This window comes from Zootermopsis nevadensis, unplaced genomic scaffold (assembly GCF_977971745.1).
Source record: "Zootermopsis nevadensis isolate Lab colony 2312 unplaced genomic scaffold, Znev_1.0 Znev_ptg000020l, whole genome shotgun sequence".
Taxonomy (NCBI): domain Eukaryota; kingdom Metazoa; phylum Arthropoda; class Insecta; order Blattodea; family Termopsidae; genus Zootermopsis; species Zootermopsis nevadensis.
Genome location: NW_028259152.1, coordinates 15,462,641 through 15,887,408, shown reverse-complemented (window position 1 = coordinate 15,887,408; position 424,768 = coordinate 15,462,641). Strand labels below are relative to the sequence as shown.

Genomic DNA, 424,768 nt, shown 5'->3' with positions numbered 1-424,768 from the left:
ATATTGACATATCAGCTACAAGAAATCCACCAAGAATAGGTAGAGCAACATGAAGAGACATTGTAGAGGTAAATCGTTACCTTGAAGAAGCATTTCTTCCAAGGAACGAAGATCCTTTGCAATGGTGGAAAGCGCATCAGTTCAGTTATCCACACCTCAGCATGGATGTCCGTGAAATATTTTGTGCATTAGGCAGCTCGGTGACTTCTGTAAGAGTTTTTTCAAAAGCAGGGATGCTGATTACTGAGCGTCGGAATAGATTGAGCAATAACAAAGCAAATACGTTTGTGTTATTGAATTGTAACCTGGGGAATGTTAGTTAATTCTGTTATTTTCTTGCACGCACAGTCATTAACACACACACACACACACACATATATATATGTATATAGTCCCGCGCGGCCTGAGGCATCATGCTTCGGACCGGCAATATGGAATGCGCGCTGGTTCGAGTCTCGGGGGGAGAAGACATTTTCTCATGAGCTTTCGACCAGTGTATGGGACCGGTGCCAACCCAGCATCGTGAGGAAATTGGGGAACTACAATGAGTAGCGTAATCCGGCCAAGAAAACTAGCAATGGCTGGGGGTTCGTCGTGCTGACCACACGTCATTCTATATCTGGTTGGACGATCGTTCACCTCTGCTTAGGCATGTGAACGTGAGGCCAGCAGCCAGCTAATCGGCTTTGCCTCTCTGGAGCTGTTACGCCACAGATTTAATTTTATATATGTATATATACGGGGGGGGGATAATTAAAATATTGGTTACTGGTCCCTTAAAATGTATTTTCCTTGTGTTCAGTTTCCAAAATGGCTGATTACTTGCAACATACAATATTGTATAGGATATGTTATATTTTGAAAAGAATAGTAGTTTCTTCTCCTCCTTATAAAAATTTGTGATTCCTCGTTGTCGTCAATAAATTACGTCATCAACAATAACACCTTATATTTGTTTATACACGGCATTGTTGTGGAACAACAATACCGAGTATACAAATAACGCTTAGTACCAAGCCAGTCGCATTATCACTGCTCTACAAGCAGCACATCGTCTCCGAACAGCGACATAAGACTATTTAAGAAATGAAGAAAAGTGAAACAAGACGTTACCATCACCAAAAAGGTAATCTGATACTAATAATAATATTCATCCAAGTCATACTGCTCATTCAAGGGTTAAAACACTTGAATAAGGCACTAAACTAACCCCCCGAAGGGGGTTAGTTTAGTGTCTTATTACAGATTTTAGAACGCAAAGGGGGAGTTAGTCAATTGTTTTAACCCACATTCGGGGGGGTTAGTTTAGTTTCTTACTCAAGGGTTAAAACACTTGAATAAGACACTAAACTAACCCCCCGAATGGGGTTAGTTTAGTGTCTTATTACAGATTTTAGAACGCAAAGGGGGAGTTAGTCAAGTGTTTTAACCCCCATTCGGGGGGGGGGTTAGTTTAGTTTCTTACTCAAGGGTTAAAACACTTGAATAAGACACTAAACTAACCCCCGAATCTGTAATAAGACACTAAACTAACCCCCGAAGGGGGTTAGTTTAGTGTCTTAATACAGATTTTAGAACGCAAAGGGGGAGTTAGTCAAGTTTTTTTAACCAACATTCGGGGGGGGGGTTAGTTTAGTTTCTTACTCAAGGGTTAAAACACTTGAATAAGACACTAGACTAACTCCCCGAAGGGGGTTAGTTTAGTGTCTTATTACAGATTTTAGAACGCAAAGGGGGAGTTAGTCAAGTGTTTTAACCCCCATTCGGGGGGTTAGTTTAGTTTCTCACTCAAGTGTTAAAACACTTGAATAAGACACTAAACTAACCCCCGAATCTGTAATAAGACACTAAACTAACCCCCGAAGGGGGTTAGTTTAGTGTCTTATTACAGATTTTAGAACGCAAAGGGGGAGTTAGTCAAGTTTTTTTAACCAACATTCGGGGGGGGGGGTTAGTTTAGATTCTTACTCAAGGGTTAAAACACTTGAATAAGACACTAGACTAACTCCCCGAAGGGGGTTAGTCTAGTGTCTAGTTAAAACACTTGAATAAGACACTAAACTAACCCCCGAATCTGTAATAAGACACTAAACTAACCCCCGAAGGGGGTTAGTTTAGTGTCTTATTACAGATTTTAGAACGCAAAGGGGGAGTTAGTCAAGTTTTTTTAACCAACATTCGGGGGGGGGGTTAGTTTAGATTCTTACTCAAGGGTTAAAACACTTGAATAAGACACTAGACTAACTCCCCGAAGGGGGTTAGTTTAGTGTCTTATTACAGATTTTAGAACGCAAAGGGGGAGTTAGTCAAGTTTTTTTAACCAACATTCGGGGGGGGGGGTTAGTTTAGATTCTTACTCAAGGGTTAAAACACTTGAATAAGACACTAGACTAACTCCCCGAAGGGGGTTAGTCTAGTGTCTAGTTAAAACACTTGAATAAGACACTAAACTAACCCCCGAATCTGTAATAAGACACTAAACTAACCCCCGAAGGGGGTTAGTTTAGTGTCTTATTACAGATTTTAGAACGCAAAGGGGGAGTTAGTCAAGTTTTTTTAACCAACATTCGGGGGGGGGGGGTTAGTTTAGATTCTTACTCAAGGGTTAAAACACTTGAATAAGACACTAGACTAACTCCCCGAAGGGGGTTAGTTTAGTGTCTTATTACAGATTTTAGAACGCAAAGGGGGAGTTAGTCAAGTTTTTTTAACCAACATTCGGGGGGGGGGGGTTAGTTTAGATTCTTACTCAAGGGTTAAAACACTTGAATAAGACACTAGACTAACTCCCCGAAGGGGGTTAGTTTAGTGTCTTATTACAGATTTTAGAACGCAAAAGGGGAGTTAGTCAAGTGTTTTAACCCCCATTCGGGGGGGGGGGGTTAGTTTAGTTTCTTACTCAAGGGTTAAAACACTTGTATAAGACACTAAACTAACCCCCCGAAGGGGGTTAGTTTAGTGTCTCATTACAGAGTTTAGAACGCAAAGGGGGAGTTAGTCAAGTGTTTTAAACCCCATTCGGGGGGTTAGTTTACTTTCTCACTCAAGTGTTAAAACACTTGAATAAGACACTAAACTAACCCACGAATCTGTAATAAGACACTAAACTAACCCCCGAAGGGGGTTAGTTTAGTGTCTTATTACAGATTTAGAACGCAATGGGGGAGTTAGTCAAGTTTTTTTAAACCCCATTCGGGGGGGGTTAGTTTAGTTTCTTACTCAAGGGTTAAAACACTTGAATAAGACACTAAACTAACCCCCCGAAGGGGGTTAGTTTAGTGTCTTATTACAGATTTTAGAACGCAAAGGGGGAGTTAGTCAAGTGTTTTTACCCCCATTCGGGGAGGGGGTTAGTTTAGTTTCTTACTCAAGGGTTAAAACACTTGAATAAGACACTAGACTAACCCCCCGAAGGGGGTTAGTTTAGTGTCTTATTACAGATTTTAGAACGCAAAGGGGGAGTTAGTCAAGTGTTTTAACCCACATTCGGGGGGTTAGTTTAGTTTCTTACTCAAGGGTTAAAACACTTGAATAAGACACTGAAATAACCCCCCGAAGGGGGTTAGTTTAGTGTCTTATTACATATTTTAAAACGCAAAGGGGGAGTTAGTCAAGTGTTTTAACCCCCATTCGGGGGGGTTAGTTTACTTTCTTACTCAAGGGTTAAAACACTTGAATAAGACACTAAACTAACCCCCCGAAGGGGGTTAGTTTAGTGTATTATTACAGATTTTAGAACGCAAAGGGGGAGTTAGTCAAGTTTTTTTAACCAACATTCGGGGGGGGGGTTAGTTTAGTTTCTTACTCAAGGGTTAAAACACTTGAATAAGACACTAGACTAACCCACCGAAGGGGGTTAGTTTAGTGTCTTATTACAGATTTTAGAACGCAAAGGGGGAGTTAGTCAAGTGTTTTAAGCCCCATTCGGGGGGGGGGTTAGTTTAGTTTCTTACTCAAGGGTTAAAACACTTGAATAAGACACTAAACTAACCCCCCGAAGGGGGCTAGTTTAGTATCCTATTACAGATTTTAGAACGCAAATGGGGAGAAAGTCAAGTGTCTTAACCGCCATTCGGGGTGGTTAGTTTAGTTCCTTACTCAAGGGTTAAAACACTTGAATAAGACACTAAACTAACCCCCGAATCTGTAATAAGACACTAAACTAACCCCCGAAGGGGGTTAGTTTAGTGTCTTATTACAGATTTTAGAACGCAAAGGGGGAGTTAGTCAAGTTTTTTTAACCAACATTCGGGGGGGGGTTAGTTTAGTTTCTTACTAAAGGGTTAAAACACTTGAATAAGACACTAGACTAACCCCCCGAATGGGGTTAGTTTAGTGTCTTATTACAGATTTTAGAACGCAATGGGGAGTTAGTCTAGTGTTTTAAGCCCCATTCGGGGGGGGGTTAGTTTAGTTTCTTACTCAAGGGTTAAAACACTTGAATAAGGCACTAAACTAACCCCCCGAAGGGGGTTAGTTTAGTGTCTTATTACAGATTTTAGAACGCAAAGGGGGAGATAGTCAAGTGTTTTAACCCAAATTCGGGGGGGGGTTAGTTTAGTTTCTTACAAAAAGGGTTAAAACACTTGAATAAGACACTAAACTAACCCCCCGAAGGAGGCTAGTTTAGTGTCCTATTATAGATTTTAGAACGCAAATGGGGAGATAGTCAAGTGTCTTAACCGCCATTCGGGGTGGTTAGTTTAGTTCCTTACTCAAGGGTTAAAACACTTGAATAAGACACTAAACTAACCCCCGAATCTGTAATAAGACACTAAACTAACCCCCGAAGGGGGTTAGTTTAGTGTCTTATTACAGATTTTAGAACGCAAAGGGGGAGTTAGTCAAGATTTTTTAACCAACATTCGGGGGGGGGGTTTAGTTTAGTTTCTTACTAAAGGGTTAAAACACTTGAATAAGACACTAGACTAACCCCCCGAAGGGGGTTAGTTTAGTGTCTTATTACAGATTTTAGAACGCAATGGGGAGTTAGTCAAGTGTTTTAAGCCCCATTCGGGGGGGTTAGTTTAGTTCCTTACTCAAGGGTTAAAACACTTGAATAAGACACTAAACTAACCCCCCGAAGGGGGTTCTTTTAGTGTCTTATTACAGATTTTAGAACGCAAAGGGGGAGTTATTCAAGTGTTTTAACCCCCATTCGGGGGGTTAGTTTAGTTTCTCACTCAAGGGTTAAAACACTTGAATAAGACACTAAACTAACCCCCGAATCTGTAATAAGACATTAAACTAACCCCCGAAGGGGGTTAGTTTAGTGTCTTATTACAGATTTTAGAAGGCAAAGGGGGAGTTAGTCAAGTTTTTCTAACCCCCATTCGGGGAGGGGGTTAGTTTAGTTTCTTACTCAAGGGTTAAAACACTTGAATAAGACACTAAACTAACCCCCGAATCTGTAATAAGACACTAAACTAACCCCCGAAGGGGGTTAGTTTAGTGTCTTATTACAGATTTCAGAACGCAAAGGGGGAGTTAGTCAAGTGATTTAATCCCCATTCGGGGGGGGGTTAGTTTAGTTTCTTTCTCAAGGGTTAAAACACTTGAATAAGGCACTAAACTAACCCCCCGAAGGGGGTTAGTTTAGTGTCTTATTACAGATTTTAGAACGCAAAGTTGGAGATAGTCAAGTGTTTTAACCCCCATTCTGGGGGGGTTAGTTTAGTTTCTTACTCAAGGGTTAAAACACTTGAATAAGACACTAAACTAACCCCCCGAAGGGGGCTAGTTTAGTGTACTATTACAGATTTTAGAACGCAAATGGGGAGATAGTCAAGTGTCTTAACCGCCATTCGGGGTGGTTAGTTTAGTTCCTTACTCAAGGGTTAAAACACTTGAATAAGACACTAGACTAACTCCCCGAAGGGGGTTAGTCTAGTATCTAGTTAAAACACTTGAATAAGACACTAAACTAACCCCCGAATCTGTAATAAGACACTAAACTAACCCCCTTCGGGGGTTAGTTTAGTGTCTTATTACAGATTTTAGAACGCAAAGGGGGAGTTAGTCAAGTGTTTTAACCCCCATTCGGGGGGTTAGTTTAGTTTCTCACTCAAGTGTTAAAACACTTGAATAAGACACTAAAGTAACCCCCGAAGGGGGTTAGTTTAGTGTCTTATTACAGATTTTAGAACGCAAAGGGGGAGTTAGTCAAGTTTTTTTAACCAACATTCGGGGGGGGGGGGGGGTTAGTTTAGTTTCTTACTCAAGGGTTAAAACACTTGAATAAGACACTAGACTAACTCCCCGAAGGGGGTTAGTCTAGTGTCTAGTTAAAACACTTGAATAAGACACTAAACTAACCCCCGAATCTGTAATAAGACACTAAACTAACCCCCGAAGGGGGTTAGTTTAGTGTCTTATTACAGATTTTAGAACGCAAAGGGGGAGTTAGTCAAGTTTTTTTAACCAACATTCGGGGGGAGGGGGTTAGTTTAGTTTCTTACTCAAGGGTTAAAACACTTGAATAAGACACTAAACTAACCCCCGAATCTGTAATAAGACACTAAACTAACCCCCGAAGGGGGTTAGTTTAGTGTCTTATTACAGATTTTAGAACGCAAAGGGGGAGTTAGTCAAGTTTTTTTAACCAACATTCGGGGGGTGGGTTAGTTTAGTTTCTTACTCAAGGGTTAAAACACTTGAATAAGACACTAAACTAACCCCCGAATCTGTAATAAGACACTAAACTAACCCCCGAAGGGGGTTAGTTTAGTGTCTTATTACAGATTTTAGAACGCAAAGGGGGAGTTAGTCAAGTTTTTTTAACCAACATTCGGGGGGGGGGGTTAGTTTAGATTCTTACTCAAGGGTTAAAACACTTGAATAAGACACTAGACTAACTCCCCGAAGGGGGTTAGTTTAGTGTCTTATTACAGATTTTAGAACGCAAAAGGGGAGTTAGTCAAGTGTTTTAACCCCCATTCGGGGGGGGGGTTAGTTTAGTTTCTTACTCAAGGGTTAAAACACTTGTATAAGACACTAAACTAACCCCCCGAAGGGGGTTAGTTTAGTGTCTCATTACAGATTTTAGAACGCAAAGGGGGAGTTAGTCAAGTGTTTTAAACCCCATTCGGGGGGTTAGTTTACTTTCTCACTCAAGTGTTAAAACACTTGAATAAGACACTAAACTAACCCACGAATCTGTAATAAGACACTAAACTAACCCCCGAAGGGGGTTAGTTTAGTGTCTTATTACAGATTTAGAACGCAATGGGGGAGTTAGTCAAGTTTTTTTAAACCCCATTCGGGGGGGGGGTTAGTTTAGTTTCTTACTCAAGGGTTAAAACACTTGAATAAGACACTAAACTAACCCCCCGAAGGGGGTTAGTTTAGTGTCTTATTACAGATTTTAGAACGCAAAGGGGGAGTTAGTCAAGTGTTTTAACCCCCATTCGGGGAGGGGGTTAGTTTAGTTTCTTACTCAAGGGTTAAAACACTTGAATAAGACACTAGACTAACCCCCCGAAGGGGGTTAGTTTAGTGTCTTATTACAGATTTTAGAACGCAAAGGGGGAGTTAGTCAAGTGTTTTAACCCCCATTCGGGGGGGGGGGTTAGTTTAGTTTCTTACTCAAGGGTTAAAACACTTGAATAAGACACTAAACTAATCCCCCGAAGGGGGTTATTTTAGTGTCTTACTCAAGATTTCAAAACGCAACCTACCACCCAGAAGGGGGAGTTGGTCAATTGTTTTAACCCTCAATTCAGGGGGGGATTAGTTTAGTTTCTTACACAAGATTGGTTGCGTTTTACAAACCTGACCAACCCCCACCCCCTAGGAGCTCCGTAAGGAGCGCTCTGCTCTAGTACTATAAAAATTTCTGATTAGTCGTCGTCGTCGTCAAAAAATGACGTCATCAACAATAACACCTTATACTTGTTTATACACGGCATTGTTGTGGAACAACAATACCGAGTAAACAAATATAACGCTTCACAACAAAGAAAAAAAAAATATCAAGCCAGTCGCACTATCACTGCTCCAGAAGGAGCACTTCGCATTCTAGAATATTGACTGACAGTTGGCCTAAAACATCAGAAAAGTGAAAGAAGACTTTATCAAGTATTTGAAGTACAAACTCCAACAACTTCAACAAGGTAAACTGATACCCATTCGATATATTACGATTACGAAAACTATTATGAAAACTAACTTTATGATCGATTTTAAGACGAAGATTTGCTAGGGTGCGGCTGGACGTAAAAAGTGGACTGAACAAAAACTGTTGACTTCTGAACAGCGGCGTAAAGAACTACAACATCAGACATATTAAAGAAATAAAGAAAAGTGAAAAAAGACTTACATTGATAAACGAGACCATATTAACGACACACGTAGAAAAACAGACGAAGATTTGCAAGGGTGGGATTGGACGTAGAAAGTTGTCTGACCGAAAACATTTTGCCTCTGAACAGCGACGTAAAAACTCAAACATCAGACATATTTAACAAATTTAACAAATAAAGAAAAGCGAAGGAAGACTTACATTGATAAACGTAGAAAAACGTATTCAATAAGAACAGAAGAGCAGAAGAAAACAAAAGAAGACTTGCAAGGGTGGGATTGGGCGTAGAAAGTTGACTGACCAAGAACAGTTGACCACTGAATAACGACGTAAAGGATTAAAACATCAGAAGGGGGTTAGTTTAGTGTCTTATTACAGATTATAGAACGCATAGGGGAGTTAGTCAAGTGTTTTAACCCCCATTCGGGGGGGGGTTATTTTAGTTTCTTACTCAAGGGTTAAAACACTTGAATAAGACACTAAACTAACCCCCTTCGGGGGGTTAGTTTAGTATCTTATTACAGATTTTAGAACGCAAAGGGGGAGTTAGTCAAGTGTTTTAACCCCCATTCGGGGGGGGGGTTATTTTAGTTTCTTACTCAAGGGTTAAAACACTTGAATAAGACACTAAACTAACACCCCGAAGGGGGTTAGTTTAGTGTCTTATTACAGATTTCAGAACGCAAAGGGGGAGTTAATCAAGTGATTTAATCCCCATTCGGGGGGGGGGTTAGTTTAGTTTCTTACTCAAGGGTTAAAACACTTGAATAAGGCACTAAACTAACCCCCCGAAGGGGGTTAGTTTAGTGTCTTATTACAGATTTTAGAACGCAAAGGGGGAGATAGTCAAGTGTTTTAACCCCCATTCGGGTGGGGTTAGTTTAGTTTCTTACTCAAGGGTTAAAACACTTGAATAAGACACTAAACTAACCCCCCGAAGGGGGCTAGTTTAGTGTCCTATTACAGATTTTAGAACGCAAATGGAGAGATAGTCAAGTGTCTTAACCGCCATTCGGGGTGGTTAGTTTAGTTCCTTACTCAAGGGTTAAAACACTTGAATAAGACACTAAACTAACCCCCGAATCTGTAATAAGACACTAAACTAACCCCCGAAGGGGGTTAGTTTAGTGTCTTATTACAGATTTTAGAACCCAAAGGGGGAGTTAGTCAAGTTTTTTTAACCAACATTCGGGGGGGGGGTTAGTTTAGTTTCTTACTAAAGGGTTAAAACACTTGAATAAGACACTAGACTAACCCCCCGAAGGGGGTTAGTTTAGTATCTTATTACAGATTTTAGAACGCAATGGGGAGTTAGTCAAGTGTTTTAAGCCCCATTCGGGGGGGTTAGTTTAGTTTCTTACTCAAGGGTTAAAACACTTGAATAAGACACTAAACTAACCCCCCGAAGGGGGTTAGTTTAGTGTCTTATTACAGATTTTAGAACGCAAAGGGGGAGTTAGTCAAGTGTTTTAACCCCCATTCGGGGGGTTAGTTTAGTTTCTCACTCAAGGGTTAAAACACTTGAATAAGACACTAAACTAACCCCCGAATCTGTAATAAGACACTAAACTAACCCCCGAAGGGGGTTAGTTTAGTGTCTTATTACAGATTTTAGAACGCAAAGGGGGAGTTACTCAAGTTTTTTTAACCCCCATTCGGGGGGGGGGTTAGTTTAGTTTCTTACTCAAGGGTTAAAACACTTGAATAAGACACTAAACTAACCCCCTTCGGGGGGTTAGTTTAGTGTCTTATTACAGATTTTAGAACGCAAAGGGGGAGTTAGTCAAGTGTTTTAACCCCATTCGGGGGGAGGTTATTTTAGTTTCTTACTCAAGGGTTAAAACACTTGAATAAGACACTAAACTAACACCCCGAAGGTGGTTAGTTTAGTGTCTTATTACAGATTTCAGAACGCAAAGGGGGAGTTAGTCAAGTGATTTAATCCCCATTCGGGGGGGGTTAGTTTAGTTTCTTACTCAAGGGTTAAAACACTTGAATAAGACACTAAACTAACCCCCCGAAGGGGGTTAGTTTAGTGTCTTATTACAGATTTTAGAACGGAAAGGGGGAGATAGTCAAGTGTTTTAACCCCCATTCGGGGGGGGGGGGTTAGTTTAGTTTCTTACTCAAGGGTTAAAACACTTGAATAAGACACTAAACTAACCCCCGAATCTGTAATAAGACCCTAAACTAACCCCCGAAGGGGATTAGTTTAGTGTCTTATTACAGATTTTAGAACGCAAAGGGGGAGTTAGTCAAGTGTTTTAACCCCCATTCGGAGGGGGGGTTAGTTTAGTTTCTTACTCAAGGGTTAAAACACTTGAATAAGACACTAAACTAACTCCCTTCGGGGGGTTAATTTAGTGTCTTATTACAGATTTTAGAACGCAAAGGGGGAGTTAGTCAAGTGTTTTAACCCCCCATTCGGGGGGGTTAGTTTAGTTTCTTACTCAAGGGTTAAAACACTTGAATAAGACACTAAACTATCCCCCCGAAGGGGGTTAGTTTAGTGTCTTATTACAGATTTTAGAACGCAAATGGGGAGTTAGTCAAGTGTTTTAACCCCCATTCGGGAGGGGGGTTAGTTTAGTTTCTTACTCAAGGGTTAAAACACTTGAATAAGACACTAAACTAACCCCCCAAAGGGGGTTAGTTAAGTGTCTTATTACAGATTTTAGAACGCAAAGGGGGAGTTAGTCAAGTGTTTTAACAACCATTCGGAGCGGTTAGTTTAGTTTCTTACTGAAGGGTTAAAACACTTGAATAAGACACTAAACTAACCCCCGAATCTGTAATAAGACACTAAACTAACCCCCTTCGGGGGTTAGTTTAGTGTCTTATTACAGATTTTAGAACGCAAAGGGGGAGTTAGTCAAGTGCTTTTAACCCCCATTCATGGGGGAGTTAATTTAGTTTCTTACTCAAAGGTTAGAACACTTGAAGAAGACACTAAACTAGCAACCCGAAGGGGGTTAGTTTAGTGTCTTATTACAGATTTTAGAACGCAAAGGGGGAGTTAGTCAAGTGTTTTAACCCCCATTCGGGGGGGGGGTTATTTAAGTTTCTTACTCAAGGGTTAAATCACTTGAATAAGACACTAAACTAACACCCCGAAGGGGGTTAGTTTAGTGTCTTATTACAGATTTTAGAACGCAAAGGGGGAGTTAGTCAAGTGTTTTAACCCCCATTCGGGGGAGGTTAGTTTAGTTTCTTACTCAAGGGTTAAAACACTTGAATAAGACACTAAACTAACCCCCCGAAGGGGGTTAGTTTAGTGTCTTATTACAGATATTAGAACGCAAAGGGGGAGTTAGTCAAGTGTTTTAACCCCCATTCGGGGGGGGGGGGTAGTTTAGTTTCTTACTCAAGGGTTAAAAAACTTGAATAAGACACTAAACTAACCCCCGAATCTGTAAAAAGACACTAAACTAACCCCCGAAGGGGGTTAGTTTAGTGTCTTATTACAGATTTTAGAACGCAAAGGGAGAGTTAGTCAAGTTTTTTAACCTCCATTCGGGGGGGGGGTTAGTTTAGTTTCTTACTCAAGGGTTAAAACACTTGAATAAGACACTAAACTAACCCCCCGAAGGGGGTTAGTTTAGTGTCTTATAACAGATTTTAGAACGCAAAGGGGGAGTTAGTCAAGTGTTTTAACCCCCATTCGGGGGGGGTTAGTTTAGTTTCTTACTCAAGGGTTAAAACACTTGAATAAGACACTAAACTAATCCCCCGAAGGGGGTTATTTTAGTGTCTTACACAAGATTTCAAAACGCAACCAACCACCCAGAAGGGGGAGTTGGTCAATTGTTTTAACCCTCAATTCAGGGGGGGATTAGTTTAGTTTCTTACACAAGATTGGTTGCGTTTTACAAACTTGACCAACCCCCCCCCCTAGGAGCTCCGAAATTAGCGCTCTTCTCTAGTACTATAAAAATTTCTGATTAGTCGTCGTCGTCGTCAAAAAATGACGTCATCAAAAATAACACCTTATATTTGTTTATACACGGCATTGTTGTGGAACAACAATACCGAGTAAACAAATATAACGTTTCACAACAAAGAAAAAAAAATATCAAGCCAGTCGCACTATCACTGCTCCAGAAGGAGCACTTCGCATTCTTGAATATTGACTGACAGTTGGCCTAAAACATCAGAAAAGTGAAAGAAGACGTTATCAAGTATTTGAAGTACAAACTCCAACAACTTCAACAAGGTAAACTGATACCCATTCGATATATTACGATTACGAAAACTATTATGAAAACTAACTTTATGATCGATTTTAAGACGAAGATTTGCTAGGGTGGGGCTGGACGTAAAAAGTGGACTGAACAAAAACTGTGGACTTCTGAACAGCGACGTAAAGAACTACAACATCAGACATATTTAAGAAATAAAGAAAATTGAAAAAGACTTACATTGATAAACGATACCATATTAACGACACACGTAGAAAAACAGACGAAGATTTGCAAGGGTGGGATTGGACGTAGAAAGTTGTCTGACGGAAAACAGTTTGCCTCTGAACAGCGACGTAAAAACTCAAACATCAGACATATTTAACAAATTTAACAAATAAAGAAAAGCGAAGGAAGACTTACATTGATAAACGTAGAAAAACGTATTCAATAAGAACTGAAGAGCAGAAGAAAACAAAAGAAGATTTGCAAGGGTGGAATTGGGCGTAGAAAGTTGACTGACCAAGAACAGTTTACCTCTGAATAACGACGTAAAGAATTAAAACATCAGAAGGGGGTTAGTTTAGTGTCTTATTACAGATTTTAGAGCGCAAAGGGGGAGTTAGTCAAGTGTTTTAACCCCCATTCGGAGGGGTTAGTTTAGTTTCTCACTCAAGGGTTTAAACACTTGAATAAGACACTAAACTAACCCCCGAATCTGTAATAAGACACTAAACTAACCCCCGAAGGGGGTTAGTTTATTGTCTTATTACAGATTTTAGAACGCAAAGGGGGAGTTAGTCAAGTGTTTTAACCCCCATTCGGAGGGGTTAGTTTCGTTTCTTACTCAAAGGTTAAAACAATTGAATAAGACACTAAACTAGCAACCCGAAGGGGGTTAGTTTAGTGTCTTATTACAGATTTTAGAACGCAAAGGGGGAGTTAGTCAAGTGTTTTAACCCCCATTCGGGGGGGGGTTAGTTTAGTTTCTTACTCAAGGGTTAAAACACTTGAATAAGACACTAAACTAACCCCCCAAAATGGGGTTAGTTTAGTGTCTTATTACAGATTTTAGAACGCAAAGGGGGAGATAGTCAAGTGATTTCATCCCCATTCGGGGGGGGTTAGTTTAGTTTCTTACTCAAGGGTTAAAACACTTGAATAAGACACTAAACTAACCCCCCGAAGGGGGTTAGTTTAGTGTCTTATTACAGATTTTAGAACGCAAAGGGGGAGTTAGTCAAGTGTTTTAACCCCCATATGGGGGGGGGTTAGTTTTGTTTCTTACTCAAGGGTTAAAACACTTGAATAAGACACTAAACTAACAACCGAATCTGTAATAAGACACTAAACTAACCCCCAAAGGGGGTTAGTTTAGTGTCTTATTACAGATTTTAGAACGCAAAGGGGGAGTTAGTCAAGTGTTTTAACCCCCATTCGGGGGGGTTAGTTTAGTTTCTAACTCAAGGGTTAAAACACTTGAATAAGACACTAAACATACCCCCTTCGGGGGGTTAGTTTAGTGTCTTATTACAGATTTTAGAACGCAAAGGGGGAGATAGTCAAGTTTTTTAACCCCCATTCGGGAGGGGTTATTTTAGTTTCTTACTCAAGGGTTAAAACACTTGAATAAGACACTAAACTAACACCCCGAAGGGGGTTAGTTTAGTGTCTTATTACAGATTTTAGAACGCAAAGGGAGAGTTAGTCAAGTGTTTTGACCCCTATTCGGGGGGGTTAGTTTAGTTTCTTACTCAAGGGTTAAAACACTTGAATAAGACACTAAACTAACCCCCCGAAGGGGTTTAGTTAAGTGTCTTATTACAGATTAGAGAACGCAAAGGGGGAGTTAGTCAAGTGTTTTAACCCCCATTCGGAGCGGTTAGTTTAGTTTCTTACTCAAGGGTTAAAACACTTGAATAAGACACTAAACTAAACCCCGAATCTGTAATAAGACACTAAACTAACCCCCTTCGGGGGTTAGTTTAGTGTCTTATTACAGATTTTAGAACGCAAACTGGGAGTTAGTCAAGTGTTTTTAACCCCCATTCATGGGGAGTTAGTTTAGTTTCTTACTCAAGGGTTAAAACACTTGAATAAGACACTAAACTAACCCCCCGAAGGGGGTTAGTTTAGTGTCTTATTACAGATTTTAGAACGCAAAGGGGGAGATAGTCAAGTGTTTTAATCCCCATTCGGGGGGGTTAGTTTAGTTTCTTACTCAAGGGTTAAAACACTTGAATAAGACACTAAACTAACCCCCCAATCTGTAATAGGACACTAAGCTAACCCCCGAAGGGGGTTAGTTTAGTGTCTTATTACAGATTTTAGAACGCAAAGGGGGAGTTAGTCAAGTGTTTTAACCCCCATTCGGGGGGGGGTTAGTTTAGTTTATTACTCAAGGGTTAAAACACTTGAATAAGACACTAAATTTACCACCTTCGGGGGGTTAGTTTAGTGTCTTATTACAGATTTTAGAACGCAAAGGGGGAGATAGTCAAGTGTTTTAACCCCCATTCGGGGGGGGTTATTTTAGTTTCTTACTCAAGGGTTAAAACACTTGAATAAGACACTAAACTAACCCCCCGAAGGGGGTTAGTTTAGTGTCTTATTACAGATTTTAGAACGCAAAGGGGGAGATAGTCAAGTGTTTTAATCCCCATTCGGGGGGGTTATTTTAGTTTCTTACTCAAGGGTTAAAACACTTGAATAAGACACTAAACTAACACCCCGAAGGGTGTTAGTTTAGTGTCATTACAGATTTTGAACGCAAAGGAAAGTTAGTCAAGTTTTTTAACCCCCATTCGGGGGGGGGGGGTTATTTTAGTTTCTTACTCAAGGGTTAAAACACTTGAATAAGACACTAATCTAACTCCCCGAAGGGGGTTAGTTAAGTGTCTTATTACAGATTTTAGAACGCAAAGGGGGAGTTAGTCAAGTGTTTTAACCCCCATTCGGAGCGGTTAGTTTATTTTCTTACTCAAGGGTTAAAACACTTGAATAAGACACTAATCTATCCCCCCGAAGGGGGTTAGTTAAGTGTCTTATTACAGATTTTAGAACGCAAAGGGGGAGTTAGTCAAGTGTTTTAACCCCCATTCGGAGCGGTTAGTTTATTTTCTTACTCAAGGGTTAAAACACTTGAATAAGACACTAAACTAACCCCCGAACGCAAAGGGGGAGTTAGTCAAGTGTTTTAACCCCCATTCTGGGGGGGTTAGTTTAGTTTCTTACTCAAGGGTTAAAACACTTGAATAAGACACTAAACTAACCCCCGAAGGGGGTTAGTTTAGTGTCTTATTACAGATTTTAGAACGCAAAGGAGGAGTTAGTCAAGTGTTTTAACCCCCATTCGGGGGGGGGGGTTAGTTTTGTTTCTTACTCAAGGGTTAAAACACTTGAATAAGACACTAATCTAACCCCCCGAAGGGGGTTAGTTAAGTGTCTTATTACAGATTTTAGAACGCAAAGGGGGAGTTAGTCAAGTGTTTTAACCCCCATTCGGGGGGGGGTTAGTTTAGTTTCTTACTCAAGGGTTAAAACACTTGAATAAGGCACTAAACTAACCCCCCCAAAAGGGAGTTAGTTTAGTGTCTTATTAAAGATTTTAGAACGCAAAGGGGGTGATATTCAAGTGATTTCATCCCCATTCGGGGGGGGGTTAGTTTAGTTTCTTACTCAAGGGTTAAAACACTTGAATAAGACACTAAACTAACCCCCCGAAGGGGGTTAGTTTAGTGTCTTATTACAGATTTTAGAACGCAAAGGGGGAGTTAGTCAAGTGTTTTAACCCCCATTCGGGGGGGGGGGTTAGTTTTGTTTCTTACTCAAGGGTTAAAACACTTGAATAAGACACTAAACTAACAACCGAATCTGTAATAAGACACTAAACTAACCCCCGAAGGGGGTTAGTTTAGTGTCTTATTACAGAATTTAGAACGCAAAGGGGGAGTTAGTCAAGTGTTTTAACCCCCATTCGGGGGGGTTAGTTTAGTTTCTAACTCAAGGGTTAAAACACTTGAATAAGACACTAAACATACCCCCTTCGGGGGGTTAGTTTAGTGTCTTATTACAGATTTTAGAACGCAAAGGGGGAGATAGTCAAGTTTTTTAACCCCCATTCGGGAGGGGTTATTTTAGTTTCTTACTCAAGGGTTAAAACACTTGAATAAGACACTAAACTAACACCCCGAAGGGGGTTAGTTTAGTGTCTTATTACAGATTTTAGAACGCAAAGGGGGAGTTAGTCAAGTGTTTTAACCCCCATTCGGAGCGGTTAGTTTAGTTTCTTACTCAAGGGTTAAAACACTTGAATAAGACACTAAACTAAACCCCGAATCTGTAATAAGACACTAAACTAACCCCCGAAGGGGGTTAGTTTAGTGTCTTATTACAGATTTTAGAACGCAAACTGGGAGTTAGTCAAGTGTTTTTAACCCCCATTCATGGGGGAGTTAGTTTAGTTTCTTACTCAAGGGTTAAAACACTTGAATAAGACACTAAACTAACCCCCCGAAGGGGGTTAGTTTAGTGTCTTATTACAGATTTTAGAACGCAAAGGGGGAGATAGTCAAGTGTTTTAATCCCCATTCGGGAGGGTTAGTTTAGTTTCTTACACAAGGGTTAAAACACTTGAATAAGACACTAAACTAACCCCCGAATCTGTAATAGGACACTAAGCTAACCCCCGAAGGGGGTTAGTTTAGTGTCTTATTACAGATTTTAGAACGCAAAGGGGGAGTTAGTCAAGTGTTTTAACCCCCATTCGGGGGGGGGGGTTAGTTTAGTTTCTTACTCAAGGGTTAAAACACTTGAATAAGACACTAAATTTACCCCTTTCGGGGGGTTAGTTTAGTGTCTTATTACAGATTTTAGAACGCAAAGGGGGAGATAGTCAAGTGTTTTAACCCCCATTCGGGGGGGGGTTATTTTAGTTTCTTACTCAAGGGTTAAAACACTTGAATAAGACACTAAACTAACATCCCGAAGGGGGTTAGTTTAGTGTCTTATTACAGATTTTGAACGCAAAGGGAAGTTAGTCAAGAGTTTTAACCCCCATTCGGGGGGGGTTATTTTAGTTTCTTACTCAAGGGTTAAAACACTTGAATAAGACACTAATCTAACCCCCCGAAGGGGGTTAGTTAAGTGTCTTATTACAGATTTTAGAACGCAAAGGGGGAGTTAGTCAAGTGTTTTAACCCCCATTCGGAGCGGTTAGTTTATTTTCTTACTCAAGGGTTAAAACACTTGAATAAGACACTAATCTAACCATCCGAAGGGGGTTAGTTAAGTGTCTTATTACAGATTTTAGAACGCAAAGGGGAGTTAGTCAAGTGTTTTAACCCCCATTCGGAGCGGTTAGTTTATTTTCTTACTCAAGGGTTAAAACACTTGAATAAGACACTAATCTAACCCCCCGAAGGGGGTTAGTTAAGTGTCTTATTACAGATTTTAGAACGCAAAGGGGGAGTTAGTCAAGTGTTTTAACCCCCATTCGGAGCGGTTAGTTTATTTTCTTACTCAAGGGTTAAAACACTTGAATAAGACACTAATCTAACCACCCGAAGGGGGTTAGTTAAGTGTCTTATTACAGATTTTAGAACGCAAAGGGGAGTTAGTCAAGTGTTTTAACCCCCATTCGGAGCGGTTAGTTTATTTTCTTACTCAAGGGTTAAAACACTTGAATAAGACACTAATCTAACCACCCGAAGGGGGTTAGTTAAGTGTCTTATTACAGATTTTAGAACGCAAAGGGGAGTTAGTCAAGTGTTTTAACCCCCATTCGGAGCGGTTAGTTTATTTTCTTACTCAAGGGTTAAAACACTTGAATAAGACACTAAACTAAACCCCGAATCTGTAATAAGACACTAAACTAACCCCCTTCGGGGGTTAGTTTAGTGTCTTATTACAGATTTTAGAACGCAAACTGGGAGTTAGTCAAGTGTTTTTAACCCCCATTCATGGGGGAGTTAGTTTAGTTTCTTACTCAAGGGTTGAAACACTTGAATAAGACACTAAACTAACCCCCCGAAGGGGGTTAGTTTAGTGTCTTATTACAGATTTTAGAACGCAAAGGGGGAGATAGTCAAGTGTTTTAATCCCCATTCGGGGGAGTTAGTTTAGTTTCTTACTCAAGGGTTAAAACACTTGAATAAGACACTAAACTAACCCCCGAATCTGTAATAGGACACTAAGCTAACCCCCGAAGGGGGTTAGTTTAGTGTCTTATTACAGATTTTAGAACGCAAAGGTGGAGTTAGTCAAGTGTTTTAACCCCCATTCGGGGGGGGGGGGTTAGTTTAGTTTCTTACTCAAGGGTTAAAACACTTGAATAAGACACTAAACTAACACCCCGAAGGGGGTTAGTTTAGTGACTTATTACAGATTTTGAACGCAAAGGGAAGTTAGTCAAGTGTTTTAACCCCCATTCGGGGGGGTTAGTTTAGTTTCTTACTCAAAGGTTAAAACACTTGAATAAGACACTAAACTAGCAACCCGAAGGGGGTTAGTTTAGTGTCTTATTACAGATTTTAGAACGCAAAGGGGGAGTTAGTCAAGTGTTTTAACCCCCATTCGGGGGGGGTGTTAGTTTAGTTTCTTACTCAAGGGTTAAAACACTTGAATAAGACACTAAACTAACCCCCCAAAAGGGGGTTAGTTTAGTGTCTTATTACAGATTTTAGAACGCAAAGGGGGAGATAGTCAAGTGATTTCATCCCCATTCGGGGGGGGGTTAGTTTAGTTTCTTACTCAAGGGTTAAAACACTTGAATAAGACACTAAACTAACCCCCCGAAGGGGGTTAGTTTAGTGTCTTATTACAGATTTTAGAACGCAAAGGGGGAGTTAGTCAAGTGTTTTAACCCCCATATGGGGGGGGGGTTAGTTTTGTTTCTTACTCAAGGGTTAAAACACTTGAATAAGACACTAAACTAACAACCGAATCTGTAATAAGACACTAAACTAACCCCCAAAGGGGGTTAGTTTAGTGTCTTATTACAGATTTTAGAACGCAAAGGGGGAGTTAGTCAAGTGTTTTAACCCCCATTCGGGGGGGTTAGTTTAGTTTCTAACTCAAGGGTTAAAACACTTGAATAAGACACTAAACATACCCCCTTCGGGGGGTTAGTTTAGTGTCTTATTACAGATTTTAGAACGCAAAGGGGGAGATAGTCAAGTTTTTTAACCCCCATTCGGGAGGGGTTATTTTAGTTTCTTACTCAAGGGTTAAAACACTTGAATAAGACACTAAACTAACACCCCGAAGGGGGTTAGTTTAGTGTCTTATTACAGATTTTAGAACGCAAAGGGGGAGTTAGTCAAGTGTTTTGACCCCTATTCGGGGGGGTTAGTTTAGTTTCTTACTCAAGGGTTAAAACACTTGAATAAGACACTAAACTAAACCCCGAATCTGTAATAAGACACTAAACTAACCCCCTTCGGGGGTTAGTTTAGTGTCTTATTACAGATTTTAGAACGCAAACTGGGAGTTAGTCAAGTGTTTTTAACCCCCATTCATGGGGAGTTAGTTTAGTTTCTTACTCAAGGGTTAAAACACTTGAATAAGACACTAAACTAACCCCCCGAAGGGGGTTAGTTTAGTGTCTTATTACAGATTTTAGAACGCAAAGGGGGAGATAGTCAAGTGTTTTAATCCCCATTCGGGGGGGTTAGTTTAGTTTCTTACTCAAGGGTTAAAACACTTGAATAAGACACTAAACTAACCCCCGAATCTGTAATAGGACACTAAGCTAACCCCCGAAGGGGGTTAGTTTAGTGTCTTATTACAGATTTTAGAACGCAAAGGGGGAGTTAGTCAAGTGTTTTAACCCCCATTCGGGGGGGGGTTAGTTTAGTTTCTTACTCAAGGGTTAAAACACTTGAATAAGACACTAAATTTACCCCCTTCGGGGGGTTAGTTTAGTGTCTTATTACAGATTTTAGAACGCAAAGGGGGAGATAGTCAAGTTTTTTAACCCCCATTCGGGAGGGGTTATTTTAGTTTCTTACTCAAGGGTTAAAACACTTGAATAAGACACTAAACTAACACCCCGAAGGGGGTTAGTTTAGTGTCTTATTACAGATTTTAGAACGCAAAGGGGGAGTTAGTCAAGTGTTTTGACCCCTATTCGGGGGGGTTAGTTTAGTTTCTTACTCAAGGGTTAAAACACTTGAATAAGACACTAAACTAACCCCCCGAAGGGGTTTAGTTAAGTGTCTTATTACAGATTAGAGAACGCAAAGGGGGAGTTAGTCAAGTGTTTTAACCCCCATTCGGAGCGGTTAGTTTAGTTTCTTACTCAAGGGTTAAAACACTTGAATAAGACACTAAACTAAACCCCGAATCTGTAATAAGACACTAAACTAACCCCCTTCGGGGGTTAGTTTAGTGTCTTATTACAGATTTTAGAACGCAAACTGGGAGTTAGTCAAGTGTTTTTAACCCCCATTCATGGGGAGTTAGTTTAGTTTCTTACTCAAGGGTTAAAACACTTGAATAAGACACTAAACTAACCCCCCGAAGGGGGTTAGTTTAGTGTCTTATTACAGATTTTAGAACGCAAAGGGGGAGATAGTCAAGTGTTTTAATCCCCATTCGGGGGGGTTAGTTTAGTTTCTTACTCAAGGGTTAAAACACTTGAATAAGACACTAAACTAACCCCCGAATCTGTAATAGGACACTAAGCTAACCCCCGAAGGGGGTTAGTTTAGTGTCTTATTACAGATTTTAGAACGCAAAGGGGGAGTTAGTCAAGTGTTTTAACCCCCATTCGGGGGGGGGTTAGTTTAGTTTCTTACTCAAGGGTTAAAACACTTGAATAAGACACTAAATTTACCCCCTTCGGGGGGTTAGTTTAGTGTCTTATTACAGATTTTAGAACGCAAAGGGGGAGATAGTCAAGTGTTTTAACCCCCATTCGGGGGGGGGGGTTATTTTAGTTTCTTACTCAAGGGTTAAAACACTTGAATAAGACACTAAACTAACACCCCGAAGGGGGTTAGTTTAGTGTCTTACTCAAGATTTCAAGACGCAACCAACCACCCAGAAGGGGGAGTTGGTCAATTGTTTTAACTCTCAATTCCGGGGGGGATTAGTTTAGTTTCTTACACAAGATTGGTTGCTTTTTACAAACTTGACCAACCCCCCCCCCTAGGAGCTCCGAAAGGAGCGCTCTGCTCTAGTCTACTATAAAAATTTGTGATTCCTCGTCGTCAAAAAATGACGTCATCAACAATGCCAACTTATATTTGTTTATACTCGGTATTGTTGTGGAACACAACAATGCCGAGTAAACAAATAATGCTTCACAACAAAAACTATCAAGCCAGTCGCATGATCTCTGCTCCAGAAGCAGCACGTGACATTCTTGAATATTGACTTACAGTTGGCCTAAAACATCAGGAAAGTGAAAGAAGACGTTATCAACTATTTGAAGTACCAACTCTAACAACTCCAACAAGGTAAACTGATACTCATTCGATATATTACGATTAAGAAAGTATTATGAAAACTGATTTTATGAACGATTTTAAGACGAAGATTTTCAAGGGTGGGGCTGGACGTAAAAAGTTGACTGAACAAGAACAGTTGGCCTCTGAACAGCGACGTAAAGAACCCCCAAGGGGAGTTGGTCAAGTGTTTTAACCCTCCATTCAGGTTGTTTAGTTTAGTTACACAAAATTATAAAACGCAACCAACCCCCTCGAAGGAGTTGGTTGCATTTTAAAAACTTTACCCCCCCCAGAAGAGGGGTTGGTCAAATGTTTCAACCCTCCATTCGGGGGGGTTAGTTTATTTCCTTACTCAAGATTTTAAAACGCAACCAAACCCCCGAAGGGGTTGGTTGCGTTTTACAAACTTGACCATCCCCCCCGAGGAGCTCCTATAGGAGCGCTCTGCTCTAGTAAATAAAGTTAGGCGTAAACCTAACCTAACTGTAAACTTTCATTTTAGATACAAGTATTAAATACAACATTCTTGTAATTAAGTAATTTTATTTTTTAATAACCATTATTTCAAATACAACTTACACATTCTGAATTTTCGACATGTTAATTTCTGTAATTTTATTTATAACATCAGCTGTAATGTAATCACACATAAAGAGAGCAGCAACAGACAACCAATCATATTCGCAGTTGCATCACTGTGTACCACCATAGTCAATGTTACCAATGCAGCGATGAGCTTAATCACAGCCGTCATTTGCTAAATGCATGCTCGCATCTCGATCAGTGTTTCACAGCGTAAGTTAACCGAGATTGAGAGTGGCAAATACAGAAACACCTGTGATCACAGAAGAGCAGAATTCCAACAGTTGGCTTGGAGAGGTGAGAATAGACGCTGTGAGGCAAGCGGAACTGAAAGGTATTGTATTTCCTGTGATTTCTCTGCCACGTTGTTTTAAGTGTGAAATTCTCGTATTTTAACATTCCCAACAAGGTGAAAAATAAATAATCGTTTATTTTTTATAACCTAACATCAGTGCTTAACCCACCTCCTTTATTCAATATAACTTAACTGTTACAGAAAACATCAAGATGGCCGAGCCATATACCAGCGAAGTAGCTACAGTAGAGGATGTGGATGTTTATTGAAATTACTTATTCGGTAAGTAAAATATACAAATCAAAGCACTGGTTGTAGTCCGAGCAAGGTCGCTCCAACAACGGTGATGGTCGTCATTTCGTTCGACCTATAAGTTGCTTTACGAGGCACCTAAACTTTGCAATGTATGTATAATACAAGCAGCTCCGGCGAAAAGTATGGAGAACAGAGTTAGCTTTGTGCAGCATATCTGCAAGGAGGAAGTGCTCGATTTCCGACATTTTTTGCACGGCCCATAGGTCACCTAATATTAACAGGATGGGCAGAGCATGTAGCTGGGATGGGAGGCAAGAAATGCGTACCTCTTGATAACGGGCCACTTGGAAGACCGAGGAGACGGAACATTTGAGGCTGTTGTAACTGGTTCAGGATAATAGGATGAGGTTTTCACTACAGCAAGTCGGGAGATTGCTGTCTTGTGGGTTGTAGCCAGCCTCGTGGTGTGGTACATTACAGTGAAAATCATCTTTCTTTTCTGTGTCTGGGATAATTTTCTTCTCAGTTGGTATTAATGACAACGTAGTGAGTCTGTCCTGTTTCTGCGTGCTTTATGGGTAGTTATGGACCCTCTTCAAAGTAGATAATGGCCGCTAGACAGAAGCAGCTGATGTTGGAATGGTTAATAATGGGCAGATCATTTTGTGACTTCTGGTGAAGCTGTACTCAGATGAAGTTGTCAGATATTTTGAGCAAGTCTGGAATATTACTTCTTAGAAACTTCTGACAAAAAATTACGGATAGTTCGGTTTTTGGAAGAAATTAATCAAAATACCGTCTGTATGATTTCATTAATGATTCGTAAGTAATAGCTGAAGATTTTACCAAATTATTGCTTTAGGTGAAGAAAAATATTACGATTAGTGAGGTTAGCCTGAACGAGCTGGCTAATGACACCTGTGGTGGACTAGCAGTATCTGGCAAATGATGTATTTACAGAAATATGCCCTGTCAAAATACTGAATGTATTGTAACAGCGTATCAATTGTTGCAGATGGCGAGGCAGTATCTACAAGCTGGTGTGGCCCGACCTTGTCATGTTTCTGCTCGTTTACTACACCCTTAGTTTCATCTACAGGTTCTCCCTGGATCCAGACCAAAAGAAGTGAGTTTTAAGACTTGGTGCTTCTTGGTGGACGTATTTCTTTTGGTGATGAATGCTAGGGATGGTGCCATGTAAGGTTTGATGTTCGGAATTGCAGAAACTTAGTCTCATCTCTGTCAAGAGCAAAGGAGAACAAGTCTCAAACAAGTTTTTAAATATGTGAAACGAAATTTGGTTTTACTCGTGTTAGATAATGTATTTGAGTCATCGGTTCGCAACGCGGGTGTCGTAAAAACCTTCCAAGGATGCCACAGGAATTTAAACATCTCAATTTTTCCACTTTCATTGCTGTTAAAATGTGTTTTTAATTTTCTCGTCTCCCTCCATAATATTTATTTTACTGTTGTGCTGCGTTTCTAGGTAAGTTCATAGGCGTCTAGTAACAGATACTAATACACTAATGTGATATACACCCTACATTTGTCTTTGAAACAAGTCATAAAACTTTTTTTATATTGTATCAAACCAATGAGTATATTTCACGAACTGTACTTGTGTTCCAGGATGAGCGTGGGCGCGTGATGCTTCGGACAATAATGAGGTATATCTGACTCTGTCTCACCATGTTATTCACCATGAACTCTTGAGGAGTAAAGAAATTATTTCCAACAATGGACCACTTTTTTGAAGCTGGTCTTCTTAACAAAAATTAAAAGCCCATGAAGAATTCTGTGGACTATGCTTATCCAAAGCTCTCTAAACACTGGCTGCCCATTACATGGGCTGCCAACATAACGACTAGAGCCAGACTCGATCAAAAGATTCACAATGATGTTGCAGCGAAGACTATCATCGACGAACTGAACAAGTTTCGTGGACAGTGCGGCCTTTTGCTAAGCTATGACTCCATCAGTGTGCCCCTGGTGTATACTCAGGTAAATTGCACGACTGTTCTCTTTATGTTTTGCATGTAATGTCATTGCTTCCAATGAACAATCACAAAATTTGTACATCCATTATTCAATGACTTAATAAATAGTTCATTGTTTGTTTACCAGGTGGTGACACTGGCTGTGTACACATATTTTATAACATGCATCATGGGACGACAGTGGGTAGAAGGAATAGATGAAAATCTGCAGAAACAAAGGAACTCCATTGATTTGTACTTCCCTATCTTTACAACATTACAGGCAAGAAGTATTCTGAATAAAAATGTCCTCCATATTCGAGTGCAGATAACTCCGTGGATCTGAAAGGTTTAGTTTATGAAAGTATCACGCCTTGAAGTCGCGTGGCTCTTACCTTGGAGTTAATGAATAGCCAAATATCAGTAAACTAGTTTTTGGCTGTTTTTATGACCTGTAAAAGTGGGAAGTTCATCAGTTTTCATGCACGGTTATTAGTGCCATCTGCGATGATCTTTGTGAATGATTCTTTTTAATAATGTACTGCAATTCTCAATAAATGGAAGGAGAATACAATATTTACCAAAATAAATAGCAGTAATAAGTAATATAAAGTGGAATTTAACTTAGAAACTCATATTTATTATGAAAAAGCATTTTACCAGGACAGCTTCAATAAGCTGTGGCAAATATTACAGAAAAGAGGACACCCACTGTACTTGACAGAAGTTGTAAAATTTGTATCTCCAGAAACTGTTGTAGTAGATTTAAATTGATTGTCATATCAGACTTCAATCTTTGCCGTAGACATTCACTTACGTATGTACGAGGCGAGTCCACAAAGTAAGTTTCCCACTCGTCCCACAGCTAGCAAACCTTATATTGCGCGAAGCGACTGTGCGTACGTGATAGAGCAATGACGTAGCATGGCGCATGCACTAACGGTACTGCCCGCGTTCTCACAGTAGCATCGTTGCAGCTATTGAAGATGGAGGTTCTTATTCCAGCTCCCGCCGACTGTGAAGTGTGGTCAGTGATAAAGTTTTTGAATGCACAGAGCATAGCGCCGATCGAAATTCATCATCAGCTGTGCCGGGTCTATGGGCCTAACGTCATGAGCAAGCAGATGGTGCGTCGCTGGTGCAGACAATTTTCAGCAGGTCGACAAAGTGTGCATGATGAGAAGCACAGTGGGAGGCCATCCATCATTACAGACAACCTTGTGGAGCTTGTGCGGGAACGCATTATGGATAATCGTCGCTTCACAATTATGGAACTCAGCAGTCATTTCCCGCAGATTTCCCGCTCCTTGTTGCACGAAATTGTCACGGAGCACCTGTTGTTCAGGAAATTGTGCGCCAGGTGGGTGCCGAAGCAACTGTCACCAGAACACAAAACAAAGTGCATGGAGTCAGCATTGACATTTCTGCAGCGGTACCATGATGACGGCGACGAGTTTCTGGATCGGATCATCACAGGTGATGAAACGTGGATTGCACACATTACCCCAGAAACCAAGCAGCAATCAATGCATTGGCGTCACAGTGGATCTCCCTGTAAGACGAAATTCAAGCAGACGTCGGCGCGGAAAGTGATGTGCACGGTGTTCTGGGATAGACGGGGCGTTCTCCACATCGACTTCCTGACCAGAGGTGAGACGGTGAATGCTGAGCGTTACTGCGAAACACTGCAGAAATTGTGACGGGCCATTCAGAACAAGCGGCGCCGGTATTGTCTTCTTGCACGATAACGCTAGGCCGCACACGGCTCGACGGACAGCAAGTCTCCTGCAGGAGTTCAGCTGGGAGGTGTTTAATCATTCACCCTACAGCCCGGACCTCGCTCCCAGTGATTTCCATCTTTTCCTACACCTCAAGAAATTCCTGTCCGGTCAGCATCAGCGTTTTGAGAATGACAGAGAGGCGGAGATGGTTGTCACACAGTGGTTCCAATCCCAGGCGGCAGACTTCTATGACACAGGTATTCAAAAGTTGGTCCCACGGTATGACCAATGTCTCAATTCCGGTGGCGAATATGTTGAAAAATAGCTGGACACTTGCTGTATCTGTTGCAATAAATATTTCCATGAAATTGTGTTTTGTTACTGTAAACGGCCCCAGGGAAACTTACTTTGTGGACGAGCCTCGTACTTACTTACTTCATGGGGCCGAGTCCTTCCTGTGTTCATAGCCACGTTAAATTTGGGGTCTTCGTTAATGAAAGTGTAGTTCAGCATGCTGCTACATCGCACTAAGTGCCTTTTGGATGTGCAGTTCGTATTCCTTACCTGGATGCACTGGTCTAATAAAGTTAAATGCATAAGAGCTCTGTGGTGTTTAATTGAACTTGCGCAGATGGTCGTGTGTTTGAATCCTGGTAGTCGTTGCTGTTTCGTGCAACAGCCATGTTTCTGTTTCACGTTTTATCAAGAATTACTCTGACAAAAGTAATTAGTGGTTTGAGCAGTATCTTTAACAATTTAAAATGTATTATTTTGTTAAGTTTCTGTAAATTAAAATTATTTATGGTTTCTGTTGTTGTTATAATGAAATGTTGACATGTGAAATAATATGTCAAAGTCTATTTTTCACTTTGTTCAGTTCTTCTTCTACATGGGATGGCTGAAAGTGGCAGAGAGTTTAATTAATCCATTTGGAGAAGATGATGATGATTTTGAAGTAAACTGGCTGGTAGACAGGAACCTACAGGTAAGTGAGAATGCAGATGGGAGAGAGAGATGGCCAGCAGACCAGATTTTGTATGTCTGTCCGAGACCTGGAAAGTAATCATTCATCTGTTCTGTTTTAATTACTATTTCATTCTTTACCCCAGAACATGATGTTCTCTAATTTATAATTATCTTAGACAGGGTGAGTCAGAAGTATGTTTACAAACTTCGTGTTCATGTTCCAGGATCAAAAATAAAAAAAAATGTTCCTATGAGAAAGGGGTCTCAAATGTTTCATTTTCGAAATAATGGCCAAAAATAAGTTTCCACGATGCACTTCTTCTACAAGCAATTCATGGCTCAGCTCTTTCTGCAATAACGAAAGCAGATCGTTGACGGCAGTAACGTAACAGAACAATGCCGAGTAAACAGATGACGTTTCCTTGGTAAAACAATGCACACAAGGTGACTGTTGTCGGTCCATATTTACACATTCTTGCTTAGGATCTTACACGTTTTCCTATGTAACAACAATGCCGAGTAAACACGACTTTGAATAGGTAACCATTGTTGTCAATTTGTTGATACAGATCTTACACATTTTAGTTACACATTTACCTTTAACTTTTTTGCCAAATGACCCTTCTGTATAGACGTATTTACGTCAATATATGTTTAACAAGTTCAGATTATCTTGTCTTGCAGTATGATGATGCACAGAGTGGAATACAGTTCTCAGCTGGCCCATAAAGAAGGAGTATAAGTCGTGTGAACACACGAGAACGCATGACGTCTGCTGGTTCGGCTACTAGTATGAATACAGGAAGCCAGGCCAGCTCACTGCACCGTTCGGGTTCAGTAAAGTCTGTTATCTGGCGCCTCTTCTCCAGGGAAGGGCCTACTGGAACAACCGCTGCAACTCAAACACCTGTCACTGTAGATGGAGGTGGGTGGTCCTAAATGCCCTAAAATAATGTATTGCGTCCTTAAAGATGGTGTTTCAATTTGGGCAAAAAGTAATAATTATCCTTTTCCCCATTAAATAATAATGTACAAATTTAAACAGAAGTAAGTGAAATGAGAGAGTGACCAATCGAAATGAATAAGAAGATGGGCAAATTAACATTCGTAGTACTCACTTTAAATAGTCACTGTACCTCTCACTGAATGGATTTAAAATTGGACATTTAAATAAAAAAACTGCACATATTTCTAAACTGCTGACTGTATAATTAAAAATAAAAAGCACACTTCTGAAGACAGAACAGAGTTTCGCCCATAAAAATACTTTATTTTCTCTAAAGTTAAAATATTTAATACTTTTTTATTGTTCCTGAAACATCACTGCATTTTCTTACTAGAATGTGAAGCATATATATGTGTTCAGATTTTCATGGCACTCCTTATAAAACCGACACACACGTAATTTAACCTGAAAATTTGCAGTTTGTGTAATTTCTGCAGCAATGGGACACATGCAAGAAATCAGCGTCTCTCATTTGTTGGGCCAGTGCCGATTATGATTGCACTCTGGTTACTCTAATTTTGTGGGTGGTTGGACCATTGCATTTCCTCGTGCCTCTCTGAAGTCCACTAAATTTGTGGATTTCCCTGCAGCTTCTTGTAAGTTGTACAAGTCTTCAATTTGACTACTCACTACATTAGCCTCTTCTCAGTCTTCCTGCATTTCTATTTCATTATCTTATATGCTTTTTATCTAATATGCATTTGAGTCAGTGTCAGCTGCTAAGTTTATTTATACTTTTGTTGCAGTTTATGCTTTGGAATATATCTTAGTATAATAAGGAATAACAACATCTGGTGCAATGTCGCGTAAAATACTTTACGTCAAATGTCCTATTCATTATTAATTTTGTGAATCGAGTTTGAGCCATTTAATTAAATGAATTGATTTCCCTGATGCCACTGATGATGACCTCTTGAGGTTGAATCGTGTATGGTAATAGTGTCTTTCTTATAGTGTTAGTATAGTGTAGTTGTTTGTTTGCCTATTTATATTGTAATACACTACTTGGTATGTAAAGTTTTAAGAGTAAAGGATATGATTTTTCATCAGGACATGTCTTTTTATTTAGATGCCCAGAATTAAATCCATTCAACAAGGGATAAAGGAGCTATTTAAACTGAACATTACAAAGGTTAGGCTCATCAGTATCTAATGGCTAAAGAGAGGGAAGTAAACCAAACTGTTATGGTAGGAATAAGTTAAATTTTCAGCATTGGACTTTAATTCTTAATGAAAAGCTTAGCAGTAATCATACCAACTCATTTATAGGACTATTTTTACAGAAAACAATACTATTTTTTTCAGTCTTTTCCATTTTAATTGTGTATTATTGCACACATAACTCGATATGCTTTAAGATACTGAGCAGCATTCAAGTGCATCATCACATTGAGAATAGTGAATGAGAACGCTGGTCTAGTAGTCACATTACGTATACGTGTTGTCAAGGAACCAGCAGTCTTCCATTTTATTGTTTCAGCTGTGGCCAGCCCCTGGTTTGTTCTGACTGATTGTGTGATGCATGACTAACGAGAATAAATATATGTTATTTCTAGGCAATGAATGAAACCTAGTTGTAACACTTGGGTAAACGATTTTGTCCCGTGATGCTGATCTCCGTGTTAATGTTAATTATTAATTGTTACGTTATGTAGAACAGTCGTGCTAAAACAGGTTTGTATTAATAAGAGTGTGGAAATTTGTTCGAGATCGGTGTTTTAGTCTGTAGTATTATGAATTTTTGTATTCATGCTACAAGCCTTGTGACTTGATGTGCAGTATTCCATGAAACATTGTATTTTTCAGGAGGTCAGCCATCAAGTATCCCAACAAGCAACAGCTCAGCCAGTCTTCATTCGAAACTTGTGCCTGGTGGGAGCATGAGATTAGCCGATCAGGTCATAGAAGAAGTAGATGAGCAATCTACTGTTCAGTCCATAAAGCCACCAGATCAGCGGCCCAATGTCAGAACAATCTTCCCCGTACCTACCGGACCCCCACCTGCCTCTGCACCTGTAGCAGTGCCGAAAAGTTCTTTTCATACAGTACATCTGAACTTTCCGCCTCTATCTTCATGAGCACCTGCATCTGCTGCAATTCCATTGCCAACATCTCCAGGCCATTCAAGCATGACCTATACAGAAATACTTTCAGTGTAAAGTGCATGTACAAATTTTGTGAACATTCATTGAAAAATGCAAGCTATGACATCACATCCAAAATATAAAGAGAACAGTCGTGCAATTTACCTGAGTATACTCCAGGGGCACACTGATGGAGTCATAGCTTAGCAAAAGGCCACACTGTCTACGAAACTTGTTGAGTTCATCAATGATCGTTTTCACTGCAACGTCATTGTGAAATTTTGATCGAGTCTGGCTCTCGTCGTTATGTTGGCAGCCCATGTGATGGGCAGCCAGTGTTTGGAGAGGTTTGGATAAGCATAGTGCACAAAATACTTCATGGGCGTTTCATTTTTGTTAAGAAGACCAACTTCAACTAAGTGGTCCATTGTTGGAAATGTTTTTTTTACTCTTGAACTGTTAATGGTGAATACTCTCCCTTGAGACACTGCCTTTACGTGGCGGAGAGATTGCATGCCCTGTTTGAAGCGGAGACCTATGCTGGCGGTAGCTTAGCTACTGGTAGGTCCAACCTTGCCAGACAGGTCAATGCTTAGGGGCCAGACGAAAGGTGTCTCAAACCACTCCATCGGTTCTAGTTGGGCATGTGGCCAATAACCCACCCCATAAAAATCAATTGTTGAGAAACCTCGTGAGATGTCTCAGAATGGATTGGAATATCTAAGACGTCACAAGCAAAGGAACATGGATATTGAATTTGGTACTTGGAACGTAAGGACACTACATAAAGTAGGTGCCCTGAAGACCTTAACCTGTTCACGCGGAAAGTTTAAATACCCCGCATTTACCACGGTTGTGTTGTGATGGCGGTAGTTTTATTTAAATGTACATTTAAATTTTGCTGTAAAATACTTTTTTTTCATAACTTTTGAACTATATGAGATATAATTATGAATTTTTCACTGAAATCCTCTTAAAAGATGGTTTTGTAATCTTACCTTATAAGATGAGCACTCTGTGTCTGACCAATGGGAGCAAGTGGATCAGAAGTTGAGTTTTGTGTGGTAGTCCTTGAAACAGCCATACATACACAACCCTGCCTCACACTCACTACACCAATAAGTTGAATCCCATCAACATAAATAGAGCCAAAACCACGTAAATTTCGTCTACTGTGACATCTTGCCACTTCCTAATCCTAGAGCGAAATTTGAGAGGATGGGCACTTTTAGAAATTTCCTGCTGAGCATATCTGTTGGTTTAATCTACAATGAGATGTACAAGAGCTATATCGAAAATGTTTTCAAATGAACTTACGACATCTAGTCCAGCAGTGTCGAACCGAGGACCATATACATTACAAAATGCTTCTATTGAAGCAGTAAATGATTCTATATTTTCCCACACATAGTTGCCGGAAACAATACCTGAATTTGCCTCTACAATTTGTTCCTGGCTTTCACCGCCACCATTGTCACTCTCATTATCACTAATCGCGGCAGTTCCCGGTGTCACCAACTGCGTATAGTCAAAGTCTACACTCTCAGTGTCCGAGCTACTATAATTGTCACTTTCATCGTCTAGAAGTGCCCTTTGTTCAGTGTCAGACAACACAACTGGTTGAAGGATTCTCCATTGCAACACTGAGGCCAGGCGTTTATTTTTAGACTCCCAGGTAGTCGCTGAAGGGATATTCAACAGAGTTGCCGCATCTTCACACACAGAAAACTTTCCACGACAGAGTAGTACAAACCTCATCGCGCTGGCGTTATTCGTTACAAAGTTATGAGCTGTAGAAATTAGGCTTACAGCCGGACGTAATATTACTCCAGACCACAACCAGGAAAATTTAAATGCCGGACATACTATTACTCCACTCGCCGGTCAGGAGTTAATACAGCTTAAGGTTACAGCTGTACAGGAGACAAGATGGATAGGAAAGGAAACATGGGTTCTAAAAAACACACTGATCTGAGCAATGGAAAGAGATGGAAGGCATGAAGCTGGAGTGGCATTTATAGTAGAAAAAGCGATGAAAAGAAACATTATTAACTTTGACCCAGTCAGTGTGAGGCTGTGTGTACTGCGCCTTAAAACTAAATTTTTCAACCTGTCTATTATCAATGCTTATGCTCCTACAGAGGATAAAGAGGAACTGATTAAAGATAGCTTTTATCAACAGCTAGAAAAGGTCTATGATGAACACCCTTTCTAATGGCATTAAGATGGTATTGGGGGATTTCAGTGCCAAGATAGGTAGGGGGGAAGTATACCAGGGCACAATCGGACAGCACAGCTTACATCATGACACTAATGATAATGGTCAAAGACTGATGGATTTTGCAGTAAGCAAAATATGGTAGTCAGTCCTACATGTTTCCCTCACAAAAATATACTTGGACATCCTCAGATGGGACAACGCATAATCTGATAGACCATACGTTGATTGACAGGAGGAATGCTTCTAGTATTATGGACGTGAGGACACACGGAGGAGCTGACTGTGGATCGGACCATCATTTGGTCAAGATAGTATCTAGATGTAGAATAAGGATCCAGAAATGTAAATACCAGCAACAAGAACCCATTATAGATGTAGGAAAATTGAAGAGATCTGATAAATTAGAAGCTTATCAGGTAACAGTTAAAGAAAAGCTGGAAGAAAGAGGTAGGGAGGATGATGACATTGAGAGGAACTGGCAACAGCTTAAACAAGGAATTACAGAAGCTGCAAAACCAAAGAGAAATGAATGGTATGACGAGGAATGTGAGATTGCCATCTGAGCCAACTACATCAGTCTCTGAAGTTGTGACGGGAATACTTCGAAAAGGGTGCACATGCATGTGGGGAGGTTAGGCCGGTTTAGGAGGGGGGCTGATTTGGGGAGACCTCGCCATCACACGGACGAGCACTCAGGCTGTTGTGACGGATCCGGTCAGTAACGTTCTCTCCGGCTGGGCACCCACTTTGAGGTGACCTCGGTTTGTATTTGTTTTCACGTTGTGGTTGCCAGTCGGGATAGGTATTGATTTTGTTGTGTTGGTGGATGGGGCAACCAACTTGTTTTGGGGTTTTTCCTGGTCCCTCCGGGTGGTTAAGGCCAGGTAGACGAATTGGAGTGTTGCTGAGAGCGAGCCGAGTCATTTTTTTTTTTCCCTCTAATATGTTTTGTTTGTGAGTTTCTTGGTTTGTAGTAGGGTAATCAGTGACCCCGTGTAACGTGTATGTATTATAATTTGTCTTAAGAAAGTATATGGTTTTGTTTCTAATTGTACATTGCCAGAAGGGAGTTACATTGCAGTGTTGCAAGGGTTGCCCCTAGTGTATTCTTCCCTTTGGGAACACCAGAAGTGGGATCCCTTCTGTATTGATCTCCTGGAGAAGGTGAGTTTGTGGGAGGGAACTTTAAGTGTTGACCAGGGTCTCCTTTGCTATCAACCAAGAGGAGTTAAGCGAAGGCATTGTTATATCTGTCCTCCACTACGAACGATGTTGGGTCACGTATTTCCATGAGTCTCCCTTTTCGGGGCACCTTGGTGCCCTTAAGACTTTAAAGATCACTTATAATTTCTATTGGCCCAAGATGAGGAATGAGGTGTGTAGATATGTCAAGACTTCTGACCTGTGTCAGCGAGCGAAGGCCACTCAGAATACTCGAATTGGGTTCCATTCTGCAATCCCATTGTCTCATCCGTTAGAGAGTCTTCACTGATTTCATGGGTCCGATGGTTAGGACCAAACGAGGAAATCAAGCCATTTTGGTCGTGTTGGATGGATTTTCTAAGTTTGTTGCTTTGTACCCGGTCCGAAACAGTAACGCAAAAACAGAGACATTTTGGAATGTCGGTACTTTCCGGCTTATGGTATCCCCGCCTCAGTGGTATCGGTCAATGCTAGTTTTCCGATGTAGAGTTTTTTGTGATTTGTGTTTTAAGTGGGAGATTAAGCAAATAAACACGACCCCTTATTATTCTCAGGGATCGCTGGCTGAGAGAGTCAAGATGAAGATCTCTCTTTGAGTTTAGCATTAAATACTGCTGTCCATGAGAGTACCCACTTTACCCTGGCTAAATTATTTTTGGGATGGGATATTAAATTACCTTTAGAAGTGAATTGGAATTTGAGCCTTGAACTGCATGAGGAAGGTCTTCCCAGTGAGTTGTTATGGACTCAAGCTTATGAGAATTTGAAAGCAGCGAATCATAGGGTTGCATGAAGGTTCAATGAATCTTGCATTCCAAATTTGTTCAAACTAGGGGATACAGTGTATCAATTGAATTTGATGAGTTCCAGAGTCCGCGAAACTTTGGCCAAATTGATGCTCAACTGGTCAAAGCCAGTGGTGATTGCAAAATTTTTTAATGCAAATGTCGTATTGTTAGTGACTTTTTATCTTGTATAGTTAAAGACAGGAACATGTTTGTCTTTCTTTGATATTAGTCATAAAGTTGTTACTAATAAAAGTTGGTATAGTTTGTTGAACAGTGAACTGTTGTTCTGTGATAGAAAATATAAGTATTATGAATTTTATTATGTGATTTTCACTTGTTACAAGGTATCTTTCCAATAATAACCTACACAAACTAAATGGGTATGTAATAGGCATTTAAGGTTTTCACAGCAGTGAGTTCAAAGGTGACTGTCCTCTGAGTTGTGCCTCTGAAATGGCGAACTTTCTACCAGACTAAACAGTGCTACAACCCAGAAGACAGACATCTTATAGTTCTGTGTATGCAGATATTCTGGGTAGTAGCACAGTGTTTTTGTGGGTACCTAGATTTTATAGCAACATATTGCCCCCTTCTGAAGTGAGGTTAGCCAAAAATCCAAATGCATGAACTGGATCATCAGGGAAGTGACTGAGTTCAAGCTCCATCTCAACAACTTGAACAAAGAGAATGGCTTATCCCTTAGCAAGTTATGGAAACTTCATATTCATGCCTTGAAGGAATAAAAGCAAGAACTCACAGGACACTTCATTTCATCTATCTGCTGGTGATCCATGTAGTGGCATTCTTTGATAGTTGACCTGATACTGCTCTAAATAACTGCATTTCTTTCATACCACTGTTTTCAATATTAACCATATGGCATCCTTCCCCTTACTCCATTTTCAACCAACTTTTCTCCCCCATAAAATAATATGCCATTTGAGGGTCTCTTTTCCTTTGTAAACTTTCCAACATACAGAAATGCACAGTCCATCACCATGGGCCTCACAACAGTACACAGTCATTGCTTAGTGTTTCCTGTGCTCCATCTCCAGGCGAGGCAATGAGGATGTGTTGGGCTTTATTGTCCTCATTGTATTCCCTTTCTATTTACAGCCAAGTCTTCGCTGCATGAACAAGGTCACAAATAAGTTGTTCCTTAGTTTGCGAGTAGGTCAATTTAGTCCTTAAATCTTCTATATTAGAAAATAATTTATCTCCCAAAAAAAAGACTTTTGTTCACTGTTCTGTGACTTATGCCATAACTTTTAGCCATCCTGTCACCTGTATCAGTTTGGTTTGTGGGTGATGTAATTTTAACTACATGGGGTTTCAGAATATTCCATAGTTCATACAAAAATTCCACTCTACTTGCAGATGGGTGTGATGTGCCACCCTCTCTTGTCTTTCCAGCACAATTCTGTGATACTGATAGACCTTCTACTAACATCCCATTTCCTTCTTTTCAGGGCCCTGGGGCCAAAATGTCAGGCATTCCATATGTTCTGCCAAACATTGTCACAGTAAGCAATTTTCTTGTTTTAAAAAATAGGGTAGTATATGTAAAGTATCTTAATTATCCATGTACAGTTTGTGACCAACATCCTCCACTTCTTCCAAGCTATGTAAATGCACCATTTAAAAGTGTCAGATCAGCAGTTCTATCTCTACACTACTTTGCTATGTAAGCCCTCATGTTGCATATGTACCTCAAAGAAGAGCAGAGATTATAGATTATATGTCAAATATCCTGTGCTTCTGTGTATTGAGAATTTAGATACAGGCACTTCCTAGCTTCCACAGACAATCCTAATTCTGCTCCTTGTATGTGGTGGGAGTGGCAGCTGAATTATCAGCATAATTCTAAATAAGAAAAACTAGGTTTTTAATAATTAATTTAGACAATAACTATGTTTGGTATTGTTCACTATGCACCACTACCTCTTAATTGAAATCCTCTTTTTGTGCCCTGTTTAGAAAATCAACATTGGAAAACTTCCATCTCTTCTCCTATGGTACCCTGTGGTGGCATTCTGCTAGTTGTTTGTAGGGTGTAATACTCATGGTAGTACATATTTGATTCCTCCATTAATTATGTGAATAAGAACTCTATGAAAATGAGTTTGGAGTGTTCTATGGGAAAAGAATCACCCTTTGTTATCAGGTGCTGCATTATTTTGCCAACATACCACTGGATCCTGTAAATTCTTGTTCCTGTCTAATACTGCTTCTGTTCACCATATACCATCATCTGCAAGCTACTCAAATCAGCTTTCTTTTGAATAAAAAAGATATATTCCAAGCAGCTGGCTTCACATTTACATTGCATCTATCATAAATCCTGGTCTAGATACATTCCTTACCACATTTTATTCCCTGAAATGGGGATGTGTCAAGGGCCCTGCTATTTATTTATTTCTTGAAAATAAATGTTGATATGTGAATGAGCAAACTAATGAAAATTTAGAGCAGGCACCTCACCATGATAGTATACCACACCAATGCTAAAGGTACAATGATATGAACTACAAAATAAAAAAAGGGCAGAGATTAGAATTCAAGAAAATGACATGAAGTTTTACAACTTTTGTTTCAGGTAAACAAAATTGTACATGAAAATTATGAACTATATTACTTTACTGCAATGCATCCCTAAATGGACCTTGTGTTTGTGTGTATCTTTGAAACTGCACTGTAAAATAATGTTATATTCAGATATAAATACAGTAAGAAACGCAAGGGAAGGTCCTGGGAACTGTTGAGAAGTATATCATGGTGGACTGACTGGACTCTGCAATATGTGAAATAGGAAGAATAATAAGGGCATAAGTAATACTAATTATAGACCAAAAATGACATAGGGCAAAGGCACCCACTGACCAGGCTCATAAGGAATATACTCCCAAATACTTCAGAACGTGTATTTGACGGTACTCGAAACATCCTGGAATCATTCATCACAAAGGTGTTCTTTTGATTTTCGTCGATTCGCCTTTCTGGAATGTCTGTATATCGTGCTGCTGCAAATGAGGGGGTTCTCTTTCAGTTGAAAGGCAGATAGACAGCACGTACCACAGATAATACCAGCGCAATACAATAACGGTGTTATAAAAATTTGTTTCCTGGCATAATAATGTAGATTACATATTACAGACCAACAGTTTATTTATCTTATTTTGAGCATCTGACTCTAACCATTCCCAAACGTGAGCCCCGAAAAATTAAAAATTAACTGGAACACTAAAGCCATACATTTCCAGACTTAGAAATGTTATATATTCTAGACTGTAGCTCTATAAAGATCCAGTAATGTTACAATTCGTAGTTTAGATATCCTTGGTGTATGTAATTGGAAATCTGTGACAGCTGTGTATTCGGCACACTGTTATTGGTGTTCTTATCGGTTTTTGAATCACGTGCAGCGATTGCAGATTGCTAGTACATTATTAACCTAACTGCAAAACATTGTATACGAAAATGATAATATAAAATCAAAGTCATGATTGTACATAATGTATTTTCAATTTAATGTTTTTGGGTACAATAATACTTCACAGCTGTTTTCGTATAATTGACATGACAACGCCCGACTTGCACGGCTAAGAGTATATTGCCAGATGTGAAGCAGACGTTAAGGATATTAATTGTGTCGTCGAAGTTTGTTGCATTAGTTTCTAACAACTGGGGAAGAATAGATGCAATGGCAGCTCAGGTAAGACTAGAACTATTGCCTAAAATCGGAGAAATATCTCCCCGCAACAGTACAAAAAGTTTGAATCATGATATAAAGGTTAAGGCAGTACTAAATAATATCTCGTATCTCAATAGATTTTCCCTCGAATCGACCAAAAGTTCTCAGCTTTTATAAATACGTGGAAGTAATATTGATGATCTCTTGTGCAATTGTATTTGTTGGAATGTTGTAGGTAAATGTAAATCACTGCCAACTTTGTAATTTGTAACTGTATTAGAAACAAGTATTGTGTTTGGGCTGTGACATGTTCTACTTCTTGGCTTAGGCTTGTGAAGGGTATGTTGTATTCTGTGGAGTAATATCCAATTGCCTGTATTACCTAAATTTGGTTTTTAGGTTCATGAGTTCAAAGTGGCAATGACCTGCAGTGGTTGTTCTTCAGCAGTAGAAAAAGTTCTTGGGAAACTAAAAGGTAGGATATGTAGGAAATACAATATTAGATTAATCCCAGTAGTATGTTTATCCCCAGAGTCCAGATTAACTGGAGTAGCCTGTGTTCCAGTCTTGTATTATGTTGAAGGGCATTTCATTGTATTCGATTAAGGTTTCAGTTTCTAAAGGTTTCTCAGAAGCTCCACAGTGTTATAATTTTTTGCAATTCTTTGTACTCAAAATTGACATTGCAAAATAGAGTAAAAGTTTAAACTTTACCTCGGGATATGTTTTTCAGTCAGATATTTTCAGTAATGCATGTTTACGGCCAAATTAAATTATATAACAGTAGTGACAGACAGCTGAAAGTTCCAGTGGGATCTCTATATTCTTGCCTTTTTGCAATAAAGTGTTATCTAGCTCGGATATGGACTTTTTACACATGGCATGAACTGGGATAGCTCATTCTTGTGACTAGCTATAGGCTGGGTGACTGGGGTTTGATCCCTGATGGGGGCAGAGGATTTTTCCTTTGGCCTCTGCGTCCAAACCGGCTCTGGGGTCCATCCAGCATCCTATCCAATGGGTTGCCAGGGTCCTTTTCTGGTGGTAAATTGCTGTCGTGGCATGATGTTGACCACTCACCCCTATCTAGTGCTAAGGTCAATAATGAGTAGGAGCTATACCCCCTCTCCCCCCAAATGACCTACATGGTATCTAGCAGGACTGCTTTACTTTCTTTACTTTTCATGAGATTTGAGTTTCTCATGGTGGCGAGTGTGAAGATGGTTATCTTCTGAGTTGTTGGACTGTGTAGTCTGGTAAAAGTTTCAGAGATGCCTGCTGCCTCCATCATCAGGGCCCTTGGATGTTCATTGTGTTAAGTGATCTCATTTGATGCTTGAAACATTTACACCCAATAGAAAGACTGTATAATTTTTAAACAAGCAACACACTTTATGGGCCCATCCCTATTTGTCTTTTGCAGTTTTCCTACAGGGGTAGGCAACTTGTATGAGTGGGTCATTGTTGCTCATTGGGAACCCTTCATTACAGTTGTTGTAGCTCATTGTTGAAAAACAGTGGAAATAGATAGTTGTAACATTGTGCATGTTGTGACATGATGAACGAACACCTTTGAAATGTCAGTGTATTACAAAGAGTACACCTGTCCAGTCTTGTGATAATCATCTCTGAACAGCCTGAGGAAAATATAAAAAAAACTCAGGATGGTAGGTCTCAGAAGAATTTAAAAAATGCCCTTGAATGAAACTAGTTATGCTGTTGCATAGTTATTAATGAAGGAAGTATCAACAACATAAATTACATCAAACTGGAACATAATTTTGTAGTGTATTTTAAAAACTCATATGAAATTAATTTTTAAGAAAGTCAGCAACTTTTGTTTATTTAAGATGAAAATAAAACATTCTCTATGTACAATTTAATATGAACTTTTGGGAGTGTTAAAATGGTATGCTTCTGAGTTTTTTTTTAAGGAAGCGACATATCTAATGTTTATTTGTAGGTTTAGCCCCAAGTTTTCATATTCTGTGTAGAATATTTAGAAGAGAAGAGCAAATCACACTTTAAATTAAATGATAGAATTTATTTTTCTGAAATTGTGAAAGATATCTGTAACTTGTCAGTGGTCTGACATTACTTTTAAAACTGCACCCTGTTCCTAAAGGTGTGTGACAAATGTCTAATATTATTATGGATGTGTTTTATTTTAACTGTGCCAGTTATCTCAATTAAAAGATATGCATTATTCTTCAGATGGAAAGAAGTGGTAGCCCTTTGGATAATGCTGATGTGTGTCACTAGTGATAAGGCTTGAATGTTAGTCTGTGCAATGAATGTTATTTAAATAAAATTCTCCATATCTATAACTGTAGTTTTGTTGCAATACAAGGTCTTATCTCAGTTTTTTCAAAGGAGTAGAGAGGTAGTTACCATGAACTGAGAGATTAATTTTTTTCTGTGATTGGCCATGACTGTCCTAGGAAACTTGCTGACTAACTCTCTGTGTGATAATGAAATCCAAAGGTTCAATGCTTCTGATATCAAAAACTGATACTGGGTACAATTCTGAGTACGAAGATGTCTGTCTTCTGGGTTGTAGAACTGTGTAGTCTGGTAGAAGTTTACCAATGTTTCAGAGATCCTTGCTGCCTCCATCATCAGAGCAATGAATAAACCATGTTTGTTGAATCAGTTTCATATAGGAACCAGTCAAGGCAAAGCCTAGGCAGGACCTGTGGAGAGTAGAGTCAGGATCGGGCAAGGACCTGGGAGCCAATAGGAGAGAGGGGCATGCCTCAGCCTGGCCAGCAGGAGGGGGGAATGTCAGGAAAGAGGGAGAGGTCCATGATAGTAGCCCGTATAAGGGCCTCTCGGGATCTTGCGGGTGGATCACTGGACGTAAAGGTGGTGGGTGATGTGGCCAGGGCTGGGTGGTGACCTGAAAAGTACAGTGTAGTGGCTTATTGGCCAAGTTTGATACAGCATTGCCAGCCGTCACCTGTCACTAAGCCATTTCTCAGTCCTTTTCAGGACACCACTTGGCCTTGGCCACATCCACCAACCTTCCATACGTCTGGTGATCTATCACTCTCCAACAGGCGTCATGACAACAATTTTCTATCCTGAATTAAAAAAAATTGAATATTAGGGTGATAAACTTGGGTTAGTTTCTTGCTCTCAGACACAAAGATTTGTTATTTGCAAACATTTTATTTTATGTTTAGAAAGGACACTCATAATTATTATTTTTTATGAATATTAAAATAATATGTTATTCACATGATTGCAATGTCTACATTTTGGAGTAATGTACTACCCCCATGTTAATTCATGAAGATGGAGACAGTATGTTTTTCGGAATTTTTGATATCTCACAACAACATTCTACGATTGTTACATTTTTTGTATTTTCAAGGCCAAGGTGTGGAAAAGGTTGACATCTCACTTGAAGATCAAACCGTGCTTGTTACTTCAACATTACCAGCAGATCAGCTACTGGAAACCATCAAGAAGACTGGAAAAACAACTTCCTATGTTGGAGCAAAACAATAACCAAATGGATCGCTTTACAAAGCAACATTCCTGATTTTAAAATTTAATATTTTATTGGCAATATATGTTTTCAATCTTCAGTTTGTGACATTAGATTGGCATTAAATTTGTACTGTATAATATTTAACAATTTAACAATGTAGGACTGGCAGCTTTTAATCTGAAATTTATTAGTCATGTATTTTGATTTATAGATTGATAAGCATATATATTTATGAGAAATTTATAATTAACTATTATAAGATTTTTCCTTATAACTATAATTTATAGTTGGAAAATATTTTGTTTATACTGACTTAAACAAAGTATGTGTATATATAAGACACATATTAATTATGTCACATTTCGGCAATGAAAACGTAGAAAACTCTCGTTACTGTCTTACTTTTTCTTTAGGCAGCTTCTCTAAGCGGTTGGTAACTTGGGGTTTGGTGTGTTAAAGATGATCATACTGCAGTACTAGATCATGCGTGACTTGTTTATCTGCAGATGAATCATATGAATAGGGTTGGAAAATGTTGACTGTTTCTTTGTAATGTTATAGAACTAGCTTCCAAATGTTTCTAAGTTTTACTGCAGTGTGAGGCAAGTTAATATAGTTTTTTAATTAGCAGAACAATATTGTGAACAAATCAAAATATATGTTGTTACGTAAGTCTTCTTTTGCCTGTACAATTCAGATAGCTAATTACGTATGTCTTTGTTTTGGAAAAATTCAGAGGTTGTACAAAAGCATGAGAATTAATTTCTATGGGTATAAATGTGTATATTGATCATGGAATATTCCTCCATTGTAAGTCATAATTTTTCACTAGTTTCTGTTGTATTTGTTCAGCACTGAATGTAAAGGACACCACATACTTTTGGAGAAATAGCATTTTCATGTAAACTGTACAGAAATGTATTACACTTGTCTCATTTATTGGAAATGTTGTTAACTCTCTCACAGTCCTATTTAGATAATTGCCATTAGACATTATCATTTTGTTTGACAAAAACATGGTTGTGGGATGTGAAGCTGTTGATCTCTGTGGTGGTCACCGATGTTTTGGAGGAGCTTATCACCTAGTACATCTTCAGGATGGAAGATGGAAAGTGGAAGTAGTATATTTATATGTAAACATTGGTAGCTACCTGCAAGACTATGCGTTGTCACAACTCGGAAGACCAATTTTTATTTTTGCTGTCACTTGTTAACACTAACAGGAGCTGTGATGTAATTAAACACAAGTCTCCTGAAGCCGTATGGGCATATCTTAGTCTGCACAGCATAAAGTAAAGGGCCATGGGTGGTAATTCCAGTGGTAGGTGAATAAAGTCACAGCTCACCAATGTTGCAGGACTCGTAGTTAGGTTTCCAATTGTCACTGATTAACCAAAGAGTAACTAATCTGTATTCTTTCCTGAGATTGGGTCATAGCAACCAGCATAGACAAGAATGTTTCTGTGTCTGAATTCTCTCTCATACCCTCTAGTGGCAGGCATTTTTTTATTTTTCGAAAATTTTCAAATTTTTCAAAATGTCTTTCAAAATTCTCCCCACCTGATGCCTAGCAGAACCGGTCGCTGACGGACTGTTTCTGATATACTGTGACTGGGACGAACGCGATCTGTGCCTCACACGATCTCTGACGTGCGATCTCTGAAAAGCCCAGTTGCGGCAGACAACGTAAGGCACAGACCGAGACGGGGAGAGACACGGTCGTTCACACACCGAGTCCTGCAGAGACTGGTTGCTGCAGACACCGAGGCAGACAGCAACCGGGTGAGATAGAGGCCGAGTCCGGCAGAGACAGGATGTGGCATTCACCGAGACTGCATGCATCTCTTGAGACCTTTGAAAAAAATTTGAAAATTTTCAAAATTTTCGAAAAACCAAAAAATGCTGGAAATTGTCTGAAAAGCGCACAAAATCAAATTTTTGAAAAAATTTGAAAGTGGAATTTTTCAAAACATTTTGCTTTTGTGCGCTTTTTGGACAATTTCCAGTGTTTTTTTATTTTTCAAAAATTTTGAAATTTTATTCAAAACTCCCACCAAGAGATGCATGCCAGCCTCGGCGAATGCCTCACCCTGTCTCTGCCGGACTCGGCCTCGATCCTTTCCGATTGCTGACTGCCTCGGTTTCTGCACAACCGGCCTATGCAGGGCTCGATGTGTGGCCGACCGTGTCCCTGCCCGTCCGGTATCTGCCTTACGTATTGCATCCCGCACCACGGCTTATAGAAGACGGCGATCGGTTCTGCATGGCATCAGGTGGGGTGAAATTTGAAAGAAATTTTGAAATTTTTTCAAAATTTTCGAAAAATCAAAAAACGCTTGAAATTGTCCAAAAAGCGCACAAAAACAAAATTTTTTGAAAAATTCCTCTTTCAAATTTCTTTCAAAATTATTGGGTTTTGTGCGCTTTTCAGACAATTTCCAGCGTTTTTTGATTTTTCGAAAATTTTGAAAAATTTCAATATTTTTCCTAAACTTTCCGCAAGAGATGCCTGCGAAACTCGGTGAATGCCTCATCCTGTCTCTGCAAGACTCGTCCTCCATCTTACCAGTTTGTCGAATCCCTCGGTGTCTGCAAAAACCGACCTCTGCAGGACTCGTTCTCCGGTGGTGAGCGTCAGCCTTACGTGTTGCACATGGCCTTCTCAGAGACGTCACGTCACAGCTGGCATACAGAGACCGGACCGTGCAGAGCAAGTCAGGCACAGACCGAATTCGTTAGACAACACAGTTCATCAGAAACAGTCCGTGAGAGACAGGTTCTGCAAGGCATCAGGTCGTGAAGTTTTGAAAAATTCCACCTTCAAAATTTTTTCCGAAATTTTCAAAGAATTTTGGTTTTGTGCGCTTTTCAGACAATTTCCAGCGTTTTTTGATTTTTCGAAAGTTTTGAAAAATGTCAATATTTTCCTAAACTTTCCGCAAGAGATGCCTGCTAAACTCGGGGAATGCCTCATCCTGTCTCTGCAAGACTCGTCCTCCATCTTACCAGTTTCCCGAATCCTTCGGTATCTGCAACAACCCACCTCTGCAGCACTCGGTCTCCGGTGGTGAGCGTCAGCCTTACGTGGTGCACACGGCCTTCCCAGAGACGTCACTTCATAGTTGTCATACAGAGACCGGACCGTGAAGAGCAAGTCAGGCACAGACCGAATTCGTTAGACAGCACAGTTCATCAGAAACAGTCCGAGAGAGACTGGTTCTGCAAGGCATCAGTTCGTGAAGTTTTGAAAAATTCCACCATGAAAATGGTTTCCGAAATTTTCAAAATATTTTGGTTTTGTGAGCTTTTCAGACAATTTCCAGCGTTTTTTAATTTTTCGAAAATTTTCAATATTTTTCCTAATTTTTCGGCAAGAAATGCCTGGAGAAACTCGTTGAATGCCTCTTCCTCTCTCTGCAAGACTCGTCCTCCACTTCATCAGGTTGCCAAATCCCTCGGTGTCTGCAACAACCGACCCCTGCAGGACTCGGTCTCCGGTGGTGAGCGTCAGCCTTACGTGTTGCACATGTCTTCTAAGAGACGGCACGTCATAGCTGTCATACAGAGACCGGATCGTGCAGAGCACGTCAGGCACACACCGAATTCGTCAGATACACAGCACATCAGAAACAGTCCGAGAGAGACAGGTTCTGCAAGGCATCAGGTCGTGAAATTTTGAAAAATTCCACCTTGAAATTTTTTTCCGATATTTTAAAAAAAATGATTTTGTGCGCTTTTCAGACAATTTCCAGCGTTTTTTGATTTTTCGAAAGTTTTGAAAAATTTCAATATTTTTCCTAAACTTTCCGCAAGAGATGCCTGCGAAACTCGGTGAATGCCTCATCCTGTCTCTGCAAGACTCGTCCTCCATCTTACCAATTTGCCGAATCCTCGGTGTCTGCAACAACCGACCTCTGCAGGACTCGGTCTCCAGTGGTGAGCGTCTGCCTTACGTGTTGCACATGTTCTTCTCAGAGAGGTCACGTCATAGCTGTCATACAGAGACCGGACCGTGCAGAGCATGTCAGGCACAGACCGAATACGTTAGACAACACAGTTCATCAGAAACAGTCCGTGAGAGACAGGTTCTGCAAGCATCAGATCGTGAAGTTTTGAAAAATTCCACCATGAAAATTTTTTCCGAAATTTTCAAATTTTTTTGGTTGTGTGTGCTTTTCAGACAATTTCCAGCGTTTTTTGATTTTTCGAAAATTTTGAAAATTTTTAATAATTTTCCTAATCTTTCCGCAACAGATGCATGCGAAACCCGGTGAAAGCCACATCCTGTCTCTGCAAGACTCGTCCTCCATCACATCAGGTTGCCGATCCCTCGGTTTCTGCAACAACCGACCTCTGCAGGACTCATTCTCCGGTGGTGTGCGTCTGCCTTACGTGTTGCACATGGCCTTCTCAGAGACGTCACGTCATAGCTGTCATACAGAGACCGGACCGTGCAGAGGAAGTCAGGCACAGACCAAATTCATTAGACAACACAGTTCATCAGAAACAGTCCGTGAGAGACAGGTTCTGCAAGGCATTAGGTTGTGAAATTTTGAAATATTCCACCTTGAAAATTTTTTCCCGAAATTATTCAAAAAAATTTGGTTTTGTGCGCTTTTCAGATAATTTCCAGCGTTTTTTTGTTTTCTCGAAAATTTTCAAAATTTCAATATTTATCCTAAAGTTTCCGCAGAGATGCCTGCGAAACTCGGTGAATGCCTCGTCCTGTCTCTGCAAGACTCGTCCTCCATCACATCAGCTTGCCAAATCCCTCGGTGTCTGCTACAACCGACCTCTGCAGGACTCGGTCTCCGGTGGTGAGCATCTGCCTTACGTGTAGCACATGTTCTTCTCAGAGAGGTCACGTCATAGCTGTCATACAGAGACCGGACCGTGCAGAGCAAGTCAGGCACAGACCGAATTCGTCAGACAACACCGTACATCAGAAACAGTCCGAGAGAGACAGGTTCTGCAAGGCATCATGTCGTGAAATTTTGAAAAATTCCACCTTGAAAATTTTTTTCCGAAATTTTCCAAAAAATTTGGTTTTGTGCGCTTTTCAGACAATTTCCAGCGTTTTTTGATTTTTCGAAAGTTTTGAAAAATTTCAATATTTTTCCTAAACATTCCGCAAGAGATGCCTGCTAAACTCGGGGAATGCCTCATCCTGTCTCTGCAAGACTCGTCCTCCATCTTACCAGTTTGCCGAATCCTTCGGTATCTTCAACAAACCACCTCTGCAGCACTCGGTCTCCGGTGGTGAGCGTCAGCCTTACGTGTTGCACATGTCTTCTAAGAGACGGCACGTCATAGCTGTCATACAGAGACCGGATCGTGCAGAGCACGTCAAGCACAAACCGAATTCGTCAGATACACAGCACATCAGAAACAGTCCGAGAGAGACAGGTTCTGCAAGGCATCAGGTCGTGAAATTTTGAAAAATTCTACCTTGAAAATGTTTTCCGAAATTTTAATTTTTTTTTTTGGTTTTGTGCGCTTTTCACACAATTTCCATCGTTTTTTTATTTTTCGAAAGTTTTGAAAAATTTCAATATTTTTCCTAAACTTTCCGCAAGAGATGCCTGCGAAACTCGGTGAATGCCTCATCCTGTCTCTGCAAGACTCGTCCTACATCTTACCAGTTTGTCGAATCCTTCGGTGTCTGCAACAACCCCCCTCTGCAGGACTCGTTCTCCGGTGGTGAGCGTCAGCCTTACGTGGTGCACACGGCCTTCCCAGAGACGTCACTTCATAGCTGTCGTACAGAGACCGGACCGTGAAGAGCAAGTCAGGCACAGACCGAATTCGTTAGACAGCACAGTTCATCAGAAACAGTCCGAGAGAGACAGGTTCTGCCAAGCATCAGGTCGTGAAATTTTCAAAAATTCCACCTTGAAATTTTTTTCCGAAATTTTATAATTTTTTTGGTTTCGTGCGCTTTTCAGACAATTTCTATCGTTTTTTAATTTTTCGAAAATTTTCAAATTTTCAATATTTTTTCTAATATTTCGGCAAGAAATGCCTGCGAAACTCGTTGAATGCCTCTTCCTCTGTCTGCAAGACTCGTCCTCCATCTCATCAGGTTGCCAAATCCCTCGGTGTCTGCAACAACCGACCCCTGCAGGACTCGGTCTCCGGTGGTGAGCGTCAGCCTTACGTGTTGCACATGTTTTCTAAGAGACGTCACGTCATAGCTGCCATACAGAGACCGGACCGTGCAGAGCACGTCAGGCGCAGACCAAATTCGTTAGACAACACAGTTCATCAGAAACAGACCGAGAGAGACGGGTTCTGCAAGGCATCAGTTCGTGAAGTTTTGAAAAATTCCACCATGAAAATGGTTTCCGAAATTTTCAAAATATTTTGGTTTTGTGAGCTTTTCAGACAATTTCCAGCGTTTTTTAATTTTTCGAAAATTTTCAATATTTTTCCTAATTTTTCGGCAAGAAATGCCTGGAGAAACTCGTTGAATGCCTCTTCCTCTCTCTGCAAGACTCGTCCTCCACTTCATCAGGTTGCCAAATCCCTCGGTGTCTGCAACAACCGACCCCTGCAGGACTCGGTCTCCGGTGGTGAGCGTCAGCCTTACGTGTTGCACATGTCTTCTAAGAGACGGCACGTCATAGCTGTCATACAGAGACCGGATCGTGCAGAGCACGTCAAGCACACACCGAATTCGTTAGATACACAGCACATCAGAAACAGTCCGAGAGAGACAGGTTCTGCAAGGCATCAGGTCGTGAAATTTTGAAAAATTCCACCTTGAAATTTTTTTCCGATATTTTAAAAAAAAATGATTTTGTGCGCTTTTCAGACAATTTCCAGCGTTTTTTGATTTTTCGAAAGTTTTGAAAAAATTCAATATTTTTCCTAAACATTCCGCAAGAGATGCCTGCTAAACTCGGGGAATGCCTCATCCTGTCTCTGCAAGACTCGTCCTCCATCTTACCAGTTTGCCGAATCCTTCGGTATCTTCAACAAACCACCTCTGCAGCACTCGGTCTCCGGTGGTGAGCGTCAGCCTTACGTGTTGCACACGGCCTTCCCAGAGACGTCATTTCATAGCTGTCATACAGAAACCGGACCGTGAAGAGCAAGTCAGGCACAGACCAAATTCGTTAGACAACACAGTTCGTCAGAAACAGTCCGAGAGAGACTGGTTCTGCAAGGCATCAGTTCGTGAAGTTTTGAAAAATTCCACCATGAAAATGTTTCCGAAATTTTCAAAATTTTTTGGTTTTGTGCGCTTTTTGGACAATTTCCAGCATATTTCGATTTTTTTTGTAATTTTCGAAATTTTTCACATGGGCCCATTCTGCCACTTTCACAAATAGTCCCACGCTGGACGTCGTCTTTGAAGTGCATCGTCTCCGACGCACTCGGTTACAGCGAGACCCGGCCTATGTAAGAGTGTCTCCAACGGGCCGTCTATACACAGACCCCTTACAGCATAACCCGGATGTGGCACAGACCGAGCCCGTTGGCAGACGTGTGGCGCAGAAAACGTGACACAGAGACGGAGTCTTACATTGACTGAGACAGGCAGAGACAGTGTCTTGCACAGACCGCTTGAGTCATAATTTGAGAAGACAGCGTGTCTGTCTGAATCCGCATTTGCTACAGACCGGTTCTGGTGTGTATCAGGTGGGTACAATTTTGAAAAGAATTTTCAAATTTTTCAAAATTATCGAAAAATCAAAAAATGCAGGAAATTGTCTGATTCGCGCACAAAACGAAAAATTTTCGAAAAAATTGATAAAAATTTTGAAGTCAAAATTTTTAAAAATTTTGAGTTTTGTGCGCTTTTTGGACAATTTCCAGCATATTTCGATTTTTTTGAAATTTTCAAAATTTCGAAATTTTTCACGTGCCCATCCTGCCACTTTCACAAACAGTCCCACGCTGGACGTCGTCTTTGAAGAGCATCGTCTCCGACGCACTCGGTTACAGCGAGACCCGGCCTATGTAAGAGCCTGTCTCCTTCGGGCCGTCTATACACAGACCCCTTACAGCAAAATCCGGATGTGGCACAGACCGAGCCCGTTGGCGGTCGTATGGCGCAGAGAACGTTACACAGAGACGGAGCCTTACATTGACTGAGACAGGCAGAGACCGTGTCTTGCACAGACCGCTTGAGTCATAGTATGAGAAGACAGCGTGTCAGTCAGAACTCGCATTTGCTGCAGACCGGTTCTGGTGTGTACAGGTGGGCACAATTTTGACAAAAAATTTCAAATTTTTCAAAATTATCGAAAAATCAAAAAATGCAGGAAATTGTCTGATTCGCGCACAAAACCGAAAATTTTCGAAAAAATTGATAAAAATTTTGAACTCAAAATTTTTCAAACATTTTGTGTTTTGTGCGATTTTTGGACAATTTCCAGCATATTTCGATTTTTTTGAAATTTTCAAAATTTCGAAATTCTTCACATGTGCCCTTCCTGCCACTTTCACAAACAGTCGCACGCTGGACGTCGTCTTTGAAGAGCATCGTCTCCGACGCACTCGGTTGCAGCGAGACCCGGGCTATGTAAGAGCCTCTCTCAATCGGGCCGTCTATACACAGACCCCTTACAGCAAAATCCGGATGTGGCACAGACCGAGCCCGTTGGCGGTCGTATGGCGCAGAGAACGTGACACAGAGACGGAGTCTTACATTGACTGAGACAGGCAGAGACCGTGTCTTGCACAGACCGCTTGAGTCATAGTCTGAGAAGACAGTGTCTGTCAGAATCCGCATTTGCTGCAGACCGGTTCTGTTGTGTACAGGTGGGTAGAATTTTGACAAAAATTTTCAAATTTTTCAAAATTATCGAAAAATCAAAAAATGCAGGAAATTGTCTGATTCGCGCACAAAACCGAAAATTTTCCAAAAAATATATAAAAATTTTGAAGTCAAAATTTTTCAAAAATTTTGAGTTTTGTGCGCTTTTTGGACAATTTCCAGCATATTTCGATTTTTTTGAAATTTTTCACGTGCCCATCCTGCCACTTTCACAAACAGTCCCACGCTGGACGTCGTCTTTGAAGAGCATCGTCTCCGACGCACTCGGTTACAGCGAGACCCGGCCTATGAAAGAGCCTGTCTCCAACGGGCAGTCTATACACAGACCCCTTACAGGAAAACCGGGATGTGGCACAACGCGGAGCCCGTTGGCGGCCGTATTGCGCAGAGAACCTGACACAGAGACGGAGTCTTACAGTGACTGAGACAGGCAGAGACCGTGTCTTGCACAGACCGCTTGAGTCATAGTATGAGAAGACAGCGTGTCAGTCAGAATCCGCATTTGCTGCAGACCGGTTCTGGTGTGTACAGGTGGACACAATTTTGAAAAAAAATTTCAAATTTTTCAAAATTATAGAAAAATCAGAAAATGCAGGAAATTGTCTGATTCGCGCACAAAACCGAAAATTTTCCCAAAAATTGATAAAAATTTTGAAGTCAAAATTCTTGAAAAATTTTGAGTTTTGTGCGCTTTTTGGACAATTTCCAGCATATTTTGATTTTTTTTGAAATTTCCAAAATTTCGAAATTTTTCACGTGCCCATCCTGCCACTTTCACAAACAGTCCCACGGTGGACGTCGTCTTTGAAGAGCATCGTCACCGACGCACTAGGTTACAGCGAGACCCGGCCTATGTAAGAGCCTGTCTCCATCGGGCCGTCTATAAACAGACCCCTTACAGCAAAATCCGGATGTGGCAAAGACCGAGCCCGTTGGCGGTCGTATGGCGCAGAGAACGTTACACGGAGACGGAGTCTTACATTGACTGAGACAGGCAGAGACCGTGTCTTGCACAGACCGCTTGAGTCATAGTCTGAGAAGACAGTGTCTGTCAGAATCCGCATTTGCTGCAGACCGGTTCTGTTGTGTACAGGTGGGTAGAATTTTGACAAAAATTTTCAAATTTTTCAAAATTATCGAAAAATCAAAAAATGCAGGAAATTGTCTGATTCGCGAACAAAACCGAAAATTTTCCAAAAAATAGATAAAAATTTTGAAGTCAAAATTTTTCAAAAATTTTGAGTTTTGTGCGCTTTTTAGGACAATTTCCAGCATATTTCGATTTTTTTGAAATTTTCAAAATTTCGAAATTTTTCACGTGCCCATCCTGCCACTTTCACAAACAGTCCCACGCAGGACGTCGTCTTTGAATGCATCGTCTCCGACGCACTCGGTTACAGCGAGACCTGGAATATGTAAGAGCCTGTCTCCATCGGGCCGTCTATACACAGACCCCTTACAGCAAAATCCGAATGTGGCACAGGCCGAGCTCGTTGGCGGTCGTATGGCGCAGAGAACGTGACACAGACGGAGTCTTACATTGACTGAGACAGGCAGAGACCGTGTCTTGCACAGACCGCTTGAGTCATAGTCTGAGAAGACAGCGTGTCTGTCAGAATCCGCATTTGCTGCAGACCGGTTCTGGTGTGTACAGGTGGGTACAATTTTGAAAAAAAAATTTAAATTTTTCAAAATTATCGAAAACTCAAAAAATGCAGGAAATTGTCTTATTCGCGCACAAAACCGAAAATTTTCCAAAAAATTGATAAAAATTTTGAAGTCAAAATTTTTCGAAATTTTTGAGTTTTGTGCGCTTTTTGGACAATTTCCAGCATATTTCGATTTTTTTGAAATTTTCAAAATTTCGAAATTTTTCACGTGCCCATCCTGCCACTTTCACAAACAGTCGCACGCTGGACGTCGTCTTTGAAGAGCATCGTCTCCGACGCACTCGGTTACAGCGAGACCCGGCCTATGTAAGAGCCTGTCTCCTTCGGGCCGTCTATACACAGACCCCTTACAGCAAAATCCGGATGTGGCACAGACCGAGCCCGTTGGCGGTCGTATGGCGCAGAGAACGTTACACAGAGACGGAGCCTTACATTGACTGAGACAGGCAGAGACCGTGTCTTGCACAGACCGCTTGAGTCATAGTATGAGAAGACAGCGTGTCAGTCAGAACTCGCATTTGCTGCAGACCGGTTCTGGTGTGTACAGGTGGGCACAATTTTGACAAAAAATTTCAAATTTTTCAAAATTATCGAAAAATCAAAAAATGCAGGAAATTGTCTGATTCGCGCACAAAACCGAAAATTTCCCAAAAAATTGATAAAAATTTTGAACTCAAAATTTTTCAAACATTTTGTGTTTTGTGCGATTTTTGGACAATTTCCAGCATATTTCGATTTTTTTGAAATTTTCAAAATTTCGAAATTCTTCACATGTGCCCTTCCTGCCACTTTCACAAACAGTCGCACGCTGGACGTCGTCTTTGAAGAGCATCGTCTCCGACGCACTCGGTAACAGCGAGACCCGGCCTATGAAAGAGCCTGTCTCCAACGGGCAGTCTATACACAGACCCCTTACAGCAAAACCCGGATGTGGCACAACCCGGAGCCCGTTGGCGGCCGTATTGCGCAGAGAACGTGACACAGAGACGGAGTCTTACAGTGACTGAGACAGGCAGAAACCGTGTCTTGCACAGACCGCTTGAGTCATAGTCTGAGAAGACAGCGTGTCTGTCAGAATCCGCATTTGCTGCAGACCGGTTCTGGTGTGTACAGGTGGACACAATTTTGAAAAAAAATTTCAAATTTTTCAAAATTATCGAAAAATCAGAAAATGCAGGAAATTGTCTGATTCGCGCACAAAACCGAAAATTTTCCCAAAAATTGATAAAAATTTTGAAGTCAAAATTTTTGAAAAATTTTGAGTTTTGTGCGCTTTTTGGACAATTTCCAGCATATTTTGATTTTTTTTGAAATTTCCAAAATTTCGAAATTTTTCACGTGCCCATCCTGCCACTTTCACAAACAGTCCCACGGTGGACGTCGTCTTTGAAGAGCATCGTCACCGACGCACTAGGTTACAGCGAGACCCGGCCTATGTAAGAGCCTGTCTCCATCGGGCCGTCTATAAACAGACCCCTTACAGCAAAATCCGGATGTGGCAAAGACCGAGCCCGTTGGCGGTCGTATGGCGCAGAGAACGTTACACGGAGACGGAGTCTTACATTGACTGAGACAGGCAGAGACCGTGTCTTGCACAGACCGCTTGAGTCATAGTCTGAGAACACAGCGTGTCTGTAAGAATCCGCATTTGCTGCAGACTGGTTCTGGTGTGTACAGGTGGGTACAATTTTGACAAAAATTTTCAAATTTTTCAAAATTATCGAAAAATTAAAAAATGTAGGAAATTGTCTGATTCGCGCACAAAACCGAAAATTTTCGAAAAAATTGATAAAAATTTTGAACTCAAAATTCTTCAAACATTTTGTGTTTTGTGCGATTTTTGGACAATTTCCAGCATATTTCGATTTTTTTGAAATTTTCAAAATTTCGAAATTCTTCACATGTGCCCATCCTGCCACTTTCACAAACAGTCGCACGCTGGACGTCGTCTTTGAAGAGCATCGTCTCCGACGCTTTCGGTTACAGCGAGACCCGGCCTATGTAAGAGCCTGTCTCCATCGGGCCGTCTATACACAGACCCCTTACAGCAAAATCCGGATGTGGCACAGACCGAGCCCGTTGGTGGTCGTATGGCGCAGAGAACGTGACACAGACGGAGTCTTACATTGACTGAGACAGGCAGAGACCGTGTCTTGCACAGACCGCTTGAGTCATAGTCTGAGAAGACAGTGTCTGTCAGAATCCGCATTTGCTGCAGACCGGTTCTATTGTGTACAGGTGGGTAGAATTTTGACAAAAATTTTCAAATTTTTCAAAATTATCGAAAAATCAAAAAATGCAGGAAATTGTCTGATTCGCGAACAAAACCGAAAATTTTACAAAAAATAGATAAAAATTTTGAAGTCAAAATTTTTCAAACATTTTGAGTTTTGTGCGCCTTTTGGACAATTTCCAGCATATTTCGATTTTTTTGAAATTTTCAAAATTTCGAAATTTTTCACGTGCCCATCCTGCCACTTTCACAAACAGTCCCACGCAGGACGTCGTCTTTGAAGAGCATCGTCTCCGACGCACTCGGTTACAGCGAGACCTGGAATATGTAACAGCCTGTCTCCATCGGGCCGTCTATACACAGACCCCTTACAGCAAAATCCGAATGTGGCACAGGCCGAGCTCGTTGGCGGTCGTATGGCGCAGAGAACGTGACACAGACGGAGTCTTACATTGACTGAGACAGGCAGAGACCGTGTCTTGCACAGACCGCTTGAGTCATAGTCTGAGAAGACAGCGTGTCTGTCAGAATCCGCATTTGCTGCAGACCGGTTCTGGTGTGTACAGGTGGGTACAATTTTGACAAAAAAATTTAAATTTTTCAAAATTATAGAAAACTCAAAAAATGCAGGAAATTGTCTGATTCGCGCACAAAACCGAAAATTTTCCAAAAAATTGATAAAAATTTTGAAGTCAAAATTTTTCGAAATTTTTGAGTTTTGTGCGCTTTTTGGACAATTTCCAGCATATTTCGATTTTTTTGAAATTTTCAAAATTTCGAAATTTTTCACGTTCCCATCCTGCCACTTTCACAAACAGTCGCACGCTGGACGTCGTCTTTGAAGAGCATCGTCTCCGACGCACTCGGTTACAGCGAGATCCGGCCTATGTAAGAGCCTGTCTCCTTCGGGCCGTCTATACACAGACCCCTTACAGCAAAATCCGGATGTGGCACAGACCGAGCCCGTTGGCGGTCGTATGGCGCAGAGAACGTTACACAGAGACGGAGCCTTACATTGACTGAGACAGGCAGAGACCGTGTCTTGCACAGACCGCTTGAGTCATAGTATGAGAAGACAGCGTGTCAGTCAGAACTCGCATTTGCTGCAGACCGGTTCTGGTGTGTACAGGTGGGCACAATTTTGACAAAAAATTTCAAATTTTTCAAAATTATCGAAAAATCAAAAAATGCAGGAAATTGTCTGATTCGCGCACAAAACCGAAAATTTTCCAAAAAATATATAAAAATTTTGAAGTCAAAATATTTCAAAAATTTTGAGTTTTGTGCGCTTTTTGGACAATTTCCAGCATATTTCGATTTTTTTTGAAATTTTCAAAATTTCGAAATTTTTCACGTGCCCATCCTGCCACTTTCACAAACAGTCCCACGCTGGACGTCGTCTTTGAAGAGCATCGTCTCCGACGCACTCGGTTACAGCGAGACCTGGAATATGTAAGAGCCTGTCTCCATCGGGCCGTCTATACACAGACCCCTTACAGCAAAATCCGGATGTGGCACAGACCGAGCCCGTTGGCAGTCGTATGGCGCAGAGAATGTGACACAGAGACGGAGTCTTACATTGACTGAGATAGGCAGAGACCGTGTCTTGCACAGACCGCTTGAGTCATAGTCTGAGAAAACAGCGTGTCTGTCAGAATCCGCATTTGCTGCAGACCGGTTCTGGTGTGTACAGGTGGGTACAATTTTGAAAAAAAAATTCAAATTTTTCAAAATTATCGAAAAATCAAAAAATGCAGGAAATTGTCTGATTCGCGCACAAAACCGAAAATTTCCCAAAAAAGTGATAAAAATTCTAAAGAAAAAATTTTTCAAAAATTTTGAGTTTTGTGCGCTTTTTGGACAATTTCCAGCATATTTCGATTTTTTTGAAATTTTCAAAATTTCGAAATTTTTCACGTGCCCATCCAGCCACTTTCACAAACAGTCCCACGCTGGACGTCGTCTTTGAAGAGCATCGTCTCCGACGCACTCGGTAACAATGAGACCCGGCCTATGAAAGAGCCTGTCTCCAACGGGCAGTCTATACACAGACCCCTTACAGCAAAACCCGGATGTGGCACAACCCGGAGCCCGTTGGCGGCCGTATTGCGCAGAGAACGTGACACAGAGACGGAGTCTTACAGTGACTGAGACAGGCAGAGACCGTGTCTTGCACAGACCGCTTGAGTCAGAGTCTGAGAAGACAGCGTGTCTGTCAGAATCCGCATTTGCTGCAGACCGGTTCTGGTGTGTACAGGTGGGTAGAATTTTGACAAAAATTTTCAAATTTTTCAAAATTATCGAAAAATCAAAAAATGCAGGAAATTGTGTGATTCGCGCACAAAAACGAAAATTTTCCAAAAAATTGATAAAAATTTTGAACTCAAAATTTTTCAAAAATTTTCAGTTTTGTGCGCTTTTTGGACAATTTCCAGCATATTTAGATTTTTTTGAAATTTTCAAAATTTCGAAATTTTTCACGTGCCCATCCTGCCACTATCACAAACAGTCCCACGCTGGACGTCGTCTTTGAAGAGCATCATCTCCGACGCACTCGGTTACAGCGAGACCCGGCCACTGTAAGAGCCTGTCTCCATCGGGCAGTCTATACACAGACCCCTTACAGCAAAATTCGGATGTGGCACAGACCGAGCCCGTTGGCGGTCGTATGGCGCAGAGAACGTTACACAGAGACGGAGCCTTACATTGACTGAGACAGGCAGAGACCGTGTCTTGCACAGACCGCTTGAGTCATAGTATGAGAAGACAGCGTGTCAGTCAGAATTCGCATTTGCTGCAGACCGGTTCTGGTGTGTACAGGTGGACACAATTTTGAAAAAAAATTTCAAATTTTTCAAAAATATCGAAAAATCAAAAAATGCAGGAAATTGTCTGATTCGCGCACAAAACCGCAAATTCCCCAAAAAAGTTATAAAAATTTTGAAGTCAAAAATTTTCAAAAATTTTGAGTTTTGTGCGCTTTTTGGACAATTTCCAGCATATTTCGATTTTTTTGAAATTTTCAAAATTTCGAAAGTTTTCACGTGCCCATCCTGCCACTTTCACAAACAGTCCCACGCTGGACGTTGTCTTTGAAGAGAATCGTCTCCGACGCACTCGGTTACAGCGAGACCCGGCCTCTGTAAGAGCCTGTCTCCATCGGGCCGTCTATACACAGACCCCTTACAGCAAAATCCGGATGTGGCACAGACCGAGCCCGATGGCGGTCGTATGGCGCAGAGAACGTGACACAGAGACGGAGTCTTACATTGACTGAGACAGGCAGAGACCGTGTCTTGCACAGACCGCTTGAGTCATAGTCTGAGAAGACAGTGTCTGTCAGAATCCGCATTTGCTGCAGACCGGTTCTGTTGTGTACAGGTGGGTAGAATTTTGACAAAAATTTTCAAATTTTTCAAAATTATCGAAAAATCAAACAATGCAGGAAATTGTCTGATTCGCGCACAAAACCGAAAATTTTCCAAAAAATATATAAAAATTTTGAAGTCAAAATATTTCAAAAATTTTGAGTTTTGTGCGCTTTTTGGACAATTTCCAGCATATTTCGATTTTTTTTGAAATTTTCAAAATTTCGAAATTTTTCACGTGCCCATCCTGCCACTTTCACAAACAGTCCCACGCTGGACTTCGTCTTTGAAGAGCATCGTCTCCGACGCACTCGGTTACAGCGAGACCTGGAATATGTAAGAGCCTGTCTCCATCGGGCCGTCTATACACAGACCCCTTACAGCAAAATCCGGATGTGGCACAGACCGAGCCCGTTGGCAGTCGTATGGCGCAGAGAATGTGACACAGAGACGGAGTCTTACATTGACTGAGACAGGCAGAGACCGTGTCTTGCACAGACCGCTTGAGTCATAGTCTGAGAAAACAGCGTGTCTGTCAGAATCCGCATTTGCTGCAGACCGGTTCTGGTGTGTACAGGTGGGTACAATTTTGAAAAAAAATTCAAATTTTTCAAAATTATCGAAAAATCAAAAAATGCAGGAAATTGTCTGATTCGCGCACAAAACCGAAAATTTCCCAAAAAAGTGATAAAAATTCTAAAGAAAAAATTTTTCAAAAATTTTGAGTTTTGTGCGCTTTTTGGACAATTTCCAGCATATTTCGATTTTTTTGAAATTTTCAAAATTTCGAAATTTTTCACGTGCCCATCCAGCCACTTTCACAAACAGTCCCACGCTGGACGTCGTCTTTGAAGAGCATCGTCTCCGACGCACTCGGTAACAATGAGACCCGGCCTATGAAAGAGCCTGTCTCCAACGGGCAGTCTATACACAGACCCCTTACAGCAAAACCCGGATGTGGCACAACCCGGAGCCCGTTGGCGGCCGTATTGCGCAGAGAACGTGACACAGAGACGGAGTCTTACAGTGACTGAGACAGGCAGAGACCGTGTCTTGCACAGACCGCTTGAGTCAGAGTCTGAGAAGACAGCGTGTCTGTCAGAATCCGCATTTGCTGCAGACCGGTTCTGGTGTGTACAGGTGGGTAGAATTTTGACAAAAATTTTCAAATTTTTCAAAATTATCGAAAAATCAAAAAATGCAGGAAATTGTGTGATTCGCGCACAAAAACGAAAATTTTCCAAAAAATTGATAAAAATTTTGAACTCAAAATTTTTCAAAAATTTTTAGTTTTGTGCGCTTTTTGGACAATTTCCAGCATATTTAGATTTTTTTGAAATTTTCAAAATTTCGAAATTTTTCACGTGCCCATCCTGCCACTATCACAAACAGTCCCACGCTGGACGTCGTCTTTGAAGAGCATCATCTCCGACGCACTCGGTTACAGCGAGACCCGGCCTCTGTAAGAGCCTGTCTCCATCGGGCAGTCTATACACAGACCCCTTACAGCAAAATTCGGATGTGGCACAGACCGAGCCCGTTGGCGGTCGTATGGCGCAGAGAACGTTACACAGAGACGGAGCCTTACATTGACTGAGACAGGCAGAGACCGTGTCTTGCACAGACCGCTTGAGTCATAGTATGAGAAGACAGCGTGTCAGTCAGAATTCGCATTTGCTGCAGACCGGTTCTGGTGTGTACAGGTGGACACAATTTTGAAAAAAAATTTCAAATTTTTCAAAATTATCGAAAAATCAAAAAATGCAGGAAATTGTCTGATTCGCGCACAAAACCGAAAATTCCCCAAAAAAGTTATAAAAATTTTGAAGTCAAAAATTTTCAAAAATTTTGAGTTTTGTGCGCTTTTTGGACAATTTCCAGCATATTTCGATTTTTTTGAAATTTTCAAAATTTCGAAAGTTTTCACGTGCCCATCCTGCCACTTTCACAAACAGTCCCACGCTGGACGTTGTCTTTGAAGAGCATCGTCTCCGACGCACTCGGTTACAGCGAGACCCGGCCTCTGTAAGAGCCTGTCTCCATCGGGCCGTCTATACACAGACCCCTTACAGCAAAATCCGGATGTGGCACAGACCGAGCCCGATGGCGGTCGTATGGCGCAGAGAACGTGACACAGAGACGGAGTCTTACATTGACTGAGACAGGCAGAGACCGTGTCTTGCACAGACCGCTTGAGTCATAGTCTGAGAAGACAGTGTCTGTCAGAATCCGCATTTGCTGCAGACCGGTTCTGTTGTGTACAGGTGGGTAGAATTTTGACAAAAATTTTCAAATTTTTCAAAATTATCGAAAAATCAAAAAATGCAGGAAATTGTCTGATTCGCGCACAAAACCGAAAATTTTCGAAAAAATTGATAAAAATTTTGAAGTCAAATTTTTTCAAAAATTTTGAGTTTTGTGCGCTTTTTGGACAATTTCCAGCATATTTCGATTTTTTTTGAAATTTTCAAAATTTCGAAATTTTTCACGTGCCCATCCTGCCACTTTCACAAACAGTCCGAGGCTGGACGTCGTCTTTGAAGAGCATCGTCTCCGACGCACTCGGTTACAGCGAGACCCGGGCTATGTAAGAGCCTGTCTCCATCGGGCCGTCTATACACAGACCCCTTACAGCAAAATCCGGATGTGGCACAGACCGAGCCCGTTGGCAGTCGTATGGCGCAGAGAACGTGACACAGAGACGGAGTCTTACATTGACTGAGACAGGCAGAGACCGTGTCTTGCACAGACCGCTTGAGTCATAGTCTGAGAATACAGCGTGTCTGTCAGAATCCGCATTTGCTGCAGACCGGTTCTGGTGTGTACAGGTGGGTACAATTTTGAAAAAAAAATTCAAATTTTTCGAAAAATCAAAAAATGCAGGAAATTGTCTGATTCGCGCACAAAACCGAAAATTTCCCAAAAAATTGATAAAAATTCTAAAGCCAAAATTTTTCAAAAATTTTGAGTTTTGTGCGCTTTTTGGACAATTTCCAGCATGTTTCGATTTTTTTGAAATTTTCAAAATTTCGAATTTTTTCACGTGCCCATCCAGCCACTTTCACAAACAGTCCCACGCTGGACGTCGTCTTTGAAGAGCATCGTCTCCGACGCACTCGGTAACAGCGAGACCCGGCCTATGAAAGAGCCTGTCTCCAACGGGCAGTCTATACACAGACCCCTTACAGCAAAACCCGGATGTGGCACAACCCGGAGCCCGTTGGCGGCCGTATTGCGCAGAGAACGTGACACAGAGACGGAGTCTTACAGTGACTGAGACAGGCAGAAACCGTGTCTTGCACAGACCGCTTGAGTCATAGTCTGAGAAGACAGCGTGTCTGTCAGAATCCGCATTTGCTGCAGACCGGTTCTGGTGTGTACAGGTGGATAGAATTTTGACAAAAATTTTCAAATTTTTCAAAATTATCGAAAAATCAAAAAATGCAGGAAATTGTGTGATTCGCGCACAAAAACGAAAATTTTCCAAAAAATTGATAAAAATTTTGAATTCGAAATTTTTCAAAAATTTTTAGTTTTGTGCGCTTTTTGGACAATTTCCAGCATATTTAGATTTTTTTGAAATTTTCAGAATTTCGAAATTTTTCACGTGCCCATCCTGCCACTTTCACAAACAGTCCCACGCTGGACGTCGTCTTTGAAGAGCATCGTCTCCGACGCACTCGGTTACAGCGAGACCCGGAATATGTAAGAGCCTGTCTCCATCGGGCCGTCTATACACAGACCCCTTACAGCAAAATCCGGATGTGGCACAGACCGAGCCCGTTGGCGGTCGTATGGCGCAGAGAACGTTACACAGAGACGGAGTCTTACATTGACTGAGACAGGCAGAGACCGTGTCTTGCACAGACCGCTTGAGTCATAGTATGAGAAGACAGCGTGTCAGTCAGAATCCGCATTTGCTGCAGACCGGTTCTGGTGTGTACAGGTGGACACAATTTTGAAAAAAAAATTCAAATTTTTCAAAATTATCGAAAAATCAAAAAATGTAGGAAATTGTCTGATTCGCGCACAAAACTGAAAATTTCCCAAAAAATTGATAAAAATTTTGAAGTCAAAATTTTTCAAAAATTTTGAGTTTTGTGCGCTTTTTGGACAATTTCCAACATATTTCGATTTTTTTGAAATTTTTCACGTGCCCATCCTGCCACTTTCACAAACAGTCCCACGCTGGACGTCGTCTTTGAAGAGCATCGTCTCCGACGCACTCGGTTACAGCGAGACCCGGCCTATGAAAGAGCCTGTCTCCAACGGGCAGTCTATACACAGACCCCTTACAGGAAAACCGGGATGTGGCACAACGCGGAGCCCGTTGGCGGCCGTATTGCGCAGAGAACCTGACACAGAGACGGAGTCTTACAGTGACTGAGACAGGCAGAGACCGTGTCTTGCACAGACCGCTTGAGTCATAGTATGAGAAGACAGCGTGTCAGTCAGAATCCGCATTTGCTGCAGACCGGTTCTGGTGTGTACAGGTGGACACAATTTTGAAAAAAAAATTCAAATTTTTCAAAATTATCGAAAAATCAAAAAATGCAGGAAATTGTCTGATTCGCGCACAAAACCGAAAATTTTCCCAAAAATTGATAAAAACTTTGAAGTCAAAATTTTTGAAAAATTTTGAGTTTTGTGCGCTTTTTGGACAATTTCCAGCATATTTTGATTTTTTTTGAAATTTCCAAAATTTCGAAATTTTTCACGTGCCCATCCTGCCACTTTCACAAACAGTCCCACGGTGGACGTCGTCTTTGAAGAGCATCGTCACCGACGCACTAGGTTACAGCGAGACCCGGCCTATGTAAGAGCCTGTCTCCATCGGGCCGTCTATAAACAGACCCCTTACAGCAAAATCCGGATGTGGCACAGACCGAGCCCGTTGGCGGTCGTATGGCGCAGAGAACGTGACACAGAGACGGAGTCTTACATTGACTGAGACAGGCAGAGACCGTGTCTTGCACAAACCGCTTGAGTCGTAGACTGAGAAGACAGCGTGTCAGTCAGAATCCGCATTTGCTGCAGACCGGTTCTGGTGTGTACAGGTGGGTACAATTTTGACAAAATTTTTAAAAATTTTCAAAATTATCGAAAACTCAAAAAATGCAAAATATTGTCTGATTCGCACACAAAAACGAAAATTTTCCAAAAAATTGATAAAAATTTTGAAGTCAAAATTTTTCAAAAATTTTTAGTTTTGTGCGCTTTTTGGACAATTTCCAGCATATTTCGATTTTTTGATATTTTTAAAATTTCGAAATTTTTCACGTGCCCATCCTGATACTTTCACAAACAGTCCCACGCTGGACGTCGTCTTTGATGAGCATCGTCTCCGACGCACTCGGTTACAGCGAGACCCGGCCTCTGTAAGAGCCTGTCTCCATCGGGCCGTCTATACACAGACCCCTTACAGCAAAATCCGGATGTGGCACAGAGTGAGCCCGTTGGCGGTGGTATGGAACAGAGAACGTTACACAGAGACGGAGTCTTACATTGACTGAGACAGGCAGAGACCGTGTCTTGCACAGACCGCTTGAGTCATAGTCTGAGAAGACAGCGTGTCTGTCAGAATCCGCATTTGCTGCAGACCGGTTCTGGTGTGTACAGGTGGGTACAATTTTTACAAAAATTTTCAAATTTTTCAAAATTAACGAAAAATCAAAAATTGTAGGAAATTGTCTGATTCGCGCACAAAACCGAAAATTTTCGAAAAAATTGATAAAATTTTTGAGTTTTGTGCGCTTTTTGGACAATTTCCAGCATATTTCGATTCTTTGGAAATTTTCAAAATTTCGAAATTTTTCACATGTGCCCATCCTGCCACTTTCACAAACAGTCCCAGAGACGTCACGTCATAGCTGTCATAAAGAGCCCGGACCTTGAAGAGCAAGTCAGGCACAGACCGAATTCGTCAGACAATACAGTACATCAGAAAGAGTCCGAGACAGACAGGTTGTGCAATGCATCGGTTCGTGAATTTTTGAAAAATTCCACCTTGAAACGTTTTCCGAAATTTTCAAATTTTTTTGATTTTGTGCGCTTTTCAGAGAATTTCCAGCATTTTTTTGATTTTTCGAAAATTTTGAAAAATTTCAATAATTTTCCTAATCTTTCCGCAACAGATGCCTGCGAAACTCGTTGAATGCCTCATCCTTTCTCTGCAAGCCTCGTCCTCCATAAAATCAAATTTTTTGAAAAATTCCAATTTCAAATTTTTTTCAAAAATTTCAAATTTTTTTTCTTTTTGTGCCACTCTCAGACAAGTTCCAGCGTTTTTTTATTTTTCGAAAATTTTGAAAATATTGAATTTTTTTTCAAAACTCTTACCAAGAGTTGCATGCCAGCCTCGGCGAATGCCTAAAACTGTCTCTGCAGGAATCGGCCTCGATCCTTTCCGATTGCTGACTGCCTCGGTTTCTTCACAACCGGCCTATTCAAGGCTCGATGTGTGGACTGCCGTGTCCCTCCCGCCCGTCTCCGTATCGGCCTTACGTGTTGCATCCAGCACCACTGCTTATAGAAGACGGTACATAAGAGACCGTGTAAAGCACAGACCGCGTTCGTCAGAGACACAGTACATCAGACAGTCCGACGGCGATAGATTTGTATGGCATCAGGTGGGGTGAAATTTGAAAAAAAATTTCAAATGTTTTCAAAATTTTCGAAATATCAAAAAACGCTGGAAATTGTCGAAATAGCGCTCAAAATCAAAATGTTTTGAAAAATTCCGCTTTAAAAAAATTTCAAAAATTTCCAACTTTTTTCCAAAAATTTTAATTTTTTTGGTTTTGTGGGCTTTTAAGACAATTTCCAGCGATTTTTTATTTTTCGAAAATTTTAAAAATTTTGAAATTTTTTTCAAAATTCTCACCAAGAGTTGCATGCCAGTCTCGGCGAATGCCTCACCCTGTCTCTGCCGGACTCGGCCTCGATCCTTTACGATTGCTGACAGCCTCGGTTTCTGCCGAACCGGAACTGTCCTTAACGGGCTCAGGGTGCCCTCACATGCGCAACTCATAGGACTGCACTGCGCAACAACGTCTGCGCAGGTGCCCCACTAACCTAACCTAACCTAACCTAACCTAACCCAAACCAACCAAAACGGGGTAAACTCGATCAGTGCAAAATGGCTTCCTGGCAAGGAAATTTGGATAAAGCGAATGGATGCTCACATATTATTCAAATTTTTTATGGAAGTCATGCCACACGAAAGTTAATGATATTCATACTCAATTATGCCTTATCGTTTTTTATAAATTCGCACGAAGGAATAAAAGTCGTGAGGTGGAGGATGCGCAAAGTCGGCCACGACCACTTACAAATAACGATATTAAGCGCTCACACAATCACCATATAACACAAATAGTGTTTATATGCATGTAATACATCATAATGCGTCTAATTTTACATAATCTTTCCACAAGAATTGTTTCTTGCGAAATTGAAGCAGTGTAGATGTTGACACAAATACGTAGCAGATTCTTGCGTAACGATGACCCAATTTTACTCACTATCAATAAGTATCATGTAATGAAAGTATAGGAATAAACATACCTGAATGATAGTATGTCATTTATTAATTTAAATCGTCTCACAAAAGAAACTGAATATAAACTTCTGATACATTAATTGCAATAATTAGTGGGAGCGGAATTCGGTGCGCACGTCAAACTTGTGGTAACATATTCCTGTAATATGTCCAATGTCAACAAAATATATCGAAAATATTGCCTCACATTTACTCGAGGACACGACGTACCAAACAGAACAACGCATTCTACCGGAAAAATACGGAACCAACGATAAGACGTGCCATCTGTGATGGCCTCAATTGAAAGAAATCAATACTTGCGAATGACGTCGAGGAACAATCAGAAGTCAGTCAGATTAAATTCTGTCTTGGAGCAGTCGACTGGTCCCGATTGAATAGTCGCCATTAAATTACGGTTGGAACTATTTGATTTCGGTCGGTCTGTATCAACGTAACTTTGTGCTCTAGAAATAGAGTTCTTCGGGACAATTAACAAGATTAATTACCACGGTTCAATCAGATATTAACGGGTGCTACCTACAGTGAATCTCAGTGTAAGGAAGTCTTCTCGGTGACGTGTGAGAATAGAAACAAGTGAAACACCAATCCAACATAACATGCAAGAATACGTGCGGTTCGTCACATTGAGACATACGACTTCAGTGGAAGGACATTTGCATGCCATGTATGCTCAGTAAAGACGTTTGTACGAGTTAGAAACACGTAAATCATATACATATATCACTTAACTGCAGAAGCTGGACCTATGTAATTTGAGAACATTTATTCTTTATAACGATGAATGGGGTCACTGTAGTAATTACATGTAGTGTAATATAAAATTAAATAAATATTTCAATAAATTCTTCTTCGTGTGACAACATATATATTTCCACAATGAAATATTCAATAACATCATATTTAAGTGTTAAGTGATTGGTGTACTTGCAATTACTGAAAATATGTGTCCAATATAATATCCTTGTAAAAAGTTTAAATTAGGTATGAAAGTGAAACGCAGAATATAATATTCTTTTTAAAGTGACGGAATAGAATTTTTGGGTGTTTAATAATTTATAACTGTCCATAACGGGCTCAAGGTACCCTCACATGCGCACGTCATATGACTGACCTGCGCAACAACGTCTGCGCAGGTGCCCCACTTACCTAACCTAACCTAACCTAACCCAAACCAACCAAAATGGGAAACTCGATCAGTGCAAAATGACTTCCTGCGCACGAATTTTGGAAAAAACGAATGGATGCTCAGAAATTATTGACATTTGGTATGGACGTCATGCCACAGGTAAAATTAAATTAATATTTCAATAAATTCTTCTTCGTGTGACAACATATATATTTCCACAATGAAATATTCAATAACATCATATTTAAGTGTTAAGTGATTGGTGTACTTGCAATTCCTGAAAATATGTGTCCAATATAATATCCTTGTAAAAAATTTAAATTAGGTATGAAAGTAAAGCCCAGAATATAATATTCTTTTTAAAGTGACGGAATTGAATTTTTGGGTGTTTAATAATTTATAACTGTCCATAACGGGCTCAAGGTGCCCTCACATGCGCACGTCATATGACTGCACTGCGCAACAACGTCTGCGCAGGTGCCCCACTAACCTACTTAACCTAATCCAAACCACGCAAAACAGGGAAACTCGATCAGTGCAAAATGACTTCCTGCGCACGAATTTTGGAAAAAACGAATGGATGCTCAGAAATTATTGAAATTTTGTATGCACGTCATGCCACAGGTAAGTTAATGATATTCATACTCTATTATGCCTTATCGCTTTTTATAAATTCGCACGAAGGCATCAAAGTCGTGAGGTGGAGGATGCGCAAAGTCGGCCACGACCACTTACCAATAACGATATTACGCGCTCACACAATCCCAATATAAAACAAATAGTGCTTATATGCGTGTAATACATCATAATACGTCTAATTTTACATAATCTTTCCACAAGAATTGTTTCTTGCGAAATTGATGCAGTGTAGATGTTGACGCAAATACGTAGCAGATTCATGCGTAACGATGACCCAATTTAACTCACTATCAATAAGTATCATGTAACGAAAGAATCGGAATAAACATACCTGAATGGTAGTATGTCATTTATTAATTAAAATCGCCTCACAAAAGAAACTGAATATAAACCTCTGATACATTAATTGCAATGCTTGGTGGGCGCGGAATTCGGTGCGCACGTCAAACTTGTGGTAACATATTGCTGTCCTATGTCAAATGTCAACAAAATATATCCAAAATATTGCCTCACATTTACTCGAAGCCACGACGTACCAAACAGAACGACGCAATCTACCGGAAATATACGGAACCAAAGATAAGACGTGCCATCTGTGATGGCATCAATTGAAAGAAATCAATACTTTCGAATGACGTCGAGGACCAATCAGAAGTCAGTCAGTATAGATTCTGTCTTGGAGCAGTCGCCTCGTCCCGATTGAATTGTCGCCATTAAACTACGGTTGGAACTATTTGATTTCGGTCGGTCAGTATCAACGTAACTTTGAGCTCTAGAAATAGAGTTCTTCGGGACAATTAACAAGATTAATTACCACGGTTCAATCAGATATTAACGGATGCTACCTACAGTGAATCTCAGTGTAAGGATGTCTTCTCGGTGACGTGTGAGAATAGAAACAAGTGAAACACCAATCCAACATAACATGCAGGAATATGTGCGGTTCGTCACATTGAGACATACGACTTCAGTGAAAGGACATTTGCATGCCATGTATGCTCAGTAAAGCCGTTTGTAGGACTTAGGAACACGTAAATCATATACATATATCACTTAACTGCAGAAGCTGGACCTATGTAATTTGAGAACATTTATTCTTTATAACGATGAATGGGGTCACTAGTAATTACATGTAGTGTAATATAAAATTAAATAAATATTTCAATAAATCCTTCTTCGTGTGACAACATACATATTTCCACAATGAAATATTCAATAACATCATATTTAAGTTTTAAGTGATTGGTGTACTTGCAATTACTGAAAATATGTGTCCAATATAATATCCTTGTAAAAGTTTAAAATAGGTATGAAAGTGTAGCCCAGAATATAATATTCTTTTTAAAGTGACGGAATTGAATTTTTGGGTGTTTAATAATTTATAACTGTCCATAACGGGCTCAAGGTGCCCTCACATGCGCACGTCATATGACTGCACTGCGCAACAACGTCTGCGCAGGTGCCCCACTAACCTACTTAACCTAATCCAAACCACGCAAAACAGGGAAACTCGATCAGTGCAAAATGACTTCCTGCGCACGAATTTTGGAAAAAACGAATGGATGCTCAGAAATTATTGAAATTTTGTATGCACGTCATGCCACAGGTAAGTTAATGATATTCATACTCTATTATGCCTTATCGCTTTTTATAAATTCGCACGAAGGCATCAAAGTCGTGAGGTGGAGGATGCGCAAAGTCGGCCACGACTACTTACTAATAACGATATTACGCGCTCACACAATCCCAATATAACACAAATAGTACTCATATGCGTGTAATACATCATAATACGTCTAATTTTACATAATCGTTCCACAAGAATTGTTTCTTGCGAAATTGATGCAGTGTAGATGTTGACGCAAATACGTAGCAGATTCATGCGTAACGATGACCCAATTTAACTCACTATCAATAAGTATCAAGTAACGAAAGAATCGGAATAAACATACCTGAATGATAGTATGTCATTTATTAATTTAAATCGCCTCACAAAAGAAACTGAATATAAACCTCTGATACATTAATTGCAATGCTTGGTGGGCGCGGAATTCGGTGCGCACGTCAAACTTGTGGTAACATATTGCTGTCCTATGTCAAATGTCAACAAAATATATCGAAAATATTGACTCACATTATCTCGAAGCCACGACGTACCAAACAGAACGACGCAATCTACCGGAAATATACGGAACCAAATATAAGACGTGCCATCTGTGATGGCATCAATTGAATGAAATCAATACTTTCGAATGACGTCGAGGACCAATCAGAAGTCAGTCCGTATAGATTCTGTCTTGGAGCAGTCGGCTCGTCCCGATTGAATTGTCGCCATTAAACTACGGTTGGAACTATTTGATTTCGGTTGGTCAGTATCAACGTAACTTTGAGCTCTAGAAATAGAGTTCTTCGGGACAATTAACAAGATTAATTACCACGGTTCAATCAGATATTAACGGATGCTACCTTCAGTGAATCTCAGTGTAAGGATATCTTCTCGGTGACGTGTGAGAATAGAAACAAGTGAAACACCAATCCAACATAACATGCAAGAATATGTGCGGTTCGTCACATTGAGACATACGACTTCAGTGAAAGGACATTTGCATGCCATGTATGCTCAGTAAAGACGTTTGTAGGACTTAGGAACACGTAAATCATATACATATATCACTTAACTGCAGAAGCTGGACCTATGTAATTTGAGAACATTTATTCTTTATAACGATGAATGGGGTCACTGTAGTAATTACATGTAGTGTAATATAAAATTAAATAAATATTTCAATAAATCCTTCTTCGTGTGACAACATATATATTTCCACAATGAAATATTCAATAACATCATATTTAAGTTTTAAGTGATTGGTGTACTTGCAATTACTGAAAATATGTGTCCAATATAATATCCTTGTAAAAAGTTTAAAATAGGTATGAAAGTGTAGCCCAGAATATAATATTCTTTTTAAAGTGACGGAATTGAATTTTTGGATGTTTAATAATTTATAACTGTCCATAACGGGCTCAAGGTGCCCTCACATGCGCACGTCATATGACTGCACTGCGCAACAACGTCTGCGCAGGTGCCCCACTAACCTAACCTAACCTAACCTAACCCAAACCAACCAAAACGGGGAAACTCGATCAGTGCAAAATGACTTCCTGCGCACGAATTTTGGAAAAAACGAATGGATGCTCAGAAATTATTGAAATTTTGTATGCACGTAATGCCACAGGTAAGTTAATGATATTCATACTCTATTATGCCTTATCGCTTTTTATAAATTCGCACGAAGATATCAAAGTCGTGAGGTGGAGGATGCGCAAAGTCGGCCACGACCACTTACCAATAAAGATATTACGCGCTCACAAAATCCCAATATAACACAAATAGTGCTTATATGCGTGTAATACATCATAATACGTCTACTTTTACATAATCGTTCCACAAGAATTGTTTCTTGCGAAATTGATGCAGTGTAGATGTTGACGCAAATACGTAGCAGATTCATGCGTAACGATGACCCAATTTAACTCACTATCAATAAGTATCATGTAACGAAAGAATCGGAATAAACATACCTGAATGATAGTATGTCATTTATTAATTTAAATCGCCTCACAAAAGAAACTGAATATAAACCTCTGATACATTAATTGCAATGGTTGGTGGGCGTGGAATTCGGTGCGCACGTCAAACTTGTGGTAAGATATTGCTGTCCTATGTCAAATGTCAACAAAATATATCGAAAATATTGCCTCACATTCACTCGAAGACAGGACGTACCAAACAGAACGACGCAGTCTACCGGAAAAATACGGAACCAAAGATAAGGCGTGCCATCTGTGATGGCCTCAATTGAAAGATATCAATACTTTCGAATGACGTCGAGAACCAATCAGAAGTCATTCAGTACAGTTTATGTCTTGCAGCAGTCAGCTGTTCCCGATAGAATAGTCGCCATTAAACTACGGTTCGAACTATTTGATTTCGGTCGGTCAGTATCAACGTAACTTTGAGCTCTAGAAATACAGTTCTTCGGGACAATTAACAAGATTAATTACCACGGTTCAATCAGATATTAACGGGTGCTACCTACAGTGAATCTCAGTGTAAGGATGTCTTCTCGGTGACGTGTGAGAATAGAAACAAGTGAAACACCAATCCAACATAACATGCAAGAATATGTGCTGTTCGTCACATTGAAACATACGACTTCAGTGAAAGGACATTTGCATGCCATGTATGCTCAGTAAAGACGTTTGTATGAGTTAGAAACACGTAACTCATATACATATATCACTTAACTGCAGAAGCTGGACCTATGTAATTTGAGAAAATTTTTTTATAACGATGAATGGGGTCACTGTAGTAATTACATGTAGTGTAATATAAAATTAAATAAATATTTCAATAAATTCTCCTTCGTGTGACAACATATATATTTCCACAATGAAATATTCAATAACATCATATTTAAGTGTTAAGTGATTGGTGTACTTGCAATTACTGAAAATATGTGTCCAATATAATATCCTTGTAAAAAGTTTAAATTAGGTATGAAAGTGAAATGCAGAATATAATACTCTTTTTAAAGTGACGGAATTGAATTTTTGGTTATTTAATAATTCATAACTGTCCATAACGGGCTCAAGGTGCCCTCACATGCGCACGTCATATGACTGCACTGCGCAACAACGTCTGCGCAGATGCTCCACTAACCTAACCTAACCTAACCCAAAACAACCAAAACGGGGAAACTCGATCAGTGCAAAATGACTTCCTGCGCACGAATTTTGGAAAAAAAGAATGGATGCTCAGAAATTATTGAAATTTTGTATGGACGTCATGCCACAGGTAAGTTAATGATATTCATACTCTATTATGCCTTATCGCTTTTTATAAATTCGCACGAAGGCATCAAAGTCGTGAGGTGGAGGATGCGCAAAGTCGGCCACGACCACTTACCAATAACGATATTACGCGCTCACACAATCCCAATATAACACAAATAGTGCTTATATGCGTGTAATACATCATAATACGTCTAATTTTACATAATCTTTCCACAAGAATTGTTTCTTGCGAAATTGATGCAGTGTATATGTTGACGCAAATACGTAGCAGATTCATGCGTAACGATGACCCAATTTAACTCACTATCAATCAGTATCATGTAACGAAAGAATCGGAATAAACATACCTGAATGATAGTATGTCATTTATTAATTTAAATCGCCTCACAAAAGAAACTGAATATAAACCTCTGATACATTAGTTGCAATGCTTGGTGGGCGCGGAATTCGGTGCGCACGTCAAACTTGTGGTAACATATTGCTGTCCTATGTCAAATGTCAACAAAATATATAGAAAATATTGACTCACATTTACTCGTGGACACAATGTACCAAACAGACCGACGCAGTCTGCCGGAAAAATACGGAACCAAAGATAAGACGTGCCATCTGTGATGGCCTCAATTGAAAGAAATCAATACTTTCGAATGACGTCGAGGACCAATCAGAAGTCAGTCAGTATAGATTCTGTCTTGGAGCAGTCGGCTCGTCCCGATTGAATAGTCGCCATTAAACTACGGTTTGGAACTATTTGATTTCGGTCGGTCAGTTCCAACGTAACTTTGAGCTCTAGAAATAGAGTTCTTCGGGACAATTAACAAGATTAATTACCACGGATCAATCAGATATTAACGGGTGCTACCTACAGTGAATCTCAGTGTAAGGATGTCTTCTCGGTGACGTGTGAGAATAGAAACAAGTGAAACACCAATCCAACATAACATGCAAGAATATGTGCGGTTCGTCACATTGAGACATACGACTTCAGTGAAAGAACATTTGCATGCCATGTATGCTCTGTAAAGACGTTTGTACGAGTTAGAAACACGTAACTCATATACATATACCACTTAACTGCAGAAGCTGGACCTATGTAATTTGAGAACATTTATTCTTTATAACGATGATTGGGGTCACTGTAGTAATTACATGTAGTGTAATATAAAATTAAATAAATATTACAATAAATTCTTCTTCGTGTGACAACATATATATTTCCACAATGAAATATTCAATAACATCCTATTTAAGTGTTAAGTGATTGGTGTACTTGCAATTCCTGAAAATATGTGTCCAATATAATATCCTTGTAAAAAGTTTAAATTAGGTATGAAAGTGAAACGCAGAATATAATATTCTTTTTAAAGTGACGGAATTGAATTTTTGGGTGTTTAATAATTTATAACTGTCCATAACGGGCTCAAGGTGCCCTCACATGCGCACGTCATATGACTGCACTGCGCAACAACGTCTGCGCAGGTGCCCCACTAACCTAACCTAACCTAACCCAAACGAACCAAAACGGGGAAACTCGATCAGTGCAAAATGACTTCCTGCGCACGAATTTTGGAAAAAACGAATGGATGCTCAGAAATTATTGAAATTTTGTATGGATGTCATGCCACAGGTAAGTTAATGATATTCATACTCTATTATGCCTTATCGCTTTTTATAAATTCGCACGAAGGCATCAAAGTCGTGAGGTGCAGGATGCGCAAAGTCGGCCACGACCACTTACCAATAACGATATTACGCGCTCACACAATCCCAATATAACACAAATAGTGCTTATATGCGTGTAATACATCATAATACGTCTAATTTTACATAATCTTTCCACAAGAATTGTTTCTTGCGAAATTGATGCAGTGTAGATGTTGACGCAAATATGTAGAAGATTCATGCGTAACGATGACCCAATTTAACTCACTATCAATAAGTATCATGTAACGAAAGAATCGGAATAAACATACCTGAATGATAGTATGTCATTTATTAATTTAAATCGCCTCACAAAAGAAACTGAATATAAACCTCTGATACATTAGTTGCAATGCTTGGTGGGCGCGGAATTCGGTGCGCACGTCAAACTTGTGGTAACATATTGCTGTCCTATGTCAAATGTCAACAAAATATATAGAAAATATTGACTCACATTTACTCGTGGACACAACGTACCACACAGACCGACGCAGTCTGTCGGAAAAATACGGAACCAAACATAAGACGTGCCATCTGTGATGGCATCAATTGAAAGAAATCAATACTTTCGAATGACGTCGAGGACCAATCAGAAGTCAGTCAGTATAGATTCTATCTTGGAGCAGTCGGCTCGTCCCGATTGAATAGTCGCCATTAAACTACGGTTGGAACTATTTGATTTCGGTCGGTCAGTACCAACGTAACTTTGAGCTCTAGAAATAGAGTTCTTCGGGACAATTAACAAGATTAATTACCACGGTTCAATCAGATATTAACGGGTGCTACCTACAGAGAATCTCAGTGCAAGGATGTCTTCTCGGTGACGTGTGAGAATAGAAACAAGTGAAACACCAATCCAACATAACATGCAAGAATATGTGCGGTTCGTCACATTGAGACATACGACTTCAGTGAAAGAACATTTGCATGCCATGTATGCTCAGTAAAGACGTTTGTACGAGTTAGAAACACGTAAATCATATACATATATCACTTTACTGCAGAAGCTGGACCTATGTAATTTCAGAACATTTATTCTTTATAACGATGAATGGGGTCACTGTAGTAATTACATCTAGTGTAATATAAAATTAAATAAATATTTCAATAAATTCTTCTTCGTGTGACAACATATATATTTCCACAATGAAATATTCAATAACATCATATTTAAGTGTTAAATGGTTGGTGTACTTGCAATTCCTGAAAATATGTGTCCAATATAATATCCTTGTAAAAAGTTTAAATTAGGTATGAAAGTGAAACGCAGAATATAATATTCTTTTTAAAGTGACGGAATTGAATTTTTGGGTGTTTAATAATTTATAACAGTCCATAACGGGCTCAAGGTGCCCTCACATGCGCACGTCATATGACTGCACTGCGCAACAACGTCTGCGCAGGTGCCCCACTAACCTAACCTAACCTAACCTAACCTATCCTAACCCAAATCAACCAAAACGGGGAAACTCGATCAGTGCAAAATGACTTCCTGCGCACGAATTTTGGAAAAAACGAATGGATGCTCAGAAATTATTGAAATTTTGTATGGACGTCATGCCACAGGTAAGTTAATGATATTCATACTCTATTATGCCTTATCGCTTTTTATAAATTCGCACGAAGGCATCAAAGTCGTGAGGTGGAGGATGCGCAAAGTCGTTCACGACCACTTACCAATAACGATATTACGCGCTCACACAATCCCAATATAACACAAATAGTGCTTATATGCGTGTAATACATCATAATACGTCTAATTTTACATAATCTTTCCACAAGAATTGTTTCTTGCGAAATTGATGCAGTGTAGATGTTGACGCAAATACGTAGCAGATTCATGCGTAACGATGACCCAATTTAACTCACTATCAATAAGTATCATGTAACGAAAGAATCGGAATAAACATACCTGAATGATAGTATGTCATTTATTAATTTAAATCGCCTCACAAAAGAAACTGAATATAAACCTCTGATACATTAGTTGCAATGCATGGTGGGCGCGGAATTCGGTGCGCACGTCAAACTTGTGGTAACATATTGCTGTCCTATGTCAAATGTCAACAAAATATATAGAAAATATTGACTCACATTTACTCGTGGACACAACGTACCACACAGACCGACGCAGTCTGCCGGAAAAATACGGAACCAAAGATAAGACGTGCCATCTGTGATGGCATCAATTGAAAGAAATCAATACTTTCGAATGACGTCGAGGACCAATCAGAAGTCAGTCAGTATAGATTCTATCTTGGAGCAGTCGGCTCGTCCCGATTGAATAGTCGCCATTAAACTACGGTTGGAACTATTTGATTTCGGTCGGTCAGTACCAACGTAACTTTGAGCTCTAGAAATAGAGTTCTTCGGGACAATTAACAAGATTAATTACCACGGTTCAATCAGATATTAACGGGTGCTACCTACAGTGAATCTCAGTGCAAGGATGTCTTCTCGGTGACGTGTGAGAATAGAAACAAGTGAAACACCAATCCAACACAACATGCAAGAATATGTGCGGTTCGTCACATTGAGACATACGACTTCAGTGAAAGAACATTTGCATGCCATGTATGCTCAGTAAAGACGTTTGTACGAGTTAGAAACACGTAAATCATATACATATATCACTTTACTGCAGAAGCTGGACCTATGTAATTTGAGAACATTTATTCTTTATAACGATGAATGGGGTCACTGTAGTAATTACATCTAGTGTAATATAAAATTAAATAAATATTTCAATAAATTCTTCTTCGTGTGATAACATATATATTTCCACAATGAAATATTCAATAACATCATATTTAAGTGTTAAATGGTTGGTGTACTTGCAATTCCTGAAAATATGTGTCCAATATAATATCCTTGTAAAAAGTTTAAATTAGGTATGAAAGTGAAACGCAGAATATAATATTTTTTTTAAAGTGACGGAATTGAATTTTTGGGTGTTTAATAATTTATAACAGTCCATAACGGGCTCAAGGTGCCCTCACATGCGCACGTCATATGACTGCACTGCGCAACAACGTCTGCGCAGGTGCCCCACTAACCTAACCTAACCTAACCTAACCCAAACCAACCAAAACGGGGAAACTCGATCAGTGCAAAATGACTTCCTGCGCACGAATTTTGGAAAAAACGAATGGATGCTCAGAAATTATTGAAATTTTGTATGGACGTCATGCCACAGGTAAGTTAATGATATTCATACTCTATTATGCCTTATCGCTTTTTATAAATTCGCACGAAGGCATCAAAGTCGTGAGGTGCAGGATGCGCAAAGTCGGCCACGACCACTTACCAATAACGATATTACGCGCTCACACAATCCCAATATAACACAAATAGTGCTTATATGCGTGTAATACATCATAATACGTCTAATTTTACATAATCTTTCCACAAGAATTGTTTCTTGCGAAATTGATGCAGTGTAGATGTTGACGCAAATATGTAGAAGATTCATGCGTAACGATGACCCAATTTAACTCACTATCAATAAGTATCATGTAACGAAAGAATCGGAATAAACATACCTGAATGATAGTATGTCATTTATTAATTTAAATCGCCTCACAAAAGAAACTGAATATAAACCTCTGATACATTAGTTGCAATGCTTGGTGGGCGCGGAATTCGGTGCGCACGTCAAACTTGTGGTAACATATTGCTGTCCTATGTCAAATGTCAACAAAATATATAGAAAATATTGACTCGCATTTACTCGTGGACACAACGTACCACACAGACCGACGCAGTCTGTCGGAAAAATACGGAACCAAACATAAGACGTGCCATCTGTGATGGCATCAATTGAAAGAAATCAATACTTTCGAATGACGTCGAGGACCAATCAGAAGTCAGTCAGTATAGATTCTATCTTGGAGCAGTCGGCTCGTCCCGATTGAATAGTCGCCATTAAACTACGGTTGGAACTATTTGATTTCGGTCGGTCAGTACCAACGTAACTTTGAGCTCTAGAAATAGAGTTCTTCGGGACAATTAACAAGATTAATTACCACGGTTCAATCAGATATTAACGGGTGCTACCTACAGAGAATCTCAGTGCAAGGATGTCTTCTCGGTGACGTGTGAGAATAGAAACAAGTGAAACACCAATCCAACATAACATGCAAGAATATGTGCGGTTCGTCACATTGAGACATACGACTTCAGTGAAAGAACATTTGCATGCCATGTATGCTCAGTAAAGACGTTTGTACGAGTTAGAAACACGTAAATCATATACATATATCACTTTACTGCAGAAGCTGGACCTATGTAATTTCAGAACATTTATTCTTTATAACGATGAATGGGGTCACTGTAGTAATTACATCTAGTGTAATATAAAATTAAATAAATATTTCAATAAATTCTTCTTCGTGTGACAACATATATATTTCCACAATGAAATATTCAATAACATCATATTTAAGTGTTAAATGGTTGGTGTACTTGCAATTCCTGAAAATATGTGTCCAATATAATATCCTTGTAAAAAGTTTAAATTAGGTATGAAAGTGAAACGCAGAATATAATATTCTTTTTAAAGTGACGGAATTGAATTTTTGGGTGTTTAATAATTTATAACAGTCCATAACGGGCTCAAGGTGCCCTCACATGCGCACGTCATATGACTGCACTGCGCAACAACGTCTGCGCAGGTGCCCCACTAACCTAACCTAACCTAACCTAACCTAACCCAAACCAACCAAAACGGGAAAACTCGATCAGTGCAAAATGACTTCCTGCGCACGAATTTTGGAAAAAACGAATGGATGCTCAGAAATTATTGAAATTTTGTATGGACGTCATGCCACAGGTAAGTTAATGATATTCATACTCTATTATGACTTATCGCTTTTTATAAATTCGCACGAAGGCCTCAAAGTCATGAGGTGGAGGATGCGCAAAGTCGGCCACGACCACTTACCAATAACGATATTACGCGCTCACACAATCCCAATATAACACAAATAGTGCTTATATGCGTGTAATACATCATAATACGTCTAATTTTACATAATCTTTCCACAAGAATTGTTTCTTGCGAAATTGATGCAGTGTAGATGTTGAAGCAAATATGTAGAAGATTCATGCGTAACGATGACCCAATTTAACTCACTATCAATAAGTATCATGTAACGAAAGAATCGGAATAAACATACCTGAATGATAGTATGTCATTTATTAATTTAAATCGCCTCACAAAAGAAACTGAATATAAACCTCTGATACATTAGTTGCAATGCTTGGTGGGCGCGGAATTCGGTGCGCACGTCAAACTTGTGGTAACATATTGCTGTCCTATGTCAAATGTCAACAAAATATATAGAAAATATTGACTCACATTTACTCGTGGACACAACGTACCACACAGACCGACGCAGTCTGTCGGAAAAATACGGAACCAAACATAAGACGTGCCATCTGTGATGGCATCAATTGAAAGAAATCAATACTTTCGAATGACGTCGAGGACCAATCAGAAGTCAGTCAGTATAGATTCTATCTTGGAGCAGTCGGCTCGTCCCGATTGAATAGTCGCCATTAAACTACGGTTGGAACTATTTGATTTCGGTCGGTCAGTACCAACGTAACTTTGAGCTCTAGAAATAGAGTTCTTCGGGACAATTAACAAGATTAATTACCACGGTTCAATCAGATGTTAACGGGTGCTACCTACAGTGAATCTCAGTGCAAGGATGTCTTCTCGGTGACGTGTGAGAATAGAAACAAGTGAAACACCAATCCAACATAACATGCAAGAATATGTGCGGTTCGTCACATTGAGACATACGACTTCAGTGAAAGGACATTTGCATGCCATGTATGCTCAGTAAAGCGTTTGTACGAGTTAGAAACACGTAACTCATATACATATATCACTTAACTGCAGAAGCTGGACCTATGTAATTTGAGAACATTTATTCTTTATAACGATGAATGGGGTCACTGTAGTAATTACATCTAGTGTAATATAAAATTAAATAAATATTTCAATAAATTCTTCTTCGTGTGACAACATATATATTTCCACAATGAAATATTCAATAACATCATATTTAAGTGTTAAATGGTTGGTGTACTTGCAATTCCTGAAAATATGTGTCCAATATAATATCCTTGTAAAAAGTTTAAATTAGGTATGAAAGTGAAACGCAGAATATAATATTCTTTTTAAAGTGACGGAATTGAATTTTTGGGTGTTTAATAATTTATAACTGTCCATAACGGGCTCAAGGTGCCCTCACATGCGCACGTCATATGACTGCACTGCGCAGTAACGTCTGCGCAGTTGCCCCACTAACCTAACCTAACCTAACCTAACCTAACCTAACCCAAACCAACCAAAACGGGGAAACTCGATCAGTGCAAAATGACTTCCTGCACACGAATTTGGAAAAAACGAATGGATGCCCAGAAATTATTGAAATTTTGTATGGACGTCATGCCACAGGTAAGTTAATGATATTCATACTCTATTATGCCTTATCGCTTTTTATAAATTCGCACGAAGGCATCAAAGTCATGAGGTGGAGGATGCGCAAAGTCGGCCACGACCACTTACCAATAACGATATTACGCGCTCACACAATCCCAATATAACACAAATAGTGCTTATATGCGTGTAATACATCATAATACGTCTAATTTTACATAATCTTTCCACAAGAATTGTTTCTTGCGAAATTGATGCAGTGTAGATGTTGACGCAAATATGTAGAAGATTCATGCGTAACGATGACCCAATTTAACTCACTATCAATAAGTATCATGTACCGAAAGAATCGGAATAAACATACCTGAATGATAGTATGTCATTTATTAATTTAAATCGCCTCACAAAAGAAACTGAATATAAACCTCTGATACATTAGTTGCAATGCTTGGTGGGCGCGGAATTCGGTGCGCACGTCAAACGTGTGGTAACATATTGCTGTCCTATGTCAAATGTCAACAAAATATATAGAAAATATTGACTCACATTTACTCGTGGACACAACGTACCACACAGACCGACGCAGTCTGCCGGAAAAATACGGAACCAAATATAAGACGTGCCATCTGTGATGGCATCAATTGAAAGAAATCAATACTTTCGAATGACGTCGAGGACCAATCAGAAGTCAGTCAGTATAGATTCTATCTTGGAGCAGTCGGCTCGTCCCGATTGAATAGTCGCCATTAAACTACGGTTGGAACTATTTGATTTCGGTCGGTCAGTACCAACGTAACTTTGAGCTCTAGAAATAGAGTTCTTCGGGACAATTAACAAGATTAATTACCACGGTTCAATCAGATATTAACGGGTGCTACCTACAGTGAATCTCAGTGCAAGGATGTCTTCTCGGTGACGTGTGAGAATAGAAACAAGTGAAACACCAATCCAACATAACATGCAAGAATATGTGCGGTTCGTCACATTGAGACATACGACTTCAGGGAAAGAACATTTGCATGCCATGTATGCTCAGTAAAGACGTTTGTACGAGTTAGAAACACGTAAATCATATACATATATCACTTTACTGCAGAAGCTGGACCTATGTAATTTGAGAACATTTATTCTTTATAAAGATGAATGGGGTCACTGTAGTAATTACATCTAGTGTAATATAAAATTAAATAAAAATTTCAATAAATTCTTCTTCGTGTGACAACATATATATTTCCACAATGAAATATTCAATAACATCATATTTAAGTGTTAAATGGTTGGTGTACTTGCAATTCCTGAAAATATGTGTCCAATATAATATCCTTGTAAAAAGTTTAAATTAGGTATGAAAGTGAAACGCAGAATATAATATTCTTTTTAAAGTGACGGAATTGAATTTTTGGGTGTTTAATAATTTATAACTGTCCATAACGGGCTCAAGGTGCCCTCACATGCGCACGTCATATGACTGCACTGCGCAGTAACGTCTGCGCAGGTGCCCCACTAACCTAACCTAACCTAACCTAACCTAACCTAACCCAAACCAACCAAAACGGGGAAACTCGATCAGTGCAAAATGACTTCCTGCACACGAATTTGGAAAAAACGAATGGATGCCCAGAAATTATTGAAATTTTGTATGGACGTCATGCCACAGGTAAGTTAATGATATTCATACTCTATTATGCCTTATCGCTTTTTATAAATTCGCACGAAGGCATCATTGTCGTGAGGTGGAGGATGCGCAAAGTCGGCCACGACCACTTACCAATAAAGATATTACGCGCTCACACAATCCCAATATAAAACAAATAGTGCTTATATGCGTGTAATACATCATAATACGTCTAATTTTACATAATTTTTCCACAAGAATTGTTTCTTGCGAAATTGATGCAGTGTAGATGTTGACGCAAATACGTAGCAGATTCATGCGTAACGTTGACCCAATTTAACTCACTATCAATAAGTATCATGTAACGAAAGAATCGGAATAAACATACCTGAAAGATAGTATGTCATTTATTAATTTAAATCGCCTCACAAAAGAAACTGAACATAAAACTCTAATACATTAGTTGCAATGCTTGGTGGGCGCGGAAATCGGTGCGCACGTCAAACTTGTGGTAACATATTGCTGTCCTATGTCAAATGTCAACAAAATATATCGAAAATATTGCCTCACATTCACTCGAAGACAACGTACCAAACAGACCGACGCAGTCTACCGGAAAAATACGGAACCAAAGATAAGACGTGCCATCTGTGATGGCCTCAACTGAAAGAATTCAATACTTTCGAATGACGTCGAGGACCAATCAGAAGTCAGTCAGTATAGATTCTATCTTGAAGCAGTCGGCTCGTCCCGATTGAATAGTCGCCATTAAACTACGGTTGGAACTATTTGATTTCGGTCGGTCAGTACCAACGTAACTTTGAACTCTAGAAATAGAGTTCTTCGGGACAATTAACAAGATCAATTACCACGGTTCAATCAGATATTAACGCGTACTACCTACAGTGAATCTCAGTGTAAGAATGTCTTCTCGGTGACGTGTGAGAATAGAAACAAGTGAAACACCAATCCAACATAACATGCAAGAATATGTGCGGTTCGTCACATTGAGACATATCACTTCAGTGAAAGGACATTTGCATGCCATGTATGCTCAGTAAAGACGTTTGTACGAGTTAGAAACACGTAACTCATATACATATATCACTTAACTGCAGAAGCTGGACCTATGAAAATTGAGAACATTTATTATTTATAACCATGAATGGGGTCACTGTAGTAATTACATGTAGTGTAATATAAAATTAAATAAATATTTCAATAAATTCTTCTTCGTGTGACAACATATATATTTCCACAATGAAATATTCAATAACATCATATTTAAGTGTTAAGTGATTGGTGCACTTGAAATTCCTGAAAATATGTGTCCAATATAATATAATTGTAAAAAGTTTAAATTAGGAATGAAAGTGAAACGCAGAATATAATATTCTTTTTAAAGTGACGGAATTGAATTTTTGGGTGTTTAATAATTTATAACTGTCCATAACGGGCTCAAGGTGCCCTCACATGCGCACGTCATATGACTGCACTGCGCAACAACGTCTGCGCAGGTGCCCCACTAACCTAACCTAACCTAACCCAAACCAACCAAAACGGGGAAACTCGATCAGTCCAAATGACTTCCTGCGCACGAACTTTGGAAAAAACGAATGGATGCTCAGAAATTATTGAAATTTTGTATGGACGTCATGCCACAGGTACGTTAATGATATTCATCCTCTATTATGCCTTATCGCTTTTTATAAATTCGCACGAAGGCATCAAAGTCGAAAGTTGGAGAATGCGCAAAGTCGGCCACGACCACTTACCAATAACGATATTACGCGCTCACACAATCCCAATATAACACAAATAGTGCTTATATGCGTGTAATACATCATAATACGTCTTATTTTACATAATCTTTCCACAAGAATTGTTTCTTGCGAAATTGATGCAGTGTAGATGTTGACGCAAATACGTAGCAGATTCATGCGTAACGATGACCCAATTTAACTCACTATCAATAAGTATCATGTAACGAAAGAATCGGAATAAACATACCTGAATGATAGTATGTCATTTATTAATTTAAATCGCCTCACAAAAGAAACTGAATATAAACCTCTGATACATTAATTGCAATGCTTGGTGGGCGCGGAATTCGGTGCGCACGTCAAACTTGTGGTAACATATTGCTGTCCTATGTCAAATGTCAACAAAATATATAGAAAATATTGACTCACATTTACTCGTGGACACAACGTACCACACAGACCGACGCAGTCTACCGGAAAAATACGGAACCAAAGATAAGACGTGCCATCTGTGATGGCCTCAATTAAAAGAAATCAATAATTTCCAATGACGTCTAGGTCCAATCAGAAGTCAGTCAGTATAGATTCTGTCTTGGAGCAGTCGTCTGGCCCCGATTGAATAGTCGCCATTAAACTACGGTTGGAACTATTTGATTTCGGTCGGTCAGTACCAACGTAACTTTGAGCTCTAGAAATAGAGTTCTTCGGGACAATTAACAAGATTAATTACCACGGTTCAATCAGATATAAACGGATGCTACCTACAGTGAATCTCAGTGTAAGGATGTCTTCTCGGTGACGTGTGAGAATAGAAACAAGTGAAATACCAATCCAACATAACATGCAAGAATATGTGCGGTTCGTCACATTGAGACATACGACTTCAGTGAAAGGACATTTGCAAGCCACGTATGCTCAGTAAAGACGTTTGTACGAGTTAGAAAAACGTAAATCATATACATATATCACTTAACTGCAGAAGCTGGACCTATGTAATTTGAGAACATTTATTCTTTATAACGATCAATGGGGTCACTGTAGTAATTACAGGTAGTGTAATATAAAATTAAATAAATATTTCAATAAATTCTTCTTCGTGTGACAACATATATATTTCCACAATGAAATATTCAATAACATCATATTTAAGTGTTAAGTGATTGGTGTACTTGCTATTCCTGAAAATATGTGTCCAATATAATATCCTTGTAAAAAGTATAAATTAGGTATGACAGTGAAACGCAGAATATAATATTCTTTTTAAAGTGACGAAATTGAATTTTTGGGTGTTTAATAATTTATAACTGTCCATAACGGGCTCAAGGTGCCCTCACATGCGCACGTCATATGACTGCACTGCGAAACAACGTCTGCGCAGGTGCCCCACTAACCTAAGCTAACCTAACCTAACCTAATCCAAACCAACCAAAACGGGGAAACTCGATCAGTGCAAAATGACTTCCTGCGCACGAATTTTGGAAAAAACGAATGGATGCTCAGAAATTATTGAAATTTTGTATGGACGTCATGCCACAGGTAAGTTAATGATATTCATACTCTATTATGCCTTATCGCTTTTTATAAATTCGCACGAAGGCATCAAAGTCGTGAGGTGGAGGATGCGCAAAGTCGGCCACGACCACTTACCAATAACGATATTACGCGCTCACACAATCCCAATATAACACAAATAGTGCTTATATGCGTGTAATACATCATAATACGTCTAATTTTACATAATCTTTCCACAAGAATTGTTTCTTGCGAAATTGATGCAGTGTAGATGTTGACGCAAATACGTAGCAGATTCATGAGTAACGATGGCCCAATTTAACTCACTATCAATAAGTATCATGTAACGAAAGAATCGGAATAAACATACCTGAATGATAGTATGTCATTTATTAATTTAAATCGCCTCACAAAAGAAACTGAATATAAACCTCTGATACATTAGTTGCAATGCTTGGTGGGCGCGGAATTCGGTGCGCACGTCAAACTTGTGGTAACATATTGCTGTCCGATGTCAAATGCCAACAAAATATATCGAAAATATTGCCTCACATTTACTCGAAGACACAACGTACCAAACAGACCGACGCAGTCTACCGGAAAAATACGGAACCAAAGATAAGACGTGCCATCTGTGATGGCCTCAATTGAAAGAAATCAATACTTTCGAATGACGTCGAGGACCAATCAGAAGTCAGCCAGTATAGATTCTATCTCGGAGCAGTCCGCTCGTCCCGATTGAATAGTCGCCATTAAACTACGGTTGGAACTATTTGATTTCGGTCGGTCAGTACCAAGGTAACTTTCAGCTCTAGAAATAGAGTTCTTCGGGACAATTAACAAGATTCATTACCACGGTTCCATCAGATATTAACGGGTGCTACCTACAGTGAATCTCAGTGTAAGGATGTCTTCTCGGTGACGTGTGAGAATAGAAACAAGTGAAACACCAATCCAACATAACATGCAAGAATATGTGCGGTTCGTCACATTGAGACATACGACTTCAGTGAAAGGACATTTGCATGCCATGTATTCTCAGTAAAGACGTTTGTACGAGTTAGAAACACGTAACTCATATACATATTTCACTTAACTGCAGAAGCTGGACCTATGTAATTTGAGAACATTTATTCTTTATAACGATGATTGGGGTCAATGTAGTAATTACATGTAGTGTAATATAAAATTAAATAAATATTTCAATAAATTCTTCTTCGTGTGACAACATATATATTTCCACAAAGAAATATTCAATAACATCATATTTAAGTGTTAAGTGATTGGTGTACTTGCAATTCCTGAAAATATGTGTCCAATATAATATCCTTGTAAAAAGTTTAAATTAGGTATGAAAGTGAAACGCAGAATATAATATTCTTTTTAAAGTGACGGAATTGAATTTTTGGGTTTTTAATAATTTATAACTGTCCATAACGGGCTCAAGGTGCCCTCACATGCGCACGTCATATGACTGCACTGCGCAACAACGTCTGCGCAGGTGCCCCATTAACCTAACCTAACCTAACCTAACCTAACCCAAACCAACCAAAACGGGGAAACTCGATCAGTGCAAAATGACTTCCTGCGCACGAATTCTGGAAAAAACGAATGGATGCTCAGAAATTATTGAAATTCTGTATGGACGTCATGCCACAGGTAAGTTAATGATATTCATCCTCTATTATGCCTTATCGCTTTTTATAAATTCGCACGAAGGCATCAAAGTCGTGAGGTGGAGGATGCGCAAAGTCGGCCACGACCACTTACCAATAACGATATTACGCGCTCACACAATCCCAATATAACACAAATAGTGCTTATATGCGTGTAATACATCATAATACGTCTAATTTTACATAATCTTTCCACAAGAATTGTCTATTGAGAAATTGATGCAGTGTAGATGTTGACGCAAATACGTAGCAGATTCATGCGTAACGATGACCCAATTTAACTCACTATCAATAAGTATCATGTAACGAAAGAATCGGAATAAACATAGCTGAATGATAGTATGTCATTTATTAATTTAAATCGCCTCACAAAAAAACTGAATATAAACCTCTGATACATTAGTTGCAATGCTTGGTGGGCGCGGAATTCGGTGCGCACGTCAAACTTGTGGTAACATATTGCTGTCCTATGTCAAATGTCAACAAAATATATAGAAAATATTGACTCACATTTACTCGTGGACACAACGTACCAAACAGACCGACGCAGTCTGCCGGAAAAATACGGAACCAAACATAAGACGTGCCATCTGTGATGGCCTCAATTGAAAGAAATCAATACTTTCGAATAACGTCGAGGACCAATCAGAAGTCAGTCAGTATAGATTCTATCTTGGAGCAGTCCGCTCGTCCCGATTGAATAGTCGCCATTAAACTACGGTTGGAACTATTTGATTTCGGTCGGTCAGTACCAACGTACCTTTCAGCTTTAGAAATAGAGTTCTTCGGGACAATTAACAAGATTAATTACCACGGTTCAATCAGATATTAACGGGTGCTACCTACAGTGAATCTCAGTGTAAGGATGTCTTCTCGGTGACGTGTGAGAATAGAAACAAGTGAAACACCAATCCAACATAACATGCAAGAATATGTGCGGTTCGTCACATTGAGACATACGACTTCAGTGACAGAACATTTGCATGCCATGTATGCTCAGTAAAGACGTTTGTACGAGTTAGAAACACGTAACTCATATACATATATCACTTAACTGCAGAAGCTGGACCTATGTAATTTGAGAACATCTATTCTTTATAACGATGAATGGGGTCAGTGTAGTAATTACATGTAGTGTAATATAAAATTAAATAAATATTTCAATAAATTCTTCTTCGTGTGACAACATATATATTTCCACAATGAAATATTCAAAAACATCATATTTAAGTGTTAAGTGATTGGTGTACTTGCAATTCCTGAAAATATGTGTCCAATATAATATCCTTGTAAAAAGTTTAAATTAGGTATAAAAGTGAAACGCAGATAATAATATTCTTTTTAAAGTGACGGAATTGAATTTTTGGGTATTTAATAATTTATAACTGTCCACAACGGGCTCAAGGTGCCCTCACATGCGCACGTCATATGACTGACCTGCGGAACAACGTCTGCGCAGGTGCCCCACTAACCTAACCTAACCTAACCTAACCTAACCCAAAAACCAACCAAAACGGGGAAACTCCATCAGTGCAAAATGACTTCCTGCGCACGAATTTTGGAAAAAACGAATGGATGCTCAGAAATTATTGAAATTTTGTATGGACGTCATGCCACAGGTAAGTTAATGATATTCATACTCTATTATGCCTTATCGCTTTTTATAAATTCGCACGAAGGCATCAAAGTCGTGAGGTGGAGGATGCGCAAAGTCGGCCACGACCACTTACCAATAACGATATTACGCGCTCACACAATCCCAATATAACACAAATAGTGCTTATATGCGTGTAATACATCATAATACGTCTAATTTTACATAATCTTTCCACAAGAATTGTTTCTTGCGAAATTGATGCAGTGTAGATGTTGACGCAAATACGTAGCAGATTCATGCGTAACGATGACCCAATTTAACTCACTATCAATAAGTATCATGTAACGAAAGATTCGGAATAAACATACCTGAATGATAGTATGTCATTTATTAATTTAAATCGCCTCACAAAAGAAACTGAATATAAACCTCTGATACATTAGTTGCAATGCTTGGTGGGCGCGGAATTCGGTGCGCACGTCAAACTTGTGGTAACATATTGCTGTCCGATGTCAAATGTCAACAAAATATATCGAAAATATTGCCTCACATTTACTCGAAGACACAACGTACCAAACAGACCGACGCAGTCTACCGGAAAAATACGGAACCAAAGATAAGACGTGCCATCTGTGATGGCCTCAATTGAAAGAAATCAATACTTTCGAATGACGTCGAGGACCAATCAGAATTCAGTCAGTATAGATTCTATCTTGGAGCAGTCGGCTCGTCCCGATTGAATAGTCGCCATTAAACTACGGTTGGAACTATTTGATTTCGGTAGGTCAGTACCAACGTAAATTTGAACTCTAGAAATAGAGTTCTTCGGGACAATTAACAAGATTAATTACCACGGTTCAATCAGATATTAACGGGTGCTACCTACAGTGAATGTCAGTGTAAGGATGTCTTCTCGGTGACGTGTGAGAATAGAAACAAGTGAAACACCAATCCAACATAACATGCAAGAATATGTGCGGTTCGTCACATTGAGACATACGACTTCAGTGAAAGGACATTTGCATGCCATGTATGCTCAGTAAAGACGTTTGTACGAGTTAGAAACACGTAAATCATATACATATATCACTTAACTGCAGAAGCTGGACCTATGTAATTTGAGAACATTTATTCTTCATAACGATGAATGGGGTCACTGTAGTATTTACATGTAGTGTAATATAAAATTAAATAAATATTTCAATAAATTCTTCTTCGTGTGACAACATATATATTTCCACAATGAAATATTCAATAACATCATATTTAAGTGTTAAGTGATTGGTGTACTTGCAGTTCCTGAAAATATGTGTCCAATATAATATCCTTGTAAAAAGTTTAAATTAGGTATGAAAGTGAAACGCAGAATATAATATTCTTTTTAAAGTGACGGAATTGAATTTTTGGGTATTTAATAATTTATAACTGTCCATAACGGGCTCAAGGTGCCCTCACATGCGCACGTCATATGACTGCACTGCGCAACAACGTCTGCGCAGGTGCCCCACTAACCTAAACTAACCTAACCTAACCTAACCTAACCCAAACCAACCAAAACGGGGAAACTCGATCAGTGCAAAATGACTTCCTGCGCACGAATTTTGGAAAAAAAGAATGGATGCTCAGAAATTATTGAAATTTTGTATGGACGTCATGCCACAGGTAAGTTAATGATATTCATACTCTATTATGCCTTATCGCTTTTTATAAATTCTCACGAAGGCATCAAAGTCGTGAGGTGGAGGATGCGCAAAGTCGGCCACGACCACTTACCAATAACGATATTACGCGCTCACACAATCCCAATATAACACAAATAGTGCGTATATGCGTGTAATACATCATAATACGTCTAATTTTACATAATCTTTCCACAAGAATTGTTTCTTGCGAAATTGATGCAGTGTAGATGTTGACGAAAATACGTAGCAGATTCATGCGTAACGATGACCCAATTTAACTCACTATCAATAAGTATCATGTAACGAAAGAATCAGAATAAACATACCTGAATGACAGTATGTCATTTATTAATTTAAATCGCCTCACAAAAGAAACTGAATATAAACCTCTGATACATTAGTTGCAATGCTTGATGGGCGCAGAATTCGGTGCGCACGTCAAACTTGTGGTAACATATTGCTGTTCTATGTCAAATGTCAACAAAATATATAGAAAATATTGACTCACATTTACTCGTGGACACAACGTACCAAACAGACCGACGCAGTCTGCCGGAAAAATACGGAACCAAAGATAAGACGTGCCATCTGTGATGGCCTCAATTGAAAGAAATCAATACTTTCCAATGACGTCTAGGACCAATCAGAAGTCAGTCAGTATAGATTCTGTCTTGGAGCAGTCGTCTGGCCACGATTGAATAGTCGCCATTAAACTACGGTTGGAACTATTTGATTTCGGTCGGTCAGTATCAACGTAACTTTGAGCTCTAGAAATAGAGTTCTTCGGGACAATAAACAAGATTAACTACCACGGTTATTATCAGATATTAACGGATGCTACCTACAGTGAATCTCAGTGTAAGGATGTTTTCTCGGTGGCGTGTGAGAATAGAAACAAGTGAAACATCAATCCAACATAACATGCAAGAATATGTGCGGTTCGTCACATTGAGATATACGACTTCAGTGAAGGGACATTTGCATGCCATGTATGCTCAGTAAAGGCGTTAGTACGAGTTAGAAACACGTAAATCATATACATATATCACTTAACTGCAGAAGCTGGACCTATGTAATTTGAGAACATTTATTCTTTATAACGATGAATGGGATCACTGTAGTAATTACATGTAGTGTAATATAAAATTAAATAAATATTTCAATAAATTCTTCTTCGTGTGACTACATATATATTTCCACAATGAAATATTCAATAACATCATATTTAAGTGTTAAGTGATTGGTGTACTTGCAATTATTGAAAATATGTGTCCATTATAATATCCTTGTAAAAAGTTTAAATTAGGTATGAAAGTGAAAAGCAGAATATAATATTCTTTTTAAAGTGACGGAATTGAATTTTTGGGTATTTAATAATTTAAAACTGTCCATAACGGGCTCAAGGTGCCCTCACATGCGCACGTCATATGACTGCACTGCGCAACAAAGTCTGCGCAGGTGCCCCACTAACCTAACCTAACCTAACCTAACCTAACCCAAACCAACCAAAACTGGGAAACTCGATCAGTGCAAAATGACTTCCTGCGCACGAATTTTGGAAAAAACGAATGGATGCTCAGAGATTATTGAAATTTTGAATGGACGTCATGCCACAGGTAAGTTAATGATATTCATACTCTATTATGCCTTATCGCTTTTTATAAATTCGCACGAATTCATCAAAATCGTGAGGTTGAGGATGCGCAAAGTCGGCCACGACCACTTACCAATAACGATATTACGCGCTCACACAATCCCAATATAACACAAATAGTGCTTATATGCGTGTAATACATCATAATACGTCTAATTTTACATAATCTTTCCACAAGAATTGTTTCTTGCGAAATTGATGCAGGTAGATGTTGACGCAAATACGTAGCAGATTCATGCGTAACGATGACCCAATTTAACTCACTGTCAATCAGTATCATGTAACAAAAGAATCGGAATAAACATACCTGAATGAAAGTATGTCATTTATTAATTTAAATCGCCTCACAAAAGAAACTGAACATAAACCTCTGATACATTAGTTGCAATGCTTGGTGGGCGCGGAATTCGGTGCGCACGTCAAACTTGTGGTAACATATTGCTGTCCTATGTCAAATGTCAACAAAATATAAAGAAAATATTGACTCACATTTACTCGTGGACACAACGTACCAAACAGACCGACGCAGTCTGCCGGAAAAATACGGAACCAAAGATAAGACGTGCCATCTGTGATGGCATCAATTGAAAGAAATCAATACTTTCGAATGACGTCGAGGACCAATCAGAAGTCAGTCAGTATAGATTCTATCTTGGAGCAGTCGGCTCGTCCCGATTGAATAGTCGCCATTAAACTACGTTTGGAACTATTTGATTTCGGTCGGTCAGTACCAACGTAACTTTGAGCTCTAGAAATAGAGTTCTTGGGACAATTAACAAGATTAATTACCACGGTTCAATCAGATATTAACGGATGCTACCTACAGTGAATCTCAGTGTAAGGATGTCTTCTCGGTGACGTGTGAGAATAGAAACAAGTGAAACACCAATCCAACATAACATGCAAGAATATGTGCGGTTCGTCACATTGAGACATACGACTTCAGTGAAAGGACATTTGCATGCCATGTATGCTCAGTAAAGACGTTTGTACGAGTTAGAAGCACGTAAATCATATACATATATCACTTAACTGCAGAAGCTGGACCTATGTAATTTGAGAACATTTATTCTTTATAACGATGAATGGGGTCACTGTAGTAATTACATGTAGTGTAATATAAAATTAAATAAATATTTCAATAAATCCTTCTTCGTGTGACAACATATATATTTCCACAATGAAATATTCAATAACATCATATTTAAGTGTTAAGTGATTGGTGTACTTGCAATTACTGAAAATATGTGTCCAATATAATATCCTTGTAAAAAGTTTAAATTAGGTATGAAAGTGAAACGCAGAATATAATATTCCTTTTAAAGTGACGGAATAGAATTTTTGGGTGTTTAATAATTTATAACTGTCCATAACGGGCTCAAGGTGCCCTCACATGCGCACGTCATATGACTGCACTGCGCAACAACGTCTGCGCAGGTGCCCCACTAACCTAACCTAACCTAACCTAACCTAACCTAACCTAACCCAAACCAACCAAAAAGGGGAAACTCGATCAGTGCAAAATGACTTCCTGCGCACGAATTTTGGAAAAAATGAATGGATGCTCAGAAATTATTGAAATTTTGTATGGACGTCATGCCACAGGTAAGTTAATGATATTCATACTCTATTATGCCTTATCGCTTTTTATAAATTCGCACGAAGGCATCAAAGTCGTGAGGTGGAGGATGCGCAAAGTCGGCCACGACCACTTACCAATAACGATATTACGCGCTCACACAATCCCAATATAACACAAATAGTGCTTATATGCGTGTAATACATCATAATACGTCTAATTTTACATAATCTTTCCACAAGAATTGTTTCTTGCGAAATTGATGCAGTGTAGATGTTGACGCAAATACGTAGCAGATTCATGCGTAACGATGACCCAATTTAAATCACTATCAATAAGTATCATGTAACGAAAGAATCGGAATAAACATACCTGAATGATAGTATGTCATTTATTAATTTAAATCGCCTCACAAAAGAAACTGAATATAAACCTCTGATACATTAATTGCAATGCTTGGTGGGCTCGGAATTCGGTGCGCACGTCAAACTTGTGGTAACATATTGCTGTCCTATGTCAAATGTCAACAAAATATATCGAAAATATTGCCACACATTCACTCGAAGACACGACGTACCAAACAGAACGACGCAGTCTACCGGAAAAATACGGAACCAAAGATAAGACGTGCCATCTGTGATGGCCTCAATTGAAAGAAATCAATACTTTCCAATGACGTCTAGGACCAATCAGAAGTCAGTCAGTATAGATTCTGTCTTGGAGCAGTCGTCTGGCCCCGATTGAATAGTCGCCATTAAACTACGGTTGGAACTATTTGATTTCGGTCGGTCAGTATCAACGTAACTTTGAGATCTAGAAATAGAGTTCTTGGGACAATTAACAAGATTAATTACCACGGTTCAATCAGATATTAACGGATGCTACCTACAGTGAATCTCAGTGTAAGGATGTCTTCTCGGTGACGTGTGAGAATAGAAACAAGTGAAACACCAATCCAACATAACATGCAAGAATACGTGCGGTTCGTCACATTGAGACATACGACTTCAGTGGAAGGACATTTGCATGCCATGTATGCTCAGTAAAATCGTTTGTACGAGTTAGAAACACGTAAATCATATACATATATCACTTAACTGCAGAAGCTGGACCTATGTAATTTGAGAACATTTATTCTTTATAACGATGAATGGGGTCACTGTAGTAATTACATGTAGTGTAATATAAAATTAAATAAATATTTCAATAAATTCTTCTTCGTGTGACAACATATATATTTCCACAATGAAATATTCAATAACATCATATTTAAGTGTTAAGTGATTGGTGTATTTGCAATTACTGAAAATATGTGTCCAATATAATATCCTTGTAAAAAGTTTAAATTAGGTATGAAAGTGAAACGCAGAATATAATATTCTTTTTAAAGTGACGGAATAGAATTTTTGGGTGTTTAATAATTTATAACTGTCCATAACGGGCTCAAGGTACCCTCACATGCGCACGTCATATGACTGCACTGCGCAACAACGTCTGCGCAGGTGCCCCACTAAACTAACCTAACCTAACCTAACCCAAACCAACCAAAACGGGGAAACTCGATCAGTGCAAAATGACTTCCTGCGCACGAATTTTGGAAAAAACGAATGGATGCTCAGAAATTATTGAAATTTTGTATGGACGTCATGCCACAGGTAAGTTAATGATATTCATACTCTATTATGCCTTATCGCTTTTTATAAATTCGCACGAAGGCATCAAAGTCGTGAGGTGGAGGATGCGCAAAGTCGGCCACGACCACTTACCAATAACGATATTACGCGCTCACACAATCCCAATATAACACAAATAGTGCTTATATGCGTGTAATACATCATAATACGTCTCATTTTACATAATCTTTCCACAAGAATTGTTTCTTGCGAAATTGATGCAGTGTAGATGTTGACGCAAATACGTAGCAGATTCATGCGTAACGATGACCCAATTTAACTCACTATCAATAAGTATCATGTACCGAAAGAATCGGAATAAACATACCTGAATGATAGTATGTCATTTATTAACTTAAATCGCCTCACAAAAGAAACTGAATATAAACCTCTGATACATTAGTTGCAATGCTTGGTGGGCGCGGAATTCGGTGCGCACGTCAAACTTGTGGTAACATATTGCTGTCCTATGTCAAATGTCAACAAAATATATCGAAAATATTGCCTCACATTTACTCGAAGACACAACGTACCAAACAGACCGACGCAATCTACCGGAAAAATACGGAACCAAAGATAAGACGTGCCATCTGTGATGGCCTCAATTGAAAGAAATCAATACTTTCGAATGACGTCGAGGACCAATCAGAAGTCAGCCACTATAGATTCTATCTTGGAGCAGTCCGCTCGTCCCGATTGAATAGTCGCCATTAAACTACGGTTGGAACTATTTGATTTCGGTCGGTCAGTACCAACGTAACTTTGAGCTCTAGAAATAGAGTTCTTCGGGACAATTAACAAGATTAATTACCACGGTTCAATCAGATATTAACGGGTGCTACCTACAGTGAATCTCAGTGTAAGGATGTCTTCTTGGGGACGTGTGAGAATAGAAACAAGTGAAACACCAATCCAACATAACATGCAAGAATATGTGCGGTTCGTCACATTGAGACATACGACTTCAGTGAAAGGACATTTGCATGCAATGTATGCTCAGTAAAGACGTTTGTACGAGTTAGAAACACGTAACTCATATACATATATCACTTAACTGCAGAAGCTGGACCTATGTAATTTGAGAACATTTATTCTTTATAACGATGATTGGGGTCACTGTAGTAATTACATGTAGTGTAATATAAAATTAAATAAATATTTCAATAAATTCTTCTTCGTGTGACAACATATATATTTCCACAATGAAATATTCAATAACATCATATTTAAGTGTTAAGTGATTGGTGTACTTGCAATTCCTGAAAATATGTGTCCAATATAATATCCTTGTAAAAAGTTTAAATTAGGTATGAAAGTGAAACGCAGAATATAATATTCTTTTTAAAGTGACGGAATTGAATTTTTGGGTATTTAATAATTTATAACTGTCCATAACGGGCTCAAGGTGCCCTCACATGCGCACGTCATATGACTGCACTGCGAAACAACGTCTGCGCAGGTACCCCACTAACCTAAGCTAAACCTAACCTAACCTATCCTAACCCAAACCAACCAAAACGGGGAAACTCGATCAGTGCAAAATGACTTCCTGCGCACGAATTTTGGAAAAAACGAATGGATGCTCAGAAATTATTGAAATTTTGTATGGACGTCATGCCACAGGTAAGTTAATGATATTCATACTCTATTATGCCTTATCGCTTTTTATAAATTCGCACGAAGGCATCAAAGTCGTGAGGTGGAGGATGCGCAAAGTCGGCCACGACCACTTACCAATAACGATATTACGCGCTCACACAATCCCAATATAACACAAATAGTGCTTATATGCGTGTAATACATCATAATACGTCTAATTTTACATAATCTTTCCACAAGAATTGTTTCTTGCGAAATTGATGCAGTGTAGATGTTGACGCAAATACGTAGCAGATTCATGCGTAACGATGACCCAATTTAAATCACTATCAATAAGTATCATGTAACGAAAGAATCGGAATAAACATACCTGAATGATAGTATGTCATTTATTAATTTAAATCGCCTCACAAAAGAAACTGAATATAAACCTCTGATACATTAATTGCAATGCTTGGTGGGCTCGGAATTCGGTGCGCACGTCAAACGTGTGGTAACATATTGCTGTCCTATGTCAAATGTCAACAAAATATATCGAAAATATTGCCACACATTCACTCGAAGACACGACGTACCAAACAGAACGACGCAGTCTACCGGAAAAATACGGAACCAAAGATAAGACGTGCCATCTGTGATGGCCTCAATTGAAAGAAATCAATACTTTCCAATGACGTCTAGGACCAATCAGAAGTCAGTCAGTATAGATTCTGTCTTGGAGCAGTCGTCTGGCCCCGATTGAATAGTCGCCATTAAACTACGGTTGGAACTATTTGATTTCGGTCGGTCAGTATCAACGTAACTTTGAGATCTAGAAATAGAGTTCTTGGGACAATTAACAAGATTAATTACCACGGTTCAATCAGATATTAACGGATGCTACCTACAGTGAATCTCAGTGTAAGGATGTCTTCTCGGTGACGTGTGAGAATAGAAACAAGTGAAACACCAATCCAACATAACATGCAAGAATACGTGCGGTTCGTCACATTGAGACATACGACTTCAGTGGAAGGACATTTGCATGCCATGTATGCTCAGTAAAGACGTTTGTACGAGTTAGAAACACGTAAATCATATACATATATCACTTAACTGCAGAAGCTGGACCTATGTAATTTGAGAACATTTATTCTTTATAACGATGAATGGGGTCACTGTAGTAATTACATGTAGTGTAATATAAAATTAAATAAATATTTCAATAAATTCTTCTTCGTGTGACAACATATATATTTCCACAATGAAATATTCAATAACATCATATTTAAGTGTTAAGTGATTGGTGTATTTGCAATTACTGAAAATATGTGTCCAATATAATATCCTTGTAAAAAGTTTAAATTAGGTATGAAAGTGAAACGCAGAATATAATATTCTTTTTAAAGTGACGGAATAGAATTTTTGGGTGTTTAATAATTTATAACTGTCCATAACGGGCTCAAGGTACCCTCACATGCGCACGTCATATGACTGCACTGCGCAACAACGTCTGCGCAGGTGCCCCACTAAACTAACCTAACCTAACCTAACCCAAACCAACCAAAACGGGGAAACTCGATCAGTGCAAAATGACTTCCTGCGCACGAATTTTGGAAAAAACGAATGGATGCTCAGAAATTATTGAAATTTTGTATGGACGTCATGCCACAGGTAAGTTAATGATATTCATACTCTATTATGCCTTATCGCTTTTTATAAATTCGCACGAAGGCATCAAAGTCGTGAGGTGGAGGATGCGCAAAGTCGGCCACGACCACTTACCAATAACGATATTACGCGCTCACACAATCCCAATATAACACAAATAGTGCTTATATGCGTGTAATACATCATAATACGTCTCATTTTACATAATCTTTCCACAAGAATTGTTTCTTGCGAAATTGATGCAGTGTAGATGTTGACGCAAATACGTAGCAGATTCATGCGTAACGATGACCCAATTTAACTCACTATCAATAAGTATCATGTACCGAAAGAATCGGAATAAACATACCTGAATGATAGTATGTCATTTATTAACTTAAATCGCCTCACAAAAGAAACTGAATATAAACCTCTGATACATTAGTTGCAATGTTTGGTGGGCGCGGAATTCGGTGCGCACGTCAAACTTGTGGTAACATATTGCTGTCCTATGTCAAATGTCAACAAAATATATCGAAAATATTGCCTCACATTTACTCGAAGACACAACGTACCAAACAGACCGACGCAATCTACCGGAAAAATACGGAACCAAAGATAAGACGTGCCATCTGTGATGGCCTCAATTGAAAGAAATCAATACTTTCCAATGACGTCGAGGACCAATCAGAAGTCAGCCACTATAGATTCTATCTTGGAGCAGTCCGCTCGTCCCGATTGAATAGTCGCCATTAAACTACGGTTGGAACTATTTGATTTCGGTCGGTCAGTACCAACGTAACTTTGAGCTCTAGAAATAGAGTTCTTCGGGACAATTAACAAGATTAATTACCACGGTTCAATCAGATATTAACGGGTGCTACCTACAGTGAATCTCAGTGTAAGGATGTCTTCTTGGGGACGTGTGAGAATAGAAACAAGTGAAACACCAATCCAACATAACATGCAAGAATATGTGCGGTTCGTCACATTGAGACATACGACTTCAGTGAAAGGACATTTGAATGCCATGTATGCTCAGTAAAGACGTTTGTACGAGTTAGAAACACGTAACTCATATACATATATCACTTAACTGCAGAAGCTGGACCTATGTAATTTGAGAACATTTATTCTTTATAACGATGATTGGGGTCACTGTAGTAATTACATGTAGTGTAATATAAAATTAAATAAATATTTCAATAAATTCTTCTTCGTGTGACAACATATATATTTCCACAATGAAATATTCAATAACATCATATTTAAGTGTTAAGTGATTGGTGTACTTGCAATTCCTGAAAATATGTGTCCAATATAATATCCTTGTAAAAAGTTTAAATTAGGTATGAAAGTGAAACGCAGAATATAATATTCTTTTTAAAGTGACGGAATTGAATTTTTGGGTATTTAATAATTTATAACTGTCCATAACGGGCTCAAGGTGCCCACACATGCGCACGTCATATGACTGCACTGCGAAACAACGTCTGCGCAGGTACCCCACTAACCTAAGCTAAACCTAACGTAACCTATCCTAACCCAAACCAACCAAAACGGGGAAACTCGATCAGTGCAAAATGACTTCCTGCGCACGAATTTTGGAAAAAACGAATGGATGCTCAGAAATTATTGAAATTTTGTATGGACGTCATGCCACAGGTAAGTTAATGATATTCATACTCTATTATGCCTTATCGCTTTTTATAAATTCGCACGAAGGCATCAAAGTCGTGAGGTGGAGGATGCGCAAAGTCGGCCACGACCACTTACCAATAACGATATTACGCGCTCACACAATCCCAATATAACACAAATAGTGCTTATATGCGTGTGATACATCATAATACGTCTAATTTTACATAATCTTTCCACAAGAATTGTTTCTTGCGAAATTGATGCAGGTAGATGTTGACGCAAATACGTAGCAGATTCATGCGTAACGATGACCCAATTTAACTCACTATCAATCAGTATCATGTAACAAAAGAATCGGAATAAACATACCTGAATGAAAGTATGTCATTTATTAATTTAAATCGCCTCACAAAAGAAACTGAATATAAACCTCTGATACATTAGTTGCAATGCTTGGTGGGCGCGGAATTCGGTGCGCACGTCAAACTTGTGGTAACATATTGCTGTCCTATGTCAAATGTCAACAAAATATAAAGAAAATATTGACTCACATTTACTCGTGGACACAACGTACCAAACAGACCGACGCAGTCTGCCGGAAAAATACGGAACCAAAGATAAGACGTGCCATCTGTGATGGCCTCAATTGAAAGAAATCAATACTTTCGAATGACGTCGAGGACCAATCAGAAGTCAGTCAGTATAGATTCTATCTTGGAGCAGTCGGCTCGTCCCGATTGAATAGTCGCCATTAAACTACGGTTGGAACTATTTGATTTCGGTCGGTCAGTACCAACGTAACTTTGAGCTCTAGAAATAGAGTTCTTCGGGACAATTAACAAGACTAATTACCACGGATCAATCAGATATTAACGGGTGCTACCTGCAGTGAATCTCAGTGTAAGGATGTCTTCTCGGTGACGTGTGAGAATGGAAACAAGTGAAACACCAATCCAACATAACATGCAAGAATATGTGCGGTTCGTCACATTGAGACATACGACTTCAGTGCAAGGACATTTGCATGCCATGTATGCTGAGTAAAGACGTTTGTACGAGTTAGAAACACGTAACTCATATACATATATCACTTAACTGCAGAAGCTGGACCTATGTAATTTGAGAACATTTATTCTGTATAACGATGAATGGGGTCACTGTAGTAATTACATGTAGTGTAATGTAAAATTAAATAAATATTTCAATAAATTCTTCTTCGTGTGACTACATATATATTTCCACAATGAAATATTCAATAATATCATATTTAAGTGTTAAGTGATTGGTGTACTTGCAATTACTGAAAATATGTGTCCAATATAATATCCTTGTAAAAAGTTTAAATTAGGTATGAAAGTGAAACGCAGAATATAATATTCTTTTTAAAGTGACGGAATTGAATTTTTGGGTATTTAATAATTTAAAACTGTCCATAACGGGCTCAAGGTGCCCTCACATGCGCACGTCATATGACTGCACTGCGCAACAACGTCTGCGCAGGTGCCCCACTAACCTAACCTAACCTAACCTAACCTAACCTAACCCAAACCAACCAAAACGGGGAAACTCGATCAGAGCAAAATGACTTCCTGTGCACGAATTTTGGAAAAAACGAATGGATGCTCAGAAATTATTGAAATTTTGTATGGACGTCATGCCACAGGTAAGTTAATGATATTCATACTCTATTATGCCTTATCGCTTTTTATAAATTCGCACGAAGGCATCAAAGTCGTGAGGTGGAGGATGCGCAAAGTCGGCCACGACTACTTACCAATAACGATATTACGCGCTCACACAATCCCAATATAACACAAATAGTGCTTATATGCGTGTAATACATCATAATACGTCTCATTTTACATAATATTTCCACAAGAATTGTTTCTTGCGAAATTGATGCAGTGTAGATGTTGACGCAAATACGTAGCAGATTCATGCGTAACGATGACCCAATTTAACTCACTATCAATCAGTACCATGTAAGGAAAGAATCGGAATAAACATACCTGAATGATAGTATGTCATTTATTAATTTAAATCGCCTCACAAAAGAAACTTAATATAAACCTCTGATACATTAGTTGTAATGCTTGGTGGGCGCGGAATTCGGTGCGCACGTCAATCTTGTGGTAACATATTGCTGTCCTATGTCAAATGTCAACAAAATATATAGAAAATATTGACTCACATTTACTCGTGGACACAACGTACCAAACAGACCGACGCAGTCTGCAGGAAAAATACGGAAAAAAAGATAAGACGTGCCATCTGTGATGGCCTCAATTGAAAGAAATCAATACTTTCCAATGACGTCTAGGACCAATCAGAAGTCAGTCAGTATAGATTCTGTCTTGGAGCAGTCGTCTAGCCCCGATTGAATAGTCGCCATTAAACTACGGTTGGAACTATTTGATTTCGGTCGGTCAGTATCAACGTAACTTTCAGATCTAGAAATAGAGTTCTTGGGACAATTAACAAGATTAATTACCACGGTTCAATCAGATATTAACGGATGCTACCTACAGTGAATCTCAGTGTAAGGATGTCTTCTCGGTGACGTGTGAGAATAGAAACAAGTGAAACACCAATCCAACATAACATGCAAGAATACGTGCGGTTCGTCACATTGAGACATACGACTTCAGTGGAAGGACATTTGCATGCCATGTATGCTCAGTAAAGACGTTTGTACGAGTTAGAAACACGTAAATCATATACATATATCACTTAACTGCAGAAGCTGGACCTATGTAATTTGAGAACATTTATTCTTTATAACGATGAATGGGGTCACTGTAGTAATTACATGTAGTGTAATATAAAATTAAATAAATATTTCAATAAATTCTTCTTCGTGTGACAACATATATATTTCCACAATGAAATATTCAATAACATCATATTTAAGTGTTAAGTGATTGGTGTACTTGCAATTACTGAAAATATGTGTCCAATATAATATCCTTGTAAAAAGTTTAAATTAGGTATGAAAGTGAAACGCAGAATATAATATTCTTTTTAAAGTGACGGAATAGAATTTTTGGGTGTTTAATAATTTATAACTGTCCATAACGGGCTCAAGGTACCCTCACATGCGCACGTCATATGACTGCACTGCGCAACAACGTCTGCGCAGGTGCCCCACTAAACTAACCTAACCTAACCTAACCCAAACCAACCAAAACGGGGAAACTCGATCAGTGCAAAATGACTTCCTGCGCACGAATTTTGGAAAAAACGAATGGATGCTCAGAAATTATTGAAATTTTGTATGGACGTCATGCCACAGGTAAGTTAATGATATTCATACTCTATTATGCCTTATCGCTTTTTATAAATTCGCACGAAGGCATCAAAGTCGTGAGGTGGAGGATGCGCAAAGTCGGCCACGACCACTTACCAATAACGATATTACGCGCTCACACAATCCCAATATAACACAAATAGTGCTTATATGCGTGTGATACATCATAATACGTCTCATTTTACATAATCTTTCCACAAGAATTGTTTCTTGCGAAATTGATGCAGTGTAGATGTTGACGCAAATACGTAGCAGATTCATGCGTAACGATGACCCAATTTAACTCACTATCAATAAGTATCATGTACCGAAAGAATCGGAATAAACATACCTGAATGATAGTATGTCATTTATTAACTTAAATCGCCTCACAAAAGAAACTGAATATAAACCTCTGATACATTAGTTGCAATGCTTGGTGGGCGCGGAATTCGGTGCGCACGTCAAACTTGTGGTAACATATTGCTGTCCTATGTCAAATGTCAACAAAATATATCGAAAATATTGCCTCACATTTACTCGAAGACACAACGTACCAAACAGACCGACGCAATCTACCGGAAAAATACGGAACCAAAGATAAGACGTGCCATCTGTGATGGCCTCAATTGAAAGAAATCAATACTTTCGAATGACGTCGAGGACCAATCAGAAGTCAGCCACTATAGATTCTATCTTGGAGCAGTCCGCTCGTCCCGATTGAATAGTCGCCATTAAACTACGGTTGGAACTATTTGATTTCGGTCGGTCAGTACCAACGTAACTTTGAGCTCTAGAAATAGAGTTCTTCGGGACAATTAACAAGATTAATTACCACGGTTCAATCAGATATTAACGGGTGCTACCTACAGTGAATCTCAGTGTAAGGATGTCTTCTTGGGGACGTGTGAGAATAGAAACAAGTGAAACACCAATCCAACATAACATGCAAGAATATGTGCGGTTCGTCACATTGAGACATACGACTTCAGTGAAAGGACATTTGCATGCCATGTATGCTCAGTAAAGACGTTTGTACGAGTTAGAAACACGTAACTCATATACATATATCACTTAACTGCAGAAGCTGGACCTATGTAATTTGAGAACATTTATTCTTTATAACGATGATTGGGGTCACTGTAGTAATTACATGTAGTGTAATATAAAATTAAATAAATATTTCAATAAATTCTTCTTCGTGTGACAACATATATATTTCCACAATGAAATATTCAATAACATCATATTTAAGTGTTAAGTGATTGGTGTACTTGAAATTACTGAAAATATGTGTCCAATATAATATCCTTGTAAAAAGTTTAAATTAGGTATGAAAGTGAAACGCAGAATATAATATTCTTTTTAAAGTGACGGAATTGAATTTTTGGGTATTTAATAATTTAAAACTGTCCATAACGGGCTCAAGGTGCCCTCACATGCGCACGTCATATGACTGCACTGCGCAACAAAGTCTGCGCAGGTGCCCCACTAACCTAACCTAACCTAACCGAAACCAACCAAAACGGGGAAACTCGGTCAGTGCAAAATGACTTCCTGCGCACGAATTTTGGAAAAAACGAATGGATGCTCAGAAATTATTGAAATTTTGTATGGACGTCATGCCACAGGTAAGTTAATGATATTCATACTCTATTATGCCTTATCGCTTTTTATAAATTCGCACGATGGCATCAAAGTCGTGAGGTGGAGGATGCGCAAAGTCGGCCACGACCACTTACCAATAACGATATTACGCGCTCACACAATCCCAATATAACACAAATAGTGCTTATATGCGTGTGATACATCATAATACGTCTAATTTTACATAATCTTTCCACAAGAATTGTTTCTTGCGAAATTGATGCAGGTAGATGTTGACGCAAATACGTAGCAGATTCATGCGTAACGATGACCCAATTTAACTCACTATCAATCAGTATCATGTAACAAAAGAATCGGAATAAACATACCAGAATGAAAGTATGTCATTTATTAATTTAAATCGCCTCACAAAAGAAACTGAATATAAACCTCTGATACATTAGTTGCAATGCTTGGTGGGCGCGGAATTCGGTGCGCACGTCAAACTTGTGGTAACATATTGCTGTCCTATGTCAAACGTCAACAAAATATATCGAAAATATTGCCTCACATTCACTCGAAGACACGACGTACCAAACAGAACAACGCAGTCTACCGGAAAAATACGGAACCAAAGATAAGACGTGCCATCTGTGATGGCCTCAATTGAAAGAAATCAATACTTTCCAATGACGTCTAGGACCAATCAGAAGTCAGTCAATATACATTCTGTCTTGGAGCAGTCGTCTGGCCCCGATTGAATAGTCGCCATTAAACTACGGTTGGAACTATTTGATTTCGGTCGGTCAGTATCAACGTAACTTTGAGCTCTAGAAATAGAGTTCTTGGGACAATTAACAAGATTAATTACCACGGTTCAATCAGATATTAACGGATGCTACCTACAGTGAATCTCAGTGTAAGGATGTCTTCTCGGTGACGTGTGAGAATAGAAACAAGTGAAGCACCAATCCAACATAACGTGCAAGAATATGTGCGGTTCGTCACATTGAGACATACGACTTCAGTGAAAGGACATTTGCATGCCATGTATGCTCAGTAAAGACGTTTGTACGAGTTAGAAGCACGTAAATCATATACATATATCACTTAACTGCAGAAGCTGGACCTATGTAATTTGAGAACATTTATTCTTTATAACGATGAATGGGGTCACTGTAGTAATTACATGTAGTGTAATATAAAATTAAATAAATATTTCAATAAATTCTTCTTCGTGTGACAACATATATATTTCCACAATGAAATATTCAATAACATCATATTTAAGTGTTAAGTGATTGGTGTACTTGCAATTACTGAAAATATGTGTCCAATATAATATCCTTGTAAAAAGTTTAAATTAGGTATGAAAGTGAAACGCAGAATATAATATTCCTTTTAAAGTGACGGAATAGAATTTTTGGGTGTTTAATAATTTATAACTGTCCATAACGGGCTCAAGGTGCCCTCACATGCGCACGTCATATGACTGCACTGCGCAACAACGTCTGCGCAGGTGCCCCACTAACCTAACCTAACCTAACCTAACCTAACCCAAACCAACCAAAAAGGGGAAACTCGATCAGTGCAAAATGACTTCCTGCGCACGAATTTTGGAAAAAACGAATGGATGCTCAGAAATTATTGAAATTTTGTATGGACGTCATGCCACAGGTAAGTTAATGATATTCATACTCTATTATGCCTTATCGCTTTTTATAAATTCGCACGAAGGCATCAAAGTCGTGAGGTGGAGGATGCGCAAAGTCGGCCACGACCACTTACCAATAACGATATTACGCGCTCACACAATCCCAATATAACACAAATAGTGCTTATATGCGTGTGATACATCATAATACGTCTCATTTTACATAATCTTTCCACAAGAATTGTTTCTTGCGAAATTGATGCAGTGTAGATGTTGACGCAAATACGTAGCAGATTCATGCGTAACGATGACCCAATTTAACTCACTATCAATAAGTATCATGTACCGAAAGAATCGGAATAAACATACCTGAATGATAGTATGTCATTTATTAACTTAAATCGCCTCACAAAAGAAACTGAATATAAACCTCTGATACATTAGTTGCAATGCTTGGTGGGCGCGGAATTCGGTGCGCACGTCAAACTTGTGGTAACATATTGCTGTCCTATGTCAAATGTCAACAAAATATATCGAAAATATTGCCTCACATTTACTCGAAGACACAACGTACCAAACAGACCGACGCAATCTACCGGAAAAATACGGAACCAAAGATAAGACGTGCCATCTGTGATGGCCTCAATTGAAAGAAATCAATACTTTCGAATGACGTCGAGGACCAATCAGAAGTCAGCCACTATAGATTCTATCTTGGAGCAGTCCGCTCGTCCCGATTGAATAGTCGCCATTAAACTACGGTTGGAACTATTTGATTTCGGTCGGTCAGTACCAACGTAACTTTGAGCTCTAGAAATAGAGTTCTTCGGGACAATTAACAAGATTAATTACCACGGTTCAATCAGATATTAACGGGTGCTACCTACAGTGAATCTCAGTGTAAGGATGTCTTCTTGGGGACGTGTGAGAATAGAAACAAGTGAAACACCAATCCAACATAACATGCAAGAATATGTGCGGTTCGTCACATTGAGACATACGACTTCAGTGAAAGGACATTTGCATGCCATGTATGCTCAGTAAAGACGTTTGTACGAGTTAGAAACACGTAACTCATATACATATATCACTTAACTGCAGAAGCTGGACCTATGTAATTTGAGAACATTTATTCTTTATAACGATGATTGGGGTCACTGTAGTAATTACATGTAGTGTAATATAAAATTAAATAAATATTTCAATAAATTCTTCTTCGTGTGACAACATATATATTTCCACAATGAAATATTCAATAACATCATATTTAAGTGTTAAGTGATTGGTGTACTTGAAATTACTGAAAATATGTGTCCAATATAATATCCTTGTAAAAAGTTTAAATTAGGTATGAAAGTGAAACGCAGAATATAATATTCTTTTTAAAGTGACGGAATTGAATTTTTGGGTATTTAATAATTTAAAACTGTCCATAACGGGCTCAAGGTGCCCTCACATGCGCACGTCATATGACTGCACTGCGCAACAAAGTCTGCGCAGGTGCCCCACTAACCTAACCTAACCTAACCGAAACCAACCAAAACGGGGAAACTCGGTCAGTGCAAAATGACTTCCTGCGCACGAATTTTGGAAAAAACGAATGGATGCTCAGAAATTATTGAAATTTTGTATGGACGTCATGCCACAGGTAAGTTAATGATATTCATACTCTATTATGCCTTATCGCTTTTTATAAATTCGCACGATGGCATCAAAGTCGTGAGGTGGAGGATGCGCAAAGTCGGCCACGACCACTTACCAATAACGATATTACGCGCTCACACAATCCCAATATAACACAAATAGTGCTTATATGCGTGTGATACATCATAATACGTCTAATTTTACATAATCTTTCCACAAGAATTGTTTCTTGCGAAATTGATGCAGGTAGATGTTGACGCAAATACGTAGCAGATTCATGCGTAACGATGACCCAATTTAACTCACTATCAATCAGTATCATGTAACAAAAGAATCGGAATAAACATACCAGAATGAAAGTATGTCATTTATTAATTTAAATCGCCTCACAAAAGAAACTGAATATAAACCTCTGATACATTAGTTGCAATGCTTGGTGGGCGCGGAATTCGGTGCGCACGTCAAACTTGTGGTAACATATTGCTGTCCTATGTCAAACGTCAACAAAATATATCGAAAATATTGCCTCACATTCACTCGAAGACACGACGTACCAAACAGAACAACGCAGTCTACCGGAAAAATACGGAACCAAAGATAAGACGTGCCATCTGTGATGGCCTCAATTGAAAGAAATCAATACTTTCCAATGACGTCTAGGACCAATCAGAAGTCAGTCAATATACATTCTGTCTTGGAGCAGTCGTCTGGCCCCGATTGAATAGTCGCCATTAAACTACGGTTGGAACTATTTGATTTCGGTCGGTCAGTATCAACGTAACTTTGAGCTCTAGAAATAGAGTTCTTGGGACAATTAACAAGATTAATTACCACGGTTCAATCAGATATTAACGGATGCTACCTACAGTGAATCTCAGTGTAAGGATGTCTTCTCGGTGACGTGTGAGAATAGAAACAAGTGAAGCACCAATCCAACATAACGTGCAAGAATATGTGCGGTTCGTCACATTGAGACATACGACTTCAGTGAAAGGACATTTGCATGCCATGTATGCTCAGTAAAGACGTTTGTACGAGTTAGAAGCACGTAAATCATATACATATATCACTTAACTGCAGAAGCTGGACCTATGTAATTTGAGAACATTTATTCTTTATAACGATGAATGGGGTCACTGTAGTAATTACATGTAGTGTAATATAAAATTAAATAAATATTTCAATAAATTCTTCTTCGTGTGACAACATATATATTTCCACAATGAAATATTCAATAACATCATATTTAAGTGTTAAGTGATTAGTGTACTTGCAATTACTGAAAATATGTGTCCAATATAATATCCTTGTAAAAAGTTTAAATTAGGTATGAAAGTGAAACGCAGAATATAATATTCCTTTTAAAGTGACGGAATAGAATTTTTGGGTGTTTAATAATTTATAACTGTCCATAACGGGCTCAAGGTGCCCTCACATGCGCACGTCATATGACTGCACTGCGCAACAACGTCTGCGCAGGTGCCCCACTAACCTAACCTAACCTAACCTAACCTAACCCAAACCAACCAAAAAGGGGAAACTCGATCAGTGCAAAATGACTTCCTGCGCACGAATTTTGGAAAATACGAATGGATGCTCAGAAATTATTGAAATTTTGTATGGACGTCATGCCACAGGTAAGTTAATGATATTCATACTCTATTATGCCTTATCGCTTTTTATAAATTCGCACGAAGGCATCAAAGTCGTGAGGTGGAGGATGCGCAAAGTCGGCCAAGACCACTTACCAATAACGATATTACGCGCTCACACAATCCCAATATAACACAAATAGTGCTTATATGCGTGTAATACATCATAATACGTCTCATTTTACATAATCTTTCCACAAGAATTGTTTCTTGCGAAATTGATGCAGTGTAGATGTTGACGCAAATACGTAGCAGATTCATGCGTAACGATGACCCAATTTAAATCACTATCAATAAGTATCATGTAACGAAAGAATCGGAATAAACATACCTGAATGATAGTATGTCATTTATTAATTTAAATCGCCTCACAAAAGGAACTGAATATAAACCTCTGATACATTAATTGCAATGCTTGGTGGGCTCGGAATTCGGTGCGCACGTCAAACTTGTGGTAACATATTGCTGTCCTATGTCAAATGTCAACAAAATATATCGAAAATATTGCCTCACATTCACTCGAAGACACGACGTACCAAACAGAACGACGCAGTCTACCGGAAAAATACGGAACCAAAGATAAGACGTGCCATCTGTGATGGCCTCAATTGAAAGAAATCAATACTTTCCAATGACGTCTAGGACCAATCAGAAGTCAGTCAATATACATTCTGTCTTGGAGCAGTCGTCTGGCCCCGATTGAATTGTCGCCATTAAACTACGGTTGGAACTATTTGATTTCGGTCGGTCAGTATCAACGTAACTTTGAGCTCTAGAAATAGAGTTCTTCGGGACAATTAACAAGATTAATTACCACGGTTCAATCAGATATTAACGGATGCTACCTACAGTGAATCTCAGTGTAAGGATGTCTTCTCGGTGACGTGTGAGAATAGAAACAAGTGAAACACCAATCCAACATAACATGCAAGAATATGTGCGGTTCGTCACATTGAGACATACGACTTCAGTGAAAGGACATTTGCATGCCATGTATGCTCAGTAAAGACGTTTGTACGAGTTAGAAACACGTAAATCATATACATATATCACTTAACTGCAGAAGCTGGACCTATGTAATTTGAGAACATTTATTCTTTATAACGATGAATGGGGTCACTGTAGTAATTACATGTAGTGTAATATAAAATTAAATAAATATTTCAATAAATTCTTCTTCGTGTGACAACATATATATTTCCACAATGAAATATTCAATAACATCATATTTAAGTGTTAAGTGATTGGTGTATTTGCAATTACTGAAAATATGTGTCCTTGTAAAAAGTTTAAATTAGGTATGAAAGTGAAACGCAGAATATAATATTCTTTTTAAAGTGACGGAATTTAATTTTTGGGTGTTTAATAATTTATAACTGTCCATAACGGGCTCAAGGTGCCCTCACATGCGCACGTCATATGACTGCACTGCGCAACAAAGTCTGCGCAGGTAGACCACTAACCTAACCTAACCTAACCGAAACCAACCAAAACGGGGAAACTCGGTCAGTGCAAAATGACTTCCTGCGCACGAATTTTGGAAAAAACGAATGGATGCTCAGAAATTATTGAAATTTTGTATGGACGTCATGCCACAGGTAAGTTAATGATATTCATACTCTATTATGCCTTATCGCTTTTTATAAATTCGCACGATGGCATCAAAGTCGTGAGGTGGAGGATGCGCAAAGTCGGCCACGACCACTTACCAATAACGATATTACGCGCTCACACAATCCCAATATAACACAAATAGTGCTTATATGCGTGTGATACATCATAATACGTCTAATTTTACATAATCTTTCCACAAGAATTGTTTCTTGCGAAATTGATGCAGGTAGATGTTGACGCAAATACGTAGCAGATTCATGCGTAACGATGACCCAATTTAACTCACTATCAATCAGTATCATGTAACAAAAGAATCGGAATAAACATACCTGAATGAAAGTATGTCATTTATTAATTTAAATCGCCTCACAAAAGAAACTGAATATAAACCTCTGATACATTAGTTGCAATGCTTGGTGGGCGCGGAATTCGGTGCGCACGTCAAACTTGTGGTAACATATTGCTGTCCTATGTCAAATGTCAACAAAATATATCGAAAATATTGCCTCACATTCACTCGAAGACACGACGTACCAAACAGAACAACGCAGTCTACCGGAAAAATACGGAACCAAAGATAAGACGTGCCATCTGTGATGGCCTCAATTGAAAGAAATCAATACTTTCCAATGACGTCTAGGACCAATCAGAAGTCAGTCAATATACATTCTGTCTTGGAGCAGTCGTCTGGCCCCGATTGAATAGTCGCCATTAAACTACGGTTGGAACTATTTGATTTCGGTCGGTCAGTATCAACGTAACTTTGAGCTCTAGAAATAGAGTTCTTGGGACAATTAACAAGATTAATTACCACGGTTCAATCAGATATTAACGGATGCTACCTACAGTGAATCTCAGTGTAAGGATGTCTTCTCGGTGACGTGTGAGAATAGAAACAAGTGAAAAACCAATCCAACATAACGTGCAAGAATATGTGCGGTTCGTCACATTGAGACATACGACTTCAGTGAAAGGACATTTGCATGCCATGTATGCTCAGTAAAGACGTTTGTACGAGTTAGAAGCACGTAAATCATATACATATATCACTTAACTGCAGAAGCTGGACCTATGTAATTTGAGAACATTTATTCTTTATAACGATGAATGGGGTCACTGTAGTAATTACATGTAGTGTAATATAAAATTAAATAAATATTTCAATAAATTCTTCTTCGTGTGACAACATATATATTTCCACAATGAAATATTCAATAACATCATATTTAAGTGATAAGTGATTGGTGTACTTGCAATTACTGAAAATATGTGTCCAATATAATATCCTTGTAAAAAGTTTAAATTAGGTATGAAAGTGAAACGCAGAATATAATATTCCTTTTAAAGTGACGGAATAGAATTCTTGGGTGTTTAATAATTTATAACTGTCCATAACGGGCTCAAGGTGCCCTCACATGCGCACGTCATATGACTGCACTGCGCAACAACGTCTGCGCAGGTGCCCCACTAACCTAACCTAACCTAACCTAACCTAACCTAACCCAAACCAACCAAAAAGGGGAAACTCGATCAGTGCAAAATGACTTCCTGCGCACGAATTTTGGAAAAAACGAATGGATGCTCAGAAATTATTGAAATTTTGTATGGACGTCATGCCACAGGTAAGTTAATGATATTCATACTCTATTATGCCTTATCGCTTTTTATAAATTCGCACGAAGGCATCAAAGTCGTGAGGTGGAGGATGCGCAAAGTCGGCCACGACCACTTACCAATAACGATATTACGCGCTCACACAATCCCAATATAACACAAATAGTGCTTATATGCGTGTAATACATCATAATACGTCTCATTTTACATAATCTTTCCACAAGAATTGTTTCTTGCGAAATTGATGCAGTGTAGATGTTGACGCAAATACGTAGCAGATTCATGCGTAACGATGACCCAATTTAAATCACTATCAATAAGTATCATGTAACGAAAGAATCGGAATAAACATACCTGAATGATAGTATGTCATTTATTAATTTAAATCGCCTCACAAAAGAAACTGAATATAAACCTCTGATACATTAATTGCAATGCTTGGTGGGCTCGGAATTCGGTGCGCACGTCAAACTTGTGGTAACATATTGCTGTCCTATGTCAAATGTCAACAAAATATATCGAAAATATTGCCTCACATTCACTCGAAGACACGACGTACCAAACAGAACGACGCAGTCTACCGGAAAAATACGGAACCAAAGATAAGACGTGCCATCTGTGATGGCCTCAATTGAAAGAAATCAATACTTTCCAATGACGTCTAGGACCAATCAGAAGTCAGTCAATATACATTCTGTCTTGGAGCAGTCGTCTGGCCCCGATTGAATTGTCGCCATTAAACTACGGTTGGAACTATTTGATTTCGGTCGGTCAGTACCAACGTAACTTTGAGCTCTAGAAATAGAGTTCTTCGGGACAATTAACAAGATTAATTACCACGGTTCAATCAGATATTAACGGATGCTACCTACAGTGAATCTCAGTGTAAGGATGTCTTCTCGGTGACGTGTGAGAATAGAAACAAGTGAAACACCAATCCAACATAACATGCAAGAATATGTGCGGTTCGTCACATTGAGACATACGACTTCAGTGAAAGGACATTTGCATGCCATGTATGCTCAGTAAAGACGTTTGTACGAGTTAGAAACACGTAAATCATATACATATATCACTTAACTGCAGAAGCTGGACCTATGTAATTTGAGAACATTTATTCTTTATAACGATGAATGGGGTCACTGTAGTAATTACATGTAGTGTAATATAAAATTAAATAAATATTTCAATAAATTCTTCTTCGTGTGACAACATATATATTTCCACAATGAAATATTCAATAACATCATATTTAAGTGTTAAGTGATTGGTGTATTTGCAATTACTGAAAATATGTGTCCAATATAATATCCTTGTAAAAAGTTTAAATTAGGTATGAAAGTGAAACGCAGAATATAATATTCTTTTTAAAGTGACGGAATTTAATTTTTGGGTGTTTAATAATTTATAACTGTCCATAACGGGCTCAAGGTGCCCTCACATGCGCACGTCATATGACTGCACTGCGCAACAAAGTCTGCGCAGGTGCCCCACTAACCTAACCTAACCTAACCGAAACCAACCAAAACGGGGAAACTCGATCAGTGCAAAATGACTTCCTGCGCACGAATTTTGGAAAAAACGAATGGATGCTCAGAAATTATTGAAATTTTGTATGGACGTCATGCCACAGGTAAGTTAATGATATTCATACTCTATTATGCCTTATCGCTTTTTATAAATTCGCACGAAGGCATCAAAGTCGTGAGGTGGAGGATGCGCAAAGTCGGCCACGACCACTTACCAATAACGATATTACGCGCTCACACAATCCCAATATAACACAAATAGTGCTTATATGCGTGTGATACATCATAATACGTCTAATTTTACATAATCTTTCCACAAGAATTGTTTCTTGCGAAATTGATGCAGGTAGATGTTGACGCAAATACGTAGCAGATTCATGCGTAACGATGACCCAATTTAACTCACTATCAATCAGTATCATGTAACAAAAGAATCGGAATAAACATACCTGAATGAAAGTATGTCATTTATTAATTTAAATCGCCTCACAAAAGAAACTGAATATAAACCTCTGATACATTAGTTGCAATGCTTGGTGGGCGCGGAATTCGGTGCGCACGTCAAACTTGTGGTAACATATTGCTGTCCTATGTCAAATGTCAACAAAATATAAAGAAAATATTGACTCACATTTACTCGTGGACACAACGTACCAAACAGAACGACGCAGTCTGCCGGAAAAATACGGAACCAAAGATAAGACGTGCCATCTGTGATGGCCTCAATTGAAAGAAATCAATACTTTCGAATGACGTCGAGGACCAATCAGAAGTCAGTCAGTATAGATTCTATCTTGGAGCAGTCGGCTCGTCCCGATTGAATAGTCGCCATTAAACTACGGTTGGAACTATTTGATTTCGGTCGGTCAGTACCAACGTAACTTTGAGCTCTAGAAATAGAGTTCTTCGGGACAATTAACAAGATTAATTACCACGGATCAATCAGATATTAACGGGTGCTACCTGCAGTGAATCTCAGTGTAAGGATGTCTTCTCGGTGACGTGTGAGAATGGAAACAAGTGAAACACCAATCCAACATAACATGCAAGAATATGTGCGGTTCGTCACATTGAGACATACGACTTCAGTGAAAGAACATTTGCATGCCATGTATGCTGAGTAAAGACGTTTGTACGAGTTAGAAACACGTAACTCATATACATATATCACTTAACTGCAGAAGCTGGACCTATGTAATTTGAGAACATTTATTCTGTATAACGATGAATGGGGTCACTGTAGTAATTACATGTAGTGTAATGTAAAATTAAATAAATATTTCAATAAATTCTTCTTCGTGTGACTACATATATATTTCCACAATGAAATATTCAATAATATCATATTTAAGTGTTAAGTGATTGGTGTACTTGCAATTACTGAAAATATGTGTCCAATATAATATCCTTGTAAAAAGTTTAAATTAGGTATGAAAGTGAAACGCAGAATATAATATTATTTTTAAAGTGACGGAATAGAATTTTTGGGTGTTTAATAATTTATAACTGTCCATAACGGGCTCAAGGTACCCTCACATGCGCACGTCATATGACTGCACTGCGCAACAACGTCTGCGCAGGTGCCCCACTAAACTAACCTAACCTAACCTAACCCAAACCAACCAAAACGGGGAAACTCGATCAGTGCAAAATGACTTCCTGCGCACGAATTTTGGAAAAAACGAATGGATGCTCAGAAATTATTGAAATTTTGTATGGACGTCATGCCACAGGTAAGTTAATGATATTCATACTCTATTATGCCTTATCGCTTTTTATAAATTCGCACGAAGGCATCAAAGTCGTGAGGTGGAGGATGCGCAAAGTCGGCCACGACCACTTACCAATAACGATATTACGCGCTCACACAATCCCAATATAACACAAATAGTGCTTATATGCGTCTAATACATCATAATACGTCTCATTTTACATAATCTTTCCACAAGAATTGTTTCTTGCGAAATTGATGCAGTGTAGATGTTGACGCAAATACGTAGCAGATTCATGCGTAACGATGACCCAATTTAACTCACTATCAATAAGTATCATGTACCGAAAGAATCGGAATAAACATACCTGAATGATAGTATGTCATTTATTAACTTAAATCGCCTCACAAAAGAAACTGAATATAAACCTCTGATACATTAGTTGCAATGCTTGGTGGGCGCGGAATTCGGTCCGCACGTCAAACTTGTGGTAACATATTGCTGTCCTATGTCAAATGTCAACAAAATATATCGAAAATATTGCCTCACATTTACTCGAAGACACAACGTACCAAACAGACCGACGCAATCTACCGGAAAAATACGGAACCAAAGATAAGACGTGCCATCTGTGATGGCCTCAATTGAAAGAAATCAATACTTTCGAATGACGTCGAGGACCAATCAGAAGTCAGCCACTATAGATTCTATCTTGGAGCAGTCCGCTCGTCCCGATTGAATAGTCGCCATTAAACTACGGTTGGAACTATTTGATTTCGGTCGGTCAGTACCAACGTAACTTTGAGCTCTAGAAATAGAGTTCTTCGGGACAATTAACAAGATTAATTACCACGGTTCAATCAGATATTAACGGGTGCTACCTACAGTGAATCTCAGTGTAAGGATGTCTTCTTGGGGACGTGTGAGAATAGAAAAAAGTGAAACACCAATCCAACATAACATGCAAGAATATGTGCGGTTCGTCACATTGAGACATACGACTTCAGTGAAAGGACATTTGCATGCCATGTATGCTCAGTAAAGACGTTTGTACGAGTTAGAAACACGTAACTCATATACATATATCACTTAACTGCAGAAGCTGGACCTATGTAATTTGAGAACATTTATTCTTTATAACGATGATTGGGGTCACTGTAGTAATTACATGTAGTGTAATATAAAATTAAATAAATATTTCAATAAATTAATCTTCGTGTGACAACATATATATTTCCACAATGAAATATTCAATAACATCATATTTAAGTGTTAAGTGATTGGTGTACTTGCAATTCCTGAAAATATGTGTCCAATATAATATCCTTGTAAAAAGTTTAAATTAGGTATGAAAGTGAAACGCAGAATATAATATTCTTTTTAAAGTGACGGAATTGAATTTTTGGGTATTTAATAATTTATAACTGTCCATAACGGGCTCAAGGTGCCCTCACATGCGCACGTCATATGACTGCACTGCGAAACAACGTCTGCGCAGGTACCCCACTAACCTAAGCTAAACCTAACGTAACCTATCCTAACCCAAACCAACCAAAACGGGGAAACTCGATCAGTGCAAAATGACTTCCTGCGCACGAATTTTGGAAAAAACGAATGGATGCTCAGAAATTATTGAAATTTTGTATGGACGTCATGCCACAGGTAAGTTAATGATATTCATACTCTATTATGCCTTATCGCTTTTTATAAATTCGCACGAAGGCATCAAAGTCGTGAGGTGGAGGATGCGCAAAGTCGGCCACGACCACTTACCAATAACGATATTACGCGCTCACACAATCCCAATATAACACAAATAGTGCTTATATGCGTGTGATACATCATAATACGTCTAATTTTACATAATCTTTCCACAAGAATTGTTTCTTGCGAAATTGATGCAGGTAGATGTTGACGCAAATACGTAGCAGATTCATGCGTAACGATGACCCAATTTAACTCACTATCAATCAGTATCATGTAACAAAAGAATCGGAATAAACATACCTGAATGAAAGTATGTCATTTATTAATTTAAATCGCCTCACAAAAGAAACTGAATATAAACCTCTGATACATTAGTTGCAATGCTTGGTGGGCGCGGAATTCGGTGCGCACGTCAAACTTGTGGTAACATATTGCTGTCCTATGTCAAATGTCAACAAAATATAAAGAAAATATTGACTCACATTTACTCGTGGACACAACGTACCAAACAGACCGACGCAGTCTGCCGGAAAAATACGGAACCAAAGATAAGACGTGCCATCTGTGATGGCCTCAATTGAAAGAAATCAATACTTTCGAATGACGTCGAAGACCAATCAGAAGTCAGTCAGTATAGATTCTATCTTGGAGCAGTCGGCTCGTCCCGATTGAATAGTCGCCATTAAACTACGGTTGGAACTATTTGATTTCGGTCGGTCAGTACCAACGTAACTTTGAGCTCTAGAAATAGAGTTCTTCGGGACAATTAACAAGACTAATTACCACGGATCAATCAGATATTAACGGGTGCTACCTGCAGTGAATCTCAGTGTAAGGATGTCTTCTCGGTGACGTGTGAGAATGGAAACAAGTGAAACACCAATCCAACATAACATGCAAGAATATGTGCGGTTCGTCACATTGAGACATACGACTTCAGTGCAAGGACATTTGCATGCCATGTATGCTGAGTAAAGACGTTTGTACGAGTTAGAAACACGTAACTCATATACATATATCACTTAACTGCAGAAGCTGGACCTATGTAATTTGAGAACATTTATTCTGTATAACGATGAATGGGGTCACTGTAGTAATTACATGTAGTGTAATGTAAAATTAAATAAATATTTCAATAAATTCTTCTTCGTGTGACTACATATATATTTCCACAATGAAATATTCAATAATATCATATTTAAGTGTTAAGTGATTGGTGTACTTGCAATTACTGAAAATATGTGTCCAATATAATATCCTTGTAAAAAGTTTAAATTAGGTATGAAAGTGAAACGCAGAATATAATATTCTTTTTAAAGTGACGGAATTGAATTTTTGGGTATTTAATAATTTAAAACTGTCCATAACGGGCTCAAGGTGCCCTCACATGCGCACGTCATATGACTGCACTGCGCAACAAAGTCTGCGCAGGTGCCCCACTAACCTAACCTAACCTAACCGAAACCAACCAAAACGGGGAAACTCGGTCAGTGCAAAATGACTTCCTGCGCACGAATTTTGGAAAAAACGAATGGATGCTCAGAAATTATTGAAATTTTGTATGGACGTCATGCCACAGGTAAGTTAATGATATTCATACTCTATTATGCCTTATCGCTTTTTATAAATTCGCACGATGGCATCAAAGTCGTGAGGTGGAGGATGCGCAAAGTCGGCCACGACCACTTACCAATAACGATATTACGCGCTCACACAATCCCAATATAACACAAATAGTGCTTATATGCGTGTGATACATCATAATACGTCTAATTTTACATAATCTTTCCACAAGAATTGTTTCTTGCGAAATTGATGCAGGTAGATGTTGACGCAAATACGTAGCAGATTCATGCGTAACGATGACCCAATTTAACTCACTATCAATCAGTATCATGTAACAAAAGAATCGGAATAAACATACCTGAATGAAAGTATGTCATTTATTAATTTAAATCGCCTCACAAAAGAAACTGAATATAAACCTCTGATACATTAGTTGCAATGCTTGGTGGGCGCGGAATTCGGTGCGCACGTCAAACTTGTGGTAACATATTGCTGTCCTATGTCAAATGTCAACAAAATATATCGAAAATATTGCCTCACATTCACTCGAAGACACGACGTACCAAACAGAACAACGCAGTCTACCGGAAAAATACGGAACCAAAGATAAGACGTGCCATCTGTGATGGCATCAATTGAAAGAAATCAATACTTTCGAATGACGTCGAGGACCAATCAGAAGTCAGTCAGTATAGATTCTATCTTGGAGCAGTCGGCTCGTCCCGATTGAATAGTCGCCATTAAACTACGTTTGGAACTATTTGATTTCGGTCGGTCAGTACCAACGTAACTTTGAGCTCTAGAAATAGAGTTCTTGGGACAATTAACAAGATTAATTACCACGGTTCAATCAGATATTAACGGATGCTACCTACAGTGAATCTCAGTGTAAGGATGTCTTCTCGGTGACGTGTGAGAATAGAAACAAGTGAAACACCAATCCAACATAACGTGCAAGAATATGTGCGGTTCGTCACATTGAGACATACGACTTCAGTGAAAGGACATTTGCATGCCATGTATGCTCAGTAAAGACGTTTGTACGAGTTAGAAGCACGTAAATCATATACATATATCACTTAACTGCAGAAGCTGGACCTATGTAATTTGAGAACATTTATTCTTTATAACGATGAATGGGGTCACTGTAGTAATTACATGTAGTGTAATATAAAATTAAATAAATATTTCAATAAATTCTTCTTCGTGTGACAACATATATATTTCCACAATGAAATATTCAATAACATCATATTTAAGTGTTAAGTGATTGGTGTACTTGCAATTCCTGAAAATATGTGTCCAATATAATATCCTTGTAAAAAGTTTAAATTAGGTATGAAAGTGAAACGCAGAATATAATATTCCTTTTAAAGTGACGGAATAGAATTTTTGGGTGTTTAATAATTTATAACTGTCCATAACGGGCTCAAGGTGCCCTCACATGCGCACGTCATATGACTGCACTGCGCAACAACGTCTGCGCAGGTGCCCCACTAACCTAACCTAACCTAACCTAACCTAACCTAACCTAACCTAACCCAAACCAACCAAAAAGGGGAAACTCGATCAGTGCAAAATGACTTCCTGCGCACGAATTTTGGAAAAAACGAATGGATGCTCAGAAATTATTGAAATTTTGTATGGACGTCATGCCACAGGTAAGTTAATGATATTCATACTCTATTATGCCTTATCGCTTTTTATAAATTCGCACGAAGGCATCAAAGTCGTGAGGTGGAGGATGCGCAAAGTCGGCCACGACCACTTACCAATAACGATATTACGCGCTCACACAATCCCAATATAACACAAATAGTGCTTATATGCGTGTGATACATCATAATACGTCTAATTTTACATAATCTTTCCACAAGAATTGTTTCTTGCGAAATTGATGCAGGTAGATGTTGACGCAAATACGTAGCAGATTCATGCGTAACGATGACCCAATTTAACTCACTATCAATCAGTATCATGTAACAAAAGAATCGGAATAAACATACCTGAATGAAAGTATGTCATTTATTAATTTAAATCGCCTCACAAAAGAAACTGAATATAAACCTCTGATACATTAGTTGCAATGCTTGGTGGGCGCGGAATTCGGTGCGCACGTCAAACTTGTGGTAACATATTGCTGTCCTATGTCAAATGTTAACAAAATATAAAGAAAATATTGACTCACATTTACTCGTGGACACAACGTACCAAACAGACCGACGCAGTCTGCCGGAAAAATACGGAACCAAAGATAAGACGTGCCATCTGTGATGGCCTCAATTGAAAGAAATCAATACTTTCGAATGACGTCGAGGACCAATCAGAAGTCAGTCAGTATAGATTCTATCTTGGAGCAGTCGGCTCGTCCCGATTGAATAGTCGCCATTAAACTACGGTTGGAACTATTTGATTTCGGTCGGTCAGTACCAACGTAACTTTGAGCTCTAGAAATAGAGTTCTTCGGGACAATTAACAAGATTAATTACCACGGATCAATCAGATATTAACGGGTGCTACCTGCAGTGAATGTCAGTGTAAGGATGTCTTCTCGGTGACGTGTGAGAATGGAAACAAGTGAAACACCAATCCAACATAACATGCAAGAATATGTGCGGTTCGTCACATTGAGACATACGACTTCAGTGCAAGGACATTTGCATGCCATGTATGCTGAGTAAAGACGTTTGTACGAGTTAGAAACACGTAACTCATATACATATATCACTTAACTGCAGAAGCTGGACCTATGTAATTTGAGAACATTTATTCTGTATAACGATGAATGGGGTCACTGTAGTAATTACATGTAGTGTAATGTAAAATTAAATAAATATTTCAATAAATTCTTCTTCGTGTGACTACATATATATTTCCACAATGAAATATTCAATAATATCATATTTAAGTGTTAAGTGATTGGTGTACTTGCAATTACTGAAAATATGTGTCCAATATAATATCCTTGTAAAAAGTTTAAATTAGGTATGAAAGTGAAACGCAGAATATAATATTCTTTTTAAAGTGACGGAATTGAATTTTTGGGTATTTAATAATTTAAAACTGTCCATAACGGGCTCAAGGTGCCCTCACATGCGCACGTCATATGACTGCACTGCGCAACAACGTCTGCGCAGGTGCCCCACTAACCTAACCTAACCTAACCTAACCTAACCTAACCCAAACCAACCAAAACGGGGAAACTCGATCAGAGAAAAATGACTTCCTGTGCACGAATTTTGGAAAAAACGAATGGATGCTCAGAAATTATTGAAATTTTGTATGGACGTCATGCCACAGGTAAGTTAATGATATTCATACTCTATTATGCCTTATCGCTTTTTATAAATTCGCACGAAGGCATCAAAGTCGTGAGGTGGAGGATGCGCAAAGTCGGCCACGACCACTTACCAATAACGATATTACGCGCTCACACAATCCCTATATAACACAAATAGTGCTTATATGCGTGTAATACATCATAATACGTCTCATTTTACATAATCTTTCCACAAGAATTGTTTCTTGCGAAATTGATGCAGTGTAGATGTTGACGCAAATACGTAGCAGATTCATGCGTAACGATGACCCAATTTAACTCACTATCAATCAGTACCATGTAAGGAAAGAATCGGAATAAACATACCTGAATGATAGTATGTCATTTATTAATTTAAATCGCCTCACAAAAGAAACTTAATATAAACCTCTGATACATTAGTTGTAATGCTTGGTGGGCGCGGAATTCGGTGCGCACGTCAAACTTGTGGTAACATATTGCTGTCCTATGTCAAATGTCAACAAAATATATAGAAAATATTGACTCACATTTACTCGTGGACACAACGTACCAAACAGACCGACGCAGTCTGCAGGAAAAATACGGAAAAAAAGATAAGACGTGCCATCTGTGATGGCCTCAATTGAGAGAAATCAATACTTTCCAATGACGTCTAGGACCAATCAGAAGTCAGTCAGTATAGATTCTGTCTTGGAGCAGTCGTCTGGCCCCGATTGAATAGTCGCCATTAAACTACGGTTGGAACTATTTGATTTCGGTCGGTCAGTATCAACGTAACTTTGAGATCTAGAAATAGAGTTCTTGGGACAATTAACAAGATTAATTACCACGGTTCAATCAGATATTAACGGATGCTACCTACAGTGAATCTCAGTGTAAGGATGTCTTCTCGGTGACGTGTGAGAATAGAAACAAGTGAAACACCAATCCAACATAACGTGCAAGAATATGTGCGGTTCGTCACATTGAGACATACGACTTCAGTGAAAGGACATTTGCATGCCATGTATGCTCAGTAAAGACGTTTGTACGAGTTAGAAGCACGTAAATCATATACATATATCACTTAACTGCAGAAGCTGGACCTATGTAATTTGAGAACATTTATTCTTTATAACGATGAATGGGGTCACTGTAGTAATTACATGTAGTGTAATATAAAATTAAATAAATATTTCAATAAATTCTTCTTCGTGTGACAACATATATATTTCCACAATGAAATATTAAATAACATCATATTTAAGTGTTAAGTGATTGGTGTACTTGCAATTACTGAAAATATGTGTCCAATATAATATCCTTGTAAAAAGTTTAAATTAGGTATGAAAGTGAAACGCAGAATATAATATTCTTTTTAAAGTGACGGAATAGAATTTTTGGGTGTTTAATAATTTATAACTGTCCATAACGGGCTCAAGGTACCCTCACATGCGCACGTCATATGACTGCACTGCGCAACAACGTCTGCGCAGGTGCCCCACTAAACTAACCTAACCTAACCTAACCCAAACCAACCAAAACGGGGAAACTCGATCAGTGCAAAATGACTTCCTGCGCACGAATTTTGGAAAAAACGAATGGATGCTCAGAAATTATTGAAATTTTGTATGGACGTCATGCCACAGGTAAGTTAATGATATTCATACTCTATTATGCCTTATCGCTTTTTATAAATTCGCACGAAGGCATCAAAGTCGTGAGGTGGAGGATGCGCAAAGTCGGCCACGACCACTTACCAATAACGATATTACGCGCTCACACAATCCCAATATAACACAAATAGTGCTTATATGCGTGTAATACATCATAATACGTCTCATTTTACATAATCTTTCCACAAGAATTGTTTCTTGCGAAATTGATGCAGTGTAGATGTTGACGCAAATACGTAGCAGATTCATGCGTAACGATGACCCAATTTAACTCACTATCAATAAGTATCATGTACCGAAAAAATCGGAATAAACATACCTGAATGATAGTATGTCATTTATTAACTTAAATCGCCTCACAAAAGAAACTGAATATAAAACTCTGATACATTAGTTGCAATGCTTGGTGGGCGCGGAATTCGGTGCGCACGTCAAACTTGTGGTAACATATTGCTGTCCTATGTCAAATGTCAACAAAATATATCGAAAATATTGCCTCACATTTACTCGAAGACACAACGTACCAAACAGACCGACGCAATCTACCGGAAAAATACGGAACCAAAGATAAGACGTGCCATCTGTGATGGCCTCAATTGAAAGAAATCAATACTTTCGAATGACGTCGAGGACCAATCAGAAGTCAGCCACTACAGATTCTATCTTGGAGCAGTCCGCTCGTCCCGATTGAATAGTCGCCATTAAACTACGGTTGGAACTATTTGATTTCGGTCGGTCAGTACCAACGTAACTTTGAGCTCTAGAAACAGAGTTCTTCGGGACAATTAACAAGATTAATTACCACGGTTCAATCAGATATTAACGGGTGCTACCTTCAGTGAATCTCAGTGTAAGGATGTCTTCTCGGTGACGTGTGAGAATAGAAACAAGTGAAACACCAATCCAACATAACATGCAAGAATATGTGCGGTTCGTCACATTGAGACATACGACTTCAGTGAAAGAACATTTGCATGCCATGTATACTCAGTAAAGACGTTTGTACGAGTTAGAAACATGTAACTCATATACATATATCACTTAACTGCAGAAGCTGGACCTATGTAATTTGAGAACATTTATTCTTTATAACGATTATTGGGGTCACTGTAGAAATTACATGTAGTGTAATATAAAATAAAATAAATATTTCAATAAATTCTTCTTCGTGTGACAACATATATATTTCCACAATGAAATATTCAATAACATCATATTTAAGTGTTAAGTGATTGGAGTACTTGCAATTACTGAAAATATGTGCCCAATACAATATCCTTGTAAAAAGTTTAAATTAGGTATGAAAGTGAAGCCCAGAATATAATATTATTTTTAAAGTGACGGAATTGAATTTTTGGGTGTTTAATAATTTAAAACTGTCCATAACGGGCTGAAGGTGCCCTCACATGCGCACGTCATATGACTGCACTGCGCAACAACGTCTGCGCAGGTGCCCCACTAACCTAACCTAACCTAACCTATCCTAACCCAAAACAACCAAAACGGGGAAACTCGATCAGTGCAAAATGACTTCCTGCGCACGAATTTTGGAAAAAACGAATGGATGCTCAGAAATTATTGAAATTTTGTATGGACGTCATGCCACAGGTAAGTTAATGCTATTCATACTCTATTATGCCTTATCGCTTTTTATAAATTCGCACGAAGGCATCAAAGTCGTGAGGTGGAGGATGCGCAAAGTCGTTCACGACCACTTACCAATAACGATATTACGCGCTCACACAATCCCAATATAACACAAATAGTGCTTATATGCGTGTAATACATCATAATACGTCTAATTTGACATAATCTTTCCACAAGAATTGTTTCTTGCGAAATTGATGCAGTGTAGATGTTGACGCAAATACGTAGCAGATTCATGCGTAACGATGACCCAATTTAAATCACTATCAATAAGTATCATGTAACGAAAGAATCGGAATAAACATACCTGAATGATAGTATGTCATTTATTAATTTAAATCGCCTCACAAAAGAAACTGAATATAAACCTCTGATACATTAATTGCAATGCTTGGTGGGCTCGGAATTCGGTGCGCACGTCAAACTTGTGGTAACATATTGCTGTCCTATGTCAAATGTCAACAAAATATATCGAAAATATTGCCTCACATTCACTCGAAGACACGACGTACCAAACAGAACGACGCAGTCTACCGGAAAAATACGGAACCAAAGATAAAACGTGCCATCTGTGATGGCCTCAATTGAAAGAAATCAATACTTTCCAATGACGTCTAGGACCAATCAGAAGTCAGTCAATATACATTCTGTCTTGGAGCAGTCGTCTGGCCCGGATTGAATAGTCGCCAATAAACTACGGTTGGAACTATTTGATTTCGGTCGGTCAGTACCAACGTAACTTTGAGCTCTAGAAATAGAGTTCTTCGGGACAATTAACAAGATTAATTACCACGGATCAATCAGATATTAACGGGTGCTACCTACAGTGAATCTCAGTGTAAGGATGTCTTCTCGGTGACGTGTGAGAATAGAAACAAGTGAAACACCAATCCAACATAACATGCAAGAATATGTGCGGTTCGTCACATTGAGACATACGACTTCAGTGAAAGGACATTTGCATGCCATGTATGCTGAGTGAAGACGTTTGTACTAGTTAGAAACACGTAAATCATATACATATATCACTTAACTGCAGAAGCTGGACCTATGTAATTTGAGAACATTTATTCTTTATAACGATGAATGGGGTCACTGTAGTAATTACATGTAGTGTAATATAAAATTAAATAAATATTTCAATAAATTCTTCTTCGTGTGACTACATATATATTTCCACAATGAGATATTCAATAACATCATATTTAAGTGTTAAGTGATTGGTGTACTTGCAATTACTGAAAATATGTGTCCAATATAATATCCTTGTAAAAAGTTTAAATTAGGTATTAAAGTGAAACGCAGAATATAATATTCTTTTTAAAGTGACGGAATTGAATTTTTGGGTATTTAATAATTTAAAACTGTCCATAACGGGCTCAAGGTGCCCTCACATGCGCACGTCATATGACTGCACTGCGCAACAAAGTCTGCGCAGGTGCCCCACTAACCTAACCTAACCTAACCGAAACCAACCAAAACGGGGAAACTCGGTCAGTGCAAAATGACTTCCTGCGCACGAATTTTGGAAAAAACGAATGGATGCTCAGAAATTATTGAAATTTTGTATGGACGTCATGCCACAGGTAAGTTAATGATATTCATACTCTATTATGCCTTATCGCTTTTTATAAATTCGCACGATGGCATCAAAGTCGTGAGGTGGAGGATGCGCAAAGTCGGCCACGACCACTTACCAATAACGATATTACGCGCTCACACAATCCCAATATAACACAAATAGTGCTTATATGCGTGTGATACATCATAATACGTCTAATTTTACATAATCTTTCCACAAGAATTGTTTCTTGCGAAATTGATGCAGGTAGATGTTGACGCAAATACGTAGCAGATTCATGCGTAACGATGACCCAATTTAACTCACTATCAATCAGTATCATGTAACAAAAGAATCGGAATAAACATACCTGAATGAAAGTATGTCATTTATTAATTTAAATCGCCTCACAAAAGAAACTGAATATAAACCTCTGATACATTAGTTGCAATGCTTGGTGGGCGCGGAATTCGGTGCGCACGTCAAACTTGTGGTAACATATTGCTGTCCTATGTCAAATGTCAACAAAATATATCGAAAATATTGCCTCACATTCACTCGAAGACACGACGTACCAAACAGAACAACGCAGTCTACCGGAAAAATACGGAACCAAAGATAAGACGTGCCATCTGTGATGGCCTCAATTGAAAGAAATCAATACTTTCCAATGACGTCTAGGACCAATCAGAAGTCAGTCAATATACATTCTGTCTTGGAGCAGTCGTCTGGCCCCGATTGAATAGTCGCCATTAAACTACGGTTGGAACTATTTGATTTCGGTCGGTCAGTATCAACGTAACTTTGAGCTCTAGAAATAGAGTTCTTGGGACAATTAACAAGATTAATTACCACGGTTCAATCAGATATTAACGGATGCTACCTACAGTGAATCTCAGTGTAAGGATGTCTTCTCGGTGACGTGTGAGAATAGAAACAAGTGAAACACCAATCCAACATAACGTGCAAGAATATGTGCGGTTCGTCACATTGAGACATACGACTTCAGTGAAAGGACATTTGCATGCCATGTATGCTCAGTAAAGACGTTTGTACGAGTTAGAAGCACGTAAATCATATACATATATCACTTAACTGCAGAAGCTGGACCTATGTAATTTGAGAACATTTATTCTTTATAACGATGAATGGGGTCACTGTAGTAATTACATGTAGTGTAATATAAAATTAAATAAATATTTCAATAAATTCTTCTTCGTGTGACAACATATATATTTCCACAATGAAATATTCAATAACATCATATTTAAGTGTTAAGTGATTGGTGTACTTGCAATTCCTGAAAATATGTGTCCAATATAATATCCTTGTAAAAAGTTTAAATTAGGTATGAAAGTGAAACGCAGAATATAATATTCCTTTTAAAGTGACGGAATAGAATTTTTGGGTGTTTAATAATTTATAACTGTCCATAACGGGCTCAAGGTGCCCTCACATGCGCACGTCATATGACTGCACTGCGCAACAACGTCTGCGCAGGTGCCCCACTAACCTAACCTAACCTAACCTAACCTAACCTAACCTAACCTAACCCAAACCAACCAAAAAGGGGAAACTCGATCAGTGCAAAATGACTTCCTGCGCACGAATTTTGGAAAAAACGAATGGATGCTCAGAAATTATTGAAATTTTGTATGGACGTCATGCCACAGGTAAGTTAATGATATTCATACTCTATTATGCCTTATCGCTTTTTATAAATTCGCACGAAGGCATCAAAGTCGTGAGGTGGAGGATGCGCAAAGTCGGCCACGACCACTTACCAATAACGATATTACGCGCTCACACAATCCCAATATAACACAAATAGTGCTTATATGCGTGTGATACATCATAATACGTCTAATTTTACATAATCTTTCCACAAGAATTGTTTCTTGCGAAATTGATGCAGGTAGATGTTGACGCAAATACGTAGCAGATTCATGCGTAACGATGACCCAATTTAACTCACTATCAATCAGTATCATGTAACAAAAGAATCGGAATAAACATACCTGAATGAAAGTATGTCATTTATTAATTTAAATCGCCTCACAAAAGAAACTGAATATAAACCTCTGATACATTAGTTGCAATGCTTGGTGGGCGCGGAATTCGGTGCGCACGTCAAACTTGTGGTAACATATTGCTGTCCTATGTCAAATGTTAACAAAATATAAAGAAAATATTGACTCACATTTACTCGTGGACACAACGTACCAAACAGACCGACGCAGTCTGCCGGAAAAATACGGAACCAAAGATAAGACGTGCCATCTGTGATGGCCTCAATTGAAAGAAATCAATACTTTCGAATGACGTCGAGGACCAATCAGAAGTCAGTCAGTATAGATTCTATCTTGGAGCAGTCGGCTCGTCCCGATTGAATAGTCGCCATTAAACTACGGTTGGAACTATTTGATTTCGGTCGGTCAGTACCAACGTAACTTTGAGCTCTAGAAATAGAGTTCTTCGGGACAATTAACAAGATTAATTACCACGGTTCAATCAGATATTAACGGGTGCTACCTGCAGTGAATGTCAGTGTAAGGATGTCTTCTCGGTGACGTGTGAGAATGGAAACAAGTGAAACACCAATCCAACATAACATGCAAGAATATGTGCGGTTCGTCACATTGAGACATACGACTTCAGTGCAAGGACATTTGCATGCCATGTATGCTGAGTAAAGACGTTTGTACGAGTTAGAAACACGTAACTCATATACATATATCACTTAACTGCAGAAGCTGGACCTATGTAATTTGAGAACATTTATTCTGTATAACGATGAATGGGGTCACTGTAGTAATTACATGTAGTGTAATGTAAAATTAAATAAATATTTCAATAAATTCTTCTTCGTGTGACTACATATATATTTCCACAATGAAATATTCAATAATATCATATTTAAGTGTTAAGTGATTGGTGTACTTGCAATTACTGAAAATATGTGTCCAATATAATATCCTTGTAAAAAGTTTAAATTAGGTATGAAAGTGAAACGCAGAATATAATATTCTTTTTAAAGTGACGGAATTGAATTTTTGGGTATTTAATAATTTAAAACTGTCCATAACGGGCTCAAGGTGCCCTCACATGCGCACGTCATATGACTGCACTGCGCAACAACGTCTGCGCAGGTGCCCCACTAACCTAACCTAACCTAACCTAACCTAACCTAACCCAAACCAACCAAAACGGGGAAACTCGATCAGAGAAAAATGACTTCCTGTGCACGAATTTTGGAAAAAACGAATGGATGCTCAGAAATTATTGAAATTTTGTATGGACGTCATGCCACAGGTAAGTTAATGATATTCATACTCTATTATGCCTTATCGCTTTTTATAAATTCGCACGAAGGCATCAAAGTCGTGAGGTGGAGGATGCGCAAAGTCGGCCACGACCACTTACCAATAACGATATTACGCGCTCACACAATCCCTATATAACACAAATAGTGCTTATATGCGTGTAATACATCATAATACGTCTCATTTTACATAATCTTTCCACAAGAATTGTTTCTTGCGAAATTGATGCAGTGTAGATGTTGACGCAAATACGTAGCAGATTCATGCGTAACGATGACCCAATTTAACTCACTATCAATCAGTACCATGTAAGGAAAGAATCGGAATAAACATACCTGAATGATAGTATGTCATTTATTAATTTAAATCGCCTCACAAAAGAAACTTAATATAAACCTCTGATACATTAGTTGTAATGCTTGGTGGGCGCGGAATTCGGTGCGCACGTCAAACTTGTGGTAACATATTGCTGTCCTATGTCAAATGTCAACAAAATATATAGAAAATATTGACTCACATTTACTCGTGGACACAACGTACCAAACAGACCGACGCAGTCTGCAGGAAAAATACGGAAAAAAAGATAAGACGTGCCATCTGTGATGGCCTCAATTGAGAGAAATCAATACTTTCCAATGACGTCTAGGACCAATCAGAAGTCAGTCAGTATAGATTCTGTCTTGGAGCAGTCGTCTGGCCCCGATTGAATAGTCGCCATTAAACTACGGTTGGAACTATTTGATTTCGGTCGGTCAGTATCAACGTAACTTTGAGATCTAGAAATAGAGTTCTTGGGACAATTAACAAGATTAATTACCACGGTTCAATCAGATATTAACGGATGCTACCTACAGTGAATCTCAGTGTAAGGATGTCTTCTCGGTGACGTGTGAGAATAGAAACAAGTGAAACACCAATCCAACATAACGTGCAAGAATATGTGCGGTTCGTCACATTGAGACATACGACTTCAGTGAAAGGACATTTGCATGCCATGTATGCTCAGTAAAGACGTTTGTACGAGTTAGAAGCACGTAAATCATATACATATATCACTTAACTGCAGAAGCTGGACCTATGTAATTTGAGAACATTTATTCTTTATAACGATGAATGGGGTCACTGTAGTAATTACATGTAGTGTAATATAAAATTAAATAAATATTTCAATAAATTCTTCTTCGTGTGACAACATATATATTTCCACAATGAAATATTAAATAACATCATATTTAAGTGTTAAGTGATTGGTGTACTTGCAATTACTGAAAATATGTGTCCAATATAATATCCTTGTAAAAAGTTTAAATTAGGTATGAAAGTGAAACGCAGAATATAATATTCTTTTTAAAGTGACGGAATAGAATTTTTGGGTGTTTAATAATTTATAACTGTCCATAACGGGCTCAAGGTACCCTCACATGCGCACGTCATATGACTGCACTGCGCAACAACGTCTGCGCAGGTGCCCCACTAAACTAACCTAACCTAACCTAACCCAAACCAACCAAAACGGGGAAACTCGATCAGTGCAAAATGACTTCCTGCGCACGAATTTTGGAAAAAACGAATGGATGCTCAGAAATTATTGAAATTTTGTATGGACGTCATGCCACAGGTAAGTTAATGATATTCATACTCTATTATGCCTTATCGCTTTTTATAAATTCGCACGAAGGCATCAAAGTCGTGAGGTGGAGGATGCGCAAAGTCGGCCACGACCACTTACCAATAACGATATTACGCGCTCACACAATCCCAATATAACACAAATAGTGCTTATATGCGTGTAATACATCATAATACGTCTCATTTTACATAATCTTTCCACAAGAATTGTTTCTTGCGAAATTGATGCAGTGTAGATGTTGACGCAAATACGTAGCAGATTCATGCGTAACGATGACCCAATTTAACTCACTATCAATAAGTATCATGTACCGAAAGAATCGGAATAAACATACCTGAATGATAGTATGTCATTTATTAACTTAAATCGCCTCACAAAAGAAACTGAATATAAAACTCTGATACATTAGTTGCAATGCTTGGTGGGCGCGGAATTCGGTGCGCACGTCAAACTTGTGGTAACATATTGCTGTCCTATGTCAAATGTCAACAAAATATATCGAAAATATTGCCTCACATTTACTCGAAGACACAACGTACCAAACAGACCGACGCAATCTACCGGAAAAATACGGAACCAAAGATAAGACGTGCCATCTGTGATGGCCTCAATTGAAAGAAATCAATACTTTCGAATGACGTCGAGGACCAATCAGAAGTCAGCCACTACAGATTCTATCTTGGAGCAGTCCGCTCGTCCCGATTGAATAGTCGCCATTAAACTACGGTTGGAACTATTTGATTTCGGTCGGTCAGTACCAACGTAACTTTGAGCTCTAGAAACAGAGTTCTTCGGGACAATTAACAAGATTAATTACCACGGTTCAATCAGATATTAACGGGTGCTACCTTCAGTGAATCTCAGTGTAAGGATGTCTTCTCGGTGACGTGTGAGAATAGAAACAAGTGAAACACCAATCCAACATAACATGCAAGAATATGTGCGGTTCGTCACATTGAGACATACGACTTCAGTGAAAGAACATTTGCATGCCATGTATACTCAGTAAAGACGTTTGTACGAGTTAGAAACATGTAACTCATATACATATATCACTTAACTGCAGAAGCTGGACCTATGTAATTTGAGAACATTTATTCTTTATAACGATTATTGGGGTCACTGTAGAAATTACATGTAGTGTAATATAAAATAAAATAAATATTTCAATAAATTCTTCTTCGTGTGACAACATATATATTTCCACAATGAAATATTCAATAACATCATATTTAAGTGTTAAGTGATTGGAGTACTTGCAATTACTGAAAATATGTGCCCAATACAATATCCTTGTAAAAAGTTTAAATTAGGTATGAAAGTGAAGCCCAGAATATAATATTATTTTTAAAGTGACGGAATTGAATTTTTGGGTGTTTAATAATTTAAAACTGTCCATAACGGGCTGAAGGTGCCCTCACATGCGCACGTCATATGACTGCACTGCGCAACAACGTCTGCGCAGGTGCCCCACTAACCTAACCTAACCTAACCTATCCTAACCCAAAACAACCAAAACGGGGAAACTCGATCAGTGCAAAATGACTTCCTGCGCACGAATTTTGGAAAAAACGAATGGATGCTCAGAAATTATTGAAATTTTGTATGGACGTCATGCCACAGGTAAGTTAATGCTATTCATACTCTATTATGCCTTATCGCTTTTTATAAATTCGCACGAAGGCATCAAAGTCGTGAGGTGGAGGATGCGCAAAGTCGTTCACGACCACTTACCAATAACGATATTACGCGCTCACACAATCCCAATATAACACAAATAGTGCTTATATGCGTGTAATACATCATAATACGTCTAATTTGACATAATCTTTCCACAAGAATTGTTTCTTGCGAAATTGATGCAGTGTAGATGTTGACGCAAATACGTAGCAGATTCATGCGTAACGATGACCCAATTTAAATCACTATCAATAAGTATCATGTAACGAAAGAATCGGAATAAACATACCTGAATGATAGTATGTCATTTATTAATTTAAATCGCCTCACAAAAGAAACTGAATATAAACCTCTGATACATTAATTGCAATGCTTGGTGGGCTCGGAATTCGGTGCGCACGTCAAACTTGTGGTAACATATTGCTGTCCTATGTCAAATGTCAACAAAATATATCGAAAATATTGCCTCACATTCACTCGAAGACACGACGTACCAAACAGAACGACGCAGTCTACCGGAAAAATACGGAACCAAAGATAAGACGTGCCATCTGTGATGGCCTCAATTGAAAGAAATCAATACTTTCCAATGACGTCTAGGACCAATCAGAAGTCAGTCAATATACATTCTGTCTTGGAGCAGTCGTCTGGCCCGGATTGAATAGTCGCCATTAAACTACGGTTGGAACTATTTGATTTCGGTCGGTCAGTACCAACGTAACTTTGAGCTCTAGAAATAGAGTTCTTCGGGACAATTAACAAGATTAATTACCACGGATCAATCAGATATTAACGGGTGCTACCTACAGTGAATCTCAGTGTAAGGATGTCTTCTCGGTGACGTGTGAGAATAGAAACAAGTGAAACACCAATCCAACATAACATGCAAGAATATGTGCGGTTCGTCACATTGAGACATACGACTTCAGTGAAAGGACATTTGCATGCCATGTATGCTGAGTGAAGACGTTTGTACTAGTTAGAAACACGTAAATCATATACATATATCACTTAACTGCAGAAGCTGGACCTATGTAATTTGAGAACATTTATTCTTTATAACGATGAATGGGGTCACTGTAGTAATTACATGTAGTGTAATATAAAATTAAATAAATATTTCAATAAATTCTTCTTCGTGTGACTACATATATATTTCCACAATGAGATATTCAATAACATCATATTTAAGTGTTAAGTGATTGGTGTACTTGCAATTACTGAAAATATGTGTCCAATATAATATCCTTGTAAAAAGTTTAAATTAGGTATTAAAGTGAAACGCAGAATATAATATTCTTTTTAAAGTGACGGAATTGAATTTTTGGGTATTTAATAATTTAAAACTGTCCATAACGGGCTCAAGGTGCCCTCACATGCGCACGTCATATGACTGCACTGCGCAACAACGTCTGCGCAGGTGCCCCACTAACCTAACTTAACCTAACCTAACCTAACCCAAACCAACCAAAACGGGGAAACTCGATCAGTGCAAAATGACTTCCTGCGCACGAATTTTGGAAAATACGAATGGATGCTCAGAAATTATTGAAATTTTGTATGGACGTCATTCCACAGGTAAGTTAATGATATTCATACTCTATTATGCCTTATCGCTTTTTATAAATTCGCACGAAGGCATCAAATTCGTGAGGTGGAGGATGCGCAAAGTCGGGCACGACCACTTACCAATAACGATATTACGCGCTCACACAATCCCAATATAACACAAATAGTGCTTATATTCGTGTAATAAATCATAATACGTCCAATTTTACATAATCTTTCCACAAGAATTGTTCCTTGCGAAATTGATGCAGTGTAGATGTTGACGCAAATACGTAGCAGATTCATGCGTAACGATGTCCCAATTTAAGTCACTATCAATAAGTATCATGTAACGAAAGAATCGGAATAAACATACCTGAATGATAGTATGTCATTTATTAATTTAAATCGCCTCACAAAAGAAACTGAATATAAACCTCTGATACATTAATTGCAATGATTGGTGGGCGCGGAATTCGGTGCGCACGTCAAACTTGTGGTAACATATTGCTGTCCTATGTCAAATGTCAACAAAATATATCGAAAATATTGCCTCACATTCACTCGAAGACACGACGTACCAAACAGAACGACGCAGTCTACTGGAAAAATACGGAACCAAAGATAGGACGTGCCATCTGTGATGGCCTCAATTGAAAGAAATCAATACTTTCCAATGACGTAAAGGACCAATCAGAAGTCAGTCAGTATAGATTCTGTCTTGGAGCAGTCGTCTGGCCCCGATTGAATAGTCGCCATTAAACTACGGTTGGAACTATTTGATTTCGGTCGGTCAGTATCAACGTAACTTTGAGCTCTACAAATAGAGTTCTTCGGGACAATTATCAAGATTAATTACCACGGTTCAATCAGATATTAACGGATGCTACCTACAGTGAATCTCAGTGTAAGGATGTCTTCTCGGTGACGTGTGCGAATAGAAACAAGTGAAACACCAATCCAACATAGCATGCAAGAATATGTGCGGTTCGTCACATTGAGACATACGACTTCAGTGAAAGGACATTTGCATGCCATGTATGCTCAGTAAAGACGTTTGTACGAGTTAGAAACACGTAAATCATATACATATATCACTTAACTGCAGAAGCTGGACCTATGTAATTTGAGAACATTTATTCTTTATAACGATGAATGGGGTCACTGTAGTAATTACATGTAGTGTAATATAAAATTAAATAAATATTTCAATAAATTCTTCTTCGTGTGACTACATATATATTTCCACAATGAGATATTCAATAACATCATATTTAAGTGTTAAGTGATTGGTGTACTTGCAATTACTGAAAATATGTGTCCAATATAATATCCTTGTAAAAAGTTTAAATTAGGTATTAAAGTGAAACGCAGAATATAATATTCTTTTTAAAGTGACGGAATTAAATTATTGGGTATTTAATAATTTAAAACTGTCCATAACGGGCTCAAGGTGCCCTCACATGCGCACGTCATATGACTGCACTGCGCAACAACGTCTGCGCAGGTAACCCCACTAACCTATCTTAACCTAACCTAACCTAACCCAAACCAACCAAAACGGGGAAACTCGATCAGTGCAAAATGACTTCCTGCGCACGAATTTTGGAAAAAACGAATGGATGCTCAGAAATTATTGAAATTTTGTATGGACGTCATGCCACAGGTAAGTTAATGATATTCATACTCTATTATGCCTTATCGCTTTTTATAAATACGCACGAAGGCATCAAATTCGTGAGGTGGAGAATGCGCAAAGTCGTCACGACCACTTACCAATAACGATATTACGCGCTCACACAATCCCAATATAACACAAATAGTGCTTATATGCGTGTAATACATCATAATACGTCTAATTTTACATAATCTTTCCACAAGAATTGTTTCTTGCGAAATTGATGCAGTGTAGATGTTGACGCAAATACGTAGCAGATTCATGCGTAACGATGACCCAATTTAACTCACTATCAATAAGTATCATGTAACGAAAGAATCGGAACAAACATACCTGAATGATAGTACGTCATTTATTAATTTAAATCGCCTCACAAAAGAAACTGAATATAAACCTCTGATACATTAATCTCAATGCTTGGTGGGCGCGGAATTCGGTGCGCACGTCAAACTTGTGGTAACATATTGCTGTCCTGTGTCAAATATCAACAAAATATATCGAAAATATTGCCTCACATTCACTCGAAGACACGACGTACCAAACAGAACGACGCAGTCTACCGGAAAAATACGGAACCAAAGATAAGACGTGCCATCTGTGATGGCCTCAATTGAAAGAAATCAATACTTTCCAATGACGTCTAGGACCAATCAGAAGTCAGTCAGTATAGATTCTGTCTTGGAGCAGTCGACTGGCCCCGATTGAATAGTCGCCATTAAACTACGGTTGGAACTATTTGATTTCGGTCGGTCAGTATCAACGTATCTTTGAGCTCTAGAAATAGAGTTCTTCGGGACAATTAACAAGATTAATTACCACGGTTCAATCAGATATTAACGGATGCTACCTACAGTGAATCTCAGTGTAAGGATGTCTTCTCGGTGACGTGTGAGAATAGAAACAAGTAAAACACCAATCCAACATAACATGCAAGAATATGTGCGGTTCGTCACATTGAGACATACGACTTCAGTGAAAGGACATTTGCATGCCATGTATGCTCAGTAAAGACGTTTGTACGAGTTAGAAACACGTAAATCATATACATATATCACTTAACTGCAGAAGCTGGACCTATGTAATTTGAGAACATTTATTCTTTATAACGATGAATGGGGTCACTGTAGTAATTACATGTAGTGTAATATAAAATTAAATAAATATTTCAATAAATTCTTCTTCGTGTGACTACATATATATTTCCACAATGAAATATTCAATAACATCATATTTAAGTGTTAAGCGATTGGCGTACTTGCAATTACTGAAAATATGTGTCCAATATAATATCCTTGTAAAAAGTTTAAATTAGGTATGAAAGTGAAACACAGAATATAATATTCTTTTTAAAGTGACGGAATTGAATTTTTGGGTATTTAATAATTTAAAACTGTCCATAACGGGCTCAAGGTGCCCTCACATGCGCACGTCATATGACTGCACTGCGCAACAACGTCTGCGCAGGTGCCCCACTAACCTAACCTAACCTAACCTAACCTAACCTAACCCAAACCAACCAAAACGGGGAAACTCGATCAGTGCAAAATGACTTCCTGCGCACGAATTTTGGAAAAAACGAATGGATGCTCAGAAATTATTGAAATTTTGTATGGACGTCATGCCACAGGTAAGTTAATGATATTCATACTCTATTATGCCTTATCGCTTTTTATAAATTCGCACGAAGGCATCAAAGTCGTGAGGTGGAGGATGCGCAAAGTCGGCCACGACCACTTACCAATAACGATATTACGCGCTCACACAATCCCAATATAACACAAATAGTGCTTATATGCGTGTAATACATCATAATACGTCTAATTTTACATAATCTTTCCACAAGAATAGTTTCTTGCGAAATTGATGCAGTGTAGATGTTGACGCAAATACGTAGCAGATTCATGCGTAACGATGACCCAATTTAACTCAATATCAATAAGTATCATGTAACCAAAGAATCGGAACAAACATACCTGAATGATAGTATGTCATTTATTAATTTAAATCGCCTCACAAAAGAAACTGAATATAAACCTCTGATACATTAATTGCAATGCTTGGTGGGCGCGGAATTCGGTGCGCACGTCAAACTTGTAGTAACATATTGCTGTCCTATGTAAAATGTCAACAAAATATATCGAAAATATTGCCTCACATTCACTCGAAGACACGACGTACCAAACAGAACGACGCAGTCTGCCGGAAAAATACGGAACCAAAGACAAGACGTGCCATCTGTGATGGCCTCAATTGAAAGAAATCAATACTTTCGAATGACGTCGAGGACCAATCAGAAGTCAGTCAGTATAGATTCTATCTTGAAACAGTCGGCTCGTCCCGATTGAATTGTCGCCATTAAACTACGGTTGGAACTATTTGATTTCGGTCGGTCAGTACCAACGTAACTTTGAGCTCTAGAAATAGAGTTCTTCGGGACAATTAACAAGATTAATTACCACGGATCAATCAGATATTAACGGGTGCTACCTACAGTGAATCTCAGTGTAAGGATGTCTTCTCGGTGACGTGTGAGAATAGAAACAAGTGAAACACCAATCCAACATAACATGCAAGAATATGTGCGGTTCGTCACATTGAGACATACGACTTCAGTGAAAGGACATTTGCATGCCATGTATGCTGAGTAAAGACGTTTGTACTAGTTAGAAACACGTAAATCATATACATATATCACTTAACTGCAGAAGCTGGACCTATGTAATTTGAGAACATTTATTCTTTATAACGATGAATGGGGTCACTGTAGTAATTACATGTAGTGTAATATAAAATTAAATAAATATTTCAATAAATTCTTCTTCGTGTGACTACATATATATTTCCACAATGAGATATTCAATAACATCATATTTAAGTGTTAAGTGATTGGTGTACTTGCAATTACTGAAAATATGTGTCCAATATAATATCCTTGTAAAAAGTTTAAATTAGGTATTAAAGTGAAACGCAGAATATAATATTCTTTTTAAAGTGACGGAATTGAATTTTTGGGTATTTAATAATTTAAAACTGTCCATAACGGGCTCAAGGTGCCCTCACATGCGCACGTCATATGACTGCACTGCGCAACAACGTCTGCGCAGGTGCCCCACTAACCTAACTTAACCTAACCTAACCTAACCCAAACCAACCAAAACGGGGAAACTCGATCAGTGCAAAATGACTTCCTGCGCACGAATTTTGGAAAATACGAATGGATGCTCAGAAATTATTGAAATTTTGTATGGACGTCATTCCACAGGTAAGTTAATGATATTCATACTCTATTATGCCTTATCGCTTTTTATAAATTCGCACGAAGGCATCAAATTCGTGAGGTGGAGGATGCGCAAAGTCGGGCACGACCACTTACCAATAACGATATTACGCGCTCACACAATCCCAATATAACACAAATAGTGCTTATATTCGTGTAATAAATCATAATACGTCCAATTTTACATAATCTTTCCACAAGAATTGTTTCTTGCGAAATTGATGCAGTGTAGATGTTGACGCAAATACGTAGCAGATTCATGCGTAACGATGTCCCAATTTAAGTCACTATCAATAAGTATCATGTAACGAAAGAATCGGAATAAACATACCTGAATGATAGTATGTCATTTATTAATTTAAATCGCCTCACAAAAGAAACTGAATATAAACCTCTGATACATTAATTGCAATGATTGGTGGGCGCGGAATTCGGTGCGCACGTCAAACTTGTGGTAACATATTGCTGTCCTATGTCAAATGTCAACAAAATATATCGAAAATATTGACTCACATTCACTCGAAGACACGACGTACCAAACAGAACGACGCAGTCTACTGGAAAAATACGGAACCAAAGATAGGACGTGCCATCTGTGATGGCCTCAATTGAAAGAAATCAATACTTTCCAATGACGTCTAGGACCAATCAGAAGTCAGTCAGTATAGATTCTGTCTTGGAGCAGTCGTCTGGCCCCGATTGAATAGTCGCCATTAAACTACGGTTGGAACTATTTGATTTCGGTCGGTCAGTATCAACGTAACTTTGAGCTCTACAAATAGAGTTCTTCGGGACAATTATCAAGATTAATTACCACGGTTCAATCAGATATTAACGGATGCTACCTACAGTGAATCTCAGTGTAAGGATGTCTTCTCGGTGACGTGTGCGAATAGAAACAAGTGAAACACCAATCCAACATAGCATGCAAGAATATGTGCGGTTCGTCACATTGAGACATACGACTTCAGTGAAAGGACATTTGCATGCCATGTATGCTCAGTAAAGACGTTTGTACGAGTTAGAAACACGTAAATCATATACATATATCACTTAACTGCAGAAGCTGGACCTATGTAATTTGAGAACATTTATTCTTTATAACGATGAATGGGGTCACTGTAGTAATTACATGTAGTGTAATATAAAATTAAATAAATATTTCAATAAATTCTTCTTCGTGTGACTACATATATATTTCCACAATGAGATATTCAATAACATCATATTTAAGTGTTAAGTGATTGGTGTACTTGCAATTACTGAAAATATGTGTCCAATATAATATCCTTGTAAAAAGTTTAAATTAGGTATTAAAGTGAAACGCAGAATATAATATTCTTTTTAAAGTGACGGAATTGAATTATTGGGTATTTAATAATTTAAAACTGTCCATAACGGGCTCAAGGTGCCCTCACATGCGCACGTCATATGACTGCACTGCGCAACAACGTCTGCGCAGGTAACCCCACTAACCTAACTTAACCTAACCTAACCTAACCCAAACCAACCAAAACGGGGAAACTCGATCAGTGCAAAATGACTTCCTGCGCACGAATTTTGGAAAAAACGAATGGATGCTCAGAAATTATTGAAATTTTGTATGGACGTCATGCCACAGGTAAGTTAATGATATTCATACTCTATTATGCCTTATCGCTTTTTATAAATACGCACGAAGGCATCAAATTCGTGAGGTGGAGAATGCGCAAAGTCGTCACGACCACTTACCAATAACGATATTACGCGCTCACACAATCCCAATATAACACAAATAGTGCTTATATGCGTGTAATACATCATAATACGTCTAATTTTACATAATCTTTCCACAAGAATTGTTTCTTGCGAAATTGATGCAGTGTAGATGTTGACGCAAATACGTAGCAGATTCATGCGTAACGATGACCCAATTTAACTCACTATCAATAAGTATCATGTAACGAAAGAATCGGAACAAACATACCTGAATGATAGTACGTCATTTATTAATTTAAATCGCCTCACAAAAGAAACTGAATATAAACCTCTGATACATTAATCTCAATGCTTGGTGGGCGCGGAATTTGGTGCGCACGTCAAACTTGTGGTAACATATTGCTGTCCTGTGTCAAATGTCAACAAAATATATCGAAAATATTGCCTCACATTCACTCGAAGACACGACGTACCAAACAGAACGACGCAGTCTACCGGAAAAATACGGAACCAAAGATAAGACGTGCCATCTGTGATGGCCTCAATTGAAAGAAATCAATACTTTCCAATGACGTCTAGGACCAATCAGAAGTCAGTCAGTATAGATTCTGTCTTGGAGCAGTCGACTGGCCCCGATTGAATAGTCGCCATTAAACTACGGTTGGAACTATTTGATTTCGGTCGGTCAGTATCAACGTATCTTTGAGCTCTAGAAATAGAGTTCTTCGGGACAATTAACAAGATTAATTACCACGGTTCAATCAGATATTAACGGATGCTACCTACAGTGAATCTCAGTGTAAGGATGTCTTCTCGGTGACGTGTGAGAATAGAAACAAGTGAAACACCAATCCAACATAACATGCAAGAATATGTGCGGTTCGTCACATTGAGACATACGACTTCAGTGAAAGGACATTTGCATGCCATGTATGCTCAGTAAAGACGTTTGTACGAGTTAGAAACACGTAAATCATATACATATATCACTTAACTGCAGAAGCTGGACCTATGTAATTTGAGAACATTTATTCTTTATAACGATGAATGGGGTCACTGTAGTAATTACATGTAGTGTAATATAAAATTAAATAAATATTTCAATAAATTCTTCTTCGTGTGACTACATATATATTTCCACAATGAAATATTCAATAACATCATATTTAAGTGTTAAGCGATTGGCGTACTTGCAATTACTGAAAATATGTGTCCAATATAATATCCTTGTAAAAAGTTTAAATTAGGTATGAAAGTGAAACACAGAATATAATATTCTTTTTAAAGTGACGGAATTGAATTTTTGGGTATTTAATAATTTAAAACTGTCCATAACGGGCTCAAGGTGCCCTCACATGCGCACGTCATATGACTGCACTGCGCAACAACGTCTGCGCAGGTGCCCCACTAACCTAACCTAACCTAACCTAACCTAACCTAACCCAAACCAACCAAAACGGGGAAACTCGATCAGTGCAAAATGACTTCCTGCGCACGAATTTTGGAAAAAACGAATGGATGCTCAGAAATTATTGAAATTTTGTATGGACGTCATGCCACAGGTAAGTTAATGATATTCATACTCTATTATGCCTTATCGCTTTTTATAAATTCGCACGAAGGCATCAAAGTCGTGAGGTGGAGGATGCGCAAAGTCGGCCACGACCACTTACCAATAACGATATTACGCGCTCACACAATCCCAATATAACACAAATAGTGCTTATATGCGTGTAATACATCATAATACGTCTAATTTTACATAATCTTTCCACAAGAATAGTTTCTTGCGAAATTGATGCAGTGTAGATGTTGACGCAAATACGTAGCAGATTCATCCGTAACGATGACCCAATTTAACTCAATATCAATAAGTATCATGTAACCAAAGAATCGGAACAAACATACCTGAATGATAGTATGTCATTTATTAATTTAAATCGCCTCACAAAAGAAACTGAATATAAACCTCTGATACATTAATTGCAATGCTTGGTGGGCGCGGAATTCGGTGCGCACGTCAAACTTGTAGTAACATATTGCTGTCCTATGTCAAATGTCAACAAAATATATCGAAAATATTGCCTCACATTCACTCGAAGACACGACGTACCAAACAGAACGACGCAGTCTGCCGGAAAAATACGGAACCAAAGACAAGACGTGCCATCTGTGATGGCCTCAATTGAAAGAAATCAATACTTTCGAATGACGTCGAGGACCAATCAGAAGTCAGTCAGTATAGATTCTATCTTGAAACAGTCGGCTCGTCCCGATTCAATAGTCGCCATTAAACTACGGTTGGAACTATTTGATTTCGGTCGGTCAGTACCAACGTAACTTTGAGCTCTAGAAATAGAGTTCTTCGGGACAATTAACAAGATTAATTACCACGGTTCAATCAGATATTAACGGGTGCTACCTTCAGTGAATCTCAGTGTAAGGATGTCTTCTCGGTGACGTGTGAGAATAGAAACAAGTGAAACACCAATCCAACATAACATGCAAGAATATGTGCGGTTCGTCACATTGAGACATACGACTACAGTGAAAGGACATTTGCATGCCATGTATACTCAGTAAAGACGTTTGTACGAGTTAGAAACACGTAACTCATATACATATTTCACTTAACTGCAGAAGCTGGGCCTATGTAATTTGAGAACATTTATTCTTTATAACGATGATTGGGGTCACTATAGTAATTACATGTAGTGTAATATAAAATTAAATAAATATTTCAATAAATTCTTCTTCGTGTGACAACATATATATTTCCACAATGAAATATTCAATAACATCATATTTAAGTGTTAAGTGATTGGTGTACTTGCAATTCCTGAAAATATGTGTCCAATATAATATCCTTGTAAAAAGTTTAAATTAGGTATGAAAGTGAAACGCAGAATATAATATTCTTTTTAAAGTGCCGGAATTGAATTTTTGGGTGTTTAATAATTTATAACTGTCCATAACGGGCTCAAGGTGCCCTCACATGCGCACGTCATATGACTGTACTGCGCAACAACGTCTGCGCAGGTGCCCCACTAACCTAACCTAACCTAACCTAACCTAACCCAATCCAACCAAAACGGGGAAACTCGATCAGTGCAAAATGACTTCCTGCGCACGAATTTTGGAAAAAACGAATGGATGCTCAGAAATTATTGAAATTTTGTATGGACGTCATGCCACAGGTAAGTTAATGATATTCATACTCTATTATGCCTTATCGCTTTTCATAAATTCGCACGAAGGCATCAAAGTCGTGAGGTGGAGGATGCGCAAAGTCGGCCACGACCACTTACCAATAATGATATTACGCGCTCACACAATCCCAATATAACACAAATAGTGCTTATATGCGTGTAATACATCATAATACGTCTAATTTTACATAATCTTTCCACAAGAATTGTTTCTTGCGAAATTGATGCAGTGTAGATGTTGACGCAAATACGTAGAAGATCCATGCGTAACGATGACCCAATTTAACTCACTATCAATAAGTATCATGTAACGAAAGAATCGGAATAAACACACCTGAACGATAGTATGTCATTTATTAATTTAAATCGCCTCACAAAAGAAACTGAATATAAACCTCTGATACATTAGTTGCAATGCTTGGTGGGCGCGGAATTCGGTGCGCACGTCAAACTTGTGGTAACATATTGCTGTCCTATGTCAAATGTCAACAAAATATATAGAAAATATTGACTCACATTTACTTGTGGACACAACGTACCAAACAGACCAACGCAGTCTGCCGGAAAAATACGGAACCAAAGATAAGACGTGCCATCTGTGATGGCCTCAATTGAAAGAAATCAATACTTTCGAATGACGTCGAGGACCAATCAGAAGTCAGTCAGTATAGATTCTATCTTGGAGCAGTCGGCTCGTCCCGATTGAATAGTCGCCATTAAACTACGGTTGGAATTATTTGATTTCGGTCGGTCAGTATCAACGTAACTTTGAGCTCTAGAAATAGAGTTCTTCGGGACAATTAACAAGATTAATTACCACGGTTCAATCAGATATTAACGGGTGCTACCTACAGTGAATCTCAGTGTAAGGATGTCTTCTCGGTGACGTGTGAGAATAGAAACAAGTGAAACACCAATCCAACATAACATGCAAGAATATGTGCGGTTCGTCACATTGAGACAAACGACTTCAGTGAAAGAACATTTGCATGCCATGTATGCTCAGTAAAGACGTTTGTACGAGTTAGAAACACGTAACTCATATACATATATCACTTAACTGCAGAAGCTGGACCTATGTAATTTGAGAACATTTATTCTTTATAACGATGAATGGGATCACTGTAGTAATTACATGTAGTGTAATATAAAATTAAATAAATATTTCAATAAATTCTTCTTCGTGTGACAACATATATATTTCCACAATGAAATATTGAATAACATCATATTTAAGTGTTAAGTGATTGGTGTACTTGCAATTCCTGAAAATATGTGTCCAATATAATATCCTTGTAAAAAGTTTAAATTAGGTATTACAGTGAAACGCAGAATATAATATTCTTTTTAAAGTGACGGAATTGATTTTTTGGGTATTTAATAATTTATAACTGTCCATAATGGGCTCAAGGTGCCCTCACATGCGCACGTCATATGACTGCACTGCGCAACAACGTCTGCGCAGGTACCCCACTAACCTAACCTAACCTAACCTAACCTAACCTAACCCAAATCAACCAAAACGGGGAAACTCGATCAGTGCAAAATGACTTCCTGCGCACGAATTTTGGAAAAAACGAATGGATGCTCAGAAATTATTGAAATCTTATATGGACGTCATGCCACAGGTAAGTTAATGATATTCATACCCTATTATGCCTTATCGCTTTTTATAAATTCGCACGAAGGCATCAAAGTCGTGAGGTGGAGGATGCGCAAAGTCGGCCACGACCACTTACCAATAACGATATTACGCGCTCACACAATCCCAATATAACACAAATAGTGCTTATATGCGTGTAATACATCATAATACGTCTAATTTTACATAATCTTTCCACAAGAATTGTTTCTTGCGAAATTGATGCAGTGTAGATGTTGACGCAAATACGTAGAAGATTCATGCGTAACTATGACCCAATTTAACTCACTATCAATAAGTATCATGTAACGAAAGAATCGGAATAAACATACCTGAACGATAGTATGTCATTTATTAATTTAAATCGCCTCACAAAAGAAACTGAATATAAACCTCTGATACATTAGTTGCAATGCTTGGTGGGCGCGGAATTCGGTGCGCACGTCAAACTTGTAGTAACATATTGCTGTCCTATGTCAAATGTCAACAAAATATATCGAAAATATTGCCTCACATTCACTCGAAGACACGACGTACCAAACAGAACGACGCAGTCTGCCGGAAAAATACGGAACCAAAGACAAGACGTGCCATCTGTGATGGCCTCAATTGAAAGAAATCAATACTTTCGAATGACGTCGAGGACCAATCAGAAGTCAGTCAGTATAGATTCTATCTTGAAACAGTCGGCTCGTCCCGATTCAATAGTCGCCATTAAACTACGGTTGGAACTATTTGATTTCGGTCGGTCAGTACCAACGTAACTTTGAGCTCTAGAAATAGAGTTCTTCGGGACAATTAACAAGATTAATTACCACGGTTCAATCAGATATTAACGGGTGCTACCTTCAGTGAATCTCAGTGTAAGGATGTCTTCTCGGTGACGTGTGAGAATAGAAACAAGTGAAACACCAATCCAACATAACATGCAAGAATATGTGCGGTTCGTCACATTGAGACATACGACTACAGTGAAAGGACATTTGCATGCCATGTATACTCAGTAAAGACGTTTGTACGAGTTAGAAACACGTAACTCATATACATATTTCACTTAACTGCAGAAGCTGGGCCTATGTAATTTGAGAACATTTATTCTTTATAACGATGATTGGGGTCACTATAGTAATTACATGTAGTGTAATATAAAATTAAATAAATATTTCAATAAATTCTTCTTCGTGTGACAACATATATATTTCCACAATGAAATATTCAATAACATCATATTTAAGTGTTAAGTGATTGGTGTACTTGCAATTCCTGAAAATATGTGTCCAATATAATATCCTTGTAAAAAGTTTAAATTAGGTATGAAAGTGAAACGCAGAATATAATATTCTTTTTAAAGTGCCGGAATTGAATTTTTGGGTGTTTAATAAATTATAACTGTCCATAACGGGCTCAAGGTGCCCTCACATGCGCACGTCATATGACTGCACTGCGCAACAACGTCTGCGCAGGTGCCCCACTAACCTAACCTAACCTAACCTAACCTAACCCAATCCAACCAAAACGGGGAAACTCAATCAGTGCAAAATGACTTCCTGCGCACGAATTTTGGAAAAAACGAATGGATGCTCAGAAATTATTGAAATTTTGTATGGACGTCATGCCACAGGTAAGTTAATGATATTCATACTCTATTATGCCTTATCGCTTTTTATAAATTCGCACGAAGGCATCAAAGTCGTGAGGTGGAGGATGCGCAAAGTCGGCCACGACCACTTACCAATAACGATATTACGCGCTCACACAATCCCAATATAACACAAATAGTGCTTATATGCGTGTAATACATCATAATACGTCTAATTTTACATAATCTTTCCACAAGAATTGTTTCTTGCGAAATTGATGCAGTGTAGATGTTGACGCAAATACGTAGAAGATTCATGCGTAACGATGACCCAATTTAACTCACTATCAATAAGTATCATGTAACGAAAGAATCGGAATAAACATACCTGAATGATAGTATGTCATTTATTAATTTAAATCGCCTCACAAAAGAAACTGAATATAAACCTCTGATACATTAGTTGCAATGCTTGGTGGGCGCGGAATTCGGTGCGCACGTCAAACTTGTGGTAACATATTGCTGTCCTATGTCAAATGTCAACAAAATATATAGAAAATATTGACTCACATTTACTCGTGGACACAACGTACCAAACAGACCGACGCAGTCTGCCGGAAAAATACGGAACCAAAGATAAGACGTGCCATCTGTGATGGCCTCAATTGAAAGAAATCAATACTTTCGAATGACGTCGAGGACCAATCAGAAGTCAGTCAGTATAGATTCTATCTTGAAACAGTCGGCTCGTCCCGATTCAATAGTCGCCATTAAACTACGGTTGGAACTATTTGATTTCGGTCGGTCAGTACCAACGTAACTTTGAGCTCTAGAAATAGAGTTCTTCGGGACAATTAACAAGATTAATTACCACGGTTCAATCAGATATTAACGGGTGCTACCTTCAGTGAATCTCAGTGTAAGGATGTCTTCTCGGTGACGTGTGAGAATAGAAACAAGTGAAACACCAATCCAACATAACATGCAAGAATATGTGCGGTTCGTCACATTGAGACATACGACTACAGTGAAAGGACATTTGCATGCCATGTATACTCAGTAAAGACGTTTGTACGAGTTAGAAACACGTAACTCATATACATATTTCACTTAACTGCAGAAGCTGGGCCTATGTAATTTGAGAACATTTATTCTTTATAACGATGATTGGGGTCACTATAGTAATTACATGTAGTGTAATATAAAATTAAATAAATATTTCAATAAATTCTTCTTCGTGTGACAACATATATATTTCCACAATGAAATATTCAATAACATCATATTTAAGTGTTAAGTGATTGGTGTACTTGCAATTCCTGAAAATATGTGTCCAATATAATATCCTTGTAAAAAGTTTAAATTAGGTATGAAAGTGAAACGCAGAATATAATATTCTTTTTAAAGTGCCGGAATTGAATTTTTGGGTGTTTAATAAATTATAACTGTCCATAACGGGCTCAAGGTGCCCTCACATGCGCACGTCATATGACTGCACTGCGCAACAACGTCTGCGCAGGTGCCCCACTAACCTAACCTAACCTAACCTAACCTAACCCAATCCAACCAAAACGGGGAAACTCAATCAGTGCAAAATGACTTCCTGCGCACGAATTTTGGAAAAAACGAATGGATGCTCAGAAATTATTGAAATTTTGTATGGACGTCATGCCACAGGTAAGTTAATGATATTCATACTCTATTATGCCTTATCGCTTTTTATAACTTCGCACGAAGGCGTCAAAGTCGTGAGGTGGAGGATGCGCAAAGTCGGCCACGACCACTTACCAATAACGATATTACGCGCTCACACAATCCCAATATAACACAAATAGTGCTTATATGCGTGTAATACATCATAATACGTCTAATTTTACATAATCTTTCCACAAGAATTGTTTCTTGCGAAATTGATGCAGTGTAGATGTTGACGCAAATACGTAGAAGATTCATGCGTAACTATGACCCAATTTAACTCACTATCAATAAGTATCATGTGACGAAAGAATCGGAATAAACATACCTGAACGATAGTATGTCATTTATTAATTTAAATCGCCTCACAAAAGAAACTGAATATAAACCTCTGATACATTAGTTGCAATGCTTGGTGGGCGCGGAATTCGGTGCGCACGTCAAACTTGTGGTAACATATTGCTGTCCTACGTCAAATGTCAACAAAATATATAGAAAATATTGACTCACATTTACTCGTGGACACAACGTACCAAACAGACCGACGCAGTCTGCCGGAAAAATACGGAACCAAAGATAAGACGTGCCATCTGTGATGGCCTCAATTGAAAGAAATCAATACTTTCGAATGACGTCGAGGACGAATCAGAAGTCAGTCAGTATAGATTCTATCTTGGAGCAGTCGGCTCGTCCGGATTGAATAGTCGCCACTAAACTACGGTTGGAACTATTTGATTTCGGCCGGTCAGTACCAACGTAACTTTGAGCTCTATAAAATAGAGTTCTTCGGGACAATTAACAAGATTAATTACCACGGTTCAATCAGATATTAACGGGTGCTACCTACAGTGAATCTCAGTGTAAGAATGTCTTCTCGGTGACGTGTGAGAATAGAAACAAGTGAAACACCAATCCAACATAACATGCAAGAATATGTGCGGTTCGTCACATTGAGACATACGACTTCAGTGAAAGAACATTTGCATGCCATGTATGCTCAGTAAAGACGTTTGTACGAGTTAGAAACACGTAACTCATATACATATATCACTTAACTGCAGAAGTTGGACCTATGTAATTTGAGATCATTTATTCTTTATAACGATGATTGGGGTCACTGTAGTAATTACATGTAGTGTAATATAAAATTAAATAAATATTTCAATAAATTCTTCTTCGTGTGACAACATATATATTTCCACAATGAAATATTCAATAACATCATATTTAAGTGTTAAGTGATTGGAGTACTTGCAATTCCTGAAAATATGTGTCCAATATAATATCCTTGTAAAAAGTTTAAATTAGGTATGAAAGTGAAACGCAGAATATAATATTCTTTTTAAAGTGACGGAATTGGATTTTTGGGTGTTTAATAATTTATAACTGTCCATAACGGGCTCAAGGTGCCCTCATAACGCGCACGTCATATGACTGCACTGCGCAACAACGTCTGCGCAGGTGCCCCACTAACCTAACCTAAACTAACCTAATCTAACCTAACACAAACTAACCAAAACGGGGAAACTCGATCAGCGCAAAATGACTTCATGCGCCTGAATTTTGGAAAAAACGAATGGATGCTCAGAAATTATTGAAATTTTGTATGGACGTCATGCCACAGGTAAGTTAATGATATTCATACTCTATTATGCCTTATCGCTTTTTATAAATTCGCACGAAGGCATCAAAGTCGTGAGGTGGAGGATGCGCAATGTCGGCCACGACCACTTACCAATAACGATATTACGCGCTCACACAATCCCAATATAACACAAATAGTGCTTATATGCGTGTAATACATCATAATACGTCTAATTTTACATAATCTTTCCACAAAAATTGTTTCTTGCGAAATTGATGCAGTGTAGATGATGACGCAAATACGTAGAAGATTCATGCGTAAAGATGTCCCAATTTAACTCACTATCAATAAGTATCATGTAACGAAAGAATCGGAATAAACATACCTGAATGATAGTATGTCATTTATTAATTTAAATCGCCTCACAAAAGAAACTGAATATAAACCTCTGATACATTAGTTGCAATGCTTGGAGGGCGCGGAATTCGGTGCGCACGTCAAACTTGTGGTAACATATTGCTGTCCTATGACAAATGTCAACAAAATATATAGAAAATATTGACTCACATTTACTCGTGGACACAACGTACCAAACAGACCGACGCAGTCTGCCGGAAAAATACGGAACCAAAGATAAGACGTGCCATCTGTGATGGCCTCAATTGAAAGAAATCAATACTTTCGAATGACGTCGAGGACCAATCAGAAGTCAGTCAGTATAGATTCTATCTTGGAGCAGTCGGCTCGTCCCGATTGAATAGTCGCCATTAAACTACGGTTGGAACTATTTGATTTCGGTCGGTCAGTACCTACGTAACTTTGAGCTCTAGAAATAGAGTTCTTCGGGACAATTAAAAAGATTAATTACCACGGTTCAATCAGATATTAACGGGTGTTACCTACAGTGAATCTCAGTGTAAGGATGTCTTCTCGGTGACGTGTGAGAATAGAAACAAGTGAAACACCAATCCAACATAACATGCAAGAATATGTGCGGTTCGTCACATTGAGACATACGACTTCAGTGAAAGAACATTTGCATGCCATGTATGCTCAGTAAAGACGTTTGTACGAGTTAGAAACACGTAACTCATATACATATATCACTTAACTGCAGAAGCTGGACCTATGTAATTTGAGAACATTTATTCTTTATAACGATGAATGGGGTCACTGTAGTAATTACATGTAGTGTAATATAAAATTAAATAAATATTTCAATAAATTCTTCTTCGTGTGACAACATATATATTTCCACAATGAAATATTCAATAACATCATATTTAAGTGTTAAGTGATTGGTGTACTTGCAAATACTGAAAATATGTGTCCAATATAATATCCTTGTAAAAAGTTTAAATTAAGTATGAAAGTGAAACGCAGAATATAATATTCTTTTTAAAGTGACGGAATTGATTTTTTGGGTATTTAATAATTTATAACTGTCCATAACGGGCTCAAGGTGCCCTCACATGCGCACGACATATGACTGCACTGCGCAACAACGTGTGCGCAGGTGCCCCACTAACCTAACCTAACCTAACATAACCTAACCTATCCTAACCCAAACCAAACAAAACGGGGAAACTCGATCAGTGCAAAATGACTTCCTGCGCACGAATTTTGGAAGAAACGAATGGATGCTCAGAAATTATTGAAATTTTGTATGGACGTCATGCCACAGGTAAGTTAATGATATTCATACTCTATTATGACTTATCGCTTTTTATAAATTCGCACGAAGGCATCAAAGTCGTGAGGTGGAGGATGGGCACAGTCGGCCACGACCACTTACCAATAACGATATTACGCGCTCACACAATCCCAATATAACACAAATAGTGCTTATATGCGTGTAATACATCATAATACGTCTAATTTTACATAATCTTTCCACAAGAATTGTTTCTTGCGAAATTGATGCAGTGTAGATGTTGACGCAAATACGTAGCAGATTCATGCGTAACGATGACCCAATTTAACTCACTATCAATAAGTATAATGTAACAATAGAATCGGAATAAACATACCTGAATGATAGTATGTCATTTATTAATTTAAATCGCCTCACAAAAGAAACTGAATATAAACCTCTGATACTTTACTTGCAATGCTTGGTGGGCGCGGAATTCGGTTCGAACGTCAAACTTGTGGTAACATATTGCTGTCCTATGTCAAATGTCAACAAAATATATCGAAAATATTGACTCACATTTACTCGTGGACACAACGTACCAAACAGACCGACGCAGTCTGCCGGAAAAATACGGAACCAAAGATAAGACGTGCCATCTGTGATGGCCTCAATTGAAAGAAATCAATACTTTCCAATGACGTCGAGGACTAATCAGAAGTCAGTCAGTATAGATTCTGTCTTGGAGCAGTCGTCTGGCCCCGATTGAATAGTCGCCATTAAACTACGGTTGGAACTATTTGATTTCGGTCGGTCAGTACTAACGTAACTTTGAGCTCTAGAAATAGAGTTCTTCGGGACAATTAACAAGATTAATTACCACGGTTCAATCAGATATTAACGGATGCTACCCACAGTGAATCTCAGTGTAAGGATGTCTTCTCGGTGACGTGTGAGAATAGAAACAAGTGAAACACCAATCCAACATAACATGCAAGAATATGTGCGGTTCGTCACATTGAGACAAACGACTTCAGTGAAAGAACATTTGCATGCCATGTATGCTCAGTAAAGACGTTTGTACGAGTTAGAAACACGTAACTCATATACATATATCACTTAACTGCAGAAGCTGGACCTATGTAATTTGAGAACATTTATTCTTTATAACGATGAATGGGATCACTGTAGTAATTACATGTAGTGTAATATAAAATTAAATAAATATTTCAATAAATTCTTCTTCGTGTGACAACATATATATTTCCACAATGAAATATTGAATAACATCATATTTAAGTGTTAAGTGATTGGTGTACTTGCAATTCCTGAAAATATGTGTCCAATATAATATCCTTGTAAAAAGTTTAAATTAGGTATTACAGTGAAACGCAGAATATAATATTCTTTTTAAAGTGACGGAATTGATTTTTTGGGTATTTAATAATTTATAACTGTCCATAATGGGCTCAAGGTGCCCTCACATGCGCACGTCATATGACTGCACTGCGCAACAACGTCTGCGCAGGTACCCCACTAACCTAACCTAACCTAACCTAACCTAACCTAACCCAAATCAACCAAAACGGGGAAACTCGATCAGTGCAAAATGACTTCCTGCGCACGAATTTTGGAAAAAACGAATGGATGCTCAGAAATTATTGAAATCTTATATGGACGTCATGCCACAGGTAAGTTAATGATATTCATACCCTATTATGCCTTATCGCTTTTTATAAATTCGCACGAAGGCATCAAAGTCGTGAGGTGGAGGATGCGCAAAGTCGGCCACGACCACTTACCAATAACGATATTACGCGCTCACACAATCCCAATATAACACAAATAGTGCTTATATGCGTGTAATACATCATAATACGTCTAATTTTACATAATCTTTCCACAAGAATTGTTTCTTGCGAAATTGATGCAGTGTAGATGTTGACGCAAATACGTAGAAGATTCATGCGTAACTATGACCCAATTTAACTCACTATCAATAAGTATCATGTAACGAAAGAATCGGAATAAACATACCTGAACGATAGTATGTCATTTATTAATTTAAATCGCCTCACAAAAGAAACTGAATATAAACCTCTGATACATTAGTTGCAATGCTTGGTGGGCGCGGAATTCGGTGCGCACGTCAAACTTGTAGTAACATATTGCTGTCCTATGTCAAATGTCAACAAAATATATCGAAAATATTGCCTCACATTCACTCGAAGACACGACGTACCAAACAGAACGACGCAGTCTGCCGGAAAAATACGGAACCAAAGACAAGACGTGCCATCTGTGATGGCCTCAATTGAAAGAAATCAATACTTTCGAATGACGTCGAGGACCAATCAGAAGTCAGTCAGTATAGATTCTATCTTGAAACAGTCGGCTCGTCCCGATTCAATAGTCGCCATTAAACTACGGTTGGAACTATTTGATTTCGGTCGGTCAGTACCAACGTAACTTTGAGCTCTAGAAATAGAGTTCTTCGGGACAATTAACAAGATTAATTACCACGGTTCAATCAGATATTAACGGGTGCTACCTTCAGTGAATCTCAGTGTAAGGATGTCTTCTCGGTGACGTGTGAGAATAGAAACAAGTGAAACACCAATCCAACATAACATGCAAGAATATGTGCGGTTCGTCACATTGAGACATACGACTACAGTGAAAGGACATTTGCATGCCATGTATACTCAGTAAAGACGTTTGTACGAGTTAGAAACACGTAACTCATATACATATTTCACTTAACTGCAGAAGCTGGGCCTATGTAATTTGAGAACATTTATTCTTTATAACGATGATTGGGGTCACTATAGTAATTACATGTAGTGTAATATAAAATTAAATAAATATTTCAATAAATTCTTCTTCGTGTGACAACATATATATTTCCACAATGAAATATTCAATAACATCATATTTAAGTGTTAAGTGATTGGTGTACTTGCAATTCCTGAAAATATGTGTCCAATATAATATCCTTGTAAAAAGTTTAAATTAGGTATGAAAGTGAAACGCAGAATATAATATTCTTTTTAAAGTGCCGGAATTGAATTTTTGGGTGTTTAATAAATTATAACTGTCCATAACGGGCTCAAGGTGCCCTCACATGCGCACGTCATATGACTGCACTGCGCAACAACGTCTGCGCAGGTGCCCCACTAACCTAACCTAACCTAACCTAACCTAACCCAATCCAACCAAAACGGGGAAACTCAATCAGTGCAAAATGACTTCCTGCGCACGAATTTTGGAAAAAACGAATGGATGCTCAGAAATTATTGAAATTTTGTATGGACGTCATGCCACAGGTAAGTTAATGATATTCATACTCTATTATGCCTTATCGCTTTTTATAAATTCGCACGAAGGCATCAAAGTCGTGAGGTGGAGGATGCGCAAAGTCGGCCACGACCACTTACCAATAACGATATTACGCGCTCACACAATCCCAATATAACACAAATAGTGCTTATATGCGTGTAATACATCATAATACGTCTAATTTTACATAATCTTTCCACAAGAATTGTTTCTTGCGAAATTGATGCAGTGTAGATGTTGACGCAAATACGTAGAAGATTCATGCGTAACGATGACCCAATTTAACTCACTATCAATAAGTATCATGTAACGAAAGAATCGGAATAAACATACCTGAATGATAGTATGTCATTTATTAATTTAAATCGCCTCACAAAAGAAACTGAATATAAACCTCTGATACATTAGTTGCAATGCTTGGTGGGCGCGGAATTCGGTGCGCACGTCAAACTTGTGGTAACATATTGCTGTCCTATGTCAAATGTCAACAAAATATATAGAAAATATTGACTCACATTTACTCGTGGACACAACGTACCAAACAGACCGACGCAGTCTGCCGGAAAAATACGGAACCAAAGATAAGACGTGCCATCTGTGATGGCCTCAATTGAAAGAAATCAATACTTTCGAATGACGTCGAGGACCAATCAGAAGTCAGTCAGTATAGATTCTATCTTGAAACAGTCGGCTCGTCCCGATTCAATAGTCGCCATTAAACTACGGTTGGAACTATTTGATTTCGGTCGGTCAGTACCAACGTAACTTTGAGCTCTAGAAATAGAGTTCTTCGGGACAATTAACAAGATTAATTACCACGGTTCAATCAGATATTAACGGGTGCTACCTTCAGTGAATCTCAGTGTAAGGATGTCTTCTCGGTGACGTGTGAGAATAGAAACAAGTGAAACACCAATCCAACATAACATGCAAGAATATGTGCGGTTCGTCACATTGAGACATACGACTACAGTGAAAGGACATTTGCATGCCATGTATACTCAGTAAAGACGTTTGTACGAGTTAGAAACACGTAACTCATATACATATTTCACTTAACTGCAGAAGCTGGGCCTATGTAATTTGAGAACATTTATTCTTTATAACGATGATTGGGGTCACTATAGTAATTACATGTAGTGTAATATAAAATTAAATAAATATTTCAATAAATTCTTCTTCGTGTGACAACATATATATTTCCACAATGAAATATTCAATAACATCATATTTAAGTGTTAAGTGATTGGTGTACTTGCAATTCCTGAAAATATGTGTCCAATATAATATCCTTGTAAAAAGTTTAAATTAGGTATGAAAGTGAAACGCAGAATATAATATTCTTTTTAAAGTGCCGGAATTGAATTTTTGGGTGTTTAATAAATTATAACTGTCCATAACGGGCTCAAGGTGCCCTCACATGCGCACGTCATATGACTGCACTGCGCAACAACGTCTGCGCAGGTGCCCCACTAACCTAACCTAACCTAACCTAACCTAACCCAATCCAACCAAAACGGGGAAACTCAATCAGTGCAAAATGACTTCCTGCGCACGAATTTTGGAAAAAACGAATGGATGCTCAGAAATTATTGAAATTTTGTATGGACGTCATGCCACAGGTAAGTTAATGATATTCATACTCTATTATGCCTTATCGCTTTTTATAACTTCGCACGAAGGCGTCAAAGTCGTGAGGTGGAGGATGCGCAAAGTCGGCCACGACCACTTACCAATAACGATATTACGCGCTCACACAATCCCAATATAACACAAATAGTGCTTATATGCGTGTAATACATCATAATACGTCTAATTTTACATAATCTTTCCACAAGAATTGTTTCTTGCGAAATTGATGCAGTGTAGATGTTGACGCAAATACGTAGAAGATTCATGCGTAACTATGACCCAATTTAACTCACTATCAATAAGTATCATGTGACGAAAGAATCGGAATAAACATACCTGAACGATAGTATGTCATTTATTAATTTAAATCGCCTCACAAAAGAAACTGAATATAAACCTCTGATACATTAGTTGCAATGCTTGGTGGGCGCGGAATTCGGTGCGCACGTCAAACTTGTGGTAACATATTGCTGTCCTACGTCAAATGTCAACAAAATATATAGAAAATATTGACTCACATTTACTCGTGGACACAACGTACCAAACAGACCGACGCAGTCTGCCGGAAAAATACGGAACCAAAGATAAGACGTGCCATCTGTGATGGCCTCAATTGAAAGAAATCAATACTTTCGAATGACGTCGAGGACGAATCAGAAGTCAGTCAGTATAGATTCTATCTTGGAGCAGTCGGCTCGTCCGGATTGAATAGTCGCCACTAAACTACGGTTGGAACTATTTGATTTCGGCCGGTCAGTACCAACGTAACTTTGAGCTCTATAAAATAGAGTTCTTCGGGACAATTAACAAGATTAATTACCACGGTTCAATCAGATATTAACGGGTGCTACCTACAGTGAATCTCAGTGTAAGAATGTCTTCTCGGTGACGTGTGAGAATAGAAACAAGTGAAACACCAATCCAACATAACATGCAAGAATATGTGCGGTTCGTCACATTGAGACATACGACTTCAGTGAAAGAACATTTGCATGCCATGTATGCTCAGTAAAGACGTTTGTACGAGTTAGAAACACGTAACTCATATACATATATCACTTAACTGCAGAAGTTGGACCTATGTAATTTGAGATCATTTATTCTTTATAACGATGATTGGGGTCACTGTAGTAATTACATGTAGTGTAATATAAAATTAAATAAATATTTCAATAAATTCTTCTTCGTGTGACAACATATATATTTCCACAATGAAATATTCAATAACATCATATTTAAGTGTTAAGTGATTGGAGTACTTGCAATTCCTGAAAATATGTGTCCAATATAATATCCTTGTAAAAAGTTTAAATTAGGTATGAAAGTGAAACGCAGAATATAATATTCTTTTTAAAGTGACGGAATTGGATTTTTGGGTGTTTAATAATTTATAACTGTCCATAACGGGCTCAAGGTGCCCTCATAACGCGCACGTCATATGACTGCACTGCGCAACAACGTCTGCGCAGGTGCCCCACTAACCTAACCTAAACTAACCTAATCTAACCTAACACAAACTAACCAAAACGGGGAAACTCGATCAGCGCAAAATGACTTCATGCGCCTGAATTTTGGAAAAAACGAATGGATGCTCAGAAATTATTGAAATTTTGTATGGACGTCATGCCACAGGTAAGTTAATGATATTCATACTCTATTATGCCTTATCGCTTTTTATAAATTCGCACGAAGGCATCAAAGTCGTGAGGTGGAGGATGCGCAATGTCGGCCACGACCACTTACCAATAACGATATTACGCGCTCACACAATCCCAATATAACACAAATAGTGCTTATATGCGTGTAATACATCATAATACGTCTAATTTTACATAATCTTTCCACAAAAATTGTTTCTTGCGAAATTGATGCAGTGTAGATGATGACGCAAATACGTAGAAGATTCATGCGTAAAGATGTCCCAATTTAACTCACTATCAATAAGTATCATGTAACGAAAGAATCGGAATAAACATACCTGAATGATAGTATGTCATTTATTAATTTAAATCGCCTCACAAAAGAAACTGAATATAAACCTCTGATACATTAGTTGCAATGCTTGGAGGGCGCGGAATTCGGTGCGCACGTCAAACTTGTGGTAACATATTGCTGTCCTATGACAAATGTCAACAAAATATATAGAAAATATTGACTCACATTTACTCGTGGACACAACGTACCAAACAGACCGACGCAGTCTGCCGGAAAAATACGGAACCAAAGATAAGACGTGCCATCTGTGATGGCCTCAATTGAAAGAAATCAATACTTTCGAATGACGTCGAGGACCAATCAGAAGTCAGTCAGTATAGATTCTATCTTGGAGCAGTCGGCTCGTCCCGATTGAATAGTCGCCATTAAACTACGGTTGGAACTATTTGATTTCGGTCGGTCAGTACCTACGTAACTTTGAGCTCTAGAAATAGAGTTCTTCGGGACAATTAAAAAGATTAATTACCACGGTTCAATCAGATATTAACGGGTGTTACCTACAGTGAATCTCAGTGTAAGGATGTCTTCTCGGTGACGTGTGAGAATAGAAACAAGTGAAACACCAATCCAACATAACATGCAAGAATATGTGCGGTTCGTCACATTGAGACATACGACTTCAGTGAAAGAACATTTGCATGCCATGTATGCTCAGTAAAGACGTTTGTACGAGTTAGAAACACGTAACTCATATACATATATCACTTAACTGCAGAAGCTGGACCTATGTAATTTGAGAACATTTATTCTTTATAACGATGAATGGGGTCACTGTAGTAATTACATGTAGTGTAATATAAAATTAAATAAATATTTCAATAAATTCTTCTTCGTGTGACAACATATATATTTCCACAATGAAATATTCAATAACATCATATTTAAGTGTTAAGTGATTGGTGTACTTGCAAATACTGAAAATATGTGTCCAATATAATATCCTTGTAAAAAGTTTAAATTAAGTATGAAAGTGAAACGCAGAATATAATATTCTTTTTAAAGTGACGGAATTGATTTTTTGGGTATTTAATAATTTATAACTGTCCATAACGGGCTCAAGGTGCCCTCACATGCGCACGACATATGACTGCACTGCGCAACAACGTGTGCGCAGGTGCCCCACTAACCTAACCTAACCTAACATAACCTAACCTATCCTAACCCAAACCAAACAAAACGGGGAAACTCGATCAGTGCAAAATGACTTCCTGCGCACGAATTTTGGAAGAAACGAATGGATGCTCAGAAATTATTGAAATTTTGTATGGACGTCATGCCACAGGTAAGTTAATGATATTCATACTCTATTATGACTTATCGCTTTTTATAAATTCGCACGAAGGCATCAAAGTCGTGAGGTGGAGGATGGGCACAGTCGGCCACGACCACTTACCAATAACGATATTACGCGCTCACACAATCCCAATATAACACAAATAGTGCTTATATGCGTGTAATACATCATAATACGTCTAATTTTACATAATCTTTCCACAAGAATTGTTTCTTGCGAAATTGATGCAGTGTAGATGTTGACGCAAATACGTAGCAGATTCATGCGTAACGATGACCCAATTTAACTCACTATCAATAAGTATAATGTAACAATAGAATCGGAATAAACATACCTGAATGATAGTATGTCATTTATTAATTTAAATCGCCTCACAAAAGAAACTGAATATAAACCTCTGATACTTTACTTGCAATGCTTGGTGGGCGCGGAATTCGGTTCGAACGTCAAACTTGTGGTAACATATTGCTGTCCTATGTCAAATGTCAACAAAATATATCGAAAATATTGACTCACATTTACTCGTGGACACAACGTACCAAACAGACCGACGCAGTCTGCCGGAAAAATACGGAACCAAAGATAAGACGTGCCATCTGTGATGGCCTCAATTGAAAGAAATCAATACTTTCCAATGACGTCGAGGACTAATCAGAAGTCAGTCAGTATAGATTCTGTCTTGGAGCAGTCGTCTGGCCCCGATTGAATAGTCGCCATTAAACTACGGTTGGAACTATTTGATTTCGGTCGGTCAGTACTAACGTAACTTTGAGCTCTAGAAATAGAGTTCTTCGGGACAATTAACAAGATTAATTACCACGGTTCAATCAGATATTAACGGATGCTACCCACAGTGAATCTCAGTGTAAGGATGTCTTCTCGGTGACGTGTGAGATTGGAAACAAATGAAACACCAATCCAACATAACATGCAAGAATAAGTTCGGTTCGTCACATTGAGACATACGACTTCAGTGAAAGGACATTTGCATGCCATGTATGCTCAGTAAAGACGTTTGTACGAGTTAGAAACACGTAAATCATATACATATATCACTTAACTGCAGAAGCTGGACATATGTAATTTGAGAACATTTATTCTTTATAACGATGAATTCGGTCACTGTAGTAATTACATGTAGTGTAATATAAAATTAAATAAATATTTCAATAAATTCTTCTTCGTGTGACTACACATATATATTTCCACAATGAAATATTTAATAACATCATATTTAAGTGTTAAGTGATTGGTGTACTTGCAATTACTGAAAATATGTGTCCAATATAATATCCTTGTAAAAAGTTTAAATTAGGTATGAAAGTGAAACGCAGAATATAATATTCTTTTTAAAGTGACGGAATTGAATTTTTGGGTATTTAATAATTTAAAACTGTCCATAACGGGCTCAAGGTGCCCTCACATGCGCACGTCATATGACTGCACTGCGCAACAACGTCTGCGCAGGTGCCCCACTAACCTAACCTAACGTAACCCAAACCAAAAAAAACGGGGAAACTCGATCAGTGCAAAATGACTTCCTGCGCACGAATTTTGGAAAAAACGAATGGATGCTCAGAAATTATTGAAATTTTGTATGGACGTCATGCCACAGGTAAGTTAATGATATTCATACTCTATTATGCCTTATCGCTTTTTATAAATTCGCACGAAGGCATCAAAGTCGTGAGGTGGAGGATGCGCAAAGTCGGCCACGACCACTTACCAATAACGATATTACGCGCTCACACAATCCCAATATAACACAAATAGTGCTTATATGCGTGTAAAACATCATAATACGTCTAATGTTACATAAACTTTCCACAAGAATTGATTCTTGCGAAATTGATGCAGTGTAGATGTTGACGCAAATACGTAGCAGATTCATGCGTAACGATGACCCAATTTAACTCACTATCAATAAGTATCATGTAACGAAAGAATCGGAATAAACATACCTGAATGATAGTATGTCATTTATTAATTTAAATCGCCTCACAAAAGAAACTGAATATAAAAATCTGATACATTAATTGCAATGCTTGGTGGGCGCGGAATTCGGTGCGCACGTCAAACTTGTGGTAACATATTGCTGTCCTATGTCAAATGTCAACAAAATATATCGAAAATATTGCCTCACATTCACTCGAAGACACGACGTACCAAACAGAACGACGCAGTCTACCGGAAAAATACGGAACCAAAGATAAGACGTGCCATCTGTGATGGCCTCAATTGAAAGAAATCAATACTTTCGAATGACGTCGAGGACCAATCAGAAGTCAGCCAGTATAGATTCTATCTTGGAGCAGTCCGCTCGTCCCGATTGAATAGTCGCCATTAAACTACGGTTGGAACTATTTGATTTCGGTCGGTCAGTACCAACGTAACTTTGAGCTCTAGAAATAGAGTTCTTCGGGACAATTAACAAGATTAATTACCACGGTTCAATCAGATATTAACGGGTGCTACCTACAGTGAATCTCAGTGTAAGGATGTCTTCTCGGTGACGTGTGAGAATAGAAACAAGTGAAACACCAATCCAACATAACATGCAAGAATATGTGCGGTTCGTCACATTGAGACATACGACTTCAGTGAAAGGACATTTGCATGCCATGTATTCTCAGTAAAGTCGTTTGTACGAGTTAGAAACACGTAACTCATATACATATATCACTTAACTGCAGAAGCTGGACCTATGTAATTTGAGAACATTTATTCTTTATAACGATGAATGGGATCACTGTAGTAATTACATGTAGTGTAATATAAAATTAAATAAATATTTCAATAAATTCTTCTTCGTGTGACAACATATATATTTCCACAATGAAATATTCAATAACATCATATTTAAGTGTTAAGTGATTGGTGTACTTGCAATTCCTGAAAATATGTGTCCAATATAATATCCTTGTAAAAAGTTTAAATTAGGTATGAAAGTGAAACGCAGAATATAATATTCTTTTTAAAGTGACGGAATTGAATTTTTGGGTGTTTAATAATTTATAACTGTCCATAACGGGCTCAAGGTGCCCTCACATGCGCACGTCATGACTGCACTGCGCAACAACGTCTGCGCAGGTGCCCCACTAACCTAAACTAACCTAACCTAACCTAACCCAAACCAACCAAAACGGGGAAACTCGATCAGTGCAAAAAGACTTCCTGCGCACGAATTTTGGAAAAAACGAATGGATGCTCAGAAATTATTGAAATTTTGTATGGACGTCATGCCACAGGTAAGTTAATGATATTCATACTCTATTATGCCTTATCGCTTTTTATAAATTCGCACGAAGGCATCAAAGTCGTGAGGTGGAGGATGCGCAAAGTCGGCCACGACCACTTACCAATAACGATATTACGCGCTCACACAATCCCAATATAACACAAATAGTGCTTATATGCGTGTAATACATCATAATACGTCTAATTTTACATAATCTTTCCACAAGAATTGTTTCTTGCGAAATTGATGCAGTGTAGATGTTGACGCAAATACGTAGAAGATTCATGCGTAACGATGACACAATTTAACTCACTATCAATAAGTATCATGTGACGAAAGAATCGGAATAAACATACCTGAATGATAGTATGTCATTTATTAATTTAAATCGCCTCACAAAAGAAACTGAATATAAACCTCTGATACATTAATTGCAATGCTTGGTGGGCGCGGAATTCGATGCGCACGTCAAACTTGTGGTAACATATTGCTGTAATATGTCAAATGTCAACAAAATATATCGGAAATATTGCCTCAAATTCACTCGACGACACGACGTACCAAACAGAACGACGCAGTCTACCGGAAAAATACGGAACCAAAGATAAGACGTGCCATCTGTGATGGCCTCAATTGAAAGAAATCAATACTTTCCAATGACGTCGAGGACCAATCAGAAGTCAGTCAGTATAGATTCTGTCTTGGAGCAGTCGTCTGGCCCCGATTGAATAGTCGCCATTAAACTACGGTTGGAACTATTTGATTTCGGTCGGTCAGTATAAACGTAACTTTGAGATCTAGAAATAGAGTTCTTCGGGACAATTAACAAGATTAATTACCACGGTTCAATCAGATATTAACGGATGCTACCTACAGTGAATCTCAGTGTAAGGATGTCTTCTCGGTGACGTGTGAGAATGGAAACAAGTGAAACACCAATTCAACATAACATGCAAGAATATGTGCGGTTCGTCACATTGAGACATACGACTTCAGTGAAAGGACATTTGCATGCCATGTATGTTCAGTAAAGACGTTTGTACGAGTTAGAAACACGTAAATCATATACATATATCACTTAACTGCAGAAGCTGGACCTATGTAATTTGAGAACATTTATTCTTTATAACGATGAATGGGGTCACTATAGTAATTACATGTAGTGTAATATAAAATTAAATAAATATTTCAATAAATTCTTCTTCGTGTGACTACATATATATTTCCACAATGAAATATTCAATAACATCATATTTAAGTGATAAGTGATTGGTGTACTTGCAATTACTGAAAATATGTGTCCAATATAATATCCTTGTAAAAAGTTTAAATTAGGTATGAAAGTGAAACGCAGAATATAATATTCTTTTTAAAGTGACGGAATTGAATTTTTGGGTATTTAATAATTTAAAACTGTCCATAACGGGCTGAAGGTGCCCTCACATGCGCACGTCCTATGACTGCACTGCGCAACAACGTCTTCGCAGGTGCCCCACTAACCTAAGCTAACCTAACCCAAACCAACCAAAACGGGGAAACTCGATCAGTGCAAAATGACTTCATGCGCACGAATTTTGGAAAAAACGAATGGATGCTCATAAATTATTGAAATTTTGTATGGACGTTATGCCACAGGTAATATAATGATATTCATACTCTATTATGCCTTATCGCTTTTTATAAATTCGCACGAATTCATCAAAGTCGTGAGGTGGAGGATGCGCAAAGTCGGCCACGACCACTTACCAATAACGATATTACGCGCTCACACAATCCCAATATAACACAAATAGTGCTTATATGCGTGTAATACATCATAATACGTATAATGTTACATAATCTATCCACAAGAATTGTTTCTTGCGAAATTGATGCAGGTAGATGTTGACGCAAATACGTAGCAGATTCATGCGTAACGATGACCCAATTTAACTCACTATCAATTAGTATCATGTAACAAAAGAATCGGAATAAACATACCTGAATGAAAGTATGTCATTTATTAATTTAAATCGCCTCACAAAAGAAACTGAATATAAATCTCTGATACATTAGTTGCAATGCTTGGTGGGCGCGCAATTCGGTGCGGACGTCAAACTTGTGGTAACATATTGCTGTCCTATGTCAAATGTCAACAAAATATAAAGAAAATATTGACTCACATTCACTCGAAGACACGACGTACCAAACAGACCGACGCAGTCTGCCGGAAAAATACGGAACCAAAGATAAGACGTGCCATCTGTGATGGTCTCAATTGAAAGAAATCAATACTTTCGAATGACGTCGACGACCAATCAGAAGTCAGTCAGTATAGATTCTATCTTGGAGCAGTCGGCTCGTCCCGATTGAATAGTCGCCATTAAACTACGGTTGGAACTATTTGATTTCGGTCGGTCAGTACCAACGTAACTTTGAGCTCTAGAAATAGAGTTCTTCGGGTCAATTAACAAGATTAATTACCACGGATCAATCAGATATTAACGGGTGCTACCTACAGTGAATCTCAGTGTAAGGATGTCTTCTCGGTGACGTGTGAGAATGGAAACAAGTGAAACACCAATCCAACATAACATGCAAGAATATGTGCGGTTCGTCACATTGAGACATACGACTTCAGTGAAAGGACATTTGCATGCCATGTATGCTGAGTAAAGACGTTTGTACGAGTTAGAAACACGTAAATCATATACATATATCACTTAACTGAAGAAGCTGGACCTATGTAATTTGAGAACATTTATTCTTTATAACGATGAATGGGGTCACTGTAGTAATTACATGTAGTGTAATGTAAAATTAAATAAATATTTCAATAAATTCTTCTTCGTGTGACTACATATATATTTCCACAATGAAATATTCAATAATATCATATTTAAGTGTTAAGTGATTGGTGTACTTGCAATTACTGAAAATATGTGTCCAATATAATATCCTTGTAAAAAGTTTAAATTAGGTATGAAAGTGAAACGCAGAATATAATATTCTTTTTAAAGTGACGGAATTGAATTTTTGGGTATTTAATAATTTAAAACTGTCCATAACGGGCTCAAGGTGCCCTCACATGCGCACGTCATATGACTGCACTGCGCAACAACGTCTGCGCAGGTGCCCCACTAACCTAACCTAACCTAACCTAACCTAACCTAACCCAAACCAACCAAAACGGGGTAACTCGATCAGTGCAAAATGACTTCCTGCGCACGAAGTTTGGAAAAAACGAATGGAAGCTCAGAAATTATTGAAATTTTGTATGGACGTCATGCCACAGGTAAGTTAATGATATTCATACTCTATTATGCCTTATCGATTTTTATAAATTCGCACGAAGGCATCAAAGTCGTGAGGTGGAGGATGCGCAAAGTCGGCCACGACCACTTACCAATAACGATATTACGCGCTCACACCGCCCCAATATAACACAAATAGTGCTTATATGCGTGTAATACATCATAATACGTCTATTTTTTCATAATCTTTCCACAAGAATTGTTTCTTGCGAAATTGATGCAGTGTAGATGTTGACGCAAATACGTAGCAGATTCATGCGTAACGATGACCCAATTTAACTCACTATCAATAAGTATCATGTAACGAAAGAATCGGAATAAACATACCTGAATGATAGTATGTCATTTATTAATTTAAATCGCCTCACAAAAGAAACTGAATATAAACCTCTGATACATTAATTGCAATGCTTGGTGGGCGCGGAATTCGGTGCGCACGTCAAACTTGTGGTAACATATTGCTGTCCTATGTCAAATGTCAACAAAATATATCGAAAATATTGCCTCACATTCACTCGAAGACACGACGTACCAAACAGAACGACGCAGTGTACCGGAAAAACACGGAACCAAAGATAAGACGTGCCATCTGTGATGGCCTCAATTGAAAGAAATCAATACTTTCCAATGACGTCTAGGACCAATCAGAAGTCAGTCAGTATACATTCTGTCTTGGAGCAGTCGTCTGGCCCCGATTGAATAGTCGCCATTAAACTACGGTTGGAACTATTTGATTTCGGTCGATCAGTATCAACGTAACTTTGAGCTCTAGAAATAGAGTTCTTCGGGACAATTAACAAGATTAATTACCACGGTTCAATCAGATATTAACGGATGCTACCTACAGTGAATCTCAGTGTAAGGATGTCTTCTCGGTGACGTGTGAGAATAGAAACAAGTGAAACACCAATCCAACATAACATGCAAGAATATGTGCGGTTCGTCACATTGAGACATACGACTTCAGTGAAAGGACATTTGCATGCCATGTATGATCAGTAAAGACGTTTGTACGAGTTAGAAACACGTAAATCATATACATATATCACTTAACTGCAGAAGCTGGACCTATGTAATTTGAGAACATTTATTCTTTATAACGAAGAATGGGGTCACTGTAGTAATTACATGTAGTGTAATATAAAATTAAATAAATATTTCAATAAATATTTCTTCGTGTGACAACATATATATTTCCACAATGAAATATTCAATAACATCATATTTAAGTGTTAAGTGATTGGTGTACTTGCAATTACTGAAAATATGTGTCCAATATAATATCCTTGTAAAAAGTTTAAATTAGGTATGAAAGTGAAACGCAGAATATAATATTCTTTTTAAAGTGACGGAATTGAATTTTTGGGTGTTTAATAATTTATAACTGTCCATAACGGGCTCAAGGTGCCCTCACATGCGCACGTCATATGACTGCACTGCGCAACAACGTCTGCGCAGGTGCCCCACTAAACTAACCTAACCTAACCTAACACAAACCAACCAAAACGGGGAAACTCGATCAGTGCAAAATGACTTCCTGCGCACGAATTTTGGAAAAAACGAATGGATGCTCAGAAATTATTGAAATTTTGTATGGACGTCATGCCACAGGTAAGTTAATGATATTCATACTCTATTATGCCTTATCGCTTTTTATAAATACGCACGAAGGCATCAAAGTCGTGAGGTGGAGGATGCGCAAAGTCGGCCACGACCACTTACCAATAACGATATTACGCGCTCACACAATACCAATATAACACAAATAGTGCTTATATGCGTGTAATACATCATAATACGTCTAATTTTACATACTCTTTCCACAAGAATTGTTTCTTGCGAAATTGATGCAGTGTAGATGTTGACGCAAATACGTAGCAGATTCATGCGTAACGATGACCCAATTTAACTCAATATCAATAAGTATCATGTAACGAAAGAATCGGAATAAACATACCTGAATGATAGTAAGTCATTTATTAACTTAAATCGCCTCACAAAAGAAACTGAATATAAACCTCTGATACATTAGTTGCAATGCTTGGTGGGCGCGGAATTCAGTGCGCACGTCAAACTTGTCGTAACATATTGCTGTCCTATGTCAAATGTCAACAAAATATATAGAAAATATTGACTCACATTTACTCGTGGACACAACGTACCAAACAGACCGACGCAGTCTGCCGGAAAAACACGGAACCAAAGACAAGACGTGCAATCTGTGATGGCCTCAATTGAAAGAAATCAATACTTTCGAATGACGTCGAGGACCAATCAGAAGTCAGTCAGTATAGATTCTATCTTGAAATAATCGGCTCGTCCCGATTCAATAGTCGCTATTAAACTACGGTTGGAACTATTTGATTTCGGTCGGTCAGTACCAACGTAACTTTGAGCTCTAGAAATAGAGTTCTTCGGTACAATTAACAAGATTAATTAAAACGGTTCAATCAGATATTAACGGGTGCTACCTTCAGTGAATCTCAGTGTAAGGATGTCTTCTCGGTGACCTGTGAGAATAGAAACAAGTGAAACACCAATCCAACATAACATGCAAGAATATGTGCGGTTCGTCACATTGAGACATACGACTTCAGTGAAAGCACATTTGCATGCCATGTATGCTCAGTAAAGACGTTTGTACGAGTTAGAAACACGTAAATCATATACATATATCACTTAACTGCAGAAGCTGGACCTATGTAATTTGAGAACATTTATTCTTTATAACGATGATTGGGGTCACTGTAGTAATTACATGTAGTGTAATATAAAATTAAATAAATATTTCAATAAATTCTTCTTCGTGTGACAACATATATATTTCCACAATGAAATATTCAATAACATCATATTTAAGTGTTAAGTGATTGGTGTACTTGCAATTCCTGAAAATATGTGTCCAATATAATATCCTTGTAAAAAGTTTAAATTAGGTATGAAAGTGAAAAGCAGAATATAATATTCTTTTTAAAGTGACGGAATTGAATTTTTGGGTGTTTAATAATTTATAACTGTCCATAACGGGCTCAAGGTGCCCTCACATGCGCACGTCATATGACTGCACTGCGCAACAACGTCTGCGCAGGTGCCCCACTAACCTAACCTAACCTAACCTAACCTAACCCAAACCAACCAAAACGGGGAAACTCGATCAGTGCAAAATGACTTCCTGCGCACGAATTTTGGAAAAAACGAATGGATGCTCAGAAATTATTGAAATTTTGTATGGACGTCATGCCACTGGTAAGTTAATGATATTCATACTCTATTATGCCTTATCGCTTTTTATAAATTCGCACGAAGGCATCAAAGTCGTGAGGTGGAGGATGCGCAAAGTCGGCCACGACCACTTACCAATAACGATATTACGCGCTCACACAATCCCAATATAACACAAATAGTGCTTATATGCGTGTAATACATCATAATACGTCTAATTTTACATAATCTTTCCACAAGAATTGTTTCTTGCGAAATTGATGCAGTGTAGATGTTGACGCAAATACGTAGAAGATTCATGCGTAACGATGACCCAATTTAACTCACTATCAATAAGTATCATGTAACGAAAGAATCGGAATAAACATACCTGAACGATAGTATGTCATTTATTAATTTAAATCGCCTCAAAAAAGAAACTGAATATAAACCTCTGATACATTAGTTGCAATGCTTGGTGGGCGCGGAATTCGGTGCGCACGTCAAACTTGTGGTAACATATTGCTGTCCTATGTCAAATGTCAACAAAATATATAGAAAATATTGACTCACATTTACTCGTGGACACAACGTACCAAACAGACCGACGCAGTCTGCCGGAAAAATACGGAACCAAAGATAAGACGTGCCATCTGTGATGGCCTCAATTGAAAGAAATCAATACTTTCGAATGACGTCGAGGACGAATCAGAAGTCAGTCAGTATAGATTCTATCTTGGAGCAGTCGGCTCGTCCGGATTGAATAGTCGCCAATAAACTACGGTTGGAACTATTTGATTTCGGAAGGTCAGTACCAACGTAATTTTGAGCTCTAGAAATAGAGTTCTTCGGGACAATTAACAAGATTAATTACCACGGTTCAATCAGATATTAACGGGTGCTACCTACAGTGAATCTCAGTGTAAGGATGTCTTCTCGGTGACGTGTGAGAATAGAAACAAGTGAAACACCAATCCAACATAACATGCAAGAATATGTGCGGTTCGTCACATTGAGACATACGACTTCAGTGAAAGAACATTTGCATGCCATGTATGCTCAGTAAAGACGTTTGTACGAGTTAGAAACACGTAACTCATATGCATATATCACTTAACTGCAGAAGCTGGACCGATGTAATTTGAGAACATTTATTCTTTATAACGATGAATGGGGTCACTGTAGTAATTACATGTAGTGTAATATAAAATTAAATAAATATTTCAATAAATTCTTCTTCGTGTGACAACATATATATTTCCACAATGAAATATTCAATAACATCATATTTAAGTGTTAAGTGATTCGTGTACTTGCAATTCCTGAAAATATGTGTCCAATATAATATCCTTGTAAAAAGTTTAAATTAGGTATGAAAGTGAAACGCAGAATATAATATTCTTTTTAAGGTGACGGAATTGAATTTTTGGGTGTTTAATAATTTATAACTGTCCATAACGGGCTCAAGGTGCCCTCACATGCGCACGTCATATGACTGCACTGCGCAACAACGTCTGCGCAGGTGCCCCACTAACCTAACCTAACCTAAGCTAACCTAACCTAACCCAAACCAACCAAAACGGGGAAACTCGATCAGTGCAAAATGACTTAATGCGCACGAATTTTGGAAAAAACGAATGGATGCTCAGAAATTATTGAAATTTTGTATGGACATTATGCCACAGGTAACTTAATGATATTCATACTCTATTATGCCTTATCGCTTTTTATAAATTCGCACGAATTCATCAAAGTCGTGAGGTGGAGGATGCGCAACGTCGGCCACGACCACTTACCAATAACGATATTACGCGCTCACACAATCCCAATATAACACAAATAGTGCTTATATGCGTGTAATACATCATAATACGTCTAATTTTACATAATCTTTCGACAAGAATTGTTTCTTGCGAAATTGATGCAGTGTAGATGTTGACGCAAATACGTAGCAGATTCATGCGTAACGATGACCCAATTTAACTCACTATCAATAAGTATCATGTAACGAAAGAATCGGAATAAACATACCTGAATGATGGTATGTCATTTATTAATTTAAATCGCCTCACAAAAGAAACTGAATATAAACTTCTGATACATTAGTTGAAATGCTTGGTGGGCGCGGAATTCGGTGCGCACGTCAAACTTGTGGTAACATATTGCTGTCCTATGTCAAATGTCAACAAAATATATAGAAAATATTGACTCACACTTACTCGTGGACACAACGTACCAAACAGACCGACGCAGTCTGCCGGAAAAATACGGAACCAAAGATAAGACGTGCCATCTGTGATGGCCTCAATTAAAAGAAATCAATACTTTCGAATGACGTCGAGGACCAATCAGAAGTCAGTCAGTGTAGATTCTATCTTGGAGCAGTCGGCTCGTCCCGATTGAATAGTCGCCATTAAACTACGGTTGGAAATATTTGATTTCGGTCCGTCAGTACCAACGTAACTTTGAGCTCTAGAAATAGAGTTCTTCGGGACAATTAACAAGATTAATTACCACGGTTCAATCAGATATTAACGGGTGCTACCTACAGTGAATCTCAGTGTAAGGATGTCTTCTCGGTGACGTGTGAGAATAGAAACAAGTGAAACACCAATCCAACATAACATGCAAGAATATGTGCGGTTCGTCACATTGAGACATACGACTTCAGTGAAAGGACATTTGCATGCCATGTATTCTCAGTAAAGACGTTTGTACGAGTTAGAAACATGTAACTCATATACATATTTCACTTAACTGCAGAAGCTGGACTTATGTAATTTGAGAACATTTATTCTTTATAACGATGATTGGGGTCACTGTAGTAATTACATGTAGTGTAATATAAAATTAAATAAATATTTCAATAAATTCTTCTTCGTGTGACAACATATATATTTCCACAAAGAAATATTCAATAACATCATATTTAAGTGTTAAGTGATTGGTGTACTTGCAATTCCTGAAAATATGTGTCCAATATAATATCCTTGTAAAAAGTTTAAATTAGGTATGAAAGTGAAACGAAGAATATAATATTCTATTTAAAGAGACGGAAATGAATTTTTGGGTGTTTAATAATTTATAACTGTCCATAACGGGCTCAAGGTGCCCTCACATGCGCACGTCATATGACTGCACTGCGCAACAACGTCTGCGCAGGTGCCCCACTAACCTAACCTAACCTAACCTAACCTAACCCAAACGGGGAAACTCGATCAGTGCAAAATGACTTCCTGCGCACGAATTTTGGAAAAAACGAATGGATGCTCAGAAATTATTGAAATTTTGTATGGACGTCATGCCACAGGTGAGTTAATGATATTCATACTCTAGTATGCCTTATCGCTTTTTATAAATTCGCACGAAGGCATCAAAGTCGTGAGGTGGAGGATGCGCAAAGTTGGCCACGACCACTTACCAATAACGATATTACGCGCTCACACAATCCCAATATAACACAAATAGTGCTTATATGCGTGTAATACATCATAATACAACTAATTTTACACAATCTTTCCACAACAATTGTTTCTTGCGAAATTGATGCAGTGTAGATGTTGACGCAAATACGTAGCAGATTCATGCGTAACGATGACCCAATTTAACTCACTATCAATAAGTATCATGTAACGAAAGAATCGGAATAAACATACCTGAACGATAGTATGTCATTTATTAATTTAAATCGCCTCACAAAAGAAACTGAATATAAACCTCTGATACATTAATTGCAATGCTTGGTGGGAGCGGAATTCGGTGCGCACGTCAAATTTGTGGTAACATATTGCTGTAATGTGTGAAATGTCAACAAAATATATCGAAAATATTGCCTCACATTCACTCGAAGACACGACGTACCAAACAGAACGGCGCAGTCTACCGGAAAAATACGGAACCAAAGATAAGACGTGCCATCTGTGATCGCCTCAATTGAAAGAAATCAATACCTTCCAATGACGTCGAGGACCAATCAGAAGTCAGTCAGTATAGATTCTGTCTTGGAGCAGTCGTCTGGCCCCGATTGAATAGTCGCCATTAAACTACGGTTGGAACTATTTGATTTCGGTCGGTCAGTATAAACGTAACTTTGAGATCTAGAAATAGAGTTCTTCGGGACAATTAACAAGATTAATTACCACGGTTCAATCAGATATTAACGGATGCTACCTACAGTGAATCTCAGTGTAAGGATGTCTTCTCGGTGACGTGTGAGTATAGAAACAAGTGAAACACCAATCCAACATAACATGCAAGAATATGTGCGGTTCGTCACATTGAGACATACGACTTCAGTGAAAGGACATTTGCATGCCATGTATGCTCAGTAAAGGCGTTTGTACGAGTTAGAAACACGTAAATCATATACATATATCACTTAACTGCAGAAGCTGGACCTATGTAATTTGAGAACATTTATTCTTTATAACGATAAATGGGGTCACTGTAGTAATTACATGTAGTGTAATATAAAATTAAATAAATATTTCAATAAATTCTTCTTCGTGTGACAACATATATATTTCCACAATGAAATATTCAATAACATCATATTTAAGTGTTAAGTGATTGGTGTACTTGCAATTACTGAAAACATGTGTCCAATATAATATCCTTGTAAAAAGTTTAAATTAGGTATGAAAGTGAAGCCCAGAATATAATATTCTTTTTTAAGTGACGGAATTGAATTTTTGGGTGTTTAATAATTTAAAACTGTCCATAACGGACTCAAGGTGCCCTCACATGCACACGTCATATGACTGCACTGCGCAACAACGTCTGCGCAGGTGCCCCACTAACCTAACCTAACCTAACCTAACCTAACCTATCCTAACCCAAACCAACCAAAACGGGGAAACTCGATCAGTGCAAAATGACTTCCTGCGCAAGAATTTTGGAAAAAACGAATAGATGCTCAGAAGTTATTGAAATTTTGTATGGACGTCATGCCACAGGTAAGTTAATGATATTCATACTCTATTATGCCTTATCGCTTTTTAGAAATTCGCACGAAGGCGTCAAAGTCGTGAGGTGGAGGATGCGCAAAGTCGGCCACGACCACTTACCAATAACGATATTACGCGCTCACACAATCCCAATATAACACAAATAGTGCTTATATGCGTGTAATATATCATAATACGTTTAATTTTACATAATCTTTCCACAAGAATTGTTTCTTGCGAAATTGATGCAGTGTAGATGTTGACGCAAATACGTAGCAGATTCATGCGTAACAATGACCCATTTTAACTCACTATCAATCAGTATCATGTAACGAAAGAATCGGAATAAACATACCTGAATGATAGTATGTCATTTATTAATTTAAATCGCCTCACAAAAGAAACTGAATATAAACCTCTGATACATTAGTTGCAATGCTTGGTGGGCGCGGAATTCGGTGCGCACGTCAAACTTGTGGTAACATATTGCTGTCCTATGTCAAATGTCAACAAAATATATAGAAAATATTGACTCACATTTACTCGTGGACACAACGTACCAAACAGACCGACGCAGTCTGCCGGAAAAATACGGAACCAAAGATAAGACGTGCCATCTGTGATGGCCTCAATTGAAAGAAATCAATACTTTCGAATGACGTCGAGGACCAATCAGAAGTCAGTCAGTATAGATTCTATCTTGGAGCAGTCGGCTCGTCCCGATTGAATAGTCGCCATTAAACTACGGTTGGAACTATTTGATTTCGGTCGGTCAGTACCAACGTAATTTTGAGCTCTAGAAATAGAGTTCTTCGGGACAATTAACAAGATTAATTACCACGGTTCAATCAGATATTAACGGGTGCTACCTACAGTGAATCTCAGTGTAAGGATGTCTTCTCGGTGACGTGTGAGAATAGAAACAAGTGAAACACCAATCCAACATAACATGCAAGAATATGTGCGGTTCGTCACATTGAGACATACGACTTCAGTGAAAGAACATTTGCATGCCATGTATGCTCAGTAAAGACGTTTGTACGAGTTAGAAACACGTAACTCATATACATATATCACTTAACTGCAGAAGCTGGAACTATGTAATTTGAGAACATTTATTCTTTATAACGATGAATGGGGTCACTGTAGTAATTACATGTAGTGTAATATAAAACTAAATAAATATTTCAATAAATTCTTCTTCGTCTGACAACATATATATTTCCGCAATGAAATATTCAATAACATCATATTTAAGTGTTAAGTGATTGGTGTACTTGCAATTACTGACAATATGTGTCCAATATAATTATCCTTGTAAAAAGTTTAAATTAGGTATGAAAGTGAAACGCGGAATATAATATTCTTTTTAAAGTGACGGAATTGAATTTTTGGGTGTTTAATAATTTATAACTGTCCATAACGGGCTCAAGGTGCCCTCACATGCGCACGTCATATGACTGCACTGCGCAACGACGTCTGCGCAGGTGCCCCACTAACCTAACCTAACCTAACCTAACCCAAACCAACCAAAACGGGGAAACTCGATCAGTGCAAAATGACTTCCTGCGCACGAATTTTGGAAAAAACGAATGGATGCTCAGAAATTATTGAAATTTTGTATGGACGTCATGCCACAGGTAAGTTAATGATATTCATACTCTATTATGCCTTATCGCTTTTTATAACTTCGCACGAAGGCGTCAAAGTCGTGAGGTGGAGGATGCGCAAAGTCGGCCACGACCACTTACCAATAACGATATTACGCGCTCACACAATCCCAATATAACACAAATAGTGCTTATATGCGTGTAATACATCATAATACGTTTAATCTTACATAATCTTTCCACAAGAATTGTTTCTTGCGAAATTGATGCAGTGTAGATGTTGACGCAAATACGTAGCAGATTCATGCGTAACGATGACCCAATTTAACTCACTATCAATCAGTATCATGTAACGAAAGAATCGGAGTAAACATACCTGAATGATAGTATGTCATTTATTAATTTAAATCGCCTCACAAAAGAAACTGAATATAAACCTCTGATACATTAGTTGCAATGCTTGGTGGGCGCGGAATTCGGTGCGCACGTCAAACTTGTGGTAACATATTGCTGTCCTATGTCAAATGTCAACAAAATATATAGAAAATATTGACTCACATTTACTCGTGGACACAACGTACCAAACAGACCGACGCAGTCTGCCGGAAAAATACGGAACCAAAGATAAGACGTGCCATCTGTGATGGCCTCAATTGAAAGAAATCAATACTTTCGAATGACGTCGAGGACCAATCAGAAGTCAGTCAGTATAGATTCTATCTTGGAGCAGTCGGCTCGTCCCGATTGAATAGTCGCCATTAAACTACGGTTGGAACTATTTGATTTCGGTCGGTCAGTACCAACGTAATTTTGAGCTCTAGAAATAGAGTTCTTCGGGACAATTAACAAGATTAATTACCACGGTTCAATCAGATATTAACGGGTGCTACCTACAGTGAATCTCAGTGTAAGGATGTCTTCTCGGTGACGTGTGAGAATAGAAACAAGTGAAACACCAATCCAACATAACATGCAAGAATATGTGCGGTTCGTCACATTGAGACATACGACTTCAGTGAAAGAACATTTGCATGCCATGTATGCTCAGTAAAGACGTTTGTACGAGTTAGAAACACGTAACTCATATACATATATCACTTAACTGCAGAAGCTGGAACTATGTAATTTGAGAACATTTATTCTTTATAACGATGAATGGGGTCACTGTAGTAATTACATGTAGTGTAATATAAAACTAAATAAATATTTCAATAAATTCTTCTTCGTCTGACAACATATATATTTCCGCAATGAAATATTCAATAACATCATATTTAAGTGTTAAGTGATTGGTGTACTTGCAATTACTGACAATATGTGTCCAATATAATTATCCTTGTAAAAAGTTTAAATTAGGTATGAAAGTGAAACGCGGAATATAATATTCTTTTTAAAGTGATGGAATTGAATTTTTGGGTGTTTAATAATTTATAACTGTCCATAACGGGCTCAAGGTGCCCTCACATGCGCACGTCATATGACTGCACTGCGCAACGACGTCTGCGCAGGTGCCCCACTAACCTAACCTAACCTAACCTAACCCAAACCAACCAAAACGGGGAAACTCGATCAGTGCAAAATGACTTCCTGCGCACGAATTTTGGAAAAAACGAATGGATGCTCAGAAATTATTGAAATTTTGTATGGACGTCATGCCACAGGTAAGTTAATGATATTCATACTCTATTATGCCTTATCGCTTTTTATAACTTCGCACGAAGGCGTCAAAGTCGTGAGGTGGAGGATGCGCAAAGTCGGCCACGACCACTTACCAATAACGATATTACGCGCTCACACAATCCCAATATAACACAAATAGTGCTTATATGCGTGTAATACATCATAATACGTTTAATCTTACATAATCTTTCCACAAGAATTGTTTCTTGCGAAATTGATGCAGTGTAGATGTTGACGCAAATACGTAGCAGATTCATGCGTAACGATGACCCAATTTAACTCACTATCAATCAGTATCATGTAACGAAAGAATCGGAGTAAACATACCTGAATGATAGTATGTCATTTATTAATTTAAATCGCCTCACAAAAGAAACTGAATATAAACCTCTGATACATTAGTTACAATGCTTGGTGGGCGCGGAATTCGGTGCGCACGTCAAACTTGTGGTAACATATTGCTGTCCTATGTCAAATGTCAACAAAATATATCGAAAATATTGAGTCACATTTACTCGAAGACACAACGAACCAAACACACCGACGCAGTCTACCGGAAAAATACGGAACCAAAGATAAGACGTGCCATCTGTGATGGCCTCAATTGAAAGAAATCAATACTTTCGAATGACGTCGAGGACCAATCAGAAGTCAGCCAGTATAGATTCTATCTTGGAGCAGTCCGCTCGTCCCGATTGAATAGTCGCCATTAAACTACGGTTGGAACTATTTGATTTCGGTCGGTCAGTACCAACGTAACTTTGAGCTCTAGAAATAGAGTTCTTCGGGACAATTAACAAGATTAATTACCACGGTTCAATCAGATATTAACGGGAGCTACCTACAGTGAATCTCAGTGTAAGGATGTCTTCTCGGTGACGTGTGAGAATAGAAACAAGTGAAACACCAATCCAACATAACATGCAAGAATATGTGCGGTTCGTCACATTGAGACATACGACTTCAGTGAAAGAAAGTTTGCATGCCATGTATGCTCAGTAAAGACGTTTGTACGAGTTAGAAACACGTAAATCATATACATATATCACTTAACTGCAGAAGCTGGACCTATGTAATTTGAGAACATTTATTCTTTATAACGATGAATGGGGTCACTGTAGTAATTACATGTAGTGTAATATAAAATTAAATAAATATTTCAATAAATTCTTCTTCGTGTGACAACATATATATTTCCACAATGAAATATTCAATAACATCATATTTAAGTGTTAAGTGATTGGTGTACTTGCAATACCTGAAAATATGTGTCCAATATAATATCCTTGTAAAAAGTTTAAATTAGGTATGAAAGTGAAACGCAGAATATAATATTCTTTTTAAAGTGACGGAATTGAATTTTTGGGTGTTTAATAATTTATAACTGTCCATAACGGACTCAAGGTGCCCTCACATGCGCACGTCATATGACTGCACTGCGCAACAACGTCTGCGAAGGTGCCCGACTAACGTAACCTAACCTAACCTAACCTATCCCAACCCAAACCAACCAAAACGGGGAAACTCGATCAGTGCAAAATGACTTCCTGCGCACGAATTTTGGAAAAAACGAATGGATGCTCAGAAATTATTGAAATTTTGTATGGACGTCATGCCACAGGTAAGTTAATGATATTCATACTCTATTATGCCTTATCGCTTTTTATAAATTCGCACGAAGGAATCAAAGACGTGAGGAAAAGGATGCGCAAAGTCGGCCACGACCACTTACCAATAACGATATTACGCGCTCACACAATCCCAATATAACACAAATAGTGCTTATATGCGTGTAATACATCATAATACGTCTAATTTTACATAATCTTTCCACAAGAATTGTTTCTTGCGAAATTGATGCAGTGTAGATGTTGACGCAAATACGTAGCAGATTCATGCGTAACGATGACCCAACTTAACTCACTATCAATAAGTATCATGTAACGAAAGAATCGGAATAAACATACCCGAATTATAGTATGTCATTTATTAATTTAAATCGCCTCACAAAAGAAACTGAATATAAACCTCTGATACATTAGTTGCAATGCTTGGTGGGCGCGGAATTCGGTGCGCACGTCAAACGTGTGGTAACATATTGCTGTCCTATGTCAAATGTCAACAAAATATATAGAAAATATTGACTCACATTTACTCGTGGACACAACGTACCAAACAGACCGACGCAGTCTGCCGGAAAAATACGGAACCAAAGACAAGACGTGCCATCTGTGATGGCCTCAATTGAAAGAAATCAATACTTTCGAATGGCGTCGAGGACCAATCAGAAGTCAGTCAGTATAGATTCTATCTTGGAGCAGTCGGCTCGTCCCGATTGAATAGTCGCCATTAAACTACGGTTGGAACTATTTGATTTCGGTCCGTCAGTACCAACGTAACTTTCAGCTCTAGAAATAGAGTTCTTCGGGACAATTAACAAGATTAATTACCACGGTTCAATCAGATATTAACGGGTGCTACCTACAGTGAATCTCAGTGTAAGGATGTCTTCTCGGTGACGTGTGAGAATAGAAACAAGTGAAACACCAATCCAACATAACATGCAAGAATATGTGCGGTTCGTCACATTGAGACATACGACTTCAGTGAAAGAACATTTGCATGCCATGTATGCTCAGTAAAGACGTTTGTAAGAGTTAGAAACACGTAACTCATATACATATATCACTTAACTGCAGAAGATGGAGCTATGTAATTTGAGAACATTTATTCTTTATAACGATGATTGGGGTCACTGTAGTAATTACATGTAGTGTAATATAAAATTAAATAAATATTTCAATAAATTCTTCTTCGTGTGACAACATATATATTTCCACAATGAAATATTCAATAACATCATATTTAAGTGTTAAGTGATTGGTGTACTTGCAATTCCTGAAAATATGTGTCCAATATAATATCCTTGTAAAAAGTTTAAATTAGGTATGAAAGTCAAACGCAGAATATAATATTCTTTTTAAAGTGACGGAATAGAATTTTTGGGTATTTAATAATTTATAACTGTCCATAACGGGCTCAAGGTGCCGTCACATGCGCACGTCATATGACTGCACTGCGCAACAACGTCTGCGCAGGTGCCCCACTAACCTAACCTAACCCAAACCAACCAAAACGGGGAAACTCGATCAGTGCAAAATGAATTCCTGCGCACGAATTTTGGAAAAAACGAATGGATGCTCAGAAATTATTGAAATTTTGTATGGATGTCATGCCACAGGTAAGTTAATGATATTCATACTCTATTATGCCTTATCGCTTTTTATAAATTCGCACGAAGGCATCAAAGTCGTGAGGTGGAGGATGCGCAAAGTCGGCCACGACCACTTACCAATAACGATATTACGCGCTCACACAATCCCAATATAACACAAATAGTGCTTATATGCGTGTAATACATCATAATACGTCTAATTTTACATAATCTTTCCACAAGAATTGTTTCTTGCGAAATTGATGCAGTGTAGATGTTGACGCAAATACGTAGCAGATTCATGCGTAACGATGACCCAATTTAACTCACTATCAATAAGCATCATGCAACGAAAGAATCGGAATAAACATACCTGAATGATAGTATGTCATTTATTAATTTAAATCGCCTCACAAAAGAAACTGAATACAATCCTCTGATACATTAGTTGCAATGCTTGGTGGGCGCGGAATTCGGTGCGCACGTCAAACTTGTGGTAACATATTGCTGTCCTATGTCAAATGTCAACAAAATATATCGAAAATATTGCCTCACATTTACTCGAAGACACGACGTACCAAACACACCGACGCAGTCTACCGGAAAAATACGGAACCAAAGATAAGATGTGCCATCTGTGATGGCCTCAATTGAAAGAAATCAATACTTTCCAATGACGTCGAGGACCAATCAGAAGTCAGCCAGTATAGATTCTATCTTGGAGCAGTCGGCTGGTCCCGATTGAATAGTCGCCATTAAACTACGGTTGGAACTATTTGATTTCGGTCGGTCAGTACCAACGTAACTTTGAACTCTAGAAATAGAGTTCTTCGGGACAATTAACAAGATTAATTACCACGGTTCAATCAGATATTAACGGGTGCTACCTACAGTGAATCTCAGTGTAAGGATGTCTTCTCGGCGACGTGTGAGAATAGAAACAAGTGAAACACCAATCCAACATAACATGCAAGAATATGTGCGGTTCGTCACATTGAGACATATGACTACAGTGAAAGGACATTTGCATGCCATGTATTCTCAGTAAAGACGTTTGTACGAGTTAGAAACACGTAACTCATATACATATATCACTTAACTGCAGAAGCTGGACCTATGTAATTTGAGAACATTTATTCTTTATAACGATGATTGGGGTCACTGTAGTAATTACATGTAGTGTAATATAAAATTAAATAAATATTTCAATAAATTCTTCTTCGTGTGACAACATATATATTTCCACAATAAAATATTCAATAACATCATATTTAAGTGTTAAGTGATTGGTGTACTTGCAATTCCTGAAAATGTGTCCAATATAATATCCTTGTAAAAAGATTAAATTAGGTATGAAAGTGAAACGCAGAATATAATATTCTTTTTAAAGTGACGGAATTGAATTTTTGGGTATTTAATAATTTATAACTGTCCATAACGGGCTCAAGGTGCCCTCACATGCGCACGTCATATGACTGCACTGCGCAACAACGTCTGCGCAGGTACCCCACTAACCTAACCTAAACCAAAACGGGGAAACTCGATCAGTGCAAAATGACTTCCTGCGCACGAATTTTGGAAAAAACGAATGGATGCTCAGAAATTATTGAAATTTTGTATGGACGTCATGCCACAGGTACGTTAATGATATTCATACTCTATTATGCCTTATCGCTTTTTATAAATTCGAACGAAGGCATCAAAGTCGTGAGGTGGAGGATGCGCAAAGTCGGCCACGACCACTTACCAATAACGATATTACGCGCTCACACAATCCCAATATAAAACAAATAGTGCTTATATGCGTGTAATACATCATAATACGTCTAATTTTACACAATCTTTCCACAAGAATTGTTTCTTGCGAAATTGATGCAGTGTAGATGTTGACGCAAATACGTAGCAGATTCATGCGTAACGATGACCCAAATTAACTCACTATCAATAAGTATCATGTAACGAAAGAATCGGAATAAACATACCTGAATGATAGTATGTCATTTATTAATTTAAATCGCCTCACAAAAGAAACTGAATACAAACCTCTGATACATTAGTTGCAATGCTTGGTGGGCGCGGAATTCGGTGCGCACGTCAAACTTGTGGTAACATATTGCTGTCCTATGTCAAATGTCAACAAAATATATCGAAAATATTGCCTCACATTTACTCGAAGACACAACGTACCAAACACACCGACGCAGTCTACCGGAAAAATACGGAACCAAAGATAAGATGTGCCATCTGAGATGGCCTCAATTGAAAGAAATCAATACTTTCTAATGACGTCGAGGACCAATCAGAAGTCAGCCAGTATAGATTCTATCTTGGAGCAGTCCGCTCGTCCCGATTGAATAGTCGCCATTAAACTACGGTTGGAACTATTTGTTTTCGGTCGGTCAGTACCAACGTAACTTTGAACTCTAGAAATAGAGTTCTTCGGGACAATTAACAAGATTAATTACCACGGTTCAATCAGATATTAACGGGTGCTACCTACAGTGAATCTCAGTGTAAGGATGTCTTCTCGGCGACGTGTGAGAATAGAAACAAGTGAAACACCAATCCAACATAACATGCAAGAATATGTGCGGTTCGTCACATTGAGACATACGACTTCAGTGAAAGGACATTTGCATGCCATGTATTCTCAGTAAAGACGTTTGTACGAGTTAGAAACACGTAACTCATATACATATATCACTTAACTGCAGAAGCTGGACCTATGTAATTTGAGAACATTTATTCTTTATAACGATGATTGGGGTCACTGTAGTAATTACTTGTAGTGTAATATAAAATTAAATAAATATTTCAATAAATTCTTCTTCGTGTGACAACATATATATCTCCACAATGAAATATTCAGTAACATCATATTTAAGTGTTAAGTGATTGGTGTACTTGCAATTCCTGAAAATATGTGTCCAATATAATATCCTTGTAAAAAGTTTAAATTATGTAAGAAAGTGAAACGCAGAATATAATATTCTTTTTAAAGTGACGGAATTGATTTTTTGGGTATTTAATAATTTATAACTGTCCATAACGGGCTCAAGGTGCCCTCACATGCGCACGTCATATGACTGCACTGCGCAACAACGTCTGCGCAGGTGCCCCACTAACCTAACCTAACCTAACCCAAACCAACCAAAACGGGGAAACTCGATCAGTGCAAAATGACTTCCTGCGCACGAATTTTGGAAAAAACGAATGGATGCTCAGAAATTATTGAAATTTTGTATGGACGTCATGCCACAGGTAAGTTAATGATATTCATACTCTATTATGCCTTATCGCTTTTTATAAATTCGCACGAAGGCATCAAAGTCGTGAGGTGGAGGATGCGCAAAGTCGGCCACGACCACTTACCAATAACGATATTACGCGCTCACACAATCCCAATATAACACAAATAGTGCTTATATGCGTGTAATACATCATAATACGTCTAATTTCATATAATCTTTCCACAAAAATTGTTTCTTGCGAAATTGATGCAGTGTAGATGTTGACGCAAATATGTAGCAGATTCATGCGTAACGATGACCCAATTTAACTCACTATCAATAAGTATCATGCAACGAAAGAATCGGAATAAACATACCTGAATGATAGTATGTCATTTATTAATTTAAATCGCCTCACAAAAGAAACTGAATACAAACCTCTGATACATTAGTTGCAATGCTTGGTGGGCGCGGAATTCGGTGCGCACGTCAAACTTGTGGTAACATATTGCTGTCCTATGTCAAATGTCAACAAAATATATAGAAAATATTGCCTCACATTTACTCGAAGACACAACGTACCAAACACACCGACGCAGTCTACCGGAAAAATACGGAACCAATGATAAGATGTACCATCTGTGATGGCCTCAATTGAAAGTAATCAATACTTTCGAATGACGTCGAGGACCAATCAGAAGTCAGCCAGTATAGACTCTATCTTGGAGCAGTCGGCTCGTCCCGATTGAATAGTCGCCATTAAACTACGGTTGGAACTATTTGATTTCGGTCGGTCAGTACCAACGTAACTTTGAACTATAGAAATAGAGTTCTTCGGGACAATTAACAAGATTAATTACCACGGTTCAATCAGATATTAACGGGTGCTACCTACAGTGAATCTCAGTGTAAGGATGTCTTCTCGGTGACGTGTGAGAATATAAACAAGTGAAAAACCAATCCAACATAACATGCAAGAATATGTGCGGTTCGTCACATTGAGACATACGACTTCAGTGAAAGGACATTTGCATGCCATGTATTCTCAGTAAAGACGTTTGTACGAGTTAGAAACAAGTAACTCATATACATATTTCACTTAACTGCAGAAGCTGGACCTATGTAATTTGAGAACATTTATTCTTTATAACGATGATTGGGGTCACTGTAGTAATTACATGTAGTGTAATATAAAATTAAATAAATATTTCAATAAATTCTTCTTCGTGTGACAACATATATATTTCCACAATGAAATATTCAATAACATCATATTTAAGTGTTAAGTGACTGGTGTACTTGCAATTCCTGAAAATATGTGTCCAATATAATATCCTTGTAAAAAGTTTAAATTAGGTATGAAAGTGAAACGCAGAATATAATATTCTTTTTAAAGTGACGGAATTGAATTTTTGGGTGTTTAATAATTTATAACTGTCCATAACGGGCTCAAGGTGCCCTCACATGCGCACGTCATATGACTGCACTGCGCAACAACGTCTGCGCAGGTGCCCCACTAACCTAACCTAACCTAACCCAAACCAACCAAAACGAGGAAACTCCATCAGTGCAAAATGACTTCCTGCGCACGAATTTTGGAAAAAACGAATGGACGCTCAGAAATTATTGAAATTCTGTATGGACGTCATGCCACAGATTAGTTAATGATATTCATACTCTATTATGCCTTATCGCCTTTTATAAATTCGCACGAAGGCATCAAAGTCGTGAGGTGGAGGATGCGCAAAGTTGGCCACGACCACTTACCAATAACGATACTACGCGCTCACACAATCCCAATATAACACAAATACTGCTTATATGCGTGTAATACATCATAATACGTCTAATCTTACATAATCTTTCCACAAGAATTGTTTCTTGCGAAATTGATGCAGTGTAGATGTTGACGCAAATACGTAGCAGATTCATGCGTAACGATGACCCAATTTAACTCACTATCAATAAGTATCATGTAACGAAAGAATCGGAATAAACATACCTGAATGATAGTATGTCATTTATTAATTTAAATCGCCTCACAAAAGAAACTGAATATAAACCTCTGATACATTAGTTGCAATGCTTGGTGGGCGCGGAATTCGGTGCGCACGTCAAACGTGTGGTAACATATTGCTGTCCTATGTCAAATGTCAACAAAATATATCGAAAATATTGCCTCACATTTACTCGAAGACACAACGTACCAAACAGACCGACGCAGTCTACCGGAAAAATACGGAACCAAAGATAAGACGTGCCATCTGTGATGGCCTCAATTGAAAGAAATCAATACTTTCGAATGACGTCGAGGACCAATCAGAAGTCAGCCAGTATAGATTCTATCTTGGAGCAGTCCGCTCGTCCCGATTGAATAGTCGCCATTAAACCACGGTTGGAACTATTTGATTTCGGTCGGTCAGTACCAACGTAACTTTCAGCTCTAGAAATAGAGTTCTTCGGGACAACTAACAAGATTAATTACCACGGTTCAATCAGATATTAACGGGTGCTACCTACAGTGAATCTCAGTGTAAGGATGTCTTCTCGGTGACGTGTGAGAATAGAAACAAGTGAAAAACCAATCCAACATAACATGCAAGAATATGTGCGGTTCGTCACATTGAGACATACGACTTCAGTGAAAGGACATTTGCATGCCATGTATTCTCAGTAAAGACGTTTGTACGAGTTAGAAACAAGTAACTCATATACATATTTCACTTAACTGCAGAAGCTGGACCTATGTAATTTGAGAACATTTATTCTTTATAACGATGATTGGGGTCACTGTAGTAATTACATGTAGTGTAATATAAAATTAAATAAATATTTCAATAAATTCTTCTTCGTGTGACAACATATATATTTCCACAATGAAATATTCAATAACATCATATTTAAGTGTTAAGTGACTGGTGTACTTGCAATTCCTGAAAATATGTGTCCAATATAATATCCTTGTAAAAAGTTTAAATTAGGTATCAAAGTGAAACGCAGAATATAATATTCTTTTTAAAGTGACGGAATTGAATTTTTGGGTGTTTAATAATTTATAACTGTCCATAACGGGCTCAAGGTGCCCTCACATGCGCACGTCATATGACTGCACTGCGCAACAACGTCTGCGCAGGTGCCCCACTAACCTAACCTAACCTAACCCAAACCAACCAAAACGAGGAAACTCCATCAGTGCAAAATGACTTCCTGCGCACGAATTTTGGAAAAAACGAATGGATGCTCAGAAATTATTGAAATTCTGTATGGACGTCATGCCACAGATTAGTTAATGATATTCATACTCTATTATGCCTTATCGCCTTTCATAAATTCGCACGAAGGCATCAAAGTCGTGAGGTGGAGGATGCGCAAAGTTGGCCACGACCACTTACCAATAACGATACTACGCGCTCACACAATCCCAATATAACACAAATACTGCTTATATGCGTGTAATACATCATAATACGTCTAATCTTACATAATCTTTCCACAAGAATTGTTTCTTGCGAAATTGATGCAGTGTAGATGTTGACGCAAATACGTAGCAGATTCATGCGTAACGATGACCCAATTTAACTCACTATCAATAAGTATCATGTAACGAAAGAATCGGAATAAACATACCTGAATGATAGTATGTCATTTATTAATTTAAATCGCCTCACAAAAGAAACTGAATATAAACCTCTGATACATTAGTTGCAATGCTTGGTGGGCGCGGAATTCGGTGCGCACGTCAAACGTGTGGTAACATATTGCTGTCCTATGTCAAATGTCAACAAAATATATCGAAAATATTGCCTCACATTTACTCGAAGACACAACGTACCAAACAGACCGACGCAGTCTACCGGAAAAATACGGAACCAAAGATAAGACGTGCCATCTGTGATGGCCTCAATTGAAAGAAATCAATACTTTCGAATGACGTCGAGGACCAATCAGAAGTCAGCCAGTATAGATTCTATCTTGGAGCAGTCCGCTCGTCCCGATTGAATAGTCGCCATTAAACCACGGTTGGAACTATTTGATTTCGGTCGGTCAGTACCAACGTAACTTTCAGCTCTAGAAATAGAGTTCTTCGGGACAATTAACAAGATTAATTACCACGGTTCAATCAGATATTAACGGGTGCTACCTACAGTGAATCTCAGTGTAAGGATGTCTTCTCGGTGACGTGTGAGAATAGAAACAAGTGAAACACCAATCCAACATAACATGCAAGAATATGTGCGGTTCGTCACATTGAGACATACGACTTCAGTGAAAGGACATTTGCATGCCATGTATTCTCAGTAAAGACGTTTGTACGAGTTAGAAACACGTAACTCATATACATATTTCACTTAACTGCAGAAGCTGGACCTATGTAATTTCAGAACATTTATTCTTTATAACGATGATTGGGGTCACTGTAGTAATTACATGTAGTGTAATATAAAATTAAATAAATATTTCAATAAATTCTTCTTCGTGTGACAACATATATATTTCCACAATGAAATATTCAATAACATCATATTTAAGTGTTAAGTGACTGGTGTACTTGCAATTCCTGAAAATATGTGTCCAATATAATATCCTTGTAAAAAGTTTAAATTAGGTATGAAAGTGAAACACAGAATATAATATTCTTTTTAAAGTGACGGAATTGAATTTTTGGGTGTTTAATAATTTATAACTGTCCATAACGGGCTCAAGGTGCCCTCACATGCGCACGTCATATGACTGCACTGCGCAACAACGTCTGCGCAGGTGCCCCACTAACCTAACCTAACCTAACCTAACCTAACCTAACTCAAACCAACCAAAACGAAAAAACTCCATCAGTGCAAAATGACTTCCTGCGCACGAATTTTGGAAAAATCGAATGGATGCTCAGAAATTATTGAAATTTTGTATGGACGTCATGCCACAGGTAAGTTAATGATATTCATACTCTATTATGCCTTATCGCTTTTTATAAATTCGCACGAAGGCATCAAAGTCGTGAGGTGGAGGATGCGCAAAGTCGGCCACGACCACTTACCAATAACGATATTACGCGCTCACACAATCCCATTATAGCACAAATAGTGCTTATATGCGTGTAATACATCATAATACGTCTAATTTTACATAATCTTTCCACAAGAATTGTTTCTTGCGAAATTGATGCAGTGTAGATGTTGACGCAAATACGTAGCAGATTCATGCGTAACGATGACCCAATTTAACTCACTATCAATAAGTATCATGTAACGAAAGAATCGGAATAAACATACCTGAATTATAGTATGTCATTTATTAATTTAAATCGCCTCACAAAAGAAACTGAATATAAACCTCTGATACATTAGTTGCAATGCTTGGTGGGCGCGGAATTCAGTGCGCACGTCAAACTTGTCGTAACATATTGCTGTCCTATGTCAAATGTCAACAAAATATATAGAAAATATTGACTCACATTTACTCGTGGACACAACGTACCAAGCAGACCGACGCAGTCTACCGGAAAAATACAGAACCAAAGATAAGACGTGCCATCTGTGATGGCCTCAATTGAAAGAAATCAATACTTTCGAATGACGTCGAGGACCAATCAGAAGTCAGCCAGTATAGATTCTATCTTGTAGCAGTCCGCTCGTCCCGATTGAATAGTCGCCATTAAACCACGGTTGGAACTATTTGATTTCGGTCGGTCAGTACCAACGTAACTTTCAGCTCTAGAAATAGAGTTCTTCGGGACAATTAACAAGATTAATTACCACGGTTCAATCAGATATTAACGGGTGCTACCTACAGTGAATCTCAGTGTAAGGATGTCTTCTCGGTGACGTGTGAGAATAGAAACAAGTGAAACACCAATCCAACATAACATGCAAGAATATGTGCGGTTCGTCACATTGAGACATTCGACTTCAGTGAAAGAACATTTGCATGCCATGTATGCTCAGTAAAGACGTTTGTACGAGTTAGAAACACGTAACTCATATACATATATCACTTAACTGCAGAAGCTGGACCTATGTAATTTGAAAACATCTATTCTTTATAACGATGAATGGGGTCACTGTAGTAATTACATATAGTGTAATATAAAATTAAATAAATATTTCAATAAATTCTTCTTCGTGTGACAACATATATATTTCCACAATGAAATATTCAATAACATCATATTTAAGTGTTAAGTGATTGGTGTACTTGCAATTCCTGAAAATATGTGTCCAATATAATATCCTTGTAAAAAGTTTAAATTAGGTATGAAAGTGAAACGCAGAATATAATATTCTTTTTAAAGTGACGGAATTGAATTTTTGGGTGTTTAATAATTTATAACTGTCCATAACGGGCTCAAGGTGCCCTCACATGCGCACGTCATATGACTGCACTGCGCAACAACGTCTGCGCAGGTGCCCCACTAACCTAACCTAACCTAACCTAACCTAACCTAACCTAACCCAAACCAAACAAAACGGGGAAACTCGATCAGTGCAAAATGACTTACCGCGCACGAATAGTGGAAAAAACGAATGGATGCACAGAAATTATTGAAATTTTGTATGGACGTCATGCCACAGGTAAGTTAATGATATTCATACTCTATTATGCCTTATCGCTTTTTATAAATTCGCACGAAGGCATCAAAGTCGTGAGGTGGAGGATGCGCAAAGTCGGCTACGACCACTTACCAATAACGATATTACGCGCTCACACAATCCCATTATAGCACAAATAGTGCTTATATGCGTGTAATACATCATAATACGTCTAATTTTACATAATCTTTCCACAAGAATTGTTTCTTGCGAAATTGATGCAGTGTAGATGTTGACGCAAATACGTAGCAGATTCATGCGTAACGATGACCCAATTTAACTCACTATCAATAAGTATCATGTAACGAAAGAATCGGAATAAACATACCTGAATGATAGTATGTCATTTATTAATTTAAATCGCCTCACAAAAGAAACTGAATATAAACCTCTGATACATTAGTTGCAATGCATGGTGGGCGCGGAATTCGGTGCGCACGTCAAACTTGTGGTAACATATTGCTGTCCTATGTCAAATGTCAACAAAATATATAGAAAATATTGACTCACATTTACTCGTAGACAACGTACCAAACAGACCGACGCAGTCTACCGGAAAAATACGGAACCAAAGATAAGACGTGCCATCTGTGATGGCCTCAATTGAAAGAAATCAATACTTTCGAATGACGTCGAGGACCAATCAGAAGTCAGCCAGTATAGATTCTATCTTGGAGCAGTCCGCTCGTCCCGATTGAATAGTCGCCATTAAACCACGGTTGGAACTATTTGATTTCGGTCGGTCAGTACCAACGTAACTTTCAGCTCTAGAAATAGAGTTCTTCGGGACAATTAACAAGATTAATTACCACGGTTCAATCAGATATTAACGGGTGCTACCTACAGTGAATCTCAGTGTAAGGATGTCTTCTCGGTGACGTGTGAGAATAGAAACAAGTGAAACACCAATCCAACATAACATGCAAGAATATGTGCGGTTCGTCACATTGAGACATACGACTTCAGTGAAAGCACATTTGCATGCCATGTATTCTCAGTAAAGACGTTTGTACGAGTTAGAAACACGTAACTCATATACATATTTCACTTAACTGCAGAAGCTGGACCTATGTAATTTGAGAACATTTATTCTTTATAACGATGATTGGGGTCACTGTAGTAATTACATGTAGTGTAATATAAAATTAAATAAATATTTCAATAAATTCTTCTTCGTGTGACAACATATATATTTCCACAATGAAATATTCAATAACATCATATTTAAGTGTTAAGTGATTGGTGTACTTGCAATTCCTGAAAATATGTGTCCAATATAATATCCTTGTAAAAAGTTTAAATTAGGTATGAAAGTGAAACGCAGAATATAATATTCTTTTTAAAGTGACGGAATTGAATTTTTGGGTGTTTAATAATTTATAACTGTCCATAACGGGCTCAAGGTGCCCTCACATGCGCACGTCATGTGACTGCACTGCGCAACAACGTCTGCGCAGGTGCCCCACTAACCTAACCTAACCTAACCTAACCCAAACCAACCAAAACGAGGAAACTCCATCAGTGCAAAATGATTTCCTGCGCACGAATTTTGGAAAAAACGAATGGATGCTCAGAAATTATTGAAATTCTGTATGGACGTCATGCCACAGGTTAGTTAATGATATTCATACTCTATTATGCCTTATCGCCTTTTATAAATTCGCACGAAGGCATCAAAGTCGTGAGGTGGAGGATGCGCAAAGTCGGCCACGACCACTTACCAATAACGATACTACGCGCTCACACAATCCCAATATAACACAAATACTGCTTACATGCGTGTAATACATCATAATACGTCTAATCTTACATAATCTTTCCACAAGAATTGTTTCTTGCGAAATTGATGCAGTGTAGATGTTGACGCAAATACGTAGCAGATTCATGCGTAACGATGACCCAATTTAACTCACTATCAATAAGTATCATGTAACGAAAGAATCGGAATAAACATACCTGAATGATAGTATGTCATTTATTAATTTAAATCGCCTCACAAAAGAAACTGAATATAAACCTCTGATACATTAGTTGCAATGCTTGGTGGGCGCGGAATTCGGTGCGCACGTCAAACGTGTGGTAACATATTGCTGTCCTATGTCAAATGTCAACAAAATATATCGAAAATATTGCCTCACATTTACTCGAAGACACAACGTACCAAACAGACCGACGCAGTCTACCGGAAAAATACGGAACCAAAGATAAGACGTGCCATCTGTGATGGCCTCAATTGAAAGAAATCAATACTTTCGAATGACGTCGAGGACCAATCAGAAGTCAGTCAGTATAGATTCTATCTTGGAGCAGTCGGCTCGTCCCGATTGAATAGTCGCCATTAAACTACGGTTGGAACTATTTGATTTCGGTCGGTCAGTACTAACGTAACTTTGAGCTCTAGAAATAGAGTTATTCGGGACAATTAACAAGATTAATTACCACGGTTCAATCAGATATTAACGGGTGCTACCTACAGTGAATCTCAGTGTAAGGATGTCTTCTCGGTGACGTGTGAGAATAGAAACAAGTGAAACACCAATCCAACATAACATGCAAGAATATGTGCGGTTCGTCACATTGAGACATTCGACTTCAGTGAAAGAACATTTGCATGCCATGTATGCTCAGTAAAGACGTTTGTACGAGTTAGAAACACGTAACTCATATACATATATCACTTAACTGCAGAAGCTGGACCTATGTAATTTGAGAACATCTATTCTTTATAACGATGAATGGGGTCACTGTAGTAATTACATATAGTGTAATATAAAATTAAATAAATATTTCAATAAATTCTTCTTCGTGTGACAACATATATATTTCCACAATGAAATATTCAATAACATCATATTTAAGTGTTAAGTGATTGGTGTAATTGCAATTCCTGAAAATATGTGTCCAATATAATATCCTTGTAAAAAGTTTAAATTAGGTATGAAAGTGAAACGCAGAATATAATATTCTTTTTAAAGTGACGGAATTGAATTTTTGGGTGTTTAATAATTTATAACTGTCCATAACGGGCTCAAGGTGCCCTCACATGCGCACGTCATATGACTGCACTGCGCAACAACGTCTGCGCAGGTGCCCCACTAACCTAACCTAACCTAACCTAACCTAACCTAACCTAACCCAAACCAACCAAAACGGGGAAACTCGATCAGTGCAAAATGACTTACTGCGCACGAACAGTGGAAAAAACGAATGGATGCTCAGAAATTATTGAAATTTTGTATGGACGTCATGCCACAGGTAAGTTAATGATATTCATACTCTATTATGCCTTATCGCTTTTTATAAATTCGCACGAAGGCATCAAAGTCGTGAGGTGGAGGATGCGCAAAGTCGGCTACGACCACTTACCAATAACGATATTACGCGCTCACACAATCCCATTATAGCACAAATAGTGCTTATATGCGTGTAATACATCATAATACGTCTAATTTTACATAATCTTTCCACAAGAATTGTTTCTTGCGAAATTGATGCAGTGTAGATGTTGACGCAAATACGTAGCAGATTCATGCGTAACGATGACCCAATTTAACTCACTATCAATAAGTATCATGTAACGAAAGAATCGGAATAAACATACCTGAATGATAGTATGTCATTTATTAATTTAAATCGCCTCACAAAAGAAACTGAATATAAACCTCTGATACATTAGTTGCAATGCATGGTGGGCGCGGAATTCGGTGCGCACGTCAAACTTGTGGTAACATATTGCTGTCCTATGTCAAATGTCAACAAAATATATAGAAAATATTGACTCACATTTACTCGTAGACAACGTACCAAACAGACCGACGCAGTCTACCGGAAAAATACGGAACCAAAGATAAGACGTGCCATCTGTGATGGCCTCAATTGAAAGAAATCAATACTTTCGAATGACGTCGAGGACCAATCAGAAGTCAGCCAGTATAGATTCTATCTTGGAGCAGTCCGCTCGTCCCGATTGAATAGTCGCCATTAAACCACGGTTGGAACTATTTGATTTCGGTCGGTCAGTACCAACGTAACTTTCAGCTCTAGAAATAGAGTTCTTCGGGACAATTAACAAGATTAATTACCACGGTTCAATCAGATATTAACGGGTGCTACCTACAGTGAATCTCAGTGTAAGGATGTCTTCTCGGTGACGTGTGAGAATAGAAACAAGTGAAACACCAATCCAACATAACATGCAAGAATATGTGCGGTTCGTCACATTGAGACATACGACTTCAGTGAAAGGACATTTGCATGCCATGTATTCTCAGTAAAGACGTTTGTACGAGTTAGAAACACGTAACTCATATACATATTTCACTTAACTGCAGAAGCTGGACCTATGTAATTTGAGAACATTTATTCTTTATAACGATGATTGGGGTCACTGTAGTAATTACATGTAGTGTAATATAAAATTAAATAAATATTTCAATAAATTCTTCTTCGTGTGACAACATATATATTTCCACAATGAAATATTCAATAACATCATATTTAAGTGTTAAGTGATTGGTGTACTTGCAATTCCTGAAAATATGTGTCCAATATAATATCCTTGTAAAAAGTTTAAATTAGGTATGAAAGTGAAACGCAGAATATAATATTCTTTTTAAAGTGACGGAATTGAATTTTTGGGTGTTTAATAATTTATAACTGTCCATAACGGGCTCAAGGTGCCCTCACATGCGCACGTCATGTGACTGCACTGCGCAACAACGTCTGCGCAGGTGCCCCACTAACCTAACCTAACCTAACCCAATCCAACCAAAACGGGGAAACTCGATCAGTGCAAAATGACTTCCTGCGCACGAATTTTGGAAAAAACGAATGGATGCTCAGAAATTATTGAAATTTTGTATGGACGTCATGCCACAGGTAAGTTAATGATATTCATACTCTATTATGCCTTATCGCCTTTTATAAATTCGCAGGAAGGCATCAAAGTCGTGAGGTGGAGGATGCGCAAAGTCGGCCACGACCACTTACCAATAACGATACTACGCGCTCACACAATCCCAATATAACACAAATACTGCTTACATGCGTGTAATACATCATAATACGTCTAATCTTACATAATCTTTCCACAAGAATTGTTTCTTGCGAAATTGATGCAGTGTAGATGTTGACGCAAATACGTAGCAGATTCATGCGTAACGATGACCCAATTTAACTCACTATCAATAAGTATCATGTAACGAAAGAATCGGAATAAACATACCTGAATGATAGTATGTCATTTATTAATTTAAATCGCCTCACAAAAGAAACTGAATATAAACCTCTGATACATTAGTTTCAATGCTTGGTGGGCGCGGAATTCGGTGCGCACGTCAAACGTGTGGTAACATATTGCTGTCCTATGTCAAATGTCAACAAAATATATCGAAAATATTGCCTCACATTTACTCGAAGACACAACGTACCAAACAGACCGACGCAGTCTACCGGAAAAATACGGAACCAAAGATAAGACGTGCCATCTGTGATGGCCTCAATTGAAAGAAATCAATACTTTCGAATGACGTCGAGGACCAATCAGAAGTCAGCCAGTATAGATTCTATCTTGGAGCAGTCCGCTCGTCCCGATTGAATAGTCGCCATTAAACCACGGTTGGAACTATTTGATTTCGGTCGGTCAGTACCAACGTAACTTTCAGCTCTAGAAATAGAGTTCTTCGGGACAATTAACAAGATTAATTACCACGGTTCAATCAGATATTAACGGGTGCTACCTACAGTGAATCTCAATGTAAGGATGTCTTCTCGGTGACGTGTGAGAATAGAAACAAGTGAAACACCAATCCAACATAACATGCAAGAATATGTGCGGTTCGTCACATTGAGACATACGACTTCAGTGAAAGGACATTTGCATGCCATGTATTCTCAGTAAAGACGTTTGTACGAGTTAGAAACACGTAACTCATATACATATTTCGCTTAACTGCAGAAGCTGGACCTATGTAATTTGAGAAAATTTATTCTTTATAACGATGATTGGGGTCACTGTAGTAATTACATGTAGTGTAATATAAAATTAAATAAATATTTCAATAAATTCTTCTTCGTGTGACAACATATATATTTCCACAATGAAATATTCAATAACATCATATTTAAGTGTTAAGTGATTGGTGTACTTGCAATTCCTGAAAATATGTGTCCAATATAATATCCTTGTAAAAAGTTTAAATTAGGTATGAAAGTGAAACGCAGAATATAATATTCTTTTTAAAGTGACGGAATTGAATTTTTGGGTGTTTAATAATTTATAACTGTCCATAACGGGCTCAAGGTGCCCTCACATGCGCACGTCATATGACTGCACTGCGCAACAACGTCTGCGCAGGTGCCCCACTAACCTAACCTAACCTAACCTAACCTAACCTAACCCAAACCAACCAAAACGGGGAAACTCGATCAGTGCAAAATGACTTCCTGCGCACGAATTTTGGAAAAAACGAATGGATGCTCAGAAATTATTGAAATTTTGTATGGACGTCATGCCACAGGTAAGTTAATGATATTCATACTCTATTATGCCTTATCGCTTTTTATAAATTCGCACGAAGGCATCAAAGTCGTGAGGTGGAGGATGCGCAAAGTCGGCCACGACCACTTACCAATAACGATATTACGCGCTCACACAATCCCATTATAGCACAAATAGTGCTTATATGCGTGTAATACATCATAATACGTCTAATTTTACATAATCTTTCCACAAGAATTGTTTCTTGCGAAATTGATGCAGTGTAGATGTTGACGCAAATACGTAGCAGATTCATGCGTAACGATGACCCAATTTAACTCACTATCAATAAGTATCATGTAACGAAAGAATCGGAATAAACATACCTGAATGATAGTATGTCATTTATTAATTTAAATCGCCTCACAAAAGAAACTGAATATAAACCTCTGATACATTAGTTGCAATGCATGGTGGGCGCGGAATTCGGTGCGCATGTCAAACTTGTGGTAACATATTGCTGTCCTATGTCAAATGTCAACAAAATATATAGAAAATATTGACTCACATTTACTCGTGGACACAAAGTACCAAACAGACCGACGCAGTCTACCGGAAAAATACGGAACCAAAGATAAGACGTGCCATCTGTGATGGCCTCAATTGAAAGAAATCAATACTTTCGAATGACGTCGAGGACCAATCAGAAGTCAGTCAGTATAGATTCTATCTTGGAGCAGTCGGCTCGTACCGATTGAATAGTCGCCATTAAACTACGGTTGGAACTATTTGATTTCGGTCGGTCAGTACCAACGTAACTTTGAGCTCTAGAAATAGAGTTCTTCGGGACAATTAACAAGATTAATTACCACGGTTCAATCAGATATTAACAGGTGCTACCTACAGTGAATCTCAGTGTAAGGATGTCTTCTCGGTGACGTGTGAGAAAAGAAACAAGTGAAACACCAATCCAACATAACATGCAAGAATATGTGCGGTTCGTCACATTGAGACATACGACTTCAGTGAAAGAACATTTGCATGCCATGTATGCTCAGTAAAGACGTTTGTACGAGTTAGAAACACGTAACTCATATACATATATCACTTAACTGCAGAAGCTGGACCTATGTAATTTGAGAAAATCTATTCTTTATAACGATGAATGGGGTCACTGTAGTAATTACATGTAGTGTAATATAAAATTAAATAAATATTTCAATAAATTCTTCTTCGTGTGACAACATATATATTTCCACAATGAAATATTCAATAACATCATATTTAAGTGTTAAGTGATTGGTGTACTTGCAATTCCTGAAAATATGTGTAAAATATAATATCCTTGTAAAAAGTTTAAATTAGGTATGAAAGTGAAACGCAGAATATAATATTCTTTTTAAAGTGACGGAATTGAATTTTTGGGTATTTAATAATTTATAACTGTCCACAACGGGCTCAAGGTGCCCTCCCATGCGCACGTCATATGACTGCACTGCGCAACAACGTCTGCGCAGGTGCCCCACTAACCTAACCTAACCTAACCCAAACCAACCAAAACGAGGAAACTCCATCAGTGTAAAATGACTTCCTGCGCACGAATTTTGGAAAAAACGAATGGATGCTCAGAAATTATTGAAATTCTGTATGGACGTCATGCCACAGGTAAGTTAATGACATTCATACTCTATTATGCCTTATCGCCTTTTATAAATTCGCACGAAGGCATCAAAATCGTGAGGTGGAGGATGCGCACGGTCAGCCACGACCACTTACCAATAACGATACTACGCGCTCACACAATCCCAATATAACACAAATACTGCTTATATGCGTGTAATACATCATAATACGTCTAATTTTACATAATGTTTCCACAAGAATTGTTTCTTGCGAAATTGATGCAGTGTAATGTTGACGCAAATACGTAGCAGATTCATGCGTAACGATGACCCAATTTAACTCACTATCAATAAGTATCATGTAACGAAAGAATCGGAATAAACATACCTGAATGATAGTATATCATTTATTAATTTAAATCGCCTCACAAAAGAAACTGAATATAAACCTCTGATACATTAGTTGCAATGCATGGTGGGCGCGGAATTCGGTGCGCACGTCAAACTTGTGGTAACATATTGCTGTCCTATGTCAAATGTCAACAAAATATATAGAAAATATTGATTCACATTTACTCGTGGACACAACATACCAAACAGACCGACGCAGTCTACCGGAAAAATACGGAACCAAAGATAAGACGTGCCATCTGTGATGGCCTCAATTGAAAGAAATCAATACTTTCGAATGACGTCGAGGACCAATCAGAAGTCAGTCAGTATAGATTCTATCTTGGAGCAGTCGGCTCGTCCCGATTGAATAGTCGCCATTAAACTACGGTTGGAACTATTTGATTTCGGTCGGTCAGTACTAACGTAACTTTGAGCTCTAGAAATAGAGTTATTCGGGACAATTAACAAGATTAATTACCACGGTTCAATCAGATATTAACGGGTGCTACCTACAGTGAATCTCAGTGTAAGGATGTCTTCTCGGTGACGTGTGAGAATAGAAACAAGTGAAACACCAATCCAACATAACATGCAAGAATATGTGCGGTTCGTCACATTGAGACATTCGACTTCAGTGAAAGAACATTTGCATGCCATGTATGCTCAGTAAAGACGTTTGTACGAGTTAGAAACACGTAACTCATATACATATATCACTTAACTGCAGAAGCTGGACCTATGTAATTTGAAAACATCTATTCTTTATAACGATGAATGGGGTCACTGTAGTAATTACATATAGTGTAATATAAAATTAAATAAATATTTCAATAAATTCTTCTTCGTGTGACAACATATATATTTCCACAATGAAATATTCAATAACATCATATTTAAGTGTTAAGTGATTGGTGTACTTGCAATTCCTGAAAATATGTGTCCAATATAATATCCTTGTAAAAAGTTTAAATTAGGTATGAAAGTGAAACGCAGAATATAATATTCTTTTTAAAGTGACGGAATTGAATTTTTGGGTGTTTAATAATTTATAACTGTCCATAACGGGCTCAAGGTGCCCTCACATGCGCACGTCATATGACTGCACTGCGCAACAACGTCTGCGCAGGTGCCCCACTAACCTAACCTAACCTAACCTAACCTAACCTAACCTAACCTAACCCAAACCAACCAAAACGGGGAAACTCGATCAGTGCAAAATGACTTACTGCGCACGAATAGTGGAAAAAACGAATGGATGCTCAGAAATTATTGAAATTTTGTATGGACGTCATGCCACAGGTAAGTTAATGATATTCATACTCTATTATGCCTTATCGCTTTTTATAAATTCGCACGAAGGCATCAAAGTCGTGAGGTGGAGGATGCGCAAAGTCGGCTACGACCACTTACCAATAACGATATTACGCGCTCACACAATCCCATTATAGCACAAATAGTGCTTATATGCGTGTAATACATCATAATACGTCTAATTTTACATAATCTTTCCACAAGAATTGTTTCTTGCGAAATTGATGCAGTGTAGATGTTGACGCAAATACGTAGCAGATTCATGCGTAACGATGACCCAATTTAACTCACTATCAATAAGTATCATGTAACGAAAGAATCGGAATAAACATACCTGAATGATAGTATGTCATTTATTAATTTAAATCGCCTCACAAAAGAAACTGAATATAAACCTCTGATACATTAGTTGCAATGCATGGTGGGCGCGGAATTCGGTGCGCACGTCAAACTTGTGGTAACATATTGCTGTCCTATGTCAAATGTCAACAAAATATATAGAAAATATTGACTCACATTTACTCGTGGACACAAAGTACCAAACAGACCGACGCAGTCTACCGGAAAAATACGGACCCAAAGATAAGACGTGCCATCTGTGATGGCCTCAATTGAAAGAAATCAATACTTTCGAATGACGTCGAGGACCAATCAGAAGTCAGTCAGTATAGATTCTATCTTGGAGCAGTCGGCTCGTCCCGATTGAATAGTCGCCATTAAACTACGGTTGGAACTATTTGATTTCGGTCGGTCAGTACCAACGTAACTTTGAGCTCTAGAAATAGAGTTCTTCGGGACAATTAACAAGATTAATTACCACGGTTCAATCAGATATTAACAGGTGCTACCTACAGTGAATCTCAGTGTAAGGATGTCTTCTCGGTGACGTGTGAGAAAAGAAACAAGTGAAACACCAATCCAACATAACATGCAAGAATATGTGCGGTTCGTCACATTGAGACATACGACTTCAGTGAAAGAACATTTGCATGCCATGTATGCTCAGTAAAGACGTTTGTACGAGTTAGAAACACGTAACTCATATACATATATCACTTAACTGCAGAAGCTGGACCTATGTAATTTGAGACCATCTATTCTTTATAACGATGAATGGGGTCACTGTAGTAATTACATGTAGTGTAATATAAAATTAAATAAATATTTCAATAAATTCTTCTTCGTGTGACAACATATATATTTCCACAATGAAATATTCAATAACATCATATTTAAGTGTTAAGTGATTGGTGTACTTGCAATTCCTGAAAATATGTGTAAAATATAATATCCTTGTAAAAAGTTTAAATTAGGTATGAAAGTGAAACGCAGAATATAATATTCTTTTTAAAGTGACGGAATTGAATTTTTGGGTATTTAATAATTTATAACTGTCCACAACGGGCTCAAGGTGCCCTCCCATGCGCACGTCATATGACTGCACTGCGCAACAACGTCTGCGCAGGTGCCCCACTAACCTAACCTAACCTAACCCAAACCAACCAAAACGAGGAAACTCCATCAGTGCAAAATGACTTCCTGCGCACGAATTTTGGAAAAAACGAATGGATGCTCAGAAATTATTGAAATTCTGTATGGACGTCATGCCACAGGTAAGTTAATGACATTCATACTCTATTATGCCTTATCGCCTTTTATAAATTCGCACGAAGGCATCAAAGTCGTGAGGTGGAGGATGCGCAAAGTCGGCCACGACCACTTACCAATAACGATACTACGCGCTCACACAATCCCAATATAACACAAATACTGCTTATATGCGTGTAATACATCATAATACGTCTAATTTTACATAATCTTTCCACAAGAATTGTTTCTTGCGAAATTGATGCAGTGTAATGTTGACGCAAATACGTAGCAGATTCATGCGTAACGATGACCCAATTTAACTCACTATCAATAAGTATCATGTAACGAAAGAATCGGAATAAACATACCTGAATGATAGTATATCATTTATTAATTTAAATCGCCTCACAAAACAAACTGAATATAAACCTCTGATACATTAGTTGCAATGCATGGTGGGCGCGGAATTCGGTGCGCACGTCAAACTTGTGGTAACATATTGCTGTCCTATGTCAAATGTCAACAAAATATATAGAAAATATTGATTCACATTTACTCGTGGACACAACGTACCAAACAGACCGACGCAGTCTACCGGAAAAATACGGAACCAAAGATAAGACGTGCCATCTGTGATGGCCTCAATTGAAAGAAATCAATACTTTCGAATGACGTCGAGGACCAATCAGAAGTCAGTCAGTATAGATTCTATCTTGGAGCAATCGGCTCGTCCCGATTGAATAGTCGCCATAAAACTACGGTTGGAACTATTTGATTTCGGTCGGTCAGTACTAACGTAACTTTGAGCTCTAGAAATAGAGTTATTCGGGACAATTAACAAGATTAATTACCACGGTACAATCAGATATTAACGGGTGCTACCTACAGTGAATCTCAGTGTAAGGATGTCTTCTCGGTGACGTGTGAGAATAGAAACAAGTGAAACACCAATCCAACATAACATGCAAGAATATGTGCGGTTCGTCACATTGAGACATACGACTTCAGTGAAAGAACATTTGCATGCCATGTATGCTCAGTAAAGACATTTGTACGAGTTAGAAACACGTAACTCATATACATATATCACTTAACTGCAGAAGCTGGACCTATGTAATTTGAGAACATCTATTCTTTATAACGATGATTGGGGTCACTGTAGTAATTACATGTAGTGTAATATAAAATTAAATAAATATTTCAATAAATTCTTCTTCGTGTGACAACATATATATTTCCACAATGAAATATTCAATAACATCATATTTAAGTGTTAAGTGATTGGTGTACTTGCAATTCCTGAAAATATGTGTCCAATATAATATCCTTGTAAAAAGTTTAAATTAGGTATGAAAGTGAAACGCAGAATATAATATTCTTTTTAAAGTGACGGAATTGAATTTTTGGGTGTTTAATAATTTATAACTGTCCATAACGGGCTCAAGGTGCCCTCACATGCGCACGTCATGTGACTGCACTGCGCAACAACGTCTGCGCAGGTGCCCCACTAACCAAACCTAACCTAACCTAACCCAAACCAACCAAAACGAGGAAACTCCATCAGTGCAAAATGATTTCCTGCGCACGAATTTTGGAAAAAACGAATGGATGCTCAGAAATTATTGAAATTCTGTATGGACGTCATGCCACAGGTTAGTTAATGATATTCATACTCTATTATGCCTTATCGCCTTTTATAAATTCGCACGAAGGCATCAAAGTCGTGAGGTGGAGGATGCGCAAAGTCGGCCACGACCACTTACCAATAACGATACTACGCGCTCACACAATCCCAATATAACACAAATACTGCTCATATGCGTGTAATACATCATAATACGTCTAATCTTACATAATCTTTCCACAAGAATTGTTTCTTGCGAAATTGATGCAGTGTAGATGTTGACGCAAATACGTAGCAGATTCATGCGTAACGATGACCCAATTTAACTCACTATCAATAAGTATCATGTAACGAAAGAATCGGAATAAACATACCTGAATGATAGTATGTCATTTATTAATTTAAATCGCCTCACAAAAGAAACTGAATATAAACCTCTGATACATTAGTTGCAATGCTTGGTGGGCGCGGAATTCGGTGCGCACGTCAAACGTGTGGTAACATATTGCTGTCCTATGTCAAATGTCAACAAAATATATCGAAAATATTGCCTCACATTTACTCGAAGACACAACGTACCAAACAGACCGACGCAGTCTACCGGAAAAATACGGAACCAAAGATAAAACGTGCCATCTGTGATGGCCTCAATTGAAAGAAATCAATACTTTCGAATGACGTCGAGGACCAATCAGAAGTCAGCCAGTATAGATTCTATCTTGGAGCAGTCCGCTCGTCCCGATTGAATAGTCGCCATTAAACCACGGTTGGAACTATTTGATTTCGGTCGGTCAGTACCAACGTAACTTTCAGCTCTAGAAATAGAGTTCTTCGGGACAATTAACAAGATTAATTACCACGGTTCAATCAGATATTAACGGGTGCTACCTACAGTGAATCTCAATGTAAGGATGTCTTCTCGGTGACGTGTGAGAATAGAAACAAGTGAAACACCAATCCAACATAACATGCAAGAATATGTGCGGTTCGTCACATTGAGACATACGACTTCAGTGAAAGGATATTTGCATGCCATGTATTCTCAGTAAAGACGTTTGTACGAGTTAGAAACACGTAACTCATATACATATTTCGCTTAACTGCAGAAGCTGGACCTATGTAATTTGAGAAAATTTATTCTTTATAACGATGATTGGGGTCACTGTAGTAATTACATGTAGTGTAATATAAAATTAAATAAATATTTCAATAAATTCTTCTTCGTGTGACAACATATATATTTCCACAATGAAATATTCAATAACATCATATTTAAGTGTTAAGTGATTGGTGTACTTGCAATTCCTGAAAATATGTGTCCAATATAATATCCTTGTAAAAAGTTTAAATTAGGTATGAAAGTGAAACGCAGAATATAATATTCTTTTTAAAGTGACGGAATTGAATTTTTGGGTGTTTAATAATTTATAACTGTCCATAACGGGCTCAAGGTGCCCTCACATGCGCACGTCATATGACTGTACTGCGCAACAACGTCTGCGCAGGTGCCCCACTAACCTAACCTAACCTAACCTAACCTAACCTAACCCAAACCAACCAAACCGGGAAAATCGATCAGTGCAAAATGACTTCCTGCGCACGAATTTTGGAAAAAACGAATGGATGCTCAGAAATTATTGAAATTTTGTATGGACGTCATGCCACAGGTAAGTTAATGATATTCATACTCTATTATGCCTTATCGCTTTTTATAAATTCGCACGAAGGCATCAAAGTCGTGAGGTGGAGGATGCGCAAAGTCGGCCACGACCACTTACCAATAACGATATTACGCGCTCACACAATCCCAATATAACACAAATAGTGCTTATATGCGTGTAATACATCATAATACGTCTAATTTTACATAATCTTTCCACAAGAATTGTTTCTTGCGAAATTGATGAAGTGTAGATGTTCACGCAAATACGTAGCAGATTCATGCGTAACGATGACCCAATTTAACTCACTATCAATAAGTATCATGTAACGAAAGAATCGGAATAAACATACCTGAATTATAGTATGTCATTTATTAATTTAAATCGCCTCACAAAAGAAACTGAATATAAACCTCTGATACATTAGTTGCAATGCTTGGTGGGCGCGGAATTCGGTGCGCACGTCAAACTTGTGGTAACATATTGCTGTCCTATGTCAAATGTCAACAAAATATATCGAAAATATTGCCTCACATTTACTCGAAGACACAACGTACCAAACAGTCCGACGCAGTCTACCGGAAAAATACGGAACCAAAGATAAGACGTGCCATCTGAGATGGCCTCAATTGAAAGAAATCAATACTTTCGAATGACGTCGAGGACCAATCAGAAGTCAGCCAGTATAGATTCTATCTTGGAGCAGACCGCTCGTCCCGATTGAATAGTCGCCATTAAACTACGGTTGGAACTATTTGTTTTCGGTCAATCAGTACCAACGTAACTTTGAGCTCTAGAAATAGAGTTCTTCGGGACAATTAACAAGATTAATTACCACGGTTCAATCAGATATTAACGGGTGCTACCTACAGTGAATCTCAGTGTAAGGATGTCTTCTCGGTGACGTGTGAGAATAGAAACAAGTGAAACACCAATCCAACATAACATGCAAGAATATGTGCGGTTCGTCACATTGAGACATACGACTTCAGTGAAAGGACATTTGCATGCCATGTATGCTCAGTAAAGACGTTTGTACGAGTTAGAAACACGTAAATCATATACATATATCACTTAACTGCAGAAGCTGGACCTATGTAATTTGAGAACATTTATTCTTTATAACGATGAATGGGGTCACTGTAGTAATTACATATAGTGTAATATAAAATTAAATAAATATTTCAATAAATTCTTCTTCGTGTGACAACATATATATTTCCACAATGAAATATTCAATAACATCATATTTAAGTTTTAAGTGATTGGTGTACTTGCAATTACTGAAAATATGTGTCCAATATAATATCCTTGTAAAAAGTTTAAATTAGGTATGAAAGTGAAACGCAAAATATAATATTCTTTTTAAAGTGACGGAATTGAATTTTTGGGTGTTTAATAATTTATAACTGTCCATAACGGGCTCAAGGTGCCTCACATGCGCACGTCATATGACTGCACTGCGCAACAACGTCTGCGCAGGTGCCCCACTAACCTAACCTAACCCAAACCAACCAAAACGGGGAAACTCGATCAGTGCAAAATGACTTCCTGCGCACGAATTTTGGAAAAAACGAATGGATGCTCAGAAATTATTGATATTTTGTATGGACGTCATGCCACAGGTAAGTTAATGATATTCATACTCTATCATGCCTTATCGCTTTTTATAAATTCGCACGAAGGCATCAAAGTCGTGAGGTGGAGGATGCGCAAAGTCGGCCACGACCACTTACCAATAACGATATTACGCGCTCACACAATCCAAATATAACACAAATAGTGCTTATATGCGTGTAATACATCATAATACGTCTAATTTTACATAATCTTTCCACAAGAATTGTTTCTTGCGAAATTGATGAAGTGTAGATGTTCACGCAAATACGTAGCAGATTCATGCGTAACGATGACCCAATTTAACTCACTATCAATAAGTATCATGTAACGAAAGAATCGGAATAAACATACCTGAATTATAGTATGTCATTTATTAATTTAAATCGCCTCACAAAAGAAACTGAATATAAACCTCTGATACATTAGTTGCAATGCTTGGTGGGCGCGGAATTCGGTGCGCACGTCAAACTTGTGGTAACATATTGCTGTCCTATGTCAAATGTCAACAAAATATATCGAAAATATTGCCTCACATTTACTCGAAGACACAACGTACCAAACAGTCCGACGCAGTCTACCGGAAAAAATACGGAACCAAAGATAAGACGTGCCATCTGAGATGGCCTCAATTGAAAGAAATCAATACTTTCGAATGACGTCGAGGACCAATCAGAAGTCAGCCAGTATAGATTCTATCTTGGAGCAGTCCGCTCGTCCCGATTGAATAGTCGCCATTAAACTACGGTTGGAACTATTTGTTTTCGGTCGGTCAGTACCAACGTAACTTTGAGCTCTAGAAATAGAGTTCTTCGGGACAATTAACAAGATTAATTACCACGGTTCAATCAGATATTAACGGGTGCTACCTACAGTGAATCTCAGTGTAAGGATGTCTTCTCGGTGACGTGTGAGAATAGAAACAAGTGAAACACCAATCCAACATAACATGCAAGAATATGTGCGGTTCGTCACATTGAGACATACGACTTCAGTGAAAGGACATTTGCATGCCATGTATGCTCAGTAAAGACGTTTGTACGAGTTAGAAACACGTAACTCATATACATATATCACTTAACTGCAGAAGCTGGACCTATGTAATTTGAGAACATTTATTCTTTATAACGATGATTGGGGTCACTGTAGTAATTACATGTAGTGTTATATAAAATTAAATAAATATTTCAATAAATTCTTCTTCGTGTGACAACATATATATTTCCACAATGAAACATTCAATAACATCATATTTAAGTGTTAAGTGATTGGTGTATTTGCAATTCCTGAAAATATGTGTCCACTATAATATCCTTGTAAAAAGTTTAAATTAGGTATGAAAGTGAAACGCAGAATATAATATTCTTTTTAAAGTGACGGAATTGAATTTTTGGGTGTTTAATAATTTATAACTGTCCATAACGGGCTCAAGGTGCCTCACATGCGCACGTCATATGACTGCACTGCGCAACAACGTCTGCGCAGGTGCCCCACTAACGTAACCTAACCTAACCTAACCCAAACCAACCAAAACGGAGTAATCTCCGTCAGTGCAAAATGGCTTCCTGCGCACGAATTTTGGAAAAGTCGAATGGATGCTCAGAAGTTGTTGAAATTTTGTATGGACGTCATGCCACAGGTAAGTTAATGATATTCATACTCTATTATGCCTTATCGCTTTTTATAAATTCGCACGAAGGCATCAAAGTCGTGAGGTGGAGGATGCGCAAAGTCGGCCAAGACCACTTACCAATAACGATATTACGCGCTCACACAATCCCAATATAACACAAATAGTGCTTGTATGAGTGTAATACATCATAATACGTCTAATATTACATACTCTTTACACAAGAATTGTTACTTGCAAAATTGATGCAGTGTAGATGTTGACGCAAATAAGTAGCAGATTCATGCGTAACGATGACCCAATCTAACTCACTATAAATAAGTATCATGTAACGAAAGAATCGGAATAAACATACGTGAATGCTTGTACGTCATTTATTAATATAACTCGCCTCACAAAAAAAACTGAATATAAATCTCTGGTACATTATTTGCAATGCTTGGTGGGAGAGGATTTCGTGGCGCACGTCAAACGTGTGGTAACATATTGGTGTGCTGTGTCAAATGTCAACAAACAAGTGAAACACCAATCCAACATAACATGCAAGAATATTTGCGGTTCGTCACATTGAGACATACGACTTCAGTGAAAGGACTCAAAAAGTAAATAAACAAAATATATTGCAAAGATCAAAATCATTTTCGAAAATAATACAACTGTTCGTACGCATTGGATATAGCCTTCAGTTGGCATGTAAAAAGACTTTCCGAATTCGACCGATGATGGCGTGCGTGAGAGGTGGAAGAAACGCGAAATCGGCCACGATCACCAACATCCAACGTTATCAATAACGAATTATGCACAAAGACGTTCCTTTATATTTTCTAACTGGTTCCTATTCTTGCACAAATACGTCTTAAGACTAACAAATGTACAATATGAGTACATAAAGAATTTTATGGTGGAGATATAGATAGTGACTACGGTTACTCAAGCGCGTTGTAACATTATACGTAAGGATTCGCGCACAGATTTCACCATACGTAAATAAGGGGGGTTGCTATTGAATGCAACACATCAAAGTGACGGAAATTAAGAAACACAAAAAGTAAATATACAATATATATTGCAAAGATTAAAATCGTTTTCGAAAATAATGCAACTGTTCGTACGCATTGGATATAGCCTTCAGATGGCAGCATGTAAAAAGACTTTCCGAATTAGACCGATGGTGGCGTGCTGTTGCAGTCAGGTAAATCAATATCTCGTCTACGTAGCGATTGGCCCATATCAGAGTAAACAAACTCACGAACTCTAACGGAGACAACTTGAAACAGAAAATTACGTGGTTCGATTTGATTGGAAAGACCTCTACATGAGCTTTCAAATACGTGAGATAGATGTCAGCCCCGGAAGTGAAAGTCAGTCGCTATTGATTTATGTCGAGAGGCAGTGCAGTCTCCGCGATTCAATGCTAGCCTTGGAATTATTCAACACCTCATATATCGGTACTCAAACAAATATGTTTATCGGATAATTAGCAACATTTATTTCCTGCAACACATATTAAACTACTGAGTGCTTCGTACAGTGAAGACGAGAGGACGTTCTCCATCCAGCGACGTATACAAGATGGAGACAAGTAGAACGTTACACTAACGGTCTGATGTACGTGTTGGTGTGAATTGCCGAAATGTGGCATTAAACTCCGTGAATTATATTTCGACACTACACGTGTGCAAAAAGGAGGATTGTGATTCCTATGGTGACAGCCACAAATTCCACGTGTACCTGATTTCCAGAAGTTGGACGTGTCTAAATGTGACTTTTCTGTTCGTATGTGTACATATATATTTCTGACAAGCCGGATCTTTGTAATATCTCGATGCATTTTCAAATAAAATTAAAGACACACAAGGAGATCAAAGAAAACTGATCTTCGGGAACGCTAATATGCTGTGTTACGTCTGAAAGTACCGTGTGCATCAAACAGTGATTTGAGTGTAGTAGGACATGTTTCCAGTGACGTAAGCAACATGGAGTCGTATGTTTCCATTAGTGACACGTAAATCTCATCAATCAAGCCTTCCATGAAACACGGCAGCTATGAGCGTGTAAACCTAAATAACATGCATATATTTATATTTTCCATGACGAGGAATGTGATGGCTATAATTTCTGAATGGAGTGTGAAATAAAAGCATATAAATAAATAAATAAATTATTTTTTCTGTGTCCACAACAGAAGCCTGCATACCAACCAACATGTCTGCGTCTAAACTGACAGGGTCGCTCACGACGTAGACAGGTAACCAGTGCAAATTACTTATGTCCCTATAACAAGTACACGTATTGGTGGTTTGGTCAGACATGAGCTGTGAAATGCGCGTGCGGGAGGGTACTCCTAGCGGTAGTGGGGCACGGAGGAGAACAGCTTTCTCTGTACTACTAAACACAAAAACATCAGTGCAGATTGAATTACTTACAGCAGCTGATGAACATTTTACAAAGCTTCAATTCCACTTAATTCCCCATCATCTTCTTCTGCATCTTCTTCCTCCCTCTCCTTTTCCTCACTACTGCTACAACTGTTGGTATCACTGTCGTCTTGTAAATTAACTATAATTTGTTCCGAAATGTCGTCAATAACAGGTTCCAACCGCAAGTAATTCTGTTAACACTGATTTGTTGCACCTCGAGCTCCATTCTTCCTTTGTGATGCTACTAAACTTTTCCTCAGCTAGTTTCATAGCATCATCTAGACGAAAACTGACATTCTTTGACCAATCTCCATATCAGTTCAGTCGGATTAAGATCTGGGTGATATGGCGGCAAGCGAAGGACAGAGTGGCCATGTTCAGCCAGTAGAGCGTCAATTTTGAATGTTTCGAATTGTAGCTTACACAGTTTAATTAGAGAATACAATTCGGGCTTACACATTCCGTCACTTAAAGGAATGCTTCGATCTGAAAGCCAGTCGATCATAGCACTTTTTCGAGATGAAGAAGTTGGAGCCGGATTAAGTTGAACGTTATGGTAAGCTGCATTGTCCACTACTAATACCGAATTTGGTGGAAGGTTTGGAATTAACTTCGTTTTGAGCCATCTTTCATAGTTGTCAAAATTCATATCATGATGATAATCTCCAGATTTTGTCCCCGATTTAAACATTAACAAAGCATTTGGAATGAAGCCATTTTCATTGCCAGCGTGTACGATGATGACTCGCTGTCCTTTGGAGACGGGTGCAAGTAGACCTGCATTTGTACACCTCACCCCAGGCATGTCCTTTTGTGTGTGAGGAGTGAATGTATTTCTGTAACGACTTATATTTCTCAAATATGACAGTCTTGCTGCACGAATATCATCCTTTTCGATGAGAACTTTTCTATTACTTTCCGATTTCCTCCACCTGAAGCCTAAATCTTTATTTATTTTCCAAAGATCCCACTTCCAGCCACTGAAGATAATCTTTTTCTTAATTACTACCAACAACGATTTTAAAGTAGGACGCTCGCCTTGTGTAGTGTGAAATTCGTTAATCGTTCTTCGAATTACACACTTGTCAAAATCATCTACATCAGTTTTAATTTTCCTTCTTGGCCTTTCTTGTGAGGTGTGCTGAATTATTTTCCCACTCGTTTATTATGTTCGTACTCTTTTAGAATGCGTTTCAGAGTACTTATGGACACACCAGTAGCTTCAGAAACACGATTTTGTATTTTATTAACGTTAATCACATTGCCGCTGTCAGCTTCTTTCTTCATAAAACTGTAAACACTTATCACCATTTCTCTACTTTGGCTTTCTTTACACCTCTGTCCACGCTTTGCATTCTGTTCGTGCTGAGTAAAACCAACAGCGATGAATATGACAGGCCTAATTATAAATGGTTCAATGTTTTTGAAATGGAATTTACCACACGAAGTGAACTCGGTCGCGGCTGGCTTGTAACTGAGCTCCGGCTTCACCCCACCCACTGTTCGAGCTGCAAATACACTGCACATCTCAAGGCCATACCTAGGAAGGGACGATTTCTTACGCCTGCGCAGTACTCTGCCCTTAGTTAGCTCTTTCGTTGGTTGGTGCTTTATCCTAACACAACCTACCCCAACCCAACGGAACGTAACTCTTCTTAACGTGATGTGTAGGAAATTTTAACTTCATGAGCTCCTTTAGCCATTTTTCGAAACTTTTAATATTCTACAATATTTCTTGATATATTCGATTTTTTATTTTGAAGATTTTCTAATATTTTTAATTGTTACAGACAATGCCCATTTTGGAATTTATTTTTTTAAAATCCTTAATGTTGACCAATATTTTTTCAATTTTCCAAATTGTTTAATTTCTAAATTTTCAATTTCCAAACTTTGACCCAATTATCTCACACAACCTAATACAAACCCAACCTAAGCCAAGCTATGTTGCAATTATCATGAACATCATTCCTTCACAGCCTAGTACTTCAATGTACATACCATCACATTAACAATATTATAGAGATCATTTTATTTTGCTATAATTTTTCTAGGAAAGTGGGAAATAACATGTACCATTGCAAATTAAAATACATTCTATTCACTGCATGTGTTAGAGTTCAATACACATACACGAATCTTACTGTGATACTTTCCATGCAAATGCTGCAAAAAATTAATATTATGTAGTATCTATTATCGGCAAGGAACAAAAACAGACGAGAGATCTTTCACAGACGTGAAGGAGGATTTTGTTACTAGCAGACTTATTAAAATGCAATCACTTACTACATCTGTTGTAGCTTATGCAGGATATAGTACATAAGTTAATACATACTGCCATCTGTAATTAATTTATTTATAATGACTTTTAATTTATTAATAAATGGTGAATATTGCATACTACATAATATTCTTAGGTAAGGAACAAATCAACAGCAGGTGTAGAACCCTCTTTCCTCCCTACAACCACAAGCAACTACTGCTGAGTCCACATCTACTCTTGTGCTTTGTTGACAATACACAAGATGGACTGACATTTCTCTAATAGAACCGATGCGATGGAGAAAGTAGGACCTCTCATTGAATAGGTTTTCTAAATTAATTTATTACCTGGACATCTGTCTGCATAACAGCAAGTAGTACATCAAATTTTTCAACCCATGTTGCTTGTGAAAGAAGATCTTCATGATTAGCCATCGCCTGTCTCTGCAATTCTGTTCCAGGAGCGTGATTCCTAAAATTATACCAAAAATAACTGACTCTCAAATTACTTTTAAAATTATTTGTTGTCAGGACTTTTTCCATCGTCTGTGACAGAGACTAGCTCTTTCTAAGGGATCCAACAGAGTAGGTACCTCTCACCTGAACACAGAGACAGATCCAGCCTCCGAAACGTCGTGAATTTTAAAAACAGATGATGGAAAAAGTCCTGACAACAAATAAGTTTAAGTGTAAACTACCATCGTCAAAACCCTTTCGAATTGAATCTAAAATTACTGTACAGTTTAGTACACACACACAGATCAATGATTCACAGAAGGTGAAAAACATTTTAGGAAGATGATATACAAATAAAAAAGTCATTTTAAATGACTTGTTATACTGAGATGAACAGAAATACTCTTGAGCACAATGAACCTTCAGTCAACTTCTTCAGCTGTTCTGTTAGATAAACCTTGCAAAACTGCAAGAGACTTAACGGAAGTATCATTCTGTAGAAACCGTTTATAAAATTCTGTATTGATAAGACATTATTGTTATAAGTAATCTACACTTAATATGAACTACACCTTTGAACTGATATAATACATTTAGTTCTATCCACAAATTGACAACAAATTAAACTTGAAAACACATATTGAACACATTATCCCTAAACTAAACTTGGCATGTTTTGCTACGACAGTTGCAGCACTCATGAAAACAGAAACTTTAAAATTAGTTTATTTTGCTTACTTCCATTCCATCATGTCATATGGAATAATTTTCTGGGAAAATTCAACGGACAGCAAAAAAGTATTTTACATTCAAAAGAGGATCATTAGAATAATGGAAAGCACTAAAAGGAGTGACTCTTGTAGGAAATTATATTAGAAGTTTAATATTCTTCCACTACCCAGTGAATTCTTGCTCAACAAATTTCAAACAAATACAATTATCCACAATATAAGAACAAGGTACAAATACAACCTTTATGTGTCGATTTCTAACCTCAGTAAATATCAAAAAGGAGTTTACTATACTGGAATTAAGTTATTCAATAACCTACCACCTACTATCAAAAGTTTAAACGATATAAAAATGTTTAAGCCAGTGTTAAAAGAGTATCTCCTATCTCACTCCTTCAACTCAATAGAAGAATTTATAAATACATAAAAGTAATTATGATGTTGCATCATAATTATTTTGCTGTAATACTGTAGTTACAAAAATCTGTGAATAGCTGTCATAACCATGTATTTATATTTGTACTAGAAACATGTATTTGTGCTATGTCATGTTCTACATCCTTGGCTTAGGCCCATGAAGGTTCTATGGAATGAAAATAAATTCTATTCTATTCTATGAATCCAATTACTCTCTCCAGATGTAAGATAATTTAGTCTAACCTTATTCCAGCCAAGTTTACTGAATCTCTAAGTTCACAGAACTAATTTTCATACATAGAAAATGTTTACATTTCATTTATGATAAACTTTTCTATTCCATATCATTAACAATTTAACTGAATGGAGTGTTCCACTTAAAACACAACTATAACTTCTATACATGAATTATTTCATTGCACCCTACTGTTGCAGCTGATGCAATGCTTGAAATTTGTAAGACCATAACATTTTGTGCATCTGGTTTAAGCAGTGACCTAGTAACTAGGGAAACCTTGGCATAAGTGTCATGGGGTAGGCTAGGGGAGAGTGATTTTTTTTTACATATTATTGTTATCAGATTGCATTTTAAATGGTAAAGCCTGTACATATCCTGTTAAATAATAAGATAATTGCAGTTACATGAACACAAAACTTGGTGAATGATGCAAAGAATTTATCGGCTCTAGCTACTAACATAAGAATATGATTACAGATTACAAGCAAGGAGAAATAATGGTCAATGAGAGAGCATAACCCTTTGAAAAGGAAAGGAAAACTACACTAAAGATTTAAAGAAAGCATAAAAACCTGGCAAAGTGAATGTACAAACAACTGTTGAAGATGTCTTACAAAATGTGTTACAAAATATGGACCTCAGGTTGGAAAAGTAGTTACACAGAACCCTGATTATTTCAAACGAGAACTATATTTGTAAACGCAAGTTTGGCCTATGAAACCAACAATCTGTTATTAATTATAAACTGTTGGAATTGGTTACAAGTGTGGGTATTTCTATAATGCACTGCCCAAACTATAAGATTTGATGGTGATAAGGAAACGTATATGGCATATTGTGAGCTCTTAAGATCAGTGCTTTCCTAAGTTTACATGCCGCCTAAATGTTGTAATTAAGTTAATAATACTAAGAACACAAATCCCCCTGTAAGAAACTTAATACAAAAACTGTGAGAAGAAGGCATATGTTACTTGGATACGTTTGATTACCGATTATAATGAACGTCCTTCTTCCTGTATCACATGTAGGTTACACTCCGAATTACAAAATGAAAATATTTATTGACAGTTAACGTAAAATTAAAATACCCTAATAAATTCTATTTCATTCTATAGCACGACTGTTACACTTTTAAATTGTAGCACTGAATACTCCACTATCCAACATAATAAGAATCCGGTTATCCGTAGTCGTGTTCATTCATTCGTAAACTGGGTAATGATGGTCTAGTGCATCAACAACGCATGAATACACCTTACTTCCTCCCACTACGATTAACCACGGATTTTCCAGGAATTGAATCATAGCGGGGTTTTTTCGATATATCGTTTAATGTTTAAAGCGGTAAGTTGAATTGAGTGCTGAAGATTACTAGTATTTCTCTAGTGTTTTCGGTTTCCAGGAAGATATTAAGAATATGAATAAAGGCAATAGATGCTTCACATAGGATTTTATAGTGATTTAATAATGGAGAAAAATCAGTGTGCATGTATTATTGTAACAATTTTCACAACTAAGTTGTATGCAATAACAAATCACTGGCGGTGTATCTGGTCAACATGTTTGCCCATAAAATGTCTTTGAGATGTTTGTGTGTAATAGACTCTGAAAATCAAGAATATACACTTTGAATAGAATGACAGGAGTATCCTCATACCCTCTGTATGATATCAATCAACGAATTTCTCAGGCATTTACACAATTTGGGAAAGGCTACATCATAGTGCATTAGAAAAGTTTGCTTTGGTTGTGTAACTGTCCACCTAGTCAGAGAAATAACTCCATGGCCTTGTGAAGTATCTTCAGCAGGATATTTCTGACATGATCTCTATAATATGGGAGGGTGGTAGGAGTAAAGTTAGAACTACCACTGCTGACCTGACTAGATAAAGTGGCACCTTTATCTGTAAATATCTGAGAGCTATGATGGCTTATGCATAATCATATGTTATCCTGTGGTGTTGATTGTACGAGGTGCGATCGGAAAGTTTCCAGACTGCGCCTATAAAAAAAACCCGTACACTTATCTCAGGTATTAAATTCATCCATCACCCTCGAAGTAGTTCCCCTGGGAGTGAACACAACGATCCCAGCGCCGCTGCCAAGCCTGGAAGCATCCCTGGAAATCTTTCTTTGTCAGCCTGTCAAGCACCATCTGCGATTCTGCCTGAATCTCTTCTATCGTCTCAAATCTCCTTCCCTTTAGCTGAATTTTCATCTTTGGGAGGAGGAAGAAGTCACACGGCGAATAAGGAGGGTGCGGGATGACGGCCATGGTGTTTGAGGCCAAAAACTGCCGAACTTTGAGGGCGGTGTGCGCTAGCGCGTTGTCATGATGCGTCGCATGTGGAGTTCTTCCTTTAGAATCAGCTGACAGGTCCCATAGCCTATCCCAACAATGTCGCACAAGTCGATGATGGTACGACGTCGATCTTCGTGAATGGCCTGCCGAATCTTCGTAACATTTTCGGGCGTTGTGCTCGAAGATGGTCGTCCAGAACGCTCGTCATCATCGACAGAGGTTCGGCCATTTTTAAAACGTGAATGCCACACAAAAGTTTGTGTACGACCCATTGCAGACTCCCCAAATGCTTGCTTTAGCATTTCATAGGTTTCCGTAGCCGTTTTGGCGAGTCTTTGGCAAAATTTGATGCACACGCCATTCCGAAATCGCAGGAGGGTCGGTGTAATGCACTACCAAAACGCCCGTAACTAAGAAACAAATGCTAATTCGATGATGCCGGCTGGCACACTGATTCACTATGAATGTAGGCCGCACCCCCTAGAAGCAGAAGCTCGTACTACATCCGGTTCGCCCTCTATTGACACAGTCTTGAAACTTTCCGATCGCACCTCGTATAATCAGATATATACTAGTGAATGTGTTTGGCAACAACACCCAAGTTTGGTTGTGGATGGAAGGCCATGCATACTTCAGAATGTGAAATGTGTCATCATATAACTCATGTGGAGCAAGGGAACTGGAGACATCAGTTTCTTTGTGGCAGTGTTCTGAAAAATTCAGCATATTTTGCTGTAAGACGTGATGCTGAAACTGATTTAAATTAGGCCATGTGGTCCTACTGTAGAAATGAGAAGGAGAAATGTTATTAGTCTTGTGGGAAGGTTGTGAACAACTCTTTGATGTGCTATAGGTAAATCGAATGTATAAGGTCTATCAGTAGGTAGAAAAAATTATGGCATGCTGAAAGTAGTTTGGAGAAACACAAGAGATCTGTATGATATGAAGATGGCAGTACCAGCAACAGTCTATAAAGGCATATTAACATGGATGTAAATGTTGATGCTATCAGCTGTGACAGAAGATAAGCAACTGCACCCACATATGATGAATTCTTCTTAGGCTACCAGCCACATAAGGTGGCTTAATGGAGAAAACACCAACATTCAAGAACCATCTTCATCCTCTGAGTACTGTAGTGTAGTACTACAGAAGAATTCATTATACTTAGTCTCTGTGAAAGCTTCAGATTATAAGCCATGTTATAAATTAGAAGAACAGGATGCAACTCAAAGTCTCCATACAGTGATTTAGAATAAATGTCCAAAGAAAATGTTCAGATCGATAACAAACTGCAGTGATTGTGCCTGTGAGTGAATTTAATGTTAGATGTGGCAGAAATGTAGTGGAGACCCAGTAGCAAGCTGCTGGAATTTCTACAGGGAATCGGATTGCAACCAAGGAAACAGCAGGATATAAAATGCGTCAAAGCAGCATGTGAGGAGAATAGGTGATTTAATCTAAAAGGGATGGCACTTTTCAAGAATGTATAGTGACTGAGTATGGACTGGATGATTGGAGTTCAATCCCTAGCAGGGGCAAAGGAATTTTCTTGTTGTCTTTGTGTCCAGAGTGTCTTTGGGGCCCACCCAGTCTCCAGTCAGTTGGGTATCAGATTCTTTTCCTCAGGAGTAAAGTAGCTGGGGCATTACACTGACCACTCACACACATCTAGTGCTGAGGCACTTTCATGGTATGTAGCAGGAACAACTTTACTTTAAATTTCAAGAATTCAAATTAATTTTATGCTACATGTCGGGGTGCAAATTCAGAATTAATTGAACTGAGCCATGTGGTTCACATAACAGAGATAATGGCTGCAGATGATAACACTTAATTGCTATGTCAGATAGTTTTGGGATATAAATGTTAAAACTGTAATGTGTTTGTTTTTCTTTTCAATCTTTAATCCTTAAACATAGTCAGGCAGATATGATGCCATTTCCTACTCACAAATTTCCAAAGTGAACATATCAGCATCCAGTATGCACTTTACAAATCTGTTACTCTAATATAAGACAAGCTGTCATTTACAATTAATTTCTTTCATAAAGAGGCAACATTAAAACCATGGCATTGCATATGTTCTAATAGTTTGTAAGGACCTACATAGACCTGTATGTGAAGAAAAGTATGCTCCTACATTTTTTTATGAATTTCTTTTTTAAACTAAATTTTGCTATGAATAAACAATAATGACATGGTGGTCAATTGAAAGGACCTATTATCTGGTTCATGACACTGTCATAGATTGCATCCACAAATATTCAGTTGTGATTTAAATGAATACTCTGTGTCGATAAACTAACAGGACTGTAGCAATGACTCTTGAAGCTATGTTTGCAGATTTGCATCAAATGGTCAACACATCATAACAGCGTATATTAAGGAAAAAGTAAATGTATCATTAAGCCTGTGCCTGTGTTTGATGCCGGTATACGTTTAATTTATTCCCGCCCAAGCTGCAGCACTAGATGAACCTGAATGTGTAGTTTCACGCTACAGTTGCCTTTAACCTTGGAGAAATAACATCTGGCATCTGGTGATAGAGAGTCTGTTGGCCCCAGAGCTGTCCATAGGAGGTTGTACATTCTGTTTGAAAAAATGTCAGCCATCTATAATGACACATTCTGTCATTTTATTCAGCCACTTTAGATCAATTTTAATTGAGCATTAAGACCACCACATTTCTTTCAAATTCATCATCACTGACACTTGCATCATCTAAGGTGAACATCAAACATAAGATACAGAATTGGTCATCAAAGTAACTAATTAAACCTCAGTAAGTAACATGAAGGTGATCAGTATGTTATGTATCTGTGTTTACTCTATAAAAACCACTTTGGTGTTTGTAGCTAGGTGTGTTTCCTTGAGCTGACAGATGAGATATTTAAATGGGCGCAGGTCTTGGGGAAATTGCGTATTGTGATGATACTTTTAATTATTGTTTTGGAATGACATATTTTACAGCCATATTCATTGCCTATAAATTTCTTAATTATTAATTTTAAATTACATGTGTTTCTATAGTATCTCTAAATAAATGCTGAGTTTTGGAAGGGATGGGGTAAAAATATGGAAAGAAGGAGGTAGTACTGAAGTCAGTGTTATTCCCAACTCACAAGGTGGTTATGTTTGTTTATAAAAATTGGTGAGCTTTTGTGTAAAATGTCCAAGAGTGAATAAGGGTACCATCATTTTCACTTGATCGTGCAGGAAATTCTTTGAAAAGTCAATATTATACTCAGCTTGTCAAAGAATAAACCATGTCATAAACAGTTTAATAAATTCTGAATGTGATTTGGTTAATTCTGTTGTTTATGTTCAGTTTATATATAGGTTACTTTTATGTTTGTAGAAGTTGATGCCATAGGTATTTTTTGTCAGCTTGTCTCTTATTAGTACCCTGGAATTTTCTTTGTTTACATTTCTAAAGCAATTATTTTGTTTCACTTAGGCTTGTAACCATCTTAATTAACGTTTATAATTTTTGTGCATGAACTGAGGCTGTGCCTATTTTTGAAATTAATGGTAAAGTTGAACGATTGATAATAATTTCATTTGTTTGTTTTGGGAGATGTGCTGCCCACCTCAGTCTCCTCAGCATGTAATTTGTAGGCTGAATATTAACTAGCTTTTCCTACACAATAACTTTGCAAGATTGTCACTGGTAGTAGTTGTCAGTTTTCTTCTCTCTGATGTTATATTGTCACCAGATTGGTGGTAGTGTTTTTTCCTTCCTATTAAAAGGGCTTATAATTGTTTGGTGGTTTATTCAGTTTCTTACTGTGATGATTTTGGTAGTGCTAATTTAGCAGCATTATTGTTTGCCATTTTCTTCATAATCTTCTGCATGCTTTTTGCTGTTATGAACTGTATATGTTTATTGTGGTCATTAGATAGCAGACAAGAAATAGATCTTACCACTTATGTCAGCAAACAAGTATACCACATAAGTAACCACAGTGTTCGGCCATGACAATGGCTGTATTATGAAGAGATTTGTAACTTAATACTTTCATTTCGATATCATATGATAATATTCGGAGTGCAAATTAACAAATAATAGGAAGAAACATCTTTCCCAACTTAAGGGTCAAGTTCTCTTAATCCACTCTCTTCTGTAAGTGGTCTCTCATGTGAAGGGAAGGAAGTGGATTGTGGGTGTTCGAGAGCAGGGTGCTGAGAATATTTGGTTTTAAAAGGGAGGAAGTAACAGGAAATTGGATCAAATGGTATATTGGAGAACAATCAGAGTGATACAATCAAAGAGAGAGATATGGACAGGAAATGTACGTATGAGAGAGAAGTGAAATGCGTACGCTGTAGATGATGCTGACCTTTATGAGCTCTGTGGATTTTATTTCAGACGCTTCGATAATGATAAAGTTAAAGTATATTTTACTCACGTCATCATTCTTTATACAGTTTTGTAGAATAATAGTGAGATTTTTATAGACGGCAAAACAAAACGGTATTCCATAAGCATTGAATGCAGAGGGACCAAACATTCAGTAAGTTATCTCCATTATTAGTAACCATACTATAAGTAGTCTATCGTAAGTTCGAGTCAGGTCACATCCAAAATATTTTCCTAGGTTCAATTTCCATGTTTTACATAAACTTGCTTAGAAGACTCCATGAACGACCCTGGATTTTGTATTTCGAATAAGTTAAACTGATTCCTTTCTGACCTCATCTCCGCGCCTCAGTAGACCCAAATGATTGATGAGTTAAAAAATAACAATATTAAAAATGCCAATGTAATGGATTTAGTACGCAACAAACCAAATAAATGTTTCAACCAACGTGAATTTAGATATATCGCTTGTAGTCGGCACGTGATTCGTTTTAATCTACCGCCCCACGAAATAAAAACACGCACAGGTACAGTAGTTGTAAAATATATAAGCAGACAATAACTTGTTAAAAGAGGCTGAGGGTACCGTTCATTGAGATGATATCTGACGCGATGGGAGAATTGTGCTGGAGCTGTCATGCATAAACCACATTTGTCTTGTATTCAGTGGTGCATCTTCAAGGAGACATGGCAAGTGTCTTCTTAAGAATCACCGATGTGAAGGTCTTAAGACGCGATGGAAGCATATGTGGACCAATAAGCATGTCGCCAACAATTCCTGCCCAAACGTTAATTGAAAATCTTTGCTGGATGCTGGATTCACTTTGATATAAAGTCAATTCATTGAAACTCATTTTTGGCTATTATTTCGAAAATGAAACATTTGCGACCCCATGTTCATAGGAAATTGTTTTTCTTATTTTTGATCCTGGAATATGCACATGAAGTTTGTAAACATACTTCTGACTCATCCTGTATATTGTTCATGCTGCCCTTAAGAAGACACTGATGAGTCCTCTGAGGAAATTCATCCAGCACCATGGATTAATAAAATATGGCACAGTAATTTATAACTGGTGTTCTGCAAGGATGAGTCCATAACAGATGTCACATGTTGCCATTAAAAGAAAGTTAAATATGTTTAATATGATATGAAATAATCATTTGTCCTTATTTTGTACGTAAGAAGACAAACTTACTGTTTCTTTTATTTATATCGTTTGGCATTCTAATGAATACAGTGACAGATCATAAGGATTATGAAGGATGATCACATGGCAAATGTTAGGCAAATTGGCTCATTTTGTGTGTTCACAGGAAGTGAAATTCTGTTCAACAAATTTATTCTCTTCATAATTAATTAACAATACACCAATTTTAGGTCAAAATCAATATACATCTGCCTGAATTATATATGTACATTGCTCTGAAGGAAAGCAACTGTCATTTTGTGTGTGAAGGTATTACTAAAATCCTGCTGAACCACTTTTACATATTGCACTGGCCTACATATGATAATGTATATAAACCTGGATTTAAGTTCAGTAGTGTTATACATATAGTAAGTTTGAAAACCTGTATTATATCTTCTTTTAAGAGATGACATCCACCAATAGTCAAAATAACATGTGTAATACAACAGATATCTGTCTGTCTCAGTTTTTCTTTTGAATGGTAAAGAAAGTCCCAGCCAGGCTGTTGATTAAAATAATCTGTTAATCTTACTATTTTGGATCACAAGGCACATAAAAACAAATGGCCACTCTAGATCTATAATCTACTTAAAAAAGTTTTAGTTGCCAAAAGATATTGAACAACTACATGAGCTGTTATGGGGTATAAATTGTGTTAATGCAGTGTTCTTTTCATTAAGGCTGTCTCTAAATCAAAGGGCCTCAGCATTTGTCAATTGCCTGTTGATAACAGCGGCAGCAATGTCACATGGATTCCAGTCACATGTACATCCATGTTCTTCTCACAACACTACAACACAAGACCAAATATGTACACTTACTGTGCCTGCAGCAGGGCAGCTTACTATGTGAACCCATTTATTTGTAGATAAACAGTAAGAAACCACACAATTTAATTTAATTTAATTTAATTCTCACTGTTACTGAAGAATGATATGGCGGCTCATTGCATGGTTGACTGATTTACATACACAGTGTCAAAGTCTGTGTGCACCTGTATCAACTCCAGTTTTATGGTTTATGTCCTTACACAATTAAAAGTTACAATAAAGACGAAATACTATAAAATACCTTACAAGTTCATAATTATCAAACAAAAATACTAGAGTAAAATCTATTATTGTGTCCTTCCCAGGATCAAGCCTAGTTATAGCCTCTTATTAGTTAGTAATTACACTTTCTTATCTTTACTACTGCCTTCTTCTTCAGGTTGAATGATCTGATCTTTGGAAGAAGAGAGATTCTATCAGAGCTCTACTATGTATATTTGTTACCGGCAATGCATAGAATGCCTAAAGTCAGTTGGCAAAGTATGAAATAAATCGAAATGTTAATATTGTTTGGTTGTGTACATTAAAATTAATCAAAGCTGATTGGGTAAGCTGTCAAGATGGAGCTTGTGCAAGATAGTCGCGAAAACACCAAGCTACTGAATGTGAACATAACAAAAGTTCTGAGAATTAAAAAAAATTGTTTTATATTAAGTTCTTGCAAACATGAAAGATAAAATAAATCTGCATAAATCTTATTATAGAAACTTCTTTGTTATATATTAATACTTTGCCTAAAGAATCTGAGGCATTTTATAAAATTCCTAGGTATTCTATAGTACAAAGTACAAAATAAACTGTTAGTTTCATACATTGCCTAAAAGTTTTAAGCTTTTTATAAAATGCCTGGGCATTCCATAGAATTCCTGAATTTCATAATTTGCCTGCTGACTTTAGGCATTCTATACATTGCCAGATTTCATAGTTTACTGTTAACATATTCATTACTCTTCTTTTAACATCTTTACAATTTTCCTTATGGTATTATATAAAATAAACTTTAAACCAAGTAAAACCTAAAATGGAGAAAACTAAAAGGTTTTTAACCTTGTCCATGCAGATGCAGGTGGCTAAAACTTTATTCACAATTATTAAAACTTTAATCAGCATGACACAAAAAATCTCCAGCCATTGAGACTTTTATCAGTGTTAATGAACAAATATTTCAGCTACATGACATTGCTAAAAAAAAGGCATCATTTTTGGCATACACAAACTGGATCCGCTTTACGCTAATTGTCAGGAATGCAACTGTGATCTGATAATGCAAAATTTATATTTTGAACCTTATGGACTTGGGTTCAGTGCATTTCAGAAACAGTAATTTCTCTACTAGGGACCATGGCAATTTATTTACACAATATTGTTGTAAATTAGATAAATGTTGTTTTATAATTCTAATTGCAAAGAAGAATTTAACTTGAATTAATTTCTTACTGAAAGTTAACATGACTTACTAGAATATACTTATGTGTTTGAAAAATTAAATGTGATATATGAAGCAAAAACAGGGCTACATTACACTGTTTCAATTATAACACAACATATCCCTTCAGATTCTTTGTCACTTGACTACTTTACACTTATTCTTAAATATTAATTCTAGAACAAAATGTTATTAATGATGATTAAGTGATTATCAATTTTGCCTCATTTCCTCTAGGTCTGATGTTCCGAAAACTTGGTCAGGTATTCTGAGTGAGGTACTTTTGTGGATTTCGATAGTCATTCCAGGCACAGAGTAGTAATAGTAGTTGGTTTATAGACACATCAGCTACTCTGGCTATTAGCACCTGTGTTTTAATTAAAACATGCTTTTCTCCACTGGTAGTTTATTCATCTATTGGTCACAGAAATCATAATAATCAATAAAGGTGAATATCATGTAGGAAGGTAAACACTTGTTCTAAAATGTCAGTACTGTTGCCTAGCTGATCTCCAATAGTATTAGGGAGGTAAAACATCTGGTGTCTGATGGTGTATCTTTGGCATGTCTGATGCTAAGTTAGGCATTACTAGGGGCACACATAGGGGTGGATTGCCAGACAGAAGATGGTTGTGTGTGAGGTGGGTGTCCAATCCACAGGCAGATTTCCACAACCTCATTATGGCAAATAAGGCAACTAAAAGACCTCAATAGAAGTGTCACTGGTTGAACTCCTCGTAGTTTCAAAATTAGTCCAGTGTATAACTCTAGCTTTCAGATGAGAGCTATATTGAATGTTTGGTGTCAACCTGCATTTCGGCCGACATTGCAATTGCATTTTCAGGGTGAGTAATGGATGTGGAAATTTCTGGAAGCTTTATATATGGCAGGAAGTGAGTGGTGAGATGAATTTCATTGCACCGATTGGTGAAGCAGAGGAGTGGCTGCTGTCCAATGGGAGAGGAGCATGTGGTTGAGGGAAGGAGGTGGCAGAATTTTAAGAGAAGGTGAAGAGGAAGGTTCTGGTAAACATTCAATGAGGTTCTCACCTGAAAGCCAAAGTTACATTGAACTCCAGCTGCAAAAACCTACAGAATAGAATCTGTTCAGTCGGTCTGCAGATGTTACTTGTGGGAAGACTAATAGACACACATGAAAAGTCAACAAGCATGTCCCTGCATTTTATCAATGTGAACACCCCAGAAATTCAGGTGTCCATCATGATATCAAGACCTACCCAAAAAGGTTTTATAAATTATTTTAAATTTTAAAAAAAGCAGCTCTTACCTTGTGATGGCTGTTCTTCCCCCTCAGTATGCTGGTTGTTTGCAGCCATCTCCCTGAGGCATCCGAAAGTCAGGCCGTGTATCTTCTGTGGCGTGAGAAACACTTGAAACTCCTGTTCAAGGGACTGCCTAATCTCTACAGCTATCATGGAGTCCATCCCTAACTCTGTCAATGTGGAATTTGGGCTAATGGTGTCCAGGTCATGGATACCTGCCAGAAATTTATTTCATTATAACAAACTAGTCCTTCAATACAGTATCTGATTTGTCATTAAAGGCAATACATTTATGACTTGAAGTGAGGGAGATCAATTTTAATTTGAGGGTACATTTCTAGTATGGAGGAGTCTTTGTAAAAGAATTAAATAACAGTGAAGACATACAGCCTCAAATACATTATCCACATGTTTCATCATATACATAAAATGCTGTAGTTGAATGTTCTATAGTTTTCTGTCTTTGGTCTGGTTTGTGGGTGACCATAATTGCTGATACATAATGCACAACAATCTATGACTATCCCTGTTTCATTGCTTTTCAATTGTTTAACCTTTATCACCTGTGCATCAGTGCTTACAGGCAATTCTGTTGGCCATGCAAAACACTGTATCACTGAACCTGGAGTTGAAGTCTGGTCAGCAGCCCCATAATATAAGGGTTTAAATCCCTTGTTGCCATATGATAAAGGATTAAAATTCTCATAAAAACAAGCAAGCATCAATTAAATACAGTTTATTCAAAGAAATCCACATGAAGAACCAGCACTTTCTGCAACTTCTAATCGTTATGTGTGCTCCTGCTACTACTACTAGTGCCGCAACTGCCATCTCTATCATGCTGTTGAAAGTTTACACTGTATTACTATTTATGTTGTTCCATTTCCATAAAATTGTGAGCTGCACAAATGTCTCATTCTGATATACCTGAAGCCACTTTGGACTTACCCATGATGGTGCTGACACACTCCAGCACACTTCCAGGTCCATCACTTCCTGCACGTTTTTCAGCCACAACCATGCTTGCCACTACAGGACACAATTGCCTCATGAATCCGTTGAACACCTCCAGACATGATGCAATCCTCTGCACTACGGTGCCCCCTGCATTGCACAAACGTGAGTACAATAAATCTTCAGCTGTCAACACCCAGTTAAGTACTTGCTTTATAGTGCTGTCTTGTGTCTACTTTTTGAATTTTATGAACAAATCTGATATAGTTACTAATGAGTTCACTGAAGATCCTCTTAGGTATTAGGATCCAAACAAGCCTGTACTTATAACTGGTAAAATATTAATAGTATGGTCCAAAGAGTCCTGAACTGAAAGGTCAAGGTATGTCTCCACTCTTCTGCAAATATTTTCATTTTTGATTCCCCAACATATCCGTCACAAACATCCTTATTGAACATCACTATTGTCTTTTTTCCCCCAAATCAGAACCCTGCAGTCCCAGTGTGTAAGGAGAGAAGGAAATTAGTAGAAGTGGTTTCCAAATTTTGTCACATATGTGTTCCTTCCTTTAAGAATTGGTATATGTTAAGTTTGTGTTTTCTATTATATTTGAGAAGTTCTCCTTTCAGACCAAACTCCATCAGACCTGTATCCATAGAATAAAACTTAAAAAGATGTTTACAAATACTTTTAATTTCTGAGAGAAGGGGGGAACTGGTATGCAATTGAACAGAATGAAATGGGGAAAATACTATAAATAAACATGGCATTAATAGATATATCAATGGCCATTCCATAAAATAATACTAATTCCTAGTGAATCTACAGTTATGTATTTTATCTTGTATGCCCTCTGAAACACTTCTTACCCACAGAGAATTTGCAAACTTTTCAAACTCATGACTGTTTGTCAGAGAAAAAACAGAAGTGCCAGCTCAGAAGGTCTGACACATCAGACAATTGTAGCAAGCTGAGATAAAACTATAGAGAAATTTACGAGATACTTGGCCTCCTAATTAACCCTAAAATTTCCAGATGTATTGCCTATCATGTTATTCTGAATTCATACAATTATTCGGTCGAAGAGGAACCTCCTACTGCTGACTGAAAAATGTCAAATTGTTTTGGTTATATATACACATTATGTAGAATCAGTAAAGGTTACTGGTCATTTTTATTCAAGAGTAAAACTTTTCAAATTGTACTGAAATATCAATGAAAGCTTTTTAGAATGTTACTTGACCTGTTATATAGCAATATTTAGTATTACTATATCAATTACAAAACAAATGATAAACCCCACATTGTGTTAACATAATGTATAATGTATATTCTTAGCCTAAGGTTTGGCAGCAGTTAAAGCTTTCTTCTGTGACTTATGTGTACAAACTATTTTCAGACCACAACTGACACAACTGAATGTTTTGATGTTCCTCGTGCACCTCTGCAAGCATGCCCACATCTCCCACAGGGCCCCACTGTACGGCAAGACCTGGCAATCCATCTCGGACACGGGCCTCACAGATGCGCTCTGTAATGGAGTTGTTCATGCCATAGCAGGTTTGTCCCACATTACCACGTCCACATGAAAAACTGGAGAAAACCACAAAATGTCGCAGATACGGGCACATCTGGCGAGACAACACATCCAGGTGATGTGTTGCAAGTGCCTTGGGTCCTGCAGAAGCAGAGAAGTCTGCCTCAGTTTGATTTTCCAGAAGTCTGTCTCGCAACACCTGTAATAATGCCAAGATGTTTCTTTCAGTATCGAAACAGGTAGTGAAATATTTTGAACAGTCACTCCTACTTATGTTCTTGTGGTACACCCTATGTCCTGGTAAATGAGTCATGGCAGAATAATAATTTCATTAGCATTGGAACACAAAACTCAGTCTCTCAGAAGGTAACAACCTTTCTACCTATTGGCTACTAGTCAATGGTTAGGAATTTCAATTCTTTACAGAGTATTATGCAAACAGACCAAGAGTGATGGTAGTCCTATATTTTACTCAGCTATTTACTGACCACCTCTCCAATTGGTAAATTCTGAAGAAAAATATTTATATTACATCCTCCAATAAAATTCTTATATACAGAATTTTTCTACACAAACTTAACTTTCTTCTGCTTCTTTATAGTGACCCATTTTAGGTCTACACAACCTACACATAGTAACTGTCCTTTAACCTTCTTCAATCACTGAATATGTCTCATAGATGCTGTATTTCCTTATTGCTCCACAGTTATTAGTCTCCAACATACTTATTAAATATTAAAACCAGTATCACAAGCAGTTCATTTGTAAGGAATTTGCATATCTGGAGTTTCTTTTGCTTCCATGCAAGCAAAAGAAACAATATATATAAGCAAAAGAAACTCTTTCATGATTATGTCGTGTGATTTATTAACTTCTGTTTAATAGGCAAAATTATTATAAGCATTTAAAAGTAGGCTATCTCCTAGGCCAGTGGTATTCAAACTTTTTTGTTCGCGTACCCCCAGATATAATTTCTCTTCAACTTTGTACCCCCAAACTTGTTGGTGTATAATTCAAGTTATACATAGTATATAATCTACATCTAAAATAAATTAAATAAATTACATTACTGATTATTCAGTGTTTATCTAAAAATAATATTTTTTTTAAATTTCACGTACTTCCTAAGATGTCTTCGCGTACCCCAGTTTGAATACCACTGCCCTAGACTACCAGCTGGATGACCAGAGTTAAATTTGCAGCACCAGTAGAGATTTTTATCTTTGTCACCAAATCAATTATGTTTCTGATGCCCACTCAGCCTCCCAACCAATGGGTAATCGGGCTCTTTTCCTTACAGACTGAGACCTGAACCTGATCATTCGCCTCCACATAGTGTGTGGAGCTACGCTTAGTCAAAGATCAATCTTCCCAGAAATGGTTGGAGTGTGTTTGCTTGTTATGCATTTATTTGTTAGCCATTAATTTCTGAATGAAAATAAAAGTAAAATGAAAAAGCCCCACACTCAAGTAAAAGCAGTATATTGCAGTGACCAGATACACAAGGTTGTCCAAAACAATAAAACATATTTAGTGAAATCCAAAAATATAGCTACCTTTTGTGGGATCTTGTAAACACAGTAATGAATCATGAGGTTAAAAAAATAGTGGGAAACTTTTTGACTAGCTGAGTGTAACATTAGCTTCTCAAAAATTACTCTTCTCCATGAAGACAGCTACATTTCAGTCTTGGTATTTCTAAGGTAACAACAAGAGTGATACAATATGAAGCTGATGACATAACATTCACAGATTTTTTCTCCTGCCTATTTGGTTAATTTTATATGATTTCTTCTTGAGTACATACAGAGTAATATATACATATTCTTTGTTTACTGTGCTTTTAAGGTAATATGTAAAGAGAATTTGACTGCTGAGAAGCCCCTAACAAGATTCTGTTTATATTAATAATAGATCAACTAAGTCTGATGCATTAGATTATTCAAAATATGCTAATTTCTTTGGAAGCTTTCAAGTCACATATATATTAGTGCTTGCACATATGAGAAACAGAGTTAACACATGGTTATAAATTTATTCCTAATACTCTAATTGTACCAAATTCTTTCTCAGATCTTTCCTTTCATTTAGAAGCAGCACTCTGAATGCAGAAATATTAACATAATCATCTTACACTTCAGCATAACTGTTCTTGGTTTTAATTGACAGCCATGTGTTAGTTATTCTCTGGTTTAACCAATATGATATTTTAAAATGTGAAAACTTTCAGCACTCACCGAAGCCAGGTTAAATATGGCATCAACTTGTCCCAGCTTGTTTGCATCTGACAGTAGAGCTCTTACACCACTCTTCATGGTAATATCAGCCAGAGAGATGACTACTGTTACACCACAGCTGCGCCATATTCTGACACGCAAACTCTGGTAACCAGTCTTGATACCTTTACGAGATGTCAGCACCAGTTTACGAGCGCCTCGTAACACAAGCCAGTCAGCCAGCTCCAGACCAAAGCCTCCCAAGCCACCTGTAAGTCGCAACACTGTCCCATGTCACATACCTACATGTTTATTTTTTAATTAAAATTATTATATAACTAATATATAGTATAACACAGTTATAACGGATCCAAATATTATTAGAAAGGTGAATGATAAGTTTACGTAGTTCAATTAGTCACAGAACTCATCTTGGACCTAAAGAAAAACAAGAACATCTATTTGGATACCAATAGGGTTTTGAATAATATGGGGATAACCCAGAAACCCAAAACCATAAATGTAGAAAAACCAAATTACTTGGATAGTTCAACAGGATAAGGTTTCCCCTAACCTATCAAAGAATGTGTAGGATTCTCACTACAGGATCCATAAAAACCATTCATGAACTGTCTGTAATAGATAACATTTTAACAGACTAAAATGTCTAGATATAAAACAATTAAAAACCACTTCTACACATATTCAAAAAAATTGCAAGGAAACGTTATAAGATTGTATTATTATATTTTGCCCATGACCAGTTTCAATATATTTTAATCTTTCACAAATTACCCATAGACTGATACTTTTACTGCACTGAAGAAGAATTTCTCTGCCATTGTCATAATATGAGCCAAACTCTCTATATTTTAAGAATTTTATTTATGGACGTTTCTACACAATTTATTTTTTATATTTTAATGTTAGGAAATTAAATGAAAAAACTCATTACCTGCAATGATATAGGTGTTACTGTGATTACAGAAGTACTGTGGATATGCCTGCATGAGCCGTGGTACAGACACAGTAACTTTTTTATCTTCCTCTGGTCGAATATGCACCAAAACTTTGCCTATATGTTTCTCATCTGCCATGTATCTGCAATATAATTATGTACTTCATATGCCTACACAATTTTTATACAACTATATAACTCAACCCTGTGCTTACCAAATTTGTCAAAATGAGGTATTAACCTTTCTTACATGGGAACAAGGTATTAAAATGTTTACACTATAGTGCTGATTCACCATTATAAGGAGAAGACAATTATATTTTGTTGAGAGTAGTTTTACACCATTTCCCACTAGTGTATCTAAAATCTGCAGGTCAGTTTCTTGCTAAAAACTTCTGACAGTGGTCTGGTCTACCACATACCCTCTTATCATCCCATCCCCTTTTGCAAACACATGATTCAGCAAACTAGAAATACCTGAGAGAAGTATTATTTATTTCAGCATTTCTTTAATATTCCTTCAGGTGCCTCTACCTCAGAGAAGACCTTGGATGCATGATAATATAATGACTACTTGACTAGAACCTTCTTGGTAACAATAACCTTCATAACTAACTAACCAGATGGCTTACCGAACTTGAAGGTTCATCAACGAATTAACCAAAGCCCTCCACCGGACCCTGTCCTGGGCCAACAAAAAATCCAGTCTCCTTCAACTCCTATCTCCCATAGATCTGCTTGATATTATCCTCCCATCTACGTCTAGGTCTCCCCAGCGGTCTCTTCCCCTCAGGCTTCCCAACAAATACCCGGTGCACACTTCTTGCCCCATCCATGCACACTACTTGCCCCGCCCATCTCATTCTTCTCGACTTAATAACAATAACCTTCATAGGGTTAATAATTATAAATAACTTTCAGCAGGGAAGAACAACCAAATTCTGTACGGGGCAGTGAACAAGACTGCAGTGTCATACCTGCTATACCATGGCTGAAAATAAATGGTAATTTAGCCCTGTGCTATTGTGACACATTTCCAGTCAGAATGTACTTAACATGATGCATAGATTATAAATGTTAAAGACATTAATTGCACTTTATCTGTTTTCTGAGGTATGTTTCCAAAGTTGGCTCTACTCTCATATTCAGCTAATAGGTTACCAGTATGCAGGAAGATTTTTATTAATTTTCCATTTTAAGGTTGGTAGTTGTGATGATTATGGATGGAACGTAGACCCTCTCGATACCACTAGATAATTAATGTTTAAGTTTAAAAATAAAAATAAAAAACAAACATAAAGGATTCTATTAGTGGAACGACATCTAGTCAGTCTCCTGAAGGTGGGGTAAAGCTAAGTTCCAGAACATCATGTATAACAAATAAATATCAGACAAGTGACATGTCCAACATATTAATAGTACAACTGAATCTACTGTTGTCACATAACTTTAAAGAACTATGACACTAATAAAATCTGTTATAATATTAATAATAAGAAATAGAAATAACATTGGTGATCAAGCAATCACAGCAAAATTAGAAAATGACTTACAGACAGCAACGTAAGAACAAGGGATTACTATCTTGAAGTTTCAGCAAAAGAAACAATTTTAATGAATGTGCAAGGAAGAAAACATATAGGAATAAGCAGTCACAGAGAATCAATGAACAGAATAAGCCAATGAATGTAACTGCTTTTGATACTTGATATCAATTTTTTCTAAAAATTGCTACAGAGAGGAAATTAATACATGTACAGAGAATAAATTACACAATAAAATATACAGGTGGGTGGAAAGTAAATAGGCATTGAGAAATGGTTATAACCTCTATATTTTTAATGTATAGTAATTATTTAATGCCTACTTACTTCCCACCCAGCCTGTACATTTCTAAAAATGACAAAAGACAAAAATGGTGTAAACAATAATAAAACCCTGCTTTCTTTTGAACAATGAGAAAACATATAAAGAGGAAGATTGTGGCTGCTGAAAGGTGATTATGAAATAGCAGGAGCTACTCCCAGTAATCAAAGGGGAAGTGAAGAAATAAGAAAACAATATTACACAATATTCTCTGAAGTTCTTCCATCATCTCCATCATGACAACTGTACCTGAAAGCTTGTTCCACTTCAGTGTCTGAAAAAACAGTCCTGGATAGTGGTCGTACTGCCCCTGTCGCTATGCCTTCAGATACACAGTCATGCACCTTATTCTTAAACTCAATGGATCCAGAGACCACTTTGGATAACATGACTCCATGGAAGCTTGTCCTCTTTAGGAACACCTCCATGCCTACATGTCAGATTCACTCACAGATAGTTTATGTCACAAAGACCAGCAACACTATACAACATATGTTATATAAAACTATAGTTCCTTTTACTAGCATCTTTGCCATAATAAGCAATTCCTAATAACCTGCAATATTGTTCCATAGCTTTCTGCAATGACTGGAATTTCAAACCTTTTATGGTTTGCGACCTTTAAAATGCTGTGGGCAGGGAGAGTAGGTTAACATAAGTATGGAATTACTTATGGTATTACTTTTCACAGTAATTACGAAATGTATGCACAATATGAGCAGTGTGCATGTGTAACTACAAAATAAATAGTGCGTTGAATTCTGCTTCTCCTTTGCTCTGCACAAACCAAGCAGTAACAAGCTGAGCATCTTACTCCTTTCAAATTTTTATGAGTCAAGAAACTTTATCAAATGATTTCTTATGCCATGATGCAGAAACGAACTGTCATTTTCTCCTGCCCAACTCTAACATTTATTTGGATGATTAACATGTCAACTGGCAATACCACTCTTTGCTGTGACACTTTTTTTTTTCATATCTAGTACACACCATTCAGCATGGTGTGCATTGGTGGTTAGCAGGATTCACGACCCATCAGTACATGGGTTCGATCGCGACATTTAACACCCGTGCTGTGACCCCCTTTTTGTGAGATGATGATGATGAAAGTGGAGTAATTGTTGGGATGCCATGGAGAAACCGGGGAAACCCCGGAGGAAAACTCCGTAATGCCTAGACCACGGCCTTGCCCAATACGTTGTAAATCTGAGCACCGCTCGGAATCAAACCCGGGACCCCAGTATTACAAGCCCAGCGTTCTAACCACTAGACCACCGTGGCGGTGCTGTGACACTAGTAACTCTACTATAAGCAATGTAATGAGAATTACATTTCTGTGTCTCTTGTTGTGGTCTTTATGGCAATTTGTCAACAGTGAACTGAGGGCAGTTCAAAAGATTACAGTGTTATGTCATGGAAGAAGGAAACATAAGTTTCTTCTGTGATGCACATGTTTACATGATCTTCTCTGGCTGTGATTTAACTCAGTATACTAATGTCATAATGAAGCATGTACTGGCACTAATCCTTGGCCTTTTAACAAACATTGCAGTGAAGAAATATGGAAACATTTTTATATTATGTTTTGTATCATGAGCATTACATCCCTCCTCCCTTAGTGATGCGATTCATGGCCTCCAGCACGTGTAGCCCGTCTACCTCACCTGATGTTCAAGCAACTTTGGCCAGTGTTTGGAGTGCAACAAAATATTCTGAAGGTTGATGTTATGAGGTGGGGATGTACTGTAGCTTCTTGAAGGATTACAAGTTCTATAAATACAAGTTCCCTGAACATGAATAGGACTGCCAAGTTCAAGTGTCTCATGTATGGACTAAACAATGATTGTTCAACATGGCAAGAGTGTGCAGTTATCAACAGACATTAAGAGAGTGGAATAACACTTTGTTATGACATAAGAAGTGTAATGAATAGAGAACAACTATTTTAAGCATTTTTATATCAGTAGCTTCAAGAACAGTAAAGAATAAATCATTATCAAATGTATTAGAATACTTAACAAATCCATAAGCTATAATGAATCCATGTGAAATCAGTAAAACTGTTACAATACCAATAGTGTTGTTCTTCTGAAGGTTAAATATTCCAATCTCAAGGAACCGTCCTCGAGGGGCAAGACACCGTACAGAGGCCTGCAGCTTTTCCTCAGTGAGGGAGTTGAAAACAAGGTCCACGCCTCTACCATTTGTCTCTGACATGATGAGTTGCTCAAAAGAGGTGTCTCGAGAGCTGCCAATATTGCGGTCTGTCAACTGGGAAAGAAGATTATATGCACACGTGTTTGACAATTTGTATATATTAAAAGTAAGAGAACTACCTTCAAATTACAAAACATTCTCAAAAGGGAGCATAAGATGACTTTACACATCTATTGTGAAAACACTCTAGGAATCTTACCTTCAAAGCCCAGTCCTTTCAATACCTGTTATGGTTGCATGTCTTAAAAGCGTATTATTTTACTTTTCATTTTCTGTGTTATAAATAAGGAAACATGGAGGAAGAAAAATTTCCATTTCTGAATTTACATTCTGGACAGTAATGAATAATATGTATTCTATAAGGAACATACATCCATTTATAACTTGCAGGTCTAGACAAAAAGTTCTGCACTTTCTTTAACAGTGATGTATCAGATTCTGCTTGCTGAACAGTCTCAACATCATACCAATGCAAATCCCTATAACATAAGTTAAAAACATTCCAGAATACTTCAAACAGATATGCTGTGTACTGTGCCTGGGTCAAAGGCATGGATCCTGTACTATCTCAATGCATGAATGAGAATATTAATTATGGTAAAAATAGAATATATGATTCTAGCCACAGAACCAGTATTCAGTTCCTCGATCCTAGACATTCTTGATCATCCCTCATATGTACAAAGAAAAACAGTATTTTGCCCAACACAGAGAAAACCAAAATGTCCCACAATCTTCTCATGTTGAGGCCCAAATTTCCCCCATACTAAACACCAAAAATTCAGATTAGATATTTGGAACTTATGACAGTTGCTGCCACGTCATGCATCACTGAGAACCCCCAGAGTCCACCCAGGCCAAAACAAAAATTTAGAACCAAGAAATCAGATACAAATTATGAATGTTCCTGGTGGAGGTGTGGGAATATAATCTAACAGGACAAGCTGACAGCTGCCCCACAACCAGAAAGAAGATAAATAGGAAAATAGCACACATGTTCAGTCCTCCAACAGATGGCTGAGACAGTAACGCTGTCATGTGAGAAATTCCATAACAGAGCACATAAGGACATAGAACATACTTCATTATTTGAAAAGGAATTTGTTGCATTGTGACTAGAAATGTCTTGGCACTGACAGGCTTTTGTAGAAGGTGATTATGTGTATGTGCAACTGTTTGGTCATGATGTTGCCACAAGCAGGCAATGCAGAAAGCTGAGCGGGGATGGGGAGGTGGCCACCACCTACAGTATTTGAGTTCTGTGACAGTATGTTTCACATCGAAATTTCGACTTTTAATCAAAACAAACTCACATATAACACTCAGAATCTGTAAAATAATTTAATTTATCATGGCAGAAAATCTCCCCTATGTATGCATGAGGTAGGAAATAGGCTGTTGAAATACCTGTGGAAACTGTTTCTTCATGAATGACCGTTTCTCCTGCGTGCCAACAGTGGTGAACACTGTACAACCTGCGTGCAGACAGATGTTGATGGCTGCCTGGCCTACACCCCCGCTCCCTAAGTGGACCAGCACAGACTCACCCTTTTTCATGTGACCGATCATCTCAAGTGCATAGTAAGCCTGTTCACAATAAAGCAAAGCAATAAGTTTTTATTTTTATGTTAAATTCTCTTTAGGTATAAAGGTGGCTCTGTTCTGGGTTGTTGCACTGTGTAGTTTGGTACAGTTCTGCTGGTGTTTCGGAGGTGCATGTTTCCTGATGGTGGTGGCACCAGCCACCTCTGAAAGATCACAACTTTTATGAGCCTATACAGTAAAAGAACTCAGAAGATGAAGATTGCTGTCTTTTGGGTTGTTGCGCGCTGTACTCTGGTACATTTCCACCAACATTTCAGAGGTCATACTGCCTGTCATCAGGGCAATGAATGTTAATCGCCCTTTTGACGGAGACAGTATGACTTCTGAACCGTTGGTGGAAATGTACCAGAGTACACAGCATAACAACCCAGAAGATAGCCACCTCCATACTTACTGCCATTTATACCTGAAATCTCATTTTCTTTAGGGGACTGGTAAAGGTAAAAAATATAAACTGGCCCTTGCCCAAGTACCACGTCATAAAGATAAATACAGGGAGTGAATGTTAAGCTTCACAGTTTCTTGATCTCAAGATCACTGGTAGACCTGGGGGCATGATGAATCTCTTTTAAACTTACATGGGCTGGAATACTTTACAAAAAAAGGTCTGTTTTTTCAAACTTGTTAAATAGTTATACATACATCATACAGCTTTATTATGTTCCATTGATCCATAAGTTAGTGAGATGAGAGTAGACATAATAAACAATACATATTAAAAGCACAATTCACAATTTATACATTGTTAAATAATTATCAATTATTTGCACTGACTGGAAATACTTTTTAGATAACAAAATACATAATAATCCTGTTAATAACAATTGGAAAGTGTGTGTTGATGCACACATTAAACTCAATTTTGAGTGGATTCCATCTGACTTCACCATATCCAGTTATACATATTAATATATGAATGTAGTCAATATTATGTATTAGAAACCAAAGAACTTCAATTTCTGTCAATAACTTGATCTATACTAATTTGTTCAATTACAGCACATTCTCTGTACTACATAAAGTGGAATTTAATTTATGCAGGTGCTACTTATATACCCTGCAGATTAATGGCAGAACTTTTAGAAACCCTCAATTACTGATATCAGATATCCATAACGATTTAAGTGTTGCCCATTATATCTTCTTCAGTAATATGCATCAGTGATGTTTTACAGTAACTTGCAGTAGACAGATTGTGATTATATTTTATTACTGTGTTGCTTTCGTTGCTGGCCTACTACCACTGAACAACGTTGCATTCTTTAGCTGAAAGATATTTGTCTTACTACCTATCTAGTGATCAGCAGCAGAATAAGAAGACTCTAAACTACAGTTTATTAGAGGTTGTAACGTTACAGAGAGTTCATTATATTTCATACTGCACTTAATTTAGAGATCAATAAATAGCACTGTTTTAGACATCATACTTAATTTAGAATTTTGTGGTACAGCATACCTTAGCCTTTCTTATTTAGTTTAGATTTATTTCGGTGCAAATAAACCCTTCGTATCTTATTTTGTCGTCTGTTACAAGAAAGACATTCAAAAGTAAGCATGTTGCTTTGACAACAAAATAGTAATACAGAAGCTAGTTGAAAGAAATTTCCACCAAAAATACAGCAGTTACATATGGCACAGGAGAAACAAATTTCTGCAAATAAAGAAATGAAAAAATAACTGTTCTACCTATCATTATTCAAACAAATACTTTTTTAATTTGTTATAAATGAAACCACAGAAAGATAATGTGGATAGTTTTCTTTTGTCTAGATCTGGAATATATGGAGCTCTTTATTTAAGCTACCTGAACATATTCACACTGTTAGACACAAGGCCATGTGTTAGGAATAAAGTAACAAAGATGGAATTGACAAAATATGTAGTATATGCAGGAACTAATAAAAAATACATACGGAAGTTTAGTTGGAAATAATAGTCACAATAGATATGCAGGCACAGAACTGACTATAACATTACAACAGAAATCAGAGACATAAATTTCAAATGGAGAGCCCAGAGGTGTCCTGTAACTTTGGCTTATTATCAAATCTGAAATGATATAGTGTACACTAAAAAATGTGTCAGATAAATTCTACATTAATTGAAGCCACTTTGTAGTTTTGAGTAAACCAAACCTTATAAGATTCTGAATGCTTAAGAGTAAATGTCCTAATATTTATTTAACTTCATCACTCACTGTTGCATAGGCTACAGGCACAGTTGCTGCATCCTCAAGAGTCCAGTGTTCGGGCACATTCCACAGCAAGTTCTTGTCTGCCAGCACCATCGATGCCAGGGCTCCAGAAGTGACCATGCCCATAACTCGTTGCCCATTCTGGTCACGTCCAGAGAACTCTAGCCCTTCAACACAGCCCTACCAACACAAAAATTCTTTAGTAACAAATTCCAAGTTTTCCTGAAATACAAAAAACTGTCATGTAATATATAAAACAAACTATCACATTATGTGATGTGGAGACATATATACGTATGTGTGTGTGTGTGTGTCCCTCAGAATTTCATGTTGACTGTGCAATTTTTCACAAGGGCACGGCGTTCTTTAATAGTGAATGGAGAAACCAGCATATAGACACAGAGGACAGCGTAGATTTTGAAAGCTAACAAGAGAATTGATGAGTAGTAGACTATTATTTAACTACATAATAATTACTATTGGTTGGTTGGTGACCTTAAGGTTCCTTATATAAAGGGTAAATTCTTGACCACATTAGCAGTTTTCAAATTCTTAAGATAGCTTATACGCTATGAAGTTAGTTAATTCAATAACCTAACTTTCATTTACTCTCTGATATACTTCTTGTTCATGAAGTTTGTAACCGCTCATCTGGAATTAGTTTGGTTTTGTTATTTGTTTCTGTGTGTTTCCAGTATGTCAAAACCTTTCTGTAAGATTTTAGCACCACTTGCAGAGAACAAGGAGGGACTTCAGCCCTAAGAGCTAGAAGTCGTGTTTATGCCATCTGGTTAATATCTGATTTCGACTCCACCTACGACAGACAAAGAAGTGCTTTGAGGAGCAAGTGTGGAGGATTGTGTTGGGCGGTCCGTGAGAGGTCTCTCTGTCATGAGAGCGGGAGGTGTTTCGCACCAAGCCCGGGACCCTGGCGCCGAAGAAAATTAGGGTAGAGACACTCTTGTTTTAAGTCGCGATAGCGAAGGTGCTAGAAACACGCAGGAAGCGGTAAATTGTATACAAATAAATAGTAGTGCCTTCCAACTTCAATCTGAATCATTATTGGCTGGTGTGATCAGGTCGTTAACACGACCTGAGACAAGAGCTACACCCTGATAAGGCAGCTGTTACGAGGCCACGAGCAGTGGACGGTTACAAGTTGAAGAATCACACATGTAAGTATGTCACCAAAGCAAAGGTTACAATAGGTGCATACTGCCCCAAACAAAGTACACCAGTGTGTGAAGGGCATGGCACTTCACAGTATGGTCAGCTCATTAATTAACTATTTAGTTAAGACTGAGGTTCTCATAGCAGTAAAATTGTTAATGTTGTTCTTCTGTGAAGAATGCTTTATGGACTTGTAGGCAGACATCAACATTTCAGAAACATATACTGCCTCCACCTTCAAGGCTTTAGCCTACAAGTCCACATGGTGTTACTTTCCAGAAAATCAGCATCAATACAGTTGTTTAATTAATTCGTTGACTACAAACGGAATACCAGGCTAGATCAATGTGTAAGCAGAGTATGCATGAGATTTGAGATTCTTATTGTAGCAATAATGTCAACTGTGGTTTTTAGGTTGTGATGCTGTGGAGCCTTGTAAATGGTTAACTATGTTTCAGAGAAAGTATTACCCCAGTCTTCATGGTCTTCTGTTCTTCAACACTTATATTAAAATATTATTTTAAAAGAAGATTGCATGGTGTAACAACTCAAGTGGTCACAGTCAAAGGCAGAATAGTTTTCTTAGCACTGTCTAGATTCTGCACTTCATATATCATGTATGTTCTCACCAGATCCACCCGAAGCTTGGAAGGTTTCTCAGTCAGCCTTCCTGTTGCTGTCATCACATCCTTAAAGTTAAGTGCAGAGTAATAAATATGCACCAGTTCTTCATTTGGTTCCAACTGAATGCTGAAACATACCACATGTTAACATAAATCTGACTGTCTACATTCAAGTGACTTGTTAACCTATCTGCTGATATTATTATGCAGTAATACAAATCAACTCAGTACCACAAAAGTGGTTTTTAAGCAATGGAATTCCTTTGGATTTCAATGAAATAGAATCCAATTCAAAGTCTGTCAAGTAAACTGATGGTTTAAAAGTAAAACACTGGTCTACTGAGTAAGAAACACTAGGTTCAAAGATGGTTATTTCAACGTAGATAACTCTGTATGATTTCCCAGTTCCTACATACTACTGATACAGAAATAACTTTGAAAATGGAAATACTGTAAAGATGGAGAATTAGTGTGTATTTGATCAGTTTAGTAGATATCACATGAAGATTCTGCTAGGAGACTTCAATGCCAAAATTGGTCAGGAGGATATTTTCAAACCAACTATAGGGAGTGAGAGTTTACATGAATTTAGTAATGATACTGAGGTGAGATTAGTGAACTTTGCCACATCCAAAAATCTGATTGTCAATAGCACAACATTCTCACATCTTTATATCCATAAGCACACTTGGATGTCCCCTGATGGGATCACCCATAAATTAATTTATCATGTTTTGATCAATTAACGTTGTAGACATGCGATCTTATAGGGGAGTAGACTGTGACACTGACCATTATTTAAATGATACCAAACAGGCGGGGAAGATATACAGGATTGAGAAATTCAGGGTCAAAAGACTGAGTGATGTAGAAACTAAGCAAGAGTATCATTTAAAATTTCTGCAATCCCAGAGAACGTTGAAGAGAATATAGAGAACAGGGAAGTAGACGTCAATAATATACAGGAATTCAACTACACAGTAAATTACCTACTCAAATTAGGAAACTAAAATAAAAAATGTAGTGTTTCAAGAAGGAGCTGAAGATCTATTTATTGCTACACATACTTTCAGGATGCTATATCAAGTGGAGCTACTACTACCCAATATTTTTGCATTTTGACCATGTTGTTACTGTTAATTATAGGAAACTGGGGTGGCCTCAACTGACATAACATTATTATTGAATTTTGTCAGATTAGTTGCCTGATTCAAAAGTTTAAAAGGGTTAGGAATGGACATATAAAGACAGCATAATAATGTGACGACACTATTAATTTTTTTCTTAAGAAAGTAAAGCAAGCTAACAGGAATATATAGTGATAACATTTACCCTCACTTGGCATTAAATTTTAAGTACATTTATTCTGGTTCCTCATAACTATAATGGAACTTTAAATTAATCACATTACTGTGTACAAGAGTTGATCAGCACCTGTCAGGGTCCAGATTTCCCTCCAGCCACCTGAAACTGGAGAAATCTCCTCGGGTCATTATGCTGACATAGGCATGTGGCACAGTAACAGTGGCACAGCTGTCTAGTGGCAAGTGTCGGTATGACCCCCACTTTCCATCATTGTATACATTCATAACAAGATCTTTATTCAGCTGCTGCCGGTAAAACGGTAAGTGCGGATCAAATGGGGGTGCTGATGTATCCAGAATAAAATAACACCTGAAAATATATACAAAATGTTTCAGAGATCTCATACTGAAATATACCTTCTGCTTGTTCACTTATATATTTAAATTATATCCTTTTATTTAGACATGAATAATGCAGTCATTCAAACTGATGAATCTAATATAAATTATTCTAAGGCTCCTTATTATCATCATAAAGTTACTCAATAAGTTTATTAAACATTAATGCTCATTGTCTTCACACAAAAGGCACATATATTTAATTCAACCTTTTGAAACTCCATGAAACAGAGTCTTTCTTCCAAGCTGATGGTCACTCAGCTAGTAAACCAAGTCCCGCCTTTCAAGGAACCCAAAGGTTTTTTGCCAACTGGTCCTTATTGTGAGCCACAAGAATACAGTTCACAGCCTCCTATCCTATTCCAATAAGATGAACTTTAATATTATCATTTCAACTAAGCCTCCATCTCTCGTATGGTCTGACTGATTAATTTTTTTTATCAAGATAAGTTTTAAATGAATATCAATGAAGTGCCTGTTTCCATTTGTGATCCTTACAATTACTGATTCAGGATGTTAATCTACAGGTCATCCTCTCAACCACAATGCTGTAAAAGCTGGACCACATAGTATGTAACCACTAAACTCACTTCCAAACAAACATTTATTTTGATCTATCTGAAGAATTAAACAAAATTAAACTAACCAATTATAACTTTAAATTCATTACATAATTTCAGTGCCAATTCACAAAGTCTCTTGTTTTAATTTCATGCCCGAAAATCAGCTATCACTCTCAGAAAAGCAAGTAAGCTCTTATGCAACTGGGGAATGACAAAAATCAGCACATATTAAAAATTCTCTCTTTTTGATTCAGACAAAACTAAGTTACATTCATCTACAGAAAAGTTATGAATTTGAAAATCCACACTTTAGGTGCTACAGCAAGAACAGGATATACAATAACAGAGTCATAGCTCTATATACTTAACATGACAAACAATCAAACATGCAATATTTGAAAATTAATAAGAAAAGAGTGAACCAACTCAAATCAGCTAATCTTTCAAGACAAAAATGTACATTATGACATTTTATCTAAACATTAACAATTATGCAAATTTAAGACAGGTTTTATCTCAAAAAAAATTCTGATTGTGGACTTTAAATTGTAATAGTGAAACTGGCATAATCTGAGTGCTGACACTATGTTACAAGAATTTATAAATATGTAAGAACAATAAAGTAAATAAATCACCATCTCAGATGGAAATTTTGTTTTAAAACATAAAATAATATTTATAAGTCAAAGAGATTAAATATTGCACAAATGTTCAAATCTTAGAAATCAGGTGAAAACTTGATAACATGTGGTACTTTCTTTACTGGCAGTAAAAAGGTTCAAATAGGAGTCTCTAACCTTACAAAGTTGGTCCCTGGCTCCTTGCGGATACAGTTCATGAGACCCAAAATGCCACTGAGTGGTGTATCCTGAGCTACAAGGATAATGCGATGCTTAGTGTTGCTTTGGATGACAGTCTGCATTTGTGGCAGCCAGTCATAGTTCTGGGCTGCAATGTAGATCACAACTGGATTTTCCACCATCAATCCCTGAAACAGATTCCACATACACTTTCTACCAAAATATATATTATAACAAAAAATCATTTAGTTTACCCAAAGTTTCTTGATGAGCTGATGATCATACTGCCACCTCTGGCTTAACTGGGATTACTTTTTATTAATCATTTTATGGAACAAATCAATGTCATGTATTAACTGTATTACTTACACAGTATTAAATAATAGAATAATTACACTGGATGAAGTGAAAAGTATAAAGAAGGATGATTCAGTATGACCTGTACAGTGATTATGTTGTTGTGGGTTGTGATGCCTTGTAGATTTATAGGTAGACTCCAAGATTTCAGAGAAAACTACTGTTTCTACCTTCAGCCTTACACGGTGTCATAACCCAGATGACTATCATCATATTGTCATCTTTACCATAGTGAAAATGTCAGATCTCACAAAGCTGCGCTGTGTTCAATATGTAGAAGGGTAAGCATGCTGCTCAGGTACATGACTCAAACAAGTTAATTGCAGTTTCAGAGCACAATCATACTCTTAAACAGGTCTCTCTGATGCTGTTGTCAACCCGAAGTGGTAGATTTGTTCTTATATTATGAAATGGAAAAATTTACTGCAAAGACATTATCCTTTTTATACAAACTGAAATTCTCTGAATGCCTTTTCAGTAATTTCACTCATCCATACTTATATCTTTTATTGGAGTTTTACTTTTAATTAGTTAAACACATTCGAATCAACTTTTGTTTTTTGCTGCTAAGAACTTGTTCACTTTACAAAACAACATTACTTGTTATCCAGCAACATACACACTTTGTGACTAAGCCAATAAAGAAAAACTGGACATGTTAACCATATTTTACACTATGCTGTACTGACTAAGAAGCTATATCACAAATGGATGATGTTACTTTTAGCAAGCATGGAAACAATAATCTAAAGAAAGAAATATTTTATTATTAACATTATTAAAGCACATCTGTACTGTCATGAGAGTATTATTATGGTGAGCACATGCTTGAGAATGAGATGAGTGGGGCATGTAGTATGCATAAGATAGATGATAAACATTCAAATCGTAGGCATGAAAACCTGAAGGTAGGAGGCCACTCTGAAGATTGATACATATAGATGGAAGGATAATATTAAAAGAGATAAAAACAGAGTGGGTGGATGGGGATTGGATTCATGCGGCTCAGTAAAAGGAAATGTCATAGGCTTTTGTGATCAACATTATAAACTTTCTGCTTTGAGTTAATGCCTTACCTTCCTGAGCAAGAGTAACTTTTCATCCTTTAGGGTTTTCTCAAACACAATTTCAAGCCTGAAGCCATAGATGAACAGACTGTTTGTTTCAGGTTTCTCACGAGTCAGGATGCACGCCCCATCAGCCAGAGCACTTACAGCAGTCTGCAGCAATTCTCTATACAGCAGGATGTTTGAAGCAATAACCAGTGTACAGTTGCGCTCATTTTTTAATTTGTGTTCCTCAACCATTATCCCTGTCTCGTTTAAGTCTCTGTGTGACAGGTTACAACCATTTGACAGGACTGTTATATCTGCCTGCAATATACAACAACCAAAAAACATGTTCAATTATTGTTGTTCTCATTGCCTTTTTGTGTTTTTTTAAACATAAGCTTAAACAATATTAATAAAACATTTCAACAAGAGCCTAGAAGCATCTTAATGCTATTCACAAATCCTTTAACCTTCATCAGCCATGCATTATGGCTCATGTGTGGAACAGTTTGCCAAGGGCCACAGTAACATACTACAAAACTATTAACCATCAGACAGCCCCATAGTACACGGGCTTAAATCCCATATTCTCATACAATAAAGGTTAATTTGGTTACATGCACATTTTGCTTTCAGTTATAAAAATTTGGTGCTTTTGGCAGTGAACATGAATATCTTCTGCTTACTCTTTTCCAAAAATTTGGAGTAATGAGGAACTTTGGTTACTCTAACACTCAAGTTATTTTCTTGGCACAAATTCTGTGCCTTCCCATGACTCCATCAAGTGCAAACATTACTTCTTGAAGCTTAAGCTAATTAGACATATTAATAATGAACAATGATGGAAACACAAGACTATGAACTAGTAGAGATTTCAGTTCAATATAAATTGGCTCAGGAATTGGAACTAAAATAATTTCCAACTTTGCTAACCTAAAATCTACCACAGTGCAAAAGAAGTATTTCATATTTTATAATTTTGGGTAATGGCTAACTGGGCAGCTTCCAAACTAGGATGTCTGTTGATAGGCGAGTGGAACTTTAATATCCAGTTCACCATTGTAGTTACACTTCTGTACACAGCTGATTATACTGCAGCTCTTATCACAAGTAATGTGTCAGCATGGCACAGCTTGACAAATGGTTTCATGATCAACACAGGGCCTAGGTCATATAGGCCACTAATAAGGCACTATATTGGTGTACTTGAATCTATTCTGAGGTCTGTACCTAGACATGAAATAAGAGAGTCCACTCCACTTTCATAGACACATAAAAATTGTAAGTTGTACTGAAACTGTGGGACAGCCAGATATTGAGCTGGCAACCCCACAGTAATAGCTAATCAATTATAAGTAGGAGAGCTGGTGTAAAACCATAACAAACTGGGTTTGGTTTCAATATTAAGAAACCCAGAAGAAGAAAACACAGAGGTATGCAGAATTATATATAGCTCAGAAGATAAATCTCATAATCTCACGAAGTGTCCCAGAAACTAGGTCATATGGAGAGTCAGACAGCCAAATGGTAACAGAAACTAGCTGACACCATCAAACTGCAGGACAGTCCTCTTGATGACACAAAAGCACAGTCAAGATGGCATGAGCCAGGAGGGAAAACTTGCTGATGGATAGATCAGGCCAAAAGGGAAGGAGCTATGGAATGCCACACACTAATGTTCCAACCAGCCAGGATATGGACTGGTCTGGTAACCACCATAAGAATCCTTGGATCTGCAAGTAAATGAGCCAGCTGTCACCGTGTCAGCCATGTTATCGGGAAATCAAGAGCTGTTAGGTACAGGAACATCTAAGGAGTGAACAGACTTTAAGATGGATGGAGAATGCATCATTAATGATATATATCATATATAGTGAACTGGATGTATTCTTTGATCTACCTAACTAACCTTACCTGTACATACAAAGAGACTGTGGAAAGGGTTAGATACCAGACCACTAGCATAGCCCGTTTCAGGGCCCAGATCCATCCAACCAAACTAAACCTTTCTCCCTCTACTTTCTCTCCCTCTCCCATTCTCGCCCACGTGCTACCATTGGTCCACTCCCATGCCTGCTCCCATTGGCTCGGGGCAGGCTACACCTTTCACTCTCCAGCCTATAAACCTAGCACCTCACACCCTATTGGCATATTCATCGCCCTGATGACGGAGGCAATATGACCTCTGAAACGTTGGTAAACATCGACCAGACTACACAGCGCAATAACCCAGAAGACGGAAATCTTCAGGAGTAAAAACATTCAGAAAGGGGTTCTGCTCCCAATGGAAAACAGTGATAGTGGCAGTATACCACCAAGACAGAGCATAGCAGCAGGCAGCAGGGTTCAAATCCTGCTTGCCCAACGCACGCCTCAAAGTGGTGCCAGTGTTAAGATAGAGGATTAGTCATGTATTCTAATAGGCCATGGTACTGCACAGGGTGGTCAGTGGTAGTACAGAGGCCACCCAAGTGAACCTATATTGCTATATCTAAGAAATGTGTAAACCTATAAGAAGAAGAATTGTGTTTCACAGACAGATGTGGAAATTCTGGTATGAGAACGATACTGTGGCTGTGAGGATGATGTAGTAGGAGTTCAGCATGCAAAGTTACTAGTAAAGAAGACAAGAGAGACAATTACAGAAATTGTACAGGCAACATAAAAATGTCAGGAGGTGAGACAATAGAAAGGAAAAGCTGAAATCCCACTTTGTTTCCTCCTATCAAGACATGGACCAATCAACCTCAAGTAGAATAAAAATAATGAATAATGCTGACTATAAATGAAGTAACTCTGTGTCACACATTGTTACACTTGCATTTATAAGTGGCACGTCCGCAATGATAAGATTCACAGCTGGTGACAGAAGTGTGGTGCCTTGACTGTGCAGTTCCACCACCTTCACTTGGGTGACACTCGTGTTCTCCAGAGCTATGTGTGTGCAAACCCTCAGTGCATTGTGCAAGTCAAGGTGTGCAGGTTCTACATTAGGTGTGAACACGTATTTCTCGAGCACAGGCTTGGTCGGGCACTTGTATTGCGTTATGGCATTAGTTTGGAGTCCTCGTACTTCCACGCCTGCTGACTGGATGATATCCAACTCCTTATACACATGTACTGACACCACTGTCACAAGAAACAGTAAAAATATTTACTTAAACTCTCTAGTACAAGTGAATTGGTATGTAATAGACACATTTAAGTTATATGTGCACAGAAATTAATGAAGAGAAGGGAGTGTGGATAATACTAACAATTTTAGAGAAACTGCATTGCTTTCAATTACAGGGAAAATGTATTCTAGTATTTTGGGTAAATGAATAAAAATATGGCTGGAGATATATTATCAAAGTTACAGAATGGCTTTAGAAAAGTAGCCAGACCAATAGATAACACTCAACACTTGTAGATTATTCATACAACCCACCTTTGTAGTTTGAAAATGTTCTTTCACCGATTTTAATTTGTCTGATAAAATACCTGATTGTAATTAAACATTGTAAATATGTGCTAATGGTTTTTTGATATGATTATACATCAATCAACTACATAGTCTGGTACACCATCAATACCTTCTGAGCATTTGTCCTTACGATTTTTGTTACTTTTTCTACTTTAAACTCAGTTACTTGGAACACAACCATGGATTTATTACAACTGCGGTAATATGAAACTTGAGAATTTAACAAAATTTTGGTTCAAAAGTTTTATGGCTATTTCTGTGCAGTAGGAATTGAATATAATGAATTCTTCTTGGGTTACCAGCCATGTCAGGTGGTTAAATGGAGAAAAAACTAGCATTTTTAAAACCGTCTTCATCCTCGTCCTCAACAACCTGACACGGCTGGTAGCCCAAGAAGACTTCATTACACTTAGTCGCCATGAATGCTTCAGATCATATACAAATAGAATAATTCTGCTGTCTTCTGTGGATTTGTTATTTTTTCTGTCCCACATTTCATTTTGATTTTTTGATCATTTTGTCCTATAGTGAATAAGAACTGCAAGGCTCTGAGATGATGAGAATGTAAACATTTATTATAATTTTTAAGTAAGGGATAATAAAAATAATATAAAATGGGCTGCACTATTAAAGCATGAGTTAGATAGCACTGGCTTGAAATATATTTGAATTCAAAAGGCAAGGAATGAGACAAGTGTAATGAATGTTGTAAAGACAGAAACAATGATACAGAAGTGCAAAATATTTTTAACAGTGTGAATGGGAAGAGTACAATTCACTTTTACAAACGAATGAAAACTGAGTACAGACAGAATTATACTATTATATGCAACTAAACCTTAGGAAAAGCTGTGCATGCTTACATTAATGTATATGGAGATCAAAGGGTCTGAAAGGTAAAACTGAAAAAGGAGAATGCCCTATGTGTGGCATGAAAATGTTCTGAAACCAAGTTGTAGAATGAAGTTTATATTAGGAATGAAAGAGGACATTTTGGTAATGAGATACACACACACAGAGAAATGCATATATTTACAATTTCATACATACATATATATGCATGCACGCATACACGTGCACACACACACACATACTGCTTCAACAAGATTACTTGCTAGCTGAGTTCCCTAGTGCCATAGATAAGTGCACAGAATGACCAGGTAACCTGATAGCTGTTTAAAAACACTGACTCTGTTGTCAGTTGATTGTCCACTGCCCATCAGGATGATAAGTGCTCTGATGATGAAGGCAGCAAGCACCTCTATAATGTTGGTAAATTTCTTCCAGACTACGTGGTGCTACAACCCTGAAGACAGCCATGTACAAGGCAATGTTTTTGAAAGGAACAGAAATATTGTGGAGGTGTGCATGCAGTATGTATCACTACGTTCTTCACTCCACGCTAAGAACTCACAAGCAATCTGGTCCCATCAGAACACACATTCACATAAACATGCATGCATACAAATGAAGTCTCATTCAAACTGAAATGAACCAACTCACCAACATCATGACTCTTGGTGTTCAGTTCATGGACATCAGCTTCATGCCGCTTGGCATCTATTGTGATCTTCTGGATATAGGTTGGAACAAGGAGACCTCGTGATTCTTCCTGAAGTATTTTCATCTGCAGCAAGTTGTCCAGGAATGCTACCCAGTTGTCTTTCCAAGAAATCTTTCCCATTTGACCTAAGGGAGAACAAGAAATCATCTACATTACACAGTACTGTATATTAGGGAGACTTCTACTCATCACATACCATGAGGCCCACTGGAGTTTGGATAACAAAAGAAGGATAAGGGCATATTCTAATTTGCAGTATGTATATTTTTTAAATGCAGTCTATAAGAGTTTCATGATGTAAAGACAGCCATTAAATTCTCTGTAAATGTGGCAAGTTCAAACCAGTATGGAGAATTGAGAGCTAATTAAATGTTTGCTCTAGTTCAATTTAGAACTTCAAATATACTATAATAGTCAAAGACTCTTTTTCCTGTCATTAACTCATCACCTTCAACTGACTTAGAAATTTTACAATTCTTCCTTGTTGTTAAAGAAACTCCTTTAACATGTCTGTGATTGGCAGCTTATAAGTCATTACTGGCAGTTAACATTACTGATTGGCCCTCGATAACGTTATACTACATTTAACGGAATTATATGTCATTTACGGGAGTCAAAATTACTAAAAAGTCACTATTACCAAGACCATTACTATTACCACCACAAGCTACATGTGGCAGTCATCACACGATGACAGCCGGAAGATGTTCATTGTCCCAACAACACTCACTCCTAGCCAGTAAGCATTGTTACTCAACATTCCAAGTAATATTCCAAATTCATAAGCTTTACTTCTATACTAAATCAAAAAGTGAAATAAGAGAGAAATTCAGTGTTTAATTACTTCTCAGAAATGTGGTGTTGTCTCACTGGTCAGTTTCAGTCAATACCCAGTAAAACGAGAGTTCTAACTAGGTTCATGTATCTGTCTTCATTATTTTAAATACTGCAAATAAATGGAACATAGGAAAACCTCCATACAGTACTTATGGGCCATGCACTAACCTTTATGTTGGTCACCTATTACTACAACCATATCCCCTGCACACACATTCAAATTGGTTAATAATTATTAACCAATTTGAAGGTGAATTATAATTAGTGTTACCCAAAGTGAAGTCAAATTTAGGAAGCGTATTACCCACTATAATTAACTAATGTGCCACTGTTAAATTTAAAAATGGGTTCACTATAATACCTGATGATTAAATGATCTTTAAACTATAATCTGTCCATTATTTATTAAAAAAAGTAAATTAAGAGTGCAAAACTTTCTACCTCATTCTAGGGGAAAAATTAAGATTGAGGATATCTTCAAACAAAGAATTAAGAATATATTTGGATCTAAGAATTAGTATGATGGAGAAAAATACATGATGAGCTTCATAATTTGTACACTTTATTAAATATTATTAGACTGATTAAATAAAGGATGATGAGGTAGAATAGACATGTACATACATGGTTATTAAACCTGAAGAGAATTCTGTGTGGGTTATCTTAGTAATGGAGGGACTTTTATATTAAAATGGACCTTTTGAAAATAGGGTTCAACTAATTCAGGACAGAACAAGACAACAAATATTCATATTCCACAAAAGCAAGGAATTTCTTTACCAGTTTAGCAGCTATCAAATTTCAAGTAAGACCTAGAATCATAGCATTAGTAACTCAGAAAATTGGCCATCATTACATCCTATTTGCACATTCATCTGATTTTATAAGAAAGAATTTACACATTTTTGGGTTGAACTTTGATAAATCTATAGAAGATGAAGTCATGCTGAAACTAGTCTGTAGTTAAGAGGTGATATCAAAATACAAGCAAAGAAGGAAGAGAACACATGACTTACAATAAGTGATGTGCATAAACACATACCTTTGTAATCCAGGGAGAGAAGAGAAAGGAGAAAAAGTATTGGTTTCATCTGACATATGAATGAGTGGAAAATAAATGGCAAAATATTTTAACATGCCAAAGATGAAACTTTAGTCAGCAAATTAAACATAAAATCAACTGAAAATAGGTGAGATTTGAGCTTTGCATAGTGATGAGAATTAAGAGGGACGTCTTTTGGGATATATCATGATGTAATCTGGTAGACACTAACCATACATTTCAGAGGATCTGACTGATTACGTCAAAAGGGTAAGAACCACCTTCAAAGTTGCAAATGTGTTTATAGATCATCAAAAAATGAGGCAAAGAAAATTTGCTCCATCCATCTTTATAGCTCTAAATGACAGAAATGTCAGCAAATGTTTCAAGTCTCATAATGTCATAATAAAACTCTTGAGTTCTAAGTACAACCCATAAATTAAACATCACAGCCACTGATGGAAATCTACCGAAATACTGGAGAAGTGAAAGTTGTGCATGTCAAAATAAAAAATTGAGTCAAGATATTTTTTTTCTGCTTCCAAAGAACTGTTCATTGAGAATTTGTTCCTTAGTAACACACTGTGAACCAAACATTTTATCTGAATGTTTATTGACATATGAGATATGCAGTTCATAGGATGAGTCCAAGTACTTGTCTAATTAACTGGACTACACATGTACACCAAAGACAATGTGCCAACATATACTGTCTATAATGAGGTTTATACCAATTTTGGAACCATTGAGCTATATCAATTCTGACTTAAAATCTGACTTCTTTCTACATGCAAAACACAAGAACTGTAAGAAAGGATATTGTTTTATGTGGGCTGAAAACATTAAATGGAATACATGAAATATAAATAAAAAACTCATATGATTTCAGAAGCTGCATAACTAGCAAATGTGGAATGTAGATTCAGAAGAAAACAACATTGAAGGATATAATAAATATCTGAAACCAATTGTACATTATATATCCATTACATAGGGTCACAACAGTTAGCTCATTTGCAAACAATGTCTATTAATAAACACCATCACATATTACAGCCTATAAGATACATTAAAACTACTCCTTTAGATAGTAGTGCTACCTACCATGGTTGTCAGCAGAAACAAGGCCCCGAAAGAGTCCTTGGTAGTCATAGCCACGTAGTCGCAACTCTTTATATATGTCCTGTGATGAAAGTTCAAGCAACTCATCATTAATGTGTGGGATTGAGGGCTCCAGCAACACCATTTCATAGGACATGTTTGCAGGTACTCGCACCAAACCACTTGCAAGTAATGCATTACCCTCCGTTACCTCAAACCTCCCACTTGCTTGCTGAACCATGACGGTAAACTGAATGCTTCCTATAACAAAACAACTGAAGATTAATGTTATGGGCTGTAGGTTAACCCTTTAAAGATAAAGAGAGTACTGAAGTGTACCAATTTTAAATGTCCACAAGATGAAATTAAGTGTCTAGTGTTTTGTTTCTTTGTTTTCCTTATTAAATATAGTCAGCACTGCAACCAAAAGCATTATTAAGATTTTAAAACACATTATTTGTTAGCATAAATCCAACATTTCCAGCAGTGGCGTGCAGTGTTATTTTCAGTAAGGGAAGCAGCACTTTCTTTTGATTGTCAAGTTGACAGTCAATTCGAGACTTGTCGAATATCACAATTTGCACTGTTGAAACAATGGGAGTTTGAGAGTTCTCATGTCGTTTCAATGCTTTATGAATGTTGTTGATATCACCGAATCCAATCTTGTTCCATTTTTTTTATTCAGAAACAATAGGCATGACCAACAAAACAATTTTCCTATGTTACGGCAACCAGATAGCCACTCAGTTTTCAAATACTGTTCCAAATAAAATTTCTTCACACACGATTTGGTCTGTCCTTCAAGTTCTGGCAACTTGCATGCCTGTCGTCCTCTTCCTATGATTATTTTCTTTTCAGAAAAGCCCCCACTATTAAACCCCCATTTTAAAAGGTGTTCGATTGCAGTCACATGAAGGTTTTCTACCAAGGTCCACTTTAGCTATGCGTGTAGTCTAATCACTCCTCTGCCACTTGTACCACAAGATTGGAAATACTTCCCTTGCACGCAGATCGTTTACTTTCTGGAGTTTAACATGCTTCAAAATACGATTGCAGGAGAGGGACATATTGTTGAAAGGATAGGAAACATAAGCATGTACCACTTAAAACACACATATAGACTATGATTGATAAACTGTGTCATTATACAAACCTTCCTTGGGTATATCTGTAGTCCTGTGGAACCGAACATCCTCAAATACAACTGATACATTGGTGTGAACTTTCCCAGTCATCAGACTAACTGATTTCCACACTAGTTCCTGTGCAAGATGGCCACAAAATTGGTGTAACTACTGAAGCACTATGGAACTAATTTAACTTCTGTACACATGATAATTTCAAATGTGAAATTTTTACAATTAGCCCTTTAAATATAATGAGAATGATAGACAAGTTTTAACCTATCTTTGGAAGAACTGTATAGATGAGCGTACGATGAATAGGTCTCATATCATGTTTAATCTATGAACAAATCAATAAATTTCAATAGAAATCAGCATTGGAGGTGAATACACAAGTTTTCTAGGTAATAACTTTTGTTTGAAAAGGTACAGAGCCTAAAACTGAATTTAATATGGTTTCTGAAACTGAGCTGTCACAATTATTGTGTGACAAAATACAGATCTTATTAAGATTTATAACATTTACTTGCTGCACTTTTGATAACATATATAATTATATATAACAGAGAATAATTTATGCCTTACTGCAATATATTTCTCTCACTGATCAATGCTGTCAACAATATATCATATCTGTATATTAAACAGATTAACATGAAGATCAGTGTATAATGTAAAATTGTAGAAGTATCTGAAGCTTTCACGGCAATTAACTGCAATAAATTCTTCTTGGGCTACCAGCTGTGTAAGGTGGCTCAATAAAGAAAAGAACCTTTTTAATAATGTACATTTTTTCAGTGGCTAACCATTAAATTCTAAATTAAAAAATTCAAAGCTATCATGAAATAACAAACAGAATGACCAAGGACATTTCTTACAACCCTAAGTATGTGTTAGACTGCTCCAGACCTATATTACTTTTAAGACAACAACCCTGATTACAAGAGAACAGAAGCATGACACAATTACATTTCTCATTGTGTAAAAGTAAAAACCAAGTTTAGTTTTCTAAAAAGTGGTTAAAGACAATCTGTACCTAAAGATCAGAAAATATTCAACAATATAAGCTGATACTGGATTAATGTTTGTGAAATAACCATCCTTATGTAACTACAGTGATGAAAGCTATCAAATAAAAACAATCATTGGGAAGCACGCTACAGAGGACCAGTTTGTTACGCAGCTGCCCTGAAGATGAGAGCAGAGATGGCTCTCAAAACGTTGGCAGAGGATATGGTTTATTCATCATTCAGCCACCTGATGTGGCTTGTAGCCCAAGAATCTTTCATTATATTTCTACACAAAATCATAAATGAACACTGATTACTAGAATAATGTGATAAGAACATTTTACATAATGAAAAACCTGTATTTATGATAGATTCAAAAGGAAGTCAGATCAGCCTAACTCCTCTTTCTTACTGTGCAAGTACAAAAATCATTTCAAAACACGTTTATTATTTCTATTCATTTTCTACGTTGAGTATCCCTTCTGGTCATATGTGTCTCAAGTATTACCTTATTTGTGATTTTGGTTCTGAACCCTCTATTAAAACAACATGGATCAACTTCTGTTTTACAGTGAATTTAAAAGAAAAATAAGAAGCAAATTTAATCTAACCATGAGGTTGCAAGAGGGAATTTAAATTATCTTATCTCAAAGGTTAATAAAATTAATTATTACAACTCACAAGGTAGCCAGTGGCAGGAAAGAGATTTATGCCATTAATGATATATCCAGATAAATATTTCACTGATTCATCCTCTAAGCTGATAATCACAGATTGTTCACCAGATTTTGCACTGGGCTGTAACAGAATCACAGTATGAGCATGCATAAAGAGCAGCAGAAAAACATATCTCAGTAGAGTGGAAATAATGATTAGATGTGACTGGAAGTACACATATCTGGAACAATGAGCAAATAGAAGATATAGATTTTACATGCTTGCTTCCACAGCCACAACCACAACCCTTTGGATATTGCAGCATCACTTTTCGCAGCTGACCACACCTGCTTTAAGATGATTAAGTAAATAATTGTTTAGCCCTTTCACAACTACTATGTTTGGTACTTTTGAAACAAGACTTGGCTTTACACTGCGTAATAACACTTCCTTTGCAAGATAATGTCAGACAGAACAAGCACATCTTTCAAGCAAATATATTTATTTATTTGGTTGTATTGATTTTTATATGTCATGTATGAATAGACTCTTCCTCATTTGTTAGGTAGCTGATATATCTCTTCTTGGTATGATATGGTAGCACAAGGGAGTTGAGTTGCAGCTGTCAGGAGTGCAGTCATGTCTACATGAATGCCAGAATTGGCCTCTACGGTGATAACAGAAATCAATCTGTACTTACAAAAGAAAATAATAGTGGCATAATGGCAGCTTAGATGTGGTTTCTTAGAAAGGTTTTGGCACTGTTACTGGTAGTAAGGATTTTCTACACATGCTTCCTGCAAATAATATATTTGGTTACCACAGAAAGTTGAGTGGGATTTGATAAATTTAATGTTAGATGTAAAGAAGTTATTTTAGAAGTAGGGGCAGGATTACAAAATTTGGTGGAAACCCAGGAGGTTCAATATTTTGTATAAAGAATAAAATTAATAATGGAATTAAGAAAATCACCAAAATGAATAAGAAGTAATATGGATTGGTTTGAAGGATAAAATAGATTTTGCATGGGTTTTACATCAAATGCACTCCAGGGCTGTTGGTGGTATAACCCCAATTTTTTTTTTTTTGGAACTAGACAAGTAAGTTAATTTAATGTAAGATTTGTATTCTACGACCGAAATGTTAATACTAGAGGATATAAATAGTATAATAAGAGATACATGAGTGGCTCTACCACATGCCTGGGACCTCTATAGTGAAGCATTCAAAGAAGACTATGACTTCTACAACAGGATAACCAGTAAGGAGAAGTTTTGTAACTTCAAAGGCAAGATGTTGACAGAAGTTTCTGAAGAGACAAGTTGTTCACATTTTGTATTACATATATTATAGATATATGGTCAAACACTGCAGGTGAATACATATTTATTAGACAAGTAGGAAGAAGTGTTATTGGCTATTATCAAATGGATTAGCAGGTAAATTTATAGATTTTAAAATAGGAACAACATTAATTAGTAGTCATATGCTATCAGTAGTACTTGGTAATGTGTTATAATAGGATATAGGATAATATAATCATTGAACCTAGAAGGAATGAAAATGATAGCATGTTAGTTAGGTATATATGGAAGGAGAATTTGTTGAAAACTTAAACAGTAATAAAATATGGTTATGTATGGGAAGAATAGAATATGTTTTGCAAGAGAATAATATTGACAGGAAATCATATAGTCTGTAATTTACAATTATGAAACATTGGTTTATTGAAGAATGAATGTCTAAGAAGTAACTTAATTAAGTAACAATTTCAATTTTTATATGCTGCTTTGTTATAATTTTAAATATAAATATGTTTTTAAGTCTTACTTCATATTTTCCCATCATTCATGAGAGCCAATTATTTCGTTTATTCATAATTTATATATTAGCATCTCAACACAGGTGGAAGCATTTAAAGAAATGTTGGTGTAATATCTGTACTCCTCCCCCAGTATTGTCAGGGTGATTAAGTCGAGAAGAATGAGATGGGCTGGGCATGTAGCGTGCATGGATGGGACAAGAGGTGTGCACCGGGTATTGGTTGGGAAGCCTGAGGGGAAGAGACAGCTGGGAAGACCTAGACGTAGATGGGAGGATAATGTCAGGCGGGATCTATGGGAGATAGGAGTTGAAGGAGACTGGATTTTGTTGGCCCAGGACAGGGTCCGGTGGAGGGCTTTGGTTAATTCGGTGATGAACCTTCGGGTTCGGTAAGCCATCTAGTTAGTTAGTTAGTTAGTTAGTTGATGTAATATATATTTTTTCTAAAATGTTTAACCGTATACTGTCTTGTCTTCAAGTCAGGTGTAATAAGATATAGTGTTTAGCTGGTGTGTCTACTGCAGGAAATATCTAATTTTCTAAAACTCAAAATGTGGACTTACCTCTGCTGTGAAGCGCATGACATACCAGTCCTCAGAGTGCTCCCACCGGACTAGCGGGGAGATCATTGGGGTTCCCCTGCTTACTGGGTATTTTACTGGTGGATATAAGTTTGCCAACTGTGGCTGTAAACCCAGCTCATACAACCTGCCACAGTAAAAATAATTCCACAGTACTGAGTATCATTGTAAGCAATAAAATATACTACATTATGCAGGATTCAGGGTTTCAATTTAAACATTTCAGTGCCAATATTAAGCATGTCACTGCATAGTTGAATTTTGGTCTCATCAGTCTCAGAAATATTATTTTTCAGCTTTTTAAATTTGTTTCTCACATGAACATAAAAATGTATGTTTGACTGGAAAGGCTTTCTGATGTGTCTGTGTTTTAATGGCCAGAACTTGTAATTTTACTACTGGAGTTGCATGTGTCTTCAAAGTGTGCTCTGGGCATGATGCTTGGTAATGTTTGGAAAGTGCACATGCTATCAGATATTTTTCCATATTTTTGTATGTTTTCTGTCTTTAGTACTTAGAAATACATGTTTAATAAGGTATTAAAACCTGTATATCAATTAGTTACAGTTCTACAAATTCTTGTACAGGTCAATGATGATGCACTTTTTTAACATTACAGACAAAGTAAATGTGCCATAATGTGTCAACCTTATGCAGAATAGCTTGCAAGTCATTACAAATATATACTGCAAGAAATATGAAATTCAATGGATAGAGATTAAACTTGGTGCAAAAGTAACTTTATCAAAGGTGCAAGGTTCCACCAAATGAGTTTATTACAACTTATTGACAAAATATAATTTTGGACCAAATTAAAGAAGATTCACTCAACTTTAGTAGAGTAAAAGTGCAATACTGAATTTTGAGTATATTTCTTACCATATGACAGTACATCTTTGGCATAAATGACAAAGTAAACATGAGCTGTCAGACATGTACAAATGTGGTATCAAAACGGTCATTATTTCATGATATAAAAAAATTGTATATTATTTTGCTTAAATTCAACGAGGATTGTCTGAAGCTACAATTTCAATATTACTGCTTTTCAGAGTTATCCTTTAGGTGATAATGTGTACAGAACTTCATACTTGCGACTGTTAACAGCCCTGAGATATGTGACATAATATAAGTAAAATTTTGGCTTGCTTATGAAAATGGACTTTTATGGTATGTTTATTTTAAAATACACTCATATTGGATAACAACAGCAATAGAGTAAATACACCCTAAAAGTATTCTCATAGAAATACAATTTTAGGATAAAATAATGTGAAACTAATCAAAGGTACTGGCATATTAACTTTATGAAAATAGCATGTGTAACATTTTATTTTTGCATAATTCTTAAATTTTAATAATATTTTTTAAACAGTGATATCAGAGAAGCTCAATGCTCATGTATTACTTCATCAGTCACACACAGAAAATTGCAAGTGCCATTAAGATCTGTGACAGTGAAACCACATCCATTTGTTGACTTAACATGGTATAACCCATATACAACATGCACCAAAAATTAGCTGTGTGACTTTTTTCTATTACCATGTATAAATCACTTCGTAATATGGTGCACGGTTCTCCAATTGCCAACTTAGTCAAATAATGCATATCTAACCTTCATCAGCTGTGGCACAACACTTTATGTGTGGCCAACTCACTGAGCATTGCCATTGCATACAGCTAAACCATTACTGCTGGTGTTAAAGTCTCATCAGCAGTTTTGTACTATGGACTTTAAATCCTCTACTTCCAAATTATAAAGATTATTAAATAGAGTTTATATCATGCTAGAATCTAATGCTGATCAGCTATTTCATTCCCAAATACTAAGAATATACCCACTTGCCCAATGCAGTGAGCAGCCACCCGGTGCAGTCAGGGTGACCTTGCTGAGTAATGGCAATGTGGGTGATGCCTTTGTTGAGTGAACATTCCAGTATGGGCTGCAGGAGACCATGTGGAGCAATCTCAATGGTGATGGCATTATGTGGAATGTGTTGTGATGCCTCCTTGAAAAGCACTGCATTAAGTAGGTTATTGGTGTGATACTCAGCTGATGCATGCATTGCCAGTAGAGTGTTCCATTGATATTGTGGCACTGAAGAGCTCACCCAACGGGAAGACCGGGGCTTTGGGCGTGGAATCAACTGCACAAGCACAAATACAAATTACACAGACTGAGACATTAATTAACCTTTAAAGTACCAGGCTTTAAAATCCCCGTATGCTGGCCCGATTGAAATCCCACTGTTATGTTACACTGTGTATGTTTTTCTGATAAAACAATGTATCTTTCTCAATAACCCACATATAATAATAACATAAATTTCACACTGTTTAGAAGAGTTTACTTTACCACTTGGAACTCTTCCTCAAGCTGTCACTCTGCAAGATTTCTTCTAATTGGAATGAATATCATGTGTATTTATACTTTCTCTTATCATCAGATTCATATTATGGAAAATATTGTAATGTTATTAATGTATTTACCCCAAAATGTGGACACATTGTGCAATTTTTTCTTTTGCCTCAGACAAATAACTGTAGATTTCTTCGTTCCTGTTATACACTCACACAAAGATAGGTTCATTCAAATTTTCTCCCCCCATAAAGCAGTCTACCATTTGAGGGTCAGGTTTGCACATAGAAATGAAGAGTACGAAACAAGGGGCCTCACAACAGTATAAACTCATTGCTTGGTGTTTCATGTGTTTTTTTTCCAGACAGGACAACGGAGATGATTTTAGCCTTGGTTGGTTGTTGTATCCCCTTTCCATTTACTGCCATGCCTTCCGCTGCAAGGAAAAGTTCACCAAAAATTGTTTCTTGAATTAAAACTAACCAGCCAGTTCATATTGTCATTATTATCATTTGTAATGGACAGCCCAGATACATTTTCAACAAACTCAGATATCCACAATGTAAGTACAAGACACAGATATAATCTTCATGTACCAAACACTAACCTCAGTAAATATCAAAAAGGAGCTTACTACACTGGAATTAAGCTATTAAATACCCCCCCCCCCCCCAAGAAAAGTCTGAATCATGATATAAAGAGGCTTTAAGTCAGGACTAAAAGAGCATCTCCTATCTTACTCCTTCGACTACATAGAAGAATTTCTCTCTCTCTCTCTCAAGTCACCATAATTATGTAAAATTTGAGGTTTTCACAGCGGTGAGTATGAAGATTGCTGTCTTCTGGGTAGTTGCGCTGTGTAGTCTGGTCGATGTTTACCAATGTTTCAGAGGTCATACTGCCTCCGTCATTAGGGCGATGAATAGCATCGCCCTGATGACGGAGGCAGTATGACCTCTGAAACATTGGTTGACATCGACCAGACTACACAGCGCAACAACCCAGAAGACAGCAATCTTCACCATGATTAGTTTGTGTTTCACACTTTTTAAGACAAGTTTTATGATTTTAATTAAACTTCATAAGTGAATTCTAATCATTTGGTTATGGTCAAAAGACTATGGAGTGAAAGGCACATTATATGCCACTACTGGCACTATGCTATACCTTTATAAATGCATCTGTTTAGAAATTCTTCATAAGCCCTTGACTTTGTGATACAGATCAAAGCATTTGTCTGAGTGTAAAAATGGCTTTTTGCTGCATGTCTTGCTCTAATATATCATCTCTTTCCATAATTTGTTTGCCTTGCACACAACACAGATAATAGACCCTTTTTCTTTCCTCTCAATAAAATGGGGCTCACCATTTAGCCTTTCTTCAGGTAGGCCACTGCATGGTCTGCCTCACTTAGCTTTGTGCATTCCGCCACTAGTAGACATCCTTTCATGCACTATGGATTTCACAAGACTCTACTTAAACTTATGAGTTATAGGCCTCTTACTGCATTGTTCCTAAATTAAGACATACATCAAATATAAATTTACTATACTTACTTCCAGAAGCCATAAAAATATTTTTAGATCACTTCTCTGATCTCCTCATAAAATGGTAAGAAGAAATATAGTGGTCACTGTGGTCAACCCCTCCAATAGGTTTAGTGTAACACAACACCATATTTGGCTTCGTTATGCGATGTTTGTTTGGATATCCCAAGGGCACTTCTGTTACTCACTTTTACTCCATGAATGAAAAGTACTGAGAATCATGACTGTGTACTGTTCATCGAAGTTAAAGCAAATTTGTCATTCTTTCTGAATGACTGCACATCCCTTTGCCTCGCCTTCCCTATTATGTCCTTTATTCGTGGATCTGGCATTACTGATCCTGTTGTTACTATGTTCATACCCAGTATGATCTGAAGCTTTCACGGCAACCGAGTGTAAAGAATTCTTCTATGGCTACCAGCCATGTAAAGTGGTTTAACACCGTTTTGAGAACGTCGGTATTTTCTTCATCAAGCCACCTTACTTGGCTGGTAGCCAGAGAAGAATTTATTATTTGTATATATCTGTTTTCAGCTTGGGAAGAGTTAATGAAGTAAACAATCATGCATCTAAATACCTAAGACACTAAAAAATAAATTAAGTACCCATCTATGTACCTAACCATCTAACTAAATGACTGAATTAACTAATTTCAGTGTATAGGAATTTTCTAAACAAGTTTATAGTTTCACAGCTAGTCAACAAATTCCATTTTTATAGAACCTGAAGTCTCATTACATGTATGAAGATCAACCACTGAGCTCAACTATCCTAACCTAGTGGTAACCAGCACTTGTCTAAAAGAAAATGCCTCAATAACTAATAAATTTATAAAGAAACAATGACACAAGCAAACAAGGAAACAGAAACAAAATATCTAATCATGCAATTAACTTGCTCTTTTCTCAAAGATTGCTGAAATTACCCAATCCTGGGCCTCAGTGCAGTCCATACCATCAACAAACATCACCTGGGATGTGTCACTTCTGAGATTCTTTAGGTATTGTGAATGGTAAACACCTTACCTGCTTCAGATATTTAAGTAGGAGAGGCGCAGCCGATGACATGTAATTGCTGTGGAGAGCAATGTTGGCACAGTTCACTTCTCTGGTGAATATGCCTCGATGCTGCAACATTTCCACGAACTTCTTCATAGACTCAACTGGTCCTGATAACATGCAGAAGTTAAGACCATAATGGCATGCCACCTCAATATCAGGTGGACACAATTTCTTGGCTTGATCAGCTCCCAGACCTGCAAGACAAGATCTTAGATAAGAGTCAAGTGGGGCAATTCCATAGCAACACACATGATTGGCAGCAGAAAGTACCGGGTCTACAATTTATGAGCCTGCGGTCGTGCTTACATTGTGTTATCGGCCGGCGCTGTTGACGTAGGCGGGACTTGTACGCGTGAGTCACGGGCGAGTCAGTTTCAGTGCTGCTAGTAACAGCGAACTACGAATATTTCTCGTCACTAATACATGTTATTACATTAATTGTTCTTACCTTAAATCACAAAAAGAAAATATTCGACAATTTCCCAAGAAGAGCTTCGTCGAGTATTTCGAAACATGTTAACGAGATGTGAAACTTGCTTGCAAGCACAAGGAAGTCACTTTGAACATCTTTTGTGATTTAAGGGAAGAACAATTAATGTAATAACATGTATTAGTGACGAGAAATATTTGTAGTTCGCTGTTACTAGCAGCACCGAAACTGATTCGCTCGTGACTCATGCGTACAAGTCCCGCCTACGTCAACAGCGCCGGCCGATAACGCAATGTAAGCACGACCGCAGGCTCATAAATTGTAGACCCGGTATATATGGTACATCTTGTGGTGTTTCTCTGACCATTAGGGAAAGAATAGGATAACAAGACTAAGATCTCCAGCAGGTACCAAATCAAAATATTTTAATTCCTTATAGTTGTTTCTTTAACTATGTGCAATGAAATGTATGTGTTACAGAGTGTAAAACAAGTGATAATTAGAGTAATGAATTTGAAAATATGTAGGGTGAAGTGGTCATGTGCTATTTTGTGGTACTACTACAGAATATTCCTAGCAGGACTAACAAAAACCATACTAAGTCTCAGTTTAGGTAGCCAGTCTCAGTGACCACATTCAAACCCATCAGCTTACAAATACAAACCAATCTATTCAATCTGAGCATAGCCATTACAGCTGACAGAAGTAGAATGCCATTCATAACTGTGCCTCAAACTAGGAGACTTACCAACTGCAGCCATCATGCCTTTGATGAGCTCTGCTTCTAGGGCTGCCCGGCCACAGTAGTATGCTGCCAGCACCATCTGCTCTGCTGTGAGGCAACCATCCATGTAGCCACAACCCAACTCCCCCACTGAGTGGCCCACAATGCCATCGGGCTCAATTCCCACTGCTCTCATGACATCCACCAGCCCTATCTACAGTAGAAAGACAGGGCTCAAAAATAGTTTGCTTCATAATTTGTAATGCAGACATGCAAAAGTATCATTATTTGTTCAGGTTTTTATTAAAATAAACTATATGGAAACAAAGTGCTTATATATTACGGCAATCACATACATTATAAATTCCTATTGAGCAGGTTTCTATTATTGTCATGGTACAGTGAACTCTTTATGCATTAAATGGTTGCCAAGTAACAATAGTTATGTAAACATAGATTACTTTTGTACTATAAATCAGCTGTGGCTGCCTACCATCTTGATAAGAGATAAAGAAATGGAGAATGATGAACAAAATGATTACCAAATTTAATCAGAGTAAGATGTGTGATTAAGGACTTTTGTACCTTGAAAAATTGACAACTACAGGCAGAAACTTCATTGACAGGTAACACATACACACATCACATACTGGATTGGAAATTTGAAATTTTGTGACTTGACATGTACACCCCATGTAATATTTCACTAAAAATTTTGTTTCTGATTGAAGTTCTTTTTGTCTGATATGAAAATATATTTCATGAAATTATGTTAGTTATTTTCTTGTAGCTTAACAGAGATTATTAGGTGAACACAAAAGAACAGGGGAGAAAACAGTTATGAGATATTTCATAGTACTTTCCATCATTTTCCTGAAAGAGCTAACAAATATCACAAAAATATTTAAACATAAAAATGTTTTGATGTGAAATAAATCAAACGCTATGCTTTCAAATACGTTACAGATATGTAACAAACACATGTCCTGTTTGACTGTCAGGCTTTGGTCTAATTTTAATTTTGCCATTTAGGCAGGATTTTCCTGAAACCAGGTGACTATCATACAACCCAGCTAAGAAGGATAGTGTGCAACTTTTTATTTAATGTATGCTGTGCATGGTAGTAACACACAAAGGCTATAGTTCCCCTTCAGTGGATGTGATGTGTTCCTAGCTCGCAAGCTTTCTTCACCTTTATCAAAGCTCAGCCATCAGGTTTCAGCTGTTATGCTATAAATTAGGATACAGACTTAATATAAAATATATGGGTTGTAGTAGAAAATGAAGTAAAGTTGTCCCACTATACATCATGTAGGCACCTTGGGTGAGAGGAGGTACAGCTCCTACCCATTGGACAGGAGGCTGGGTGGGCCCCAGAGCCGGTCTGGACACAGAGGCTAGAGGAAAAATTCTGTGCCCCATTGGGGAACAAACCATGGTCATCCAGCCCACAGCCAGTCACTATGCTGACTGTTACCCCAGTTCATGTAGTTTTTTTATTTGTAGTGTTCTGTCTGACGACAGGTCCATATATTATGAACAGAATCCTTCCAACCTCTTCAGGTTGTCAGGGACCTGCTCATACATATATACATTCTTGGCAGAGATGATCAGAAGTGGTTTGCCATTGCCTTCTTCTGTGTGTGAGTTGAGTAATTTTTGGGATGCCACGGAGAAACCCCCGGAGGAAAACTCCGTGATGCCTAGACCACGGCCTTGCCCAACACAAGTTATAAATTTGAGCACCACCGGGAATTGAACCCGGGACCCCAGGCTTACAAGGCTAGTGTTCTGACCGCTAGACCACCGTGGCGGTTTCATGTAGTAGAAAACAGAAAACAAAATTAAATCTTTTACTCATCCCTGAGTGTAGAGCTCTTGTATTACATTTTATTGAAATATCTGTAGTGGTCTAGATGGTGGATTATGCAGATGGATGGATGGACAGTCTTTATTTATGTGTCCAGTTAGTGCACTAAATGAATATAACACATAGAATAAAGAAGATATCACACTTTTGGATTTTATCTACTAAAACAGATGCAAAATGTCAGGTGACCTTGATTTTCATAAAAAGAAACATGGAGACAGTGATACCTGATATTCATAAATAGGTTTCTGAAAAAGGATTTTAAAATTTCCACCACATTCTTTTGCATATTTCAAAAGTAACATTAAGTACTCGCTTTGTAAAACATACCTGGCAGGCTGCAATACCCACAAAACAATTGAGGATGTTATTAAGGATCCTGGGTTCATCAGATGTAATGATACTGATCACATCAACACCATGAGGTTTGAGAGCTTGCTGGCACTTGTCAATGGCTGATGCAAAAACAGGAAGTTTCAGGAGGGACTTTCCCATACCTGGCCACTGTGAACCTATGCCAGTGAACACAAACCAGACAGGTCGTTTGCTTCCAGGATAATACTGGGGAAAAAAACAATGCTGTGTATGAGGTTATGTTTTTAAAATGTTAGCCAGTATTATAAACACCTCAGTTCTGACTACATGGTCATTCCACCTCAGTTCAACAAATTCCAGAAAAATCAGTAGCACTCAGTATCACATAATTTTATATTAAAATGTGCCCCCTTAGAATTAGTATGAACATTCTAAGATTGTTTTGTGAATTATCTTTGCAGACACTTATTTCCTTATAATAGTGTGTTGTACAGAAACAGTCACTATGTAATCTTTCCCCAGGTTGAGACTGACATAAGTCTAAAACCATCAATTGCATCTACCCTTAAATTGTACACCTGTAAGGGTACTTTTACGGCATATTTGCATTACTGCTATTGGGAGTCAATTTGATGGTGTATTTTAGGTCAAACCTTACCACAAAATGTCATGGTTCCTGTATACTAGCCAAAAATAAAGATTTATGATGTCACATATCTCAGGATGCAAGTATGAAACTCTAAACACATTATCATCTAAAGAAGGAATCTCAAGTGTATTAAAATTGAAGTCAAAGTTTTGCATTTAGTCAGATAAGTGAGTTAAATAAAATGCAATTTCATTATATTGCAAAAAAAATTCCCCTTTTCATATCTCATTTATTCAGGTCTGAGAGCTCACATACACTTCTCATCTATACCAAAAATGTATTGGTATATAGCAAATAATATACTCAACATTCAACATTGCACTTCTACTCAATTCTGAAATAATCCTATCTCGAAATGTACCATGTGAGCGCATCAACCTTGTTTTAAAGAATGCCAAGAAAGTCCTGATCCAGGTAAGAATTCACAAATGGAAATGAACTTTAAATTCAGGGTTTAATAGTTTAGTGGCATGCTGCTGCAACACACAGATATATGGACTGTGTATATGCCGTGACACATGACTGATGAAGGTAAAACATGTATATTATTGCGGATGGCTCTTTCAAATAAAGCTTGACAGATATGCACTGTGCATTCCATGCCAAGTCAATAAATGAATGTGGTATCACAGGCAAAGTAGTATGACCTCTGAAACGTTGGTGGAAATCTACCAGACTACACGGCGCAATAACCCAGAAGACAGCAAACTTCAGACTCACCGCTGTGATAACCTCAATTTCTATGGATTATATTTTTCTAGACATGCTAAATCTTCAATTTCTGGGATTATCATATAGGTTGCTAGGACAGTATATTTGTGAAGCATTGGAGATGTTCATAGCTTTTGTCATCTTGACATGTCAGTTAATACATTTTGTTTGCTTGACCCCTTCCCTGATTAACCTGAGATATGTCAGGATAATGACTTAATTTGTAGGATTTGAGATTTTCATGGCGGTGAGTCTGAAGATGGCTGTCTTCTGAGTTAATTTGTTTTATCTTGGAATAATAGTTATTATAAATGTTTTTCATTCCAACATATATCAGTCATTGAATCGTGGGTATATTCCAAATGTTAAATAAAAAAATGATTTTCTGGGTCATATTTTCAGAAAAAAAGTAATCAGGGAAGGGGTATTCGCTAGCTAAAGTACCCATATTTACTCAAGTATTTCATGCAATTAACTATACTGAATTGATTATAGTCTTCTGGCAAGCTGCCCTGTGTTGCCTCCATCATCAGAAAAATGATCATTTGCTTTTCTGATATTTATGTTTTCACCCAATAAATCAACATCATCAGCATAAACCAGAAGCTGATGTGTCCCATTCACTTGTTTGTATTCTTGGACTTCAATGGCACATTCTAAAGCAAAGTTGAAATGCAATGATGATAAAGCATCTCCTAGTTTCTGACCATTGCAGAAAAAATATTCATGAGACAATTGTTTATCTATATGGAGTTAGGTTCGGTTTATTTGAATATATTTTAATTACCATAACTAGTTACAGTCGTGTACTGAATTAAATGAGAATGTTATGTAAGGATCATTTCTGTAGTACACATTCCTGCCAACAGTCATCAACAGTCAAGCTAACTGCTCCCTGTTTTCTTTTTTAAATTATTTATTTTCAGAGAAGCAAACAGGGATGTCCATGCCAAGATATACTTACATTAACACTCCGCAGCTTTCTACCATCTTGTGTAAGAAGTGTGTACCCACGGTACTTATGGCCAACAATTTCTGTTGACTGAAGATCATGCATCAGGTACACAAATTCTGCATCAACTGGCCTGCTTTCAAACTGCACATGCAAAAATAAAATTAAAAAATTATGCATAAACTACTGACTTTCAACTGGCCACAAAATGATCACATAGCATCATAAATATAAAAACATACTGTACAGAACTCGATGAGATGTACCCTGTACAATATGTTAGAGATAGTTGACTGGCTATTAAAAGAATTGGTATGCCAAGATTGGCAGCACAATAACAACAGAATTATCAATAAACAATTAGCAAAAAAAAAAAAATTAAAAAGCAAGAACCATAAGCTACTGATCAGAGAATAACAGCAGAGTTTATGTGTGTGTGTCATAATTGTCACCACACATCATAACATAGAGATTAATACTCCTGATTTATATTTTGGAAATCCTGGATATGAATGTTGGCCTAAAGACCAGTCAAATTCAGTGATGTCTAAAATTAGTGTCTGCCCTGACTATTGTTATCATTAATTCTTGTTTCTTTTAATGCATTAACATTAACATTAAGATGGACCTTAGGGAGATAGGAATCGAAGGAGTGAATAGGATGCAGCTAGCTCAGGATGGAGGCTGGTGGTGGGCTTCTCTGAACATGGTGATGATCCTTTGGGTACCATAAACAAAATGGGCTATTCTTTGATAAGCCATGTATACAATAGACATTTCAAAAAATATACTTGACTATAGAGTGAGTACCGCCATGGTGGTCTAGTGGTCAGAACACTAGCCTTGTAAGCCTGGGGTCCCGGGTTCAATTCCTGGTGGTGCTCAAATTTATAACTTGTGTTGGGCAAGGCCGTGGTCTAGGCAACACGGAGTTTTCCTCCGTGGCATCCCAACAATTACTCCATTCACACACAGAAGAAGGCAATGGCAAACCACTTCTGATCATCTCTGCCAAGAATGTATATATGTATGAGCAGGTCCCTGACAACCTGAAGAGGATGGAAGGATCCTGTTCATAATATATGGACCTGTCGTCAGACAGAACACTACAAATAAAAAAAATAGAGTGATAATGACAACCAGTCACCTGAAGACAGGAATAGAGCCAACTCCTGAAACATAATGTGTATCAAATAAACCTCAGTCAATAGCAAATGTCCAACATAGTGTTACTATAATGATGAACCCACTGTCACATAACTATAAACAATTTGAAGGAAACTAGTCTAAGTGAAAATTACATAAAATTTTGTTTAAATTAAATATATAGAAATCCTTTATTGTATTCCACAGTGATATTTTAGAAAAACTCCCATGCAATCTCAGCAAGAATAACTGAAATATTAGATGATAATTAGTGCTACTGTGAAGTAAAATAATGCATTTGTGGTGAAGCCAAACTTGACAGTAGGAACATTTGAATCTTCTGCATGATCATGCCCTCAGAAGAAATCTCACTCTATTAATGAGCCACAGTGAATCATTCACTTATGAAATTAATGCCATGCATGATTTCTGTTGGGTAATTTATACCCAGATCATTTATGAATGGCTTGACAATTGCCACTTTTTGAAACATGTTGCTATAACTTTACAATATTAAATTAGATATAAAAAGAGTTGTGCGGACAGAGAAATAATACCTAGTATTGACTGCTCAGTCAGGGTAGTTGGTAACTCAGATTAGAGCTTAAAAGTGATTAGTTCTTGAATAAAAGTCTGCAGTATACCAACCTGTTACTTTTAAAGGAATCAAGTACGGGTAAGGGTTTCATTACATAATGTCTGAAATTAAAGAGATTAGTCACTTCAGAAAATTTAAAACCACTGTTTCAGAATATTGCTATTAAGTGGAGCATGACACTGCGATAGCAAGCCTACTCACATTTGTAAGGATGACATCGACTGCCTCTTCTGTGCGCCCAGATGCAATAACAAGTCGAGGAATAATGTCATCAGGAGCCCCACCATTTACTTTGTTCTTCTGATTCCGCTGTAGTATGATGTGGGTATTTGATCCTCCAAAACCAAGTGAGCTGACTCCTGCAAGGTTGCCAATCCAAGGCATCGTCTCATTCACAACCTATGAAAAGAAGTACTTTTGCCTGTATATGGTGAATATATCTTCTCATCCTCTGCCTGCCCTGTGAGGTAAAAGAAACCACTTCCTATGTTCAGGCATTCATGAACTGATTTCGTTAGTCAAAATGTTAGGATTAAGAACAATAGCCAGTAAATTGGGACTACACCGACAACTGATATCTGGATTTCCAATGCCTAAGCTTCAGTAGAAGAAAAAGCCCTATTATAGAAAAGAAATTCTATAACCAGATATCAGTGGGAATTGAAACAAAGGACCTCAGAAGAGAAGAGTAGAGTAGGCCATCATATAAACTCTACCTGACCTCAACATATTATATTAAATGGACACTTCCTTATATGTGTGTTTTTCACTAAACAGAGTACACAGTATTGTCAATAATATTTCAAGTCAAGTGATGCTTCCACACTTGGTTTCCCTTATATTGTGTTTTCACTCTTCTCCCCACTGTCATTATGGACAAACTGAGAGTAATAGTTTAATGGCAGAGTATGTTTCAGGGGCCCTGAGATTGTGAAAACTCTTTGAATGATTTTGGTTTGCCAATGAATGTTGCACATTTAACTATATATTATATTATGCACAGAAATGAGGACTAAACTATTTAATAATAAAGATTTCAGAAATCTTCATACTCACCACTGTGAAAACCTCAAATCTTACATATTTAATAATTATTATTATTAATTGATAGGGCCTAATACTATAAAAATCTTCACACAGAGTAAAGGATTTCAAGTTGGAATCCTCAGGTTTTCCAGGAATGTCTCATTTCTTTCTATAAGTTCCATAAAAAATCAGTGTTAAAGACGTTGTACATATAGCAGAACCATATGATGAAGCATGGCATGGTTTACCAGAACTTCTGTGCCCAGTATAGTTAGATACTTAAATGAATTAAGTGACAATATGAATTCATTCTGTCTCAGAGAATAAAAATAATTCAAAGTCATTCTGATGTGACATACCTTTAATTGCCCATTTACAAGTGATTCCACATCTTCTCTGGGATTGATGTAATGCAGATTTGGAGGGATAAAGCCAGTCTCCATTGCAATGATCACTTTGGTAATACCACAAAGACCTGATGCCCCCTCAGGGTGCCCCATGTTGGACTTAAATGACCCTATCAGAAGTGGTGTCTTCCTATCTTTACAGAATGCAAGGGTTATGCCTTTCAGTTCTTCAGCATCTCCAACCTGCAAAGTCCAAAAATTGCTGTCTAACAAGAAGAAAAATTTGGTTGAACAGTCTAGCTTCAGGAAAGGTTTAGCAACTGAACACGCAGTATTAAAGCTAACAGACAATGTATTAAAATCTAATGACCAAAAAATGCATTTAGAGGAATTTTTTGTGACCTACTAAACCATTTCACATCATGAAATTTTGTTGGCTTAATTATATTTTTATGGCATCCAAGGAACTGCTGAAAACTGGTTTGGATTCTATCTTATGAACAGAAAACAAAAAGTGGAAATAAAATCATTTAGTGTAATTCCAGATGTCTTCTCCAATTGAGGAATAGTGACAGACTTCTTCAAAGGTCCATTTTAGAGACTTCACTTTTCATAACTTACATAAATGACCTTTCAAGAATACACACCTTCTCACAAACCATATTTGCTGATGACACTTGTGTCTTAATTTCTAATAACGAATTTTGTGTGTGCGTGCGTGCATATACATATGTGTGTACGTAAGTATGTACATAAGTATGTATGTATGTACGTTGCAATATCTGTCAAAACTTTGGTTAATACTCAAGATTTAACAAGGCTCACACCCAATACCAGAAGTTTCAACAGAAGTTGAACTGACTGAGGCTGAATAGGTGAGCAAGTGGCCTTCCTCTTTGACTGCTAGATGATATTTATACATTTACCCACAATATATTGGTAAAGTATATCACAATCATAAGGAAATACTACACTACATGCATAATATCACAATCCAAAACTTCATAAAAACAAAATCAACAAGAAACCAGCAACATGTTGTAATTCTGTCATCTTATGAGAAAAAAAATGAAATGTTTGCACAATTTTTCTGATCACCAGTGAATAATAAGGTACTGTACTTGTCACTGAAATGGCATATACTTGTATTGACATGTCAATATAATACTAGTGCAACAGTACTCCCAAACAGATTCCACTACTCCCACAAACAGGGAGACAGTTAAGTGCCACAGTGGGAGCGTGGTTATTCCCCCACACTGCCAAAGTATAAGTCATGACAGAGTTGAAGGTACAGAAAATTTTAATCCTTCTGTCTGAGAACAGAATTCAAACCATCTGATTCCTTACTGAGACCACCACTATTAGCACATAATAAATTATTCATACAGGAAAAGATATTTTAATTTTGAGATTGAATAAAACACACCTTGGTTGCAGTTCCATGTGCTTCAATGTACTCTAGTGCACTGGTATCAGCACCACACTCCTGATAACACTTTTCCAATAACACTTTATTCATATCTCCAGAGGGACACATTATTCCCAGACTGTTGAAGCCCTCATTGATCGTCTTGGCATGCACCACCATAGCATATACACGCTTTGCATGGCAAGCCTTCTGCAGAAACATCACACAGATGGCCTCACTCCGTGCAAAGCCATTACCTGCATAAATGACAAGAAATAAGTCAAGAGGTTAATTCTTTAAAGAATATTTTTTGAAACAAACTTGCACTGTATACTGACAGAGTCTGTCAAAATTTGTGTATACATAAAAGAAAAATGTCACACATGCTATTTTCACGAAGTTAAAATGGCAACAACTCTGGAAACTTTGATTAGATTCACATGATTTTACTAGAAAAAAAGAGTACTTCTAGACAATATTTGCATTGTTGCTCTTAGGGAGCTGATTAGATGGTGTACTTCAGGTCAAACTTAACCACAAAATTTTATGATTTCCTAAGCTAGCCAAAAATTGAGATACATAGTATTTAAAATCTCAGAACAATTAAGATGCAAGAATCAAACTGTGTATACAATACCACCTAATGGAGGACTGTGAGTAGTATTAATCTTGAAGTTGCAGCTTCAGACATTCCTCAGGTAAATGAGATGAAATAAGATGCAACTTCATCATATTGTAAAAAAGTCTATTTTCCTACCCCATTTACTTATGTCTGACAGCTAACACACTTGACATTTATGTCAAATATATACTGACATATGGAAAACAAACTAATATCTGTAAAATTCTGATATCAGAAAAGTTCAATGCTTGTGCACTACTTCATAAGGAGTCATGCATTAAGACTGAAAATTATCATTAAATTCTGTGACATGTCATGGAATGACCTAGAAGATACATATTTATTCTATTTATAATTTATTTAACAACGTTTTTTATGGTAGCTCAAACTATACAGCTTTGATTGAGAGGATGATGGTAAATAATGAATTCGAAAGGATGTGGAAGGAAGTGGTCATGGCTTAATTTTAGGTAGTATCCTGGCATTTGCCTGGAGACACCAGTCAGAATAGCTGGTCTCTGGGCCAAGATTTTGAAGCCAGGACCAGGAGGGTTAACCACTCAACCACAATATGGTATCATAAAAAAACCATGAGAGCATCCATGACATTCCCATAACTGGATGTTGATGGCAAAATCATAAGAAACATGGAAAATATTATTGTTTAAAAAGTGCACAAGGAAAATTCCTTAATTCCATAAAAGCCTGGAAAAAGAGTTGAAATATTTCTCTGTTTTATTACAAAACTTAAATGTCTGGCTATGCATTAAAATACAAATATAATCACCTGCCAATTGTACTCATTGTTAAAAAAATTAATTATAAATAAACCACCTTAGACTGATTCTTCATTTATTTAATGATGGGTTTCACCTGCCTAATTTATGCATTGGCAACAAGGTGAGAAGTACCATGACACTAGACAGCAAATATCTTCTTGGGAGAGACTAACAACATAATAAATCTCATTGGTGACCTAAGCTTACCGTATTTGTCGAAGGGCCTGCAACAGCCTTCAGGGCTTAATATACCAAGGCATGAGACCTGAAGACTTATGTAAGGATGAAGACAAAGGTGTGAGCCACTCACAATAGCAGATTCACAAGATCCATTGCAAATGGACCTATACGCCTGTTCAAATGCACACGCACTTGATGAACATGCTGATTCCACTGCATAACTAGGTCCTGGAATACAATGCACAATATTTTATATGGACATATTTATCTACATTACTAGTAACCCTTCAAATGCCAAGTTATTTTTTCATACACAAAAAGCAATGTCCTAAATGCTCACTGTTTACTCCTGTTGTTGTTTAAAGGCTTAGAAACATTTCAACTTCTATGGTTACTTATGACTTTCTACTATTGAAGAAGGCCCAGCATGTATTTCAGACATGGCAGTGGTGCCCCCAGTTGTCCAACCATAGACTACAAGACACAGTAAGAATCACATCGTGTAATATGGCTTTGTGATTATCATATTGCGTTCTAATCCATGGAGACATATTAGGGGCCTGACCCTTTAAACTTTAAGGAAAAACAGTACATTTTTCCTGCATGCAAGTTTGCATAAATCATAACAAATTACTTCTTCTTATGAATTAGTCCCATGTGGCCTGCAGCAATTCAAAATTACTTTTGAAATTATGAATCAGTTTCAGAATTTGGCAGGACTTCTTGGACAAGTGATCAACCCTTCGTAAGGACTCTACCTACACAGGACAACACAACACAGGAAGGCAAAGAAAAACATTCACACCTTGAATGGAATTCAAACCAATGTTCCCATGTCCAAGCAAACAAGGCCCATGCCTCAGACCACATGGCCACAGTGACCAGCATAACACAATACTAGAAATAAAATTAACAGTAAGAAGACAACAACTGAAGGTAAAACTATACACAGATCTGCCTGTAAGATCAGAATTAAAAACAATGTTACTGAAACATAATGGTTTTCCAATAAAACTTAATCGTCTGTGCTCTAAAAGGCCCGGCAGTGCAAATGTTCTTAGAAAACAAGGGACTGTAAAACTGATACAGCATCTCTTGTCACTTCAGTAAAGAAGAAAAAGTTAGAAATTTAAAACAGCATAAAACCATGTCTGTTACATTGATGTGGCTAGCCCTACTACATTTAAAAACACCAAAGAATTAGAAACAGCACTTGATCTTCTGATGAACTGACACTAGCAGGAAAGTGGTAATTATTTATTTAACTGTCCATAAACATTAAAATGTGTAATGTTTTACTTCTACATATAATACTAATTTCCCTAGTTAAATAAGCCTGCATAGAGAAATAAACATTACAAATAACTTTGATTTCACCAAAACCCATTCATCAAGAATGGTGGCATTATATAATGTAAACAGGTAGTTTGAGTGTTTACAGGCTTATTCAGTTACACATTATTAACTGCAAAGAATATGTAGTAATGAGTGAGAGGATAATTTCTGATGGTGTCCAGGGAAGAAGCCCTGGTCTCTTTTAAGTTAGCACTGCTTTGTGTGAATGGATCGAGGAAAATAACAAAAATTCTCAATCTATTTATTCTGGGCCAAAGTTTATAGACACACAGGCAGAAACTAGGCAATAATTACTGTTATGCTTGTGCCTAAATTTGGAGGTCCTTGTGTAGAGATAACTAAATAGACAAAACTATGTGAAGTTGCTAGGAATCAGGAACAACTTACCAGTGATGCCAAGCCAGTAGGATATTTGGTTAGCATACATAGCTCGAGCACAACCTGTGAGACCGTATCCATTTTCATGGGGCCTCTCATAGAACCAAACACTTTCTGTCTCATTAATGCTTGCACCTACAAAAACTCCAATCTTCTGTCCCTTTAAGAAATGAGGGTTGACACCTAACATAAAAAATTCAGTATCATCAATACAAACATCCTCTATGAAATTTTACAATGTGAGGTCTTAAGTACAGGATTGTAGATTTATCAAGTCACAGGTGTATTATTGAATGAGAAACCTGCATCCACCAGGAATTAAGTGTCTGTTTTTTTTTCCTCCAATTCAATTATGTTACAGAAGAGTCATGAAGTGCTGACTTCCAGCTTCTAAGCAGGCCTTGCACCTTCTGAAAATATTTCTTGACACACAATGGAGACATTCTTTTGTTTTCAAATATTTCAATTACAAGGAATGTGAAATGTTCACAAAATCTTTTTCTTTTAGTGTCACTCACAAGCAGAAACTGCACAGATCCAAATCTAGGGCACTATGAGGTCAAAATCCATGAGTTATCAAAAAATGGTCAAATACCGTATATACCGTAATCACTGAGAAATTTTGAGGGCTTTATTAAATAATCACAAATGCAAAGATCCACCTTTTTATTAACCACCTGTTATGACAAATCTCACAAGTAGTGTTATCAAATAAAACTGATATAACCAACTGTGTTTCAGAACTGTGTGCACCTTGCTTCACCCATTCATGCTACAATGTCTGTCCATCTCATAGTTCTTGATTTAATCTCTGCTAACAGTGTGAATGAAGTAAACACTTCTGACTTTATAATTTCTTCCTGTGTTCTTGAATTCCATATTTCTTGAAGTAAAAATATTCTCTTCAGCAATTTTTTCTCAAATAGCCTAAATTTTTGTTATTTCATATGAGAGTACAATTATGCCCTCAAAGATAATTTTATATTTTTCACTTCTGAACATCTGAAAATATGATGAAATACAAGATTGTGAACTGAAAAGCAACATTTACTTCCTCAGGTCATTCCGGTCATAATGTATAATCTTTGTATATGTCAATTTCATTTTTCTGAACTTACCATATTTCCAGCAGTTTTTGATAATACTTGTGGCATATTTTGCACCAACAATATAGTAAAATGTACTTATCTTAATACAAAACTTGGGTGGACCACAAAATGTCATCCATACAGATAAACTATGATGGAGATTTTATATGTTTCAATAAGTTTCTCTGTGCTATGCTAATTCTGCTAGGCCTTTATATGTAATTTTTCACTCTTATCTGCCAATCACTGATTTTGCATCACAGTTATGATGTCATGTCTCATGTTATGCAAAAGATAATAGTATACACAGTATCCACAAGAGTTATTTTCGTTGCATCCTGAATGCTGACAAAAATATATCATATCACACTTGCACTACACAAGTGTTACCATAAGCATCATTCATATAAGCATAGCAGTGGAACACATACTTTGTAGAAATACAAGAGTATGTTTTCAACATAACATTTATTCACTGACACATGCCTATGCATCTTCTTATTCAAAAATAAAATGTAGCAAATTGCTGTCAACTTTATGCTTCTTTCTTTCTGCTCTGCTTATTCATTTGTCTATTGGAAATTTTTTGTTGTGATAACAGCATACTTTCAAATACACAGCCTTGATTTTGTTTATATATATATATATATATATATAAATTATTAAATTCAATGTGTAACCTATGATATATGTTGAAATGTCTCTCAACATTTTATTTATAAAGAAAAATAATTCATTGATTATGTTATGCTATATATATATATAAGCAACTTAATTTCTAACTTTACAAATTATGTATTCTGAATATATTCCTGAAGTAATGTAAATCTTTTATAACATTATAACACTTACATGTGTTTTCTCTGCGATAGCATACTAAACAGATGTTTATGGGATAACATCAAGTCAAAATGTATTTATTATTTCATACAAGCATGACAATGATGATGAACATAGTTACAGCAGTTACTTTTCTTGAATTAATACACAGAACAGGAGTAATACATTTCTCAAAGATACAGAATCATTATAAAATTGCTAACCTGCATCCACAATCGCCTCATATGTTCTTTCCAGCAGCAAACGACAAATTGGGTCCATAATGTGCGCCTGTTTGTAGTTAATCCCAAAAAATGATGCGTCAAACTTCGTAACATTAGGCACCTTTCCTGTCCGCTTGGGTAACATAGGTTGCTCTATACAGAAAAAATATGTCACAAAATTTTATGTAAGTCCGAACGTTTTTCAAAGATGATCAATTTTTGAATAAAAACAATTATATATTGAACCTTCTATCCAGCACAATCATAAACACACATTGCAAATCATGAATCATTAGAGAAACCTGGAAGAAATTGTCATGCTGTGTTTCAATATCATCCCCCGGAATTCACCTAGACGAGACGACGAAGGCCACAAGAATCATAGGATGTGTCCCCAATGTATTGTCATTCTACTTAGATTTTGTAGTGAACACGATGGTGCAATGCTCAGTAAGTATAATTACAAAATGTGAAAATGAAATGGTGCACAGCAGGCACAAACAGCATATATGAACACGAAACTTTGCTATATTTTAAATGCAATTTGAAAATATTGATGACAATCTTGTTCAAATCCGGCCCTGCTGCAATGAATGGTATGTGAATAACATCAGAGGCACTGTTTACAATTGTCTCTTCCGGCTGGAGGTCACAGAGTGGTAACGGCGGGGCCACAGCGCCGTATAAATGTAGCGAATGGCCTAGTAGAAACAGGCCTGAAGAATTCCGTCTTCTTGACTCTGTCAGCAAGTTCGTCGAGTTCGAACCAGGATCCTCCGGGAACTAAATGAACGCTGGCTGCTGTGTGACGACCAGTGTGTTTTTTCCACCCAGACACAGGACGACGTTGTACTTGGTCGACCTTGTTGAAAGGGTCAACAGAAACTTTGACGAGAAGCTGCTAACCGGCGCTGTTTTCATAGATGTGGCTAAAGCTTTCGAAGCCATGTGGGTCAAAACTAACCAACCTAATCTGCCCGTCCTACATAACGAAGACCATATTCTCATAATATGACTGCCACTGGTTCCAAACATCCTTCCAGCCTGCTACATACACATGTCGTAACATGCGGGCTAGGGTAGCTCAGGGTGGATTATTCTTCCCTGTGTTGTTCAGTGTGTATCTGAACGACATACAGTTCTCGTAGCAACTTCCTGTATATCGGTTATCTGGAGGCCTACCACGGCACCCTGGATCGCTGGCCACGGGATTAGAGAATTGCTATCAACGTCTCGAAAAGCACCACTCTTTAAGACTTCGTGAAGCATCCGAAAACCCATTGCAATTTAGTTTCTCGGAGAGACTGTACAGTAAGTGAGAACAGCACGGTATGTTTGGGTAATCCTTGACACTCGGCAGCTCAAACATTGGACGTATGGTGTGCTGCTCTACAAGCAGCTCGTCCGCCCTGTAATGAATTACGCATGCCCGATCTGGAGGTCTGCTGCCTGCAACCACATCTGCAATCTACAAGTGTTACAATTTAATCATATACGAATTGCGACTAACGCACTGTGGTACGTTAGTAACAAGAAAATATACGAGGATTTGGGGACCACGACAGAGCATTGACTGAGATCTTCGACTTAAAGTCAGCTGACTTCATCTCTCTTCACCATTGCAGCTGATGCAGGTAGGATGCCTGACAAGAATTTCACATTCATGTCACTATCATTGCTAATTTCACTCTCAAAATATATCACTGAACTCATTATCTTATCTTTATGATAGGTCTTGCCATAATGCTGACTAGTATAGATTCAAAGTCAGGGTGCTTCAAATCACAAAGCACCGCCACTTAGAACTAATTAAAATAATTAATAAACCCAATATGTTTGGTTGTATTAACAATATTTATCATACCTTCTGCAATGGAGTTGTTGATAAGGCATGACAGCATACAAGTTATACCAAACTACAATAAAAATTATGCATGTTTTTTTTCACATCATACCCACCTCACTGGTTAATACTGTCTAAGTTTTTAATATGTAGTCAATACAGATTTCCCTGTTTTCTTCATTTCTTAATTTTCTCTTTTCTGTTCTAGGCTGTAAAAATTCATGCTAACATAAATACTCACTGAACTTCTGTAGTGAATCATCATCTGTCACCATATCCACTTTTTTATACAGATTATCCCGTAACTGGTACACATTTTCTGACTGAGGAAAACAACCTGCAAGACCTGAAATGACAATTTCTTCACCAGGGGAGGGCTGTGCGCATTGTACACTTGCATTGTTTGACACAGACATAGTTGGCAGCACTGGTATGTTTTACTGTAAATAAAATAAAACATTACATTACATAGGCACAGTACATAATTTGAATATATCCTATACCTCCTTATCAGCAATTGGAAAAATTAACCACTAACCACAGAACATGCAAGAAAGCTTACATAAATCTGCCTTCAGTAAATGAGACTATATTTTACAGAAGCACTGCAATTTATGAAACAAGTAGTCATGCAATGTGAGTCATACGGTTTTAGAATACTGTCCCTTGTGTGCCTTTCTGGACTTTGAAGTCCTAATTTCTTCTATCACTTGCTTACATTAGGCTATTGGATGCTGAGTCTTCAGTGAATTACTGTGACTCAAATTATACGAAGAAAAATACATGAAAAGAGTAAATTTATCGATTTCATATAGTAGCTGAATATGAAGATGTGTTTGTACGTCAGTGAATTCCAATGGTACTAGTATTTACAGAATATGGCAATTGTCTTAAATGGTATGTTTTAATTTTATATCATTTAAATACAAAATTATGCATTATAATGCATATATGATTCATTAAACAAAATGGCTTAATTCCAATAATCTACATCTAATAACAATAACAATAATAATAAGCAACTGGAACTGTCTCCAGGTCACTCAGAAAATATTTGGCCAACATTCCGGGCGAACATGACATCAGGGAACTGCAGAAAACTGCCATTTTGGGATCTTCATACATCATTCGAAAGACGCTGTTGTAAAACAATATGTATTCCGGAAATAGCTTCTGCACTATGTACCTCAGGGGCAAGGTTTGTCTCGGGTACATAGAAGTAAATACCCTATAAAACGGTGAATAAATGGAATAATAATAAAGAAATGTAATTAACAATGAAGCAGAGAAGATCTTTAAATACAAGGACCTTCTCACTGAAATACAGCGACTGTGGAAAATGAGAGCAAAAATAATCCCAATAATTATTTGAGCAACTGGAACTGTCTCCAAGTCACTCAGAAAATATTTGGCCAACATTCCAGGCGAACACAACATCAGGCAACTGCAGAAAACTGCCATTTTAGGATCTTCATACATCATTCGAAGGACGCTGTCGTAAAATATATAGTTATCCCTCACAATAAAACTACATAATACATGTAACACATATTAAAAACAAAATGTATTTCGGAAATAGCTGCCATACTATGCCCATTAGGGACTAGTTTTGTCTCAGGTACATAGAAGTAAATATCCTATAAAATGGTGAATAGATGGAATAATTCAATTCTAATTAAACTGTCACTGAACATGTCTAAAAGCAATTTTATTTTCTGAAAAAGCTCAGGTCTTCTGAGCGGTTTCTTCCTACACAGCCTCCAAACAAGTTTTGTTTATACTTTTCACTTCCATCAGTCAAGTTAAATGTCTTGTTCATCTTGAATGAAATATCCTAAAATCTCAGATAAGTAAAATAAGAAAGTTGTTAATACATAATATTCTTAATTTTCCTTGTTCTGTAACTGCGACATAAAACACAATCTAAACTCTTCCTTGGAAAACTAGGACAAAATGCATGATCTGATTTGTAACCATATACAAGTCTTGTCACTCATTCAGAAAAATTAAAAATATGTTAAAAATACATTTATCATAGTTTAATTGCATAAAACTGTCCATTTCTGTTTTCCTTATAATTTGCTAACTCTTGTACAAGGTCTATCAAGAGAAGTTGATATTTGCTGTGTTTCCAAGAGCTTGTTATATTGCTATTGTTATTGAGCCAGCTGAATAGAGTATCACAATCATTTAAAGATTAATTTTAATATTGTCCTACTATTTATTATTTTCTGAAAAATCCTTCATGAATGAAAGCAAAAATAAGATAATTACATCTAAATTCAAACCACAACAGCACCTCTCTATGTGATCTTGTTTTCTGATATCAACACAAATGTGAACTTGTACCTAGTGAGCACTTTAATATTCACACTGCACTGAGAAGTCCAAGAAACATTTTATTAGTTCTGGTGGAATACAAGTTCCTGCACTGTCACATGCACATGAATTATTGCTGATTCATTTATGACAATGCATATCTGTTGAGTGCTTCATAATACTATAAATATTTATAGTGTAAATTGGGTTGTAAAAAGTCACAAAGCCAGGGTTAACCATCCTCTCCTTATTAAGTAAATCAATTGCTCATTCAAGTTAAACCTTATTTTATAGGTCTAGAAACATAATCAATAATAACAGAAGACAGTGAGAAAATAAGCAAATGAGGGAAAGAAAAAAGATGAAGAATAAAAATGGAAAGAAAGAGGGCATAACTTTTTCCAATGATTCCAACTCGAACAGTAGTTTTGCTTAAGTTAAGTACCATGTAAAATGACTGTTACAGTGACTTGAGAACTGTTCCAAAATAAAATCTGAGATATCTTTTAATAAATTTGTCTTTAAACTCTTATCTGGAATCCTTTAAGTGTTTTAAAAGATGAAATATGTAAATGAGACAGAGACAGTATGAAAGAAAACCATGATTTTGGTGAAGATAAGACATAACCCTGTGACTCAAATTTAATGGTACCTAATGCGCTATGTACATATTGTCATTAAAATTTGCTATAATATTGCAAATTACTTTGTGTAGTTTCTCATAGTGGTAAATGCATCAGTCAAAATACATGTGAAACAAATATTTTTCTAGCAGTTTTGACTCGTGTTTCTCAAATTTAATTAAAAGATGGAGAGGTTTCTCTAACAGTTACATGACTTAGAAGAGGGTGGTATGCTGTAGCTATGGCTTTGGGTTCTGTTCAGTACAGTTGTGAGTTGAGACCGAAAATGGTGGGCAGCAGAGAGCGAAGAAGCAGTCTTAATATGCATGCAGAGATCATCTCATACCAGTTTGGAACAAGACACAACATTGAATAATCGAGATTTATGGCTATAAAGAATTGTTATCAAGTCAATAATTATTTCTAACCATGCTGGGATTAATAAATCCATATTTCAGACAGAGTACCCAGTAAGTTAATTACTAAAGCTGCAAGCCCCCCTCTGCTGCTATAGCAACTCAGCTGCTCTTGTGTAGTGTCCAAGTGATGTCAGACAGTTACCGTTCACAGTGAAGACAAGCGATAGAATTACAGCTGAGCTGAATACTTCATGTGTATAATCAAATCCACATTGGGCAAATTTGCATTTGAAGGAGAGATTACTGTATTATTTTCTTTGCATCCTACCAGAATTTGTCTGCAATATGGACTTCATTATAAACCTCACGGAGCTATTAATTGCACTTACAGAAAGAACGATTGTGTATCATCTTCCTGAACAAAAATATCTGTATTCACTACAGTGGTAAATATACTGAGGCATCAAAAGAGAGTTTCTTCTGTAGTTACAGTCAGTGACAAAAGTTATGCTCTTTCACCATTAAATAATAAAATGTTTATCCAATAAATCATACAAATAAAGAAACTATTTACACAGATACATGAGAAGCAATAGAAGTATTCTCTTTACTTAATACTGAACTAGTACCTCCTAACAGAGTTTTCATATGATATTTAGAGAACTGAATGGAACTTAATGAAAAGAATATTATAGTTTCCAGTTCCTTGTAAAAACTATCCTCTGTACAACACTTTTATCATCAGATGGGTCATACATATTCAGAACAAATTAATAAAATCATTATTCTGACATAGAACAAAAGGATTCTTTGGGCCATGGTTGAGAATGGAAATAGCTGTGGAACATAAAAACTGAAGCATTGCTACTGCCACATTCCTTGTTTATATTTATCTTGTACACTTCTGAAAGGCTACATTTATTATTACAAAACGTTTTAAACCTCAGCAAATTCATTCTTGTATGAATAGCTAGAATTACAAAACAAAACACCCCCCCACCCCCCCCCCCCCACCCCCCGCTTGCTTCGTACGGGTCCATCTCATACGACCAAAATCAGTCCTTTGCGCAAGTACCAGCACTTCTCGCTCGGCCTCATTCAACTGAGGATTCACCAATCCGAACCTCTTTTGTGTCTAAATAAGGGAGCAGCTTAATCTATGAAAGATGTGAGAATCAGTCACACAGGTAATAAGTCAGATTTAACATGCATATATATCGTATTTACCAGAATATAAGACGATAATTTTTCTTAATTCATTATCTTAAAGTGGGGGGGTTCGTCTTTTATCGCGCAAAAATTTTATGAATATGGCAAATGTTTTTGTTGTTAGTAGCACGGCAAATATTATTATGCTGGGAAGTACACCTGTTTGGTTATTTTGTCACTTACCACGCAACCTCATGTATGGCAACATCCTTGAATAGATGAATACTTGTTTTTGTAGTACTGTGAATTGTTTCAAAACAGGGAAGTGGCTTACCGTACAACTGTTTCGCTGCGTCAAAATGACGCTGCAAAACACCATGCATGTACCATTTTTATACCCCCCCCTCCATCTTCTTACATGAGTATGTTGTGCACCTTACTTTTAAAGACTGAATACAACTTCTCTTTAACTCTAAAATTTAACTAATCTAACAAATTCCAATACTTCCTTTACGTAACAATTACTACATGGGAGATTTCCAAGGTCACGTAATCGGACTTTATAATCAATTTCCTGTGCCGGATTTCCTTTATTTGTGTTCACATGGTTAAGAAAACAACTACTGCATATTTAACAGTCACATTATATTCTTATTACTTTGATCACTGTATAAAAAAACATTGGTAAACTTTTCAACTGGAACAGCCATGAGCGATATTTTCTGTTTTAACACACGACATGACCAAATTTCTCTGACAATGATATTACATAGACGAAGGAAAAAGTCCTGACAATGTATAATTTTAAATGTAAGGAATGATTCATACATAATTTGTATGAACATTTATATCTACCTCCATAAAAATCTGCAAACGCCAACTGAAATGGTTCATTAGTTATCACCATCGAAGAGAACACCAACTCAAACTTTAAATCCAACTTAACCCAAAACACCATAACAAGGAATCTAAATATTGTAGCTTTCAAATGGCTGCCATGCTTTTGTTTTATATTCTATTGAAAAATTACCATTAATAAAAGATTAACGTTTTTTGATCATGTATTATCACATACAATTTCAGAATGTTGCATTAGCACTGGTGTTAGCATTGTTTCCATCTCACAAGTTTGAATGGCCACAATTTTGGATCCATTGCTGATGAAAGTTCAAAGGTTGGTAAACCCTCAAGGCATACATTTAGATCAAGTTTCATAAAAGTCTGTTAATATTTTTCCAAAAGGTATTAGGTTCGAACAGACACAATGACAGAATAAGCCAGTTGTTCCTTATAAAATAAGACACTCAAAAGCCCTGGTGTTATCTACACGTGTCCACACTGCAGCCTGAAGTCAATCACTGATTTGATTTACTAAACATGGGTTAGATTCTAAAACTAACAAACTTCTGAAATACCACTATAAAAATGGCTTATCATTTTATTGTGAAGAAAAATGCCATACACTTTCAGACACAAGACATACTATAAGAATTCCCTTCCTTCATACAGTACTTGAATCTCTCAAAGTAACACAAACTGTATGATTCAGACTTTGCTGCATTGTAACAACAATGCAGCTTCAGTCAGCATGGTTGAAAAGTTAATTTATAATACTATGACATCATCATTCACAGATATATATTTATGCTATGAAAATTAAGAGGAAAATGTACACACTACAAAATCATGGGACTGGTTTCTCACAACATGGTTAAGTTATGCACATCATCTCTGCATACACATATCACGCAATCTGTCACCATTCACAACACAAATGCATGCACAAATTCTGCATAACCTTTCATGCACAGTTCCTGTGACAGAAACATTCTCTTGTTGTTTGTGTGCTGTAAGAGAACAAGTTTTAATTTTCTTAGTTGTTCTAATGATGACTACTAATGGTAAACAACCATATTTGTAAAATTACCAAATGTTACAAAATAAAAGAAGCAAGCTCAGGCTTAAAAGAAATTGTGATTCTTGCTCTATATTTCTTCTCCTGCAGAAGATGAAAAAATTAAGATGACCTGATATTGCAGACTATACTTGTTACGTACACCTCCATTTTAAAACTGACAGTTTTAAATTTACTTATATGATAATAAACAAAGAACATGTATGTCAAAAACATATTTCTTTAGTTTTCATTCATATTAACTTCCACTAGTTGTCTTTCAATCACACGGACTGTTCTTTCCAAAGCCCAATTTACAAAATTCAAATATATCTAGTTACAACTGTTGTCAGTACAAGCTAACACTCTCCAATCACTATAGTTTCAATCCACAGAAATTATTTATCTTCTGAATTCTTTGTTCCTGAACCCCTGTACTTCCACTCTTCTACAGAAGGCCCTCAATATCTTTCTGCTTCCCAATCCAGTGCTTTCTATATCCGCCGTCCACTATTTAAAACCTTCGTTTCCATACCTGTCACTGGGTATTCATATGTCATCATGTCACCACTTGTCTCGCATGTCATATACATAACGCTCAGCAGCATCAGACTATAAGGAACACCCCTAGCGAGAGGTTCAGAAACCAGTTCTCTGTCAATTCTGTCTGATTTATTTTTGCAACACAGTGCCCATGTCTGCAAAGTCAATGAGAAACCTAAATGCTCAAGAATAGTCCCCACTTTGGAAACGAAATTTAAAATTATTGCTAATTTTGAAGCTGCCAAACGTGCAGTTGATGAGATGCATCAGATGAGAACACGGAATACCACCTTGAACAGTGACAACAAATGTAAGTGATAGAGAAATTTTTTTCTTGAAAATGGAGAAGTTATTATTTGGATTTCTCATAAAGCTAAGGTAGATAAAATGAACTTTACTCTGATAAGGCATAAGACTAAGAGGGTTTTTGATAATCTCAAGGACAGATGAGGTTTCACGTTCTCACAGCGACAAGTATGAATGTTGCGCCACGTAATCTGGTAGAAACTGACACGTTTCAGTGATGTTTACCGCGTCCATCACAAGCACCTACATTAGATTTCATTACACATCCCAGAATGTAGCCATTTTCATCTCAAGATTAGTCTTTACTGATGTCTATTTGCCCAAAACATAGTTTAATGCTTAAGTTCATGACTTAGTTGTAACAAATTATCATTATAACATGTCAGTATACATATTTCTCTGCATGTTGTTCCCTTAATTGTCACAGTTTCATGGGCCTAATTAAAGATAAATATTGAGGGCCGGCTGTACATTAAGCTACATTACCGGTTCATGTCATGATCAACAGAAAACTTGGTATTCTCATTCTATAAGTCGATTCAAATGACCTCTCATCAGATGTAATTAAAATACAAATAAACTCCAAACATTTGAGCATCTGAACAATGACGAACAAAAAACTACACACAATACTAAAATTACTCAGGCTAAGGAAAGAAAATGCATTTTTGGCACCACTATGGAATGCTGGATTACTGTGTAAATCTGTTCTCATGAAAGGAACATATTAAATAAAGTACAGCACTATGAATGTTCTGTACAAAACTTTGATCTAGTACTGACAATGTGATTACTAATTTTTCCTGAGTAACTATCAATAATTACTGCTGGTCCACCATAATACTTCATATTGTAAAGATGGCCTGTATATGTTAAGTTTTATTAAGCTTATATACTAATCAGTAAATGCCAACAAGCACTTCCACTAACCCTGCAAATCCTGTGTGGTAATTAATGCAGTTTAACTATGGTAAAAAACCTGACCTCAATATCTGGAAAAAGTGAGAGTTTTAAAATTTTACTACATTTGACACATCAGTTTGTATGACATATGCAGGACAGAAGTATAATCCAACTTCTGAAGCATCTGTAACTTTATAATACTTCGACACTAACAAAGTTAAAAAAAAGACACTTCATTCTCATGTTCTTTGCACAGTGTACATGAAGTAAAAGCATACGGAGGAGGTTATGTTTATCTGTCTGTCCACTGATGCACATGGCACATGTTATACCTGTGAAACTACTTTTAGACTACATTTGGTGTTGATGGTCTACACTATAAGTTAGTCAAATTTAATTTTGATTAATACAGCCCCTACTTTACATGGAACTCAGACTGAACTCCTTACAAATTCTCTCAAAAGGTTAATATGGCAAAAATCTGTATATGAAATAATATAAGATCTATGGCTTTCATTAAAAATATTTTTAAATGTAGCAAATAATTAAAGATATACAAGCCAAAGTTGTGTCTTTATGCAGCGTTGTCTCTGTAGTGTGACTAGCTTTGTAACAGCAGGTTTTTATCAATAAATCAACATGAAAGCCAATGAGCCATGTAAAATAAAAAGTGCAATCTGAAAACATCTGTACACCTCCCACCCTTGTTAAAAATAAAGACTAATAAGCTTCATTTATTTACCAATGCTTTGTTATTTGCGGGTCATACGTAGCATTATGTCAGAAATGATGGAATAACTGTGAACAAGGACATGAGAAGAATATGAAAGGCAGTAGCCACATTCTATCATAAGACATTGAGCATGTTTCTGGAAAGACTGAGAAAAGCCATGAAATATGTCACATTCCAACCCGGTATTTTTCAAACATGAAGGGGTGCTGAAGATGACAAAATGATATACGGTATAGTTATCATGCAACCACATGTTAGGTTAAAAATATATGTTTGTTAATTTATTTTATCAATGAGAATTAAATTTTTCATGGCAGTAAAATAATCATAGTTCTCTGTGTTATGAGAGGGGTGATATATTCCTCCAAAATGTTAGCAACCACCTGAAGGTTAATAACCCAGAAGACAGCCCAATTTCACCAGTGTTTGCTATAAACTGTACAGAAATAAAAGTGCCATACAGTCACAAATAAACTATGTAGCAGAAAAAGAGTTGAAGAACTCTTGTTCTGTAAGTATAAATATGTATGCTTACAATGTTCAATGGCATTGTGAATTTTTTATAACAAAATTATCTAAAAATAGCTTACAGTACAAAAGTATGTAAGACACCTTGTTTTACTTGAAACACACCTCATGAATATTCAATCAGGAAAAACAAACAAATTCATAAATGTCCATGTGTAAAGCAGAGATTATTACAACTGAGTCAGAATGAAAATGAACTTTCTTCAACAAATTTTTGTGTTGATCTCCAACCCAGAACTTCATGGAACTGAAATAAGCACATGGACAAACAAAGATTTCCCAAATGATGACTTTTGTTGCACACATTGCAATAGTGTAGAAAAATCAAATTATCACTCAAACCAATCCTGGATACCTAACCATCTAATATTCTAATGCCAAAGTCATTACATGCAAACAAATGAGAAGCTTAAAAATTAACCATGTTAACAATGTTTCAACACATACATTTATCCCATCAATATAAAATCAGACTATTTATGTGCCAGCCCTGTATATTTCATTTTCCTTTTTTTGTAGGAAATTACAAATAGTGAACATTTGACTTTACATATGTTTGTAAACAGTATACTATCTAGCCAATAAATATGCTGTAATATTTTCATTCCTAACACTTTAGTGTTTTCCACATTAGTATCAAAATAAATTTGTAATTTCCCAAATAAAAAATGTGCACTGGAAGGTTTACAAAAGAAATGTATTATGTATAAATACTATTTTATATATTATAAATAATATATTCATTTAGGATGAGCAGTTATATTTTATACAAGCACTAATATCAATAAACTTATATTTAAAAACTTTGTATGCACAAGTTTGTGCAAATACCCTTATTTAAGTTTAATTGTAAAGTTTACTGTGATGTTTTAATTTGCATTGAAAGTTCATAAGACCAGAGCAGCAATTACGTATTTACAAACTTTCAAAAATGGACTAGATAGTAGCACAGAAATATTTGTAACTAACCAACTATTCAATGCAGATCAAACTGATTCAGTTCTCTCCCAAAAGAGAGTTCCAATTCATAGAATCGCTACTCCACAATCTAGCAAGTCATTTCTTGCACCACTTTTAACCAGATTTTCTCATTACTGAGTTCAGTTTGAGGTTATAATTCTTCCCTCAAACAATGTAGTTATAATATTAATGAAGAAATACATAACATTTAATTTCAGTCACCTTGTAATTAAGATAAAAAGCAACAATAATATGAAATGCTATTTGCATGTAAGTTTGATATTAAATGGAAATTTTCAGTGGTGAATGTAAAGATGTTAGTTTTATGTTTGCCTACAGCATTTGCTAAAGAGACATTAGACAAAATGCTGGTTAAGACCAAATATTTAATGCAGCTCTCACCCAAAAGCCAAAGTTATACATTATGTGAAGATATTAATATTTTACGAACCAGAAATACAGATAGCAAGTAACACTTTTTACATTGATGATGTCTGTTTGTTTAAAGAACAACTAAATAATTTTAACACATGTAAAGAGCATTAAGAAATTTTGAACCTGACCCTGTTATATTGTATTTTCATTTTGTTAAAGATTCTTTTGTAATGTATTCAATATTTTGAACACAAGAAATGTAGCATGTAACTTTTATTGTCTTGATGATAATAAGTATGAATATAATTTAAAAGGCAGCCAAATGATTTCGAACAGTGTTTTCATTTTTACTTTGTAATATCATCATAACTCTTCTTGTAATTTCATATGTTTTAGAGAAGAATGTAATATGTAATGTTTTCACAATAATGAGTATAATCTGTTTAAACAGAAGTGAAGTGCAATGATCTTGAGTTTCATTTCATTTTTGTGATATTACTTTTGTTTTAATGATTCTGTGTAAACTGAAAATTCAATTTTTTAAAATAAGACATTTTTCCATAATTCAATGTGTGTATGTGTGTGTGTAATTTATTTAAACAGAAGCCAAATAGTTAAAAGCAATGTTCAATAAATAATTCCACTACCTATACTTTCTATTTTGGCCTTGTGATACTGTTTTCATTCTTTGCCTTTTTCCTTCTTCAAAACCAGCCACTGTCCATGATAAACCAAACTTGAGAGATACTTTTATGTTTTATTTTAATAAACAGAAGGTTTATAGTCTCTAATAACTATGTTTTAATGCAAAACAATTACAAAATTAATTTTGTTATAGGATATTTTGTTTATCTTGAAGAGTTCTGTTCTTTCACTATTGCTGATTTTGTATAAAAAAAACTTTAAATTCTTTGGAAATACTTTATTTTTTTCAACATATATGTTTTGTTTATTCAAAATGTAGAAAATTTCCATTTAACATCATTTTCTAAATTCCCTATTTCATTTAGTCAGTAATAATACTGATTTTAATTATAACACTTCATACAGAATGATTTAAAGGTTTAAGCCTATTATCACAACATATATTTTTAATAAAATGATCTATGCAGATCAATTAACGAGTCACCAACAGGGAAAGAACGTGATTTGTAAATGACAGCTTCAAGGAAATTCTGACACATTACCAAGATCTCTCTATTTTTGTTCTCTATATAAATGAACAAAATATTAAGATGAAAAGCACTTATAAGCCTGTAATATATACTGCAGTAGTGAAAGACATGGAATGTATGCAAATAAGTATGGAGATCAAGGCATGTCAGAGTATTCTAATTCTTTTGGATTTCTTAAACTGAACATTGTAATTACTGACATGGAACAGCAAACTTAAGATACTTAATAAAGTGATAATCAAGCAGGTAGGCATATAAAGAGAAAAATTCCTGGGCCCTGAATAGCTATCATTGACAGATAAAACAATGAAGGTGATCCTTATCTTGCACAGCAAGTGTGAATGTCATTATTTGCTCCATGATGCAATCCACTGGGCTTTCTCAAATGCAACTGGTCCCAAGTCAGCACGTCTGTTTCTTATGCCGCCACTGCTCAGTCATCCTGGAACAGATCCAAGATTTAAAAAAACATTATCGTACATTAATTCTTTTACCCCTCCCATGTGAATATGTGGCAAAGAATATTGTGAATTATGGATGGGACTATTCTGCAAAATATGCAAAATTCCAAGCATCAATTCCTGCAAATCCTTCCCACCCACATGGTTACCAGAACCATGTCGGCTCCAAAATGTCACCACCACCTTTCCTCAACCACATGCTCCTCTCCCATTGGACAGCAGCCCATTCCTCCACTCCACCAACCAGCCCCATCAAATTTATATCACCACTCACTGCCTTCCCTATATACAGCCTCGTGAACTTGCCCTTGCCCCATCTCGCAGCCATCTTGAAAATGGCAACTGAAATGTTTGCCAAAATTCAATGTGGCTCTCACCCAAAAGCTGAAGTTACATATCAATTCCTTGCTTACAGAAAATTCATATTAAAAGATAAGGATAAATAGTAGAGGGAGAAAAGGATGAAGATACAGAAAGGAAGAAATAATATTACATTACAGCCAAATGTGATACAAAAGAAATTAAGAAAATGACATCATACAAACAGTGCCATTGGAGGCAAACAAACCAACTCTCTGATTTTGAATGCAGCATAGTGGCAATTCTCTGTGATAGCTACTTAAGTAGGTTCAGAAACACTACACTCACCCACTCATGTTCATCAACACCCTCCATCTCATCCTGCTCAAGCTTCAGATTCACTTCCATTCGACTGCTAACTGCTCGCTGAATCTGCATGACAGAAAAATCTTCACTCACAAAATCACCCATTCTGCTTCTAATTGCATAAAACTGCCAAACTTCAGTGATTATAGTGAACATTATGTTTCAATGTACCAACACAAAATGCAGACATGCAAGTTTACAAAATCCATTAATCTATTCTGCACATACAAAACTGCCACAAGGTAAGTTGTTTAATGGTTTCAACTAAAGAGATTATTTAATGTAAAAATGAAACATTATGGATTATGTACAAATAGTGAATTGGTTAAAGACTTAGAAGATGAAGTCATGGTCTACTTTAAGGTGGTATTTTGGCAAATTCCTGATAGTCTGTCTCCTGGATGAAGTGCAAATTCAGGACCTCACACATGTAAAGCAGGAATGATAACCAGCATACTACAATTCAAAAGCCTGGATCAATGATACAAGCATGCTGATAAGGATTATAATCAAGAGTTTCCAGATTAGTTAAGATGAAAACATTTGTTGAGACACTGAGACGAAAATGAAAACTACACACAAAATGCAAATATTTAAATTCATATACAAAGGATAAAACTCATATTTAATCAAAAAGCAAGTTAAAGGCCATCAAAGCTATGCTATAATTTGGAACTTAGTTTCTGGAGGCCTGGCTTCAATCTTAGTCTTAGGGCAGTCCATATGGAACATGTTAAGTTTTCTCATCATTTGCATAACATTTCTTCAATGCCATTAATTTTACTTCCATTGTGAATATTTATTTCCCTACAAAATGTGTAATTTCACTTTAATTTCCCAGGTTTTACTTTTTTTGTGATTTCAACTACTCTTCTCTCAGCACTGAATAGTTTGACCAGTCTGTTTCCACCTTGCAAGCATCATTTTAGCTCTCAATGTGTGTTTAATTTCAAGTCAGCTGTTATTATTACTTAATCTGTAACATGAGTCTTACTGTGCAATGCAGTTCTTTTCAGTATCCACGTTTGTTAAGGAATGATAGTAACATAAAAGTAGGGGAAAACTATATCCTTAGAAGAAAAACTCAACATATTACAGGACATTGATAAACATTTTTCACATTTCCTTGATGAAACAACTTGGATTATCAGTATCAACTCTGAAAATGACGGTCAAAAACATGTCGCTGAAAAAATGCAAATCAGCGTGAAAGATACCAAATTCATTTTTGAAGAAGTAAAAACATTGCTTATTCTGTGCATAAACTTTCACAGTGTTTGACAAATTATTTTAACTTGCATCAAGATACTGTATATTTTTAGTTTCTGAGAATTATATGTCACCCTCAGTGGACTAGTGGTTAGTGTGCTTGCCACTGGACCCAAGGTTCACGGGTTCAAACCTGGCCAAGGTCAATGGACTTTCAAGGGTGATAAAAATCTATAGCACAACTTCCTTCGGAGGGCAGTCCCATGTCGTAGATTTATGGCATGTAAAAGAATCTTACAAGCATGAATGAGGTATTTCGTAAGCAAAATTCGGCAGCCAGTTCTCACCCATGTCTCTCCTAATTCTATACTAGATTACTCTAGCAGACAAAAATCAGGACTGAGTAGAAATTGTTCAGAGGCAGTGGGCCTGTTACTCATTACTCACAAATGCACAGTTCAAAGATCAAGAAAACTCCGAATGGAGAATGGTTGTAGAGCCAAGGAAGAAGAGAATTACATAACAGAAAAGTGTTCATAAACTGCTTAGTAATTTATGTACTTTATTGGTTGAGGTTTCCAATTAAGGTCAAAGTGAAGGCAAACACTAAGCTTATTAATTTTCATTTCCCAAAATTTTCATCCCCACAGTGTACACCATTTTTCATCAATCCCCCTCAAACTGTAAATATGGGGATAATATGTATTTCAGTTCTTCCCTGCTAATCATTATTCCACAAATGCTCTACATAAATCCATCAATCATTAGGATGCTGGGACAATGGGCCTATTTGAGGCAGCAATGCCAAGGGAGTCAGTCTCATCCCACTCCTATCGAAATGAACACTAATATTTACATTTGACAATAATTTGTTCATGATGAATGTTCTTTATTATGCATTTCTTGCACAAAATGCATAGCAAGAACTCATTATGGGCTGATCATGTCTGTCCGTAAAATAGTTCGTCATGTCTCATGAATACACCAAACAAAATACTTTGAATTACCTGTTTTTTTTTCTCCCCTTCATCAGTTTCAATAATCAGGATTCTACTGTACCATACTAGAAAAGTATGCACTTCACATAGAACTGAAGTGCAAGTTAGGTGCACTTGCTTTATATCTGTATGTAAGGAGTACCTGTTCCTGCTTTTCTTTGGTTGCACCAGTTATGTCCGAATTCCATCCCAGATGATTATATGGCTGCTGAGAACCAGGAAGACTTCCACTTACTGCTGTGCTTCCCGACGTTTTACTGCTGGATTTCTCACCGCTTCCTGCCACACCCTGTGCTCCGGACACTTCAAACAGATCAATACATCCAATCAAATTGAAACAATAAATAAGAATTAATATGTAGGATTTGAGGTTTTCACAGCGGTGAGTCTGAAGATTGCTGTCTTCTGGGTTATTTCGCAATGTAATCTGGTAGATCTACCAGACTACATGGCGCAATAACTCAGAAGGAAAAAGTGTAAAAAAAAAATAATAAGGATTACACATTTTCATTTCATTTATGGCCCATATGCATAGATTCAATGTCGTCTTCCTCCCTTTGAGCTACCATGTGTCATAATGAAACTGAAGGTTCCTAAAGCTAAGACTAATTAAAATCATATTACAAGTAAACACTGATGGACTCACAGCACTCCATGCCATCTGGCTTCAGGCTCTGTCTAGGTGGCTGTTTGTCCATCCCCTGGAACCACTGCGTGCTTGTCAGAGTTGGCTTCCACGTCACTTTGGTTGGTGGGAACAAGTCATCTTGGAACAGATCGCTCTGCACAATGTAAGAAACTCTACTTTAACCACCACAGTTCAACTCAAAACGGCCCACAGGTAAAAACAAAACTCAATATAAATTATATCTGTTGTCATCCTGACACAAGAACATCACTCAAAGGTAGGGATGCTGCACACAGAACATGGTGCCTCTTCATGTGGCCCCTTTAACACATTATTAAGTAACTTCTAGGGCTGATCCTAGGAAACAGAAAATTGGGGGCAACTGTGGTGTTAACAAGTCATTAGAATCAGGTCGCTAAGTCCCCTCAATGTATTAATTAGATAGCAGTCAATTACACCAAATGAGTATGAAACTATTCATGAAAACATGAAAATCAACAGATATTAATTACTCTACATGAGCTACCTATTTTGTGGAGGGGAAATTCACTTATCAACTCTCCAAAATAATTGAAGTATTTAGTGTTGACACTATCAGCAAACTTTTCACCAGAACATGTGTGAGCTCAACACCGTCCCAAAATTTAGGGTTGCAATGTATTTTTCAAGTATCAGAAGTTTACATTGTGTTTAGTAAAGTTTCATGCCAACTGTATTATATGTAAAACTTTTCCCAATGTGCACTGTTGATGCAATTAATTTGCTTCAGCTTGTTTTCAGATAGAATTGTGACAACAGACTTATCACTGAAACTATTTTGAAAACAAATGAAAATGTTATTATAATATGTATCATGTTTTTCCTGTCATTTGCTCCATGAAGATGCATCAGTTACTGTTCTCGTTCCAAGTGGCCATGCTGTAGAAATTATTGATTTCTTGGCTGAGAATTTTAAAATCAGGTTCAAAGACTTTTATAGCCATACTACAAATGTACAAATCTTTGAAAACCAATTCTCTGTAATGGCCAGTGATGCTGCTCTTCTGTCCATGACGGTGGGCATTTCATTACAATTTCACATTTACAAATCTCTGGATGTGCCTTTCCAGGGATCACATCCCAGTTGTGCAGCTGCTTACTAATTGAACTGTTACACTCCCTACTTTCCAACATTTATCCTTTACATTAAATTACCTTAATTCTTGGTACAGTAAACGAGAGTGGTTCGATAGTGTTGTTTGTCAGTCGCAAAGCCCGAGCAAACTCAACATTGCTGACATCACAAACACTCTTTGGAAGGAATGATAGCCCTTGGTGCAGCGAGTTACAGCGATGATGGCTTAGAGGACAAAGGTATGGCGCTTCTTCCGTCACTTCAAATGCATAAATAGTAGAGTCACCCTATAAGAAGAAGCACGCAACAAACAGGTAAGTGTATGCCACACCCAAAAATGTGGCTGCTGTAGGCATAAACTAAATTCTTCAATGAAATTATCATGATCATTTCTTCATTGAATATGTAAAACAGCATCCATGTTACAAATTTATCATTTACTTTCTACAAGTGTATTAAGATCAGCAAGTTTTACCTTCATTACAAACAATGGATATCAGTGATTTATACATACCTTTCCTGTAAGGAACAGGGTAGAACTGTCTTCATCATAGAAAGGCATGAGGATTGCTGGAGAAACATCCAATCCTACTGTATTTAAAGGCACGCTTAAACTATCTGCCTTGAATATCTGAATCTGCCTTTCTGAAACCCTGCACAACAGAAATTAACAACACAATTCTAATAAAAGTGTATTCATCCTAGACTTAGTTTCAATCACAAAAACAATGCCTTCTTCTCTGTTCCACCTGTGTCTGAAAATATAGACAGAAAAAAAGAAGTTTGCACATTAACGATTCCCAAACGGACTTTGAAAAATTAATTCCTTCATCTTTCTTTAGGCAAGAGTCTCTCTGCTAATGACAATCAACATTCTAAGTTAGACTTTTACCAAAGCACAAGAATCAACACATTACTTTTGCACTTTAGCCACTTATACCACTTATCAAACAGACAAGTAAAGAAGAATAAGGCCAAGACACTGAGATCAGAAAATCACATCCAGTGTCTACAACACAACAAGCAAAATTCAATCTCAGCCATAGGTATGTTCATGTGTGATCAGTACGGCCCAGAAATAATTTCACACAGCACATTCCTCCAAAAGCTGGTGAGTGTTCAGCCGGTCAAGAAATTTCCCTGTCTTTTACAGAACCAAAAGATTCATTACCACGCCAAAAGAGCCTGCCACTAAACACTACACTCAGCCAGATGAATGCAGTCCACACACCCAAGATTTATTTATTTAAATCCCCCCATTTAGTCAGGCGGCCAGAATATTTTGGCATTTAAATTCTTCAAATGGCAGAAAATCATTAAATAAACTGTAGTCTGTTCACACAATTTTCCCCATATCAGAGTTTCAAAACAATCAGCCTGATGACACAGGTTCCATTTTCCAATCTGGCCCCATTTTTTAACTCTTTAAAATACTGAAAAACAGAATAAAGTGGCAGAAACTTTTCAATACACTGTACCATAGCTTCAGAATGGCATTTCCTCTGTCACAACTGCAGATGCCCAAATGGTCAAAGTCTTGTAACAGCTGTTTATATTATTAAGACATCTTTGGCGGTGTAGTAATATAGCCATTTCACCGGTCCTTGCTGATTTCAACAGGGATATATAAGTCTGGTAATCTGTAGAGGAAAAATGGCCTAACCAATGCAGATTTATTTCATGTTTGTACCAGTTTGGTTCTGAGAAACTGATTTCAAGCACAGAGGAAATTTCCAGGCCCAAAGCATTGTGTTTCTGCCTGTAAACAGACCCAAGTATCAGTGAAATAGTTATTCATGCATGACAACCAATATACAGGAAGATATTATCATTTTTAATTTATTTCTTCTATGTAAACAACACCGCCACGGTGGTCTAGCGGTTAGAGCGCTGGCCTTGTAATCCTGGGGTCTCGGGTTCGATTCCCGGCGGTGCCCGAATTTATAACTTGTGTTGGGCAAGGCCGTGGTCTAGGCAACACGGAGTTTTCCTCCGGGGGCTTCCCCGGTTTCTCCGTGGCATCCCAACAATTACTCCATTCACACACAGAAGAAGGCAATGGCAAACCACTTCTGGATCATCTGCCAAGAACGTATATGAACAGGTCCCAGTCCGAGAAAACGATGGATGGATCCTGTTCATATGGACCTGTCATCAGACAGAACACTAATAATAAAAAAAAATGTAAACAACCCAGGCATTTCATGAGAGTATAAACTATGAAATGAGTTAGTTTTAAGAACTGGCATCTGAAGCACAGTTCACCATTGTTCCTTCCCAGTGAAAGATGGCTTCAAAGAGGAGACTTCAAGATGAAGACACAGCACAGAAACTGATTTTAGACTGACTCAGATGCCCACATATCTTAAGATGACACTTCTGATCAAAGTGGCAGTGAAACTGAAGAGGACAACAGGACAGACAAAGGCTACAGAGGCTCGGCTGACACTGCACAATCACAAACTTCTGCACCTGTGATATACAAGTGGGTTGAGCCAAATTAAGCCCCTCACACAAAGAAAGATTCATCAACACTCAGCAACTTCATGCTCTTTGTTCTTGAAATCATGCAACTGTTGCTGGAAAAGACAAACAGATATTATCATCAATTCTTAGACACGCTTGATGACGGGAACTCTGCCCTGCCTGAAGTGACTATACAAGAAACGTACTATTTTTTCTACTGTTCTTCAGATGGCTCATGACCAAAGAGACAGACTGAAAGACTACTGGTCCACACTAGAAAAGTTCTTTACAGCCTTTTACGGACACACAACAAAATGAGACAGAGTGTTTCATAAACAGAGATTTCTCCATTTTAGTTACAACATAATTGAAAATTAAGACAGGTTGTGAAAAATGAGAACTATTTTTGATATACTCGATGATGTATATGCAAAATAATACATTAGCAATCAATGAAATCATTGCATGGTTTAAAGGGAGAGTCATTTTCAAACAGTATATACTGAAGAAACATAAAAGGTTTGGAACAAAAATATACAAGCTACATGCCTCTAATGGATAAACACATAACATGTGACATAAGACACAAGAAATACTGGCCCTCAGAAGGAAGATAAGTTAGGCGGCAAGTGTGTTCTGCAAAAAACAGACAAATGCAGACAAAATTCAGATGTTCAAAATGTAATATGGGGTTATGTGATGATCCCTGCTTCAGAGGGTATCACACACAACTTGAAGACTGTCCAACACTATGCTCAAAAAAGTGGAATACAAAATGCATGTGCTGTAATTATACTACTACTTGCAATGATCGCCCTGATGATGGAGGTAGAAAGACCTCTGAAACGTCAGCAAACTTCTACCACACTACACAGCACAACAGCCCAGAAGACAGCCATCTTCAGTTTTTCAGAGTTTTAATTGTTCTAAAATCTCTTCCTGTTCTCATGGTGTAATCGTATCAAGTTTTGTGCAGATCAGTTTTATCCATTTTCAAGCTACAAGCAAACATGCACACATACCCACAATTTAAAATTTCAATTTTATACATGAGTTACTGATAATTTTTCAATTGATGGAATAAGGTGGTTTAGAGGGTGTGGCTTTTATGAAAGGGACGAGATAAGGTAATGCTTTTCTAAATTATTTTTAGATATTTCTGGCCCATTTTTACATGTGGTAGAACAAAGACAGAATGACTGCTTGGACAAAACAAAAAATACTTTGAGATTTTAAAAAATTCACAGGGATTTTTGTAAGTAAACACACCCCTTAAAGTGGATGATTGTAATACAGATAAATTTCTGACAATCTTAAAAGCCAATGAAGTCACATCAGAGACATATATATCTTATTTTACAAGTATATAATATTTTTAACAATGTCACAACGTAATAGGACAACAGTAGCCTCTTACACTTACATGTTATGAGATACATATGTTGCTTTCAGCCTTTAAAGTTTAAAATATATTTAATACTAACATAACATCTACACCTAGGTCTCTCAGTTATTCCCTTCCCTAAAAGTATTCAAATAGAACGCCACATGCATTTCTCATCTCCCTTTTCTTTCATTCATTGTCCTGAACTTGATCACAATAATGTTTGGTAAAGAGTACAAATTATGAAGCACCTCATTATACACAAGTCTGAAAGTTTGTGACGATGGTGTGTTGTTGAAACAAATTGTTTTCTGGACATTATCCATCGTCCAAGATAAATCAATAAAAACCATGACGTTTCAGAGATGGGATTCTAGCTCCATCTTCAGGTAGACCTACTCTGTTGGGCCCAATCAATAGAGCTAATCCCTATCTCCGGACAATTTGCTTCACCTCATTATGCAATTTTCTCCATCATCCAGTTACTTTCTGTTCCTAAAGTCCAAATATTCTCCACAGCAATTTGTTCTAAAACAGCCTCAATTTTTTTTCCCACGTGGTGAGAGACCAGAACCACAAAATATTCTAATAAAATATCAGTAGCATAAGTAGAAACAAAAAACAACTTACTTATCAAATCCTGTAACGACAATGAAGCGCCCTTCAAGGGCCCAAACAACCCGAGCCCCTCGCGATCCTATTGGTCCCCTGCCTTCTCGGACTGCTTGACTCTTTGAACGAGGTTTGTACACACGCAATTTGCTGTCTTTGCTTACAGTGGCACAGTATGCTCCACAAGGGCTCCATGCAAAGCTGAACATCTGAAAAGAAGAGAGGGGAAATATCTTTGTTTAGTATGTTAGTATGACTCTTGTATAGCATTAATGAGTACAAAGAGTCCTGTCTCATCAGCATTAAAATGTAAAAGCATGAACACTCAACACAGAATTTTAGGTGTTTTAAATTTAAAAATATGATTAACATTTATTCAATTTATTTAATAATAATGTATCACTCCAGAGCTTCTGTACCATCAAATAAAAATTAGCAGGATGATTATGAATTTTAAAGTGTTATACAAGTACCTAATCACTTTATTTTAAGATGTGTCAATTTCCTACAGTTAATTTCATTTTAATTTAATCCCAATGAAAATGTTAGCAATGCAATTAATGAATCCCTCTGCCCAGGCCAAAACATGATTTTCCCAGCTGCATGTTCGCCCCCTACGTGTTTACATGGGATTTTTTTTATTTATTTAGTGTTCTGTCTGATGACAGGTCCATATGAACAGGATCCTTCCATCCTTTCCTCGGACTGGGACCTGTTCATATACGTTCTTGGCAGATGATCCAGAAGTGGTTTGCCATTGCCTTCTTCTGTGTGTGAATGGAGTAATTGTTGGGATGCCACGGAGAAACCGGGGAAGCCCCCGGAGGAAAACTCCGTGTTGCCTAGACCACGGCCTTGCCCAACACAAGTTATAAATTAAACTAAAATAAAATTAACTGAATTATCCAGTGATGACTGAATGATAAACTGGAAGGGAAACAAGTGGAAGTCATTATTGTAAAGATACTATCATGGTATTCATTAGGAAGGACTACATGAAAACCATAAAGAACCTATCAGGATAACCAGTGCCCCAAGCAAGTTTTTTAACTAATTACTTCCTGAATGCATTTCACAAGTATTACCATTGTGACAACCCATGCAGGAGTACCAATCATTCAGCACATATAAAAACAGCATCTTCCAAAAATAAAACAAGTCGTCTAAAGGATTCTGACGATGGTCGATTACTCTTAAAATTATTCATTGTCTGGACTTTTTCTCTTCATTTTAAACAAGGGTGATGGAAAAATTCCATACAATGAATAATTTAAGTGTAAAACAAGAGAACTATCACTGAAACAAACCTGTCTGTTTACTTATGAGCATAAACAAACCTGATCAGTGTGTCCTTGCAGCACAATTCTCTCTGTATGAGTCGCTAAGTCCCAGATACGTATTGTCATATCATAAGACCCTGATGCCAACACATCTTCTGCAAGTGGGTGGAATTTGATAAAGTAGATCTTCTCAGAGTGTCCAGCAAGGACTGCATGAGGCTCATTTGTTGGTTCCGCAAGGCCCTCTTTCGGGATCAACCAGAGGCGAATTGTCCCATCATCACACGCTGCAGCATAACAAGAACTCAACACAGTTCGGTCAAATAGATTAAAACATCATGTGATAGACCAAAGTAAACAGCCATATTTCTTTAAAGCCCATCAAATGAAACCTTCATAATAAAGTTATTTCTGTTACAGGAGAGCCATGCTATGGAGGGAAGATCTATAGGCACTGCAATGCAAATATTCTCATAATGGCAATGCATGGATCACATATTGTATGACTTGTTTTGTCAAAAAAGGTGGGAGTGTGGGTTATGAACAGTAATTATGTAACATCCAGTGTTAGGAGCAGCAAGAATGGATCCAGCACTGCAATTAATACTGGACCAATTGCAAGCAATGAAGCCTAATGTATGTGCCAAGCAGGAGGCAAAGAGAAATGACAGAAGTAATGGCCAACAAGGAATTAAAAATTACATATTAAATTTTGTATAGGGAGGTTAAAAATACATTTTTCATACAAGTATAGATTTGTTTATACCAGGCCAACATAACCCCTAAATTAATGGAAGTTCAAATAAAAAATTTCATCAATTTTCTCAGAAAATGACTCATTAGCCCTTCCAAAATATCTGAGTGTAAGTGTGGATTTTTACTGCACAAACTCTCACTAGTTAAGTCAATTACATTTCTTTTTTCCCCCATAATGCACCAAAGAAATCTTCTGATGACTGAAAACACTTCCACATACCACTGTACATAATTTTTAAATGGGAATGTTCAATGCGGGTGACAATATGCTTACGATTTAAATCTATATCACAAATAACATAAAGGATGAGCACAAAAGAACTTTACACTTTCAAAATGATACTGAAAACAAATTTAGCATACTTAGAACTTCACACCTACAACAGTTGATAGAAAAACTCTTAAAGTTTTGTAAACACCTCACAGACTCGATATGTGCTCCACACAGCAGTTGTCAAGACAATAATCCAACTCACCCCAAACTCTATGCAGAGTCCCTAGTGATGGAAGCTATGGCAGTTGTGAATCACTGTCTCAACTCTGACAAAAGATTTTGGCAGAGACAAGACAAACACTTTGTCATTTATGTAGCCTCATAAGAAGTCATGCAGAGTTAAGTATGGTGATCTTGTTGGCCCTCTGAACCACAAGATTTCACTGGATCCTGCACAACCAATCCATTACTGAAGTCTGTGTGATTTTATAAATAAATTCTGATGCAGGATTTTAGACACAGATGTCTGTGGTAGCTGCAACTCATGACTCACTTGACATGTTGATTTTGTGGGCTGCATTGGAAGCAAATCCGAACAAGGTCCACAGCAGAATCACACACAGAGGGACAACCAAGACTCTTGCTTTTGCAAATGCACCCTTTATGCTCGAATTTCTTGTACCAGGCATAACTCTATGGTTGGAAGGGTGGTTTCATGTTAAATTGTGTGTGAAATGCACAATGCACAGCTGTTACAGACCCTTTCTTCGCTAACTGCAGAACACAACAACTCCTCTGTCTAGGGGTAGCCATTTTCAAATCTAGCTGTATCTAGCAGAGGTGTACAACAACAACAAAAACCACCCAGTTATTTGAAACAAAACTTTGAGAGTTTTTCCATTGACTGGTGTGAGTGTGAAGTTTTAAGCATGCCACATTTGTTTTCTGCGTCATTTTTAAAGTTAAAGTTCTTTTGCACTCATCCTGTATTTAAACATGTTAGTGATAATAAGATTTGTAGGCTACTATTTTACTGCACAAGGCAAGACAACAGATACCCATTTCCTGCAAAATCCACTGATAATTTACAAGTGTGTAAGAAAGCATTAAGAACCACTGCATTATTAAACCACTGTTCCTCACCAACAGCTAGTCTCTTGCAGTTAAAAGGATCCCATGCAAAGTCCATGATGTTAGTTCCATGAACTAATGTTGGTATGACTCCATCTGGAAGCTTGCCAGTCTTGCTAAGTTCAAACACTGCAATCTTGCCACCTGGTCCACTCAGTGGCACCGCAACTCTTTCATGGTTCGCTGAAAATCAATGCTGTCTTTAAAAACGTTTACTGGCCTAAAAAATATCCAAATATAAAAAAATCTAAATATCTGCTCTCTTGTATTTTACTTTCATAGGTATTTTCCTGTTCTCAGTACTTATGTCATACTATTCTGAAGTCATACTTAATTTTCTGTGTCTGAAATCACATATGGAAATATTCTTGTCCAAAGGTATTCATGGCTGATGTTCACTGTGCAACTTCAGCTTTTAGGGATAAGCCACACTGAATATTGAGAATTATTCAATGTTCCTGCTAACATTGCGGTTGCTATCTCATCTTCACGGTGGATGTGTAGTGCTTGGGCATTTTTATAAGCTTCATATAAGGCAGATAGTACAGTACACTACTGTAATCTTGAGGCTTACAAGGAATGCAGGAAGTCCGAAGCATTAAAGGCAGACGCTATCTTTCTTCCTTCCTCCTTCACCCCACTTCCTCACCCTGCAAGTCTCAAGATTACAGTCGCGGACTATACATGGTTAGCAGTTGCCTGGCGGAACTAAACCCGGATACAAAAGACTTACAACTATCAACGAAAAACTAGGGGTTTACATGATCTAGTGTTCCTGAAGCAAGGCCTACATAAGCCGGATGAGCCATCACATCTCCAACAAAATTTAGATTATAATTACTTTCCAAAACGTTAAAATATTTTTACTTGAGGACATTATAATATTCTGAATATTGCTGGAAAGAAACATAATGTGTCAAACACCTGATTAATCCATTGACGAATAAAGTCTAAAAAAAAGCTAGAAACACTGCCACAGTGAATTTCTTGCCTCTCACAACAAAATCCCATCACCTACCTCACTTTTGTACTTGTCAAAGATTTAAGAGGGCACTTAAAGTAATAATTACCATGGAAACCATCACATTCTCCAGATATCTGCCTGCTGACATTCCGGATATTTTCAATGTGCATTGACTTGTGAAATGGCGTCCCCTTCAGGTGTCGGAATTTGGACACGCGACCTACATACAAATAAACACAGGGCAAAAGTCACACACATAACACCTTACTCATGGTATAATGATAATTTTCATCTATTGCTGCTTTACAGAATGTCCCATGAAATGTTAAACAAACTTTAGATGATTATTCATTGGCTTACTTTGAGTTAAAAATATTACTCTAACATGGGTCAAAATCTCAACCACTGCAGTTATATGATAAATATATTCCCATCATCCATCAACCATTGTGTCCTCAACCATATCTTTTGAGCACCTGCTACATTTATCTTTAAATTAACATTCATTACCTGCCACAGTTCAGAGTCAATAATGAACAGCTTCTAAGTATTTGAATATGCATCAAGCTGCCATTTCTAACTCTAGTCCATATACTCCATCGTCGCCATGTCAGAGAGCACACACTCACCACTCAGTACTTATTCTGTGTTCAATCATCAAGTAAAGAAGGTTGTTTGTTCTATGTCTGGTTGTTTATGTGAAGAAATCCTCACATTGTGATCAACGATGAAAACACAGTTTACAAATAAAGAGTAAGCAGACATTAATTTCGTGTACAAATTTTAAGACAAGAAGTTGAAGAGTATGTGCATCAGTTTCCCAACCATTGCCACCCAAGCAGAGAAGCATTCAGGAACACATACCAGCAGCTGTGAGACTCAAGATCATTCATCACAGGTACCAGGAAGCATGGCATACAACACGTTCATGACCAAGAAGAGATACTGTAAAGAGGGACATTTTAATCCAAAGCAGTGTTTTTCGAACTGCACATCAAATGCACACATCTCGATCGCAGAAATGGCAAACTTTAAATCAGGAAGGTCTGCATCCAAACCGCTGCAAACATGTGCATCTGGTTATAAAATACGTCAGAAAATGAAGTGGTAAGTCTGAAGAACTTTAAGCTTGAGCAACAACTGGTCTAAATTGTCTGCTTGTATAATAACTTACCAAACACAGTTGAAGTCCTCTTGGGTGTTGGAGTTGTGACTGGTTCGGGCTTCTTGTCCTGTGACTTTCCAGCAGCTGTCTGCTCCTGTGACTGCTGTCGCTGTATGGCAACAGGTGACCTCTTATTTGCCACTTCATCCACTGCACAGGTTTTGGAATTCTTAAACGAGTCCTGCCTTCGTAAAGGAGTTGGTGACAAAGTAGGACTTCTCTTATCAGCTGCTCCTGCTTCTTGAACAGATGAAGACCTGTTCTCATACATGCGACGCCGTTCTGCTATACTGGAACGCTGTACTGATGCACGTTCAAAATCTTCAAGTTTATCATCTACATCATCAAATTTCAATGCATCTGCTGGAAGTTGTAGATCTTGTTCGTTTGCCACCGAGCTAATTCTTTTCTCATAAAATTTCCTCCGTTCGGCAGTACTGGGAGTTTTAGGTTTCCTGTGTGATGTAGGAGAAGACAGTGGCAAGTCTTCTAAACTTCCACTGTTTGGCTGTGCATCTCTCCCTGAGACATCTTCACTATGTAACCCTACTCCACTTTTATTCTCTTCTTCAAACAGACCTACGCTATCTTTACATGGAGAAGATGGAATATTATCAATTGTTTTCTTACATTTGTCATCCAAACATTCTTCCCCTTTATCCTGAAAATCATTTTCAACACAATATGGACTCTGGTTTATGCCATTATTTTCGTTGTCTATTGTGTGCCAACTGTTTCCATGCCTGTTAGGCAAGACCCCATTCATGGCTTCATGACCTGGTGCTACTGGGACAGAGAAGACCTTTTCAAATGAGAATTCCGTTGTTGCCTTAATGTCATCTTCTCCACTTCCAGAACTGAAGTTGAGTTTAGGAGGTGTAAAAGGTTTTGGTCCGAGTCTAGGCTGCTAGAACAAACCCAAAACTTGTTGAGAAAATGAATCAACACAGCAAAACTACAACAAAGCCATAACATCTACTTCATTCATAGTGCAATGTAAGTTACTTAATGGTATACTATCAATTGGAGTGGTTATTTGGCATCACACAATACGAGAAGATGATTACAAAACTGGAAATGAAGTAAAGTGATTACAGGTTATAGAAAAGTACCACAGAGGACAACAGTCAGGACAGGAGGCATCCCGGCCAACATACAAATCAGGCTCCTTCCAAATTCAAGACAGAAGTGTGTTTGAGCCAATTTACGCAGTCAATATCCACTGTCATACATACATACTACATTTTCAGTTTACTCTATTGCAACATTCAATGACTGGTTAACATTATACTGCCCAAATTGGTGTCAGTTTAGAGTCAGATCTAACACAGTAGTACTCTTTGTATATTAGACTTTTACGCTGCACAACAGTGCAGTACTTGAAGAATCACAGGTCACACCCAACCACTGGCACCAAAATTGGGGGGGGGGGGGGGGGTGTATATAACAATAATAGTATTAACATGTCAGATTAAATACAACCTCATCACCTAATTACCTGGCATAAATATACCTCAGACAGTGGAAAGCATATATGTATGTTTCATGTCAGATTAAAAGAAAATTCCTTTAACTTCCTAAAATTAATTTCCTTGCCATTTTGAATAAATATCACACAAATCAACAGCCTGAAAAAGAAAATATAATCATAAAAGTCAGACTTCAGACAGAAAGCACATAAAGAACAGAAAGATCAGTTAAGAAAGAAAAGTGCACATTCATCATTACAGCATACAAGAGCATTCATCAAAACTTTTTAGAGATATTTGAAAATCAGATGAATCAAATATAATACTTATGAACAAAACAAGGCTGTGTTGTTGGTCTGATTTGTAGAGAAAATTTCACTGTGTTTAATTTTTAGAATCAAAGGTACAACAGAGAGATAAGTTGATTCACCTCCACCTAGCACCACAATCTAGACTGCACCTCTGTGCTGTTTATATGCAGTTATCATACGATAAATGGCAAATTGGTTTGTGGCAAGTTTCCCATCTCTTCTTCATTCTACTACCAGTTTAATGTAAAGTCTATTTATTAATTTTGTGGTGAAATTTAAAGCAAAATTGCATTAAAAGATATAAAACTGAAACTTCCGTCCATATACCCAAGTACTGCTAAAATAAATGACAAGTTACATGGAAGTTAAGTAAATTTATTAAAGAATGCTGAGGAACTTCCATTTGAAATTGAATTTATATTCCCACATGGCAAAAAAACATATATACATATATACGAGGGTCGCTCATTAAATAATGCCCCACATTTTTTTTCTCAGCCAATAATGAAGATAGAAAAGTGTACTTTTACATGCTTGAGATTTGATGTTTCTCGCGTTCGTGTACGGAGTTTCAAATGATTCCAACCAATGGCGGAGCTGTAGTGAACTGTTAAAATGGCGTCTGTGAACGACTCTCGTTACAAGCAACGAGCTGTAATTGAATTCTTTTTTGCTGAAAAAGAAACTGTGGTGAACATTCATAAATGTTTGTGTGCTGTGTATGGAAGCTGTGCAGTCGATAGGAGCACCGTTGGTCGCTGGGCTAAGAGAGTTAAAGCTTCAGGAAGTGAAGAAACCGAGCTCCATGATCTGCCGCGCTCTGGGCGTCCTGCCACAGCCACCACTCCAGACATGTTGAACCGCGCGGATGCCATTATTCGTGAGGATCGGCGCGTCACAACTCGACAATTGGCCCAACAGCTTTCAGTCAGCAATGGAAGTGTAATTGCAATTATCCGGGCTCTTGCATATTCGAAGGTGTGCGCAAGATGGGTTCCACGAAGTCTCACAGCAGACCACAGGATTCAAAGGAAAACAATTTCTTCTGAATTGTTGGAAGCGTTTTGATGCTGAGGGATCATTACAGGTGACGAAACCTGGATACACCACTTTGAGCCGGAGACAAAAAGGCAGTCAATGGAGTGGCATCACCCTCAATCACCGAGAAAGAAGAAATTCAAGTCAACTCCCTCCGCCGGAAAAGTCATGATGACTGTCTTTTGGGACAGTGATGGGTTCATTCTTGTGGATGTAATGCCAAGAGGTGCGAGACGCGTACATTGGGACCCTGAAACCCTCAAGAAGCGTTTCCGACGAGCTCGGCCTCACAAGCATCCAGCAGAAATTTTGCTCCTGCACGACAATGCACGCCCTCACACAAGTCCGAGAACCCGGGAAGAAATCACCAAATTGGGTTGGACGGTGCTGCCCCATCCACCCTCCGACTTTCATCTCTTTGGGCCACTCAAAGATGCTATCCGCGGAACAAGATTTGAAGATGACGAGAGCGTGATTCAAGCAGTGAGGACATGGCTACGTGCACAGGACAAGAGCTGGTACCGGCAAGGCATGCACGCACTTGTTCCACGATGGCGTAAAGCCGTACAAGTTGATGGGGACTATGTGGAAAAATAGTATGTGTAAGGGAAACATTGATTTATATTGTCACTAAATTTCAGCCATCTTGAATAAATATATTCTGAGGAAAAAAATGTGGGGCATTACTTAATGAGCGACCCTCGTATTAAAGAAATGTATAATTACGAACTGATATTGATATAAAATTATTTATACCAACATAAAGTTTCATCTCTTTCCAGTACCTACATTTCTGAAACCATCATAGGTTGAATTACTTTACCTGAAGAAGTACTGAACTAAAGTTGTGCAACTTTAATTTATGCTGCTACTACAAGGTCCGACAATCAGTTGACTGAAATACATTCTTAGTGATGTTGAAAAAAAATGGGAATAACATTTAGATAATATTGAGAGGAAATGATGACAAGAACATTGTATTTTGTGTCAGTTAAGCCACTTCAAGAATGAAGAAAAATTGTTACAAACAACATATGATTCAACCATCTGACATTCCACAAATTGATACAAATGTAAAAATGTAAATGAAATGGGGAGAAATTATCACTGATTGATTGCACAGAAGGCAGCAGAAGAAATGAACATAGTAAATGAGAGACCGATTCCGACCAAACATCTGAACATGACAAAATCTGTGACAAAATGGCACCACAAACTCACAATGGGAAAAAATGAGAAAGGAGATTCTCAAACCTTTTTTACAAGACTGCTGGAAGAACCGGACCTTTCAGAGAAAACTGCGGGATGTCATTAGACTCAGGTCATCGAGTACAATCCACAGAAACAAAATTGCCAAATCTTGAATGGAAAAGTCTACAGCCTCTGAGATTGGAAAAAGTATGAATGCTGAAACCATGTTAATTTACCTTTTCAGTAATAAAATAATTTACAGGCACACAATCTTCAAAGGATCAAATCATTTGTTGGACAACTGAATTTTGCATGATGACAATAAATTATCACATATAACACATTAGGTAAAGCATGTTTTTGGAGAGAAAGTAAATACCAGCATCAGAATATCCACTGTACTTGCCTAATTTGGCTACATGTGACTTCATGTTCTACAAACTAAAAATGTCCTTTAAGGGGCCTTATTTTGAATCACCTGAAGACAATGAAAAATAATGTGTAGGCAGTATAGAACAATCCCAAATGGAATGTTAATGACCTCAAATTAGATAACACTTCCGAATCACCTATATAAATTTATAATACTCTGCACTGACATACAAATACTTTCAAGTACACCATGATGGCAGCATGGCTAGATTATATTAAATTTTAATTTGTGATCAATACACACATTCAAAATGATGAAACTTGAGTAGAAGATGAAACCTTCTCTCAATAAACTATTCCAAAAATACATGTTTTTCCAGTATTTTCCTCCTGAAAAAAAGTCTGGTTCTTGGTGAAGAAACAAATACAATGTTAGTAACTTTCTTCTTTTATATCATTATAGTGGTTCAACCCATATCCTCATTTTAATTTAGGTGTGTTTGATCATGCCACTTCATTTCTATGTTTATTAGTTCAGTAATCTGGAAAGTAATAATTCAAAACATTCCATATTGGTATATTCTTATCAACATTTAAGCCAGGCATGTGCCTAAATGAAAATGTGGTCCCTCAGTGCCTAACTTTGTCCACGTACTGTTGTCAGAGACTATAACCTCATAATTACAGCTAACTGAAGCTCTGTTGGCCATGTGACAAATTGTTCACATTCATGTCAGTATGACTACATTCACTCTCAAAAATGTCACTACAATTATTATCTTCCAATAGTTAACACAATACAGCTTCTTCACTCTCATGCATCCCTCTGTTATGCCCCGCCAAAATGTTGACTAGCAAAGTACAGCTTTCAATCACTAAGCAACACAGAACTGTAAGGTTTAATATAACTACATGCTTGACTGGTTAAAGAAATGACTTATTACTCAACAGGTATGTTTCATCACGCTGAGAGTCCCAAAACAATATTTTAGAAACACAAAGAGCAAAGCTATTCATAATGTAATTATTGCAATTTGCATCTTTCATTACAATCACATTGTACACAACAAAATTTAAAAGCTTCCCCTAGTTGCCAATCACTCAAAAAGGTTGGCAAACCCTTATACAGACTAAATATAAACAACATACGAAACAGTGGTCAATTCCACTACTGCAAGCTTTTATATTAAGCTGTATCAAAAACTGAAGTCCATCAAAGGCAGAATTACAACTTTCTACTTCAGTTCCATGTATTTTATTCAAAGGCACAGCAATGAGGGACAATAACTAGCTTTTCTACCTGAATTCAACTTTTACATCATGCACTACTGGTAGGTTTTAAAGCATACTCTACCCAACATGAAAATATTTCAATTAATATTGATCATAAATTACTGTCACTCCTGAATCACATCCTTACTCCACGTTCATAATTTCTTGGCATTTATCTCGATTCATTGTGCCATGTTTGAGAACACTGCTTATCACTTCTATCATACATTATTAAATTCTATTCCACCACACCTGCAAAGATCATTCCTAATGATGTAACATAAGCAGTTCAGTATTATTTGTTCCACTTATTTAAAATAACACGAAAAAAAGCAGCTGATTATAGAGTACATCTAAATTACATGCACCCACTCTTATAGAAGGGAAAGTAAGAAATAAATGAAAACTTTACCCTAAAAGCATTGCTGCCTGCACTCAATAAGATGGCAGACATAAGCAATATGAATCTTCCCTCATTTGCATCTACTTGTTTTTCATTGTCTTCAAGTACTGATAAAACTGTCACGCACAAAGTCATTCCTCACTGACAGTATGAACGAAAGAACAGCAACAATCTGGGACCTTATTTCTGACATCAGAGGGTGTGGAAACTAGTGAAATATATGGAAGAGCCAGACAAAAGGTTATGAAAGGCTGGAAAAAAGTGTTGCTAATTAAACATATCCTGAGCAACTACAGACTGCAACATTTTGAAAATAAGGATCAGACTGATTACTATACCTATGACAACTGAAGAATCAGCACCAAAAAAACTGCATCTCAAATAAGCATCATTTACGGAAAAAATGACTAAGGCTGACTTATGGCCCAACTATAAAATGTTATTAGCATCGCATCAAGAAACCTATGGTTCACTTGACCAAATGCACTAAAGCGCAAGAAACGAAAAACATACATCAAACTACTGTGGAATTATCTTGTCAAAACTTAACAATAAAATTTCCCTTAAAATTTACTTCAGTTCATATAAACTAAACACTATAAATGTTGGCAGCACAAATATCTCTAAAACTGTTTGATGACAATTCTACAATTTACACTAACAACTGGTTTCAAATAAATGCTAACCTTGTAGCCACCTGTAATAGGCATGGCAGGGTTCACTGAAGTTACAGGAGGAATAACAGAGGTACTAATGGTTCGTGGCTTAGGTTTTGGTGGTGCCACTACCACATCTTCCATCTCTGACAGGGAACCAGTACGTGATGACCGTGGAAATGGCTTCGGTGGTATTATCTGGTGATTCTCACTACTCCCATTCTGCTGGTGACTCTTTGTCAAATCATTATTATGATGAAGACCATTCTCGTCGCTGCTTCGTTCACCACCCTTTTCCTTTTTATGATCTATAACCATATGCTCTTCTTCCTTAAGGTTCATTGTAGTTTGGATTTTTGGTGCCATCTGCTGGGTAACGCTCATGCCTGTATATGGATTACGTTGAAGATGCTTTCGCATCTCAGAAAGCGATCCTCTGTGGACCTAAAGATGTGAAATTAAGTGAACTCATGTATCACACCCATAGAATTTTGATTCTTCAATGAAACATTTGTTATTTCACTCATTTAAGATGACTTGTTTGAGATATGACATACAATGATACACAGTTCAGGATCATTTCAAATATTAATCAGTGCCCATATACTGATTCAAAAACTTCTACCTAATTCAAACAAGTCACCAAGTTTGATGTAACAGGCTATAAACTAATTATGAAGTATGAAGGCTTATTGCTGACTTCCCATTCATTTGCATTACTCTTATAATGCTAACATCACACACATGAAGCCCTGCCTAGTTCAGCAAAATGCACTGACGCAGTAATACACTGTAGAAGAACATGTGACCAATAATGTGAATACAAGAAACCTCAAATAAGTTAAACAATGTGCATTGTCTAAAGTACATTTACATTATACAACACTCTGGAACTTGGTTCCAATCCTGTCTTCAGGTTACCATTATCTTAATCTTCTTCATCTTCTTAAAAAAAAATTCACTTCATGTGGGTTGTGCTATCATGATATTGACAGATATTTCTTCTTTTTATTTTTGACCATAGTGACAATGCTGCTATTCTGAGTTCACAGGAAGTGACAATTCTCTTATGATTAAAGTATAAATCTGTATGATATAGAATATCAGACCTATTTTTTATAACTGTTAAATACTTAAAGATATGTATGATTTAAGGTTTTCACAGCGGTGAGTATGAAGATTTCTGTCTTCTGGATTGTTGCGCTGTGTAGTCTGGTCGATGTTTACCAACGTTTCAGAGGTCATACTGCCTCCATCATCAGGGCGATGAGTATGAAGATTTCTGTCTTCTGGGTTGTTGCGCTGTGTAGTCTGGTCGATGTTTACCAACGTTTCTGAGGTCATACTGCCTCCGTCATCAGGGCAATGATTCATCGCCCTGATGACAGAGTCAGTATGACCTCTGAAACGTTGGTAAACATCGACCAGACTACACAGCGCAACAACCCAGAAGACAGAAATCTTCATACTTAAAGATATTTAGACAAGTTTGGTCCAAACAATGCTACCATAATGAATCAGACAGTTAATAACTTTCATATTTGTCTGTACACTTCTAGTCAAGATTTGCTTTACACCTAGATTCTGTACAAGCATATTTATGACAAAAACTGACCCCAGTAGACAAAAGTAGAAAATACTTCAGAAGTAAAGTCTATCACACATGCAGAAATACCTAGATATCTCACTACATTTCCTTTTAAAATAAAAAGTATATTTTTTTATAAGAATAAGCACAAAATTGTTTAATTGACTACAGTTTCCTCATTAATAAGTATTCAAAACAAGTATACAAGTCAGTATAAGCAAATGTTTACCATTCAGCATTCAAGCAGCACAATCTAACTATTCAACTATCAAATCCAACTAAATGATGAAACTACAAAATTAAAGAAAACTTGTAATTACCAATATTAACAAGACAAAATTATTTCTTAAAAGGAAGTTACAGAGCATTCAAATTTAAATACAGCACTCATTATTACACACTCCGAATAAACACAAGCCAATCCTGTAAAATGCGTCATTAAAGCCAAAAGCATAACTAAGATTCATTTTAGTCTGAAATGTGTAAATGTTTATCCTGGGGTGAAAGGTCATATAACTCACCTGGATAAAAACTTTAAAACCATACAATTCACCTATATAAAACTGATAACTCTCTGGTAATAAAATATAAAAACTCAATATCACTATACCAAAAACCACACCATTGGACACGATCCTAGGTCAGGTGTATCTACCTCCCACCTTACAGCCTTATTTTTCCAATACCAATCTTAGTACTAGCCTTCCTCTCGCTTTTTGGTCTTCAAAGATATTTTCCATATCTGAAGTACATACAATATTAAGACAAATTTCTGTTTATGTGCAGCTATAATGCCTCAATTAGTATGGTGACAGGCTAGATTGGATTTATTATTATTTATTTAGTGTTCTGTCTGACGACAGGTCCATATGAACAGGATCCTTCCATCCTTTTCTCGGACTGGGACCTGTTCATATACGTTCTTGGCAGATCCAGAAGTGGTTTGCCATTGCCTTCTTCTGTGTGTGAATGGAGTAATTGTTGGGATGCCACGGAGAAACCGGGGAAGCCCCCGGAGGAAAACTCCGTGTTGCCTAGACCACGGCCTTGCCCAACACAAGTTATAAATTCGGGCACAGCCGGGAATCGAACCCGAGACCTCAGGATTACAAGACCAGCGTTCTAACCGCTAGACCCATGGATAATTCCTACCAAAAACATTAGATTCCTTCAAATTCAGAATGACTCTAGGCCTCATTTAACCTACAAATGCATAGCAGGGAATATTTCCTTGGGGTAAAGATACCCAGATCATGAAGCTCTTCACTTACCTCTATCTAATCCTGAGGTTGAAAATATGTGGACATCTTGTAAATTTAGATTGTACATGCCTTACAATAATTATGAGTATTAAGCATTTTATTAAGTACTCAAAATTAACTAACATAATTTGTATGCATTTTCACACATTCCCTGCCCATCTCACCTTCCTTGATTTTATCACCTTAATATGTGACAAAGAGAACAAATTATGAAGTTCTTTTCACTCACTAGTAATTTCCTCTCTTGTATGCCAATATATTCTCCTAATCATGGTAAAATACATTCAAAATGTCCAACCATAACCTTGAGCTACACTTCCATACTTTATTAGAAGGCATATGTTATTCCACTAACATGAGTTTCTTCTAACCATTTTTTTAAAATATGAAAACCACCATCTGATTAAACCACAATTATCAACAAGTACTGCAAGTACACATCATTTGCATGATACAGTTTACATTTTTCTGTTCAGTCAGTGTGATAAACTCTGCATTGCATGCGCATTATAGTAATACCCTCGCAACGTTGAAGTTCACAATGCAGGCACAGACGACGGAACCACGGCTCACCATAGACCAACAACAGAAACCTCAACTTAGGCCAGTGGACATTAAGCCGAGTAACTCAATTTATTTAATGCACCAACTCACGTGCAATTAAACATTCAGTGTGGTATTATATGAAGTATGGTTTCATGAAGTCCGACCTTTTTATACTCAGTGCTTTATAACAAACCACTGTCTTATGAATTGTATGATTTTAATAGAGAGACTAATGAATTAATGTTTTTTGCCACTGACAATGACCTCACGAGGTCAAAATGTGTTTGGTACTAAGAGTTTTTCAAAGTGTAAACAGTTTTGTTTGTATTCATGATTTTATATATTTTAGATAAATATTCAACAAGGTTTTAAAAAAAATTATTACCATACTGAGGCCCAAAATTTAAAATGGAAACACACTACACAGCTTGCAAATGTGATTCTGATGAAGAAACACATTCCCTTTGAAGTCCTAAAAATCACATACACCTACATCCCATACTAAATCACATATTTTCTTTCAGACTATGGCTTTACTTCACTGCTAACAGAACAACAAATAAAAGATTATGAAATTCTCAGTTTTCATGGAATGGCAATGGAAAACTAGTATATTCAATCTCTAACAAAACCTTAATTAAAATTAATATTCAACGTACTTAAAAGAATATCTGTTAATAGTAACACTTAATAACAAGCACAACTAAATCAAACAGCTTAAACGCAGTTCATAAGCAGCAAAAAAACTACGAGACAATTAGATGCCACATAGCTTCATACAGCCCAAACACATTTTCTCTACAACCAATAATAATTAAATTGAGTAACGTTCTTAAGATTGGGAATACCAGCAAGTCAACTTCTATATCAATAAAAAATGGAATGTTTTACTTAGCCACAATCATGGCTGATATATATATATATATATATATATATATATATATATATATATATATATATATATATACACACGCACGCACACGCACGCACGCGCACGCATGTGTGTGTGAGACTAGCTCAATAAAAGAAAGAAATACAGAAGCTAGATCAACATAAAACTGAAATTGTGGGTATGTTGACTAGTTTGAGAACGGATAAACTGATTTGCACCAAACTTTGCATATATCTTGAGACCAGAAAAGTCAAAACTCTGAAAAAGTGTCCATAGTTTGAGTCCGAGTGAAGGTGTTTCCTACAGCTCAGAAACTAAGCATGGTACAAGAACAGTGTCAATACCAACATTGTTTGTTTCAAAGAGAACATAACAGAAACAAAGGCCATAACACCAAGAAACTGTCCTGGGTTCAATTACTGAAGAAGATGGTTTCAGTAGCTTAGAAACTTAGCATAACAGAACATCACAAAGAACAAAATGTTTGTTATGGTAAGATTACAGGAACTAAGATAAAAAACACAAAAACCAGGATAACTGTGACAGCTGCACCTTGTAATAATAAATTTAGATCATTCATCTTCTGTCTGCTATATATCCTAACCTCTGGAGCTATACAGCGTGACAAAGACATGATGACAGCTGGAAGGAATAATCAACAATGAATAATAAAGTTTCTTAGCACAATATCAATATATCAACCAAGACTCTGCAAGGTGCCATATTACCTGTCTGAATAAAGCAATAAATAAATATGTGTTGTACAATTTCACAATCACCTAATATTTCTAAAAATACAACTCCTCGGATATTTATTCTCCCCCAACAAAAAACGACAACAACAATACTTTAAGTAGAGCACGAGATTGAACTTCCATTCCTTTGAGTCTGTGTACAGAGCCAAACTGCTGGAACAACAGTGGGACACTAATTACCTTGATGAAAAAATAGGCAACAGAAGTATAGATTTTGTGAAAGGTGTGATATCAGAGATGTCTTTAAATTTCTTTCGATATTTCTGTCTCATTTTGACATTACAGGGCAATAACAAAATAATGGCTGCTTTAAGAAAACTATAAATATTACATATGTTTGAAAATTTCAAGAGTTGTTAGTAAGCAAACTCATTCTATAAAGTTGTCTAGACAAATACAAATTAATCTCTAACAATCTAAAAAGCCAACATAAGCATTTTAAACACACAAAGTACTGTTTTTTGAGAATATACAAAACTTTTAATAATATCATGACAAAGTAGGACAATACAGCCCCGCTCAACCAACTACAAATACAAATCATGGGAAATGGATTCCCCATTCAGCTGACAAAAGTTATCACGTTTAATGGCAATCACACTTTTGAGAGCACTGCATCCATACACAGCATCCACAAACTCACAAACATACAGAAATAAAAGAAGGCAGCAAATGAAAAGAAATAAATAGACCATGAAAGAGAAATTAATAATATCTATTAACAAAGACGCATGCACTATGAATTATAACAACAAACAAAAATTACTTGTTTAAAGTTGCATTGCTTCTACACCAAACCATGAAAAGCAAATTTAATTTGAGTGCAGATCTTACCAGCCAGTAATTTTGCTAACTAGTAAACATTTTCAAATGTAGTTTCAACAAAATAACTAATCAGGAGTAATAAAAATTAACTACTTAATTTCAAACACTGCAGCTTTGCTACAATACTAAAGAAAATTAATGCCTGATTAGTCCTACACATCACAAATAAGATAAGCCAACAGCAAATTTTTATCCTGTTAGCATATATGTGACCACTTATATGAATTAACAGAAGATAGAAGAAATCAAAATATTTCCAATTTTCAGTCACAATCACATGACTTATAAAATAATGACAGCAAAAAATAAATTGTATTAAAAATATATTAAAATTAGCCGTCAATCACAATATAAGATAATTAAAACATTAAAATATCATTTTTCGTTCCTTATCGAGTACTCGATTTACATGTGGAACATTTACGACATGTTTCGGCTATCAATAGTGCCATCATCAGGTGTTATGTTATAAACTTTTTAACAGAATTACTGAATTTTACTGATTTTTTAATGATTTTTAGTTTTCATTTTTCTTATCATTATATGAAAACTAAAAATCATTAAAAAATCAGTAAAATTCAGTAATTCTGTTAAAAAGTTTATAACATAACACCTGATGATGGCACTATTGATAGCCGAAACATGTCGTAAATGTTCCACATGTAAATCGAGTACTCGATAAGGAACGAAAAATGATATTTTAATCTTTTATCTTATATTGTGATTGACGGCCAATTTTAATATATTTTTAATACTATTTAAATAAATCACAATATGACGCACCTACAATATCTTAAAAAATAAATTATCAAGAATCCAATGGCATATTCTCAATTACTGAATGCCAAGTTTTGAACTCTTGCATAATAAACATTTTATACAATGGCCATGCCAGGACCCGAAACTCTGGCTTCTCATCAGAGGGAAAGATATGGACCAAGGGCAGCAAGCATGGAACAAGTCACACTGCAACAAGTTTCTTCTGAGGGCTTAAAATATCCCATGAAAATCGTCATTCTATCAGTACTCCAAACTTGTACTATCCTTCACATGTGAGAGTTCAGACAAACAAGGAGAATATCCTGCAGAAGATTTGGTTTGAAGCAGTGCAATCGGGTACTGATCCAAGCCACATCCTCTACTTGATATTTCCAACCACTTCTCACAGATGTTTCAACAGATACATACTAGCTTAGGCATCTTGCAAATAAATGACTATACCTTGTTCTTAAATTTATATATGTTCTACCATGTGCACTAAGCATCGGAAGAGGAGGGACAAAATATAATGGTGCGATAATTATGGCGTAGACATCTGTTTCAACTATTCTGATTACCACTTCCAAACCCAACTTTGTGGTATTATAAACTGTGATTTTTAATCTGTATGCATGCAATTTTTTGGGCATTTAAATCCGAGTACACCCTGTCTGCAGGATATTTAATTAGAATTAGATGTGCCAGCATTAATATACTGTGCAAGATTCAGGTTTCAGAACCTAGCATCTTAGAAAGGAGCACTAATGAGCCACTAACCTGAATTGGACTTTCACCTGCAGACCTCTTGGCAGGGTCCAAGCTAATGCGGGGAACAGGAACATTGTGCCCCTGCAGCCACTGTGCTGCAGACAACTGTGCCTCGCAGCCTGTTGTATCAGGAAATAGGTCTGCATGGAAGTCTCGGTACGACTGTTTAAACAAACATTAACAACAAATTTAAGCTCCTTAAAGTGCCAGCCATATTATTCCTGATCTAACGTCATGTTGTTGAAACACTGGCTGATGTTTCAGATTGATAGGCAAATGGTGAATATGGAAAGTGACAGATATATGCATAACTGCACATTTTCTCATGGATTATAACCCAATATAACGATCACAAAGCCAAGTTACGTGATGTGATGCACAACAAGTCTTAAAGTCTATGATGGATAAATGAGGAATACCAGTGTCATGTGTTAAAATACAAACTTGGCCTTGAAAGGTGAATTCTCCATCCTACTCGAGTACCATCAGCCACAGCACAGGCTTATAACAAGGGAATAGCCATAAAAATATAATCCATCAATTTTTGCCTTCAGCATTAGTTTCATTAAAATAATGTGATTTTATTGATACTATAGGGCACATCTCATTTCAGCATGCATGGTATTTTGATAAATATGGTATAGAAATTCATATTACATGACAATTAACAACATAGTAACAACATGACATAAAACTACGTCATTTGATATTGCAGCAGCTTGTAAACAAGTCCACAGATTTTATATCCAACACTTTCTGTATGATGATAATTACCATCACTCACAAAGAAAGACATATGAAGTTACTACTAAGAGAATCATAAACCAGTATTTTATTACTACCTGATTTGTTTGAACAGTTCCTCACCTTCCTTGGCACCTGGTACATTATGGGGATGACAGAAGAGGACGTCAGCTGCAGCAATCTGTTCACTTCCCCTTGCATAACAGCTAACGCCCGCTTTGGAACCAGGCAGGCACCTTTGGTCTGATCGCCATTGTGACGAATCCCTTCAATAAGGTACGGTTCTCGGTCAGTCACCTCAAGGTACGAGACAGTCGTGTCACCTTTCCCAGCAAGGAACAGCATTCCAGTATCAGGATCATACAGCGGGATCAAGATCCTGATTCATAAACAGCAATGAAATTAATCAGAACGAAGTTTGCAACGCATTGCTCAAACAATCAAACACTCAAAACATAACAGCAAATGGCCAAAGACACTTTTCTTGAATTTCCATAAACTAATTCCTTGTCTACAACCAATATATCAGCAAAACATAAAACGGGATACAAGAGATTTGTATGACACTATATAGTCTGAGGTACTGAAAAGCCATTGCAAGATAAACTAAAAATACATATAAGAGATTTGAATAATGCAACTAGTCTCCTCAGACAAATGCAAGGCACCCACAAGTCATCCTACATGCATATCCTCCCATTTGTTTTGCTCAGCCTTCGCTACTTTTTTTAGACCTCTCATCTGAAAAGGTTCCTAGGAAGTTACCAGAGTTTACAGCCTCACAGCTGATATTCACAAATGATTCACTCCTACTCAAGGCAAACTCAGTACAGAAGTAAAATCAACTGTTCTCAATGAATAATTTTTCATCCCAGCACATTTAAAAACAAACAAGGAGCATACTTACCCTGTAGAACTGTCCAAAACCAGGGACTTCTCACAGTCCTCAAAGTTCCTGAGATCTCGAATGAAAACTTCCCTCTGCCGACCCTGTAACAGACATACACTTTGCTAATTTAAAATTTACTTGCAGCATAGGACAACATGAATAACAGCAGCATATAGATTTGAAGTAGAACATAAAATAAACTCTCGATTATTCGACTTTTAGATTATCTGTGCACAAATTTTCTTTTACATAAATGCAGAAACATATTAACTAGGCATTTGACATTTTTCTGTGCCAGCTCTGCATCACAATTCTGCAGGAGGAAAACATTCAAAAAGGCTTGACCTTCTTTCATGAACACCATTTTATCATGCATATATGAAAAACACATGATAGGCAATATTCTCTATGGCAACCAGGCTCTCATCTTTGAAGGAGAAGACACCTCAGAGTGGACATATGTAAGTAGAGACAAGTTTCCATGTCAATCCAGAGCTGTGTAATGGAAATGACCAAATGTAACACCTTTTTGTAAATGGTATTTTAAAAGAAAACATATTTAATACTGAATATTAAATTTCTCTAATTACTCTGAGACTCCTGATACAAGTTCTCATAAAGACAGCAATGAAACTTTTGGTTCCAAAATTGTACGAAATTTCATGACTAACAGAGCAATTAACAGCTTTTCAGAAGAAATATGTTTCATGGAATCTGTTGGTATGTTAGTTAATTATAATTTGGAAACTGTACGTTAAGTGTATTATTCATACAGAAAAGAATTATTAAAATTAAGTCTATGCTTACAGAATCAAAACCAGTGGTAAGAATCCTGTTAGCGTCTCCTAACCACACCACTCGGGAATCTTTGATGCTCTGATGACTGTTAGCCATATGTGTAAAACTGTTTGCTGGTAAGCGTGGGTCCAGTATCCGAACTTGTTTGTCTTTACATGAAGTTGCAAGCAATGTTCCATCCTTCTTCCAGCTCAAAGACTGAATTACATCACTGTGCTCTGCATTAGCTGCAATAGAAAAATAAGTAGTAACAAGAAAAAACTGCTAAATAAGGCCTTCTGTTACACTACCAACACACACTAAACTCTATTAGGACTCAAGCAGCCAGATGCTCTTCTACTTTTCAGTCTCCAATAAGCACAACAGAAGCTTCTAAGTTATCAGAACAAACATTTTTCATACCATTTTCTTAAGCTTGTGCAAAATTCTTATCCTGAAAATGTCACAAATGACAACAGTTAATCACAGTTAAAAATACTGTTACATAATCAGTGATTACACTGTGGTTCTTAAAACTGAATGGAATTATCCGACACTATTACAATTACTCCTTGGATTAATATCTAATGCTTCGCTAATCACTGTCCTGGTTCACTGGATTGAACTATTTTCTGTTTTTGTTGTAATTACACCATTCTCAGTTCCATGGTTCTGCATTCTATGCTCCTTTACAGCTCTCAGTCGCATACTCACTTCACACTTCCTTGTTGCGTACTTCTGCCACGCTCATTTATTGTTCACTATTTCAAAACTCAGGTGGCTGTTTGCATGAACCCATATTTGAAGTACTTGTGACCATACCAGATGCCTACAGTTTTTTCCAAAAAGTTATAATGAAGTCCCAAAAGAGAGTCTTCTTTCTTATTGTTTGTAGAACTTTGTAGAATGCAGCATACATAGAATAACTGCACCAATGCAGGCAGTGTCTGGGCTTGGTGCCTAAGCCAATAAGGCCACCACAATATATAATAAATAACAACTGAATATATCACTCAGTTAAACACAGTTCTTAACTTTATTATACAGGGATGGAGGATTTCAACCCTCACATTATAAGGCTGCTTGCTGGACATTTATTCCTGAGTTAATGGTTTAGTGGTATGCTAGCGTGATGCATAGTTCAGTGAATCAATCGTGTAAGCCACAACAAACAAACAATAGAGGTCACACATTAAAAAACAGAAGAAATCATGAGATAAGTAAAAATGTTGTTCAAAGAATGAATATGTAACAAATTTTAATTAACATAATTCCTTAGATTCCAATTTAATATAATGGTTACTTTAGACACTACAGTAAAATCTCAGCATAATGAATCTTTGTGGACTGATAAATTATACACATCAGAATGAAAATTTGCAAAATTAAGGGCAATGAAGAGCCATTAATAATTAAAGATTTATTATTTTTACAGAGATCAATAAGTGGCACATCACCCATTCATAGTCATATTAGTGAACACAATACAATCATTCTTGCAATTGAATGATCTAACATTTGCATGATACGAGGGTGAGTCAAATGAAAACCGTAAAACTGAGATAAAAATTCGAAATATCGCGCCATTGTCCTGTAAGTTGGCAGACATGTTACCAATGCTATAAAGAGTATCCTATAGGTGGTAGTATAATGCAGACAAACATATCGCCATCACAGTGCCAATTTGAAAATGGCTGCTCCACTAGTTACGTGCACGAAAGAAGAACAACGTTCTGCAATTCGTTTTTTGATCAGTGAAGAATCTTGAAGAATCATCTTCGACCTGCAGTCAGATCAAAGCGACGTGGACTTTTGACTAGAGGTGTCCTTGACATGACAATGCTCGGCCCCATACTGCCCGTGCAACAGTTGCAACAATCCAAGACTTGCACTTTGAGTGTCTTCCACATCCGCCATAGTCACTAGACCTAGCCCCAAGTGATTACCACATGTTTGGGCCACTCAAAGAGGCGATAGGAGGAAAGAAGTTCCGTTCTGACGAAGAGATACAGCAGGCGGTGCATGAGTGGTTGCGCAGACAACCACAAGAATTTTTTTCTAGAGGAATCCATACACTTCATAAACGCTGGAGGGCCTGTATTGAACGAAATGTAGACTATGTAGAAAAATGATATAGTTGTGTACCGCTTTCACTCAATAAATTAAATTTAAAAAAAAAATTACGGTTTTCATTTGACTCACCCTCGTATAATATCTTTGCAGATTATCTTACACAAGAAGTATTTTAAGACAACACACAAATCACACTTCACTAAATGCCAACCGCTTAGTAATGAGAGCCTACCCATCGCATTGTTCACTAACTGATATGCCACTTCTGCTATCAGATACTTGATTATTACCAATTTCATTATCACTGCCACTAGATTCTGCTTCTGAAAGATTTTCTTTCAAACATCCCAAAACCGACACAATATCAGCATCATTCATCTCTTTGTTCTGTGCCATACTGCATATGAGGGAAATTACGGCAGTTAAAAGATTTTTAAAATATGTTTAGTCGAATATGTGATTTAATGATCCTTCTATTCAGCACTCAAAGCCTCAAAACAGCACTGACTGTCATGGGTTTGCCATTGTCAATTGCTCTGATTTCCCTATTCCAGTGGACGCATTCTGATTGTTACAAGCTTGTAACTATATGCTTCTATGTTTGGAGTCCAAAATGAGAAGATGACAACAAGGGATGGTTCAAGCACAGTTCAGGCAGTGATTTGTGTTCAGTCAGAAAAGTTCAGGACTGAAGCAGAATGTTGGTACTCATATCCAGTGAATTTGCATCCAGATACATTGTTAACATATAAACATGATGAGCATTGCCTGTAAGGGAATGGACAGATTACCGCAGATGCAATTCTGCGTCTCTAAGTGGTTATCATAAACATTAAACCTGATATTACAAGGGTTGTTAACAAAATATGTTTGTCTTATAGCTCACTAAACTGATGTTTAGACTACAGTACTATGAATACTTGTAAGCTTGTGATATGTAATGCACGTTTAACTGCTTGAAGGAAACATCAGTATTTTTAATTGCACTGATGGTACAGGAATGTGTATATACTCAGAAAATCTGTAAAGAAGAGATTACCTAATAAATTTGGGCAAAGATGGGATAATATTAAAATGATTTTAAGAAACAGGGTTAGAGGATAAAAAATTAATTAATTTTGCTCTGAATAAAGTCCAGTGGTGAGCTCTTATGTTTGTTGTAATGAACTTTAGGGATCCACAAAATGCAAGGGCATTTTATGCCTAGCCAAGCAATTATTAGCTTCTCAAGGACTCTGTTCCATGGAGTTAGTCAGTCAGTGAGAAACCTCTAGCACCAACAGTTTCGATGTTATGCCATGTCCCCACTACACCCTACCTGCTGGCTAGTGGGTCAAAAGTAGCCTTTATTGCTGGCTCCACTACTGTAGCTCTAGCCCTTCCAGGTGGTCTGAAGAAACCCACGTAAGAGAACAGCAGCTGACCTCACTCTCTAGCCCTCACTTTACCACAACTTCAGGAAATATTACCGTTACCAAATTACAAGAAAACTAAGGAAAAGATAATTGCAAATTAAATAATAACAAATTAATACTAAAATAAAAAGAAAAACATAATCCAATCAATTTAGATCAAACATAGCAACTGCATATAATAGTAAAAAAGGGTAACAAACCTGGAGACATACAATATTAGCTGACTGTACATATGACAAGAAGTTTGTACAAAAATACGACATAACACAAGAACAGTAAAATAAATTAAAGCCCCACCTGCAAACTTACAAAAAATTAAAATACATTTGCATGCCCAACTTACTAATTACAGAGAATTATGAAAGGACCCACAACAAGAAATGTACCCACTTTCCTGCCAAGAAATGGGCCTTACAACCACCACCCACACATTAGCCATGCAGATTTCCATTTACCAACAACATATTCCAAACTGAAACTAAGCAGTAATAACCATCTCCACACAAGATTACATCTCAATTCTGCCTCAACTACACAGCTATCATTGGCATAACACCTTGGCTGCCTGTAAAAAAATTATACAATTACTCACCGCTTACTACCTAAATCTCCTCACCTAAACCGTAAATTACACCTTGTACTTGGGATGCGACTGCAACCCCTTTTCTTTAATAAGACAACCACTCACACCACACAGGTCTATAAAGACCAACATTACCGGACAAGCCGACTGTATATTACGCAGATACCAACCATGATCAATATGGTTTCTGTAAGAATTACACCATCTCACAAAGAACAAGAAAAATATCACAGCTTTACCTGTCAGACTTCACAACACATTAACAAACTCTCTGAGAAAGGGGGCCTTGTGCTTACAGATTCTATAAGGGTTAAATGAAACTGTTTTGAACTTGAGCACAATATAAAACGTGTTTTTCCCAACCACTTTACACCACATGAAACATGCAGCCACAGGGTTCACACAAGTGAGATCAGAGATGGGAGGGTACAAAGGGATTGGTTAAGACTGATATTGTGACAAGCTCACATCACTAACATGTGGACAGGCTGGAAAGAGGAATGAAGAATAGCCAACTAGGCTTCACGAAGTCCCAGAATTTTTTTCAAATACATTCACTAGATGCACATGATGTCTGCAGCCTCGATTTATGTTAATTGGGTTCGACTCTAGCAAAAGGCATGAGAATTTATCATCACCAACATCTTAATCTCTCGAAAATGGAGTTTACTGCATGAGATATATAACGGACAGGATGTGTTAACTACAAGATGGGGAACAAAAATTACATGTGCATGAAACACTTACACAGCATTTCTTTCTCTGAGCTGATATCCCACAATGTCAAAGTTGTATATGAAGTAGTCGTAAGAAGAAAATCGGCTGTCGGATGAAAACAAACAGTTTCCACCCTTCTCTGCTTGTGAGAGAAAGTACATTCTGCGTTACTCAAACTTTCTTCCAAGCCTTTCTCTGGAATGTGCCACAGTTTCACCTGAAACATGACATACACACTCAACAAAGATTCCCATAAACTTCAATGGTACCAGTCTTGATAATATATGATATAACCACAAGGCTTAATTAGTAACACATTTATTTTAAACAAAGGAAATAAGACTTCTGTCAAAAATTAGATGAGTTATCATTGTCAAACTTCAGATGCTTTACCCTCAAGAAAAGGGCCTTCTAAACATTCTGGTTTACCAGAGCTAGTATGAACATGCTTGTGGCACCAAAAGAAATCACACTTTTGTAGTCTAAGAACTGTAATGATATGCCAAGACATAAATAATTGATAATCACAACATAAATATTATCCAAATTACCAGCACATCACAAGTCAAACCTTCAGCAGAACATGCAAAATTGCTTGTCTGCACTGCAGTCATAATCTGCTGCAGTTTCTCCATGAAACACAACTTCCACAATAAAAGAAGACAATTACACAACTATGCTAAGGTGAACTTTGGTGCCATGAGATTTTTTGGAACATTTCAATTTCACGCAATTATGCACCAAGATCAATAATTTAAAATATGGCACGTAAAATAAAATTACTAACAAGACAGTCCTGTGAGCCAGTTGCTAATAAACCATCATGGAAAGGTGAGAAGTCCATGTCTGTCACTGTGTCTGTATGAGCATGAAGAAGTGGCATTGTCTTACTCTTGCGACCACAGTCATCAATTGGAAGCACTGCAAGACTAGAACCTGAAAAATACAGAACATTCACACAAGCATAAACACAACAACAGGTACTTAATACCAAGCCATTATAAAATTGTAGTTTCATAATTAATATCCAAATTCAATGAAGACCACTGTCAAAACTTCTGTAAATCTGTAAATAACGTTAAACCTCACACTATCATAAATGTAAGAGACATTCGTTTTCTCTAATTAAACAAATACAAGTTTCTGCAGAATTTTATCGGGCAGATTTGTTACGTACCATTATGGTCAACATTAAATGCCATAAATGCAGCCGAAGCGGCAATGTTGTTCCCATACGTTTGGTAAGAACCAACAGAAATGTCTCGTATACAAGCTTCTGGCTTCGGAACGACTGGAGCAGCATTCTTGTATTTCGAAGCCTTGAATCGCCACGCCATTCCTAAATTTCTCTTCGTAAAAACAACTCATACAACAAAACACACACTGAAGGTATTTTAAGGGTTGGGTTTAGGCTTACAAAGGGGAAACTCAGGGAGGATACTGCTTTCGACGTTTATAATTCTCATACGAAATCATATAATTGTTCCAAGATGTACAAAATGTTAATTTGATATGAATCTCATTCAACACCAGTATATAACTTTCACTGTTTATGATAAATTAGGCCCTATTCCGCCCACTCTCTATGACTTTCCGTAAACAGCGTCGGATGACAGCTACGAACCGGACAATGTTGCCAATGCACACAGATGAGCAATGCAGACGTCATAAATAAAGTTGTCGTTTTAAATAATGCTTTAAATCTACTTTCATCATGTCTGAGAATCACAGCTTAAAGGAATCCTATTTTATTTTTTCCAATAATCTCATAAACAAAATATCCCACAATGGGATTTTGTAAAAGCATAATATTCATTATTCTGGCACCCTGAAAAAGGATTGTGATGCAGTGTGTTTCAGATGAACCACCCTTAAAGTAATAAAACAATGTGTTGAATATTCAGAATTTTATATTTTTATTTTTCTTGAATTATGCATCTAATTCTAGTCATTTATTCCAGAAATAATTTAATTGTACAGCCAAATTTTTATTGTTATCGAGTGAAGTGCTACCATGTGACATTCGCACAAAAGCGCTGAAGTCCATTGACAACGAATTCGAATTCGTTGACACAGTCAGAGAGTAAACGACTACATCTTCACAGTCGCACCACTTAAGCGGCCCAACTCGAAGCCATTTTTAAATTGTGATCCTCAATAATATTCATCCTACTGCCGTAAAAGTTCTTGGAGAGGAATCGTAGCTGAAATGGTTCGAAGCAATTTTGTGAAGTGTCTGAAAAATAAATTTGCATTCATTTTGGTTAGATATATCCCTTATATTGTGTGAACCTTAAATGAAACAGTATTTAGTTTGCTCACAAATTGATCGTAGTAGAAAACAAAAATCCCAAAGGTGTTCGTTATGACACATACTATTTAACGTTATCTCCTCAAACGTCATTTGGAAGTGGCAGTAAATAACAAATACGACATACCAATATCTGTCACTATTCTTTTCAATGTCTTGTGAAAGTGATGTATTTGCAAATTAACTCATACGTATCCATAGAAATGTAATAATCAATTTTGTAGAGCTCAATACTTCACTTCCTTCAACACCCCTTCTGTCAATATGGCAACATCGCAATACATTAGATTTGGGGTGGGGGGGTTACGCATTTCGCTGCACAGTGACGGACGAATAATTTGTATGATCATTGATAGATGGCAGGATCTGACGGGTGTGACGTCACCCAGTTTATACGACATTGACATATGGCAAAACTGGCGATTACATTTTATATACCTTTGGAGGTGCATCAAAACTGATCTTTGCTATCGAATGGTTAGCACTCATGCTTCGTATTCAGGAAAGTCCTGAGTTCAAATCTGTGCCAAAACACCGTTTTTTATGGCTAAGGCGTATCGTGGGTTTCCTCCAAATACTTGGCATCAATACTGGTGTAAATGCAGCAACGATTAAAATTTACCAATATCTACTTTCAAACACCCCTCCTTTAGGGTCCTTGTCAAATAATTCATCCCTCCCTTTCATCCTTGTTGATGTAAATAAACCATAACTCATTTCACTTCGCCCAAGATGATGCAACAAGTAGACCCCTTCCCATATGTGGCAGTTCTTACACAGATTAATAACCATCTTATATAAGACACAGTCAAATCTGAAAAGAGCACAAACAGAAATTTTTATTTCCTGTGGATGGCATTGTTGGAAATAACAGCCCATTTGACTTGGTCTTTTCATAAAGCTGGATGGGCTATAGAAGCACTTTAAAATTAAATACAAAGTGATCAAAAAGTCACAAACCTATATTAAAATATACATTGAATGGCAATTCAATACAATTTGACTGAGTTAATAAACACACATTATACAAGAGCCCATGCAGATTGTGTTGTGTTGTAACCTGCTCACATCAATTGTCTTAAAACAGCTGAAGTGGAATGATATCTTTCATATAAATGCAATAAGTGTTCATTGTTGAACACCATCTGGTATCATGTTTTTTCTTAACTTGCCAGAATGAATTTTGGGATACAATTCCCAATTCTCCTATGCCAAATAAATCAACAGTATCTCATCTGGTAAAACCATTTTCATGATACAGGAAGCATGCATGTTTTCTGATTTCAATGTAATTTTATTTTGTGACAAAACATGTATCAAGAATGGGTTGCATTACTTTTTAATCATGGTATGTTGCAATAATTTGTCTGCAGACTCAGTATAAAAGGTGCAGTGGCAAAGCTCTTACATAGTGCACACTAGCCTTGCCTTTGGTGACACAGATAATACTTAAAATTTGGTTATGCCATTAAAATATTTGTGTGTGAAACATAATTGATTTGATGGAGTAAGCATTTCTTAACAATATTTAATGTTCCAACTTGTACATATAATTTACATAGTGCCTTTATTGTTTGATTAAAGTCATTTAAAGGAGACATCCCAGTTTTAATTGTACAGATTTACTTAATTAAGGTCTAAGAAAACAAGAAGGAATTGGAACTGTATGGAACACACCAACTTCTGAGACAAATGTCCCTTTTTAGTACATAATAAATCTTCCCAATTTTATTTATAGTACTTATGTTTTCACCCAGCAAATTAACATCATGAACATACATAAACAGAAAAATCTATGTATACATTCATGTCTCACGACCTGACTGCATACCAGATTAATAATGACAAATAATAAATTCTTTAAAAATGAGACGAAGATCAGACATTTGTGAAGGACAGTAAAAAATAAAAATTGCATTTATGAAGAAATTAAGGTCACATTAAATTTGAGGAATGTTTCCTACAACACTGTTCAGAATCACTTTCGTCTTTCCATCTACTATACAAAAACATACTGAACAAAATACACAGAACTATAATTTGATTTGTTTTTTGTACAGATCAGAAACTTGGTCTCTCACATTAAGTAAAAATCATAGACTGATGGTGTTTGAAAACAGTGTGCTGAGGAAAATATTTGGACCTAAGAGGAATAAAGTCACAGGAAGATGGACCGAATTGCATGATGTAGGGCTTCAAGAAGAGATCACACAAGCCAAAATCTGGAAAGTGTGATAACCAGGACCAACCATACCTTAAATGTGCAGGTCATGAAAATAAGAACATGCGGCACTGCATGTTTTGAATGTCTTCTAAACAGAAAAATTCCTTGAAACTGACATCCATTCCTTGGAGGAAGGAAGACACTGATATTCAGTATTGACACAACCTTTCAGAAAAACTGTTCCAACAACACAATAAGCCAAAACAGTCATTTCTGGGTGCAAGCTTGTCCTCACTGTCATCTGTAGCTTGAATATGCATATTTAACTTAATTTACACAGCCAATAACATAAAACTGGACGTCATCTGTAAAACACACATTCTGCAGAATTGCAGGGTTTTCCTTAAAAAAAAAGGATGCTACAATGGATCATAAAAGTCAACTCTTGTCTTGGCCAACCTATTTGAATTTTTTGAGGAAATAATTCTGAATCTTTTCAAGCATATCTGCATGTTGATAATTCCCCTATGGCAAGTTGTACAGAAAGACGTCAGATGTTCCAAGAATGTGTATCAAGGCATGGTGAACATGTGCAATGTTTTCTGGTGTTGTGACAAACAACACCATTTATACTGTCAACCACGGTACCAATTCATTTCAAACTTATTAACTTATCTGTTTACTGCAGACAGTAGTGTACTTGTCAAAAACCAATAGTAAAATTTGTCCCGCTACGTGCCGTAAAGGTGCTTGGGGTGAGTGGAGGTATAACTCCTCTTTCTTGACCTCAGCACTAGATGGGGGTGAGTGGTCAGCATCACGCCCCGGCCGGCTTTACCCCCGGGAAAGGACCCCGGTACCCATTGTAGAGGAGGCTGGGTGGGCCCCAGAGCCGGTCTGGACGCAGAGGCTAGAGGAAAAATCCTCTGCTCCCGTCGGGGATCGAACCCCGGTCGTCCAGCCCGTAGCTAGTCACTATACTGACTGAGCTATCCCGGCTCATTGTCGAAATCCAATAGAGACACACATTCCATTAATGGTGTGAACAGTGGCATCACAAACACTGCTACTTGCCACATATTTCAATTCAGCAGTGTTTACAGCGTAAACAATAGTTTAAATTATGTGCCAAACTACTTTAGTCAATGGTGGCAGTAAGCATGGAAATCTACGCAACTTGACACCTGTGTAGTACTTTTACCTCCTTTCTTTGTGTGTGCAATGAAGTTCTGTCAAAAGTTTATTTTTTGCACCAAAACCCATGAAACAGACAATATTAAAACTGGAGTGTCTTTTTTAAAGAACCTGTGTATAATGTATGAATTATTTACAAATGTGCCAACATGTGTAAAATATTAGTCTTCTCTCTGAAGAAACTGATTGGGATAGAATCTAAGGCCTTCGATACTTTCATCCCTACAAGCTTTCCCATATTTCTCTGTCGTCATTAAACGCTCCTTCGCTAATAAAACAGAAATACCGAGCATTTGGGCCAATTCTTCTGCAGTGAGGGAGCCTTGATCTTCCAACTGAAACAATATAAATAATAGGTTATCACTAGGCTATTCAGATAATAAATTACTTTTCTTTTTCTGTACTTATCCTGAATTTGCTGCCTGAAGAGAGTGCACTGCCCAAGATTCAGGTGCTCCGTGCTCCAATATAAACCAGATATATCATCACCTGAGCTAACTTTCTCAGTAACTGGGCTTTGGTTCACAAATTCCTATCAGACCTAACTGTATAATGAAGAAATGTTAATGTACTTACCGCAAGAGCTGTATTCTTTACAACATTCACATCACTGTGACTGTGAAGCTGCAAGACTTTGACTCCACTATCAAACTGCCGCAGTCTAAGGGGAAGATTCAATTTCTCCAGCATGTGACAGGCCTGAATAAGGTCTTCAGGTGACAATAGTTCCAATCCTCGAGCACGATTCACTCGGCAATAAACGTCAGTTAACGCCATCATGCCTCCAACATCCTGCACATTATTAATAAAGGGAAAGCAAACTTCCTTAGTTACCAGTAGTTTTCCAAACTATCAACCAAACACATGCAGACTGACTGATTCCAGATTTATTTTATGATCCTTTTGTTTAACCCATTTCAAAGTATTATTCTAGAATTTTCATGGAAGGAATGATGAAAACCACAACAACAACAAATTCAGTAAAACCTTTATCTGAGCTGAGTTTTGAATCAAGGACCTCTTACACATACAGCAGGAGTGCCAGGCATCTTGAGATGATATGAATACAAAATATTCCATCCATAGGAGGTGGGGCTTGAGTACCTCAGTGACCCCAAGAGCTATGTTGGCGGTAGGGCCTCCCTAGCCAGATTGGTTGAGGGGGAGAGGTCAGACTAAGACAGGTACCCTGGTCCTCCAGGTTGGGGGTTGGTCGCAAGGCTAACAACCTTGCACCGTAAAAAGGAAGATGTTTTGAAACCTCAATCAAAGCCTCGGACAGACAACCTAACAGAAGGCAGCGGAGGATAGGACCGAATGGAAGAGGAGAATTGAGGAGGCCATGGACCGTATACGGACTGGAGAGTCATAGAAGAAGAAGGATTTCTGGTAAATAAATGGTCAAGCTCTCACATGTGGCATATCAAACTTTTTAAGAAAGAATACAAAATTTTATAATTGTTCTGTTGCTTACTATCATTTTGAGTAAATTGAGAAACAGTACACCAAATGTAAAAGCTACATTTTTACAGTTTCGGTAATCACGGGTGGAAATAACCAAAGCGCTGAGTCCTACACTTGGGAAATCTTATTCCAGCCCTATGCTACATTGGGTCAAACAGTTCTGAAAATGGCACAAAAGAAAACTTGAAGGGTTATATGCTATGTTAATGCCAAGAAATGAGACATTACTTTAAAAATCTCAGATATGTAAAAAAAATTACATCAGTAAGCATGAAAATCTTGTAACCACAAATCTATACTTCATTTTCATAATGTAAAACAATTATAGAATTAATGCGTATAACACAAGGTTCATGCTCCGAAGTGATTCATTATAGAAAAAAAACAGCTCTGTAAAGCACGTAGAATGGAGTCAGAGAGGCACATTCGTACTTTACTGATACCACTGCAAAACTTCCTTGAAACAAATTGGGTAGCTTGAACTATTATTTAACTATCCAAGTGAAGATGTCAAAGAATGAAGATGAAGTTAAAAGAAATAAACCTACTTACTTTCCATCTACTGATTAACTCTGTGTGTGTTGGGGGGGGGGGGGGGGGGGGGGGGGAGAAAGTAAAAAGGCTGTACTACAACATCCGAAATTTTTCTGAAAATTGAAATCAATGACTCATAAGCTAAATAACAGAAGAATTATAACAAAATATAGAAGTGACACATTCTAACAACTAGCACCATTCTGAAGTGCAAATGTTAATTTTTATCAGATTAACATTTGGGTTATCACTTAATCTCTTGCCATTTTAGGAATGCAAGTACTGGCATTTGCAGGGTTTAATGTATTTGCTCATTTCTTAGTCTGTCATTACCGTGATTGGCTCTTCTAATATATCAGCCAGTTGTCTTGCAAGTTCTATGTAGTACTTGTTCTCACTGCGAAAATCAGTCCTTGTTACTGGATCATCAATTCCAAGGCTCAACAAATATGACTTGAATCTCACAGTCTCATCCTCTGTTATGTCACCTTGCCTTTCCTGAAACAGATTGAGAAACAAGGTTTTATAGTGAAGAAACCTTATTGAAAAATTCAGAGTTACTCAGCTGGTCATGACATTTCTTGAATTTCTTCTTCTTGTAGCGTTATAACCCTATGTGGGTCTTAGCTTGTTCGACAAGTTTTTTCCATTCTGTCCTATAAATTTCTTGAATTTAAGGAACCAAAATGTTCATTACTATGTTTTCAAAAGTCCATCACTGGCCCATATCTGAATACAAACAACGGTTGTATTTACTCACTAAATTTAAACTGCACCTCTTCTGTAAACTAAGTATGCCACTACAGCACAGAATACTAAGAAATTGTATCTGGTATTTGTATTCAAGCACATTATATTCAAAGGTAAAAATTCATAATGTTATGTAACAAGAATGGTTGGCACAGGTAACTGAATGTATCTGTCCTTACCTTGGGTATAAAATTGTAAATATAATCAAACAAAATACCAGTAGCTAACTCACTCTAATCTTCTGAGAGATATTCTTGGAAAGGTTGACCATATCTTTGGCCATACCCATAAGTTTACTAAGATCCTGAAAAGCTCTTGAGATACTTTCATCTGCTGCTTTCTGTTTCTCCTGAATACCTCTTTCAATGCCAACAATACCAGCTCGTAATTTGACATCTGATGCCTGAAAAAATCAAGTACATTTCATAGTTGTGTTGAAATATCAGAAATTCCACCATAACATATGTGAAGATTGGGGATATGAGAATATGGACCTCCCAGTATCATAAAGAACACCCAAGATGTCATGCTTCTTAGTATCATGAGAACTGTAAATGATGACAGATTATAAAAATGTAACTGTTACTTTTCCCCACTTAATAGTACCTGCACCTGGTCGTGGTGGTGGGGCTTAGAGTACCTCAGTGACCCCAAGAGCTATGCTGGCGGTAGCATAGCTACTAGTAGGGCCTCCCTAGCCAGATTGGTCGAGGGGGAGAGGTCAGACTAAGACAGGTACCCTGGTCCTCCAGGTTGGGAGTTGGTCGCAAGGCTAACAACCTTGCACCTTAAAAAGGAAGAGGTTTCGAAACCTCGATCAAAGCCTCGGACAGACGGACCTAACAGAGGACCGAACGGAAGAGGAGGATTGAGGAGGCCTTGGACCGAATACGGACCAGAGAGCCATAGAAAAAAAAGACTGTTACTTTACTGGATTTTTCCTTGTTGTATAATGTTTGCACAAAGAGCATAAAATAAGGGCATAACAGGGAGGTCATATTAAATCTATCCATTTCTCAGCTCACCCAAGCATGTTACATACCCTACCCATCTCACCACCTTTTTATTTGATCATCCTACTAACTATGGCAAAGAATACAAACTACTTATCTCATTATGCATTATACAATTACGACAAATATTCTCCTAAGCACTCTGTTCTCAAACAACACCAATCTGTATCTTTTCTTAATGTGTGACCAGGTTTAACATCCATACAAATCAATAGGTAAAATTATAATTCTGTATATTTTAATTTTTAAATTTTTTTGATAGCAGAAGAGAAGACAAAAAGAACGAACTGCAAGCATTCCCTATATTTAGCCTGCTATTAATTTACTCATTAACATAATTCTAATTTGTTAATATCATTTCCAAATATTTTAACTTTTCCACATTTTCAAAGGATTTGTTAGCCACCTTTATACAGAAAGGTACATAATTAATAACCTGTAGGAAAGTGCAGGAATATTGTACGCACTTTTAAAGATCTCTTGGCTGAAATTCTTTAACCAGCTGAATATAGCAAGTCCTGTGCCATGTGTTAAAATTTCTGCAAAATTCTCTCTCTATCAATGAAATTCAGCAATTGTTTGTGAAGTAATTATTCAACATGTGGCTCATATTTGTGTAAATAAAGTATTCCCATAAATATGGCACAATTAGCATTATAAACCATTGAAACTGTTTCTGCCTTGTGTTTACAGATGGCCTGCTCTTCCTAAAGGAATATATGTTTGAGATATGATTTTTGGTAAGAGTAAGGAAATAACTTGTTTGGAAGTTCTATATGCCCTGAGTATGTCTTTCCATTCTTGTTATACCTGAGATGGAGTTGCAGCAGGTGAGAAGTTTTCCCACTTCTTGCTCTGAATTGTCTCATTAATTATCTGCACAAAATTACTGTTCAGACCCTCCTTAAAAGAAAGCTTCATGTAATGGTGGCTGCTCCTGTTTACAGGCCCAGGAATTTTGCCTTAAAAAACAAACAACAACTTCTGTTTGATTACAATTCAAATGTTAGTGTTCTTCAAACCAATTAGTTTAACTCGTGATAAAGAAAAACACTATGCTTCTGAATTTTTTCTACCCACAAACCTGTGACGGAGAACTGTAATTGGAAGAATAAAGTTCAGATTTGGATTACCTCTAAGATTAATTACGGTGAACAGGGAAGAACCGTACTCAGTTATAGATCATGGTCTTCTGGGTTGCACTGTGCAGCAAGTTATGTTGCCTCTGCCCCAAGGTTATAAATGTATGTGAATATAAAATATCAAAACTGCTTCTCTGACCATCCATTTAACACGGCCTCAATTAAATCCTGTGTTTAAAGTGAGGTAAAGTAAAGCTGTTCCACTATGTGCTATTTAGGCGCCCGTTGGGGAACGAAAACCGGTCATCTAATCCGTAGCCAGTCACTATACTGACTGAGCTAACCTGTATTAGGGTCATCTAAATACAAAGAAGAGCGCTAATGACGCGACCGCAATGTCTCTTTCCTGACCTTGAAAGATTAAACAAATTACCATAATCTGTTACATTATACTCTTGAAAATAAAATGAATTTCCTCAGCTTTGGTGATACTGTCAAATGCTAATACAGCACCCATCTATATACCACTTGCCCTAGCATTGTGCTCATGAAAGCCCAGCAACAGGAAAACAAAAAGACTCACTTTTCCATCATCAGTGGTACTCTGACAGGGTGAAACAGTATAAAATATACCCTTTTAACATTTTTCTTTACAAAAATCACAGTCATATTATTAGTGCTCTTACTTCACATGTAGGAAGTCACAGTCTTAAATATAAGCACAGAGACCAGTAGCTATTCTGACTGAGGAGTGTCAATGTTTCCCTCAATCAACATCATTAAACATTTTCTTTAAACTTATTGTCTCATATATTTCACCTGGCAATGCCTGAGAAAGGTGAAGTACAATTTTCTTGCTTCGGCTGAAACCAAACGAAGTGCTTCCCGTTTCTTCTTCCACAAACACAACATAACGAAGAGGTAAGGAGAGACATGTTAGCCCTCTGGGAATATCACCTGGTCGAGCCCACAATAAGCGATGGGACGTCAAGACAACTTCTCCACCTTCAAATGAGGTCTGAAAAACACAAACATATTTACACAAATCCAGTTTAACAATGCGTTACTAGTGATTTCAGCACAAACTTCAGAGACAAATATAAACTGCTGGTATCTGAAAACAAAAATACAAAGGTAAAATGGTAAAGTGATCCACATGCTTAAATACTATGCTAAGAAGTGAAAGAAAACTCCACACATTCTTAACCACACCACCAGGCCTGTCCCACCCCCACCTCCATGCCATGCATCCAGAGCAGGCTCCACTGTCTCAGGCTCCCTACAGTAATGTGTCTTAAAACACTGTAAACAATGCTGAAAAACTTTGTATTTATGACATGTGGGATTATTCAACTGTATGATTAGTTTCAAGATTTAAAAATTGAATTAACATATTTTGCAAATGAACACTAGCTACTCATCCACCCTGGACAACTTGTCACAAAGGCAGAGACATAAAAAAACCAAAAAGACAAATGTGTTTAAGACTGGGTTGATCCTGCGAAGGATGTAGATGAAATGTTATCTCCTATCCCACTCCTACTCTACAGAAGAATTTATCTCAACCAAAAATTCTCAGCTATTATAAACACATGTAAGCAATATTAGGTTTGATTTATTGTGTAATTATTTTTGCAGTAATACTGTACTTGACTGCAAATTACTGTCATAACTATGTAATTTATATTTGTATTAGAAATTAGAGTTTTGAAATGTAGTTTTGAGTTTTGAAATGTGGTGTTGGAGAAGAATAGAGAAGATCAGGTGGACGGATCGAGTGACCAACGAAGAAGTATTGAGGAGAGTCAACGAGCAAAGAAGCATTCTGCAGGCGATTACACGAAGGAAAGCTAACTGGCTGGGACATATTATGAGAAGGAATGGGTTACTGAGTGATATCATCGAAGGCCAGGTTGAAGGAAAGCGAGGACTGGGAAGAAGATTGATACAGCTAACCGACGACCTTAAACAAGGAAAGAAGATGACGTTCCAGGAATTAAAGCGAGAAGCCGAGAATAGGGACAACTGGAGAGCTCTTTTTGGGCAGAGCAATGGACCTGTCGTAAGACAGAACACTTAAAAATAATAATAATTAGAAACAACTACTCTTTTGTACCAAGACATGTTCTACATCTTTGGCTTGAGCCTATGAAGGATATATGGAATGTAAATAAATTATAATCTATTCTCAACATTACTGTATCACCCTGTAACTTATGGCAGAAGTCACACTCAAAACCAAGAGGAAGCAATTTAAGATCAAAGATGATTCTGAAACATGATGTGCAAGGTGTCACAAATTAAATGTATCTAACACAAGAAGGAAAACAATGATTGCATAATGACATATCTTTATTCCACATAACCTTTCACATTTAATACTTGTTCCTTACCTGTAAAGCCTCGAGACTAGTGTTACATGAATTTATGGTTTATTCAACTATGCCATCAGTAGCTCAAACTATATAGCATGTAATTTTAGGCTAATTAATAATGAACTGAAGAGGATATGGACAGCTACACACTAAAATTTATAATGCATTTTCTAAGACCTGTTATATCAAGAGCCCTTAGCGCTGTAGCTTAGTTAGCTTATATTCAAGTCTGGCACTGATATTACTCTGGAATGAAATGCACTGAAGGCGCTCGTTGAGAACGTGTGGCTAGGAAAGAATTATTTTAAGATACTTTCAACGAAACTTACATTTACAAGAACTTTTGCTGGAAAACCAACCTTTTCGTTTCCGTCATACAGGTTCACGCCTTTCTCGCGAATAAGGAAACTTTCACCGGAACTCAGACGGGCTTCTGCATATTCAAAACGATCCATGCTGTAATTTCAATAAACACAGAATCATTCATAACGTGTCATTCGCACCTATTTCACCAAAATAGTGCCCCATTCATCGCACAGCTGACAAATTCATCACGTGCAATTATCTAACAGTTGCACAGCCTGAAATATGACATGTTAAATCATGCTAGTCTACATTCTTTTAAAATATGCAGATTTCCATATGCTTTAACAATACCGTCACAAACGTTCCACATCATCAATTAACAATTCAAAATAATTTTCTGCTTTTCAATTTCGCAATGTTCACCGAAATTGACAAGCACAGACTTTCATAACGTACACAATCCATATAGAATGCAAATTACGACACCGCACACAGAAGTTGATATCTGGTTAAATATTCTGGTTTAATTAAGTAACATTACGGAACCCAATGTCATACAATACGGGTAAACCGTGTCAATGGTAAAGTTACAAAAAGCGAAAAACTTAATTTCAGCACTAACAAATACAAAAATAGAAGCGATATGTTGTTGTGACACGTTGACAACTACTTACAATGCTAAGTGGCCTCACAACTCGGAACACCTTAATTCACAAATACAAATAATATTTGTTGTTAATAGCCTAGAAAATGTTTACATTATGTACTTCAATAAGCAATTAAGATTAAGAATATGTAGAAACCAAGGACTTCGATTCTCAACGGTACATCGCATTGGTACCTAAAATTAATAATAACGAGTATTGCTAAAAGTAAGGAATAACTGAGACCGCTTACTACCGCCCTCCTTTTTTTTGGCAACTTCTAAAAACAAACTCTTTGTTTCAAATTAAACACTGCCTTTTTGTCGCTTCTTAAAGCCAACTTCTTTTCAGAAAATATGTATTCTACGAAGCATCCATTCTGCAGATTACTCTGTTAGAATGTGAAAAATGGGCATGTATTCAAACCGAAGGAAGTAATTTGTGTTTCAGGATGATGTGCTAAGAAAAATATTTGATTTATAAAGAGATTGAGTGCGCAATAAGAAAGGATTGACAGATTTATTTTGTTCCATTTTCACGTTTAAAATAAATTTAGCTCTAGTCTGCTAGTAATTATCTTCACACTTTTATAACCACATTATTTTCTGTTGTTGGAGTCTGAAAAGTTACTGGTATATCCTACTGTTTTGTACAACTGGAAATTCAAGCACACCGAGTTTCTGTCCAGATATTAGATTCAATGGAGCTGCCAGTGCTCCTCACTATGCACATTTTGCTCCAAACTTTATTGTGATTTGCATTGACTACATTTCGAAGTTCGTTAACGGCGGTTAATTCAACAGAATTTAAAATAATATATTTCCTAAACAAAGTATAATAATTTTATGCAGAGTAAGTTAAAGTAACATGTATAACACTAGATACTTAGCTTTTCATAAGATACAATGTTGATTATGATTGACCAATAACATGTATGAAGTAAGATTTAACCTTCCGTGTTTGTGTATTCAATTTGTATTAGAAATTTGCGTTTTTATGCCAATAGAGACATGCCAGGCGACGATCCAACATTAGAACGACATTTCCGAGGGCATCGAGATACTGTAACGGCCCTTGCATTTAATTCAACTATGACGCAGCTTGCTTCTAGTAGCCTCGATTCAAGTATTATGATTTGGAATATGCGGCAACATATACGGGCATTTAGGTTAGTAGACACATGGATGTTTGGTTATGTATTATATTTTTAGCCAGGAAAAGGATAATATTAATGTGGTATTGTGTATACTTGCAAGTGAAGTGGAGTATTATTTTATTAAGGCTCATGACATCTCACCATGGAGACCCAGGTTGAATCACAAGTGACTTTAAGTGAGATTCGTAGTAGATGAAGTGGTGTTGGAGGAAGATATTCTCTGAGTTTTTCGGTTTTCCTCTGCTAATCATTCAACCATTGCTCCATTCTCATTTATCATCTCCCTATAAGATGTGTACTAGCCCTGACAAAGGAGCACATCATATTCTTGGCCCTACAATAGCAGCTTCATTTCTGACCCAGCATTTGGCTGATCTTGGAAGAAAAGTCGCTTGGTTCTTTTGTTTAGTTTCTTTAAGTTTAGTTGACCCAACAAACCAATCTGACCTTCTAAATTTCTCACTGAAGCCCAGTATTTATTGTTGTTTTCCATTTAAGAAGCAGAATGGATATATATAGTAGGTACCAACTGCTTTGTTCATTTTTCCAGTATATAACTGACTTCACAATTTCTCTATATGCTCAGTACTTGAAAAACCATTATAAAGTAGTCAACAAAATTTACATTTGATTGAATTAAAAAACACTCACTCTGTGGTGCAGAATATTCTTTGAAAAGTCAATTGTGTACTCAGCTTGTCAAAGAATAGCCAACTTCCATTAATCAGCCCATAGTTTCATCACCATGTTCACAAAAGCCCACCACCAGACTATCCTGGGTTAGCTGTATTCAGTTCAATTCTGTAGGGTTCTAACAATGGTGTGATATAGTCAGGTTTGTTAGGTTTTTGCACTTTGACCATCATCCAAGGTTAAAACATATACGATGGTTTGAAAACTGGACCCATTTTTGTCTTCAGGTGTGTGAGGCAGGGGCACCTACTCTTACTTTACTTATTTTCCTTCCTTCCTCCGTGGCTCTATGGTCCTATGAGGACCTTGGCCTCCCTTTGTTTATAACTATAGTAATCTTTATTTACATTATTACTTTCTTCTTGTACATTTATGTGCTCCTGAAAATGACGTTCACTTTTAGCTTACACATACTTTCTAAAAGTTCTGACAGGACAGACACAGCATCCCCTCAAAGTGTTGTTTCACTAACATAGAAAATGTCAATAGCAGTAATAAAATAAATGAAAAATGCATATATTATCAAATTACAAATCTTGTCACATGTCATTTTGGTCATTATTAATTTATTTTTAAATTAATTTTTGTCTTAAGGATAATGATAATCCTGTTTAGATATGAATCAAAACTAACATTCTGCACTTGAATGTTATAAAGAAAATGTAAATGTAGTTGTAATTTTTGTTGTTTGCTTCTGTAATGTATAGCTTCAAGGCTCACAAGGATGGAGTCATGGATATATGTTTCTCTCCATCTGGGCACTTAGTAGCTTCTGCCTCAAGGGACCGAAGTGTTCGTCTGTGGGTCCCATCAGTTCAGGGAGAGACTGGAGAATTTCGTGCCCACACAGGCACAATTCGATCCGTCCATTTCTCACCAGATGGGAAATGTTTGGTGACAGCATCAGATGATAAAAGTGTCAAGATATGGGATGTTGCCAGGAAGAGGTTCATCTCAGCTCTTCTAGGGCACAACAATTGGGTTCGTTGTGCTCGATTTGCTCCAGATGGGCAACTCATTGTTTCAGCTTCTGATGATAAAACTGTTCGCTTGTACGACCCCAAAAGTTCCCTGTGTGTGCATACATTTCAGGAAATAACAGGTAAACAATTTATTTTGGGGTTTATGAACCATGAACGTGATGTTTGGCACTGCATTTCATCGGCCAGTTTTTTAAATTTGGGAGTGTAGGATGATGTTGCTGCTCACAAACAATCGTCAAGATGGGCGTCAGTAAGTCGAGATATGTGCTTTGATTTTATAATGTTCATGGTTGAACGGCCTTCATTATTCAGTTTAACCTCTTTCCGTAACAACGTGGGCACCAAAAAAAGCCTTGGTGGGCGCCATGGCACCCGTGGACACCGCGTTGGGGACCACTGCCCTACAGAATCATTCTATGTAGTAAAAATCATTTCACAATTTCCATTGAAGGGTTTTTAAGACACATAATTATACATTTGTTAATGCCTAACAAATTAACATATTCTATGTCTGTCACACATGCTGGGCAAGTGTGCTGTTGGTGCGATGCAGAATAAGTTGAAATTAAGTTTTGATGTATATCCATAGTTTCACTGACAAATATTTCTGAATTTTACTGTTCAGGAACAGGCTCTTGAAGTCTTAAAATAATGGTATTTATTGACTGGCTGAGCAATAATGCACGTTTTAAGACAGAGCCTGCACCATGGAGTTAGTTACTGGTATTTATTTATTTTTTTGCTTTCAGTAATCTGTTCTTGAAGGAATCAAATGTAATTGCAGTTGTATAAGGAGAACTTGTGAACTAATTTATATCATTGTATCCTACAGGTAGTGCCGTGAATGTAGAATTTCATCCCAATGGAACATGTATTGGAACAGCAATGACAAACAATGTCGTGAAAGTGTATGATATTCGTGTGAACAAACTGTTGCAGCATTACCATAACCATGATGGTGCTGTCAACAAAATTGCATTTCATCCATATGGAAATTATTTGCTAACAGCATCCAATGATTCCACCATGAAGGTATTAAGATACAATGACATGATTTTATATTTTGGTTTCTTCCAGTTTTCATTAACTGAAACATTCTGTTTTCACCAGCATGGGTTATGTTATGATAAATTCCATTCTATGTCCTATAAGCATTCAAAAATATTTGTACCTTTTTATTTTCTGTGGTTGTTTATTCAGCATAATTTTTTATGATCTGTAAGGACACTAATGTCAGTGTATAACACGTGTATACCAACGTGTCCTTAATGCCAAAATATTTCTTACGGTGCTTGTTTTTAGCTGTTTCTTACATATTCAGATTTTAATATTCTATTAAGACTTATTTCAGACACTAAGCTCAGTGCCTGTCAACTCAGCGTTTACTTTATTTTATTCGCATAGTGTAATTTAAATCAGGAGAGTAAGTAAAGGAATGCCAAAGAAACTTGTTAGGTTAATTAAAATGTGTAAGTGTCAAAGACTCAGTAAAATTTTCTGTTGACAGGTTATGGACCTTTTGGAGGGTCGACCCATTTACACATTGCAAGGACATGAGGGTCCCATAACATGTGTGACATTCTCAGCAAATGGACAGTATTTTGCATCTGGTGGGGCTGATCAGCAGGTCAGAACAAAACTCTTTGAAGAAGCTACAATTGTCCTTAAACGTTTTAATTTTCTTGTGTAACTCAATATGGATATTAATATGAATTTAATTTTGTTTGTTCCCCAACTACCAAGCCAAGAAAATAGGAACTTTCAATAGAAGGTTCCAGTAGCAACTATAAAGGTTGTCATGTTGAAACATTAGATGTGTTTGTCTTTATGATATAGTTTCTGCCAACAAAAATTAGAGCAGAATTTTGTATGTTTTTGTTAGATGAAATCAAATTTATATATTTATAATTTCATTGATATTTCACATTACTGTAAAGAACAGGATTTACAGTGTCTAAAGGGATAAAATATTAATTATGGAATTGTTATGTTGTTCCAACTTCCTTTTGTCAAGAGCTTCTGACAGATATTGTCAATTGTATAAGCCGACAGAATATTTTGACCAGGATATCTTTCGCTACACAGTTGATGTGCTCTCACTGCAGTTCTTCTACATTCACTGTTAATGAGAATTATGTAAAATTTTTCTTCTTTACTGTACATTTTCAGTGAACCACAAGAAATTTATTTTAATGATCTTATGTAACACTAAATAAACTCTGACCAGGAATGTCAATATTACTATGTACTTTGTATATAATGTGGAAAGGGTTAATAACATCTGTTTTAGAAACCCCAAATATGACAGTGTTTCACTGGTTTTCAGTGCACATTATATGTGAATTGTCAAATGTGTACTCTTATTTGAACATAATATACATATTTCTTAATTAATTGTTGTGTTCATGTTTATATGACAGATATTAGTGTGGAAGACAAACTTTGATTGTGAAAATCTTCTGCGAGAATTTCCTCATCAACCACATGAGACCCATTTGAAAGAAGCAAAACATGATTTGAACTCTTCCGTCATATTTCAAGTAGACGCTAGAAAAGTTGTTATGGACAAGAGCGAGCCGGATATTCATGTAAGTTGGAACTCTAGCATTTAAGTAACACTTACAAGTGAACAGAACCTTCAAAACACTGATCATGAAACGAGGTGTTTCAATGAGATTTGTGATTTTCATGGTGATGAGTATGAAGATGGCTGTATTCTGGAATGTTGCAACGTGTAGTCAGGTAGAAGTTGGGTATAAATTGACTGGTGTTTCGGAGGAGCTTACTGCCTCCATTTCAGGTGTATTATTTAAAGTAGACAACAGGCAGCAGTGGCATTCTTGTCAACATAAATTCCTGGACACTATAGTGAACAGTACATTCTGTAGTGAAATTTAAAAGTGTGCATAAATCACAGGAGACTGTGACCTTGGCACCTATGTGTTTTTTAAAAAAGCAAGTTTTCTTATTTTGGATCTGGTCGTATGAGAGGTAAAGAGCTTATGGATCCATGGAATGTAATTAAGATGTATGTAACACAATTTGTGTATTAACAAAACTTCATTACACTGAGATTTTACTGTTGATGAAGCTTAACCTTTATCTTTCTTGTTACACAGTTTTGTTGTGCATTTAAGTGTAATCTTGCTGCATGAAATCATGCTTTAAAATCTGCTGGTTGAGGTGCATGCAGAGTCATTAGTAATAATTAATTAATTACAAATTAAATGTACATACTTTTTTTTTTGTTATCTCCTTTATGCAAGTTTAGTCTTTACCCGTGTACTGTTGCCTTGGGTGTAGTACTCCTCAGAGCACCCCAAAATGCACAAACTAAGAACTGTAAGGAGGGTAAGTGAACACCTTTACACTCCAGCTGCTTTATGCATGGGATACCCTCATTGGGTAGGAAGCTGAATGGGCCCCACGGGTGATCTGGATGTGGCAATGAAGAAAAAGAATCCTGTCCACATCAGGGATTCAACCTCAGTCATTTGGACTATAGTCAGATGACTACAAATTTGTCGCTAAGCAGAGAAAGGAACACTTCAAAACACAGGGTGATCCACTGGTGGAACACACTATTCAAATTAAGTATAATTACATACTAATTTTTAGGAACATTTACAACCAAAAGTTGCAAAAATGCACCTGTTATCTTCCCCATTACTCAGTCTATCCATCTGCTTTACATAATGGCCATAGAATCACTGAACTGATTTTATGAAACTTGATACAGGGGAGTTTTACTAAAACATATCAGCACATTCCAATTTTGATTAATATCAGACAACAATAAAGGTCACTTTGTGTGGTGAATCCCTAATTGTGAAATTTCCTGGCCATTCACAAAGGCAAATGTGCAAGAATTGTTACACTATCTGCACATTCAAAAACTTGTTTCTTCCAGGAATCAGCAATAGAATCAATTGATTTGGAGGAAAGAACAGCTCCAAACCAGATACCTTATTGCAACACAGCTGAAACAGTAGACCTTGTCAGTGAAGAGGATTCTTCTCCTGACAAGTACAGTGATTGTGTCGAAAGGCACTTTAAGGTAGCTGGGAGAGTGAGTAGAATCCCGGAACATTTAGGCCAACCTTCTTCAGCATGTGACACCAAAAATTCATCACCTGCCGACAGCAATGACAAGAGTACCAAGCAAGTTTTGGAAAAGCTTTGCGGTCAAGTTGAAATGTTGAGAAAATCTATTGTTCTCATGGAAGAAAGACTGACATTAATTGAGGATAAGACAAAAGATAGTCTTGTCTAAAGACCAGTAAAACTGAGAATTGTTTCTTATTGAATTGAGTTTTACAAAAGTCATTTAACATGGTGTTTCTCAAAAGTACAGCCATATAAAATCTGCTAAAACATTTAGAAAGTTTGTGTATAATAGTTATTCTGTTGGATTTTATTCATTGTATAAATGCTTTTAACCTTTATTGGTAAACTGGCTTATCGCTAAACAATTAATCTTGGTGTTAAAGTCTGGCCAGCAATCCTTTAGTTCAGGGGTTTAAATTCCCATTCCTTTATGATGAAAGTTAAGCCACAGCATTGTGGAAGCTGGTTCTACATTCATCTTCAGGTGACTGTGATGGTCAAGCTAGTCCGAGACCCCGTCTAACTTGATAGGGGGAGAACAGATCAAGCTTTTATCCTCTCCCATGGTCACCTGAAGATGGATGTGGAACCACCGTCTGAAATGTGTTATAAAACTTTGATTTAGAGAGGTGTGATATGTTATCATCAGAGAGGTAATGTAAAATGTTACTATATTCTATTTTCAGTACACTTCTGGTATTCATATTTGTAGGATGTGAGGTTTTCATGGGAGTTAGTCTGAAGATGGCTGTCTTCAAATTTCATACTTGCTGAGTTATTAGTACTGACACTAGATGGCAAAAGGTGTATGTGGATGGTATATTCATGAAATTGTGATGTTACTACATTAATTACTAATGCCTTATTATTTTGGTTTAGAAGAAGTGCTGACTTTGCATTATTAATATTACAGTGTTCAGAAACTATATAATTAATTTAAAATGAATATGTAATTTTACCATCACCCTGTAAGTTATAAAGTTCTAAGTTCTAAAGAAGCCTTATTTAATTTTATATAAACTTTAGTACCTGGAAAATGTTGAAGAAAAATCTTTTTAATAATCTTTCCTCCTTGATTATCTTTCTTTCACCAATGAATCTTAAGCAAATACTCAACTCTTTCCATTCTCTGAAGCCACACGCCACGCATCTCTCTCTCTATGTGGCTGTCACTTTGTGGTTACACTTTTGTCAGCTAGATATGATTTATATGGAAGCAGTGTATTGCCATGTCAGAGTTGCTGACAATGGGAAAGTGATGTTATTTTTAAAATGATATTTGGGGATAATGAGAAACGTATTTTGGGATGCCACTGAACTCGGAGATTCACTGCCAACACCACATTCTAGAATGTATGTATAACTGAAGCAAGGTTAAAAACTACAAGAGGTTGCAGCATAACTTAGGCATATGTGCTCTAGTAGATTAAAAAAGGATGATGGCATATCATTTTAAATTTATTATAAACAATAAGAATTCGGGAAGTAAAATAGAGGCAAATGGAAATGTTAAAAAATTACAATAAGAATAAAGAATGTACTACACATGCTAGAGGTTCGTGTTGTATCGTTGACAATACAGAATGTTTCACAACTGGTCTGCCAAACAGACCTTAGTATAATAACAACCATTTTTGAACCACCACAGCTCGGGTTTGCACTTAATTAAACAGGCTAAACTCTGTGAATTTTAGGGAGATGCAACACCGAAAATTGACCTTAATTCTTTGAGCTTTTTTAAATTTTAAATTAAATGGACTTCTTGCACCACCATTATTTACATGAAAAACCAATAGCCCACTCTTTTTTTTCCATTTCAGCACGTGACACTGGAATCATATTTCTTATAATACAGTTATAAAAGATAACTTTCCTCCACCTTCTGTCTTCAAACACACAATATAGAAAATTTAATCTGGAACAGCCACTTAGTCTATGAGATACAATGGTCCACATTTCATAAATATGAAAGAAATATATAATACTGTTGAAGAAAGCTAACATAACATAAATATATTTTAAGACTGAAGGTTTACTATAAAGTATTTTGTAAACTTTCTTTTACAAATGTTGCCCAGAAAGTGATTCACCAAATTCTTTCTCAGTAAATATTCACTCAAAAATGTGAAACTTACATATGGTGTATTGTTTGCATATTCTACCTCTTCACACAGACCTTGTTCACTGCCATGGCCTTACACCAACAAGAAGCAAGCCTTGCCTGTAGCAGTCCTTGTCGTGCTTATGTAGGCACGTTCTCACCTGACGAATCACATCAACATCATCGTACATAAACCTTATACCATAGATTGTATCTTTCTGCATTCAAAGCAGATGGAAGTCAGAAGCAAGATAATTGCATTGATGCTTCTTTTGCTTGAAAGCCATCTGCTTGTTTGTGATGTGTTGATTCTTTCAAATGATGACATCAGCATGTTGCAACATTGCAGGAATGACAGCTGTTGCAAAGCAGACTGAGCTTGGCTTCTCCTTGTTATACTGTCACTCATTTAGACTAGCAACTAATGGTGCTTATGTCAAATGCACAGCTTCCATAGACATTCTTAGTTGAATGTGAATGTTTCCCAATGCTCTCTGACATGAGAAAGTCAGTCACAGATCTTTGTTTGAAACACACCTCACTGACAGATGCCATTTCAGTGACTCATAGCTTTCCGACTTGGAATCTAAATGTGGCACATTTATATCTTTTACTGAATTCCACGATTGTAACATACATTTTGTCGCCCTCGGTGGACTAGTGGTTAGCATGCTCACCACTGGACCCAAGGTTCGAGGGTTCAAACCCGGCTGAGGTCGATGGATTTTTAAGGGTGATAAAAATCCATAGCACAAATTCCTTCGGAGGGGAAGTCAAGCCGGCAGTCCCATGTCGCAGATTTACGGCATGTAAAAGAACCTTATGAGCGTGGAACAAGATGTTTCGTAAGTAAAATTCAGTGGCCATTTCTCACCCTACTCTCCTGATTCACTGCTATATGGCTCTGGCAGTCAAATCAGTAGTGAGTAGAAATTGTGCAGAGGCAGTGGGCTTGTCACTCACTACTCATAGATGCATACTTCAAAGACAGAAACCTCCCACATGGGAGGAGGCCAACAGAACAGAAAACACACATTTTAAATGAGGAACAAAACTTTCTGGACAACCTTCTTACATAATTTATGTAATACTTTTGGAAATTTCTTTAAAGAAGACATTAAAATTGGGTCTTGTGGGTAGCAACAGTGGCAGAGATCAATCAGAGGAGTGCGACACAACCTCTTGCAGTCCAGGACTCCCATCTGAAAACACATGAATGAAACATGCAGATGTTCCATCAGAGATCAAAAGGAACTGTGCTCAGGGTCAATCTTGTGATGGAGACTTTTGTTGATGTACCCATTGAAGTTGTTACTGCCATCACTTGGGTTAACTGAAGGAACAAACAAGAAATCTGTGCTCTCAGCTGTAATTATGGGTGTGGTCATGGTGGTCTTTTCACAGCTTGATGAGGAGCGGTGCACAGAGGATACAGTTTCAGCCCAGATTTCATCTGACCTCAGCAGCAATTTAAGGCTCTGAAACAGAAAGTCCCATACATGTCAAATTAATCTCTGCACCATGATAGTTACTTCCAGTGCACTAACAAAGGCACACACAAATAATATTACTTCATCACTGACCTAAGAATGAAGAAAGTAAAGCTAAAGATGAAGATTGCTGTCTTCTGGGTTGTTGCACCGTGTAGTCTGGTAGACGTTTACCAACGTTTTAGAGGTCCTTGATGCCTCCATCATCAGGGTGATTTCATTGCAACAACCCAGAAGACAGCAATCTTCAGATTCACTGCCAAGAAAACCTCAAATCGTACAAAGCTAAATATTTTCAATTTCCCCTCCTTCCCATAATTAACTAGCTCCATGGAACAGTGTTCATCTTCTAAGTAGGTAGGCAATCAACACAACTTCAGAACTTCCCTTTTCTCGTTGTCAATAAACATAGCTTGGGCCAGGTACATTTCACAGCATTCCACATCAAACTTATTAAAATGACAATGCAAAAATAAAGTACACCTTGTCATAGGCCATTAACAGCATACTTTCACTTCAAGGCTTCATGCTAGCCATCAATGTAGGCTGTCACTGGAAGGAAAAAATGTCTCGCAGCTGCTGAAATACTGCATTAAGCAGCCAACATGTTAATTCCTGTATTTATTTCATGAAATTCCAAACCTAGGGACACAGCACATGAAGAGGTTTCAGATCCCACTCTCATCCAAGCTATCATATAAAAGAATGCAATACAGTATAAGCTAACAATATTTAATTTTTAAATTGTAAAGAATGGAAATTTACCTTCTGTCTACAACACAAGTGTCTTTCATTCCTACAAACTCTGTACATAGAGATAATAAAAATTAAAAAGTATATAAATTATTATGATGCGCAAGACAGCAGCAATTTTGTAAGGGTCAAAATGTTAATTAAATCTAGAACCAAATATGTTTCTTTCTTAGATTGAAAATACCAATTTAGGCTTCCATGTTAAGTCATACTGTGTTGTACAATTTTAGACAGAATTATATTTGGTAACTAAAAATGGACCATGAATATAAATTTTTTATCTAGATCAGAATTACAGACAGACAAATGCATGGAAACAGTGAAGCTCACAAAATAAGCAGCACCTAAAAATGGTCAAGTACCTGAATCAGATTCTGTTTACGAGAAAACTGCAGGAACCTGAGAATTGCACCAAGAGGCAATAAAGCAGTTGGCAGTGCTGAGACCAACCAGCCCACTGCCTTTGCCCAACCAGGATAAGGGGTTTGGCCATCAGGAGGGCTGGCTGTGTGGTACAAACTGGAGAACAAGAGGACCTGCAGAATGTAACATGTCATTAATAAAATGCACTCTCTTCAGTAGAGGAAAGATGAGAAATACTTCCAGGAAAAGGCAATAATATTTTAATGGTAAAATGTCCTAGTCTGAACTGACTAAACCTGAATGGTATAAAAACAATAAGTTTTGAAAATAACTCAAAACACCAGCATTCCTTCAAACACTTCAATCTACATTCTGATGCTAGCAGGAACTATAATATAAAACTTAGCATCATTCATATTATGTTCAATTTGACAGATACAACCTCAAAGGCTCACAGGTCATCATGTTTGTACTTGGTAACTTATAGAATTGTTTCAAGCAAAATGTATAGATTTATAGGCATCCTTATGGTCTATTACCACACCAAATTTCAAATTTATAAGTTACGTATGAATGGAGAGACAACAGTGGTCTATTAGTTATTACCATCAAACAGAAAGCTAAACACAGAATTCACACTGCCCATGTAGAAAGAAAAATAAAGACAAAGTACGAGTAGCAAGCAGAGATAACTTTATAGCAGGGCAGATGGCCTGAGTGGGAGGGTTCTGTCAAATGTCTTCACAGAAAAATACATACAGCTGCAATGAAAGTGAAAAGAAAATCGTGGCACACTTAGATGGCACTGGCAGAACACCAATGTGCCGTGGAACATCAGTTGCGCATCACTGTGCATACATTATTCAAATATATTTCTTTTGTATTTTACATGATTTGTTGCTGTTACAAACGATATTGTTGCAAGTTAATCATAGAACGGATATCACACTGAAGAGAACCAGAAATTAATTTTCCTCATATTTTATTAAATATTTATCAAACTGAAAAATATTTCAAATAAAATTTTCAGCTTTTAATGAGGTCTATTTTCATGTCAAGTTAATTTCTTATAAGATTAGCCAGCCATATTTTAGAAACGTGATAGTTTTGGGCTTCATGTAAAGTAGTGGTTATAATATGCATCAAAATTAAATTTTCCCAACAATTTACAGTGTTGGCCCCAATGTAATATTATTATTAAGTGTTCTGTCTTACGACAGGTCCATTGCTCTGCCCAAACAGAGCTCTCCAGTTGTCCCTATTCTCGGCTTCTCGGTTTAATTCCTGGAACGTCATCTTCTTTCCTTGTTTAAGGTCGTCGGTTAGCTGTATCAATCTTCTTCCTAGTCCTCTCTTTCCTTCAACCTGGCCTTCGGTGATATCACTCATTAATCCATTCCTTCTCATAATATGTCCCAGCCAGTTAGCTTTCCTTCGTGTAATCGCCTGCAGAATGTTTCTTTGCTCGTTGACTCTCCTCAATACTTCTTCGTTGGTCACTCGATCCGTCCACCTGATCTTCTCTATTCTTCTCCAACACCACATTTCAAAACTCTCCAGGTATTTCTGTTCCTTCTTCCTGAGTGTCCAAGTCTCTGCTCCATACAGCGCGACAATGTAATATTTCATAAAAATCCATGGCAGACATACAGATGGACAAACAGACAGGACTTTTACATCATGTGTTCATTGTACGCAAGATGTGCAGAGAATATATACTAACAGTTAATAAAGAAAACTAAGGCAAGAACTAAAGAGCAGTATTTGTGACTTACCACTAGGAATACAGGAACAATCGTCGTGAATAATACAGTCAAATGCGTCATTGTGGTTTCTTGTAGCTTGATGTTGCTGATGCAGCAGAGATCAGAAATGTACTTCTTCTGTCCATAGCAGCAGCTGATAGCGAGGGTCACGCACAACATGTGTAAGATGAGCGGCCAGCTAACAGAGTAGTATGAAAGCAGCAGTTGCATGTGGAATCCAGCCTAATTAAAAACCAAGAAAGACATGGGATGAACAGCCTCACAGGGCATCTTGTTAGAAATTTATTAAATAGCTATGAATTACTGGCATTGACTGTATTTTATGGAAATACTAAAAATACATGAAAACAGTATTATTATTATTAAGCAAGCTTTGAAGCTTTTGTGGCACATAAATTCAGCTGATCACCTGAGAGGATTGTTGTCTGAAAAAAGAGAATGAGTACTCATTGCCCTGATGATGGAGGCAGCAAGAACCTCTGAAACGTCAGTAAACTTCTACCAGACTACAGGGAGCAACAACCCAGAAGACAGCCATCTTCAAATTTTTATGTATACACAATTTTCATTAAAGTATGTAGCTATTTTAAATATGACAATGTATGTTTTGAAAGTAATTGCAAATGACTCAGAAAACTATTTGGCCATCATTTAACAGAGGATTGCTGTACTAACTACAGTAGTGTCATCATGCAGGCAGTCAGGAATCTCTGTGGTCAGATTTCATACACATATGTATACTGCAATTACAATATTATATTTGACAAAGTAAAAATTCATGAAGGACTTTGTTTTAATAACATCTTAATTCAACAGTTGAAATTATTCTGATGACTGGAAATGGCCCACCCCTGCTTAGTTGCCAGTGGAAAAAATATTAATCATAACATTTTATAGGAAATAAGATTGGATATGTGAACTGCACATTTTGAAACAGTTTCTCGTGTCCTAAAACACATATGAAAACGTTTTGAAAATGAATTTCAACAACAGGACTTCTTTGGCATGGGTAGGCCAGAATAAAATATTTAATTTAAAAAGAGTGTCAACTCTATGAGGAGAGAGAAATATATTACATCACAGTATTTTAAACCTCTCTTACATGGCATACTAAAATATATTTCAATATATCATGTACTATTATATTATGTCTACATAAATTATGTTCATAATATTGTTCATACTTCATGCTCTTTGCAATATGAATTACAGTTTACAGGAAAATTTAACATTGAAAAAATATTTCAGAAAGAAGTAAGGAATTATGAAAGTGACAAAATATTAAGATTACAAATAGCTATTCTGAAAAAGTAAAGTATATACCAAACATAAATAAATATGGTAAATACTGAGCCAGCAACAATTTGACACATCACAGACGAATGTGACAAAACAGGGCTCATTGCTGTTAATCCACTTTATATTATGTTTTTAACTGTGTAAAACTGCATATTTATTCTAAGAGTTGTTGCACGGTAGTTGATGAATATTAACACCCTTTGTGCCCTAAAACTATGCCTGATTAAGAGAATAAATAAAAGACCAAATAACAACTTTTACTCTGGTTTTATCTGGTAGCCGCATTCTTATGCTCAAGAGCCGGGATAGCTCAGTAAGTACGTGGCCAGACATGTATCATCAAAATTCTCACAACTAGCAATTTGATTTCTTTGGCAATATACAGCATATCGCCTATCACATGTTGCCTGTTGCTTCTGCCTAAAACAGATGTTGCTGCTTTGCATTGTTATTTGATATTTTTATGATATTTAAATTATGACATTACAAGGGTTGTCATCAAACATTTTCATCTTATGTTTCACTAAATGGCCATTCTGACTAAACTACTATACACACATGTATCTTGTGGTATTTAATGCATATTTAACAGACTGTTTTAAATAAATGATGTGTTAAACCGAAGGGAATGTCTTTTTTAATATGATCTACTGAAATTTCAATGGGGATAGGTTTTATTATGTTGTACAGGAATTTCACTACACCAATATTTGTTAGTTTCAGGAGAACGCATTAGTAGAACATAAACAATGTTTTCATTATACTGGTGTTTTAGTACATATATTTATTTTTCCAGTCTATACACAAAACTTGTTTTAAAATAATGTTGTTAAAATTATTTATAACATTTACAATATAAATTGCATTATGTTATATTTTATGGCGCTTTTCTGTGTCGTATAATATTACATTTATCACAGCGCTTTTGATTTCGACGACATGTTTCGATGTTTACCACATCATCATCAGGCTTATCAATTCATATATTTTTAAAAACTATTGTACATTTGTGCATTGCGTTTATTGATTTTTAATTTTCAGTCTTCATCTTGATTTGGAGTATGCATTTTGATGTTCATTATCAGGTTGTATTGTGATGTGTCGGACGTCTGATATCCACAGACGATAAACTGCAAAATATATGAATTGATAAGCCTGATGATGATGATGTGGTAAACATCGAAACATGTCGTCGAAATCAAAAGCGCTGTGATAGATGTAATATTATACGACACAGAAAAGCGCCATAAAATATAACATAATGCAATTTATATTGTAAATGTTATAAATAATTTTAACAACATTATTTAAAACAAGTTTTGTGTATAGACTGGAAAAATAAATATATGTATTGATATAACACAAACATGACGCAATCAAGATATAAAATGGTGTTTTAGTGTTCATTATATAGTACGAAACTGTAATCTTGCGATTTGCAAGGAATGCAGGAAGTCCGAAGCGTTAAAGGCTGACGCTATCTTTCCTCCTTCATCCTTCACCCCACTTCCTCACCCTGCAAGTCTCAAGATTACAGTCTTACACTGTACCAAGATTTTACAGCCTTTAATGACTGCATCATGTGTCTTTCACTGTATACATGATCACAGTGCAATTGTCATGTTTCTTAGTTCCACTGGCAAAAATGCCAGATATTCTCACTATTCCTTACAGATGAATTACGAAACAGAACAAAGGTCATATTACCTGTGAAGTGAGTGGCACCCCAATTAGAAACAGGGCAATACACACGCAAATTGTGATTGGTCCTCTCCTATGGTGAAGTGTAGGGAAGAAGTCGAGTAATGTTGAGACGATCATCAAAATTGTTCCAAAGAGTGTGCCAACACCTAAAATGATGACAACGACATATCTAAATGTTGTTGTTTAATCATCTCCTGATCCTGTTCAGACAAACTGTAACTTCAGATTTTATACTGCTATTTTACTGACTTTGCCCATCTCATGGTCTTATGCAGCAATGCCAGTCAATTACATACTTCTGCCATGAATCATCACATTTGTCTGTGTCTGTTAATGCACTTATCAATCAACTACAACAACAAAATTTACTCAAGATTCTGTATGTACTACTAATGATGAGGAATTATAAAGAGTAGAATGAATCAAGGATCTTAGTTTTATCATTAATTATAAAATGTCTTTCCATGTGAACATTGCAAATACAGTTATGATCCATATTATGCTTTGATTAGGCTTTGTAATGAGAAACTCAAAATGCGGAAATTATATACATGCTCTTAGCCTTCTGTTTACTCTTTTGAGCTGAAGCTCATCTAAATATATTTAATAATTCAGTCCATACTGCAAATAAAACACTACACTTCACCATTACAAAGATCAACTGATTGATGCTATGTAAGGAATAACAACTATTTACAGCGAGAATCAAACAAAACCCATAAATACAAAATGCAGAGTTACTGATTGTTGAAGCAGGTGGGACAGTCAGTATAGTGACTGACTACAGACTGGACGACCGGGATTCGATCCCCGATGGGGGCAGAGTATTTTTCTTCTAGCCTCTGCGTCCAGACTGGCTCTGAGGCCTACCTAGCCTCCGATCCAATGGGAACCAGAGTCCCTTGCTGGAGGTAAAGCGCCGCCAGGGTGCGACACTGACCAGACACCCCTGTCTAGTGCTGAGGTTAAGAATGAGTAGGAGCTATACCACCTCTCCCCCCAAGTGCCTGCAAGATATTACTCTCACAAATACAAGGACATGTTAAAGATAAGAACTGAAAATGTGAACTGAATCTGTCACAAAAAATTGTTAGTCTGAAGACTGTAGAGCACAGTGCACTGCTGACAAACAGAGAGCTGGTGCAATTTGTCACTAAGCTACATGGGCGGAGCAGGCAACGGTCAAAAACCTTTCATTTTAATATTGAAAGTAGCAAAAACTGACAAAATCTATTGATGAGTTAGGAATTTTTTATTTCTACACTAATATGCTAAGTATAATTGTCTCTCAGCTTGATATATGTAATACTCACCTACAAAAAATACCATGATGTACATTGCCATAGCAAATGCATTTCCATGTGGCAGAATGCTGAATCCTCTCGCAAACACAACAAATAGAATCCAAGATCCCCCACTGATGTTCTTCGTTATCTCACTGTTCTCTCGGTAGTCAGCCATGAGACACACGTACGTCAACCACATCATGACTCCCCATATGAAGTGAAAGAGGCACATCAGCACTGAATCCCTGACAAGCAGAGAGCATATTTTTATGAAGTGAATGAAATATTTTCACGTGGCCTGGGAATAACACTCTCATGTAATAAAATGTGAAATTCTAATAATATAAAACATACTATGGGCATGATCCCAAGCCATTTGCATTCACATCATCTTCAAAGATTATTTCCTTAAGATTAATTTTAATATTATCTTCTCACTTTCCAAGCAGCTTCCTCCACTAAAATTCTGCCTGCATTTCTTTTCTTTACCATTCAAGATGCATATCAGGCCCATTCTTTGATTCCACTGAAGGCAAAGAAATATGAAGAATGACTGAGGTAAAGATGATTCACCTGAGAGACAGTATTGAGTATAGACGAAAAGTATGAATTAAGGTAGAAAGAAAAACTGCGATATCTGGAAGCTTTGCTTCCATTAGTGAAAGAATGAAAGGAGGAGGAGGAGGAAGAAGAAAATTGAGAAAGAACAGAGAATAAAACAACCAAAATGCAGAAAAGGCAAAGAATAAAAAGGTACAGGATAAACAAAATGTGAAGCAGTGAAAACTGAAAATAAATAGGAAAACTAGAAAAAGGTGAAGAAGAGGAAGAAGAACGAGGCTAAAGGAAGAGGTGGGAGAGACACACTGACTGAAATAAAAGAACATGGGGTATTTCATACTGAATGGTAAAAAAGTAAAGTAAAGTTATCCTGCTATGTGCTTGTAGTGTGCTGCATACATAATGTATCACTGTCCAGATGTGCTGAGTCATGACAAAGGAACAAAATCCATGGCTTCTCAGCACATCTCTGCTAACATATGTCAAATTCAGATAAGGCGTTAATATAGTTTTTTTTTAACTTACTACTGAAAACCCACTTCTAACACTTAACTGAGGTAACATGTAGTTCATACCTGAGTAGGTTAGTGGTCCGTTTATTATGGCTACTGATTACTGTTAAACCTCCGAGACCAAGATTCAATGAGTGGAACACATAGCACCCAGCCGTCAGCCACACAGTCAGATCTGCCAGCTTACTCCAGTTCGGCAGCACGGCCTGTGACACGTTCCTGTTCCACAGCAAGAGGCCGCGGATGAATAAGATTCCGGCAGCAAGGAATGTTGCTGGTGTTGTTACATAGCACAGCTGGACAAGAGGAACATATCTCTGACATTATATCAAGAAGCATTTAAATGAATTGTAACTCGGAAAAGGGGGCTGCTTAAAAATATGTTTGAGGGAACAAAGGAAAGGAATATTGTGGTGGAAGGTGGCAGTTTGGAGGTGCAGAAACAGGGATTCTGATATGTAGGAAGAAGGAAGAATTGTGGAACATACTGGAATAAACAGAGAAATATAAATAGAGAAAAATTATATTTTTAAAAAGGCATACGGATGATAGCATGAAAGAGGAACACAAAAAATTGACATATATCACGACATGTGTGCCATATTTAGGGGCAATAAGCAATGTAATACACCAAGTGAGTTTCTCATAATAGCTTGCTGTCAAAAACGAGCCCCACAAACTTACAAACTGGAACAAATTAAAGAGAAATATTACTGAAACAGGGAGGAGTAAAGTTGTTAACCCCTCAAAAGCATGTGAAATGTACACATTAAGTTTTATCCAGGGAAAAGGAAAACCCATTCTGTAGAGCCCACATTGACAGATGGCTCCTGAAGCCAGTGTTTGATGGCGACAATGCTCCTTGAACTGTAGTAAACGGCAATGTTGTGTACATATGACAATGTGGCCACAGATGACCCTACTGCATTTACAATTCCACTGATGGTGATGGAACAGTCTCACACTAAAGACTGATCCTTGTAGCACATTTCCTTAAGGATAACATGCAGAAAATATATTCCTGAAATATGCATAAAAATAACTGGCCTGGAGGAAGTTTAAAGGAAAAGATGACTCAATTTTGAATAGCAGTTTCGACAAGACGTCTTTAATTGTCATTTATGCTTCTTTAACAGTATCTCACTTCTCTGATTTAGGTAAGTTAGCACAATTTTAGGTGAACAGGCTTTCCCAGGTCTGCTCAAGAATCAGTGATGAGCACTTGCTTGACGTGATGTGAACTGGCACTTCAAAATGGAACCAAATGTTAAGTCTTCAAAATAAGAACAGGCTCAAGTTTCACACGAATGAGGCAAATTTAAACTGTTTTTATTGCAATGCTCAGTTTTGTGTTGGTTTTGGTAGAGATATCTGAATACTATAGTCATTATATCACATTACATCTTTCAATGTGGCCTGCCTGCCTAAAAGGTTGAACTCCACTGGGTTAGGTGATGGGACAACTTCATGTATGTTGCAGTATCCAAGCCAGTCCTTCAATAAATAATAAATTAACAAGAATTTATCTCTTGTACAGATGTAAAGAAAGATCGTTACTTTGCATCTGACTTTTCCGTTCATGACAAAGATTTACCTTTCCAGTATGACGGACTCCTGCCGCAAGACAAGCTGCAACAGCGCCCCATGTGAGTGCTAGTGCAATCACTAAATTACCCTGGATGTTGCCAAATATTTCTAATCCAGAAGATACACCTAAGACTTCACCAGTGAAGTATTTTTCTGAGCTTGTCACTAAAACGAAACATAAGTATCACATACTCACATGAATGAAGGAAAATTAATTTTTCTTTTACGAGTGACTACACTTAGTACAAAATAAAATTAATCACAGATCTGCCCAAGCATATATGTAATGTACTGATTAAATTTAATTAAAATAGGAACAACTGGTGTACACAATTAACCACTTCTTCCAGAATACTATATATTTCTTTCATCGTTATTGTGTGTAATTATAGCAGGCATTTTTTTATGTTAAGGGAAAAAGAATACATAGTAGGATTTGAGGTTTTCACATTGGAGACTCGGAAGATAACTGTTTTTTTTAGTTTTGCACCGCGTAGAACCTTATTAACGTTTCAGAGGTCCTTGCTGCCTCCATCTTCAGGGCAATTAGATTAACATGATGATGTCACTGTTGGAGCACACTGTTTGAACAATGTGAACCAAGGTCATTGTTGGCTAACAATGTTGCAACAATAACTTTGGATCACATTATTGAAACAGTGACATGTTTAAGAATGTGCAGACTATAAGTAACAGCATCATCATTGGCCCACCTCACTGGTCATGCTTACATTACCAATTGTAAGAAATTAAAATAAACAACTTCGGATTTGCCTCAAACGGCACAGCATCCATAACACGTGTAATGAAAATCCACCCAGCCATTCTCAAATTATTGAATAAATGCAGATAGACATCACCAGAGATGTAGAATGACATCTTTGGCTGAAAGATGCAACAGACATGAACAAGTGCATTAACATATTCTTAGCTTATGTTGAAGCATAGGGAACACCTAAAAAGCAGATTCTGGATTAGCCTCAAATGGCATAACATACATAACAAATTTAACGAAGATACATACAGCCTATTTTTGCATTAATTAAATGCAGACATATATTACTATAAATGACCTTCATTAATTCCAATGATATCATCATTCATGTCCAAAGGATCGTAGGAAATGGAATTCTCATCATCCAACATAACTTTGATAATCTGTCAAATTACCATTACCATTGTAAGAAATTAAAATATGTATACTACTGTTGACTAGGATCAAATGGCATAATTTCCATAAAAACTTTTTTATCTATTCCAAAGTTAGTACACAGGTAAAAATTTAGTTCACAAGAATGCTGATTTAGGGCAGCATGGCTTCTTCCGCTGAAAGACACAACACAACAGACATAAATGGGTCCATAAAGTGTTCTTCACTGACACTAAAGTGTAAAGAAGACTTAGGAACTTATATGCAAAAAGGATATAATAAACTCACTATGTCGAGGGTAGGCCGGTTTTAATCCCTTCTTGTCCTGCAACTCTGTCGCAAACTTCTTAAATTCTCACATAGTTTTTTTTTTCATCAAAAAATGTATGCTTTTCTTATAGTAACGATGTCAGCAAGTTTTTATTTATTTATTTAAACATCTCAATGCCCAGTTTGTTATTTAATACATTACAAATCCCAAATATAGAACAAAAAAAATATTTACACTAAAACTTAGAATTTAAGAATATGGAATATTCAAATCAACAGTAAATAAACACTTTTATACCAAGGAACATAAAATTGAGAATTTACAGGGAACAGTGAGAAGGATGATGATTATAATAATAATAATAATGTGTAAAGTTAAAAAGATAAAAAATGTAATTTTGTACGCAGGCATAAAATAATCCATTAGGGCTATAATAAATAACCATGGAAACGTCATGACAGATAAAGACGAGCGATGATACTCACGTCCAGTGTAATTCTGATAATGCGCCCAAGGAAGACCACAGTCAGCTGACTTGTAGATGTATAGCACAGACCATGACAGCAAACAGGCTTCAGAAATGGAGAACAAAACAGAACTCCAGCACATCGAGAAACCCAACCCTACGAAAAGAACCAAATACTAATCAGCATCAACAGACAAGAAGAATTATGATGCCTCCATTAGTACAGTTTATGAATATGTTGAATTTACCAGACATAATCACAAAATTTTACAGTGCCATCATGTTTATAATTGTTAACGTACAAAAATATGATTAATTTATCTTTTATGCTCAGCTCCGTGTTCAAAATTAACCGGTCTCCTTACATGCTCTTTCAACTTTCATTTTTAATTTTTATGTTCGTGAACAATTTGAACACAAACACTCTCAATGAAGGTTAGTGACTATAAATTTCACATAATCAGGTTGGTTATTTAATTGTCAGATAGTTTACACACCTGATAAAAGAGGGCATAACTTTGGAAGTAACACTGCCGGTGACTCCCTGCCCAGCTGCCCCAGACCATTCTCTACCAGAACAGCAGGAATACCCAAAACAAGGTAGAGGATCGCAGTGCAGACTAGAAACGCTGCCCCTCCATTCAATTCACAAAGCACAGGGAACACGCAGACACCGTGAAAACCTGCGACATAAAAAGATCACCAACAAACATTCTGTGGTCAATGTCCAAGATGCGTTAATTCTGCAAAGTCTTCCCCAGTCTCTTCAGGTAAGAAAATAACTTTATATTTTAATATTTTCATTAAAAATGAACAAAGTCGAAGCACGAGACTACAGTCGTGTTACTTTATGGTGGTCTCTGACCAATGCGAGATGGGAGAAATATGAGTAATGGAGGAAATGAAGATGGCGAGCTCAGACATCAGTAGCAGAGAGTCAAGCAGTGGCAGTGCAGCTAAAGATTTGATGAGAAACATCAACAATTAACACTGTATTTATTAATGCATTCTCTCACAGAATTTGTAATGTCATACCACCAAATCTGTGATGGATTACTACCGGGTCTACAATTTATGAGGCTGCGGTCGTGCTTGCATTGCGTGGTCGGCTGGCGACCCGTTGATGCGGGCGGGAGTCGTGCGCGTTCTTCCGGTGGGTGACCGACGAAGTTCTTCTGGGGTAATTGCCGAAATCAGTTGTCGAATATTTTCTTTAAGCCCTTCTGCAGTGTGCGGATTGTTTACATAAACTTTTTTATTCAGCATGCCCCACAGGTAAAATTCGCACGGGTTTAAGTCTGGGCAACGCGGAGGCCACTGATCGATTACTTGTTCACCAAACACTTCTCTTAATGCTAACATCGAGCTGTAGAACTGTCTTGCATGAAGAAACCGTAAGTCTTTTCTTCATCGGTCATTTCTTGGAAAAAGGGTCTAAGTATTAAATTTATATAACGTTTACAGTTTATCCGCACACTGCAGAAGAACTTAAAGAAAATATTCGACAATTTCCCAAGAAGAGCTTAGTCGAGTATTTCGATTAACGACGTGTGAAGTTGCCTGCGAGCACAAGGAAGTCACTTTGAACATCTTTTGTGATTTAAGGTAAGAACAATTAATGTAATAACATGTATTAATGACGAGAAATATTCGTAGTTCGCTGTTACCAGCGGCACTGAAACTGATTCGCCGGTCACCCACCGGAAGAACGCGCACGACTCCCGCCCACATCAACAGAGCGCCGGCCGACCACGCAATGGAAGCACGACCGCAGCCTCATAAATTGTAGACCCGGTATAAAATGCAGATGTAAATAAAAATGTTAACAAATAAGAAGTAGGGATATATTTAAAGAGATTCAGTTTAGCAGCATAAGAATATGAACACACACTGTTAACAAACAACTCCACTAACAAGCCTCTTTACCTGTAGTAAATCCAAGACTTGCAAAAAAGAAAACTCCTCTCTCATTCCATGTAGATCGATATGGGCCATTTGCGACTTTCTGTCGTCTGTCACTGGTGGAAGGAAATCGATCACAGTTTTCCTAAACACACAAACATCGGCGCTAATGCATATTTTAAATCATGTGTCTGCAAAACACTTGCAAGCATCTGTTGACCTACAACACTGTACAAAATAGGAAGCTGCAAATTGAAATTTTCTTGGAAGTAGATACAAATGAATATACGAAGAAACTTTACGTTTCCATGTTCAGGGCTGAATATATTCTTGTATCACTTTTTCGTATACTTTTAACATCTCCATTTGTCAAAGGCGTAGTCAGATTTTAATTAAATTTCGTATTAACTCTTTGAGAGTAAATAATATAAAAACATAATTCGGCACCACTAGAGAAAGTTTCTAAAACGTTTCTGGGAACTGTCGATCGAGGTTATCGACTCAAAATCGTGACGATTTTGAATTCAGAAAAATACCGACAACCCTCACTGGGAATTTAGTGGTTTTCATCAGTCTCAACCAGCCCCTCCAAGCTAATATCGGAGTCTTTGTGGTTACTGCGAAATCATTTGTCTCTTCCATCCTGTTACATAATCGCATGTTTTGTAGTTTTCTGAAAGTTAACGTAAAGCAACAACATTTTTAATAATATTATTACTGTGCAATGACTTCAATGAATGATCGCTCAACATGCAAACTGCTGATGTTGCAAAACGCGTTAGCTGGAGGAGGGCGCCAATGTTAGGTTCGCCCCAAGGCGCCACTTTTTTAAGGCCTGTCCTACTTACAACCAACATCGACATCTTCACCGCTAGAGAACCACAGATCTTACACATCACTACCAGTTCTGTAATGTTCTATTTAAGTTTAATTATTATTCCAAACATAGTTTGTAGCAAATAATTTCTTCCTTTCTGTTTTTATAACAATGGATGTCGTCTTACTGAAAGTATTTTGCACTTCAACAGCTTGGTTAATATCACGTGCCATCCGATCTCATTACAACTTGAAACAGGGTTGAAAATTACGTATAAGTAAAGGCCTATTTATTAGTTGCCACAGATGGACAAACACAACTTTAGTAATACTTTTGGAAGATTGTTGTCATTATTAAAATGTGTTCATGTCAATTTTCTTATTCCGCTTTTCTATTTTCTGAATTAAACTGAATATTTATAATTCTGAACGTATGTCTGTACTTCATTATTAATCCAAGCAGCACTGATATTATTTTACAAAATTCTAATTGCGCACTCTGCAACGTTTTTGTCTCGGTGTTTTTCGTATCTTTCCGTAAATTCTATGAAATTTTTCATCATCATCATTACCCGTGGTTCTACAACCCTTAAATGACCTTGGCCTCCTCACATATGGGAGGTTACTTAATATATTTAGACAATTTGTATGACTCCTTCGACAAGTGATAAACCCGTTATAAGACCTTTACTTATATACGACAGAATACAGACATCAATGAGTTAAATGGGATTCGAACCCACGGTCCTAGCGTCCAAGCGAACAAGGCCCACGCCTTAGACAGCGCTGCCACTGTGACCAACCTGAAATGTAATATTTATAATTTCTTTCAGGCGGTACGATACATTAAAACCTAAATACCAAAAGCTTGATACCATTTTATTGAAAGTCATTATTTTACATCTTACGTGGTTTTCCCCCTGAAATGCCATGGTTTATGTTTTCGTAGTTGAATTTCTCATATTGAAGGTATCCGATATATTTTCAAACCTACAACTACTACTTAAACACGATCGTCTACAAATAAAATTGTGTTTAAAACTATTATCTATTTTAAAATATTTAATAAAAAAACATTTTGCCATTGTTTAATGAGTTCGCCAATGAACATATTAAATAACGTTGGAAACATAGGGCATTCTTGTTTCACTCCCTGATTTACACAAATATTTCATTGTTGCTAATCGATGTTCTCTTCTTAGTGTCTATCCTTTAAAATGTAATTATCTAAACACAAACTGTAATACTTCATAGGTAAAGTTATTCAAGTCCCTTTAAAACTAGACTAATCTGAACATTTTTAACTCCATTAGGGACAGAGAACAATATAATAAAATAAATCTCACCATAAAATAGCATTTTATAACTTCAAGCACTGAAAATTACGTCTATGAAATACTGTAAAATCTGTCCCACTATACGCCATGTAGGCGCTTAGGGGGAGAGGTGACAGGAAAAATCATCTGCCCTCGTCGGGGATCGAACATCAGTCATCCAGTCCGTAGCGTATCTCATTCAACTTAATTAAAATTTGAGCGCGTTGGATTGTTTTATGTGTGTTGATTTGACGTGCAATGCTCCATACTTGAAACACTGATTAATACATTAAATATCAACTACTTACCACATATTCGTAGTCCAACCTGCTGCCACGAGTATCCATCAGTGCGTCATTGTTTGTGTTTGACTCTTTTGTATTATTAGTAAAGGAACTTACGTCACAGATAACTGACAACTTTGCATGCTGGTCCTCCATCGTGGTAGAGCGAGGGCCCTCGTCTGCTGCTCTTTCTTCATTGAAGAGACGTTTTCATCGTAACCAACACTGGCACATCTTGACCTAGAAAATTCTTTCTTTCTTTCTTTCTTTCTTTCTTTCTTGTCCTCCTTTCCCCCCTATTCATTTTGAAGGTCAGGAGGAGAGTTCACCAACTCTTACTCTGGAGAAAGCTGAATATGCATTTCTTTACTATACTAACTTAAACTTTAGACTATTTAATGGACTTAAAGAAACAGGCTTGTTTAAATCCTTATAACACTCCGAGACAAGGATTTGTGCATGAAAGACAGTACAGAAGAGGCATACTTGAAGTTAATTCTTTGCGACTTGACATATCCCATTAACTTCGTCCTTAAAATACTACAGATTCAAATCTATTATTCAGTGTTACCACACTGCACTAACCAATTTCAAGGAGCAGAGTCCTTGAGAAGCTAATAGTCACAGTAACTGTATATCATGGAACCTTAAGGTTCATTGCCTTATTAACAAAAGCTCGCCACACCCCCAAACACTATTTCCATAACATCCATTTTAATATTATTCTTCCATCTCCGCATAGGTCTTCCGGATGGTCTCTTTCTTTCTGGCTTTTCAACAAAAATATTGTGAACATTTATCATCTCACTCTCCTTAATTTGTCAAATTTGCGGGAGAAAAGGCAGTATTAACTTGTATGTTATTTAAAAAAAGATAGAAACGTGCTTTTTAATTCTGCATAAACCCAACAACTTATAATTAAACAATTAACAAAGTCATCAATAACTGGAAGTCCCATTAATAAATTTAACACCAAACTTAATCAAACGTCTTGCTTCATGAGCTGAAGCTTCCACGGCGACTAAGCACAACGAATTCTTCTACCAACCGTGTCGTACCATGTGCTACCCTGAAGACGAGGACGAAGATGGTTCTCGAAACGTTGGTGTTTTCTCCATTAAACCACCTTACATGGCTGGTAGCCCGAGAAGAATTCATTACACAACGTCCTGCTATTTATGAAACTATTATAACCCAGTTTAGACGTAGGCCTGTAACTCACCCAGAAACAATTTACATTCTAAAATGATTGTGGAGCCCAGTTTGTCGTAGGTGCACACAGATTTAATAAGCTTATGTCCTAAATAGCTGGACCTTTTAGGTTATAAAATACTTCGTCGGGTTAATAGGTTCACAAATTCGATTACAGTACGCCTATTAAGATCGGTGAAACAAAAGCTTGCCTGTGATCTGTGCCTTTGATTCTGAAGGTTGATTTGTGTAAAGTATCAGTGTCTGAACACCCGAAGCACAAACAAACAGCAAACAGCACTGCGTCTCGCTGCCCGATGGTACAATGTGCACGCACGGACTTAGCTTCGTTTGTCGAAATTTGCCGACTGAGGGCGTGCAGTCTCGACCACCCACGTCAGACTAACTAGTGACTAAATAAAAGTTCAGTCAAAATCGGCTTGTCCTACTAATTGCATGTACAGTTTTGTGTCCTACGATATTTAGAAAATAAATTATAAACAGTGTTACGTATGGAAACTTCTAAAACATGCTGGAAAATTAATTTAAAGTCTGTTCGCCTCCAAAGGTTACTAGCGACAGCCAAAAGTCCCTTACAAAGATAGATAGCAACTGAAATGTAAATCACTAGATTTATCGCCCTGATGATGGAGCCAGTAAGTGCGCTCGAAACGTCCCTGAACTTCTACCAGACTACACGGCGCAGCAAACCAGAAGACAGAAATCTTCATTCATTCCGTCATTTTCTTTCGTCATGCCGTTACGCCCTCAATCTATGTTCGTCCCCTTAGAGTGACCAAATTTCACACCCATACCAGACAACAGTTATGATTATAATTCTGTACATTACTCGTGTAAAATCTGGTAGTTGTATATTTTACGAATTTGAAGTTCACTGTAATGTCATGTTTTTTTAACAATAACTTTTGTAATTGCTTTTTTTAAAGCCATGCTTCTGTGTTTTGGTTAAAGAAATATCCTTTCTTGTCAGAATTACATCTTTTTAACAATAGGCAACCTTCCTCACTTATTATCGAGCCACATTGCTTTCTAATTAGGGCATTCACCCGTGTTTATAAAGCATAACATTAAGTGCATTGTCAAGCCAGAGAAAGGTATAGAAGGAAAGCATAAGTTATTCTCTTCCGAGTCTTTCTTTGGGAAAGTGAATCTCCATTGTTTTGAATTCAATCTACTGCTCTCCAGTGACACCACACACAAAGCACATGATCTCCTATTGTAGAAAATATTACTATTTTTACCTCCATCAAAAGGGCAGAAAAGAGGAGTACTCCAAGGCCGAAATCACGTTACGATCTGTGGTCAGCGATGTCTGTCTTGATGCCGAGCCCTTTGTGTCTGAAGAACAATGTTTAGTCTGTCTTGACATACTTCTTGTTGTTACAGTGTTCTCTGATGAGACACTGTCGCATGTCTTAGTATATGCCATATTTCCATGGTATTTAGTTTTACATAAGAAAGTAGCCACCTTAATTATCATTGAAACGATTTGAACTGAGCGCGCTCTGTTCACATTGGCATCCCTGGTGACAACATAAAAACAGTCTCGAGCTGTTATGGTGGTCAAGGTTGTAGCTGTATGTTTGTGGTGAATAATCTCATTGTAGGCAGTGTGACGGCGTAGTCTTCTTTCAGCCCCGATTTATGATCTATTAAGCAGATTTTGACGCTGATTTTACCTGGAAAACATGTTGAGTTCCCCATGTGATTAGATTAGAGCTGTTACATTTTTCTTTTTCTCTGTACGTATCTTAACTAGATGCATGGAGTTAGTTAAGTGTATTGTGTGGTAATATTAAAATACTTAAAAAGTAGCACACAAAATACCGTGAATAAATAAATAAATGCGAACCAAAAGCATCGTTTTTAACATCATGGCATACGTATGGAGTGGAATTACCCCGTATAGGGGGGGAATTCCACCAAATGTGCTATTACAAAATTTTGTCAAAACATCACACGTAGGGCAGAAATTAATACAAAATTTTCCGCGTGTTGTCTTCGTGAATTACTCTCTGAGATTCGGCGTTTAGGTTGTGTAAACAGAGTTCATGAAGCAAGGAACTTGAATTTTCCCTTATGGTGGTGCAATATCCCACACATCCTCTATCGTTCGATCAAAGAGCACACCAAGAAATTTAACTTGGTTTACAAAAGGGATGTTCCATCTGTTCAGTGTAGGATAAGCCTTGACTGTCATTACAACTCCATTGAAATGAAGGCTCTGCAGCTTTCTAATAACAGAAACTTCTTAGCAATGAGGCTTATACAAACACCTGGTGTTTGGGGGCACGATGTATATTCATACTGTACAATGCTGTGGATGAATGAAGCTTTGAGGAACCCTGCCAGTAATTTTCAAAGCGTAGACAGTTTGTCTTCAACCGGAAGTTTAAATTTTCTACTGAAAACAAACGGCTATCAAAACTTGATTGTGATTAGTACAGTTTAATTGGTTGTTTGAAAATTGTAATTTTGCCAATTTACATGCCAAGTAATTGTGCCTAGTAGAAGCATTTTTTCGCTACATTGCTGAAATTCTGTCACGTCCATAAGCCTTTTACACTTAAATGCAGTGCTGGGGTGTGCACAACACTGTCGATGGCTTCTGGTCTATGTTTGTTAGCCCCCCTACTGTCAACAGCAATACAAATCTCACTTATCATAGGCAGGTTGCTCTATATGCAAGTTTTGGTCCATAAAGGGTTGGTAGTCAGCTGAAGACTTTGATTCCCGTTAGCAGTGCAACAATTATTGTGGTTGATGTGAAGTATGCTCATGCTGCGTCCTACAGTCTCCTGGTGACAGTAAAGATGCGAGGTTTTACACCTCAGTAATGAAGGATCAATGCGTGGAAGTGCGTTGAAAAACTAGCACAAACGCATCCCCGAAGATTATCTCCGAGAGGAGTTGGAGGTCTGAAAATCTGTTCAGGCATTCTTGAGTTTTTACAGGAGTACAGGCAGATGGGGTGGATCAAGTAATTAAACACAGAGATGCAAATGAACCTGTATTACAATTCACTTCCTTACAACATTAATTTCCCCTCTTCTCTCCTGTAATTATGGTCGCACAATGTTATGTTACCACACAAAGCTCCAGACATACATTTGCCACTTACAAATCGGCGGAAAGGCTCGGTTCCACACAGTGATAATGAGGGACCAAAACAAAGTATTTTCAGTACAATAGCAAACACATAAAGCATGAAAACTGATCATAAATTGTTTATAACTGCCACTTTCTATCACTTACTAAAAGAAAGTAAATTTGCTTGTTATGTGCAAGTACATGTTAAATGAATACCATGACTTTTATAGGTTCCTGCCCACTGATGTGTTAACATATTAATTGGTAAGACATAACATTCATTATTTGGTACTCCCTGCAGACATTCATATTGTATTCACAAGGCTGCATTATTTTCTTATAGTAAAAATGTCGCAATACATAATTTCTTTATGTCAGGTGAAATACGGCATTCATTGTTTTGTATTATCTTAACATTTCTATTGAAAACTGATTATTCTTTCTTATATTAATGTATTTCCATGACTTTTTGTGTAGGGTGCAGTATAATAATCCTTCGGCTTTCTCTAAACAATGCACTGTAAACAGAGATCTGTATTGTTAACATCACGTACAATGTAAAATTAAATTTTTATGTCAGTTAAAAGGACTGTGGACAAGGGCTCTTAATGTGTATTGTTATTTTTTAATCCAACATACACTATTTAATTTAGCTTTTATGCTTTATAGTCACTATAAGAACAATTTTTTATTATATCAGAAATGTACACTACATAAATAAAATAATATATATATTCAGAATATGTACAGCATTCAGATCACAAGCTGAACGGAGACTAAGATCAATTTTGAACGTGGTCGTACGCACAAAAATAAAATGCAAGCAAGTGGATAATTGGTAATACAAACACCAAGATGCAGCTTCATAATTATTAACTGACACCAAGAATAAACACAAGAACTGGATAGAAAAATGAGAAAAATTATAGCCATCCATGGACGGCATCGCCAAAGAGTGGACAGTGACCACTAATGTTTCTGGAAAATACTTAGGAAGAGGAATGAATAGATCATCTACAAAAGACAGCCATACAAGGTTCATTGCACATAATAAGGAAAGTGCTACAATCTGAAACTTGAAATCTGAGTGGCCCACCTCTCAGATTTCACCACAGGTTCAAGAGCAGAAAACAATAAGAACAAAAAAACCTGTGACAAGAGAACAAAAAATAACAATGGCAAGCAGTCACTTGAAGAAGGGAGTAGAGTCAATTCCAAAAGTGTGCATCAAATATACCTCAGCCAATGGACATGTCCAACATATGAAATACGTACTGTCAGAAACATTTTCAGGCTCAAAAATCACAGCTGTTTGAAAGGGGAAAAACCTGATAAAATACAAAGGCCTTCATTTACCGGAATGTATGGATTTTGCGCCAGTTTTTAAGTTAAGAAACTGAAAGGTATGCACAACAGCAGATGAACAAGAAGAAAAATAGAAGGCCCTCTAAAACCATAATCAGCATACAACCACTTACACAAGGCATAAAATTGTTTGTGGTCATAACACAAGAAATTACTGGTGCACACAACAGATTCTGGAAACTAATTACGTACAGTCAATGGAATGCCTCTGGGCAGATTATGGGCTATTTTGAATTTGTTGCATCAGAATGACAATGAAAAACAAATGCAAAATGGTTAACCACACCATTACACATCAGGCCATTTTGCAAATTTTGACAAAAAAATGTCAAGAGGTATGTATGACAGAAGAATACCTCACGACTGACGAGGCAATATGTGCTTTTCATGGGCATGTACTCTTTTGTGTCTATGAGAAAGAGAAATCATACAAATACAGTATCAAGATTTTGAAACTATGCAAGGCCAAATCAGGAATGTTTCAAACATAAAACCATACGAGCGTGCAGGAACAGAAAAGGCAAACTACTGGGAGCAAACAGAACATGAGTAAACACGAAATACAATTTAGTTGAAGGTTTCTGTGTGTCAATGATATATTGTGTGTATTCAAGCATGTTGAATGCAACTGCAAAATTAGCTTTCTGATTTGCTTCTGTGGTGAAACTCAACAAATGAATTTAAGTACTGAGTTCAGCTTTTAAATATCTCTAACACTTTGAACATGATGGGTGGGGTGGGGGGGAGAGAGAAAAGTTTTTCATAAAAATGTGACGAAATACTTTTCTTGAATGCCATATGAACTTACCAACAAGGCGACTTTATAAACATTCACGTCTCGCAGAGTCAAGTTGCAGTCATGTACCTGGGTTCCTGCATTATCTTGCTATATGTTACAACACTGACCACGTCATAGCTCAGGTGGCTAGATTTTGGCCTCTTGACTGCCAAGATCTGGGTTCAGTCTTGGATGACTTCAAGTGAGATTAATGGTGGATGAAATGATAATTAAGAAGCATTACTGTGAGATAATCAGTTTTCCCCTGATTTTCGTCATTCCAGCCCCAATGAAGTCCCACATTATCACACTAGTCCAAAGTTATGGGCTTAACCAGTTAGAAGCTCATCCAGCACTTGGCTGGACTCACGCTAAAGGAACTATCATGTTACAACACTACTGCCATAAGCGCAATAACCATTTCTTAACTTTGGATAAGCTACAGTAACAATCATGCTCACTCACTGACAATACAGAGATATTTACTGCTGCCTTATGGCTGCATTAATTTAATGTAATCAAGAAAATTTATAAGCTCCTGGACCAGGCAGGAACATACCTCGAAGAGGTACCTGCTGGTGAGACAGCATTCAAATTTCTTCATTAAAGGTTTCCATGCACTTACACATAGAATTTTAAGTCTTCAGATATAGTTCTGTATTCTAAAATGTCCCAGTAAGTTTTAATTACAGAAAGTAACTTTAATGCTCTGAGAACATTGTCATAAATTTATATAGCTAAAATAAAATAAATACACAATGAATTTTAGAACAGTATACAAAAGTTTTTCTTGTTGTATTGAACTGATACATAAACCAGATTTCAAATGTACTGCTATGACCAACTGGGCAGGTGTGCAGTGAGGTTCCATCTTGTGCCCACTCGATCTCTGGGAATTAACCGAAGTTCAGAACCGTGCTTCAAGAAAACATTACCTTTGAAGAAAAGGAACACAATAATTATGTCCGCCATAACAGGTAAGCAGATTATAATATGACTATCTTTATTTACACTTGAGGTTGGAATAAATACCTCTTTATTCACATGACAGTCAAATACTTTGTCAGAAATCTGAAAACCTTTTAAGAGAACACTGTAATTTATAAAATAATTTAAAGTACCAGCATAAAAAGGTACATAGAGTTCATTATTATGCTTTCATACAAACTACAAAAACAATGAAGCAATTAATCTGTAATGTTTTCAGGGCATATCTAATTTTATATTTCACAGAAAACAGAAGTTTAATTTTAAAAAATCAGTAAAGACAGAATTGTAATTATCTGTTTAATAATAACCACCTTTATGCTACATTAGACTGTTACTGAGGATGGTTCAACAAGTGGCCTAAGTTCTTGATTTCTAGTTGATATACCGTAGCCTGTGATACAAACCGACCGAAAAGTTATACAACCCATTCCTGACACATGTTCGATTTGTAGCCTTATGTACATTTCTGTATGATAATCCACTCTGAAGAGAAAAGTTTTCTCAGTGACTTCTGTGGAGAGTGTGGTAAAGTTTTCTTGGATCACTTGGACATTCGATATATAGGAAATCCACACATACAGACATATACCGCCATGCCAAATCCGAACACCATCCAGCATAAAAACAGGCTGCACTGACTACACTAATCCAACATGCCAGAACACTTTGTGAAACAGACAGTCTTGGGGGAGAATTAAATGCATTTTTCAGCAGAACAGATATAACAAAAATCATATCAGGTGAGCTCTACATCCAAAATTAAGGGACAAAGAGGCTACCAGCACAGCTATCATACCATATCAAAAGTCACTACCATCAAAATTAGTAGGCTTGTCGCTAAATATAACATCAAGACTGTTCATATTTCACATAAGAAAAATAAACAGATGCTCTGGCCTGTCAAGGACAACTTACGTCTGCAATCGAGACCAGACACTTGAAACATATGAAATACACGTCTCGAACAGCCCCGGTAAGTCTGCGGTAGCGGAGCATTGTAACGATAGAGGCCATCACATTCATTTTAACAGTACTTCCATGTTCGACAGGGAAGCTCTTGAGAAGCACTGACAAAGAATAAGATCTGGGGTTTTCACAGTGGTGGAAATTTGGATACTCATCTTCAGCTGTGATGCCATGAAATTTCATAGGTATGCTACGAACATGGTGACGTATTCTTCCAAAACACTATACAGTGTCAAAGTCCGGAAGATCACAATCCACACTTTCCTTTTACATGCTCAACAACACAAATATCTGGCTAAATGTATTCTTATGAAAAGATCAAATACCTGCAGTCTGTTGGGGATTTATCCCGATCCCGTCATCAGTGATCACTGCTGAAGTTGCTGGTGGGACTTTGAATTCTTCAGCAGCATATTTGAGCACTGCAGTGAACGGTGTATTTTCTGGAACGCTCAACCTGCATGAAATTAGTTCATCAGACTGGAATCATTTCTTACATTTGCTGTCACAAGTTTTGCCAAGACTGGCAATTCACACTGTCTTTCCACTTCCACCCATATACTACAATCTGGTTGAGACTTTAAATCCTGCAATGTGCGTCTCATATGATCTCCAGCTACACCTCGAGATTCCAAAAAGCGCCTCACAAGACTGACAAAATCATCAAATGTAACATCTACCATCAGTTTAGCATTTTCTTTAGGTTTCCAAATATAATTCATCTCTGTAAACTCAATGTCCATACACTTTCCAACATGAACAATAAATTTTACCAAAACTGAACATATCTCAGGGTTTAAGTCACAGACTGTAACAATCAAATGTCTATTGGTCACAATAATGTTGTGCCAAAATACAGGATCTTGATAATTCATTGTGCTCATTTTCAATAAAAGTGATTCTATTATTATTTTCTTCATAGTCTTGCCTTCCTCACTGCAATCTTCCTTTATCAATATTCTTAACACAGATTCTATAAACCTGCTGTCATTAGAGGTTGTATGGATGCAGTTTGAAATATTTGATGCCTCCTTGCATCGTATGTACTTTGTCCAAACTGACCTCAACAGTTCACAACTTAGCGTAGACTTAAAAACATCCTTCTGTTCTAAAACCATTGTACTCAGTTCATCAATAACATTTTTAACTGCATCATGTGTATGTGCTTTAAATATCAACTTCTCCTTTAATAAGTGAAACCTATTCCTTCCACAGATTTCTAAGTATTCACTAGTAGCACACATTAAAACTTCATCTGTGATATCAGAATTCATATAAAAGTTGGACAGAATCATATCACAAGCAGCTGCAAACTCCTGTAGTTTGTAATGCACTACGAGGCCATATTTAAGTTTATGCCATTCACTGAGTTTAATTTCAAATGCTGTTACACAACCTTTAGTCTCCAACACAGAACATATTTTTTCAACATCTTGTGCGCACTGAAATCCGTTATGTATCTCACTTTTGGTTGCTCCTTTCATCCACTCACAATGCTCATACTTATTGAGGAATAAACAGAAGCAATCAAGAACCTGTTTCATCTTGTGCATTTTAATAGAGTTACTCTGCATTATGTACTGAGCACTGTTATAATTTGTCTGAGAATCTGCCAAGAAAAATTGAAAAACAGCCTATCAGTTAATTAATAACTTTTACTTCCTTTGTAAATAAATACAAAATTCACTTATTATCATTAACTGCACAACACCGAATTTTCTGGGATGAACAAAAAAAGTCCAAGTTTAATATTATGTACAAATGCTACATAAATTTTCAATTGAGCCATGAAGACAATGCTGCACCAAATCTACAATGCAAATAAGTTTCAAAACAGGTACCACAATATAAATTTAGACATACTGCTGTGCTGACTTCAGTAACCAAAATTATGAGAATACATTCTTTTCTTTCTATTATACATGACTTTATACTAATCAGGCATATTTTGATGTTTAATGTCCAACAACACTCTTCACCATCACTGCCAACAACAACGATGAAGTATATAATTACTAATTACTAGATGATGGATAATATCTAAGGAAATTTTTATTCAAATGACTCTTCACCATCGTCAAGAAGTTTTAGATTTGATAAGTATATAATTATGCCTAATTAATACCAATAAAATATTTATTATAAGAACAATAGAGCAAGTGGAAAAAAAGAATATTCTTTAGTTACAGGCTGTATTTTCTTTTTATTGTGTGCAATAAAGCAATGACAAAATAAATCAATTTTTTTAAAATAAATAGTTTATTTACTATTTGTTGCTTCTTTGCCATGTGATTTGGAATTTAAAACCTTTCTTTGGTATTTATTAATGCAAGGGCTTCATAAAGTTGATTCTCTCTTAAAAACTGCATGCTTCAATACCCCAGGACTTTACCCCTTACTTGAAGGTTCTAAGTTAACAGTACCGAGATGTATTTTTACATTGAGTTCTGAGCTGTCTTCACTCCCCTGGTATCAGCTGTTCGTGCTGCAACGTTGTACGATGTTGCTATGACCTTGAGGCATATAATTTGGAGACAGTTAGATTGTGTATTATAATACACAATCTAACCTATTTATTTGTGGTTTATCTAATGGCACTGTCAGTAGCTCAGACCACACGGCGTCGATATATAATCCAGTAGCCCAAACAGCAATATATTATTTAAGGGGAAGATATTAGAATAACATAAATTATTTATAATTTTCTACTAAGCAATGTAAAGAGGTAATCCAGATATTCAATAATTATACTCACACTTTGAAGGGAAGTTTAGGATCGGATGTGAGAGTGATCTTGAATGTCACTTTGGATCTGAAACAGCATATAACATCAGAAAAGTATGTTACAATGACAAGTTTTACACAAGAGTGATGTATTCATTGTAACTAAGAGTTTGCGGGGACACTTACGCCATTACTTATTCAAATATTCCATGCACCTGTAATTACACACGACTTGAAAACCGTAACCATATGCTAACCATCCGTAACAATCTAGATATGAGTTCAGGTGCTCACGGACATAGATAAACCCTCACGGATTATTAAAATACAAATGGCTGATTCCATTGTCACAGACTAAATTCAGATCGGTTACGCGGTGACTACAGCGTGTTCAGTCAGTAAGATAGTTTACTATTCAACCTACATGTAATTTCTTTCACATACCCCAACCAGATTCAGATACAAATAATTTTTAAACACTGGTATTGGAGAGGAGTTTAATCCATCATCAGAGCAAAAGTATGTGCAAACCCGTTCTCTTGCATATACATTTCTCAAAATCAGAAGGTGGAAAAGCCACATTAAAATTACTTAGAAAAAAAAAGGATAGATATGTCATGTATACCAATATAAAGTTCCCGTACTGGAATGTTCTGGGTCACCTATCAGAACCTTGACCATTTCTATTTTTGTTACAAGCTGTCAACAACATTAAGGGGGGGGGGTTGAAATTAATTTTATTACCAGAATAGTTACATGACTTTTAACCTATGCTGGCACTCTAAATCCATCTATTACCAATATTTCAAATAATAACAAATTAGAAAAGCAATGTAAACTGTTTGCTAAACTGATTATTTCACAATTGCAGTATGGGAGAATGCATTCATGAGATTAAAAATGCAAAAACATGTTATAATTTGTCTTCTGAGTTGTAGTGCCACACAGTCTGGCAGAAGTTTACCAATGTCCTTGCTGCCTCCATCAAGGAGATGAGGATCTCTACATTTTAAAGTGAGATTTGATGTTCTCCTGGAAGTAATAATACAAATTTTGTTCTGCATTGTGATGCCATATGGACACACTGAAGATGGGGACAGTACGTTTGAAGAAAATGTCAATCTCTGCCAATGAGTCCACATGGCATCACAAACCAGAACACCAATAACATGATTATATGCCAACTTAATCTCCCATGAGGTCTCGTGAGTATAATTTAAAGTCTGATAATCTGTGAAGATTTTACTCTGTCAAAACAGATTGTACTAACTGTCAAACAGTTCACAATTTATAACCTAATATTACTCTTCCAGTATTGAATTATATTTCAACCCTGCACCCCACTGGCCATTTTTGACTGGACTGTCATGTCAAAACACTTCTGAGAACTTTCCACAAAGAAAAGTGTTCAATGTTTTATTCATTAGTTTACAAAGTATCATTATAACATGGACAAGGAACAAAATGAATGTAAATTCTAGGCTGTCACTATGTTATAAATAAGACTAAGTTGAATGGTTAAGTTGAACCATAGGAGCACAAACAAAAAATTGAAATGGACACACAGACATGGCAACACCACAGGCCTATTTATTCTCAAAACATAAGGAAAAACAGGTCAGAAACAAAGGCTAAGTGGAAAACACCAAATTTATTACTCATTATATACAAATACAAGCAACATAAGGAGATGACGGGATATTATTGTATGACTATCTGCAACAGCTAGGTACAAACATTCTTCAGTAAGAATTTTCAGTTTCACAAGCAGACAACACAACTGCTTTCATTCAATCTATCAAGTGAAGGAATGGTTCCGTCATCTCATGTCTCATTTCCTTTTACAAGCCTGTATTATAAATGGCCCATGTTCTAAAGATTAAATCACAGTTAACGTAGCTATATAACACTAGCAATAAGAGCATCAGAAACATAATGCACAAAGAAACATTTGCTTTTACATGTTCCCTTGGTTCTTAGACATTTTTTGTGGATCACATTCCTTCTCTTCTTCCAAGTTGTCTACCACCTTCCTTACTATTCTCTCACATCCTTCAATTTTCTGAGCTGTAGATTTGTTTGACTTTACACCTGTATTGGATGCTACAGGTTTTTGTTCTGAGGATGTACTGTTCTGATTTCCATAGTTGCCAAGTGCTGCTCGTAAAAGCTGAAGAAGATCTTGTGGCTCAGTGATGCAAAACCTACTTCCTGTAAGAGGGACAACAGAATTATATGTAACAGCAATAATGGGCATTACTCAATAAGACTGCAAGCAGCAGAGTTCTTCGAATGCTTACTGCTGCTGCTGACTGTCAATTATTCCATAATCACTGAAAGCAGTCAAATCCTACTCAGTACAAATCCGTTAATCTACGGCACTATTTGTACAGAAGACTAGGACTTATTGTTATGTCCATCTGTCCATGTCTGTCTCTTTAATAGCTTCTGAACCAAATGACATTATGTTCGCTGATCCTGAATTATATTCACTATATCTACGCCAAATTTTATTGTCATTTTCATGTTTATGTCTGCTCAGTTAATGGGAATAATGTATAGTATGAGCTATTACATCCGCAGCTAACAGAGAATGGATGCACCTGTTAATACTGCTTGCTTCCACTCTGTTTCTTTCCAACAGTATTCATAATATGTATCTCGGCTTCCAAGGTTTTTATTCCTTAAGAACTGAAATGTCTCTTACCCATAATGTCGTCTATAAATGGTTGTTTTGAAAAAGTATAACACTAAAAAATTGACTACTTCTATTATCAAAGTATGTAGATGTATCTACATACATTTGTGGATAACTAAAAAAATTTTCAGGCTTTGCTTTAAAATGCCGTAACAGCTAAACTGCATTGTTAATACTGTCTCAAATACTCACTAAGGCAGCCTGGCCAGTCATGTGATTACATTACCCAAGTCAGCGCATAAATCAAATGAGATGCTTTCATCAGCTTCAGCTAGTGTGGCGAAATAAACTCTAAGGCTCTCGAATGGTAAACATGGACAACTTTGATTCAATATAAGTTAACAGTTCACTGAGTAGTTTGCTGGCAAGTGGGTTGCAAGTTTTGACAGAGCAATGCTGAAGAAATGTGCAGTAGTAGCTATGGTTAAACTGAATATGAATGCAAAGAGGATGGTTAATATCAACGTGGAGTATGTGAAAAATAATCAAGACTGTGATTTACAAACAGAAACACAAGCAAGAACTTAATTATTTGTAACAATAATGAGATAAATAAACCAACAATTCAAACAAGGAACCCAGCATCAAATTAATTGCTGATAATCGTGACAGTACAACATCCTCCCACTAAATTATGATTTAAAAAATGCCAAAAACTAAGATATCAAGGTGAGTTTCTTGCAAGGCAATTTCTAAAGCATTAAGTCTAAAGCCAAATTCAAGTTTTAAGGCAGGTATATAAAAGCAGCTTCTCATACTGGTAGGACATTAAGAACGACACACAACACATCTCCTTTGAAGTAATTTTCTGTCTGACTGATGTAATTTTAGTATCTTTTAACAATTAGTATTATGCAAACTAACAATACAACTTCCCCATGATAACAAAAAATAATTTGGTTTGTCAAAATCATAAATCTTGTAACACAACAGTAAAGTTACGAAGAGTGTGACTGAATATAACATGGAGGAAACTTACACCATTACAAATTTCAATACACTGGTATGTACTTGGATAAATGTGTTTTCATTTTACAGTATTCCATATTCTTAGAAAAGTTTCTATGAAAAGCACAATGATAAATTCTGACCATAAAGATTAGCCTTGTCACTCACTTGTATCACAAACAAAACTACATTTTATGCAGATAAATAGCAACTTTATTTATTATGAAGCTAGGGATATTACATTAATCAAGTGTATTCATAAATTCCCTTACAAGCCAGTGAAAATTTTCAGCAGAAAAGCAAATTGAACAATGACCCTTCATTTGAAAATTTGTCATTCTTTCATTTTTTATTTATGGTTTTGAGTATCACTTGACTAAACTGTATTTTAAAACAAGTTGTTTCATAAATATATTTATCTAGTGAAATTAAGAGGCAAACCTTTCACGAAGAACATTTTTCTTTTCTGTCCGAAATACAGTTTATTTCACTGAAATAAATGTGAATAACCTCCCTACTCTCATCTACTTTAGCTCCAAAATAGAATGCCATTACAGAAGAGTAGATACCAACTTACCAACCCCCAGGCAGTAAAGCAAATATTCACTCAAATGTGTTACTCCACCAAACAGTACCATCAAATTCAACTCTCCATCTACTGCATGCCCTATATAAGGCTACCAAAAATGCTAATGTAAAAAATGCCCTAAAGATGGCAACAGCAATATTTTCCAATACAATGGACAGTTTTCAGTGTTCAATGTGGCTTATATCTGAAAGCCAAAGTTGTACACAGATATTTATTTGAATGCAAGCAAATGCCTAAATTGACTCTGGTTACTAAGATTCCTGGCCCCCTTCCGTTTCCAGTAATATGGGAATGTCTGGGTCATTCCATCATCCACGTCAAGTCAACACCTTCAAGGGAAAGGTTTCTCTTAACTATTACTAATTCTAATAAAATTGTGCAGACTTGTTAGGTCTCGTTAGAAAATGATATATATAAAAATTCATCTTCCAGTGTCCATTAATTGCAGGGACACAGCATTCTGAAATTTTACGTTTTCCATAACTTCCCTTGTTCTGATTAATTAAAATGCTCATAACTTTGCTCCTAGAGCTCATTATTGTACCAACTGAAAGATCTTAAGTGGGGCTTTCATTTGGTGTGCCATTCATGGATATTTCAATAAATATTGACATTTTGACCTAACCTGTAACATTAATTTATTAAAAATGTACAGCCAAACAAATTTTATACATAAATTAGGATGACTGTCTTCTAGGATGTTTCTCTGTGTAGTCTGGTAGAAGTTTACCAATGTTTCAGAGGTGCTTGGTCACTCCATCATCAGGGCAATAAGTAAGCTGCATGTGAAGACTTGGCTGGTGGGTAGAACCTTTGCCAATAGGGGGGAAGATGAAACGAAATTGGTCCTTATCAGGGCCCAGTGGGGGGTCAAGAGGAAGGGAGATCGACAAATGCAAGGACAAAGCAAAAAATGAGGGGTGGAGGTCAAAGGATGGAAAAAATGTTTAGGAAAAGAAGGACACAGGGGTAAGCTGTCTGACCTCCTTGACCACCTGACCAATATCCATGAAAACATCTAGTTCAAAGGGTCAACTTTCCTTCCATGATGCTGACATCTACAGCAAACCTGATAGTTCACTGGAACACTAGGACTTTCAATGCCGGTGTTCAGGGCCAGATCTCTTTGTGACCAGGAAAGTGTACATGATGAAGTGTAGAGACTGGCAGATACAATGGGCTCTCAATCCACCACAGAGAATTACTTCACCCCTGGATAAACCTATCTCAGTCACCTTCCAGCACTCTGACAGCACGACATACATCTACATCAGCAGGCTGCTGCCCAAGTAAAACATCAAGTCTGTGGATCTTGGAAGATTCCCAGTTCCCTTCTGCCTGCAAAAGATGACTTGCAACTCAAGACTCCAGCATTTTCTGCGAGTGTGATGAGATTTATATTGGACAGACCAGATATTCGATCGAGACCAGGATCAAGCAGCAACACTGTCACATACATCTGGAGCACCCTGACAAATCAGCCATGGTAAAACACAGCATTAGCCTGGGCCACTGTATATAACCCCAAGACATCCATTCCCTCAAAGGACAAAGGAAGCAGTACTTGTCTTGATCTGCCTACTGGGCCTGGACATGCCTTCTCAGGACACTAACACAATCCTGGATAGTTCCATCTTTCCTCTCTCCCATCTCTTATGTTATTTAGTCCACATTTCCTTCAGTCTTCTCCCCTGTATCCTTATTTCTCTTATAATTTATCCTATATTCTTACTTCATTGTTTTCATCCTTCATAACCCCCTTCATCTTTACTTATTTTATCCTCATCTCCTGTTTGATGACCCATATTTCTCTTTCCCCTTTTGCGCAGGCTGTGGGTCACAATTCTCCAACTCCCTTGCTCTTATCCATTCCTTAACATCTTCCTCAAAGGTTCAGCCCAGACTCTACCTTGTCCTACCAGTTCCCATACCTCAATCCAATTCCTCGCACATGGCCTACTCATAACCCTGATGATGGATAGGCGGCAAACATCTGCAAACTTCTTCCAGACTACATGCACAACTTCACAAGGAAGATAGTCACCTTCATACTCACTGTGTGAGAACCTAAAATCTCAATGATAATAAAGTAAATTCTGAACATTCTCATGTATAAAACCAGGAAAAGCATGAATTACATGAAGGTGTACAGAGTTCTGAATTGCACATTATTTTGATCATGAAGAGTAAAAACTCTTATTTAAAAACATTTTTAAGTTCATACTGTAATGATTCTAACCCCCTAGAAAAGGCTTTCTTAATCTTGCCAAGCAATCCTCCATTGTTGTTTTGTTCAGCCTGAGCTTCTTGGGACCCGGCCATCGGGCCTTGTCGGTTGGTCCCTGCACAAACAAAAGGAAATAGTAAAAGAAAACTGCTTTTTGAGGGTCGCTATGTTTGGAGTAGTACCAATAAATTATGACGATTTACCTGCCAAGCAGCTCACACAGTGAGCAGGAAGGAAATAAAACATTTTACTCCAAATTTTTAATGTCAAAACACTTGTCAAAGAGTGATACTGTATTTACCCACAACAAGATGAAGATATTTTACTTTTATTTTCATTCAAGCATAAGATTTATTATAATTTGGAAACAAAGACTAAAATGTGCAAAAACAAACATTATCCAACAATTTATGGGAAGATAAACACCCAAAAAAGGCAAAATATCTCAAAACCTGTGAGCCCATAAAGTAACGTGCCAACATGAAAGTATTTGTAACATAGAAACTGTTCGATTTTCTTACTACTACCATTATATTTGCGTGCTGTTATCCAATTCTATATTTCTAAGATGTATTTCAGTTTTATATATTACATACTGATATCTGTCCATACGCCTAATATTCTTTTCTGCCTCTCACAGAAACAAAGGTGAAGGCTTAGTTTGTGCAAGTGCAGTGATCCTTTGTAGCGATAATTAAGAACATTTCAAACAAGTTATAGTATTCGTACCTATTAAACAAAGTAAAAATTGGAGACAATAGAAAAGCAAGAAATACTTGACATGCAGATCAATTCTGAAGGGTTCTGACAATAGTATAATATGATCCAATTGTTGGGTTTTAGGATCTTGTCCATCCTCTGATGTTATAAAATACATAATGTTTTGTGGAATGGATGTCTTCATCTACATACATAATGAAAGAGGCACCTACTTTGTTGAGTCTCTTACGACGAGCTAATCTCAATCACTGGCCAACCTAGATCAGAACAACTACACGGTAATGTCAGAAGAAGATAATAAGAATAACAATAAAAATTATGAGAAGGCATATACGAATGTCAAGACATGGTGGTGTTGGATAAATCCGAGTGCAAGGACAAGTTGAAAATGTTGCCTGAATCTGGAGTTTATGAACCCTTGTCCAAAGATCCTGCAACTAGAGTTGAGAGAAAAGTACAGCAACTCAATTCCAAACACAAAACTGTTCTTCCCATATACCTGAAATGCAAACTGACACCATATGACCACATTCAAATTCCACAACTCAAAGGTTAAATATATATTTTGTGTATTACATGCATCCTAATTTTGAGAATGAAACATTGGGAGATTAGCTGTATTAACAATATGTACAATCATGACAACACAGGTTTATATTTGTATGATGTCACCAACAGTATACTAATATTCCAATCAAACATTTTATGGAAATAATAATCTATTCACTACACCAAAACATTTACTTACTAGAAGAGAACTCAAGAGAACAAACCTAATTAGAACAGTCGTTTTCCAAAACTATTTCAATTCAACAATCGTTATTTTGAACAAACGAATGGCCTAGGTACGGGTGTCCCAACTTCCAATTTCTCACCAGAAATTTTCTTACAATACATAAACACAATATGGTTAAAATTCTACAACAATTTCACATCACTGGAAATTTCAGATATGTATATGACATTCTAAGCATATACAACAAAAACATTACCAATACTGAACATATGCTGTAAGTAATGAACTCTATCCATCCCTGACTTAAGTTTGCGATGGAAAAAGAACATAACACCATGAATTTTCTAATCTAACCATCAAGAACAACCACACACTTGAATACATCTTAAGAAAACCAACCACAACCGAGATTATCATCCTCCCTACCTAATGCCACCCTCAAGATCATAAAACAGCAGCCATAAACTGTATGTTAAACATGGCGTATACATACATACCCATTGTTCATAAATAACAAAACATGGAAATGGAAAGAATCAAAACCATTCTTAACAACAATGGATATCCTCCCCAACACTACACACAATACTTCCTCAAACTTAATACAACCAAAATCTTTCAACCCCAGACAGACCTAAGAAACTGGCCACATTTATTTACATGGGACAGCAGATCAAAAACAATCACAAACCTCTACAAAAACATAGGAATCAATATTGTCAGAATGTCCAACACTATATATATATATATATTCTTCTTTTTCTGGTTTAACAATGTTTTCTACATTTTCCGGTACCATTTATGGGTCCCCAACTTTTTAGTTGGCTTGATCTATAAACATTCGGTAGGACTCCTTGGACGAGGGATCGGCCTGTCGCAAGGCCTCTACCTATTTACAGGACAGCACAACACAGAAAAACATCCATGGCATGAGTGGGATTCAAACCCATGGTCCCCATGACCAAGCGGCACGAGACCCACGCCTCAGACTTCGCGGCAACTGCGGACCCCATATATCTCCATCCATGAGCATTACCATCATATCTGCCCCTCAACAAACCACTTTAATTCAACTACAGTTTTCCACCAGCAACTGCATCAAAACAGTCCACTCTACTAAAATAGGTACGCTACTTAAGACACAGTCCATCACATGGTGAAGTCAACAACAGAAAATATGTATACAAATTAGCAGTCATTAGTTTTGAAAACCTAAATTGAACCACCTGAAGATGACCAACTAAGGTTGAAACATGAGGATTCCTGATAAACACTGAAACTATAATCAAGAATCATGTAGACTGCTTGTCAGTCTAATGATACTGGGAGGATGCTATTAAAACAGATCTTACGGAAACAGAGTGGGAGTGTGTGTTGGATTCATCTGGCTCAGGATAAGGGCCAATGATAGGCATTTGTGAATATGATAATGAACCTTTAGGTTTCGTAAAAAACGAGGAATTTCTTGACTAGCTATTACTTTCCCAAAATCTCTACTTCGTGTTAGTTTAAATTTGACTTCATGGTTGGATAGAATTATGTGGTTGGCCTGATGCACACTCAACAAATAGCTCCCAGACAAATGAAGTAGCGTGTTAGTGTAGTCATAATGTGGAATTTACACCAGCAGCAGGTCAGAATTTTATCTGAAATATTAACAGTAAGTAATAAGAGTGCTACTGATTAAATGACTTTTTCAATTATTTTCATCAAGTGCTCATTACTTGGTGGCATATGACAATGTTGGACTCATAAGTGACTACCATATTCTATCAGCGAAAGATACTATATACCAACCATATTATTTTGAAACTGGCCTACTGTGTCAGACATGAGTGGAGGCCACGACAGAGTTAGGAACCCTCTGTTGTCTATCTTTTCCCCCCATTCCCACTGTTCACCTCTCGCCTTATACACCCGACACATCCCCATTCTTGTCTCACTACAACCTTGAAGATGGTGGCAATATTTTCTTCTGAAACTTTGGTAAACACCTGCAGAACTATATGATGTCACAACCCAACAGACCTCAGTCCCCCAAGTCCTGCACAGATCACGTGTTTCACACACATATTCTTCTTCCAGCAGTATACTCTAAGCTAGTGGTATTCAACCTGAGGTACACGTACCCCCGGGGGTACGCGAAGACATCTTAGGGGGTACGTGAAATTTAAAAAATATATATTATTTTATGATAAAAACTGAATAATCAGGGTCAGATTTAGGGTTAGCCACAGGAGAACCAGACGTAAGGACATTCGATTTGGGAGATTATATACTATGTATAACTTGAATTATACACCAACAACTTTGGGGGTACAAAGTTGAAGAGAAATTATATCTGGGGGTATGCGAACAAGAAAGGTTGAATACCACTGCTCTAAGCAAATATTTGGAAACAAAAACTGCTTGCTTTTAAAAACATGAAGGGTCATAGGTAATTTGTAGTCAGATCAATCCAATTCACAGCACTACATCACTAAAGTCTTATTTCCTTAAATATGACAGGTCGGCTATTCTGACTAAAGTTTATCTGTGGTTTCCTCAGCTTTACCAAGCAAATGTTTAAACAGCAACTTAAACTGTACTATGGCCAATTCCCTTCCTAATTCATCCTCCCACTCAGTGGTATATAACAAATGAGGATGAGAAAATGTCATAAATAAAGGTATATCATTAAAATTAGCAATAAACAAAACTGATCAAATGTTATGCACTCACCATCTTTCTTGTACGTAAAGCCTTGAATAATTCCAGGTGTGTCTTCTTCCAATTCTGCATAAGTTTGGACCAATGCCTGCTGTTTTTCATTCAGTGTTTTAGGTACAGAAATTTTGAGATTCACATAATGGTCGCCATAGCCATATGAGTTAACATTCTTCATCCCTTTCCCGCTGAGTCTTATTCGAGTGTGTGATGAGGTTCCAGGTGCAATCTACAACAAGAGGGTCAAAGACTGATATGCAGGCAATTAGCACCTATCTTCGTAATGAGGGAATGCAATGAACTTTGTTCAACACTTCCAATATAAACAGTGCATCTGCATCAGTGGCATCTATATTGTAAAATTAAAATAAAATTTTTCAAATACCAACAGGTGCCAATATCTCTGCTGTTATACTAAGCTGACAAAATGACCATCCGGAAGACAGAAATCTGTTAAGGTTAGCTTGCAAAATTCAGAGTCGTAACTGACAGACGTAACCCTAATTGTAAATAACTGAATTCTATGGAACAGAGTCCTAAGGATGGTTGTTTAGCTACTGAGAAAGTTCTCTACATTTCATGGAACAATAAGGTTAATTTCTATGTTCACAAGGGCCCACCACAGGTCCGTATCCCGTGCTACATCAATCCAGTCCACACCCTCCCAATACAGTCTAGCATTATCGTCTTATCTATTCCTTGGTCTCCTGGAGTACTCTCTTCCCTCTGGTTTTCCAATTAAAATTTTATACACATTTACAATCATTCCTCCTTGATATAAACATAACATTTGGTGAAGAGTGCAAATTATGGAGCTCTACACCCTCAAAATTGCAGTATGAAAGACCAAGTTTCACACTCATAGAAATCAAAATGTATTAAGGCTTACATTGAAAAAGATCTTCAGCATCTTCAATTTGTTAAGCTTTCAACCTTTCTTTATAACTCTTTAATCTCAACCTCAAAAGAAATAGGCTCAGGCACTAGTGATTACTAGTATGATTCCCTTGTGTACAAAAGGCAGCATTTCCATTTTCATAGTAAAATGGACAATTTGTTCCAGTTCAGTGCCACCCCTTCTCATCTGACCTCCTCCATTGCAACTTATACTTTGCAAATTCTCTTTAACAGTTTTGAAAAAACATAAAGCACACAAACTCCTGACATTCCAGACTCCAAATTTCATGTCCATTTTCTGCTGGTTCCAAATAATCCATCCTAGCCCAACATCCTGCATAACACATCTGTATGACATCAGTCTTTTATGGTGAAGTCCCCTGCCCAACTCTATGCTAACAGCTCTAGCATCCCTTGTCAGCTGTCAGTGTACATCGTTGTAAAACAATACATTACATTTATGCAAGTTTTGTTGAAAAATGTGTTTCGTGTGTCAAAAACAATCAACACAGTAAGCATTAGAATGTTTGTATTTACACTTCATAATTTATAATAAATAGTTTTAACATAAAACATCACCAAAAACCCAGCTGCTTGCCTCATTTACATCATACATTTATTGTGTCGAAAGATCTCAGAGACTGAAAAGAGGCAGTCTGAATGGTGCAAATCAATATTTGTCCCTCTACACAAAAAAGAATCACCAAGAGACTGCACAAACTCTTGGACAATATCATTAATATCACATGCTAGCAAAACTTTACTATTATAAATGAGAGAATAAAAACTTTTCTTTTACCCAAGATATCAGATGAGCCAGGAAAAGGAACAAATACTGAATGCTTAACAAGTTATTGAAAAGGCCAGATAATTTAACATCAAGGCTTGCTTACTTCTGCTTTGTGGATTACACTAAAGCCTTTGACAAGGTAAAATGGGATGGGCTATGGCAGATACTTGAAGAAATGGGCACACCACACTACCTCATTAAACTAAACTAAAAATTGTATGAGAACAATACAACTAGAATGAAGATCAACAAAACACTCTTGGACATTCTAAAACTGAAATTGGAATAAGACAGGGACGTATTATATCTCCAATGCTGTTTAACATATATAGTGAATATGTGTTCCGAGAAGTAAAGGATGAACGGACAGGTGGTATATCCATAGGTGGCATGAAATTAAATAACGTAAGGTACGCTGATAATACCACGTTAACTGCGTCTGACCAGAATGAATTAGAAGCCATCACGGATATGTTAACAACAATAAGTAAAATTTATGGCCTGGAACTCAACAGGAACAAAATAAAGGTCATGATAATATCTAGAACAAATAACAACTTACCCCACATGCGCAGCATCACAGGGTTTGAGTTGGTCCAAAGTTTAATCTATTTGGGAAAACTAATAACAAATTCTGGTAGTAAGGACAAGATAAAACACAGGTTAGCCATAGCAAGACCATCAACTATAAAACTAACAAAAATTTGAAAATATATTTCCATATCAATGAACACTAAACTCAGACTGACTTCTACATTTATCTTCCCAATTGCAACTTACACAGCAGAAATGTGGACAATAAAAAATAATGATAAATGAAGAACAATTGCTTTTGAAATGTGGGTGTACTGAAGAATATTAAGAATACGCCGGACACAACACTGCACAAATAACTCTGTAATTGAAGAACTTAACATTCAAACACATCTTTCTTCCAGAATCAGAGGGTCCTACTTAAAATGCTTTGGACACATAAAGGGACAAAGAAATGCTATGGAGAAACTTGTAATTGAAGGGAAAATGAACAGAGGTTGACCAAGAGGCAGATCTCCCACCTGTTGGATTGACCTCCTGAAACACATGATAGGATTAGGGCTGCAAGAAGTGAATTTTCATTAACATAGCTAATGACTCTCTCCACATGAGATATGTAATTTTGCAATTATACCTGTACAGTCTGATCTTCATAGATTCCCCTGATTCGAATTGTTCCACCTAAAATAGCTTGTGATACTGAGATGTTAGCATCAGTATGAATATCAGCTCCATCACGACGGAAGTAATCAGACTTCTCTACCCTGAATGTGATAAATATTTCCTTCCTTCCAACAGGCATACGAACAGTCTGACCATCTTCCACACCTGTAACACAAGAAGACTGATAACATCTGATCAATGAAAATAAAGGTGTGATGGCCAACACTCATATATTATTGTGATGGATGGTCACCAGTCAAAACGACAGACAAGACTACTGTCACAACCCATTCAGTACCCTCATGGCAAAATATGCATTTTGTGCTTATATGTGAGAATCAGTGGCATAAGTTCTTTATGGGTATAACTGCCCTGACTGAATGGCACACCAGCTCGCCAATTTCCTACAGACTGGCAAAAGGCACAATCTGTAAAGGTGGCGACTGACTTGTAACATTTGCCTGTAATGTAACGTGTTACAAATCGAGCATTACACAAGTAAAGACAGCGAACGGAGCCGCTCACGCTCGCGGGCGCTCCATCGTGTTGTCGGTTTTTTCCGCGAATCCCTTAGAGTGTTACATTACAAGTCAGTCAGTCAGTCAGTCGAGCGGCGTCGTAACGAGCATTCACGAGTTCTTTAGATAACAGTAGCGTATTAAATGAAAAAAAGATAACACAACCTCCACGTCCGACATAGTGAATGAAATGAATGGAGCACACACGAGCACAGTCGAGCCGAGTGTTCAAAACGAGCATTCGATATGCCACACCAGTTGTGGTGTAATGTAACATGCTCGCCGCGAATGTTACATTACGAGTAAATGTTACAAGTCAGTCGCCACCTTAAGACAAACATGGCAGCAACGGATACCAATGGACAACCACCCAACTAATAATGACAGAAAAAATAAAACTCAAAATTATTATTCAGTGTATCAATGCCCACAACATTCTCACCTGCAGGCACTGGAACAGTGATCTTCTTGCGCTGCACACTACTGCCTTTCCCCTCACACTCAGAACATGGAAATTTGATGTACATTCTAGTTCCTTGGCAATATCGACATGTTGATCGCATAACAAATGGACCTAATCGGATATAAGAAAGAAATTTAAACTAGCAACATGCAGGAAACAATATTGAAAATGTACCAAAATCTGTAGAAGGAAATATGATTTGAAATACATAATAAAACTTGTTTACAATACTGCAAATATACGACATGAACTATGCAACATGCATGACCAAGGTCACTGTTGGAATATAGTTCACACACACAAAGCAGCAGCTAAGAATGAAGTGAGTTATAAAAATGTTATCCTGGCTCTTGTAAGTCACTGTAGTGAATTCATACTTACTGTGTGTCTTGGTTTAGGGACAACACAATAAGAGGCCTAAGACTCATAAGTTCAGATAAAGACTTGTAAAATCCCTAGCACATGAAAGAATGAGCACTAGTGGAAAAATACAGAAGGCTAAGTGAGGCATATCATCCAGTCACCCACCTGAAGAAAGATGAAATGGTAAACCCAACTTACGTGACAAAAAGGAAATGGGGGCCCATTGCCTGTTTCTGTGTAAGGCAAACAAACTGTGCAAAGAAAAAATATATTACTGCAGGATACGCAATAAAAAAATTAATTTTACACCCAGATAAGTGTTTTGAAATGTACCACATCAAAATCTTCTGAAAAATTTCTAAATTGTTACAATTATAAATGGACAACCAGAGTTAATGCCAGTGCTAACTGTATTTCTTTCATACGGTACTGTCTGCATGTTCTGAACAACAATATATGACTGAAAATTAACTTATGAAGTATAATCACAGTCATAAAACATTTTCATATATAAAGTTCTAAGTAACTGTATTGACCTGTCAGTAAGCAGTAATAAATCTGTGAGGAAAGTAACAAATTTCAGTGAGTAGTGAGTGCAATGACCATATTGAGTGAGTCCCTTGTCACCAAGGCACAGCACACCCTCATGTTGTGGGTGAAGCAGATCTCCAAATCTGAAGGGCAGCTGCAAACATACTGAATAAGCACATTACGGACAGCAAACAAGGGGTAGTCCTACATCTTTGGGGCAGGCTAAGGGGCTAATGCCTCCTCATCATAAAAATTCAGAATGCCATAAAAGTTACACAGGGACTCAGAATACAGACAGGTCACAAGCTTCTGTGAACACAGAAATAAACTCAAATTCCTAAACAGATGAGAAACTTAACTATCTATGTAGTTGGGTAACAACCTGACCTATTACCTTCTCAAGGAGTCTGTTCTGTGGTGTTTATTCAGTTATGAGTGCACAGAAACATGCGTAATATTTACAATTAGATATCTGCATCAAGTTATAACTCAGCTTTAGCAAATAATGGAGCATCTACAAAATGAAAGTCAACTATCATGTTACAAATCACTTTTTTTTTGCTATTAATAAAACATATACACAGCGAAACTCAATTACCACATGTTATCTTCTAGTTTTTATACTTTAAGCAGGTTTATGCATGTTTTGTAATAATATCAGTTTAAAAAAAGTGTACAGACAAAAAGAAAATGCTTGGTAAGGGTTAAAAAAAGACTGCCCCCAGCATTTGCCAGGAGATACAAGAAGACATTACAAAAAAAAACCTGTCAGTATAGTCGGTCCCTGGACCAGGATGTCAACTGTGGTGCTAAATACAAAGCAAGAAAGCTAACCACTCGACCATAAAGTTTGGTTACATACAACAATAAGATTAATACCATACAGTATTTTCAGCATCTCGCAGTACATAGTACAAGAATGGAAGAGCCTTGAAATATTAAAATGTAATAACATTTTAGTGTATTACACTGACAAATATAAATTACAGAACCCTGCACAAACATTTTGCTCATCCAAAGCAGTTCCAAGTTAGATATGCAATAACTGATGACTGGACATTTTTCACTGCACAGGAAAAGTCAAAAAGAGGTAATACATCAGTTTTACCTACTCAGTAGGTTTCCTTTTTCACTATTTTACATCAATCTACCTCCATAAATTATTTTCCTCTAAATAGTTACCTGTACTTATGGTTTCCATGCCTGTCCCATTACAGTAAGAACACTTCACTGCTTTGGTACCAGGCTCTGAACGTGACCCATTACACTTTGGACATGTGTCCACCATGTTTACATGAATGTCTTTGTTAACACCAGTTGCTGCTTGAGAGAATGTGAGGTTCATTACCACCTATAACACAAATTTACCATGTTTAAATTAGTTCTCACATTTGATCTCTTCATGAAGACACTAAACTCATTCAGACTGTTTTCCAAATTCTTTTAAACAAAGACAATGGTGAATGCACTTTTATAAGACGACAAAGACCAATTTCACCTGACTTCAGTTCCCGCCCAATAAAAATGCATAAAAAACAAAGGAATGACAATCTACTGAAACTAAATAATGTGTCTCAAAGTCACTGAGAATCCCTTTAAATTAATTCCAGAATGTTGCCCTACTTGAAAGTATGTGTTCTTCCATCACTGCGCACATTAAATACATTTAATTGTTCCATATATTTGGCAAATAAATTCTACTTCATTCACCTTTTATACTGAAAACAAGTTTAGTTTCTGAAGGTGACAGCCTTCTGGGATATTACTGTGGCATGTAATCTTGTACAACTGACAAATATTTTCAAAAGTACATAATGCCTCCATCATAAAGGCAAAGAGCCTGATAACAGAGGCAGTACACACACCTGATTTGTCGGTCAACTTCTACAAGACTACACACTGCAATATCCCAGAAGGTTGTCATCTTCAAACTTTCTGCCACGAGAACCTGAAATCTAAGTTGTTTTTCTCTTGATTAAAATTGCACAACTCAGCTTAAAATAAAGGAAAGCTGTATAGAATATAGTGGCTCCGCAAAACGTCAGTACAGTGCACTTGCCTTCAAAACTCTTAGAAAAAAACTGCTTAATATTATGCACACCATGACACACAATAAACTCTGGTATGCAGAATACTATTTGAAACATCAAGTATTTCCTACCTCTTGAGCAGCACCAAATCCAAAACTAGACTCTGCAAAGTCTTCAAATTCAGTTCCAAATCTACCACTCTTGAAGCCGGCATCACCAAAAATTTTCCGGAAAAGCTCCTCAGGATCAATGGAAGATCTGAATTGCCAGTTTTGGCTAAACCTTTGTCCTTCTGCTCCACCCATCCCTCCAGTACCCATTCCCATCTGTTCTGATGTTGTGCCCCACGCATCATACTGCTTGCGTTTGGCATCATCACTGAGCACCTACAGGACAAAACAGGTCATCACATAACACATTAAAATTATTACTCCCCTAACTTCTACACAACACTGCTTCCCACTTGGACAGAATGCCGCAAATACAAACCCATGGCTTGTCTTTCTGACCATTAATTTCAATCAATACATTCATATATCCCAATCCTAAAATTAGTCCTTCTCAAAATATAAAAAATTCAAAATTCATGAGGCATAAAATTAACTATATATACTTGCACAATTCACAAACTAATTCAAACTGTGTCCAAAAATACAAAGAAAATATGTTAAAATTCTATTTGCCACTTTTATTAGTATAAAGTTGCCCTGTTTTTAATTGGTGCCACGTTCGCTAGGGCCCTCATCGCCACAGCATGGCCCACTCTCAGGTTCCAGCTGGAGGAAATAACCATCACTTATGGAGAATAGATATAAATATACTGAATATGGAGTTTTGACAGCCAATAACGAGTGGTCTTCTGGCTTTGAACTTGGGACAAAGGGCCTAACAACTCACAATGCAAGCAAGATTGGAAAGTCATACTCTTTGGGGTACAATGAAATTAGAAATGCAACAATGGTGTCTTAGAGAATGGATGCAATGTGATCTGAGGTTACTATTGCAAAAATGTGATCCACTGATCTGAGTCTGCATTGTTACAAGCTCCAACAACCAGCTCAGTTCACAATCTTGCACAAATGTGTTTCAATAGTGAACCCAATTCACAGTGCAACAATGTACTTCAACAATTATATAGGTTCACAGTTGTAACAATGACCATGGTTCCAATCACTGCAAAAATTCACTTAGACAATGACCCCAATCTGCTCATTGCTGACATCCTGTCACGCATATAGCAGTTTCTAGAAAAATCACGTAAAACACACACACACGCTCTCATCCTCAAGGCCACTGCATTACAAAACTGGTCCTCTGTAACACACTCGCTGATTGGAACTGGAGATGAGAGCAGAGATTGCTCTCAAAAAGTTGGCGGAGGATATAATTTATTCACCGTTCAGCCACCTGATGCGGCTTGTAACCCGCGAGTCTTTCATTAACTTCAGTCACCGTGAAAGCTTCACTTTATACTTTTGTACAGTCTGTTTCATGAAAGACCAGATAAAGAACAGGTGCTTTCAGAAGTTCTACAGAACGTCTAATTTTCTCCAGTTCTGCTCATAACATCTTGTGCAGGGCATCAGAATTACAATTTAGACGTCCTACACATAAGCAAAATACCAGAAAAGGTAGCACTATTTTACAAAAGCTTACCCATCTTAGATTAAAAATGTTTGTTCAGTGCCACTTTCAGATAAAGGCAAAGTAACATCTGTAAAACAATGACAATTATCCATCATTCATCCCTAATATCATATTACTTATTCCATGGAGCCAAGTCCTTCCTGAGAAGCCAACAGTCACTCAGCTACTCAAGAAATTCCCAACATTTATGGAACCCGAAGGTTCATTACTGTGTTCACAAGACCCTGCGACTGGTCCATATCCCAAGCCAGATGAATCCAATCCATACCACTCCAACCTAATTCTCTATGAACCATTACATTTTTACATTAGAAAAGTAAATTCCAGTGCCTGAAATTCAATATGTTATCAAAACCCACATACTCACAGCATGCTTAATCAATATTTTTATTATGGTAGCACTTATACAGTTCATTTCAGCACTATATTAATTAAAAATGGGATTATATTCTACTGAATTTCAATGTATTTACACCAAGACAAAAGCTGAACTAGCCACCTGTTTTTTAACTTACCCATGGCTAGTGGACAAGCATACTTCTGAGCACTCATCTTGTGCAACATGAACATACTTACTTCATAGGCTTCTGAAACTTCTTGGAATTTGCGTCCAGCATCTGGGTCACCTTTATTTGTATCTGGATGATATTTTTTTGCCAGCTGGTAGTAAGATTTTTTAATATCTTTTGCTGAAGCATTCCGGGAAACACCAAGTATTTCATAGTAGTCCCTTTTCTTTTGCTTGTATGTTGACGATCGGTGGATGTATCGACTAAGACATACTGTTCCTGCTGTTAAAAGTCCTTTGCAGTATTAAAAGAAAGTGTCCAAGGTCATGTTACACTAGGGCACAATACTCACATTCTGACAAGAAACAGTTTGCACAACCTACAGGTAAGTAATATCTCTAACCACCACAGGTATAGGTCGCTAATAATATGTGAGGAAGAATATCAGTATGGCAGAGGATATAAGTGGCTTACTTAAAAGTCAGTTTTAATAGTATCCTTCCAATTATACCTACTTCTGCTCAAGAGTATGTTCTTTTCAGGTTTTTTGACCAAAATTTTGTAGGCATGTATCAGTATCCTCCTCCATACATGATACATGCCCAATCCACCATACTCTCTTTCATTTAATCACCCAAACAATACTTGATAAAGAACACAAATTACAAAGCTCTCATGATGCATTTTATCCAACTAGAAACGGTACCACACATTAATCTCTGGTGGATTAAATGCACTCAGCTTTGACTTCGAAATGCTTTTACCCATCTCCTGCAAAAACAGACTTCTTAAACAGAAAAAACCTAATTTTGCTATACATGGTGTGGGGAAAAAGGTAGTCACTTATGACAGGAATGTCTAGTATACCACAAAACAAAAATGTAGAGGGACCTAATCGCCTGGAAGTTGTCACAACTGAGATATACACATAGAAAATACCATCAATATATGACACCAACATTTTTGGGCATCTGAATGACATAAATTGCATTCCACAATGGAGATGTCAGATTGTAAGGGAATTATGCAACAATATATCAGCCTTCAAAATGAAGTTATCATTATTTCATTTACAACTTTTAAAGAATTCTTCCCACCTTACAAACTGACGCAAATTATTCCAACAATACAAGTGGAATAGTAGTCGGTATGTCCAACACATAAAACACCTCTAGCAGTCATTCGGACACATTTATAGACTTGAAAGACAGAGAAGCACATTCAGAGCATCTGCTAACCCTTTTAAAACATCATATGAAGACAACAAACCTATGATTATGGCTGTCTTCTGGGTTATAGTGCCATGTATTCTAGTAGACGTTTACCAATGTTTCATGGTACTCATTACAGAAGCCATGCACCTCCTGACCCAGCAGCTTAATGAAGACATTTTTATTTCTTCCTCTTTCGGTTTCATCTAACAATTCTACAAGCAGATTGACAGTGTGGCTATGGATTTTTCACTGTCCCATGCCATTGCAAAGTTCTTCATAAAACACTTTTAAAAAATGATATTGGAGGGGGTGGCCCAGGAGCCCCTCTACTCATTTCACTATGTGGATGACAAGTTCATCTTCTGGCCACATGGTCCAGGCAAAGCTGTCAGAGTTCCTTGACCACCAGAACAGTATCCATGAGAACATTCAGTTCAATGTGGAGACAGAAAGGGTCAACCACCTTCCCATCCTTGATATCGACATCTACCACAAACCTGATGGCTCACTAGGCCACAAAATTTATCAAAAACACATGCACACTAACCTATACCTCAACTCCTAGTCTCACCACCATCTTTCCAACAAACACGATGTAATTCCATACTGGTATACAGGGTCAGATCCCTTTGTGAACAGGAATGCTTACATAGTAAAAAGAGTTTCTTAGGACCACTTTCAGGCAGAATGGCTATAGCAACCAGCAGGCTCTCAACACACCAGTAAGAGTAGCACCAGCCTCAGAGAAACCTTTCTCACTCATCTTCTTGCTCTACATGAGCATGACTTACAACTGCATCAGCACTCTGCTGCTCGGGCACATCAAATGTGCAGGCTTGCCCCAAAGAAGATAAGTTTCCTTCCACCTGTGAAGGACGAACTGGGATTTAAAGACACGTGGTGAGTTCTGAATTCCCTGCGAGTGTGGTCAAGTCTACGGAAGACTAACCGTTCCACTGAAACCATCCAGGCACATCTGTCTGGAGCATCCAGACAAATCAAATATGGCTAAACACAGCAATAACCTGGGACACTGCATTCTATTCCAAAACACAACCATCTTCTCTGCCAACTCCAGATACAAGGGCTGGATGATCAGGGATGCCATTAAGATTCAGCTGCACTCCAATAACATGAACAGGGAGAAAGGCCTCTGCCACAGCCCATCACAGAAGGTCCTCATCCACTCTCTCAAAAGACACAGAAAGCCTCTGAAACAACAGTGCGTTCCAACCTGGCTGCTATGCCAGCACTCTCTTCTTTACAGGGCACTAACCCAGCCCTGGCGAGTTCCTTCTTTCCTCTTTCCACTCTCAAGTTATATAGGTGATCTTCTCTCCTGTATATTTCCCTTCTTTATCCTCCTCCTCCCATCTACCCTCATGTCTGGTGATCTTTCTGCTGGCCCCCCTGGGGATCTTATAATGCTTACTTCCTTTATGCTCTCTCTCCTTCTTGTAGATCCTTTCCACACCATTCTGGCCAGACTGTGATATACTCCCTCTCTCCTATTAGCTCCCTTGACCTCACTCAATCCTCACCTTACTCCCAACTGGTCCAATCAAATTTCTGTGTTGACTGGTTCCCATAGCAAAAAAACATTCCTCACATACAGCTTACTCATCATCATGAAGATCAGAGGCATGCAAGAATCTCTGAAATGCTGGTAAATTCCAACCTGACTACACGGAGCTACAACCCAGACGACAGCCATTTAAGCTGTTGTTTAAATTATTTATGAGCATTACATTATATTAATTACATGAATTTTTATTAATAGAAACTTTTATTCATCTTTCTCTTACAAATGCAGTTCCTATTAATAACAGCAACAAATTTCGTTATTATTTATAAAACATACATTGTGCAGCCAATGGACAAACCACACTTAATAAGGTGCCTTCACAGAAAAAACCTATGCATCACTGATCAATAACGTGTACCTACATTCACCTAAAGGCTGTGCATCACTGATCTATAACATGCATCTATATTGATCTACTAAAACAATACTCTCGCAGTTTGAACACATTTCCGACGGATAGTGTACAAAACACGGATTACTACACACATTTCATCACAGCCCCTTTCCTATAAAAATATTTAGGAATGAATCACGTCTAATAAGTACACCTAATACTGTCAAAAAAGAAAGTGAATTTCAAATTAAGAATACATGGCTTACGTTGGTTAAATTTAACATTCTTCAAGACTCCTGCAGAACTTAATGTCGAGCTATGGATCCATCCACATTCTACGCATTTATGAAAGTACCGACATGGAAATTTATTTACCACCTGTAATACAACTAAATTAACACTTCTGGTACCGAAAATACCAACGAAACCCCGCATTGTGGCCATGCTTAACGAATTCGCAACATATTTGTTTCGCAGAGTTTCGTAATAATCACAGATAACTGAAATTACATCATCTTATGCTGAGAACTGTTTATTAACATTTCCACAGAGTACGTAAAATTCGGCAAATGTCTTAGGTGCTTTAAGTTGGGACGCTGCCTTCTATAAATTGTCGAACCGTAGTCCGGTAAAAGCTTACCAAAATTGCAGAGGTAAAAAAAGTACCAAAGGTTCTACAACACAGAAAACAACCATCTTCATTTTCGCCGACATGTTAACACCATATTTTCTATGGCATGTCACTGGGTGTGAACCATTGTCATTTTCATCTAGCACAAAGAAAGTTGTTTAGAAATACTGGAAAATGTGAAAACGACTTTTTTACAAAGGTCCTGCATATATTAAAATACAATATTGCGTTCTGTAAAGGTCCTCGCTTAGGAAACCTTTCTCCGACTTCGGGAACAAGCGTGTGCTGCTACCTATTTGGGAAACTTTAGACTACAACATAAGAATTTATTTACATTACATAGAACCTTACCAGGCCCAAGTTAAGGGTGTAGAACATGTTATAGCACAAATATAATACTTGTTTCTGATACAAATATAAGTGACATAGTTATGACAATAATTTACAAACTTCAATAATATTACATTTTATAAATAATTTTCTACACTAGGGTTACCTAGTGTCTGCCATTATTCTAGTTATTTTCTTTTGTATATAAAATACTTTTTTGCTGTGTTGATTTCCCCAGAAAATAATTCCATGTGTTATGATCAAATGGAAGTAAGCAAAATAGACTAATTTTTAAGTTTCTCTTTTCACAGGATGTGTCAGTCCTCATAACAAGGTATGGTATTCAAATTAGCAAAGAAGTGATTCATGCAAATCTGGAAACAGTCAATTTCAGGATGTTAGTATCAACATCAAAGAGTATGGGTTTAGACTAAGCATTAATGGTTGGCAGTAAATCATTGATATATTTGAGGAAAAGCAAAGGACCTAGTGCTGAACCTTGAGAAACTCCATGTTTTATAATGCCCCAATTTTAATGGGTGCTAGAACAGAAACCTAAATAATTGCAATTAGTGTTGCAGAGGCAGAATAAGGTTACAGTGCAAAGGATTAAATTAAGAGTTGGTCATATATCCAGTCTAATGATCAAAAAATAATGGGTAAACATTTAGTGGATTGGATGCAGTGATCTTTATTTTGGAAAACATCAAAAAAGAAACTGATACCAGAATTTACTCCAGAGTTTATAACAAACCATTAGAAAATCAACAAGCTGTATGCAACTTTCTTCACAAATATTTATAGTGCAGTGTGAACCATGAACATTATGTTATTCTATATATTTAGATAAAATTTGTTGTAATGATTTGTTTTATTTTATTTCTAATTATTACAAATTAAAAATAAAATATATTTTGCTGGTGCAAGTCGCCTGTTAAATTAGCTATACACCTGTTAAGATGTTAAGGGAATGATGAAAATAAAAGCATAAGCGCTTTAACTCCATGAAGTTTCCTAATTTAACCACATTGTATTCACTTACATACTTCACAACCTTTTCAGAGTTGTAGCTCATAGTTAGTGCAGTAATTGTATTTTGTCATTGGCATGTTGCTTATTAATAAAACGAATAATGTATTTAATGAAGTATAATATTATAGCAGCAGACATCACACTTAAACCCTCATGAAATGAAAGTGAACATCTTTAACTTACACAAAGTCATTCTGAATTTCAGGTGAACTCCTTAATACAGAAAGACTGTTATAACTTTGCCATGGAATGCCAAATTCAACAGGAGTGTGTGGTTTTCAATTTCAGGGCAATTCACATGGGGCTTACTGAAAACAAAATATGATTTGGTTTGGTATTTCTCATAGTACCTCATGCTTTTACTACCACAATCTGTCACAGCACTTCAGATATGGGACATGCTGACCATTTGACAGATTTACTATTTTTTTAATGACTCTTTAAGAAATGTTTAGCAGGTGGGCTCTTGTGATCATAGAGATGAACCTTAAGGTTCAATAGGCAATTCTTGACTAGCTGAATGTACTGCTGGCTTCTCAGGGCCTCTGCTTAGCATATTTGTTAGAACCTTCGTCCTTTTGTTGGACTTAAACCCTGTAGTTAAAGACTGGCTTAGCAGCCATACAATAGTGTTTTAACTGCCCTATTCTCAAATGATGGTTATATATATATAAATAGAATGCACATAAAGTTGTGATTGTATTTTACTGTATCTAAAGATATTAGGAACACAGATATTACATAGTTTAAATCTTAATATTAATGTATAAATAAGAAGGTGTTAGTGATATTCAGCATCTATGCTAACATCACTGTACAAGTTTCATTGCTCTAATTCATGATTATCTAATAAAATTAAGGAGAAAAAGAGGCTAGACAGCATAAAATCTAAAATTAATATCACTTGATATTTCATATATATTAATATTACAGAGGCATTTTAGATTTAAATGATGCAGTTGTATAGATCTGTATAAAAACTGCAATGTTCAGAAAAGTAAATAATCTGTTTCATTACTTTGAATTAACATGTAAGTATTAAGGTAAGACAGTAATATTTTAGTACAGTCAGTTTAACTTGCATTTTAAAAGGAAAAACTCCTAGAATACATCTAATGAGATACACACAATGGGGTGAATTCCAAAAAACAGTAATCTCATATTCTTTTATTTTTAGCAGTGTTTCATACAAGAGGGAAACAAAATTGGGATGGCTGGTATCTTATTTTATATTAGGCTAACATTTGTTAACCAAAATATAAATAAGTCTACAATAAGCAACAGGATAATTTAAGAAGTACTAGAAATATACATGACACCCCACTTCAAGCACTGATTTAATTGTGTGACAGTGGGCATTAAAATTTTGTAATGCAAAGTAAAGCTATCATAAGATCCAGTGTGAGTACAGTCTGGAACTTTAGCTTACCCCAACAATATTGTCACTTCCCTACAGAAGAATGTCAAGGAGATGGCTAAGTTGAGAAAATAATCACAGCATTCTGGCCCAACCTGAGGGCTTTACATCCACTGATTCTACAGTAAATTATCCTACTTAGAGAAGTTGCACTGTAAAGTCAGGTTCTGTCTTTGTCATGGAGAAATGGAATACTTATCCACTTCAGGAGCTGCCTTTAAAAAGATTATGTTTTATTGTGTATTTATAAGCTAAAAAATAAGTTAATGAACAAACATTTTAGTTGATGAAAGACTCTCGGGCAACAAGCCACATCAGGTTGTTGAATGGTAAATGAACCATTTATTCTGCCAACGTTCTTTCACCATTCAGCCACCTGACGAAGCTTGTTGCCCGAGAGTCTTTCATAAATTTCAGTCGCCATGAAAGCTTTGCTTTATACAACATTTTAGTGTTTTAGTGAGTCTTTCATAATACCATAGATATATAGTACAACATTAAATTAATTGGTTTCCATAAACTAACAGTGATCCAGAAAAGGATAACAAATGAGTATCCAGCAGTTTCCAGAATTACATAAGGATGAACTTAATAAATGATTTCAGTAGGTCATTTGATAATAATTGAAAAAAATAGCATAACATTATGCAGGGAATTTTCCCTAGTTGTACATGATACATCATACTGGCATTTGCTATATAAAATACATGTAGGTACCAGAAATATATTTTGTAGAAATTAACATTGATTTTATATGTATATTGAAGTAAAATTGCTTATCAAATGACCATGTTACACTGTTATATAAAAATATACAATTTTTATGTTATTGAAAGAATACAAGTAGTCAGTGGAGGTTATGTGGCCGATTACAAATGCATTTCAATTTCATATGCCAGCATATTTCTTTGTTTAAAATCTTGATTTTATTTAATATGAAGCATATGTCCATTAGTCTCAATATTAAAATTTAAGTTAAATATTGACTCAATAAAAAAAAAATTATCTTAATTTTCTAAACGGGTCTGAAAGCTTGCTAAGTGCTGTGTTTTTCTCCCAATTTTCTGGTAACTTCAACTAGTAAGTGGATAAAATATTTCTAGAGTGAAAATAAATTTCCTCAGGACTTCTCTATTATGCCTTTTATACACTACAATTGCGATTTATGTGCAATAGTGGAACTACATATTCACATTTGATCATATTCACATGTTATATATATATATTTACTCTTGTTTAATTTACATTTAAAAAAATATCTTGCGTAATGATTTTTCCCTAATTTTTTTATATTTAATTTAATATTGATTGTTAGGAAGCTAACAGTGATTGTAGTATGTGATGAAGTATGACTTCGGTGGGATTGCAGAGGAAGAAACAAGGATCTGAGCATTTGTCTGGAGTGAGTAAGGAAAACCACCAAACTTCTGAGTCAGGATATTCAGCTTAAAGATTTGATCTGCTGATTGCCTGTAGGCAACAAACTGTGCTCGCTCATTCTCTGACCTGTTTTGGTAATATCTGAGATGTGATTCTCCTAACGTTTGTTACAGTGGTTGATATGATACTGTTTGTTGAACATTATATAGCATTTGAAGTCTATTTGATTAATACAACATTTCAGAAGTTTGATTTTGGTCTTGGCTGTGATGTTTGTAATTAACAATGTTCATTCAAAATGTTGGTATCTAACTACGTGACTATATGGTGTCAACACCCAAAAACAACATTCCACATTTTCATTACCAAGAAAACCATAACCTAATTGCAGAAAATGGTTGTCTTCAGGTGATTTGTCAGTATATTGGCTGATATTTTGTATACTAATAATTGCACTGTCAGAACCGAACCCAAAACATTGAGATGGACATACAGGTATATTTACTATTGAAAAGTTCTTAGTTTTTTTACCATCTGCTGCCACTAATATTGAAGGATGAAAACTGTAGATATGTCTGTTACCTAATATCACCGTAGGACAGAAGTAGAAGAAACATTCTATATATTAAATATGTGATGTCCAACATAAACTGTGACATGTAATACATTAGAAATTCATGTGTGAAGAATAACAAAGTATTTATATTATAATTTTACAGCAATCCAGTCAGGAGTTTGTTAGTAGTCCAAATTTCAAACCTAGGTCTGTTAATCCTCTTGAAGCTGAAACTTGAAGGATGGAGACGGATATTGCAGCCAGTGTCACAGCCCCCTCTAAGTAGATAGCATAGAATGTCCGGAGAGGCCCAGATGTCAGACCTACACCACCTGCTGCTGTAAAATCAAGGGGAAAGAGAAGACAGGCAGCAAATGGCTGTGCTCTGCCTACTCCAAAGATTAACACCCCAAAAGTGTAGTACAAGAAGATAGACACTGCAGGGAACCACTTCAGCCATCTAGGTGGAGAGACAGAAGGGTTTGCGTTGACCTTTGTTGGCTTGATATTAGTGTCTATTGCAGAAATCTGATCTTCAGATGTTTGCTGAATTGGACTGGATGGTTTCTTTACTGAAAGAAAACAGTATTAGAATCAAGTGTTACTAGTGAACTTATGTTGTATTTTAAAACAGTGCGTACAGACTCCATGTTCCAAAGTTTCTTTGGAAATTTTGATGGTTTGATGTGTTTACCAATAAAGAGAGGTGAGTTACTGGTCATTTTACTGCCATATTGTGTTTTGCCTCTTCCCTGCTCATTGGTTTCATATTTTAGTTACATATTTCTAGGTACTTATACCAACCACTTTCTTTGAGAGATAATTTTGTGTATGGTCGTAAACACCTATGCTGATGTGGCTACATCAAAATTTAACTCTAGGTTACTCACCACCGTACCGACAACAGCATTGGAACAGCGCTGTGGGAAATGATGTGCCAGGTTGCCATCTGGTGGCAAGAAATTGCAGCTTGACTGTTACCAGCATACCAATGTTTAGCACAAGGAGCAGATGTAACGGGATGCCAATTGCTGAGAATATCACAGCTGATATTCTGCCCAATGTAGTTCTTGGAACTGGAGCTCCAAAACCTTGCAAAATGTAAAGAACATCTTGTCTGATGTATGCGACCTGCACAGTAAAACAATTAGGAGAGCGCCTTCTGACTTCTCCTTATTGAAAACGTTTGCTCCATGAATTATATAAATTACACAATCTTATTATTACTCCTATTCAAATGAGAGAAAGGAAAGTGTGTATCTCTTAAAGCCTCCCCTGTTCTAATGGAAACTTCACCAGGGCTAGGAACATTGGCTTCTTGTCCAGTATAAGTAAAATGGCTAGAGCATGAAGATAATAACTTACTCAGAATAATGTTAATGTTCCAAATGTGTGGAGTAAAATTTCTCAACCTTTTCAAATGTAGGCCACATTCACCCTTTCTTATCCATATATGGGCCACCATGTTTAATAAAAAGATAATGTATTGAAACTCATGGCAATCTATATAAGATGTTACCAACTTACTACTGCAAACAGTTTCACATGTTGTGTATGATCTGAAGCTTTCACGGCGACTAAATACAATGAATTCTTTCCAGGTTACCAGCCGTGTAAGGTGGTTTAATGAAGAAAACACTGACGCTTCGAGAACCATCTAGTCCCTATCTCCGGAGATAGTGACTAGCTCTATCGATTGGACCAGCCCAACAGAGTAGGTTTTACCTGAAGATGGAGATAGATTCCAATTTCTGAAATGTTGTGTTTTATTAAATCTGGGACAATGGATAATGTCCAGAAAGTAGTTTGCTTCAATGCCATAAGAGTACTTTTTGAGCTCAAGAACACATATGAAATTGTGAGCTATTTTCTGCATCTTTAGCAATGAATAGTCAGAATAGCAAGTGGATATATTCAGACAAAGAAGCTACATGGCATCCAAGATATTGAATTTTATTACATAAACAGAAGCACAATAGACGGATACACGTTTTCTCCTTTGCTTTTCACATGTTCATAGTGCATGTACGATAGGGTAGGGATTTTAAAATGAATTGAAAGGGTCCAAGAAAGAACTACCAAGAACTGTAGTTTCCTTTTAAAGTAACTGTTGTTATAATGGTTGGTTATTTGGTTACTACAATATTGAGAAAGTTGTTAACAGTAATGCATGCAGTCCTCTGACATTCCACGCAAAGTACGCAACACCAGTTGATGCTACACAATCTCTGCAATTGAGATAGCATTGTTAAATAGTGTTAACCATTTTATGACATTGTACCAACTATGAATACTGAATAATATTATAATACACGGTGACTGTGAATGATGAACTTAAATTAATGTGGAAGGAAACAACGACAGAAATTTTAAAGTATTATTATGAATTTTGTCTGGAAAATCATGAAAACATGAAGAAAGCTAGTTCACAGTTTTCTATTCTGGTATTGATAATAAAGCAGGCTCCTCTTTGATGCAGCCTAATAAGTATTATGCTGACATCCTTTTTTTTAATACAAATTCACAAATGTTTATGAACTTAAAAGATAAATATTGAAGAAAAATAATCAAATGCATATAACTGATTTTTGTAGATGGCATAATGTTAACAAGACTGAATGTAAAGGCAGTTTAAAGGTTATAATAATGAGTTACTCCACTGTAAAAAAAAAAGGCATTTCACTAACTTTGTAACAGATAAAAGAGTATGCATAATATATAGGGAAATTTCACCTAACAAAGGGAAATGACCGACCAACAGACAAAATTAGCTATGGAATGGAGACTAAACTAAAATCAATATCAAATTCATAATAAATTGACAAGCCCACATTCACTGCTGTTTGTTCTCCCACACCTACTCTCTTACAAAAATAGTGCTCAAAGGATAAGAAGAAAGATAGTGGGATGGTTTGTAAAATTGTTTAAGTTGTAATTATTGATGAGTCATTTCCATAAAACTCTAGAATTTTACAAACATAAAAATTATATGGTGGAATTTTAATTCTAGACTATGATAATGTGTTTGAATTAATAATTTTTTCATTAACACTTTCAGTGAACGGGACAAGATATATTGTCAAGAAACAACAGCCAAATCTTCTTGTAATAATATAAATCACATTATATAAATAAGATGATTAGATCAAGGATCACAAGGTAGGTGGGACATGTAGCATTCATACGTGAGATGAGAAACAAGAACATAAATTTGGTTGGGAAATCCCAATGGAAGAGACCACTTTAAAAACGTAAGAAGTAATGGTAGGACAATGTTAAAATGTAGATTTGAGAAACAGGGTTTCTAAGAAATAATTGCCTTCTTATTTTCAGCTGTACCTTGTAACTTTCAAATAAACATTGAGTACAGGGCTGAAAAGTTTTTCAACAACTTCATCTGAAAGGGCACAACTCAACTACTGATTTCACACTGATAAATGGTCCTGAAACATTTTGATATATTTTTTATTTATTTACATGTAACTTGATTATAACATTATTTTTACAGTGCACTTCCAAAAATACATTTGTGTGCTTCATTTCGCGATTATGCAATTAAATACTTCTGTTAGTAATTTTCTTGTTCACTTTTGAATTTCACTAAGGCAACAAATTTCGAAGGCTTCTAGTAATTTACTGGCATGATAACATGTGCATGCTCTGATTTAGTGGTTCATTTCACCATAACTTTGTCATTGGTGTGTATTTGCACCAGTTTTCTCATTTTCACAACAAAATTTATTATCAGTAAATAAAAATCAGTTCCCTTGAAAAGTCTCCATTTTGAATAAACAAAATATGGTACAAGGACTGTATCTAGAATGAGATTCAAGAGAGAAGCTTACAGATGAGGAGCCAAATGTTTGGAACATTTATTTTTTCTTATTCAAAAGATAAATGATCAGATGACATGTGGAAAGAAGTAGCAGTATTAGACAGGTACAAAGATTTATAAGATCCGTTGTTGGTTTATCTTGTAGTGCAACACCCGATATCAAGGATTATTCTTGGTCCATCAAATACTCCACACTCTACCTATCACAGTTTCTCGTCACATTATTATTGGAGGAATCTGTACTGATGTTTGTATTACATCCTTTAAGTAACTAGCAGCCTGCCACTACAGAGTATTACAAATAAAGAGATGAAAGTTTTTCATGCATTTATTCTATACTGGGGGCACAAAAAGAGGTACTGTTGCACAAAAACAGTACTAGAGATGTCTTATTTAAAGGAATTATTCAAAACGTAATTATTCATATTTCAATATTATGCAGATAATGCAACAGTACCCCCACCCCACCTACAGAGATAAGCAGAAGTAGAATTGCCTATGTAAGCTGAGAAATTCATGTACCTAAATTTACGACATTTAGAGGCGTACTACCGTCGGTGGCCTCTACAGCAGGAAAATTGATTATTGCGACACTTTTTGGCATAACAGAAGGAATGCCCCAAAATTTTGGTTCTAGGGCCCTGAAAAGAAAAAATGGGGTATTATAAGTAACAATGACTGCAATATCACAGCAGCGTGCTTGAAAGAGGTGAGAGGCAGGTAAAGGTGTAGCTGAGGGGAATATTTGCTGGTAACAATGCTTTGAAGGCCCAAGTACTGCAAACTGCAACATACAGGAACTATATTGACAGGATGGACAATACGTCTGCAGAAGCTGCAAAACTTCGAGTGAACAAAAAGCTTTTATTCAACTGTCATAAATTATTATATAATAGAGAAGCTGTATGAAGCAAAATGATCCACTTGTAATTTAGGAAACAATTTTTTAGTGACCTTTTCCTTGCAGCAGAAGACGGTGCTGTAAATGGAATGGGAATGCAACAACTAGTTAAAAAGGAGAACAAGCCCAAAATTACCCCAGTTGTCCCATCTGGAGAAAAAGCACATGAAACACTAAGCAATGAGTGTGTAATATTGTGAGGCCCCTGGTGTTGGACTGCACATTTCTATGTGCTAGAAACTGTGCCAAGCAAACCTGACCCTCAAATGGCAAATTGTATTATGGGGGAGAAAAATTGGTTGAACCTATGTTTGTGTGAGTGTATAACAGGAACAAAGAATTCTACAGTTGTTTGTCTGAGGGAAAAGAAATGTTTACACAATGTGTTCACATTTTAAATTAAATACATTAATAATATCACAATATCTTTCAAAATATGAATCAAATGTTGGCAGAAATTGTAAATACACATGATATTCCTTTCAATTAGAAGAAATCTTGCAGAGTGACAGCTTGAGGAACAGTTCCGAGTGGTAAAGTAAAGTCTTTCGAACAATGTGTAATTTACTTAATTGTTATATACGAGTGTTTAAGAAAAGATGCAATGTTTTATCAAAAAAAACATGCACAGTGTAGTGTAACTGTGGGATTTAAATCAGGTCAGCAGGGGCTATGGAAATTTAAAAGCCTGGTACTTTAAAGGTTAAATTTGATATTGGTAAGTTCTGTAACATTTTTGAACACATTCCAACTTTATTTGAAATGCACAACAATAATGGGTGCTTTACACGAAGACCACATGTGTTTCTGCACACTGAAGTAGCTGGGTTGGGAATCTCCAGGCTGTCTTGGTTATAGTTCAAAGATCAAATTATAAAGAAGTAGTCTTAACTGGTACTGTTTCTAAACTTCATCTTAATAGAAAATAAGCGTTTAATTTTTTCAAAGTTAGAAATGAAATACAAGTGGACCTCATCTGTAATAATACCAATGGAAAAGAGTATTCATAGCCATCTCTTAAGTACTGAAGCTTACATTTTATGAACTTTCAGCAACAGAATGTAAAAATAAAATGAAAAGTTTTGACATAATCCCTCAGCAGTGAAAGGGTCCCAATAGTAAGAAAGGCAATGTTTAATTTCACATGTGAAAGCTGCAATTTCTTATAACAGATTCCAATCACTGAAAATTCTTTACATAAAGTGTATAAAATAATTGGGATGTCTGCCTGCACACATTTCACTGTTCTAGGAATGTAATAAAACTTACTACTTCAGATTCACACTAAAAGCTCTAAGTTGAATTTTATTTTGGTGTATACTGTTCATTTATTGCCCCAACTGTCTATGAAACTGAAATGATAATTTATCAGATTTCAAAAAGATTCTTTATATAAAATTAGTGTTTATTTTTTTATTTGTAGTGTTCTGTCTGACGACAGGTCCATATATCATGAACAGGATCCTTTCAACCCCTTCAGGTTGTCAGGGACCTGCTCATACATATATACATTCTTGGCAGAGATGATCAGAAGTGGTTTGCCATTGCCTTCTTCTGTGTGTGAATGGAGTAATTGTTGGGATGCCACGGAGAAACCGGGGAAGCCCCCGGAGGAAAACTCCATGATGCCTAGACCACGGCCTTGCCCAACACAAGTTATAAATTTGAGCACCACCGGGAATTGAACCCGGGACCCCAGGCTTACAAGGCTAGTGTTCTGACCGCTAGACCACCGTGGAAAATTAGTGTACAACGTAATATTTAAACCTGATAGTATTAAGATCTAAAACTTTATTTCAAACATGATTCAATGAAATATAAACAAAATTAATTTCTTAATATGCAGTATGGCTAGCATAACAACATACATGTATTTTCAGTAAGTGAGCAAGCCCATGAAGACCAACACAGAATGAAAAGGGGTCAACATATTTGTCAAATATGTGTACTTTATTGGAGCACAATTTTGCACTCGTGTCATTTTTATGTGTTATAGAGAAGGTGTTATTTCAACAGAAATAAATGCCTAGTACCAAGTATGATAATAATCCAAATGCATCTTACCTAACGTGGTAAGAAGTGACACGGAAAATAGTAGACACCCTGCGTAACTCCATATCTTGCCTTTGCTGCCTCCTTCTCCATAGCCTTCACTCACTGCTTCAAGTAGCATTTCTTTGTGTTTATCCACATAATACCCTATCTTGTTATGCCACCCTGGTTCCTCCTGTTTTAATATCCTTAAATCCCCTGACAATTCAATCACTAGTTCTTCTTGCCTAGCCATTAGTTCTCTTGCTACCTGCTCCTCATAGGGTCCTTCTGTTGCTCGGAATGCAGTGGCACCTAGCAAAGCCCAGATGAAGAGTATAACCCCTAACCCACTCTGGGAAAATGTCCAGCGACCTACAAGTTGCAAAAAGAATCGCATCCTTTCAGAGCCACAGAATTCCCACTCACTGCTGTTGTTAGCAGAGCAGCCACCTGCTGGTAGAAATCTCAAGCGATATTGTGGTGAAGGAGAAACCTGAACCCCAACAGATATACATTGTTCTGCAGTAAACTCTTTATTGTCTATGCTTATTGGTAATGCTATGTCTTTATATGTCAGTTTTGAATTACCTAATTGAACCTCACTTTCAGCACGTATCACTATTTCTGTATCATCTCCATTTCTGTTAACATTCCTGTTTAAGTCAGGATCATAGTTCTGAATATTATGTTGTCCTTCCTCTGCAGAAGTGTGTGTTGCATTCATTTCTGATGTCCCAGAAATGTGCTGGTAATCCTGCTGCTCTTCTGGCAAACTATTTTCAACAGAATATGCTTTCTTTGATTGTGTCTTTGCTTCCTTGTTTGTTTTCTGTTTTGATTTTCTTGGTGGTATCTTTGGTGGTTCTGAGGGATGATTATGAAGATTCTGGCAGTCTTTCTGCCTCTTTAGTTGTTCATAATTATCCTCGTATTGTTTTGGATTATTAATATTGTCATGATCTTTCTGTGGCTTTGACATGTAAATGGTTACTCCACCATTTTTATCCTCTTTGATATTACATATTCTCTGTGAGGTTCCATGTGGTTGCTGGCTCAAGATCTGAAATCAAAAATTATTTGTTACTTGACTCTTCAAACACCCAAGGCTTATACAAAATATGTTATTAAATGTATGCATAGTATAAAAGTTCTGGTATATATGCTCTGTTATTGCCTCTACATTTTTAATTTGTGAATGCTCTTTTGTTAGTATTGTTAAGTAGTTATGAGAGGGTGTTGTTCTATCAAAACATAACCTTTGACATTTCTGAATGATGCCACTGACGTCAGAGTTGTCTGTAGTCAGTGATCTTTCATGGGCACATATCTAGCTGGGGATTCCCCAACATGGTTTAAAAGCCACTTTGTGCATTAAAATGTAGGTTTTCATGTAATATTTGTGATTTATAAGGATAGGAAATTAACTGAGTACAGTTGTCCTAAGATTTTCAGTAAAATTTTTATTTATAAGATAAGATTTAGTTATGGCTTCTTAAAGAAACATATTAAGAGCATCATACCAGAAGGGTGTATCAACATATTTGCATATTTGGAAATATTTGGCCCAACAACTTAAAATAGTGGGATGTATGTTATGCCAGAAGGGCTCATGCAAATCTACAAAGAGAGACAAAGAATTATATTTGGGCATATGAACATTATAAATGCACATTTGTAGAACCAAATAAATGTAAGAAATATGTCACCTGTGAATCATCCATTTTGTTGATATGCCCTTTTGGCATGACACCATCAATATAGATGGAGGGTGCATGAGGAGAACATCTGGGAGTAAGAAAAAGAAGGAAAATAAGATTACAAAATGAGGAGCTTCATAATTTATACTCTTCACTTAATATTGTTAGAGCTATTAAATAAAAGGTGGTGAGGCAGCTGGAACATATAATGTGCATGGAAGAAATAATAAATGCATACACAATTTCAAATTGAAGACCTCAATAGATGAAACCATTCGGTACAGTTAAGCACAGATGAGAAAATAATATTAACGTGGATATTGGAGAGACAGAGTGTAAAAGTGTGGACTGGTTCAAGTGCCCAATACAGTCCAATGGCGAGGCTTACATGAACTCAGTGATAAACGCTTGGGCTCCAAAAAAGCAGCAAAATTCTAGACCAGCTGTATAATTTTTTAAGGTCTATTGTTTAATAGATACATGTTCCGGAAACTGGCCTTGCCTCCACCATCAGTTGAAAGCATAAGAATTAATGTGTTGGATTAATTTGACAAAACTAATCGCAGTCAACAGAAAAGGTTTTGTACTTTCACCTGGTGATGGAAGCACAGCAAGCTACCAAAATACTGTTTTTTAACCAAAAGACAAAAAAAAAGTCCAAAAATATGTACCAGTTTGAAGACAGACTGGACTAACTAACACCTCAAGTTTCTGAATGTAATACATATTAAAAATTATTTACAACAGCCAGCTTCATAGGAGAGCAGAATAATTTTACTGAAGCAAAGGCAGGACCTAAAATTACAAACATATTGTAATGGAATATTCTTGATATTAACTTCTCAATATATTATGGTGAAAGTAGAGTCTTTTGAGTGCTAAAACCATTCTCTAAGGCACTTTGAATTGATAAAAGATATGATGATATTTCTTACCTTAACAAAAATCTGGGTGCTGTGACTGCAGTTTTCAATCACTGTTCCAGGAATATTTGGTTGAAACTCATCTTCAACACTTTCCTTACCTTCGTAAAATTCATACTGACTTCTACTGACATTTCCTGTTTCATAACCATCCGTTTCATCATACATTCGATTCATATCATTGTTGTGTGTCCCTGCATGAATGTCTGAAACTCCTCTCTCACCTTTCGAACTTGAATATTTTTCCTTGTTTTTAAGAATTGATGGAGGTTTTTCGTGTTGTTGACTATAAATTGGCAACTTTTGAGTTGTGTGGTTAAGAAAAGTCAGAGATGATTTATGTCGCTTTCTAGTAGTTTGTGGAGGATTAGTTTCAGGATGTGGTGTACTGCTTCTGTTGGAACCACTTGATGCACTATTATGGGGCTGATATAAGGGTGGTACAACTGGGGTTGGAATGATAGGGTAGGCTCGATTCATTCCAAAAAACATTTATCTGCAGCATTTGCTCAGTACTTGTTGATTGCTGGTTTGTTATGACATGTTAACAATAACTCAAGTATAGCTGACTTGTCTTCTTTCATAAACACCGAATAAAATATCATCAGCTACATTCAGCTACCTGTTAGCTTGACGGCAGAACACCAACTGACTGATGTGAAACATTTCAACTACTAATTCATTGTAAGATAAATTTTGCATGTTGATAACCTTACGTCACTTTCTCCTACACTTCCCTTCGTAGTTTTGATCTCTTCTTAACGTTCATAATTGTATGTGACGTCCTTGTACCAGTCTGCGCACGCAACGTGAAAATCAATGCCGTGAATTTCAGACACAACCCTGAACAACACTGGTTAAAAATCAGATAACCTGCTGTTTCATGTATGGAATTTCGAGGTATAGTATGTGAAGTCAGGTTCTAACCCCAATGTTTTTTAATAACAAACTAGAGTTTTATTTTTAAATAAAAACAAAAATAACTATTGATATATAACACACACACACACACACTATCTTGTACGTTTCGGTAACACCGCGCAGTTTCGTGACGGGCCTGCATAACTGTCAGGCGTTTGCGTGTTCGACGCAGAAAATCCAATAACTGGTTATGTCACGGGGTTCTCCGTTTATTGGACAGGGACAGGAAACAATGATTTGAGCGAAACACTGTCTTATCAAAACCCTGTTCTCGTTGAATTTAATCCTTTAGACATATTCTTAACGAAGTTGAGTTTAAAAAAAATTAATTGCACACACGCCAAAACTTGGCACTAAAAATAATTACTGTCTTGACTAGTTCAGAATTTCATAGTCAGAGAACATTACGTTTATGCTGTCTTTGTAGAGAGAGAGAGAAAGTGTATTGATTTCTGGTAGTGTTTAAATTATTTGAGAATGCTGATTTCTTTAACAGTACAAAAGTTATGGGCGGCGAAAACTAGTTTCTTTTACCAAACGAAGTTTGTAGAAAGTTCAACTGAAATAACTTTTACTTCATTGCAACATTACGCATGATTTTATTAGTTACTGATACTATTTAAAACTCATTTTGCATTTCATGGTTATTTAGTATTTTAGTTTTATATTTAACCACAACTTGAATTTATGAGTCCAGCTTTATTGTGGTTATGAAACAACGAACTTCTTAAGAAAGATATTCCTATCACAGTACCTTGCCTAACATAAGCTGTCCATGTAAGTTCTACCACCAAAATTTATGTAAGCACAGATTGGTGATATGTATAATTCTCATACTAAGATGGATTCACATCTGTATGACAGACTATATCCCTCTTTCTTAACTAATGAGATTATGTATCATGGGCAGGACTAAACAGGCTTGCAAGGATGTCTAAAACGGACGCAGGTTAAGTTTAAAATTATTGTTATAAAGATGTATTAATCCGTTTTAAATTCTGTCTCGGAAATTACGTGCAGAGGTGTCTAGGCAACTTAGGCAACGGTGCGTTGCAGAAACAAGGTTAAATACGAAAGTATTCTTTTGGGGAACAATCTAAGGAAAGCCAGTTTTGTTTATTTCGAAAACTGGGCTCTGAGTTAAAAAATAAACGGGGCATCATACAAATGGGAAAATTCAAAAAATGCTCCTCTTGGAGAGACAATCCGGTAAAAATTAATTTCTTATCCGAGAATTATGTACAGGCATGTCTAAAATACTTATATTGAGGAAGGTCTTAGAAGAAAATAGTAAAAGTAAAGAAAAAGTTTCTCTTGAAGATTCAAAACACGTATTAATTATCTATTTTAAGTTTGGAACATAAGTCACAAGGGTGTTTAAAAGGATGGCGCGTCGTAGAAAAATATTAATCACCATAGTTCTTTAATAAGCGAACGCTTGAGAGACGCGTGTGCGAAAAGTCACAGTCAGGCCAACAAATATTTCTGAGGTAAACTTAGTGACTGTGATCTTGTTTATTTGGAGCACTAATTTAATTTTGGCCACACAGATTAGCAGTAGCCCCCAATCTACTCTAAACAGCATCCGTTTGAACTATCACTGAAGTTCTCCTCGACAAACTTTTTCCAGTGTAGGCCTATCCTATACACGAGTCCACGTGGTCAGACTAATTTCTAACACTAGAGCAGGGCGCTCCTTTCGGAGCTCCTAGGGGGGTCAAGTTTGTAAAACGCAACCAACCTTGGTTAGTCCCGAAGGGGAGTTAGTTTAGTGTCTCATTCAAGTGTTTTAACCCCTGAGTAAGAAACTAAACTAACCCCCCCCCCGAATGGGGGGTTTAAACACTTGACCAATCCCCCGAAGTGGGTTGGTTGCGTTGGTTGAGTAAGACACTAAACTAACCCCCGTGTATAAACAAATATAAGGTGACATTTTTGATGACGTCATTTTTTGACGACAACG

The 424,768-nt window shown here is 37.3% G+C and overlaps 11 protein-coding genes and 3 long non-coding RNA genes across 46 annotated transcripts; 7 read left to right on the top strand and 7 right to left on the bottom strand.

The window, feature by feature from the left end:
• Nucleotides 1-22,658: 22,658 nt before the first annotated feature.
• On the top strand, nt 22,659-24,805 carry LOC147873315 (uncharacterized). The gene is made up of 4 exons (XM_087351953.1): nt 22,659-22,845; nt 23,008-23,088; nt 24,077-24,187; nt 24,691-24,805. The coding sequence occupies exons 1-4, from the start codon at nt 22,691-22,693 to the stop codon at nt 24,707-24,709; spliced, it is 366 nt and encodes a 121-aa protein (XP_087208079.1). The 5' UTR covers nt 22,659-22,690; the 3' UTR covers nt 24,710-24,805.
• Nucleotides 24,806-24,846: 41 nt separating this feature from the next.
• On the top strand, nt 24,847-35,345 carry LOC110829705 (bestrophin-2a). The gene is made up of 5 exons (XM_087351952.1): nt 24,847-25,062; nt 25,186-25,320; nt 27,636-27,743; nt 28,409-28,649; nt 30,537-35,345. Exons 1-4 carry the CDS (start codon nt 24,847-24,849, stop codon nt 28,451-28,453), a joined length of 504 nt encoding a protein of 167 aa, XP_087208078.1. The 3' UTR covers nt 28,454-28,649; nt 30,537-35,345.
• A 3,071-nt stretch (nt 35,346-38,416) lies between these two features.
• Nucleotides 38,417-43,159, top strand: Atox1 (Antioxidant 1 copper chaperone). The gene is made up of 3 exons (XM_022063710.2): nt 38,417-38,738; nt 39,117-39,192; nt 42,094-43,159. The coding sequence occupies exons 1-3, from the start codon at nt 38,727-38,729 to the stop codon at nt 42,228-42,230; spliced, it is 225 nt and encodes a 74-aa protein (XP_021919402.1). The 5' UTR covers nt 38,417-38,726; the 3' UTR covers nt 42,231-43,159.
• Nucleotides 43,160-49,027: 5,868 nt separating this feature from the next.
• LOC110835859 (fatty acid synthase) lies at nt 49,028-285,114 on the bottom strand. 11 transcript variants are annotated; one of them, XM_087351939.1, is made up of 33 exons: nt 284,940-285,114; nt 282,856-283,008; nt 280,734-280,907; nt 279,018-279,218; nt 277,428-277,666; nt 276,011-276,241; nt 274,827-275,024; nt 272,894-273,025; nt 270,585-270,815; nt 268,409-268,598; nt 267,195-267,424; nt 264,106-264,410; nt 262,243-262,387; nt 259,880-259,996; nt 258,218-258,326; nt 257,068-257,325; nt 254,024-254,209; nt 251,872-252,183; nt 249,079-249,371; nt 247,643-247,833; nt 246,014-246,253; nt 244,586-244,706; nt 242,790-242,966; nt 240,395-240,574; nt 238,843-239,041; nt 237,020-237,200; nt 234,902-235,047; nt 233,968-234,215; nt 231,605-231,929; nt 230,187-230,342; nt 229,244-229,453; nt 216,349-216,472; nt 49,084-49,278 (listed from the first exon to the last, which is right to left on the bottom strand). In XM_087351939.1, exons 1-33 carry the CDS (start codon nt 285,112-285,114, stop codon nt 49,188-49,190), a joined length of 6,468 nt encoding a protein of 2,155 aa, XP_087208065.1. In that variant the 3' UTR covers nt 49,084-49,187. The 11 variants fall into 11 exon arrangements, 10 of the variants coding, with proteins under 10 accessions (XP_087208073.1, XP_087208065.1, XP_087208069.1 ...); XM_087351943.1 differs by lacking the exon at nt 284,940-285,114 and adding an exon at nt 283,483-283,613 and having other exon boundaries at nt 49,085-49,278; XM_087351944.1 differs by lacking the exon at nt 284,940-285,114 and adding an exon at nt 283,158-283,476 and having other exon boundaries at nt 49,085-49,278.
• LOC110835861 (uncharacterized) lies at nt 268,930-279,770 on the top strand. Its single transcript, XR_015535964.1, has 3 exons — nt 268,930-269,010; nt 274,778-275,092; nt 279,692-279,770. It is a non-coding gene; the product is annotated as an uncharacterized LOC110835861 (long non-coding RNA).
• LOC110835860 (uncharacterized) lies at nt 284,350-296,040 on the top strand. Of its 3 annotated transcripts, none has more exons than XR_002545043.2 (3): nt 284,350-284,489; nt 284,907-285,128; nt 287,908-296,040. It is a non-coding gene; the product is annotated as an uncharacterized LOC110835860 (long non-coding RNA). The 3 variants fall into 3 exon arrangements; XR_002545042.2 differs by having other exon boundaries at nt 287,903-296,040; XR_002545041.2 differs by lacking the exon at nt 287,908-296,040 and adding an exon at nt 285,737-286,726.
• On the bottom strand, nt 290,571-334,553 carry pod1 (coronin). 4 transcript variants are annotated; one of them, XM_022076524.2, is made up of 19 exons: nt 334,096-334,553; nt 333,706-333,854; nt 332,949-333,135; nt 328,161-328,378; nt 327,372-327,454; nt 326,588-326,843; nt 325,730-325,882; nt 318,356-318,769; nt 311,623-312,520; nt 310,555-310,668; nt 309,497-309,667; nt 307,441-307,670; nt 306,122-306,312; nt 302,156-302,294; nt 301,722-301,928; nt 300,546-300,681; nt 300,042-300,202; nt 297,675-297,758; nt 290,571-297,007 (listed from the first exon to the last, which is right to left on the bottom strand). In XM_022076524.2, the coding sequence occupies exons 1-19, from the start codon at nt 334,253-334,255 to the stop codon at nt 296,999-297,001; spliced, it is 3,960 nt and encodes a 1,319-aa protein (XP_021932216.2). In that variant the 5' UTR covers nt 334,256-334,553; the 3' UTR covers nt 290,571-296,998. The 4 variants fall into 4 exon arrangements, with proteins under 4 accessions (XP_021932216.2, XP_087208075.1, XP_087208076.1 ...); XM_087351949.1 differs by having other exon boundaries at nt 311,623-312,517; XM_087351950.1 differs by lacking the exon at nt 318,356-318,769.
• Nucleotides 334,554-336,737: 2,184 nt separating this feature from the next.
• Nucleotides 336,738-346,804, bottom strand: Vps36 (vacuolar protein sorting 36). 8 transcript variants are annotated; one of them, XM_022076487.2, is made up of 8 exons: nt 346,786-346,804; nt 346,135-346,261; nt 344,250-344,448; nt 343,159-343,310; nt 341,568-341,738; nt 340,919-341,083; nt 339,164-339,379; nt 336,738-338,922 (listed from the first exon to the last, which is right to left on the bottom strand). In XM_022076487.2, exons 2-8 carry the CDS (start codon nt 346,258-346,260, stop codon nt 338,749-338,751), a joined length of 1,203 nt encoding a protein of 400 aa, XP_021932179.1. In that variant the 5' UTR covers nt 346,261; nt 346,786-346,804; the 3' UTR covers nt 336,738-338,748. The 8 variants fall into 8 exon arrangements, with proteins under 8 accessions (XP_021932179.1, XP_021932184.1, XP_021932178.1 ...); XM_022076492.2 differs by having other exon boundaries at nt 346,165-346,261; XM_022076486.2 differs by lacking the exon at nt 346,786-346,804 and adding an exon at nt 346,568-346,703.
• A 341-nt stretch (nt 346,805-347,145) lies between these two features.
• On the top strand, nt 347,146-355,246 carry LOC110835843 (uncharacterized). Its single transcript, XM_022076480.2, has 7 exons — nt 347,146-347,607; nt 347,762-347,923; nt 349,312-349,706; nt 350,420-350,619; nt 351,095-351,214; nt 352,008-352,175; nt 353,498-355,246. Exons 2-7 carry the CDS (start codon nt 347,766-347,768, stop codon nt 353,858-353,860), a joined length of 1,404 nt encoding a protein of 467 aa, XP_021932172.2. The 5' UTR covers nt 347,146-347,607; nt 347,762-347,765; the 3' UTR covers nt 353,861-355,246.
• On the bottom strand, nt 355,135-374,924 carry LOC110835847 (sodium- and chloride-dependent glycine transporter 2-like). 4 transcript variants are annotated; one of them, XM_087351926.1, is made up of 12 exons: nt 374,544-374,924; nt 373,346-373,561; nt 370,930-371,050; nt 369,501-369,686; nt 369,023-369,160; nt 367,124-367,281; nt 365,593-365,825; nt 364,484-364,701; nt 363,174-363,316; nt 360,177-360,389; nt 358,401-358,574; nt 355,135-357,273 (listed from the first exon to the last, which is right to left on the bottom strand). In XM_087351926.1, the coding sequence occupies exons 2-12, from the start codon at nt 373,475-373,477 to the stop codon at nt 357,040-357,042; spliced, it is 1,950 nt and encodes a 649-aa protein (XP_087208052.1). In that variant the 5' UTR covers nt 373,478-373,561; nt 374,544-374,924; the 3' UTR covers nt 355,135-357,039. The 4 variants fall into 4 exon arrangements, with proteins under 4 accessions (XP_087208052.1, XP_087208053.1, XP_087208054.1 ...); XM_087351927.1 differs by having other exon boundaries at nt 374,725-374,924; XM_087351928.1 differs by having other exon boundaries at nt 373,439-373,561; nt 374,544-374,923.
• A 2,606-nt stretch (nt 374,925-377,530) lies between these two features.
• Nucleotides 377,531-384,847, bottom strand: Ufm1 (Ubiquitin-fold modifier 1). 2 transcript variants are annotated; one of them, XM_022076513.2, is made up of 4 exons: nt 384,633-384,773; nt 384,478-384,534; nt 382,049-382,179; nt 377,531-380,701 (listed from the first exon to the last, which is right to left on the bottom strand). In XM_022076513.2, the coding sequence occupies exons 1-4, from the start codon at nt 384,635-384,637 to the stop codon at nt 380,601-380,603; spliced, it is 294 nt and encodes a 97-aa protein (XP_021932205.1). In that variant the 5' UTR covers nt 384,638-384,773; the 3' UTR covers nt 377,531-380,600. The 2 variants fall into 2 exon arrangements, with proteins under 2 accessions (XP_021932205.1, XP_021932204.2); XM_022076512.2 differs by lacking the exons at nt 377,531-380,701; nt 382,049-382,179 and adding an exon at nt 382,186-383,331 and having other exon boundaries at nt 384,633-384,847.
• A 1,231-nt stretch (nt 384,848-386,078) lies between these two features.
• On the bottom strand, nt 386,079-407,708 carry LOC110835850 (dnaJ homolog l(2)tid, mitochondrial). 4 transcript variants are annotated; one of them, XM_022076511.2, is made up of 9 exons: nt 407,415-407,708; nt 404,083-404,309; nt 401,991-402,245; nt 401,012-401,180; nt 398,915-399,046; nt 397,926-398,119; nt 395,086-395,299; nt 390,921-391,023; nt 386,514-386,657 (listed from the first exon to the last, which is right to left on the bottom strand). In XM_022076511.2, the coding sequence occupies exons 1-9, from the start codon at nt 407,590-407,592 to the stop codon at nt 386,651-386,653; spliced, it is 1,479 nt and encodes a 492-aa protein (XP_021932203.1). In that variant the 5' UTR covers nt 407,593-407,708; the 3' UTR covers nt 386,514-386,650. The 4 variants fall into 4 exon arrangements, with proteins under 4 accessions (XP_021932202.1, XP_021932200.1, XP_021932201.1 ...); XM_022076510.2 differs by lacking the exon at nt 390,921-391,023 and having other exon boundaries at nt 386,079-386,657; nt 404,083-404,294; nt 407,415-407,705; XM_022076508.2 differs by lacking the exon at nt 390,921-391,023 and having other exon boundaries at nt 386,079-386,657; nt 407,415-407,704.
• A 2,119-nt stretch (nt 407,709-409,827) lies between these two features.
• LOC110835848 (uncharacterized) lies at nt 409,828-423,614 on the bottom strand. 3 transcript variants are annotated; one of them, XM_022076504.2, is made up of 4 exons: nt 421,897-423,614; nt 419,853-420,324; nt 413,385-413,585; nt 409,828-413,066 (listed from the first exon to the last, which is right to left on the bottom strand). In XM_022076504.2, exons 1-4 carry the CDS (start codon nt 422,374-422,376, stop codon nt 412,666-412,668), a joined length of 1,554 nt encoding a protein of 517 aa, XP_021932196.2. In that variant the 5' UTR covers nt 422,377-423,614; the 3' UTR covers nt 409,828-412,665. The 3 variants fall into 3 exon arrangements, with proteins under 3 accessions (XP_021932196.2, XP_021932187.2, XP_021932190.2); XM_022076495.2 differs by having other exon boundaries at nt 419,295-420,324; nt 421,897-423,605; XM_022076498.2 differs by having other exon boundaries at nt 412,925-413,066; nt 413,385-413,625; nt 419,295-420,324; nt 421,897-423,610.
• LOC110835853 (uncharacterized) lies at nt 413,066-421,050 on the top strand. Of its 2 annotated transcripts, XR_015535962.1 has the most exons (3): nt 413,066-413,200; nt 414,096-414,208; nt 415,553-421,050. It is a non-coding gene; the product is annotated as an uncharacterized LOC110835853 (long non-coding RNA). The 2 variants fall into 2 exon arrangements; XR_015535961.1 differs by lacking the exon at nt 413,066-413,200 and having other exon boundaries at nt 413,583-414,208.
• Nucleotides 423,615-424,768: the final 1,154 nt, after the last annotated feature.

Bases quoted from the DNA above. Each gene is read 5' to 3' on its own strand.
- LOC147873315 (XM_087351953.1), top strand. From the start codon at position 22,691: ATGCATGCTCGCATCTCGATCAGTGTTTCACAGCGTAAGTTAACCGAG. The intron at 22,846-23,007 runs GTATTGTATTTC...TAACTGTTACAG, and splicing joins GAGGCAAGCGGAACTGAAAG to AAAACATCAAGATGGCCGAG. The intron at 23,089-24,076 runs GTAAGTAAAATA...CAATTGTTGCAG, and splicing joins TTATTGAAATTACTTATTCG to ATGGCGAGGCAGTATCTACA.
- LOC110829705 (XM_087351952.1), top strand. From the start codon at position 24,847: ATGAAGAATTCTGTGGACTATGCTTATCCAAAGCTCTCTAAACACTGG. The intron at 25,063-25,185 runs GTAAATTGCACG...TTTGTTTACCAG, and splicing joins TGCCCCTGGTGTATACTCAG to GTGGTGACACTGGCTGTGTA. The intron at 25,321-27,635 runs GCAAGAAGTATT...CACTTTGTTCAG, and splicing joins CTATCTTTACAACATTACAG to TTCTTCTTCTACATGGGATG.
- Atox1 (XM_022063710.2), top strand. The intron at 39,193-42,093 runs GTAGGATATGTA...TGTATTTTCAAG, and splicing joins AGTTCTTGGGAAACTAAAAG to GCCAAGGTGTGGAAAAGGTT.
- LOC110835859 (XM_087351939.1), bottom strand. From the start codon at position 285,114: ATGTCTGTGTCAAACAATGCAAGTGTACAATGCGCACAGCCCTCCCCT. The intron at 275,025-276,010 runs GTATGTCACATC...TTCTTTTCATAG, and splicing joins TTGTAAATGGGCAATTAAAG to GTTGTGAATGAGACGATGCC. The intron at 229,454-230,186 runs GTAAGTCCAAAG...AATTTCTGGCAG, and splicing joins GTGTGTCAGCACCATCATGG to GTATCCATGACCTGGACACC.
- pod1 (XM_022076524.2), bottom strand. From the start codon at position 334,255: ATGGCGTGGCGATTCAAGGCTTCGAAATACAAGAATGCTGCTCCAGTC. The intron at 307,671-309,496 runs GTGAGGAACAGT...GTTATGCTGCAG, and splicing joins CTGCAAGAGACTAGCTGTTG to CGTGTGATGATGGGACAATT. The intron at 301,929-302,155 runs GTATGTATAAAT...TTCTTCTTATAG, and splicing joins CCCTGTTCCTTACAGGAAAG to GGTGACTCTACTATTTATGC.
- Vps36 (XM_022076487.2), bottom strand. From the start codon at position 346,260: ATGGATCGTTTTGAATATGCAGAAGCCCGTCTGAGTTCCGGTGAAAGT. The intron at 341,739-343,158 runs GTATAACAAGAA...TGATTTTTTCAG, and splicing joins CTGCTGCAACTCCATCTCAG to GCATCAGATGTCAAATTACG. The intron at 339,380-340,918 runs GTAATGACAGAC...AATAATGTGCAG, and splicing joins TATTAGAAGAGCCAATCACG to GATGTTGGAGGCATGATGGC.
- LOC110835843 (XM_022076480.2), top strand. From the start codon at position 347,766: ATGCCAGGCGACGATCCAACATTAGAACGACATTTCCGAGGGCATCGA. The intron at 349,707-350,419 runs GTAAACAATTTA...TGTATCCTACAG, and splicing joins TACATTTCAGGAAATAACAG to GTAGTGCCGTGAATGTAGAA. The intron at 350,620-351,094 runs GTATTAAGATAC...TTCTGTTGACAG, and splicing joins CCAATGATTCCACCATGAAG to GTTATGGACCTTTTGGAGGG.
- LOC110835847 (XM_087351926.1), bottom strand. From the start codon at position 373,477: ATGGAGGACCAGCATGCAAAGTTGTCAGTTATCTGTGACGTAAGTTCC. The intron at 369,687-370,929 runs GTAAAGAGGCTT...TTTATGTCGCAG, and splicing joins AAGTCTTGGATTTACTACAG to GTTTTCACGGTGTCTGCGTG. The intron at 367,282-369,022 runs GTGAGTATCATC...GTTTCGTTTTAG, and splicing joins TTATCAGAATTACACTGGAC to TGACAAGCTCAGAAAAATAC.
- Ufm1 (XM_022076512.2), bottom strand. From the start codon at position 383,296: ATGCAGAGTAACTCTATTAAAATGCACAAGATGAAACAGGTTCTTGAT.
- LOC110835850 (XM_022076508.2), bottom strand. From the start codon at position 407,592: ATGGCCACAATGCGGGGTTTCGTTGGTATTTTCGGTACCAGAAGTGTT. The intron at 399,047-401,011 runs GTAACTATTTAG...ATATCCGATTAG, and splicing joins CATGGAAACCATAAGTACAG to GTCCATTTGTTATGCGATCA. The intron at 398,120-398,914 runs GTGAGAATGTTG...CTTGTGTTACAG, and splicing joins CACTGTTCCAGTGCCTGCAG to GTGTGGAAGATGGTCAGACT.
- LOC110835848 (XM_022076495.2), bottom strand. From the start codon at position 422,376: ATGTTTTTTGGAATGAATCGAGCCTACCCTATCATTCCAACCCCAGTT. The intron at 420,325-421,896 runs GTAAGAAATATC...TTTTGATTTCAG, and splicing joins GCACCCAGATTTTTGTTAAG to ATCTTGAGCCAGCAACCACA. The intron at 413,586-419,294 runs GTAAGATGCATT...ACATTTTGCAAG, and splicing joins GTCACTTCTTACCACGTTAG to GTTTTGGAGCTCCAGTTCCA.